Raw genomic sequence first — 576,716 nt, forward strand, 5'->3', positions numbered from 1 at the left:
AAAAACGATGACCCGCGACCTGTCGATTTTTCTCAAGATGGTCAGAAATGGTAATTATTAATGTTTAACTTTTTTGACTGTAAATGACTATTGCACGTGAATTATCACTTTTGGAACTAAAATAAATGTGTTTAGAGTCATTTTAATGCCTGAAATTGGTCGAAATTGAAGCTTCTGAGTAGGAGAAAAAGTCTGTAAAAATGGCAATTTTGGTCACATTGAGGCTTTAAAAAGTAGTTATTCAACATGAGACACAATCCAAATGACATTTTGAATCTTTTTTTCTACAGTCCAAAAAATCAATTTTCTGATGAAAAACGATGACCCGCGACCTGTCGATTTTTCTCAAGATGGTCAGAAATGGTAATTTTTTAATGTTTAATTTTTTGACTGTAAATGACTATTGCAAATGAATTATCACTTTTGGAACTAAAAGAAGTGTGTTTAGAGTCATTTTATTGCCTGAAATTGGTCGAAAAAGAAGCTTCTGAGTAGGAGGAAAAGTCTGTAAAAATGGCAATTTTGGTCACATTGAGGCTTTAAAAAGTAGTTATTCAACATGAGGCACAATCCAAATGACATTTTGAATCTTTTTTTGTACAGTCCAAAAAATCAATTTTCTGATGAAAAACGATGACCCGCGACCTGTTGATTTTTCTCAAGATGGTCAGAAATGGTCAATTTTTAATGTTTAAGTTTTTTTTAAAGTAGATGACTATTGCATGTGAATTATCACTTTTGGAACTAAAATAGGTGTGTTTAGAGTCATTTTAATGCCTGAAAATGGTTGAAATAGAAGCTTCTGAGTAGGAGAAAAAGTCTATAAAAATGGCAATTTTGGTCACAATGAGGCTTGAAAATGTAGTTATTCAACATGAGGCACAATCCAAATGACATTTTGAATCTTTTTTTCTACAGTCCAAAAAAATCAATTTTCCGATGAAAAACGATGACCCGCGACCTGTCGATTTTTCTCAAGATGATCAGAAATGGTAATTATTAATGTTTAACTTTTTTGACTGTAAATGACTATTGCACGTGAATTATCACTTTTGGAACTAAAATAAATGTGTTTAGAGTCATTTTAATGCCTGAAATTGGTCGAAATTGAAGCTTCTGAGTAGGAGAAAAAGTCTGTAAAAATGGCAATTTTGGTCACATTGAGGCTTTAAAAAGTAGTTATTCAACATGAGACACAATCCAAATGACATTTTGAATCTTTTTTTCTACAGTCCAAAAAATCAATTTTCTGATGAAAAACGATGACCCGCGACCTGTCGATTTTTCTCAAGATGGTCAGAAATGGTTATTTTGTAATGTTTATATTTTTGAAAGTAAATGACTATTGCATGTGAATTATCACTTTTGGAACTAAAATTAGTGTGTTTAGAGTCATTTTATTGCCTGAAATTTGTCGTAATAGAAGCTTCTGAGTAGGAGAAAAAGTCTGTAAAAATGGCAATTTTGGTCACATTGAGGCTTTAATAAGTAGTTATTCAACATGAGGCATAATCCAAATGACATTTTGAATCTTTTTTTCTACAGTCCAAAAAATCAATTTTCTGATGAAAAACGATGACCCGCGACCTGTTGATTTTTCCCAAGATGGTCAGAAATGGTCATTTTTTAATGTTTACGTTTTTTTTTAAAGTAGATGACTATTGCATGTGAATTATCACTTTTGGAACTAAAAGAAGTGTGTTTAGAGTCATTTTAATGCCTGAAAATGGTCGAAATAGAAGCTTCTGAGTAGGAGAAAAAGTCTATAAAAATGGCAATTTTGGTCACAATGAGGCTTGAAAATGTAGTTATTCAACATGAGGCACAATCCAAATGACATTTTGAATCTTTTTTTCTACAGTCCAAAAAATCAATTTTCTGATGAAAAACGATGACCCGCGACCTGTCGATTTTTCTCAAGATGGTCAGAAATGGTAATTATTAATGTTTAACTTTTTTGACCGTAAATGACTATTGCACGTGAATTATCACTTTTGGAACTACAATAAATGTGTTTAGAGTCATTTTAATGCCTGAAATTGGTCGAAATTGAAGCTTCTGAGTAGGAGAAAAAGTCTGTAAAAATGGCAATTTTGGTCACATTGAGGCTTTAAAAAGTAGTTATTCAACATGAGACACAATCCAAATGACATTTTGAATCTTTTTTTCTACAGTCCAAAAAATCAATTTTCTGATGAAAAACGATGACTTGTGACCTGTCGATTTTTCTCAAGATGGTCAGAAATGGTAATTTTTTAATGTTTAATTTTTTGACTGTAAATGACTATTGCAAATGAATTATCACTTTTGGAACTAAAAGAAGTGTGTTTAGAGTCATTTTATTGCCTGAAATTGGTCGAAACAGAAGCTTCTGAGTAGGAGGAAAAGTCTGTAAAAATGGCAATTTTGGTCACATTGAGGCTTTACAAAGTAGTTATTCAACATGAGGCACAATCCAAATGACATTTTGAATCTTTTTTTGTACAGTCCAAAAAATCAATTTTCTGATGAAAAACGATGACCCGCGACCTGTTGATTTTTCTCAAGATGGTCAGAAATGGTCATTTTTTAATGTTTAAGTTTTTTTTATAGTAGATGACTATTGCATGTGAATTATCACTTTTGGAACTAAAATAGGTGTGTTTAGAGTCATTTTAATGCCTGAAAATGGTTGAAATAGAAGCTTCTGAGTAGGAGAAAAAGTCTATAAAAATGGCAATTTTGGTCACAATGAGGCTTGAAAATGTAGTTATTCAACATGAGGCACAATCCAAATGACATTTTGAATCTTTTTTTTATCAGTCCAAAAAATCAATTTTCTGATGAAAAACGATGACCCGCGACCTGTCGATTTTTCTCAAGATGGTCAGAAATGGTAATTTTGTAATGTTTATTTTTTTTAAAGTAAATGACTATTTCATGTGAATTATCACTTTTGGAACTAAAATTAGTGTGTTTAGAGTCATTTTATTGCCTGAAATTGGTCGAAATAGAAGCTTCTGAGTAGGAGAAAAAGTCTGTAAAAATGGCAATTTTGGTCACATTGAGGCTTTAAAAAGTAGTTATTCCACATGAGGCACAATCCAAATGACATTTTGAATCTTTTTTTTATCAGTCCAAAAAATCAATTTTCTGATGAAAAACGATGAGCCGCGACCTGTCGATTTTTCTCAAGATGGTCAGAAATCGTAATTTTGTAATGTTTATTTTTTTTAAAGTAAATGACTATTTCATGTGAATTATCACTTTTGGAACTAAAATTAGTGTGTTTAGATTCATTTTATTGCCTGAAATTGGTCGAAATAGAAGCTTCTGAGTAGGAGAAAAAGTCTGTAAAAATGGCAATTTTGGTCACATTGAGGCTTTAAAAAGTAGTTATTCAACATGAGGCACAATCCAAATGACATTTTGAATCTTTTTTTCTACAGTCCAAAAAATCAATTTTCTGATGCAAAACGATGACCCGCGACCTGTCGATTTTCCTCAAGATGGTCAGAAATGGTAATTTTTTAATGTTGAATTTTTTGACTGTAAATGACTATTGCATGTGAATTATCACTTTTGGAACTAAAAGAAGTGTGTTTAGAGTCATTTTAATGCCTGAAATTGGTGGAAATAGAAGCTTCTGTGTAGGAGAAAAAGTCTGTAAAAATGGCAATTTTGGTCACATTGAGGCTTTAAAAATTAGTTATTCAACATTAGGCACAATCCAAATAACATTTTGAATCTTTTTTTCTACAGTCCAAAAAATCAATTTTTCGATGAAAAACGATGACCCGTGACCTGTCGATTTTTCTCAAGATGGTCAGAAATGGTAATTATTAATGTTTAACTTTTTTGACTGTAAATGACTATTGCATGTGAATTATCACTTTGGGAACTAAAATAAATGTGTTTAGAGTCATTTTAATGCCTGAAATTGGTCGAAATTGAAGCTTCTGAGTAGGAGAAAAAGTCTGTAAAAATGGCAATTTTGGTCACATTGAGGCTTTAAAAAGTAGTTATTCCACATGAGACACAATCCAAATGACATTTTGAATCTTTTTTTCTACAGTCCAAAAAATCAATTTTCTGATGAAAAACGATGACCCGCGACCTGTCGATTTTTCTCAAGATGGTCAGAAATGGTAATTTTTTAATGTTTAATTTTTTGACTGTAAATGACTATTGCATGTGAATTATCACTTTTGGAACTAAAAGAAGTGTGTTTACAGTCATTTTATTGCCTGAAATTGGTCGAAATAGAAGCTTCTGAGTAGGAGAAAAAGTCTGTAAAAATGGCAATTTTGGTCACATTGAGGCTTTAAAAAGTAGTTATTCAACATGAGGCACAATCCAAATGACATTTTGAATCTTTTTTGCTACAGTCCAAAAAATCAATTTTCTGATGAAAAACGATGACCCGTGACCTGCCGAACTTTCTCCAGATGGTCGTAAATGGTAATTTTTTAATGTTTAATGTTTTGACTGTAAATGACTATTGCATATGAATTATCAATTTTGGAACTAAAATAGGTGTGTTTAGAGTCATTTTAATGCCTGAAAATTGTCGAAATAGAAGCATCTGAGTAGGAGAAAAGTCTATAAAAATGGCAATTTTGGTCACATTAAGGCTTTAAAAAGTAGTTATTCAACATGAGGCACAATCCAAATGACATTTTGAATCTTTTTTGCTACAGTCCAAAAAATCAATTTTCTGATGAAAAACGATGACCTGTGACCTGCCGAACTTTCTCCAGATGGTCGTAAATGGTAATTTTTTAATGTTTAATGTTTTGACTGTAAATGACTATTGCATATGAATTATCAATTTTGGAACTAAAATAGGTGTGTTTAGAGTCATTTTAATGCCTGAAAATTGTCGAAATAGAAGCATCTGAGTAGGAGAAAAGTCTGTAAAAATGGCAATTTTGGTCACATTGAGGCTTTAATAAGTAGTTATTCAACATAAGGCACAATCCAAATGACATTTTGAATCTTTTTTTCTACAGTCCAAAAAATCAACTTTTCGATGAAAAACGATGACCCGTGACCTGTCGATTTTTCTCAAGATGGTCAGAAATGGTAATTTTGTAATGTTTATTTTTTTTAAAGTAAATGACTATTTCATGTGAATTATCACTTTTGGAACTAAAATTAGTGTGTTTAGAGTCATTTTATTGCCTGAAATTGGTCGAAATAGAAGCTTCTGAGTAGGAGAAAAAGTCTGTAAAAATGGCAATTTTGGTCACATTGAGGCTTTAAAAAGTAGTTATTCAACATGAGGCACAATCCAAATGACATTTTGAATCTTTTTTTCTACAGTCCAAAAAATCAATTTTCTGATGCAAAACGATGACCCGCGACCTGTCGATTTTTCTCAAGATGGTCAGAAATGTTAATTTTTTAATGTTTAATTTTTTGACTGTAAATGACTATTGCAAATGAATTATCACTTTTGGAACTAAAAGAAGTGTGTTTAGAGTCATTTTATTGCCTGAAATTGGTCGAAATAGAAGCTTCTGAGTTGGAGGAAAAGTCTGTAAAAATGGCAATTTTGGTCACATTGAGGCTTTAAAAAGTAGTTATTCAACATGAGGCACAATCCAAATGACATTTTGAATCTTTTTTTGTACAGTCCAAAAAATCAATTTTCTGATGAAAAATGATGACCCGCGACCTGTTGATTTTTCTCAAGATGGTCAGAAATGGTCATTTTTTAATGTTTAAGTTTTTTTTATAGTAGATGACTATTGCATGTGAATTATCACTTTTGGAACTAAAATAGGTGTGTTTAGAGTCATTTTAATGCCTGAAAATGGTTGAAATAGAAGCTTCTGAGTAGGAGAAAAAGTCTATAAAAATGGCAATTTTGGTCACAATGAGGCTTGAAAATGTAGTTATTCAACATGAGGCACAATCCAAATGACATTTTGAATCTTTTTTTCTACAGTCCAAAAAAACAATTTTCTGATGAAAAACGATGACCCGCGACCTGTCGATTTTTCTCAAGATGATCAGACATGGTAATTATTAATGTTTAACTTTTTTGACTGTCAATGACTATTGCATGTGAATTATCACTTTTGGAACTAAAATAAATGTGTTTAGAGTCATTTTAATGCCTGAAATTGGTCGAAATAGAAGCTTCTGAGTAGGAGAAAAAGTCTCTAAAAATGGCAATTTTGGTCACATTGAGGCTTTAAAAAGTAGTTATTCAACATGAGACACAATCCAAATGACATTTTGAATCTTTTTTTCTACAGTCCAAAAAATCAATTTTCTGATGAAAAACGATGACCCGCGACCTGTCGATTTTTCTCAAGATGGTCAGAAATGGTAATTTTTTAATGTTTAATTTTTTGACTGTAAATGACTATTGTATGTGAATTATCACTTTTGGAACTAAAATGAGTGTGTTTAGAGTCATTTTAATGCCTGAAATTGGTCGAAATAGAAGCTTCTGAGTAGGAGAAAAAGTCTGTAAAAATGGCAATTTTGGTCACATTGAGGCTTTAAAAAGTAGTTATTCCACATGAGGCACAATCCAAATGACATTTTGAATCTTTTTTTTATCAGTCCAAAAAATCTATTTTCTGATGAAAAACGATGACCCGCGACCTGTCGATTTTTCTCAAGATGGTCAGAAATGGTAATTTTGTGATGTTTATTTTTTTTAAAGTAAATGACTATTTCTTGTGAATTATCACTTTTGGAACTAAAATTAGTGTGTTTAGAGTCATTTTATTGCCTGAAATTGGTCGAAATAGAAGCTTCTGAGTAGGAGAAAAAGTCTGTAAAAATGGCAATTTTGGTCACATTGAGGCTTTAATAAGTAGTTATTCAACATGAGGCATAATCCAAATGACATTTTGAATCTTTTTTTCTACAGTCCAAAAAATCAATTTTCTGATGAAAAACGATGACCCGCGACCTGTTGATTTTTCTCAAGATGGTCAGAAATGGTCATTTTTTAATGTTTAAGTTTTTTTTAAAGTAGATGACTATTGCATGTGAATTATCACTTTTGGAACTAAAATAGGTGTGTTTAGAGTCATTTTAATGCCTGAAAATGGTTGAAATAGAAGCTTCTGAGTAGGAGAAAAAGTCTATAAAAATGGCAATTTTGGTCACAATGAGGCTTGAAAATGTAGTTATTCAACATGAGGCACAATCCAAATGACATTTTGAATCTTTTTTTCTACAGTCCAAAAAATGAATTTTCTGATGAAAAACGATGACCCGCGACCTGTCGATTTTTCTCAAGATGATCAGAAATGGTAATTATTAATGTTTAACTTTTTTGACTGTAAATGACTATTGCATGTGAATTATCACTTTTGGAACTAAAATAAATGTGTTTAGAGTCATTTTAATACCTGAAATTGGTCGAAATAGAAGCTTCTGAGTAGGAGAAAAAGTCTGTAAAAATGGCAATTTTGGTCACATTGAGGCTTTAAAAAGTAGTTATTCCACATGAGGCACAATCCAAATGACATTTTGAATCTTTTTTTATCAGTCCAAAAAATCAATTTTCTGATGAAAAACGATGACCCGCGACCTGTCGATTTTTCTCAAGATGGTCAAAAATGGTAATTTTTTAATGTTTAATTTTTTTACTGTAAATGACTATTGCATGTGAATTATCACTTTTGGAACTAAAATATGTGTGTTTAGAGTCATTTTAATGCCTTAAATTGGTGAAAATAGAAGCTTCTGTGTAGGAGAAAAAGTCTGTAAAAATGGCAATTTTGGTCACATTGAGGCTCTAAAAATTAGTTATTCAACATTAGGCACAATCCAAATGACATTTTGAATCTTTTTTTCTACAGTCCAAAAAATCAATTTTCTGATGCAAAACGATGACCCGCGACCTGTCGATTTTTCTCAAGATGGTCAGAAATGGTAATTATTAATGTCTAACTTTTTTGACTGTAAATGACTATTGCATGTGAATTATCACTTTTGGAACTGAAATAAATGTGTTTAGAGTCATTTTAATGCCTGAAATTGGTCGAAATTGAAGCTTCTGAGTAGGAGAAAAAGTCTGTAAAAATGGCAATTTTGGTCACATTGAGGCTTTAAAAAGTAGTTATTCAACATGAGACACAATCCAAATGACATTTTGAATCTTTTTTTCTACAGTCCAAAAAATCAATTTTCTGATGAAAAACGATGACCCGCGACCTGTCGATTTTTATAAAGATGGTCAGAAATGGTAATTTTTTAATGTTTAATTTTTTGACTGTAAATGACTATTGCATGTGAATTATCACTTTTGGAACTAAAAGAAGTGTGTTTAGAGTCATTTTATTGCCTGAAATTGGTCGAAATAGAAGCTTCTGAGTAGGAGAAAAAGTCTGTAAAAATGGCAATGTTGGTCACATTGAGGCTTTAAAAAGTAGTTATTCAACATGAGGCACAATCCAAATGACATTTTGAATCTTTTTTTGTACAGTCCAAAAAATCAATTTTCTGATGAAAAACGATGACCCGCGACCTGTTGATTTTTTTCAAGATGGTCAGAAATGGTCATTTTTTAATGTTTACGTTTTTTTTAAAGTAGATGACTATTGCATGTGAATTATCACTTTTGGAACTAAAATAGGTGTGTTTAGAGTCATTTTAATGCCTGAAAATGGTTGAAATAGAAGCTTCTGAGTAGGAGAAAAAGTCTATAAAAATGGCAATTTTAGTCACAATGAGGCTTGAAAATGTAGTTATTCAACATGAGGCACAATCCAAATGACATTTTGAATCTTTTTTTCTACAGTCCAAAAAATCAATTTTCTGATGAAAAACGATGACCCGCGACCTGTCGATTTTTCTCAAGATGATCAGAAATGGTAATTATTAATGTTTAACTTTTTTGACTGTAAATGACTATTGCATGTGAATTATCACTTTTGGAACTAAAATAAATGTGTTTAGAGTCATTTTAATACCTGAAATTGGTCGAAATAGAAGCTTCTGAGTAGGAGAAAAAGTCTGTAAAAATGGCAATTTTGGTCACATTGAGGCTTTAAAAAGTAGTTATTCAACATGAGACACAATCCAAATGACATTTTGAATCTTTTTTTCTACAGTCCAAAAAATCAATTTTCTGATGAAAAACGATGACCCGCGACCTGTCGATTTTTCTCAAGATGATCAGAAATGGTAATTATTAATGTTTAACTTTTTTGACTGTAAATGACTATTGCATGTGAATTATCACTTTTGGAACTAAAATAAATGTGTTTAGAGTCATTTTAATACCTGAAATTGGTCGAAATAGAAGCTTCTGAGTAGGAGAAAAAGTCTATAAAAATGGCAATTTTGGTCACAATGAGGCTTGAAAATGTAGTTATTCAACATGAGGCACAATCCAAATGACATTTTGAATCTTTTTTTCTACAGTCCAAAAAATCAATTTTCTGATGAAAAACGATGACCCGCGACCTGTCGATTTTTCTCAAGATGATCAGAAATGGTAATTATTAATGTTTAACTTTCTTGACTGTAAATGACTATTGCATGTGAATTATCACTTTTGGAACTAAAATAAATGTGTTTAGAGTCATTTTAATACCTGAAATTGGTCGAAATAGAAGCTTCTGAGTAGGAGAAAAAGTCTGTAAAAATGGCAATTTTGGTCACATTGAGGCTTTAAAAAGTAGTTATTCAACATGAGGCACAATCCAAATGACATTTTGAATCTTTTTTTCTACAGTCCAAAAAATCAATTTTCTGATGCAAAACGATGACCCGCGACCTGTCGATTTTTCTCAAGATGGTCAGAAATGGTAATTTTTTAATGTTGAATTTTTTGACTGTAAATGACTATTGCATGTGAATTATCACTTTTGGAACTAAAATAAATGTGTTTAGAGTCATTTTAATACCTGAAATTGGTCGAAATAGAAGCTTCTGAGTAGGAGAAAAAGTCTGTAAAAATGGCAATTTTGGTCACATTGAGGCTTTAAAAAGTAGTTATTCAACATGAGGCACAATCCAAATGACATTTTGAATCTTTTTTTCTACAGTCCAAAAAATCAATTTTCTGATGCAAAACGATGACCCGCGACCTGTCGATTTTTCTCAAGATGGTCAGAAATGGTTATTTTGTAATGTTTATATTTTTGAAAGTAAATGACTATTGCATGTGAATTATCACTTTTGGAACTAAAATAAATGTGTTTAGAGTCATTTTAATACCTGAAATTGGTCGAAATAGAAGCTTCTGAGTAGGAGAAAAAGTCTATAAAAATGGCAATTTTGGTCACAATGAGGCTTGAAAATGTAGTTATTCAACATGAGGCACAATCCAAATGACATTTTGAATCTTTTTTTCTACAGTCCAAAAAATCAATTTTCTGATGAAAAACGATGACCCGCGACCTGTCGATTTTTCTCAAGATGATCAGAAATGGTAATTATTAATGTTTAACTTTTTTGACTGTAAATGACTATTGCATGTGAATTATCACTTTTGGAACTAAAATAAATGTGTTTAGAGTCATTTTAATACCTGAAATTGGTCGAAATAGAAGCTTCTGAGTAGGAGAAAAAGTCTGTAAAAATGGCAATTTTGGTCACATTGAGGCTTTAAAAAGTAGTTATTCAACATGAGGCACAATCCAAATGACATTTTGAATCTTTTTTTCTACAGTCCAAAAAATCAATTTTCTGATGCAAAACGATGACCCGCGACCTGTCGATTTTTCTCAAGATGGTCAGAAATGGTAATTTTTTAATGTTGAATTTTTTGACTGTAAATGACTATTGCATGTGAATTATCACTTTTGGAACTAAAATAAATGTGTTTAGAGTCATTTTAATACCTGAAATTGGTCGAAATAGAAGCTTCTGAGTAGGAGAAAAAGTCTGTAAAAATGGCAATTTTGGTCACATTGAGGCTTTAAAAAGTAGTTATTCAACATGAGGCACAATCCAAATGACATTTTGAATCTTTTTTTCTACAGTCCAAAAAATCAATTTTCTGATGCAAAACGATGACCCGCGACCTGTCGATTTTTCTCAAGATGGTCAGAAATGGTAATTATTAATGTCTAACTTTTTTGACTGTAAATGACTATTGCATGTGAATTATCACTTTTGGAACTAAAATAAATGTGTTTAGAGTCATTTTAATACCTGAAATTGGTCGAAATAGAAGCTTCTGAGTAGGAGAAAAAGTCTGTAAAAATGGCAATTTTGGTCACATTGAGGCTTTAAAAAGTAGTTATTCAACATGAGACACAATCCAAATGACATTTTGAATCTTTTTTTCTACAGTCCAAAAAATCAATTTTCTGATGAAAAACGATGACCCGCGACCTGTCGATTTTTCTCAAGATGGTCAGAAATGGTAATTTTTTAATGTTTAATTTTTTGACTGTAAATGACTATTGTATGTGAATTATCACTTTTGGAACTAAAATTAGTGTGTTTAGAGTCATTTTAATGCCTGAAATTGGTCGAAATAGAAGCTTCTGAGTAGGAGGAAAAGTCTGTAAAAATGGCAATTTTGGTCACATTGAGGCTTTAAAAAGTAGTTATTCAACATGAGGCACAATCCAAATGACATTTTGAATCATTTTTTGTACAGTCCAAAAAATCAATTTTCTGATGAAAAACGATGACCCGCGACCTGTTGATTTTTCTCAAGATGGTCAGAAATGGTCATTTTTTAATGTTTAAGTTTTTTTTAAAGTAGATGACTATTGCATGTGAATTATCACTTTTGGAACTAAAATAGGTGTGTTTAGAGTCATTTTAATGCCTGAAAATGGTTGAAATAGAAGCTTCTGAGTAGGAGAAAAAGTCTATAAAAATGGCAATTTTGGTCACAATGAGGCTTGAAAATGTAGTTATTCAACATGAGGCACAATCCAAATGACATTTTGAATCTTTTTTTCTACAGTCCAAAAAATCAATTTTCTGATGAAAAACGATGACCCGCGACCTGTCGATTTTTCTCAAGATGATCAGAAATGGTAATTATTAATGTTTAACTTTTTTGACTGTAAATGACTATTGCATGTGAATTATCACTTTTGGAACTAAAATAAATGTGTTTAGAGTCATTTTAATACCTGAAATTGGTCGAAATAGAAGCTTCTGAGTAGGAGAAAAAGTCTGTAAAAATGGCAATTTTGGTCACATTGAGGCTTTAAAAAGTAGTTATTCCACATGAGGCACAATCCAAATGACATTTTGAATCTTTTTTTAGCAGTCCAAAAAATCAATTTTCTGATGAAAAACGATGACCCGCGACCTGTCGATTTTTCTCAAGATGGTCAAAAATGGTAATTTTTTAATGTTTAATTTTTTTACTGTAAATGACTATTGCATGTGAATTATCACTTTTGGAACTAAAATATGTGTGTTTAGAGTCATTTTAATGCCTTAAATTGGTGAAAATAGAAGCTTCTGTGTAGGAGAAAAAGTCTGTAAAAATGGCAATTTTGGTCACATTGAGGCTCTAAAAATTAGTTATTCAACATTAGGCACAATCCAAATGACATTTTGAATCTTTTTTCCTACAGTCCAAAAAATCAATTTTCTGATGAAAAACGATGACCCGTGACCTGTCGATTTTTCTCAAGATGGTCAGAAATGGTTATTTTGTAATGTTTATATTTTTGAAAGTAAATGACTATTGCATGTGAATTATAACTTTTGGAACTAAAATTAGTGTGTTTAGAGTCATTTTATTGCCTGAAATTTTTCGAAATAGGAGCTTCTGAGTAGGAGAAAAAGTCTGTAAAAATGGCAATTTTGGTCACATTGAGGCTTTAAAAAGTAGTTATTCAACATGAGACACAATCCAAATGACATTTTGAATCTTTTTTTCTACAGTCCAAAAAATCAATTTTCTGATGAAAAACGATGACCCGCGACCTGTCGATTTTTCTCAAGATGGTCAGAAATGGTAATTTTTTAATGTTTAATTTTTTGACTGTAAATGACTATTGTATGTGAATTATCACTTTTGGAACTAAAATTTGTGTGTTTAGAGTCATTTTAATGCCTGAAATTGGTCGAAATAGAAGCTTCTGAGTAGGAGGAAAAGTCTGTAAAAATGGCAATTTTGGTCACATTGAGGCTTTAAAAAGTAGTTATTCAACATGAGGCACAATCCAAATGACATTTTGAATCTTTTTTTGTACAGTCCAAAAAATCAATTTTCTGATGAAAAACGATGACCCGCGACCTGTTGATTTTTCTCAAGATGGTCAGAAATGGTCATTTTTTAATGTTTAAGTTTTTTTTATAGTAGATGACTATTGCATGTGAATTATCACTTTTGGAACTAAAATAGGTGTGTTTAGAGTCATTTTAATGCCTGAAAATGGTTGAAATAGAAGCTTCTGAGTAGGAGAAAAAGTCTATAAAAATGGCAATTTTGGTCACAATGAGGCTTGAAAATGTAGTTATTCAACATGAGGCACAATCCAAATGACATTTTGAATCTTTTTTTCTACAGTCCAAAAAAATCAATTTTCTGATGAAAAACGATGACCCGCGACCTGTCGATTTTTCTCAAGATGATCAGAAATGGTAATTATTAATGTTTAACTTTTTTGACTGTCAATGACTATTGCATGTGAATTATCACTTTTGGAACTAAAATAAATGTGTTTAGAGTCATTTTAATACCTGAAATTGGTCGAAATAGAAGCTTCTGAGTAGGAGAAAAAGTCTGTAAAAATGGCAATTTTGGTCACATTGAGGCTTTAAAAAGTAGTTATTCAACATGAGACACAATCCAAATGACATTTTGAATCTTTTTTTCTACAGTCCAAAAAATCAATTTTCTGATGAAAAACGATGACCCGCGACCTGTCGATTTTTCTCAAGATGGTCAGAAATGGTAATTTTTTAATGTTTAATTTTTTGACTGTAAATGACTATTGTATGTGAATTATCACTTTTGGAACTAAAATTAGTGTGTTTAGAGTCATTTTAATGCCTGAAATTGGTCGAAATAGAAGCTTCTGATTAGGAGAAAAAGTCTGTAAAAATGGCAATTTTGGTCACATTGAGGCTTTAAAAAGTAGTTATTCCACATGAGGCACAATCCAAATGACATTTTGAATCTTTTTTTTATCAGGCCAAAAAATCAATTTTCTGATGAAAAACGATGACCCGCGACCTGTCGATTTTTCTCAAGATGGTCAGAAATGGTAATTATTAATGTCTAACTTTTTTGACTGTAAATGACTATTGCATGTGAATTATCACTTTTGGAACTAAAATAAATGTGTTTAGAGTCATTTTAATGCCTGAAATTGGTCGAAATTGAAGCTTCTGAGTAGTAGAAAAAGTCTGTAAAAATGGCAATTTTGGTCACATTGAGGCTTTAAAAAGTAGTTATTCAACATGAGACACAATCCAAATGACATTTTGAATCTTTTTTTCTACAGTCCAAAAAATCAATTTTCTGATGAAAAACGATGACCCGCGACCTGTCGATTTTTATAAAGATGGTCAGAAATGGTAATTTTTTAATGTTTAATTTTTTGACTGTAAATGACTATTGCATGTGAATTATCACTTTTGGAACTAAAAGAAGTGTGTTTAGAGTCATTTTATTGCCTGAAATTGGTCGAAATAGAAGCTTCTGAGTAGGAGAAAAAGTCTGTAAAAATGGCAATGTTGGTCACATTGAGGCTTTAAAAAGTAGTTATTCAACATGAGGCACAATCCAAATGACATTTTGAATCTTTTTTTGTACAGTCCAAAAAATCAATTTTCTGATGAAAAACGATGACCCGCGACCTGTTGATTTTTCTCAAGATGGTCAGAAATGGTCATTTTTTAATGTTTACGTTTTTTTTAAAGTAGATGACTATTGCATGTGAATTATCACTTTTGGAACTAAAATAGGTGTGTTTAGAGTCATTTTAATGCCTGAAAATGGTTGAAATAGAAGCTTCTGAGTAGGAGAAAAAGTCTATAAAAATGGCAATTTTGGTCACAATGAGGCTTGAAAATGTAGTTATTCAACATGAGGCACAATCCAAATGACATTTTGAATCTTTTTTCCTACAGTCCAAAAAAACAATTTTCTGATGAAAAACGATGACCCGTGACCTGTCGATTTTTCTCAAGATGGTCAGAAATGGTTATTTTGTAATGTTTATATTTTTGAAAGTAAATGACTATTGCATGTGAATTATAACTTTTGGAACTAAAATTAGTGTGTTTAGAGTCATTTTATTGCCTGAAATTTTTCGAAATAGGAGCTTCTGAGTAGGAGAAAAAGTCTGTAAAAATGGCAATTTTGGTCACATTGAGGCTTTAAAAAGTAGTTATTCAACATGAGACACAATCCAAATGACATTTTGAATCTTTTTTTCTACAGTCCAAAAAATCAATTTTCTGATGAAAAACGATGACCCGCGACCTGTCGATTTTTCTCAAGATGGTCAGAAATGGTAATTTTTTAATGTTTAATTTTTTGACTGTAAATGACTATTGTATGTGAATTATCACTTTTGGAACTAAAATTTGTGTGTTTAGAGTCATTTTAATGCCTGAAATTGGTCGAAATAGAAGCTTCTGAGTAGGAGGAAAAGTCTGTAAAAATGGCAATTTTGGTCACATTGAGGCTTTAAAAAGTAGTTATTCAACATGAGGCACAATCCAAATGACATTTTGAATCTTTTTTTGTACAGTCCAAAAAATCAATTTTCTGATGAAAAACGATGACCCGCGACCTGTTGATTTTTCTCAAGATGGTCAGAAATGGTCATTTTTTAATGTTTAAGTTTTTTTTATAGTAGATGACTATTGCATGTGAATTATCACTTTTGGAACTAAAATAGGTGTGTTTAGAGTCATTTTAATGCCTGAAAATGGTTGAAATAGAAGCTTCTGAGTAGGAGAAAAAGTCTATAAAAATGGCAATTTTGGTCACAATGAGGCTTGAAAATGTAGTTATTCAACATGAGGCACAATCCAAATGACATTTTGAATCTTTTTTTCTACAGTCCAAAAAAATCAATTTTCTGATGAAAAACGATGACCCGCGACCTGTCGATTTTTCTCAAGATGATCAGAAATGGTAATTATTAATGTTTAACTTTTTTGACTGTCAATGACTATTGCATGTGAATTATCACTTTTGGAACTAAAATAAATGTGTTTAGAGTCATTTTAATGCCTGAAAATGGTTGAAATAGAAGCTTCTGAGTAGGAGAAAAAGTCTATAAAAATGGCAATTTTGGTCACAATGAGGCTTGAAAATGTAGTTATTCAACATGAGGCACAATCCAAATGACATTTTGAATCTTTTTTCCTACAGTCCAAAAAAACAATTTTCTGATGAAAAACGATGACCCGTGACCTGTCGATTTTTCTCAAGATGGTCAGAAATGGTTATTTTGTAATGTTTATATTTTTGAAAGTAAATGACTATTGCATGTGAATTATAACTTTTGGAACTAAAATTAGTGTGTTTAGAGTCATTTTATTGCCTGAAATTTTTCGAAATAGGAGCTTCTGAGTAGGAGAAAAAGTCTGTAAAAATGGCAATTTTGGTCACATTGAGGCTTTAAAAAGTAGTTATTCAACATGAGACACAATCCAAATGACATTTTGAATCTTTTTTTCTACAGTCCAAAAAATCAATTTTCTGATGAAAAACGATGACCCGCGACCTGTCGATTTTTCTCAAGATGGTCAGAAATGGTAATTTTTTAATGTTTAATTTTTTGACTGTAAATGACTATTGTATGTGAATTATCACTTTTGGAACTAAAATTTGTGTGTTTAGAGTCATTTTAATGCCTGAAATTGGTCGAAATAGAAGCTTCTGAGTAGGAGGAAAAGTCTGTAAAAATGGCAATTTTGGTCACATTGAGGCTTTAAAAAGTAGTTATTCAACATGAGGCACAATCCAAATGACATTTTGAATCTTTTTTTGTACAGTCCAAAAAATCAATTTTCTGATGAAAAACGATGACCCGCGACCTGTTGATTTTTCTCAAGATGGTCAGAAATGGTCATTTTTTAATGTTTAAGTTTTTTTTATAGTAGATGACTATTGCATGTGAATTATCACTTTTGGAACTAAAATAGGTGTGTTTAGAGTCATTTTAATGCCTGAAAATGGTTGAAATAGAAGCTTCTGAGTAGGAGAAAAAGTCTATAAAAATGGCAATTTTGGTCACAATGAGGCTTGAAAATGTAGTTATTCAACATGAGGCACAATCCAAATGACATTTTGAATCTTTTTTTCTACAGTCCAAAAAAATCAATTTTCTGATGAAAAACGATGACCCGCGACCTGTCGATTTTTCTCAAGATGATCAGAAATGGTAATTATTAATGTTTAACTTTTTTGACTGTCAATGACTATTGCATGTGAATTATCACTTTTGGAACTAAAATAAATGTGTTTAGAGTCATTTTAATACCTGAAATTGGTCGAAATAGAAGCTTCTGAGTAGGAGAAAAAGTCTGTAAAAATGGCAATTTTGGTCACATTGAGGCTTTAAAAAGTAGTTATTCAACATGAGACACAATCCAAATGACATTTTGAATCTTTTTTTCTACAGTCCAAAAAATCAATTTTCTGATGAAAAACGATGACCCGCGACCTGTCGATTTTTCTCAAGATGGTCAGAAATGGTAATTTTTTAATGTTTAATTTTTTGACTGTAAATGACTATTGTATGTGAATTATCACTTTTGGAACTAAAATTAGTGTGTTTAGAGTCATTTTAATGCCTGAAATTGGTCGAAATAGAAGCTTCTGATTAGGAGAAAAAGTCTGTAAAAATGGCAATTTTGGTCACATTGAGGCTTTAAAAAGTAGTTATTCCACATGAGGCACAATCCAAATGACATTTTGAATCTTTTTTTTATCAGGCCAAAAAATCAATTTTCTGATGAAAAACGATGACCCGCGACCTGTCGATTTTTCTCAAGATGGTCAGAAATGGTAATTATTAATGTTTAACTTTTTTGACTGTAAATGACTATTGCATGTGAATTATCACTTTGGGAACTAAAATAAATGTGTTTAGAGTCATTTTAATGCCTGAAATTGGTCGAAATTGAAGCTTCTGAGTAGGAGAAAAAGTCTGTAAAAATGGCAATTTTGGTCACATTGAGGCTTTAAAAAGTAGTTATTCCACATGAGACACAATCCAAATGACATTTTGAATCTTTTTTTCTACAGTCCAAAAAATCAATTTTCTGATGAAAAACTATGACCCGCGACCTGTCGATTTTTCTCAAGATGGTCAGAAATGGTAATTTTTTAATGTTTAATTTTTTGACTGTAAATGACTATTGCATGTGAATTATCACTTTTGGAACTAAAAGAAGTGTGTTTACAGTCATTTTATTGCCTGAAATTGGTCGAAATAGAAGCTTCTGAGTAGGAGAAAAAGTCTGTAAAAATGGCAATTTTGGTCACATTGAGGCTTTAAAAAGTAGTTATTCAACATGAGGCACAATCCAAATGACATTTTGAATCTTTTTTGCTACAGTCCAAAAAATCAATTTTCTGATGAAAAACGATGACCCGTGACCTGCCGAACTTTCTCCAGATGGTCGTAAATGGTAATTTTTTAATGTTTAATGTTTTGACTGTAAATGACTATTGCATATGAATTATCAATTTTGGAACTAAAATAGGTGTGTTTAGAGTCATTTTAATGCCTGAAAATTGTCGAAATAGAAGCATCTGAGTAGGAGAAAAGTCTATAAAAATGGCAATTTTGGTCACATTAAGGCTTTAAAAAGTAGTTATTCAACATGAGGCACAATCCAAATGACATTTTGAATCTTTTTTGCTACAGTCCAAAAAATCAATTTTCTGATGAAAAACGATGACCTGTGACCTGCCGAACTTTCTCCAGATGGTCGTAAATGGTAATTTTTTAATGTTTAATGTTTTGACTGTAAATGACTATTGCATATGAATTATCAATTTTGGAACTAAAATAGGTGTGTTTAGAGTCATTTTAATGCCTGAAAATTGTCGAAATAGAAGCATCTGAGTAGGAGAAAAGTCTGTAAAAATGGCAATTTTGGTCACATTGAGGCTTTAATAAGTAGTTATTCAACATAAGGCACAATCCAAATGACATTTTGAATCTTTTTTTCTACAGTCCAAAAAATCAACTTTTCGATGAAAAACGATGACCCGTGACCTGTCGATTTTTCTCAAGATGGTCAGAAATGGTAATTTTGTAATGTTTATTTTTTTTAAAGTAAATGACTATTTCATGTGAATTATCACTTTTGGAACTAAAATTAGTGTGTTTAGAGTCATTTTATTGCCTGAAATTGGTCGAAATAGAAGCTTCTGAGTAGGAGAAAAAGTCTGTAAAAATGGCAATTTTGGTCACATTGAGGCTTTAAAAAGTAGTTATTCAACATGAGGCACAATCCAAATGACATTTTGAATCTTTTTTTCTACAGTCCAAAAAATCAATTTTCTGATGCAAAACGATGACCCGCGACCTGTCGATTTTTCTCAAGATGGTCAGAAATGTTAATTTTTTAATGTTTAATTTTTTGACTGTAAATGACTATTGCAAATGAATTATCACTTTTGGAACTAAAAGAAGTGTGTTTAGAGTCATTTTATTGCCTGAAATTGGTCGAAATAGAAGCTTCTGAGTTGGAGGAAAAGTCTGTAAAAATGGCAATTTTGGTCACATTGAGGCTTTAAAAAGTAGTTATTCAACATGAGGCACAATCCAAATGACATTTTGAATCTTTTTTTGTACAGTCCAAAAAATCAATTTTCTGATGAAAAATGATGACCCGCGACCTGTTGATTTTTCTCAAGATGGTCAGAAATGGTCATTTTTTAATGTTTAAGTTTTTTTTATAGTAGATGACTATTGCATGTGAATTATCACTTTTGGAACTAAAATAGGTGTGTTTAGAGTCATTTTAATGCCTGAAAATGGTTGAAATAGAAGCTTCTGAGTAGGAGAAAAAGTCTATAAAAATGGCAATTTTGGTCACAATGAGGCTTGAAAATGTAGTTATTCAACATGAGGCACAATCCAAATGACATTTTGAATCTTTTTTTCTACAGTCCAAAAAAACAATTTTCTGATGAAAAACGATGACCCGCGACCTGTCGATTTTTCTCAAGATGATCAGACATGGTAATTATTAATGTTTAACTTTTTTGACTGTCAATGACTATTGCATGTGAATTATCACTTTTGGAACTAAAATAAATGTGTTTAGAGTCATTTTAATGCCTGAAATTGGTCGAAATAGAAGCTTCTGAGTAGGAGAAAAAGTCTCTAAAAATGGCAATTTTGGTCACATTGAGGCTTTAAAAAGTAGTTATTCAACATGAGACACAATCCAAATGACATTTTGAATCTTTTTTTCTACAGTCCAAAAAATCAATTTTCTGATGAAAAACGATGACCCGCGACCTGTCGATTTTTCTCAAGATGGTCAGAAATGGTAATTTTTTAATGTTTAATTTTTTGACTGTAAATGACTATTGTATGTGAATTATCACTTTTGGAACTAAAATGAGTGTGTTTAGAGTCATTTTAATGCCTGAAATTGGTCGAAATAGAAGCTTCTGAGTAGGAGAAAAAGTCTGTAAAAATGGCAATTTTGGTCACATTGAGGCTTTAAAAAGTAGTTATTCCACATGAGGCACAATCCAAATGACATTTTGAATCTTTTTTTTATCAGTCCAAAAAATCTATTTTCTGATGAAAAACGATGACCCGCGACCTGTCGATTTTTCTCAAGATGGTCAGAAATGGTAATTTTGTGATGTTTATTTTTTTTAAAGTAAATGACTATTTCTTGTGAATTATCACTTTTGGAACTAAAATTAGTGTGTTTAGAGTCATTTTATTGCCTGAAATTGGTCGAAATAGAAGCTTCTGAGTAGGAGAAAAAGTCTGTAAAAATGGCAATTTTGGTCACATTGAGGCTTTAATAAGTAGTTATTCAACATGAGGCATAATCCAAATGACATTTTGAATCTTTTTTTCTACAGTCCAAAAAATCAATTTTCTGATGAAAAACGATGACCCGCGACCTGTTGATTTTTCTCAAGATGGTCAGAAATGGTCATTTTTTAATGTTTAAGTTTTTTTTAAAGTAGATGACTATTGCATGTGAATTATCACTTTTGGAACTAAAATAGGTGTGTTTAGAGTCATTTTAATGCCTGAAAATGGTTGAAATAGAAGCTTCTGAGTAGGAGAAAAAGTCTATAAAAATGGCAATTTTGGTCACAATGAGGCTTGAAAATGTAGTTATTCAACATGAGGCACAATCCAAATGACATTTTGAATCTTTTTTTCTACAGTCCAAAAAATGAATTTTCTGATGAAAAACGATGACCCGCGACCTGTCGATTTTTCTCAAGATGATCAGAAATGGTAATTATTAATGTTTAACTTTTTTGACTGTAAATGACTATTGCATGTGAATTATCACTTTTGGAACTAAAATAAATGTGTTTAGAGTCATTTTAATACCTGAAATTGGTCGAAATAGAAGCTTCTGAGTAGGAGAAAAAGTCTGTAAAAATGGCAATTTTGGTCACATTGAGGCTTTAAAAAGTAGTTATTCCACATGAGGCACAATCCAAATGACATTTTGAATCTTTTTTTATCAGTCCAAAAAATCAATTTTCTGATGAAAAACGATGACCCGCGACCTGTCGATTTTTCTCAAGATGGTCAAAAATGGTAATTTTTTAATGTTTAATTTTTTTACTGTAAATGACTATTGCATGTGAATTATCACTTTTGGAACTAAAATATGTGTGTTTAGAGTCATTTTAATGCCTTAAATTGGTGAAAATAGAAGCTTCTGTGTAGGAGAAAAAGTCTGTAAAAATGGCAATTTTGGTCACATTGAGGCTCTAAAAATTAGTTATTCAACATTAGGCACAATCCAAATGACATTTTGAATCTTTTTTTCTACAGTCCAAAAAATCAATTTTCTGATGCAAAACGATGACCCGCGACCTGTCGATTTTTCTCAAGATGGTCAGAAATGGTAATTATTAATGTCTAACTTTTTTGACTGTAAATGACTATTGCATGTGAATTATCACTTTTGGAACTGAAATAAATGTGTTTAGAGTCATTTTAATGCCTGAAATTGGTCGAAATTGAAGCTTCTGAGTAGGAGAAAAAGTCTGTAAAAATGGCAATTTTGGTCACATTGAGGCTTTAAAAAGTAGTTATTCAACATGAGACACAATCCAAATGACATTTTGAATCTTTTTTTCTACAGTCCAAAAAATCAATTTTCTGATGAAAAACGATGACCCGCGACCTGTCGATTTTTATAAAGATGGTCAGAAATGGTAATTTTTTAATGTTTAATTTTTTGACTGTAAATGACTATTGCATGTGAATTATCACTTTTGGAACTAAAAGAAGTGTGTTTAGAGTCATTTTATTGCCTGAAATTGGTCGAAATAGAAGCTTCTGAGTAGGAGAAAAAGTCTGTAAAAATGGCAATGTTGGTCACATTGAGGCTTTAAAAAGTAGTTATTCAACATGAGGCACAATCCAAATGACATTTTGAATCTTTTTTTGTACAGTCCAAAAAATCAATTTTCTGATGAAAAACGATGACCCGCGACCTGTTGATTTTTTTCAAGATGGTCAGAAATGGTCATTTTTTAATGTTTACGTTTTTTTTAAAGTAGATGACTATTGCATGTGAATTATCACTTTTGGAACTAAAATAGGTGTGTTTAGAGTCATTTTAATGCCTGAAAATGGTTGAAATAGAAGCTTCTGAGTAGGAGAAAAAGTCTATAAAAATGGCAATTTTAGTCACAATGAGGCTTGAAAATGTAGTTATTCAACATGAGGCACAATCCAAATGACATTTTGAATCTTTTTTTCTACAGTCCAAAAAATCAATTTTCTGATGAAAAACGATGACCCGCGACCTGTCGATTTTTCTCAAGATGATCAGAAATGGTAATTATTAATGTTTAACTTTTTTGACTGTAAATGACTATTGCATGTGAATTATCACTTTTGGAACTAAAATAAATGTGTTTAGAGTCATTTTAATACCTGAAATTGGTCGAAATAGAAGCTTCTGAGTAGGAGAAAAAGTCTGTAAAAATGGCAATTTTGGTCACATTGAGGCTTTAAAAAGTAGTTATTCAACATGAGACACAATCCAAATGACATTTTGAATCTTTTTTTCTACAGTCCAAAAAATCAATTTTCTGATGAAAAACGATGACCCGCGACCTGTCGATTTTTCTCAAGATGATCAGAAATGGTAATTATTAATGTTTAACTTTTTTGACTGTAAATGACTATTGCATGTGAATTATCACTTTTGGAACTAAAATAAATGTGTTTAGAGTCATTTTAATACCTGAAATTGGTCGAAATAGAAGCTTCTGAGTAGGAGAAAAAGTCTATAAAAATGGCAATTTTGGTCACAATGAGGCTTGAAAATGTAGTTATTCAACATGAGGCACAATCCAAATGACATTTTGAATCTTTTTTTCTACAGTCCAAAAAATCAATTTTCTGATGAAAAACGATGACCCGCGACCTGTCGATTTTTCTCAAGATGATCAGAAATGGTAATTATTAATGTTTAACTTTCTTGACTGTAAATGACTATTGCATGTGAATTATCACTTTTGGAACTAAAATAAATGTGTTTAGAGTCATTTTAATACCTGAAATTGGTCGAAATAGAAGCTTCTGAGTAGGAGAAAAAGTCTGTAAAAATGGCAATTTTGGTCACATTGAGGCTTTAAAAAGTAGTTATTCAACATGAGGCACAATCCAAATGACATTTTGAATCTTTTTTTCTACAGTCCAAAAAATCAATTTTCTGATGCAAAACGATGACCCGCGACCTGTCGATTTTTCTCAAGATGGTCAGAAATGGTAATTTTTTAATGTTGAATTTTTTGACTGTAAATGACTATTGCATGTGAATTATCACTTTTGGAACTAAAATAAATGTGTTTAGAGTCATTTTAATACCTGAAATTGGTCGAAATAGAAGCTTCTGAGTAGGAGAAAAAGTCTGTAAAAATGGCAATTTTGGTCACATTGAGGCTTTAAAAAGTAGTTATTCAACATGAGGCACAATCCAAATGACATTTTGAATCTTTTTTTCTACAGTCCAAAAAATCAATTTTCTGATGCAAAACGATGACCCGCGACCTGTCGATTTTTCTCAAGATGGTCAGAAATGGTTATTTTGTAATGTTTATATTTTTGAAAGTAAATGACTATTGCATGTGAATTATCACTTTTGGAACTAAAATAAATGTGTTTAGAGTCATTTTAATACCTGAAATTGGTCGAAATAGAAGCTTCTGAGTAGGAGAAAAAGTCTGTAAAAATGGCAATTTTGGTCACATTGAGGCTTTAAGAAGTAGTTATTCAACATGAGACACAATCCAAATGACATTTTGAATCTTTTTTTCTACAGTCCAAAAAATCAATTTTCTGATGAAAAACGATGACCCGCGACCTGTCGATTTTTCTCAAGATGATCAGAAATGGTAATTATTAATGTTTAACTTTTTTGACTGTAAATGACTATTGCATGTGAATTATCACTTTTGGAACTAAAATAAATGTGTTTAGAGTCATTTTAATACCTGAAATTGGTCGAAATAGAAGCTTCTGAGTAGGAGAAAAAGTCTATAAAAATGGCAATTTTGGTCACAATGAGGCTTGAAAATGTAGTTATTCAACATGAGGCACAATCCAAATGACATTTTGAATCTTTTTTTCTACAGTCCAAAAAATCAATTTTCTGATGAAAAACGATGACCCGCGACCTGTCGATTTTTCTCAAGATGATCAGAAATGGTAGTTATTAATGTTTAACTTTTTTGACTGTAAATGACTATTGCATGTGAATTATCACTTTTGGAACTAAAATAAATGTGTTTAGAGTCATTTTAATACCTGAAATTGGTCGAAATAGAAGCTTCTGAGTAGGAGAAAAAGTCTGTAAAAATGGCAATTTTGGTCACATTGAGGCTTTAAAAAGTAGTTATTCAACATGAGGCACAATCCAAATGACATTTTGAATCTTTTTTTCTACAGTCCAAAAAATCAATTTTCTGATGCAAAACGATGACCCGCGACCTGTCGATTTTTCTCAAGATGGTCAGAAATGGTAATTTTTTAATGTTGAATTTTTTGACTGTAAATGACTATTGCATGTGAATTATCACTTTTGGAACTAAAATAAATGTGTTTAGAGTCATTTTAATACCTGAAATTGGTCGAAATAGAAGCTTCTGAGTAGGAGAAAAAGTCTGTAAAAATGGCAATTTTGGTCACATTGAGGCTTTAAAAAGTAGTTATTCAACATGAGGCACAATCCAAATGACATTTTGAATCTTTTTTTCTACAGTCCAAAAAATCAATTTTCTGATGCAAAACGATGACCCGCGACCTGTCGATTTTTCTCAAGATGGTCAGAAATGGTAATTATTAATGTCTAACTTTTTTGACTGTAAATGACTATTGCATGTGAATTATCACTTTTGGAACTAAAATAAATGTGTTTAGAGTCATTTTAATACCTGAAATTGGTCGAAATAGAAGCTTCTGAGTAGGAGAAAAAGTCTGTAAAAATGGCAATTTTGGTCACATTGAGGCTTTAAAAAGTAGTTATTCAACATGAGACACAATCCAAATGACATTTTGAATCTTTTTTTCTACAGTCCAAAAAATCAATTTTCTGATGAAAAACGATGACCCGCGACCTGTCGATTTTTCTCAAGATGGTCAGAAATGGTAATTTTTTAATGTTTAATTTTTTGACTGTAAATGACTATTGTATGTGAATTATCACTTTTGGAACTAAAATTAGTGTGTTTAGAGTCATTTTAATGCCTGAAATTGGTCGAAATAGAAGCTTCTGAGTAGGAGGAAAAGTCTGTAAAAATGGCAATTTTGGTCACATTGAGGCTTTAAAAAGTAGTTATTCAACATGAGGCACAATCCAAATGACATTTTGAATCATTTTTTGTACAGTCCAAAAAATCAATTTTCTGATGAAAAACGATGACCCGCGACCTGTTGATTTTTCTCAAGATGGTCAGAAATGGTCATTTTTTAATGTTTAAGTTTTTTTTAAAGTAGATGACTATTGCATGTGAATTATCACTTTTGGAACTAAAATAGGTGTGTTTAGAGTCATTTTAATGCCTGAAAATGGTTGAAATAGAAGCTTCTGAGTAGGAGAAAAAGTCTATAAAAATGGCAATTTTGGTCACAATGAGGCTTGAAAATGTAGTTATTCAACATGAGGCACAATCCAAATGACATTTTGAATCTTTTTTTCTACAGTCCAAAAAATCAATTTTCTGATGAAAAACGATGACCCGCGACCTGTCGATTTTTCTCAAGATGATCAGAAATGGTAATTATTAATGTTTAACTTTTTTGACTGTAAATGACTATTGCATGTGAATTATCACTTTTGGAACTAAAATAAATGTGTTTAGAGTCATTTTAATACCTGAAATTGGTCGAAATAGAAGCTTCTGAGTAGGAGAAAAAGTCTGTAAAAATGGCAATTTTGGTCACATTGAGGCTTTAAAAAGTAGTTATTCCACATGAGGCACAATCCAAATGACATTTTGAATCTTTTTTTAGCAGTCCAAAAAATCAATTTTCTGATGAAAAACGATGACCCGCGACCTGTCGATTTTTCTCAAGATGGTCAAAAATGGTAATTTTTTAATGTTTAATTTTTTTACTGTAAATGACTATTGCATGTGAATTATCACTTTTGGAACTAAAATATGTGTGTTTAGAGTCATTTTAATGCCTTAAATTGGTGAAAATAGAAGCTTCTGTGTAGGAGAAAAAGTCTGTAAAAATGGCAATTTTGGTCACATTGAGGCTCTAAAAATTAGTTATTCAACATTAGGCACAATCCAAATGACATTTTGAATCTTTTTTCCTACAGTCCAAAAAATCAATTTTCTGATGAAAAACGATGACCCGTGACCTGTCGATTTTTCTCAAGATGGTCAGAAATGGTTATTTTGTAATGTTTATATTTTTGAAAGTAAATGACTATTGCATGTGAATTATAACTTTTGGAACTAAAATTAGTGTGTTTAGAGTCATTTTATTGCCTGAAATTTTTCGAAATAGGAGCTTCTGAGTAGGAGAAAAAGTCTGTAAAAATGGCAATTTTGGTCACATTGAGGCTTTAAAAAGTAGTTATTCAACATGAGACACAATCCAAATGACATTTTGAATCTTTTTTTCTACAGTCCAAAAAATCAATTTTCTGATGAAAAACGATGACCCGCGACCTGTCGATTTTTCTCAAGATGGTCAGAAATGGTAATTTTTTAATGTTTAATTTTTTGACTGTAAATGACTATTGTATGTGAATTATCACTTTTGGAACTAAAATTTGTGTGTTTAGAGTCATTTTAATGCCTGAAATTGGTCGAAATAGAAGCTTCTGAGTAGGAGGAAAAGTCTGTAAAAATGGCAATTTTGGTCACATTGAGGCTTTAAAAAGTAGTTATTCAACATGAGGCACAATCCAAATGACATTTTGAATCTTTTTTTGTACAGTCCAAAAAATCAATTTTCTGATGAAAAACGATGACCCGCGACCTGTTGATTTTTCTCAAGATGGTCAGAAATGGTCATTTTTTAATGTTTAAGTTTTTTTTATAGTAGATGACTATTGCATGTGAATTATCACTTTTGGAACTAAAATAGGTGTGTTTAGAGTCATTTTAATGCCTGAAAATGGTTGAAATAGAAGCTTCTGAGTAGGAGAAAAAGTCTATAAAAATGGCAATTTTGGTCACAATGAGGCTTGAAAATGTAGTTATTCAACATGAGGCACAATCCAAATGACATTTTGAATCTTTTTTTCTACAGTCCAAAAAAATCAATTTTCTGATGAAAAACGATGACCCGCGACCTGTCGATTTTTCTCAAGATGATCAGAAATGGTAATTATTAATGTTTAACTTTTTTGACTGTCAATGACTATTGCATGTGAATTATCACTTTTGGAACTAAAATAAATGTGTTTAGAGTCATTTTAATACCTGAAATTGGTCGAAATAGAAGCTTCTGAGTAGGAGAAAAAGTCTGTAAAAATGGCAATTTTGGTCACATTGAGGCTTTAAAAAGTAGTTATTCAACATGAGACACAATCCAAATGACATTTTGAATCTTTTTTTCTACAGTCCAAAAAATCAATTTTCTGATGAAAAACGATGACCCGCGACCTGTCGATTTTTCTCAAGATGGTCAGAAATGGTAATTTTTTAATGTTTAATTTTTTGACTGTAAATGACTATTGTATGTGAATTATCACTTTTGGAACTAAAATTAGTGTGTTTAGAGTCATTTTAATGCCTGAAATTGGTCGAAATAGAAGCTTCTGATTAGGAGAAAAAGTCTGTAAAAATGGCAATTTTGGTCACATTGAGGCTTTAAAAAGTAGTTATTCCACATGAGGCACAATCCAAATGACATTTTGAATCTTTTTTTTATCAGGCCAAAAAATCAATTTTCTGATGAAAAACGATGACCCGCGACCTGTCGATTTTTCTCAAGATGGTCAGAAATGGTAATTATTAATGTCTAACTTTTTTGACTGTAAATGACTATTGCATGTGAATTATCACTTTTGGAACTAAAATAAATGTGTTTAGAGTCATTTTAATGCCTGAAATTGGTCGAAATTGAAGCTTCTGAGTAGTAGAAAAAGTCTGTAAAAATGGCAATTTTGGTCACATTGAGGCTTTAAAAAGTAGTTATTCAACATGAGACACAATCCAAATGACATTTTGAATCTTTTTTTCTACAGTCCAAAAAATCAATTTTCTGATGAAAAACGATGACCCGCGACCTGTCGATTTTTATAAAGATGGTCAGAAATGGTAATTTTTTAATGTTTAATTTTTTGACTGTAAATGACTATTGCATGTGAATTATCACTTTTGGAACTAAAAGAAGTGTGTTTAGAGTCATTTTATTGCCTGAAATTGGTCGAAATAGAAGCTTCTGAGTAGGAGAAAAAGTCTGTAAAAATGGCAATGTTGGTCACATTGAGGCTTTAAAAAGTAGTTATTCAACATGAGGCACAATCCAAATGACATTTTGAATCTTTTTTTGTACAGTCCAAAAAATCAATTTTCTGATGAAAAACGATGACCCGCGACCTGTTGATTTTTCTCAAGATGGTCAGAAATGGTCATTTTTTAATGTTTACGTTTTTTTTAAAGTAGATGACTATTGCATGTGAATTATCACTTTTGGAACTAAAATAGGTGTGTTTAGAGTCATTTTAATGCCTGAAAATGGTTGAAATAGAAGCTTCTGAGTAGGAGAAAAAGTCTATAAAAATGGCAATTTTGGTCACAATGAGGCTTGAAAATGTAGTTATTCAACATGAGGCACAATCCAAATGACATTTTGAATCTTTTTTCCTACAGTCCAAAAAAACAATTTTCTGATGAAAAACGATGACCCGTGACCTGTCGATTTTTCTCAAGATGGTCAGAAATGGTTATTTTGTAATGTTTATATTTTTGAAAGTAAATGACTATTGCATGTGAATTATAACTTTTGGAACTAAAATTAGTGTGTTTAGAGTCATTTTATTGCCTGAAATTTTTCGAAATAGGAGCTTCTGAGTAGGAGAAAAAGTCTGTAAAAATGGCAATTTTGGTCACATTGAGGCTTTAAAAAGTAGTTATTCAACATGAGACACAATCCAAATGACATTTTGAATCTTTTTTTCTACAGTCCAAAAAATCAATTTTCTGATGAAAAACGATGACCCGCGACCTGTCGATTTTTCTCAAGATGGTCAGAAATGGTAATTTTTTAATGTTTAATTTTTTGACTGTAAATGACTATTGTATGTGAATTATCACTTTTGGAACTAAAATTTGTGTGTTTAGAGTCATTTTAATGCCTGAAATTGGTCGAAATAGAAGCTTCTGAGTAGGAGGAAAAGTCTGTAAAAATGGCAATTTTGGTCACATTGAGGCTTTAAAAAGTAGTTATTCAACATGAGGCACAATCCAAATGACATTTTGAATCTTTTTTTGTACAGTCCAAAAAATCAATTTTCTGATGAAAAACGATGACCCGCGACCTGTTGATTTTTCTCAAGATGGTCAGAAATGGTCATTTTTTAATGTTTAAGTTTTTTTTATAGTAGATGACTATTGCATGTGAATTATCACTTTTGGAACTAAAATAGGTGTGTTTAGAGTCATTTTAATGCCTGAAAATGGTTGAAATAGAAGCTTCTGAGTAGGAGAAAAAGTCTATAAAAATGGCAATTTTGGTCACAATGAGGCTTGAAAATGTAGTTATTCAACATGAGGCACAATCCAAATGACATTTTGAATCTTTTTTTCTACAGTCCAAAAAAATCAATTTTCTGATGAAAAACGATGACCCGCGACCTGTCGATTTTTCTCAAGATGATCAGAAATGGTAATTATTAATGTTTAACTTTTTTGACTGTCAATGACTATTGCATGTGAATTATCACTTTTGGAACTAAAATAAATGTGTTTAGAGTCATTTTAATGCCTGAAAATGGTTGAAATAGAAGCTTCTGAGTAGGAGAACAAGTCTATAAAAATGGCAATTTTGGTCACAATGAGGCTTGAAAATGTAGTTATTCAACATGAGGCACAATCCAAATGACATTTTGAATCTTTTTTCCTACAGTCCAAAAAAACAATTTTCTGATGAAAAACGATGACCCGTGACCTGTCGATTTTTCTCAAGATGGTCAGAAATGGTTATTTTGTAATGTTTATATTTTTGAAAGTAAATGACTATTGCATGTGAATTATAACTTTTGGAACTAAAATTAGTGTGTTTAGAGTCATTTTATTGCCTGAAATTTTTCGAAATAGGAGCTTCTGAGTAGGAGAAAAAGTCTGTAAAAATGGCAATTTTGGTCACATTGAGGCTTTAAAAAGTAGTTATTCAACATGAGACACAATCCAAATGACATTTTGAATCTTTTTTTCTACAGTCCAAAAAATCAATTTTCTGATGAAAAACGATGACCCGCGACCTGTCGATTTTTCTCAAGATGGTCAGAAATGGTAATTTTTTAATGTTTAATTTTTTGACTGTAAATGACTATTGTATGTGAATTATCACTTTTGGAACTAAAATTTGTGTGTTTAGAGTCATTTTAATGCCTGAAATTGGTCGAAATAGAAGCTTCTGAGTAGGAGGAAAAGTCTGTAAAAATGGCAATTTTGGTCACATTGAGGCTTTAAAAAGTAGTTATTCAACATGAGGCACAATCCAAATGACATTTTGAATCTTTTTTTGTACAGTCCAAAAAATCAATTTTCTGATGAAAAACGATGACCCGCGACCTGTTGATTTTTCTCAAGATGGTCAGAAATGGTCATTTTTTAATGTTTAAGTTTTTTTTATAGTAGATGACTATTGCATGTGAATTATCACTTTTGGAACTAAAATAGGTGTGTTTAGAGTCATTTTAATGCCTGAAAATGGTTGAAATAGAAGCTTCTGAGTAGGAGAAAAAGTCTATAAAAATGGCAATTTTGGTCACAATGAGGCTTGAAAATGTAGTTATTCAACATGAGGCACAATCCAAATGACATTTTGAATCTTTTTTTCTACAGTCCAAAAAAATCAATTTTCTGATGAAAAACGATGACCCGCGACCTGTCGATTTTTCTCAAGATGATCAGAAATGGTAATTATTAATGTTTAACTTTTTTGACTGTCAATGACTATTGCATGTGAATTATCACTTTTGGAACTAAAATAAATGTGTTTAGAGTCATTTTAATACCTGAAATTGGTCGAAATAGAAGCTTCTGAGTAGGAGAAAAAGTCTGTAAAAATGGCAATTTTGGTCACATTGAGGCTTTAAAAAGTAGTTATTCAACATGAGACACAATCCAAATGACATTTTGAATCTTTTTTTCTACAGTCCAAAAAATCAATTTTCTGATGAAAAACGATGACCCGCGACCTGTCGATTTTTCTCAAGATGGTCAGAAATGGTAATTTTTTAATGTTTAATTTTTTGACTGTAAATGACTATTGTATGTGAATTATCACTTTTGGAACTAAAATTAGTGTGTTTAGAGTCATTTTAATGCCTGAAATTGGTCGAAATAGAAGCTTCTGATTAGGAGAAAAAGTCTGTAAAAATGGCAATTTTGGTCACATTGAGGCTTTAAAAAGTAGTTATTCCACATGAGGCACAATCCAAATGACATTTTGAATCTTTTTTTTATCAGGCCAAAAAATCAATTTTCTGATGAAAAACGATGACCCGCGACCTGTCGATTTTTCTCAAGATGGTCAGAAATGGTAATTATTAATGTCTAACTTTTTTGACTGTAAATGACTATTGCATGTGAATTATCACTTTTGGAACTAAAATAAATGTGTTTAGAGTCATTTTAATGCCTGAAATTGGTCGAAATTGAAGCTTCTGAGTAGTAGAAAAAGTCTGTAAAAATGGCAATTTTGGTCACATTGAGGCTTTAAAAAGTAGTTATTCAACATGAGACACAATCCAAATGACATTTTGAATCTTTTTTTCTACAGTCCAAAAAATCAATTTTCTGATGAAAAACGATGACCCGCGACCTGTCGATTTTTATAAAGATGGTCAGAAATGGTAATTTTTTAATGTTTAATTTTTTGACTGTAAATGACTATTGCATGTGAATTATCACTTTTGGAACTAAAAGAAGTGTGTTTAGAGTCATTTTATTGCCTGAAATTGGTCGAAATAGAAGCTTCTGAGTAGGAGAAAAAGTCTGTAAAAATGGCAATGTTGGTCACATTGAGGCTTTAAAAAGTAGTTATTCAACATGAGGCACAATCCAAATGACATTTTGAATCTTTTTTTGTACAGTCCAAAAAATCAATTTTCTGATGAAAAACGATGACCCGCGACCTGTTGATTTTTCTCAAGATGGTCAGAAATGGTCATTTTTTAATGTTTACGTTTTTTTTAAAGTAGATGACTATTGCATGTGAATTATCACTTTTGGAACTAAAATAGGTGTGTTTAGAGTCATTTTAATGCCTGAAAATGGTTGAAATAGAAGCTTCTGAGTAGGAGAAAAAGTCTATAAAAATGGCAATTTTGGTCACAATGAGGCTTGAAAATGTAGTTATTCAACATGAGGCACAATCCAAATGACATTTTGAATCTTTTTTTCTACAGTCCAAAAAATCAATTTTCTGATGAAAAACGATGACCCGCGACCTGTCGATTTTTCTCAAGATGATCAGAAATGGTAATTATTAATGTTTAACTTTTTTGACTGTAAATGACTATTGCATGTGAATTATCACTTTTGGAACTAAAATAAATGTGTTTAGAGTCATTTTAATACCTGAAATTGGTCGAAATAGAAGCTTCTGAGTAGGAGAAAAAGTCTGTAAAAATGGCAATTTTGGTCACATTGAGGCTTTAAAAAGTAGTTATTCAACATGAGGCACAATCCAAATGACATTTTGAATCTTTTTTTCTACAGTCCAAAAAATCAATTTTCTGATGCAAAACGATGACCCGCGACCTGTCGATTTTTCTCAAGATGGTCAGAAATGGTAATTTTTTAATGTTGAATTTTTTGACTGTAAATGACTATTGCATGTGAATTATCACTTTTGGAACTAAAATAAATGTGTTTAGAGTCATTTTAATACCTGAAATTGGTCGAAATAGAAGCTTCTGAGTAGGAGAAAAAGTCTGTAAAAATGGCAATTTTGGTCACATTGAGGCTTTAAAAAGTAGTTATTCAACATGAGGCACAATCCAAATGACATTTTGAATCTTTTTTTGTACAGTCCAAAAAATCAATTTTCTGATGAAAAACGATGACCCGCGACCTGTTGATTTTTCTCAAGATGGTCAGAAATGGTCATTTTTTAATGTTTAAGTTTTTTTTATAGTAGATGACTATTGCATGTGAATTATCACTTTTGGAACTAAAATAGGTGTGTTTAGAGTCATTTTAATGCCTGAAAATGGTTGAAATAGAAGCTTCTGAGTAGGAGAAAAAGTCTATAAAAATGGCAATTTTGGTCACAATGAGGCTTGAAAATGTAGTTATTCAACATGAGGCACAATCCAAATGACATTTTGAATCTTTTTTTCTACAGTCCAAAAAAATCAATTTTCTGATGAAAAACGATGACCCGCGACCTGTCGATTTTTCTCAAGATGATCAGAAATGGTAATTATTAATGTTTAACTTTTTTGACTGTCAATGACTATTGCATGTGAATTATCACTTTTGGAACTAAAATAAATGTGTTTAGAGTCATTTTAAAACCTGAAATTGGTCGAAATAGAAGCTTCTGAGTAGGAGAAAAAGTCTGTAAAAATGGCAATTTTGGTCACATTGAGGCTTTAAAAAGTAGTTATTCAACATGAGACACAATCCAAATGACATTTTGAATCTTTTTTTCTACAGTCCAAAAAATCAATTTTCTGATGAAAAACGATGACCCGCGACCTGTCGATTTTTCTCAAGATGGTCAGAAATGGTAATTTTTTAATGTTTAATTTTTTGACTGTAAATGACTATTGTATGTGAATTATCACTTTTGGAACTAAAATTAGTGTGTTTAGAGTCATTTTAATGCCTGAAATTGGTCGAAATAGAAGCTTCTGATTAGGAGAAAAAGTCTGTAAAAATGGCAATTTTGGTCACATTGAGGCTTTAAAAAGTAGTTATTCCACATGAGGCACAATCCAAATGACATTTTGAATCTTTTTTTTATCAGGCCAAAAAATCAATTTTCTGATGAAAAACGATGACCCGCGACCTGTCGATTTTTCTCAAGATGGTCAGAAATGGTAATTATTAATGTCTAACTTTTTTGACTGTAAATGACTATTGCATGTGAATTATCACTTTTGGAACTAAAATAAATGTGTTTAGAGTCATTTTAATGCCTGAAATTGGTCGAAATTGAAGCTTCTGAGTAGTAGAAAAAGTCTGTAAAAATGGCAATTTTGGTCACATTGAGGCTTTAAAAAGTAGTTATTCAACATGAGACACAATCCAAATGACATTTTGAATCTTTTTTTCTACAGTCCAAAAAATCAATTTTCTGATGAAAAACGATGACCCGCGACCTGTCGATTTTTATAAAGATGGTCAGAAATGGTAATTTTTTAATGTTTAATTTTTTGACTGTAAATGACTATTGCATGTGAATTATCACTTTTGGAACTAAAAGAAGTGTGTTTAGAGTCATTTTATTGCCTGAAATTGGTCGAAATAGAAGCTTCTGAGTAGGAGAAAAAGTCTGTAAAAATGGCAATGTTGGTCACATTGAGGCTTTAAAAAGTAGTTATTCAACATGAGGCACAATCCAAATGACATTTTGAATCTTTTTTTGTACAGTCCAAAAAATCAATTTTCTGATGAAAAACGATGACCCGCGACCTGTTGATTTTTCTCAAGATGGTCAGAAATGGTCATTTTTTAATGTTTACGTTTTTTTTAAAGTAGATGACTATTGCATGTGAATTATCACTTTTGGAACTAAAATAGGTGTGTTTAGAGTCATTTTAATGCCTGAAAATGGTTGAAATAGAAGCTTCTGAGTAGGAGAAAAAGTCTATAAAAATGGCAATTTTGGTCACAATGAGGCTTGAAAATGTAGTTATTCAACATGAGGCACAATCCAAATGACATTTTGAATCTTTTTTTCTACAGTCCAAAAAATCAATTTTCTGATGAAAAACGATGACCCGCGACCTGTCGATTTTTCTCAAGATGATCAGAAATGGTAATTATTAATGTTTAACTTTTTTGACTGTAAATGACTATTGCATGTGAATTATCACTTTTGGAACTAAAATAAATGTGTTTAGAGTCATTTTAATACCTGAAATTGGTCGAAATAGAAGCTTCTGAGTAGGAGAAAAAGTCTGTAAAAATGGCAATTTTGGTCACATTGAGGCTTTAAAAAGTAGTTATTCAACATGAGGCACAATCCAAATGACATTTTGAATCTTTTTTTCTACAGTCCAAAAAATCAATTTTCTGATGCAAAACGATGACCCGCGACCTGTCGATTTTTCTCAAGATGGTCAGAAATGGTAATTTTTTAATGTTGAATTTTTTGACTGTAAATGACTATTGCATGTGAATTATCACTTTTGGAACTAAAATAAATGTGTTTAGAGTCATTTTAATACCTGAAATTGGTCGAAATAGAAGCTTCTGAGTAGGAGAAAAAGTCTGTAAAAATGGCAATTTTGGTCACATTGAGGCTTTAAAAAGTAGTTATTCAACATGAGGCACAATCCAAATGACATTTTGAATCTTTTTTTCTACAGTCCAAAAAATCAATTTTCTGATGCAAAACGATGACCCGCGACCTGTCGATTTTTCTCAAGATGGTCAGAAATGGTCATTTTTTAATGTTGAATTTTTTGACTGTAAATGACTATTGCATGTGAATTATCACTTTTTGAACTAAAATTAGTGTGTTTAGAGTCATTTTATTGCCTGAAATTTGTCGTAATAGAAGCTTCTGAGTAGGAGAAAAAGTCTGTAAAAATGGCAATTTTGGTCACATTGAGGCTTTAATAAGTAGTTATTCAACATGAGGCATAATCCAAATGACATTTTGAATCTTTTTTTCTACAGTCCAAAAAATCAATTTTCTGATGAAAAACGATGACCCGCGACCTGTTGATTTTTCTCAAGATGGTCAGAAATGGTCATTTTTTAATGTTTAAGTTTTTTTTAAAGTAGATGACTATTGCATGTGAATTATCACTTTTGGAACTAAAATAGGTGTGTTTAGAGTCATTTTAATGCCTGAAAATGGTTGAAATAGAAGCTTCTGAGTAGGAGAAAAAGTCTATAAAAATGGCAATTTTGGTCACAATGAGGCTTGAAAATGTAGTTATTCAACATGAGGCACAATCCAAATGACATTTTGAATCTTTTTTTCTACAGTCCAAAAAATGAATTTTCTGATGAAAAACGATGACCCGCGACCTGTCGATTTTTCTCAAGATGATCAGAAATGGTAATTATTAATGTTTAACTTTTTTGACTGTAAATGACTATTGCATGTGAATTATCACTTTTGGAACTAAAATAAATGTGTTTAGAGTCATTTTAATACCTGAAATTGGTCGAAATAGAAGCTTCTGAGTAGGAGAAAAAGTCTGTAAAAATGGCAATTTTGGTCACATTGAGGCTTTAAAAAGTAGTTATTCCACATGAGGCACAATCCAAATGACATTTTGAATCTTTTTTTATCAGTCCAAAAAATCAATTTTCTGATGAAAAACGATGACCCGCGACCTGTCGATTTTTCTCAAGATGGTCAAAAATGGTAATTTTTTAATGTTTAATTTTTTTTACTGTAAATGACTATTGCATGTGAATTATCACTTTTGGAACTAAAATATGTGTGTTTAGAGTCATTTTAATGCCTTAAATTGGTGAAAATAGAAGCTTCTGTGTAGGAGAAAAAGTCTGTAAAAATGGCAATTTTGGTCACATTGAGGCTCTAAAAATTAGTTATTCAACATTAGGCACAATCCAAATGACATTTTGAATCTTTTTTTCTACAGTCCAAAAAATCAATTTTCTGATGCAAAACGATGACCCGCGACCTGTCGATTTTTCTCAAGATGGTCAGAAATGGTAATTATTAATGTCTAACTTTTTTGACTGTAAATGACTATTGCATGTGAATTATCACTTTTGGAACTGAAATAAATGTGTTTAGAGTCATTTTAATGCCTGAAATTGGTCGAAATTGAAGCTTCTGAGTAGGAGAAAAAGTCTGTAAAAATGGCAATTTTGGTCACATTGAGGCTTTAAAAAGTAGTTATTCAACATGAGACACAATCCAAATGACATTTTGAATCTTTTTTTCTACAGTCCAAAAAATCAATTTTCTGATGAAAAACGATGACCCGCGACCTGTCGATTTTTATAAAGATGGTCAGAAATGGTAATTTTTTAATGTTTAATTTTTTGACTGTAAATGACTATTGCATGTGAATTATCACTTTTGGAACTAAAAGAAGTGTGTTTAGAGTCATTTTATTGCCTGAAATTGGTCGAAATAGAAGCTTCTGAGTAGGAGAAAAAGTCTGTAAAAATGGCAATGTTGGTCACATTGAGGCTTTAAAAAGTAGTTATTCAACATGAGGCACAATCCAAATGACATTTTGAATCTTTTTTTGTACAGTCCAAAAAATCAATTTTCTGATGAAAAACGATGACCCGCGACCTGTTGATTTTTTTCAAGATGGTCAGAAATGGTCATTTTTTAATGTTTACGTTTTTTTTAAAGTAGATGACTATTGCATGTGAATTATCACTTTTGGAACTAAAATAGGTGTGTTTAGAGTCATTTTAATGCCTGAAAATGGTGAAATAGAAGCTTCTGAGTAGGAGAAAAAGTCTATAAAAATGGCAATTTTAGTCACAATGAGGCTTGAAAATGTAGTTATTCAACATGAGGCACAATCCAAATGACATTTTGAATCTTTTTTTCTACAGTCCAAAAAATCAATTTTCTGATGAAAAACGATGACCCGCGACCTGTCGATTTTTCTCAAGATGATCAGAAATGGTAATTATTAATGTTTAACTTTTTTGACTGTAAATGACTATTGCATGTGAATTATCACTTTTGGAACTAAAATAAATGTGTTTAGAGTCATTTTAATACCTGAAATTGGTCGAAATAGAAGCTTCTGAGTAGGAGAAAAAGTCTATAAAAATGGCAATTTTGGTCACAATGAGGCTTGAAAATGTAGTTATTCAACATGAGGCACAATCCAAATGACATTTTGAATCTTTTTTTCTACAGTCCAAAAAATCAATTTTCTGATGAAAAACGATGACCCGCGACCTGTCGATTTTTATAAAGATGGTCAGAAATGGTAATTTTTTAATGTTTAATTTTTTGACTGTAAATGACTATTGCATGTGAATTATCACTTTTGGAACTAAAAGAAGTGTGTTTAGAGTCATTTTATTGCCTGAAATTGGTCGAAATAGAAGCTTCTGAGTAGGAGAAAAAGTCTGTAAAAATAGCAATGTTGGTCACATTGAGGCTTTAAAAAGTAGTTATTCAACATGAGGCACAATCCAAATGACATTTTGAATCTTTTTTTGTACAGTCCAAAAAATCAATTTTCTGATGAAAAACGATGACCCGCGACCTGTTGATTTTTCTCAAGATGGTCAGAAATGGTCATTTTTTAATGTTTACGTTTTTTTTAAAGTAGATGACTATTGCATGTGAATTATCACTTTTGGAACTAAAATAGGTGTGTTTAGAGTCATTTTAATGCCTGAAAATGGTTGAAATAGAAGCTTCTGAGTAGGAGAAAAAGTCTATAAAAATGGCAATTTTGGTCACAATGAGGCTTGAAAATGTAGTTATTCAACATGAGGCACAATCCAAATGACATTTTGAATCTTTTTTTCTACAGTCCAAAAAATCAATTTTCTGATGAAAAACGATGACCCGCGACCTGTCGATTTTTCTCAAGATGATCAGAAATGGTAATTATTAATGTTTAACTTTTTTGACTGTAAATGACTATTGCATGTGAATTATCACTTTTGGAACTAAAATAAATGTGTTTAGAGTCATTTTAATACCTGAAATTGGTCGAAATAGAAGCTTCTGAGTAGGAGAAAAAGTCTGTAAAAATGGCAATTTTGGTCACATTGAGGCTTTAAAAAGTAGTTATTCAACATGAGGCACAATCCAAATGACATTTTGAATCTTTTTTTGTACAGTCCAAAAAATCAATTTTCTGATGCAAAACGATGACCCGCGACCTGTCGATTTTTCTCAAGATGGTCAGAAATGGTAATTTTTTAATGTTGAATTTTTTGACTGTAAATGACTATTGCATGTGAATTATCACTTTTGGAACTAAAATAAATGTGTTTAGAGTCATTTTAATACCTGAAATTGGTCGAAATAGAAGCTTCTGAGTAGGAGAAAAAGTCTGTAAAAATGGCAATTTTGGTCACATTGAGGCTTTAAAAAGTAGTTATTCAACATGAGGCACAATCCAAATGACATTTTGAATCTTTTTTTCTACAGTCCAAAAAATCAATTTTCTGATGCAAAACGATGACCCGCGACCTGTCGATTTTTCTCAAGATGGTCAGAAATGGTCATTTTTTAATGTTGAATTTTTTGACTGTAAATGACTATTGCATGTGAATTATCACTTTTTGAACTAAAATTAGTGTGTTTAGAGTCATTTTATTGCCTGAAATTTGTCGTAATAGAAGCTTCTGAGTAGGAGAAAAAGTCTGTAAAAATGGCAATTTTGGTCACATTGAGGCTTTAATAAGTAGTTATTCAACATGAGGCATAATCCAAATGACATTTTGAATCTTTTTTTCTACAGTCCAAAAAATCAATTTTCTGATGAAAAACGATGACCCGCGACCTGTTGATTTTTCTCAAGATGGTCAGAAATGGTCATTTTTTAATGTTTAAGTTTTTTTTAAAGTAGATGACTATTGCATGTGAATTATCACTTTTGGAACTAAAATAGGTGTGTTTAGAGTCATTTTAATGCCTGAAAATGGTTGAAATAGAAGCTTCTGAGTAGGAGAAAAAGTCTATAAAAATGGCAATTTTGGTCACAATGAGGCTTGAAAATGTAGTTATTCAACATGAGGCACAATCCAAATGACATTTTGAATCTTTTTTTCTACAGTCCAAAAAATGAATTTTCTGATGAAAAACGATGACCCGCGACCTGTCGATTTTTCTCAAGATGATCAGAAATGGTAATTATTAATGTTTAACTTTTTTGACTGTAAATGACTATTGCATGTGAATTATCACTTTTGGAACTAAAATAAATGTGTTTAGAGTCATTTTAATACCTGAAATTGGTCGAAATAGAAGCTTCTGAGTAGGAGAAAAAGTCTGTAAAAATGGCAATTTTGGTCACATTGAGGCTTTAAAAAGTAGTTATTCCACATGAGGCACAATCCAAATGACATTTTGAATCTTTTTTTATCAGTCCAAAAAATCAATTTTCTGATGAAAAACGATGACCCGCGACCTGTCGATTTTTCTCAAGATGGTCAAAAATGGTAATTTTTTAATGTTTAATTTTTTTTACTGTAAATGACTATTGCATGTGAATTATCACTTTTGGAACTAAAATATGTGTGTTTAGAGTCATTTTAATGCCTTAAATTGGTGAAAATAGAAGCTTCTGTGTAGGAGAAAAAGTCTGTAAAAATGGCAATTTTGGTCACATTGAGGCTCTAAAAATTAGTTATTCAACATTAGGCACAATCCAAATGACATTTTGAATCTTTTTTTCTACAGTCCAAAAAATCAATTTTCTGATGCAAAACGATGACCCGCGACCTGTCGATTTTTCTCAAGATGGTCAGAAATGGTAATTATTAATGTCTAACTTTTTTGACTGTAAATGACTATTGCATGTGAATTATCACTTTTGGAACTGAAATAAATGTGTTTAGAGTCATTTTAATGCCTGAAATTGGTCGAAATTGAAGCTTCTGAGTAGGAGAAAAAGTCTGTAAAAATGGCAATTTTGGTCACATTGAGGCTTTAAAAAGTAGTTATTCAACATGAGACACAATCCAAATGACATTTTGAATCTTTTTTTCTACAGTCCAAAAAATCAATTTTCTGATGAAAAACGATGACCCGCGACCTGTCGATTTTTATAAAGATGGTCAGAAATGGTAATTTTTTAATGTTTAATTTTTTGACTGTAAATGACTATTGCATGTGAATTATCACTTTTGGAACTAAAAGAAGTGTGTTTAGAGTCATTTTATTGCCTGAAATTGGTCGAAATAGAAGCTTCTGAGTAGGAGAAAAAGTCTGTAAAAATGGCAATGTTGGTCACATTGAGGCTTTAAAAAGTAGTTATTCAACATGAGGCACAATCCAAATGACATTTTGAATCTTTTTTTGTACAGTCCAAAAAATCAATTTTCTGATGAAAAACGATGACCCGCGACCTGTTGATTTTTTTCAAGATGGTCAGAAATGGTCATTTTTTAATGTTTACGTTTTTTTTAAAGTAGATGACTATTGCATGTGAATTATCACTTTTGGAACTAAAATAGGTGTGTTTAGAGTCATTTTAATGCCTGAAAATGGTTGAAATAGAAGCTTCTGAGTAGGAGAAAAAGTCTATAAAAATGGCAATTTTAGTCACAATGAGGCTTGAAAATGTAGTTATTCAACATGAGGCACAATCCAAATGACATTTTGAATCTTTTTTTCTACAGTCCAAAAAATCAATTTTCTGATGAAAAACGATGACCCGCGACCTGTCGATTTTTCTCAAGATGATCAGAAATGGTAATTATTAATGTTTAACTTTTTTGACTGTAAATGACTATTGCATGTGAATTATCACTTTTGGAACTAAAATAAATGTGTTTAGAGTCATTTTAATACCTGAAATTGGTCGAAATAGAAGCTTCTGAGTAGGAGAAAAAGTCTGTAAAAATGGCAATTTTGGTCACATTGAGGCTTTAAAAAGTAGTTATTCAACATGAGGCACAATCCAAATGACATTTTGAATCTTTTTTTCTACAGTCCAAAAAATCAATTTTCTGATGCAAAACGATGACCCGCGACCTGTCGATTTTTCTCAAGATGGTCAGAAATGGTAATTTTTTAATGTTGAATTTTTTGACTGTAAATGACTATTGCATGTGAATTATCACTTTTGGAACTAAAATAAATGTGTTTAGAGTCATTTTAATACCTGAAATTGGTCGAAATAGAAGCTTCTGAGTAGGAGAAAAAGTCTGTAAAAATGGCAATTTTGGTCACATTGAGGCTTTAAAAAGTAGTTATTCAACATGAGGCACAATCCAAATGACATTTTGAATCTTTTTTTCTACAGTCCAAAAAATCAATTTTCTGATGCAAAACGATGACCCGCGACCTGTCGATTTTTCTCAAGATGGTCAGAAATGGTAATTTTTTAATGTTGAATTTTTTGACTGTAAATGACTATTGCATGTGAATTATCACTTTTTGAACTAAAATTAGTGTGTTTAGAGTCATTTTATTGCCTGAAATTTGTCGTAATAGAAGCTTCTGAGTAGGAGAAAAAGTCTGTAAAAATGGCAATTTTGGTCACATTGAGGCTTTAATAAGTAGTTATTCAACATGAGGCATAATCCAAATGACATTTTGAATCTTTTTTTCTACAGTCCAAAAAATCAATTTTCTGATGAAAAACGATGACCCGCGACCTGTTGATTTTTCTCAAGATGGTCAGAAATGGTCATTTTTTAATGTTTAAGTTTTTTTTAAAGTAGATGACTATTGCATGTGAATTATCACTTTTGGAACTAAAATAGGTGTGTTTAGAGTCATTTTAATGCCTGAAAATGGTTGAAATAGAAGCTTCTGAGTAGGAGAAAAAGTCTATAAAAATGGCAATTTTGGTCACAATGAGGCTTGAAAATGTAGTTATTCAACATGAGGCACAATCCAAATGACATTTTGAATCTTTTTTTCTACAGTCCAAAAAATGAATTTTCTGATGAAAAACGATGACCCGCGACCTGTCGATTTTTCTCAAGATGATCAGAAATGGTAATTATTAATGTTTAACTTTTTTGACTGTAAATGACTATTGCATGTGAATTATCACTTTTGGAACTAAAATAAATGTGTTTAGAGTCATTTTAATACCTGAAATTGGTCGAAATAGAAGCTTCTGAGTAGGAGAAAAAGTCTGTAAAAATGGCAATTTTGGTCACATTGAGGCTTTAAAAAGTAGTTATTCCACATGAGGCACAATCCAAATGACATTTTGAATCTTTTTTTATCAGTCCAAAAAATCAATTTTCTGATGAAAAACGATGACCCGCGACCTGTCGATTTTTCTCAAGATGGTCAAAAATGGTAATTTTTTAATGTTTAATTTTTTTACTGTAAATTACTATTGCATGTGAATTATCACTTTTGGAACTAAAATATGTGTGTTTAGAGTCATTTTAATGCCTTAAATTGGTGAAAATAGAAGCTTCTGTGTAGGAGAAAAAGTCTGTAAAAATGGCAATTTTGGTCACATTGAGGCTCTAAAAATTAGTTATTCAACATTAGGCACAATCCAAATGACATTTTGAATCTTTTTTCCTACAGTCCAAAAAATCAATTTTCTGATGAAAAACGATGACCCGTGACCTGTCGATTTTTCTCAAGATGGTCAGAAATGGTTATTTTGTAATGTTTATATTTTTGAAAGTAAATGACTATTGCATGTGAATTATAACTTTTGGAACTAAAATTAGTGTGTTTAGAGTCATTTTATTGCCTGAAATTTTTCGAAATAGGAGCTTCTGAGTAGGAGAAAAAGTCTGTAAAAATGGCAATTTTGGTCACATTGAGGCTTTAATAACTACTTATTCAACATGAGGCACAATCCAAATGACATTTTGAATCTTTTTTTCTACAGTCCAAAAAATCAATTTTCTGATGAAAAACGATGACCCGCGACCTGTCGATTTTTCTCAAGATGGTCAGAAATGGTAATTATTAATGTTTAACTTTTTTGATTGTAAATGACTATTGCATGTGAATTATCACTTTTGGAACTAAAATAAATGTGTTTAGAGTCATTTTAATGCCTGAAATTGGTCGAAATAGAAGCTTCTGAGTAGGAGAAAAAGTCTGTAAAAATGGCAATTTTGGTCACATTGAGGCTTTAAAAAGTAGTTATTCCACATGAGACACAATCCAAATGACATTTTGAATCTTTTTTTCTACAGTCCAAAAAATCAATTTTCTGATGAAAAACGATGACCAGCGACCTGTCGATTTTTCTCAAGATGGTCAGAAATGGTAATTTTTTAATGTTTAATTTTTTGACTGTAAATGACTATTGCATGTGAATTATCACTTTTGGAACTAAAATAAGTGTGTTTAGAGTCATTTTATTGCCTGAAATTTGTCGAAATAGAAGCTTCTGAGTAGGAGAAAAAGTCTGTAAAAATGGCAATTTTGGTCACATTGAGGCTTTAAAAAGTAGTTATTCAACATGAGGCACAATCCAAATGACATTTTGAATCTTTTTTGCTACAGTCCAAAAAATCAATTTTCTGATGAAAAACGATGACCCGTGACCTGCCGAACTTTCTCCAGATGGTCGTAAATGGTAATTTTTTAATGTTTAATGTTTTGACTGTAAATGACTAATGCATATGAATTATCAATTTTGGAACTAAAATAGGTGTGTTTAGAGTCATTTTAATGCCTGAAAATTGTCGAAATAGAAGCATCTGAGTAGGAGAAAAGTCTGTAAAAATGGCAATTTTGGTCACATTGAGGCTTTAATAAGTAGTTATTCAACATAAGGCACAATCCAAATGACATTTTGAATCTTTTTTTCTACAGTCCAAAAAATCAATTTTTCGATGAAAAACGATGACCCGTGACCTGTCGATTTTTCTCAAGATGGTCAGAAATGGTAAGTTTTTTAATGTTTAATTTTTTGACTGTAAATGACTATTGCATGTGAATTATCACTTTTGGAACTAAAATAAGTGTGTTTAGAGTCGTTTTAATGCCTGAAATTGGTGGAATAGAAGCTTCTGAGTAGGAGAAAAAGTCTGTAAAAATGGCAATTTTGGTCACATTGAGGCTTTAAAAAGTAGTTATTCAACATGAGGCACAATCCAAATGACATTTTGAATCTTTTTTTCTACAGTCCAAAAAATCTATTTTCTGATGCAAAACGATGACCCGCGACCTGTCGATTTTTCTCAAGATGGTCAGAAATGGTAAGTTTTTTAATGTTTAATTTTTTGACTGTAAATGACTATTGCATGTGAATTATCACTTTTGGAACTAAAATAAGTGTGTTTAGAGTCATTTTAATGCCTGAAATTGGTGGAATAGAAGCTTCTGTGTAGGAGAAAAAGTCTGTAAAAATGGCAATTTTGGTCACATTGAGGCTTTAAAAATTAGTTATTCAACATTAGGCACAACCAAAATAACATTTTGAATCTTTTTTTCTACAGTCCAAAAAATCAATTTTTCGATGAAAAACGATGACCCGTGACCTGTCGATTTTTCTCAAGATGGTCAGAAATGGTTATTTTGTACTGTTTATATTTTTGAAAGTAAATGACTATTGCATGTGAATTATCACTTTTGGAACTAAAATTAGTGTGTTTAGAGTCATTTTATTGCCTGAAATTTGTCGAAATAGAAGCTTCTGAGTAGGAGAAAAAGTCTGTAAAAATGGCAATTTTGGTCACATTGAGGCTTTAATAAGTAGTTATTCAACATAAGGCACAATCCAAATGACATTTTGAATCTTTTTTACTACAGTCCAAAAAATCAATTTTCTGATGAAAAACGATGACCCGCGACCTGTCGATTTTTCTCAAGATGGTCAGAAATGGTAATTATTAATGTTTAACTTTTTTGACTGTAAATGACTATTGCACGTGAATTATCACTTTTGGAACTAAAATAAATGTGTTTAGAGTCATTTTAATGCCTGAAATTGGTCGAAATTAAAGCTTCTGAGTAGGAGAAAAAGTCTGTAAAAATGGCAATTTTGGTCACATTGAGGCTTTAAAAAGTAGTTATTCAACATGAGACACAATCCAAATGACATTTTGAATCTTTTTTTCTACAGTCCAAAAAATCAATTTTCTGATGAAAAACGATGACCCGCGACCTGTCAATTTTTCTCAAGATGGTCAGAAATGGTAATTTTTTAATGTTTAATTTTTTGACTGTAAATGACTATTGCAAATGAATTATCACTTTTGGAACTAAAAGAAGTGTGTTTAGAGTCATTTTATTGCCTGAAATTGGTCGAAAAAGAAGCTTCTGAGTAGGAGGAAAAGTCTGTAAAAATGGCAATTTTGGTCACATTGAGGCTTTAAAAAGTAGTTATTCAACATGAGGCACAATCCAAATGACATTTTGAATCTTTTTTTGTACAGTCCAAAAAATCAATTTTCTGATGAAAAACGATGACCCGCGACCTGTTGATTTTTCTCAAGATGGTCAGAAATGGTCATTTTTTAATGTTTAAGTTTTTTTTAAAGTAGATGACTATTGCATGTGAATTATCACTTTTGGAACTAAAATAGGTGTGTTTAGAGTCATTTTAATGCCTGAAAATGGTTGAAATAGAAGCTTCTGAGTAGGAGAAAAAGTCTATAAAAATGGCAATTTTGGTCACAATGAGGCTTGAAAATGTAGTTATTCAACATGAGGCACAATCCAAATGACATTTTGAATCTTTTTTTCTACAGTCCAAAAAAATCAATTTTCCGATGAAAAACGATGACCCGCGACCTGTCGATTTTTCTCAAGATGATCAGAAATGGTAATTATTAATGTTTAACTTTTTTGACTGTCAATGACTATTGCATGTGAATTATCACTTTTGGAACTAAAATAAGTGTGTTTAGAGTCATTTTAATGCCTGAAATTGGTGGAATAGAAGCTTCTGTGTAGGAGAAAAAGTCTGTAAAAATGGCAATTTTGGTCACATTGAGGCTTTAAAAATTAGTTATTCAACATTAGGCACAACCAAAATAACATTTTGAATCTTTTTTTCTACAGTCCAAAAAATCAATTTTTCGATGAAAAACGATGACCCGTGACCTGTCGATTTTTCTCAAGATGGTCAGAAATGGTTATTTTGTACTGTTTATATTTTTGAAAGTAAATGACTATTGCATGTGAATTATCACTTTTGGAACTAAAATTAGTGTGTTTAGAGTCATTTTATTGCCTGAAATTTGTCGAAATAGAAGCTTCTGAGTAGGAGAAAAAGTCTGTAAAAATGGCAATTTTGGTCACATTGAGGCTTTAATAAGTAGTTATTCAACATAAGGCACAATCCAAATGACATTTTGAATCTTTTTTACTACAGTCCAAAAAATCAATTTTCTGATGAAAAACGATGACCCGCGACCTGTCGATTTTTCTCAAGATGGTCAGAAATGGTAATTATTAATGTTTAACTTTTTTGACTGTAAATGACTATTGCACGTGAATTATCACTTTTGGAACTAAAATAAATGTGTTTAGAGTCATTTTAATGCCTGAAATTGGTCGAAATTGAAGCTTCTGAGTAGGAGAAAAAGTCTGTAAAAATGGCAATTTTGGTCACATTGAGGCTTTAAAAAGTAGTTATTCAACATGAGACACAATCCAAATGACATTTTGAATCTTTTTTTCTACAGTCCAAAAAATCAATTTTCTGATGAAAAACGATGACCCGCGACCTGTCGATTTTTCTCAAGATGGTCAGAAATGGTAATTTTTTAATGTTTAATTTTTTGACTGTAAATGACTATTGCAAATGAATTATCACTTTTGGAACTAAAAGAAGTGTGTTTAGAGTCATTTTATTGCCTGAAATTGGTCGAAAAAGAAGCTTCTGAGTAGGAGGAAAAGTCTGTAAAAATGGCAATTTTGGTCACATTGAGGCTTTAAAAAGTAGTTATTCAATATGAGGCACAATCCAAATGACATTTTGAATCTTTTTTTGTACAGTCCAAAAAATCAATTTTCTGATGAAAAACGATGACCCGCGACCTGTCGATTTTTCTCAAGATGGTCAGAAATGGTAATTTTTTAATGTTTAATTTTTTGACTGTAAATGACTATTGCATGTGAATTATCACTTTTTGAACTAAAATTAGTGTGTTTAGAGTCATTTTATTGCCTGAAATTTGTCGTAATAGAAGCTTCTGAGTAGGAGAAAAAGTCTGTAAAAATGGCAATTTTGGTCACATTGAGGCTTTAATAAGTAGTTATTCAACATGAGGCATAATCCAAATGACATTTTGAATCTTTTTTTCTACAGTCCAAAAAATCAATTTTCTGATGAAAAACGATGACCCGCGACCTGTTGATTTTTCTCAAGATGGTCAGAAATGGTCATTTTTTAATGTTTAAGTTTTTTTTAAAGTAGATGACTATTGCATGTGAATTATCACTTTTGGAACTAAAATAGGTGTGTTTAGAGTCATTTTAATGCCTGAAAATGGTTGAAATAGAAGCTTCTGAGTAGGAGAAAAAGTCTATAAAAATGGCAATTTTGGTCACAATGAGGCTTGAAAATGTAGTTATTCAACATGAGGCACAATCCAAATGACATTTTGAATCTTTTTTTCTACAGTCCAAAAAATGAATTTTCTGATGAAAAACGATGACCCGCGACCTGTCGATTTTTCTCAAGATGATCAGAAATGGTAATTATTAATGTTTAACTTTTTTGACTGTAAATGACTATTGCATGTGAATTATCACTTTTGGAACTAAAATAAATGTGTTTAGAGTCATTTTAATACCTGAAATTGGTCGAAATAGAAGCTTCTGAGTAGGAGAAAAAGTCTGTAAAAATGGCAATTTTGGTCACATTGAGGCTTTAAAAAGTAGTTATTCCACATGAGGCACAATCCAAATGACATTTTGAATCTTTTTTTATCAGTCCAAAAAATCAATTTTCTGATGAAAAACGATGACCCGCGACCTGTCGATTTTTCTCAAGATGGTTAAAAATGGTAATTTTTTAATGTTTAATTTTTTTACTGTAAATGACAATTGCATGTGAATTATCACTTTTGGAACTAAAATAAATGTGTTTAGAGTCATTTTAATACCTGAAATTGGTCGAAATAGAAGCTTCTGAGTAGGAGAAAAAGTCTATAAAAATGGCAATTTTGGTCACAATGAGGCTTGAAAATGTAGTTATTCAACATGAGGCACAATCCAAATGACATTTTGAATCTTTTTTTCTACAGTCCAAAAAAATCAATTTTCCGATGAAAAACGATGACCCGCGACCTGTCGATTTTTCTCAAATGTCAGAAATGGTAATTATTAATGTTTAACTTTTTTGACTGTCAATGACTATTGCATGTGAATTATCACTTTTGGAACTAAAATAAGTGTGTTTAGAGTCATTTTAATGCCTGAAATTGGTGGAATAGAAGCTTCTGTGTAGGAGAAAAAGTCTGTAAAAATGGCAATTTTGGTCACATTGAGGCTTTAAAAATTAGTTATTCAACATTAGGCACAACCAAAATAACATTTTGAATCTTTTTTTCTACAGTCCAAAAAATCAATTTTTCGATGAAAAACGATGACCCGTGACCTGTCGATTTTTCTCAAGATGGTCAGAAATGGTTATTTTGTACTGTTTATATTTTTGAAAGTAAATGACTATTGCATGTGAATTATCACTTTTGGAACTAAAATTAGTGTGTTTAGAGTCATTTTATTGCCTGAAATTTGTCGAAATAGAAGCTTCTGAGTAGGAGAAAAAGTCTGTAAAAATGGCAATTTTGGTCACATTGAGGCTTTAATAAGTAGTTATTCAACATAAGGCACAATCCAAATGACATTTTGAATCTTTTTTACTACAGTCCAAAAAATCAATTTTCTGATGAAAAACGATGACCCGCGACCTGTCGATTTTTCTCAAGATGGTCAGAAATGGTAATTATTAATGTTTAACTTTTTTGACTGTAAATGACTATTGCACGTGAATTATCACTTTTGGAACTAAAATAAATGTGTTTAGAGTCATTTTAATGCCTGAAATTGGTCGAAATTGAAGCTTCTGAGTAGGAGAAAAAGTCTGTAAAAATGGCAATTTTGGTCACATTGAGGCTTTAAAAAGTAGTTATTCAACATGAGACACAATCCAAATGACATTTTGAATCTTTTTTTCTACAGTCCAAAAAATCAATTTTCTGATGAAAAACGATGACCCGCGACCTGTCGATTTTTCTCAAGATGGTCAGAAATGGTAATTTTTTAATGTTTAATTTTTTGACTGTAAATGACTATTGCAAATGAATTATCACTTTTGGAACTAAAAGAAGTGTGTTTAGAGTCATTTTATTGCCTGAAATTGGTCGAAAAAGAAGCTTCTGAGTAGGAGGAAAAGTCTGTAAAAATGGCAATTTTGGTCACATTGAGGCTTTAAAAAGTAGTTATTCAACATGAGGCACAATCCAAATGACATTTTGAATCTTTTTTTGTACAGTCCAAAAAATCAATTTTCTGATGAAAAACGATGACCCGCGACCTGTTGATTTTTCTCAAGATGGTCAGAAATGGTCATTTTTTAATGTTTAAGTTTTTTTTAAAGTAGATGACTATTGCATGTGAATTATCACTTTTGGAACTAAAATAGGTGTGTTTAGAGTCATTTTAATGCCTGAAAATGGTTGAAATAGAAGCTTCTGAGTAGGAGAAAAAGTCTATAAAAATGGCAATTTTGGTCACAATGAGGCTTGAAAATGTAGTTATTCAACATGAGGCACAATCCAAATGACATTTTGAATCTTTTTTTCTACAGTCCAAAAAAATCAATTTTCCGATGAAAAACGATGACCCGCGACCTGTCGATTTTTCTCAAGATGATCAGAAATGGTAATTATTATTGTTTAACTTTTTTGACTGTCAATGACTATTGCATGTGAATTATCACTTTTGGAACTAAAATAAGTGTGTTTAGAGTCATTTTAATGCCTGAAATTGGTGGAATAGAAGCTTCTGTGTAGGAGAAAAAGTCTGTAAAAATGGCAATTTTGGTCACATTGAGGCTTTAAAAATTAGTTATTCAACATTAGGCACAACCAAAATAACATTTTGAATCTTTTTTTCTACAGTCCAAAAAATCAATTTTTCGATGAAAAACGATGACCCGTGACCTGTCGATTTTTCTCAAGATGGTCAGAAATGGTTATTTTGTACTGTTTATATTTTTGAAAGTAAATGACTATTGCATGTGAATTATCACTTTTGGAACTAAAATTAGTGTGTTTAGAGTCATTTTATTGCCTGAAATTTGTCGAAATAGAAGCTTCTGAGTAGGAGAAAAAGTCTGTAAAAATGGCAATTTTGGTCACATTGAGGCTTTAATAAGTAGTTATTCAACATAAGGCACAATCCAAATGACATTTTGAATCTTTTTTACTACAGTCCAAAAAATCAATTTTCTGATGAAAAACGATGACCCGCGACCTGTCGATTTTTCTCAAGATGGTCAGAAATGGTAATTATTAATGTTTAACTTTTTTGACTGTAAATGACTATTGCACGTGAATTATCACTTTTGGAACTAAAATAAATGTGTTTAGAGTCATTTTAATGCCTGAAATTGGTCGAAATTGAAGCTTCTGAGTAGGAGAAAAAGTCTGTAAAAATGGCAATTTTGGTCACATTGAGGCTTTAAAAAGTAGTTATTCAACATGAGACACAATCCAAATGACATTTTGAATCTTTTTTTCTACAGTCCAAAAAATCAATTTTCTGATGAAAAACGATGACCCGCGACCTGTCGATTTTTCTCAAGATGGTCAGAAATGGTAATTTTTTAATGTTTAATTTTTTGACTGTAAATGACTATTGCAAATGAATTATCACTTTTGGAACTAAAAGAAGTGTGTTTAGAGTCATTTTATTGCCTGAAATTGGTCGAAAAAGAAGCTTCTGAGTAGGAGGAAAAGTCTGTAAAAATGGCAATTTTGGTCACATTGAGGCTTTAAAAAGTAGTTATTCAATATGAGGCACAATCCAAATGACATTTTGAATCTTTTTTTGTACAGTCCAAAAAATCAATTTTCTGATGAAAAACGATGACCCGCGACCTGTCGATTTTTCTCAAGATGGTCAGAAATGGTAATTTTTTAATGTTGAATTTTTTGACTGTAAATGACTATTGCATGTGAATTATCACTTTTTGAACTAAAATTAGTGTGTTTAGAGTCATTTTATTGCCTGAAATTTGTCGTAATAGAAGCTTCTGAGTAGGAGAAAAAGTCTGTAAAAATGGCAATTTTGGTCACATTGAGGCTTTAATAAGTAGTTATTCAACATGAGGCATAATCCAAATGACATTTTGAATCTTTTTTTCTACAGTCCAAAAAATCAATTTTCTGATGAAAAACGATGACCCGCGACCTGTTGATTTTTCTCAAGATGGTCAGAAATGGTCATTTTTTAATGTTTAAGTTTTTTTTAAAGTAGATGACTATTGCATGTGAATTATCACTTTTGGAACTAAAATAGGTGTGTTTAGAGTCATTTTAATGCCTGAAAATGGTTGAAATAGAAGCTTCTGAGTAGGAGAAAAAGTCTATAAAAATGGCAATTTTGGTCACAATGAGGCTTGAAAATGTAGTTATTCAACATGAGGCACAATCCAAATGACATTTTGAATCTTTTTTTCTACAGTCCAAAAAATGAATTTTCTGATGAAAAACGATGACCCGCGACCTGTCGATTTTTCTCAAGATGATCAGAAATGGTAATTATTAATGTTTAACTTTTTTGACTGTAAATGACTATTGCATGTGAATTATCACTTTTGGAACTAAAATAAATGTGTTTAGAGTCATTTTAATACCTGAAATTGGTCGAAATAGAAGCTTCTGAGTAGGAGAAAAAGTCTGTAAAAATGGCAATTTTGGTCACATTGAGGCTTTAAAAAGTAGTTATTCCACATGAGGCACAATCCAAATGACATTTTGAATCTTTTTTTATCAGTCCAAAAAATCAATTTTCTGATGAAAAACGATGACCCGCGACCTGTCGATTTTTCTCAAGATGGTCAAAAATGGTAATTTTTTAATGTTTAATTTTTTTACTGTAAATGACTATTGCATGTGAATTATCACTTTTGGAACTAAAATATGTGTGTTTAGAGTCATTTTAATGCCTTAAATTGGTGAAAATAGAAGCTTCTGTGTAGGAGAAAAAGTCTGTAAAAATGGCAATTTTGGTCACATTGAGGCTCTAAAAATTAGTTATTCAACATTAGGCACAATCCAAATGACATTTTGAATCTTTTTTCCTACAGTCCAAAAAATCAATTTTCTGATGAAAAACGATGACCCGTGACCTGTCGATTTTTCTCAAGATGGTCAGAAATGGTTATTTTGTAATGTTTATATTTTTGAAAGTAAATGACTATTGCATGTGAATTATAACTTTTGGAACTAAAATTAGTGTGTTTAGAGTCATTTTATTGCCTGAAATTTTTCGAAATAGGAGCTTCTGAGTAGGAGAAAAAGTCTGTAAAAATGGCAATTTTGGTCACATTGAGGCTTTAATAACTACTTATTCAACATGAGGCACAATCCAAATGACATTTTGAATCTTTTTTTCTACAGTCCAAAAAATCAATTTTCTGATGAAAAACGATGACCCGCGACCTGTCGATTTTTCTCAAGATGGTCAGAAATGGTAATTATTAATGTTTAACTTTTTTGATTGTAAATGACTATTGCATGTGAATTATCACTTTTGGAACTAAAATAAATGTGTTTAGAGTCATTTTAATGCCTGAAATTGGTCGAAATAGAAGCTTCTGAGTAGGAGAAAAAGTCTGTAAAAATGGCAATTTTGGTCACATTGAGGCTTTAAAAAGTAGTTATTCCACATGAGACACAATCCAAATGACATTTTGAATCTTTTTTTCTACAGTCCAAAAAATCAATTTTCTGATGAAAAACGATGACCAGCGACCTGTCGATTTTTCTCAAGATGGTCAGAAATGGTAATTTTTTAATGTTTAATTTTTTGACTGTAAATGACTATTGCATGTGAATTATCACTTTTGGAACTAAAATAAGTGTGTTTAGAGTCATTTTATTGCCTGAAATTGGTCGAAATAGAAGCTTCTGAGTAGGAGAAAAAGTCTGTAAAAATGGCAATTTTGGTCACATTGAGGCTTTAAAAAGTAGTTATTCAACATGAGGCACAATCCAAATGACATTTTGAATCTTTTTTGCTACAGTCCAAAAAATCAATTTTCTGATGAAAAACGATGACCCGTGACCTGCCGAACTTTCTCCAGATGGTCGTAAATGGTAATTTTTTAATGTTTAATGTTTTGACTGTAAATGACTAATGCATATGAATTATCAATTTTGGAACTAAAATAGGTGTGTTTAGAGTCATTTTAATGCCTGAAAATTGTCGAAATAGAAGCATCTGAGTAGGAGAAAAGTCTGTAAAAATGGCAATTTTGGTCACATTGAGGCTTTAATAAGTAGTTATTCAACATAAGGCACAATCCAAATGACATTTTGAATCTTTTTTTCTACAGTCCAAAAAATCAATTTTTCGATGAAAAACGATGACCCGTGACCTGTCGATTTTTCTCAAGATGGTCAGAAATGGTAAGTTTTTTAATGTTTAATTTTTTGACTGTAAATGACTATTGCATGTGAATTATCACTTTTGGAACTAAAATAAGTGTGTTTAGAGTCATTTTAATGCCTGAAATTGGTGGAATAGAAGCTTCTGTGTAGGAGAAAAAGTCTGTAAAAATGGCAATTTTGGTCACATTGAGGCTTTAAAAATTAGTTATTCAACATTAGGCACAACCAAAATAACATTTTGAATCTTTTTTTCTACAGTCCAAAAAATCAATTTTTCGATGAAAAACGATGACCCGTGACCTGTCGATTTTTCTCAAGATGGTCAGAAATGGTTATTTTGTACTGTTTATATTTTTGAAAGTAAATGACTATTGCATGTGAATTATCACTTTTGGAACTAAAATTAGTGTGTTTAGAGTCATTTTATTGCCTGAAATTTGTCGAAATAGAAGCTTCTGAGTAGGAGAAAAAGTCTGTAAAAATGGCAATTTTGGTCACATTGAGGCTTTAATAAGTAGTTATTCAACATAAGGCACAATCCAAATGACATTTTGAATCTTTTTTACTACAGTCCAAAAAATCAATTTTCTGATGAAAAACGATGACCCGCGACCTGTCGATTTTTCTCAAGATGGTCAGAAATGGTAATTATTAATGTTTAACTTTTTTGACTGTAAATGACTATTGCACGTGAATTATCACTTTTGGAACTAAAATAAATGTGTTTAGAGTCATTTTAATGCCTGAAATTGGTCGAAATTGAAGCTTCTGAGTAGGAGAAAAAGTCTGTAAATATGGCAATTTTGGTCACATTGAGGCTTTAAAAAGTAGTTATTCAACATGAGACACAATCCAAATGACATTTTGAATCTTTTTTTCTACAGTCCAAAAAATCAATTTTCTGATGAAAAACGATGACCCGCGACCTGTCGATTTTTCTCAAGATTGTCAGAAATGGTAATTTTTTAATGTTTAATTTTTTGACTGTAAATGACTATTGCAAATGAATTATCACTTTTGGAACTAAAAGAAGTGTGTTTAGAGTCATTTTATTGCCTGAAATTGGTCGAAAAAGAAGCTTCTGAGTAGGAGGAAAAGTCTGTAAAAATGGCAATTTTGGTCACATTGAGGCTTTAAAAAGTAGTTATTCAACATGAGGCACAATCCAAATGACATTTTGAATCTTTTTTTGTACAGTCCAAAAAATCAATTTTCTGATGAAAAACGATGACCCGCGACCTGTTGATTTTTCTCAAGATGGTCAGAAATGGTCATTTTTTAATGTTTAAGTTTTTTTTAAAGTAGATGACTATTGCATGTGAATTATCACTTTTGGAACTAAAATAGGTGTGTTTAGAGTCATTTTAATGCCTGAAAATGGTTGAAATAGAAGCTTCTGAGTAGGAGAAAAAGTCTATAAAAATGGCAATTTTGGTCACAATGAGGCTTGAAAATGTAGTTATTCAACATGAGGCACAATCCAAATGACATTTTGAATCTTTTTTTCTACAGTCCAAAAAAATCAATTTTCCGATGAAAAACGATGACCCGCGACCTGTCGATTTTTCTCAAATGTCAGAAATGGTAATTATTAATGTTTAACTTTTTTGACTGTCAATGACTATTGCATGTGAATTATCACTTTTGGAACTAAAATAAGTGTGTTTAGAGTCATTTTAATGCCTGAAATTGGTGGAATAGAAGCTTCTGTGTAGGAGAAAAAGTCTGTAAAAATGGCAATTTTGGTCACATTGAGGCTTTAAAAATTAGTTATTCAACATTAGGCACAACCAAAATAACATTTTGAATCTTTTTTTCTACAGTCCAAAAAATCAATTTTTCGATGAAAAACGATGACCCGTGACCTGTCGATTTTTCTCAAGATGGTCAGAAATGGTTATTTTGTACTGTTTATATTTTTGAAAGTAAATGACTATTGCATGTGAATTATCACTTTTGGAACTAAAATTAGTGTGTTTAGAGTCATTTTATTGCCTGAAATTTGTCGAAATAGAAGCTTCTGAGTAGGAGAAAAAGTCTGTAAAAATGGCAATTTTGGTCACATTGAGGCTTTAATAAGTAGTTATTCAACATAAGGCACAATCCAAATGACATTTTGAATCTTTTTTACTACAGTCCAAAAAATCAATTTTCTGATGAAAAACGATGACCCGCGACCTGTCGATTTTTCTCAAGATGGTCAGAAATGGTAATTATTAATGTTTAACTTTTTTGACTGTAAATGACTATTGCACGTGAATTATCACTTTTGGAACTAAAATAAATGTGTTTAGAGTCATTTTAATGCCTGAAATTGGTCGAAATTGAAGCTTCTGAGTAGGAGAAAAAGTCTGTAAAAATGGCAATTTTGGTCACATTGAGGCTTTAAAAAGTAGTTATTCAACATGAGACACAATCCAAATGACATTTTGAATCTTTTTTTCTACAGTCCAAAAAATCAATTTTCTGATGAAAAACGATGACCCGCGACCTGTCGATTTTTCTCAAGATGGTCAGAAATGGTAATTTTTTAATGTTTAATTTTTTGACTGTAAATGACTATTGCAAATGAATTATCACTTTTGGAACTAAAAGAAGTGTGTTTAGAGTCATTTTATTGCCTGAAATTGGTCGAAAAAGAAGCTTCTGAGTAGGAGGAAAAGTCTGTAAAAATGGCAATTTTGGTCACATTGAGGCTTTAAAAAGTAGTTATTCAACATGAGGCACAATCCAAATGACATTTTGAATCTTTTTTTGTACAGTCCAAAAAATCAATTTTCTGATGAAAAACGATGACCCGCGACCTGTTGATTTTTCTCAAGATGGTCAGAAATGGTCATTTTTTAATGTTTAAGTTTTTTTTAAAGTAGATGACTATTGCATGTGAATTATCACTTTTGGAACTAAAATAGGTGTGTTTAGAGTCATTTTAATGCCTGAAAATGGTTGAAATAGAAGCTTCTGAGTAGGAGAAAAAGTCTATAAAAATGGCAATTTTGGTCACAATGAGGCTTGAAAATGTAGTTATTCAACATGAGGCACAATCCAAATGACATTTTGAATCTTTTTTTCTACAGTCCAAAAAAATCAATTTTCCGATGAAAAACGATGACCCGCGACCTGTCGATTTTTCTCAAGATGATCAGAAATGGTAATTATTAATGTTTAACTTTTTTGACTGTCAATGACTATTGCATGTGAATTATCACTTTTGGAACTAAAATAAGTGTGTTTAGAGTCATTTTAATGCCTGAAATTGGTGGAATAGAAGCTTCTGTGTAGGAGAAAAAGTCTGTAAAAATGGCAATTTTGGTCACATTGAGGCTTTAAAAATTAGTTATTCAACATTAGGCACAACCAAAATAACATTTTGAATCTTTTTTTCTACAGTCCAAAAAATCAATTTTTCGATGAAAAACGATGACCCGTGACCTGTCGATTTTTCTCAAGATGGTCAGAAATGGTTATTTTGTACTGTTTATATTTTTGAAAGTAAATGACTATTGCATGTGAATTATCACTTTTGGAACTAAAATTAGTGTGTTTAGAGTCATTTTATTGCCTGAAATTTGTCGAAATAGAAGCTTCTGAGTAGGAGAAAAAGTCTGTAAAAATGGCAATTTTGGTCACATTGAGGCTTTAATAAGTAGTTATTCAACATAAGGCACAATCCAAATGACATTTTGAATCTTTTTTACTACAGTCCAAAAAATCAATTTTCTGATGAAAAACGATGACCCGCGACCTGTCGATTTTTCTCAAGATGGTCAGAAATGGTAATTATTAATGTTTAACTTTTTTGACTGTAAATGACTATTGCACGTGAATTATCACTTTTGGAACTAAAATAAATGTGTTTAGAGTCATTTTAATGCCTGAAATTGGTCGAAATTGAAGCTTCTGAGTAGGAGAAAAAGTCTGTAAAAATGGCAATTTTGGTCACATTGAGGCTTTAAAAAGTAGTTATTCAACATGAGACACAATCCAAATGACATTTTGAATCTTTTTTTCTACAGTCCAAAAAATCAATTTTCTGATGAAAAACGATGACCCGCGACCTGTCAATTTTTCTCAAGATGGTCAGAAATGGTAATTTTTTAATGTTTAATTTTTTGACTGTAAATGACTATTGCAAATGAATTATCACTTTTGGAACTAAAAGAAGTGTGTTTAGAGTCATTTTATTGCCTGAAATTGGTCGAAAAAGAAGCTTCTGAGTAGGAGGAAAAGTCTGTAAAAATGGCAATTTTGGTCACATTGAGGCTTTAAAAAGTAGTTATTCAACATGAGGCACAATCCAAATGACATTTTGAATCTTTTTTTGTACAGTCCAAAAAATCAATTTTCTGATGAAAAACGATGACCCGCGACCTGTTGATTTTTCTCAAGATGGTCAGAAATGGTCATTTTTTAATGTTTAAGTTTTTTTTAAAGTAGATGACTATTGCATGTGAATTATCACTTTTGGAACTAAAATAGGTGTGTTTAGAGTCATTTTAATGCCTGAAAATGGTTGAAATAGAAGCTTCTGAGTAGGAGAAAAAGTCTATAAAAATGGCAATTTTGGTCACAATGAGGCTTGAAAATGTAGTTATTCAACATGAGGCACAATCCAAATGACATTTTGAATCTTTTTTTCTACAGTCCAAAAAAATCAATTTTCCGATGAAAAACGATGACCCGCGACCTGTCGATTTTTCTCAAGATGATCAGAAATGGTAATTATTAATGTTTAACTTTTTTGACTGTCAATGACTATTGCATGTGAATTATCACTTTTGGAACTAAAATAAATGTGTTTAGAGTCATTTTAATGCCTGAAATTGGTCGAAATAGAAGCTTCTGAGTAGGAGAAAAAGTCTGTAAAAATGGCAATTTTGGTCACATTGAGGCTTTAATAAGTAGTTATTCAACATTAGGCACAATCCAAATAACATTTTGAATCTTTTTTTCTACAGTCCAAAAAATCAATTTTTCGATGAAAAACGATGACCGTGACCTGTCGATTTTTCTCAAGATGGTCAGAAATGGTTATTTTGTAACGTTTATATTTTTGAAAGTAAATGACTATTGCATGTGAATTATCACTTTTGGAACTAAAATTAGTGTGTTTAGAGTCATTTTATTGCCTGAAATTTGTCGTAATAGAAGCTTCTGAGTAGGAGAAAAAGTCTGTAAAAATGGCAATTTTGGTCACATTGAGGCTTTAATAAGTAGTTATTCAACATGAGGCATAATCCAAATGACATTTTGAATCTTTTTTTCTACAGTCCAAAAAATCAATTTTCTGATGAAAAACGATGACCCGCGACCTGTTGATTTTTCTCAAGATGGTCAGAAATGGTCATTTTTTAATGTTTACGTTTTTTTTTAAAGTAGATGACTATTGCATGTGAATTATCAATTTTGGAACTAAAATAGGTGTGTTTAGAGTCATTTTAATGCCTGAAAATGGTTAAAATAGAAGCTTCTGAGTAGGAGAAAAAGTCTATAAAAATGGCAATTTTGGTCACAATGAGGCTTGAAAATGTAGTTATTCAACATGAGGCACAATCCAAATGACATTTTGAATCTTTTTTTCTACAGTCCAAAAAATCTATTTTCTGATGAAAAACGATGACCCGCGACCTGTCGATTTTTCTCAAGATGGTCAGAAATGGTAATTATTAATGTTTAACTTTTTTGACTGTAAATGACTATTGCATGTGAATTATCACTTTTGGAACTAAAATAAATGTGTTTAGAGTCATTTTAATACCTGAAATTGGTCGAAATAGAAGCTTCTGAGTAGGAGAAAAAGTCTGTAAAAATGGCAATTTTGGTCACATTGAGGCTTTAAAAAGTAGTTATTCCACATGAGGCACAATCCAAATGACATTTTGAATCTTTTTTTATCAGTCCAAAAAATCAATTTTCTGATGAAAAACGATGACCCGCGACCTGTCGATTTTTCTCAAGATGGTCAAAAATGGTAATTTTTTAATGTTTAATTTTTTTACTGTAAATGACTATTGCATGTGAATTATCACTTTTGGAACTAAAATATGTGTGTTTAGAGTCATTTTAATGCCTTAAATTGGTGAAAATAGAAGCTTCTGTGTAGGAGAAAAAGTCTGTAAAAATGGCAATTTTGGTCACATTGAGGCTCTAAAAATTAGTTATTCAACATTAGGCACAATCCAAATGACATTTTGAATCTTTTTTCCTACAGTTCAAAAAATCAATTTTCTGATGAAAAACGATGACCCGTGACCTGTCGATTTTTCTCAAGATGGTCAGAAATGGTTATTTTGTAATGTTTATATTTTTGAAAGTAAATGACTATTGCATGTGAATTATAACTTTTGGAACTAAAATTAGTGTGTTTAGAGTCATTTTATTGCCTGAAATTTTTCGAAATAGGAGCTTCTGAGTAGGAAAAATAGTCTGTAAAAATGGCAATTTTGGTCACATTGAGGCTTTAATAACTACTTATTCAACATGAGGCACAATCCAAATGATATTTTGAATCTTTTTTTCTACAGTCCAAAAAATCAATTTTCTGATGAAAAACGATGACCCGCGACCTGTCGATTTTTCTCAAGATGGTCAGAAATGGTAATTATTAATGTTTAACTTTTTTGACTGTAAATGACTATTGCATGTGAATTATCACTTTTGGAACTAAAATAAATGTGTTTAGAGTCATTTTAATGCCTGAAATTGGTCGAAATAGAAGCTTCTGAGTAGGAGAAAAAGTCTGTAAAAATGGCAATTTTGGTCACATTGAGGCTTTAAAAAGTAGTTATTCCACATGAGACACAATCCAAATGACATTTTGAATCTTTTTTTCTACAGTCCAAAAAATCAATTTTCTGATGAAAAACGATGACCAGCGACCTGTCGATTTTTCTCAAGATGGTCAGAAATGGTAATTTTTTAATGTTTAATTTTTTGACTGTAAATGACTATTGCATGTGAATTATCACTTTTGGAACTAAAAGAAGTGTGTTTAGAGTCATTTTATTGCCTGAAATTGGTCGAAATAGAAGCTTCTGAGTAGTGAAAAAGTCTGTAAAAATGGCAATTTTGGTCACATTGAGGCTTTAAAAAGTAGTTATTCAACATGAGGCACAATCCAAATGACATTTTGAATCTTTTTTGCTACAGTCCAAAAAATCAATTTTCTGATGAAAAACGATGACCCGTGACCTGCCGAACTTTCTCCAGATGGTCGTAAATGGTAATTTTTTAATGTTTAATGTTTTGACTGTAAATGACTATTGCAAATGAATTATCACTTTTGGAACTAAAAGAAGTGTGTTTAGAGTCATTTTATTGCCTGAAATTGGTCGAAAAAGAAGCTTCTGAGTAGGAGGAAAAGTCTGTAAAAATGGCAATTTTGGTCACATTGAGGCTTTAAAAAGTAGTTATTCAACATGAGGCACAATCCAAATGACATTTTGAATCTTTTTTTGTACAGTCCAAAAAATCAATTTTCTGATGAAAAACGATGACCCGCGACCTGTTGATTTTTCTCAAGATGGTCAGAAATGGTCATTTTTTAATGTTTAAGTTTTTTTTAAAGTAGATGACTATTGCATGTGAATTATCACTTTTGGAACTAAAATAGGTGTGTTTAGAGTCATTTTAATGCCTGAAAATGGTTGAAATAGAAGCTTCTGAGTAGGAGAAAAAGTCTATAAAAATGGCAATTTTGGTCACAATGAGGCTTGAAAATGTAGTTATTCAACATGAGGCACAATCCAAATGACATTTTGAATCTTTTTTTCTACAGTCCAAAAAAATCAATTTTCCGATGAAAAACGATGACCCGCGACCTGTCGATTTTTCTCAAGATGATCAGAAATGGTAATTATTAATGTTTAACTTTTTTGACTGTCAATGACTATTGCATGTGAATTATCACTTTTGGAACTAAAATAAGTGTGTTTAGAGTCATTTTAATGCCTGAAATTGGTGGAATAGAAGCTTCTGTGTAGGAGAAAAAGTCTGTAAAAATGGCAATTTTGGTCACATTGAGGCTTTAAAAATTAGTTATTCAACATTAGGCACAACCAAAATAACATTTTGAATCTTTTTTTCTACAGTCCAAAAAATCAATTTTTCGATGAAAAACGATGACCCGTGACCTGTCGATTTTTCTCAAGATGGTCAGAAATGGTTATTTTGTACTGTTTATATTTTTGAAAGTAAATGACTATTGCATGTGAATTATCACTTTTGGAACTAAAATTAGAGTGTTTAGAGTCATTTTATTGCCTGAAATTTGTCGAAATAGAAGCTTCTGAGTAGGAGAAAAAGTCTGTAAAAATGGCAATTTTGGTCACATTGAGGCTTTAATAAGTAGTTATTCAACATAAGGCACAATCCAAATGACATTTTGAATCTTTTTTACTACAGTCCAAAAAATCAATTTTCTGATGAAAAACGATGACCCGCGACCTGTCGATTTTTCTCAAGATGGTCAGAAATGGTAATTATTAATGTTTAACTTTTTTGACTGTAAATGACTATTGCACGTGAATTATCACTTTTGGAACTAAAATAAATGTGTTTAGAGTCATTTTAATGCCTGAAATTGGTCGAAATTGAAGCTTCTGAGTAGGAGAAAAAGTCTGTAAAAATGGCAATTTTGGTCACATTGAGGCTTTAAAAAGTAGTTATTCAACATGAGACACAATCCAAATGACATTTTGAATCTTTTTTTCTACAGTCCAAAAAATCAATTTTCTGATGAAAAACGATGACCCGCGACCTGTCGATTTTTCTCAAGATGGTCAGAAATGGTAATTTTTTAATGTTTAATTTTTTGACTGTAAATGACTATTGCAAATGAATTATCACTTTTGGAACTAAAAGAAGTGTGTTTAGAGTCATTTTATTGCCTGAAATTGGTCGAAAAAGAAGCTTCTGAGTAGGAGGAAAAGTCTGTAAAAATGGCAATTTTGGTCACATTGAGGCTTTAAAAAGTAGTTATTCAACATGAGGCACAATCCAAATGACATTTTGAATCTTTTTTTGTACAGTCCAAAAAATCAATTTTCTGATGAAAAACGATGACCCGCGACCTGTTGATTTTTCTCAAGATGGTCAGAAATGGTCATTTTTTAATGTTTAAGTTTTTTTTAAAGTAGATGACTATTGCATGTGAATTATCACTTTTGGAACTAAAATAGGTGTGTTTAGAGTCATTTTAATGCCTGAAAATGGTTGAAATAGAAGCTTCTGAGTAGGAGAAAAAGTCTATAAAAATGGCAATTTTGGTCACAATGAGGCTTGAAAATGTAGTTATTCAACATGAGGCACAACCCAAATGACATTTTGAATCTTTTTTTCTACAGTCCAAAAAAATCAATTTTCCGATGAAAAACGATGACCCGCGACCTGTCGATTTTTCTCAAGATGATCAGAAATGGTAATTATTAATGTTTAACTTTTTTGACTGTCAATGACTATTGCATGTGAATTATCACTTTTGGAACTAAAATAAATGTGTTTAGAGTCATTTTAATGCCTGAAATTGGTCGAAATAGAAGCTTCTGAGTAGGAGAAAAAGTCTGTAAAAATGGCAATTTTGGTCACATTGAGGCTTTAATAAGTAGTTATTCAACATTAGGCACAATCCAAATAACATTTTGAATCTTTTTTTCTACAGTCCAAAAAATCAATTTTTCGATGAAAAACGATGACCGTGACCTGTCGATTTTTCTCAAGATGGTCAGAAATGGTTATTTTGTAACGTTTATATTTTTGAAAGTAAATGACTATTGCATGTGAATTATCACTTTTGGAACTAAAATTAGTGTGTTTAGAGTCATTTTATTGCCTGAAATTTGTCGTAATAGAAGCTTCTGAGTAGGAGAAAAAGTCTGTAAAAATGGCAATTTTGGTCACATTGAGGCTTTAATAAGTAGTTATTCAACATGAGGCATAATCCAAATGACATTTTGAATCTTTTTTTCTACAGTCCAAAAAATCAATTTTCTGATGAAAAACGATGACCCGCGACCTGTTGATTTTTCTCAAGATGGTCAGAAATGGTCATTTTTTAATGTTTACGTTTTTTTTTAAAGTAGATGACTATTGCATGTGAATTATCAATTTTGGAACTAAAATAGGTGTGTTTAGAGTCATTTTAATGCCTGAAAATGGTTGAAATAGAAGCTTCTGAGTAGGAGAAAAAGTCTATAAAAATGGCAATTTTGGTCACAATGAGGCTTGAAAATGTAGTTATTCAACATGAGGCACAATCCAAATGACATTTTGAATCTTTTTTTCTACAGTCCAAAAAATCAATTTTCTGATGAAAAACGATGACCCGCGACCTGTCGATTTTTCTCAAGATGGTCAGAAATGGTAATTATTAATGTTTAACTTTTTTGACTGTAAATGACTATTGCATGTGAATTATCACTTTTGGAACTAAAATAAATGTGTTTAGAGTCATTTTAATACCTGAAATTGGTCGAAATAGAAGCTTCTGAGTAGGAGAAAAAGTCTGTAAAAATGGCAATTTTGGTCACATTGAGGCTTTAAAAAGTAGTTATTCCACATGAGGCACAATCCAAATGACATTTTGAATCTTTTTTTATCAGTCCAAAAAATCAATTTTCTGATGAAAAACGATGACCCGCGACCTGTCGATTTTTCTCAAGATGGTCAAAAATGGTAATTTTTTAATGTTTAATTTTTTTACTGTAAATGACTATTGCATGTGAATTATCACTTTTGGAACTAAAATATGTGTGTTTAGAGTCATTTTAATGCCTTAAATTGGTGAGAATAGAAGCTTCTGTGTAGGAGAAAAAGTCTGTAAAAATGGCAATTTTGGTCACATTGAGGCTCTAAAAATTAGTTATTCAACATTAGGCACAATCCAAATGACATTTTGAATCTTTTTTCCTACAGTTCAAAAAATCAATTTTCTGATGAAAAACGATGACCCGTGACCTGTCGATTTTTCTCAAGATGGTCAGAAATGGTTATTTTGTAATGTTTATATTTTTGAAAGTAAATGACTATTGCATGTGAATTATAACTTTTGGAACTAAAATTAGTGTGTTTAGAGTCATTTTATTGCCTGAAATTTTTCGAAATAGGAGCTTCTGAGTAGGAAAAAAAGTCTGTAAAAATGGCAATTTTGGTCACATTGAGGCTTTAATAACTACTTATTCAACATGAGGCACAATCCAAATGATATTTTGAATCTTTTTTTCTACAGTCCAAAAAATCAATTTTCTGATGAAAAACGATGACCCGCGACCTGTCGATTTTTCTCAAGATGGTCAGAAATGGTAATTATTAATGTTTAACTTTTTTGACTGTAAATGACTATTGCATGTGAATTATCACTTTTGGAACTAAAATAAATGTGTTTAGAGTCATTTTAATGCCTGAAATTGGTCGAAATAGAAGCTTCTGAGTAGGAGAAAAAGTCTGTAAAAATGGCAATTTTGGTCACATTGAGGCTTTAAAAAGTAGTTATTCCACATGAGACACAATCCAAATGACATTTTGAATCTTTTTTTCTACAGTCCAAAAAATCAATTTTCTGATGAAAAACGATGACCAGCGACCTGTCGATTTTTCTCAAGATGGTCAGAAATGGTAATTTTTTAATGTTTAATTTTTTGACTGTAAATGACTATTGCATGTGAATTATCACTTTTGGAACTAAAAGAAGTGTGTTTAGAGTCATTTTATTGCCTGAAATTGGTCGAAATAGAAGCTTCTGAGTAGTGAAAAAGTCTGTAAAAATGGCAATTTTGGTCACATTGAGGCTTTAAAAAGTAGTTATTCAACATGAGGCACAATCCAAATGACATTTTGAATCTTTTTTGCTACAGTCCAAAAAATCAATTTTCTGATGAAAAACGATGACCCGTGACCTGCCGAACTTTCTCCAGATGGTCGTAAATGGTAATTTTTTAATGTTTAATGTTTTGACTGTAAATGACTATTGCATATGAATTATCAATTTTGGAACTAAAATAGGTGTTTTAGAGTCATTTTAATGCCTGAAAATTGTCGAAATAGAAGCATCTGAGTAGGAGAAAAGTCTATAAAAATGACAATTTTGGTCACATTGAGGCTTTAAAAAGTAGTTATTCAACATGAGGCACAATCCAAATGACATTTTGAATCTTTTTTGCTACAGTCCAAAAAATCAATTTTCTGATGAAAAACGATGACCCGTGACCTGCCGAACTTTCTCCAGATGGTCGTAAATGGTAATTTTTTAATGTTTAATGTTTTGACTGTAAATGACTAATGCATATGAATTATCAATTTTGGAACTAAAATAGGTGTGTTTAGAGTCATTTTAATGCCTGAAAATTGTCGAAATAGAAGCATCTGAGTAGGAGAAAAGTCTGTAAAAATGGCAATTTTGGTCACATTGAGGCTTTAATAAGTAGTTATTCAACATAAGGCACAATCCAAATGACATTTTGAATCTTTTTTTCTACAGTCCAAAAAATCAATTTTTCGATGAAAAACGATGACCCGATGGTCAGAAATGGTAAGTTTTTTAATGTTTAATTTTTTGACTGTAAATGACTATTGCATGTGAATTATCACTTTTGGAACTAAAATAAGTGTGTTTAGAGTCATTTTAATGCCTGAAATTGGTGGAATAGAAGCTTCTGAGTAGGAGAAAAAGTCTGTAAAAATGGCAATTTTGGTCACATTGAGGCTTTAAAAAGTAGTTATTCAACATGAGGCACAATCCAAATGACATTTTGAATCTTTTTTTCTACAGTCCAAAAAATCTATTTTCTGATGCAAAACGATGACCCGCGACCTGTCGATTTTTCTCAAGATGGTCAGAAATGGTAAGTTTTTTAATGTTTAATTTTTTGACTGTAAATGACTATTGCATGTGAATTATCAATTTTGGAACTAAAATAGGTGTGTTTAGAGTCATTTTAATGCCTGAAAATGGTTGAAATAGAAGCTTCTGAGTAGGAGAAAAAGTCTATAAAAATGGCAATTTTGGTCACAATGAGGCTTGAAAATGTAGTTATTCAACATGAGGCACAATCCAAATGACATTTTGAATCTTTTTTTCTACAGTCCAAAAAAATCAATTTTCCGATGAAAAACGATGACCCGCGACCTGTCGATTTTTCTCAAGATGATCAGAAATGGTAATTATTAATGTTTAACTTTTTTGACTGTCAATGACTATTGCATGTGAATTATCACTTTTGGAACTAAAATAAATGTGTTTAGAGTCATTTTAATGCCTGAAATTGGTCGAAATAGAAGCTTCTGAGTAGGAGAAAAAGTCTGTAAAAATGGCAATTTTGGTCACATTGAGGCTTTAATAAGTAGTTATTCAACATTAGGCACAATCCAAATAACATTTTGAATCTTTTTTTCTACAGTCCAAAAAATCAATTTTTCGATGAAAAACGATGACCGTGACCTGTCGATTTTTCTCAAGATGGTCAGAAATGGTTATTTTGTAACGTTTATATTTTTGAAAGTAAATGACTATTGCATGTGAATTATCACTTTTGGAACTAAAATTAGTGTGTTTAGAGTCATTTTATTGCCTGAAATTTGTCGTAATAGAAGCTTCTGAGTAGGAGAAAAAGTCTGTAAAAATGGCAATTTTGGTCACATTGAGGCTTTAATAAGTAGTTATTCAACATGAGGCATAATCCAAATGACATTTTGAATCTTTTTTTCTACAGTCCAAAAAATCAATTTTCTGATGAAAAACGATGACCCGCGACCTGTTGATTTTTCTCAAGATGGTCAGAAATGGTCATTTTTTAATGTTTACGTTTTTTTTTAAAGTAGATGACTATTGCATGTGAATTATCAATTTTGGAACTAAAATAGGTGTGTTTAGAGTCATTTTAATGCCTGAAAATGGTTGAAATAGAAGCTTCTGAGTAGGAGAAAAAGTCTATAAAAATGGCAATTTTGGTCACAATGAGGCTTGAAAATGTAGTTATTCAACATGAGGCACAATCCAAATGACATTTTGAATCTTTTTTTCTACAGTCCAAAAAATCAATTTTCTGATGAAAAACGATGACCCGCGACCTGTCGATTTTTCTCAAGATGGTCAGAAATGGTAATTATTAATGTTTAACTTTTTTGACTGTAAATGACTATTGCATGTGAATTATCACTTTTGGAACTAAAATAAATGTGTTTAGAGTCATTTTAATACCTGAAATTGGTCGAAATAGAAGCTTCTGAGTAGGAGAAAAAGTCTGTAAAAATGGCAATTTTGGTCACATTGAGGCTTTAAAAAGTAGTTATTCCACATGAGGCACAATCCAAATGACATTTTGAATCTTTTTTTATCAGTCCAAAAAATCAATTTTCTGATGAAAAACGATGACCCGCGACCTGTCGATTTTTCTCAAGATGGTCAAAAATGGTAATTTTTTAATGTTTAATTTTTTTACTGTAAATGACTATTGCATGTGAATTATCACTTTTGGAACTAAAATATGTGTGTTTAGAGTCATTTTAATGCCTTAAATTGGTGAAAATAGAAGCTTCTGTGTAGGAGAAAAAGTCTGTAAAAATGGCAATTTTGGTCACATTGAGGCTCTAAAAATTAGTTATTCAACATTAGGCACAATCCAAATGACATTTTGAATCTTTTTTCCTACAGTTCAAAAAATCAATTTTCTGATGAAAAACGATGACCCGTGACCTGTCGATTTTTCTCAAGATGGTCAGAAATGGTTATTTTGTAATGTTTATATTTTTGAAAGTCAATGACTATTGCATGTGAATTATAACTTTTGGAACTAAAATTAGTGTGTTTAGAGTCATTTTATTGCCTGAAATTTTTCAAAATAGGAGCTTCTGAGTAGGAAAAAAAGTCTGTAAAAATGGCAATTTTGGTCACATTGAGGCTTTAATAACTACTTATTCAACATGAGGCACAATCCAAATGATATTTTGAATCTTTTTTTCTACAGTCCAAAAAATCAATTTTCTGATGAAAAACGATGACCCGCGACCTGTCGATTTTTCTCAAGATGGTCAGAATTGGTAATTATTAATGTTTAACTTTTTTGACTGTAAATGACTATTGCATGTGAATTATCACTTTTGGAACTAAAATAAATGTGTTTAGAGTCATTTTAATGCCTGAAATTGGTCGAAATAGAAGCTTCTGAGTAGGAGAAAAAGTCTGTAAAAATGGCAATTTTGGTCACATTGAGGCTTTAAAAAGTAGTTATTCCACATGAGACACAATCCAAATGACATTTTGAATCTTTTTTTCTACAGTCCAAAAAATCAATTTTCTGATGAAAAACGATGACCAGCGACCTGTCGATTTTTCTCAAGATGGTCAGAAATGGTAATTTTTTAATGTTTAATTTTTTGACTGTAAATGACTATTGCATGTGAATTATCACTTTTGGAACTAAAAGAAGTGTGTTTAGAGTCATTTTATTGCCTGAAATTGGTCGAAATAGAAGCTTCTGAGTAGGAGAAAAAGTCTGTAAAAATGGCAATTTTGGTCACATTGAGGCTTTAAAAAGTAGTTATTCAACATGAGGCACAATCCAAATGACATTTTGAATCTTTTTTGCTACAGTCCAAAAAATCAATTTTCTGATGAAAAACGATGACCCGTGACCTGCCGAACTTTCTCCAGATGGTCGTAAATGGTAATTTTTTAATGTTTAATGTTTTGACTGTAAATGACTATTGCATATGAATTATCAATTTTGGAACTAAAATAGGTGTTTTAGAGTCATTTTAATGCCTGAAAATTGTCGAAATAGAAGCATCTGAGTAGGAGAAAAGTCTATAAAAATGACAATTTTGGTCACATTGAGGCTTTAAAAAGTAGTTATTCAACATGAGGCACAATCCAAATGACATTTTGAATCTTTTTTGCTACAGTCCAAAAAAATCAATTTTCTGATGAAAAACGATGACCCGTGACCTGCCGAACTTTCTCCAGATGGTCGTAAATGGTAATTTTTTAATGTTTAATGTTTTGACTGTAAATGACTAATGCATATGAATTATCAATTTTGGAACTAAAATAGGTGTGTTTAGAGTCATTTTAATGCCTGAAAATTGTCGAAATAGAAGCATCTGAGTAGGAGAAAAGTCTGTAAAAATGGCAATTTTGGTCACATTGAGGCTTTAATAAGTAGTTATTCAACATAAGGCACAATCCAAATGACATTTTGAATCTTTTTTTCTACAGTCCAAAAAATCAATTTTTCGATGAAAAACGATGACCCGATGGTCAGAAATGGTAAGTTTTTTAATGTTTAATTTTTTGACTGTAAATGACTATTGCATGTGAATTATCACTTTTGGAACTAAAATAAGTGTGTTTAGAGTCATTTTAATGCCTGAAATTGGTGGAATAGAAGCTTCTGAGTAGGAGAAAAAGTCTGTAAAAATGGCAATTTTGGTCACATTGAGGCTTTAAAAAGTAGTTATTCAACATGAGGCACAATCCAAATGACATTTTGAATCTTTTTTTCTACAGTCCAAAAAATCTATTTTCTGATGCAAAACGATGACCCGCGACCTGTCGATTTTTCTCAAGATGGTCAGAAATGGTAAGTTTTTTAATGTTTAATTTTTTGACTGTAAATGACTATTGCATGTGAATTATCAATTTTGGAACTAAAATAGGTGTGTTTAGAGTCATTTTAATGCCTGAAAATGGTTGAAATAGAAGCTTCTGAGTAGGAGAAAAAGTCTATAAAAATGGCAATTTTGGTCACAATGAGGCTTGAAAATGTAGTTATTCAACATGAGGCACAATCCAAATGACATTTTGAATCTTTTTTTCTACAGTCCAAAAAATCAATTTTCTGATGAAAAACGATGACCCGCGACCTGTCGATTTTTCTCAAGATGGTCAGAAATGGTAATTATTAATGTTTAACTTTTTTGACTGTAAATGACTATTGCATGTGAATTATCACTTTTGGAACTAAAATAAATGTTTTTAGAGTCATTTTAATACCTGAAATTGGTCGAAATAGAAGCTTCTGAGTAGGAGAAAAAGTCTGTAAAAATGGCAATTTTGGTCACATTGAGGCTTTAAAAAGTAGTTATTCCACATGAGGCACAATCCAAATGACATTTTGAATCTTTTTTTATCAGTCCAAAAAATCAATTTTCTGATGAAAAACGATGACCCGCGACCTGTCGATTTTTCTCAAGATGGTCAAAAATGGTAATTTTTTAATGTTTAATTTTTTTACTGTAAATGACTATTGCATGTGAATTATCACTTTTGGAACTAAAATATGTGTGTTTAGAGTCATTTTAATGCCTTAAATTGGTGAAAATAGAAGCTTCTGTGTAGGAGAAAAAGTCTGTAAAAATGGCAATTTTGGTCACATTGAGGCTCTAAAAATTAGTTATTCAACATTAGGCACAATCCAAATGACATTTTGAATCTTTTTTCCTACAGTCCAAAAAATCAATTTTCTGATGAAAAACGATGACCCGTGACCTGTCGATTTTTCTCAAGATGGTCAGAAATGGTTATTTTGTAATGTTTATATTTTTGAAAGTAAATGACTATTGCATGTGAATTATAACTTTTGGAACTAAAATTAGTGTGTTTAGAGTCATTTTATTGCCTGAAATTTTTCGAAATAGGAGCTTCTGAGTAGGAGAAAAAGTCTGTAAAAATGGCAATTTTGGTCACATTGAGGCTTTAATAACTACTTATTCAACATGAGGCACAATCCAAATGACATTTTGAATCTTTTTTTCTACAGTCCAAAAAATCAATTTTCTGATGAAAAACGATGACCCGCGACCTGTCGATTTTTCTCAAGATGGTCAGAAATGGTAATTATTAATGTTTAACTTTTTTGACTGTAAATGACTATTGCATGTGAATTATCACTTTTGGAACTAAAATAAATGTGTTTAGAGTCATTTTAATGCCTGAAATTGGTCGAAATAGAAGCTTCTGAGTAGGAGAAAAAGTCTGTAAAAATGGCAATTTTGGTCACATTGAGGCTTTAAAAAGTAGTTATTCCACATGAGACACAATCCAAATGACATTTTGAATCTTTTTTTCTACAGTCCAAAAAATCAATTTTCTGATGAAAAACGATGACCAGCGACCTGTCGATTTTTCTCAAGATGGTCAGAAATGGTAATTTTTTAATGTTTAATTTTTTGACTGTAAATGACTATTGCATGTGAATTATCACTTTTGGAACTAAAAGAAGTGTGTTTAGAGTCATTTTATTGCCTGAAATTGGTCGAAATAGAAGCTTCTGAGTAGGAGAAAAAGTCTGTAAAAATGGCAATTTTGGTCACATTGAGGCTTTAAAAAGTAGTTATTCAACATGAGGCACAATCCAAATGACATTTTGAATCTTTTTTGCTACAGTCCAAAAAATCAATTTTCTGATGAAAAACGATGACCCGTGACCTGCCGAACTTTCTCCAGATGGTCGTAAATGGTAATTTTTTAATGTTTAATGTTTTGACTGTAAATGACTATTGCATATGAATTATCAATTTTGGAACTAAAATAGGTGTTTTAGAGTCATTTTAATGCCTGAAAATTGTCGAAATAGAAGCATCTGAGTAGGAGAAAAGTCTATAAAAATGACAATTTTGGTCACATTGAGGCTTTAAAAAGTAGTTATTCAACATGAGGCACAATCCAAATGACATTTTGAATCTTTTTTGCTACAGTCCAAAAAATCAATTTTCTGATGAAAAACGATGACCCGTGACCTGCCGAACTTTCTCCAGATGGTCGTAAATGGTAATTTTTTAATGTTTAATGTTTTGACTGTAAATGACTAATGCATATGAATTATCAATTTTGGAACTAAAATAGGTGTGTTTAGAGTCATTTTAATGCCTGAAAATTGTCGAAATAGAAGCATCTGAGTAGGAGAAAAGTCTGTAAAAATGGCAATTTTGGTCACATTGAGGCTTTAATAAGTAGTTATTCAACATAAGGCACAATCCAAATGACATTTTGAATCTTTTTTTCTACAGTCCAAAAAATCAATTTTTCGATGAAAAACGATGACCCGATGGTCAGAAATGGTAAGTTTTTTAATGTTTAATTTTTTGACTGTAAATGACTATTGCATGTGAATTATCACTTTTGGAACTAAAATAAGTGTGTTTAGAGTCATTTTAATGCCTGAAATTGGTGGAATAGAAGCTTCTGAGTAGGAGAAAAAGTCTGTAAAAATGGCAATTTTGGTCACATTGAGGCTTTAAAAAGTAGTTATTCAACATGAGGCACAATCCAAATGACATTTTGAATCTTTTTTTCTACAGTCCAAAAAATCTATTTTCTGATGCAAAACGATGACCCGCGACCTGTCGATTTTTCTCAAGATGGTCAGAAATGGTAAGTTTTTTAATGTTTAATTTTTTGACTGTAAATGACTATTGCATGTGAATTATCAATTTTGGAACTAAAATAGGTGTGTTTAGAGTCATTTTAATGCCTGAAAATGGTTGAAATAGAAGCTTCTGAGTAGGAGAAAAAGTCTATAAAAATGGCAATTTTGGTCACAATGAGGCTTGAAAATGTAGTTATTCAACATGAGGCACAATCCAAATGACATTTTGAATCTTTTTTTCTACAGTCCAAAAAATCAATTTTCTGATGAAAAACGATGACCCGCGACCTGTCGATTTTTCTCAAGATGGTCAGAAATGGTAATTATTAATGTTTAACTTTTTTGACTGTAAATGACTATTGCATGTGAATTATCACTTTTGGAACTAAAATAAATGTTTTTAGAGTCATTTTAATACCTGAAATTGGTCGAAATAGAAGCTTCTGAGTAGGAGAAAAAGTCTGTAAAAATGGCAATTTTGGTCACATTGAGGCTTTAAAAAGTAGTTATTCCACATGAGGCACAATCCAAATGACATTTTGAATCTTTTTTTATCAGTCCAAAAAATCAATTTTCTGATGAAAAACGATGACCCGCGACCTGTCGATTTTTCTCAAGATGGTCAAAAATGGTAATTTTTTAATGTTTAATTTTTTTACTGTAAATGACTATTGCATGTGAATTATCACTTTTGGAACTAAAATATGTGTGTTTAGAGTCATTTTAATGCCTTAAATTGGTGAAAATAGAAGCTTCTGTGTAGGAGAAAAAGTCTGTAAAAATGGCAATTTTGGTCACATTGAGGCTCTAAAAATTAGTTATTCAACATTAGGCACAATCCAAATGACATTTTGAATCTTTTTTCCTACAGTCCAAAAAATCAATTTTCTGATGAAAAACGATGACCCGTGACCTGTCGATTTTTCTCAAGATGGTCAGAAATGGTTATTTTGTAATGTTTATATTTTTGAAAGTAAATGACTATTGCATGTGAATTATAACTTTTGGAACTAAAATTAGTGTGTTTAGAGTCATTTTATTGCCTGAAATTTTTCGAAATAGGAGCTTCTGAGTAGGAGAAAAAGTCTGTAAAAATGGCAATTTTGGTCACATTGAGGCTTTAATAACTACTTATTCAACATGAGGCACAATCCAAATGACATTTTGAATCTTTTTTTCTACAGTCCAAAAAATCAATTTTCTGATGAAAAACGATGACCCGCGACCTGTCGATTTTTCTCAAGATGGTCAGAAATGGTAATTATTAATGTTTAACTTTTTTGACTGTAAATGACTATTGCATGTGAATTATCACTTTTGGAACTAAAATAAATGTGTTTAGAGTCATTTTAATGCCTGAAATTGGTCGAAATAGAAGCTTCTGAGTAGGAGAAAAAGTCTGTAAAAATGGCAATTTTGGTCACATTGAGGCTTTAAAAAGTAGTTATTCAACATGAGGCACAATCCAAATGACATTTTGAATCTTTTTTGCTACAGTCCAAAAAATCAATTTTCTGATGAAAAACGATGACCCGTGACCTGCCGAACTTTCTCCAGATGGTCGTAAATGGTAATTTTTTAATGTTTAATGTTTTGACTGTAAATGACTATTGCATATGAATTATCAATTTTGGAACTAAAATAGGTGTTTTAGAGTCATTTTAATGCCTGAAAATTGTCGAAATAGAAGCATCTGAGTAGGAGAAAAGTCTATAAAAATGACAATTTTGGTCACATTGAGGCTTTAAAAAGTAGTTATTCAACATGAGGCACAATCCAAATGACATTTTCAATCTTTTTTTCTACAGTCCAAAAAATCAATTTTTCGATGAAAAACGATGACCCGTGACCTGTCGATTTTTCTCAAGATGGTCAGAAATGGTAAGTTTTTTAATGTTTAATTTTTTGACTGTAAATGACTATTGCATGTGAATTATCACTTTTGGAACTAAAATAAGTGTGTTTAGAGTCATTTTAATGCCTGAAATTGGTGGAATAGAAGCTTCTGAGTAGGAGAAAAAGTCTGTAAAAATGGCAATTTTGGTCACATTGAGGCTTTAAAAAGTAGTTATTCAACATGAGGCACAATCCAAATGACATTTTGAATCTTTTTTTCTACAGTCCAAAAAATCTATTTTCTGATGCAAAACGATGACCCGCGACCTGTCGATTTTTCTCAAGATGGTCAGAAATGGTAAGTTTTTTAATGTTTAATTTTTTGACTGTAAATGACTATTGCATGTGAATTATCACTTTTGGAACTAAAATAAGTGTGTTTAGAGTCATTTTAATGCCTGAAATTGGTGGAATAGAAGCTTCTGTGTAGGAGAAAAAGTCTGTAAAAATTGCAATTTTGGTCACATTGAGGCTTTAAAAATTAGTTATTCAACATTAGGCACAATCCAAATGCCATTTTGAATCTTTTTTTTTACAGTCCAAAAAATCAATTTTTCGATGAAAAACGATGACCCGTGACCTGTCGATTTTTCTCAAGATGGTCAGAAATGGTTATTTTGTAATGTTTATATTTTTGAAAGTAAATGACTATTGCATGTGAATTATCACTTTTGGAACTAAAATTATTGTGTTTAGAGTCATTTTATTGCCTGAAATTTGTCGAAATAGAAGCTTCTGAGTAGGAGAAAAAGTCTGTAAAAATGGCAATTTGGGTCACATTGAGGCTTTAATAAGTAGTTATTCAACATAAGGCACAATCCAAATGACATTTTGAATCTTTTTTTCTACAGTCCAAAAAATCAATTTTCTGATGAAAAACGATGACCCGCGACCTGTCGATTTTTCTCAAGATGGTCAGAAATGGTAATTATTAATGTTTAACTTTTTTGACTGTAAATGACTATTGCACGTGAATTATCACTTTTGGAACTAAAATAAATGTGTTTAGAGTCATTTTAATGCCTGAAATTGGTCGAAATTGAAGCTTCTGAGTAGGAGAAAAAGTCTGTAAAAATGGCAATTTTGGTCACATTGAGGCTTTAAAAAGTAGTTATTCAACATGAGACACAATCCAAATGACATTTTGAATCTTTTTTTCTACAGTCCAAAAAATCAATTTTCTGATGAAAAACGATGACCCGCGACCTGTCGATTTTTCTCAAGATGGTCAGAAATGGTAATTTTTTAATGTTTAATTTTTTGACTGTAAATGACTATTGCAAATGAATTATCACTTTTGGAACTAAAAGAAGTGTGTTTAGAGTCATTTTATTGCCTGAAATTGGTCGAAAAAGAAGCTTCTGAGTAGGAGGAAAAGTCTGTAAAAAGGGCAATTTTGGTCACATTGAGGCTTTAAAAAGTAGTTATTCAACATGAGGCACAATCCAAATGACATTTTGAATCTTTTTTTGTACAGTCCAAAAAATCAATTTTCTGATGAAAAACGATGACCCGCGACCTGTTGATTTTTCTCAAGATGGTCAGAAATAGTCATTTTTTAATGTTTAAGTTTTTTTTAAAGTAGATGACTATTGCATGTGAATTATCACTTTTGGAACTAAAATAGGTGTGTTTAGAGTCATTTTAATGCCTGAAAATGGTTGAAATAGAAGCTTCTGAGTAGGAGAAAAAGTCTATAAAAATGGCAATTTTGGTCACAATGAGGCTTGAAAATGTAGTTATTCAACATGAGGCACAATCCAAATGACATTTTGAATCTTTTTTTCTACAGTCCAAAAAAATCAATTTTCCGATGAAAAACGATGACCCGCGACCTGTCGATTTTTCTCAAGATGATCAGAAATGGTAATTATTAATGTTTAACTTTTTTGACTGTCAATGACTATTGCATGTGAATTATCACTTTTGGAACTAAAATAAATGTGTTTAGAGTCATTTTAATGCCTGAAATTGGTCGAAATAGAAGCTTCTGAGTAGGAGAAAAAGTCTGTAAAAATGGCAATTTTGGTCACATTGAGGCTTTAATAAGTAGTTATTCAACATTAGGCACAATCCAAATAACATTTTGAATCTTTTTTTCTACAGTCCAAAAAATCAATTTTTCGATGAAAAACGATGACCGTGACCTGTCGATTTTTCTCAAGATGGTCAGAAATGGTTATTTTGTAACGTTTATATTTTTGAAAGTAAATGACTATTGCATGTGAATTATCACTTTTGGAACTAAAATAAGTGTGTTTAGAGTCATTTTAATGCCTGAAATTGGTGGAATAGAAGCTTCTGAGTAGGAGAAAAAGTCTGTAAAAATGGCAATTTTGGTCACATTGAGGCTTTAAAAAGTAGTTATTCAACATGAGGCACAATCCAAATGACATTTTGAATCTTTTTTTCTACAGTCCAAAAAATCTATTTTCTGATGCAAAACGATGACCCGCGACCTGTCGATTTTTCTCAAGATGGTCAGAAATGGTAAGTTTTTTAATGTTTAATTTTTTGACTGTAAATGACTATTGCATGTGAATTATCACTTTTGGAACTAAAATAAGTGTGTTTAGAGTCATTTTAATGCCTGAAATTGGTGGAATAGAAGCTTCTGTGTAGGAGAAAAAGTCTGTAAAAATTGCAATTTTGGTCACATTGAGGCTTTAAAAATTAGTTATTCAACATTAGGCACAATCCAAATGCCATTTTGAATCTTTTTTTTTACAGTCCAAAAAAATCAATTTTTCGATGAAAAACGATGACCCGTGACCTGTCGATTTTTCTCAAGATGGTCAGAAATGGTTATTTTGTAATGTTTATATTTTTGAAAGTAAATGACTATTGCATGTGAATTATCACTTTTGGAACTAAAATTATTGTGTTTAGAGTCATTTTATTGCCTGAAATTTGTCGAAATAGAAGCTTCTGAGTAGGAGAAAAAGTCTGTAAAAATGGCAATTTGGGTCACATTGAGGCTTTAATAAGTAGTTATTCAACATAAGGCACAATCCAAATGACATTTTGAATCTTTTTTTCTACAGTCCAAAAAATCAATTTTCTGATGAAAAACGATGACCCGCGACCTGTCGATTTTTCTCAAGATGGTCAGAAATGGTAATTATTAATGTTTAACTTTTTTGACTGTAAATGACTATTGCACGTGAATTATCACTTTTGGAACTAAAATAAATGTGTTTAGAGTCATTTTAATGCCTGAAATTGGTCGAAATTGAAGCTTCTGAGTAGGAGAAAAAGTCTGTAAAAATGGCAATTTTGGTCACATTGAGGCTTTAAAAAGTAGTTATTCAACATGAGACACAATCCAAATGACATTTTGAATCTTTTTTTCTACAGTCCAAAAAATCAATTTTCTGATGAAAAACGATGACCCGCGACCTGTCGATTTTTCTCAAGATGGTCAGAAATGGTAATTTTTTAATGTTTAATTTTTTGACTGTAAATGACTATTGCAAATGAATTATCACTTTTGGAACTAAAAGAAGTGTGTTTAGAGTCATTTTATTGCCTGAAATTGGTCGAAAAAGAAGCTTCTGAGTAGGAGGAAAAGTCTGTAAAAATGGCAATTTTGGTCACATTGAGGCTTTAAAAAGTAGTTATTCAACATGAGGCACAATCCAAATGACATTTTGAATCTTTTTTTGTACAGTCCAAAAAATCAATTTTCTGATGAAAAACGATGACCCGCGACCTGTTGATTTTTCTCAAGATGGTCAGAAATGGTCATTTTTTAATGTTTAAGTTTTTTTTAAAGTAGATGACTATTGCATGTGAATTATCACTTTTGGAACTAAAATAGGTGTGTTTAGAGTCATTTTAATGCCTGAAAATGGTTGAAATATAAGCTTCTGAGTAGGAGAAAAAGTCTATAAAAATGGCAATTTTGGTCACAATGGGGCTTGAAAATGTAGTTATTCAACATGAGGCACAATCCAAATGACATTTTGAATCTTTTTTTCTACAGTCCAAAAAAATCAATTTTCCGATGAAAAACGATGACCCGCGACCTGTCGATTTTTCTCAAGATGATCAGAAATGGTAATTATTAATGTTTAACTTTTTTGACTGTCAATGACTATTGCATGTGAATTATCACTTTTGGAACTAAAATAAATGTGTTTAGAGTCATTTTAATGCCTGAAATTGGTCGAAATAGAAGCTTCTGAGTAGGAGAAAAAGTCTGTAAAAATGGCAATTTTGGTCACATTGAGGCTTTAATAAGTAGTTATTCAACATTAGGCACAATCCAAATAACATTTTGAATCTTTTTTTCTACAGTCCAAAAAATCAATTTTTCGATGAAAAACGATGACCGTGACCTGTCGATTTTTCTCAAGATGGTCAGAAATGGTTATTTTGTAACGTTTATATTTTTGAAAGTAAATGACTATTGCATGTGAATTATCACTTTTGGAACTAAAATTAGTGTGTTTAGAGTCATTTTATTGCCTGAAATTTGTCGTAATAGAAGCTTCTGAGTAGGAGAAAAAGTCTGTAAAAATGGCAATTTTGGTCACATTGAGGCTTTAAAAAGTAGTTATTCAACATGAGGCACAATCCAAATGACATTTTGAATCTTTTTTTATCAGTCCAAAAAATCAATTTTCTGATGAAAAACGATGACCCGCGACCTGTCGATTTTTCTCAAGATGGTCAAAAATGGTAATTTTTTAATGTTTAATTTTTTTACTGTAAATGACTATTGCATGTGAATTATCACTTTTGGAACTAAAATATGTGTGTTTAGAGTCATTTTAATGCCTTAAATTGGTGAAAATAGAAGCTTCTGTGTAGGAGAAAAAGTCTGTAAAAATGGCAATTTTGGTCACATTGAGGCTCTAAAAATTAGTTATTCAACATTAGGCACAATCCAAATGACATTTTGAATCTTTTTTCCTACAGTCCAAAAAATCAATTTTCTGATGAAAAACGATGACCCGTGACCTGTCGATTTTTCTCAAGATGGTCAGAAATGGTTATTTTGTAATGTTTATATTTTTGAAAGTAAATGACTATTGCATGTGAATTATAACTTTTGGAACTAAAATTAGTGTGTTTAGAGTCATTTTATTGCCTGAAATTTTTCGAAATAGGAGCTTCTGAGTAGGAGAAAAAGTCTGTAAAAATGGCAATTTTGGTCACATTGAGGCTTTAATAACTACTTATTCAACATGAGGCACAATCCAAATGACATTTTGAATCTTTTTTTCTACAGTCCAAAAAATCAATTTTCTGATGAAAAACGATGACCCGCGACCTGTCGATTTTTCTCAAGATGGTCAGAAATGGTAATTATTAATGTTTAACTTTTTTGACTGTAAATGACTATTGCATGTGAATTATCACTTTTGGAACTAAAATAAATGTGTTTAGAGTCATTTTAATGCCTGAAATTGGTCGAAATAGAAGCTTCTGAGTAGGAGAAAAAGTCTGTAAAAATGGCAATTTTGGTCACATTGAGGCTTTAAAAAGTAGTTATTCAACATGAGGCACAATCCAAATGACATTTTGAATCTTTTTTGCTACAGTCCAAAAAATCAATTTTCTGATGAAAAACGATGACCCGTGACCTGCCGAACTTTCTCCAGATGGTCGTAAATGGTAATTTTTTAATGTTTAATGTTTTGACTGTAAATGACTATTGCATATGAATTATCAATTTTGGAACTAAAATAGGTGTTTTAGAGTCATTTTAATGCCTGAAAATTGTCGAAATAGAAGCATCTGAGTAGGAGAAAAGTCTATAAAAATGACAATTTTGGTCACATTGAGGCTTTAAAAAGTAGTTATTCAACATGAGGCACAATCCAAATGACATTTTGAATCTTTTTTTCTACAGTCCAAAAAATCTATTTTCTGATGCAAAACGATGACCCGCGACCTGTCGATTTTTCTCAAGATGGTCAGAAATGGTAAGTTTTTTAATGTTTAATTTTTTGACTGTAAATGACTATTGCATGTGAATTATCACTTTTGGAACTAAAATAAGTGTGTTTAGAGTCATTTTAATGCCTGAAATTGGTGGAATAGAAGCTTCTGTGTAGGAGAAAAAGTCTGTAAAAATTGCAATTTTGGTCACATTGAGGCTTTAAAAATTAGTTATTCAACATTAGGCACAATCCAAATGCCATTTTGAATCTTTTTTTTTACAGTCCAAAAAATCAATTTTTCGATGAAAAACGATGACCCGTGACCTGTCGATTTTTCTCAAGATGGTCAGAAATGGTTATTTTGTAATGTTTATATTTTTGAAAGTAAATGACTATTGCATGTGAATTATCACTTTTGGAACTAAAATTATTGTGTTTAGAGTCATTTTATTGCCTGAAATTTGTCGAAATAGAAGCTTCTGAGTAGGAGAAAAAGTCTGTAAAAATGGCAATTTGGGTCACATTGAGGCTTTAATAAGTAGTTATTCAACATAAGGCACAATCCAAATGACATTTTGAATCTTTTTTTCTACAGTCCAAAAAATCAATTTTCTGATGAAAAACGATGACCCGCGACCTGTCGATTTTTCTCAAGATGGTCAGAAATGGTAATTATTAATGTTTAACTTTTTTGACTGTAAATGACTATTGCACGTGAATTATCACTTTTGGAACTAAAATAAATGTGTTTAGAGTCATTTTAATGCCTGAAATTGGTCGAAATTGAAGCTTCTGAGTAGGAGAAAAAGTCTGTAAAAATGGCAATTTTGGTCACATTGAGGCTTTAAAAAGTAGTTATTCAACATGAGACACAATCCAAATGACATTTTGAATCTTTTTTTCTACAGTCCAAAAAATCAATTTTCTGATGAAAAACGATGACCCGCGACCTGTCGATTTTTCTCAAGATGGTCAGAAATGGTAATTTTTTAATGTTTAATTTTTTGACTGTAAATGACTATTGCAAATGAATTATCACTTTTGGAACTAAAAGAAGTGTGTTTAGAGTCATTTTATTGCCTGAAATTGGTCGAAAAAGAAGCTTCTGAGTAGGAGGAAAAGTCTGTAAAAATGGCAATTTTGGTCACATTGAGGCTTTAAAAAGTAGTTATTCAACATGAGGCACAATCCAAATGACATTTTGAATCTTTTTTTGTACAGTCCAAAAAATCAATTTTCTGATGAAAAACGATGACCCGCGACCTGTTGATTTTTCTCAAGATGGTCAGAAATGGTCATTTTTTAATGTTTAAGTTTTTTTTAAAGTAGATGACTATTGCATGTGAATTATCACTTTTGGAACTAAAATAGGTGTGTTTAGAGTCATTTTAATGCCTGAAAATGGTTGAAATAGAAGCTTCTGAGTAGGAGAAAAAGTCTATAAAAATGGCAATTTTGGTCACAATGAGGCTTGAAAATGTAGTTATTCAACATGAGGCACAATCCAAATGACATTTTGAATCTTTTTTTCTACAGTCCAAAAAAATCAATTTTCCGATGAAAAACGATGACCCGCGACCTGTCGATTTTTCTCAAGATGATCAGAAATGGTAATTATTAATGTTTAACTTTTTTGACTGTCAATGACTATTGCATGTGAATTATCACTTTTGGAACTAAAATAAATGTGTTTAGAGTCATTTTAATGCCTGAAATTGGTCGAAATAGAAGCTTCTGAGTAGGAGAAAAAGTCTGTAAAAATGGCAATTTTGGTCACATTGAGGCTTTAATAAGTAGTTATTCAACATTAGGCACAATCCAAATAACATTTTGAATCTTTTTTTCTACAGTCCAAAAAATCAATTTTTCGATGAAAAACGATGACCGTGACCTGTCGATTTTTCTCAAGATGGTCAGAAATGGTTATTTTGTAATGTTTATATTTTTGAAAGTAAATGACTATTGCATGTGAATTATCACTTTTGGAACTAAAATAAGTGTGTTTAGAGTCATTTTAATGCCTGAAATTGGTGGAATAGAAGCTTCTGAGTAGGAGAAAAAGTCTGTAAAAATGGCAATTTTGGTCACATTGAGGCTTTAAAAAGTAGTTATTCAACATGAGGCACAATCCAAATGACATTTTGAATCTTTTTTTCTACAGTCCAAAAAATCTATTTTCTGATGCAAAACGATGACCCGCTACCTGTCGATTTTTCTCAAGATGGTCAGAAATGGTAAGTTTTTTAATGTTTAATTTTTTGACTGTAAATGACTATTGCATGTGAATTATCACTTTTGGAACTAAAATAAGTGTGTTTAGAGTCATTTTAATGCCTGAAATTGGTGGAATAGAAGCTTCTGTGTAGGAGAAAAAGTCTGTAAAAATTGCAATTTTGGTCACATTGAGGCTTTAAAAATTAGTTATTCAACATTAGGCACAATCCAAATGCCATTTTGAATCTTTTTTTTTACAGTCCAAAAAAATCAATTTTTCGATGAAAAACGATGACCCGTGACCTGTCGATTTTTCTCAAGATGGTCAGAAATGGTTATTTTGTAATGTTTATATTTTTGAAAGTAAATGACTATTGCATGTGAATTATCACTTTTGGAACTAAAATTATTGTGTTTAGAGTCATTTTATTGCCTGAAATTTGTCGAAATAGAAGCTTCTGAGTAGGAGAAAAAGTCTGTAAAAATGGCAATTTGGGTCACATTGAGGCTTTAATAAGTAGTTATTCAACATAAGGCACAATCCAAATGACATTTTGAATCTTTTTTTCTACAGTCCAAAAAATCAATTTTCTGATGAAAAACGATGACCCGCGACCTGTCGATTTTTCTCAAGATGGTCAGAAATGGTAATTATTAATGTTTAACTTTTTTGACTGTAAATGACTATTGCACGTGAATTATCACTTTTGGAACTAAAATAAATGTGTTTAGAGTCATTTTAATGCCTGAAATTGGTCGAAATTGAAGCTTCTGAGTAGGAGAAAAAGTCTGTAAAAATGGCAATTTTGGTCACATTGAGGCTTTAAAAAGTAGTTATTCAACATGAGACACAATCCAAATGACATTTTGAATCTTTTTTTCTACAGTCCAAAAAATCAATTTTCTGATGAAAAACGATGACCCGCGACCTGTCGATTTTTCTCAAGATGGTCAGAAATGGTAATTTTTTAATGTTTAATTTTTTGACTGTAAATGACTATTGCAAATGAATTATCACTTTTGGAACTAAAAGAAGTGTGTTTAGAGTCATTTTATTGCCTGAAATTGGTTGAAAAAGAAGCTTCTGAGTAGGAGGAAAAGTCTGTAAAAATGGCAATTTTGGTCACATTGAGGCTTTAATAAGTAGTTATTCAACATTAGGCACAATCCAAATAACATTTTGAATCTTTTTTTCTACAGTCCAAAAAATCAATTTTTCGATGAAAAACGATGACCGTGACCTGTCGATTTTTCTCAAGATGGTCAGAAATGGTTATTTTGTAACGTTTATATTTTTGAAAGTAAATGACTATTGCATGTGAATTATCACTTTTGGAACTAAAATAAGTGTGTTTAGAGTCATTTTAATGCCTGAAATTGGTGGAATAGAAGCTTCTGAGTAGGAGAAAAAGTCTGTAAAAATGGCAATTTTGGTCACATTGAGGCTTTAAAAAGTAGTTATTCAACATGAGGCACAATCCAAATGACATTTTGAATCTTTTTTTCTACAGTCCAAAAAATCTATTTTCTGATGCAAAACGATGACCCGCGACCTGTCGATTTTTCTCAAGATGGTCAGAAATGGTAAGTTTTTTAATGTTTAATTTTTTGACTGTAAATGACTATTGCATGTGAATTATCACTTTTGGAACTAAAATAAGTGTGTTTAGAGTCATTTTAATGCCTGAAATTGGTGGAATAGAAGCTTCTGTGTAGGAGAAAAAGTCTGTAAAAATTGCAATTTTGGTCACATTGAGGCTTTAAAAATTAGTTATTCAACATTAGGCACAATCCAAATGCCATTTTGAATCTTTTTTTTTACAGTCCAAAAAAATCAATTTTTCGATGAAAAACGATGACCCGTGACCTGTCGATTTTTCTCAAGATGGTCAGAAATGGTTATTTTGTAATGTTTATATTTTTGAAAGTAAATGACTATTGCATGTGAATTATCACTTTTGGAACTAAAATTATTGTGTTTAGAGTCATTTTATTGCCTGAAATTTGTCGAAATAGAAGCTTCTGAGTAGGAGAAAAAGTCTGTAAAAATGGCAATTTGGGTCACATTGAGGCTTTAATAAGTAGTTATTCAACATAAGGCACAATCCAAATGACATTTTGAATCTTTTTTTCTACAGTCCAAAAAATCAATTTTCTGATGAAAAACGATGACCCGCGACCTGTCGATTTTTCTCAAGATGGTCAGAAATGGTAATTATTAATGTTTAACTTTTTTGACTGTAAATGACTATTGCACGTGAATTATCACTTTTGGAACTAAAATAAATGTGTTTAGAGTCATTTTAATGCCTGAAATTGGTCGAAATTGAAGCTTCTGAGTAGGAGAAAAAGTCTGTAAAAATGGCAATTTTGGTCACATTGAGGCTTTAAAAAGTAGTTATTCAACATGAGACACAATCCAAATGACATTTTGAATCTTTTTTTCTACAGTCCAAAAAATCAATTTTCTGATGAAAAACGATGACCCGCGACCTGTCGATTTTTCTCAAGATGGTCAGAAATGGTAATTTTTTAATGTTTAATTTTTTGACTGTAAATGACTATTGCAAATGAATTATCACTTTTGGAACTAAAAGAAGTGTGTTTAGAGTCATTTTATTGCCTGAAATTGGTTGAAAAAGAAGCTTCTGAGTAGGAGGAAAAGTCTGTAAAAATGGCAATTTTGGTCACATTGAGGCTTTAAAAAGTAGTTATTCAACATGTGGCACAATCCAAATGACATTTTGAATCTTTTTTTGTACAGTCCAAAAAATCAATTTTCTGATGAAAAACGATGACCCGCGACCTGTTGATTTTTCTCAAGATGGTCAGAAATGGTCATTTTTTAATGTTTAAGTTTTTTTTAAAGTAGATGACTATTGCATGTGAATTATCACTTTTGGAACTAAAATAGGTGTGTTTAGAGTCATTTTAATGCCTGAAAATGGTTGAAATAGAAGCTTCTGAGTAGGAGAAAAAGTCTATAAAAATGGCAATTTTGGTCACAATGGGGCTTGAAAATGTAGTTATTCAACATGAGGCACAATCCAAATGACATTTTGAATCTTTTTTTCTACAGTCCAAAAAAATCAATTTTCCGATGAAAAACGATGACCCGCGACCTGTCGATTTTTCTCAAGATGATCAGAAATGGTAATTATTAATGTTTAACTTTTTTGACTGTCAATGACTATTGCATGTGAATTATCACTTTTGGAACTAAAATAAATGTGTTTAGAGTCATTTTAATGCCTGAAATTGGTCGAAATAGAAGCTTCTGAGTAGGAGAAAAAGTCTGTAAAAATGGCAATTTTGGTCACATTGAGGCTTTAATAAGTAGTTATTCAACATTAGGCACAATCCAAATAACATTTTGAATCTTTTTTTCTACAGTCCAAAAAATCAATTTTTCGATGAAAAACGATGACCGTGACCTGTCGATTTTTCTCAAGATGGTCAGAAATGGTTATTTTGTAACGTTTATATTTTTGAAAGTAAATGACTATTGCATGTGAATTATCACTTTTGGAACTAAAATTAGTGTGTTTAGAGTCATTTTATTGCCTGAAATTTGTCGTAATAGAAGCTTCTGAGTAGGAGAAAAAGTCTGTAAAAATGGCAATTTTGGTCACATTGAGGCTTTAAAAAGTAGTTATTCAACATGAGGCACAATCCAAATGACATTTTGAATCTTTTTTGCTACAGTCCAAAAAATCAATTTTCTGATGAAAAACGATGACCCGTGACCTGCCGAACTTTCTCCAGATGGTCGTAAATGGTAATTTTTTAATGTTTAATGTTTTGACTGTAAATGACTATTGCATATGAATTATCAATTTTGGAACTAAAATAGGTGTTTTAGAGTCATTTTAATGCCTGAAAATTGTCGAAATAGAAGCATCTGAGTAGGAGAAAAGTCTATAAAAATGACAATTTTGGTCACATTGAGGCTTTAAAAAGTAGTTATTCAACATGAGGCACAATCCAAATGACATTTTCAATCTTTTTTTCTACAGTCCAAAAAATCAATTTTTCGATGAAAAACGATGACCCGTGACCTGTCGATTTTTCTCAAGATGGTCAGAAATGGTAAGTTTTTTAATGTTTAATTTTTTGACTGTAAATGACTATTGCATGTGAATTATCACTTTTGGAACTAAAATAAGTGTGTTTAGAGTCATTTTAATGCCTGAAATTGGTGGAATAGAAGCTTCTGAGTAGGAGAAAAAGTCTGTAAAAATGGCAATTTTGGACACATTGAGGCTTTAAAAAGTAGTTATTCAACATGAGGCACAATCCAAATGACATTTTGAATCTTTTTTTGTACAGTCCAAAAAATCAATTTTCTGATGAAAAACGATGACCCGCGACCTGTTGATTTTTCTCAAGATGGTCAGAAATGGTCATTTTTTAATGTTTAAGTTTTTTTTAAAGTAGATGACTATTGCATGTGAATTATCACTTTTGGAACTAAAATAGGTGTGTTTAGAGTCATTTTAATGCCTGAAAATGGTTGAAATAGAAGCTTCTGAGTAGGAGAAAAAGTCTATAAAAATGGCAATTTTGGTCACAATGGGGCTTGAAAATGTAGTTATTCAACATGAGGCACAATCCAAATGACATTTTGAATCTTTTTTTCTACAGTCCAAAAAAATCAATTTTCCGATGAAAAACGATGACCCGCGACCTGTCGATTTTTCTCAAGATGATCAGAAATGGTAATTATTAATGTTTAACTTTTTTGACTGTCAATGACTATTGCATGTGAATTATCACTTTTGGAACTAAAATAAATGTGTTTAGAGTCATTTTAATGCCTGAAATTGGTCGAAATAGAAGCTTCTGAGTAGGAGAAAAAGTCTGTAAAAATGGCAATTTTGGTCACATTGAGGCTTTAATAAGTAGTTATTCAACATTAGGCACAATCCAAATAACATTTTGAATCTTTTTTTCTACAGTCCAAAAAATCAATTTTTCGATGAAAAACGATGACCGTGACCTGTCGATTTTTCTCAAGATGGTCAGAAATGGTTATTTTGTAACGTTTATATTTTTGAAAGTAAATGACTATTGCATGTGAATTATCACTTTTGGAACTAAAATTAGTGTGTTTAGAGTCATTTTATTGCCTGAAATTTGTCGTAATAGAAGCTTCTGAGTAGGAGAAAAAGTCTGTAAAAATGGCAATTTTGGTCACATTGAGGCTTTAAAAAGTAGTTATTCAACATGAGGCACAATCCAAATGACATTTTGAATCTTTTTTGCTACAGTCCAAAAAATCAATTTTCTGATGAAAAACGATGACCCGTGACCTGCCGAACTTTCTCCAGATGGTCGTAAATGGTAATTTTTTAATGTTTAATGTTTTGACTGTAAATGACTATTGCATATGAATTATCAATTTTGGAACTAAAATAGGTGTTTTAGAGTCATTTTAATGCCTGAAAATTGTCGAAATAGAAGCATCTGAGTAGGAGAAAAGTCTATAAAAATGACAATTTTGGTCACATTGAGGCTTTAAAAAGTAGTTATTCAACATGAGGCACAATCCAAATGACATTTTCAATCTTTTTTTCTACAGTCCAAAAAATCAATTTTTCGATGAAAAACGATGACCCGTGACCTGTCGATTTTTCTCAAGATGGTCAGAAATGGTAAGTTTTTTAATGTTTAATTTTTTGACTGTAAATGACTATTGCATGTGAATTATCACTTTTGGAACTAAAATAAGTGTGTTTAGAGTCATTTTAATGCCTGAAATTGGTGGAATAGAAGCTTCTGAGTAGGAGAAAAAGTCTGTAAAAATGGCAATTTTGGTCACATTGAGGCTTTAAAAAGTAGTTATTCAACATGAGGCACAATCCAAATGACATTTTGAATCTTTTTTTCTACAGTCCAAAAAATCTATTTTCTGTTGCAAAACGATGACCCGCGACCTGTCGATTTTTCTCAAGATGGTCAGAAATGGTAAGTTTTTTAATGTTTAATTTTTTGACTGTAAATGACTATTGCATGTGAATTATCACTTTTGGAACTAAAATAAGTGTGTTTAGAGTCATTTTAATGCCTGAAATTGGTGGAATAGAAGCTTCTGTGTAGGAGAAAAAGTCTGTAAAAATTGCAATTTTGGTCACATTGAGGCTTTAAAAATTAGTTATTCAACATTAGGCACAATCCAAATGCCATTTTGAATCTTTTTTTTTACAGTCCAAAAAATCAATTTTTCGATGAAAAACGATGACCCGTGACCTGTCGATTTTTCTCAAGATGGTCAGAAATGGTTATTTTGTAATGTTTATATTTTTGAAAGTAAATGACTATTGCATGTGAATTATCACTTTTGGAACTAAAATTATTTTGTTTAGAGTCATTTTATTGCCTGAAATTTGTCGAAATAGAAGCTTCTGAGTAGGAGAAAAAGTCTGTAAAAATGGCAATTTGGGTCACATTGAGGCTTTAATAAGTAGTTATTCAACATAAGGCACAATCCAAATGACATTTTGAATCTTTTTTTCTACAGTCCAAAAAATCAATTTTCTGATGAAAAACGATGACCCGCGACCTGTCGATTTTTCTCAAGATGGTCAGAAATGGTAATTATTAATGTTTAACTTTTTTGACTGTAAATGACTATTGCACGTGAATTATCACTTTTGGAACTAAAATAAATGTGTTTAGAGTCATTTTAATGCCTGAAATTGGTCGAAATTGAAGCTTCTGAGTAGGAGAAAAAGTCTGTAAAAATGGCAATTTTGGTCACATTGAGGCTTTAAAAAGTAGTTATTCAACATGAGACACAATCCAAATGACATTTTGAATCTTTTTTTCTACAGTCCAAAAAATCAATTTTCTGATGAAAAACGATGACCCGCGACCTGTCGATTTTTCTCAAGATGGTCAGAAATGGTAATTTTTTAATGTTTAATTTTTTGACTGTAAATGACTATTGCAAATGAATTATCACTTTTGGAACTAAAAGAAGTGTGTTTAGAGTCATTTTATTGCCTGAAATTGGTCGAAAAAGAAGCTTCTGAGTAGGAGGAAAAGTCTGTAAAAATGGCAATTTTGGTCACATTGAGGCTTTAAAAAGTAGTTATTCAACATGAGGCACAATCCAAATGATATTTTGAATCTTTTTTTGTACAGTCCAAAAAATCAATTTTCTGATGAAAAACGATGACCCGCGACCTGTTGATTTTTCTCAAGATGGTCAGAAATGGTCATTTTTTAATGTTTAAGTTTTTTTTAAAGTAGATGACTATTGCATGTGAATTATCACTTTTGGAACTAAAATAGGTGTGTTTAGAGTCATTTTAATGCCTGAAAATGGTTGAAATAGAAGCTTCTGAGTAGGAGAAAAAGTCTATAAAAATGGCAATTTTGGTCACAATGAGGCTTGAAAATGTAGTTATTCAACATGAGGCACAATCCAAATGACATTTTGAATCTTTTTTTCTACAGTCCAAAAAAATCAATTTTCCGATGAAAAACGATGACCCGCGACCTGTCGATTTTTCTCAAGATGATCAGAAATGGTAATTATTAATGTTTAACTTTTTTGACTGTCAATGACTATTGCATGTGAATTATCACTTTTGGAACTAAAATAAATGTGTTTAGAGTCATTTTAATGCCTGAAATTGGTCGAAATAGAAGCTTCTGAGTAGGAGAAAAAGTCTGTAAAAATGGCAATTTTGGTCACATTGAGGCTTTAATAAGTAGTTATTCAACATTAGGCACAATCCAAATAACATTTTGAATCTTTTTTTCTACAGTCCAAAAAATCAATTTTTCGATGAAAAACGATGACCGTGACCTGTCGATTTTTCTCAAGATGGTCAGAAATGGTTATTTTGTAACGTTTATATTTTTGAAAGTAAATGACTATTGCATGTGAATTATCACTTTTGGAACTAAAATAAGTGTGTTTAGAGTCATTTTAATGCCTGAAATTGGTGGAATAGAAGCTTCTGAGTAGGAGAAAAAGTCTGTAAAAATGGCAATTTTGGTCACATTGAGGCTTTAAAAAGTAGTTATTCAACATGAGGCACAATCCAAATGACATTTTGAATCTTTTTTTCTACAGTCCAAAAAATCTATTTTCTGATGCAAAACGATGACCCGCGACCTGTCGATTTTTCTCAAGATGGTCAGAAATGGTAAGTTTTTTAATGTTTAATTTTTTGACTGTAAATGACTATTGCATGTGAATTATCACTTTTGGAACTAAAATAAGTGTGTTTAGAGTCATTTTAATGCCTGAAATTGGTGGAATAGAAGCTTCTGTGTAGGAGAAAAAGTCTGTAAAAATTGCAATTTTGGTCACATTGAGGCTTTAAAAATTAGTTATTCAACATTAGGCACAATCCAAATGCCATTTTGAATCTTTTTTTTTACAGTCCAAAAAATCAATTTTTCGATGAGAAACGATGACCCGTGACCTGTCGATTTTTCTCAAGATGGTCAGAAATGGTTATTTTGTAATGTTTATATTTTTGAAAGTAAATGACTATTGCATGTGAATTATCACTTTTGGAACTAAAATTATTGTGTTTAGAGTCATTTTATTGCCTGAAATTTGTCGAAATAGAAGCTTCTGAGTAGGAGAAAAAGTCTGTAAAAATGGCAATTTGGGTCACATTGAGGCTTTAATAAGTAGTTATTCAACATAAGGCACAATCCAAATGACATTTTGAATCTTTTTTTCTACAGTCCAAAAAATCAATTTTCTGATGAAAAACGATGACCCGCGACCTGTCGATTTTTCTCAAGATGGTCAGAAATGGTAATTATTAATGTTTAACTTTTTTGACTGTAAATGACTATTGCACGTGAATTATCACTTTTGGAACTAAAATAAATGTGTTTAGAGTCATTTTAATGCCTGAAATTGGTCGAAATTGAAGCTTCTGAGTAGGAGAAAAAGTCTGTAAAAATGGCAATTTTGGTCACATTGAGGCTTTAAAAAGTAGTTATTCAACATGAGACACAATCCAAATGACATTTTGAATCTTTTTTTCTACAGTCCAAAAAATCAATTTTCTGATGAAAAACGATGACCCGCGACCTGTCGATTTTTCTCAAGATGGTCAGAAATGGTAATTTTTTAATGTTTAATTTTTTGACTGTAAATGACTATTGCAAATGAATTATCACTTTTGGAACTAAAAGAAGTGTGTTTAGAGTCATTTTATTGCCTGAAATTGGTTGAAAAAGAAGCTTCTGAGTAGGAGGAAAAGTCTGTAAAAATGGCAATTTTGGTCACATTGAGGCTTTAATAAGTAGTTATTCAACATTAGGCACAATCCAAATAACATTTTGAATCTTTTTTTCTACAGTCCAAAAAATCAATTTTTCGATGAAAAACGATGACCGTGACCTGTCGATTTTTCTCAAGATGGTCAGAAATGGTTATTTTGTAACGTTTATATTTTTGAAAGTAAATGACTATTGCATGTGAATTATCACTTTTGGAACTAAAATAAGTGTGTTTAGAGTCATTTTAATGCCTGAAATTGGTGGAATAGAAGCTTCTGAGTAGGAGAAAAAGTCTGTAAAAATGGCAATTTTGGTCACATTGAGGCTTTAAAAAGTAGTTATTCAACATGAGGCACAATCCAAATGACATTTTGAATCTTTTTTTCTACAGTCCAAAAAATCTATTTTCTGATGCAAAACGATGACCCGCGACCTGTCGATTTTTCTCAAGATGGTCAGAAATGGTAAGTTTTTTAATGTTTAATTTTTTGACTGTAAATGACTATTGCATGTGAATTATCACTTTTGGAACTAAAATAAGTGTGTTTAGAGTCATTTTAATGCCTGAAATTGGTGGAATAGAAGCTTCTGTGTAGGAGAAAAAGTCTGTAAAAATTGCAATTTTGGTCACATTGAGGCTTTAAAAATTAGTTATTCAACATTAGGCACAATCCAAATGCCATTTTGAATCTTTTTTTTTACAGTCCAAAAAAATCAATTTTTCGATGAAAAACGATGACCCGTGACCTGTCGATTTTTCTCAAGATGGTCAGAAATGGTTATTTTGTAATGTTTATATTTTTGAAAGTAAATGACTATTGCATGTGAATTATCACTTTTGGAACTAAAATTATTGTGTTTAGAGTCATTTTATTGCCTGAAATTTGTCGAAATAGAAGCTTCTGAGTAGGAGAAAAAGTCTGTAAAAATGGCAATTTGGGTCACATTGAGGCTTTAATAAGTAGTTATTCAACATAAGGCACAATCCAAATGACATTTTGAATCTTTTTTTCTACAGTCCAAAAAATCAATTTTCTGATGAAAAACGATGACCCGCGACCTGTCGATTTTTCTCAAGATGGTCAGAAATGGTAATTATTAATGTTTAACTTTTTTGACTGTAAATGACTATTGCACGTGAATTATCACTTTTGGAACTAAAATAAATGTGTTTAGAGTCATTTTAATGCCTGAAATTGGTCGAAATTGAAGCTTCTGAGTAGGAGAAAAAGTCTGTAAAAATGGCAATTTTGGTCACATTGAGGCTTTAAAAAGTAGTTATTCAACATGAGACACAATCCAAATGACATTTTGAATCTTTTTTTCTACAGTCCAAAAAATCAATTTTCTGATGAAAAACGATGACCCGCGACCTGTCGATTTTTCTCAAGATGGTCAGAAATGGTAATTTTTTAATGTTTAATTTTTTGACTGTAAATGACTATTGCAAATGAATTATCACTTTTGGAACTAAAAGAAGTGTGTTTAGAGTCATTTTATTGCCTGAAATTGGTTGAAAAAGAAGCTTCTGAGTAGGAGGAAAAGTCTGTAAAAATGGCAATTTTGGTCACATTGAGGCTTTAAAAAGTAGTTATTCAACATGTGGCACAATCCAAATGACATTTTGAATCTTTTTTTGTACAGTCCAAAAAATCAATTTTCTGATGAAAAACGATGACCCGCGACCTGTTGATTTTTCTCAAGATGGTCAGAAATGGTCATTTTTTAATGTTTAAGTTTTTTTTAAAGTAGATGACTATTGCATGTGAATTATCACTTTTGGAACTAAAATAGGTGTGTTTAGAGTCATTTTAATGCCTGAAAATGGTTGAAATAGAAGCTTCTGAGTAGGAGAAAAAGTCTATAAAAATGGCAATTTTGGTCACAATGGGGCTTGAAAATGTAGTTATTCAACATGAGGCACAATCCAAATGACATTTTGAATCTTTTTTTCTACAGTCCAAAAAAATCAATTTTCCGATGAAAAACGATGACCCGCGACCTGTCGATTTTTCTCAAGATGATCAGAAATGGTAATTATTAATGTTTAACTTTTTTGACTGTCAATGACTATTGCATGTGAATTATCACTTTTGGAACTAAAATAAATGTGTTTAGAGTCATTTTAATGCCTGAAATTGGTCGAAATAGAAGCTTCTGAGTAGGAGAAAAAGTCTGTAAAAATGGCAATTTTGGTCACATTGAGGCTTTAATAAGTAGTTATTCAACATTAGGCACAATCCAAATAACATTTTGAATCTTTTTTTCTACAGTCCAAAAAATCAATTTTTCGATGAAAAACGATGACCGTGACCTGTCGATTTTTCTCAAGATGGTCAGAAATGGTTATTTTGTAACGTTTATATTTTTGAAAGTAAATGACTATTGCATGTGAATTATCACTTTTGGAACTAAAATTAGTGTGTTTAGAGTCATTTTATTGCCTGAAATTTGTCGTAATAGAAGCTTCTGAGTAGGAGAAAAAGTCTGTAAAAATGGCAATTTTGGTCACATTGAGGCTTTAAAAAGTAGTTATTCAACATGAGGCACAATCCAAATGACATTTTGAATCTTTTTTGCTACAGTCCAAAAAATCAATTTTCTGATGAAAAACGATGACCCGTGACCTGCCGAACTTTCTCCAGATGGTCGTAAATGGTAATTTTTTAATGTTTAATGTTTTGACTGTAAATGACTATTGCATATGAATTATCAATTTTGGAACTAAAATAGGTGTTTTAGAGTCATTTTAATGCCTGAAAATTGTCGAAATAGAAGCATCTGAGTAGGAGAAAAGTCTATAAAAATGACAATTTTGGTCACATTGAGGCTTTAAAAAGTAGTTATTCAACATGAGGCACAATCCAAATGACATTTTCAATCTTTTTTTCTACAGTCCAAAAAATCAATTTTTCGATGAAAAACGATGACCCGTGACCTGTCGATTTTTCTCAAGATGGTCAGAAATGGTAAGTTTTTTAATGTTTAATTTTTTGACTGTAAATGACTATTGCATGTGAATTATCACTTTTGGAACTAAAATAAGTGTGTTTAGAGTCATTTTAATGCCTGAAATTGGTGGAATAGAAGCTTCTGAGTAGGAGAAAAAGTCTGTAAAAATGGCAATTTTGGACACATTGAGGCTTTAAAAAGTAGTTATTCAACATGAGGCACAATCCAAATGACATTTTGAATCTTTTTTTGTACAGTCCAAAAAATCAATTTTCTGATGAAAAACGATGACCCGCGACCTGTTGATTTTTCTCAAGATGGTCAGAAATGGTCATTTTTTAATGTTTAAGTTTTTTTTAAAGTAGATGACTATTGCATGTGAATTATCACTTTTGGAACTAAAATAGGTGTGTTTAGAGTCATTTTAATGCCTGAAAATGGTTGAAATAGAAGCTTCTGAGTAGGAGAAAAAGTCTATAAAAATGGCAATTTTGGTCACAATGGGGCTTGAAAATGTAGTTATTCAACATGAGGCACAATCCAAATGACATTTTGAATCTTTTTTTCTACAGTCCAAAAAAATCAATTTTCCGATGAAAAACGATGACCCGCGACCTGTCGATTTTTCTCAAGATGATCAGAAATGGTAATTATTAATGTTTAACTTTTTTGACTGTCAATGACTATTGCATGTGAATTATCACTTTTGGAACTAAAATAAATGTGTTTAGAGTCATTTTAATGCCTGAAATTGGTCGAAATAGAAGCTTCTGAGTAGGAGAAAAAGTCTGTAAAAATGGCAATTTTGGTCACATTGAGGCTTTAATAAGTAGTTATTCAACATTAGGCACAATCCAAATAACATTTTGAATCTTTTTTTCTACAGTCCAAAAAATCAATTTTTCGATGAAAAACGATGACCGTGACCTGTCGATTTTTCTCAAGATGGTCAGAAATGGTTATTTTGTAACGTTTATATTTTTGAAAGTAAATGACTATTGCATGTGAATTATCACTTTTGGAACTAAAATTAGTGTGTTTAGAGTCATTTTATTGCCTGAAATTTGTCGTAATAGAAGCTTCTGAGTAGGAGAAAAAGTCTGTAAAAATGGCAATTTTGGTCACATTGAGGCTTTAAAAAGTAGTTATTCAACATGAGGCACAATCCAAATGACATTTTGAATCTTTTTTGCTACAGTCCAAAAAATCAATTTTCTGATGAAAAACGATGACCCGTGACCTGCCGAACTTTCTCCAGATGGTCGTAAATGGTAATTTTTTAATGTTTAATGTTTTGACTGTAAATGACTATTGCATATGAATTATCAATTTTGGAACTAAAATAGGTGTTTTAGAGTCATTTTAATGCCTGAAAATTGTCGAAATAGAAGCATCTGAGTAGGAGAAAAGTCTATAAAAATGACAATTTTGGTCACATTGAGGCTTTAAAAAGTAGTTATTCAACATGAGGCACAATCCAAATGACATTTTCAATCTTTTTTTCTACAGTCCAAAAAATCAATTTTTCGATGAAAAACGATGACCCGTGACCTGTCGATTTTTCTCAAGATGGTCAGAAATGGTAAGTTTTTTAATGTTTAATTTTTTGACTGTAAATGACTATTGCATGTGAATTATCACTTTTGGAACTAAAATAAGTGTGTTTAGAGTCATTTTAATGCCTGAAATTGGTGGAATAGAAGCTTCTGAGTAGGAGAAAAAGTCTGTAAAAATGGCAATTTTGGTCACATTGAGGCTTTAAAAAGTAGTTATTCAACATGAGGCACAATCCAAATGACATTTTGAATCTTTTTTTCTACAGTCCAAAAAATCTATTTTCTGTTGCAAAACGATGACCCGCGACCTGTCGATTTTTCTCAAGATGGTCAGAAATGGTAAGTTTTTTAATGTTTAATTTTTTGACTGTAAATGACTATTGCATGTGAATTATCACTTTTGGAACTAAAATAAGTGTGTTTAGAGTCATTTTAATGCCTGAAATTGGTGGAATAGAAGCTTCTGTGTAGGAGAAAAAGTCTGTAAAAATTGCAATTTTGGTCACATTGAGGCTTTAAAAATTAGTTATTCAACATTAGGCACAATCCAAATGCCATTTTGAATCTTTTTTTTTACAGTCCAAAAAATCAATTTTTCGATGAAAAACGATGACCCGTGACCTGTCGATTTTTCTCAAGATGGTCAGAAATGGTTATTTTGTAATGTTTATATTTTTGAAAGTAAATGACTATTGCATGTGAATTATCACTTTTGGAACTAAAATTATTTTGTTTAGAGTCATTTTATTGCCTGAAATTTGTCGAAATAGAAGCTTCTGAGTAGGAGAAAAAGTCTGTAAAAATGGCAATTTGGGTCACATTGAGGCTTTAATAAGTAGTTATTCAACATAAGGCACAATCCAAATGACATTTTGAATCTTTTTTTCTACAGTCCAAAAAATCAATTTTCTGATGAAAAACGATGACCCGCGACCTGTCGATTTTTCTCAAGATGGTCAGAAATGGTAATTATTAATGTTTAACTTTTTTGACTGTAAATGACTATTGCACGTGAATTATCACTTTTGGAACTAAAATAAATGTGTTTAGAGTCATTTTAATGCCTGAAATTGGTCGAAATTGAAGCTTCTGAGTAGGAGAAAAAGTCTGTAAAAATGGCAATTTTGGTCACATTGAGGCTTTAAAAAGTAGTTATTCAACATGAGACACAATCCAAATGACATTTTGAATCTTTTTTTCTACAGTCCAAAAAATCAATTTTCTGATGAAAAACGATGACCCGCGACCTGTCGATTTTTCTCAAGATGGTCAGAAATGGTAATTTTTTAATGTTTAATTTTTTGACTGTAAATGACTATTGCAAATGAATTATCACTTTTGGAACTAAAAGAAGTGTCTTTAGAGTCATTTTATTGCCTGAAATTGGTCGAAAAAGAAGCTTCTGAGTAGGAGGAAAAGTCTGTAAAAATGGCAATTTTGGTCACATTGAGGCTTTAAAAAGTAGTTATTCAACATGAGGCACAATCCAAATGATATTTTGAATCTTTTTTTGTACAGTCCAAAAAATCAATTTTCTGATGAAAAACGATGACCCGCGACCTGTTGATTTTTCTCAAGATGGTCAGAAATGGTCATTTTTTAATGTTTAAGTTTTTTTTAAAGTAGATGACTATTGCATGTGAATTATCACTTTTGGAACTAAAATAGGTGTGTTTAGAGTCATTTTAATGCCTGAAAATGGTTGAAATAGAAGCTTCTGAGTAGGAGAAAAAGTCTATAAAAATGGCAATTTTGGTCACAATGAGGCTTGAAAATGTAGTTATTCAACATGAGGCACAATCCAAATGACATTTTGAATCTTTTTTTCTACAGTCCAAAAAAATCAATTTTCCGATGAAAAACGATGACCCGCGACCTGTCGATTTTTCTCAAGATGATCAGAAATGGTAATTATTAATGTTTAACTTTTTTGACTGTCAATGACTATTGCATGTGAATTATCACTTTTGGAACTAAAATAAATGTGTTTAGAGTCATTTTAATGCCTGAAATTGGTCGAAATAGAAGCTTCTGAGTAGGAGAAAAAGTCTGTAAAAATGGCAATTTTGGTCACATTGAGGCTTTAATAAGTAGTTATTCAACATTAGGCACAATCCAAATAACATTTTGAATCTTTTTTTCTACAGTCCAAAAAATCAATTTTTCGATGAAAAACGATGACCGTGACCTGTCGATTTTTCTCAAGATGGTCAGAAATGGTTATTTTGTAACGTTTATATTTTTGAAAGTAAATGACTATTGCATGTGAATTATCACTTTTGGAACTAAAATAAGTGTGTTTAGAGTCATTTTAATGCCTGAAATTGGTGGAATAGAAGCTTCTGAGTAGGAGAAAAAGTCTGTAAAAATGGCAATTTTGGTCACATTGAGGCTTTAAAAAGTAGTTATTCAACATGAGGCACAATCCAAATGACATTTTGAATCTTTTTTTCTACAGTCCAAAAAATCTATTTTCTGATGCAAAACGATGACCCGCGACCTGTCGATTTTTCTCAAGATGGTCAGAAATGGTAAGTTTTTTAATGTTTAATTTTTTGACTGTAAATGACTATTGCATGTGAATTATCACTTTTGGAACTAAAATAAGTGTGTTTAGAGTCATTTTAATGCCTGAAATTGGTGGAATAGAAGCTTCTGTGTAGGAGAAAAAGTCTGTAAAAATTGCAATTTTGGTCACATTGAGGCTTTAAAAATTAGTTATTCAACATTAGGCACAATCCAAATGCCATTTTGAATCTTTTTTTTTACAGTCCAAAAAATCAATTTTTCGATGAGAAACGATGACCCGTGACCTGTCGATTTTTCTCAAGATGGTCAGAAATGGTTATTTTGTAATGTTTATATTTTTGAAAGTAAATGACTATTGCATGTGAATTATCACTTTTGGAACTAAAATTATTGTGTTTAGAGTCATTTTATTGCCTGAAATTTGTCGAAATAGAAGCTTCTGAGTAGGAGAAAAAGTCTGTAAAAATGGCAATTTGGGTCACATTGAGGCTTTAATAAGTAGTTATTCAACATAAGGCACAATCCAAATGACATTTTGAATCTTTTTTTCTACAGTCCAAAAAATCAATTTTCTGATGAAAAACGATGACCCGCGACCTGTCGATTTTTCTCAAGATGGTCAGAAATGGTAATTATTAATGTTTAACTTTTTTGACTGTAAATGACTATTGCACGTGAATTATCACTTTTGGAACTAAAATAAATGTGTTTAGAGTCATTTTAATGCCTGAAATTGGTCGAAATTGAAGCTTCTGAGTAGGAGAAAAAGTCTGTAAAAATGGCAATTTTGGTCACATTGAGGCTTTAAAAAGTAGTTATTCAACATGAGACACAATCCAAATGACATTTTGAATCTTTTTTTCTACAGTCCAAAAAATCAATTTTCTGATGAAAAACGATGACCCGCGACCTGTCGATTTTTCTCAAGATGGTCAGAAATGGTAATTTTTTAATGTTTAATTTTTTGACTGTAAATGACTATTGCAAATGAATTATCACTTTTGGAACTAAAAGAAGTGTGTTTAGAGTCATTTTATTGCCTGAAATTGGTCGAAAAAGAAGCTTCTGAGTAGGAGGAAAAGTCTGTAAAAATGGCAATTTTGGTCACATTGAGGCTTTAAAAAGTAGTTATTCAACATGAGGCACAATCCAAATGACATTTTGAATCTTTTTTTGTACAGTCCAAAAAATCAATTTTCTGATGAAAAACGATGACCCGCGACCTGTCGATTTTTCTCAAGATGGTCAGAAATGGTAATTTTTTAATGTTTAATTTTTTGACTGTAAATGACTATTGCAAATGAATTATCACTTTTGGAACTAAAAGAAGTGTGTTTAGAGTCATTTTATTGCCTGAAATTGGTCGAAAAAGAAGCTTCTGAGTAGGAGGAAAAGTCTGTAAAAAGGGCAATTTTGGTCACATTGAGGCTTTAAAAAGTAGTTATTCAACATGAGGCACAATCCAAATGACATTTTGAATCTTTTTTTCTACAGTCCAAAAAAATCAATTTTCCGATGAAAAACGATGACCCGCGACCTGTCGATTTTTCTCAAGATGATCAGAAATGGTAATTATTAATGTTTAACTTTTTTGACTGTCAATGACTATTGCATGTGAATTATCACTTTTGGAACTAAAATAAATGTGTTTAGAGTCATTTTAATGCCTGAAATTGGTCGAAATAGAAGCTTCTGAGTAGGAGAAAAAGTCTGTAAAAATGGCAATTTTGGTCACATTGAGGCTTTAATAAGTAGTTATTCAACATTAGGCACAATCCAAATAACATTTTGAATCTTTTTTTCTACAGTCCAAAAAATCAATTTTTCGATGAAAAACGATGACCGTGACCTGTCGATTTTTCTCAAGATGGTCAGAAATGGTAATTATTAATGTTTAACTTTTTTGACCGTAAATGACTATTGCACGTGAATTATCACTTTTGGAACTACAATAAATGTGTTTAGAGTCATTTTAATGCCTGAAATTGGTCGAAATTGAAGCTTCTGAGTAGGAGAAAAAGTCTGTAAAAATGGCAATTTTGGTCACATTGAGGCTTGAAAATGTAGTTATTCAACATGAGGCACAATCCAAATGACATTTTGAATCTTTTTTTATACAGTCCAAAAAAATCAATTTTCCGATGAAAAACGATGACCCGCGACCTGTCGATTTTTCTCAAGATGATCAGAAATGGTAATTATTAATGTTTAACTTTTTTGACTGTCAATGACTATTGCATGTGAATTATCACTTTTGGAACTAAAATAAATGTGTTTAGAGTCATTTTAATGCCTGAAATTGGTCGAAATAGAAGCTTCTGAGTAGGAGAAAAAGTCTGTAAAAATGGCAATTTTGGTCACATTGAGGCTTTAATAAGTAGTTATTCAACATTAGGCACAATCCAAATAACATTTTGAATCTTTTTTTCTACAGTCCAAAAAATCAATTTTTCGATGAAAAACGATGACCGTGACCTGTCGATTTTTCTCAAGATGGTCAGAAATGGTAATTATTAATGTTTAACTTTTTTGACCGTAAATGACTATTGCACGTGAATTATCACTTTTGGAACTACAATAAATGTGTTTAGAGTCATTTTAATGCCTGAAATTGGTCGAAATTGAAGCTTCTGAGTAGGAGAAAAAGTCTGTAAAAATGGCAATTTTGGTCACATTGAGGCTTGAAAATGTAGTTATTCAACATGAGGCACAATCCAAATGACATTTTGAATCTTTTTTTATACAGTCCAAAAAAATCAATTTTCCGATGAAAAACGATGACCCGCGACCTGTCGATTTTTCTCAAGATGATCAGAAATGGTAATTATTAATGTTTAACTTTTTTGACTGTCAATGACTATTGCATGTGAATTATCACTTTTGGAACTAAAATAAATGTGTTTAGAGTCATTTTAATGCCTGAAATTGGTCGAAATAGAAGCTTCTGAGTAGGAGAAAAAGTCTGTAAAAATGGCAATTTTGGTCACATTGAGGCTTTAATAAGTAGTTATTCAACATTAGGCACAATCCAAATAACATTTTGAATCTTTTTTTCTACAGTCCAAAAAATCAATTTTTCGATGAAAAACGATGACCATGACCTGTCGATTTTTCTCAAGATGGTCAGAAATGGTTATTTTGTAACGTTTATATTTTTGAAAGTAAATGACTATTGCATGTGAATTATCACTTTTGGAACTAAAATTAGTGTGTTTAGAGTCATTTTATTGCCTGAAATTTGTCGTAATAGAAGCTTCTGAGTAGGAGAAAAAGTCTGTAAAAATGGCAATTTTGGTCACATTGAGGCTTTTATAAGTAGTTATTCAACATGAGGCATAATCCAAATGACATTTTGAATCTTTTTTTCTACAGTCCAAAAAATCAATTTTCTGATGAAAAACGATGACCCGCGACCTGTTGATTTTTCTCAAGATGGTCAGAAATGGTCATTTTTTAATGTTTACGTTTTTTTTTAAAGTAGATGACTATTGCATGTGAATTATCAATTTTGGAACTAAAATAGGTGTGTTTAGAGTCATTTTAATGCCTGAAAATGGTTGAAATAGAAGCTTCTGAGTAGGAGAAAAAGTCTATAAAAATGGCAATTTTGGTCACAATGAGGCTTGAAAATGTAGTTATTCAACATGAGGCACAATCCAAATGACATTTTGAATCTTTTTTTCTACAGTCCAAAAAATCAATTTTCTGATGAAAAACGATGACCCGCGACCTGTCGATTTTTCTCAAGATGGTCAGAAATGGTAATTATTAAGTTTAACTTTTTTGACTGTAAATGACTATTGCATGTGAATTATCACTTTTGGAACTAAAATAAATGTGTTTAGAGTCATTTTAATGCCTGAAATTGGTCGAAATAGAAGCTTCTGAGTAGGAGAAAAAGTCTGTAAAAATGGCAATTTTGGTCACATTGAGGCTTTAAAAAGTAGTTATTCCACATGAGACACAATCCAAATGACATTTTGAATCTTTTTTTCTACAGTCCAAAAAATCAATTTTCTGATGAAAAACGATGACCAGCGACCTGTCGATTTTTCTCAAGATGGTCAGAAATGGTAATTTTTTAATGTTTAATTTTTTGACTGTAAATGACTATTGCATGTGAATTATCACTTTTGGAACTAAAAGAAGTGTGTTTAGAGTCATTTTATTGCCTGAAATTGGTCGAAATAGAAGCTTCTGAGTAGGAGAAAAAGTCTGTAAAAATGGCAATTTTGGTCACATTGAGGCTTTAAAAAGTAGTTATTCAACATGAGGCACAATCCAAATGACATTTTGAATCTTTTTTGCTACAGTCCAAAAAATCAATTTTCTGATGAAAAACGATGACCCGTGACCTGCCGAACTTTCTCCAGATGGTCGTAAATGGTAATTTTTAAATGTTTAATGTTTTGACTGTAAATGACTATTGCATATGAATTATCAATTTTGGAACTAAAATAGGTGTTTTAGAGTCATTTTAATGCCTGAAAATTGTCGAAATAGAAGCATCTGAGTAGGAGAAAAGTCTATAAAAATGACAATTTTGGTCACATTGAGGCTTTAAAAAGTAGTTATTCAACATGAGGCACAATCCAAATGACATTTTCAATCTTTTTTGCTACAGTCCAAAAAATCAATTTTCTGATGAAAAACGATGACCCGTGACCTGCCGAACTTTCTCCAGATGGTCGTAAATGGTAATTTTTTAATGTTTAATGTTTTGACTGTAAATGACTAATGCATATGAATTATCAATTTTGGAACTAAAATAGGTGTGTTTAGAGTCATTTTAATGCCTGAAAATTGTCGAAATAGAAGCATCTGAGTAGGAGAAAAGTCTGTAAAAATGGCAATTTTGGTCACATTGAGGCTTTAATAAGTAGTTATTCAACATAAGGCACAATCCAAATGACATTTTGAATCTTTTTTTCTACAGTCCAAAAAATCAATTTTTCGATGAAAAACGATGACCCGTGACCTGTCGATTTTTCTCAAGATGGTCAGAAATGGTAAGTTTTTTAATGTTTAATTTTTTGACTGTAAATGACTATTGCATGTGAATTATCACTTTTGGAACTAAAATAAGTGTGTTTAGAGTCATTTTAATGCCTGAAATTGGTGGAATAGAAGCTTCTGAGTAGGAGAAAAAGTCTGTAAAAATGGCAATTTTGGTCACATTGAGGCTTTAAAAAGTAGTTATTCAACATGAGGCACAATCCAAATGACATTTTGAATCTTTTTTTCTACAGTCCAAAAAATCAATTTTCTGATGCAAAACGATGACCCGCGACCTGTCGATTTTTCTCAAGATGGTCAGAAATGGTAATTATTAATGTTTAACTTTTTTGACTGTAAATGACTATTGCATGTGAATTATCACTTTTGGAACTAAAATAAATGTGTTTAGAGTCATTTTAATGCCTGAAATTGGTCGAAATTGAAGCTTCTGAGTAGGAGAAAAAGTCTGTAAAAATGGCAATTTTGGTCACATTGAGGCTTTAAAAAGTAGTTATTCAACATGAGACACAATCCAAATGACATTTTGAATCTTTTTTTCTACAGTCCAAAAAATCAATTTTCTGATGAAAAACGATGACCTGCGACCTGTCGATTTTTATAAAGATGGTCAGAAATGGTAATTTTTTAATGTTTAATTTTTTGACTGTAAATGACTATTGCATGTGAATTATCACTTTTGGAACTAAAATAAATGTGTTTAGAGTCATTTTAATGCCTGAAATTGGTCGAAATAGAAGCTTCTGAGTAGGAGAAAAAGTCTATAAAAATGGCAATTTTGGTCACAATGAGGCTTGACAATGTAGTTATTCAACATGAGGCACAATCCAAATGACAATTTGAATCTTTTTTTCTACAGTCCAAAAAATGAATTTTCTGATGAAAAACGATGACCCGCGACCTGTCGATTTTTCTCAAGATGGTCAGAAATGGTAATTATTAATGTCTAACTTTTTTGACTGTAAATGACTATTGCATGTGAATTATCACTTTTGGAACTAAAATAAATGTGTTTAGAGTCATTTTAATGCCTGAAATTGGTCGAAATTGAAGCTTCTGAGTAGGAGAAAAAGTCTGTAAAAATGGCAATTTTGGTCACATTGAGGCTTTAAAAAGTAGTTATTCAACATGAGACACAATCCAAATGACATTTTGAATCTTTTTTTCTACAGTCCAAAAAATCAATTTTCTGATGAAAAACGATGACCCGCGACCTGTCGATTTTTATAAAGATGGTCAGAAATGGTAATTTTTTAATGTTTAATTTTTTGACTGTAAATGACTATTGCATGTGAATTATCACTTTTGGAACTAAAAGAAGTGTGTTTAGAGTCATTTTATTGCCTGAAATTGGTCGAAATAGAAGCTTCTGAGTAGGAGAAAAAGTCTGTAAAAATGGCAATGTTGGTCACATTGAGGCTTTAAAAAGTAGTTATTCAACATGAGGCACAATCCAAATGACATTTTGAATCTTTTTTTGTACAGTCCAAAAAATCAATTTTCTGATGAAAAACGATGACCCGCGACCTGTTGATTTTTCTCAAGATGGTCAGAAATGGTCATTTTTTAATGTTTACGTTTTTTTTAAAGTAGATGACTATTGCATGTGAATTATCACTTTTGGAACTAAAATAGGTGTGTTTAGAGTCATTTTAATGCCTGAAAATGGTTGAAATAGAAGCTTCTGAGTAGGAGAAAAAGTCTATAAAAATGGCAATTTTGGTCACAATGAGGCTTGAAAATGTAGTTATTCAACATGAGGCACAATCCAAATGACATTTTGAATCTTTTTTTCTACAGTCCAAAAAATCAATTTTCTGATGAAAAACGATGACCCGCGACCTGTCGATTTTTCTCAAGATGATCAGAAATGGTAATTATTAATGTTTAACTTTTTTGACTGTAAATGACTATTGCATGTGAATTATCACTTTTGGAACTAAAATAAATGTGTTTAGAGTCATTTTAATACCTGAAATTGGTCGAAATAGAAGCTTCTGAGTCGGAGAAAAAGTCTGTAAAAATGGCAATTTTGGTCACATTGAGGCTTTAAAAAGTAGTTATTCAACATGAGGCACAATCCAAATGACATTTTGAATCTTTTTTTCTACAGTCCAAAAAATCAATTTTCTGATGCAAAACGATGACCCGCGACCTGTCGATTTTTCTCAAGATGGTCAGAAATGGTAATTTTTTAATGTTGAATTTTTTGACTGTAAATGACTATTGCATGTGAATTATCACTTTTGGAACTAAAATAAATGTGTTTAGAGTCATTTTAATACCTGAAATTGGTCGAAATAGAAGCTTCTGAGTAGGAGAAAAAGTCTGTAAAAATGGCAATTTTGGTCACATTGAGGCTTTAAAAAGTAGTTATTCAACATGAGGCACAATCCAAATGACATTTTGAATCTTTTTTTCTACAGTCCAAAAAATCAATTTTCTGATGCAAAACGATGACCCGCGACCTGTCGATTTTTCTCAAGATGGTCAGAAATGGTAATTTTTTAATGTTGAATTTTTTGACTGTAAATGACTATTGCATGTGAATTATCACTTTTTGAACTAAAATTAGTGTGTTTAGAGTCATTTTATTGCCTGAAATTTGTCGTAATAGAAGCTTCTGAGTAGGAGAAAAAGTCTGTAAAAATGGCAATTTTGGTCACATTGAGGCTTTAATAAGTAGTTATTCAACATGAGGCATAATCCAAATGACATTTTGAATCTTTTTTTCTACAGTCCAAAAAATCAATTTTTTGATGAAAAACGATGACCCGCGACCTGTTGATTTTTCTCAAGATGGTCAGAAATGGTCATTTTTTAATGTTTAAGTTTTTTTTAAAGTAGATGACTATTGCATGTGAATTATCACTTTTGGAACTAAAATAGGTGTGTTTAGAGTCATTTTAATGCCTGAAAATGGTTGAAATAGAAGCTTCTGAGTAGGAGAAAAAGTCTATAAAAATGGCAATTTTGGTCACAATGAGGCTTGAAAATGTAGTTATTCAACATGAGGCACAATCCAAATGACAATTTGAATCTTTTTTTCTACAGTCCAAAAAATGAATTTTCTGATGAAAAACGATGACCCGCGACCTGTCGATTTTTCTCAAGATGATCAGAAATGGTAATTATTAATGTTTAACTTTTTTGACTGTAAATGACTATTGCATGTGAATTATCACTTTTGGAACTAAAATAAATGTGTTTAGAGTCATTTTAATACCTGAAATTGGTCGAAATAGAAGCTTCTGAGTAGGAGAAAAAGTCTGTAAAAATGGCAATTTTGGTCACATTGAGGCTTTAAAAAGTAGTTATTCCACATGAGGCACAATCCAAATGACATTTTGAATCTTTTTTTATCAGTCCAAAAAATCAATTTTCTGATGAAAAACGATGACCCGCGACCTGTCGATTTTTCTCAAGATGGTCAAAAATGGTAATTTTTTAATGTTTAATTTTTCTACTGTAATTGACTATTGCATGTGAATTATCACTTTTGGAACTAAAATATGTGTGTTTAGAGTCATTTTAATGCCTTAAATTGGTGAAAATAGAAGCTTCTGTGTAGGAGAAAAAGTCTGTAAAAATGGCAATTTTGGTCACATTGAGGCTCTAAAAATTAGTTATTCAACATTAGGCACAATCCAAATGACATTTTGAATCTTTTTTCCTACAGTCCAAAAAATCAATTTTCTGATGAAAAACGATGACCCGTGACCTGTCGATTTTTCTCAAGATGGTCAGAAATGGTTATTTTGTAATGTTTATATTTTTGAAAGTAAATGACTATTGCATGTGAATTATCACTTTTGGAACTAAAATTAGTGTGTTTAGAGTCATTTTATTGCCTGAAATTTTTCGAAATAGGAGCTTCTGAGTAGGAGAAAAAGTCTGTAAAAATGGCTATTTTGGTCACATTGAGGCTTTAATAACTACTTATTCAACATGAGGCACAATCCAAATGACATTTTGAATCTTTTTTTCTACAGTCCAAAAAATCAATTTTCTGATGAAAAACGATGACCCGCGACCTGTCGATTTTTCTCAAGATGGTCAGAAATGGTAATTATTAATGTTTAACTTTTTTGACTGTAAATGACTATTGCATGTGAATTATCACTTTTGGAACTAAAATAAATGTGTTTAGAGTCATTTTAATGCCTGAAATTGGTCGAAATAGAAGCTTCTGAGTAGGAGAAAAAGTCTGTAAAAATGGCAATTTTGGTCACATTGAGGCTTTAAAAAGTAGTTATTCCACATGAGACACAATCCAAATGACATTTTGAATCTTTTTTTCTACAGTCCAAAAAATCAATTTTCTGATGAAAAACGATGACCAGCGACCTGTCGATTTTTCTCAAGATGGTCAGAAATGGTAATTTTTTAATGTTTAATTTTTTGACTGTAAATGACTATTGCATGTGAATTATCACTTTTGGAACTAAAAGAAGTGTGTTTAGAGTCATTTTATTGCCTGAAATTGGTCGAAATAGAAGCTTCTGAGTAGGAGAAAAAGTCTGTAAAAATGGCAATTTTGGTCACATTGAGGCTTTAAAAAGTAGTTATTCAACATGAGGCACAATCCAAATGACATTTTGAATCTTTTTTGCTACAGTCCAAAAAATCAATTTTCTGAAGAAAAACGATGACCCGTGACCTGCCGAACTTTCTCCAGATGGTCGTAAATGGTAATTTTTTAATGTTTAATGTTTTGACTGTAAATGACTATTGCATATGAATTATCAATTTTGGAACTAAAATAGGTGTTTTAGAGTCATTTTAATGCCTGAAAATTGTCGAAATAGAAGCATCTGAGTAGGAGAAAAGTCTATAAAAATGACAATTTTGGTCACATTGAGGCTTTAAAAAGTAGTTATTCAACATGAGGCACAATCCAAATGACATTTTGAATCTTTTTTGCTACAGTCCAAAAAATCAATTTTCTGATGAAAAACGATGACCCGTGACCTGCCGAACTTTCTCCAGATGGTCGTAAATGGTAATTTTTTAATGTTTAATGTTTTGACTGTAAATGACTAATGCATATGAATTATCAATTTTGGAACTAAAATAGGTGTGTTTAGAGTCATTTTAATGCCTGAAAATTGTCGAAATAGAAGCATCTGAGTAGGAGAAAAGTCTGTAAAAATGGCAATTTTGGTCACATTGAGGCTTTAATAAGTAGTTATTCAACATAAGGCACAATCCAAATGACATTTTGAATCTTTTTTTCTACAGTCCAAAAAATCAATTTTTCGATGAAAAACGATGACCCGTGACCTGTCGATTTTTCTCAAGATGGTCAGAAATGGTAAGTTTATTTAATGTTTAATTTTTTGACTGTAAATGACTATTGCATGTGAATTATCACTTTTGGAACTAAAATAAGTGTGTTTAGAGTCATTTTAATGCCTGAAATTGGTGGAATAGAAGCTTCTGAGTAGGAGAAAAAGTCTGTAAAAATGGCAATTTTGGTCACATTGAGGCTTTAAAAATTAGTTATTCAACATTAGGCACAATCCAAATGCCATTTTGAATCTTTTTTTTTACAGTCCAAAAAATCAATTTTCTGATGCAAAACGATGACCCGCGACCTGTCGATTTTTCTCAAGATGGTCAGAAATGGTACGTTTTTTAATGTTTAATTTTTTGACTGTAAATGACTATTGCATGTGAATTATCACTTTTGGAACTAAAATAAGTGTGTTTAGAGTCATTTTAATGCCTGAAATTGGTGGAACAGAAGCTTCTGTGTAGGAGAAAAAGTCTGTAAAAATTGCAATTTTGGTCACATTGAGGCTTTAAAAATTAGTTATTCAACATTAGGCACAATCCAAATGCCATTTTGAATCTTTTTTTTTACAGTCCAAAAAATCAATTTTTCGATGAAAAACGATGACCCGTGACCTGTCGATTTTTCTCAAGATGGTCAGAAATGGTTATTTTGTAATGTTTATATTTTGGAAAGTAAATGACTATTGCATGTGAATTATCACTTTTGGAACTAAAATTATTGTGTTTAGAGTCATTTTATTGCCTGAAATTTGTCGAAATAGAAGCTTCTGAGTAGGAGAAAAAGTCTGTAAAAATGGCAATTTGGGTCACATTGAGGCTTTAATAAGTAGTTATTCAACATAAGGCACAATCCAAATGACATTTTGAATCTTTTTTTCTACAGTCCAAAAAATCAATTTTCTGATGAAAAACGATGACCCGCGACCTGTCGATTTTTCTCAAGATGGTCAGAAATGGTAATTATTAATGTTTAACTTTTTTGACTGTAAATGACTATTGCACGTGAATTATCACTTTTGGAACTAAAATAAATGTGTTTAGAGTCATTTTAATGCCTGAAATTGGTCGAAATTGAAGCTTCTGAGTAGGAGAAAAAGTCTGTAAAAATGGCAATTTTGGTCACATTGAGGCTTTAAAAAGTAGTTATTCAACATGAGACACAATCCAAATGACATTTTGAATCTTTTTTTCTACAGTCCAAAAAATCAATTTTCTGATGAAAAACGATGACCCGCGACCTGTCGATTTTTCTCAAGATGGTCAGAAATGGTAATTTTTTAATGTTTAATTTTTTGACTGTAAATGACTATTGCAAATGAATTATCACTTTTGGAACTAAAAGAAGTGTGTTTAGAGTCATTTTATTGCCTGAAATTGGTCGAAAAAGAAGCTTCTGAGTAGGAGGAAAAGTCTGTAAAAATGGCTATTTTGGTCACATTGAGGCTTTAAAAAGTAGTTATTCAACATGAGGCACAATCCAAATGACATTTTGAATCTTTTTTTGTACAGTCCAAAAAATCAATTTTCTGATGAAAAACGATGACCCGCGACCTGTTGATTTTTCTCAAGATGGTCAGAAATGGTCATTTTTTAATGTTTAAGTTTTTTTTAAAGTAGATGACTATTGCACGTGAATTATCACTTTTGGAACTAAAATAGGTGTGTTTAGAGTCATTTTAATGCCTGAAAATGGTTGAAATAGAAGCTTCTGAGTAGGAGAAAAAGTCTATAAAAATGGCAATTTTGGTCACAATGAGGCTTGAAAATGTAGTTATTCAACATGAGGCACAATCCAAATGACATTTTGAATCTTTTTTTCTACAGTCCAAAAAAATCAATTTTCCGATGAAAAACGATGACCCGCGACCTGTCGATTTTTCTCAAGATGATCAGAAATGGTAATTATTAATGTTTAACTTTTTTGACTGTCAATGACTATTGCATGTGAATTATCACTTTTGGAACTAAAATAAATGTGTTTAGAGTCATTTTAATGCCTGAAATTGGTCGAAATAGAAGCTTCTGAGTAGGAGAAAAAGTCTGTAAAAATGGCAATTTTGGTCACATTGAGGCTTTAATAAGTAGTTATTCAACATTAGGCACAATCCAAATAACATTTTGAATCTTTTTTTCTACAGTCCAAAAAATCAATTTTTCGATGAAAAACGATGACCGTGACCTGTCGATTTTTCTCAAGATGGTCAGAAATGGTTATTTTGTAACGTTTATATTTTTGAAAGTAAATGACTATTGCATGTGAATTATCACTTTTGGAACTAAAATTAGTGTGTTTAGAGTCATTTTATTGCCTGAAATTTGTCGTAATAGAAGCTTCTGAGTAGGAGAAAAAGTCTGTAAAAATGGCAATTTTGGTCACATTGAGGCTTTAATAAGTAGTTATTCAACATGAGGCATAATCCAAATGACATTTTGAATCTTTTTTTCTACAGTCCAAAAAATCAATTTTCTGATGAAAAACGATGACCCGCGACCTGTTGATTTTTCTCAAGATGGTCAGAAATGGTCATTTTTTAATGTTTACGTTTTTTTTTAAAGTAGATGACTATTGCATGTGAATTATCAATTTTGGAACTAAAATAGGTGTGTTTAGAGTCATTTTAATGCCTGAAAATGGTTGAAATAGAAGCTTCTGAGTAGGAGAAAAAGTCTATAAAAATGGCAATTTTGGTCACAATGAGGCTTGAAAATGTAGTTATTCAACATGAGGCACAATCCAAATGACATTTTGAATCTTTTTTTCTACAGTCCAAAAAATCAATTTTCTGATGAAAAACGATGACCCGCGACCTGTCGATTTTTCTCAAGATGATCAGAAATGGTAATTATTAATGTTTAACTTTTTTGACTGTAAATGACTATTGCATGTGAATTATCACTTTTGGAACTAAAATAAATGTGTTTAGAGTCATTTTAATACCTGAAATTGGTCGAAATAGAAGCTTCTGAGTAGGAGAAAAAGTCTGTAAAAATGGCAATTTTGGTCACATTGAGGCTTTAAAAAGTAGTTATTCCACATGAGGCACAATCCAAATGACATTTTGAATCTTTTTTTATCAGTCCAAAAAATCAATTTTCTGATGAAAAACGATGACCCGCGACCTGTCGATTTTTCTCAAGATGGTCAAAAATGGTAATTTTTTAATGTTTAATTTTTCTACTGTAATTGACTATTGCATGTGAATTATCACTTTTGGAACTAAAATATGTGTGTTTAGAGTCATTTTAATGCCTTAAATTGGTGAAAATAGAAGCTTCTGTGTAGGAGAAAAAGTCTGTAAAAATGGCAATTTTGGTCACATTGAGGCTCTAAAAATTAGTTATTCAACATTAGGCACAATCCAAATGACATTTTGAATCTTTTTTCCTACAGTCCAAAAAATCAATTTTCTGATGAAAAACGATGACCCGTGACCTGTCGATTTTTCTCAAGATGGTCAGAAATGGTTATTTTGTAATGTTTATATTTTTGAAAGTAAATGACTATTGCATGTGAATTATCACTTTTGGAACTAAAATTAGTGTGTTTAGAGTCATTTTATTGCCTGAAATTTTTCGAAATAGGAGCTTCTGAGTAGGAGAAAAAGTCTGTAAAAATGGCTATTTTGGTCACATTGAGGCTTTAATAACTACTTATTCAACATGAGGCACAATCCAAATGACATTTTGAATCTTTTTTTCTACAGTCCAAAAAATCAATTTTCTGATGAAAAACGATGACCCGCGACCTATCGATTTTTCTCAAGATGGTCAGAAATGGTAATTATTAATGTTTAACTTTTTTGACTGTAAATGACTATTGCATGTGAATTATCACTTTTGGAACTAAAATAAATGTGTTTAGAGTCATTTTAATGCCTGAAATTGGTCGAAATAGAAGCTTCTGAGTAGGAGAAAAAGTCTGTAAAAATGGCAATTTTGGTCACATTGAGGCTTTAAAAAGTAGTTATTCCACATGAGACACAATCCAAATGACATTTTGAATCTTTTTTTCTACAGTCCAAAAAATCAATTTTCTGATGAAAAACGATGACCAGCGACCTGTCGATTTTTCTCAAGATGGTCAGAAATGGTAATTTTTTAATGTTTAATTTTTTGACTGTAAATGACTATTGCATGTGAATTATCACTTTTGGAACTAAAAGAAGTGTGTTTAGAGTCATTTTATTGCCTGAAATTGGTCGAAATAGAAGCTTCTGAGTAGGAGAAAAAGTCTGTAAAAATGGCAATTTTGGTCACATTGAGGCTTTAAAAAGTAGTTATTCAACATGAGGCACAATCCAAATGACATTTTGAATCTTTTTTGCTACAGTCCAAAAAATCAATTTTCTGAAGAAAAACGATGACCCGTGACCTGCCGAACTTTCTCCAGATGGTCGTAAATGGTAATTTTTTAATGTTTAATGTTTTGACTGTAAATGACTAATGCATATGAATTATCAATTTTGGAACTAAAATAGGTGTGTTTAGAGTCATTTTAATGCCTGAAAATTGTCGAAATAGAAGCATCTGAGTAGGAGAAAAGTCTGTAAAAATGGCAATTTTGGTCACATTGAGGCTTTAATAAGTAGTTATTCAACATAAGGCACAATCCAAATGACATTTTGAATCTTTTTTTCTACAGTCCAAAAAATCAATTTTTCGATGAAAAACGATGACCCGTGACCTGTCGATTTTTCTCAAGATGGTCAGAAATGGTAAGTTTTTTAATGTTTAATTTTTTGACTGTAAATGACTATTGCATGTGAATTATCACTTTTGGAACTAAAATAAGTGTGTTTAGAGTCATTTTAATGCCTGAAATTGGTGGAATAGAAGCTTCTGAGTAGGAGAAAAAGTCTGTAAAAATGGCAATTTTGGTCACATTGAGGCTTTAAAAAGTAGTTATTCAACATGAGGCACAATCCAAATGACATTTTGAATCTTTTTTTCTACAGTCCAAAAAATCAATTTTCTGATGCAAAACGATGACCCGCGACCTGTCGATTTTTCTCAAGATGGTCAGAAATGGTACGTTTTTTAATGTTTAATTTTTTGACTGTAAATGACTATTGCATGTGAATTATCACTTTTGGAACTAAAATAAGTGTGTTTAGAGTCATTTTAATGCCTGAAATTGGTGGAACAGAAGCTTCTGTGTAGGAGAAAAAGTCTGTAAAAATTGCAATTTTGGTCACATTGAGGCTTTAAAAATTAGTTATTCAACATTAGGCACAATCCAAATGCCATTTTGAATCTTTTTTTTTACAGTCCAAAAAATCAATTTTTCGATGAAAAACGATGACCCGTGACCTGTCGATTTTTCTCAAGATGGTCAGAAATGGTTATTTTGTAATGTTTATATTTTTGAAAGTAAATGACTATTGCATGTGAATTATCACTTTTGGAACTAAAATTATTGTGTTTAGAGTCATTTTATTGCCTGAAATTTGTCGAAATAGAAGCTTCTGAGTAGGAGAAAAAGTCTGTAAAAATGGCAATTTGGGTCACATTGAGGCTTTAATAAGTAGTTATTCAACATAAGGCACAATCCAAATGACATTTTGAATCTTTTTTTCTACAGTCCAAAAAATCAATTTTCTGATGAAAAACGATGACCCGCGACCTGTCGATTTTTCTCAAGATGGTCAGAAATGGTAATTATTAATGTTTAACTTTTTTGACTGTAAATGACTATTGCACGTGAATTATCACTTTTGGAACTAAAATAAATGTGTTTAGAGTCATTTTAATGCCTGAAATTGGTCGAAATTGAAGCTTCTGAGTAGGAGAAAAAGTCTGTAAAAATGGCAATTTTGGTCACATTGAGGCTTTAAAAAGTAGTTATTCAACATGAGACACAATCCAAATGACATTTTGAATCTTTTTTTCTACAGTCCAAAAAATCAATTTTCTGATGAAAAACGATGACCCGCGACCTGTCGATTTTTCTCAAGATGGTCAGAAATGGTAATTTTTTAATGTTTAATTTTTTGACTGTAAATGACTATTGCAAATGAATTATCACTTTTGGAACTAAAAGAAGTGTGTTTAGAGTCATTTTATTGCCTGAAATTGGTCGAAAAAGAAGCTTCTGAGTAGGAGGAAAAGTCTGTAAAAATGGCAATTTTGGTCACATTGAGGCTTTAAAAAGTAGTTATTCAACATGAGGCACAATCCAAATGACATTTTGAATCTTTTTTTGTACAGTCCAAAAAATCAATTTTCTGATGAAAAACGATGACCCGCGACCTGTTGATTTTTCTCAAGATGGTCAGAAATGGTCATTTTTTAATATTTAAGTTTTTTTTAAAGTAGATGACTATTGCACGTGAATTATCACTTTTGGAACTAAAATAGGTGTGTTTAGAGTCATTTTAATGCCTGAAAATGGTTGAAATAGAAGCTTCTGAGTAGGAGAAAAAGTCTATAAAAATGGCAATTTTGGTCACAATGAGGCTTGAAAATGTAGTTATTCAACATGAGGCACAATCCAAATGACATTTTGAATCTTTTTTTCTACAGTCCAAAAAAATCAATTTTCCGATGAAAAACGATGACCCGCGACCTGTCGATTTTTCTCAAGATGATCAGAAATGGTAATTATTAATGTTTAACTTTTTTGACTGTCAATGACTATTGCATGTGAATTATCACTTTTGGAACTAAAATAAATGTGTTTAGAGTCATTTTAATGCCTGAAATTGGTCGAAATAGAAGCTTCTGAGTAGGAGAAAAAGTCTGTAAAAATGGCAATTTTGGTCACATTGAGGCTTTAATAAGTAGTTATTTAACATTAGGCACAATCCAAATAACATTTTGAATCTTTTTTTCTACAGTCCAAAAAATCAATTTTTCGATGAAAAACGATGACCGTGACCTGTCGATTTTTCTCAAGATGGTCAGAAATGGTTATTTTGTAACGTTTATATTTTTGAAAGTAAATGACTATTGCATGTGAATTATCACTTTTGGAACTAAAATTAGTGTGTTTAGAGTCATTTTATTGCCTGAAATTTGTCGTAATAGAAGCTTCTGAGTAGGAGAAAAAGTCTGTAAAAATGGCAATTTTGGTCACATTGAGGCTTTAATAAGTAGTTATTCAACATGAGGCATAATCCAAATGACATTTTGAATCTTTTTTTCTACAGTCCAAAAAATCAATTTTCTGATGAAAAACGATGACCCGCGACCTGTTGATTTTTCTCAAGATGGTCAGAAATGGTCATTTTTTAATGTTTACGTTTTTTTTTAAAGTAGATGACTATTGCATGTGAATTATCAATTTTGGAACTAAAATAGGTGTGTTTAGAGTCATTTTAATGCCTGAAAATGGTTGAAATAGAAGCTTCTGAGTAGGAGAAAAAGTCTATAAAAATGGCAATTTTGGTCACAATGAGGCTTGAAAATGTAGTTATTCAACATGAGGCACAATCCAAATGACATTTTGAATCTTTTTTTCTACAGTCCAAAAAATCAATTTTCTGATGAAAAACGATGACCCGCGACCTGTCGATTTTTCTCAAGATGGTCAGAAATGGTAATTATTAATGTTTAACTTTTTTGACCGTAAATGACTATTGCACGTGAATTATCACTTTTGGAACTACAATAAATGTGTTTAGAGTCATTTTAATGCCTGAAATTGGTCGAAATTGAAGCTTCTGAGTAGGAGAAAAAGTCTGTAAAAATGGCAATTTTGGTAACATTGAGGCTTTAAAAAGTAGTTATTCAACATGAGACACAATCCAAATGACATTTTGAATCTTTTTTTCTACAGTCCAAAAAATCAATTTTCTGATGAAAAACGATGACCCGTGACCTGTCGATTTTTCTCAAGATGGTCAGAAATGGTAATTTTTTAATGTTTAATTTTTTGACTGTAAATGACTATTGCAAATGAATTATCACTTTTGGAACTAAAAGAAGTGTGTTTAGAGTCATTTTATTGCCTGAAATTGGTCGAAATAGAAGCTTCTGTGTAGGAGGAAAAGTCTGTAAAAATGGCAATTTTGGTCACATTGAGGCTTTAAAAAGTAGTTATTCAACATGAGGCACAATCCAAATGACATTTTGAATCTTTTTTTGTACAGTCCAAAAAATCAATTTTCTGATGAAAAACGATGACCCGCGACCTGTTGATTTTTCTCAAGATGGTCAGAAATGGTCATTTTTTAATGTTTAAGTTTTTTTTATAGTAGATGACTATTGCATATGAATTATCACTTTTGGAACTAAAATAGGTGTGTTTAGAGTCATTTTAATGCCTGAAAATGGTTGAAATAGAAGCTTCTGAGTAGGAGAAAAAGTCTATAAAAATGGCAATTTTGGTCACAATGAGGCTTGAAAATGTAGTTATTCAACATGAGGCACAATCCAAATGACATTTTGAATCTTTTTTTCTACAGTCCAAAAAAATCAATTTTCTGATGAAAAACGATGACCCGCGACCTGTCGATTTTTCTCAAGATGATCAGAAATGGTAATTATTAATGTTTAACTTTTTTGACTGTCAATGACTATTGCATGTGAACTATCACTTTTGGAACTAAAATAAATGTGTTTAGAGTCATTTTAATACCTGAAATTGGTCGAAATAGAAGCTTCTGAGTAGGAGAAAAAGTCTGTAAAAATGGCAATTTTGGTCACATTGAGGCTTTAAAAAGTAGTTATTCAACATGAGACACAATCCAAATGATATTTTGAATCTTTTTTTCTACAGTCCAAAAAATCAATTTTCTGATGAAAAACGATGACCCGCGACCTGTCGATTTTTCTCAAGATGGTCAGAAATGGTAATTTTTTAATGTTTAATTTTTTGACTGTAAATGACTATTGTATGTGAATTATCACTTTTGGAACTAAAATTAGTGTGTTTAGAGTCATTTTAATGCCTGAAATTGGTCGAAATAGAAGCTTCTGAGTAGGAGGAAAAGTCTGTAAAAATGGCAATTTTGGTCACATTGAGGCTTTAAAAAGTAGTTATTCAACATGAGGCACAATCCAAATGACATTTTGAATCTTTTTTTGTACAGTCCAAAAAATCAATTTTCTGATGAAAAACGATGACCCGCGACCTGTTGATTTTTCTCAAGATGGTCAGAAATGGTCATTTTTTAATGTTTACGTTTTTTTTTATAGTAGATGACTATTGCATGTGAATTATCACTTTTGGAACTAAAATAGGTGTGTTTAGAGTCATTTTAATGCCTGAAAATGGTTGAAATAGAAGCTTCTGAGTAGGAGAAAAAGTCTATAAAAATGGCAATTTTGGTCACAATGAGGCTTGAAAATGTAGTTATTCAACATGAGGCACAATCCAAATGACATTTTGAATCTTTTTTTCTACAGTCCAAAAAATCAATTTTCTGATGAAAAACGATGACCCGCGACCTGTCGATTTTTCTCAAGATGATCAGAAATGGTAATTATTCATGTTTAACTTTTTTGACTGTCAATGACTATTGCATGTGAATTATCACTTTTGGAACTAAAATAAATGTGTTTAGAGTCATTTTAATACCTGAAATTGGTCGAAATAGAAGCTTCTGAGTAGGAGAAAAAGTCTGTAAAAATGGCAATTTTGGTCACATTGAGGCTTTAAAAAGTAGTTATTCAACATGAGACACAATCCAAATGACATTTTGAATCTTTTTTTCTACAGTCCAAAAAATCAATTTTCTGATGAAAAACGATGACCCGCGACCTGTCGATTTTTCTCAAGATGGTCAGAAATGGTAATTTTTTAATGTTTAATTTTTTGACTGTAAATGACTATTGTATGTGAATTATCACTTTTGGAACTAAAATTAGTGTGTTTAGAGTCATTTTAATGCCTGAAATTGGTCGAAATAGAAGCTTCTGAGTAGGAGAAAAAGTCTGTAAAAATGGCAATTTTGGTCACATTGAGGCTTTAAAAAGTAGTTATTCCACATGAGGCACAATCCAAATGACATTTTGAATCTTTTTTTTATCAGGCCAAAAAATCAATTTTCTGATGAAAAACGATGACCCGCGACCTGTCGATTTTTCTCAAGATGGTCAGAAATGGTAATTTTGTAATGTTTATTTTTTTTAAAGTAAATGACTATTTCATGTGAATTATCACTTTTGGAACTAAAATTAGTGTGTTTAGAGTCATTTTATTGCCTGAAATTGGTCGAAATAGAAGCTTCTGAGTAGGAGAAAAAGTCTGTAAAAATGGCAATTTTGGTCACATTGAGGCTTTAAAAAGTAGTTATTCAACATGAGGCACAATCCAAATGACATTTTGAATCTTTTTTTCTACAGTCCAAAAAATCAATTTTCTGATGCAAAACGATGACCCGCGACCTGTCGATTTTTCTCAAGATGGTCAGAAATGGTAATTATTAATGTCTAACTTTTTTGACTGTAAATGACTATTGCATGTGAATTATCACTTTTGGAACTAAAATAAATGTGTTTAGAGTCATTTTAATGCCTGAAATTGGTCGAAATTGAAGCTTCTGAGTAGGAGAAAAAGTCTGTAAAAATGGCAATTTTGGTCACATTGAGGCTTTAAAAAGTAGTTATTCAACATGAGACACAATCCAAATGACATTTTGAATCTTTTTTTCTACAGTCCAAAAAATCAATTTTCTGATGAAAAACGATGACCCGCGACCCGTCGATTTTTATAAAGATGGTCAGAAATGGTAATTTTTTAATGTTTAATTTTTTGACTGTAAATGACTATTGCATGTGAATTATCACTTTTGGAACTAAAAGAAGTGTGTTTAGAGTCATTTTATTGCCTGAAATTGGTCGAAATAGAAGCTTCTGAGTAGGAGAAAAAGTCTGTAAAAATGGCAATGTTGGTCACATTGAGGCTTTAAAAAGTAGTTATTCAACATGAGGCACAATCCAAATGACATTTTGAATCTTTTTTTGTACAGTCCAAAAAATCAATTTTCTGATGAAAAACGATGACCCGCGACCTGTTGATTTTTCTCAAGATGGTCAGAAATGGTCATTTTTTAATGTTTACGTTTTTTTTAAAGTAGATGACTATTGCATGTTAATTATCACTTTTGGAACTAAAATAGGTGTGTTTAGAGTCATTTTAATGCCTGAAAATGGTTGAAATAGAAGCTTCTGAGTAGGAGAAAAAGTCTATAAAAATGGCAATTTTGGTCACAATGAGGCTTGAAAATGTAGTTATTCAACATGAGGCACAATCCAAATGACATTTTGAATCTTTTTTTCTACAGTCCAAAAAATCAATTTTCTGATGAAAAACGATGACCCGCGACCTGTCGATTTTTCTCAAGATGATCAGAAATGGTAATTATTAATGTTTAACTTTTTTGACTGTAAATGACTATTGCATGTGAATTATCACTTTTGGAACTAAAATAAATGTGTTTAGAGTCATTTTAATACCTGAAATTGGTCGAAATAGAAGCTTCTGAGTAGGAGAAAAAGTCTGTAAAAATGGCAATTTTGGTCACATTGAGGCTTTAAAAAGTAGTTATTCAACATGAGGCACAATCCAAATGACATTTTGAATCTTTTTTTCTACAGTCCAAAAAATCTATTTTCTGATGCAAAACGATGACCCGCGACCTGTCGATTTTTCTCAAGATGGTCAGAAATGGTAATTTTTTAATGTTGAATTTTTTGACTGTAAATGACTATTGCATGTGAATTATCACTTTTGGAACTAAAATAAATGTGTTTAGAGTCATTTTAATACCTGAAATTGGTCGAAATAGAAGCTTCTGAGTAGGAGAAAAAGTCTGTAAAAATGGCAATTTTGGTCACATTGAGGCTTTAAAAAGTAGTTATTCAACATGAGGCACAATCCAAATGACATTTTGAATCTTTTTTTCTACAGTCCAAAAAATCAATTTTCTGATGCAAAACGATGACCCGCGACCTGTCGATTTTTCTCAAGATGGTCAGAAATGGTAATTTTTTAATGTTGAATTTTTTGACTGTAAATGACTATTGCATGTGAATTATCACTTTTTGAACTAAAATTAGTGTGTTTAGAGTCATTTTATTGCCTGAAATTTGTCGTAATAGAAGCTTCTGAGTAGGAGAAAAAGTCTGTAAAAATGGCAATTTTGGTCACATTGAGGCTTTAATAAGTAGTTATTCAACATGAGGCATAATCCAAATGACATTTTGAATCTTTTTTTCTACAGTCCAAAAAATCAATTTTCTGATGAAAAACGATGACCCGCGACCTGTTGATTTTTCTCAAGATGGTCAGAAATGGTCATTTTTTAATGTTTAAGTTTTTTTTAAAGTAGATGACTATTGCATGTGAATTATCACTTTTGGAACTAAAATAGGTGTGTTTAGAGTCATTTTAATGCCTGAAAATGGTTGAAATAGAAGCTTCTGAGTAGGAGAAAAAGTCTATAAAAATGGCAATTTTGGTCACAATGAGGCTTGAAAATGTAGTTATTCAACATGAGGCACAATCCAAATGACATTTTGAATCTTTTTTTCTACAGTCCAAAAAATGAATTTTCTGATGAAAAACGATGACCCGCGACCTGTCGATTTTTCTCAAGATGATCAGAAATGGTAATTATTAATGTTTAACTTTTTTGACTGTAAATGACTATTGCATGTGAATTATCACTTTTGGAACTAAAATAAATGTGTTTAGAGTCATTTTAATACCTGAAATTGGTCGAAATAGAAGCTTCTGAGTAGGAGAAAAAGTCTGTAAAAATGGCAATTTTGGTCACATTGAGGCTTTAAAAAGTAGTTATTCCACATGAGGCACAATCCAAATGACATTTTGAATCTTTTTTTATCAGTCCAAAAAATCAATTTTCTGATGAAAAACGATGACCCGCGACCTGTCGATTTTTCTCAAGATGGTCAAAAATGGTAATTTTTTAATGTTTAATTTTTTTACTGTAAATGACTATTGCATGTGAATTATCACTTTTGGAACTAAAATATGTGTGTTTAGAGTCATTTTAATGCCTTAAATTGGTGAAAATAGAAGCTTCTGTGTAGGAGAAAAAGTCTGTAAAAATGGCAATTTTGGTCACATTGAGGCTCTAAAAATTAGTTATTCAACATTAGGCACAATCCAAATGACATTTTGAATCTTTTTTTCCTACAGTCCAAAAAATCAATTTTCTGATGAAAAACGATGACCCGTGACCTGTCGATTTTTCTCAAGATGGTCAGAAATGGTTATTTTGTAATGTTTATATTTTTGAAAGTAAATGACTATTGCATGTGAATTATCACTTTTGGAACTAAAATTAGTGTGTTTAGAGTCATTTTAATGCCTGAAATTGGTCGAAATAGAAGCTTCTGAGTAGGAGAAAAAGTCTGTAAAAATGGCAATTTTGGTCACATTGAGGCTTTAAAAAGTAGTTATTCCACATGAGGCATAATCCAAATGACATTTTGAATCTTTTTTTTATCAGGCCAAAAAATCAATTTTCTGATGAAAAACGATGACCCGCGACCTGTCGATTTTTCTCAAGATGGTCAGAAATGGTAATTTTGTAATGTTTATTTTTTTTTAAGTAAATGACTATTTCATGTGAATTATCACTTTTGGAACTAAAATTAGTGTGTTTAGAGTCATTTTATTGCCTGAAATTGGTCGAAATAGAAGCTTCTGAGTAGGAGAAAAAGTCTGTAAAAATGGCAATTTTGGTCACATTGAGGCTTTAAAAAGTAGTTATTCAACATGAGGCACAATCCAAATGACATTTTGAATCTTTTTTTCTACAGTCCAAAAAATCAATTTTCTGATGCAAAACGATGACCCGCGACCTGTCGATTTTTCTCAAGATGGTCAGAAATGGTAATTATTAATGTCTAACTTTTTTGACTGTAAATGACTATTGCATGTGAATTATCACTTTTGGAACTAAAATAAATGTGTTTAGAGTCATTTTAATGCCTGAAATTGGTCGAAATTGAAGCTTCTGAGTAGGAGAAAAAGTCTATAAAAATGGAAATTTTGGTCACAATGAGGCTTGAAAATGTAGTTATTCAACATGAGGCACAATCCAAATGACATTTTGAATCTTTTTTTCTACAGTCCAAAAAATCAATTTTCTGATGAAAAACGATGACCCGCGACCTGTCGATTTTTCTCAAGATGATCAGAAATGGTAATTATTAATGTTTAACTTTTTTGACTGTAAATGACTATTGCATGTGAATTATCACTTTTGGAACTAAAATAAATGTGTTTAGAGTCATTTTAATACCTGAAATTGGTCGAAATAGAAGCTTCTGAGTAGGAGAAAAAGTCTGTAAAAATGGCAATTTTGGTCACATTGAGGCTTTAAAAAGTAGCTATTCAACATGAGGCACAATCCAAATGACATTTTGAATCTTTTTTTCTACAGTCCAAAAAATCTATTTTCTGATGCAAAACGATGACCCGCGACCTGTCGATTTTTCTCAAGATGGTCAGAAATGGTAATTTTTTAATGTTGAATTTTTTGACTGTAAATGACTATTGCATGTGAATAATCACTTTTGGAACTAAAATAAATGTGTTTAGAGTCATTTTAATACCTGAAATTGGTCGAAATAGAAGCTTCTGAGTAGGAGAAAAAGTCTGTAAAAATGGCAATTTTGGTCACATTGAGGCTTTAAAAAGTAGTTATTCAACATGAGGCACAATCCAAATGACATTTTGAATCTTTTTTTCTACAGTCCAAAAAATCAATTTTCTGATGCAAAACGATGACCCGCGACCTGTCGATTTTTCTCAAGATGGTCAGAAATGGTAATTTTTTAATGTTGAATTTTTTGACTGTAAATGACTATTGCATGTGAATTATCACTTTTTGAACTAAAATTAGTGTGTTTAGAGTCATTTTATTGCCTGAAATTTGTCGTAATAGAAGCTTCTGAGTAGGAGAAAAAGTCTGTAAAAATGGCAATTTTGGTCACATTGAGGCTTTAATAAGTAGTTATTCAACATGAGGCATAATCCAAATGACATTTTGAATCTTTTTTTCTACAGTCCAAAAAATCAATTTTCTGATGAAAAACGATGACCCGCGACCTGTTGATTTTTCTCAAGATGGTCAGAAATGGTCATTTTTTAATGTTTAAGTTTTTTTTAAAGTAGATGACTATTGCATGTGAATTATCACTTTTGGAACTAAAATAGGTGTGTTTAGAGTCATTTTAATGCCTGAAAATGGTTGAAATAGAAGCTTCTGAGTAGGAGAAAAAGTCTATAAAAATGGCAATTTTGGTCACAATGAGGCTTGAAAATGTAGTTATTCAACATGAGGCACAATCCAAATGACATTTTGAATCTTTTTTTCTACAGTCCAAAAAATGAATTTTCTGATGAAAAACGATGACCCGCGACCTGTCGATTTTTCTCAAGATGATCAGAAATGGTAATTTTTTAATGTTGAATTTTTTGACTGTAAATGACTATTGCATGTGAATAATCACTTTTGGAACTAAAATAAATGTGTTTAGAGTCATTTTAATACCTGAAATTGGTCGAAATAGAAGCTTCTGAGTAGGAGAAAAAGTCTGTAAAAATGGCAATTTTGGTCACATTGAGGCTTTAAAAAGTAGTTATTCAACATGAGGCACAATCCAAATGACATTTTGAATCTTTTTTTCTACAGTCCAAAAAATCAATTTTCTGATGCAAAACGATGACCCGCGACCTGTCGATTTTTCTCAAGATGGTCAGAAATGGTAATTTTTTAATGTTGAATTTTTTGACTGTAAATGACTATTGCATGTGAATTATCACTTTTTGAACTAAAATTAGTGTGTTTAGAGTCATTTTATTGCCTGAAATTTGTCGTAATAGAAGCTTCTGAGTAGGAGAAAAAGTCTGTAAAAATGGCAATTTTGGTCACATTGAGGCTTTAATAAGTAGTTATTCAACATGAGGCATAATCCAAATGACATTTTGAATCTTTTTTTCTACAGTCCAAAAAATCAATTTTCTGATGAAAAACGATGACCCGCGACCTGTTGATTTTTCTCAAGATGGTCAGAAATGGTCATTTTTTAATGTTTAAGTTTTTTTTAAAGTAGATGACTATTGCATGTGAATTATCACTTTTGGAACTAAAATAGGTGTGTTTAGAGTCATTTTAATGCCTGAAAATGGTTGAAATAGAAGCTTCTGAGTAGGAGAAAAAGTCTATAAAAATGGCAATTTTGGTCACAATGAGGCTTGAAAATGTAGTTATTCAACATGAGGCACAATCCAAATGACATTTTGAATCTTTTTTTCTACAGTCCAAAAAATGAATTTTCTGATGAAAAACGATGACCCGCGACCTGTCGATTTTTCTCAAGATGATCAGAAATGGTAATTATTAATGTTTAACTTTTTTGACTGTAAATGACTATTGCATGTGAATTATCACTTTTGGAACTAAAATAAATGTGTTTAGAGTCATTTTAATACCTGAATTTGGTCGAAATAGAAGCTTCTGAGTAGGAGAAAAAGTCTGTAAAAATGGCAATTTTGGTCACATTGAGGCTTTAAAAAGTAGTTATTCCACATGAGGCACAATCCAAATGACATTTTGAATCTTTTTTTATCTGTCCAAAAAATCAATTTTCTGATGAAAAACGATGACCCGCGACCTGTCGATTTTTCTCAAGATGGTCAAAAATGGTAATTTTTTAATGTTTAATTTTTTTACTGTAAATGACTATTGCATGTGAATTATCACTTTTGGAACTAAAATATGTGTGTTTAGAGTCATTTTAATGCCTTAAATTGGTGAAAATAGAAGCTTCTGTGTAGGAGAAAAAGTCTGTAAAAATGGCAATTTTGGTCACATTGAGGCTCTAAAAATTAGTTATTCAACATTAGGCACAATCCAAATGACATTTTGAATCTTTTTTTCCTACAGTCCAAAAAATCAATTTTCTGATGAAAAACGATGACCCGTGACCTGTCGATTTTTCTCAAGATGGTCAGAAATGGTTATTTTGTAATGTTTATATTTTTGAAAGTAAATGACTATTGCATGTGAATTATCACTTTTGGAACTAAAATTAGAGTGTTTAGAGTCATTTTATTGCCTGAAATTTTTCGAAATAGGAGCTTCTGAGTAGGAGAAAAAGTCTGTAAAAATGGCAATTTTGGTCACATTGAGGCTTTAATAACTACTTATTCAACATGAGGCACAATCCAAATGACATTTTGAATCTTTTTTTCTACAGTCCAAAAAATCAATTTTCTGATGAAAAACGATGACCCGCGACCTGTCGATTTTTCTCAAGATGGTCAGAAATGGTAATTATTAATGTTTAACTTTTTTGACTGTAAATGACTATTGCATTTGAATTATCACTTTTGGAACTAAAATAAATGTGTTTAGAGTCATTTTAATGCCTGAAATTGGTCGAAATAGAAGCTTCTGAGTAGGAGAAAAAGTCTGTAAAAATGGCAATTTTGGTCACATTGAGGCTTTAAAAAGTAGTTATTCCACATGAGACACAATCCAAATGACATTTTGAATCTTTTTTTCTACAGTCCAAAAAATCAATTTTCTGATGAAAAACGATGACCAGCGACCTGTCGATTTTTCTCAAGATGGTCAGAAATGGTAATTTTTTAATGTTTAATTTTTTGACTGTAAATGACTATTGCATGTGAATTATCACTTTTGGAACTAAAAGAAGTGTGTTTAGAGTCATTTTATTGCCTGAAATTGGTCGAAATAGAAGCTTCTGAGTAGGAGAAAAAGTCTGTAAAAATGGCAATTTTGGTCACATTGAGGCTTTAAAAAGTAGTTATTCAACATGAGGCACAATCCAAATGACATTTTGAATCTTTTTTGCTACAGTCCAAAAAATCAATTTTCTGATGAAAAACGATGACCCGTGACCTGCCGAACTTTCTCCAGATGGTCGTAAATGGTAATTTTTTAATGTTTAATGTTTTGACTGTAAATGACTATTGCATATGAATTATCAATTTTGGAACTAAAATAGGTGTTTTAGAGTCATTTTAATGCCTGAAAATTGTCGAAATAGAAGCATCTGAGTAGGAGAAAAGTCTATAAAAATGACAATTTTGGTCACATTGAGGCTTTAAAAAGTAGTTATTCAACATGAGGCACAATCCAAATGACATTTTCAATCTTTTTTGCTACAGTCCAAAAAATCAATTTTCTGATGAAAAACGATGACCCGTGACCTGCCGAACTTTCTCCAGATGGTCGTAAATGGTAATTTTTTAATGTTTAATGTTTTGACTGTAAATGACTAATGCATATGAATTATCAATTTTGGAACTAAAATAGGTGTGTTTAGAGTCATTTTAATGCCTGAAAATTGTCGAAATAGAAGCATCTGAGTAGGAGAAAAGTCTGTAAAAATGGCAATTTTGGTCACATTGAGGCTTTAATAAGTAGTTATTCAACATAAGGCACAATCCAAATGACATTTTGAATCTTTTTTTCTACAGTCCAAAAAATCAATTTTTCGATGAAAAACGATGACCCGTGACCTGTCGATTTTTCTCAAGATGGTCAGAAATGGTAAGTTTTTTAATGTTTAATTTTTTGACTGTAAATGACTATTGCATGTGAATTATCACTTTTGGAACTAAAATAAGTGTGTTTAGAGTCATTTTAATGCCTGAAATTGGTGGAATAGAAGCTTCTGAGTAGGAGAAAAAGTCTGTAAAAATGGCAATTTTGGTCACATTGAGGCTTTAAAAAGTAGTTATTCAACATGAGGCACAATCCAAATGACATTTTGAATCTTTTTTTCTACAGTCCAAAAAATCAATTTTCTGATGCAAAACGATGACCCGCGACCTGTCGATTTTTCTCAAGATGGTCAGAAATGGTAATTATTAATGTTTAACTTTTTTGACTGTAAATGACTATTGCATGTGAATTATCACTTTTGGAACTAAAATAAATGTGTTTAGAGTCATTTTAATGCCTGAAATTGTTCGAAATTGAAGCTTCTGAGTAGGAGAAAAAGTCTGTAAAAATGGCAATTTTGGTCACATTGAGGCTTTAAAAAGTAGTTATTCAACATGAGACACAATCCAAATGACATTTTGAATCTTTTTTTCTACAGTCCAAAAAATCAATTTTCTGATGAAAAACGATGACCTGCGACCTGTCGATTTTTATAAAGATGGTCAGAAATGGTAATTTTTTAATGTTTAATTTTTTGACTGTAAATGACTATTGCATGTGAATTATCACTTTTGGAACTAAAATAAATGTGTTTAGAGTCATTTTAATGCCTGAAATTGGTCGAAATTGAAGCTTCTGAGTAGGAGAAAAAGTCTGTAAAAATGGCAATTTTGGTCACATTGAGGCTTTAAAAAGTAGTTATTCAACATGAGGCACAATCCAAATGACATTTTGAATCTTTTTTTCTACAGTCCAAAAAATCAATTTTCTGATGCAAAACGATGACCCGCGACCTGTCGATTTTTCTCAAGATGGTCAGAAATGGTAATTATTAATGTCTAACTTTTTTGACTGTAAATGACTATTGCATGTGAATTATCACTTTTGGAACTAAAAGAAGTGTGTTTAGAGTCATTTTATTGCCTGAAATTGGTCGAAATAGAAGCTTCTGAGTAGGAGAAAAAGTCTGTAAAAATGGCAATGTTGGTCACATTGAGGCTTTAAAAAGTAGTTATTCAACATGAGGCACAATCCAAATGACATTTTGAATCTTTTTTTGTACAGTCCAAAAAATCAATTTTCTGATGAAAAACGATGACCCGCGACCTGTTGATTTTTCTCAAGATGGTCAGAAATGGTCATTTTTTAATGTTTACGTTTTTTTTAAAGTAGATGACTATTGCATGTGAATTATCACTTTTGGAACTAAAATAGGTGTGTTTAGAGTCATTTTAATGCCTGAAAATGGTTGAAATAGAAGCTTCTGAGTAGGAGAAAAAGTCTATAAAAATGGCAATTTTGGTCACAATGAGGCTTGAAAATGTAGTTATTCAACATGAGGCACAATCCAAATGACATTTTGAATCTTTTTTTCTACAGTCCAAAAAATCAATTTTCTGATGAAAAACGATGACCCGCGACCTGTCGATTTTTCTCAAGATGATCAGAAATGGTAATTATTAATGTTTAACTTTTTTGACTGTAAATGACTATTGCATGTGAATTATCACTTTTGGAACTAAAATAAATGTGTTTAGAGTCATTTTAATACCTGAAATTGGTCGAAATAGAAGCTTCTGAGTAGGAGAAAAAGTCTGTAAAAATGGCAATTTTGGTCACATTGAGGCTTTAAAAAGTAGTTATTCAACATGAGGCACAATCCAAATGACATTTTGAATCTTTTTTTCTACAGTCCAAAAAATCAATTTTCTGATGCAAAACGATGACCCGCGACCTGTCGATTTTTCTCAAGATGGTCAGAAATGGTAATTTTTTAATGTTGAATTTTTTGACTGTAAATGACTATTGCATGTGAATTATCACTTTTGGAACTAAAATAAGTGTGTTTAGAGTCATTTTAATGCCTGAAATTGGTGGAAATAGAAGCTTCTGTGTAGGAGAAAAAGTCTGTAAAAATGGCAATTTTGGTCACATTGAGGCTTTAAAAAGTAGTTATTCAACATGAGACACAATCCAAATGACATTTTGAATCTTTTTTTCTACAGTCCAAAAAATCAATTTTCTGATGAAAAACGATGACCCGCGACCTGTCGATTTTTCTCAAGATGGTCAGAAATGGTTATTTTGTAATGTTTATATTTTTTAAAGTAAATGACTATTGCATGTGAATTATCACTTTTGGAACTAAAATTAGTGTGTTTAGAGTCATTTTATTGCCTGAAATTTGTCGAAATAGAAGCTTCTGAGTAGGAGAAAAAGTCTGTAAAAAATGGCAATTTTGGTCACATTGAGGCTTTAATAAGTAGTTATTCAACATGAGGCACAATCCAAATGACATTTTGAATCTTTTTTTCTACAGTCCAAAAAATCAATTTTCTGATGAAAAACGATGACCTGCGACCTGTCGATTTTTATAAAGATGGTCAGAAATGGTAATTTTTTAATGTTTAATTTTTTGACTGTAAATGACTATTGCATGTGAATTATCACTTTTGGAACTAAAATAAATGTGTTTAGAGTCATTTTAATGCCTGAAATTGGTCGAAATTGAAGCTTCTGAGTAGGAGAAAAAGTCTGTAAAAATGGCAATTTTGGTCACATTGAGGCTTTAAAAAGTAGTTATTCAACATGAGGCACAATCCAAATGACATTTTGAATCTTTTTTTCTACAGTCCAAAAAATCAATTTTCTGATGCAAAACGATGACCCGCGACCTGTCGATTTTTCTCAAGATGGTCAGAAATGGTAATTATTAATGTCTAACTTTTTTGACTGTAAATGACTATTGCATGTGAATTATCACTTTTGGAACTAAAAGAAGTGTGTTTAGAGTCATTTTATTGCCTGAAATTGGTCGAAATAGAAGCTTCTGAGTAGGAGAAAAAGTCTGTAAAAATGGCAATGTTGGTCACATTGAGGCTTTAAAAAGTAGTTATTCAACATGAGGCACAATCCAAATGACATTTTGAATCTTTTTTTGTACAGTCCAAAAAATCAATTTTCTGATGAAAAACGATGACCCGCGACCTGTTGATTTTTCTCAAGATGGTCAGAAATGGTCATTTTTTAATGTTTACGTTTTTTTTAAAGTAGATGACTATTGCATGTGAATTATCACTTTTGGAACTAAAATAGGTGTGTTTAGAGTCATTTTAATGCCTGAAAATGGTTGAAATAGAAGCTTCTGAGTAGGAGAAAAAGTCTATAAAAATGGCAATTTTGGTCACAATGAGGCTTGAAAATGTAGTTATTCAACATGAGGCACAATCCAAATGACATTTTGAATCTTTTTTTCTACAGTCCAAAAAATCAATTTTCTGATGAAAAACGATGACCCGCGACCTGTCGATTTTTCTCAAGATGATCAGAAATGGTAATTATTAATGTTTAACTTTTTTGACTGTAAATGACTATTGCATGTGAATTATCACTTTTGGAACTAAAATAAATGTGTTTAGAGTCATTTTAATACCTGAAATTGGTCGAAATAGAAGCTTCTGAGTAGGAGAAAAAGTCTGTAAAAATGGCAATTTTGGTCACATTGAGGCTTTAAAAAGTAGTTATTCAACATGAGGCACAATCCAAATGACATTTTGAATCTTTTTTTCTACAGTCCAAAAAATCAATTTTCTGATGCAAAACGATGACCCGCGACCTGTCGATTTTTCTCAAGATGGTCAGAAATGGTAATTTTTTAATGTTGAATTTTTTGACTGTAAATGACTATTGCATGTGAATTATCACTTTTGGAACTAAAATAAATGTGTTTAGAGTCATTTTAATACCTGAAATTGGTCGAAATAGAAGCTTCTGAGTAGGAGAAAAAGTCTGTAAAAATGGCAATTTTGGTCACATTGAGGCTTTAAAAAGTAGTTATTCAACATGAGGCACAATCCAAATGACATTTTGAATCTTTTTTTCTACAGTCCAAAAAATCAATTTTCTGATGCAAAACGATGACCCGCGACCTGTCGATTTTTCTCAAGATGGTCAGAAATGGTAATTTTTTAATGTTGAATTTTTTGACTGTAAATGACTATTGCATGTGAATTATCACTTTTTGAACTAAAATTAGTGTGTTTACAGTCATTTTATTGCCTGAAATTTGTCGTAATAGAAGCTTCTGAGTAGGAGAAAAAGTCTGTAAAAATGGCAATTTTGGTCACATTGAGGCTTTAATAAGTAGTTATTCAACATGAGGCATAATCCAAATGACATTTTGAATCTTTTTTTCTACAGTCCAAAAAATCAATTTTCTGATGAAAAACGATGACCCGCGACCTGTTGATTTTTCTCAAGATGGTCAGAAATGGTCATTTTTTAATGTTTAAGTTTTTTTTAAAGTAGATGACTATTGCATGTGAATTATCACTTTTGGAACTAAAATAGGTGTGTTTAGAGTCATTTTAATGCCTGAAAATGGTTGAAATAGAAGCTTCTGAGTAGGAGAAAAAGTCTATAAAAATGGCAATTTTGGTCACAATGAGGCTTGAAAATGTAGTTATTCAACATGAGGCACAATCCAAATGACATTTTGAATCTTTTTTTCTACAGTCCAAAAAATGAATTTTCTGATGAAAAACGATGACCCGCGACCTGTCGATTTTTCTCAAGATGATCAGAAATGGTAATTATTAATGTTTAACTTTTTTGACTGTAAATGACTATTGCATGTGAATTATCACTTTTGGAACTAAAATAAATGTGTTTAGAGTCATTTTAATACCTGAAATTGGTCGAAATAGAAGCTTCTGAGTAGGAGAAAAAGTCTGTAAAAATGGCAATTTTGGTCACATTGAGGCTTTAAAAAGTAGTTATTCCACATGAGGCACAATCCAAATGACATTTTGAATCTTTTTTTATCAGTCCAAAAAATCAATTTTCTGATGAAAAACGATGACCCGCGACCTGTCGATTTTTCTCAAGATGGTCAAAAATGGTAATTTTTTAATGTTTAATTTTTTTACTGTAAATGACTATTGCATGTGAATTATCACTTTTGGAACTAAAATATGTGTGTTTAGAGTCATTTTAATGCCTTAAATTGGTGAAAATAGAAGCTTCTGTGTAGGAGAAAAAGTCTGTAAAAATGGCAATTTTGGTCACATTGAGGCTCTAAAAATTAGTTATTCAACATTAGGCACAATCCAAATGACATTTTGAATCTTTTTTTCCTACAGTCCAAAAAATCAATTTTCTGATGAAAAACGATGACCCGTGACCTGTCGATTTTTCTCAAGATGGTCAGAAATGGTTATTTTGTAATGTTTATATTTTTGAAAGTAAATGACTATTGCATGTGAATTATCACTTTTGGAACTAAAATTAGTGTGTTTAGAGTCATTTTATTGCCTGAAATTTTTCGAAATAGGAGCTTCTGAGTAGGAGAAAAAGTCTGTAAAAATGGCAATTTTGGTCACATTGAGGCTTTAATAACTACTTATTCAACATGAGGCACAATCCAAATGACATTTTGAATCTTTTTTTCTACAGTCCAAAAAATCAATTTTCTGATGAAAAACGATGACCCGCGACCTGTCGATTTTTCTCAAGATGGTCAGAAATGGTAATTATTAATGTTTAATTTTTTTGACTGTAAATGACTATTGCATGTGAATTATCACTTTTGGAACTAAAATAAATGTGTTTAGAGTCATTTTAATGCCTGAAATTGGTCGAAATAGAAGCTTCTGAGTAGGAGAAAAAGTCTGTAAAAATGGCAATTTTGGTCACATTGAGGCTTTAAAAAGTAGTTATTCCACATGAGACACAATCCAAATGACATTTTGAATCTTTTTTTCTACAGTCCAAAAAATCAATTTTCTGATGAAAAACGATGACCAGCGACCTGTCGATTTTTCTCAAGATGGTCAGAAATGGTAATTTTTTAATGTTTAATTTTTTGACTGTAAATGACTATTGCATGTGAATTATCACTTTTGGAACTAAAAGAAGTGTGTTTAGAGTCATTTTATTGCCTGAAATTGGTCGAAATAGAAGCTTCTGAGTAGGAGAAAAAGTCTGTAAAAATGGCAATTTTGGTCACATTGAGGCTTTAAGAAGTAGTTATTCAACATGAGGCACAATCCAAATGACATTTTGAATCTTTTTTGCTACAGTCCAAAAAATCAATTTTCTGATGAAAAACGATGACCCGTGACCTGCCGAACTTTCTCCAGATGGTCGTAAATGGTAATTTTTTAATGTTTAATGTTTTGACTGTAAATGACTATTGCATATGAATTATCAATTTTGGAACTAAAATAGGTGTTTTAGAGTCATTTTAATGCCTGAAAATTGTCGAAATAGAAGCATCTGAGTAGGAGAAAAGTCTATAAAAATGACAATTTTGGTCACATTGAGGCTTTAAAAAGTAGTTATTCAACATGAGGCACAATCCAAATGACATTTTCAATCTTTTTTGCTACAGTCCAAAAAATCAATTTTCTGATGAAAAACGATGACCCGTGACCTGCCGAACTTTCTCCAGATGGTCGTAAATGGTAATTTTTTAATGTTTAATGTTTTGACTGTAAATGACTAATGCATATGAATTATCAATTTTGGAACTAAAATAGGTGTGTTTAGAGTCATTTTAATGCCTGAAAATTGTCGAAATAGAAGCATCTGAGTAGGAGAAAAGTCTGTAAAAATGGCAATTTTGGTCACATTGAGGCTTTAATAAGTAGTTATTCAACATAAGGCACAATCCAAATGACATTTTGAATCTTTTTTTCTACAGTCCAAAAAATTAATTTTTCGATGAAAAACGATGACCCGTGACCTGTCGATTTTTCTCAAGATGGTCAGAAATGGTAAGTTTTTTAATGTTTAATTTTTTGACTGTAAATGACTATTGCATGTGAATTATCACTTTTGGAACTAAAATAAGTGTGTTTAGAGTCATTTTAATGCCTGAAATTGGTGGAATAGAAGCTTCTGAGTAGGAGAAAAAGTCTGTAAAAATGGCAATTTTGGTCACATTGAGGCTTTAAAAAGTAGTTATTCAACATGAGGCACAATCCAAATGACATTTTGAATCTTTTTTTCTACAGTCCAAAAAATCAATTTTCTGATGCAAAACGATGACCCGCGACCTGTCGATTTTTCTCAAGATGGTCAGAAATGGTAATTATTAATGTTTAACTTTTTTGACTGTAAATGACTATTGCATGTGAATTATCACTTTTGGAACTAAAATAAATATGTTTAGAGTCATTTTAATGCCTGAAATTGGTCGAAATTGAAGCTTCTGAGTAGGAGAAAAAGTCTGTAAAAATGGCAATTTTGGTCACATTGAGGCTTTAAAAAGTAGTTATTCAACATGAGACACAATCCAAATGACATTTTGAATCTTTTTTTCTACAGTCCACAAAATCAATTTTCTGATGAAAAACGATGACATGCGACCTGTCGATTTTTATAAAGATGGTCAGAAATGGTAATTTTTTAATGTTTAATTTTTTGACTGTAAATGACTATTGCATGTGAATTATCACTTTTGGAACTAAAATAAATGTGTTTAGAGTCATTTTAATGCCTGAAATTGGTCGAAATTGAAGCTTCTGAGTAGGAGAAAAAGTCTGTAAAAATGGCAATTTTGGTCACATTGAGGCTTTAAAAAGTAGTTATTCAACATGAGGCACAATCCAAATGACATTTTGAATCTTTTTTTCTACAGTCCAAAAAATCAATTTTCTGATGCAAAACGATGACCCGCGACCTGTCGATTTTTCTCAAGATGGTCAGAAATGGTAATTATTAATGTCGAACTTTTTTGACTGTAAATGACTATTGCATGTGAATTATCACTTTTGGAACTAAAATAAATGTGTTTAGAGTCATTTTAATGCCTGAAATTGGTCGAAATTGAAGCTTCTGAGTAGGAGAAAAAGTCTGTAAAAATGGCAATTTTGGTCACATTGAGGCTTTAAAAAGTAGTTATTCAACATGAGACACAATCCAAATGACATTTTGAATCTTTTTTTCTACAGTCCAAAAAATCAATTTTCTGATGAAAAACGATGACCCGCGACCTGTCGATTTTTATAAAGATGGTCAGAAATGGTAATTTTTTAATGTTTAATTTTTTGACTGTAAATGACTATTGCATGTGAATTATCACTTTTGGAACTAAAAGAAGTGTGTTTAGAGTCATTTTATTGCCTGAAATTGGTCGAAATAGAAGCTTCTGAGTAGGAGAAAAAGTCTGTAAAAATGGCAATTTTGGTCACATTGAGGCTTTAAAAAGTAGTTATTCAACATGAGACACAATCCAAATGACATTTTGAATCTTTTTTTCTACAGTCCAAAAAATCTATTTTCTGATGAAAAACGATGACCCGTGACCTGCCGAACTTTCTCCAGATGGTCGTAAATGGTAATTTTTTAATGTTTAATGTTTTGACTGTAAATGACTAATGCATATGAATTAGCAATTTTGGAACTAAAATAGGTGTGTTTAGAGTCATTTTAATGCCTGAAAATTGTCGAAATAGAAGCATCTGAGTAGGAGAAAAGTCTATAAAAATGACAATTTTGGTCACATTGAGGCTTTAAAAAGTAGTTATTCAACATGAGGCACAATCCAAATGACATTTTCAATCTTTTTTGCTACAGTCCAAAAAATCAATTTTCTGATGAAAAACGATGACCCGTGACCTGCCGAACTTTCTCCAGATGGTCGTAAATGGTAATTTTTTAATGTTTAATGTTTTGACTGTAAATGACTAATGCATATGAATTATCAATTTTGGAACTAAAATAGGTGTGTTTAGAGTCATTTTAATGCCTGAAAATTGTCGAAATAGAAGCATCTGAGTAGGAGAAAAGTCTGTAAAAATGGCAATTTTGGTCACATTGAGGCTTTAAAAAGTAGTTATTCAACATGAGACACAATCCAAATGACATTTTGAATCTTTTTTTCTACAGTCCAAAAAATCAATTTTCTGATGAAAAACGATGACCCGCGACCTGTCGATTTTTATAAAGATGGTCAGAAATGGTAATTTTTTAATGTTTAATTTTTTGACTGTAAATGACTATTGCATGTGAATTATCACTTTTGGAACTAAAAGAAGTGTGTTTAGAGTCATTTTATTGCCTGAAATTGGTCGAAATAGAAGCTTCTGAGTAGGAGAAAAAGTCTGTAAAAATGGCAATGTTGGTCACATTGAGGCTTTAAAAAGTAGTTATTCAACATGAGGCACAATCCAAATGACATTTTGAATCTTTTTTTGTACAGTCCAAAAAATCAATTTTTCCGATGAAAAACGATGACCCGCGACCTGTTGATTTTTCTCAAGATGGTCAGAAATGGTCATTTTTTAATGTTTACGTTTTTTTTAAAGTAGATGACTATTGCATGTGAATTATCACTTTTGGAACTAAAATAGGTGTGTTTAGAGTCATTTTAATGCCTGAAAATGGTTGAAATAGAAGCTTCTGAGTAGGAGAAAAAGTCTATAAAAATGGCAATTTTGGTCACAATGAGGCTTGAAAATGTAGTTATTCAACATGAGGCACAATCCAAATGACATTTTGAATCTTTTTTTCTACAGTCCAAAAAATCAATTTTCTGATGAAAAACGATGACCCGCGACCTGTCGATTTTTCTCAAGATGATCAGAAATGGTAATTATTAATGTTTAACTTTTTTGACTGTAAATGACTATTGCATGTGAATTATCACTTTTGGAACTAAAATAAATGTGTTTAGAGTCATTTTCATACCTGAAATTGGTCGAAATAGAAGCTTCTGAGTAGGAGAAAAAGTCTGTAAAAATGGCAATTTTGGTCACATTGAGGCTTTAAAAAGTAGTTATTCAACATGAGGCACAATCCAAATGACATTTTGAATCTTTTTTTCTACAGTCCAAAAAATCAATTTTCTGATGCAAAACGATGACCCGCGACCTGTCGATTTTTCTCAAGATGGTCAGAAATGGTAATTTTTTAATGTTGAATTTTTTGACTGTAAATGACTATTGCATGTGAATTATCACTTTTGGAACTAAAATAAATGTGTTTAGAGTCATTTTAATACCTGAAATTGGTCGAAATAGAAGCTTCTGAGTAGGAGAAAAAGTCTGTAAAAATGGCAATTTTGGACACATTGAGGCTTTAAAAAGTAGTTATTCAACATGAGGCACAATCCAAATGACATTTTGAATCTTTTTTTCTACAGTCCAAAAAATCAATTTTCTGATGCAAAACGATGACCCGCGACCTGTCGATTTTTCTCAAGATGGTCAGAAATGGTAATTTTTTAATGTTGAATTTTTTGACTGTAAATGACTATTGCATGTGAATTATCACTTTTTGAACTAAAATTAGTGTGTTTACAGTCATTTTATTGCCTGAAATTTGTCGTAATAGAAGCTTCTGAGTAGGAGAAAAAGTCTGTAAAAATGGCAATTTTGGTCACATTGAGGCTTTAATAAGTAGTTATTCAACATGAGGCATAATCCAAATGACATTTTGAATCTTTTTTTCTACAGTCCAAAAAATCAATTTTCTGATGAAAAACGATGACCCGCGACCTGTTGATTTTTCGCAAGATGGTCAGAAATGGTCATTTTTTAATGTTTAAGTTTTTTTTAAAGTAGATGACTATTGCATGTGAATTATCACTTTTGGAACTAAAATAGGTGTGTTTAGAGTCATTTTAATGCCTGAAAATGGTTGAAATAGAAGCTTCTGAGTAGGAGAAAAAGTCTATAAAAATGGCAATTTTGGTCACAATGAGGCTTGAAAATGTAGTTATTCAACATGAGGCACAATCCAAATGACAATTTGAATCTTTTTTTCTACAGTCCAAAAAATGAATTTTCTGATGAAAAACGATGACCCGCGACCTGTCGATTTTTCTCAAGATGATCAGAAATGGTAATTATTAATGTTTAACTTTTTTGACTGTAAATGACTATTGCATGTGAATTATCACTTTTGGAACTAAAATAAATGTGTTTAGAGTCATTTTAATACCTGAAATTGGTCGAAATAGAAGCTTCTGAGTAGGAGAAAAAGTCTGTAAAAATGGCAATTTTGGTCACATTGAGGCTTTAAAAAGTAGTTATTCCACATGAGGCACAATCCAAATGACATTTTGAATCTTTTTTTATCAGTCCAAAAAATCAATTTTCTGATGAAAAACGATGACCCGCGACCTGTCGATTTTTCTCAAGATGGTCAAAAATGGTAATTTTTTAATGTTTAATTTTTTTACTGTAAATGACTATTGCATGTGAATTATCACTTTTGGAACTAAAATATGTGTGTTTAGAGTCATTTTAATGCCTTAAATTGGTGAAAATAGAAGCTTCTGTGTAGGAGAAAAAGTCTGTAAAAATGGCAATTTTGGTCACATTGAGGCTCTAAAAATTAGTTATTCAACATTAGGCACAATCCAAATGACATTTTGAATCTTTTTTTCTACAGTCCAAAAAATCAATTTTCTGATGCAAAACGATGACCCGCGACCTGTCGATTTTTCTCAAGATGGTCAGAAATGGTAATTTTTTAATGTTGAATTTTTTGACTGTAAATGACTATTGCATGTGAATTATCACTTTTGGAACTAAAATAAATGTGTTTAGAGTCATTTTAATACCTGAAAATGGTCGAAATAGAAGCTTCTGAGTAGGAGAAAAAGTCTGTAAAAATGGCAATTTTGGTCACATTGAGGCTTTAATAAGTAGTTATTCAACATGAGGCATAATCCAAATGACATTTTGAATCTTTTTTTCTACAGTCCAAAAAATCAATTTTCTGATGAAAAACGATGACCCGCGACCTGTTGATTTTTCTCAAGATGGTCAGAAATGGTCATTTTTTAATGTTTAAGTTTTTTTTAAAGTAGATGACTATTGCATGTGAATTATCACTTTTGGAACTAAAATAGGTGTGTTTAGAGTCATTTTAATGCCTGAAAATGGTTGAAATAGAAGCTTCTGAGTAGGAGAAAAAGTCTATAAAAATGGCAATTTTGGTCACAATGAGGCTTGAAAATGTAGTTATTCAACATGAGGCACAATCCAAATGACATTTTGAATCTTTTTTTCTACAGTCCAAAAAATCAATTTTCTGATGAAAAACGATGACCCGCGACCTGTCGATTTTTCTCAAGATGGTCAGAAATGGTAATTATTAATGTTTAACTTTTTTGACTGTAAATGACTATTGCATGTGAATTATCACTTTTGGAACTAAAATAAATGTTTTTAGAGTCATTTTAATACCTGAAATTGGTCGAAATAGAAGCTTCTGAGTAGGAGAAAAAGTCTGTAAAAATGGCAATTTTGGTCACATTGAGGCTTTAAAAAGTAGTTATTCCACATGAGGCACAATCCAAATGACATTTTGAATCTTTTTTTATCAGTCCAAAAAATCAATTTTCTGATGAAAAACGATGACCCGCGACCTGTCGATTTTTCTCAAGATGGTCAAAAATGGTAATTTTTTAATGTTTAATTTTTTTACTGTAAATGACTATTGCATGTGAATTATCACTTTTGGAACTAAAATATGTGTGTTTAGAGTCATTTTAATGCCTTAAATTGGTGAAAATAGAAGCTTCTGTGTAGGAGAAAAAGTCTGTAAAAATGGCAATTTTGGTCACATTGAGGCTCTAAAAATTAGTTATTCAACATTAGGCACAATCCAAATGACATTTTGAATCTTTTTTCCTACAGTCCAAAAAATCAATTTTCTGATGAAAAACGATGACCCGTGACCTGTCGATTTTTCTCAAGATGGTCAGAAATGGTTATTTTGTAATGTTTATATTTTTGAAAGTAAATGACTATTGCATGTGAATTATCACTTTTGGAACTAAAATTAGTGTGTTTAGAGTCATTTTATTGCCTGAAATTTTTCGAAATAGGAGCTTCTGAGTAGGAGAAAAAGTCTGTAAAAATGGCAATTTTGGTCACATTGAGGCTTTAATAACTACTTATTCAACATGAGGCACAATCCAAATGACATTTTGAATCTTTTTTTCTACAGTCCAAAAAATCAATTTTCTGATGAAAAACGATGACCCGCGACCTGTCGATTTTTCTCAAGATGGTCAGAAATGGTAATTATTAATGTTTAACTTTTCTGACTGTAAATGACTATTGCATGTGAATTATCACTTTTGGAACTAAAATAAATGTGTTTAGAGTCATTTTAATGCCTGAAATTGGTCGAAATAGAAGCTTCTGAGTAGGAGAAAAAGTCTGTAAAAATGGCAATTTTGGTCACATTGAGGCTTTAAAAAGTAGTTATTCCACATGAGACACAATCCAAATGACATTTTGAATCTTTTTTTCTACAGTCCAAAAAATCAATTTTCTGATGAAAAACGATGACCAGCGACCTGTCGATTTTTCTCAAGATGGTCAGAAATGGTAATTTTTTAATGTTTAATTTTTTGACTGTAAATGACTATTGCATGTGAATTATCACTTTTGGAACTAAAAGAAGTGTGTTTAGAGTCATTTTATTGCCTGAAATTGGTCGAAATAGAAGCTTCTGAGTAGGAGAAAAAGTCTGTAAAAATGGCAATTTTGGTGACATTGAGGCTTTAAAAAGTAGTTATTCAACATGAGGCACAATCCAAATGACATTTTGAATCTTTTTTGCTACAGTCCAAAAAATCAATTTTCTGATGAAAAACGATGACCCGTGACCTGCCGAACTTTCTCCAGATGGTCGTAAATGGTAATTTTTTAATGTTTAATGTTTTGACTGTAAATGACTATTGCATATGAATTATCAATTTTGGAACTAATATAGGTGTTTTAGAGTCATTTTAATGCCTGAAAATTGTCGAAATAGAAGCATCTGAGTAGGAGAAAAGTCTATAAAAATGACAATTTTGGTCACATTGAGGCTTTAAAAAGTAGTTATTCAACATGAGGCACAATCCAAATGACATTTTCAATCTTTTTTGCTACAGTCCAAAAAATCAATTTTCTGATGAAAAACGATGACCCGTGACCTGCCGAACTTTCTCCAGATGGTCGTAAATGGTAATTTTTTAATGTTTAATGTTTTGACTGTAAATGACTATTGCATATGAATTATCACTTTTGGAACTAAAATAAGTGTGTTTAGAGTCATTTTAATGCCTGAAATTGGTGGAATAGAAGCTTCTGAGTAGGAGAAAAAGTCTGTAAAAATGGCAATTTTGGTCACATTGAGGCTTTAAAAAGTAGTTATTCAACATGAGGCACAATCCAAATGACATTTTGAATCTTTTTTTCTACAGTCCAAAAAATCAATTTTCTGATGCAAAACGATGACCCGCGACCTGTCGATTTTTCTCAAGATGGTCAGAAATGGTAATTATTAATGTTTAACTTTTTTGACTGTAAATGACTATTGCATGTGAATTATCACTTTTGGAACTAAAATAAATGTGTTTAGAGTCATTTTAATGCCTTAAATTGGTGAAAATAGAAGCTTCTGTGTAGGAGAAAAAGTCTGTAAAAATGGCAATTTTGGTCACATTGAGGCTCTAAAAATTAGTTATTCAACATTAGGCACAATCCAAATGACATTTTGAATCTTTTTTCCTACAGTCCAAAAAATCAATTTTCTGATGAAAAACGATGACCCGTGACCTGTCGATTTTTCTCAAGATGGTCAGAAATGGTTATTTTGTAATGTTTATATTTTTGAAAGTAAATGACTATTGCATGTGAATTATCACTTTTGGAACTAAAATTAGTGTGTTTAGAGTCATTTTATTGCCTGAAATTTTTCGAAATAGGAGCTTCTGAGTAGGAGAAAAAGTCTGTAAAAATGGCAATTTTGGTCACATTGAGGCTTTAATAACTACTTATTCAACATGAGGCACAATCCAAATGACATTTTGAATCTTTTTTTCTACAGTCCAAAAAATCAATTTTCTGATGAAAAACGATGACCCGCGACCTGTCGATTTTTCTCAAGATGGTCAGAAATGGTAATTATTAATGTTTAACTTTTCTGACTGTAAATGACTATTGCATGTGAATTATCACTTTTGGAACTAAAATAAATGTGTTTAGAGTCATTTTAATGCCTGAAATTGGTCGAAATAGAAGCTTCTGAGTAGGAGAAAAAGTCTGTAAAAATGGCAATTTTGGTCACATTGAGGCTTTAAAAAGTAGTTATTCCACATGAGACACAATCCAAATGACATTTTGAATCTTTTTTTCTACAGTCCAAAAAATCAATTTTCTGATGAAAAACGATGACCAGCGACCTGTCGATTTTTCTCAAGATGGTCAGAAATGGTAATTTTTTAATGTTTAATTTTTTGACTGTAAATGACTATTGCATGTGAATTATCACTTTTGGAACTAAAAGAAGTGTGTTTAGAGTCATTTTATTGCCTGAAATTGGTCGAAATAGAAGCTTCTGAGTAGGAGAAAAAGTCTGTAAAAATGGCAATTTTGGTCACATTGAGGCTTTAAAAAGTAGTTATTCCACATGAGACACAATCCAAATGACATTTTGAATCTTTTTTTCTACAGTCCAAAAAATCAATTTTCTGATGAAAAACGATGACCAGCGACCTGTCGATTTTTCTCAAGATGGTCAGAAATGGTAATTTTTTAATGTTTAATTTTTTGACTGTAAATGACTATTGCATGTGAATTATCACTTTTGGAACTAAAAGAAGTGTGTTTAGAGTCATTTTATTGCCTGAAATTGGTCGAAATAGAAGCTTCTGAGTAGGAGAAAAAGTCTGTAAAAATGGCAATTTTGGTCACATTGAGGCTTTAAAAAGTAGTTATTCAACATGAGGCACAATCCAAATGACATTTTGAATCTTTTTTGCTACAGTCCAAAAAATCAATTTTCTGATGAAAAACGATGACCCGTGACCTGCCGAACTTTCTCCAGATGGTCGTAAATGGTAATTTTTTAATGTTTAATGTTTTGACTGTAAATGACTATTGCATATGAATTATCAATTTTGGAACTAAAATAGGTGTTTTAGAGTCATTTTAATGCCTGAAAATTGTCGAAATAGAAGCATCTGAGTAGGAGAAAAGTCTATAAAAATGACAATTTTGGTCACATTGAGGCTTTAAAAAGTAGTTATTCAACATGAGGCACAATCCAAATGACATTTTCAATCTTTTTTGCTACAGTCCAAAAAATCAATTTTCTGATGAAAAACGATGACCCGTGACCTGCCGAACTCTCTCCAGATGGTCGTAAATGGTAATTTTTTAATGTTTAATGTTTTGACTGTAAATGACTATTGCATATGAATTATCACTTTTGGAACTAAAATAAGTGTGTTTAGAGTCATTTTAATGCCTGAAATTGGTGGAATAGAAGCTTCTGAGTAGGAGAAAAAGTCTGTAAAAATGGCAATTTTGGTCACATTGAGGCTTTAAAAAGTAGTTATTCAACATGAGGCACAATCCAAATGACATTTTGAATCTTTTTTTCTACAGTCCAAAAAATCAATTTTCTGATGCAAAACGATGACCCGCGACCTGTCGATTTTTCTCAAGATGGTCAGAAATGGTAATTATTAATGTTTAACTTTTTTGACTGTAAATGACTATTGCATGTGAATTATCACTTTTGGAACTAAAATAAATGTGTTTAGAGTCATTTTAATGCCTGAAATTGGTCGAAATTGAAGCTTCTGAGTAGGAGAAAAAGTCTGTAAAAATGGCAATTTTGGTCACATTGAGGCTCTAAAAATTAGTTATTCAACATTAGGCACAATCCAAATGACATTTTGAATCTTTTTTCCTACAGTCCAAAAAATCAATTTTCTGATGAAAAACGATGACCCGTGACCTGTCGATTTTTCTCAAGATGGTCAGAAATGGTTATTTTGTAATGTTTATATTTTTGAAAGTAAATGACTATTGCATGTGAATTATCACTTTTGGAACTAAAATTAGTGTGTTTAGAGTCATTTTATTGCCTGAAATTGGTCGAAATAGAAGCTTCTGAGTGGGAGAAAAAGTCTGTAAAAATGGCAATGTTGGTCACATTGAGGCTTTAAAAAGTAGTTATTCAACATGAGGCACAATCCAAATGACATTTTGAATCTTTTTTTGTACAGTCCAAAAAATCAATTTTCTGATGAAAAACGATGACCCGCGACCTGTTGATTTTTCTCAAGATGGTCAGAAATGGTCATTTTTTAATGTTTACGTTTTTTTTAAAGTAGATGACTATTGCATGTGAATTATCACTTTTGGAACTAAAATAGGTGTGTTTAGAGTCATTTTAATGCCTGAAAATGGTTGAAATAGAAGCTTCTGAGTAGGAGAAAAAGTCTATAAAAATGGCAATTTTGGTCACAATGAGGCTTGAAAATGTAGTTATTCAACATGAGGCACAATCCAAATGACATTTTGAATCTTTTTTTCTACAGTCCAAAAAATCAATTTTCTGATGAAAAACGATGACCCGCGACCTGTCGATTTTTCTCAAGATGATCAGAAATGGTAATTATTAATGTTTAACTTTTTTGACTGTAAATGACTATTGCATGTGAATTATCACTTTTGGAACTAAAATAAATGTGTTTAGAGTCATTTTAATACCTGAAATTGGTCGAAATAGAAGCTTCTGAGTAGGAGAAAAAGTCTGTAAAAATGGCAATTTTGGTCACATTGAGGCTTTAAAAAGTAGTTATTCAACATGAGACACAATCCAAATGACATTTTGAATCTTTTTTTCTACAGTCCAAAAAATCAATTTTCTGATGAAAAACGATGATCTGCGACCTGTCGATTTTTATAAAGATGGTCAGAAATGGTAATTTTTTAATGTTTAATTTTTTGACTGTAAATGACTATTGCATGTGAATTATCACTTTTGGAACTAAAATAAATGTGTTTAGAGTCATTTTAATGCCTGAAATTGGTCGAAATTGAAGCTTCTGAGTAGGAGAAAAAGTCTGTAAAAATGGCAATTTTGGTCACATTGAGGCTTTAAAAAGTAGTTATTCAACATGAGGCACAATCCAAATGACATTTTGAATCTTTTTTTCTACAGTCCAAAAAATCAATTTTCTGATGCAAAACGATGACCCCCGACCTGTCGATTTTTCTCAAGATGGTCAGAAATGGTAATTATTAATGTCTAACTTTTTTGACTGTAAATGACTATTGCATGTGAATTATCACTTTTGGAACTAAAATAAATGTGTTTAGAGTCATTTTAATGCGTGAAATTGGTCGAAATTGAAGCTTCTGAGTAGGAGAAAAAGTCTGTAAAAATGGCAATTTTGGTCACATTGAGGCTTTAAAAAGTAGTTATTCAACATGAGACACAATCCAAATGACATTTTGAATCTTTTTTTCTACAGTCCAAAAAATCAATTTTCTGATGAAAAACGATGACCCGCGACCTGTCGATTTTTATAAAGATGGTCAGAAATGGTAATTTTTTAATGTTTAATTTTTTGACTGTAAATGACTATTGCATGTGAATTATCACTTTTGGAACTAAAAGAAGTGTGTTTAGAGTAATTTTATTGCCTGAAATTGGTCGAAATAGAAGCTTCTGAGTAGGAGAAAAAGTCTGTAAAAATGGCAATGTTGGTCACATTGAGGCTTTAAAAAGTAGTTATTCAACATGAGGCACAATCCAAATGACATTTTGAATCTTTTTTTGTACAGTCCAAAAAATCAATTTTCTGATGAAAAACGATGACCCGCGACCTGTTGATTTTTCTCAAGATGGTCAGAAATGGTCATTTTTTAATGTTTACGTTTTTTTTAAAGTAGATGACTATTGCATGTGAATTATCACTTTTGGAACTAAAATAGGTGTGTTTAGAGTCATTTTAATGCCTGAAAATGGTTGAAATAGAAGCTTCTGAGTAGGAGAAAAAGTCTATAAAAATGGCAATTTTGGTCACAATGAGGCTTGAAAATGTAGTTATTCAACATGAGGCACAATCCAAATGACATTTTGAATCTTTTTTTCTACAGTCCAAAAAATCAATTTTCTGATGAAAAACGACCCGCGACCTGTCGATTTTTCTCAAGATGATCAGAAATGGTAATTATTAATGTTTAACTTTTTTGACTGTAAATGACTATTGCATGTGAATTATCACTTTTGGAACTAAAATAAATGTGTTTAGAGTCATTTTAATACCTGAAATTGGTCGAAATAGAAGCTTCTGAGTAGGAGAAAAAGTCTGTAAAAATGGCAATTTTGGTCACATTGAGGCTTTAAAAAGTAGTTATTCAACATGAGGCACAATCCAAATGACATTTTGAATCTTTTTTTCTACAGTCCAAAAAATCAATTTTCTGATGCAAAACGATGACCCGCGACCTGTCGATTTTTCTCAAGATGGTCAGAAATGGTAATTTTTTAATGTTGAATTTTTTGACTGTAAATGACTATTGCATGTGAATTATCACTTTTTGAACTAAAATTAGTGTGTTTAGAGTCATTTTATTGCCTGAAATTTGTCGTAATAGAAGCTTCTGAGTAGGAGAAAAAGTCTGTAAAAATGGCAATTTTGGTCACATTGAGGCTTTAATAAGTAGTTATTCAACATGAGGCATAATCCAAATGACATTTTGAATCTTTTTTTCTACAGTCCAAAAAATCAATTTTCTGATGAAAAACGATGACCCGCGACCTGTTGATTTTTCTCAAGATGGTCAGAAATGGTCATTTTTTAATGTTTAAGTTTTTTTTAAAGTAGATGACTATTGCATGTGAATTATCACTTTTGGAACTAAAATAGGTGTGTTTAGAGTCATTTTAATGCCTGAAAATGGTTGAAATAGAAGCTTCTGAGTAGGAGAAAAAGTCTATAAAAATGGCAATTTTGGTCACAATGAGGCTTGAAAATGTAGTTATTCAACATGAGGCACAATCCAAATGACAATTTGAATCTTTTTTTCTACAGTCCAAAAAATGAATTTTCTGATGAAAAACGATGACCCGCGACCTGTCGATTTTTCTCAAGATGATCAGAAATGGTAATTATTAATGTTTAACTTTTTTGACTGTAAATGACTATTGCATGTGAATTATCACTTTTGGAACTAAAATAAATGTGTTTAGAGTCATTTTAATACCTGAAATTGGTCGAAATAGAAGCTTCTGAGTAGGAGAAAAAGTCTGTAAAAATGGCAATTTTGGTCACATTGAGGCTTTAAAAAGTAGTTATTCAACATGAGGCACAATCCAAATGACATTTTGAATCTTTTTTGCTACAGTCCAAAAAATCAATTTTCTGATGAAAAACGATGACCCGTGACCTGCCGAACTTTCTCCAGATGGTCGTAAATGGTAATTTTTTAATGTTTAATGTTTTGACTGTAAATGACTATTGCATATGAATTATCAATTTTGGAACTAAAATAGGTGTTTTAGAGTCATTTTAATGCCTGAAAATTGTCGAAATAGAAGCATCTGAGTAGGAGAAAAGTCTATAAAAATGACAATTTTGGTCACATTGAGGCTTTAAAAAGTAGTTATTCAACATGAGGCACAATCCAAATGACATTTTCAATCTTTTTTGCTACAGTCCAAAAAATCAATTTTCTGATGAAAAACGATGACCCGTGACCTGCCGAACTTTCTCCAGATGGTCGTAAATGGTAATTTTTTAATGTTTAATGTTTTGACTGTAAATGACTATTGCATATGAATTATCACTTTTGGAACTAAAATAAGTGTGTTTAGAGTCATTTTAATGCCTGAAATTGGTGGAATAGAAGCTTCTGAGTAGGAGAAAAAGTCTGTAAAAATGGCAATTTTGGTCACATTGAGGCTTTAAAAAGTAGTTATTCAACATGAGGCACAATCCAAATGACATTTTGAATCTTTTTTTCTACAGTCCAAAAAATCAATTTTCTGATGCAAAACGATGACCCGCGACCTGTCGATTTTTCTCAAGATGGTCAGAAATGGTAATTATTAATGTTTAACTTTTTTGACTGTAAATGACTATTGCATGTGAATTATCACTTTTGGAACTAAAATTAGTGTGTTTAGAGTCATTTTATTGCCTGAAATTGGTCGAAATAGAAGCTTCTGAGTGGGAGAAAAAGTCTGTAAAAATGGCAATGTTGGTCACATTGAGGCTTTAAAAAGTAGTTATTCAACATGAGGCACAATCCAAATGACATTTTGAATCTTTTTTTGTACAGTCCAAAAAATCAATTTTCTGATGAAAAACGATGACCCGCGACCTGTTGATTTTTCTCAAGATGGTCAGAAATGGTCATTTTTTAATGTTTACGTTTTTTTTAAAGTAGATGACTATTGCATGTGAATTATCACTTTTGGAACTAAAATAGGTGTGTTTAGAGTCATTTTAATGCCTGAAAATGGTTGAAATAGAAGCTTCTGAGTAGGAGAAAAAGTCTATAAAAATGGCAATTTTGGTCACAATGAGGCTTGAAAATGTAGTTATTCAACATGAGGCACAATCCAAATGACATTTTGAATCTTTTTTTCTACAGTCCAAAAAATCAATTTTCTGATGAAAAACGATGACCCGCGACCTGTCGATTTTTCTCAAGATGATCAGAAATGGTAATTATTAATGTTTAACTTTTTTGACTGTAAATGACTATTGCATGTGAATTATCACTTTTGGAACTAAAATAAATGTGTTTAGAGTCATTTTAATACCTGAAATTGGTCGAAATAGAAGCTTCTGAGTAGGAGAAAAAGTCTGTAAAAATGGCAATTTTGGTCACATTGAGGCTTTAAAAAGTAGTTATTCAACATGAGACACAATCCAAATGACATTTTGAATCTTTTTTTCTACAGTCCAAAAAATCAATTTTCTGATGAAAAACGATGACCTGCGACCTGTCGATTTTTATAAAGATGGTCAGAAATGGTAATTTTTTAATGTTTAATTTTTTGACTGTAAATGACTATTGCATGTGAATTATCACTTTTGGAACTAAAATAAATGTGTTTAGAGTCATTTTAATGCCTGAAATTCGTCGAAATTGAAGCTTCTGAGTAGGAGAAAAAGTCTGTAAAAATGGCAATTTTGGTCACATTGAGGCTTTAAAAAGTAGTTATTCAACATGAGGCACAATCCAAATGACATTTTGAATCTTTTTTTCTACAGTCCAAAAAATCAATTTTCTGATGCAAAACGATGACCCCCGACCTGTCGATTTTTCTCAAGATGGTCAGAAATGGTAATTATTAATGTCTAACTTTTTTGACTGTAAATGACTATTGCATGTGAATTATCACTTTTGGAACTAAAATAAATGTGTTTAGAGTCATTTTAATGCGTGAAATTGGTCGAAATTGAAGCTTCTGAGTAGGAGAAAAAGTCTGTAAAAATGGCAATTTTGGTCACATTGAGGCTTTAAAAAGTAGTTATTCAACATGAGACACAATCCAAATGACATTTTGAATCTTTTTTTCTACAGTCCAAAAAATCAATTTTCTGATGAAAAACGATGACCCGCGACCTGTCGATTTTTATAAAGATGGTCAGAAATGGTAATTTTTTAATGTTTAATTTTTTGACTGTAAATGACTATTGCATGTGAATTATCACTTTTGGAACTAAAAGAAGTGTGTTTAGAGTAATTTTATTGCCTGAAATTGGTCGAAATAGAAGCTTCTGAGTAGGAGAAAAAGTCTGTAAAAATGGCAATGTTGGTCACATTGAGGCTTTAAAAAGTAGTTATTCAACATGAGGCACAATCCAAATGACATTTTGAATCTTTTTTTGTACAGTCCAAAAAATCAATTTTCTGATGAAAAACGATGACCCGCGACCTGTTGATTTTTCTCAAGATGGTCAGAAATGGTCATTTTTTAATGTTTACGTTTTTTTTAAAGTAGATGACTATTGCATGTGAATTATCACTTTTGGAACTAAAATAGGTGTGTTTAGAGTCATTTTAATGCCTGAAAATGGTTGAAATAGAAGCTTCTGAGTAGGAGAAAAAGTCTATAAAAATGGCAATTTTGGTCACAATGAGGCTTGAAAATGTAGTTATTCAACATGAGGCACAATCCAAATGACATTTTGAATCTTTTTTTCTACAGTCCAAAAAATCAATTTTCTGATGAAAAACGATGACCCGCGACCTGTCGATTTTTCTCAAGATGATCAGAAATGGTAATTATTAATGTTTAACTTTTTTGACTGTAAATGACTATTGCATGTGAATTATCACTTTTGGAACTAAAATAAATGTGTTTAGAGTCATTTTAATACCTGAAATTGGTCGAAATAGAAGCTTCTGAGTAGGAGAAAAAGTCTGTAAAAATGGCAATTTTGGTCACATTGAGGCTTTAAAAAGTAGTTATTCAACATGAGGCACAATCCAAATGACATTTTGAATCTTTTTTTCTACAGTCCAAAAAATCAATTTTCTGATGCAAAACGATGACCCGCGACCTGTCGATTTTTCTCAAGATGGTCAGAAATGGTAATTTTTTAATGTTGAATTTTTTGACTGTAAATGACTATTGCATGTGAATTATCACTTTTTGAACTAAAATTAGTGTGTTTAGAGTCATTTTATTGCCTGAAATTTGTCGTAATAGAAGCTTCTGAGTAGGAGAAAAAGTCTGTAAAAATGGCAATTTTGGTCACATTGAGGCTTTAATAAGTAGTTATTCAACATGAGGCATAATCCAAATGACATTTTGAATCTTTTTTTCTACAGTCCAAAAAATCAATTTTCTGATGAAAAACGATGACCCGCGACCTGTTGATTTTTCTCAAGATGGTCAGAAATGGTCATTTTTTAATGTTTAAGTTTTTTTTAAAGTAGATGACTATTGCATGTGAATTATCACTTTTGGAACTAAAATAGGTGTGTTTAGAGTCATTTTAATGCCTGAAAATGGTTGAAATAGAAGCTTCTGAGTAGGAGAAAAAGTCTATAAAAATGGCAATTTTGGTCACAATGAGGCTTGAAAATGTAGTTATTCAACATGAGGCACAATCCAAATGACAATTTGAATCTTTTTTTCTACAGTCCAAAAAATGAATTTTCTGATGAAAAACGATGACCCGCGACCTGTCGATTTTTCTCAAGATGATCAGAAATGGTAATTATTAATGTTTAACTTTTTTGACTGTAAATGACTATTGCATGTGAATTATCACTTTTGGAACTAAAATAAATGTGTTTAGAGTCATTTTAATACCTGAAATTGGTCGAAATAGAAGCTTCTGAGTAGGAGAAAAAGTCTGTAAAAATGGCAATTTTGGTCACATTGAGGCTTTAAAAAGTAGTTATTCAACATGAGACACAATCCAAATGACATTTTGAATCTTTTTTTCTACAGTCCAAAAAATCAATTTTCTGATGAAAAACGATGACCTGCGACCTGTCGATTTTTATAAAGATGGTCAGAAATGGTAATTTTTTAATGTTTAATTTTTTGACTGTAAATGACTATTGCATGTGAATTATCACTTTTGGAACTAAAATAAATGTGTTTAGAGTCATTTTAATGCCTGAAATTTGTCGAAATTGAAGCTTCTGAGTAGGAGAAAAAGTCTGTAAAAATGGCAATTTTGGTCACATTGAGGCTCTAAAAATTAGTTATTCAACATTAGGCACAATCCAAATGACATTTTGAATCTATTTTCCTACAGTCCAAAAAATCAATTTTCTGATGAAAAACGATGACCCGTGACCTGTCGATTTTTCTCAAGATGGTCAGAAATGGTTATTTTGTAATGTTTATATTTTTGAAAGTAAATGACTATTGCATGTGAATTATCACTTTTGGAACTAAAATTAGTGTGTTTAGAGTCATTTTATTGCCTGAAATTTTTCGAAATAGGAGCTTCTGAGTAGGAGAAAAAGTCTGTAAAAATGGCAATTTTGGTCACATTGAGGCTTTAATAACTACTTATTCAACATGAGGCACAATCCAAATGACATTTTGAATCTTTTTTTCTACAGTCCAAAAAATCAATTTTCTGATGAAAAACGATGACCCGCGACCTGTCGATTTTTCTCAAGATGGTCAGAAATGGTAATTATTAATGTTTAACTTTTTTGACTGTAAATGACTATTGCATGTGAATTATCACTTTTGGAACTAAAATAAATGTGTTTAGAGTCATTTTAATGCCTGAAATTGGTCGAAATAGAAGCTTCTGAGTAGGAGAAAAAGTCTGTAAAAATGGCAATTTTGGTCACATTGAGGCTTTAAAAAGTAGTTATTCCACATGAGACACAATCCAAATGACATTTTGAATCTTTTTTTCTACAGTCCAAAAAATCAATTTTCTGATGAAAAACGATGACCAGCGACCTGTCGATTTTTCTCAAGATGGTCAGAAATGGTAATTTTTTAATGTTTAATTTTTTGACTGTAAATGACTATTGCATGTGAATTATCACTTTTGGAACTAAAAGAAGTGTGTTTAGAGTCATTTTATTGCCTGAAATTGGTCGAAATAGAAGCTTCTGAGTAGGAGAAAAAGTCTGTAAAAATGGCAATTTTGGTCACATTGAGGCTTTAAAAAGTAGTTATTCAACATGAGGCACAATCCAAATGACATTTTGAATCTTTTTTGCTACAGTCCAAAAAATCAATTTTCTGATGAAAAACGATGACCCGTGACCTGCCGAACTTTCTCCAGATAGTCGTAAATGGTAATTTTTTAATGTTTAATGTTTTGACTGTAAATGACTATTGCATATGAATTATCAATTTTGGAACTAAAATAGGTGTTTTAGAGTCATTTTAATGCCTGAAAATTGTCGAAATAGAAGCATCTGAGTAGGAGAAAAGTCTATAAAAATGACAATTTTGGTCACATTGAGGCTTTAAAAAGTAGTTATTCAACATGAGGCACAATCCAAATGACATTTTGAATCTTTTTTGCTACAGTCCAAAAAATCAATTTTCTGATGAAAAACGATGACCCGTGACCTGCCGAACTTTCTCCAGATGGTCGTAAATGGTAATTTTTTAATGTTTAATGTTTTGACTGTAAATGACTAATGCATATGAATTATCAATTTTGGAACTAAAATAGGTGTGTTTAGAGTCATTTTAATGCCTGAAAATTGTCGAAATAGAAGCATCTGAGTAGGAGAAAAGTCTGTAAAAATGGCAATTTTGGTCACATTGAGGCTTTAATAAGTAGTTATTCAACATAAGGCACAATCCAAAGGACATTTTGAATCTTTTTTTCTACAGTCCAAAAAATCAATTTTTCGATGAAAAACGATGACCCGTGACCTGTCGATTTTTCTCAAGATGGTCAGAAATGGTAAGTTTTTTAATGTTTAATTTTTTGACTGTAAATGACTATTGCATGTGAATTATCACTTTTGGAACTAAAATAAGTGTGTTTAGAGTCATTTTAATGCCTGAAATTGGTGGAATAGAAGCTTCTGAGTAGGAGAAAAAGTCTGTAAAAATGGCAATTTTGGTCACATTGAGGCTTTAAAAAGTAGTTATTCAACATGAGGCACAATCCAAATGACATTTTGAATCTTTTTTTCTACAGTCCAAAAAATCAATTTTCTGATGCAAAACGATGACCCGCGACCTGTCGATTTTTCTCAAGATGGTCAGAAATGGTAAGTTTTTTAATGTTTAATTTTTTGACTGTAAATGACTATTGCATGTGAATTATCACTTTTGGAACTAAAATAAGTGTGTTTAGAGTCATTTTAATGCCTGAAATTGGTGGAATAGAAGCTTCTGTGTAGGAGAAAAAGTCTGTAAAAATTGCAATTTTGGTCACATTGAGGCTTTAAAAATTAGTTATTCAACATTAGGCACAATCCAAATGCCATTTTGAATCTTTTTTTCTACAGTCCAAAAAATCAATTTTTCGATGAAAAACGATGACCCGTGACCTGTCGATTTTTCTCAAGATGGTCAGAAATGGTTGTTTTGTAATGTTTATATTTTTGAAAGTAAATGACTATTGCATGTGAATTATCACTTTTGGAACTAAAATTAGTGTGTTTAGAGTCATTTTATTGCCTGAAATTGGTCGAAATAGAAGCTTCTGAGTAGGAGAAAAAGTCTGTAAAAATGGCAATTTTGGTCACATTGAGGCTTTAATAAGTAGTTATTTACCTTAAGGCACAATCCAAATGACATTTTGAATCTTTTTTCTACAGTCCAAAAAATCAATTTTCTGATGAAAAACGATGACCCGCGACCTGTCGATTTTTCTCAAGATGGTCAGAAATGGTAATTTTTTAATGTTTAATTTTTTGACTGTAAATGACTATTGCAAATGAATTATCACTTTTGGAACTAAAAGAAGTGTGTTTAGAGTCATTTTATTGCCTGAAATTGGTCGAAAAAGAAGGTTCTGAGTAGGAGGAAAAGTCTGTAAAAATGGCAATTTTGGTCACATTGAGGCTTTAAAAAGTAGTTATTCAACATGAGGCACAATCCAAATGACATTTTGAATCTTTTTTTGTACAGTCCAAAAAATCAATTTTCTGATGAAAAACGATGACCCGCGACCTGTTGATTTTTCTCAAGATGGTCAGAAATGGTCATTTTTTAATGTTTAAGTTTTTTTTAAAGTAGATGACTATTGCATGTGAATTATCACTTTTGGATCTAAAATAGGTGTGTTTAGAGTCATTTTAATGCCTGAAAATGGTTGAAATAGAAGCTTCTGAGTAGGAGAAAAAGTCTATAAAAATGGCAATTTTGGTCACAATGAGGCTTGAAAATGTAGTTATTCAACATGAGGCACAATCCAAATGACATTTTGAATCTTTTTTTCTACAGTCCAAAAAAATCAATTTTCCGATGAAAAACGATGACCCGTGACCTGTCGATTTTTCTCAAGATGATCAGAAATGGTAATTATTAATGTTTAACTTTTTTGACTGTCAATGACTATTGCATGTGAATTATCACTTTTGGAACTAAAATAAATGTGTTTAGAGTCATTTTAATACCTGAAATTGGTCGAAATAGAAGCTTCTGAGTAGGAGAAAAAGTCTGTAAAAATGGCAATTTTGGTCACATTGAGGCTTTAAAAAGTAGTTATTCCACATGAGACACAATCCAAATGACATTTTGAATCTTTTTTTATCAGTCCAAAAAATCAATTTTCTGATGAAAAACGATGACCCGCGAACTGTCGATTTTTCTCAAGATGGTCAAAAATGGTAATTTTTTAATGTTTAATTTTTTTACTGTAAATGACTATTGCATGTGAATTATCACTTTTGGAACTAAAATATGTGTGTTTAGAGTCATTTTAATGCCTTAAATTGGTGAAAATAGAAGCTTCTGTGTAGGAGAAAAAGTCTGTAAAAATGGCAATTTTAGTCACATTGAGGCTCTAAAAATTAGTTATTCAACATTAGGCACAATCCAAATGACATTTTGAATCTTTTTTTGTACAGTCCAAAAAATCAATTTTCTGATGAAAAACGATGACCCGCGACCTGTTGATTTTTCTCAAGATGGTCAGAAATGGTCATTTTTTAATGTTTACGTTTTTTTTAAAGTAGATGACTATTGCATGTGAATTATCACTTTTGGAACTAAAATAGGTGTGTTTAGAGTCATTTTAATGCCTGAAAATGGTTGAAATAGAAGCTTCTGAGTAGGAGAAAAAGTCTATAAAAATGGCAATTTTGGTCACAATGAGGCTTGAAAATGTAGTTATTCAACATGAGGCACAATCCAAATGACATTTTGAATCTTTTTTTCTACAGTCCAAAAAAATCAATTTTCCGATGAAAAACGATGACCCGCGACCTGTCGATTTTTCTCAAGATGATCAGAAATGGTAATTATTAATGTTTAACTTTTTTGACTGTCAATGACTATTGCATGTGAATTATCACTTTTGGAACTAAAATAAATGTGTTTAGAGTCATTTTAATACCTGAAATTGGTCGAAATAGAAGCTTCTGAGTAGGAGAAAAAGTCTGTAAAAATGGCAATTTTGGTCACATTGAGGCTTTAAAAAGTAGTTATTCAACATGAGACACAATCCAAATGACATTTTGAATCTTTTTTTCTACAGTCCAAAAAATCAATTTTCTGATGAAAAACGATGACCCGCGACCTGTCGATTTTTCTCAAGATGGTCAGAAATGGAAATTTTTTAATGTTTAATTTTTTGACTGTAAATGACTATTGTATGTGAATTATCACTTTTGGAACTAAAATTAACGTGTTTAGAGTCATTTTAATGCCTGAAATTGGTTGAAATAGAAGCTTCTGAGTAGGAGAAAAAGTCTGTAAAAATGGCAATTTTGGTCACATTGAGGCTTTAAAAAGTAGTTATTCCACATGAGGCACAATCCAAATGACATTTTGAATCTTTTTTTCTACAGTCCAAAAAATCAATTTTCTGATGCAAAACGATGACCCGCGACCTGTCGATTTTTCTCAAGATGGTCAGAAATGGTAATTATTAATGTTTAACTTTTTTGACTGTAAATGACTATTGCATGTGAATTATCATTTTTGGAACTAAAATAAATGTGTTTAGAGTCATTTTAATACCTGAAATTGGTCGAAATAGAAGCTTCTGAGTAGGAGAAAAAGTCTGTAAAAATGGCAATTTTGGTCACATTGAGGCTTTAAAAAGTAGTTATTCCACATGAGGCACAATCCAAATGACATTTTGAATCTTTTTTTATCAGTCCAAAAAATCAATTTTCTGATGAAAAACGATGACCCGCGACCTGTCGATTTTTCTCAAGATGGTCAAAAATGGTAATTTTTTAATGTTTAATTTTTTTACTGTAAATGACTATTGCATGTGAATTATCACTTTTGGAACTAAAATATGTGTGTTTAGAGTCATTTTAATGCCTTAAATTGGTGAAAATAGAAGCTTCTGTGTAGGAGAAAAAGTCTGTAAAAATGGCAATTTTAGTCACATTGAGGCTCTAAAAATTAGTTATTCAACATTAGGCACAATCCAAATGACATTTTGAATCTTTTTTTATCAGTCCAAAAAATCAATTTTCTGATGAAAAACGATGACCCGCGACCTGTCGATTTTTCTCAAGATGGTCAAAAATGGTAATTTTTTAATGTTTAATTTTTTTACTGTAAATGACTATTGCATGTGAATTATCACTTTTGGAACTAAAATAAGTGTGTTTAGAGTCATTTTAATGCCTTAAATTGGTGGAAATAGAAGCTTCTGTGTAGGAGAAAAAGTCTGTAAAAATGGCAATTTTGGTCACATTGAGGCTTTAAAAATTAGTTATTCAACATTAGGCACAATCCAAATGACATTTTGAATCTTTTGTCCTACAGTCCAAAAAATCAATTTTCTGATGAAAAACGATGACCCGTGACCTGTCGATTTTTCTCAAGATGGTCAGAAATGGTTATTTTGTAATGTTTATATTTTTGAAAGTAAATGACTATTGCATGTGAATTATCACTTTTGGAACTAAAATTAGTGTGTTTAGAGTCATTTTATTGCCTGAAATTTTTCGAAATAGGAGCTTCTGAGTAGGAGAAAAAGTCTGTAAAAATGGCAATTTTGGTCACATTGAGGCTTTAATAACTACTTATTCAACATGAGGCACAATCCAAATGACATTTTGAATCTTTTTTTCTACAGTCCAAAAAATCAATTTTCTGATGAAAAACGATGACCCGCGACCTGTCGATTTTTCTCAAGATGGTCATAAATGGTAATTATTAATGTTTAACTTTTTTGACTGTAAATGACTATTGCATGTGAATTATCACTTTTGGAACTAAAATAAATGTGTTTAGAGTCATTTTAATGCCTGAAATTGGTGGAAATAGAAGCTTCTGAGTAGGAGAAAAAGTCTGTAAAAATGGCAATTTTGGTCACATTGAGGCTTTAAAAAGTAGTTATTCAACATGAGACACAATCCAAATGACATTTTGAATCTTTTTTTCTACAGTCCAAAAAATCAATTTTCTGATGAAAAATGATGACCCGCGACCTGTCGATTTTTCTCAAGATGGTCAGAAATGGTAATTTTTTAATGTTTAATTTTTTGACTGTAAATGACTATTGCATGTGAATTATCACTTTTGGAACTAAAAGAATTGTGTTTAGAGTCATTTTATTGCCTGAAATTGGTCGAAATAGAAGCTTCTGAGTAGGAGAAAAAGTCTGTAAAAATGGCAATTTTGGTCACATTGAGGCTTTAAAAAGTAGTTATTCAACATGAGGCACAATCCAAATGACAATTTGAATCTTTTTTTGTACAGTCCAAAAAATCAATTTTCTGATGAAAAACGATGACCCGCGACCTGTTGATTTTTCTCAAGATGGTCAGAAATGGTCATTTTTTAATGTTTAAGTTTTTTTTAAAGTAGATGACTATTGCATGTGAATTATCACTTTTGGAACTAAAATAGGTGTGTTTAGAGTCATTTTAATGCCTGAAAATGGTTGAAATAGAAGCTTCTGAGTAGGAGAAAAAGCCTATAAAAATGGCAATTTTGGTCACAATGAGGCTTGAAAATGTAGTTATTCAACATGAGGCACAATCCACATGACATTTTGAATATTTTTTTCTACAGTCCAAAAAATCAATTTTCTGATGAAAAACGATAACCCGCGACCTGTCGATTTTTCTCAAGATGATCAGAAATGGTAATTATTAATGTTTAACTTTTTTGACTGTAAATGACTATTGCATGTGAATGATCACTTTTGGAACTAAAATAAATGTGTTTAGAGTCATTTTAATACCTGAAATTGGTCGTAATAGAAGCTTCTGAGTAGGAGAAAAAGTCTGTAAAAATGGCAATTTTGGTCACATTGAGGCTTTAAAAAGTAGTAATTCCACATGAGGCACAATCCAAATGACATTTTGAATCTTTTTTTTATCAGTCCAAAAAATCAATTTTCTGATGCAAAACGATGACCCTGTCGATTTTCCTCAAAATGGTCAGAAATGGTAATTTTTTAATGTTGAATTTTTTGACTGTAAATGACTATTGCATGTGAATTATCACTTTTGAAACTAAAATAAGTGTGTTTAGAGTCATTTTAATGCCTGAAATTGGTGTAAATAGAAGCTTCTGTGTAGGAGAAAAAGTCTGCAAAAATGGCAATTTTGGTCACATTGAGGCTTTAAAAACTAGTTATTCAACATTAGACACAACCAAAATAACATTTTGAATCTTTTTTTCTACAGTCCAAAAAATCAATTTTTCGATGAAAAACGATGGCCCGTGACCTGTCGATTTTTCTCAAGATGGTCAGAAATGGTTATTTTGTAATGTTTATATTTTTGAAAGTAAATGACTATTGCATGTGAATTATCACTTTTGGAACTAAAATTAGTGTGTTTAGAGTCATTTTATTGCCTGAAATTTTTCGAAATAGGAGCTTCTGAGTAGGAGAAAAAGTCTGTAAAAATGGCAATTTTGGTCACATTGAGGCTTTAAAAAGTAGTTATTCAACATGAGGCACAATCCAAATGACATTTTGAATCTTTTTTGCTACAGTCCAAAAAATCAATTTTCTGATGAAAAACGATGACCCGTGACCTGCCGAACTTTCTCCAGATGGTCGTAAATGGTAATTTTTTAATGTTTAATGTTTTGACTGTAAATGACTATTGCATATGAATTATCAATTTTGGAACTAAAATAGGTGTTTTAGAGTCATTTTAATGCCTGAAAATTGTCGAAATAGAAGCATCTGAGTAGGAGAAAAGTCTATAAAAATGACAATTTTGGTCACATTGAGGCTTTAAAAAGTAGTTATTCAACATGAGGCACAATCCAAATGACATTTTGAATCTTTTTTGCTACAGTCCAAAAAATCAATTTTCTGATGAAAAACGATGACCCGTGACCTGCCGAACTTTCTCCAGATGGTCGTAAATGGTAATTTTTTAATGTTTAATATTTTGACTGTAAATGACTAATGCATATGAATTATCAATTTTGGAACTAAAATAGGTGTGTTTAGAGTCATTTTAATGCCTGAAAATTGTCGAAATAGAAGCATCTGAGTAGGAGAAAAGTCTGTAAAAATGGCAATTTTGGTCACATTGAGGCTTTAATAAGTAGTTATTCAACATAAGGCACAATCCAAAGGACATTTTGAATCTTTTTTTCTACAGTCCAAAAAATCAATTTTTCGATGAAAAACGATGACCCGTGACCTGTCGATTTTTCTCAAGATGGTCAGAAATGGTAAGTTTTTTAATGTTTAATTTTTTGACTGTAAATGACTATTGCATGTGAATTATCACTTTTGGAACTAAAATAAGTGTGTTTAGAGTCATTTTAATGCCTGAAATTGGTGGAATAGAAGCTTCTGAGTAGGAGAAAAAGTCTGTAAAAATGGCAATTTTGGTCACATTGAGGCTTTAAAAAGTAGTTATTCAACATGAGGCACAATCCAAATGACATTTTGAATCTTTTTTTCTACAGTCCAAAAAATCAATTTTCTGATGCAAAACGATGACCCGCGACCTGTCGATTTTTCTCAAGATGGTCAGAAATGGTAAGTTTTTTAATGTTTAATTTTTTGACTGTAAATGACTATTGCATGTGAATTATCACTTTTGGAACTAAAATAAGTGTGTTTAGAGTCATTTTAATGCCTGAAATTGGTGGAATAGAAGCTTCTGTGTAGGAGAAAAAGTCTGTAAAAATTGCAATTTTGGTCACATTGAGGCTTTAAAAATTAGTTATTCAACATTAGGCACAATCCAAATGCCATTTTGAATCTTTTTTTCTACAGTCCAAAAAATCAATTTTTCGATGAAAAACGATGACCCGTGACCTGTCGATTTTTCTCAAGATGGTCAGAAATGGTTGTTTTGTAATGTTTATATTTTTGAAAGTAAATGACTATTGCATGTGAATTATCACTTTTGGAACTAAAATTAGTGTGTTTAGAGTCATTTTATTGCCTGAAATTTGTCGAAATAGAAGCTTCTGAGTAGGAGAAAAAGTCTGTAAAAATGGCAATTTTGGTCACATTGAGGCTTTAATAAGTAGTTATTTACCTTAAGGCACAATCCAAATGACATTTTGAATCTTTTTTCTACAGTCCAAAAAATCAATTTTCTGATGAAAAACGATGACCCGCGACCTGTCGATTTTTCTCAAGATGGTCAGAAATGGTAATTATTAATGTTTAACTTTTTTGACTGTAAATGACTATTGCACGTGAATTATCACTTTTGGAACTAAAATAAATGTGTTTAGAGTCATTTTAATGCCTGAAATTGGTCGAAATTGAAGCTTCTGAGTAGGAGAAAAAGTCTGTAAAAATGGCAATTTTGGTCACATTGAGGCTTTAAAAAGTAGTTATTCAACATGAGACACGATCCAAATGACATTTTGAATCTTTTTTTCTACAGTCCAAAAAATCAATTTTCTGATGAAAAACGATGACCCGCGACCTGTCGATTTTTCTCAAGATGGTCAGAAATGGTAATTTTTTAATGTTTAATTTTTTGACTGTAAATGACTATTGCAAATGAATTATCACTTTTGGAACTAAAAGAAGTGTGTTTAGAGTCATTTTAACCTGAAATTGGTCGAAAAAGAAGGTTCTGAGTAGGAGGAAAAGTCTGTAAAAATGGCAATTTTGGTCACATTGAGGCTTTAAAAAGTAGTTATTCAACATGAGGCACAATCCAAATGACATTTTGAATCTTTTTTTGTACAGTCCAAAAAATCAATTTTCTGATGAAAAACGATGACCCGCGACCTGTCGATTTTTCTCAAGATGGTCAGAAATGGTAATTATTAATGTTTAACTTTTTTGACTGTAAATGACTATTGCACGTGAATTATCACTTTTGGAACTAAAATAAATGTGTTTAGAGTCATTTTAATGCCTGAAATTGGTCGAAATTGAAGCTTCTGAGTAGGAGAAAAAGTCTGTAAAAATGGCAATTTTGGTCACATTGAGGCTTTAAAAAGTAGTTATTCAACATGAGACACGATCCAAATGACATTTTGAATCTTTTTTTCTACAGTCCAAAAAATCAATTTTCTGATGAAAAACGATGACCCGCGACCTGTCGATTTTTCTCAAGATGGTCAGAAATGGTAATTTTTTAATGTTTAATTTTTTGACTGTAAATGACTATTGCAAATGAATTATCACTTTTGGAACTAAAAGAAGTGTGTTTAGAGTCATTTTAACCTGAAATTGGTCGAAAAAGAAGGTTCTGAGTAGGAGGAAAAGTCTGTAAAAATGGCAATTTTGGTCACATTGAGGCTTTAAAAAGTAGTTATTCAACATGAGGCACAATCCAAATGACATTTTGAATCTTTTTTTGTACAGTCCAAAAAATCAATTTTCTGATGAAAAACGATGACCCGCGACCTGTTGATTTTTCTCAAGATGGTCAGAAATGGTCATTTTTTAATGTTTAAGTTTTTTTTAAAGTAGATGACTATTGCATGTGAATTATCACTTTTGGAACTAAAATAGGTGTGTTTAGAGTCATTTTAATGCCTGAAAATGGTTGAAATAGAAGCTTCTGAGTAGGAGAAAAAGTCTATAAAAATGGCAATTTTGGTCACAATGAGGCTTGAAAATGTAGTTATTCAACATGAGGCACAATCCAAATGACATTTTGAATCTTTTTTTCTACAGTCCAAAAAAATCAATTTTCCGATGAAAAACGATGACCCGCGACCTGTCGATTTTTCTCAAGATGATCAGAAATGGTAATTATTAATGTTTAACTTTTTTGACTGTCAATGACTATTGCATGTGAATTATCACTTTTGGAACTAAAATAAATGTGTTTAGAGTCATTTTAATACCTGAAATTGGTCGAAATAGAAGCTTCTGAGTAGGAGAAAAAGTCTGTAAAAATGGCAATTTTGGTCACATTGAGGCTTTAAAAAGTAGTTATTCAACATGAGACACAATCCAAATGACATTTTGAATCTTTTTTTCTACAGTCCAAAAAATCAATTTTCTGATGAAAAACGATGACCCGCGACCTGTCGATTTTTCTCAAGATGGTCAGAAATGGAAATTTTTTAATGTTTAATTTTTTGACTGTAAATGACTATTGTATGTGAATTATCACTTTTGGAACTAAAATTAATGTGTTTAGAGTCATTTTAATGCCTGAAATTGGTTGAAATAGAAGCTTCTGAGTAGGAGAAAAAGTCTGTAAAAATGGCAATTTTGGTCACATTGAGGCTTTAAAAAGTAGTTATTCCACATGAGGCACAATCCAAATGACATTTTGAATCTTTTTTTATCAGTCCAAAAAATCAATTTTCTGATGAAAAACGATGACCCGCGACCTGTCGATTTTTCTCAAGATGGTCAAAAATGGTAATTTTTTAATGTTTAATTTTTTTACTGTAAATGACTATTGCATGTGAATTATCACTTTTGGAACTAAAATATGTGTGTTTAGAGTCATTTTAATGCCTTAAATTGGTGAAAATAGAAGCTTCTGTGTAGGAGAAAAAGTCTGTAAAAATGGCAATTTTAGTCACATTGAGGCTCTAAAAATTAGTTATTCAACATTAGGCACAATCCAAATGACATTTTGAATCTTTTTTTATCAGTCCAAAAAATCAATTTTCTGATGAAAAACGATGACCCGCGACCTGTCGATTTTTCTCAAGATGGTCAAAAATGGTAATTTTTTAATGTTTAATTTTTTTACTGTAAATGACTATTGCATGTGAATTATCACTTTTGGAACTAAAATAAGTGTGTTTAGAGTCATTTTAATGCCTTAAATTGGTGGAAATAGAAGCTTCTGTGTAGGAGAAAAAGTCTGTAAAAATGGCAATTTTGGTCACATTGAGGCTTTAAAAATTAGTTATTCAACATTAGGCACAATCCAAATGACATTTTGAATCTTTTGTCCTACAGTCCAAAAAATCAATTTTCTGATGAAAAACGATGACCCGTGACCTGTCGATTTTTCTCAAGATGGTCAGAAATGGTTATTTTGTAATGTTTATATTTTTGAAAGTAAATGACTATTGCATGTGAATTATCACTTTTGGAACTAAAATTAGTGTGTTTAGAGTCATTTTATTGCCTGAAATTTTTCGAAATAGGAGCTTCTGAGTAGGAGAAAAAGTCTGTAAAAATGGCAATTTTGGTCACATTGAGGCTTTAATAACTACTTATTCAACATGAGGCACAATCCAAATGACATTTTGAATCTTTTTTTCTACAGTCCAAAAAATCAATTTTCTGATGAAAAACGATGACCCGCGACCTGTCGATTTTTCTCAAGATGGTCATAAATGGTAATTATTAATGTTTAACTTTTTTGACTGTAAATGACTATTGCATGTGAATTATCACTTTTGGAACTAAAATAAATGTGTTTAGAGTCATTTTAATGCCTGAAATTGGTGGAAATAGAAGCTTCTGAGTAGGAGAAAAAGTCTGTAAAAATGGCAATTTTGGTCACATTGAGGCTTTAAAAAGTAGTTATTCAACATGAGACACAATCCAAATGACATTTTGAATCTTTTTTTCTACAGTCCAAAAAATCAATTTTCTGATGAAAAATGATGACCCGCGACCTGTCGATTTTTCTCAAGATGGTCAGAAATGGTAATTTTTTAATGTTTAATTTTTTGACTGTAAATGACTATTGCATGTGAATTATCACTTTTGGAACTAAAAGAATTGTGTTTAGAGTCATTTTATTGCCTGAAATTGGTCAAAATAGAAGCTTCTGAGTAGGAGAAAAAGTCTGTAAAAATGGCAATTTTGGTCACATTGAGGCTTTAAAAAGTAGTTATTCAACATGAGGCACAATCCAAATGACAATTTGAATCTTTTTTTGTACAGTCCAAAAAATCAATTTTCTGATGAAAAACGATGACCCGCGACCTGTTGATTTTTCTCAAGATGGTCAGAAATGGTCATTTTTTAATGTTTAAGTTTTTTTTAAAGTAGATGACTATTGCATGTGAATTATCACTTTTGGAACTAAAATAGGTGTGTTTAGAGTCATTTTAATGCCTGAAAATGGTTGAAATAGAAGCTTCTGAGTAGGAGAAAAAGTCTATAAAAATGGCAATTTTGGTCACAATGAGGCTTGAAAATGTAGTTATTCAACATGAGGCACAATCCACATGACATTTTGAATCTTTTTTTCTACAGTCCAAAAAATCAATTTTCTGATGAAAAACGATGACCCGCGACCTGTCGATTTTTCTCAAGATGATCAGAAATGGTAATTATTAATGTTTAACTTTTTTGACTGTAAATGACTATTGCATGTGAATGATCACTTTTGGAACTAAAATAAATGTGTTTAGAGTCATTTTAATACCTGAAATTGGTCGTAATAGAAGCTTCTGAGTAGGAGAAAAAGTCTGTAAAAATGGCAATTTTGGTCACATTGAGGCTTTAAAAAGTAGTAATTCCACATGAGGCACAATCCAAATGACATTTTGAATCTTTTTTTTATCAGTCCAAAAAATCAATTTTCTGATGCAAAACGATGACCCTGTCGATTTTCCTCAAAATGGTCAGAAATGGTAATTTTTTAATGTTGAATTTTTTGACTGTAAATGACTATTGCATGTGAATTATCACTTTTGAAACTAAAATAAGTGTGTTTAGAGTCATTTTAATGCCTGAAATTGGTGTAAATAGAAGCTTCTGTGTAGGAGAAAAAGTCTGTAAAAATGGCAATTTTGGTCACATTGAGGCTTTAAAAACTAGTTATTCAACATTAGGCACAACCAAAATAACATTTTGAATCTTTTTTTCTACAGTCCAAAAAATCAATTTTTCGATGAAAAACGATGGCCCGTGACCTGTCAATTTTTCTCAAGATGGTCAGAAATGGTTATTTTGTAATGTTTATATTTTTGAAAGTAAATGACTATTGCATGTGAATTATCACTTTTGGAACTAAAAGAAGTGTGTTTAGAGTCATTTTATTGCCTGAAATTGATCGAAATAGAAGCTTCTGAGTAGGAGAAAAAGTCTGTAAAATGGCAATTTTGGTCACATTGAGGCTTTAAAAAGTAGTTATTCCACATGAGGCACAATGCAAATGACATTTTGAATCTTTTTTTTATCAGTTTAAAAAAATCAATTTTCTGATGAAAAACGATGACCCGCGACCTGTCGATTTTTCTCAAGATGGTCAGAAATGGTAATTTTGTAATGTTTATTTTTTTAAAAGTAAATGACTATTTCATGTGAATTATCACTTTTGGAACTAAAATTAGTGTGTTTAGAGTCATTTTATTGCCTGAAATTGGTCGAAATAGAAGCTTCTGAGTAGGAGAAAAAGTCAGTAAAAATGGCAATTTTGGTCACATTGAGGCTTTAAAAAGTAGTTATTCAACATGAGGCACAATCCAAATGACATTTTGAATCTTTTTTTCTACAGTCCAAAAAATCAATTTTCTGATGCAAAACGATGACCCGCGACCTGTCGATTTTTCTCAAGATGGTCAGAAATGGTAATTATTAATGTTTAACTTTTTTGACTGTAAATGACTATTGCATGTGAATTATCACTTTTGGAACTAAAATAAATGTGTTTAGAGTCATTTTAATGCCTGAAATTGGCCGAAATTGAAGCTTCTGAGTAGGAGAAAAAGTCTGTAAAAATGGCAATTTTGGTCACATTGAGGCTTTAAAAAGTAGTTATTCAACATGAGGCACAATCCAAATGACATTTTGAATCTTTTTTTGTACAGTCCAAAAAATCAATTTTCTGATGAAAAACGATGACCCGCGACCTGTCGATTTTTATAAAGATGGTCAGAAATGGTAATTTTTTAATGTTTAATTTTTTGACTGTAAATGACTATTGCATGTGAATTATCACTTTTGGAACTAAAAGAAGTGTGTTTAGAGTCATTTTATTGCCTGAAATTGGTCGAAATAGAAGATTCTGAGTAGGAGAAAAAGTCTGTAAAAATGGCAATTTTGGTCACATTGAGGCTTTAAAAAGTAGTTATTCAACATGAGGCACAATCCAAATGACATTTTGAATCTTTTTTTGTACAGTCCAAAAAATCAATTTTCTGATGAAAAACGATGACCCGCGACCTGTTGATTTTTCTCAAGATGGTCAGAAATGGTCATTTTTTAATGTTTAAGTTTTTTTTAAAGTAGATGACTATTGCATGTGAATTATCACTTTTGGAACTAAAATAGGTGTGTTTAGAGTCATTTTAATGCCTGAAAATGGTTGAAATAGAAGCTTCTGAGTAGGAGAAAAAGTCTATAAAAATGGCAATTTTGGCCACAATGAGGCTTGAAAATGTAGTTATTCAACATGAGGCACAATCCAAATGACATTTTGAATCTTTTTTTCTACAGTCCAAAAAATCAATTTTCTGATGAAAAACGATGACCCGCGACCTGTCGATTTTTCTCAAGATGATCAGAAATGGTAATTATTAATGTTTAACTTTTTTGACTGTAAATGACTATTGCATGTGAATTATCACTTTTGGAACTAAAATAAATGTGTTTAGAGTCATTTTAATACCTGAAATTGGTCGAAATAGAAGCTTCTGAGTAGGAGAAAAAGTCTGTAAAAATGGCAATTTTGGTCACATTGAGGCTTTAAAAAGTAGTTATTCCACATGAGGCACAATCCAAATGACATTTTGAATCTTTTTTTATCAGTCCAAAAAATCAATTTTCTGATGAAAAACGATGACCCGCGACCTGTCGATTTTTCTCAAGATGGTCAAAAATGGTAATTTTTTTAATGTTTAATTTTTTTACTGTAAATGACTATTGCATGTGAATTATCACTTTTGGAACTAAAATAAGTGTGTTTAGAGTCATTTTAATGCCTTAAATTGGTGGAAATAGAAGCTTCTGTGTAGGAGAAAAAGTCTGTAAAAATGGCAATTTTGGTCACATTGAGGCTTTAAAAATTAGTTATTCAACATTAGGCACAATCCAAATGACATTTTGAATCTTTTTTCCTACAGTCCAAAAAATGAATTTTCTGATGAAAAACGATGACCCGCGACCTGTCGATTTTTCTCAAGATGATCAGAAATGGTAATTATTAATGTTTAACTTTTTTGACTGTAAATGACTATTGCATGTGAATTATCACTTTTGGAACTAAAATAAATGTGTTTAGAGTCATTTTAATACCTGAAATTGGTCGAAATAGAAGCTTCTGAGTAGGAGAAAAAGTCTGTAAAAATGGCAATTTTGGTCACATTGAGGCTTTAAAAAGTAGTTATTCCACATGAGGCACAATCCAAATGACATTTTGAATCTTTTTTTATCAGTCCAAAAAATCAATTTTCTGATGAAAAACGATGACCCGTGACCTGTCGATTTTTCTCAAGATGGTCAAAAATGGTAATTTTTTAATGTTTAATTTTTTTACTGTAAATGACTATTGCATGTGAATTATCACTTTTGGAACTAAAATAAGTGTGTTTAGAGTCATTTTAATGCCTTAAATTGGTGGAAATAGAAGCTTCTGTGTAGGAGAAAAAGTCTGTAAAAATGGCAATTTTGGTCACATTGAGGCTTTAAAAATTAGTTATTCAACATTAGGCACAATCCAAATGACATTTTGAATCTTTTTTCCTACAGTCCAAAAAATCAATTTTCTGATGAAAAACGATGACCCGTGACCTGTCGATTTTTCTCAACATGGTCAGAAATGGTTATTTTGTAATGTTTATATTTTTGAAAGTAAATGACTATTGCATGTGAATTATCACTTTTGGAACTAAAATTAGTGTGTTTAGAGTCATTTTATTGCCTGAAATTTTTCGAAATAGGAGCTTCTGAGTAGGAGAAAAAGTCTGTAAAAATGGCAATTTTGGTCACATTGAGGCTTTAATAACTACTTATTCAACATGAGGCACAATCCAAATGACATTTTGAATCTTTTTTTCTACAGTCCAAAAAATCAATTTTCTGATGAAAAACGATGACCCGCGACCTGTCGATTTTTCTCAAGATGGTCAGAAATGGTAATTATTAATGTTTAACTTTTTTGACTGTAAATGACTATTGCATGTGAATTATCACTTTTGGAACTAAAATAAATGTGTTTAGAGTCATTTTAATGCCTGAAATTGGTGGAAGTAGAAGCTTCTGAGTAGGAGAAAAAGTCTGTAAAAATGGCAATTTTGGTCACATTGAGGCTTTAAAAAGTAGTTATTCAACATGAGACACAATCCAAATGACATTTTGAATCTTTTTTTCTACAGTCCAAAAAATCAATTTTCTGATGAAAAATGATGACCCGTGACCTGTCGATTTTTCTCAAGATGGTCAGAAATGGTAATTTTTTAATGTTTAATTTTTTGACTGTAAATGACTATTGCATGTGAATTATCACTTTTGGAACTAAAAGAAGTGTGTTTAGAGTCATTTTATTGCCTGAAATTGGTCGAAATAGAAGCTTCTGAGTAGGAGAAAAAGTCTGTAAAAATGGCAATTTTGGTCACATTGAGGCTTTAAAAAGTAGTTATTCCACATGAGGCACAATCCAAATGACATTTTGAATCTTTTTTTATCAGTCCAAAAAATCAATTTTCTGATGAAAAACGATGACCCGCGACCTGTCGATTTTTCTCAAGATGGTCAAAAATGGTAATTTTTTAATGTTTAATTTTTTTACTGTAAATGACTATTGCATGTGAATTATCACTTTTGGAACTAAAATAAGTGTGTTTAGAGTCATTTTAATGCCTTAAATTGGTGGAAATAGAAGCTTCTGTGTAGGAGAAAAAGTCTGTAAAAATGGCAATTTTGGTCACATTGAGGCTTTAAAAATTAGTTATTCAACATTAGGCACAATCCAAATGACATTTTGAATCTTTTTTCCTACAGTCCAAAAAATCAATTTTCTGATGAAAAACGATGACCCGTGACCTGTCGATTTTTCTCAACATGGTCAGAAATGGTTATTTTGTAATGTTTATATTTTTGAAAGTAAATGACTATTGCATGTGAATTATCACTTTTGGAACTAAAATTAGTGTGTTTAGAGTCATTTTATTGCCTGAAATTTTTCGAAATAGGAGCTTCTGAGTAGGAGAAAAAGTCTGTAAAAATGGCAATTTTGGTCACATTGAGGCTTTAATAACTACTTATTCAACATGAGGCACAATCCAAATGACATTTTGAATCTTTTTTTCTACAGTCCAAAAAATCAATTTTCTGATGAAAAACGATGACCCGCGACCTGTCAATTTTTCTCAAGATGGTCAGAAATGGTAATTATTAATGTTTAACTTTTTTGACTGTAAATGACTATTGCATGTGAATTATCACTTTTGGAACTAAAATAAATGTGTTTAGAGTCATTTTAATGCCTGAAATTGGTGGAAGTAGAAGCTTCTGAGTAGGAGAAAAAGTCTGTAAAAATGGCAATTTTGGTCACATTGAGGCTTTAAAAAGTAGTTATTCAACATGAGACACAATCCAAATGACATTTTGAATCTTTTTTTCTACAGTCCAAAAAATCAATTTTCTGATGAAAAATGATGACCCGTGACCTGTCGATTTTTCTCAAGATGGTCAGAAATGGTAATTTTTTTAATGTTTAATTTTTTGACTGTAAATGACTATTGCATGTGAATTATCACTTTTGGAACTAAAAGAAGTGTGTTTAGAGTCATTTTATTGCCTGAAATTGGTCGAAATAGAAGCTTCTGAGTAGGAGAAAAAGTCTGTAAAAATGGCAATTTTGGTCACATTGAGGCTTTAAAAAGTAGTTATTCCACATGAGGCACAATCCAAATGACATTTTGAATCTTTTTTTATCAGTCCAAAAAATCAATTTTCTGATGAAAAACGATGACCCGCGACCTGTCGATTTTTCTCAAGATGGTCAAAAATGGTAATTTTTTAATGTTTAATTTTTTTACTGTAAATGACTATTGCATGTGAATTATCACTTTTGGAACTAAAATAAGTGTGTTTAGAGTCATTTTAATGCCTTAAATTGGTGGAAATAGAAGCTTCTGTGTAGGAGAAAAAGTCTGTAAAAATGGCAATTTTGGTCACATTGAGGCTTTAAAAATTAGTTATTCAACATTAGGCACAATCCAAATGACATTTTGAATCTTTTTTCCTACAGTCCAAAAAATGAATTTTCTGATGAAAAACGATGACCCGCGACCTGTCGATTTTTCTCAAGATGATCAGAAATGGTAATTATTAATGTTTAACTTTTTTGACTGTAAATGACTATTGCATGTGAATTATCACTTTTGGAACTAAAATAAATGTGTTTAGAGTCATTTTAATACCTGAAATTGGTCGAAATAGAAGCTTCTGAGTAGGAGAAAAAGTCTGTAAAAATGGCAATTTTGGTCACATTGAGGCTTTAAAAAGTAGTTATTCCACATGAGGCACAATCCAAATGACATTTTGAATCTTTTTTTATCAGTCCAAAAAATCAATTTTCTGATGAAAAACGATGACCCGCGACCTGTCGATTTTTCTCAAGATGGTCAAAAATGGTAATTTTTTAATGTTTAATTTTTTTACTGTAAATGACTATTGCATGTGAATTATCACTTTTGGAACTAAAATAAGTGTGTTTAGAGTCATTTTAATGCCTTAAATTGGTGGAAATAGAAGCTTCTGTGTAGGAGAAAAAGTCTGTAAAAATGGCAATTTTGGTCACATTGAGGCTTTAAAAATTAGTTATTCAACATTAGGCACAATCCAAATGACATTTTGAATCTTTTTTCCTACAGTCCAAAAAATCAATTTTCTGATGAAAAACGATGACCCGTGACCTGTCGATTTTTCTCAACATGGTCAGAAATGGTTATTTTGTAATGTTTATATTTTTGAAAGTAAATGACTATTGCATGTGAATTATCACTTTTGGAACTAAAATTAGTGTGTTTAGAGTCATTTTATTGCCTGAAATTTTTCGAAATAGGAGCTTCTGAGTAGGAGAAAAAGTCTGTAAAAATGGCAATTTTGGTCAAATTGAGGCTTTAATAACTACTTATTCAACATGAGGCACAATCCAAATGACATTTTGAATCTTTTTTTCTACAGTCCAAAAAATCAATTTTCTGATGAAAAACGATGACCCGCGACCTGTCGATTTTTCTCAAGATGGTCAGAAATGGTAATTATTAATGTTTAACTTTTTTGACTGTAAATGACTATTGCATGTGAATTATCACTTTTGGAACTAAAATAAATGTGTTTAGAGTCATTTTAATGCCTGAAATTGGTGGAAGTAGAAGCTTCTGAGTAGGAGAAAAAGTCTGTAAAAATGGCAATTTTGGTCACATTGAGGCTTTAAAAAGTAGTTATTCAACATGAGACACAATCCAAATGACATTTTGAATCTTTTTTTCTACAGTCCAAAAAATCAATTTTCTGATGAAAAATGATGACCCGTGACCTGTCGATTTTTCTCAAGATGGTCAGAAATGGTAATTTTTTAATGTTTAATTTTTTGACTGTAAATGACTATTGCATGTGAATTATCACTTTTGGAACTAAAAGAAGAGTGTTTAGAGTCATTTTATTGCCTGAAATTGGTCGAAATAGAAGCTTCTGAGTAGGAGAAAAAGTCTGTAAAAATGGCAATTTTGGTCACATTGAGGCTTTAAAAAGTAGTTATTCAACATGAGGCACAATCCAAATGACATTTTGAATCTTTTTTTGTACAGTCCAAAAAATCAATTTTCTGATGAAAAACGATGACCCGCGACCTGTTGATTTTTCTCAAGATGGTCAGAAATGGTCATTTTTTAATGTTTAAGTTTTTTTTAAAGTAGATGACTATTGCATGTGAATTATCACTTTTGGAACTAAAATAGGTGTGTTTAGAGTCATTTTAATGCCTGAAAATGGTTGAAATAGAAGCTTCTGAGTAGGAGAAAAAGTCTATAAAAATGGCAATTTTGGTCACAATGAGGCTTGAAAATGTAGTTATTCAACATGAGGCACAATCCACATGACATTTTGAATCTTTTTTTCTACAGTCCAAAAAAACAATTTTCTGATGAAAAACGATGACCCGCGACCTGTCGATTTTTCTCAAGATGATCAGAAATGGTAATTATTAATGTTTAACTTTTTTGACTGTAAGTGACTATTGCATGTGAATTATCACTTTTGGAACTAAAATAAATGTGTTTAGAGTCATTTTAATACCTGAAATTGGTCGAAATAGAAGCTTCTGAGTAGGAGAAAAAGTCTGTAAAAATAGCAATTTTGGTCACATTGAGGCTTTAAAAAGTAGTAATTCCACATGAGGCACAATCCAAATGACATTTTGAATCTTTTTTTTATCAGTCCAAAAAATCAATTTTCTGATGAAAAACGATGACCCGCGACCTGTCGATTTTCCTCAAGATGGTCAGAAATGGTAATTTTTTAATGTTGAATTTTTTGACTGTAAATGACTATTGCATGTGAATTATCACTTTTGGAACTAAAAGAAGTGTGTTTAGAGTCATTTTATTGCCTGAAATTGGTCGAAATAGAAGCTTCTGAGTAGGAGAAAAAGTCTGTAAAAATGGCAATTTTGGTCACATTGAGGCTTTAAAAAGTAGTTATTCAACATGAGGCACAATCCAAATGACATTTTGAATCTTTTTTTCTACAGTCCAAAAAATCAATTTTCTGATGCAAAACGATGACCCGCGACCTGTCGATTTTTCTCAAGATGGTCAGAAATGGTAATTATTAATGTTTAACTTTTTTGACTGTAAATGACTATTGCATGTGAATTATCACTTTTGGAACTAAAATAAATGTGTTTAGAGTCATTTTAATGCCTGAAATTGGCCGAAATTGAAGCTTCTGAGTAGGAGAAAAAGTCTGTAAAAATGGCAATTTTGGTCACATTGAGGCTTTAAAAAGAAGTTATTCAACATGAGACACAATCCAAATGACATTTTGAATCTTTTTTTCTACAGTCCAAAAAATCAATTTTCTGATGAAAAACGATGACCCGCGACCTGTCGATTTTTATAAAGATGGTCAGAAATGGTAATTTTTTAATGTTTAATTTTTTGACTGTAAATGACTATTGCATGTGAATTATCACTTTTGGAACTAAAAGAAGTGTGTTTAGAGTCATTTTATTGCCTGAAATTGGTCGAAATAGAAGATTCTGAGTAGGAGAAAAAGTCTGTAAAAATGGCAATTTTGGTCACATTGAGGCTTTAAAAAGTAGTTATTCAACATGAGGCACAATCCAAATGACATTTTGAATCTTTTTTTATCAGTCCAAAAAATCAATTTTCTGATGAAAAACGATGACCCGCGACCTGTCGATTTTTCTCAAGATGGTCAAAAATGGTAATTTTTTTAATGTTTAATTTTTTTACTGTAAATGACTATTGCATGTGAATTATCACTTTTGGAACTAAAATAAGTGTGTTTAGAGTCATTTTAATGCCTTAAATTGGTGGAAATAGAAGCTTCTGTGTAGGAGAAAAAGTCTGTAAAAATGGCAATTTTGGTCACATTGAGGCTTTAAAAATTAGTTATTCAACATTAGGCACAATCCAAATGACATTTTGAATCTTTTTTCCTACAGTCCAAAAAATGAATTTTCTGATGAAAAACGATGACCCGCGACCTGTCGATTTTTCTCAAGATGATCAGAAATGGTAATTATTAATGTTTAACTTTTTTGACTGTAAATGACTATTGCATGTGAATTATCACTTTTGGAACTAAAATAAATGTGTTTAGAGTCATTTTAATACCTGAAATTGGTCGAAATAGAAGCTTCTGAGTAGGAGAAAAAGTCTGTAAAAATGGCAATTTTGGTCACATTGAGGCTTTAAAAAGTAGTTATTCCACATGAGGCACAATCCAAATGACATTTTGAATCTTTTTTTATCAGTCCAAAAAATCAATTTTCTGATGAAAAACGATGACCCGTGACCTGTCGATTTTTCTCAAGATGGTCAAAAATGGTAATTTTTTAATGTTTAATTTTTTTACTGTAAATGACTATTGCATGTGAATTATCACTTTTGGAACTAAAATAAGTGTGTTTAGAGTCATTTTAATGCCTTAAATTGGTGGAAATAGAAGCTTCTGTGTAGGAGAAAAAGTCTGTAAAAATGGCAATTTTGGTCACATTGAGGCTTTAAAAATTAGTTATTCAACATTAGGCACAATCCAAATGACATTTTGAATCTTTTTTCCTACAGTCCAAAAAATCAATTTTCTGATGAAAAACGATGACCCGTGACCTGTCGATTTTTCTCAACATGGTCAGAAATGGTTATTTTGTAATGTTTATATTTTTGAAAGTAAATGACTATTGCATGTGAATTATCACTTTTGGAACTAAAATTAGTGTGTTTAGAGTCATTTTAATGCCTTAAATTGGTGGAAATAGAAGCTTCTGTGTAGGAGAAAAAGTCTGTAAAAATGGCAATTTTGGTCACATTGAGGCTTTAAAAATTAGTTATTCAACATTAGGCACAATCCAAATGACATTTTGAATCTTTTTTCCTACAGTCCAAAAAATCAATTTTCTGATGAAAAACGATGACCCGTGACCTGTCGATTTTTCTCAACATGGTCAGAAATGGTTATTTTGTAATGTTTATATTTTTGAAAGTAAATGACTATTGCATGTGAATTATCACTTTTGGAACTAAAATTAGTGTGTTTAGAGTCATTTTATTGCCTGAAATTTTTCGAAATAGGAGCTTCTGAGTAGGAGAAAAAGTCTGTAAAAATGGCAATTTTGGTCACATTGAGGCTTTAATAACTACTTATTCAACATGAGGCACAATCCAAATGACATTTTGAATCTTTTTTTCTACAGTCCAAAAAATCAATTTTCTGATGAAAAACGATGACCCGCGACCTGTCAATTTTTCTCAAGATGGTCAGAAATGGTAATTATTAATGTTTAACTTTTTTGACTGTAAATGACTATTGCATGTGAATTATCACTTTTGGAACTAAAATAAATGTGTTTAGAGTCATTTTAATGCCTGAAATTGGTGGAAGTAGAAGCTTCTGAGTAGGAGAAAAAGTCTGTAAAAATGGCAATTTTGGTCACATTGAGGCTTTAAAAAGTAGTTATTCAACATGAGACACAATCCAAATGACATTTTGAATCTTTTTTTCTACAGTCCAAAAAATCAATTTTCTGATGAAAAATGATGACCCGTGACCTGTCGATTTTTCTCAAGATGGTCAGAAATGGTAATTTTTTTAATGTTTAATTTTTTGACTGTAAATGACTATTGCATGTGAATTATCACTTTTGGAACTAAAAGAAGTGTGTTTAGAGTCATTTTATTGCCTGAAATTGGTCGAAATAGAAGCTTCTGAGTAGGAGAAAAAGTCTGTAAAAATGGCAATTTTGGTCACATTGAGGCTTTAAAAAGTAGTTATTCCACATGAGGCACAATCCAAATGACATTTTGAATCTTTTTTTATCAGTCCAAAAAATCAATTTTCTGATGAAAAACGATGACCCGCGACCTGTCGATTTTTCTCAAGATGGTCAAAAATGGTAATTTTTTAATGTTTAATTTTTTTACTGTAAATGACTATTGCATGTGAATTATCACTTTTGGAACTAAAATAAGTGTGTTTAGAGTCATTTTAATGCCTTAAATTGGTGGAAATAGAAGCTTCTGTGTAGGAGAAAAAGTCTGTAAAAATGGCAATTTTGGTCACATTGAGGCTTTAAAAATTAGTTATTCAACATTAGGCACAATCCAAATGACATTTTGAATCTTTTTTCCTACAGTCCAAAAAATGAATTTTCTGATGAAAAACGATGACCCGCGACCTGTCGATTTTTCTCAAGATGGTCAGAAATGGTAATTATTAATGTTTAACTTTTTTGACTGTAAATGACTATTGCATGTGAATTATCACTTTTGGAACTAAAATAAGTGTGTTTAGAGTCATTTTAATGCCTTAAATTGGTGGAAATAGAAGCTTCTGTGTAGGAGAAAAAGTCTGTAAAAATGGCAATTTTGGTCACATTGAGGCTTTAAAAAGTAGTTATTCAACATGAGGCACAATCCAAATGACATTTTGAATCTTTTTTTCTACAGTCCAAAAAATCAATTTTCTGATGCAAAACGATGACCCGCGACCTGTCGATTTTTCTCAAGATGGTCAGAAATGGTAATTATTAATGTTTAACTTTTTTGACTGTAAATGACTATTGCATGTGAATTATCACTTTTGGAACTAAAATAAATGTGTTTAGAGTCATTTTAATGCCTGAAATTGGCCGAAATTGAAGCTTCTGAGTAGGAGAAAAAGTCTGTAAAAATGGCAATTTTGGTCACATTGAGGCTTTAAAAAGAAGTTATTCAACATGAGACACAATCCAAATGACATTTTGAATCTTTTTTTCTACAGTCCAAAAAATCAATTTTCTGATGAAAAACGATGACCCGCGACCTGTCGATTTTTATAAAGATGGTCAGAAATGGTAATTTTTTAATGTTTAATTTTTTGACTGTAAATGACTATTGCATGTGAATTATCACTTTTGGAACTAAAAGAAGTGTGTTTAGAGTCATTTTATTGCCTGAAATTGGTCGAAATAGAAGATTCTGAGTAGGAGAAAAAGTCTGTAAAAATGGCAATTTTGGTCACATTGAGGCTTTAAAAAGTAGTTATTCAACATGAGGCACAATCCAAATGACATTTTGAATCTTTTTTTATCAGTCCAAAAAATCAATTTTCTGATGAAAAACGATGACCCGCGACCTGTCGATTTTTCTCAAGATGGTCAAAAATGGTAATTTTTTTAATGTTTAATTTTTTTACTGTAAATGACTATTGCATGTGAATTATCACTTTTGGAACTAAAATAAGTGTGTTTAGAGTCATTTTAATGCCTTAAATTGGTGGAAATAGAAGCTTCTGTGTAGGAGAAAAAGTCTGTAAAAATGGCAATTTTGGTCACATTGAGGCTTTAAAAATTAGTTATTCAACATTAGGCACAATCCAAATGACATTTTGAATCTTTTTTCCTACAGTCCAAAAAATGAATTTTCTGATGAAAAACGATGACCCGCGACCTGTCGATTTTTCTCAAGATGATCAGAAATGGTAATTATTAATGTTTAACTTTTTTGACTGTAAATGACTATTGCATGTGAATTATCACTTTTGGAACTAAAATAAATGTGTTTAGAGTCATTTTAATACCTGAAATTGGTCGAAATAGAAGCTTCTGAGTAGGAGAAAAAGTCTGTAAAAATGGCAATTTTGGTCACATTGAGGCTTTAAAAAGTAGTTATTCCACATGAGGCACAATCCAAATGACATTTTGAATCTTTTTTTATCAGTCCAAAAAATCAATTTTCTGATGAAAAACGATGACCCGCGACCTGTCGATTTTTCTCAAGATGGTCAAAAATGGTAATTTTTTAATGTTTAATTTTTTTACTGTAAATGACTATTGCATGTGAATTATCACTTTTGGAACTAAAATAAGTGTGTTTAGAGTCATTTTAATGCCTTAAATTGGTGGAAATAGAAGCTTCTGTGTAGGAGAAAAAGTCTGTAAAAATGGCAATTTTGGTCACATTGAGGCTTTAAAAATTAGTTATTCAACATTAGGCACAATCCAAATGACATTTTGAATCTTTTTTCCTACAGTCCAAAAAATCAATTTTCTGATGAAAAACGATGACCCGTGACCTGTCGATTTTTCTCAACATGGTCAGAAATGGTTATTTTGTAATGTTTATATTTTTGAAAGTAAATGACTATTGCATGTGAATTATCACTTTTGGAACTAAAATTAGTGTGTTTAGAGTCATTTTATTGCCTGAAATTTTTCGAAATAGGAGCTTCTGAGTAGGAGAAAAAGTCTGAAAAAATGGCAATTTTGGTCACATTGAGGCTTTAATAACTACTTATTCAACATGAGGCACAATCCAAATGACATTTTGAATCTTTTTTTCTACAGTCCAAAAAATCAATTTTCTGATGAAAAACGATGACCCGCGACCTGTCGATTTTTCTCAAGATGGTCAGAAATGGTAATTATTAATGTTTAACTTTTTTGACTGTAAATGACTATTGCATGTGAATTATCACTTTTGGAACTAAAATAAATGTGTTTAGAGTCATTTTAATGCCTGAAATTGGTGGAAGTAGAAGCTTCTGAGTAGGAGAAAAAGTCTGTAAAAATGGCAATTTTGGTCACATTGAGGCTTTAAAAAGTAGTTATTCAACATGAGACACAATCCAAATGACATTTTGAATCTTTTTTTCTACAGTCCAAAAAATCAATTTTCTGATGAAAAATGATGACCCGTGACCTGTCGATTTTTCTCAAGATGGTCAGAAATGGTAATTTTTTAATGTTTAATTTTTTGACTGTAAATGACTATTGCATGTGAATTATCACTTTTGGAACTAAAAGAAGAGTGTTTAGAGTCATTTTATTGCCTGAAATTGGTCGAAATAGAAGCTTCTGAGTAGGAGAAAAAGTCTGTAAAAATGGCAATTTTGGTCACATTGAGGCTTTAAAAAGTAGTTATTCAACATGAGGCACAATCCAAATGACATTTTGAATCTTTTTTTGTACAGTCCAAAAAATCAATTTTCTGATGAAAAACGATGACCCGCGACCTGTTGATTTTTCTCAAGATGGTCAGAAATGGTCATTTTTTAATGTTTAAGTTTTTTTTAAAGTAGATGACTATTGCATGTGAATTATCACTTTTGGAACTAAAATAGGTGTGTTTAGAGTCATTTTAATGCCTGAAAATGGTTGAAATAGAAGCTTCTGAGTAGGAGAAAAAGTCTATAAAAATGGCAATTTTGGTCACAATGAGGCTTGAAAATGTAGTTATTCAACATGAGGCACAATCCACATGACATTTTGAATCTTTTTTTCTACAGTCCAAAAAAACAATTTTCTGATGAAAAACGATGACCCGCGACCTGTCGATTTTTCTCAAGATGATCAGAAATGGTAATTATTAATGTTTAACTTTTTTGACTGTAAGTGACTATTGCATGTGAATTATCACTTTTGGAACTAAAATAAATGTGTTTAGAGTCATTTTAATACCTGAAATTGGTCGAAATAGAAGCTTCTGAGTAGGAGAAAAAGTCTGTAAAAATAGCAATTTTGGTCACATTGAGGCTTTAAAAAGTAGTAATTCCACATGAGGCACAATCCAAATGACATTTTGAATCTTTTTTTTATCAGTCCAAAAAATCAATTTTCTGATGAAAAACGATGACCCGCGACCTGTCGATTTTCCTCAAGATGGTCAGAAATGGTAATTTTTTAATGTTGAATTTTTTGACTGTAAATGACTATTGCATGTGAATTATCACTTTTGGAACTAAAAGAAGTGTGTTTAGAGTCATTTTATTGCCTGAAATTGGTCGAAATAGAAGCTTCTGAGTAGGAGAAAAAGTCTGTAAAAATGGCAATTTTGGTCACATTGAGGCTTTAAAAAGTAGTTATTCAACATGAGGCACAATCCAAATGACATTTTGAATCTTTTTTTCTACAGTCCAAAAAATCAATTTTCTGATGCAAAACGATGACCCGCGACCTGTCGATTTTTCTCAAGATGGTCAGAAATGGTAATTATTAATGTTTAACTTTTTTGACTGTAAATGACTATTGCATGTGAATTATCACTTTTGGAACTAAAATAAATGTGTTTAGAGTCATTTTAATGCCTGAAATTGGCCGAAATTGAAGCTTCTGAGTAGGAGAAAAAGTCTGTAAAAATGGCAATTTTGGTCACATTGAGGCTTTAAAAAGAAGTTATTCAACATGAGACACAATCCAAATGACATTTTGAATCTTTTTTTCTACAGTCCAAAAAATCAATTTTCTGATGAAAAACGATGACCCGCGACCTGTCGATTTTTATAAAGATGGTCAGAAATGGTAATTTTTTAATGTTTAATTTTTTGACTGTAAATGACTATTGCATGTGAATTATCACTTTTGGAACTAAAAGAAGTGTGTTTAGAGTCATTTTATTGCCTGAAATTGGTCGAAATAGAAGATTCTGAGTAGGAGAAAAAGTCTGTAAAAATGGCAATTTTGGTCACATTGAGGCTTTAAAAAGTAGTTATTCAACATGAGGCACAATCCAAATGACATTTTGAATCTTTTTTTGTACAGTCCAAAAAATCTATTTTCTGATGAAAAACGATGACCCGCGACCTGTTGATTTTTCTCAAGATGGTCAGAAATGGTCATTTTTTAATGTTTAAGTTTTTTTTAAAGTAGATGACTATTGCATGTGAATTATCACTTTTGGAACTAAAATAGGTGTGTTTAGAGTCATTTTAATGCCTGAAAATGGTTGAAATAGAAGCTTCTGAGTAGGAGAAAAAGTCTATAAAAATGGGAATTTTGGTCACAATGAGGCTTGAAAATGTAGTTATTCAACATGAGGCACAATCCAAATGACATTTTGAATCTTTTTTTCTACAGTCCAAAAAATCAATTTTCTGATGAAAAACGATGACCCGCGACCTGTCGATTTTTCTCAAGATGATCAGAAATGGTAATTATTAATGTTTAACTTTTTTGACTGTAAATGACTATTGCATGTGAATTATCACTTTTGGAACTAAAATAAATGTGTTTAGAGTCATTTTAATACCTGAAATTGGTCGAAATAGAAGCTTCTGAGTAGGAGAAAAAGTCTGTAAAAATGGCAATTTTGGTCACATTGAGGCTTTAAAAAGTAGTTATTCCACATGAGGCACAATCCAAATGACATTTTGAATCTTTTTTTATCAGTCCAAAAAATCAATTTTCTGATGAAAAACGATGACCCGCGACCTGTCGATTTTTCTCAAGATGGTCAAAAATGGTAATTTTTTAATGTTTAATTTTTTTACTGTAAATGACTATTGCATGTGAATTATCACTTTTGGAACTAAAATAAGTGTGTTTAGAGTCATTTTAATGCCTTAAATTGGTGGAAATAGAAGCTTCTGTGTAGGAGAAAAAGTCTGTAAAAATGGCAATTTTGGTCACATTGAGGCTTTAAAAATTAGTTATTCAACATTAGGCACAATCCAAATGACTTTTTGAATCTTTTTTCCTACAGTCCAAAAAATCAATTTTCTGATGAAAAACGATGACCCGTGACCTGTCGATTTTTCTCAAGATGGTCAGAAATGGTATTTTGTAATGTTTATATTTTTGAAAGTAAATGACTATTGCATGTGAATTATCACTTTTGGAACTAAAATTAGTGTGTTTAGAGTCATTTTATTGCCTGAAATTTTTCGAAATAGGAGCTTCTGAGTAGGAGAAAAAGTCTGTAAAAATGGCAATTTTGGTCACATTGAGGCTTTAATAACTACTTATTCAACATGAGGCACAATCCAAATGACATTTTGAATCTTTTTTTCTACAGTCCAAAAAATCAATTTTCTGATGAAAAACGATGACCCGCGACCTGTCGATTTTTCTCAAGATGGTCAGAAATGGTAATTATTAATGTTTAACTTTTTTGACTGTAAATGACTATTGCATGTGAATTATCACTTTTGGAACTAAAATAAATGTGTTTAGAGTCATTTTAATGCCTGAAATTGGTGGAAATAGAAGCTTCTGAGTAGGAGAAAAAGTCTGTAAAAATGGCAATTTTGGTCACATTGAGGCTTTAAAAAGTAGTTATTCAACATGAGACACAATCCAAATGACATTTTGAATCTTTTTTTCTACAGTCCAAAAAATCAATTTTCTGATGAAAAACGATGACCCGCGACCTGTCGATTTTTCTCAAGATGGTCAGAAATGGTAATTATTAATGTTTAACTTTTTTGACTGTAAATGACTATTGCATGTGAATTATCACTTTTGGAACTAAAAGAAGTGTGTTTAGAGTCATTTTAATACCTGAAATTGGTCGAAATAGAAGCTTCTGAGTAGGAGAAAAAGTCTGTAAAAATGGCAATTTTGGTCACATTGAGGCTTTAAAAAGTAGTAATTCCACATGAGGCACAATCCAAATGACATTTTGAATCTTTTTTTTATCAGTCCAAAAAATCAATTTTCTGATGAAAAACGATGACCCACGACCTGTCGATTTTTCTCAAGATGGTCAGAAATGGTAATTATTAATGTTTAACTTTTTTGACTGTAAATGACTATTGCATGTGAATTATCACTTTTGGAACTAAAATAAATGTGTTTAGAGTCATTTTAATGCCTGAAATTGGCCGAAATTGAAGCTTCTCAGTAGGAGAAAAAGTCTGTAAAAATGACAATTTTGGTCACATTGAGGCTTTAAAAAGTAGTTATTCAACATGAGACACAATCCAAATGACATTTTGAATCTTTTTTTCTACAGTCCAAAAAATCAATTTTCTGATGAAAAACGATGACCCGCGACCTGTCGATTTTTATAAAGATGGTCAGAAATGGTAATTTTTTAATGTTTAATTTTTTGACTGTAAATGACTATTGCATGTGAATTATCACTTTTGGAACTAAAATAAATGTGTTTAGAGTCATTTTAATACCTGAAATTGGTCGAAATAGAAGCTTCTGAGTAGGAGAAAAAGTCTGTAAAAATGGCAATTTTGGTCACATTGAGGCTTTAAAAAGTAGTTATTCCACATGAGGCACAATCCAAATGACATTTTGAATCTTTTTTTGTACAGTCCAAAAAAATCAATTTTCTGATGAAAAACGATGACCTGCGACCTGTTGATTTTTCTCAAGATGGTCAGAAATGGTCATTTTTTAATGTTTAAGTTTTTTTTAAAGTAGATGACTATTGCATGTGAATTATCACTTTTGGAACTAAAATAGGTGTGTTTAGAGTCATTTTAATGCCTGAAAATGGTTGAAATAGAAGCTTCTGAGTAGGAGAAAAAGTCTATAAAAATGGCAATTTTGGTCACAATGAGGCTTGAAAATGTAGTTATTCAACATGAGGCACAATCCAAATGACATTTTGAATCTTTTTTTCTACAGTCCAAAAAATCAATTTTCTGATGAAAAACGATGACCCGCGAACTGTCGATTTTTCTCTAGATGATCAGAAATGGTAATTATTAATGTTTAACTTTTTTGACTGTAAATGACTATTGCATGTGAATTATCACTTTTGGAACTAAAATAAATGTGTTTAGAGTCATTTTAATACCTGAAATTGGTCGAAATAGAAGCTTCTGAGTAGGAGAAAAAGTCTGTAAAAATGGCAATTTTGGTCACATTGAGGCTTTAAAAAGTAGTTATTCCACATGAGGCACAATCCAAATGACATTTTGAATCTTTTTTTATCAGTCCAAAAAATCAATTTTCTGATGAAAAACGATGACCCGCGACCTGTCGATTTTTCTCAAGATGGTCAAAAATGGTAATTTTTTAATGTTTAATTTTTTTACTGTAAATGACTATTGCATGTGAATTATCACTTTTGGAACTAAAATAAGTGTGTTTAGAGTCATTTTAATGCCTTAAATTGGTGGAAATAGAAGCTTCTGAGTAGGAGAAAAAGTCTATAAAAATGGCAATTTTGGTCACAATGAGGCTTGAAAATGTAGTTATTCAACATTAGGCACAATCCAAATGACATTTTGAATCTTTTTTCCTACAGTCCAAAAAATCAATTTTCTGATGAAAAACGATGACCCGCGACCTGTCGATTTTTCTCAAGATGATCAGAAATGGTAATTATTAATGTTTAACTTTTTTGACTGTAAATGACTATTGCATGTGAATTATCACTTTTGGAACTAAAATAAATGTGTTTAGAGTCATTTTAATACCTGAAATTGGTCGAAATAGAAGCTTCTGAGTAGGAGAAAAAGTCTGTAAAAATGGCAATTTTGGTCACATTGAGGCTTTAAAAAGTAGTAATTCCACATGAGGCACAATCCAAATGACATTTTGAATCTTTTTTTTATCAGTCCAAAAAATCAATTTTCTGATGAAAAACGATGACCCGCGACCTGTCGATTTTCCTCAAGATGGTCAGAAATGGTAATTTTTTAATGTTGAATTTTTTGACTGTAAATGACTATTGCATGTGAATTATCACTTTTGGAACTAAAATAAGTGTGTTTAGAGTCATTTTATTGCCTGAAATTGGTCGAAATAGAAGCTTCTGAGTAGGAGAAAAAGTCTGTAAAAATGGCAATTTTGGTCACATTGAGGCTTTAAAAAGTAGTTATTCAACATGAGGCACAATCCAAATGACATTTTGAATCTTTTTTTCTACAGTCCAAAAAATCAATTTTCTGATGCAAAACGATGACCCGCGACCTGTCGATTTTCCTCAAGATGGTCAGAAATGGTAATTTTTTAATGTTGAATTTTTTGACTGTAAATGACTATTGCATGTGAATTATCACTTTTGGAACTAAAATAAGTGTGTTTAGAGTCATTTTAATGCCTGAAATTGGTGGAAATAGAAGCTTCTGTGTAGGAGAAAAAGTCTGTAAAAATGGCAATTTTGGTCACATTGAGGCTTTAAAAATTAGTTATTCAACATTAGGCACAACCAAAATAACATTTTGAATCTTTTTTTCTACAGTCCAAAAAATCAATTTTTCGATGAAAAACGATGACCCGTGACCTGTCGATTTTTCTCAAGATGGTCAGAAATGGTTATTTTGTAATGTTTATTTTTTTTAAAGTAAATGACTATTGCATGTGAATTATCACTTTTGGAACTAAAATTAGTGTGTTTAGAGTCATTTTATTGCCTGAAATTGGTCGAAATAGAAGCTTCTGAGTACGAGAAAAAGTCTGTAAAAATGGCAATTTTGGTCACATTGAGGCTTTAAAAAGTAGTTATTCAACATGAGACACAATCCAAATGACATTTTGAATCTTTTTTTCTACAGTCCAAAAAATCAATTTTCTGATGAAAACGATGACCCGCGACCTGTCGATTTTTATAAAGATGGTCAAAAATGGTAATTTTTTAATGTTTAATTTTTTTACTGTAAATGACTATTGCATGTGAATTATCACTTTTGGAACTAAAATAAGTGTGTTTAGAGTCATTTTAATGCCTTAAATTGGTGGAAATAGAAGCTTCTGTGTAGGAGAAAAAGTCTGTAAAAATGGCAATTTTGGTCACATTGAGGCTTTAAAAATTAGTTATTCAACATTAGGCACAATCCAAATGACATTTTGAATCTTTTTTCCTACAGTCCAAAAAATCAATTTTCTGATGAAAAACGATGACCCGTGACCTGTCGATTTTTCTCAACATGGTCAGAAATGGTTATTTTGTAATGTTTATATTTTTGAAAGTAAATGACTATTGCATGTGAATTATCACTTTTGGAACTAAAATTAGTGTGTTTAGAGTCATTTTATTGCCTGAAATTTTTCGAAATAGGAGCTTCTGAGTAGGAGAAAAAGTCTGTAAAAATGGCAATTTTGGTCACATTGAGGCTTTAATAACTACTTATTCAACATGAGGCACAATCCAAATGACATTTTGAATCTTTTTTTCTACAGTCCAAAAAATCAATTTTCTGATGAAAAACGATGACCCGCGACCTGTCGATTTTTCTCAAGATGGTCAGAAATGGTAATTATTAATGTTTAACTTTTTTGACTGTAAATGACTATTGCATGTGAATTATCACTTTTGGAACTAAAATAAATGTGTTTAGAGTCATTTTAATGCCTGAAATTGGTGGAAGTAGAAGCTTCTGAGTAGGAGAAAAAGTCTGTAAAAATGGCAATTTTGGTCACATTGAGGCTTTAAAAAGTAGTTATTCAACATGAGACACAATCCAAATGACATTTTGAATCTTTTTTTCTACAGTCCAAAAAATCAATTTTCTGATGAAAAATGATGACCCGTGACCTGTCGATTTTTCTCAAGATGGTCAGAAATGGTAATTTTTTTAATGTTTAATTTTTTGACTGTAAATGACTATTGCATGTGAATTATCACTTTTGGAACTAAAAGAAGTGTGTTTAGAGTCATTTTATTGCCTGAAATTGGTCGAAATAGAAGCTTCTGAGTAGGAGAAAAAGTCTGTAAAAATGGCAATTTTGGTCACATTGAGGCTTTAAAAAGTAGTTATTCCACATGAGGCACAATCCAAATGACATTTTGAATCTTTTTTTATCAGTCTAAAAAATCAATTTTCTGATGAAAAACGATGACCCGCGACCTGTCGATTTTTCTCAAGATGGTCAAAAATGGTAATTTTTTAATGTTTATTTTTTTTACTGTAAATGACTATTGCATGTGAATTATCACTTTTGGAACTAAAATAAGTGTGTTTAGAGTCATTTTAATGCCTTAAATTGGTGGAAATAGAAGCTTCTGTGTAGGAGAAAAAGTCTGTAAAAATGGCAATTTTGGTCACATTGAGGCTTTAAAAATTAGTTATTCAACATTAGGCACAATCCAAATGACATTTTGAATCTTTTTTCCTACAGTCCAAAAAATGAATTTTCTGATGAAAAACGATGACCCGCGACCTGTCGATTTTTCTCAAGATGATCAGAAATGGTAATTATTAATGTTTAACTTTTTTGACTGTAAATGACTATTGCATGTGAATTATCACTTTTGGAACTAAAATAAATGTGTTTAGAGTCATTTTAATACCTGAAATTGGTCGAAATAGAAGCTTCTGAGTAGGAGAAAAAGTCTGTAAAAATGGCAATTTTGGTCACATTGAGGCTTTAAAAAGTAGTTATTCCACATGAGGCACAATCCAAATGACATTTTGAATCTTTTTTGATCAGTCCAAAAAATCAATTTTCTGATGAAAAACGATGACCCGCGACCTGTCGATTTTTCTCAAGATGGTCAAAAATGGTAATTTTTTAATGTTTAATTTTTTTACTGTAAATGACTATTGCATGTGAATTATCACTTTTGGAACTAAAATAAGTGTGTTTAGAGTCATTTTAATGCCTTAAATTGGTGGAAATAGAAGCTTCTGTGTAGGAGAAAAAGTCTGTAAAAATGGCAATTTTGGTCACATTGAGGCTTTAAAAATTAGTTATTCAACATTAGGCACAATCCAAATGACATTTTGAATCTTTTTTCCTACAGTCCAAAAAATCAATTTTCTGATGAAAAACGATGACCCGTGACCTGTCGATTTTTCTCAACATGGTCAGAAATGGTTATTTTGTAATGTTTATATTTTTGAAAGTAAATGACTATTGCATGTGAATTATCACTTTTGGAACTAAAATTAGTGTGTTTAGAGTCATTTTATTGCCTGAAATTTTTCGAAATAGGAGCTTCTGAGTAGGAGAAAAAGTCTGTAAAAATGGCAATTTTGGTCAAATTGAGGCTTTAATAACTACTTATTCAACATGAGGCACAATCCAAATGACATTTTGAATCTTTTTTTCTACAGTCCAAAAAATCAATTTTCTGATGAAAAACGATGACCCGCGACCTGTCGATTTTTCTCAAGATGGTCAGAAATGGTAATTATTAATGTTTAACTTTTTTGACTGTAAATGACTATTGCATGTGAATTATCACTTTTGGAACTAAAATAAATGTGTTTAGAGTCATTTTAATGCCTGAAATTGGTGGAAGTAGAAGCTTCTGAGTAGGAGAAAAAGTCTGTAAAAATGGCAATTTTGGTCACATTGAGGCTTTAAAAAGTAGTTATTCAACATGAGACACAATCCAAATGACATTTTGAATCTTTTTTTCTACAGTCCAAAAAATCAATTTTCTGATGAAAAATGATGACCCGTGACCTGTCGATTTTTCTCAAGATGGTCAGAAATGGTAATTTTTTAATGTTTAATTTTTTGACTGTAAATGACTATTGCATGTGAATTATCACTTTTGGAACTAAAAGAAGAGTGTTTAGAGTCATTTTATTGCCTGAAATTGGTCGAAATAGAAGCTTCTGAGTAGGAGAAAAAGTCTGTAAAAATGGCAATTTTGGTCACATTGAGGCTTTAAAAAGTAGTTATTCAACATGAGGCACAATCCAAATGACATTTTGAATCTTTTTTTGTACAGTCCAAAAAATCAATTTTCTGATGAAAAACGATGACCCGCGACCTGTTGATTTTTCTCAAGATGGTCAGAAATGGTCATTTTTTAATGTTTAAGTTTTTTTTAAAGTAGATGACTATTGCATGTGAATTATCACTTTTGGAACTAAAATAGGTGTGTTTAGAGTCATTTTAATGCCTGAAAATGGTTGAAATAGAAGCTTCTGAGTAGGAGAAAAAGTCTATAAAAATGGCAATTTTGGTCACAATGAGGCTTGAAAATGTAGTTATTCAACATGAGGCACAATCCACATGACATTTTGAATCTTTTTTTCTACAGTCCAAAAAAACAATTTTCTGATGAAAAACGATGACCCGCGACCTGTCGATTTTTCTCAAGATGATCAGAAATGGTAATTATTAATGTTTAACTTTTTTGACTGTAAGTGACTATTGCATGTGAATTATCACTTTTGGAACTAAAATAAATGTGTTTAGAGTCATTTTAATACCTGAAATTGGTCGAAATAGAAGCTTCTGAGTAGGAGAAAAAGTCTGTAAAAATGGCAATTTTGGTCACATTGAGGCTTTAAAAAGTAGTAATTCCACATGAGGCACAATCCAAATGACATTTTGAATCTTTTTTTTATCAGTCCAAAAAATCAATTTTCTGATGAAAAACGATGACCCGCGACCTGTCGATTTTCCTCAAGATGGTCAGAAATGGTAATTTTTTAATGTTGAATTTTTTGACTGTAAATGACTATTGCATGTGAATTATCACTTTTGGAACTAAAAGAAGTGTGTTTAGAGTCATTTTATTGCCTGAAATTGGTCGAAATAGAAGCTTCTGAGTAGGAGAAAAAGTCTGTAAAAATGGCAATTTTGGTCACATTGAGGCTTTAAAAAGTAGTTATTCAACATGAGGCACAATCCAAATGACATTTTGAATCTTTTTTTCTACAGTCCAAAAAATCAATTTTCTGATGCAAAACGATGACCCGCGACCTGTCGATTTTTCTCAAGATGGTCAGAAATGGTAATTATTAATGTTTAACTTTTTTGACTGTAAATGACTATTGCATGTGAATTATCACTTTTGGAACTAAAATAAATGTGTTTAGAGTCATTTTAATGCCTGAAATTGGCCGAAATTGAAGCTTCTGAGTAGGAGAAAAAGTCTGTAAAAATGGCAATTTTGGTCACATTGAGGCTTTAAAAAGAAGTTATTCAACATGAGACACAATCCAAATGACATTTTGAATCTTTTTTTCTACAGTCCAAAAAATCAATTTTCTGATGAAAAACGATGACCCGCGACCTGTCGATTTTTATAAAGATGGTCAGAAATGGTAATTTTTTAATGTTTAATTTTTTGACTGTAAATGACTATTGCATGTGAATTATCACTTTTGGAACTAAAAGAAGTGTGTTTAGAGTCATTTTATTGCCTGAAATTGGTCGAAATAGAAGATTCTGAGTAGGAGAAAAAGTCTGTAAAAATGGCAATTTTGGTCACATTGAGGCTTTAAAAAGTAGTTATTCAACATGAGGCACAATCCAAATGACATTTTGAATCTTTTTTTGTACAGTCCAAAAAATCAATTTTCTGATGAAAAACGATGACCCGCGACCTGTTGATTTTTCTCAAGATGGTCAGAAATGGTCATTTTTTAATGTTTAAGTTTTTTTTAAAGTAGATGACTATTGCATGTGAATTATCACTTTTGGAACTAAAATAGGTGTGTTTAGAGTCATTTTAATGCCTGAAAATGGTTGAAATAGAAGCTTCTGAGTAGGAGAAAAAGTCTATAAAAATGGGAATTTTGGTCACAATGAGGCTTGAAAATGTAGTTATTCAACATGAGGCACAATCCAAATGACATTTTGAATCTTTTTTTCTACAGTCCAAAAAATCAATTTTCTGATGAAAAACGATGACCCGCGACCTGTCGATTTTTCTCAAGATGATCAGAAATGGTAATTATTAATGTTTAACTTTTTTTACTGTAAATGACTATTGCATGTGAATTATCACTTTTGGAACTAAAATAAATGTGTTTAGAGTCATTTTAATACCTGAAATTGGTCGAAATAGAAGCTTCTGAGTAGGAGAAAAAGTCTGTAAAAATGGCAATTTTGGTCACATTGAGGCTTTAAAAAGTAGTTATTCCACATGAGGCACAATCCAAATGACATTTTGAATCTTTTTTTATCTGTCCAAAAAATCAATTTTCTGATGAAAAACGATGACCCGCGACCTGTCGATTTTTCTCAAGATGGTCAAAAATGGTAATTTTTTAATGTTTAATTTTTTTACTGTAAATGACTATTGCATGTGAATTATCACTTTTGGAACTAAAATAAGTGTGTTTAGAGTCATTTTAATGCCTTAAATTGGTGGAAATAGAAGCTTCTGTGTAGGAGAAAAAGTCTGTAAAAATGGCAATTTTGGTCACATTGAGGCTTTAAAAATTAGTTATTCAACATTAGGCACAATCCAAATGACTTTTTGAATCTTTTTTCCTACAGTCCAAAAAATCAATTTTCTGATGAAAAACGATGACCCGTGACCTGTCGATTTTTCTCAAGATGGTCAGAAATGGTAATTATTAATGTTTAACTTTTTTGACTGTAAATGACTATTGCATGTGAATTATCACTTTTGGAACTAAAATAAATGTGTTTAGAGTCATTTTAATGCCTGAAATTGGTGGAAATAGAAGCTTCTGAGTAGGAGAAAAAGTCTGTAAAAATGGCAATTTTGGTCACATTGAGGCTTTAAAAAGTAGTTATTCAACATGAGACACAATCCAAATGACATTTTGAATCTTTTTTTCTACAGTCCAAAAAATCAATTTTCTGATGAAAAATGATGACCCGCGACCTGTCGATTTTTCTCAAGATGGTCAGAAATGGTAATTTTTTAATGTTTAACTTTTTTGACTGTAAATGACTATTGCATGTGAATTATCACTTTTGGAACTAAAAGAAGTGTGTTTAGAGTCATTTTAATACCTGAAATTGGTCGAAATAGAAGCTTCTGAGTAGGAGAAAAAGTCTGTAAAAATGGCAATTTTGGTCACATTGAGGCTTTAAAAAGTAGTAATTCCACATGAGGCACAATCCAAATGACATTTTGAATCTTTTTTTTATCAGTCCAAAAAATCAATTTTCTGATGAAAAACGATGACCCACGACCTGTCGATTTTTCTCAAGATGGTCAGAAATGGTAATTATTAATGTTTAACTTTTTTGACTGTAAATGACTATTGCATGTGAATTATCACTTTTGGAACTAAAATAAATGTGTTTAGAGTCATTTTAATGCCTGAAATTGGCCGAAATTGAAGCTTCTCAGTAGGAGAAAAAGTCTGTAAAAATGACAATTTTGGTCACATTGAGGCTTTAAAAAGTAGTTATTCAACATGAGACACAATCCAAATGACATTTTGAATCTTTTTTTCTACAGTCCAAAAAATCAATTTTCTGATGAAAAACGATGACCCGCGACCTGTCGATTTTTATAAAGATGGTCAGAAATGGTAATTTTTTAATGTTTAATTTTTTGACTGTAAATGACTATTGCATGTGAATTATCACTTTTGGAACTAAAATAAATGTGTTTAGAGTCATTTTAATACCTGAAATTGGTCGAAATAGAAGCTTCTGAGTAGGAGAAAAAGTCTGTAAAAATGGCAATTTTGGTCACATTGAGGCTTTAAAAAGTAGTTATTCCACATGAGGCACAATCCAAATGACATTTTGAATCTTTTTTTGTACAGTCCAAAAAAATCAATTTTCTGATGAAAAACGATGACCTGCGACCTGTTGATTTTTCTCAAGATGGTCAGAAATGGTCATTTTTTAATGTTTAAGTTTTTTTTAAAGTAGATGACTATTGCATGTGAATTATCACTTTTGGAACTAAAATAGGTGTGTTTAGAGTCATTTTAATGCCTGAAAATGGTTGAAATAGAAGCTTCTGAGTAGGAGAAAAAGTCTATAAAAATGGCAATTTTGGTCACAATGAGGCTTGAAAATGTAGTTATTCAACATGAGGCACAATCCAAATGACATTTTGAATCTTTTTTTCTACAGTCCAAAAAATCAATTTTCTGATGAAAAACGATGACCCGCGAACTGTCGATTTTTCTCTAGATGATCAGAAATGGTAATTATTAATGTTTAACTTTTTTGACTGTAAATGACTATTGCATGTGAATTATCACTTTTGGAACTAAAATAAATGTGTTTAGAGTCATTTTAATACCTGAAATTGGTCGAAATAGAAGCTTCTGAGTAGGAGAAAAAGTCTGTAAAAATGGCAATTTTGGTCACATTGAGGCTTTAAAAAGTAGTTATTCCACATGAGGCACAATCCAAATGACATTTTGAATCTTTTTTTATCAGTCCAAAAAATCAATTTTCTGATGAAAAACGATGACCCGCGACCTGTCGATTTTTCTCAAGATGGTCAAAAATGGTAATTTTTTAATGTTTAATTTTTTTACTGTAAATGACTATTGCATGTGAATTATCACTTTTGGAACTAAAATAAGTGTGTTTAGAGTCATTTTAATGCCTTAAATTGGTGGAAATAGAAGCTTCTGAGTAGGAGAAAAAGTCTATAAAAATGGCAATTTTGGTCACAATGAGGCTTGAAAATGTAGTTATTCAACATTAGGCACAATCCAAATGACATTTTGAATCTTTTTTCCTACAGTCCAAAAAATCAATTTTCTGATGAAAAACGATGACCCGCGACCTGTCGATTTTTCTCAAGATGATCAGAAATGGTAATTATTAATGTTTAACTTTTTTGACTGTAAATGACTATTGCATGTGAATTATCACTTTTGGAACTAAAATAAATGTGTTTAGAGTCATTTTAATACCTGAAATTGGTCGAAATAGAAGCTTCTGAGTAGGAGAAAAAGTCTGTAAAAATGGCAATTTTGGTCACATTGAGGCTTTAAAAAGTAGTAATTCCACATGAGGCACAATCCAAATGACATTTTGAATCTTTTTTTTATCAGTCCAAAAAATCAATTTTCTGATGAAAAACGATGACCCGCGACCTGTCGATTTTCCTCAAGATGGTCAGAAATGGTAATTTTTTAATGTTGAATTTTTTGACTGTAAATGACTATTGCATGTGAATTATCACTTTTGGAACTAAAATAAGTGTGTTTAGAGTCATTTTATTGCCTGAAATTGGTCGAAATAGAAGCTTCTGAGTAGGAGAAAAAGTCTGTAAAAATGGCAATTTTGGTCACATTGAGGCTTTAAAAAGTAGTTATTCAACATGAGGCACAATCCAAATGACATTTTGAATCTTTTTTTCTACAGTCCAAAAAATCAATTTTCTGATGCAAAACGATGACCCGCGACCTGTCGATTTTCCTCAAGATGGTCAGAAATGGTAATTTTTTAATGTTGAATTTTTTGACTGTAAATGACTATTGCATGTGAATTATCACTTTTGGAACTAAAATAAGTGTGTTTAGAGTCATTTTAATGCCTGAAATTGGTGGAAATAGAAGCTTCTGTGTAGGAGAAAAAGTCTGTAAAAATGGCAATTTTGGTCACATTGAGGCTTTAAAAATTAGTTATTCAACATTAGGCACAACCAAAATAACATTTTGAATCTTTTTTTCTACAGTCCAAAAAATCAATTTTTCGATGAAAAACGATGACCCGTGACCTGTCGATTTTTCTCAAGATGGTCAGAAATGGTTATTTTGTAATGTTTATTTTTTTTTAAGTAAATGACTATTGCATGTGAATTATCACTTTTGGAACTAAAATTAGTGTGTTTAGAGTCATTTTATTGCCTGAAATTGGTCGAAATAGAAGCTTCTGAGTACGAGAAAAAGTCTGTAAAAATGGCAATTTTGGTCACATTGAGGCTTTAAAAAGTAGTTATTCAACATGAGACACAATCCAAATGACATTTTGAATCTTTTTTTCTACAGTCCAAAAAATCAATTTTCTGATGAAAAACGATGACCCGCGACCTGTCGATTTTTATAAAGATGGTCAAAAATGGTAATTTTTTAATGTTTAATTTTTTTACTGTAAATGACTATTGCATGTGAATTATCACTTTTGGAACTAAAATAAGTGTGTTTAGAGTCATTTTAATGCCTTAAATTGGTGGAAATAGAAGCTTCTGTGTAGGAGAAAAAGTCTGTAAAAATGGCAATTTTGGTCACATTGAGGCTTTAAAAATTAGTTATTCAACATTAGGCACAATCCAAATGACATTTTGAATCTTTTTTCCTACAGTCCAAAAAATCAATTTTCTGATGAAAAACGATGACCCGTGACCTGTCGATTTTTCTCAACATGGTCAGAAATGGTTATTTTGTAATGTTTATATTTTTGAAAGTAAATGACTATTGCATGTGAATTATCACTTTTGGAACTAAAATTAGTGTGTTTAGAGTCATTTTATTGCCTGAAATTTTTCGAAATAGGAGCTTCTGAGTAGGAGAAAAAGTCTGTAAAAATGGCAATTTTGGTCACATTGAGGCTTTAATAACTACTTATTCAACATGAGGCACAATCCAAATGACATTTTGAATCTTTTTTTCTACAGTCCAAAAAATCAATTTTCTGATGAAAAACGATGACCCGCGACCTGTCGATTTTTCTCAAGATGGTCAGAAATGGTAATTATTAATGTTTAACTTTTTTGACTGTAAATGACTATTGCATGTGAATTATCACTTTTGGAACTAAAATAAATGTGTTTAGAGTCATTTTAATGCCTGAAATTGGTGGAAGTAGAAGCTTCTGAGTAGGAGAAAAAGTCTGTAAAAATGGCAATTTTGGTCACATTGAGGCTTTAAAAAGTAGTTATTCAACATGAGACACAATCCAAATGACATTTTGAATCTTTTTTTCTACAGTCCAAAAAATCAATTTTCTGATGAAAAATGATGACCCGTGACCTGTCGATTTTTCTCAAGATGGTCAGAAATGGTAATTTTTTTAATGTTTAATTTTTTGACTGTAAATGACTATTGCATGTGAATTATCACTTTTGGAACTAAAAGAAGTGTGTTTAGAGTCATTTTATTGCCTGAAATTGGTCGAAATAGAAGCTTCTGAGTAGGAGAAAAAGTCTGTAAAAATGGCAATTTTGGTCACATTGAGGCTTTAAAAAGTAGTTATTCCACATGAGGCACAATCCAAATGACATTTTGAATCTTTTTTTATCAGTCCAAAAAATCAATTTTCTGATGAAAAACGATGACCCGCGACCTGTCGATTTTTCTCAAGATGGTCAAAAATGGTAATTTTTTAATGTTTAATTTTTTTACTGTAAATGACTATTGCATGTGAATTATCACTTTTGGAACTAAAATAAGTGTGTTTAGAGTCATTTTAATGCCTTAAATTGGTGGAAATAGAAGCTTCTGTGTAGGAGAAAAAGTCTGTAAAAATGGCAATTTTGGTCACATTGAGGCTTTAAAAATTAGTTATTCAACATTAGGCACAATCCAAATGACATTTTGAATCTTTTTTCCTACAGTCCAAAAAATGAATTTTCTGATGAAAAACGATGACCCGCGACCTGTCGATTTTTCTCAAGATGATCAGAAATGGTAATTATTAATGTTTAACTTTTTTGACTGTAAATGACTATTGCATGTGAATTATCACTTTTGGAACTAAAATAAATGTGTTTAGAGTCATTTTAATACCTGAAATTGGTCGAAATAGAAGCTTCTGAGTAGGAGAAAAAGTCTGTAAAAATGGCAATTTTGGTCACATTGAGGCTTTAAAAAGTAGTTATTCCACATGAGGCACAATCCAAATGACATTTTGAATCTTTTTTTATCAGTCCAAAAAATCAATTTTCTGATGAAAAACGATGACCCGCGACCTGTCGATTTTTCTCAAGATGGTCAAAAATGGTAATTTTTTAATGTTTAATTTTTTTACTGTAAATGACTATTGCATGTGAATTATCACTTTTGGAACTAAAATAAGTGTGTTTAGAGTCATTTTAATGCCTTAAATTGGTGGAAATAGAAGCTTCTGTGTAGGAGAAAAAGTCTGTAAAAATGGCAATTTTGGTCACATTGAGGCTTTAAAAATTAGTTATTCAACATTAGGCACAATCCAAATGACATTTTGAATCTTTTTTCCTACAGTCCAAAAAATCAATTTTCTGATGAAAAACGATGACCCGTGACCTGTCGATTTTTCTCAACATGGTCAGAAATGGTTATTTTGTAATGTTTATATTTTTGAAAGTAAATGACTATTGCATGTGAATTATCACTTTTGGAACTAAAATTAGTGTGTTTAGAGTCATTTTATTGCCTGAAATTTTTCGAAATAGGAGCTTCTGAGTAGGAGAAAAAGTCTGTAAAAATGGCAATTTTGGTCAAATTGAGGCTTTAATAACTACTTATTCAACATGAGGCACAATCCAAATGACATTTTGAATCTTTTTTTCTACAGTCCAAAAAATCAATTTTCTGATGAAAAACGATGACCCGCGACCTGTCGATTTTTCTCAAGATGGTCAGAAATGGTAATTATTAATGTTTAACTTTTTTGACTGTAAATGACTATTGCATGTGAATTATCACTTTTGGAACTAAAATAAATGTGTTTAGAGTCATTTTAATGCCTGAAATTGGTGGAAGTAGAAGCTTCTGAGTAGGAGAAAAAGTCTGTAAAAATGGCAATTTTGGTCACATTGAGGCTTTAAAAAGTAGTTATTCAACATGAGACACAATCCAAATGACATTTTGAATCTTTTTTTCTACAGTCCAAAAAATCAATTTTCTGATGAAAAATGATGACCCGTGACCTGTCGATTTTTCTCAAGATGGTCAGAAATGGTAATTTTTTAATGTTTAATTTTTTGACTGTAAATGACTATTGCATGTGAATTATCACTTTTGGAACTAAAAGAAGAGTGTTTAGAGTCATTTTATTGCCTGAAATTGGTCGAAATAGAAGCTTCTGAGTAGGAGAAAAAGTCTGTAAAAATGGCAATTTTGGTCACATTGAGGCTTTAAAAAGTAGTTATTCAACATGAGGCACAATCCAAATGACATTTTGAATCTTTTTTTGTACAGTCCAAAAAATCAATTTTCTGATGAAAAACGATGACCCGCGACCTGTTGATTTTTCTCAAGATGGTCAGAAATGGTCATTTTTTAATGTTTAAGTTTTTTTTAAAGTAGATGACTATTGCATGTGAATTATCACTTTTGGAACTAAAATAGGTGTGTTTAGAGTCATTTTAATGCCTGAAAATGGTTGAAATAGAAGCTTCTGAGTAGGAGAAAAAGTCTATAAAAATGGCAATTTTGGTCACAATGAGGCTTGAAAATGTAGTTATTCAACATGAGGCACAATCCACATGACATTTTGAATCTTTTTTTCTACAGTCCAAAAAAACAATTTTCTGATGAAAAACGATGACCCGCGACCTGTCGATTTTTCTCAAGATGATCAGAAATGGTAATTATTAATGTTTAACTTTTTTGACTGTAAGTGACTATTGCATGTGAATTATCACTTTTGGAACTAAAATAAATGTGTTTAAAGTCATTTTAATACCTGAAATTGGTCGAAATAGAAGCTTCTGAGTAGGAGAAAAAGTCTGTAAAAATGGCAATTTTGGTCACATTGAGGCTTTAAAAAGTAGTAATTCCACATGAGGCACAATCCAAATGACATTTTGAATCTTTTTTTTATCAGTCCAAAAAATCAATTTTCTGATGAAAAACGATGACCCGCGACCTGTCGATTTTCCTCAAGATGGTCAGAAATGGTAATTTTTTAATGTTGAATTTTTTGACTGTAAATGACTATTGCATGTGAATTATCACTTTTGGAACTAAAAGAAGTGTGTTTAGAGTCATTTTATTGCCTGAAATTGGTCGAAATAGAAGCTTCTGAGTAGGAGAAAAAGTCTGTAAAAATGGCAATTTTGGTCACATTGAGGCTTTAAAAAGTAGTTATTCAACATGAGGCACAATCCAAATGACATTTTGAATCTTTTTTTGTACAGTCCAAAAAATCAATTTTCTGATGCAAAACGATGACCCGCGACCTGTCGATTTTTCTCAAGATGGTCAGAAATGGTAATTATTAATGTTTAACTTTTTTGACTGTAAATGACTATTGCATGTGAATTATCACTTTTGGAACTAAAATAAATGTGTTTAGAGTCATTTTAATGCCTGAAATTGGCCGAAATTGAAGCTTCTGAGTAGGAGAAAAAGTCTGTAAAAATGGCAATTTTGGTCACATTGAGGCTTTAAAAAGAAGTTATTCAACATGAGACACAATCCAAATGACATTTTGAATCTTTTTTTCTACAGTCCAAAAAATCAATTTTCTGATGAAAAACGATGACCCGCGACCTGTCGATTTTTATAAAGATGGTCAGAAATGGTAATTTTTTAATGTTTAATTTTTTGACTGTAAATGACTATTGCATGTGAATTATCACTTTTGGAACTAAAAGAAGTGTGTTTAGAGTCATTTTATTGCCTGAAATTGGTCGAAATAGAAGATTCTGAGTAGGAGAAAAAGTCTGTAAAAATGGCAATTTTGGTCACATTGAGGCTTTAAAAAGTAGTTATTCAACATGAGGCACAATCCAAATGACATTTTGAATCTTTTTTTGTACAGTCCAAAAAATCAATTTTCTGATGAAAAACGATGACCCGCGACCTGTTGATTTTTCTCAAGATGGTCAGAAATGGTCATTTTTTAATGTTTAAGTTTTTTTTAAAGTAGATGACTATTGCATGTGAATTATCACTTTTGGAACTAAAATAGGTGTGTTTAGAGTCATTTTAATGCCTGAAAATGGTTGAAATAGAAGCTTCTGAGTAGGAGAAAAAGTCTATAAAAATGGCAATTTTGGTCACAATGAGGCTTGAAAATGTAGTTATTCAACATGAGGCACAATCCAAATGACATTTTGAATCTTTTTTTCTACAGTCCAAAAAATCAATTTTCTGATGAAAAACGATGACCCGCGACCTGTCGATTTTTCTCAAGATGATCAGAAATGGTAATTATTAATGTTTAACTTTTTTGACTGTAAATGACTATTGCATGTGAATTATCACTTTTGGAACTAAAATAAATGTGTTTAGAGTCATTTTAATACCTGAAATTGGTCGAAATAGAAGCTTCTGAGTAGGAGAAAAAGTCTGTAAAAATGGCAATTTTGGTCACATTGAGGCTTTAAAAAGTAGTTATTCCACATGAGGCACAATCCAAATGACATTTTGAATCTTTTTTTATCAGTCCAAAAAATCAATTTTCTGATGAAAAACGATGACCCGCGACCTGTCGATTTTTCTCAAGATGGTCAAAAATGGTAATTTTTTAATGTTTAATTTTTTTACTGTAAATGACTATTGCATGTGAATTATCACTTTTGGAACTAAAATAAGTGTGTTTAGAGTCATTTTAATGCCTTAAATTGGTGGAAATAGAAGCTTCTGTGTAGGAGAAAAAGTCTGTAAAAATGGCAATTTTGGTCACATTGAGGCTTTAAAAATTAGTTATTCAACATTAGGCACAATCCAAATGACTTTTTGAATCTTTTTTCCTACAGTCCAAAAAATCAATTTTCTGATGAAAAACGATGACCCGTGACCTGTCGATTTTTCTCAAGATGGTCAGAAATGGTTATTTTGTAATGTTTATATTTTTGAAAGTAAATGACTATTGCATGTGAATTATCACTTTTGGAACTAAAATTAGTGTGTTTAGAGTCATTTTATTGCCTGAAATTTTTCGAAATAGGAGCTTCTGAGTAGGAGAAAAAGTCTGTAAAAATGGCAATTTTGGTCACATTGAGGCTTTAATAACTACTTATTCAACATGAGGCACAATCCAAATGACATTTTGAATCTTTTTTTCTACAGTCCAAAAAATCAATTTTCTGATGAAAAACGATGACCCGCGACCTGTCGATTTTTCTCAAGATGGTCAGAAATGGTAATTATTAATGTTTAACTTTTTTGACTGTAAATGACTATTGCATGTGAATTATCACTTTTGGAACTAAAATAAATGTGTTTAGAGTCATTTTAATGCCTGAAATTGGTGGAAATAGAAGCTTCTGAGTAGGAGAAAAAGTCTGTAAAAATGGCAATTTTGGTCACATTGAGGCTTTAAAAAGTAGTTATTCAACATGAGACACAATCCAAATGACATTTTGAATCTTTTTTTCTACAGTCCAAAAAATCAATTTTCTGATGAAAAATGATGACCCGCGACCTGTCGATTTTTCTCAAGATGGTCAGAAATGGTAATTTTTTAATGTTTAACTTTTTTGACTGTAAATGACTATTGCATGTGAATTATCACTTTTGGAACTAAAAGAAGTGTGTTTAGAGTCATTTTAATACCTGAAATTGGTCGAAATAGAAGCTTCTGAGTAGGAGAAAAAGTCTGTAAAAATGGCAATTTTGGTCACATTGAGGCTTTAAAAAGTAGTAATTCCACATGAGGCACAATCCAAATGACATTTTGAATCTTTTTTTTATCAGTCCAAAAAATCAATTTTCTGATGAAAAACGATGACCCACGACCTGTCGATTTTTCTCAAGATGGTCAGAAATGGTAATTATTAATGTTTAACTTTTTTGACTGTAAATGACTATTGCATGTGAATTATCACTTTTGGAACTAAAATAAATGTGTTTAGAGTCATTTTAATGCCTGAAATTGGCCGAAATTGAAGCTTCTCAGTAGGAGAAAAAGTCTGTAAAAATGACAATTTTGGTCACATTGAGGCTTTAAAAAGTAGTTATTCAACATGAGACACAATCCAAATGACATTTTGAATCTTTTTTCTACAGTCCAAAAAATCAATTTTCTGATGAAAAACGATGACCCGCGACCTGTCGATTTTTATAAAGATGGTCAGAAATGGTAATTTTTTAATGTTTAATTTTTTGACTGTAAATGACTATTGCATGTGAATTATCACTTTTGGAACTAAAATAAATGTGTTTAGAGTCATTTTAATACCTGAAATTGGTCGAAATAGAAGCTTCTGAGTAGGAGAAAAAGTCTGTAAAAATGGCAATTTTGGTCACATTGAGGCTTTAAAAAGTAGTTATTCCACATGAGGCACAATCCAAATGACATTTTGAATCTTTTTTTGTACAGTCCAAAAAAATCAATTTTCTGATGAAAAACGATGACCTGCGACCTGTTGATTTTTCTCAAGATGGTCAGAAATGGTCATTTTTTAATGTTTAAGTTTTTTTTAAAGTAGATGACTATTGCATGTGAATTATCACTTTTGGAACTAAAATAGGTGTGTTTAGAGTCATTTTAATGCCTGAAAATGGTTGAAATAGAAGCTTCTGAGTAGGAGAAAAAGTCTATAAAAATGGCAATTTTGGTCACATTGAGGCTTTAAAAAGTAGTTATTCAACATGAGACACAATCCAAATGACATTTTGAATCTTTTTTTCTACAGTCCAAAAAATCAATTTTCTGATGAAAAACGATGACCCGCGACCTGTCGATTTTTCTCAAGATGGTCAAAAATGGTAATTTTTTAATGTTTAATTTTTTTTACTGTAAATGACTATTGCATGTGAATTATCACTTTTGGAACTAAAATAAGTGTGTTTAGAGTCATTTTAATGCCTTAAATTGGTGGAAATAGAAGCTTCTGAGTAGGAGAAAAAGTCTATAAAAATGGCAATTTTGGTCACAATGAGGCTTGAAAATGTAGTTATTCAACATTAGGCACAATCCAAATGACATTTTGAATCTTTTTTCCTACAGTCCAAAAAATCAATTTTCTGATGAAAAACGATGACCCGCGACCTGTCGATTTTTCTCAAGATGATCAGAAATGGTAATTATTAATGTTTAACTTTTTTGACTGTAAATGACTATTGCATGTGAATTATCACTTTTGGAACTAAAATAAATGTGTTTAGAGTCATTTTAATACCTGAAATTGGTCGAAATAGAAGCTTCTGAGTAGGAGAAAAAGTCTGTAAAAATGGCAATTTTGGTCACATTGAGGCTTTAAAAAGTAGTAATTCCACATGAGGCACAATCCAAATGACATTTTGAATCTTTTTTTTATCAGTCCAAAAAATCAATTTTCTGATGAAAAACGATGACCCGCGACCTGTCGATTTTCCTCAAGATGGTCAGAAATGGTAATTTTTTAATGTTGAATTTTTTGACTGTAAATGACTATTGCATGTGAATTATCACTTTTGGAACTAAAATAAGTGTGTTTAGAGTCATTTTATTGCCTGAAATTGGTCGAAATAGAAGCTTCTGAGTAGGAGAAAAAGTCTGTAAAAATGGCAATTTTGGTCACATTGAGGCTTTAAAAAGTAGTTATTCAACATGAGGCACAATCCAAATGACATTTTGAATCTTTTTTTCTACAGTCCAAAAAATCAATTTTCTGATGCAAAACGATGACCCGCGACCTGTCGATTTTCCTCAAGATGGTCAGAAATGGTAATTTTTTAATGTTGAATTTTTTGACTGTAAATGACTATTGCATGTGAATTATCACTTTTGGAACTAAAATAAGTGTGTTTAGAGTCATTTTAATGCCTGAAATTGGTGGAAATAGAAGCTTCTGTGTAGGAGAAAAAGTCTGTAAAAATGGCAAATTTGGTCACATTGAGGCTTTAAAAATTAGTTATTCAACATTAGGCACAACCAAAATAACATTTTGAATCTTTTTTTCTACAGTCCAAAAAATCAATTTTTCGATGAAAAACGATGACCCGTGACCTGTCGATTTTTCTCAAGATGGTCAGAAATGGTTATTTTGTAATGTTTATTTTTTTTAAAGTAAATGACTATTGCATGTGAATTATCACTTTTGGAACTAAAATTAGTGTGTTTAGAGTCATTTTATTGCCTGAAATTGGTCGAAATAGAAGCTTCTGAGTACGAGAAAAAGTCTGTAAAAATGGCAATTTTGGTCACATTGAGGCTTTAAAAAGTAGTTATTCAACATGAGACACAATCCAAATGACATTTTGAATCTTTTTTTCTACAGTCCAAAAAATCAATTTTCTGATGAAAAACGATGACCCGCGACCTGTCGATTTTTATAAAGATGGTCAGAAATGGTAATTTTTTAATGTTTAATTTTTTGACTGTAAATGACTATTGCATGTGAATTATCACTTTTGGAACTAAAAGAAGTGTGTTTAGAGTCATTTTATTGCCTGAAATTGGTCGAAATAGAAGCTTCTGAGTAGGAGAAAAAGTCTGTAAAAATGGCAGTTTTGGTCACATTGAGGCTTTAAAAAGTAGTTATTCAACATGAGGCACAATCCAAATGACATTTTGAATCTTTTTTTCTACAGTCCAAAAAATCAATTTTCTGATGCAAAACGATGACCCGCGACCTGTCGATTTTCCTCAAGATGGTCAGAAATGGTAATTTTTTAATGTTGAATTTTTTGACTGTAAATGACTATTGCATGTGAATTATCACTTTTGGAACTAAAATAAGTGTGTTTAGAGTCATTTTAATGCCTGAAATTGGTGGAAATAGAAGCTTCTGTGTAGGAGAAAAAGTCTGTAAAAATGGCAATTTTGGTCACATTGAGGCTTTAAAAATTAGTTATTCAACATTAGGCACAACCAAAATGACATTTTGAATCTTTTTTTCTACAGTCCAAAAAATCAATTTTTCGATGAAAAACGATGACCCGTGACCTGTCGATTTTTCTCAAGATGGTCCGAAATGGTTATTTTGTAATGTTTATATTTTTGAAAGTAAATGACTATTGCATGTGAATTATCACTTTTGGAACTAAAATTAGTGTGTTTAGAGTCATTTTATTGCCTGAAATTTTTCGAAATAGGAGCTTCTGAGTAGGAGAAAAAGTCTGTAAAAATGGCAATTTTGGTCACATTGAGGCTTTAATAACTACTTATTCAACATGAGGCACAATCCAAATGACATTTTGAATCTTTTTTTGTACAGTCCAAAAAATCAATTTTCTGATGAAAAACGATGACCCGCGACCTGTTGATTTTTCTCAAGATGGTCAGAAATGGTCATTTTTTAATGTTTAAGTTTTTTTTAAAGTAAATGACTATTGCTTGTGAATTATCACTTTTGGAACTAAAATAGGTGTGTTTAGAGTCATTTTAATGCCTGAAAATGGTTGAAATAGAAGCTTCTGAGTAGGAGAAAAAGTCTATAAAAACAGCAACTTTGGTCACAATGAGGCTTGAAAATGTAGTTATTCAACATGAGGCACAATCCAAATGACATTTTGAATCTTTTTTTCTACAGTCCAAAAAATCAATTTTCTGATGAAAAACGATGACCCGCGACCTGTCGATTTTTCTCAAGATGATCAGAAATGGTAATTATTAATGTTTAACTTTTTTGACTGTAAATGACTATTGCATGTGAATTATCACTTTTGGAACTAAAATAAATGTGTTTAGAGTCATTTTAATACCTGAAATTGGTCGAAATAGAAGCTTCTGAGTAGGAGAAAAAGTCTGTAAAAATGGCAATTTTGGTCACATTGAGGCTTTAAAAAGTAGTTATTCCACATGAGGCACAATCCAAATGACATTTTGAATCTTTTTTTATCAGTCCAAAAAATCAATTTTCTGATGAAAAACGATGACCCGTGACCTGTCGATTTTTCTCAAGATGGTCAAAAATGGTAATTTTTTAATGTTTAATTTTTTTACTGTAAATGACTATTGCATGTGAATTATCACTTTTGGAACTAAAATAAGTGTGTTTAGAGTCATTTTAATGCCTTAAATTGGTGGAAATAGAAGCTTCTGTGTAGGAGAAAAGTCTGTAAAAATGGCAATTTTGGTCACATTGAGGCTTTAAAAATTAGTTATTCAACATTAGGCACAATCCAAATGACATTTTGAATCTTTTTTCCTACAGTCCAAAAAATCAATTTTCTGATGAAAAACGATGACCCGTGACCTGTCGATTTTTCTCAAGATGGTCAGAAATGGTTATTTTTTAATGTTTATATTTTTGAAAGTAAATGACTATTGCATGTGAATTATCACTTTTGGAACTAAAATTAGTGTGTTTAGAGTCATTTTATTGCCTGAAATTTTTCGAAATAGGAGCTTCTGAGTAGGAGAAAAAGTCTGTAAAAATGGCAATTTTGGTCACATTGAGGCTTTAATAACTACTTATTCAACATGAGGCACAATCCAAATGACATTTTGAATCTTTTTTTCTACAGTCCAAAAAATCAATTTTCTGATGAAAAACGATGACCCGCGACCTGTCGATTTTTCTCAAGATGGTCAGAAATGGTAATTATTAATGTTTACCTTTTTTGACTGTAAATGACTATTGCATGTGAATTATCACTTTTGGAACTAAAATAAATGTGTTTAGAGTCATTTTAATGCCTGAAATTGGTCGAAATAGAAGCTTCTGAGTAGGAGAAAAAGTCTGTAAAAATGGCAATTTTGGTCACATTGAGGCTTTAAAAAGTAGTTATTCCACATGAGGCACAATCCAAATGACATTTTGAATCTTTTTTTTATCAGGCCAAAAAATCAATTTTCTGATGAAAAACGATGACCCGCGACCTGTCGATTTTTCTCAAGATGGTCAGAAATGGTAATTTTGTAATGTTTATTTTTTTTAAAGTAAATGACTATTTCATGTGAATTATCACTTTTGGAACTAAAATTAGTGTGTTTAGAGTCATTTTATTGCCTGAAATTGGTCGAAATAGAAGCTTCTGAGTAGGAGAAAAAGTCTGTAAAAATGGCAATTTTGGTCACATTGAGGCTTTAAAAAGTAGTTATTCAACATGAGGCACAATCCAAATGACATTTTGAATCTTTTTTTCTACAGTCCAAAAAATCAATTTTCTGATGCAAAACGATGACCCGCGACCTGTCGATTTTTCTCAAGATGGTCAGAAATGGTAATTATTAATGTCTAACTTTTTTGACTGTAAATGACTATTGCATGTGAATTATCACTTTTGGAACTAAAATAAATGTGTTTAGAGTCATTTTAATGCCTGAAATTGGTCGAAATTGAAGCTTCTGAGTAGGAGAAAAAGTCTGTAAAAATGGCAATTTTGGTCACATTGAGGCTTTAAAAAGTAGTTATTCAACATGAGACACAATCCAAATGACATTTTGAATCTTTTTTTCTACAGTCCAAAAAATCAATTTTCTGATGAAAAACGATGACCCGCGACCTGTCGATTTTTATAAAGATGGTCAGAAATGGTAATTTTTTAATGTTTAATTTTTTGACTGTAAATGACTATTGCATGTGAATTATCACTTTTGGAACTAAAAGAAGTGTGTTTAGAGTCATTTTATTGCCTGAAATTGGTCGAAATAGAAGCTTCTGAGTAGGAGAAAAAGTCTGTAAAAATGGCAATGTTGGTCACATTGAGGCTTTAAAAAGTAGTTATTCAACATGAGGCACAATCCAAATGACATTTTGAATCTTTTTTTGTACAGTCCAAAAAATCAATTTTCTGATGAAAAACGATGACCCGCGACCTGTTGATTTTTCTCAAGATGGTCAGAAATGGTCATTTTTTAATGTTTACGTTTTTTTTAAAGTAGATGACTATTGCATGTGAATTATCACTTTTGGAACTAAAATAGGTGTGTTTAGAGTCATTTTAATGCCTGAAAATGGTTGAAATAGAAGCTTCTGAGTAGGAGAAAAAGTCTATAAAAATGGCAATTTTGGTCACAATGAGGCTTGAAAATGTAGTTATTCAACATGAGGCACAATCCAAATGACATTTTGAATCTTTTTTTCTACTGTCCAAAAAATCAATTTTCTGATGAAAAACGATGACCCGCGACCTGTCGATTTTTCTCAAGATGATCAGAAATGGTAATTATTAATGTTTAACTTTTTTGACAGTAAATGACTATTGCATGTGAATTATCACTTTTGGAACTAAAATAAATGTGTTTAGAGTCATTTTAATACCTGAAATTGGTCGAAATAGAAGCTTCTGAGTAGGAGAAAAAGTCTGTAAAAATGGCAATTTTGGTCACATTGAGGCTTTAAAAAGTAGTTATTCAACATGAGGCACAATCCAAATGACATTTTGAATCTTTTTTTCTACAGTCCAAAAAATCAATTTTCTGATGCAAAACGATGACCCGCGACCTGTCGATTTTTCTCAAGATGGTCAGAAATGGTAATTTTTTAATGTTGAATTTTTTGACTGTAAATGACTATTGCATGTGAATAATCACTTTTGGAACTAAAATAAATGTGTTTAGAGTCATTTTAATACCTGAAATTGGTCGAAATAGAAGCTTCTGAGTAGGAGAAAAAGTCTGTAAAAATGGCAATTTTGGTCACATTGAGGCTTTAAAAAGTAGTTATTCAACATGAGGCACAATCCAAATGACATTTTGAATCTTTTTTTCTACAGTCCAAAAAATCAATTTTCTTGTGCAAAACGATGACCCGCGACCTGTCGATTTTTCTCAAGATGGTCAGAAATGGTAATTTTTTAATGTTGAATTTTTTGACTGTAAATGACTATTGCATGTGAATTATCACTTTTTGAACTAAAATTAGTGTGTTTAGAGTCATTTTATTGCCTGAAATTTGTCGTAATAGAAGCTTCTGAGTAGGAGAAAAAGTCTGTAAAAATGGCAATTTTGGTCACATTGAGGCTTTAATAAGTAGTTATTCAACATGAGGCATAATCCAAATGACATTTTGAATCTTTTTTTCTACAGTCCAAAAAATCAATTTTCTGATGAAAAACGATGACCCGCGACCTGTTGATTTTTCTCAAGATGGTCAGAAATGGTCATTTTTTAATGTTTAAGTTTTTTTTAAAGTAGATGACTATTGCATGTGAATTATCACTTTTGGAACTAAAATAGGTGTGTTTAGAGTCATTTTAATGCCTGAAAATGGTTGAAATAGAAGCTTCTGAGTAGGATAAAAAGTCTATAAAAATGGCAATTTTGGTCACAATGAGGCTTGAAAATGTAGTTATTCAACATGAGGCACAATCCAAATGACATTTTGAATCTTTTTTTCTACAGTCCAAAAAATGAATTTTCTGATGAAAAACGATGACCCGCGACCTGTCGATTTTTCTCAAGATGATCAGAAATGGTAATTATTAATGTTTAACTTTTTTGACTGTAAATGACTATTGCATGTGAATTATCACTTTTGGAACTAAAATAAATGTGTTTAGAGTCATTTTAATACCTGAAATTGGTCGAAATAGAAGCTTCTGAGTAGGTGAAAAAGTCTGTAAAAATGGCAATTTTGGTCACATTGAGGCTTTAAAAAGTAGTTATTCCACATGAGGCACAATCCAAATGACATTTTGAATCTTTTTTTATCAGTCCAAAAAATCAATTTTCTGATGAAAAACGATGACCCGCGACCTGTCGATTTTTCTCAAGATGGTCAAATATGGTAATTTTTTAATGTTTAATTTTTTTACTGTAAATGACTATTGCATGTGAATTATCACTTTTGGAACTAAAATATATGTGTTTAGAGTCATTTTAATGCCTTAAATTGGTGAAAATAGAAGCTTCTGTGTAGGAGAAAAAGTCTGTAAAAATGGCAATTTTGGTCACATTGAGGCTCTAAAAATTAGTTATTCAACATTAGGCACAATCCAAATGACATTTTGAATCTTTTTTCCTACAGTCCAAAAAATCAATTTTCTGATGAAAAACGATGACCCGCGAACTGTCGATTTTTCTCAAGATGATCAGAAATGGTAATTATTAATGTTTAACTTTTTTGACTGTAAATGACTATTGCATGTGAATTATCACTTTTGGAACTAAAATAAATGTGTTTAGAGTCATTTTAATACCTGAAATTGGTCGAAATAGAAGCTTCTGAGTAGGAGAAAAAGTCTGTAAAAATGGCAATTTTGGTCACATTGAGGCTTTAAAAAGTAGTAATTCCACATGAGGCACAATCCAAATGACATTTTGAATCTTTTTTTTATCAGTCCAAAAAATCAATTTTCTGATGAAAAACGATGACCCGCGACCTGTCGATTTTCCTCAAGATGGTCAGAAATGGTAATTTTTTAATGTTGAATTTTTTGACTGTAAATGACTATTGCATGTGAATTATCACTTTTGGAACTAAAATAAGTGTGTTTAGAGTCATTTTATTGCCTGAAATTGGTCGAAATAGAAGCTTCTGAGTAGGAGAAAAAGTCTGTAAAAATGGCAATTTTGGTCACATTGAGGCTTTAAAAAGTAGTTATTCAACATGAGGCACAATCCAAATGACATTTTGAATCTTTTTTTCTACAGTCCAAAAAATCAATTTTCTGATGCAAAACGATGACCCGCGACCTGTCGATTTTCCTCAAGATGGTCAGAAATGGTAATTTTTTAATGTTGAATTTTTTGACTGTAAATGACTATTGCATGTGAATTATCACTTTTGGAACTAAAATAAGTGTGTTTAGAGTCATTTTAATGCCTGAAATTGGTGGAAATAGAAGCTTCTGTGTAGGAGAAAAAGTCTGTAAAAATGGCAATTTTGGTCACATTGAGGCTTTAAAAATTAGTTATTCAACATTAGGCACAACCAAAATAACATTTTGAATCTTTTTTTCTACAGTCCAAAAAATCAATTTTTCGATGAAAAACGATGACCCGTGACCTGTCGATTTTTCTCAAGATGGTCAGAAATGGTTATTTTGTAATGTTTATTTTTTTTAAAGTAAATGACTATTGCATGTGAATTATCACTTTTGGAACTAAAATTAGTGTGTTTAGAGTCATTTTATTGCCTGAAATTGGTCGAAATAGAAGCTTCTGAGTACGAGAAAAAGTCTGTAAAAATGGCAATTTTGGTCACATTGAGGCTTTAAAAAGTAGTTATTCAACATGAGACACAATCCAAATGACATTTTGAATCTTTTTTTCTACAGTCCAAAAAATCAATTTTCTGATGAAAAACGATGACCCGCGACCTGTCGATTTTTATAAAGATGGTCAGAAATGGTAATTTTTTAATGTTTAATTTTTTGACTGTAAATGACTATTGCATGTGAATTATCACTTTTGGAACTAAAAGAAGTGTGTTTAGAGTCATTTTATTGCCTGAAATTGGTCGAAATAGAAGCTTCTGAGTAGGAGAAAAAGTCTGTAAAAATGGCAATTTTAGTCACATTGAGGCTTTAAAAAGTAGTTATTCAACATGAGGCACAATCCAAATGACATTTTGAATCTTTTTTTGTACAGTCCAAAAAATCAATTTTCTGATGAAAAACGATGACCCGCGACCTGTTGATTTTTCTCAAGATGGTCAGAAATGGTCATTTTTTAATGTTTAAGTTTTTTTTAAAGTAAATGACTATTGCTTGTGAATTATCACTTTTGGAACTAAAATAGGTGTGTTTAGAGTCATTTTAATGCCTGAAAATGGTTGAAATAGAAGCTTCTGAGTAGGAGAAAAAGTCTATAAAAACAGCAACTTTGGTCACAATGAGGCTTGAAAATGTAGTTATTCAACATGAGGCACAATCCAAATGACATTTTGAATCTTTTTTTCTACAGTCCAAAAAATCAATTTTCTGATGAAAAACGATGACCCGCGACCTGTCGATTTTTCTCAAGATGATCAGAAATGGTAATTATTAATGTTTAACTTTTTTGACTGTAAATGACTATTGCATGTGAATTATCACTTTTGGAACTAAAATAAATGTGTTTAGAGTCATTTTAATACCTGAAATTGGTCGAAATAGAAGCTTCTGAGTAGGAGAAAAAGTCTGTAAAAATGGCAATTTTGGTCACATTGAGGCTTTAAAAAGTAGTTATTCCACATGAGGCACAATCCAAATGACATTTTGAATCTTTTTTTATCAGTCCAAAAAATCAATTTTCTGATGAAAAACGATGACCCGTGACCTGTCGATTTTTCTCAGGATGGTCAAAAATGGTAATTTTTTAATGTTTAATTTTTTTACTGTAAATGACTATTGCATGTGAATTATCACTTTCGGAACTAAAATAAGTGTGTTTAGAGTCATTTTAATGCCTTAAATTGGTGGAAATAGAAGCTTCTGTGTAGGAGAAAAGTCTGTAAAAATGGCAATTTTGGTCACATTGAGGCTTTAAAAATTAGTTATTCAACATTAGGCACAATCCAAATGACATTTTGAATCTTTTTTCCTACAGTCCAAAAAATCAATTTTCTGATGAAAAACGATGACCCGTGACCTGTCGATTTTTCTCAAGATGGTCAGAAATGGTTATTTTTTAATGTTTATATTTTTGAAAGTAAATGACTATTGCATGTGAATTATCACTTTTGGAACTAAAATTAGTGTGTTTAGAGTCATTTTATTGCCTGAAATTTTTCGAAATAGGAGCTTCTGAGTAGGAGAAAAAGTCTGTAAAAATGGCAATTTTGGTCACATTGAGGCTTTAATAACTACTTATTCAACATGAGGCACAATCCAAATGACATTTTGAATCTTTTTTTCTACAGTCCAAAAAATCAATTTTCTGATGAAAAACGATGACCCGCGACCTGTCGATTTTTCTCAAGATGGTCAGAAATGGTAATTATTAATGTTTACCTTTTTTGACTGTAAATGACTATTGCATGTGAATTATCACTTTTGGAACTAAAATAAATGTGTTTAGAGTCATTTTAATGCCTGAAATTGGTCGAAATAGAAGCTTCTGAGTAGGAGAAAAAGTCTGTAAAAATGGCAATTTTGGTCACATTGAGGCTTTAAAAAGTAGTTATTCCACATGAGGCACAATCCAAATGACATTTTGAATCTTTTTTTTATCAGGCCAAAAAATCAATTTTCTGATGAAAAACGATGACCCGCGACCTGTCGATTTTTCTCAAGATGGTCAGAAATGGTAATTTTGTAATGTTTATTTTTTTTAAAGTAAATGACTATTTCATGTGAATTATCACTTTTGGAACTAAAATTAGTGTGTTTAGAGTCATTTTATTGCCTGAAATTGGTCGAAATAGAAGCTTCTGAGTAGGAGAAAAAGTCTGTAAAAATGGCAATTTTGGTCACATTGAGGCTTTAAAAAGTAGTTATTCAACATGAGGCACAATCCAAATGACATTTTGAATCTTTTTTTCTACAGTCCAAAAAATCAATTTTCTGATGCAAAACGATGACCCGCGACCTGTCGATTTTTCTCAAGATGGTCAGAAATGGTAATTATTAATGTCTAACTTTTTTGACTGTAAATGACTATTGCATGTGAATTATCACTTTTGGAACTAAAATAAATGTGTTTAGAGTCATTTTAATGCCTGAAATTGGTCGAAATTGAAGCTTCTGAGTAGGAGAAAAAGTCTGTAAAAATGGCAATTTTGGTCACATTGAGGCTTTAAAAAGTAGTTATTCAACATGAGACACAATCCAAATGACATTTTGAATCTTTTTTTCTACAGTCCAAAAAATCAATTTTCTGATGAAAAACGATGACCCGCGACCTGTCGATTTTTATAAAGATGGTCAGAAATGGTAATTTTTTAATGTTTAATTTTTTGACTGTAAATGACTATTGCATGTGAATTATCACTTTTGGAACTAAAAGAAGTGTGTTTAGAGTCATTTTATTGCCTGAAATTGGTCGAAATAGAAGCTTCTGAGTAGGAGAAAAAGTCTGTAAAAATGGCAATGTTGGTCACATTGAGGCTTTAAAAAGTAGTTATTCAACATGAGGCACAATCCAAATGACATTTTGAATCTTTTTTTGTACAGTCCAAAAAATCAATTTTCTGATGAAAAACGATGACCCGCGACCTGTTGATTTTTCTCAAGATGGTCAGAAATGGTCATTTTTTTATGTTTACGTTTTTTTTAAAGTAGATGACTATTGCATGTGAATTATCACTTTTGGAACTAAAATAGGTGTGTTTAGAGTCATTTTAATGCCTGAAAATGGTTGAAATAGAAGCTTCTGAGTAGGAGAAAAAGTCTATAAAAATGGCAATTTTGGTCACAATGAGGCTTGAAAATGTAGTTATTCAACATGAGGCACAATCCAAATGACATTTTGAATCTTTTTTTCTACTGTCCAAAAAATCAATTTTCTGATGAAAAACGATGACCCGCGACCTGTCGATTTTTCTCAAGATGATCAGAAATGGTAATTATTAATGTTTAACTTTTTTGACTGTAAATGACTATTGCATGTGAATTATCACTTTTGGAACTAAAATAAATGTGTTTAGAGTCATTTTAATACCTGAAATTGGTCGAAATAGAAGCTTCTGAGTAGGAGAAAAAGTCTGTAAAAATGGCAATTTTGGTCACATTGAGGCTTTAAAAAGTAGTTATTCAACATGAGGCACAATCCAAATGACATTTTGAATCTTTTTTTCTACAGTCCAAAAAATCAATTTTCTGATGCAAAACGATGACCCGCGACCTGTCGATTTTTCTCAAGATGGTCAGAAATGGTAATTTTTTAATGTTGAATTTTTTGACTGTAAATGACTATTGCATGTGAATTATCACTTTTGGAACTAAAATAAATGTGTTTAGAGTCATTTTAATACCTGAAATTGGTCGAAATAGAAGCTTCTGAGTAGGAGAAAAAGTCTGTAAAAATGGCAATTTTGGTCACATTGAGGCTTTAAAAAGTAGTTATTCAACATGAGGCACAATCCAAATGACATTTTGAATCTTTTTTTCTACAGTCCAAAAAATCAATTTTCTTGTGCAAAACGATGACCCGCGACCTGTCGATTTTTCTCAAGATGGTCAGAAATGGTAATTTTTTAATGTTGAATTTTTTGACTGTAAATGACTATTGCATGTGAATTATCACTTTTTGAACTAAAATTAGTGTGTTTAGAGTCATTTTATTGCCTGAAATTTGTCGTAATAGAAGCTTCTGAGTAGGAGAAAAAGTCTGTAAAAATGGCAATTTTGGTCACATTGAGGCTTTAATAAGTAGTTATTCAACATGTGGCATAATCCAAATGACATTTTGAATCTTTTTTTCTACAGTCCAAAAAATCAATTTTCTGATGAAAAACGATGACCCGCGACCTGTTGATTTTTCTCAAGATGGTCAGAAATGGTCATTTTTTAATGTTTAAGTTTTTTTTAAAGTAGATGACTATTGCATGTGAATTATCACTTTTGGAACTAAAATAGGTGTGTTTAGAGTCATTTTAATGCCTGAAAATGGTTGAAATAGAAGCTTCTGAGTAGGATAAAAAGTCTATAAAAATGGCAATTTTGGTCACAATGAGGCTTGAAAATGTAGTTATTCAACATGAGGCACAATCCAAATGACATTTTGAATCTTTTTTTCTACAGTCCAAAAAATGAATTTTCTGATGAAAAACGATGACCCGCGACCTGTCGATTTTTCTCAAGATGATCAGAAATGGTAATTATTAATGTTTAACTTTTTTGACTGTAAATGACTATTGCATGTGAATTATCACTTTTGGAACTAAAATAAATGTGTTTAGAGTCATTTTAATACCTGAAATTGGTCGAAATAGAAGCTTCTGAGTAGGAGAAAAAGTCTGTAAAAATGGCAATTTTGGTCACATTGAGGCTTTAAAAAGTAGTTATTCCACATGAGGCACAATCCAAATGACATTTTGAATCTTTTTTTATCAGTCCAAAAAATCAATTTTCTGATGAAAAACGATGACCCGCGACCTGTCGATTTTTCTCAAGATGGTCAAAAATGGTAATTTTTTAATGTTTAATTTTTTTTACTGTAAATGACTATTGCATGTGAATTATCACTTTTGGAACTAAAATATGTGTGTTTAGAGTCATTTTAATGCCTTAAATTGGTGAAAATAGAAGCTTCTGTGTAGGAGAAAAAGTCTGTAAAAATGGCAATTTTGGTCACATTGAGGCTCTAAAAATTAGTTATTCAACATTAGGCACAATCCAAATGACATTTTGAATCTTTTTTCCTACAGTCCAAAAAATCAATTTTCTGATGAAAAACGATGACCCGTGACCTGTCGATTTTTCTCAAGATGGTCAGAAATGGTTATTTTGTAATGTTTATATTTTTGAAAGTAAATGACTATTGCATGTGAATTATCACTTTTGGAACTAAAATTAGTGTGTTTAGAGTCATTTTATTGCCTGAAATTGGTCGAAATAGAAGCTTCTGAGTGGGAGAAAAAGTCTGTAAAAATGGCAATGTTGGTCACATTGAGGCTTTAAAAAGTAGTTATTCAACATGAGGCACAATCCAAATGACATTTTGAATCTTTTTTTGTACAGTCCAAAAAATCAATTTTCTGATGAAAAACGATGACCCGCGACCTGTTGATTTTTCTCAAGATGGTCAGAAATGGTCATTTTTTAATGTTTACGTTTTTTTTAAAGTAGATGACTATTGCATGTGAATTATCACTTTTGGAACTAAAATAGGTGTGTTTAGAGTCATTTTAATGCCTGAAAATGGTTGAAATAGAAGCTTCTGAGTAGGAGAAAAAGTCTATAAAAATGGCAATTTTGGTCACAATGAGGCTTGAAAATGTAGTTATTCAACATGAGGCACAATCCAAATGACATTTTGAATCTTTTTTTCTACAGTCCAAAAAATCAATTTTCTGATGAAAAACGATGACCCGCGACCTGTCGATTTTTCTCAAGATGATCAGAAATGGTAATTATTAATGTTTAACTTTTTTGACTGTAAATGACTATTGCATGTGAATTATCACTTTTGGAACTAAAATAAATGTGTTTAGAGTCATTTTAATACCTGAAATTGGTCGAAATAGAAGCTTCTGAGTAGGAGAAAAAGTCTGTAAAAATGGCAATTTTGGTCACATTGAGGCTTTAAAAAGTAGTTATTCAACATGAGGCACAATCCAAATGACATTTTGAATCTTTTTTTCTACAGTCCAAAAAATCAATTTTCTGATGCAAAACGATGACCCGCGACCTGTCGATTTTTCTCAAGATGGTCAGAAATGGTAATTTTTTAATGTTGAATTTTTTGACTGTAAATGACTATTGCATGTGAATTATCACTTTTGGAACTAAAATAAATGTGTTTAGAGTCATTTTAATACCTGAAATTGGTCGAAATAGAAGCTTCTGAGTAGGAGAAAAAGTCTGTAAAAATGGCAATTTTGGTCACATTGAGGCTTTAAAAAGTAGTTATTCAACATGAGGCACAATCCAAATGACATTTTGAATCTTTTTTTCTACAGTCCAAAAAATCAATTTTCTGATGCAAAACGATGACCCGCGACCTGTCGATTTTTCTCAAGATGGTCAGAAATGGTAATTTTTTAATGTTGAATTTTTTGACTGTAAATGACTATTGCATGTGAATTATCACTTTTTGAACTAAAATTAGTGTGTTTAGAGTCATTTTATTGCCTGAAATTTGTCGTAATAGAAGCTTCTGAGTAGGAGAAAAAGTCTGTAAAAATGGCAATTTTGGTCACATTGAGGCTTTAATAAGTAGTTATTCAACATGAGGCATAATCCAAATGACATTTTGAATCTTTTTTTCTACAGTCCAAAAAATCAATTTTCTGATGAAAAACGATGACCCGCGACCTGTTGATTTTTCTCAAGATGGTCAGAAATGGTCATTTTTTAATGTTTAAGTTTTTTTTAAAGTAGATGACTATTGCATGTGAATTATCACTTTTGGAACTAAAATAGGTGTGTTTAGAGTCATTTTAATGCCTGAAAATGGTTGAAATAGAAGCTTCTGAGTAGGAGAAAAAGTCTATAAAAATGGCAATTTTGGTCACAATGAGGCTTGAAAATGTAGTTATTCAACATGAGGCACAATCCAAATGACATTTTGAATCTTTTTTTCTACAGTCCAAAAAATGAATTTTCTGATGAAAAACGATGACCCGCGACCTGTCGATTTTTCTCAAGATGATCAGAAATGGTAATTATTAATGTTTAACTTTTTTGACTGTAAATGACTATTGCATGTGAATTATCACTTTTGGAACTAAAATAAATGTGTTTAGAGTCATTTTAATACCTGAAATTGGTCGAAATAGAAGCTTCTGAGTAGGAGAAAAAGTCTGTAAAAATGGCAATTTTGGTCACATTGAGGCTTTAAAAAGTAGTTATTCCACATGAGGCACAATCCAAATGACATTTTGAATCTTTTTTTATCAGTCCAAAAAATCAATTTTCTGATGAAAAACGATGACCCGCGACCTGTCGATTTTTCTCAAGATGGTCAAAAATGGTAATTTTTTAATGTTTAATTTTTTTACTGTAAATGACTATTGAATGTGAATTATCACTTTTGGAACTAAAATATGTGTGTTTAGAGTCATTTTAATGCCTTAAATTGGTGAAAATAGAAGCTTCTGTGTAGGAGAAAAAGTCTGTAAAAATGGCAATTTTGGTCACATTGAGGCTCTAAAAATTAGCTATTCAACATTAGGCACAATCCAAATGACATTTTGAATCTTTTTTCCTACAGTCCAAAAAATCAATTTTCTGATGAAAAACGATGACCCGTGACCTGTCGATTTTTCTCAAGATGGTCAGAAATGGTTATTTTGTAATGTTTATATTTTTGAAAGTAAATGACTATTGCATGTGAATTATCACTTTTGGAACTAAAATTAGTGTGTTTAGAGTCATTTTATTGCCTGAAATTGGTCGAAATAGAAGCTTCTGAGTGGGAGAAAAAGTCTGTAAAAATGGCAATGTTGGTCACATTGAGGCTTTAAAAAGTAGTTATTCAACATGAGGCACAATCCAAATGACATTTTGAATCTTTTTTTGTACAGTCCAAAAAATCAATTTTCTGATGAAAAACGATGACCCGCGACCTGTTGATTTTTCTCAAGATGGTCAGAAATGGTCATTTTTTAATGTTTACGTTTTTTTTAAAGTAGATGACTATTGCATGTGAATTATCACTTTTGGAACTAAAATAGGTGTGTTTAGAGTCATTTTAATGCCTGAAAATGGTTGAAATAGAAGCTTCTGAGTAGGAGAAAAAGTCTATAAAAATGGCAATTTTGGTCACAATGAGGCTTGAAAATGTAGTTATTCAACATGAGGCACAATCCAAATGACATTTTGAATCTTTTTTTCTACAGTCCAAAAAATCAATTTTCTGATGAAAAACGATGACCCGCGACCTGTCGATTTTTCTCAAGATGATCAGAAATGGTAATTATTAATGTTTAACTTTTTTGACTGTAAATGACTATTGCATGTGAATTATCACTTTTGGAACTAAAATAAATGTGTTTAGAGTCATTTTAATACCTGAAATTGGTCGAAATAGAAGCTTCTGAGTAGGAGAAAAAGTCTGTAAAAATGGCAATTTTGGTCACATTGAGGCTTTAAAAAGTAGTTATTCAACATGAGGCACAATCCAAATGACATTTTGAATCTTTTTTTCTACAGTCCAAAAAATCAATTTTCTGATGCAAAACGATGACCCGCGACCTGTCGATTTTTCTCAAGATGGTCAGAAATGGTAATTTTTTAATGTTGAATTTTTTGACTGTAAATGACTATTGCATGTGAATTATCACTTTTGGAACTAAAATAAATGTGTTTAGAGTCATTTTAATACCTGAAATTGGTCGAAATAGAAGCTTCTGAGTAGGAGAAAAAGTCTGTAAAAATGGCAATTTTGGTCACATTGAGGCTTTAAAAAGTAGTTATTCAACATGAGGCACAATCCAAATGACATTTTGAATCTTTTTTTCTACAGTCCAAAAAATCAATTTTCTGATGCAAAACGATGACCCGCGACCTGTCGATTTTTCTCAAGATGGTCAGAAATGGTAATTTTTTAATGTTGAATTTTTTGACTGTAAATGACTATTGCATGTGAATTATCACTTTTTGAACTAAAATTAGTGTGTTTAGAGTCATTTTATTGCCTGAAATTTGTCGTAATAGAAGCTTCTGAGTAGGAGAAAAAGTCTGTAAAAATGGCAATTTTGGTCACATTGAGGCTTTAATAAGTAGTTATTCAACATGAGGCATAATCCAAATGACATTTTGAATCTTTTTTTCTACAGTCCAAAAAATCAATTTTCTGATGAAAAACGATGACCCGCGACCTGTTGATTTTTCTCAAGATGGTCAGAAATGGTCATTTTTTAATGTTTAAGTTTTTTTTAAAGTAGATGACTATTGCATGTGAATTATCACTTTTGGAACTAAAATAGGTGTGTTTAGAGTCATTTTAATGCCTGAAAATGGTTGAAATAGAAGCTTCTGAGTAGGAGAAAAAGTCTATAAAAATGGCAATTTTGGTCACAATGAGGCTTGAAAATGTAGTTATTCAACATGAGGCACAATCCAAATGACAATTTGAATCTTTTTTTCTACAGTCCAAAAAATGAATTTTCTGATGAAAAACGATGACCCGCGACCTGTCGATTTTTCTCAAGATGATCAGAAATGGTAATTATTAATGTTTAACTTTTTTGACTGTAAATGACTATTGCATGTGAATTATCACTTTTGGAACTAAAATCAATGTGTTTAGAGTCATTTTAATATCTGAAATTGGTCGAAATAGAAGCTTCTGAGTAGGAGAAAAAGTCTGTAAAAATGGCAATTTTGGTCACATTGAGGCTTTAAAAAGTAGTTATTCCACATGAGGCACAATCCAAATGACATTTTGAATCTTTTTTTATCAGTCCAAAAAATCAATTTTCTGTTGAAAAACGATGACCCGCGACCTGTCGATTTTTCTCAAGATGGTCAAAAATGGTAATTTTTTAATGTTTAATTTTTTTACTGTAAATGACTATTGCATGTGAATTATCACTTTTGGAACTAAAATATGTGTGTTTAGAGTCATTTTAATGCCTTAAATTGGTGAAAATAGAAGCTTCTGTGTAGGAGAAAAAGTCTGTAAAAATGGCAATTTTGGTCACATTGAGGCTCTAAAAATTAGTTATTCAACATTAGGCACAATCCAAATGACATTTTGAATCTTTTTTCCTACAGTCCAAAAAATCAATTTTCTGATGAAAAACGATGACCCGTGACCTGTCGATTTTTCTCAAGATGGTCAGAAATGGTTATTTTGTAATGTTTATATTTTTGAAAGTAAATGACTATTGCATGTGAATTATCACTTTTGGAACTAAAATTAGTGTGTTTAGAGTCATTTTATTGCCTGAAATTTTTCGAAATAGGAGCTTCTGAGTAGGAGAAAAAGTCTGTAAAAATGGCAATTTTGGTCACATTGAGGCTTTAATAACTACTTATTCAACATGAGGCACAATCCAAATGACATTTTGAATCTTTTTTTCTACAGTCCAAAAAATCAATTTTCTGATGAAAAACGATGACCCGCGACCTGTCGATTTTTCTCAAGATGGTCAGAAATGGTAATTATTAATGTTTAACTTTTTTGACTGTAAATGACTATTGCATGTGAATTATCACTTTTGGAACTAAAATAAATGTTTTTAGAGTCATTTTAATGCCTGAAATTGGTCGAAATAGAAGCTTCTGAGTAGGAGAAAAAGTCTGTAAAAATGGCAATTTTGGTCACATTGAGGCTTTAAAAAGTAGTTATTCCACATGAGACACAATCCAAATGACATTTTGAATCTTTTTTTCTACAGTCCAAAAAATCAATTTTCTGATGAAAAACGATGACCAGCGACCTGTCGATTTTTCTCAAGATGGTCAGAAATGGTAATTTTTTAATGTTTAATTTTTTGACTGTAAATGACTATTGCATGTGAATTATCACTTTTGGAACTAAAAGAAGTGTGTTTAGAGTCATTTTATTGCCTGAAATTGGTCGAAATAGAAGCTTCTGAGTAGGAGAAAAAGTCTGTAAAAATGGCAATTTTGGTCACATTGAGGCTTTAAAAAGTAGTTATTCAACATGAGGCACAATCCAAATGACATTTTGAATCTTTTTTGCTACAGTCCAAAAAATCAATTTTCTGATGAAAAACGATGACCCGTGACCTGCCGAACTTTCTCCAGATGGTCGTAAATGGTAATTTTTTAATGTTTAATGTTTTGACTGTAAATGACTATTGCATATGAATTATCAATTTTGGAACTAAAATAGGTGTTTTAGAGTCATTTTAATGCCTGAAAATTGTCGAAATAGAAGCATCTGAGTAGGAGAAAAGTCTATAAAAATGACAATTTTGGTCACATTGAGGCTTTAAAAAGTAGTTATTCAACATGAGGCACAATCCAAATGACATTTTGAATCTTTTTTGCTACAGTCCAAAAAATCAATTTTCTGATGAAAAACGATGACCCGTGACCTGCCGAACTTTCTCCAGATGGTCGTAAATGGTAATTTTTTAATGTTTAATGTTTTGACTGTAAATGACTAATGCATATGAATTTTCAATTTTGGAACTAAAATAGGTGTGTTTAGAGTCATTTTAATGCCTGAAAATTGTCGAAATAGAAGCATCTGAGTAGGAGAAAAGTCTGTAAAAATGGCAATTTTGGTCACATTGAGGCTTTAATAAGTAGTTATTCAACATAAGGCACAATCCAAATGACATTTTGAATCTTTTTTTCTACAGTCCAAAAAATCAATTTTTCGATGAAAAACGATGACCCGTGACCTGTCGATTTTTCTCAAGATGGTCAGAAATGGTAAGTTTTTTAATGTTTAATTTTTTGACTGTAAATGACTATTGCATGTGAATTATCACTTTTGGAACTAAAATAAGTGTGTTTAGAGTAATTTTGATGCCTGAAATTGGTGGAATAGAAGCTTCTGAGTAGGAGAAAAAGTCTGTAAAAATGGCAATTTTGGTCACATTGAGGCTTTAAAAAGTAGTAATTCCACATGAGGCACAATCCAAATGACATTTTGAATCTTTTTTTTATCAGTCCAAAAAATCAATTTTCTGATGAAAAACGATGACCCGCGACCTGTCGATTTTCCTCAAGATGGTCAGAAATGGTAATTTTTTAATGTTGAATTTTTTGACTGTAAATGACTATTGCATGTGAATTATCACTTTTGGAACTAAAATAAGTGTGTTTAGAGTCATTTTATTGCCTGAAATTGGTCGAAATAGAAGCTTCTGAGTAGGAGAAAAAGTCTGTAAAAATGGCAATTTTGGTCACATTGAGGCTTTAAAAAGTAGTTATTCAACATGAGGCACAATCCAAATGACATTTTGAATTTTTTTTTTCTACAGTCCAAAAAATCAATTTTCTGATGCAAAACGATGACCCGCGACCTGTCGATTTTCCTCAAGATGGTCAGAAATGGTAATTTTTTAATGTTGAATTTTTTGACTGTAAATGACTATTGCATGTGAATTATCACTTTTGGAACTAAAATAAGTGTGTTTAGAGTCATTTTAATGCCTGAAATTGGTGGAAATAGAAGCTTCTGTGTAGGAGAAAAAGTCTGTAAAAATGGCAATTTTGGTCACATTGAGGCTTTAAAAATTAGTTATTCAACATTAGGCACAACCAAAATAACATTTTGAATCTTTTTTTCTACAGTCCAAAAAATCAATTTTTCGATGAAAAACGATGACCCGTGACCTGTCGATTTTTCTCAAGATGGTCAGAAATGGTTATTTTGTAATGTTTATTTTTTTTAAAGTAAATGACTATTGCATGTGAATTATCACTTTTGGAACTAAAATTAGTGTGTTTAGAGTCATTTTATTGCCTGAAATTGGTCGAAATAGAAGCTTCTGAGTACGAGAAAAAGTCTGTAAAAATGGCAATTTTGGTCACATTGAGGCTTTAAAAAGTAGTTATTCAACATGAGACACAATCCAAATGACATTTTGAATCTTTTTTTCTACAGTCCAAAAAATCAATTTTCTGATGAAAAACGATGACCCGCGACCTGTCGATTTTTATAAAGATGGTCAGAAATGGTAATTTTTTAATGTTTAATTTTTTGACTGTAAATGACTATTGCATGTGAATTATCACTTTTGGAACTAAAAGAAGTGTGTTTAGAGTCATTTTATTGCCTGAAATTGGCCGAAATAGAAGCTTCTGAGTAGGAGAAAAAGTCTGTAAAAATGGCAATTTTTGTCACATTGAGGCTTTAAAAAGTAGTTATTCAACATGAGGCACAATCCAAATGACATTTTGAATCTTTTTTTGTACAGTCCAAAAAATCAATTTTCTGATGAAAAACGATGACCCGCGACCTGTTGATTTTTCTCAAGATGGTCAGAAATGGTCATTTTTTAATGTTTAAGTTTTTTTTAAAGTAAATGACTATTGCTTGTGAATTATCACTTTTGGAACTAAAATAGGTGTGTTTAGAGTCATTTTAATGCCTGAAAATGGTTGAAATAGAAGCTTCTGAGTAGGAGAAAAAGTCTATAAAAACAGCAACTTTGGTCACAATGAGGCTTGAAAATGTAGTTATTCAACATGAGGCACAATCCAAATGACATTTTGAATCTTTTTTTCTACAGTCCAAAAAATCAATTTTCTGATGAAAAACGATGACCCGCGACCTGTCGATTTTTCTCAAGATGATCAGAAATGGTAATTATTAATGTTTAACTTTTTTGACTGTAAATGACTATTGCATGTGAATTATCACTTTTGGAACTAAAATAAATGTGTTTAGAGTCATTTTAATACCTGAAATTGGTCGAAATAGAAGCTTCTGAGTAGGAGAAAAAGTCTGTAAAAATGGCAATTTTGGTCACATTGAGGCTTTAAAAAGTAGTTATTCAACATGAGGCACAATCCAAATGACATTTTGAATCTTTTTTTCTACAGTCCAAAAAATCAATTTTCTGATGCAAAACGATGACCCGCGACCTGTCGATTTTTCTCAAGATGGTCAGAAATGGTAATTTTTTAATGTTGAATTTTTTGACTGTAAATGACTATTGCATGTGAATTATCACTTTTGGAACTAAAATAAATGTGTTTAGAGTCATTTTAATACCTGAAATTGGTCGAAATAGAAGCTTCTGAGTAGGAGAAAAAGTCTGTAAAAATGGCAATTTTGGTCACATTGAGGCTTTAAAAAGTAGTTATTCAACATGAGGCACAATCCAAATGACATTTTGAATCTTTTTTTCTACAGTCCAAAAAATCAATTTTCTTGTGCAAAACGATGACCCGCGACCTGTCGATTTTTCTCAAGATGGTCAGAAATGGTAATTTTTTAATGTTGAATTTTTTGACTGTAAATGACTATTGCATGTGAATTATCACTTTTTGAACTAAAATTAGTGTGTTTAGAGTCATTTTATTGCCTGAAATTTGTCGTAATAGAAGCTTCTGAGTAGGAGAAAAAGTCTGTAAAAATGGCAATTTTGGTCACATTGAGGCTTTAAAAAGTAGTTATTCAACATGAGGCATAATCCAAATGACATTTTGAATCTTTTTTTCTACAGTCCAAAAAATCAATTTTCTGATGAAAAACGATGACCCGCGACCTGTTGATTTTTCTCAAGATGGTCAGAAATGGTCATTTTTTAATGTTTAAGTTTTTTTTAAAGTAGATGACTATTGCATGTGAATTATCACTTTTGGAACTAAAATAGGTGTGTTTAGAGTCATTTTAATGCCTGAAAATGGTTGAAATAGAAGCTTCTGAGTAGGATAAAAAGTCTATAAAAATGGCAATTTTGGTCACAATGAGGCTTGAAAATGTAGTTATTCAACATGAGGCACAATCCAAATGACATTTTGAATCTTTTTTTCTACAGTCCAAAAAATGAATTTTCTGATGAAAAACGATGACCCGCGACCTGTCGATTTTTCTCAAGATGATCAGAAATGGTAATTATTAATGTTTAACTTTTTTGACTGTAAATGACTATTGCATGTGAATTATCACTTTTGGAACTAAAATAAATGTGTTTAGAGTCATTTTAATACCTGAAATTGGTCGAAATAGAAGCTTCTGAGTAGGAGAAAAAGTCTGTAAAAATGGCAATTTTGGTCACATTGAGGCTTTAAAAAGTAGTTATTCCACATGAGGCACAATCCAAATGACATTTTGAATCTTTTTTTATCAGTCCAAAAAATCAATTTTCTGATGAAAAACGATGACCCGCGACCTGTCGATTTTTCTCAAGATGGTCAAAAATGGTAATTTTTTAATGTTTAATTTTTTTACTGTAAATGACTATTGCATGTGAATTATCACTTTTGGAACTAAAATATGTGTGTTTAGAGTCATTTTAATGCCTTAAATTGGTGAAAATAGAAGCTTCTGTGTAGGAGAAAAAGTCTGTAAAAATGGCAATTTTGGTCACATTGAGGCTCTAAAAATTAGTTATTCAACATTAGGCACAATCCAAATGACATTTTGAATCTTTTTTCCTACAGTCCAAAAAATCAATTTTCTGATGAAAAACGATGACCCGTGACCTGTCGATTTTTCTCAAGATGGTCAGAAATGGTTATTTTGTAATGTTTATATTTTTGAAAGTAAATGACTATTGCATGTGAATTATCACTTTTGGAACTAAAATTAGTGTGTTTAGAGTCATTTTATTGCCTGAAATTGGTCGAAATAGAAGCTTCTGAGTGGGAGAAAAAGTCTGTAAAAATGGCAATGTTGGTCACATTGAGGCTTTAAAAAGTAGTTATTCAACATGAGGCACAATCCAAATGACATTTTGAATCTTTTTTTGTACAGTCCAAAAAATCAATTTTCTGATGAAAAACGATGACCCGCGACCTGTTGATTTTTCTCAAGATGGTCAGAAATGGTCATTTTTTAATGTTTACGTTTTTTTTAAAGTAGATGACTATTGCATGTGAATTATCACTTTTGGAACTAAAATAGGTCTGTTTAGAGTCATTTTAATGCCTGAAAATGGTTGAAATAGAAGCTTCTGAGTAGGAGAAAAAGTCTATAAAAATGGCAATTTTGGTCACAATGAGGCTTGAAAATGTAGTTATTCAACATGAGGCACAATCCAAATGACATTTTGAATCTTTTTTTCTACAGTCCAAAAAATCAATTTTCTGATGAAAAACGATGACCCGCGACCTGTCGATTTTTCTCAAGATGATCAGAAATGGTAATTATTAATGTTTAACTTTTTTGACTGTAAATGACTATTGCATGTGAATTATCACTTTTGGAACTAAAATAAATGTGTTTAGAGTCATTTTAATACCTGAAATTGGTCGAAATAGAAGCTTCTGAGTAGGAGAAAAAGTCTGTAAAAATGGCAATTTTGGTCACATTGAGGCTTTAAAAAGTAGTTATTCAACATGAGGCACAATCCAAATGACATTTTGAATCTTTTTTTCTACAGTCCAAAAAATCAATTTTCTGATGCAAAACGATGACCCGCGACCTGTCGATTTTTCTCAAGATGGTCAGAAATGGTAATTTTTTAATGTTGAATTTTTTGACTGTAAATGACTATTGCATGTGAATTATCACTTTTGGAACTAAAATAAATGTGTTTAGAGTCATTTTAATACCTGAAATTGGTCGAAATAGAAGCTTCTGAGTAGGAGAAAAAGTCTGTAAAAATGGCAATTTTGGTCACATTGAGGCTTTAAAAAGTAGTTATTCAACATGAGGCACAATCCAAATGACATTTTGAATCTTTTTTTCTACAGTCCAAAAAATCAATTTTCTGATGCAAAACGATGACCCGCGACCTGTCGATTTTTCTCAAGATGGTCAGAAATGGTAATTTTTTAATGTTGAATTTTTTGACTGTAAATGACTATTGCATGTGAATTATCACTTTTTGAACTAAAATTAGTGTGTTTAGAGTCATTTTATTGCCTGAAATTTGTCGTAATAGAAGCTTCTGAGTAGGAGAAAAAGTCTGTAAAAATGGCAATTTTGGTCACATTGAGGCTTTAATAAGTAGTTATTCAACATGAGGCATAATCCAAATGACATTTTGAATCTTTTTTTCTACAGTCCAAAAAATCAATTTTCTGATGAAAAACGATGACCCGCGACCTGTTGATTTTTCTCAAGATGGTCAGAAATGGTCATTTTTTAATGTTTAAGTTTTTTTTAAAGTAGATGACTATTGCATGTGAATTATCACTTTTGGAACTAAAATAGGTGTGTTTAGAGTCATTTTAATGCCTGAAAATGGTTGAAATAGAAGCTTCTGAGTAGGAGAAAAAGTCTATAAAAATGGCAATTTTGGTCACAATGAGGCTTGAAAATGTAGTTATTCAACATGAGGCACAATCCAAATGACAATTTGAATCTTTTTTTCTACAGTCCAAAAAATGAATTTTCTGATGAAAAACGATGACCCGCGACCTGTCGATTTTTCTCAAGATGATCAGAAATGGTAATTATTAATGTTTAACTTTTTTGACTGTAAATGACTATTGCATGTGAATTATCACTTTTGGAACTAAAATAAATGTGTTTAGAGTCATTTTAATACCTGAAATTGGTCGAAATAGAAGCTTCTGAGTAGGAGAAAAAGTCTGTAAAAATGGCAATTTTGGTCACATTGAGGCTTTAAAAAGTAGTTATTCCACATGAGGCACAATCCAAATGACATTTTGAATCTTTTTTTATCAGTCCAAAAAATCAATTTTCTGTTGAAAAACGATGACCCGCGACCTGTCGATTTTTCTCAAGATGGTCAAAAATGGTAATTTTTTAATGTTTAATTTTTTTACTGTAAATGACTATTGCATGTGAATTATCACTTTTGGAACTAAAATATGTGTGTTTAGAGTCATTTTAATGCCTTAAATTGGTGAAAATAGAAGCTTCTGTGTAGGAGAAAAAGTCTGTAAAAATGGCAATTTTGGTCACATTGAGGCTCTAAAAATTAGTTATTCAACATTAGGCACAATCCAAATGACATTTTGAATCTTTTTTCCTACAGTCCAAAAAATCAATTTTCTGATGAAAAACGATGACCCGTGACCTGTCGATTTTTCTCAAGATGGTCAGAAATGGTTATTTTGTAATGTTTATATTTTTGAAAGTAAATGACTATTGCATGTGAATTATCACTTTTGGAACTAAAATTAGTGTGTTTAGAGTCATTTTATTGCCTGAAATTTTTCGAAATAGGAGCTTCTGAGTAGGAGAAAAAGTCTGTAAAAATGGCAATTTTGGTCACATTGAGGCTTTAATAACTACTTATTCAACATGAGGCACAATCCAAATGACATTTTGAATCTTTTTTTCTACAGTCCAAAAAATCAATTTTCTGATGAAAAACGATGACCCGCGACCTGTCGATTTTTCTCAAGATGGTCAGAAATGGTAATTATTAATGTTTAACTTTTTTGACTGTAAATGACTATTGCATGTGAATTATCACTTTTGGAACTAAAATAAATGTGTTTAGAGTCATTTTAATGCCTGAAATTGGTCGAAATAGAAGCTTCTGAGTAGGAGAAAAAGTCTGTAAAAATTGCAATTTTGGTCACATTGAGGCTTTAAAAAGTAGTTATTCCACATGAGACACAATCCAAATGACATTTTGAATCTTTTTTTCTACAGTCCAAAAAATCAATTTTCTGATGAAAAACGATGACCAGCGACCTGTCGATTTTTCTCAAGATGGTCAGAAATGGTAATTTTTTAATGTTTAATTTTTTGACTGTAAATGACTATTGCATGTGAATTATCACTTTTGGAACTAAAAGAAGTGTGTTTAGAGTCATTTTATTGCCTGAAATTGGTCGAAATAGAAGCTTCTGAGTAGGAGAAAAAGTCTGTAAAAATGGCAATTTTGGTCACATTGAGGCTTTAAAAAGTAGTTATTCAACATGAGGCACAATCCAAATGACATTTTGAATCTTTTTTGCTACAGTCCAAAAAATCAATTTTCTGATGAAAAACGATGACCCGTGACCTGCCGAACTTTCTCCAGATGGTCGTAAATGGTAATTTTTTAATGTTTAATGTTTTGACTGTAAATGACTATTGCATATGAATTATCAATTTTGGAACTAAAATAGGTGTTTTAGAGTCATTTTAATGCCTGAAAATTGTCGAAATAGAAGCATCTGAGTAGGAGAAAAGTCTATAAAAATGACAATTTTGGTCACATTGAGGCTTTAAAAAGTAGTTATTCAACATGAGGCACAATCCAAATGACATTTTGAATCTTTTTTGCTACAGTCCAAAAAATCAATTTTCTGATGAAAAACGATGACCCGTGACCTGCCGAACTTTCTCCAGATGGTCGTAAATGGTAATTTTTTAATGTTTAATGTTTTGACTGTAAATGACTAATGCATATGAATTTTCAATTTTGGAACTAAAATAGGTGTGTTTAGAGTCATTTTAATGCCTGAAAATTGTCGAAATAGAAGCATCTGAGTAGGAGAAAAGTCTGTAAAAATGGCAATTTTGGTCACATTGAGGCTTTAATAAGTAGTTATTCAACATAAGGCACAATCCAAATGACATTTTGAATCTTTTTTTCTACAGTCCAAAAAATCAATTTTTCGATGAAAAACGATGACCCGTGACCTGTCGATTTTTCTCAAGATGGTCAGAAATGGTAAGTTTTTTAATGTTTAATTTTTTGACTGTAAATGACTATTGCATGTGAATTATCACTTTTGGAACTAAAATAAGTGTGTTTAGAGTCATTTTGATGCCTGAAATTGGTGGAATAGAAGCTTCTGAGTAGGAGAAAAAGTCTGTAAAAATGGCAATTTTGGTCACATTGAGGCTTTAAAAAGTAGTAATTCCACATGAGGCACAATCCAAATGACATTTTGAATCTTTTTTTTATCAGTCCAAAAAATCAATTTTCTGATGAAAAATGATGACCCGCGACCTGTCGATTTTCCTCAAGATGGTCAGAAATGGTAATTTTTTAATGTTGAATTTTTTGACAGTAAATGACTATTGCATGTGAATTATCACTTTTGGAACTAAAATAAGTGTGTTTAGAGTCATTTTATTGCCTGAAATTGGTCGAAATAGAAGCTTCTGAGTAGGAGAAAAAGTCTGTAAAAATGGCAATTTTGGTCACATTGAGGCTTTAAAAAGTAGTTATTCCACATGAGGCACAATCCAAATGACATTTTGAATCTTTTTTTATCAGTCCAAAAAATCAATTTTCTGTTGAAAAACGATGACCCGCGACCTGTCGATTTTTCTCAAGATGGTCAAAAATGGTAATTTTTTAATGTTTAATTTTTTTACTGTAAATGACTATTGCATGTGAATTATCACTTTTGGAACTAAAATATGTGTGTTTAGAGTCATTTTAATGCCTTAAATTGGTGAAAATAGAAGCTTCTGTGTAGGAGAAAAAGTCTGTAAAAATGGCAATTTTGGTCACATTGAGGCTCTAAAAATTAGTTATTCAACATTAGGCACAATCCAAATGACATTTTGAATCTTTTTTCCTACAGTCCAAAAAATCAATTTTCTGATGAAAAACGATGACCCGTGACCTGTCGATTTTTCTCAAGATGGTCAGAAATGGTTATTTTGTAATGTTTATATTTTTGAAAGTAAATGACTATTGCATGTGAATTATCACTTTTGGAACTAAAATTAGTGTGTTTAGAGTCATTTTATTGCCTGAAATTTTTCGAAATAGGAGCTTCTGAGTAGGAGAAAAAGTCTGTAAAAATGGCAATTTTGGTCACATTGAGGCTTTAATAACTACTTATTCAACATGAGGCACAATCCAAATGACATTTTGAATCTTTTTTTCTACAGTCCAAAAAATCAATTTTTCGATGAAAAACGATGACCCGTGACCTGTCGATTTTTCTCAAGATGGTCAGAAATGGTAAGTTTTTTAATGTTTAATTTTTTGACTGTAAATGACTATTGCATGTGAATTATCACTTTTGGAACTAAAATAAGTGTGTTTAGAGTCATTTTGATGCCTGAAATTGGTGGAATAGAAGCTTCTGAGTAGGAGAAAAAGTCTGTAAAAATGGCAATTTTGGTCACATTGAGGCTTTAAAAAGTAGTAATTCCACATGAGGCACAATCCAAATGACATTTTGAATCTTTTTTTTATCAGTCCAAAAAATCAATTTTCTGATGAAAAACGATGACCCGCGACCTGTCGATTTTCCTCAAGATGGTCAGAAATGGTAATTTTTTAATGTTGAATTTTTTGACAGTAAATGACTATTGCATGTGAATTATCACTTTTGGAACTAAAATAAGTGTGTTTAGAGTCATTTTATTGCCTGAAATTGGTCGAAATAGAAGCTTCTGAGTAGGAGAAAAAGTCTGTAAAAATGGCAATTTTGGTCACATTGAGGCTTTAAAAAGTAGTTATTCCACATGAGGCACAATCCAAATGACATTTTGAATCTTTTTTTATCAGTCCAAAAAATCAATTTTCTGTTGAAAAACGATGACCCGCGACCTGTCGATTTTTCTCAAGATGGTCAAAAATGGTAATTTTTTAATGTTTAATTTTTTTACTGTAAATGACTATTGCATGTGAATTATCACTTTTGGAACTAAAATATGTGTGTTTAGAGTCATTTTAATGCCTTAAATTGGTGAAAATAGAAGCTTCTGTGTAGGAGAAAAAGTCTGTAAAAATGGCAATTTTGGTCACATTGAGGCTCTAAAAATTAGTTATTCAACATTAGGCACAATCCAAATGACATTTTGAATCTTTTTTCCTACAGTCCAAAAAATCAATTTTCTGATGAAAAACGATGACCCGTGACCTGTCGATTTTTCTCAAGATGGTCAGAAATGGTTATTTTGTAATGTTTATATTTTTGAAAGTAAATGACTATTGCATGTGAATTATCACTTTTGGAACTAAAATTAGTGTGTTTAGAGTCATTTTATTGCCTGAAATTTTTCGAAATAGGAGCTTCTGAGTAGGAGAAAAAGTCTGTAAAAATGGCAATTTTGGTCACATTGAGGCTTTAATAACTACTTATTCAACATGAGGCACAATCCAAATGACATTTTGAATCTTTTTTTCTACAGTCCAAAAAATCAATTTTCTGATGAAAAACGATGACCCGCGACCTGTCGATTTTTCTCAAGATGGTCAGAAATGGTAATTATTAATGTTTAACTTTTTTGACTGTAAATGACTATTGCATGTGAATTATCACTTTTGGAACTAAAATAAATGTGTTTAGAGTCATTTTAATGCCTGAAATTGGTCGAAATAGAAGCTTCTGAGTAGGAGAAAAAGTCTGTAAAAATGGCAATTTTGGTCACATTGAGGCTTTAAAAAGTAGTTATTCCACATGAGACACAATCCAAATGACATTTTGAATCTTTTTTTCTACAGTCCAAAAAATCAATTTTCTGATGAAAAACGATGACCAGCGACCTGTCGATTTTTCTCAAGATGGTCAGAAATGGTAATTTTTTAATGTTTAATTTTTTGACTGTAAATGACTATTGCATGTGAATTATCACTTTTGGAACTAAAAGAAGTGTGTTTAGAGTCATTTTATTGCCTGAAATTGGTCGAAATAGAAGCTTCTGAGTAGGAGAAAAAGTCTGTAAAAATGGCAATTTTGGTCACATTGAGGCTTTAAAAAGTAGTTATTCAACATGAGGCACAATCCAAATGACATTTTGAATCTTTTTTGCTACAGTCCAAAAAATCAATTTTCTGATGAAAAACGATGACCCGTGACCTGCCGAACTTTCTCCAGATGGTCGTAAATGGTAATTTTTTAATGTTTAATGTTTTGACTGTAAATGACTATTGCATATGAATTATCAATTTTGGAACTAAAATAGGTGTTTTCGAGTCATTTTAATGCCTGAAAATTGTCGAAATAGAAGCATCTGAGTAGGAGAAAAGTCTATAAAAATGACAATTTTGGTCACATTGAGGCTTTAAAAAGTAGTTATTCAACATGAGGCACAATCCAAAGGACATTTTGAATCTTTTTTGCTACAGTCCAAAAAATCAATTTTCTGATGAAAAACGATGACCCGTGACCTGCCGAACTTTCTCCAGATGGTCGTAAATGGTAATTTTTTAATGTTTAATGTTTTGACTGTAAATGACTAATGCATATGAATTTTCAATTTTGGAACTAAAATAGGTGTGTTTAGAGTCATTTTAATGCCTGAAAATTGTCGAAATAGAAGCATCTGAGTAGGAGAAAAGTCTGTAAAAATGGCAATTTTGGTCACATTGAGGCTTTAATAAGTAGTTATTCAACATAAGGCACAATCCAAATGACATTTTGAATCTTTTTTTCTACAGTCCAAAAAATCAATTTTTCGATGAAAAACGATGACCCGTGACCTGTCGATTTTTCTCAAGATGGTCAGAAATGGTAAGTTTTTTAATGTTTAATTTTTTGACTGTAAATGACTATTGCATGTGAATTATCACTTTTGGAACTAAAATAAGTGTGTTTAGAGTCATTTTGATGCCTGAAATTGGTGGAATAGAAGCTTCTGAGTAGGAGAAAAAGTCTGTAAAAATGGCAATTTTGGTCACATTGAGGCTTTAAAAAGTAGTAATTCCACATGAGGCACAATCCAAATGACATTTTGAATCTTTTTTTTATCAGTCCAAAAAATCAATTTTCTGATGAAAAACGATGACCCGCGACCTGTCGATTTTCCTCAAGATGGTCAGAAATGGTAATTTTTTAATGTTGAATTTTTTGACTGTAAATGACTATTGCATGTGAATTATCACTTTTGGAACTAAAATAAGTGTGTTTAGAGTCATTTTATTGCCTGAAATTGGTCGAAATAGAAGCTTCTGAGTAGGAGAAAAAGTCTGTAAAAATGGCAATTTTGGTCACATTGAGGCTTTAAAAAGTAGTTATTCAACATGAGGCACAATCCAAATGACATTTTGAATCTTTTTTTCTACAGTCCAAAAAATCAATTTTCTGATGCAAAACGATGACCCGCGACCTGTCGATTTTCCTCAAGATGGTCAGAAATGGTAATTTTTTAATGTTGAATTTTTTGACTGTAAATGACTATTGCATGTGAATTATCACTTTTGGAACTAAAATAAGTGTGTTTAGAGTCATTTTAATGCCTGAAATTGGTGGAAATAGAAGCTTCTGTGTAGGAGAAAAAGTCTGTAAAAATGGCAATTTTGGTCACATTGAGGCTTTAAAAATTAGTTATTCAACATTAGGCACAACCAAAATAACATTTTGAATCTTTTTTTCTACAGTCCAAAAAATCAATTTTTCGATGAAAAACGATGACCCGTGACCTGTCGATTTTTCTCAAGATGGTCAGAAATGGTTATTTTGTAATGTTTATTTTTTTTAACGTAAATGACTATTGCATGTGAATTATCACTTTTGGAACTAAAATTAGTGTGTTTAGAGTCATTTTATTGCCTGAAATTGGTCGAAATAGAAGCTTCTGAGTACGAGAAAAAGTCTGTAAAAATGGCAATTTTGGTCACATTGAGGCTTTAAAAAGTAGTTATTCAACATGAGACACAATCCAAATGACATTTTGAATCTTTTTTTCTACAGTCCAAAAAATCAATTTTCTGATGAAAAACGATGACCCGCGACCTGTCGATTTTTATAAAGATGGTCAGAAATGGTATTTTTTTAATGTTTAATTTTTTGACTGTAAATGACTATTGCATGTGAATTATCACTTTTGGAACTAAAAGAAGTGTGTTTAGAGTCATTTTATTGCCTGAAATTGGTCGAAATAGAAGCTTCTGAGTAGGAGAAAAAGTCTGTAAAAATGGCAATTTTTGTCACATTGAGGCTTTAAAAAGTAGTTATTCAACATGAGGCACAATCCAAATGACATTTTGAATCTTTTTTTGTACAGTCCAAAAAATCAATTTTCTGATGAAAAACGATGACCCGCGACCTGTTGATTTTTCTCAAGATGGTCAGAAATGGTCATTTTTTAATGTTTAAGTTTTTTTTAAAGTAAATGACTATTGCTTGTGAATTATCACTTTTGGAACTAAAATAGGTGTGTTTAGAGTCATTTTAATGCCTGAAAATGGTTGAAATAGAAGCTTCTGAGTAGGAGAAAAAGTCTATAAAAACAGCAACTTTGGTCACAATGAGGCTTGAAAATGTAGTTATTCAACATGAGGCACAATCCAAATGACATTTTGAATCTTTTTTTCTACAGTCCAAAAAATCAATTTTCTGATGAAAAACGATGACCCGCGACCTGTCGATTTTTCTCAAGATGATCAGAAATGGTAATTATTAATGTTTAACTTTTTTGACTGTAAATGACTATTGCATGTGAATTATCACTTTTGGAACTAAAATAAATGTGTTTAGAGTCATTTTAATACCTGAAATTGGTCGAAATAGAAGCTTCTGAGTAGGAGAAAAAGTCTGTAAAAATGGCAATTTTGGTCACATTGAGGCTTTAAAAAGTAGTTATTCCACATGAGGCACAATCCAAATGACATTTTGAATCTTTTTTTATCAGTCCAAAAAATCAATTTTCTGATGAAAAACGATGACCCGTGACCTGTCGATTTTTCTCAAGATGGTCAAAAATGGTAATTATTTAATGTTTAATTTTTTTACTGTAAATGACTATTGCATGTGAATTATCACTTTTGGAACTAAAATAAATGTGTTTAGAGTCATTTTAATGCCTTAAATTGGTGGAAATAGAAGCTTCTGTGTAGGAGAAAAGTCTGTAAAAATGGCAATTTTGGTCACATTGAGGCTTTAAAAATTAGTTATTCAACATTAGGCACAATCCAAATGACATTTTGAATCTTTTTTCCTACAGTCCAAAAAATCAATTTTCTGATGAAAAACGATGACCCGTGACCTGTCGATTTTTCTCAAGATGGTCAGAAATGGTTATTTTGTAATGTTTATATTTTTGAAAGTAAATGACTATTGCATGTGAATTATCACTTTTGGAACTAAAATTAGTGTGTTTAGAGTCATTTTATTGCCTGAAATTTTTCGAAATAGGAGCTTCTGAGTAGGAGAAAAAGTCTGTAAAAATGGCAATTTTGGTCACATTGAGGCTTTAATAACTACTTATTCAACATGAGGCACAATCCAAATGACATTTTGAATCTTTTTTTCTACAGTCCAAAAAATCAATTTTCTGATGAAAAACGATGACCCGCGACCTGTCGATTTTTCTCAAGATGGTCAGAAATGGTAATTATTAATGTTTACCTTTTTTGACTGTAAATGACTATTGCATGTGAATTATCACTTTTGGAACTAAAATAAATGTGTTTAGAGTCATTTTAATGCCTGAAATTGGTCGAAATAGAAGCTTCTGAGTAGGAGAAAAAGTCTGTAAAAATGGCAATTTTGGGGGGCGTGGCCAAGATGGCGGGGTGAGCGGACGCTTCCTCCCGTAGCTCCTCCGGCCCGGCCAAGCTAAAGCCTTTTTGTTATGCTTTTCTCCCCCCGCTGAGGCTCGGCGCGGGAGAGGAGCGTGGCGGAACATCAGGGGCACACATTGGTGCTGTTTTGGTCCGGATCGCCCCGGGGGAACCCCCCCAAAAGTTCGTCTGAGATCAGGGGACGACGGCGGTGAGCCCGAGGGGCGGAGCGTATTGGAGAGCTGTCCGGGCGCCTCGGTTGGGCCTGGTGCTGAAAGCTGCGGTCTGGAGGGGATCTGGCCCGCCGCTCGACGGTGACTGAAGGAGCCTGGCGGGAAGGGGCCCGACGGTGTGGAGGGCTTGGGACGGGTGCCCCGGCACTCGGACTGGTGACGGCGACACCTGGCACTGCGGAGGCCCTGACCCCTAGCCGAGGTACAGCGGACTCCTTGTTGGGGCCGGATCATCTAGCCCCCTGTGCGTGACTAACGGGGGCCGGTGGTGGAACTTATTTCACGGCGGGGCACCTCGGAGGCCCCGGGGGTGTCGCCGGGCCTAGCCGGTGTGGCCTGCTCCGCCCGGCCGCCATTTTGTCCCCGAAGAAGCAGTGGTGGCGACCTCCGCTGAGCCCTGGATGCTGGCTGCACACGACCTCCCGATATTGCTGTCTTGACTACCGGAGGGATGAGCTGTTGGGACCCCCTCGCTGCGGCCCCCTTGGTTGTCTCACGCTAGCTCTTGCGGCTGACGGTGACCGGGCTCGGCCGCCATTTTGTCACCTGTGACGCAGCGACCTCACTTGCGGGGGATCCCCCGGCCCGAGTGCTTGCCGGCGGCTGAGCACCTCTGGGGCGCCTGGATCGGGGCCCGACTGCGGAGCTGACGATGGCTGGGAAAGGAGGCCCGAAGAAAGGGGACCGTACTCTGCCGGACATGCTTGGCAGGGCCCAGCACTTGCGGGACAGGACACAGCCCTCGCCGGGGCCCTCCCGGGCTCCGGCGGATGTGACTGGAGGGGAGCCACCCGTCACGAGGGCCTTCATGGAGGAACTGTTTAGCTCCCTCAGGGAGGACTTCCAGACACTGAAGCGGGAGGTGGCCAGCGAGGTCCGAGAAGTGCGCAGAGAGGTGGAGGGCCTAGGTGAGCGTGTGGAGGCGGTGGAGACGGAGGGCCAACAGCGAGCGGAGGAGATAGTCCACCTCCAGCAGGACGTTCTTCGCCTCCGGGAACAGTGTGTGGAGCTCCAGGCCCACTCTGAGGACCTCGAGAACAGATCTCGGAGGAACAACATCCGAGTGCGTGGCGTGCCGACTGCGGATGAGGGGTCCGATCTGGGGGGCTATCTGCGGGCCCTGTTCCGAGAAATCCTGGGGGAGGCCGCGGACTTTCCCATCAGCATCGACAGGGCGCATAGGGTTGGCCGCCAGCGCCAGCCATCGGCACCCCCACCGGACATTCTGGCCTTCCTGCCCGACTTTCCACTAAAGGAGCGTATCATGGCTGAAGCCCGCAGGAAACAGCCCCTGACCTTTCGGGATCGGCCGGTGGCGCTGTACCAGGACCTCTCTGCCATCACTCTACAGAAACGCAGGTCCTTTAGGATTGCCACTGACTTTTTGCGCGAGCATGAGACGCCGTACTCTTGGGGTCACCCCTTCCGCTTGATTTTTCGGTGGAACGGGGTATTGCATCAGCTACGCTCCTTGCAAGACATTTGTGGTGTCCTGGGGCTCACGGCAGCGGAGGAAGAGGGAGCTACGCCGTCGTGGAGGTCCTCGGAGGGACGGAATCGGCGGAGGTCATCGAGGCGGCGCTCAGCGACCAGTGCAGGGCGCCCGGACTCCCCTACCATTAGGGCGGACATGGCAGACGCCCTGAGGGCGGCGGCCGGGGACTCGATCGGCTCCTCTAGCGTGGCCTTGACGGCCTAACATACACTCCGGGGGGAGATGTCTTTAGCTTCTTAACATGCTTGGCACGGGGCGGGGGGGTTGGGGGGGAGCGGGCGGAGGTGAGTGGCTGGACGTCCACTTTGCTATTTTCTACGGACTTGCCCGTTTTGGGGCTTGACTGAGACTATGGGGTGTTTGAGTTTGGGGATGGCTAGTTGCCAAGGTTGTGTTTTGGGTGGGGGAGGGGGTTGTTTTGGGGTTGGGAAGGTCCCGTCCGATGTTGTCTTTGCCCGCTTTGTCTTGGCTTGTCCCGCGCTGCGGCCCCGCGCGCCCCACCCGCTGATTCCCTACCCATTGCATGGCGCTCCCGATCCCTGCGAGGAATGCCGGGCCTAAAGGTAGTGACCCTTAATGTTCAGGGTCTGAATAACCCGGTGAAGCGCAGGGCGATCCTGTCGTTGCTGGAGGGGACGCAGGCGGACATTTGCCTTTTGCAGGAGACACACTTATTGCCCCGAGACTGCCACAGGATGCGCTCTGCTAAGTTCCCCACCCAGTTCTTTTCCTCGGCAGCGAACAAGACGGCAGGGGTAGCCATTCTCCTAGCGAGCTCCTTTCGGGGGGAGGTGTTGCATAAGTGTGCTGAACAGAAGGGGAGGCTCCTTGCGTATCGCATGAGCCTGGGAGGCATAGCATTTACGGTTGGCTCCGTTTATAGCCCAAACGAGCACCAGGAGCGCTTCCTAGACTCCGCGCTGGTGGATGTCACTGCTTCCCCGGACCGACACGTTATCTTGGGCGGAGACCTCAACATTGTCTTTGACTCTGGGATGGACAGATCGGCGCAGCGCTTCCCGCAGACGGGGGAACTGTCCCAGGCTGGGAAGGCCCGAATTGCGGACATGGACTTGCATGATCTCTGGCGCTCCCTGCACCCCACGGATAGGGACTACTCTTTCTTCTCGCACGCACACCGCACTTACTCACGGCTGGACTACCTCCTGGTGAGTGGACCGATGCGTGCCGCTGCCACGGCGGCGGACATCGGGGTCCTGACCCTGTCTGACCACTCTCCAGTTATCGGCGTTTTCCAGTGGCCGGCGGCCTCCCCCTCTCGGGGGGTGTGGCGCCTCCGGGACACACTTCTACACAAAAAATCGGTGGTGCAACGCATCGGGGAGGTCATACAGGACTATCTCACTCACAATAGCAACACTGACACCTCGCAGGCGACACAGTGGGCGGCATTGAAGGCCGTCCTACGGGGGGAATTCATCTCTATCTCTGCAGCCGAGAATAAGGAGCGACAACTGAAGAGGGATGAGTTGACGGCTCAAGTTCGGGAGCTTGAGCAGGTCCACCGCCGTACGGGAGCGCCGAGGGTCTGGAGGCAGTTGAAGGCAGCGAGGAAGCTCCTCTCGGCTCTGGATCTTGATAGGGCGGAGTACGCCGCCTTACGTTTGAAACATGCCTACTACACTGGGGGGGACAGATGTGGCAAGCTCCTAGCACACCGGCTCCGGGTCGCGCAACAGCGCAGCGTCGTGAAAGAATTGGTGGGCGCGGACGGGGGGGTTGTCTCCGGGGACGCGGAAGTAGCGGCGTCTTTCCGCGGCTTCTACGAGGCGCTGTATGCTGAGGAGCCCTCCCCGCCACGGGAGACCGATAGCTATTTGGAGTCGGTGACCCTCCCGGTACTGGACCCGGCTCAGGCTGACCACCTGGAGCGGGACATCCATGTGGAGGAAGTGATTTCAGCTATTGCGCGGCTGAAACATGGCAAGGCCCCGGGCCCGGACGGGTTCACGTCGCTATTCTACAAGACTTTTTGCACGGCCGTGGCCCCTGTCCTTACGCGGCTGTTTAACTCTTTCTCCGCACCGGGAGCCATCCCTCCGGATCTCCTGAGGGCGACGGTCGCGGTAATCCCGAAGCCTGGGAAGGACCGGGCCCTTTGCGGCTCATACCGGCCCATCTCTCTCCTAAATGTCGACCTCAAGTTGTACACGGGGATTCTCGCAGCCAGGCTGGGTCCACACCTCCCCGACCTGGTGGAGGCGGACCAGGCTGGTTTTGTGCCCGGTAGACAGACGGTTGACAACACCAAGAGGGTGACACATGTTCTGGAGAAGGCCTCAAGGATCTCGGGGGAGCGGATGTTGTTGTCCGTTGATGCAGAGAAGGCCTTCGACAGAGTTCACTGGCCGTATCTTGAGCGGGTCCTTAAGAAACTGGGAATCGGCGATAAGTTCCGCACCATGGTATTTAATTGCTATAAGCATCCTTCAGCGTCGGTGCGGGTAAACGGGTGTAGCTCTGGTAGCTTTGCCATCGAGCGCGGCACGCGGCAGGGCTGCCCTCTCTCGCCGCTCCTGTTTGCCCTCTACATGGAGCCGTTTGCTCAGAGGATTCGTGACAATCCGGATGCGGTCGGGGTCCGGATGGGCCAGTACGTCCACACCGTCAGTCTCTATGCGGACGATGTCCTGCTGACTTTGGACGACCCTAGGAGGTCGCTGCCTACTTGCCTCCGAGAGTTGGACGCCTTCGCGGGGGTGGCCGGCTTCAAAATGAATATGAGCAAGTCGATGGCACTGGACGTGTCCCTGGCTGCGGAAACCAGGAGGGATCTTCAACGGCTCTTCCCCATGCAGTGGTCCTCGTCCACGGTGCCGTATCTGGGGATTCTGCTGGCGCCTACACTGTCGGAGATGGTTACGGCCAATTATGCCTCCCTCAGCAGGAAGATCAAGGACGAGCTTGGCCGCTGGAACAAGGGCCTGCTGTCCTGGCTGGGGCGCATCGCGGCGGTCAAAATGACGGTGCTGCCCCAGATACTATATCTTTTCCGGGCCCTTCCACTCCAACCCCCGGTGGGCTGGATACGACAAATGCAGGCTGACATCTCCCGCTTTGTCTGGCAGGGCCGCAGGCCACGTATGAAGAGGGTCCTCTCCACGCTTGCTCCGGAAGCGGGGGGTCTCGGCATTCCGGACCTCCGTAAGTACTTTCAGGCGGCACAGCTCCGCTATCTGGTGGAGTGGAGCAGGTGGGAGTCCGACAAACATTGGCTCTTCCAAGACCAGGCAGTGGCGGGCCGCACCTTACAAGAGGTTCCATTCCTGCGCCGCGCGCACCGCCCCGCTAATCTTTACGCTTCCTTTGTTACGCGGGTCCCCCTGCGTGTGTGGGACGCGGTCTGTGAGGCCCGGGGCCTTACCACCTTCCCTTCGCCGCTCACGCCCATTGCGGGCAACCCGGACTTCTCCCCTGGGATGGAGCCGGGGGTTTTCTCCCACTGGGTGCAGGCGGGCTGCAGGGCACTCTTCCAGATCTATGGCCCGGAAGGAGTGGTTCCTTTTCAGCAACTCCGCCAGGAGTTCGGCCTGACGGAGCTGGACAGATTGCGCTGCATGCAAGTTCGGCATTGGGCCCTCCAGCCTCAGGTGCGTGCCGCCGCTGCCCGTCCAATTACACCGTATGAGCGGTGGTTGGCTACTCGGACCTCCGACGCTAAACTGATCACTGATCTGTACAAACACCTACAACCCCCGCCGTTTCACTACTACAATCCGGGGAGGGAGCGTTGGCACAGGGAATTGGGTAGGACACTCAGCCACAAGGAATGGGACAAAATAGCGTATCGGGCGCGGCACTCTGCATACCACACGGGCCTTACGGAAACCTTCACTAAAGTGTCCACATACTGGTACTACACCCCGGAGAGACTGTATGAAATGCATAGACACACTGACAAGGGGTGCTGGCGGAGCTGCGGGCAGGAAGGTACCCTTACACATATCCTATGGGATTGCCCAGTGCTGACCGCCTACTGGAAGGAAGTTCTGGACGAGGTGGATGAGCACTTTGGCATAGAGCTGCCGCGCCTCCCGGCGTATGTCCTGCTGGGCCTCCCCAATGACCTAATGTACCCACTGAAGTCCCGCAGGGGTAGGCAGATTGCGATAGCGCTGGGGTCTGCGGTTCAGAACATTCTGATCCACTGGCGCACATCCACCGCCCCCTCCATCACCGGTTGGTTGCACAGACTCTGGCATGTGCTGGGGATGGAGAAGCTGTCGCTTACGGTTGCGGGGGAGATAGACCAATTTGAGGAGCTATGGCAACCCTTTCTAGCGCTGCTGTCCACTGAATTCCGGGAGCTCACCTGCCCGAGGTATCTTAGGCTTCTCAGGCTGCGGCCGCCGGTGACCCCGGCGGACTAGCTTACATGTGAGATGGGGACCCCCGGCCGGGGGGGGGGGGGGCTGTGCGGGGCTTCCTGGTTAGGGCTACTCTGCTGCGGGACCATAGGACGGGGGGAGGGGGGAGGGTTGTTGTTTTTGTACTGGGAGGATGGGGGATGGGAGGGGGGGGACTGTGTTCTGTTGAGGGGTTGATTGGGGGGGGTTTTATTGCTCTGCTTTTGGGTGTCGGATACGCGCGTGGGATTCCACAGCTTGTAATTCTAGCGTTCATTTACTGTGTTCTTCCCTCTGAGCCAACGCTTCACCTATTGCCAACCCTCTGGAGATGCATCCCTTCTTCTTTGATTGTATTCCACGTATCCTGCCTCCTGTCCCCCTCCCCCATGGTTTGTTTTGTCTCAATAAAAACGTTTTAAACATAAAAATGGCAATTTTGGTCACATTGAGGCTTTAAAAAGTAGTTATTCCACATGAGGCACAATCCAAATGACATTTTGAATCTTTTTTTTATCAGGCCAAAAAATCAATTTTCTGATGAAAAACGATGACCCGCGACCTGTCGATTTTTCTCAAGATGGTCAGAAATGGTAATTTTGTAATGTTTATTTTTTTTAAAGTAAATGACTATTTCATGTGAATTATCACTTTTGGAACTAAAATTAGTGTGTTTAGAGTCATTTTATTGCCTGAAATTGGTCGAAATAGAAGCTTCTGAGTAGGAGAAAAAGTCTGTAAAAATGGCAATTTTGGTCACATTGAGGCTTTAAAAAGTAGTTATTCAACATGAGGCACAATCCAAATGACATTTTGAATCTTTTTTTCTACAGTCCAAAAAATCAATTTTCTGATGCAAAACGATGACCCGCGACCTGTCGATTTTTCTCAAGATGGTCAGAAATGGTAATTATTAATGTCTAACTTTTTTGACTGTAAATGACTATTGCATGTGAATTATCACTTTTGGAACTAAAATAAATGTGTTTAGAGTCATTTTAATGCCTGAAATTGGTCGAAATTGAAGCTTCTGAGTAGGAGAAAAAGTCTGTAAAAATGGCAATTTTGGTCACATTGAGGCTTTAAAAAGTAGTTATTCAACATGAGACACAATCCAAATGACATTTTGAATCTTTTTTTCTACAGTCCAAAAAATCAATTTTCTGATGAAAAACGATGACCCGCGACCTGTCGATTTTTATAAAGATGGTCAGAAATGGTAATTTTTTAATGTTTCATTTTTTGACTGTAAATGACTATTGCATGTGAATTATCACTTTTGGAACTAAAAGAAGTGTGTTTAGAGTCATTTTATTGCCTGAAATTGGTCGAAATAGAAGCTTCTGAGTAGGAGAAAAAGTCTGTAAAAATGGCAATGTTGGTCACATTGAGGCTTTAAAAAGTAGTTATTCAACATGAGGCACAATCCAAATGACATTTTGAATCTTTTTTTGTACAGTCCAAAAAATCAATTTTCTGATGAAAAACGATGACCCGCGACCTGTTGATTTTTCTCAAGATGGTCAGAAATGGTCATTTTTTAATGTTTACGTTTTTTTTTAAAGTAGATGACTATTGCATGTGAATAATCACTTTTGGAACTAAAATAGGTGTGTTTAGAGTCATTTTAATGCCTGAAAATGGTTGAAATAGAAGCTTCTGAGTAGGAGAAAAAGTCTATAAAAATGGCAATTTTGGTCACAATGAGGCTTGAAAATGTAGTTATTCAACATGAGGCACAATCCAAATGACATTTTGAATCTTTTTTTCTACAGTCCAAAAAATCAATTTTCTGATGAAAAACGATGACCCGCGACCTGTCGATTTTTCTCAAGATGATCAGAAATGGTAATTATTAATGTTGAATTTTTTGACTGTAAATGACTATTGCATGTGAATTATCACTTTTGGAACTAAAATAAATGTGTTTAGAGTCATTTTAATACCTGAAATTGGTCGAAATAGAAGCTTCTGAGTAGGAGAAAAAGTCTGTAAAAATGGCAATTTTGGTCACATTGAGGCTTTAAAAAGTAGTTATTCAACATGAGGCACAATCCAAATGACATTTTGAATCTTTTTTTCTACAGTCCAAAAAATCAATTTTCTTGTGCAAAACGATGACCCACGACCTGTCGATTTTTCTCAAGATGGTCAGAAATGGTAATTTTTTAATGTTGAATTTTTTGACTGTAAATGACTATTGCATGTGAATTATCACTTTTTGAACTAAAATTAGTGTGTTTAGAGTCATTTTATTGCCTGAAATTTGACGTAATAGAAGCTTCTGAGTAGGAGAAAAAGTCTGTAAAAATGGCAATTTTGGTCACATTGAGGCTTTAATAAGTAGTTATTCAACATGAGGCATAATCCAAATGACATTTTGAATCTTTTTTTCTACAGTCCAAAAAATCAATTTTCTGATGAAAAACGATGACCCGCGACCTGTTGATTTTTCTCAAGATGGTCAGAAATGGTCATTTTTTAATGTTTAAGTTTTTTTTTAAAGTAGATGACTATTGCATGTGAATTATCACTTTTGGAACTAAAATAGGTGTGTTTAGAGTCATTTTAATGCCTGAAAATGGTTGAAATAGAAGCTTCTGAGTAGGAGAAAAAGTCTATAAAAATGGCAATTTTGGTCACAATGAGGCTTGAAAATGTAGTTATTCAACATGAGGCACAATCCAAATGACATTTTGAATCTTTTTTTCTACAGTCCAAAAAATGAATTTTCTGATGAAAAACGATGACCCGCGACCTGTCGATTTTTCTCAAGATGATCAGAAATGGTAATTATTAATGTTTAACTTTTTTGACTGTAAATGACTATTGCATGTGAATTATCACTTTTGGAACTAAAATAAATGTGTTTAGAGTCATTTTAATACCTGAAATTGGTCGAAATAGAAGCTTCTGAGTAGGAGAAAAAGTCTGTAAAAATGGCAATTTTGGTCACATTGAGGCTTTAAAAAGTAGTTATTCCACATGAGGCACAATCCAAATGACATTTTGAATCTTTTTTTATCAGTCCAAAAAATCAATTTTCTGATGAAAAACGATGACCCGCGACCTGTCGATTTTTCTCAAGATGGTCAAAAATGGTAATTTTTTAATGTTTAATTTTTTTACTGTAAATGACTATTGCATGTGAATTATCACTTTTGGAACTAAAATATGTGTGTTTAGAGTCATTTTAATGCCTTAAATTGGTGAAAATAGAAGCTTCTGTGTAGGAGAAAAAGTCTGTAAAAATGGCAATTTTGGTCACATTGAGGCTCTGAAAATTAGTTATTCAACATTAGGCACAATCCAAATGACATTTTGAATCTTTTTTCCTACAGTCCAAAAAATCAATTTTCTGATGAAAAACGATGACCCGTGACCTGTCGATTTTTCTCAAGATGGTCAGAAATGGTTATTTTGTAATGTTTATATTTTTGAAAGTAAATGACTATTGCATGTGAATTATCACTTTTGGAACTAAAATTAGTGTGTTTAGAGTCATTTTATTGCCTGAAATTGGTCGAAATAGAAGCTTCTGAGTGGGAGAAAAAGTCTGTAAAAATGGCAATGTTGGTCACATTGAGGCTTTAAAAAGTAGTTATTCAACATGAGGCACAATCCAAATGACATTTTGAATCTTTTTTTGTACAGTCCAAAAAATCAATTTTCTGATGAAAAACGATGACCCGCGACCTGTTGATTTTTCTCAAGATGGTCAGAAATGGTCATTTTTTAATGTTTACGTTTTTTTTAAAGTAGATGACTATTGCATGTGAATTATCACTTTTGGAACTAAAATAGGTGTGTTTAGAGTCATTTTAATGCCTGAAAATGGTTGAAATAGAAGCTTCTGAGTAGGAGAAAAAGTCTATAAAAATGGCAATTTTGGTCACAATGAGGCTTGAAAATGTAGTTATTCAACATGAGGCACAATCCAAATGACATTTTGAATCTTTTTTTCTACAGTCCAAAAAATCAATTTTCTGATGAAAAACGATGATCCGCGACCTGTCGATTTTTCTCAAGATGATCAGAAATGGTAATTATTAATGTTTAACTTTTTTGACTGTAAATGACTATTGCATGTGAATTATCACTTTTGGAACTAAAATAAATGTGTTTAGAGTCATTTTAATACCTGAAATTGGTCGAAATAGAAGCTTCTGAGTAGGAGAAAAAGTCTGTAAAAATGGCAATTTTGGTCACATTGAGGCTTTAAAAAGTAGTTATTCAACATGAGGCACAATCCAAATGACATTTTGAATCTTTTTTTCTACAGTCCAAAAAATCAATTTTCTGATGCAAAACGATGACCCGCGACCTGTCGATTTTTCTCAAGATGGTCAGAAATGGTAATTTTTTAATGTTGAATTTTTTGACTGTAAATGACTATTGCATGTGAATTATCACTTTTGGAACTAAAATAAATGTGTTTAGAGTCATTTTAATACCTGAAATTGGTCGAAATAGAAGCTTCTGAGTAGGAGAAAAAGTCTGTAAAAATGGCAATTTTGGTCACATTGAGGCTTTAAAAAGTAGTTATTCAACATGAGGCACAATCCAAATGACATTTTGAATCTTTTTTTCTACAGTCCAAAAAATCAATTTTCTGATGCAAAACGATGACCCGCGACCTGTCGATTTTTCTCAAGATGGTCAGAAATGGTAATTTTTTAATGTTGAATTTTTTGACTGTAAATGACTATTGCATGTGAATTATCACTTTTTGAACTAAAATTAGTGTGTTTAGAGTCATTTTATTGCCTGAAATTTGTCGTAATAGAAGCTTCTGAGTAGGAGAAAAAGTCTGTAAAAATGGCAATTTTGGTCACATTGAGGCTTTAATAAGTAGTTATTCAACATGAGGCATAATCCAAATGACATTTTGAATCTTTTTTTCTACAGTCCAAAAAATCAATTTTCTGATGAAAAACGATGACCCGCGACCTGTTGATTTTTCTCAAGATGGTCAGAAATGGTCATTTTTTAATGTTTAAGTTTTTTTTAAAGTAGATGACTATTGCATGTGAATTATCACTTTTGGAACTAAAATAGGTGTGTTTAGAGTCATTTTAATGCCTGAAAATGGTTGAAATAGAAGCTTCTGAGTAGGAGAAAAAGTCTATAAAAATGGCAATTTTGGTCACAATGAGGCTTGAAAATGTAGTTATTCAACATGAGGCACAATCCAAATGACAATTTGAATCTTTTTTTCTACAGTCCAAAAAATGAATTTTCTGATGAAAAACGATGACCCGCGACCTGTCGATTTTTCTCAAGATGATCAGAAATGGTAATTATTAATGTTTAACTTTTTTGACTGTAAATGACTATTGCATGTGAATTATCACTTTTGGAACTAAAATAAATGTGTTTAGAGTCATTTTAATACCTGAAATTGGTCGAAATAGAAGCTTCTGAGTAGGAGAAAAAGTCTGTAAAAATGGCAATTTTGGTCACATTGAGGCTTTAAAAAGTAGTTATTCCACATGAGGCACAATCCAAATGACATTTTGAATCTTTTTTTATCAGTCCAAAAAATCAATTTTCTGTTGAAAAACGATGACCCGCGACCTGTCGATTTTTCTCAAGATGGTCAAAAATGGTAATTTTTTAATGTTTAATTTTTTTACTGTAAATGACTATTGCATGTGAATTATCACTTTTGGAACTAAAATATGTGTGTTTAGAGTCATTTTAATGCCTTAAATTGGTGAAAATAGAAGCTTCTGTGTAGGAGAAAAAGTCTGTAAAAATGGCAATTTTGGTCACATTGAGGCTCTAAAAATTAGTTATTCAACATTAGGCACAATCCAAATGACATTTTGAATCTTTTTTCCTACAGTCCAAAAAATCAATTTTCTGATGAAAAACGATGACCCGTGACCTGTCGATTTTTCTCAAGATGGTCAGAAATGGTTATTTTGTAATGTTTATATTTTTGAAAGTAAATGACTATTGCATGTGAATTATCACTTTTGGAACTAAAATTAGTGTGTTTAGAGTCATTTTATTGCCTGAAATTTTTCGAAATAGGAGCTTCTGAGTAGGAGAAAAAGTCTGTAAAAATGGCAATTTTGGTCACATTGAGGCTTTAATAACTACTTATTCAACATGAGGCACAATCCAAATGACATTTTGAAACTTTTTTTCTACAGTCCAAAAAATCAATTTTCTGATGAAAAACGATGACCCGCGACCTGTCGATTTTTCTCAAGATGGTCAGAAATGGTAATTATTAATGTTTAACTTTTTTGACTGTAAATGACTATTGCATGTGAATTATCACTTTTGGAACTAAAATAAATGTGTTTAGAGTCATTTTAATGCCTGAAATTGGTCGAAATAGAAGCTTCTGAGTAGGAGAAAAAGTCTGTAAAAATGGCAATTTTGGTCACATTGAGGCTTTAAAAAGTAGTTATTCCACATGAGACACAATCCAAATGACATTTTGAATCTTTTTTTCTACAGTCCAAAAAATCAATTTTCTGATGAAAAACGATGACCAGCGACCTGTCGATTTTTCTCAAGATGGTCAGAAATGGTAATTTTTTAATGTTTAATTTTTTGACTGTAAATGACTATTGCATGTGAATTATCACTTTTGGAACTAAAAGAAGTGTGTTTAGAGTCATTTTATTGCCTGAAATTGGTCGAAATAGAAGCTTCTGAGTAGGAGAAAAAGTCTGTAAAAATGGCAATTTTGGTCACATTGAGGCTTTAAAAAGTAGTTATTCAACATGAGGCACAATCCAAATGACATTTTGAATCTTTTTTGCTACAGTCCAAAAAATCAATTTTCTGATGAAAAACGATGACCCGTGACCTGCCGAACTTTCTCCAGATGGTCGTAAATGGTAATTTTTTAATGTTTAATGTTTTGACTGTAAATGACTAATGCATATGAATTTTCAATTTTGGAACTAAAATAGGTGTGTTTAGAGTCATTTTAATGCCTGAAAATTGTCGAAATAGAAGCATCTGAGTAGGAGAAAAGTCTGTAAAAATGGCAATTTTGGTCACATTGAGGCTTTAATAAGTAGTTATTCAACATAAGGCACAATCCAAATGACATTTTGAATCTTTTTTTCTACAGTCCAAAAAATCAATTTTTCGATGAAAAACGATGACCCGTGACCTGTCGATTTTTCTCAAGATGGTCAGAAATGGTAAGTTTTTTAATGTTTAATTTTTTGACTGTAAATGACTATTGCATGTGAATTATCACTTTTGGAACTAAAATAAGTGTGTTTAGAGTCATTTTAATGCCTGAAATTGGTGGAATAGAAGCTTCTGAGTAGGAGAAAAAGTCTGTAAAAATGGCAATTTTGGTCACATTGAGGCTTTAAAAAGTAGTTATTCAACATGAGGCACAATCCAAATGACATTTTGAATCTTTTTTTCTACAGTCCAAAAAATCAATTTTCTGATGCAAAACGATGACCCGCGACCTGTCGATTTTTCTCAAGATGGTCAGAAATGGTAAGTTTTTTAATGTTTAATTTTTTGACTGTAAATGACTATTGCATGTGAATTATCACTTTTGGAACTAAAATAAGTGTGTTTAGAGTCATTTTAATGCCTGAAATTGGTGGAATAGAAGCTTCTGTGTAGGAGAAAAAGTCTGTAAAAATTGCAATTTTGGTCACATTGAGGCTTTAAAAATTAGTTATTCAACATTAGGCACAATCCAAATGCCATTTTGAATCTTTTTTTCTACAGTCCAAAAAATCAATTTTTCGATGAAAAACGATGACCCGTGACCTGTCGATTTTTCTCAAAATGGTCAGAAATGGTTATTTTGTAATGTTTATATTTTTGAAAGTAAATGACTATTGCATGTGAATTATCACTTTTGGAACTAAAATTAGTGTGTTTAGAGTAAGGGTGGGCGTAGTTCGCGAAGTAGCACTTCGCGAAGCTACGCAAAGTGAAGTTCGCACTACGCGAGCTACGCGTAGCACTTCGCGAACTGCGAAGTAACACGTTCGCACTGTGCAAGATGTTGTTTTCAATGATTGCACAGTGCGGACAAGCAACCGGCACTGTGCAATCATTGAAAATGGCATCTTGCACAGTGCGAGCTGTAGTTTTCTGCTGCTCGAGTAGATTTTTCCTCGAGCTGCAGCTTTCTCAACGCGAACTGGTAGTTTCTCATCGCGAGCGGTCGCGGGCATACGCGACCCCTCGCAATGAGAAACCTGACCTTCTCGCGTTGGGAATCTCGCCGGGAGGTTTATTTTCCATGCTCGCGATCGCGAACAAGGAAAAAGTCTCGCCAGGATGTCATTTTGCTTGCTCGCGGTCGCCAACTTGACGTTGAGGACCGCGAGCAAGCAAAAAATGACCGCAGCACTACGCAACACTACGCTACGCGTGTTCGCACTGTGCTACGTGCAGTTCGCGTAGCGCGAAGTAGCGCGAACTTCGCAAACTACGCGAGCGTAGCGTAGTGCTATGCCCAGGCCTAGTTTAGAGTCATTTTATTGCCTGAAATTTGTCGAAATAGAAGCTTCTGAGTAGGAGAAAAAGTCTGTAAAAATGGCAATTTTGGTCACATTGAGGCTTTAATAAGTAGTTATTCAACATAAGGCACAATCCAAATGACATTTTGAATCTTTTTTTCTACAGTCCAAAAAATCAATTTTCTGATGAAAAACGATGACCCGCGACCTGTCGATTTTTCTCAAGATGGTCAGAAATGGTAATTTTTTAATGTTTAATTTTTTGACTGTAAATGACTATTGCATGTGAATTATCACTTTTGGAACTAAAATAAATGTGTTTAGAGTCATTTTAATGCCTGAAATTGGTCGAAATAGAAGCTTCTGAGTAGGAGAAAAAGTCTGTAAAAATGGCAATTTTGGTCACATTGAGGCTTTAAAAAGTAGTTATTCCACATGAGACACAATCCAAATGACATTTTGAATCTTTTTTTCTACAGTCCAAAAAATCAATTTTCTGATGAAAAACGATGACCAGCGACCTGTCGATTTTTCTCAAGATGGTCAGAAATGGTAATTTTTTAATGTTTAATTTTTTGACTGTAAATGACTATTGCATGTGAATTATCACTTTTGGAACTAAAAGAAGTGTGTTTAGAGTCATTTTATTGCCTGAAATTGGTCGAAATAGAAGCTTCTGAGTAGGAGAAAAAGTCTGTAAAAATGGCAATTTTGGTCACATTGAGGCTTTAAAAAGTAGTTATTCAACATGAGGCACAATCCAAATGACATTTTGAATCTTTTTTGCTACAGTCCAAAAAATCAATTTTCTGATGAAAAACGATGACCCGTGACCTGCCGAACTTTCTCCAGATGGTCGTAAATGGTAATTTTTTAATGTTTAATGTTTTGACTGTAAATGACTAATGCATATGAATTTTCAATTTTGGAACTAAAATAGGTGTGTTTAGAGTCATTTTAATGCCTGAAAATTGTCGAAATAGAAGCATCTGAGTAGGAGAAAAGTCTATAAAAATGACAATTTTGGTCACATTGAGGCTTTAAAAAGTAGTTATTCAACATGAGGCACAATCCAAATGACATTTTGAATCTTTTTTGCTACAGTCCAAAAAATCAATTTTCTGATGAAAAACGATGACCCGTGACCTGCCGAACTTTCTCCAGATGGTCGTAAATGGTAATTTTTTAATGTTTAATGTTTTGACTGTAAATGACTAATGCATATGAATTTTCAATTTTGGAACTAAAATAGGTGTGTTTAGAGTCATTTTAATGCCTGAAAATTGTCGAAATAGAAGCATCTGAGTAGGAGAAAAGTCTGTAAAAATGGCAATTTTGGTCACATTGAGGCTTTAATAAGTAGTTATTCAACATAAGGCACAATCCAAATGACATTTTGAATCTTTTTTTCTACAGTCCAAAAAATCAATTTTTCGATGAAAAACGATGACCCGTGACCTGTCGATTTTTCTCAAGATGGTCAGAAATGGTAAGTTTTTTAATGTTTAATTTTTTAACTGTAAATGACTATTGCATGTGAATTATCACTTTTGGAACTAAAATAAGTGTGTTTAGAGTCATTTTGATGCCTGAAATTGGTGGAATAGAAGCTTCTGAGTAGGAGAAAAAGTCTGTAAAAATGGCAATTTTGGTCACATTGAGGCTTTAAAAAGTAGTAATTCCACATGAGGCACAATCCAAATGACATTTTGAATCTTTTTTTTATCAGTCCAAAAAATCAATTTTCTGATGAAAAACGATGACCCGCGACCTGTCGATTTTCCTCAAGATGGTCAGAAATGGTAATTTTTTAATGTTGAATTTTTTGACTGTAAATGACTATTGCATGTGAATTATCACTTTTGGAACTAAAATAAGTGTGTTTAGAGTCATTTTATTGCCTGAAATTGGTCGAAATAGAAGCTTCTGAGTAGGAGAAAAAGTCTGTAAAAATGGCAATTTTGGTCACATTGAGGCTTTAAAAAGTAGTTATTCAACATGAGGCACAATCCAAATGACATTTTGAATCTTTTTTTCTACAGTCCAAAAAATCAATTTTCTGATGCAAAACGATGACCCGCGACCTGTCGATTTTCCTCAAGATGGTCAGAAATGGTAATTTTTTAATGTTGAATTTTTTGACTGTAAATGACTATTGCATGTGAATTATCACTTTTGGAACTAAAATAAGTGTGTTTAGAGTCATTTTAATGCCTGAAATTGGTGGAAATAGAAGCTTCTGTGTAGGAGAAAAAGTCTGTAAAAATGGCAATTTTGGTCACATTGAGGCTTTAAAAATTAGTTATTCAACATTAGGCACAACCAAAATAACATTTTGAATCTTTTTTTCTACAGTCCAAAAAATCAATTTTTCGATGAAAAACGATGACCCGTGACCTGTCGATTTTTCTCAAGATGGTCAGAAATGGTTATTTTGTAATGTTTATTTTTTTTAAAGTAAATGACTATTGCATGTGAATTATCACTTTTGGAACTAAAATTAGTGTGTTTAGAGTCATTTTATTGCCTGAAATTGGTCGAAATAGAAGCTTCTGAGTACGAGAAAAAGTCTGTAAAAATGGCAATTTTGGTCACATTGAGGCTTTAAAAAGTAGTTATTCAACATGAGACACAATCCAAATGACATTTTGAATCTTTTTTTCTACAGTCCAAAAAATCAATTTTCTGATGAAAAACGATGACCCGCGACCTGTCGATTTTTATAAAGATGGTCAGAAATGGTAATTTTTTAATGTTTAATTTTTTGACTGTAAATGACTATTGCATGTGAATTATCACTTTTGGAACTAAAAGAAGTGTGTTTAGAGTCATTTTATTGCCTGAAATTGGTCGAAATAGAAGCTTCTGAGTAGGAGAAAAAGTCTGTAAAAATGGCAATTTTTGTCACATTGAGGCTTTAAAAAGTAGTTATTCAACATGAGGCACAATCCAAATGACATTTTGAATCTTTTTTGTACAGTCCAAAAAATCAATTTTCTGATGAAAAACGATGACCCGCGACCTGTTGATTTTTCTCAAGATGGTCAGAAATGGTCATTTTTTAATGTTTAAGTTTTTTTTAAAGTAAATGACTATTGCTTGTGAATTATCACTTTTGGAACTAAAATAGGTGTGTTTAGAGTCATTTTAATGCCTGAAAATGGTTGAAATAGAAGCTTCTGAGTAGGAGAAAAAGTCTATAAAAACAGCAACTTTGGTCACAATGAGGCTTGAAAATGTAGTTATTCAACATGAGGCACAATCCAAATGACATTTTGAATCTTTTTTTCTACAGTCCAAAAAATCAATTTTCTGATGAAAAACGATGACCCGCGACCTGTCGATTTTTCTCAAGATGATCAGAAATGGTAATTATTAATGTTTAACTTTTTTGACTGTAAATGACTATTGCATGTGAATTATCACTTTTGGAACTAAAATAAATGTGTTTAGAGTCATTTTAATACCTGAAATTGGTCGAAATAGAAGCTTCTGAGTAGGAGAAAAAGTCTGTAAAAATGGCAATTTTGGTCACATTGAGGCTTTAAAAAGTAGCTATTCCACATGAGGCACAATCCAAATGACATTTTGAATCTTTTTTTATCAGTCCAAAAAATCAATTTTCTGATGAAAAACGATGACCCGTGACCTGTCGATTTTTCTCAAGATGGTCAAAAATGGTAATTTTTTAATGTTTAATTTTTTTACTGTAAATGACTATTGCATGTGAATTATCACTTTTGGAACTAAAATAAATGTGTTTAGAGTCATTTTAATGCCTTAAATTGGTGGAAATAGAAGCTTCTGTGTAGGAGAAAAGTCTGTAAAAATGGCAATTTTGGTCACATTGAGGCTTTAAAAATTAGTTATTCAACATTAGGCACAATCCAAATGACATTTTGAATCTTTTTTCCTACAGTCCAAAAAAATCAATTTTCTGATGAAAAACGATGACCCGTGACCTGTCGATTTTTCTCAAGATGGTCAGAAATGGTTATTTTGTAATGTTTATATTTTTGAAAGTAAATGACTATTGCATGTGAATTATCACTTTTGGAACTAAAATTAGTGTGTTTAGAGTCATTTTATTGCCTGAAATTTTTCGAAATAGGAGCTTCTGAGTAGGAGAAAAAGTCTGTAAAAATGGCAATTTTGGTCACATTGAGGCTTTAATAACTACTTATTCAACATGAGGCACAATCCAAATGACATTTTGAATCTTTTTTTCTACAGTCCCAAAAATTAATTTTCTGATGAAAAACGATGACCCGCGACCTGTCGATTTTTCTCAAGATGGTCAGAAATGGTAATTATTAATGTTTACCTTTTTTGACTGTAAATGACTATTGCATGTGAATTATCACTTTTGGAACTAAAATAAATGTGTTTAGAGTCATTTTAATGCCTGAAATTGGTCGAAATAGAAGCTTCTGAGTAGGAGAAAAAGTCTGTAAAAATGGCAATTTTGGTCACATTGAGGCTTTAAAAAGTAGTTATTCCACATGAGGCACAATCCAAATGACATTTTGAATCTTTTTTTTATCAGGCCAAAAAATCAATTTTCTGATGAAAAACGATGACCCGCGACCTGTCGATTTTTCTCAAGATGGTCAGAAATGGTAATTTTGTAATGTTTATTTTTTTTAAAGTAAATGACTATTTCATGTGAATTATCACTTTTGGAACTAAAATTAGTGTGTTTAGAGTCATTTTATTGCCTGAAATTGGTCGAAATAGAAGCTTCTGAGTAGGAGAAAAAGTCTGTAAAAATGGCAATTTTGGTCACATTGAGGCTTTAAAAAGTAGTTATTCAACATGAGGCACAATCCAAATGACATTTTGAATCTTTTTTTCTACAGTCCAAAAAATCAATTTTCTGATGCAAAACGATGACCCGCGACCTGTCGATTTTTCTCAAGATGGTCAGAAATGGTAATTATTAATGTCTAACTTTTTTGACTGTAAATGACTATTGCATGTGAATTATCACTTTTGGAACTAAAATAAATGTGTTTAGAGTCATTTTAATGCCTGAAATTGGTCGAAATTGAAGCTTCTGAGTAGGAGAAAAAGTCTGTAAAAATGGCAATTTTGGTCACATTGAGGCTTTAAAAAGTAGTTATTCAACATGAGACACAATCCAAATGACATTTTGAATCTTTTTTTCTACAGTCCAAAAAATCAATTTTCTGATGAAAAACGATGACCCGCGACCTGTCGATTTTTATAAAGATGGTCAGAAATGGTAATTTTTTAATGTTTCATTTTTTGACTGTAAATGACTATTGCATGTGAATTATCACTTTTGGAACTAAAAGAAGTGTGTTTAGAGTCATTTTATTGCCTGAAATTGGTCGAAATAGAAGCTTCTGAGTAGGAGAAAAAGTCTGTAAAAATGGCAATGTTGGTCACATTGAGGCTTTAAAAAGTAGTTATTCAACATGAGGCACAATCCAAATGACATTTAGAATCTTTTTTTGTACAGTCCAAAAAATCAATTTTCTGATGAAAAACGATGACCCGCGACCTGTTGATTTTTCTCAAGATGGTCAGAAATGGTCATTTTTTAATGTTTACGTTTTTTTTAAAGTAGATGACTATTGCATGTGAATTATCACTTTTGGAACTAAAATAGGTGTGTTTAGAGTCATTTTAATGCCTGAAAATGGTTGAAATAGAAGCTTCTGAGTAGGAGAAAAAGTCTATAAAAATGGCAATTTTGGTCACAATGAGGCTTGAAAATGTAGTTATTCAACATGAGGCACAATCCAAATGACATTTTGAATCTTTTTTTCTACAGTCCAAAAAATCAATTTTCTGATGAAAAACGATGACCCGCGACCTGTCGATTTTTCTCAAGATGATCAGAAATGGTAATTATTAATGTTGAATTTTTTGACTGTAAATGACTATTGCATGTGAATTATCACTTTTGGAACTAAAATGAATGTGTTTAGAGTCATTTTAATACCTGAAATTGGTCGAAATAGAAGCTTCTGAGTAGGAGAAAAAGTCTGTAAAAATGGCAATTTTGGTCACATTGAGGCTTTAAAAAGTAGTTATTCAACATGAGGCACAATCCAAATGACATTTTGAATCTTTTTTTCTACAGTCCAAAAAATCAATTTTCTTGTGCAAAACGATGACCCGCGACCTGTCGATTTTTCTCAAGATGGTCAGAAATGGTAATTTTTTAATGTTGAATTTTTTGACTGTAAATGACTATTGCATGTGAATTATCACTTTTTGAACTAAAATTAGTGTGTTTAGAGTCATTTTATTGCCTGAAATTTGTCGTAATAGAAGCTTCTGAGTAGGAGAAAAAGTCTGTAAAAATGGCAATTTTGGTCACATTGAGGCTTTAATAAGTAGTTATTCAACATGAGGCATAATCCAAATGACATTTTGAATCTTTTTTTCTACAGTCCAAAAAATCAATTTTCTGATGAAAAACGATGACCCGCGACCTGTTGATTTTTCTCAAGATGGTCAGAAATGGTCATTTTTTAATGTTTAAGTTTTTTTTAAAGTAGATGACTATTGCATGTGAATTATCACTTTTGGAACTAAAATAGGTGTGTTTAGAGTCATTTTAATGCCTGAAAATGGTTGAAATAGAAGCTTCTGAGTAGGAGAAAAAGTCTATAAAAATGGCAATTTTGGTCACATTGAGGCTTTAAAAAGTAGTTATTCAACATGAGGCACAATCCAAATGACATTTTGAATCTTTTTTTGTACAGTCCAAAAAATCAATTTTCTGATGAAAAACGATGACCCGCGACCTGTTGATTTTTCTCAAGATGGTCAGAAATGGTCATTTTTTAATGTTTACGTTTTTTTTAAAGTAGATGACTATTGCATGTGAATAATCACTTTTGGAACTAAAATAGGTGTGTTTAGAGTCATTTTAATGCCTGAAAATGGTTGAAATAGAAGCTTCTGAGTAGGAGAAAAAGTCTATAAAAATGGCAATTTTGGTCACAATGAGGCTTGAAAATGTAGTTATTCAACATGAGGCACAATCCAAATGACATTTTGAATCTTTTTTTCTACAGTCCAAAAAATCAATTTTCTGATGAAAAACGATGACCCGCGACCTGTCGATTTTTCTCAAGATGATCAGAAATGGTAATTATTAATGTTGAATTTTTTGACTGTAAATGACTATTGCATGTGAATTATCACTTTTGGAACTAAAATAAATGTGTTTAGAGTCATTTTAATACCTGAAATTGGTCGAAATAGAAGCTTCTGAGTAGGAGAAAAAGTCTGTAAAAATGGCAATTTTGGTCACATTGAGGCTTTAAAAAGTAGTTATTCAACATGAGGCACAATCCAAATGACATTTTGAATCTTTTTTTCTACAGTCCAAAAAATCAATTTTCTTGTGCAAAACGATGACCCGCGACCTGTCGATTTTTCTCAAGATGGTCAGAAATGGTAATTTTTTAATGTTGAATTTTTTGACTGTAAATGACTATTGCATGTGAATTATCACTTTTTGAACTAAAATTAGTGTGTTTAGAGTCATTTTATTGCCTGAAATTTGTCGTAATAGAAGCTTCTGAGTAGGAGAAAAAGTCTGTAAAAATGGCAATTTTGGTCACATTGAGGCTTTAATAAGTAGTTATTCAACATGAGGCATAATCCAAATGACATTTTGAATCTTTTTTTCTACAGTCCAAAAAATCAATTTTCTGATGAAAAACGATGACCCGCGACCTGTTGATTTTTCTCAAGATGGTCAGAAATGGTCATTTTTTAATGTTTAAGTTTTTTTTAAAGTAGATGACTATTGCATGTGAATTATCACTTTTGGAACTAAAATAGGTGTGTTTAGAGTCATTTTAATGCCTGAAAATGGTTGAAATAGAAGCTTCTGAGTAGGAGAAAAAGTCTATAAAAATGGCAATTTTGGTCACAATGAGGCTTGCAAATGTAGTTATTCAACATGAGGCACAATCCAAATGACAATTTGAATCTTTTTTTCTACAGTCCAAAAAATGAATTTTCTGATGAAAAACGATGACCCGCGACCTGTCGATTTTTCTCAAGATGATCAGAAATGGTAATTATTAATGTTTAACTTTTTTGACTGTAAATGACTATTGCATGTGAATTATCACTTTTGGAACTAAAATAAATGTGTTTAGAGTCATTTTAATACCTGAAATTGGTCGAAATAGAAGCTTCTGAGTAGGAGAAAAAGCCTGTAAAAATGGCAATTTTGGTCACATTGAGGCTTTAAAAAGTAGTTATTCCACATGAGGCACAATCCAAATGACATTTTGAATCTTTTTTTATCAGTCCAAAAAATCAATTTTCTGTTGAAAAACGATGACCCGCGACCTGTCGATTTTTCTCAAGATGGTCAAAAATGGTAATTTTTTAATGTTTAATTTTTTTACTGTAAATGACTATTGCATGTGAATTATCACTTTTGGAACTAAAATATGTGTGTTTAGAGTCATTTTAATGCCTTAAATTGGTGAAAATAGAAGCTTCTGTGTAGGAGAAAAAGTCTGTAAAAATGGCAATTTTGGTCACATTGAGGCTCTAAAAATTAGTTATTCAACATTAGGCACAATCCAAATGACATTTTGAATCTTTTTTCCTACAGTCCAAAAAATCAATTTTCTGATGAAAAACGATGACCCGTGACCTGTCGATTTTTCTCAAGATGGTCAGAAATGGTTATTTTGTAATGTTTATATTTTTGAAAGTAAATGACTATTGCATGTGAATTATCACTTTTGGAACTAAAATTAGTGTGTTTAGAGTCATTTTATTGCCTGAAATTTTTCGAAATAGGAGCTTCTGAGTAGGAGAAAAAGTCTGTAAAAATGGCAATTTTGGTCACATTGAGGCTTTAATAACTACTTATTCAACATGAGGCACAATCCAAATGACATTTTGAAACTTTTTTTCTACAGTCCAAAAAATCAATTTTCTGATGAAAAACGATGACCCGCGACCTGTCGATTTTTCTCAAGATGGTCAGAAATGGTAATTATTAATGTTTAACTTTTTTGACTGTAAATGACTATTGCATGTGAATTATCACTTTTGGAACTAAAATAAATGTGTTTAGAGTCATTTTAATGCCTGAAATTGGTCGAAATAGAAGCTTCTGAGTAGGAGAAAAAGTCTGTAAAAATGGCAATTTTGGTCACATTGAGGCTTTAAAAAGTAGTTATTCCACATGAGACACAATCCAAATGACATTTTGAATCTTTTTTTCTACAGTCCAAAAAATCAATTTTCTGATGAAAAACGATGACCAGCGACCTGTCGATTTTTCTCAAGATGGTCAGAAATGGTAATTTTTTAATGTTTAATTTTTTGACTGTAAATGACTATTGCATGTGAATTATCACTTTTGGAACTAAAAGAAGTGTGTTTAGAGTCATTTTATTGCCTGAAATTGGTCGAAATAGAAGCTTCTGAGTAGGAGAAAAAGTCTGTAAAAATGGCAATTTTGGTCACATTGAGGCTTTAAAAAGTAGTTATTCAACATGAGGCACAATCCAAATGACATTTTGAATCTTTTTTGCTACAGTCCAAAAAATCAATTTTCTGATGAAAAACGATGACCCGTGACCTGCCGAACTTTCTCCAGATGGTCGTAAATGGTAATTTTTTAATGTTTAATGTTTTGACTGTAAATGACTAATGCATATGAATTTTCAATTTTGGAACTAAAATAGGTGTGTTTAGAGTCATTTTAATGCCTGAAAATTGTCGAAATAGAAGCATCTGAGTAGGAGAAAAGTCTATAAAAATGACAATTTTGGTCACATTGAGGCTTTAAAAAGTAGTTATTCAACATGAGGCACAATCCAAATGACATTTTGAATCTTTTTTGCTACAGTCCAAAAAATCAATTTTCTGATGAAAAACGATGACCCGTGACCTGCCGAACTTTCTCCAGATGGTCGTAAATGGTAATTTTTTAATGTTTAATGTTTTGACTGTAAATGACTAATGCATATGAATTTTCAATTTTGGAACTAAAATAGGTGTGTTTAGAGTCATTTTAATGCCTGAAAATTGTCGAAATAGAAGCATCTGAGTAGGAGAAAAGTCTGTAAAAATGGCAATTTTGGTCACATTGAGGCTTTAATAAGTAGTTATTCAACATAAGGCACAATCCAAATGACATTTTGAATCTTTTTTTCTACAGTCCAAAAAATCAATTTTTCGATGAAAAACGATGACCCGTGACCTGTCGATTTTTCTCAAGATGGTCAGAAATGGTAAGTTTTTTAATGTTTAATTTTTTGACTGTAAATGACTATTGCATGTGAATTATCACTTTTGGAACTAAAATAAGTGTGTTTAGAGTCATTTTGATGCCTGAAATTGGTGGAATAGAAGCTTCTGAGTAGGAGAAAAAGTCTGTAAAAATGGCAATTTTGGTCACATTGAGGCTTTAAAAAGTAGTAATTCCACATGAGGCACAATCCAAATGACATTTTGAATCTTTTTTTTATCAGTCCAAAAAATCAATTTTCTGATGAAAAACGATGACCCGCGACCTGTCGATTTTCCTCAAGATGGTCAGAAATGGTAATTTTTTAATGTTGAATTTTTTGACTGTAAATGACTATTGCATGTGAATTATCACTTTTGGAACTAAAATAAGTGTGTTTAGAGTCATTTTATTGCCTGAAATTGGTCGAAATAGAAGCTTCTGAGTAGGAGAAAAAGTCTGTAAAAATGGCAATTTTGGTCACATTGAGGCTTTAAAAAGTAGTTATTCAACATGAGGCACAATCCAAATGACATTTTGAATCTTTTTTTCTACAGTCCAAAAAATCAATTTTCTGATGCAAAACGATGACCCGCGACCTGTCGATTTTCCTCAAGATGGTCAGAAATGGTAATTTTTTAATGTTGAATTTTTTGACTGTAAATGACTATTGCATGTGAATTATCACTTTTGGAACTAAAATAAGTGTGTTTAGAGTCATTTTAATGCCTGAAATTGGTGGAAATAGAAGCTTCTGTGTAGGAGAAAAAGTCTGTAAAAATGGCAATTTTGGTCACATTGAGGCTTTAAAAATTAGTTATTCAACATTAGGCACAACCAAAATAACATTTTGAATCTTTTTTTCTACAGTCCAAAAAATCAATTTTTCGATGAAAAACGATGACCCGTGACCTGTCGATTTTTCTCAAGATGGTCAGAAATGGTTATTTTGTAATGTTTATTTTTTTTAAAGTAAATGACTATTGCATGTGAATTATCACTTTTGGAACTAAAATTAGTGTGTTTAGAGTCATTTTATTGCCTGAAATTGGTCGAAATAGAAGCTTCTGAGTACGAGAAAAAGTCTGTAAAAATGGCAATTTTGGTCACATTGAGGCTTTAAAAAGTAGTTATTCAACATGAGACACAATCCAAATGACATTTTGAATCTTTTTTTCTACAGTCCAAAAAATCAATTTTCTGATGAAAAACGATGACCCGCGACCTGTCGATTTTTATAAAGATGGTCAGAAATGGTAATTTTTTAATGTTTAATTTTTTGACTGTAAATGACTATTGCATGTGAATTATCACTTTTGGAACTAAAAGAAGTGTGTTTAGAGTCATTTTATTGCCTGAAATTGGTCGAAATAGAAGCTTCTGAGTAGGAGAAAAAGTCTGTAAAAATGGCAATTTTTGTCACATTGAGGCTTTAAAAAGTAGTTATTCAACATGAGGCACAATCCAAATGACATTTTGAATCTTTTTTGTACAGTCCAAAAAATCAATTTTCTGATGAAAAACGATGACCCGCGACCTGTTGATTTTTCTCAAGATGGTCAGAAATGGTCATTTTTTAATGTTTAAGTTTTTTTTAAAGTAAATGACTATTGCTTGTGAATTATCACTTTTGGAACTAAAATAGGTGTGTTTAGAGTCATTTTAATGCCTGAAAATGGTTGAAATAGAAGCTTCTGAGTAGGAGAAAAAGTCTATAAAAACAGCAACTTTGGTCACAATGAGGCTTGAAAATGTAGTTATTCAACATGAGGCACAATCCAAATGACATTTTGAATCTTTTTTTCTACAGTCCAAAAAATCAATTTTCTGATGAAAAACGATGACCCGCGACCTGTCGATTTTTCTCAAGATGATCAGAAATGGTAATTATTAATGTTTAACTTTTTTGACTGTAAATGACTATTGCATGTGAATTATCACTTTTGGAACTAAAATAAATGTGTTTAGAGTCATTTTAATACCTGAAATTGGTCGAAATAGAAGCTTCTGAGTAGGAGAAAAAGTCTGTAAAAATGGCAATTTTGGTCACATTGAGGCTTTAAAAAGTAGCTATTCCACATGAGGCACAATCCAAATGACATTTTGAATCTTTTTTTATCAGGCCAAAAAATCAATTTTCTGATGAAAAACGATGACCCGTGACCTGTCGATTTTTCTCAAGATGGTCAAAAATGGTAATTTTTTAATGTTTAATTTTTTTACTGTAAATGACTATTGCATGTGAATTATCACTTTTGGAACTAAAATAAATGTGTTTAGAGTCATTTTAATGCCTTAAATTGGTGGAAATAGAAGCTTCTGTGTAGGAGAAAAGTCTGTAAAAATGGCAATTTTGGTCACATTGAGGCTTTAAAAATTAGTTATTCAACATTAGGCACAATCCAAATGACATTTTGAATCTTTTTTCCTACAGTCCAAAAAAATCAATTTTCTGATGAAAAACGATGACCCGTGACCTGTCGATTTTTCTCAAGATGGTCAGAAATGGTTATTTTGTAATGTTTATATTTTTGAAAGTAAATGACTATTGCATGTGAATTATCACTTTTGGAACTAAAATTAGTGTGTTTAGAGTCATTTTATTGCCTGAAATTTTTCGAAATAGGAGCTTCTGAGTAGGAGAAAAAGTCTGTAAAAATGGCAATTTTGGTCACATTGAGGCTTTAATAACTACTTATTCAACATGAGGCACAATCCAAATGACATTTTGAATCTTTTTTTCTACAGTCCCAAAAATTAATTTTCTGATGAAAAACGATGACCCGCGACCTGTCGATTTTTCTCAAGATGGTCAGAAATGGTAATTATTAATGTTTACCTTTTTTGACTGTAAATGACTATTGCATGTGAATTATCACTTTTGGAACTAAAATAAATGTGTTTAGAGTCATTTTAATGCCTGAAATTGGTCGAAATAGAAGCTTCTGAGTAGGAGAAAAAGTCTGTAAAAATGGCAATTTTGGTCACATTGAGGCTTTAAAAAGTAGTTATTCCACATGAGGCACAATCCAAATGACATTTTGAATCTTTTTTTTATCAGGCCAAAAAATCAATTTTCTGATGAAAAACGATGACCCGCGACCTGTCGATTTTTCTCAAGATGGTCAGAAATGGTAATTTTGTAATGTTTATTTTTTTTAAAGTAAATGACTATTTCATGTGAATTATCACTTTTGGAACTAAAATTAGTGTGTTTAGAGTCATTTTATTGCCTGAAATTGGTCGAAATAGAAGCTTCTGAGTAGGAGAAAAAGTCTGTAAAAATGGCAATTTTGGTCACATTGAGGCTTTAAAAAGTAGTTATTCAACATGAGGCACAATCCAAATGACATTTTGAATCTTTTTTTCTACAGTCCAAAAAATCAATTTTCTGATGCAAAACGATGACCCGCGACCTGTCGATTTTTCTCAAGATGGTCAGAAATGGTAATTATTAATGTCTAACTTTTTTGACTGTAAATGACTATTGCATGTGAATTATCACTTTTGGAACTAAAATAAATGTGTTTAGAGTCATTTTAATGCCTGAAATTGGTCGAAATTGAAGCTTCTGAGTAGGAGAAAAAGTCTGTAAAAATGGCAATTTTGGTCACATTGAGGCTTTAAAAAGTAGTTATTCAACATGAGACACAATCCAAATGACATTTTGAATCTTTTTTTCTACAGTCCAAAAAATCAATTTTCTGATGAAAAACGATGACCCGCGACCTGTCGATTTTTATAAAGATGGTCAGAAATGGTAATTTTTTAATGTTTCATTTTTTGACTGTAAATGACTATTGCATGTGAATTATCACTTTTGGAACTAAAAGAAGTGTGTTTAGAGTCATTTTATTGCCTGAAATTGGTCGAAATAGAAGCTTCTGAGTAGGAGAAAAAGTCTGTAAAAATGGCAATGTTGGTCACATTGAGGCTTTAAAAAGTAGTTATTCAACATGAGGCACAATCCAAATGACATTTTGAATCTTTTTTTGTACAGTCCCAAAAATTAATTTTCTGATGAAAAACGATGACCCGCGACCTGTCGATTTTTCTCAAGATGGTCAGAAATGGTAATTATTAATGTTTACCTTTTTTGACTGTAAATGACTATTGCATGTGAATTATCACTTTTGGAACTAAAATAAATGTGTTTAGAGTCATTTTAATGCCTGAAATTGGTCGAAATAGAAGCTTCTGAGTAGGAGAAAAAGTCTGTAAAAATGGCAATTTTGGTCACATTGAGGCTTTAAAAAGTAGTTATTCCACATGAGGCACAATCCAAATGACATTTTGAATCTTTTTTTTATCAGGCCAAAAAATCAATTTTCTGATGAAAAACGATGACCCGCGACCTGTCGATTTTTCTCAAGATGGTCAGAAATGGTAATTTTGTAATGTTTATTTTTTTTAAAGTAAATGACTATTTCATGTGAATTATCACTTTTGGAACTAAAATTAGTGTGTTTAGAGTCATTTTATTGCCTGAAATTGGTCGAAATAGAAGCTTCTGAGTAGGAGAAAAAGTCTGTAAAAATGGCAATTTTGGTCACATTGAGGCTTTAAAAAGTAGTTATTCAACATGAGGCACAATCCAAATGACATTTTGAATCTTTTTTTCTACAGTCCAAAAAATCAATTTTCTGATGCAAAACGATGACCCGCGACCTGTCGATTTTTCTCAAGATGGTCAGAAATGGTAATTATTAATGTCTAACTTTTTTGACTGTAAATGACTATTGCATGTGAATTATCACTTTTGGAACTAAAATAAATGTGTTTAGAGTCATTTTAATGCCTGAAATTGGTCGAAATTGAAGCTTCTGAGTAGGAGAAAAAGTCTGTAAAAATGGCAATTTTGGTCACATTGAGGCTTTAAAAAGTAGTTATTCAACATGAGACACAATCCAAATGACATTTTGAATCTTTTTTTCTACAGTCCAAAAAATCAATTTTCTGATGAAAAACGATGACCCGCGACCTGTCGATTTTTATAAAGATGGTCAGAAATGGTAATTTTTTAATGTTTCATTTTTTGACTGTAAATGACTATTGCATGTGAATTATCACTTTTGGAACTAAAAGAAGTGTGTTTAGAGTCATTTTATTGCCTGAAATTGGTCGAAATAGAAGCTTCTGAGTAGGAGAAAAAGTCTGTAAAAATGGCAATGTTGGTCACATTGAGGCTTTAAAAAGTAGTTATTCAACATGAGGCACAATCCAAATGACATTTTGAATCTTTTTTTGTACAGTCCAAAAAATCAATTTTCTGATGAAAAACGATGACCCGCGACCTGTTGATTTTTCTCAAGATGGTCAGAAATGGTCATTTTTTAATGTTTACGTTTTTTTTAAAGTAGATGACTATTGCATGTGAATTATCACTTTTGGAACTAAAATAGGTGTGTTTAGAGTCATTTTAATGCCTGAAAATGGTTGAAATAGAAGCTTCTGAGTAGGAGAAAAAGTCTATAAAAATGGCAATTTTGGTCACAATGAGGCTTGAAAATGTAGTTATTCAACATGAGGCACAATCCAAATGACATTTTGAATCTTTTTTTCTACAGTCCAAAAAATCAATTTTCTGATGAAAAACGATGACCCGCGACCTGTCGATTTTTCTCAAGATGATCAGAAATGGTAATTATTAATGTTGAATTTTTTGACTGTAAATGACTATTGCATGTGAATTATCACTTTTGGAACTAAAATGAATGTGTTTAGAGTCATTTTAATACCTGAAATTGGTCGAAATAGAAGCTTCTGAGTAGGAGAAAAAGTCTGTAAAAATGGCAATTTTGGTCACATTGAGGCTTTAAAAAGTAGTTATTCAACATGAGGCACAATCCAAATGACATTTTGAATCTTTTTTTCTACAGTCCAAAAAATCAATTTTCTTGTGCAAAACGATGACCCGCGACCTGTCGATTTTTCTCAAGATGGTCAGAAATGGTAATTTTTTAATGTTGAATTTTTTGACTGTAAATGACTATTGCATGTGAATTATCACTTTTTGAACTAAAATTAGTGTGTTTAGAGTCATTTTATTGCCTGAAATTTGTCGTAATAGAAGCTTCTGAGTAGGAGAAAAAGTCTGTAAAAATGGCAATTTTGGTCACATTGAGGCTTTAATAAGTAGTTATTCAACATGAGGCATAATCCAAATGACATTTTGAATCTTTTTTTCTACAGTCCAAAAAATCAATTTTCTGATGAAAAACGATGACCCGCGACCTGTTGATTTTTCTCAAGATGGTCAGAAATGGTCATTTTTTAATGTTTAAGTTTTTTTTAAAGTAGATGACTATTGCATGTGAATTATCACTTTTGGAACTAAAATAGGTGTGTTTAGAGTCATTTTAATGCCTGAAAATGGTTGAAATAGAAGCTTCTGAGTAGGAGAAAAAGTCTATAAAAATGGCAATTTTGGTCACAATGAGGCTTGAAAATGTAGTTATTCAACATGAGGCACAATCCAAATGACAATTTGAATCTTTTTTTCTACAGTCCAAAAAATGAATTTTCTGATGAAAAACGATGACCCGCGACCTGTCGATTTTTCTCAAGATGATCAGAAATGGTAATTATTAATGTTTAACTTTTTTGACTGTAAATGACTATTGCATGTGAATTATCACTTTTGGAACTAAAATAAATGTGTTTAGAGTCATTTTAATACCTGAAATTGGTCGAAATAGAAGCTTCTGAGTAGGAGAAAAAGTCTGTAAAAATGGCAATTTTGGTCACATTGAGGCTTTAAAAAGTAGTTATTCCACATGAGGCACAATCCAAATGACATTTTGAATCTTTTTTTATCAGTCCAAAAAATCAATTTTCTGTTGAAAAACGATGACCCGCGACCTGTCGATTTTTCTCAAGATGGTCAAAAATGGTAATTTTTTAATGTTTAATTTTTTTACTGTAAATGACTATTGCATGTGAATTTTCACTTTTGGAACTAAAATATGTGTGTTTAGAGTCATTTTAATGCCTTAAATTGGTGAAAATAGAAGCTTCTGTGTAGGAGAAAAAGTCTGTAAAAATGGCAATTTTGGTCACATTGAGGCTCTAAAAATTAGTTATTCAACATTAGGCACAATCCAAATGACATTTTGAATCTTTTTTCCTACAGTCCAAAAAATCAATTTTCTGATGAAAAACGATGACCCGTGACCTGTCGATTTTTCTCAAGATGGTCAGAAATGGTTATTTTGTAATGTTTATATTTTTGAAAGTAAATGACTATTGCATGTGAATTATCACTTTTGGAACTAAAATTAGTGTGTTTAGAGTCATTTTATTGCCTGAAATTTTTCGAAATAGGAGCTTCTGAGTAGGAGAAAAAGTCATTAAAAATGGCAATTTTGGTCACATTGAGGCTTTAATAACTACTTATTCAACATGAGGCACAATCCAAATGACATTTTGAATCTTTTTTTCTACAGTCCAAAAAATCAATTTTCTGATGAAAAACGATGACCCGCGACCTGTCGATTTTTCTCAAGATGGTCAGAAATGGTAATTATTAATGTTTAACTTTTTTGACTGTAAATGACTATTGCATGTGAATTATCACTTTTGGAACTAAAATAAATGTGTTTAGAGTCATTTTAATGCCTGAAATTGGTCGAAATAGAAGCTTCTGAGTAGGAGAAAAAGTCTGTAAAAATGGCAATTTTGGTCACATTGAGGCTTTAAAAAGTAGTTATTCCACATGAGACACAATCCAAATGACATTTTGAATCTTTTTTTCTACAGTCCAAAAAATCAATTTTCTGATGAAAAACGATGACCAGCGACCTGTCGTTTTTTCTCAAGATGGTCAGAAATGGTAATTTTTTAATGTTTAATTTTTTGACTGTAAATGACTATTGCATGTGAATTATCACTTTTGGAACTAAAAGAAGTGTGTTTAGAGTCATTTTATTGCCTGAAATTGGTCGAAATAGAAGCTTCTGAGTAGGAGAAAAAGTCTGTAAAAATGGCAATTTTGGTCACATTGAGGCTTTAAAAAGTAGTTATTCAACATGAGGCACAATCCAAATGACATTTTGAATCTTTTTTGCTACAGTCCAAAAAATCAATTTTCTGATGAAAAACGATGACCCGTGACCTGCCGAACTTTCTCCAGATGGTCGTAAATGGTAATTTTTTAATGTTTAATGTTTTGACTGTAAATGACTAATGCATATGAATTTTCAATTTTGGAACTAAAATAGGTGTGTTTAGAGTCATTTAATGCCTGAAAATTGTCGAAATAGAAGCATCTGAGTAGGAGAAAAGTCTGTAAAAATGGCAATTTTGGTCACATTGAGGCTTTAATAAGTAGTTATTCAACATAAGGCACAATCCAAATGACATTTTGAATCTTTTTTTCTACAGTCCAAAAAATCAATTTTTCGATGAAAAACGATGACCCGTGACCTGTCGATTTTTCTCAAGATGGTCAGAAATGGTAAGTTTTTTAATGTTTAATTTTTTGACTGTAAATGACTATTGCATGTGAATTATCACTTTTGGAACTAAAATAAGTGTGTTTAGAGTCATTTTAATGCCTGAAATTGGTGGAATAGAAGCTTCTGAGTAGGAGAAAAAGTCTGTAAAAATGGCAATTTTGGTCACATTGAGGCTTTAAAAAGTAGTTATTCAACATGAGGCACAATCCAAATGACATTTTGAATCTTTTTTTCTACAGTCCAAAAAATCAATTTTCTGATGCAAAACGATGACCCGCGACCTGTCGATTTTTCTCAAGATGGTCAGAAATGGTAAGTTTTTTAATGTTTAATTTTTTGACTGTAAATGACTATTGCATGTGAATTATCACTTTTGGAACTAAAATAAGTGTGTTTAGAGTCATTTTAATGCCTGAAATTGGTGGAATAGAAGCTTCTGTGTAGGAGAAAAAGTCTGTAAAAATTGCAATTTTGGTCACATTGAGGCTTTAAAAATTAGTTATTCAACATTAGGCACAATCCAAATGCCATTTTGAATCTTTTTTTCTACAGTCCAAAAAATCAATTTTTCGATGAAAAACGATGACCCGTGACCTGTCGATTTTTCTCAAAATGGTCAGAAATGGTTATTTTGTAATGTTTATATTTTTGAAAGTAAATGACTATTGCATGTGAATTATCACTTTTGGAACTAAAATTAGTGTGTTTAGAGTAAGGGTGGGCGTAGTTCGCGAAGTAGCACTTCGCGAAGCTACGCAAAGTGAAGTTCGCACTACGCGAGCTACGCGTAGCACTTCGCGAACTGCGAAGTAACATGTTCGCACTGTGCAAGATGTTGTTTTCAATGATTGCACAGTGCGGACAAGCAACCGGCACTGTGCAATCATTGAAAATGGCATCTTGCACAGTGCGAGCTGTAGTTTTCTGCTGCTCGAGTAGATTTTTCCTCGAGCTGCAGCTTTCTCAACGCGAACTGGTAGTTTCTCATCGCGAGCGGTCGCGGGCATACGCGACCCCTCGCAATGAGAAACCTGACCTTCTCGCGTTGGGAATCTCGCCGGGAGGTTTATTTTCCATGCTCGCGATCGCGAACAAGGAAAAAGTCTCGCCAGGATGTCATTTTGCTTGCTCGCGGTCGCCAACTTGACGTTGAGGACCGCGAGCAAGCAAAAAATGACCGCAGCACTACGCAACACTACGCTACGCGTGTTCGCACTGTGCTACGTGCAGTTCGCGTAGCGCGAAGTAGCGCGAACTTCGCAAACTACGCGAGCGTAGCGTAGTGCTATGCCCAGGCCTAGTTTAGAGTCATTTTATTGCCTGAAATTTGTCGAAATAGAAGCTTCTGAGTAGGAGAAAAAGTCTGTAAAAATGGCAATTTTGGTCACATTGAGGCTTTAATAAGTAGTTATTCAACATAAGGCACAATCCAAATGACATTTTGAATCTTTTTTTCTACAGTCCAAAAAATCAATTTTCTGATGAAAAACGATGACCCGCGACCTGTCGATTTTTCTCAAGATGGTCAGAAATGGTAATTATTAATGTTTAACTTTTTTGACTGTAAATGACTATTGTACGTGAATTATCACTTTTGGAACTAAAATAAATGTGTTTAGAGTCATTTTAATGCCTGAAATTGGTCGAAATTGAAGCTTCTGAGTAGGAGAAAAAGTCTGTAAAAATGGCAATTTTGGTCACATTGAGGCTTTAAAAAGTAGTTATTCAACATGAGACACAATCCAAATGACATTTTGAATCTTTTTTTCTACAGTCCAAAAAATCAATTTTCTGATGAAAAACGATGACCCGCGACCTGTCGATTTTTCTCAAGATGGTCAGAAATGGTAATTTTTTAATGTTTAATTTTTTGACTGTAAATGACTATTGCAAATGAATTATCACTTTTGGAACTAAAAGAAGTGTGTTTAGAGTCATTTTATTGCCTGAAATTGGTCGAAAAAGAAGCTTCTGAGTAGGAGGAAAAGTCTGTAAAAATGGCAATTTTGGTCACATTGAGGCTTTAAAAAGTAGTTATTCAACATGAGGCACAATCCAAATGACATTTTGAATCTTTTTTTGTACAGTCCAAAAAATCAATTTTCTGATGAAAAACGATGACCCGCGACCTGTTGATTTTTCTCAAGATGGTCAGAAATGGTCATTTTTTAATGTTTAAGTTTTTTTTTAAAGTAGATGACTATTGCATGTGAATTATCACTTTTGGAACTAAAATAGGTGTGTTTAGAGTCATTTTAATGCCTGAAAATGGTTGAAATAGAAGCTTCTGAGTAGGAGAAAAAGTCTATAAAAATGGCAATTTTGGTCACAATGAGGCTTGAAAATGTAGTTATTCAACATGAGGCACAATCCAAATGACATTTTGAATCTTTTTTTCTACAGTCCAAAAAAATCAATTTTCCGATGAAAAACGATGACCCGCGACCTGTCGATTTTTCTCAAGATGATCAGAAATGGTAATTATTAATGTTTAACTTTTTTGACTGTCAATGACTATTGCATGTGAATTATCACTTTTGGAACTAAAATAAATGTGTTTAGAGTCATTTTAATACCTGAAATTGGTCGAAATAGAAGCTTCTGAGTAGGAGAAAAAGTCTGTAAAAATGGCAATTTTGGTCACATTGAGGCTTTAAAAAGTAGTTATTCCACATGAGGCACAATCCAAATGACATTTTGAATCTTTTTTTCTACAGTCCAAAAAATCAATTTTCTGATGCAAAACGATGACCCGCGACCTGTCGATTTTTCTCAAGATGGTCAGAAATGGTAATTATTAATGTTTAACTTTTTTGACTGTAAATGACTATTGCATGTGAATTATCACTTTTGGAACTAAAATAAATGTGTTTAGAGTCATTTTAATACCTGAAATTGGTCGAAATAGAAGCTTCTGAGTAGGAGAAAAAGTCTGTAAAAATGGCAATTTTGGTCACATTGAGGCTTTAAAAAGTAGTTATTCCACATGAGGCACAATCCAAATGACATTTTGAATCTTTTTTTATCAGTCCAAAAAATCAATTTTCTGTTGAAAAACGATGACCCGCGACCTGTCGATTTTTCTCAAGATGGTCAAAAATGGTAATTTTTTAATGTTTAATTTTTTTACTGTAAATGACTATTGCATGTGAATTATCACTTTTGGAACTAAAATATGTGTGTTTAGAGTCATTTTAATGCCTTAAATTGGTGAAAATAGAAGCTTCTGTGTAGGAGAAAAAGTCTGTAAAAATGGCAATTTTGGTCACATTGAGGCTCTAAAAATTAGTTATTCAACATTAGGCACAATCCAAATGACATTTTGAATCTTTTTTCCTACAGTCCAAAAAATCAATTTTCTGATGAAAAACGATGACCCGTGACCTGTCGATTTTTCTCAAGATGGTCAGAAATGGTTATTTTGTAATGTTTATATTTTTGAAAGTAAATGACTATTGCATGTGAATTATCACTTTTGGAACTAAAATTAGTGTGTTTAGAGTCATTTTATTGCCTGAAATTTTTCGAAATAGGAGCTTCTGAGTAGGAGAAAAAGTCTGTAAAAATGGCAATTTTGGTCACATTGAGGCTTTAATAACTACTTATTCAACATGAGGCACAATCCAAATGACATTTTGAATCTTTTTTTCTACAGTCCAAAAAATCAATTTTCTGATGAAAAACGATGACCCGCGACCTGTCGATTTTTCTCAAGATGGTCAGAAATGGTAATTATTAATGTTTAACTTTTTTGACTGTAAATGACTATTGCATGTGAATTATCACTTTTGGAACTAAAATAAATGTGTTTAGAGTCATTTTAATGCCTGAAATTGGTCGAAATTGAAGCTTCTGAGTAGGAGAAAAAGTCTGTAAAAATGGCAATTTTGGTCACATTGAGGCTTTAAAAAGTAGTTATTCCACATGAGACACAATCCAAATGACATTTTGAATCTTTTTTTCTACAGTCCAAAAAATCAATTTTCTGATGAAAAACGATGACCAGCGACCTGTCGATTTTTCTCAAGATGGTCAGAAATGGTAATTTTTTAATGTTTAATTTTTTGACTGTAAATGACTATTGCATGTGAATTATCACTTTTGGAACTAAAAGAAGTGTGTTTAGAGTCATTTTATTGCCTGAAATTGGTCGAAATAGAAGCTTCTGAGTAGGAGAAAAAGTCTGTAAAAATGGCAATTTTGGTCACATTGAGGCTTTAAAAAGTAGTTATTCAACATGAGGCACAATCCAAATGACATTTTGAATCTTTTTTGCTACAGTCCAAAAAATCAATTTTCTGATGAAAAACGATGACCCGTGACCTGCCGAACTTTCTCCAGATGGTCGTAAATGGTAATTTTTTAATGTTTAATGTTTTGACTGTAAATGACTAATGCATATGAATTTTCAATTTTGGAACTAAAATAGGTGTGTTTAGAGTCATTTTAATGCCTGAAAATTGTCGAAATAGAAGCATCTGAGTAGGAGAAAAGTCTGTAAAAATGGCAATTTTGGTCACATTGAGGCTTTAATAAGTAGTTATTCAACATAAGGCACAATCCAAATGACATTTTGAATCTTTTTTTCTACAGTCCAAAAAATCAATTTTTCGTTGAAAAACGATGACCCGTGACCTGTCGATTTTTCTCAAGATGGTCAGAAATGGTAAGTTTTTTAATGTTTAATTTTTTGACTGTAAATGACTATTGCATGTGAATTATCACTTTTGGAACTAAAATAAGTGTGTTTAGAGTCATTTTAATGCCTGAAATTGGTGGAATAGAAGCTTCTGAGTAGGAGAAAAAGTCTGTAAAAATGGCAATTTTGGTCACATTGAGGCTTTAAAAAGTAGTTATTCAACATGAGGCACAATCCAAATGACATTTTGAATCTTTTTTTCTACAGTCCAAAAAATCAATTTTCTGATGCAAAACGATGACCCGCGACCTGTCGATTTTTCTCAAGATGGTCAGAAATGGTAAGTTTTTTAATGTTTAATTTTTTGACTGTAAATGACTATTGCATGTGAATTATCACTTTTGGAACTAACATAAGTGTGTTTAGAGTCATTTTAATGCCTGAAATTGGTGGAATAGAAGCTTCTGTGTAGGAGAAAAAGTCTGTAAAAATTGCAATTTTGGTCACATTGAGGCTTTAAAAATTAGTTATTCAACATTAGGCACAATCCAAATGCCATTTTGAATCTTTTTTTCTACAGTCCAAAAAATCAATTTTTCGATGAAAAACGATGACCCGTGACCTGTCGATTTTTCTCAAGATGGTCAGAAATGGTTATTTTGTAATGTTTATATTTTTGAAAGTAAATGACTATTGCATGTGAATTATCACTTTTGGAACTAAAATTAGTGTGTTTAGAGTCATTTTATTGCCTGAAATTTGTCGAAATAGAAGCTTCTGAGTAGGAGAAAAAGTCTGTAAAAATGGCAATTTTGGTCACATTGAGGCTTTAATAAGTAGTTATTCAACATAAGGCACAATCCAAATGACATTTTGAATCTTTTTTTCTACAGTCCAAAAAATCAATTTTCTGATGAAAAACGATGACCCGCGACCTGTCGATTTTTCTCAAGATGGTCAGAAATGGTAATTATTAATGTTTAACTTTTTTGACTGTAAATGACTATTGCACGTGAATTATCACTTTTGGAACTAAAATAAATGTGTTTAGAGTCATTTTAATGCCTGAAATTGGTCGAAATTGAAGCTTCTGAGTAGGAGAAAAAGTCTGTAAAAATGGCAATTTTGGTCACATTGAGGCTTTAAAAAGTAGTTATTCAACATGAGACACAATCCAAATGACATTTTGAATCTTTTTTTCTACAGTCCAAAAAATCAATTTTCTGATGAAAAACGATGACCCGCGACCTGTCGATTTTTCTCAAGATGGTCAGAAATGGTAATTTTTTAATGTTTAATTTTTTGACTGTAAATGACTATTGCAAATGAATTATCACTTTTGGAACTAAAAGAAGTGTGTTTAGAGTCATTTTATTGCCTGAAATTGGTCGAAAAAGAAGCTTCTGAGTAGGAGGAAAAGTCTGTAAAAATGGCAATTTTGGTCACATTGAGGCTTTAAAAAGTAGTTATTCAACATGAGGCACAATCCAAATGACATTTTGAATCTTTTTTTGTACAGTCCAAAAAATCAATTTTCTGATGAAAAACGATGACCCGCGACCTGTTGATTTTTCTCAAGATGGTCAGAAATGGTCATTTTTTAATGTTTAAGTTTTTTTTAAAGTAGATGACTATTGCATGTGAATTATCACTTTTGGAACTAAAATAGGTGTGTTTAGAGTCATTTTAATGCCTGAAAATGGTTGAAATAGAAGCTTCTGAGTAGGAGAAAAAGTCTATAAAAATGGCAATTTTGGTCACAATGAGGCTTGAAAATGTAGTTATTCAACATGAGGCACAATCCAAATGACATTTTGAATCTTTTTTTCTACAGTCCAAAAAAATCAATTTTCCGATGAAAAACGATGACCCGCGACCTGTCGATTTTTCTCAAGATGATCAGAAATGGTAATTATTAATGTTTAACTTTTTTGACTGTCAATGACTATTGCATGTGAATTATCACTTTTGGAACTAAAATAAATGTGTTTAGAGTCATTTTAATACCTGAAATTGGTCGAAATAGAAGCTTCTGAGTAGGAGAAAAAGTCTGTAAAAATGGCAATTTTGGTCACATTGAGGCTTTAAAAAGTAGTTATTCAACATGAGACACAATCCAAATGACATTTTGAATCTTTTTTTCTACAGTCCAAAAAATCAATTTTCTGATGAAAAACGATGACCCGCGACCTGTCGATTTTTCTCAAGATGGTCAGAAATGGTAATTTTTTAATGTTTAATTTTTTGACTGTAAATGACTATTGTATGTGAATTATCACTTTTGGAACTAAAATTAATGTGTTTAGAGTCATTTTAATGCCTGAAATTGGTTGAAATAGAAGCTTCTGAGTAGGAGAAAAAGTCGGTAAAAATGGCAATTTTGGTCACATTGAGGCTTTAAAAAGTAGTTATTCCACATGAGGCACAATCCAAATGACATTTTGAATCTTTTTTTCTACAGTCCAAAAAATCAATTTTCTGATGCAAAACGATGACCCGCGACCTGTCGATTTTTCTCAAGATGGTCAGAAATGGTAATTATTAATGTTTAACTTTTTTGACTGTAAATGACTATTGCATGTGAATTATCACTTTTGGAACTAAAATAAATGTGTTTAGAGTCATTTTAATACCTGAAATTGGTCGAAATAGAAGCTTCTGAGTAGGAGAAAAAGTCTGTAAAAATGGCAATTTGGTCACATTGAGGCTTTAAAAAGTAGTTATTCCACATGAGGCACAATCCAAATGACATTTTGAATCTTTTTTTATCAGTCCAAAAAATCAATTTTCTGATGAAAAACGATGACCCGCGACCTGTCGATTTTTCTCAAGATGGTCAAAAATGGTAATTTTTTAATGTTTAATTTTTTTACTGTAAATGACTATTGCATGTGAATTATCACTTTTGGAACTAAAATAAGTGTGTTTAGAGTCATTTTAATGCCTTAAATTGGTGGAAATAGAAGCTTCTGTGTAGGAGAAAAAGTCTGTAAAAATGGCAATTTTGGTCACATTGAGGCTTTAAAAATTAGTTATTCAACATTAGGCACAATCCAAATGACATTTTGAATCTTTTTTCCTACAGTCCAAAAAATCAATTTTCTGATGAAAAACGATGACCGTGACCTGTCGATTTTTCTCAAGATGGTCAGAAATGGTTATTTTGTAATGTTTATATTTTTGAAAGTAAATGACTATTGCATGTGAATTATCACTTTTGGAACTAAAATTAGTGTGTTTAGAGTCATTTTATTGCCTGAAATTTTTCGAAATAGGAGCTTCTGAGTAGGAGAAAAAGTCTGTAAAAATGGCAATTTTGGTCACATTGAGGCTTTAATAACTACTTATTCAACATGAGGCACAATCCAAATGACATTTTGAATCTTTTTTTCTACAGTCCAAAAAATCAATTTTCTGATGAAAAACGATGACCCGCGACCTGTCGATTTTTCTCAAGATGGTCAGAAATGGTAATTATTAATGTTTAACTTTTTGACTGTAAATGACTATTGCATGTGAATTATCACTTTTGGAACTAAAATAAATGTGTTTAGAGTCATTTTAATGCCTGAAATTGGTGGAAATAGAAGCTTCTGAGTAGGAGAAAAAGTCTGTAAAAATGGCAATTTTGGTCACATTGAGGCTTTAAAAAGTAGTTATTCAACATGAGACACAATCCAAATGACATTTTGAATCTTTTTTTCTACAGTCCAAAAAATCAATTTTCTGATGAAAAATGATGACCCGCGACCTGTCGATTTTTCTCAAGATGGTCAGAAATGGTAATTTTTTAATGTTTAATTTTTTGACTGTAAATGACTATTGTATGTGAATTATCACTTTTGGAACTAAAAGAATTGTGTTTAGAGTCATTTTATTGCCTGAAATTGGTCGAAATAGAAGCTTCTGAGTAGGAGAAAAAGTCTGTAAAAATGGCAATTTTGGTCACATTGAGGCTTTAAAAAGTAGTTATTCAACATGAGGCACAATCCAAATGACAATTTGAATCTTTTTTTGTACAGTCCAAAAAATCAATTTTCTGATGAAAAACGATGACCCGCGACCTGTTGATTTTTCTCAAGATGGTCAGAAATGGTAATTTTTTAATGTTTAATTTTTTTACTGTAAATGACTATTGCATGTGAATTATCACTTTTGGAACTAAAATAGGTGTGTTTAGAGTCATTTTAATGCCTGAAAATGGTTGAAATAGAAGCTTCTGAGTAGGAGAAAAAGTCTATAAAAATGGCAATTTTGGTCACAATGAGGCTTGAAAATGTAGTTATTCAACATGAGGCACAATCCAAATGACATTTTGAATCTTTTTTTCTACAGTCCAAAAAATCAATTTTCTGATGAAAAACGATGACCCGCGACCTGTCGATTTTTCTCAAGATGATCAGAAATGGTAATTATTAATGTTTAACTTTTTTGACTGTAAATGACTATTGCATGTGAATTATCACTTTTGGAACTAAAATAAATGTGTTTAGAGTCATTTTAATACCTGAAATTGGTCGAAATAGAAGCTTCTGAGTAGGAGAAAAAGTCTGTAAAAATGGCAATTTTGGTCACATTGAGGCTTTAAAAAGTAGTTATTCAACATGAGGCACAATCCAAATGACATTTTGAATCTTTTTTTCTACAGTCCAAAAAATCAATTTTCCGATGCAAAACGATGACCCGCGACCTGTCGATTTTTCTCAAGATGGTCAGAAATGGTAATTTTTTAATGTTGAATTTTTTGACTGTAAATGACTATTGCATGTGAATTATCACTTTTGGAACTAAAATAAATGTGTTTAGAGTCATTTTAATACCTGAAATTGGTCGAAATAGAAGCTTCTGAGTAGGAGAAAAAGTCTGTAAAAATGGCAATTTTGGTCACATTGAGGCTTTAAAAAGTAGTTATTCAACATGAGGCACAATCCAAATGACATTTTGAATCTTTTTTTCTACAGTCCAAAAAATCAATTTTCTGATACAAAACGATGACCCGCGACCTGTCGATTTTTCTCAAGATGGTCAGAAATGGTAATTTTTTAATGTTGAATTTTTTGACTGTAAATGACTATTGCATGTGAATTATCACTTTTTGAACTAAAATTAGTGTGTTTAGAGTCATTTTATTGCCTGAAATTTGTCGTAATAGAAGCTTCTGAGTAGGAGAAAAAGTCTGTAAAAATGGCAATTTTGGTCACATTGAGGCTTTAATAAGTAGTTATTCAACATGAGGCATAATCCAAATGACATTTTGAATCTTTTTTTCTACAGTCCAAAAAATCAATTTTCTGATGAAAAACGATGACCCGCGACCTGTTGATTTTTCTCAAGATGGTCAGAAATGGTCATTTTTTAATGTTTAAGTTTTTTTTAAAGTAGATGACTATTGCATGTGAATTATCACTTTTGGAACTAAAATAGGTGTGTTTAGAGTCATTTTAATGCCTGAAAATGGTTGAAATAGAAGCTTCTGAGTAGGAGAAAAAGTCTATAAAAATGGCAATTTTGGTCACAATGAGGCTTGAAAATGTAGTTATTCAACATGAGGCACAATCCAAATGACATTTTGAATCTTTTTTTCTACAGTCCAAAAAATGAATTTTCTGATGAAAAACGATGACCCGCGACCTGTCGATTTTTCTCAAGATGATCAGAAATGGTAATTATTAATGTTTAACTTTTTTGACTGTAAATGACTATTGCATGTGAATTATCACTTTTGGAACTAAAATAAATGTGTTTAGAGTCATTTTAATACCTGAAATTGGTCGAAATAGAAGCTTCTGAGTAGGAGAAAAAGTCTGTAAAAATGGCAATTTTGGTCACATTGAGGCTTTAAAAAGTAGTTATTCCACATGAGGCACAATCCAAATGACATTTTGAATCTTTTTTTATCAGTCCAAAAAATCAATTTTCTGATGAAAAACGATGACCCGCGACCTGTCGATTTTTCTCAAGATGGTCAAAAATGGTAATTTTTTAATGTTTAATTTTTTTACTGTAAATGACTATTGCATGTGAATTATCACTTTTGGAACTAAAATATGTGTGTTTAGAGTCATTTTAATGCCTTAAATTGGTGAAAATAGAAGCTTCTGTGTAGGAGAAAAAGTCTGTAAAAATGGCAATTTTGGTCACATTGAGGCTCTAAAAATTAGTTATTCAACATTAGGCACAATCCAAATGACATTTTGAATCTTTTTTCCTACAGTCCAAAAAATCAATTTTCTGATGAAAAACGATGACCCGTGACCTGTCGATTTTTCTCAAGATGGTCAGAAATGGTTATTTTGTAATGTTTATATTTTTGAAAGTAAATGACTATTGCATGTGAATTATCACTTTTGGAACTAAAATTAGTGTGTTTAGAGTCATTTTATTGCCTGAAATTGGTCGAAATAGAAGCTTCTGAGTAGGAGAAAAAGTCTGTAAAAATGGCAATGTTGGTCACATTGAGGCTTTAAAAAGTAGTTATTCAACATGAGGCACAATCCAAATGACATTTTGAATCTTTTTTTGTACAGTCCAAAAAATCAATTTTCTGATGAAAAACGATGACCCGCGACCTGTTGATTTTTCTCAAGATGGTCAGAAATGGTCATTTTTTAATGTTTAAGTTTTTTTTAAAGTAGATGACTATTGCATGTGAATTATCACTTTTGGAACTAAAATAGGTGTGTTTAGAGTCATTTTAATGCCTGAAAATGGTTGAAATAGAAGCTTCTGAGTAGGAGAAAAAGTCTATAAAAATGGCAATTTTGGTCACAATGAGGCTTGAAAATGTAGTTATTCAACATGAGGCACAATCCAAATGACATTTTGAATCTTTTTTTCTACAGTCCAAAAAAATCAATTTTCCGATGAAAAACGATGACCCGCGACCTGTCGATTTTTCTCAAGATGATCAGAAATGGTAATTATTAATGTTTAACTTTTTTGACTGTCAATGACTATTGCATGTGAATTATCACTTTTGGAACTAAAATAAATGTGTTTAGAGTCATTTTAATACCTGAAATTGGTCGAAATAGAAGCTTCTGAGTAGGAGAAAAAGTCTGTAAAAATGGCAATTTTGGTCACATTGAGGCTTTAAAAAGTAGTTATTCCACATGAGGCACAATCCAAATGACATTTTGAATCTTTTTTTCTACAGTCCAAAAAATCAATTTTCTGATGAAAAACGATGACCCGCGACCTGTTGATTTTTCTCAAGATGGTCAGAAATGGTAATTTTTTAATGTTTAATTTTTTTACTGTAAATGACTATTGCATGTGAATTATCACTTTTGGAACTAAAATAGGTGTGTTTAGAGTCATTTTAATGCCTGAAAATGGTTGAAATAGAAGCTTCTGAGTAGGAGAAAAAGTCTATAAAAATGGCAATTTTGGTCACAATGAGGCTTGAAAATGTAGTTATTCAACATGAGGCACAATCCAAATGACATTTTGAATCTTTTTTTCTACAGTCCAAAAAATCAATTTTCTGATGAAAAACGATGACCCGCGACCTGTCGATTTTTCTCAAGATGATCAGAAATGGTAATTATTAATGTTTAACTTTTTTGACTGTAAATGACTATTGCATGTGAATTATCACTTTTGGAACTAAAATAAATGTGTTTAGAGTCATTTTAATACCTGAAATTGGTCGAAATAGAAGCTTCTGAGTAGGAGAAAAAGTCTGTAAAAATGGCAATTTTGGTCACATTGAGGCTTTAAAAAGTAGTTATTCAACATGAGGCACAATCCAAATGACATTTTGAATCTTTTTTTCTACAGTCCAAAAAATCAATTTTCCGATGCAAAACGATGACCCGCGACCTGTCGATTTTTCTCAAGATGGTCAGAAATGGTAATTTTTTAATGTTGAATTTTTTGACTGTAAATGACTATTGCATGTGAATTATCACTTTTGGAACTAAAATAAATGTGTTTAGAGTCATTTTAATACCTGAAATTGGTCGAAATAGAAGCTTCTGAGTAGGAGAAAAAGTCTGTAAAAATGGCAATTTTGGTCACATTGAGGCTTTAAAAAGTAGTTATTCAACATGAGGCACAATCCAAATGACATTTTGAATCTTTTTTTCTACAGTCCAAAAAATCAATTTTCTGATACAAAACGATGACCCGCGACCTGTCGATTTTTCTCAAGATGGTCAGAAATGGTAATTTTTTAATGTTGAATTTTTTGACTGTAAATGACTATTGCATGTGAATTATCACTTTTTGAACTAAAATTAGTGTGTTTAGAGTCATTTTATTGCCTGAAATTTGTCGTAATAGAAGCTTCTGAGTAGGAGAAAAAGTCTGTAAAAATGGCAATTTTGGTCACATTGAGGCTTTAATAAGTAGTTATTCAACATGAGGCATAATCCAAATGACATTTTGAATCTTTTTTTCTACAGTCCAAAAAATCAATTTTCTGATGAAAAACGATGACCCGCGACCTGTTGATTTTTCTCAAGATGGTCAGAAATGGTCATTTTTTAATGTTTAAGTTTTTTTTAAAGTAGATGACTATTGCATGTGAATTATCACTTTTGGAACTAAAATAGGTGTGTTTAGAGTCATTTTAATGCCTGAAAATGGTTGAAATAGAAGCTTCTGAGTAGGAGAAAAAGTCTATAAAAATGGCAATTTTGGTCACAATGAGGCTTGAAAATGTAGTTATTCAACATGAGGCACAATCCAAATGACATTTTGAATCTTTTTTTCTACAGTCCAAAAAATGAATTTTCTGATGAAAAACGATGACCCGCGACCTGTCGATTTTTCTCAAGATGATCAGAAATGGTAATTATTAATGTTTAACTTTTTTGACTGTAAATGACTATTGCATGTGAATTATCACTTTTGGAACTAAAATAAATGTGTTTAGAGTCATTTTAATACCTGAAATTGGTCGAAATAGAAGCTTCTGAGTAGGAGAAAAAGTCTGTAAAAATGGCAATTTTGGTCACATTGAGGCTTTAAAAAGTAGTTATTCCACATGAGGCACAATCCAAATGACATTTTGAATCTTTTTTTATCAGTCCAAAAAATCAATTTTCTGATGAAAAACGATGACCCGCGACCTGTCGATTTTTCTCAAGATGGTCAAAAATGGTAATTTTTTAATGTTTAATTTTTTTACTGTAAATGACTATTGCATGTGAATTATCACTTTTGGAACTAAAATATGTGTGTTTAGAGTCATTTTAATGCCTTAAATTGGTGAAAATAGAAGCTTCTGTGTAGGAGAAAAAGTCTGTAAAAATGGCAATTTTGGTCACATTGAGGCTCTAAAAATTAGTTATTCAACATTAGGCACAATCCAAATGACATTTTGAATCTTTTTTCCTACAGTCCAAAAAATCAATTTTCTGATGAAAAACGATGACCCGTGACCTGTCGATTTTTCTCAAGATGGTCAGAAATGGTTATTTTGTAATGTTTATATTTTTGAAAGTAAATGACTATTGCATGTGAATTATCACTTTTGGAACTAAAATTAGTGTGTTTAGAGTCATTTTATTGCCTGAAATTGGTCGAAATAGAAGCTTCTGAGTAGGAGAAAAAGTCTGTAAAAATGGCAATGTTGGTCACATTGAGGCTTTAAAAAGTAGTTATTCAACATGAGGCACAATCCAAATGACATTTTGAATCTTTTTTTGTACAGTCCAAAAAATCAATTTTCTGATGAAAAACGATGACCCGCGACCTGTTGATTTTTCTCAAGATGGTCAGAAATGGTCATTTTTTAATGTTTAAGTTTTTTTTAAAGTAGATGACTATTGCATGTGAATTATCACTTTTGGAACTAAAATAGGTGTGTTTAGAGTCATTTTAATGCCTGAAAATGGTTGAAATAGAAGCTTCTGAGTAGGAGAAAAAGTCTATAAAAATGGCAATTTTGGTCACAATGAGGCTTGAAAATGTAGTTATTCAACATGAGGCACAATCCAAATGACATTTTGAATCTTTTTTTCTACAGTCCAAAAAAATCAATTTTCCGATGAAAAACGATGACCCGCGACCTGTCGATTTTTCTCAAGATGATCAGAAATGGTAATTATTAATGTTTAACTTTTTTGACTGTCAATGACTATTGCATGTGAATTATCACTTTTGGAACTAAAATAAATGTGTTTAGAGTCATTTTAATACCTGAAATTGGTCGAAATAGAAGCTTCTGAGTAGGAGAAAAAGTCTGTAAAAATGGCAATTTTGGTCACATTGAGGCTTTAAAAAGTAGTTATTCCACATGAGGCACAATCCAAATGACATTTTGAATCTTTTTTTCTACAGTCCAAAAAATCAATTTTCTGATGCAAAACGATGACCCGCGACCTGTCGATTTTTCTCAAGATGGTCAGAAATGGTAGTTATTAATGTTTAACTTTTTTGACTGTAAATGACTATTGCATGTGAATTATCACTTTTGGAACTAAAATAAATGTGTTTAGAGTCATTTTAATACCTGAAATTGGTCGAAATAGAAGCTTCTGAGTAGGAGAAAAAGTCTGTAAAAATGGCAATTTTGGTCACATTGAGGCTTTAAAAAGTAGTTATTCCACATGAGGCACAATCCAAATGACATTTTGAATCTTTTTTTATCAGTCCAAAAAATCAATTTTCTGTTGAAAAACGATGACCCGCGACCTGTCGATTTTTCTCAAGATGGTCAAAAATGGTAATTTTTTAATGTTTAATTTTTTTACTGTAAATGACTATTGCATGTGAATTATCACTTTTGGAACTAAAATATGTGTGTTTAGAGTCATTTTAATGCCTTAAATTGGTGAAAATAGAAGCTTCTGTGTAGGAGAAAAAGTCTGTAAAAATGGCAATTTTGGTCACATTGAGGCTCTAAAAATTAGTTATTCAACATTAGGCACAATCCAAATGACATTTTGAATCTTTTTTCCTACAGTCCAAAAAATCAATTTTCTGATGAAAAACGATGACCCGTGACCTGTCGATTTTTCTCAAGATGGTCAGAAATGGTTATTTTGTAATGTTTATATTTTTGAAAGTAAATGACTATTGCATGTGAATTATCACTTTTGGAACTAAAATTAGTGTGTTTAGAGTCATTTTATTGCCTGAAATTTTTCGAAATAGGAGCTTCTGAGTAGGAGAAAAAGTCTGTAAAAATGGCAATTTTGGTCACATTGAGGCTTTAATAACTACTTATTCAACATGAGGCACAATCCAAATGACATTTTGAATCTTTTTTTCTACAGTCCAAAAAATCAATTTTCTGATGAAAAACGATGACCCGCGACCTGTCGATTTTTCTCAAGATGATCAGAAATGGTAATTATTAATGTTTAACTTTTTGGACTGTAAATGACTATTGCATGTGAATTATCACTTTTGGAACTAAAATAAATGTGTTTAGAGTCATTTTAATACCTGAAATTGGTCGAAATAGAAGCTTCTGAGTAGGAGAAAAAGTCTGTAAAAATGGCAATTTTGGTCACATTGAGGCTTTAAAAAGTAGTTATTCCACATGAGGCACAATCCAAATGACATTTTGAATCTTTTTTTATCAGTCCAAAAAATCAATTTTCTGTTGAAAAACGATGACCCGCGACCTGTCGATTTTTCTCAAGATGGTCAAAAATGGTAATTTTTTAATGTTTAATTTTTTTACTGTAAATGACTATTGCATGTGAATTATCACTTTTGGAACTAAAATATGTGTGTTTAGAGTCATTTTAATGCCTTAAATTGGTGAAAATAGAAGCTTCTGTGTAGGAGAAAAAGTCTGTAAAAATGGCAATTTTGGTCACATTGAGGCTCTAAAAATTAGTTATTCAACATTAGGCACAATCCAAATGACATTTTGAATCTTTTTTCCTACAGTCCAAAAAATCAATTTTCTGATGAAAAACGATGACCCGTGACCTGTCGATTTTTCTCAAGATGGTCAGAAATGGTTATTTTGTAATGTTTATATTTTTGAAAGTAAATGACTATTGCATGTGAATTATCACTTTTGGAACTAAAATTAGTGTGTTTAGAGTCATTTTATTGCCTGAAATTTTTCGAAATAGGAGCTTCTGAGTAGGAGAAAAAGTCTGTAAAAATGGCAATTTTGGTCACATTGAGGCTTTAATAACTACTTATTCAACATGAGGCACAATCCAAATGACATTTTGAATCTTTTTTTCTACAGTCCAAAAAATCAATTTTCTGATGAAAAACGATGACCCGCGACCTGTCGATTTTTCTCAAGATGGTCAGAAATGGTAATTATTAATGTTTAACTTTTTTGACTGTAAATGACTATTGCATGTGAATTATCACTTTTGGAACTAAAATAAATGTGTTTAGAGTCATTTTAATGCCTGAAATTGGTCGAAATAGAAGCTTCTGAGTAGGAGAAAAAGTCTGTAAAAATGGCAATTTTGGTCACATTGAGGCTTTAAAAAGTAGTTATTCCACATGAGACACAATCCAAATGACATTTTGAATCTTTTTTTCTACAGTCCAAAAAATCAATTTTCTGATGAAAAACGATGACCAGCGACCTGTCGATTTTTCTCAAGATGGTCAGAAATGGTAATTTTTTAATGTTTAATTTTTTGACTGTAAATGACTATTGCATATGAATTATCAATTTTGGAACTAAAATAGGTGTTTTAGAGTCATTTTAATGCCTGAAAATTGTCGAAATAGAAGCATCTGAGTAGGAGAAAAGTCTATAAAAATGACAATTTTGGTCACATTGAGGCTTTAAAAAGTAGTTATTCAACATGAGGCACAATCCAAATGACATTTTGAATCTTTTTTGCTACAGTCCAAAAAATCAATTTTCTGATGAAAAACGATGACCCGTGACCTGCCGAACTTTCTCCAGATGGTCGTAAATGGTAATTTTTTAATGTTTAATGTTTTGACTGTAAATGACTAATGCATATGAATTATCAATTTTGGAACTAAAATAGGTGTGTTTAGAGTCATTTTAATGCCTGAAAATTGTCGAAATAGAAGCATCTGAGTAGGAGAAAAGTCTGTAAAAATGGCAATTTTGGTCACATTGAGGCTTTAATAAGTAGTTATTCAACATAAGGCACAATCCAAATGACATTTTGAATCTTTTTTTCTACAGTCCAAAAAATCAATTTTTCGATGAAAAACGATGACCCGTGACCTGTCGATTTTTCTCAAGATGGTCAGAAATGGTAAGTTTTTTAATGTTTAATTTTTTGACTGTAAATGACTATTGCATGTGAATTATCACTTTTGGAACTAAAATAAGTGTGTTTAGAGTCATTTTAATGCCTGAAATTGGTGGAATAGAAGCTTCTGAGTAGGAGAAAAAGTCTGTAAAAATGGCAATTTTGGTCACATTGAGGCTTTAAAAAGTAGTTATTCAACATGAGGCACAATCCAAATGACATTTTGAATCTTTTTTTCTACAGTCCAAAAAATCAATTTTCTGATGAAAAACGATGACCCGCGACCTGTCGATTTTTCTCAAGATGGTCAGAAATGGTAATTATTAATGTTTAACTTTTTTGACTGTAAATGACTATTGCACGTGAATTATCACTTTTGGAACTAAAATAAATGTGTTTAGAGTCATTTTAATGCCTGAAATTGGTCGAAATTGAAGCTTCTGAGTAGGAGAAAAAGTCTGTAAAAATGGCAATTTTGGTCACATTGAGGCTTTAAAAAGTAGTTATTCAACATGAGGCACAATCCAAATGACATTTTGAATCTTTTTTTCTACAGTCCAAAAAAATCAATTTTCCGATGAAAAACGATGACCCGCGACCTGTCGATTTTTCTCAAGATGATCAGAAATGGTAATTATTAATGTTTAACTTTTTTGACTGTCAATGACTATTGCATGTGAATTATCACTTTTGGAACTAAAATAAGTGTGTTTAGAGTCATTTTAATGCCTGAAATTGGTGGAATAGAAGCTTCTGTGTAGGAGAAAAAGTCTGTAAAAATTGCAATTTTGGTCACATTGAGGCTTTAAAAATTAGTTATTCAACATTAGGCACAATCCAAATGCCATTTTGAATCTTTTTTTCTACAGTCCAAAAAATCAATTTTTCGATGAAAAACGATGACCCGTGACCTGTCGATTTTTCTCAAGATGGTCAGAAATGGTTATTTTGTAATGTTTATATTTTTGAAAGTAAATGACTATTGCATGTGAATTATCACTTTTGGAACTAAAATAAATGTGTTTAGAGTCATTTTAATACCTGAAATTGGTCGAAATAGAAGCTTCTGAGTAGGAGAAAAAGTCTGTAAAAATGGCAATTTTGGTCACATTGAGGCTTTAAAAAGTAGTTATTCCACATGAGGCACAATCCAAATGACATTTTGAATCTTTTTTTATCAGTCCAAAAAATCAATTTTCTGATGAAAAACGATGACCCGCGACCTGTCGATTTTTCTCAAGATGGTCAAAAATGGTAATTTTTTAATGTTTAATTTTTTTACTGTAAATGACTATTGCATGTGAATTATCACTTTTGGAACTAAAATATGTGTGTTTAGAGTCATTTTAATGCCTTAAATTGGTGAAAATAGAAGCTTCTGTGTAGGAGAAAAAGTCTGTAAAAATGGCAATTTTGGTCACATTGAGGCTCTAAAAATTAGTTATTCAACATTAGGCACAATCCAAATGACATTTTGAATCTTTTTTCCTACAGTCCAAAAAATCAATTTTCTGATGAAAAACGATGACCCGTGACCTGTCGATTTTTCTCAAGATGGTCAGAAATGGTTATTTTGTAATGTTTATATTTTTGAAAGTAAATGACTATTGCATGTGAATTATCACTTTTGGAACTAAAATTAGTGTGTTTAGAGTCATTTTATTGCCTGAAATTGGTCGAAATAGAAGCTTCTGAGTAGGAGAAAAAGTCTGTAAAAATGGCAATGTTGGTCACATTGAGGCTTTAAAAAGTAGTTATTCAACATGAGGCACAATCCAAATGACATTTTGAATCTTTTTTTGTACAGTCCAAAAAATCAATTTTCTGATGAAAAACGATGACCCGCGACCTGTTGATTTTTCTCAAGATGGTCAGAAATGGTCATTTTTTAATGTTTAAGTTTTTTTTAAAGTAGATGACTATTGCATGTGAATTATCACTTTTGGAACTAAAATAGGTGTGTTTAGAGTCATTTTAATGCCTGAAAATGGTTGAAATAGAAGCTTCTGAGTAGGAGAAAAAGTCTATAAAAATGGCAATTTTGGTCACAATGAGGCTTGAAAATGTAGTTATTCAACATGAGGCACAATCCAAATGACATTTTGAATCTTTTTTTCTACAGTCCAAAAAAATCAATTTTCCGATGAAAAACGATGACCCGCGACCTGTCGATTTTTCTCAAGATGATCAGAAATGGTAATTATTAATGTTTAACTTTTTTGACTGTCAATGACTATTGCATGTGAATTATCACTTTTGGAACTAAAATAAATGTGTTTAGAGTCATTTTAATACCTGAAATTGGTCGAAATAGAAGCTTCTGAGTAGGAGAAAAAGTCTGTAAAAATGGCAATTTTGGTCACATTGAGGCTTTAAAAAGTAGTTATTCCACATGAGGCACAATCCAAATGACATTTTGAATCTTTTTTTCTACAGTCCAAAAAATCAATTTTCTGATGCAAAACGATGACCCGCGACCTGTCGATTTTTCTCAAGATGGTCAGAAATGGTAATTATTAATGTTTAACTTTTTTGACTGTAAATGACTATTGCATGTGAATTATCACTTTTGGAACTAAAATAAATGTGTTTAGAGTCATTTTAATACCTGAAATTGGTCGAAATAGAAGCTTCTGAGTAGGAGAAAAAGTCTGTAAAAATGGCAATTTTGGTCACATTGAGGCTTTAAAAAGTAGTTATTCCACATGAGGCACAATCCAAATGACATTTTGAATCTTTTTTTATCAGTCCAAAAAATCAATTTTCTGTTGAAAAACGATGACCCGCGACCTGTCGATTTTTCTCAAGATGGTCAAAAATGGTAATTTTTTAATGTTTAATTTTTTTACTGTAAATGACTATTGCATGTGAATTATCACTTTTGGAACTAAAATATGTGTGTTTAGAGTCATTTTAATGCCTTAAATTGGTGAAAATAGAAGCTTCTGTGTAGGAGAAAAAGTCTGTAAAAATGGCAATTTTGGTCACATTGAGGCTCTAAAAATTAGTTATTCAACATTAGGCACAATCCAAATGACATTTTGAATCTTTTTTCCTACAGTCCAAAAAATCAATTTTCTGATGAAAAACGATGACCCGTGACCTGTCGATTTTTCTCAAGATGGTCAGAAATGGTTATTTTGTAATGTTTATATTTTTGAAAGTAAATGACTATTGCATGTGAATTATCACTTTTGGAACTAAAATTAGTGTGTTTAGAGTCATTTTATTGCCTGAAATTTTTCGAAATAGGAGCTTCTGAGTAGGAGAAAAAGTCTGTAAAAATGGCAATTTTGGTCACATTGAGGCTTTAATAACTACTTATTCAACATGAGGCACAATCCAAATGACATTTTGAATCTTTTTTTCTACAGTCCAAAAAATCAATTTTCTGATGAAAAACGATGACCCGCGACCTGTCGATTTTTCTCAAGATGATCAGAAATGGTAATTATTAATGTTTAACTTTTTGGACTGTAAATGACTATTGCATGTGAATTATCACTTTTGGAACTAAAATAAATGTGTTTAGAGTCATTTTAATACCTGAAATTGGTCGAAATAGAAGCTTCTGAGTAGGAGAAAAAGTCTGTAAAAATGGCAATTTTGGTCACATTGAGGCTTTAAAAAGTAGTTATTCCACATGAGGCACAATCCAAATGACATTTTGAATCTTTTTTTATCAGTCCAAAAAATCAATTTTCTGTTGAAAAACGATGACCCGCGACCTGTCGATTTTTCTCAAGATGGTCAAAAATGGTAATTTTTTAATGTTTAATTTTTTTACTGTAAATGACTATTGCATGTGAATTATCACTTTTGGAACTAAAATATGTGTGTTTAGAGTCATTTTAATGCCTTAAATTGGTGAAAATAGAAGCTTCTGTGTAGGAGAAAAAGTCTGTAAAAATGGCAATTTTGGTCACATTGAGGCTCTAAAAATTAGTTATTCAACATTAGGCACAATCCAAATGACATTTTGAATCTTTTTTCCTACAGTCCAAAAAATCAATTTTCTGATGAAAAACGATGACCCGTGACCTGTCGATTTTTCTCAAGATGGTCAGAAATGCTTATTTTGTAATGTTTATATTTTTGAAAGTAAATGACTATTGCATGTGAATTATCACTTTTGGAACTAAAATTAGTGTGTTTAGAGTCATTTTATTGCCTGAAATTTTTCGAAATAGGAGCTTCTGAGTAGGAGAAAAAGTCTGTAAAAATGGCAATTTTGGTCACATTGAGGCTTTAATAACTACTTATTCAACATGAGGCACAATCCAAATGACATTTTGAATCTTTTTTTCTACAGTCCAAAAAATCAATTTTCTGATGAAAAACGATGACCCGCGACCTGTCGATTTTTCTCAAGATGGTCAGAAATGGTAATTATTAATGTTTAACTTTTTTGACTGTAAATGACTATTGCATGTGAATTATCACTTTTGGAACTAAAATAAATGTGTTTAGAGTCATTTTAATGCCTGAAATTGGTCGAAATAGAAGCTTCTGAGTAGGAGAAAAAGTCTGTAAAAATGGCAATTTTGGTCACATTGAGGCTTTAAAAAGTAGTTATTCCACATGAGACACAATCCAAATGACATTTTGAATCTTTTTTTCTACAGTCCAAAAAATCAATTTTCTGATGAAAAACGATGACCAGCGACCTGTCGATTTTTCTCAAGATGGTCAGAAATGGTAATTTTTTAATGTTTAATTTTTTGACTGTAAATGACTATTGCATGTGAATTATCACTTTTGGAACTAAAAGAAGTGTGTTTAGAGTCATTTTATTGCCTGAAATTGGTCGAAATAGAAGCTTCTGAGTAGGAGAAAAAGTCTGTAAAAATGGCAATTTTGGTCACATTGAGGCTTTAAAAAGTAGTTATTCAACATGAGGCACAATCCAAATGACATTTTGAATCTTTTTTGCTACAGTCCAAAAAATCAATTTTCTGATGAAAAACGATGACCCGTGACCTGCCGAACTTTCTCCAGATGGTCGTAAATGGTAATTTTTTAATGTTTAATGTTTTGACTGTAAATGACTATTGCATATGAATTATCAATTTTGGAACTAAAATAGGTGTTTTAGAGTCATTTTAATGCCTGAAAATTGTCGAAATAGAAGCATCTGAGTAGGAGAAAAGTCTATAAAAATGACAATTTTGGTCACATTGAGGCTTTAAAAAGTAGTTATTCAACATGAGGCACAATCCAAATGACATTTTGAATCTTTTTTGCTACAGTCCAAAAAATCAATTTTCTGATGAAAAACGATGACCCGTGACCTGCCGAACTTTCTCCAGATGGTCGTAAATGGTAATTTTTTAATGTTTAATGTTTTGACTGTAAATGACTAATGCATATGAATTATCAATTTTGGAACTAAAATAGGTGTGTTTAGAGTCATTTTAATGCCTGAAAATTGTCGAAATAGAAGCATCTGAGTAGGAGAAAAGTCTGTAAAAATGGCAATTTTGGTCACATTGAGGCTTTAATAAGTAGTTATTCAACATAAGGCACAATCCAAATGACATTTTGAATCTTTTTTTCTACAGTCCAAAAAATCAATTTTTCGATGAAAAACGATGACCCGTGACCTGTCGATTTTTCTCAAGATGGTCAGAAATGGTAAGTTTTTTAATGTTTAATTTTTTGACTGTAAATGACTATTGCATGTGAATTATCACTTTTGGAACTAAAATAAGTGTGTTTAGAGTCATTTTAATGCCTGAAATTGGTGGAATAGAAGCTTCTGAGTAGGAGAAAAAGTCTGTAAAAATGGCAATTTTGGTCACATTGAGGCTTTAAAAAGTAGTTATTCAACATGAGGCACAATCCAAATGACATTTTGAATCTTTTTTTCTACAGTCCAAAAAATCAATTTTCTGATGAAAAACGATGACCCGCGACCTGTCGATTTTTCTCAAGATGGTCAGAAATGGTAATTATTAATGTTTAACTTTTTTGACTGTAAATGACTATTGCACGTGAATTATCACTTTTGGAACTAAAATAAATGTGTTTAGAGTCATTTTAATGCCTGAAATTGGTCGAAATTGAAGCTTCTGAGTAGGAGAAAAAGTCTGTAAAAATGGCAATTTTGGTCACATTGAGGCTTTAAAAAGTAGTTATTCAACATGAGGCACAATCCAAATGACATTTTGAATCTTTTTTTCTACAGTCCAAAAAAATCAATTTTCCGATGAAAAACGATGACCCGCGACCTGTCGATTTTTCTCAAGATGATCAGAAATGGTAATTATTAATGTTTAACTTTTTTGACTGTCAATGACTATTGCATGTGAATTATCACTTTTGGAACTAAAATAAGTGTGTTTAGAGTCATTTTAATGCCTGAAATTGGTGGAATAGAAGCTTCTGTGTAGGAGAAAAAGTCTGTAAAAATTGCAATTTTGGTCACATTGAGGCTTTAAAAATTAGTTATTCAACATTAGGCACAATCCAAATGCCATTTTGAATCTTTTTTTCTACAGTCCAAAAAATCAATTTTTCGATGAAAAACGATGACCCGTGACCTGTCGATTTTTCTCAAGATGGTCAGAAATGGTTATTTTGTAATGTTTATATTTTTGAAAGTAAATGACTATTGCATGTGAATTATCACTTTTGGAACTAAAATTAGTGTGTTTAGAGTCATTTTATTGCCTGAAATTTGTCGAAATAGAAGCTTCTGAGTAGGAGAAAAAGTCTGTAAAAATGGCAATTTTGGTCACATTGAGGCTTTAATAAGTAGTTATTCAACATAAGGCACAATCCAAATGACATTTTGAATCTTTTTTACTACAGTCCAAAAAATCAATTTTCTGATGAAAAACGATGACCCGCGACCTGTCGATTTTTCTCAAGATGGTCAGAAATGGTAATTATTAATGTTTAACTTTTTTGACTGTAAATGACTATTGCACGTGAATTATCACTTTTGGAACTAAAATAAATGTGTTTAGAGTCATTTTAATGCCTGAAATTGGTCGAAATTGAAGCTTCTGAGTAGGAGAAAAAGTCTGTAAAAATGGCAATTTTGGTCACATTGAGGCTTTAAAAAGTAGTTATTCAACATGAGACACAATCCAAATGACATTTTGAATCTTTTTTTCTACAGTCCAAAAAATCAATTTTCTGATGAAAAACGATGACCCGCGACCTGTCGATTTTTCTCAAGATGGTCAGAAATGGTAATTTTTTAATGTTTAATTTTTTGACTGTAAATGACTATTGCAAATGAATTATCACTTTTGGAACTAAAAGAAGTGTGTTTAGAGTCATTTTATTGCCTGAAATTGGTCGAAAAGGAAGCTTCTGAGTAGGAGGAAAAGTCTGTAAAAATGGCAATTTTGGTCACATTGAGGCTTTAAAAAGTATTTATTCAACATGAGGCACAATCCAAATGACATTTTGAATCTTTTTTTGTACAGTCCAAAAAATCAATTTTCTGATGAAAAACGATGACCCGCGACCTGTTGATTTTTCTCAAGATGGTCAGAAATGGTCATTTTTTAATGTTTAAGTTTTTTTTAAAGTAGATGACTATTGCATGTGAATTATCACTTTTGGAACTAAAATTGGTGTGTTTAGAGTCATTTTAATACCTGAAATTGGTCGAAATAGAAGCTTCTGAGTAGGAGAAAAAGTCTGTAAAAATGGCAATTTTGGTCACATTGAGGCTTTAAAAAGTAGTTATTCCACATGAGGCACAATCCAAATGACATTTTGAATCTTTTTTTATCAGTCCAAAAAATCAATTTTCTGATGAAAAACGATGACCCGCGACCTGTCGATTTTTCTCAAGATGGTCAAAAATGGGAATTTTTTAATGTTTAATTTTTTTACTGTAAATGACTATTGCATGTGAATTATCACTTTTGGAACTAAAATAAGTGTGTTTAGAGTCATTTTAATGCCTTAAATTGGTGGAAATAGAAGCTTCTGTGTAGGAGAAAAAGTCTGTAAAAATGGCAATTTTGGTCACATTGAGGCTTTAAAAATTAGTTATTCAACATTAGGCACAATCCAAATGACATTTTGAATCTTTTTTCCTACAGTCCAAAAAATCAATTTTCTGATGAAAAACGATGACCCGTGACCTGTCGATTTTTCTCAAGATGGTCAGAAATGGTTATTTTGTAATGTTTATATTTTTGAAAGTAAATGACTATTGCATGTGAATTATCACTTTTGGAACTAAAATTAGTGTGTTTAGAGTCATTTTATTGCCTGAAATTTTTCGAAATAGGAGCTTCTGAGTAGGAGAAAAAGTCTGTAAAAATGGCAATTTTGGTCACATTGAGGCTTTAATAACTACTTATTCAACATGAGGCACAATCCAAATGACATTTTGAATCTTTTTTTCTACAGTCCAAAAAATCAATTTTCTGATGAAAAACGATGACCCGCGACCTGTCGATTTTTCTCAAGATGGTCAGAAATGGTAATTATTAATGTTTAACTTTTTTGACTGTAAATGACTATTGCATGTGAATTATCACTTTTGGAACTAAAATAAATGTGTTTAGAGTCATTTTAATGCCTGAAATTGGTGGAAATAGAAGCTTCTGAGTAGGAGAAAAAGTCTGTAAAAATGGCAATTTTGGTCACATTGAGGCTTTAAAAAGTAGTTATTCAACATGAGACACAATCCAAATGACATTTTGAATCTTTTTTTCTACAGTCCAAAAAATCAATTGTCTGATGAAAAATGATGACCCGCGACCTGTCGATTTTTCTCAAGATGGTCAGAAATGGTAATTTTTTAATGTTTAATTTTTTGACTGTAAATGACTATTGCATGTGAATTATCACTTTTGGAACTAAAAGAAGTGTGTTTAGAGTCATTTTATTGCCTGAAATTGGTCGAAATAGAAGCTTCTGAGTAGGAGAAAAAGTCTGTAAAAATGGCAATTTTGGTCACATTGAGGCTTTAAAAAGTAGTTATTCAACATGAGGCACAATCCAAATGACATTTTGAATCTTTTTTTGTACAGTCCAAAAAATCAATTTTCTGATGAAAAACGATGACCCGCGACCTGTTGATTTTTCTCAAGATGGTCAGAAATGGTCATTTTTTAATGTTTAAGTTTTTTTTAAAGTAAATGACTATTGTATGTGAATTATCACTTTTGGAACTAAAATAAGTGTGTTTAGAGTCATTTTAATGCCTGAAATTGGTGGAAATAGAAGCTTCTGTGTAGGAGAAAAAGTCTGTAAAAATGGCAATTTTGGTCACATTGAGGCTTTAAAAATTAGTTATTCAACATTAGGCACAACCAAAATAACATTTTGAATCTTTTTTTCTACAGTCCAAAAAATCAATTTTTCGATGAAAAACGATGACCCGTGACCTGTCGATTTTTCTCAAGATGGTCAGAAATGGTTATTTTGTAATGTTTATTTTTTTGAAAGTAAATGACTATTGCATGTGAATTATCACTTTTGGAACTAAAATTAGTGTGTTTAGAGTCATTTTATTGCCTGAAATTGGTCGAAATAGAAGCTTCTGAGTACGAGAAAAAGTCTGTAAAAATGGCAATTTTGGTCACATTGAGGCTTTAAAAAGTAGTTATTCAACATGAGGCACAATCCAAATGACATTTTGAATCTGTTTTTTGTACAGTCCAAAAAATCAATTTTCTGATGAAAAACGATGACCCGCGACCTGTCGATTTTTCTCAAGATGGTCAGAAATGGTAATTTTTTAATGTTTGATTTTTTGACTGTAAATGACTATTGTATGTGAATTATCACTTTTGGAACTAAAATTAATGTGTTTAGAGTCATTTTAATGCCTGAAATTGGTTGAAATAGAAGCTTCTGAGTAGGAGAAAAAGTCTGTAAAAATGGCAATTTTGGTCACATTGAGGCTTTAAAAAGTAGTTATTCCACATGAGGCACAATCCAAATGACATTTTGAATCTTTTTTTCTACAGTCCAAAAAATCAATTTTCTGATGCAAAACGATGACCTGCGACCTGTCGATTTTTCTCAAGATGGTCAGAAATGGTAATTATTAATGTTTAACTTTTTTGACTGTAAATGACTATTGCATGTGAATTATCACTTTTGGAACTAAAATAAATGTGTTTAGAGTCATTTTAATACCTGAAATTGGTCGAAATAGAAGCTTCTGAGTAGGAGAAAAAGTCTGTAAAAATGGCAATTTTGGTCACATTGAGGCTTTAAAAAGTAGTTATTCCACATGAGGCACAATCCAAATGACATTTTGAATCTTTTTTTATCAGTCCAAAAAATCAATTTTCTGATGAAAAACGATGACCCGCGACCTGTCAATTTTTCTCAAGATGGTCAAAAATGGTAATTTTTTAATGTTTAATTTTTTTACTGTAAATGACTATTGCATGTGAATTATCACTTTTGGAACTAAAATAAGTGTGTTTAGAGTCATTTTAATGCCTTAAATTGGTGGAAATAGAAGCTTCTGTGTAGGAGAAAAAGTCTGTAAAAATGGCAATTTTGGTCACATTGAGGCTTTAAAAATTAGTTATTCAACATTAGGCACAATCCAAATGACATTTTGAATCTTTTTTCCTACAGTCCAAAAAATCAATTTTCTGATGAAAAACGATGACCCGTGACCTGTCGATTTTTCTCAAGATGGTCAGAAATGGTTATTTTGTAATGTTTATATTTTTGAAAGTAAATGACTATTGCATGTGAATTATCACTTTTGGAACTAAAATTAGTGTGTTTAGAGTCATTTTATTGCCTGAAATTTTTCGAAATAGGAGCTTCTGAGTAGGAGAAAAAGTCTGTAAAAATGGCAATTTTGGTCACATTGAGGCTTTAATAACTACTTATTCAACATGAGGCACAATCCAAATGACATTTTGAATCTTTTTTTCTACAGTCCAAAAAATCAATTTTCTGATGAAAAACGATGACCCGCGACCTGTCGATTTTTCTCAAGATGGTCAGAAATGATAATTATTAATGTTTAACTTTTTTGACTGTAAATGACTATTGCATGTGAATTATCACTTTTGGAACTAAAATAAATGTGTTTAGAGTCATTTTAATGCCTGAAATTGGTGGAAATAGAAGCTTCTGAGTAGGAGAAAAAGTCTGTAAAAATGGCAATTTTGGTCACATTGAGGCTTTAAAAAGTAGTTATTCAACATGAGACACAATCCAAATGACATTTTGAATCTTTTTTTCTACAGTCCAAAAAATCAATTTTCTGATGAAAAATGATGACCCGCGACCTGTCGATTTTTCTCAAGATGGTCAGAAATGGTAATTTTTTAATGTTTAATTTTTTGACTGTAAATGACTATTGCATGTGAATTATCACTTTTGGAACTAAAAGAATTGTGTTTAGAGTCATTTTATTGCCTGAAATTGGTCGAAATAGAAGCTTCTGAGTAGGAGAAAAAGTCTGTAAAAATGGCAATTTTGGTCACATTGAGGCTTTAAAAAGTAGTTATTCAACATGAGGCACAATCCAAATGACAATTTGAATCTTTTTTTGTACAGTCCAAAAAATCAATTTTCTGATGAAAAACGATGACCCGCGACCTGTTGATTTTTCTCAAGATGGTCAGAAATGGTCATTTTTTAATGTTTAAGTTTTTTTTAAAGTAGATGACTATTGCATGTGAATTATCACTTTTGGAACTAAAATAGGTGTGTTTAGAGTCATTTTAATGCCTGAAAATGGTTGAAATAGAAGCTTCTGAGTAGGAGAAAAAGTCTATAAAAATGGCAATTTTGGTCACAATGAGGCTTGAAAATGTAGTTATTCAACATGAGGCACAATCCACATGACATTTTGAATCTTTTTTTCTACAGTCCAAAAAATCAATTTTCTGATGAAAAACGATGACCCGCGACCTGTCGATTTTTTTCAAGATGATCAGAAATGGTAATTATTAATGTTTAACTTTTTTGACTGTAAATGACTATTTCATGTGAATTATCACTTTTGGAACTAAAATAAATGTGTTTTGAGTCATTTTAATACCTGAAATTGGTCGTAATAGAAGCTTCTGAGTAGGAGAAAAAGTCTGTAAAAATGGCAATTTTGGTCACATTGAGGCTTTAAAAAGTAGTAATTCCACATGAGGCACAATCCAAATGACATTTTGAATCTTTTTTTTATCAGTCCAAAAAATCAATTTTCTGATGCAAAACGATGACCCGCGACCTGTCGATTTTCCTCAAAATGGTCAGAAATGGTAATTTTTTAATGTTGAATTTTTTGACTGTAAATGACTCTTGCATGTGAATTATCACTTTTGAAACTAAAATAAGTGTGTTTAGAGTCATTTTAATGCCTGAAATTGGTGTAAATAGAAGCTTCTGTGTAGGAGAAAAAGTCTATAAAAATGGCAATTTTGGTCACATTGAGGCTTTAAAAATTAGTTATTCAACATTAGGCACAACCAAAATAACATTTTGAATCTTTTTTTCTACAGTCCAAAAAATCAATTTTTCGATGAAAAACGATGGCCCGTGACCTGTCGATTTTTCTCAAGATGGTCAGAAATGGTTATTTTGTAATGTTTATATTTTTGAAAGTAAATGACTATTGCATGTGAATTATCACTTTTGGAACTAAAATTAGTGTGTTTAGAGTCATTTTATTGCCTGAAATTGGTCAAAATAGAAGCTTCTGAGTAGGAGAAAAAGTCTGTAAAAATGGCAATTTTGGTCACATTGAGGCTTTAAAAAGTAGTTATTCAACATGAGACACAATCCAAATGACATTTTGAATCTTTTTTTCTACAGTCCAAAAAATCAATTTTCTGATGAAAAACGATGACCCGCGACCTGTCGATTTTTATAAAGATGGTCAGAAATGGTAATTTTTTAATGTTTAATTTTTTGACTGTAAATGACTATTGCATGTGAATTATCACTTTTGGAACTAAAAGAAGTGTGTTTAGAGTCATTTTATTGCCTGAAATTGATCGAAATAGAAGCTTCTGAGTAGGAGAAAAAGTCTGTAAAATGGCAATTTTGGTCACATTGAGGCTTTAAAAAGTAGTTATTCCACATGAGGCACAATGCAAATGACATTTTGAATCTTTTTTTTATCAGTCCAAAAAATCAATTTTCTGATGAAAAACGATGACCCGCGACCTGTCGATTTTTCTCAAGATGGTCAGAAATGGTAATTTTGTAATGTTTATTTTTTTTAAAGTAAATGACTATTTCATGTGAATTATCACTTTTGGAACTAAAATTAGTGTGTTTAGAGTCATTTTATTGCCTGAAATTGGTCGAAATAGAAGCTTCTGAGTAGGAGAAAAAGTCAGTAAAAATGGCAATTTTGGTCACATTGAGGCTTTAAAAAGTAGTTATTCAACATGAGGCACAATCCAAATGACATTTTGAATCTTTTTTTCTACAGTCCAAAAAATCAATTTTCTGATGCAAAACGATGACCCGCGACCTGTCGATTTTTCTCAAGATGGTCAGAAATGGTAATTATTAATGTTTAACTTTTTTGACTGTAAATGACTATTGCATGTGAATTATCACTTTTGGAACTAAAATAAATGTGTTTAGAGTCATTTTAATGCCTGAAATTGGCCGAAATTGAAGCTTCTGAGTAGGAGAAAAAGTCTGTAAAAATGGCAATTTTGGTCACATTGAGGCTTTAAAAAGTAGTTATTCAACATGAGACACAATCCAAATGACATTTTGAATCTTTTTTTCTACAGTCCAAAAAATCAATTTTCTGATGAAAAACGATGACCCGCGACCTGTTGATTTTTCTCAAGATGGTCAGAAATGGTCATTTTTTAATGTTTAAGTTTTTTTTAAAGTAGATGACTATTGCATGTGAATTATCACTTTTGGAACTAAAATAGGTGTGTTTAGAGTCATTTTAATGCCTGAAAATGGTTCAAATAGAAGCTTCTGAGTAGGAGAAAAAGTCTATAAAAATGGCAATTTTGGTCACATTGAGGCTTTAAAAAGTAGTTATTCCACATGAGGCACAATCCAAATGACATTTTGAATCTTTTTTTCTACAGTCCAAAAAAATCAATTTTCCGATGAAAAACGATGACCCGCGACCTGTCGATTTTTCTCAAGATGATCAGAAATGGTAATTATTAATGTTTAACTTTTTTGACTGTCAATGACTATTGCATGAGAATTATCACTTTTGGAACTAAAATAAGTGTGTTTAGAGTCATTTTAATGCCTGAAATTGGTGGAATAGAAGCTTCTGTGTAGGAGAAAAAGTCTGTAAAAATTGCAATTTTGGTCACATTGAGGCTTTAAAAATTAGTTATTCAACATTAGGCACAATCCAAATGCCATTTTGAATCTTTTTTTCTACAGTCCAAAAAATCAATTTTTCGATGAAAAACGATGACCCGTGACCTGTCGATTTTTCTCAAGATGGTCAGAAATGGTTATTTTGTAATGTTTATATTTTTGAAAGTAAATGACTATTGCATGTGAATTATCACTTTTGGAACTAAAATTAGTGTGTTTAGAGTCATTTTATTGCCTGAAATTTGTCGAAATAGAAGCTTCTGAGTAGGAGAAAAAGTCTGTAAAAATGGCAATTTTGGTCACATTGAGGCTTTAATAAGTAGTTATTCAACATAAGGCACAATCCAAATGACATTTTGAATCTTTTTTACTACAGTCCAAAAAATCAATTTTCTGATGAAAAACGATGACCCGCGACCTGTCGATTTTTCTCAAGATGGTCAGAAATGGTAATTATTAATGTTTAACTTTTTTGACTGTAAATGACTATTGCACGTGAATTATCACTTTTGGAACTAAAATAAATGTGTTTAGAGTCATTTTAATGCCTGAAATTGGTCGAAATTGAAGCTTCTGAGTAGGAGAAAAAGTCTGTAAAAATGGCAATTTTGGTCACATTGAGGCTTTAAAAAGTAGTTATTCAACATGAGACACAATCCAAATGACATTTTGAATCTTTTTTTCTACAGTCCAAAAAATCAATTTTCTGATGAAAAACGATGACCCGCGACCTGTCGATTTTTCTCAAGATGGTCAGAAATGGTAATTTTTTAATGTTTATTTTTTTGACTGTAAATGACTATTGCAAATGAATTATCACTTTTGGAACTAAAAGAAGTGTGTTTAGAGTCATTTTATTGCCTGAAATTGGTCGAAAAGGAAGCTTCTGAGTAGGAGGAAAAGTCTGTAAAAATGGCAATTTTGGTCACATTGAGGCTTTAAAAAGTATTTATTCAACATGAGGCACAATCCAAATGACATTTTGAATCTTTTTTTGTACAGTCCAAAAAATCAATTTTCTGATGAAAAACGATGACCCGCGACCTGTTGATTTTTCTCAAGATGGTCAGAAATGGTCATTTTTTAATGTTTAAGTTTTTTTTAAAGTAGATGACTATTGCATGTGAATTATCACTTTTGGAACTAAAATTGGTGTGTTTAGAGTCATTTTAATACCTGAAATTGGTCGAAATAGAAGCTTCTGAGTAGGAGAAAAAGTCTGTAAAAATGGCAATTTTGGTCACATTGAGGCTTTAAAAAGTAGTTATTCCACATGAGGCACAATCCAAATGACATTTTGAATCTTTTTTTATCAGTCCAAAAAATCAATTTTCTGATGAAAAACGATGACCCGCGACCTGTCGATTTTTCTCAAGATGGTCAAAAATGGTAATTTTTTAATGTTTAATTTTTTTACTGTAAATGACTATTGCATGTGAATTATCACTTTTGGAACTAAAATAAGTGTGTTTAGAGTCATTTTAATGCCTTAAATTGGTGGAAATAGAAGCTTCTGTGTAGGAGAAAAAGTCTGTAAAAATGGCAATTTTGGTCACATTGAGGCTTTAAAAATTAGTTATTCAACATTAGGCACAATCCAAATGACATTTTGAATCTTTTTTCCTACAGTCCAAAAAATCAATTTTCTGATGAAAAACGATGACCCGTGACCTGTCGATTTTTCTCAAGATGGTCAGAAATGGTTATTTTGTAATGTTTATATTTTTGAAAGTAAATGACTATTGCATGTGAATTATCACTTTTGGAACTAAAATTAGTGTGTTTAGAGTCATTTTATTGCCTGAAATTTTTCGAAATAGGAGCTTCTGAGTAGGAGAAAAAGTCTGTAAAAATGGCAATTTTGGTCACATTGAGGCTTTAATAACTACTTATTCAACATGAGGCACAATCCAAATGACATTTTGAATCTTTTTTTCTACAGTCCAAAAAATCAATTTTCTGATGAAAAACGATGACCCGCGACCTGTCGATTTTTCTCAAGATGGTCAGAAATGGTAATTATTAATGTTTAACTTTTTTGACTGTAAATGACTATTGCATGTGAATTATCACTTTTGGAACTAAAATAAATGTGTTTAGAGTCATTTTAATGCCTGAAATTGGTGGAAATAGAAGCTTCTGAGTAGGAGAAAAAGTCTGTAAAAATGGCAATTTTGGTCACATTGAGGCTTTAAAAAGTAGTTATTCAACATGAGACACAATCCAAATGACATTTTGAATCTTTTTTTCTACAGTCCAAAAAATCAATTTTCTGATGAAAAATGATGACCCGCGACCTGTCGATTTTTCTCAAGATGGTCAGAAATGGTAATTTTTTAATGTTTAATTTTTTGACTGTAAATGACTATTGCATGTGAATTATCACTTTTGGAACTAAAAGAAGTGTGTTTAGAGTCATTTTATTGCCTGAAATTGGTCGAAATAGAAGCTTCTGAGTAGGAGAAAAAGTCTGTAAAAATGGCAATTTTGGTCACATTGAGGCTTTAAAAAGTAGTTATTCAACATGAGGCACAATCCAAATGACATTTTGAATCTTTTTTTGTACAGTCCAAAAAATCAATTTTCTGATGAAAAACGATGACCCGCGACCTGTTGATTTTTCTCAAGATGGTCAGAAATGGTCATTTTTTAATGTTTAAGTTTTTTTTAAAGTAGATGACTATTGCATGTGAATTATCACTTTTGGAACTAAAATAGGTGTGTTTAGAGTCATTTTAATGCCTGAAAATGGTTGAAATAGAAGCTTCTGAGTAGGAGAAAAAGTCTATAAAAATGGCAATTTTGGTCACAATGAGGCTTGAAAATGTAGTTATTCAACATGAGGCACAATCCACATGACATTTTGAATCTTTTTTTCTACAGTCCAAAAAACCAATTTTCTGATGAAAAACGATGACCCGCGACCTGTCGATTTTTCTCAAGATGATCAGAAATGGTAATTATTAATGTTTAACTTTTTTGACTGTAAATGACTATTGCATGTGAATTATCACTTTTGGAACTAAAATTAATGTGTTTAGAGTCATTTTAATGCCTGAAATTGGTTGAAATAGAAGCTTCTGAGTAGGAGAAAAAGTCTGTAAAAATGGCAATTTTGGTCACATTGAGGCTTTAAAAAGTAGTTATTCCACATGAGGCACAATCCAAATGACATTTTGAATCTTTTTTTCTACAGTCCAAAAAATCAATTTTCTGATGAAAAACGATGACCCGCGACCTGTCGATTTTTCTCAAGATGGTCAGAAATGGTAATTTTTTAATGTTTAATTTTTTGACTGTAAATGACTATTGTATGTGAATTATCACTTTTGGAACTAAAATTAATGTGTTTAGAGTCATTTTAATGCCTGAAATTGGTTGAAATAGAAGCTTCTGAGTAGGAGAAAAAGTCTGTAAAAATGGCAATTTTGGTCACATTGAGGCTTTAAAAAGTAGTTATTCCACATGAGGCACAATCCAAATGACATTTTGAATCTTTTTTTCTACAGTCCAAAAAATCAATTTTCTGATGCAAAACGATGACCCGCGACCTGTCGATTTTTCTCAAGATGGTCAGAAATGGTAATTATTAATGTTTAACTTTTTTGACTGTAAATGACTATTGCATGTGAATTATCACTTTTGGAACTAAAATAAATGTGTTTAGAGTCATTTTAATACCTGAAATTGGTCGAAATAGAAGCTTCTGAGTAGGAGAAAAAGTCTGTAAAAATGGCAATTTTGGTCACATTGAGGCTTTAAAAAGTAGTTATTCCACATGAGGCACAATCCAAATGACATTTTGAATCTTTTTTTATCAGTCCAAAAAATCAATTTTCTGATGAAAAACGATGACCCGCGACCTGTCGATTTTTCTCAAGATGGTCAAAAATGGTAATTTTTTAATGTTTAATTTTTTTACTGTAAATGACTATTGCATGTGAATTATCACTTTTGGAACTAAAATAAGTGTGTTTAGAGTCATTTTAATGCCTTAAATTGGTGGAAATAGAAGCTTCTGTGTAGGAGAAAAAGTCTGTAAAAATGGCAATTTTGGTCACATTGAGGCTTTAAAAATTAGTTATTCAACATTAGGCACAATCCAAATGACATTTTGAATCTTTTTTCCTACAGTCCAAAAAATCAATTTTCTGATGAAAAACGATGACCCGTGACCTGTCGATTTTTCTCAAGATGGTCAGAAATGGTTATTTTGTAATGTTTATATTTTTGAAAGTAAATGACTATTGCATGTGAATTATCACTTTTGGAACTAAAATTAGTGTGTTTAGAGTCATTTTATTGCCTGAAATTTTTCGAAATAGGAGCTTCTGAGTAGGAGAAAAAGTCTGTAAAAATGGCAATTTTGGTCACATTGAGGCTTTAATAACTACTTATTCAACATGAGGCACAATCCAAATGACATTTTGAATCTTTTTTTCTACAGTCCAAAAAATCAATTTTCTGATGAAAAACGATGACCCGCGACCTGTCGATTTTTCTCAAGATGGTCAGAAATGGTAATTATTAATGTTTAACTTTTTTGACTGTAAATGACTATTGCATGTGAATTATCACTTTTGGAACTAAAATAAATGTGTTTAGAGTCATTTTAATGCCTGAAATTGGTGGAAATAGAAGCTTCTGAGTAGGAGAAAAAGTCTGTAAAAATGGCAATTTTGGTCACATTGAGGCTTTAAAAAGTAGTTATTCAACATGAGACACAATCCAAATGACATTTTGAATCTTTTTTTCTACAGTCCAAAAAATCAATTTTCTGATGAAAAACGATGACCCGCGACCTGTTGATTTTTCTCAAGATGGTCAGAAATGGTCATTTTTTAATGTTTAAGTTTTTTTTAAAGTAGATGACTATTGCATGTGAATTATCACTTTTGGAACTAAAATAGGTGTGTTTAGAGTCATTTTAATGCCTGAAAATGGTTGAAATAGAAGCTTCTGAGTAGGAGAAAAAGTCTATAAAAATGGAAATTTTGGTCACAATGAGGCTTGAAAATGTAGTTATTCAACATGAGGCACAATCCACATGACATTTTGAATCTTTTTTTCTACAGTCCAAAAAATCAATTTTCTGATGAAAAACGATGACCCGCGACCTGTCGATTTTTCTCAAGATGATCAGAAATGGTAATTATTAATGTTTAACTTTTTTGACTGTAAATGACTATTGCATGTGAATTATCACTTTTGGAACTAAAATAAATGTGTTTAGAGTCATTTTAATACCTGAAATTGGTCGTAATAGAAGCTTCTGAGTAGGAGAAAAAGTCTGTAAAAATGGCAATTTTGGTCACATTGAGGCTTTAAAAAGTAGTAATTCCACATGAGGCACAATCCAAATGACATTTTGAATCTTTTTTTTATCAGTCCAAAAAATCAATTTTCTGATGCAAAACGATGACCCGCGACCTGTCGATTTTCCTCAAAATGGTCAGAAATGGTAATTTTTTAATGTTGAATTTTTTGACTGTAAATGACTATTGCATGTGAATTATCACTTTTGAAACTAAAATAAGTGTGTTTAGAGTCATTTTAATGCCTGAAATTGGTGTAAATAGAAGCTTCTGTGTAGGAGAAAAAGTCTGTAAAAATGGCAATTTTGGTCACATTGAGGCTTTAAAAATTAGTTATTCAACATTAGGCACAACCAAAATAACATTTTGAATCTTTTTTTCTACAGTCCAAAAAATCAATTTTTCGATGAAAAACGATGGCCCGTGACCTGTCGATTTTTCTCAAGATGGTCAGAAATGGTTATTTTGTAATGTTTATATTTTTGAAAGTAAATGACTATTGCATGTGAATTATCACTTTTGGAACTAAAATTAGTGTGTTTAGAGTCATTTTATTGCCTGAAATTGGTCAAAATAGAAGCTTCTGAGTAGGAGAAAAAGTCTGTAAAAATGGCAATTTTGGTCACATTGAGGCTTTAAAAAGTAGTTATTCAACATGAGACACAATCCAAATGACATTTTGAATCTTTTTTTCTACAGTCCAAAAAATCAATTTTCTGATGAAAAACGATGACCCGCGACCTGTCGATTTTTATAAAGATGGTCAGAAATGGTAATTTTTTAATGTTTAATTTTTTGACTGTAAATGACTATTGCATGTGAATTATCACTTTTGGAACTAAAAGAAGTGTGTTTAGAGTCATTTTATTGCCTGAAATTGATCGAAATAGAAGCTTCTGAGTAGGAGAAAAAGTCTGTAAAATGGCAATTTTGGTCACATTGAGGCTTTAAAAAGTAGTTATTCCACATGAGGCACAATGCAAATGACATTTTGAATCTTTTTTTTATCAGTCCAAAAAATCAATTTTCTGATGAAAAACGATGACCCGCGACCTGTCGATTTTTCTCAAGATGGTCAGAAATGGTAATTTTGTAATGTTTATTTTTTTTAAAGTAAATGACTATTTCATGTGAATTATTACTTTTGGAACTAAAATTAGTGTGTTTAGAGTCATTTTATTGCCTGAAATTGGTCGAAATAGAAGCTTCTGAGTAGGAGAAAAAGTCAGTAAAAATGGCAATTTTGGTCACATTGAGGCTTTAAAAAGTAGTTATTCAACATGAGGCACAATCCAAATGACATTTTGAATCTTTTTTTCTACAGTCCAAAAAATCAATTTTCTGATGCAAAACGATGACCCGCGACCTGTCGATTTTTCTCAAGATGGTCAGAAATGGTAATTATTAATGTTTAACTTTTTTGACTGTAAATGACTATTGCATGTGAATTATCACTTTTGGAACTAAAATAAATGTGTTTAGAGTCATTTTAATGCCTGAAATTGGCCGAAATTGAAGCTTCTGAGTAGGAGAAAAAGTCTGTAAAAATGGCAATTTTGGTCACATTGAGGCTTTAAAAAGTAGTTATTCAACATGAGACACAATCCAAATGACATTTTGAATCTTTTTTTCTACAGTCCAAAAAATCAATTTTCTGATGAAAAACGATGACCCGCGACCTGTCGATTTTTATAAAGATGGTCAGAAATGGTAATTTTTTAATGTTTAATTTTTTGACTGTAAATGACTATTGCATGTGAATTATCACTTTTGGAACTAAAAGAAGTGTGTTTAGAGTCATTTTATTGCCTGAAATTGGTCGAAATAGAAGATTCTGAGTAGGAGAAAAAGTCTGTAAAAATGGCAATTTTGGTCACATTGAGGCTTTAAAAAGTAGTTATTCAACATGAGGCACAATCCAAATGACATTTTGAATCTTTTTTTGTACAATCCAAAAAATCAATTTTCTGATGAAAAACGATGACCCGCGACCTGTTGATTTTTCTCAAGATGGTCAGAAATGGTCATTTTTTAATGTTTAAGTTTTTTTTAAAGAAGATGACTATTGCATGTGAATTATCACTTTTGGAACTAAAATAGGTGTGTTTAGAGTCATTTTAATGCCTGAAAATGGTTGAAATAGAAGCTTCTGAGTAGGAGAAAAAGTCTATAAAAATGGCAATTTTGGTCACAATGAGGCTTGAAAATGTAGTTATTCAACATGAGGCACAATCCAAATGACATTTTGAATCTTTTTTTCTACAGTCCAAAAAATCAATTTTCTGATGAAAAACGATGACCCGCGACCTGTCGATTTTTCTCAAGATGATCAGAAATGGTAATTATTAATGTTTAACTTTTTTGACTGTAAATGACTATTGCATGTGAATTATCACTTTTGGAACTAAAATAAATGTGTTTAGAGTCATTTTAATACCTGAAATTGGTCGAAATAGAAGCTTCTGAGTAGGAGAAAAAGTCTGTAAAAATGGCAATTTTGGTCACATTGAGGCTTTAAAAAGTAGTTATTCCACATGAGGCACAATCCAAATGACATTTTGAATCTTTTTTTATCAGTCCAAAAAATCAATTTTCTGATGAAAAATGATGACCCGCGACCTGTCGATTTTTCTCAAGATGGTCAAAAATGGTAATTTTTTAATGTTTAATTTTTTTACTGTAAATGACTATTGCATGTGAATTATCACTTTTGGAACTAAAATACGTGTGTTTAGAGTCATTTTAATGCCTTAAATTGGTGGAAATAGAAGCTTCTGTGTAGGAGAAAAAGTCTGTAAAAATGGCAATTTTGGTCACATTGAGGCTTTAAAAATTAGTTATTCAACATTAGGCACAATCCAAATGACATTTTGAATCTTTTCTCCTACAGTCCAAAAAATCAATTTTCTGATGAAAAACGATGACCCGTGACCTGTCGATTTTTCTCAAGATGGTCAGAAATGGTAATTATTAATGTTTAACTTTTTTGACTGTAAATGACTATTGCATGTGAATTATCACTTTTGGAACTAAAATAAATGTGTTTAGAGTCATTTTAATGCCTGAACTTGGTGGAAATAGAAGCTTCTGAGTAGGAGAAAAAGTCTGTAAAAATTGCAATTTTGGTCACATTGAGGCTTTAAAAAGTAGTTATTCAACATGAGACACAATCCAAATGACATTTTGAATCTTTTTTTCTACTGTCCAAAAAATCAATTTTCTGATGAAAAATGATGACCCGCGACCTGTCGATTTTTCTCAAGATGGTCAGAAATGGTAATTTTTTAATGTTTAATTTTTTGACTGTAAATGACTATTGCATGTGAATTATCACTTTTGGAACTAAAAGAAGTGTGTTTAGAGTCATTTTATTGCCTGAAATTGGTCGAAATAGAAGCTTCTGAGTAGGAGAAAAAGTCTGTAAAAATGGCAATTTTGGTCACATTGAGGCTTTAAAAAGTAGTTATTCAACACGAGGCACAATCCAAATGACATTTTGAATCTTTTTTTGTACAGTCCAAAAAATCAATTTTCTGATGAAAAACGATGACCCGCGACCTGTTGATTTTTCTCAAGATGGTCAGAAATGGTCATTTTTTAATGTTTAAGTTTTTTTTAAAGTAGATGACTATTGCATGTGAATTATCACTTTTGGAACTAAAATAGGTGTGTTTAGAGTCATTTTAATGCCTGAAAATGGTTGAAATAGAAGCTTCTGAGTAGGAGAAAAAGTCTATAAAAATGGCAATTTTGGTCACAATGAGGCTTGAAAATGTAGTTATTCAACATGAGGCACAATCCACATGACATTTTGAATCTTTTTTTCTACAGTCCAAAAAACCAATTTTCTGATGAAAAACGATGACCCGCGACCTGTCGATTTTTCTCAAGATGATCAGAAATGGTAATTATTAATGTTTAACTTTTTTGACTGTAAATGACTATTGCATGTGAATTATCACTTTTGGAACTAAAATTAATGTGTTTAGAGTCATTTTAATGCCTGAAATTGGTTGAAATAGAAGCTTCTGAGTAGGAGAAAAAGTCTGTAAAAATGGCAATTTTGGTCACATTGAGGCTTTAAAAAGTAGTTATTCCACATGAGGCACAATCCAAATGACATTTTGAATCTTTTTTTCTACAGTCCAAAAAATCAATTTTCTGATGAAAAACGATGACCCGCGACCTGTCGATTTTTCTCAAGATGGTCAGAAATGGTAATTTTTTAATGTTTAATTTTTTGACTGTAAATGACTATTGTATGTGAATTATCACTTTTGGATCTAAAATTAATGTGTTTAGAGTCATTTTAATACCTGAAATTGGTCGAAATAGAAGCTTCTGAGTAGGAGAAAAAGTCTGTAAAAATGGCAATTTTGGTCACATTGAGGCTTTAAAAAGTAGTTATTCCACATGAGGCACAATCCAAATGACATTTTGAATCTTTTTTTATCAGTCCAAAAAATCAATTTTCTGATGAAAAACGATGACCCGCGACCTGTCGATTTTTCTCAAGATGGTCAAAAATGGTAATTTTTTAATGTTTAATTTTTTTACTGTAAATGACTATTGCATGTGAATTATCACTTTTGGAACTAAAATAAGTGTGTTTAGAGTCATTTTAATGCCTTAAATTGGTGGAAATAGAAGCTTCTGTGTAGGAGAAAAAGTCTGTAAAAATGGCAATTTTGGTCACATTGAGGCTTTAAAAATTAGTTATTCAACATTAGGCACAATCCAAATGACATTTTGAATCTTTTTTCCTACAGTCCAAAAAATCAATTTTCTGATGAAAAACGATGACCCGTGACCTGTCGATTTTTCTCAAGATGGTCAGAAATGGTTATTTTGTAATGTTTATATTTTTGAAAGTAAATGACTATTGCATGTGAATTATCACTTTTGGAACTAAAATTAGTGTGTTTAGAGTCATTTTATTGCCTGAAATTTTTCGAAATAGGAGCTTCTGAGTAGGAGAAAAAGTCTGTAAAAATGGCAATTTTGGTCACATTGAGGCTTTAATAACTACTTATTCAACATGAGGCACAATCCAAATGACATTTTGAATCTTTTTTTCTACAGTCCAAAAAATCAATTTTCTGATGAAAAACGATGACCCGCGACCTGTCGATTTTTCTCAAGATGGTCAGAAATGGTAATTATTAATGTTTAACTTTTTTGACTGTAAATGACTATTGCATGTGAATTATCACTTTTGGAACTAAAATAAATGTGTTTAGAGTCATTTTAATGCCTGAAATTGGTGGAAATAGAAGCTTCTGAGTAGGAGAAAAAGTCTGTAAAAATGGCAATTTTGGTCACATTGAGGCTTTAAAAAGTAGTTATTCAACATGAGACACAATCCAAATGACATTTTGAATCTTTTTTTCTACAGTCCAAAAAATCAATTGTCTGATGAAAAATGATGACCCGCGACCTGTCGATTTTTCTCAAGATGGTCAGAAATGGTAATTTTTTAATGTTTAATTTTTTGACTGTAAATGACTATTGCATGTGAATTATCACTTTTGGAACTAAAAGAATTGTGTTTCGAGTCATTTTATTGCCTGAAATTGGTCGAAATAGAAGCTTCTGAGTAGGAGAAAAAGTCTGTAAAAATGGCAATTTTGGTCACATTGAGGCTTTAAAAAGTAGTTATTCAACATGAGGCACAATCCAAATGACAATTTGAATCTTTTTTTGTACAGTCCAAAAAATCAATTTTCTGATGAAAAACGATGACCCGCGACCTGTTGATTTTTCTCAAGATGGTCAGAAATGGTCATTTTTTAATGTTTAAGTTTTTTTTAAAGTAGATGACTATTGCATGTGAATTATCACTTTTGGAACTAAAATAGGTGTGTTTAGAGTCATTTTAATGCCTGAAAATGGTTCAAATAGAAGCTTCTGAGTAGGAGAAAAAGTCTATAAAAATGGCAATTTTGGTCACATTGAGGCTTTAAAAAGTAGTTATTCCACATGAGGCACAATCCAAATGACATTTTGAATCTTTTTTTCTACAGTCCAAAAAATCAATTTTCTGATGAAAAACGATGACCCGCGACCTGTCGATTTTTCTCAAGATGGTCAGAAATGGTAATTTTTTAATGTTTAATTTTTTGACTGTAAATGACTATTGTATGTGAATTATCACTTTTGGAACTAAAATTAATGTGTTTAGAGTCATTTTAATACCTGAAATTGGTCGAAATAGAAGCTTCTGAGTAGGAGAAAAAGTCTGTAAAAATGGCAATTTTGGTCACATTGAGGCTTTAAAAAGTAGTTATTCCACATGAGGCACAATCCAAATGACATTTTGAATCTTTTTTTATCAGTCCAAAAAATCAATTTTCTGATGAAAAACGATGACCCGCTACCTGTCGATTTTTCTCAAGATGGTCAAAAATGGTAATTTTTTAATGTTTAATTTTTTTACTGTAAATGACTATTGCATGTGAATTATCACTTTTGGAACTAAAATAAGTGTGTTTAGAGTCATTTTAATGCCTTAAATTGGTGGAAATAGAAGCTTCTGTGTAGGAGAAAAAGTCTGTAAAAATGGCAATTTTGGTCACATTGAGGCTTTAAAAATTAGTTATTCAACATTAGGCACAATCCAAATGACATTTTGAATCTTTTTTCCTACAGTCCAAAAAATCAATTTTCTGATGAAAAACGATGACCCGTGACCTGTCGATTTTTCTCAAGATGGTCAGAAATGGTTATTTTGTAATGTTTATATTTTTGAAAGTAAATGACTATTGCATGTGAATTATCACTTTTGGAACTAAAATTAGTGTGTTTAGAGTCATTTTATTGCCTGAAATTTTTCGAAATAGGAGCTTCTGAGTAGGAGAAAAAGTCTGTAAAAATGGCAATTTTGGTCACATTGAGGCTTTAATAACTACTTATTCAACATGAGGCACAATCCAAATGACATTTTGAATCTTTTTTTCTACAGTCCAAAAAATCAATTTTCTGATGAAAAACGATGACCCGCGACCTGTCGATTTTTCTCAAGATGGTCAGAAATGGTAATTATTAATGTTTAACTTTTTTGACTGTAAATGACTATTGCATGTGAATTATCACTTTTGGAACTAAAATAAATGTGTTTAGAGTCATTTTAATGCCTGAAATTGGTGGAAATAGAAGCTTCTGAGTAGGAGAAAAAGTCTGTAAAAATGGCAATTTTGGTCACATTGAGGCTTTAAAAAGTAGTTATTCAACATGAGACACAATCCAAATGACATTTTGAATCTTTTTTTCTACAGTCCAAAAAATCAATTTTCTGATGAAAAATGATGACCCGCGACCTGTCGATTTTTCTCAAGATGGTCAGAAATGGTAATTTTTTAATGTTTAATTTTTTGACTGTAAATGACTATTGCATGTGAATTATCACTTTTGGAACTAAAAGAATTGTGTTTAGAGTCATTTTATTGCCTGAAATTGGTCGAAATAGAAGCTTCTGAGTAGGAGAAAAAGTCTGTAAAAATGGCAATTTTGGTCACATTGAGGCTTTAAAAAGTAGTTATTCAACATGAGGCACAATCCAAATGACAATTTGAATCTTTTTTTGTACAGTCCAAAAAATCAATTTTCTGATGAAAAACGATGACCCGCGACCTGTTGATTTTTCTCAAGATGGTCAGAAATGGTCATTTTTTAATGTTTAAGTTTTTTTTAAAGTAGATGACTATTGCATGTGAATTATCACTTTTGGAACTAAAATAGGTGTGTTTAGAGTCATTTTAATGCCTGAAAATGGTTCAAATAGAAGCTTCTGAGTAGGAGAAAAAGTCTATAAAAATGGCAATTTTGGTCACAATGAGGCTTGAAAATGTAGTTATTCAACATGAGGCACAATCCACATGACATTTTGAATCTTTTTTTCTACAGTCCAAAAAATCAATTTTCTGATGAAAAACGATAACCCGCGACCTGTCGATTTTTCTCAAGATGATCAGAAATGGTAATTATTAATGTTTAACTTTTTTGACTGTAAATGACTATTGCATGTGAATTATCACTTTTGGAACTAAAATAAATGTGTTTAGAGTCATTTTAATACCTGAAATTGGTCGTAATAGAAGCTTCTGAGTAGGAGAAAAAGTCTGTAAAAATGGCAATTTTGGTCACATTGAGGCTTTAAAAAGTAGTAATTCCACATGAGGCACAATCCAAATGACATTTTGAATCTTTTTTTTATCAGTCCAAAAAATCAATTTTCTGATGCAAAACGATGACCCGCGACCTGTCGATTTTCCTCAAAATGGTCAGAAATGGTAATTTTTTAATGTTGAATTTTTTGACTGTAAATGACTATTGCATGTGAATTATCACTTTTGAAACTAAAATGAGTGTGTTTAGAGTCATTTTAATGCCTGAAATTGGTGTAAATAGAAGCTTCTGTGTAGGAGAAAAAGTCTGTAAAAATGGCAATTTTGGTCACATTGAGGCTTTAAAAATTAGTTATTCAACATTAGGCACAACCAAAATAACATTTTGAATCTTTTTTTCTACAGTCCAAAAAATCAATTTTTCGATGAAAAACGATGGCCCGTGACCTGTCGATTTTTCTCAAGATGGTCAGAAATGGTTATTTTGTAATGTTTATATTTTTGAAAGTAAATGACTATTGCATGTGAATTATCACTTTTGGAACTAAAATTAGTGTGTTTAGAGTCATTTTATTGCCTGAAATTGGTCAAAATAGAAGCTTCTGAGTAGGAGAAAAAGTCTGTAAAAATGGCAATTTTGGTCACATTGAGGCTTTAAAAAGTAGTTATTCAACATGAGGCACAATGCAAATGACATTTTGAATCTTTTTTTTATCAGTCCAAAAAATCAATTTTCTGATGAAAAACGATGACCCGCGACCTGTCGATTTTTCTCAAGATGGTCAGAAATGGTAATTTTGTAATGTTTATTTTTTTTAAAGTAAATGACTATTTCATGTGAATTATCACTTTTGGAACTAAAATTAGTGTGTTTAGAGTCATTTTATTGCCTGAAATTGGTCGAAATAGAAGCTTCTGAGTAGGAGAAAAAGTCAGTAAAAATGGCAATTTTGGTCACATTGAGGCTTTAAAAAGTAGTTATTCAACATGAGGCACAATCCAAATGACATTTTGAATCTTTTTTTCTACAGTCCAAAAAATCAATTTTCTGATGCAAAACGATGACCCGCGACCTGTCGATTTTTCTCAAGATGGTCAGAAATGGTAATTATTAATGTTTAACTTTTTTGACTGTAAATGACTATTGCATGTGAATTATCACTTTTGGAACTAAAATAAATGTGTTTAGAGTCATTTTAATGCCTGAAATTGGCCGAAATTGAAGCTTCTGAGTAGGAGAAAAAGTCTGTAAAAATGGCAATTTTGGTCACATTGAGGCTTTAAAAAGTAGTTATTCAACATGAGACACAATCCAAATGACATTTTGAATCTTTTTTTCTACAGTCCAAAAAATCAATTTTCTGATGAAAAACGATGACCCGCGACCTGTCGATTTTTATAAAGATGGTCAGAAATGGTAATTTTTTAATGTTTAATTTTTTGACTGTAAATGACTATTGCATGTGAATTATCACTTTTGGAACTAAAAGAAGTGTGTTTAGAGTCATTTTATTGCCTGAAATTGGTCGAAATAGAAGATTCTGAGTAGGAGAAAAAGTCTGTAAAAATGGCAATTTTGGTCACATTGAGGCTTTAAAAAGTAGTTATTCAACATGAGGCACAATCCAAATGACATTTTGAATCTTTTTTTGTACAATCCAAAAAATTAATTTTCTGATGAAAAACGATGACCCGCGACCTGTTGATTTTTCTCAAGATGGTCAGAAATGGTCATTTTTTAATGTTTACGTTTTTTTTAAAGTAGATGACTATTGCATGTGAATTATCACTTTTGGAACTAAAATAGGTGTGTTTAGAGTCATTTTAATGCCTGAAAGTGGTTGAAATAGAAGCTTCTGAGTAGGAGAAAAAGTCTATAAAAATGGCAATTTTGGTCACAATGAGGCTTGAAAATGTAGTTATTCAACATGAGGCACAATCCAAATGACATTTTGAATCTTTTTTTCTACAGTCCAAAAAATCAATTTTCTGATGAAAAACGATGACCCGCGACCTGTCGATTTTTCTCAAGATGGTCAGAAATGGTTATTTTGTAATGTTTATATTTTTGAAAGTAAATGACTATTGCATGTGAATTATCACTTTTGGAACTAAAATTAGTGTGTTTAGAGTCATTTTATTGCCTGAAATTTTTCGAAATAGGAGCTTCTGAGTCGGAGAAAAAGTCTGTAAAAATGGCAATTTTGGTCACATTGAGGCTTTAAAAAGTAGTTATTCAACATGAGACACAATCCAAATGACATTTTGAATCTTTTTTTCTACAGTCCAAAAAATCAATTTTTTGATGAAAAATGATGACCCGCGACCTGACGATTTTTCTCAAGATGGTCAGAAATGGTAATTTTTTAATGTTTAATTTTTTGACTGTAAATGACTATTGCATGTGAATTATCACTTTTGGAACTAAAAGAAGTGTGTTTAGAGTCATTTTATTGCCTGAAATTGGTCGAAATAGAAGCTTCTGAGTAGGAGAAAAAGTCTGTAAAAATGGCAATTTTGGTCACATTGAGGCTTTAAAAAGTAGTTATTCAACATGAGGCACAATCCAAATGACATTTTGAATCTTTTTTTGTACAGTCCAAAAAATCAATTTTCTGATGAAAAACGATGACCCGCGACCTGTTGATTTTTCTCAAGATGGTCAGAAATGGTCATTTTTTAATGTTTAAGTTTTTTTTAAAGTAGATGACTATTGCATGTGAATTATCACTTTTGGAACTAAAATAGGTGTGTTTAGAGTCATTTTAATGCCTGAAAATGGTTGAAATAGAAGCTTCTGAGTAGGAGAAAAAGTCTATAAAAATGGCAATTTTGGTCACAATGAGGCTTGAAAATGTAGTTATTCAACATGAGGCACAATCCACATGACATTTTGAATCTTTTTTTCTACAGTCCAAAAAACCAATTTTCTGATGAAAAACGATGACCCGCGACCTGTCGATTTTTCTCAAGATGATCAGAAATGGTAATTATTAATGTTTAACTTTTTTGACTGTAAATGACTATTGCATGTGAATTATCACTTTTGGAACTAAAATAAATGTGTTTAGAGTCATTTTAATACCTGAAATTGGTCGAAATAGAAGCTTCTGAGTAGGAGAAAAAGTCTGTAAAAATGGCAATTTTGGTCACATTGAGGCTTTAAAAAGTAGTAATTCCACATGAGGCACAATCCAAATGACATTTTGAATCTTTTTTTTATCAGTCCAAAAAATCAATTTTCTGATGAAAAACGATGACCCACGACCTGTCGATTTTTCTCAAGATGGTCAGAAATGGTAATTATTAATGTTTAACTTTTTTGACTGTAAATGACTATTGCATGTGAATTATCACTTTTGGAACTAAAATAAATGTGTTTAGAGTCATTTTAATGCCTGAAATTGGCCGAAATTGAAGCTTCTGAGTAGGAGAAAAAGTCTGTAAAAATGGCAATTTTGGTCACATTGAGGCTTTAAAAAGTAGTTATTCAACATGAGACACAATCCAAATGACATTTTGAATCTTTTTTTCTACAGTCCAAAAAATCAATTTTCTGATGAAAAACGATGACCCGCGACCTGTCGATTTTTATAAAGATGGTCAGAAATGGTAATTTTTTAATGTTTAATTTTTTGACTGTAAATGACTATTGCATGTGAATTATCACTTTTGGAACTAAAAGAAGTGTGTTTAGAGTCATTTTATTGCCTGAAATTGGTCGAAATAGAAGATTCTGAGTAGGAGAAAAAGTCTGTAAAAATGGCAATTTTGGTCACATTGAGGCTTTAAAAAGTAGTTATTCAACATGAGGCACAATCCAAATGACATTTTGAATCTTTTTTTGTACAGTCCAAAAAATCAATTTTCTGATGAAAAACGATGACCCGCGACCTGTTGATTTTTCTCAAGATGGTCAGAAATGGTCATTTTTTAATGTTTAAGTTTTTTTTAAAGTAGATGACTATTGCATGTGAATTATCACTTTTGGAACTAAAATAGGTGTGTTTAGAGTCATTTTAATGCCTGAAAATGGTTGAAATAGAAGCTTCTGAGTAGGAGAAAAAGTCTATAAAAATGGCAATTTTGGTCACAATGAGGCTTGAAAATGTAGTTATTCAACATGAGGCACAATCCAAATGACATTTTGAATCTTTTTTTCTACAGTCCAAAAAATCAATTTTCTGATGAAAAACGATGACCCGCGAACTGTCGATTTTTCTCTAGATGATCAGAAATGGTAATTATTAATGTTTAACTTTTTTGACTGTAAATGACTATTGCATGTGAATTATCACTTTTGGAACTAAAATAAATGTGTTTAGAGTCATTTTAATACCTGAAATTGGTCGAAATAGAAGCTTCTGAGTAGGAGAAAAAGTCTGTAAAAATGGCAATTTTGGTCACATTGAGGCTTTAAAAAGTGGTTATTCCACATGAGGCACAATCCAAATGACATTTTGAATCTTTTTTTATCAGTCCAAAAAATCAATTTTCTGATGAAAAACGATGACCCGCGACCTGTCGATTTTTCTCAAGATGGTCAAAAATGGTAATTTTTTAATGTTTAATTTTTTTACTGTAAATGACTATTGCATGTGAATTATCACTTTTGGAACTAAAATAAGTGTGTTTAGAGTCATTTTAATGCCTTAAATTGGTGGAAATAGAAGCTTCTGTGTAGGAGAAAAAGTCTGTAAAAATGGCAATTTTGGTCACATTGAGGCTTTAAAAATTAGTTATTCAACATTAGGCACAATCCAAATGACATTTTGAATCTTTTTTCCTACAGTCCAAAAAATCAATTTTCTGATGAAAAACGATGACCCGTGACCTGTCGATTTTTCTCAAGATGGTCAGAAATGGTTATTTTGTAATGTTTATATTTTTGAAAGTAAATGACTATTGCATGTGAATTATCACTTTTGGAACTAAAATTAGTGTGTTTAGAGTCATTTTATTGCCTGAAATTTTTCGAAATAGGAGCTTCTGAGTAGGAGAAAAAGTCTGTAAAAATGGCAATTTTGGTCACATTGAGGCTTTAATAACTACTTATTCAACATGAGGCACAATCCAAATGACATTTTGAATCTTTTTTTCTACAGTCCAAAAAATCAATTTTCTGATGAAAAACGATGACCCGCGACCTGTCGATTTTTCTCAAGATGGTCAGAAATGGTAATTATTAATGTTTAACTTTTTTGACTGTAAATGACTATTGCATGTGAATTATCACTTTTGGAACTAAAATAAATGTGTTTAGAGTCATTTTAATGCCTGAAATTGGTGGAAGTAGAAGCTTCTGAGTAGGAGAAAAAGTCTGTAAAAATGGCAATTTTGGTCCCATTTAGGCTTTAAAAAGTAGTTATTCAACATGAGACACAATCCAAATGACATTTTGAATCTTTTTTTCTACAGTCCAAAAAATCAATTTTCTGATGAAAAATGATGACCCGTGACCTGTCGATTTTTCTCAAGATGGTCAGAAATGGTAATTTTTTAATGTTTAATTTTTTGACTGTAAATGACTATTGCATGTGAATTATCACTTTTGGAACTAAAAGAAGTGTGTTTAGAGTCATTTTATTGCCTGAAATTGGTCGAAATAGAAGCTTCTGAGTAGGAGAAAAAGTCTGTAAAAATGGCAATTTTGGTCACATTGAGGCTTTAAAAAGTAGTTATTCAACATGAGGCACAATTCAAATGACATTTTGAATCTTTTTTTGTACAGTCCAAAAAATCAATTTTCTGATGAAAAACGATGACCCGCGACCTGTTGATTTTTCTCAAGATGGTCAGAAATGGTCATTTTTTAATGTTTAAGTTTTTTTTAAAGTAGATGACTATTGCATGTGAATTATCACTTTTGGAACTAAAATAGGTGTGTTTAGAGTCATTTTAATGCCTGAAAATGGTTGAAATAGAAGCTTCTGAGTAGGAGAAAAAGTCTATAAAAATGGCAATTTTGGTCACAATGAGGCTTGAAAATGTAGTTATTCAACATGAGGCACAATCCACATGACATTTTGAATCTTTTTTTCTACAGTCCAAAAAATCAATTTTCTGATGAAAAACGATGACCCGCGACCTGTCGATTTTTCTCAAGATGATCAGAAATGGTAATTATTAATGTTTAACTTTTTTGACTGTAAATGACTATTGCATGTGAATTATCACTTTTGGAACTAAAATAAATGTGTTTAGAGTCATTTTAATACCTGAAATTGGTCGAAATAGAAGCTTCTGAGTAGGAGAAAAAGTCTGTAAAAATGGCAATTTTGGTCACATTGAGGCTTTAAAAAGTAGTAATTCCACATGAGGCACAATCCAAATGACATTTTGAATCTTTTTTTTATCAGTCCAAAAAATCAATTTTCTGATGAAAAACGATGACCCGCGACCTGTCGATTTTCCTCAAGATGGTCAGAAATGGTAATTTTTTAATGTTGAATTTTTTGACTGTAAATGACTATTGCATGTGAATTATCACTTTTGGAACTAAAATAAGTGTGTTTAGAGTCATTTTATTGCCTGAAATTGGTCGAAATAGAAGCTTCTGAGTAGGAGAAAAAGTCTGTAAAAATGGCAATTTTGGTCACATTGAGGCTTTAAAAAGTAGTTATTCAACATGAGGCACAATCCAAATGACATTTTGAATCTTTTTTTCTACAGTCCAAAAAATCAATTTTCTGATGCAAAACGATGACCCGTGACCTGTCGATTTTTCTCAAGATGGTCAGAAATGGTTATTTTGTAATGTTTATTTTTTTGAAAGTAAATGACTATTGCATGTGAATTATCACTTTTGGAACTAAAATTAGTGTGTTTAGAGTCATTTTATTGCCTGAAATTGGTCGAAATAGAAGCTTCTGAGTACGAGAAAAAGTCTGTAAAAATGGCAATTTTGGTCACATTGAGGCTTTAAAAAGTAGTTATTCAACATGAGACACAATCCAAATGACATTTTGAATCTTTTTTTCTACAGTCCAAAAAATCAATTTTCTGATGAAAAACGATGACCCGCGACCTGTCGATTTTCCTCAAGATGGTCAGAAATGGTAATTTTTTAATGTTGAATTTTTTGACTGTAAATGACTATTGCATGTGAATTATCACTTTTGGAACTAAAATAAGTGTGTTTAGAGTCATTTTATTGCCTGAAATTGGTCGAAATAGAAGCTTCTGAGTAGGAGAAAAAGTCTGTAAAAATGGCAATTTTGGTCACATTGAGGCTTTAAAAAGTAGTTATTCAACATGAGGCACAATCCAAATGACATTTTGAATCTTTTTTTCTACAGTCCAAAAAATCAATTTTCTGATGCAAAACGATGACCCGCGACCTGTCGATTTTCCTCAAGATGGTCAGAAATGGTAATTTTTTAATGTTGAATTTTTTGACTGTAAATGACTATTGCATGTGAATTATCACTTTCGGAACTGAAATAAGTGTGTTTAGAGTCATTTTAATGCCTGAAATTGGTGGAAATAGAAGCTTCTGTGTAGGAGAAAAAGTCTGTAAAAATGGCAATTTTGGTCACATTGAGGCTTTAAAAAGTAGTTATTCCACATGAGGCACAATCCAAATGACATTTTGAATCTTTTTTTATCAGTCCAAAAAATCAATTTTCTGATGAAAAACGATGACCCGCGACCTGTCGATTTTTCTCAAGATGGTCAAAAATGGTAATTTTTTAATGTTTAATTTTTTTACTGTAAATGACTATTGCATGTGAATTATCACTTTTGGAACTAAAATAAGTGTGTTTAGAGTCATTTTAATGCCTTAAATTGGTGGAAATAGAAGCTTCTGTGTAGGAGAAAAAGTCTGTAAAAATGGCAATTTTGGTCACATTGAGGCTTTAAAAATTAGTTATTCAACATTAGGCACAATCCAAATGACATTTTGAATCTTTTTTCCTACAGTCCAAAAAATCAATTTTCTGATGAAAAACGATGACCCGTGACCTGTCGATTTTTCTCAAGATGGTCAGAAATGGTTATTTTGTAATGTTTATATTTTTGAAAGTAAATGACTATTGCATGTGAATTATCACTTTTGGAACTAAAATTAGTGTGTTTAGAGTCATTTTATTGCCTGAAATTTTTCGAAATAGGAGCTTCTGAGTAGGAGAAAAAGTCTGTAAAAATGGCAATTTTGGTCACATTGAGGCTTTAATAACTACTTATTCAACATGAGGCACAATCCAAATGACATTTTGAATCTTTTTTTCTACAGTCCAAAAAATCAATTTTCTGATGAAAAACGATGACCCGCGACCTGTCGATTTTTCTCAAGATGGTCAGAAATGGTAATTATTAATGTTTAACTTTTTTGACTGTAAATGACTATTGCATGTGAATTATCACTTTTGGAACTAAAATAAATGTGTTTAGAGTCATTTTAATGCCTGAAATTGGTGGAGTAGAAGCTTCTGAGTAGGAGAAAAAGTCTGTAAAAATGGCAATTTTGGTCACATTGAGGCTTTAAAAAGTAGTTATTCAACATGAGACACAATCCAAATGACATTTTGAATCTTTTTTTCTACAGTCCAAAAAATCAATTTTCTGATGAAAAATGATGACCCGTGACCTGTCGATTTTTCTCAAGATGGTCAGAAATGGTAATTTTTTAATGTTTAATTTTTTGACTGTAAATGACTATTGCATGTGAATTATCACTTTTGGAACTAAAAGAAGTGTGTTTAGAGTCATTTTATTGCCTGAAATTGGTCGAAATAGAAGCTTCTGAGTAGGAGAAAAAGTCTGTAAAAATGGCAATTTTGGTCACATTGAGGCTTTAAAAAGTAGTTATTCAACATGAGGCACAATTCAAATGACATTTTGAATCTTTTTTGGTACAGTCCAAAAAATCAATTTTCTGATGAAAAACGATGACCCGCGACCTGTTGATTTTTCTCAAGATGGTCAGAAATGGTCATTTTTTAATGTTTAAGTTTTTTTTAAAGTAGATGACTATTGCATGTGAATTATCACTTTTGGAACTAAAATAGGTGTGTTTAGAGTCATTTTAATGCCTGAAAATGGTTGAAATAAAAGCTTCTGAGTAGGAGAAAAAGTCTATAAAAATGGCAATTTTGGTCACAATGAGGCTTGAAAATGTAGTTATTCAACATGAGGCACAATCCACATGACATTTTCAATCTTTTTTTCTACAGTCCAAAAAATCAATTTTCTGATGAAAAACGATGACCCGCGACCTGTCGATTTTTCTCAAGATGATCAGAAATGGTAATTATTAATGTTTAACTTTTTTGACTGTAAATGACTATTGCATGTGAATTATCACTTTTGGAACTAAAATAAATGTGTTTAGAGTCATTTTAATACCTGAAATTGGTCGAAATAGAAGCTTCTGAGTAGGAGAAAAAGTCTGTAAAAATGGCAATTTTGGTCACATTGAGGCTTTAAAAAGTAGTAATTCCACATGAGGCACAATCCAAATGACATTTTGAATCTTTTTTTTATCAGTCCAAAAAATCAATTTTCTGATGAAAAACGATGACCCGCGACCTGTCGATTTTCCTCAAGATGGTCAGAAATGGTAATTTTTTAATGTTGAATTTTTTGACTGTAAATGACTATTGCATGTGAATTATCACTTTTGGAACTAAAATAAGTGTGTTTAGAGTCATTTTATTGCCTGAAATTGGTCGAAATAGAAGCTTCTGAGTAGGAGAAAAAGTCTGTAAAAATGGCAATTTTGGTCACATTGAGGCTTTAAAAAGTAGTTATTCAACATGAGGCACAATCCAAATGACATTTTGAATCTTTTTTTCTACAGTCCAAAAAATCAATTTTCTGATGCAAAACGATGACCCGCGACCTGTCGATTTTCCTCAAGATGGTCAGAAATGGTAATTTTTTAATGTTGAATTTTTTGACTGTAAATGACTATTGCATGTGAATTATCACTTTTGGAACTAAAATAAGTGTGTTTAGAGTCATTTTAATGCCTGAAATTGGTGGAAATAGAAGCTTCTGTGTAGGAGAAAAAGTCTGTAAAAATGGCAATTTTGGTCACATTGAGGCTTTAAAAATTAGTTATTCAACATTAGGCACAACCAAAATAACATTTTGAATCTTTTTTTCTACAGTCCAAAAAATCTATTTTTCGATGAAAAACGATGACCTGTCGATTTTTCTCAAGATGGTCAGAAATGGTTATTTTGTAATGTTTATTTTTTTTAAAGTAAATGACTATTGCATGTGAATTATCACTTTTGGAACTAAAATTAGTGTGTTTAGAGTCATTTTATTGCCTGAAATTGGTCGAAATAGAAGCTTCTGAGTACGAGAAAAAGTCTGTAAAAATGGCAATTTTGGTCACATTGAGGCTTTAAAAAGTAGTTATTCAACATGAGACACAATCCAAATGACATTTTGAATCTTTTTTTCTACAGTCCAAAAAATCAATTTTCTGATGAAAAACGATGACCGGCGACCTGTCGATTTTCCTCAAGATGGTCAGAAATGGTAATTTTTTAATGTTGAATTTTTTGACTGTAAATGACTATTGCATGTGAATTATCACTTTTGGAACTAAAATAAGTGTGTTTAGAGTCATTTTATTGCCTGAAACTGGTCGAAATAGAAGCTTCTGAGTAGGAGAAAAAGTCTGTAAAAATGGCAATTTTGGTCACATTGAGGCTTTAAAAAGTAGTTATTCAACATGAGGCACAATCCAAATGACATTTTGAATCTTTTTTTCTACAGTCCAAAAAATCAATTTTCTGATGCAAAACGATGACCCGCGACCTGTCGATTTTCCTCAAGATGGTCAGAAATGGTAATTTTTTAATGTTGAATTTTTTGACTGTAAATGACTATTGCATGTGAATTATCACTTTTGGAACTAAAATAAGTGTGTTTAGAGTCATTTTAATGCCTGAAATTGGTGGAAATAGAAGCTTCTGTGTAGGAGAAAAAGACTGTAAAAATGGCAATTTTGGTCACATTGAGGCTTTAAAAATTAGTTATTCAACATTAGGCACAACCAAAATAACATTTTGAATCTTTTTTTCTACAGTCCAAAAAATCTATTTTTCGATGAAAAACGATGACCCGTGACCTGTCGATTTTTCTCAAGATGGTCAGAAATGGTTATTGTGTAATGTTTATTTTTTTGAAAGTAAATGACTATTGCATGTGAATTATCACTTTTGGAACTAAAATTAGTGTGTTTAGAGTCATTTTATTGCCTGAAATTGGTCGAAATAGAAGCTTCTGAGTACGAGAAAAAGTCTGTAAAAATGGCAATTTTGGTCACATTGAGGCTTTAAAAAGTAGTTATTCAACATGAGACACAATCCAAATGACATTTTGAATCTTTTTTTCTACAGTCCAAAAAATCAATTTTCTGATGAAAAACGATGACCCGCGACCTGTTGATTTTTCTCAAGATGGTCAGAAATGGTCATTTTTTAATGTTTAATTTTTTGACTGTAAATGACTATTGCAAGTGAATTATCACTTTTGGAACTAAAAGAAGTGTGTTTAGAGTCATTTTATTGCCTGAAATTGGTCGAAATAGAAGCTTCTGAGTAGGAGAAAAAGTCTGTAAAAATGGCAATTTTGGTCACATTGAGGCTTTAAAAAGTAGTTATTCAACATGAGGCACAATCCAAATGACATTTTGAATCTTTTTTTGTACAGTCCAAAAAATCAATTTTCTGTTGAAAAACGATGACCCGCGACCTGTTGATTTTTCTCAAGATGGTCAGAAATGGTCATTTTTTAATGTTTAAGTTTTTTTTAAAGTAAATGACTATTGCTTGTGAATTATCACTTTTGGAACTAAAATAGGTGTGTTTAGAGTCATTTTAATGCCTGAAAATGGTTGAAATAGAAGCTTCTGAGTAGGAGAAAAAGTCTATAAAAACAGCAACTTTGGTCACAATGAGGCTTGAAAAGGTAGTTATTCAACATGAGGCACAATCCAAATGACATTTTGAATCTTTTTTTCTACAGTCCAAAAAATCAATTTTCTGATGAAAAACGATGACCCGCGACCTGTCGATTTTTCTCAAGATGATCAGAAATGGTAATTATTAATGTTTAACTTTTTCGACTGTAAATGACTATTGCATGTGAATTATCACTTTTGGAACTAAAATAAGTGTGTTTAGAGTCATTTTAATGCCTTAAATTGGTGGAAATAGAAGCTTCTGTGTAGGAGAAAAGTCTGTAAAAATGGCAATTTTGGTCACATTGAGGCTTTAAAAATTAGTTATTCAACATTAGGCACAATCCAAATGACATTTTGAATCTTTTTTCCTACAGTCCAAAAAATCAATTTTCTGATGAAAAACGATGACCCGTGACCTGTCGATTTTTCTCAAGATGGTCAGAAATGGTTATTTTGTAATGTTTATATTTTTGAAAGTAAATGACTATTGCATGTGAATTATCACTTTTGGAACTAAAATTAGTGTGTTTAGAGTCATTTTATTGCCTGAAATTTTTCGAAATAGGAGCTTCTGAGTAGGAGAAAAAGTCTGTAAAAATGGCAATTTTGGTCACATTGAGGCTTTAAAAAGTAGTTATTCAACATGAGGCACAATCCAAATGACATTTTGAATCTTTTTTTTATCAGGCCAAAAAATCAATTTTCTGATGAAAAACGATGACCCGCGACCTGTCGATTTTTCTCAAGATGGTCAGAAATGGTAATTTTGTAATGTTTATTTTTTTTAAAGTAAATGACTATTTCATGTGAATTATCACTTTTGGAACTAAAATTAGTGTGTTTAGAGTCATTTTATTGCCTGAAATTGGTCGAAATAGAAGCTTCTGAGTAGGAGAAAAAGTCTGTAAAAATGGCAATTTTGGTCACATTGAGGCTTTAAAAAGTAGTTATTCAACATGAGGCACAATCCAAATGACATTTTGAATCTTTTTTTCTACAGTCCAAAAAATCAATTTTCTGATGCAAAACGATGACCCGCGACCTGTCGATTTTTCTCAAGATGGTCAGAAATGGTAATTATTAATGTCTAACTTTTTTGACTGTAAATGACTATTGCATGTGAATTATCACTTTTGGAACTAAAATAAATGTGTTTAGAGTCATTTTAATGCCTGAAATTGGTCGAAATTGAAGCTTCTGAGTAGGAGAAAAAGTCTGTAAAAATGGCAATTTTGGTCACATTGAGGCTTTAAAAAGTAGTTATTCAACATGAGACACAATCCAAATGACATTTTGAATCTTTTTTTCTACAGTCCAAAAAATCAATTTTCTGATGAAAAACGATGACCCGCGACCTGTCGATTTTTATAAAGATGGTCAGAAATGGTAATTTTTTAATGTTTAATTTTTTGACTGTAAATGACTATTGCATGTGAATTATCACTTTTGGAACTAAAAGAAGTGTGTTTAGAGTCATTTTATTGCCTGAAATTGGTCGAAATAGAAGCTTCTGAGTAGGAGAAAAAGTCTGTAAAAATGGCAATGTTGGTCACATTGAGGCTTTAAAAAGTAGTTATTCAACTTGAGGCACAATCCAAATGACATTTTGAATCTTTTTTTGTACAGTCCAAAAAATCAATTTTCTGATGAAAAACGATGACCCGCGACCTGTTGATTTTTCTCAAGATGGTCAGAAATGGTCATTTTTTTAATGTTTACGTTTTTTTTAAAGTAGATGACTATTGCATGTGAATAATCACTTTTGGAACAAAAATAGGTGTGTTTAGAGTCATTTTAATGCCTGAAAATGGTTGAAATAGAAGCTTCTGAGTAGGAGAAAAAGTCTATAAAAATGGCAATTTTGGTCACAATGAGGCTTGAAAATGTAGTTATTCAACATGAGGCACAATCCAAATGACATTTTGAATCTTTTTTTCTACAGTCCAAAAAATCAATTTTCTGATGAAAAACGATGACCCGCGACCTGTCGATTTTTCTCAAGATGGTCAGAAATGGTAATTATTAATGTTTAACTTTTTTGACTGTAAATGACTATTGCATGTGAATTATCACTTTTGGAACTAAAAGAAGTGTGTTTAGAGTCATTTTATTGCCTGAAATTGGTCGAAATAGAAGCTTCTGAGTAGGAGAAAAAGTCTGTAAAAATGGCAATTTTGGTCACATTGAGGCTTTAAAAAGTAGTTATTCAACATGAGGCACAATCCAAATGACATTTTGAATCTTTTTTGCTACAGTCCAAAAAATCAATTTTCTGATGAAAAACGATGACCCGTGACCTGCCGAACTTTCTCCAGATGGTCGTAAATGGTAATTTTTTAATGTTTAATGTTTTGACTGTAAATGACTATTGCATATGAATTATCAATTTTGGAACTATAATAGGTGTTTTAGAGTCATTTTAATGCCTGAAAATTGTCGAAATAGAAGCATCTGAGTAGGAGAAAAGTCTATAAAAATGACAATTTTGGTCACATTGAGGCTTTAAAAAGTAGTTATTCAACATGAGGCACAATCCAAATGACATTTTGAATCTTTTTTGCTACAGTCCAAAAAATCAATTTTCTGATGAAAAACGATGACCCGTGACCTGCCGAACTTTCTCCAGATGGTTGTAAATGGTAATTTTTTAATGTTTAATGTTTTGACTGTAAATGACTAATGCATATGAATTATCAATTTTGGAACTAAAATAGGTGTGTTTAGAGTCATTTTAATGCCTGAAATTGGTCGAAATTGAAGCTTCTGAGTAGGAGAAAAAGTCTGTAAAAATGGCAATTTTGGTCACATTGAGGCTTTAAAAAGTAGTTATTCAACATGAGACACAATCCAAATGACATTTTGAATCTTTTTTTCTACAGTCCAAAAAATCAATTTTCTGATGAAAAACGATGACCCGCGACCTGTCGATTTTTCTCAAGATGGTCAGAAATGGTAATTTTTTAATGTTTAATTTTTTGACTGTAAATGACTATTGCAAATGAATTATCACTTTTGGAACTAAAAGAAGTGTGTTTAGAGTCATTTTATTGCCTGAAATTGGTCGAAAAAGAAGCTTCTGAGTAGGAGGAAAAGTCTGTAAAAATGGCAATTTTGGTCACATTGAGGCTTTAAAAAGTAGTTATTCAACATGAGGCACAATCCAAATGACATTTTGAATCTTTTTTTGTACAGTCCAAAAAATCAATTTTCTGATGAAAAACGATGACCCGCGACCTGTTGATTTTTCTCAAGATGGTCAGAAATGGTCATTTTTTAATGTTTAAGTTTTTTTTAAAGTAGATGACTATTGCATGTGAATTATCACTTTTGGAACTAAAATAGGTGTGTTTAGAGTCATTTTAATGCCTGAAAATGGTTGAAATAGAAGCTTCTGAGTAGGAGAAAAAGTCTATAAAAATGGCAATTTTGGTCACAATGAGGCTTGAAAATGTAGTTATTCAACATGAGGCACAATCCAAATGACATTTTGAATCTTTTTTTCTACAGTCCAAAAAAATCAATTTTCCGATGAAAAACGATGACCCGCGACCTGTCGATTTTTCTCAAGATGATCAGAAATGGTAATTATTAATGTTTAACTTTTTTGACTGTCAATGACTATTGCATGTGAATTATCACTTTTGGAACTAAAATAAATGTGTTTAGAGTCATTTTAATACCTGAAATTGGTCGAAATAGAAGCTTCTGAGTAGGAGAAAAAGTCTGTAAAAATGGCAATTTTGGTCACATTGAGGCTTTAAAAAGTAGTTATTCAACATGAGACACAATCCAAATGACATTTTGAATCTTTTTTTCTACAGTCCAAAAAATCAATTTTCTGATGAAAAACGATGACCCGCGACCTGTCGATTTTTCTCAAGATGGTCAGAAATGGTAATTTTTTAATGTTTAATTTTTTGACTGTAAATGACTATTGTATGTGAATTATCACTTTTGGAACTAAAATTAATGTGTTTAGAGTCATTTTAATGCCTGAAATTGGTTGAAATAGAAGCTTCTGAGTAGGAGAAAAAGTCTGTAAAAATGGCAATTTTGGTCACATTGAGGCTTTAAAAAGTAGTTATTCCACATGAGGCACAATCCAAATGACATTTTGAATCTTTTTTTCTACAGTCCAAAAAATCAATTTTCTGATGCAAAACGATGACCCGCGACCTGTCGATTTTTCTCAAGATGGTCAGAAATGGTAATTATTAATGTTTAACTTTTTTGACTGTAAATGACTATTGCATGTGAATTATCACTTTTGGAACTAAAATAAATGTGTTTAGAGTCATTTTAATACCTGAAATTGGTCGAAATAGAAGCTTCTGAGTAGGAGAAAAAGTCTGTAAAAATGGCAATTTTGGTCACATTGAGGCTTTAAAAAGTAGTTATTCAACATGAGGCACAATTCAAATGACATTTTGAATCTTTTTTTGTACAGTCCAAAAAATCAATTTTCTGATGAAAAACGATGACCCGCGACCTGTTGATTTTTCTCAAGATGGTCAGAAATGGTCATTTTTTAATGTTTAAGTTTTTTTTAAAGTAGATGACTATTGCATGTGAATTATCACTTTTGGAACTAAAATAGGTGTGTTTAGAGTCATTTTAATGCCTGAAAATGGTTGAAATAGAAGCTTCTGAGTAGGAGAAAAAGTCTATAAAAATGGCAATTTTGGTCACAATGAGGCTTGAAAATGTAGTTATTCAACATGAGGCACAATCCAAATGACATTTTGAATCTTTTTTTCTACAGTCCAAAAAATCAATTTTCTGATGAAAAACGATGACCCGCGAACTGTCGATTTTTCTCTAGATGATCAGAAATGGTAATTATTAATGTTTAACTTTTTTGACTGTAAATGACTATTGCATGTGAATTATCACTTTTGGAACTAAAATAAATGTGTTTAGAGTCATTTTAATACCTGAAATTGGTCGAAATAGAAGCTTCTGAGTAGGAGAAAAAGTCTGTAAAAATGGCAATTTTGGTCACATTGAGGCTTTAAAAAGTAGTTATTCCACATGAGGCACAATCCAAATGACATTTTGAATCTTTTTTTATCAGTCCAAAAAATCAATTTTCTGATGAAAAACGATGACCCGCGACCTGTCGATTTTTCTCAAGATGGTCAAAAATGGTAATTTTTTAATGTTTAATTTTTTTACTGTAAATGACTATTGCATGTGAATTATCACTTTTGGAACTAAAATAAGTGTGTTTAGAGTCATTTTAATGCCTTAAATTGGTGGAAATAGAAGCTTCTGTGTAGGAGAAAAAGTCTGTAAAAATGGCAATTTTGGTCACATTGAGGCTTTAAAAATTAGTTATTCAACATTAGGCACAATCCAAATGACATTTTGAATCTTTTTTCCTACAGTCCAAAAAATCAATTTTCTGATGAAAAACGATGACCCGTGACCTGTCGATTTTTCTCAAGATGGTCAGAAATGGTTATTTTGTAATGTTTATATTTTTGAAAGTAAATGACTATTGCATGTGAATTATCACTTTTGGAACTAAAATTAGTGTGTTTAGAGTCATTTTATTGCCTGAAATTTTTCGAAATAGGAGCTTCTGAGTAGGAGAAAAAGTCTGTAAAAATGGCAATTTTGGTCACATTGAGGCTTTAATAACTACTTATTCAACATGAGGCACAATCCAAATGACATTTTGAATCTTTTTTTCTACAGTCCAAAAAATCAATTTTCTGATGAAAAACGATGACCCGCGACCTGTCGATTTTTCTCAAGATGGTCAGAAATGGTAATTATTAATGTTTAACTTTTTTGACTGTAAATGACTATTGCATGTGAATTATCACTTTTGGAACTAAAATAAATGTGTTTAGAGTCATTTTAATGCCTGAAATTGGTGGAAGTAGAAGCTTCTGAGTAGGAGAAAAAGTCTGTAAAAATGGCAATTTTGGTCACATTGAGGCTTTAAAAAGTAGTTATTCAACATGAGACACAATCCAAATGACATTTTGAATCTTTTTTTCTACAGTCCAAAAAATCAATTTTCTGATGAAAAATGATGACCCGCGACCTGTCGATTTTTCTCAAGATGGTCAGAAATGGTAATGTTTTAATGTTTAATTTTTTGACTGTAAATGACTATTGCATGTGAATTATCACTTTTGGAACTAAAAGAAGTGTGTTTAGAGTCATTTTATTGCCTGAAATTGGTCGAAATAGAAGCTTCTGAGTAGGAGAAAAAGTCTGTAAAAATGGCAATTTTGGTCACATTGAGGCTTTAAAAAGTAGTTATTCAACATGAGGCACAATCCAAATGACATTTTGAATCTTTTTTTGTACAGTCCAAAAAATCAATTTTCTGATGAAAAACGATGACCCGCGACCTGTTGATTTTTCTCAAGATGGTCAGAAATGGTCATTTTTTAATGTTTAAGTTTTTTTTAAAGTAGATGACTATTGCATGTGAATTATCACTTTTGGAACTAAAATAGGTGTGTTTAGAGTCATTTTAATGCCTGAAAATGGTTGAAATAGAAGCTTCTGAGTAGGAGAAAAAGTCTATAAAAATGGCAATTTTGGTCACAATGAGGCTTGAAAATGTAGTTATTCAACATGAGGCACAATCCACATGACATTTTGAATCTTTTTTTCTACAGTCCAAAAAAACAATTTTCTGATGAAAAACGATGACCCGCGACCTGTCGATTTTTCTCAAGATGATCAGAAATGGTAATTATTAATGTTTAACTTTTTTGACTGTAAATGACTATTGCATGTGAATTATCACTTTTGGAACTAAAATAAATATGTTTAGAGTCATTTTAATACCTGAAATTGGTCGAAATAGAAGCTTCTGAGTAGGAGAAAAAGTCTGTAAAAATGGCAATTTTGGTCACATTGAGGCTTTAAAAAGTAGTAATTCCACATGAGGCACAATCCAAATGACATTTTGAATCTTTTTTTTATCAGTCCAAAAAATCAATTTTCTGATGAAAAACGATGACCCGCGACCTGTCGATTTTCCTCAAGATGGTCAGAAATGGTAATTTTTTAATGTTGAATTTTTTGACTGTAAATGACTATTGCATGTGAATTATCACTTTTGGAACTAAAATAAGTGTGTTTAGAGTCATTTTATTGCCTGAAATTGGTCGAAATAGAAGCTTCTGAGTAGGAGAAAAAGTCTGTAAAAATGGCAATTTTGGTCACATTGAGGCTTTAAAAAGTAGTTATTCAACATGAGGCACAATCCAAATGACATTTTGAATCTTTTTTTCTACAGTCCAAAAAATCAATTTTCTGATGCAAAACGATGACCCGCGACCTGTCGATTTTCCTCAAGATGGTCAGAAATGGTAATTTTTTAATGTTGAATTTTTTGACTGTAAATGACTATTGCATGTGAATGATCACTTTTGGAACTAAAATAAGTGTGTTTAGAGTCATTTTAATGCCTGAAATTGGTGGAAATAGAAGCTTCTGTGTAGGAGAAAAAGTCTGTAAAAATGGCAATTTTGGTCACATTGAGGCTTTAAAAATTAGTTATTCAACATTAGGCACAACCAAAATAACATTTTGAATCTTTTTTTCTACAGTCCAAAAAATCAATTTTTCGATGAAAAACGATGACCCGTGACCTGTCGATTTTTCTCAAGATGGTCAGAAATGGTTATTTTGTAATGTTTATTTTTTTGAAAGTAAATGACTATTGCATGTGAATTATCACTTTTGGAACTAAAATTAGTGTGTTTAGAGTCATTTTATTGCCTGAAATTGGTCGAAATAGAAGCTTCTGAGTACGAGAAAAAGTCTGTAAAAATGGCAATTTTGGTCACATTGAGGCTTTAAAAAGTAGTTATTCAACATGAGGCACAATCCAAATGACATTTTGAATCTGTTTTTTGTACAGTCCAAAAAATCAATTTTCTGATGAAAAACGATGACCCGCGACCTGTTGATTTTTCTCAAGATGGTCAGAAATGGTCATTTTTTAATGTTTAAGTTTTTTTTAAAGTAAATGACTATTGCTTGTGAATTATCACTTTTGGAACTAAAATAGGTGTGTTTAGAGTCATTTTAATGCCTGAAAATGGTTGAAATAGAAGCTTCTGAGTAGGAGAAAAAGTCTATAAAAACAGCAACTTTGGTCACAATGAGGCTTGAAAATGTAGTTATTCAACATGAGGCACAATCCAAATGACATTTTGAATCTTTTTTTCTACAGTCCAAAAAATCAATTTTCTGATGAAAAACGATGACCCGCGACCTGTCGATTTTTCTCAAGATGATCAGAAATGGTAATTATTAATGTTTAACTTTTTTGACTGTAAATGACTATTGCATGTGAATTATCACTTTTGGAACTAAAATAAATGTGTTTAGAGTCATTTTAATACCTGAAATTGGTCGAAATAGAAGCTTCTGAGTAGGAGAAAAAGTCTGTAAAAATGGCAATTTTGGTCACATTGAGGCTTTAAAAAGTAGTTATTCCACATGAGGCACAATCCAAATGACATTTTGAATCTTTTTTTATCAGTCCAAAAAATCAATTTTCTGATGAAAAACGATGACCCGCGACCTGTCGATTTTTCTCAAGATGGTCAAAAATGGTAATTTTTTAATGTTTAATTTTTTTACTGTAAATGACTATTGCATGTTATCACTTTTGGAACTAAAATAAGTGTGTTTAGAGTCATTTTAATGCCTTAAATTGGTGGAAATAGAAGCTTCTGTGTAGGAGAAAAGTCTGTAAAAATGGCAATTTTGGTCACATTGAGGCTTTAAAAACTTAGTTATTCAACATTAGGCACAATCCAAATGACATTTTGAATCTTTTTTCCTACAGTCCAAAAAATCAATTTTCTGATGAAAAACGATGACCCGTGACCTGTCGATTTTTCTCAAGATGGTCAGAAATGGTTATTTTGTAATGTTTATATTTTTGAAAGTAAATGACTATTGCATGTGAATTATCACTTTTGGAACTAAAATTAGTGTGTTTAGAGTCATTTTATTGCCTGAAATTTTTCGAAATAGGAGCTTCTGAGTAGGAGAAAAAGTCTGTAAAAATGGCAATTTTGGTCACATTGAGGCTTTAATAACTACTTATTCAACATGAGGCACAATCCAAATGACATTTTGAATCTTTTTTTCTACAGTCCAAAAAATCAATTTTCTGATGAAAAACGATGACCTGCGACCTGTCGATTTTTCTCAAGATGGTCAGAAATGGTAATTATTAATGTTTAACTTTTTTGACTGTAAATGACTATTGCATGTGAATTATCACTTTTGGAACTAAAATAAATGTGTTTAGAGTCATTTTAATGCCTGAAATTGGTCGAAATAGAAGCTTCTGAGTAGGAGAAAAAGTCTGTAAAAATGGCAATTTTGGTCACATTGAGGCTTTAAAAAGTAGTTATTCCACATGAGGCACAATCCAAATGACATTTTGAATCTTTTTTTATCAGTCCAAAAAATCAATTTTCTGATGAAAAACGATGACCCGCGACCTGTCGATTTTTCTCAAGATGGTCAAAAATGGTAATTTTTTAATGTTTAATTTTTTTACTGTAAATGACTATTGCATGTGAATTATCACTTTTGGAACTAAAATAAGTGTGTTTAGAGTCATTTTAATGCCTTAAATTGGTGGAAATAGAAGCTTCTGTGTAGGAGAAAAAGTCTGTAAAAATGGCAATTTTGGTCACATTGAGGCTTTAAAAATTAGTTATTCAACATTAGGCACAATCCAAATGACATTTTGAATCTTTTTTCCTACAGTCCAAAAAATCAATTTTCTGATGAAAAACGATGACCCGTGACCTGTCGATTTTTCTCAAGATGGTCAGAAATGGTTATTTTGTAATGTTTATATTTTTGAAAGTAAATGACTATTGCATGTGAATTATCACTTTTGGAACTAAAATTAGTGTGTTTAGAGTCATTTTATTGCCTGAAATTTTTCGAAATAGGAGCTTCTGAGTAGGAGAAAAAGTCTGTAAAAATGGCAATTTTGGTCACATTGAGGCTTTAATAACTACTTATTCAACATGAGGCACAATCCAAATGACATTTTGAATCTTTTTTTCTACAGTCCAAAAAATCAATTTTCTGATGAAAAACGATGACCCGCGACCTGTCGATTTTTCTCAAGATGGTCAGAAATGGTAATTATTAATGTTTAACTTTTTTGACTGTAAATGACTATTGCATGTGAATTATCACTTTTGGAACTAAAATAAATGTGTTTAGAGTCATTTTAATGCCTGAAATTGGTGGAAGTAGAAGCTTCTGAGTAGGAGAAAAAGTCTGTAAAAATGGCAATTTTGGTCACATTGAGGCTTTAAAAAGTAGTTATTCAACATGAGACACAATCCAAATGACATTTTGAATCTTTTTTTCTACAGTCCAAAAAATCAATTTTCTGATGAAAAATGATGACCCGCGACCTGTCGATTTTTCTCAAGATGGTCAGAAATGGTAATGTTTTAATGTTTAATTTTTTGACTGTAAATGACTATTGCATGTGAATTATCACTTTTGGAACTAAAAGAAGTGTGTTTAGAGTCATTTTATTGCCTGAAATTGGTCGAAATAGAAGCTTCTGAGTAGGAGAAAAAGTCTGTAAAAATGGCAATTTTGGTCACATTGAGGCTTTAAAAAGTAGTTATTCAACATGAGGCACAATCCAAATGACATTTTGAATCTTTTTTTGTACAGTCCAAAAAATCAATTTTCTGATGAAAAACGATGACCCGCGACCTGTTGATTTTTCTCAAGATGGTCAGAAATGGTCATTTTTTAATGTTTAAGTTTTTTTTAAAGTAGATGACTATTGCATGTGAATTATCACTTTTGGAACTAAAATAGGTGTGTTTAGAGTCATTTTAATGCCTGAAAATGGTTGAAATAGAAGCTTCTGAGTAGGAGAAAAAGTCTATAAAAATGGCAATTTTGGTCACAATGAGGCTTGAAAATGTAGTTATTCAACATGAGGCACAATCCACATGACATTTTGAATCTTTTTTTCTACAGTCCAAAAAAACAATTTTCTGATGAAAAACGATGACCCGCGACCTGTCGATTTTTCTCAAGATGATCAGAAATGGTAATTATTAATGTTTAACTTTTTTGACTGTAAATGACTATTGCATGTGAATTATCACTTTTGGAACTAAAATAAATATGTTTAGAGTCATTTTAATACCTGAAATTGGTCGAAATAGAAGCTTCTGAGTAGGAGAAAAAGTCTGTAAAAATGGCAATTTTGGTCACATTGAGGCTTTAAAAAGTAGTAATTCCACATGAGGCACAATCCAAATGACATTTTGAATCTTTTTTTTATCAGTCCAAAAAATCAATTTTCTGATGAAAAACGATGACCCGCGACCTGTCGATTTTCCTCAAGATGGTCAGAAATGGTAATTTTTTAATGTTGAATTTTTTGACTGTAAATGACTATTGCATGTGAATTATCACTTTTGGAACTAAAAGAAGTGTGTTTAGAGTCATTTTATTGCCTGAAATTGGTCGAAATAGAAGCTTCTGAGTAGGAGAAAAAGTCTGTAAAAATGGCAATTTTGGTCACATTGAGGCTTTAAAAAGTAGTTATTCAACATGAGGCACAATCCAAATGACATTTTGAATCTTTTTTTCTACAGTCCAAAAAATCAATTTTCTGATGCAAAACGATGACCCGCGACCTGTCGATTTTCCTCAAGATGGTCAGAAATGGTAATTTTTTAATGTTGAATTTTTTGACTGTAAATGACTATTGCATGTGAATTATCACTTTTGGAACTAAAATAAGTGTGTTTAGAGTCATTTTAATGCCTGAAATTGGTGGAAATAGAAGCTTCTGTGTAGGAGAAAAAGTCTGTAAAAATGGCAATTTTGGTCACATTGAGGCTTTAAAAATTAGTTATTCAACATTAGGCACAACCAAAATAACATTTTGAATCTTTTTTTCTACAGTCCAAAAAATCAATTTTTCGATGAAAAACGATGACCCGTGACCTGTCGATTTTTCTCAAGATGGTCAGAAATGGTTATTTTGTAATGTTTATTTTTTTGAAAGTAAATGACTATTGCATGTGAATTATCACTTTTGGAACTAAAATTAGTGTGTTTAGAGTCATTTTATTGCCTGAAATTGGTCGAAATAGAAGCTTCTGAGTACGAGAAAAAGTCTGTAAAAATGGCAATTTTGGTCACATTGAGGCTTTAAAAAGTAGTTATTCAACATGAGTCACAATCCAAATGACATTTTGAATCTGTTTTTTGTACAGTCCAAAAAATCAATTTTCTGATGAAAAACGATGACCCGCGACCTGTTGATTTTTCTCAAGATGGTCAGAAATGGTCATTTTTTAATGTTTAAGTTTTTTTTAAAGTAAATGACTATTGCTTGTGAATTATCACTTTTGGAACTAAAATAGGTGTGTTTAGAGTCATTTTAATGCCTGAAAATGGTTGAAATAGAAGCTTCTGAGTAGGAGAAAAAGTCTATAAAAACAGCAACTTTGGTCACAATGAGGCTTGAAAATGTAGTTATTCAACATGAGGCACAATCCAAATGACATTTTGAATCTTTTTTTCTACAGTCCAAAAAATCAATTTTCTGATGAAAAACGATGACCCGCGACCTGTCGATTTTTCTCAAGATGATCAGAAATGGTAATTATTAATGTTTAACTTTTTTGACTGTAAATGACTATTGCATGTGAATTATCACTTTTGGAACTAAAATAAATGTGTTTAGAGTCATTTTAATACCTGAAATTGGTCGAAATAGAAGCTTCTGAGTAGGAGAAAAAGTCTGTAAAAATGGCAATTTTGGTCACATTGAGGCTTTAAAAAGTAGTTATTCCACATGAGGCACAATCCAAATGACATTTTGAATCTTTTTTTATCAGTCCAAAAAATCAATTTTCTGATGAAAAACGATGACCCGCGACCTGTCGATTTTTCTCAAGATGGTCAAAAATGGTAATTTTTTAATGTTTAATTTTTTTACTGTAAATGACTATTGCATGTGAATTATCACTTTTGGAACTAAAATAAGTGTGTTTAGAGTCATTTTAATGCCTTAAATTGGTGGAAATAGAAGCTTCTGTGTAGGAGAAAAGTCTGTAAAAATGGCAATTTTGGTCACATTGAGGCTTTAAAAACTTAGTTATTCAACATTAGGCACAATCCAAATGACATTTTGAATCTTTTTTCCTACAGTCCAAAAAATCAATTTTCTGATGAAAAACGATGACCCGTGACCTGTCGATTTTTCTCAAGATGGTCAGAAATGGTTATTTTGTAATGTTTATATTTTTGAAAGTAAATGACTATTGCATGTGAATTATCACTTTTGGAACTAAAATTAGTGTGTTTAGAGTCATTTTATTGCCTGAAATTTTTCGAAATAGGAGCTTCTGAGTAGGAGAAAAAGTCTGTAAAAATGGCAATTTTGGTCACATTGAGGCTTTAATAACTACTTATTCAACATGAGGCACAATCCAAATGACATTTTGAATCTTTTTTTCTACAGTCCAAAAAATCAATTTTCTGATGAAAAACGATGACCTGCGACCTGTCGATTTTTCTCAAGATGGTCAGAAATGGTAATTATTAATGTTTAACTTTTTTGACTGTAAATGACTATTGCATGTGAATTATCACTTTTGGAACTAAAATAAATGTGTTTAGAGTCATTTTAATGCCTGAAATTGGTCGAAATAGAAGCTTCTGAGTAGGAGAAAAAGTCTGTAAAAATGGCAATTTTGGTCACATTGAGGCTTTAAAAAGTAGTTATTCCACATGAGGCACAATCCAAATGACATTTTGAATCTTTTTTTATCAGTCCAAAAAATCAATTTTCTGATGAAAAACGATGACCCGCGACCTGTCGATTTTTCTCAAGATGGTCAAAAATGGTAATTTTTTAATGTTTAATTTTTTTACTGTAAATGACTATTGCATGTGAATTATCACTTTTGGAACTAAAATAAGTGTGTTTAGAGTCATTTTAATGCCTTAAATTGGTGGAAATAGAAGCTTCTGTGTAGGAGAAAAAGTCTGTAAAAATGGCAATTTTGGTCACATTGAGGCTTTAAAAATTAGTTATTCAACATTAGGCACAATCCAAATGACATTTTGAATCTTTTTTCCTACAGTCCAAAAAATCAATTTTCTGATGAAAAACGATGACCCGTGACCTGTCGATTTTTCTCAAGATGGTCAGAAATGGTTATTTTGTAATGTTTATATTTTTTAAAGTAAATGACTATTGCATGTGAATTATCACTTTTGGAACTAAAATTAGTGTGTTTAGAGTCATTTTATTGCCTGAAATTTTTCGAAATAGGAGCTTCTGAGTAGGAGAAAAAGTCTGTAAAAATGGCAATTTTGGTCACATTGAGGCTTTAATAACTACTTATTCAACATGAGGCACAATCCAAATGACATTTTGAATCTTTTTTTCTACAGTCCAAAAAATCAATTTTCTGATGAAAAACGATGACCCGCGACCTGTCGATTTTTCTCAAGATGGTCAGAAATGGTAATTATTAATGTTTAACTTTTTTGACTGTAAATGACTATTGCACGTGAATTATCACTTTTGGAACTAAAATAAATGTGTTTAGAGTCATTTTAATGCCTGAAATTGGTCGAAATTGAAGCTTCTGAGTAGGAGAAAAAGTCTGTAAAAATGGCAATTTTGGTCACATTGAGGCTTTAAAAAGTAGTTATTCAACATGAGACACAATCCAAATGACATTTTGAATCTTTTTTTCTACAGTCCAAAAAATCAATTTTCTGATGAAAAACGATGACCCGCGACCTGTCGATTTTTCTCAAGATGGTCAGAAATGGTAATTTTTTAATGTTAAATTTTTTGACTGTAAATGACTATTGCAAATGAATTATCACTTTTGGAACTAAAAGAAGTGTGTTTAGAGTCATTTTATTGCCTGAAATTGGTCGAAAAAGAAGCTTCTGAGTAGGAGGAAAAGTCTGTAAAAATGGCAATTTTGGTCACATTGAGGCTTTAAAAAGTAGTTATTCAACATGAGGCACAATCCAAATGACATTTTGAATCTTTTCTTGTACAGTCCAAAAAATCAATTTTCTGATGAAAAACGATGACCCGCGACCTGTTGATTTTTCTCAAGATGGTCAGAAATGGTAATTTTTTAATGTTTAACTTTTTTGACTGTCAATGACTATTGCATGTGAATTATCACTTTTGGAACTAAAATAAATGTGTTTAGAGTCATTTTAATACCTGAAATTGGTCGAAATAGAAGCTTCTGAGTAGGAGAAAAAGTCTGTAAAAATGGCAATTTTGGTCACATTGAGGCTTTAAAAAGTAGTTATTCAACATGAGACACAATCCAAATGACATTTTTAATCTTTTTTTCTACAGTCCAAAAAATCAATTTTCTGATGAAAAACGATGACCCGCGACCTGTCGATTTTTCTCAAGATGGTCAGAAATGGTAATTTTTTAATGTTTAATTTTTTGACTGTAAATGACTATTGTATGTGAATTATCACTTTTGGAACTAAAATTAATGTGTTTAGAGTCATTTTAATGCCTGAAATTGGTTGAAATAGAAGCTTCTGAGTAGGAGAAAAAGTCTGTAAAAATGGCAATTTTGGTCACATTGAGGCTTTAAAAAGTAGTTATTCCACATGAGGCACAATCCAAATGACATTTTGAATCTTTTTTTCTACAGTCCAAAAAATCAATTTTCTGATGCAAAACGATGACCCGCGACCTGTCGATTTTTCTCAAGATGGTCAGAAATGGTAATTATTAATGTTTAACTTTTTTGACTGTAAATGACTATTGCATGTGAATTATCACTTTTGGAACTAAAATAAATGTGTTTAGAGTCATTTTAATACCTGAAATTGGTCGAAATGGAAGCTTCTGAGTAGGAGAAAAAGTCTGTAAAAATGGCAATTTTGGTCACATTGAGGCTTTAAAAAGTAGTTATTCCACATGAGGCACAATCCAAATGACATTTTGAATCTTTTTTTATCAGTCCAAAAAATCATTTTTCTGATGAAAAACGATGACCCGCGACCTGTCGATTTTTCTCAAGATGGTCAAAAATGGTAATTTTTTAATGTTTAATTTTTTTACTGTAAATGACTATTGCATGTGAATTATCACTTTTGGAACTAAAATAAGTGTGTTTAGAGTCATTTTAATGCCTTAAATTGGTGGAAATAGAAGCTTCTGTGTAGGAGAAAAAGTCTGTAAAAATGGCAATTTTGGTCACATTGAGGCTTTAAAAATTAGTTATTCAACATTAGGCACAATCCAAATGACATTTTGAATCTTTTTTCCTACAGTCCAAAAAATCAATTTTCTGATGAAAAACGATGACCCGTGACCTGTCGATTTTTCTCAAGATGGTCAGAAATGGTTATTTTGTAATGTTTATATTTTTGAAAGTAAATGACTATTGCATGTGAATTATCACTTTTGGAACTAAAATTAGTGTGTTTAGAGTCATTTTATTGCCTGAAATTTTTCGAAATAGGAGCTTCTGAGTAGGAGAAAAAGTCTGTAAAAATGGCAATTTTGGTCACATTGAGGCTTTAATAACTACTTATTCAACATGAGGCACAATCCAAATGACATTTTGAATCTTTTTTTCTACAGTCCAAAAAATCAATTTTCTGATGAAAAACGATGACCCGCGACCTGTCGATTTTTCTCAAGATGGTCAGAAATGGTAATTATTAATGTTTAACTTTTTTGACTGTAAATGACTATTGCATGTGAATTATCACTTTTGGAACTAAAATAAATGTGTTTAGAGTCATTTTAATGCCTGAAATTGGTGGAAATAGAAGCTTCTGAGTAGGAGAAAAAGTCTGTAAAAATGGCAATTTTGGTCACATTGAGGCTTTAAAAAGTAGTTATTCAACATGAGACACAATCCAAATGACATTTTGAATCTTTTTTTCTACAGTCCAAAAAATCAATTTTCTGATGAAAAATGATGACCCGCGACCTGTCGATTTTTCTCAAGATGGTCAGAAATGGTAATTTTTTAATGTTTAATTTTTTGACTGTAAATGACTATTGCATGTGAATTATCACTTTTGGAACTAAAAGAATTGTGTTTAGAGTCATTTTATTGCCTGAAATTGGTCGAAATAGAAGCTTCTGAGTAGGAGAAAAAGTCTGTAAAAATGGCAATTTTGGTCACATTGAGGCTTTAAAAAGTAGTTATTCAACATGAGGCACAATCCAAATGACAATTTGAATCTTTTTTTGTACAGTCCAAAAAATCAATTTTCTGATGAAAAACGATGACCCGCGACCTGTTGATTTTTCTCAAGATGGTCAGAAATGGTCATTTTTTAATGTTTAAGTTTTTTTTAAAGTAGATGACTATTGCATGTGAATTATCACTTTTGGAACTAAAATAGGTGTGTTTAGAGTCATTTTAATGCCTGAAAATGGTTGAAATAGAAGCTTCTGAGTAGGAGAAAAAGTCTATAAAAATGGCAATTTTGGTCACAATGAGGCTTGAAAATGTAGTTATTCAACATGAGGCACAATCCACATGACATTTTGAATCTTTTTTTCTACAGTCCAAAAAATCAATTTTCTGATGAAAAACGATGACCCGCGACCTGTCGATTTTTCTCAAGATGATCAGAAATGGTAATTATTAATGTTTAACTTTTTTGACTGTAAATGACTATTGCATGTGAATTATCACTTTTGGAACTAAAATAAATGTGTTTAGAGTCATTTTAATACCTGAAATTGGTCGTAATAGAAGCTTCTGAGTAGGAGAAAAAGTCTGTAAAAATGGCAATTTTGGTCACATTGAGGATTTAAAAAGTAGTAATTCCACATGAGGCACAATCCAAATGACATTTTGAATCTTTTTTTTATCAGTCCAAAAAATCAATTTTCTGATGCAAAACGATGACCCGCGACCTGTCGATTTTCCTCAAAATGGTCAGAAATGGTAATTTTTTAATGTTGAATTTTTTGACTGTAAATGACTATTGCATGTGAATTATCACTTTTGAAACTAAAATAAGTGTGTTTAGAGTCATTTTAATGCCTGAAATTGGTGGAAATAGAAGCTTCTGTGTAGGAGAAAAAGTCTGTAAAAATGGCAATTTTGGTCACATTGAGGCTTTAAAAATTAGTTATTCAACATTAGGCACAACCAAAATAACATTTTGAATCTTTTTTTCTACAGTCCAAAAAATCAATTTTTCGATGAAAAACGATGGCCCGTGACCTGTCGATTTTTCTCAAGATGGTCAGAAATGGTTATTTTGTAATGTTTATATTTTTGAAAGTAAATGACTATTGCATGTGAATTATCACTTTTGGAACTAAAATTAGTGTGTTTAGAGTCATTTTATTGCCTGAAATTGGTCAAAATAGAAGCTTCTGAGTAGGAGAAAAAGTCTGTAAAAATGGCAATTTTGGTCACATTGAGGCTTTAAAAAGTAGTTATTCAACATGAGACACAATCCAAATGACATTTTGAATCTTTTTTTCTACAGTCCAAAAAATCAATTTTCTGATGAAAAACGATGACCCGCGACCTGTCGATTTTATTAAAGATGGTCAGAAATGGTAATTTTTTAATGTTTAATTTTTTGACTGTAAATGACTATTGCATGTGAATTATCACTTTTGGAACTAAAAGAAGTGTGTTTAGAGTCATTTTATTGCCTGAAATTTGTCGAAAAAGAAGCTTCTGAGTAGGAGGAAAAGTCTGTAAAAATGGCAATTTTGGTCACATTGAGGCTTTAAAAAGTAGTTATTCAACATGAGGCACAATCCAAATGACATTTTGAATCTTTTTTTGTACAGTCCAAAAAATCAATTTTCTGATGAAAAACGATGACCCGCGACCTGTTGATTTTTCTCAAGATGGTCAGAAATGGTCATTTTTTAATGTTTAAGTTTTTTTTAAAGTAGATGACTATTGCATGTGAATTATCACTTTTGGAACTAAAATAGGTGTGTTTAGAGTCATTTTAATGCCTGAAAATGGTTGAAATAGAAGCTTCTGAGTAGGAGAAAAAGTCTATAAAAATGGCAATTTTGGTCACAATGAGGCTTGAAAATGTAGTTATTCAACATGAGGCACAATCCACATGACATTTTGAATCTTTTTTTCTACAGTCCAAAAAATCAATTTTCTGATGAAAAACGATGACCCGCGACCTGTCGATTTTTCTCAAGATGATCAGAAATGGTAATTATTAATGTTTAACTTTTTTGACTGTAAATGACTATTGCATGTGAATTATCACTTTTGGAACTAAAATAAATGTGTTTAGAGTCATTTTAATACCTGAAATTGGTCGTAATAGAAGCTTCTGAGTAGGAGAAAAAGTCTGTAAAAATGGCAATTTTGGTCACATTGAGGATTTAAAAAGTAGTAATTCCACATGAGGCACAATCCAAATGACATTTTGAATCTTTTTTTTATCAGTCCAAAAAATCAATTTTCTGATGCAAAACGATGACCCGCGACCTGTCGATTTTCCTCAAAATGGTCAGAAATGGTAATTTTTTAATGTTGAATTTTTTGACTGTAAATGACTATTGCATGTGAATTATCACTTTTGAAACTAAAATAAGTGTGTTTAGAGTCATTTTAATGCCTGAAATTGGTGGAAATAGAAGCTTCTGTGTAGGAGAAAAAGTCTGTAAAAATGGCAATTTTGGTCACATTGAGGCTTTAAAAATTAGTTATTCAACATTAGGCACAACCAAAATAACATTTTGAATCTTTTTTTCTACAGTCCAAAAAATCAATTTTTCGATGAAAAACGATGGCCCGTGACCTGTTGATTTTTCTCAAGATGGTCAGAAATGGTCATTTTTTAATGTTTAAGTTTTTTTTAAAGTAGATGACTATTGCATGTGAATTATCACTTTTGGAACTAAAATAGGTGTCTTTAGAGTCATTTTAATGCCTGAAAATGGTTGAAATAGAAGCTTCTGAGTAGGAGAAAAAGTCTATAAAAATGGCAATTTTGGTCACAATGAGGCTTGAAAATGTAGTTATTCAACATGAGGCACAATCCAAATGACATTTTGAATCTTTTTTTCTACAGTCCAAAAAAATCAATTTTCCGATGAAAAACGATGACCCGCGACCTGTCGATTTTTCTCAAGATGATCAGAAATGGTAATTATTAATGTTTAACTTTTTTGACTGTCAATGACTATTGCATGTGAATTATCACTTTTGGAACTAAAATAAATGTGTTTAGAGTCATTTTAATACCTGAAATTGGTCGAAATAGAAGCTTCTGAGTAGGAGAAAAAGTCTGTAAAAATGGCAATTTTGGTCACATTGAGGCTTTAAAAAGTAGTTATTCCACATGAGGCACAATCCAAATGACATTTTGAATCTTTTTTTATCAGTCCAAAAAATCAATTTTCTGATGAAAAACGATGACCCGCGACCTGTCGATTTTTCTCAAGATGGTCAAAAATGGTAATTTTTTAATGTTTAATTTTTTTACTGTAAATGACTATTGCATGTGAATTATCACTTTTGGAACTAAAATAAGTGTGTTTAGAGTCATTTTAATGCCTTAAATTGGTGGAAATAGAAGCTTCTGTGTAGGAGAAAAGTCTGTAAAAATGGCAATTTTGGTCACATTGAGGCTTTAAAAACTTAGTTATTCAACATTAGGCACAATCCAAATGACATTTTGAATCTTTTTTCCTACAGTCCAAAAAATCAATTTTCTGATGAAAAACGATGACCCGTGACCTGTCGATTTTTCTCAAGATGGTCAGAAATGGTTATTTTGTAATGTTTATATTTTTGAAAGTAAATGACTATTGCATGTGAATTATCACTTTTGGAACTAAAATTAGTGTGTTTAGAGTCATTTTATTGCCTGAAATTTTTCGAAATAGGAGCTTCTGAGTAGGAGAAAAAGTCTGTAAAAATGGCAATTTTGGTCACATTGAGGCTTTAATAACTACTTATTCAACATGAGGCACAATCCAAATGACATTTTGAATCTTTTTTTCTACAGTCCAAAAAATCAATTTTCTGATGAAAAACGATGACCTGCGACCTGTCGATTTTTCTCAAGATGGTCAGAAATGGTAATTATTAATGTTTAACTTTTTTGACTGTAAATGACTATTGCATGTGAATTATCACTTTTGGAACTAAAATAAATGTGTTTAGAGTCATTTTAATGCCTGAAATTGGTCGAAATAGAAGCTTCTGAGTAGGAGAAAAAGTCTGTAAAAATGGCAATTTTGGTCACATTGAGGCTTTAAAAAGTAGTTATTCCACATGAGGCACAACCCAAATGACATTTGGAATCTTTTTTTATCAGTCCAAAAAATCAATTTTCTGATGAAAAACGATGACCCGCGACCTGTCGATTTTTCTCAAGATGGTCAAAAATGGTAATTTTTTAATGTTTAAGTTTTTTTACTGTAAATGACTATTGCATGTGAATTATCACTTTTGGAACTAAAATAAGTGTGTTTAGAGTCATTTTAATGCCTTAAATTGGTGGAAATAGAAGCTTCTGTGTAGGAGAAAAAGTCTGTAAAAATGGCAATTTTGGTCACATTGAGGCTTTAAAAATTAGTTATTCAACATTAGGCACAATCCAAATGACATATTGAATCTTTTTTCCTACAGTCCAAAAAATCAATTTTCTGATGAAAAACGATGACCCGTGACCTGTCGATTTTTCTCAAGATGGTCAGAAATGGTTATTTTGTAATGTTTATATTTTTGAAAGTAAATGACTATTGCATGTGAATTATCACTTTTGGAACTAAAATTAGTGTGTTTAGAGTCATTTTATTGCCTGAAATTTTTCGAAATAGGAGCTTCTGAGTAGGAGAAAAAGTCTGTAAAAATGGCAATTTTGGTCACATTGAGGCTTTAATAACTACTTATTCAACATGAGGCACAATCCAAATGACATTTTGAATCTTTTTTTCTACAGTCCAAAAAATCAATTTTCTGATGAAAAACGATGACCCGCGACCTGTCGATTTTTCTCAAGATGGTCAGAAATGGTAATTATTAATGTTTAACTTTTTTGACTGTAAATGACTATTGCACGTGAATTGTCACTTTTGGAACTAAAATAAATGTGTTTAGAGTCATTTTAATGCCTGAAATTGGTCGAAATTGAAGCTTCTGAGTAGGAGAAAAAGTCTGTAAAAATGGCAATTTTGGTCACATTGAGGCTTTAAAAAGTAGTTATTCAACATGAGACACAATCCAAATGACATTTTGAATCTTTTTTTCTACAGTCCAAAAAATCAATTTTCTGATGAAAAACGATGACCCGCGACCTGTTGATTTTTCTCAAGATGGTCAGAAATGGTCATTTTTTAATGTTTAAGTTTTTTTTAAAGTAGATGACTATTGCATGTGAATTATCACTTTTGGAACTAAAATAGGTGTGTTTAGAGTCATTTTAATGCCTGAAAATGGTTGAAATAGAAGCTTCTGAGTAGGAGAAAAAGTCTATAAAAATGGCAATTTTGGTCACAATGAGGCTTGAAAATGTAGTTATTCAACATGAGGCACAATCCAAATGACATTTTGAATCTTTTTTTCTACAGTCCAAAAAAATCAATTTTCCGATGAAAAACGATGACCCGCGACCTGTCGATTTTTCTCAAGATGATCAGAAATGGTAATTATTAATGTTTAACTTTTTTGACTGTCAATGACTATTGCATGTGAATTATCACTTTTGGAACTAAAATAAATGTGTTTAGAGTCATTTTAATACCTGAAATTGGTCGAAATAGAAGCTTCTGAGTAGGAGAAAAAGTCTGTAAAAATGGCAATTTTGGTCACATTGAGGCTTTAAAAAGTAGTTATTCCACATGAGGCACAATCCAAATGACATTTTGAATCTTTTTTTATCAGTCCAAAAAATCAATTTTCTGATGAAAAACGATGACCCGCGACCTGTCGATTTTTCTCAAGATGGTCAAAAATGGTAATTTTTTAATGTTTAATTTTTTTACTGTAAATGACTATTGCATGTGAATTATCACTTTTGGAACTAAAATAAGTGTGTTTAGAGTCATTTTAATGCCTTAAATTGGTGGAAATAGAAGCTTCTGTGTAGGAGAAAAGTCTGTAAAAATGGCAATTTTGGTCACATTGAGGCTTTAAAAACTTAGTTATTCAACATTAGGCACAATCCAAATGACATTTTGAATCTTTTTTCCTACAGTCCAAAAAATCAATTTTCTGATGAAAAACGATGACCCGCGACCTGTCGATTTTTCTCAAGATGGTCAGAAATGGTAATTATTAATGTTTAACTTTTTTGACTGTAAATGACTATTGCACGTGAATTATCACTTTTGGAACTAAAATAAATGTGTTTAGAGTCATTTTAATGCCTGAAATTGGTCGAAATTGAAGCTTCTGAGTAGGAGAAAAAGTCTGTAAAAATGGCAATTTTGGTCACATTGAGGCTTTAAAAAGTAGTTATTCAACATGAGACACAATCCAAATGACATTTTGAATCTTTTTTTCTACAGTCCAAAAAATCAATTTTCTGATGCAAAACGATGACCCGCGACCTGTCGATTTTTCTCAAGATGGTCAGAAATGGTAATTATTAATGTTTAACTTTTTTTACTGTAAATGACTATTGCATGTGAATTATCACTTTTGGAACTAAAATAAGTGTGTTTAGAGTCATTTTAATGCCTTAAATTGGTGGAAATAGAAGCTTCTGTGTAGGAGAAAAAGTCTGTAAAAATGGCAATTTTGGTCACATTGAGGCTTTAAAAATTAGTTATTCAACATTAGGCACAATCCAAATGACATTTTGAATCTTTTTTCCTACAGTCCAAAAAATCAATTTTCTGATGAAAAACGATGACCCGTGACCTGTCGATTTTTCTCAAGATGGTCAGAAATGGTTATTTTGTAATGTTTATATTTTTGAAAGTAAATGACTATTGCATGTGAATTATCACTTTTGGAACTAAAATTAGTGTGTTTAGAGTCATTTTATTGCCTGAAATTTTTCGAAATAGGAGCTTCTGAGTAGGAGAAAAAGTCTGTAAAAATGGCAATTTTGGTCACATTGAGGCTTTAATAACTACTTATTCAACATGAGGCACAATCCAAATGACATTTTGAATCTTTTTTTCTACAGTCCAAAAAATCAATTTTCTGATGAAAAACGATGACCTGCGACCTGTCGATTTTTCTCAAGATGGTCAGAAATGGTAATTATTAATGTTTAACTTTTTTGACTGTAAATGACTATTGCATGTGAATTATCACTTTTGGAACTAAAATAAATGTGTTTAGAGTCATTTTAATGCCTGAAATTGGTCGAAATAGAAGCTTCTGAGTAGGAGAAAAAGTCTGTAAAAATGGCAATTTTGGTCACATTGAGGCTTTAAAAAGTAGTTATTCCACATGAGGCACAATCCAAATGACATTTGGAATCTTTTTTTATCAGTCCAAAAAATCAATTTTCTGATGAAAAACGATGACCCGCGACCTGTCGATTTTTCTCAAGATGGTCAAAAATGGTAATTTTTTAATGTTTAATTTTTTTACTGTAAATGACTATTGCATGTGAATTATCACTTTTGGAACTAAAATAAGTGTGTTTAGAGTCATTTTAATGCCTTAAATTGGTGGAAATAGAAGCTTCTGTGTAGGAGAAAAAGTCTGTAAAAATGGCAATTTTGGTCACATTGAGGCTTTAAAAATTAGTTATTCAACATTAGGCACAATCCAAATGACATATTGAATCTTTTTTCCTACAGTCCAAAAAATCAATTTTCTGATGAAAAACGATGACCCGTGACCTGTCGATTTTTCTCAAGATGGTCAGAAATAGTTATTTTGTAATGTTTATATTTTTTAAAGTAAATGACTATTGCATGTGAATTATCACTTTTTGAACTAAAATTAGTGTGTTTAGAGTCATTTTATTGCCCGAAATTTTTCGAAATAGGAGCTTCTGAGTAGGAGAAAAAGTCTGTAAAAATGGCAATTTTGGTCACATTGAGGCTTTAATAACTACTTATTCAACATGAGGCACAATCCAAATGACATTTTGAATCTTTTTTTCTACAGTCCAAAAAATCAATTTTCTGATGAAAAACGATGACCCGCGACCTGTCGATTTTTCTCAAGATGGTCAGAAATGGTAATTATTAATGTTTAACTTTTTTGACTGTAAATGACTATTGCACGTGAATTATCACTTTTGGAACTAAAATAAATGTGTTTAGAGTCATTTTAATGCCTGAAATTGGTCGAAATTGAAGCTTCTGAGTAGGAGAAAAAGTCTGTAAAAATGGCAATTTTGGTCACATTGAGGCTTTAAAAAGTAGTTATTCAACATGAGACACAATCCAAATGACATTTTGAATCTTTTTTTCTACAGTCCAAAAAATCAATTTTCTGATGCAAAACGATGACCCGCGACCTGTCGATTTTTCTCAAGATGGTCAGAAATGGTAATTATTAATGTTTAACTTTTTTTACTGTAAATGACTATTGCATGTGAATTATCACTTTTGGAACTAAAATAAGTGTGTTTAGAGTCATTTTAATGCCTTAAATTGGTGGAAATAGAAGCTTCTGTGTAGGAGAAAAAGTCTGTAAAAATGGCAATTTTGGTCACATTGAGGCTTTAAAAATTAGTTATTCAACATTAGGCACAATCCAAATGACATTTTGAATCTTTTTTCCTACAGTCCAAAAAATCAATTTTCTGATGAAAAACGATGACCCGTGACCTGTCGATTTTTCTCAAGATGGTCAGAAATGGTTATTTTGTAATGTTTATATTTTTGAAAGTAAATGACTATTGCATGTGAATTATCACTTTTGGAACTAAAATTAGTGTGTTTAGAGTCATTTTATTGCCTGAAATTTTTTGAAATAGGAGCTTCTGAGTAGGAGAAAAAGTCTGTAAAAATGGCAATTTTGGTCACATTGAGGCTTTAATAACTACTTATTCAACATGAGGCACAATCCAAATGACATTTTGAATCTTTTTTTCTACAGTCCAAAAAATCAATTTTCTGATGAAAAACGATGACCCGCGACCTGTCGATTTTTCTCAAGATGGTCAGAAATGGTAATTATTAATGTTTAACTTTTTTGACTGTAAATGACTATTGCATGTGAATTATCACTTTTGGAACTAAAACAAATGTGTTTAGAGTCATTTTTTTGCCTGAAATTGGTGGAAATAGAAGCTTCTGAGTAGGAGAAAAAGTCTGTAAAAATGGCAATTTTGGTCACATTGAGGCTTTAAAAAGTAGTTATTCAACATGAGACACAATCCAAATGACATTTTGAATCTTTTTTTCTACAGTCCAAAAAATCAATTTTCTGATGAAAAATGATGACCCGCGACCTGTCGATTTTTCTCAAGATGGTCAGAAATGGTAATTTTTTAATGTTTAATTTTTTGACTGTAAATGGCTATTGCATGTGAATTATCACTTTTGGAACTAAAAGAATTGTGTTTAGAGTCATTTTATTGCCTGAAATTGGTCAAAATAGAAGCTTCTGAGTAGGAGAAAAAGTCTGTAAAAATGGCAATTTTGGTCACATTGAGGCTTTAAAAAGTAGTTATTCAACATGAGACACAATCGAAATGACATTTTGAATCTTTTTTTTATCAGTCCAAAAAATCAATTTTCTGATGCAAAACGATGACCCGCGACCTGTCGATTTTCCTCAAAATGGTCAGAAATGGTAATTTTTTAATGTTGAATTTTTTGACTGTAAATGACTATTGCATGTGAATTATCACTTTTGAAACTAAAATAAGTGTGTTTAGAGTCATTTTAATGCCTGAAATTGGTGGAAATAGAAGCTTCTGTGTAGGAGAAAAAGTCTGTAAAAATGGCAATTTTGGTCACATTGAGGCTTTAAAAATTAGTTATTCAACATTAGGCACAACCAAAATAACATTTTGAATCTTTTTTTCTACAGTCCAAAAAATCAATTTTTCGATGAAAAACGATGGCCCGTGACCTGTCGATTTTTCTCAAGATGGTCAGAAATGGTTATTTTGTAATGTTTATATTTTTGAAAGTAAATGACTATTGCATGTGAATTATCACTTTTGGAACTAAAATTAGTGTGTTTAGAGTCATTTTATTGCCTGAAATTGGTCAAAATAGAAGCTTCTGAGTAGGAGAAAAAGTCTGTAAAAATGGCAATTTTGGTCACATTGAGGCTTTAAAAAGTAGTTATTCAACATGAGACACAATCCAAATGACATTTTGAATCTTTTTTTCTACAGTCCAAAAAATCAATTTTCTGATGAAAAACGATGACCCGCGACCTGTCGATTTTATTAAAGATGGTCAGAAATGGTAATTTTTTAATGTTTAATTTTTTGACTGTAAATGACTATTGCATGTGAATTATCACTTTTGGAACTAAAAGAAGTGTGTTTAGAGTCATTTTATTGCCTGAAATTTGTCGAAAAAGAAGCTTCTGAGTAGGAGGAAAAGTCTGTAAAAATGGCAATTTTGGTCACATTGAGGCTTTAAAAAGTAGTTATTCAACATGAGGCACAATCCAAATGACATTTTGAATCTTTTTTTGTACAGTCCAAAAAATCAATTTTCTGATGAAAAACGATGACCCGCGACCTGTTGATTTTTCTCAAGATGGTCAGAAATGGTCATTTTTTAATGTTTAAGTTTTTTTTAAAGTAGATGACTATTGCATGTGAATTATCACTTTTGGAACTAAAATAGGTGTCTTTAGAGTCATTTTAATGCCTGAAAATGGTTGAAATAGAAGCTTCTGAGTAGGAGAAAAAGTCTATAAAAATGGCAATTTTGGTCACAATGAGGCTTGAAAATGTAGTTATTCAACATGAGGCACAATCCAAATGACATTTTGAATCTTTTTTTCTACAGTCCAAAAAAATCAATTTTCCGATGAAAAACGATGACCCGCGACCTGTCGATTTTTCTCAAGATGATCAGAAATGGTAATTATTAATGTTTAACTTTTTTGACTGTCAATGACTATTGCATGTGAATTATCACTTTTGGAACTAAAATAAATGTGTTTAGAGTCATTTTAATACCTGAAATTGGTCGAAATAGAAGCTTCTGAGTAGGAGAAAAAGTCTGTAAAAATGGCAATTTTGGTCACATTGAGGCTTTAAAAAGTAGTTATTCCACATGAGGCACAATCCAAATGACATTTTGAATCTTTTTTTATCAGTCCAAAAAATCAATTTTCTGATGAAAAACGATGACCCGCGACCTGTCGATTTTTCTCAAGATGGTCAAAAATGGTAATTTTTTAATGTTTAATTTTTTTACTGTAAATGACTATTGCATGTGAATTATCACTTTTGGAACTAAAATAAGTGTGTTTAGAGTCATTTTAATGCCTTAAATTGGTGGAAATAGAAGCTTCTGTGTAGGAGAAAAGTCTGTAAAAATGGCAATTTTGGTCACATTGAGGCTTTAAAAACTTAGTTATTCAACATTAGGCACAATCCAAATGACATTTTGAATCTTTTTTCCTACAGTCCAAAAAATCAATTTTCTGATGAAAAACGATGACCCGTGACCTGTCGATTTTTCTCAAGATGGTCAGAAATGGTTATTTTGTAATGTTTATATTTTTGAAAGTAAATGACTATTGCATGTGAATTATCACTTTTGGAACTAAAATTAGTGTGTTTAGAGTCATTTTATTGCCTGAAATTTTTCGAAATAGGAGCTTCTGAGTAGGAGAAAAAGTCTGTAAAAATGGCAATTTTGGTCACATTGAGGCTTTAATAACTACTTATTCAACATGAGGCACAATCCAAATGACATTTTGAATCTTTTTTTCTACAGTCCAAAAAATCAATTTTCTGATGAAAAACGATGACCTGCGACCTGTCGATTTTTCTCAAGATGGTCAGAAATGGTAATTATTAATGTTTAACTTTTTTGACTGTAAATGACTATTGCATGTGAATTATCACTTTTGGAACTAAAATAAATGTGTTTAGAGTCATTTTAATGCCTGAAATTGGTCGAAATAGAAGCTTCTGAGTAGGAGAAAAAGTCTGTAAAAATGGCAATTTTGGTCACATTGAGGCTTTAAAAAGTAGTTATTCCACATGAGGCACAACCCAAATGACATTTGGAATCTTTTTTTATCAGTCCAAAAAATCAATTTTCTGATGAAAAACGATGACCCGCGACCTGTCGATTTTTCTCAAGATGGTCAAAAATGGTAATTTTTTAATGTTTAATTTTTTTACTGTAAATGACTATTGCATGTGAATTATCACTTTTGGAACTAAAATAAGTGTGTTTAGAGTCATTTTAATGCCTTAAATTGGTGGAAATAGAAGCTTCTGTGTAGGAGAAAAAGTCTGTAAAAATGGCAATTTTGTTCACATTGAGGCTTTAAAAATTAGTTATTCAACATTAGGCACAATCCAAATGACATATTGAATCTTTTTTCCTACAGTCCAAAAAATCAATTTTCTGATGAAAAACGATGACCCGTGACCTGTCGATTTTTCTCAAGATGGTCAGAAATGGTTATTTTGTAATGTTTATATTTTTGAAAGTAAATGATGGTCAGAAATGGTAATTATTAATGTTTAACTTTTTTGACTGTAAATGACTATTGCACGTGAATTGTCACTTTTGGAACTAAAATAAATGTGTTTAGAGTCATTTTAATGCCTGAAATTGGTCGAAATTGAAGCTTCTGAGTAGGAGAAAAAGTCTGTAAAAATGGCAATTTTGGTCACATTGAGGCTTTAAAAAGTAGTTATTCAACATGAGACACAATCCAAATGACATTTTGAATCTTTTTTTCTACAGTCCAAAAAATCAATTTTCTGATGAAAAACGATGACCCGCGACCTGTCGATTTTTCTCAAGATGGTCAGAAATGGTAATTTTTTAATGTTTAATTTTTTGACTGTAAATGACTATTGCAAATGAATTATCACTTTTGGAACTAAAAGAAGTGTGTTTAGAGTCATTTTATTGCCTGAAATTGGTCGAAAAAGAAGCTTCTGAGTAGGAGGAAAAGTCTGTAAAAATGGCAATTTTGGTCACATTGAGGCTTTAAAAAGTAGTTATTCAACATGAGGCACAATCCAAATGACATTTTGAATCTTTTTTTGTACAGTCCAAAAAATCAATTTTCTGATGAAAAACGATGACCCGCGACCTGTTGATTTTTCTCAAGATGGTCAGAAATGGTCATTTTTTAATGTTTAAGTTTTTTTTAAAGTAGATGACTATTGCATGTGAATTATCACTTTTGGAACTAAAATAGGTGTGTTTAGAGTCATTTTAATGCCTGAAAATGGTTGAAATAGAAGCTTCTGAGTAGGAGAAAAAGTCTATAAAAATGGCAATTTTGGTCACAATGAGGCTTGAAAATGTAGTTATTCAACATGAGGCACAATCCAAATGACATTTTGAATCTTTTTTTCTACAGTCCAAAAAAATCAATTTTCCGATGAAAAACGATGACCCGCGACCTGTCGATTTTTCTCAAGATGATCAGAAATGGTAATTATTAATGTTTAACTTTTTTGACTGTCAATGACTATTGCATGTGAATTATCACTTTTGGAACTAAAATAAATGTGTTTAGAGTCATTTTAATACCTGAAATTGGTCGAAATAGAAGCTTCTGAGTAGGAGAAAAAGTCTGTAAAAATGGCAATTTTGGTCACATTGAGGCTTTAAAAAGTAGTTATTCCACATGAGGCACAATCCAAATGACATTTTGAATCTTTTTTTATCAGTCCAAAAAATCAATTTTCTGATGAAAAACGATGACCCGCGACCTGTCGATTTTTCTCAAGATGGTCAAAAATGGTAATTTTTTAATGTTTAATTTTTTTACTGTAAATGACTATTGCATGTGAATTATCACTTTTGGAACTAAAATAAGTGTGTTTAGAGTCATTTTAATGCCTTAAATTGGTGGAAATAGAAGCTTCTGTGTAGGAGAAAAGTCTGTAAAAATGGCAATTTTGGTCACATTGAGGCTTTAAAAACTTAGTTATTCAACATTAGGCACAATCCAAATGACATTTTGAATCTTTTTTCCTACAGTCCAAAAAATCAATTTTCTGATGAAAAACGATGACCCGTGACCTGTCGATTTTTCTCAAGATGGTCAGAAATGGTTATTTTGTAATGTTTATATTTTTGAAAGTAAATGACTATTGCATGTGAATTATCACTTTTGGAACTAAAATTAGTGTGTTTAGAGTCATTTTATTGCCTGAAATTTTTCGAAATAGGAGCTTCTGAGTAGGAGAAAAAGTCTGTAAAAATGGCAATTTTGGTCACATTGAGGCTTTAATAACTACTTATTCAACATGAGGCACAATCCAAATGACATTTTGAATCTTTTTTTCTACAGTCCAAAAAATCAATTTTCTGATGAAAAACGATGACCTGCGACCTGTCGATTTTTCTCAAGATGGTCAGAAATGGTAATTATTAATGTTTAACTTTTTTGACTGTAAATGACTATTGCATGTGAATTATCACTTTTGGAACTAAAATAAATGTGTTTAGAGTCATTTTAATGCCTGAAATTGGTCGAAATAGAAGCTTCTGAGTAGGAGAAAAAGTCTGTAAAAATGGCAATTTTGGTCACATTGAGGCTTTAAAAAGTAGTTATTCCACATGAGGCACAATCCAAATGACATTTGGAATCTTTTTTTATCAGTCCAAAAAATCAATTTTCTGATAAAAAACGATGACCCGCGACCTGTCGATTTTTCTCAAGATGGTCAAAAATGGTAATTTTTTAATGTTTAATTTTTTTACTGTAAATGACTATTGCATGTGAATTATCACTTTTGGAACTAAAATAAGTGTGTTTAGAGTCATTTTAATGCCTTAAATTGGTGGAAATAGAAGCTTCTGTGTAGGAGAAAAAGTCTGTAAAAATGGCAATTTTGGTCACATTGAGGCTTTAAAAATTAGTTATTCAACATTAGGCACAATCCAAATGACATATTGAATCTTTTTTCCTACAGTCCAAAAAATCAATTTTCTGATGAAAAACGATGACCCGTGACCTGTCGATTTTTCTCAAGATGGTCAGAAATGGTTATTTTGTAATGTTTATATTTTTTAAAGTAAATGACTATTGCATGTGAATTATCACTTTTGGAACTAAAATTAGTGTGTTTAGAGTCATTTTATTGCCCGAAATTTTTCGAAATAGGAGCTTCTGAGTAGGAGAAAAAGTCTGTAAAAATGGCAATTTTGGTCACATTGAGGCTTTAATAACTACTTATTCAACATGAGGCACAATCCAAATGACATTTTGAATCTTTTTTTCTACAGTCCAAAAAATCAATTTTCTGATGAAAAACGATGACCCGCGACCTGTCGATTTTTCTCAAGATGGTCAGAAATGGTAATTATTAATGTTTAACTTTTTTGACTGTAAATGACTATTGCACGTGAATTATCACTTTTGGAACTAAAATAAATGTGTTTAGAGTCATTTTAATGCCTGAAATTGGTCGAAATTGAAGCTTCTGAGTAGGAGAAAAAGTCTGTAAAAATGGCAATTTTGGTCACATTGAGGCTTTAAAAAGTAGTTATTCAACATGAGACACAATCCAAATGACATTTTGAATCTTTTTTTCTACAGTCCAAAAAATCAATTTTCTGATGCAAAACGATGACCCGCGACCTGTCGATTTTTCTCAAGATGGTCAGAAATGGTAATTATTAATGTTTAACTTTTTTTACTGTAAATGACTATTGCATGTGAATTATCACTTTTGGAACTAAAATAAGTGTGTTTAGAGTCATTTTAATGCCTTAAATTGGTGGAAATAGAAGCTTCTGTGTAGGAGAAAAAGTCTGTAAAAATGGCAATTTTGGTCACATTGAGGCTTTAAAAATTAGTTATTCAACATTAGGCACAATCCAAATGACATTTTGAATCTTTTTTCCTACAGTCCAAAAAATCAATTTTCTGATGAAAAACGATGACCCGTGACCTGTCGATTTTTCTCAAGATGGTCAGAAATGGTTATTTTGTAATGTTTATATTTTTGAAAGTAAATGACTATTGCATGTGAATTATCACTTTTGGAACTAAAATTAGTGTGTTTAGAGTCATTTTATTGCCTGAAATTTTTCGAAATAGGAGCTTCTGAGTAGGAGAAAAAGTCTGTAAAAATGGCAATTTTGGTCACATTGAGGCTTTAATAACTACTTATTCAACATGAGGCACAATCCAAATGACATTTTGAATCTTTTTTTCTACAGTCCAAAAAATCAATTTTCTGATGAAAAACGATGACCCGCGACCTGTCGATTTTTCTCAAGATGGTCAGAAATGGTAATTATTAATGTTTAACTTTTTTGACTGTAAATGACTATTGCATGTGAATTATCACTTTTGGAACTAAAATAAATGTGTTTAGAGTCATTTTTTTGCCTGAAATTGGTGGAAATAGAAGCTTCTGAGTAGGAGAAAAAGTCTGTAAAAATGGCAATTTTGGTCACATTGAGGCTTTAAAAAGTAGTTATTCAACATGAGACACAATCCAAATGACATTTTGAATCTTTTTTTCTACAGTCCAAAAAATCAATTTTCTGATGAAAAATGATGACCCGCGACCTGTCGATTTTTCTCAAGATGGTCAGAAATGGTAATTTTTTAATGTTTAATTTTTTGACTGTAAATGGCTATTGCATGTGAATTATCACTTTTGGAACTAAAAGAATTGTGTTTAGAGTCATTTTATTGCCTGAAATTGGTCAAAATAGAAGCTTCTGAGTAGGAGAAAAAGTCTGTAAAAATGGCAATTTTGGTCACATTGAGGCTTTAAAAAGTAGTTATTCAACATGAGACACAATCGAAATGACATTTTGAATCTTTTTTTCTACAGTCCAAAAAATCAATTTTCTGATGAAAAACGATGACCCGCGACCTGTCGATTTTAATAAAGATGGTCAGAAATGGTAATTTTTTAATGTTTAATTTTTTGACTGTAAATGACTATTGCATGTGAATTATCACTTTTGGAACTAAAAGAAGTGTGTTTAGAGTCATTTTATTGCCTGAAATTTGTCGAAAAAGAAGCTTCTGAGTAGGAGGAAAAGTCTGTAAAAATGGCAATTTTGGTCACATTGAGGCTTTAAAAAGTAGTTATTCAACATGAGGCACAATCCAAATGACATTTTGAATCTTTTTTTGTACAGTCCAAAAAATCAATTTTCTGATGAAAAACGATGACCCGCGACCTGTTGATTTTTCTCAAGATGGTCAGAAATGGTCATTTTTTAATGTTTAAGTTTTTTTTAAAGTAGATGACTATTGCATGTGAATTATCACTTTTGGAACTAAAATAGGTGTCTTTAGAGTCATTTTAATGCCTGAAAATGGTTGAAATAGAAGCTTCTGAGTAGGAGAAAAAGTCTATAAAAATGGCAATTTTGGTCACAATGAGGCTTGAAAATGTAGTTATTCAACATGAGGCACAATCCAAATGACATTTTGAATCTTTTTTTCTACAGTCCAAAAAAATCAATTTTCCGATGAAAAACGATGACCCGCGACCTGTCGATTTTTCTCAAGATGATCAGAAATGGTAATTATTAATGTTTAACTTTTTTGACTGTCAATGACTATTGCATGTGAATTATCACTTTTGGAACTAAAATAAATGTGTTTAGAGTCATTTTAATACCTGAAATTGGTCGAAATAGAAGCTTCTGAGTAGGAGAAAAAGTCTGTAAAAATGGCAATTTTGGTCACATTGAGGCTTTAAAAAGTAGTTATTCAACATGAGACACAATCCAAATGACATTTTGAATCTTTTTTTCTACAGTCCAAAAAATCAATTTTCTGATGAAAAACGATGACCCGCGACCTGTCGATTTTTCTCAAGATGGTGAGAAATGGTAATTTTTTAATGTTTAATTTTTTGACTGTAAATGACTATTGTATGTGAATTATCACTTTTGGAACTAAAATTAATGTGTTTAGAGTCATTTTAATGCCTGAAATTGGTTGAAATAGAAGCTTCTGAGTAGGAGAAAAAGTCTGTAAAAATGGCAATTTTGGTCACATTGAGGCTTTAAAAAGTAGTTATTCCACATGAGGCACAATCCAAATGACATTTTGAATCTTTTTTTCTACAGTCCAAAAAATCAATTTTCTGATGCAAAACGATGACCCGCGACCTGTCGATTTTTCTCAAGATGGTCAGAAATGGTAATTATTAATGTTTAACTTTTTTGACTGTAAATGACTATTGCATGTGAATTATCACTTTTGGAACTAAAATAAATGTGTTTAGAGTCATTTTAATACCTGAAATTGGTCGAAATAGAAGCTTCTGAGTAGGAGAAAAAGTCTGTAAAAATGGCAATTTTGGTCACATTGAGGCTTTAAAAAGTAGTTATTCCACATGAGGCACAATCCAAATGACATTTTGAATCTTTTTTTATCAGTCCAAAAAATCAATTTTCTGATGAAAAACGATGACCCGCGACCTGTCGATTTTTCTCAAGATGGTCAAAAATGGTAATTTTTTAATGTTTAATTTTTTTACTGTAAATGACTATTGCATGTGAATTATCACTTTTGGAACTAAAATAAGTGTGTTTAGAGTCATTTTAATGCCTTAAATTGGTGGAAATAGAAGCTTCTGTGTAGGAGAAAAAGTCTGTAAAAATGGCAATTTTGGTCACATTGAGGCTTTAAAAATTAGTTATTCAACATTAGGCACAATCCAAATGACATTTTGAATCTTTTTTCCTACAGTCCAAAAAATCAATTTTCTGATGAAAAACGATGACCCGTGACCTGTCGATTTTTCTCAAGATGGTCAGAAATGGTTATTTTGTAATGTTTATATTTTTGAAAGTAAATGACTATTGCATGTGAATTATCACTTTTGGAACTAAAATTAGTGTGTTTAGAGTCATTTTATTGCCTGAAATTTTTCGAAATAGGAGCTTCTGAGTAGGAGAAAAAGTCTGTAAAAATGGCAATTTTGGTCACATTGAGGCTTTAATAACTACTTATTCACATGAGGCACAATCCAAATGACATTTTGAATCTTTTTTTCTACAGTCCAAAAAATCAATTTTCTGATGAAAAACGATGACCCGCGACCTGTCGATTTTTCTCAAGATGGTCAGAAATGGTAATTATTAATGTTTAACTTTTTTGACTGTAAATGACTATTGCATGTGAATTATCACTTTTGGAACTAAAATAAATGTGTTTAGAGTCATTTTAATGCCTGAAATTGGTGGAAATAGAAGCTTCTGAGTAGGAGAAAAAGTCTGTAAAAATGGCAATTTTGGTCACATTGAGGCTTTAAAAAGTAGTTATTCAACATGAGACACAATCCAAATGACATTTTGAATCTTTTTTTCTACAGTCCAAAAAATCAATTTTCTGATGAAAAACGATGACCCGCGACCTGTCGAATTTTATAAAGATGGTCAGAAATGGTCATTTTTTAATGTTTAAGTTTTTTTTAAAGTAGATGACTATTGCATGTGAATTATCACTTTTGGAACTAAAATAGGTGTGTTTAGAGTCATTTTAATGCCTGAAAATGGTTGAAATAGAAGCTTCTGAGTAGGAGAAAAAGTCTATAAAAATGGCAATTTTGGTCACAATGAGGCTTGAAAATGTAGTTATTCAACATGAGGCACAATCCAAATGACATTTTGAATCTTTTTTTCTACAGTCCAAAAAATCAATTTTCTGATGAAAAACGATGACCCGCGACCTGTCGATTTTTCTCAAGATGGTCAGAAATGGTAATTATTAATGTTTAACTTTTTTGACTGTAAATGACTATTGCATGTGAATTATCACTTTTGGAACTAAAATAAATGTGTTTAGAGTCATTTTAATACCTGAAATTGGTCGAAATAGAAGCTTCTGAGTAGGAGAAAAAGTCTGTAAAAATGGCAATTTTGGTCACATTGAGGCTTTAAAAAGTAGTTATTCCACATGAGGCACAATCCAAATGACATTTTGAATCTTTTTTTATCAGTCCAAAAAATCAATTTTCTGATGAAAAACGATGACCCGCGACCTGTCGATTTTTCTCAAGATGGTCAAAAATGGTAATTTTTTAATGTTTAATTTTTTTACTGTAAATGACTATTGCATGTGAATTATCACTTTTGGAACTAAAATAAGTGTGTTTAGAGTCATTTTAATGCCTTAAATTGGTGGAAATAGAAGCTTCTGTGTAGGAGAAAAAGTCTGTAAAAATGGCAATTTTGGTCACATTGAGGCTTTAAAAATTAGTTATTCAACATTAGGCACAATCCAAATGACATTTTGAATCTTTTTTCCTACAGTCCAAAAAATCTATTTTCTGATGAAAAACGATGACCCGTGACCTGTCGATTTTTCTCAAGATGGTCAGAAATGGTTATTTTGTAATGTTTATATTTTTGAAAGTAAATGACTATTGCATGTGAATTATCACTTTTGGAACTAAAATTAGTGTGTTTAGAGTCATTTTATTGCCTGAAATTTTTCGAAATAGGAGCTTCTGAGTAGGAGAAAAAGTCTGTAAAAATGGCAATTTTGGTCACATTGAGGCTTTAATAACTACTTATTCAACATGAGGCACAATCCAAATGACATTTTGAATCTTTTTTTCTACAGTCCAAAAAATCAATTTTCTGATGAAAAACGATGACCTGCGACCTGTCGATTTTTCTCAAGATGGTCAGAAATGGTAATTATTAATGTTTAACTTTTTTGACTGTAAATGACTATTGCATGTGAATTATCACTTTTGGAACTAAAATAAATGTGTTTAGAGTCATTTTAATGCCTGAAATTGGTCGAAATAGAAGCTTCTGAGTAGGAGAAAAAGTCTGTAAAAATGGCAATTTTGGTCACATTGAGGCTTTAAAAAGTAGTTATTCCACATGAGGCACAATCCAAATGACATTTGGAATCTTTTTTTATCAGTCCAAAAAATCAATTTTCTGATGAAAAACGATGACCCGCGACCTGTCGATTTTTCTCAAGATGGTCAAAAATGGTAATTTTTTAATGTTTAATTTTTTTACTGTAAATGACTATTGCATGTGAATTATCACTTTTGGAACTAAAATAAGTGTGTTTAGAGTCATTTTAATGCCTTAAATTGGTGGAAATAGAAGCTTCTGTGTAGGAGAAAAAGTCTGTAAAAATGGCAATTTTGGTCACATTGAGGCTTTAAAAATTAGTTATTCAACATTAGGCACAATCCAAATGACATATTGAATCTTTTTTCCTACAGTCCAAAAAATCAATTTTCTGATGAAAAACGATGACCCGTGACCTGTCGATTTTTCTCAAGATGGTCAGAAATAGTTATTTTGTAATGTTTATATTTTTTAAAGTAAATGACTATTGCATGTGAATTATCACTTTTTGAACTAAAATTAGTGTGTTTAGAGTCATTTTATTGCCCGAAATTTTTCGAAATAGGAGCTTCTGAGTAGGAGAAAAAGTCTGTAAAAATGGCAATTTTGGTCACATTGAGGCTTTAATAACTACTTATTCAACATGAGGCACAATCCAAATGACATTTTGAATCTTTTTTTCTACAGTCCAAAAAATCAATTTTCTGATGAAAAACGATGACCCGCGACCTGTCGATTTTTCTCAAGATGGTCAGAAATGGTAATTATTAATGTTTAACTTTTTTGACTGTAAATGACTATTGCACGTGAATTATCACTTTTGGAACTAAAATAAATGTGTTTAGAGTCATTTTAATGCCTGAAATTGGTCGAAATTGAAGCTTCTGAGTAGGAGAAAAAGTCTGTAAAAATGGCAATTTTGGTCACATTGAGGCTTTAAAAAGTAGTTATTCAACATGAGACACAATCCAAATGACATTTTGAATCTTTTTTTCTACAGTCCAAAAAATCAATTTTCTGATGCAAAACGATGACCCGCGACCTGTCGATTTTTCTCAAGATGGTCAGAAATGGTAATTATTAATGTTTAACTTTTTTTACTGTAAATGACTATTGCATGTGAATTATCACTTTTGGAACTAAAATAAGTGTGTTTAGAGTCATTTTAATGCCTTAAATTGGTGGAAATAGAAGCTTCTGTGTAGGAGAAAAAGTCTGTAAAAATGGCAATTTTGGTCACATTGAGGCTTTAAAAATTAGTTATTCAACATTAGGCACAATCCAAATGACATTTTGAATCTTTTTTCCTACAGTCCAAAAAATCAATTTTCTGATGAAAAACGATGACCCGTGACCTGTCGATTTTTCTCAAGATGGTCAGAAATGGTTATTTTGTAATGTTTATATTTTTGAAAGTAAATGACTATTGCATGTGAATTATCACTTTTGGAACTAAAATTAGTGTGTTTAGAGTCATTTTATTGCCTGAAATTTTTTGAAATAGGAGCTTCTGAGTAGGAGAAAAAGTCTGTAAAAATGGCAATTTTGGTCACATTGAGGCTTTAATAACTACTTATTCAACATGAGGCACAATCCAAATGACATTTTGAATCTTTTTTTCTACAGTCCAAAAAATCAATTTTCTGATGAAAAACGATGACCCGCGACCTGTCGATTTTTCTCAAGATGGTCAGAAATGGTAATTATTAATGTTTAACTTTTTTGACTGTAAATGACTATTGCATGTGAATTATCACTTTTGGAACTAAAACAAATGTGTTTAGAGTCATTTTTTTGCCTGAAATTGGTGGAAATAGAAGCTTCTGAGTAGGAGAAAAAGTCTGTAAAAATGGCAATTTTGGTCACATTGAGGCTTTAAAAAGTAGTTATTCAACATGAGACACAATCCAAATGACATTTTGAATCTTTTTTTCTACAGTCCAAAAAATCAATTTTCTGATGAAAAATGATGACCCGCGACCTGTCGATTTTTCTCAAGATGGTCAGAAATGGTAATTTTTTAATGTTTAATTTTTTGACTGTAAATGGCTATTGCATGTGAATTATCACTTTTGGAACTAAAAGAATTGTGTTTAGAGTCATTTTATTGCCTGAAATTGGTCAAAATAGAAGCTTCTGAGTAGGAGAAAAAGTCTGTAAAAATGGCAATTTTGGTCACATTGAGGCTTTAAAAAGTAGTTATTCAACATGAGACACAATCGAAATGACATTTTGAATCTTTTTTTTATCAGTCCAAAAAATCAATTTTCTGATGCAAAACGATGACCCGCGACCTGTCGATTTTCCTCAAAATGGTCAGAAATGGTAATTTTTTAATGTTGAATTTTTTGACTGTAAATGACTATTGCATGTGAATTATCACTTTTGAAACTAAAATAAGTGTGTTTAGAGTCATTTTAATGCCTGAAATTGGTGGAAATAGAAGCTTCTGTGTAGGAGAAAAAGTCTGTAAAAATGGCAATTTTGGTCACATTGAGGCTTTAAAAATTAGTTATTCAACATTAGGCACAACCAAAATAACATTTTGAATCTTTTTTTCTACAGTCCAAAAAATCAATTTTTCGATGAAAAACGATGGCCCGTGACCTGTCGATTTTTCTCAAGATGGTCAGAAATGGTTATTTTGTAATGTTTATATTTTTGAAAGTAAATGACTATTGCATGTGAATTATCACTTTTGGAACTAAAATTAGTGTGTTTAGAGTCATTTTATTGCCTGAAATTGGTCAAAATAGAAGCTTCTGAGTAGGAGAAAAAGTCTGTAAAAATGGCAATTTTGGTCACATTGAGGCTTTAAAAAGTAGTTATTCAACATGAGACACAATCCAAATGACATTTTGAATCTTTTTTTCTACAGTCCAAAAAATCAATTTTCTGATGAAAAACGATGACCCGCGACCTGTCGATTTTATTAAAGATGGTCAGAAATGGTAATTTTTTAATGTTTAATTTTTTGACTGTAAATGACTATTGCATGTGAATTATCACTTTTGGAACTAAAAGAAGTGTGTTTAGAGTCATTTTATTGCCTGAAATTTGTCGAAAAAGAAGCTTCTGAGTAGGAGGAAAAGTCTGTAAAAATGGCAATTTTGGTCACATTGAGGCTTTAAAAAGTAGTTATTCAACATGAGGCACAATCCAAATGACATTTTGAATCTTTTTTTGTACAGTCCAAAAAATCAATTTTCTGATGAAAAACGATGACCCGCGACCTGTTGATTTTTCTCAAGATGGTCAGAAATGGTCATTTTTTAATGTTTAAGTTTTTTTTAAAGTAGATGACTATTGCATGTGAATTATCACTTTTGGAACTAAAATAGGTGTCTTTAGAGTCATTTTAATGCCTGAAAATGGTTGAAATAGAAGCTTCTGAGTAGGAGAAAAAGTCTATAAAAATGGCAATTTTGGTCACAATGAGGCTTGAAAATGTAGTTATTCAACATGAGGCACAATCCAAATGACATTTTGAATCTTTTTTTCTACAGTCCAAAAAAATCAATTTTCCGATGAAAAACGATGACCCGCGACCTGTCGATTTTTCTCAAGATGATCAGAAATGGTAATTATTAATGTTTAACTTTTTTGACTGTCAATGACTATTGCATGTGAATTATCACTTTTGGAACTAAAATAAATGTGTTTAGAGTCATTTTAATACCTGAAATTGGTCGAAATAGAAGCTTCTGAGTAGGAGAAAAAGTCTGTAAAAATGGCAATTTTGGTCACATTGAGGCTTTAAAAAGTAGTTATTCCACATGAGGCACAATCCAAATGACATTTTGAATCTTTTTTTATCAGTCCAAAAAATCAATTTTCTGATGAAAAACGATGACCCGCGACCTGTCGATTTTTCTCAAGATGGTCAAAAATGGTAATTTTTTAATGTTTAATTTTTTTACTGTAAATGACTATTGCATGTGAATTATCACTTTTGGAACTAAAATAAGTGTGTTTAGAGTCATTTTAATGCCTTAAATTGGTGGAAATAGAAGCTTCTGTGTAGGAGAAAAGTCTGTAAAAATGGCAATTTTGGTCACATTGAGGCTTTAAAAACTTAGTTATTCAACATTAGGCACAATCCAAATGACATTTTGAATCTTTTTTCCTACAGTCCAAAAAATCAATTTTCTGATGAAAAACGATGACCCGTGACCTGTCGATTTTTCTCAAGATGGTCAGAAATGGTTATTTTGTAATGTTTATATTTTTGAAAGTAAATGACTATTGCATGTGAATTATCACTTTTGGAACTAAAATTAGTGTGTTTAGAGTCATTTTATTGCCTGAAATTTTTCGAAATAGGAGCTTCTGAGTAGGAGAAAAAGTCTGTAAAAATGGCAATTTTGGTCACATTGAGGCTTTAATAACTACTTATTCAACATGAGGCACAATCCAAATGACATTTTGAATCTTTTTTTCTACAGTCCAAAAAATCAATTTTCTGATGAAAAACGATGACCTGCGACCTGTCGATTTTTCTCAAGATGGTCAGAAATGGTAATTATTAATGTTTAACTTTTTTGACTGTAAATGACTATTGCATGTGAATTATCACTTTTGGAACTAAAATAAATGTGTTTAGAGTCATTTTAATGCCTGAAATTGGTCGAAATAGAAGCTTCTGAGTAGGAGAAAAAGTCTGTAAAAATGGCAATTTTGGTCACATTGAGGCTTTAAAAAGTAGTTATTCCACATGAGGCACAACCCAAATGACATTTGGAATCTTTTTTTATCAGTCCAAAAAATCAATTTTCTGATGAAAAACGATGACCCGCGACCTGTCGATTTTTCTCAAGATGGTCAAAAATGGTAATTTTTTAATGTTTAATTTTTTTACTGTAAATGACTATTGCATGTGAATTATCACTTTTGGAACTAAAATAAGTGTGTTTAGAGTCATTTTAATGCCTTAAATTGGTGGAAATAGAAGCTTCTGTGTAGGAGAAAAAGTCTGTAAAAATGGCAATTTTGTTCACATTGAGGCTTTAAAAATTAGTTATTCAACATTAGGCACAATCCAAATGACATATTGAATCTTTTTTCCTACAGTCCAAAAAATCAATTTTCTGATGAAAAACGATGACCCGTGACCTGTCGATTTTTCTCAAGATGGTCAGAAATGGTTATTTTGTAATGTTTATATTTTTGAAAGTAAATGATGGTCAGAAATGGTAATTATTAATGTTTAACTTTTTTGACTGTAAATGACTATTGCACGTGAATTGTCACTTTTGGAACTAAAATAAATGTGTTTAGAGTCATTTTAATGCCTGAAATTGGTCGAAATTGAAGCTTCTGAGTAGGAGAAAAAGTCTGTAAAAATGGCAATTTTGGTCACATTGAGGCTTTAAAAAGTAGTTATTCAACATGAGACACAATCCAAATGACATTTTGAATCTTTTTTTCTACAGTCCAAAAAATCAATTTTCTGATGAAAAACGATGACCCGCGACCTGTCGATTTTTCTCAAGATGGTCAGAAATGGTAATTTTTTAATGTTTAATTTTTTGACTGTAAATGACTATTGCAAATGAATTATCACTTTTGGAACTAAAAGAAGTGTGTTTAGAGTCATTTTATTGCCTGAAATTGGTCGAAAAAGAAGCTTCTGAGTAGGAGGAAAAGTCTGTAAAAATGGCAATTTTGGTCACATTGAGGCTTTAAAAAGTAGTTATTCAACATGAGGCACAATCCAAATGACATTTTGAATCTTTTTTTGTACAGTCCAAAAAATCAATTTTCTGATGAAAAACGATGACCCGCGACCTGTTGATTTTTCTCAAGATGGTCAGAAATGGTCATTTTTTAATGTTTAAGTTTTTTTTAAAGTAGATGACTATTGCATGTGAATTATCACTTTTGGAACTAAAATAGGTGTGTTTAGAGTCATTTTAATGCCTGAAAATGGTTGAAATAGAAGCTTCTGAGTAGGAGAAAAAGTCTATAAAAATGGCAATTTTGGTCACAATGAGGCTTGAAAATGTAGTTATTCAACATGAGGCACAATCCAAATGACATTTTGAATCTTTTTTTCTACAGTCCAAAAAAATCAATTTTCCGATGAAAAACGATGACCCGCGACCTGTCGATTTTTCTCAAGATGATCAGAAATGGTAATTATTAATGTTTAACTTTTTTGACTGTCAATGACTATTGCATGTGAATTATCACTTTTGGAACTAAAATAAATGTGTTTAGAGTCATTTTAATACCTGAAATTGGTCGAAATAGAAGCTTCTGAGTAGGAGAAAAAGTCTGTAAAAATGGCAATTTTGGTCACATTGAGGCTTTAAAAAGTAGTTATTCCACATGAGGCACAATCCAAATGACATTTTGAATCTTTTTTTATCAGTCCAAAAAATCAATTTTCTGATGAAAAACGATGACCCGCGACCTGTCGATTTTTCTCAAGATGGTCAAAAATGGTAATTTTTTAATGTTTAATTTTTTTACTGTAAATGACTATTGCATGTGAATTATCACTTTTGGAACTAAAATAAGTGTGTTTAGAGTCATTTTAATGCCTTAAATTGGTGGAAATAGAAGCTTCTGTGTAGGAGAAAAGTCTGTAAAAATGGCAATTTTGGTCACATTGAGGCTTTAAAAACTTAGTTATTCAACATTAGGCACAATCCAAATGACATTTTGAATCTTTTTTCCTACAGTCCAAAAAATCAATTTTCTGATGAAAAACGATGACCCGTGACCTGTCGATTTTTCTCAAGATGGTCAGAAATGGTTATTTTGTAATGTTTATATTTTTGAAAGTAAATGACTATTGCATGTGAATTATCACTTTTGGAACTAAAATTAGTGTGTTTAGAGTCATTTTATTGCCTGAAATTTTTCGAAATAGGAGCTTCTGAGTAGGAGAAAAAGTCTGTAAAAATGGCAATTTTGGTCACATTGAGGCTTTAATAACTACTTATTCAACATGAGGCACAATCCAAATGACATTTTGAATCTTTTTTTCTACAGTCCAAAAAATCAATTTTCTGATGAAAAACGATGACCTGCGACCTGTCGATTTTTCTCAAGATGGTCAGAAATGGTAATTATTAATGTTTAACTTTTTTGACTGTAAATGACTATTGCATGTGAATTATCACTTTTGGAACTAAAATAAATGTGTTTAGAGTCATTTTAATGCCTGAAATTGGTCGAAATAGAAGCTTCTGAGTAGGAGAAAAAGTCTGTAAAAATGGCAATTTTGGTCACATTGAGGCTTTAAAAAGTAGTTATTCCACATGAGGCACAATCCAAATGACATTTGGAATCTTTTTTTATCAGTCCAAAAAATCAATTTTCTGATAAAAAACGATGACCCGCGACCTGTCGATTTTTCTCAAGATGGTCAAAAATGGTAATTTTTTAATGTTTAATTTTTTTACTGTAAATGACTATTGCATGTGAATTATCACTTTTGGAACTAAAATAAGTGTGTTTAGAGTCATTTTAATGCCTTAAATTGGTGGAAATAGAAGCTTCTGTGTAGGAGAAAAAGTCTGTAAAAATGGCAATTTTGGTCACATTGAGGCTTTAAAAATTAGTTATTCAACATTAGGCACAATCCAAATGACATATTGAATCTTTTTTCCTACAGTCCAAAAAATCAATTTTCTGATGAAAAACGATGACCCGTGACCTGTCGATTTTTCTCAAGATGGTCAGAAATGGTTATTTTGTAATGTTTATATTTTTTAAAGTAAATGACTATTGCATGTGAATTATCACTTTTGGAACTAAAATTAGTGTGTTTAGAGTCATTTTATTGCCCGAAATTTTTCGAAATAGGAGCTTCTGAGTAGGAGAAAAAGTCTGTAAAAATGGCAATTTTGGTCACATTGAGGCTTTAATAACTACTTATTCAACATGAGGCACAATCCAAATGACATTTTGAATCTTTTTTTCTACAGTCCAAAAAATCAATTTTCTGATGAAAAACGATGACCCGCGACCTGTCGATTTTTCTCAAGATGGTCAGAAATGGTAATTATTAATGTTTAACTTTTTTGACTGTAAATGACTATTGCACGTGAATTATCACTTTTGGAACTAAAATAAATGTGTTTAGAGTCATTTTAATGCCTGAAATTGGTCGAAATTGAAGCTTCTGAGTAGGAGAAAAAGTCTGTAAAAATGGCAATTTTGGTCACATTGAGGCTTTAAAAAGTAGTTATTCAACATGAGACACAATCCAAATGACATTTTGAATCTTTTTTTCTACAGTCCAAAAAATCAATTTTCTGATGCAAAACGATGACCCGCGACCTGTCGATTTTTCTCAAGATGGTCAGAAATGGTAATTATTAATGTTTAACTTTTTTTACTGTAAATGACTATTGCATGTGAATTATCACTTTTGGAACTAAAATAAGTGTGTTTAGAGTCATTTTAATGCCTTAAATTGGTGGAAATAGAAGCTTCTGTGTAGGAGAAAAAGTCTGTAAAAATGGCAATTTTGGTCACATTGAGGCTTTAAAAATTAGTTATTCAACATTAGGCACAATCCAAATGACATTTTGAATCTTTTTTCCTACAGTCCAAAAAATCAATTTTCTGATGAAAAACGATGACCCGTGACCTGTCGATTTTTCTCAAGATGGTCAGAAATGGTTATTTTGTAATGTTTATATTTTTGAAAGTAAATGACTATTGCATGTGAATTATCACTTTTGGAACTAAAATTAGTGTGTTTAGAGTCATTTTATTGCCTGAAATTTTTCGAAATAGGAGCTTCTGAGTAGGAGAAAAAGTCTGTAAAAATGGCAATTTTGGTCACATTGAGGCTTTAATAACTACTTATTCAACATGAGGCACAATCCAAATGACATTTTGAATCTTTTTTTCTACAGTCCAAAAAATCAATTTTCTGATGAAAAACGATGACCCGCGACCTGTCGATTTTTCTCAAGATGGTCAGAAATGGTAATTATTAATGTTTAACTTTTTTGACTGTAAATGACTATTGCATGTGAATTATCACTTTTGGAACTAAAATAAATGTGTTTAGAGTCATTTTTTTGCCTGAAATTGGTGGAAATAGAAGCTTCTGAGTAGGAGAAAAAGTCTGTAAAAATGGCAATTTTGGTCACATTGAGGCTTTAAAAAGTAGTTATTCAACATGAGACACAATCCAAATGACATTTTGAATCTTTTTTTCTACAGTCCAAAAAATCAATTTTCTGATGAAAAATGATGACCCGCGACCTGTCGATTTTTCTCAAGATGGTCAGAAATGGTAATTTTTTAATGTTTAATTTTTTGACTGTAAATGGCTATTGCATGTGAATTATCACTTTTGGAACTAAAAGAATTGTGTTTAGAGTCATTTTATTGCCTGAAATTGGTCAAAATAGAAGCTTCTGAGTAGGAGAAAAAGTCTGTAAAAATGGCAATTTTGGTCACATTGAGGCTTTAAAAAGTAGTTATTCAACATGAGACACAATCGAAATGACATTTTGAATCTTTTTTTCTACAGTCCAAAAAATCAATTTTCTGATGAAAAACGATGACCCGCGACCTGTCGATTTTAATAAAGATGGTCAGAAATGGTAATTTTTTAATGTTTAATTTTTTGACTGTAAATGACTATTGCATGTGAATTATCACTTTTGGAACTAAAAGAAGTGTGTTTAGAGTCATTTTATTGCCTGAAATTTGTCGAAAAAGAAGCTTCTGAGTAGGAGGAAAAGTCTGTAAAAATGGCAATTTTGGTCACATTGAGGCTTTAAAAAGTAGTTATTCAACATGAGGCACAATCCAAATGACATTTTGAATCTTTTTTTGTACAGTCCAAAAAATCAATTTTCTGATGAAAAACGATGACCCGCGACCTGTTGATTTTTCTCAAGATGGTCAGAAATGGTCATTTTTTAATGTTTAAGTTTTTTTTAAAGTAGATGACTATTGCATGTGAATTATCACTTTTGGAACTAAAATAGGTGTCTTTAGAGTCATTTTAATGCCTGAAAATGGTTGAAATAGAAGCTTCTGAGTAGGAGAAAAAGTCTATAAAAATGGCAATTTTGGTCACAATGAGGCTTGAAAATGTAGTTATTCAACATGAGGCACAATCCAAATGACATTTTGAATCTTTTTTTCTACAGTCCAAAAAAATCAATTTTCCGATGAAAAACGATGACCCGCGACCTGTCGATTTTTCTCAAGATGATCAGAAATGGTAATTATTAATGTTTAACTTTTTTGACTGTCAATGACTATTGCATGTGAATTATCACTTTTGGAACTAAAATAAATGTGTTTAGAGTCATTTTAATACCTGAAATTGGTCGAAATAGAAGCTTCTGAGTAGGAGAAAAAGTCTGTAAAAATGGCAATTTTGGTCACATTGAGGCTTTAAAAAGTAGTTATTCAACATGAGACACAATCCAAATGACATTTTGAATCTTTTTTTCTACAGTCCAAAAAATCAATTTTCTGATGAAAAACGATGACCCGCGACCTGTCGATTTTTCTCAAGATGGTGAGAAATGGTAATTTTTTAATGTTTAATTTTTTGACTGTAAATGACTATTGTATGTGAATTATCACTTTTGGAACTAAAATTAATGTGTTTAGAGTCATTTTAATGCCTGAAATTGGTTGAAATAGAAGCTTCTGAGTAGGAGAAAAAGTCTGTAAAAATGGCAATTTTGGTCACATTGAGGCTTTAAAAAGTAGTTATTCCACATGAGGCACAATCCAAATGACATTTTGAATCTTTTTTTCTACAGTCCAAAAAATCAATTTTCTGATGCAAAACGATGACCCGCGACCTGTCGATTTTTCTCAAGATGGTCAGAAATGGTAATTATTAATGTTTAACTTTTTTGACTGTAAATGACTATTGCATGTGAATTATCACTTTTGGAACTAAAATAAATGTGTTTAGAGTCATTTTAATACCTGAAATTGGTCGAAATAGAAGCTTCTGAGTAGGAGAAAAAGTCTGTAAAAATGGCAATTTTGGTCACATTGAGGCTTTAAAAAGTAGTTATTCCACATGAGGCACAATCCAAATGACATTTTGAATCTTTTTTTATCAGTCCAAAAAATCAATTTTCTGATGAAAAACGATGACCCGCGACCTGTCGATTTTTCTCAAGATGGTCAAAAATGGTAATTTTTTAATGTTTAATTTTTTTACTGTAAATGACTATTGCATGTGAATTATCACTTTTGGAACTAAAATAAGTGTGTTTAGAGTCATTTTAATGCCTTAAATTGGTGGAAATAGAAGCTTCTGTGTAGGAGAAAAAGTCTGTAAAAATGGCAATTTTGGTCACATTGAGGCTTTAAAAATTAGTTATTCAACATTAGGCACAATCCAAATGACATTTTGAATCTTTTTTCCTACAGTCCAAAAAATCAATTTTCTGATGAAAAACGATGACCCGTGACCTGTCGATTTTTCTCAAGATGGTCAGAAATGGTTATTTTGTAATGTTTATATTTTTGAAAGTAAATGACTATTGCATGTGAATTATCACTTTTGGAACTAAAATTAGTGTGTTTAGAGTCATTTTATTGCCTGAAATTTTTCGAAATAGGAGCTTCTGAGTAGGAGAAAAAGTCTGTAAAAATGGCAATTTTGGTCACATTGAGGCTTTAATAACTACTTATTCACATGAGGCACAATCCAAATGACATTTTGAATCTTTTTTTCTACAGTCCAAAAAATCAATTTTCTGATGAAAAACGATGACCCGCGACCTGTCGATTTTTCTCAAGATGGTCAGAAATGGTAATTATTAATGTTTAACTTTTTTGACTGTAAATGACTATTGCATGTGAATTATCACTTTTGGAACTAAAATAAATGTGTTTAGAGTCATTTTAATGCCTGAAATTGGTGGAAATAGAAGCTTCTGAGTAGGAGAAAAAGTCTGTAAAAATGGCAATTTTGGTCACATTGAGGCTTTAAAAAGTAGTTATTCAACATGAGACACAATCCAAATGACATTTTGAATCTTTTTTTCTACAGTCCAAAAAATCAATTTTCTGATGAAAAACGATGACCCGCGACCTGTCGAATTTTATAAAGATGGTCAGAAATGGTCATTTTTTAATGTTTAAGTTTTTTTTAAAGTAGATGACTATTGCATGTGAATTATCACTTTTGGAACTAAAATAGGTGTGTTTAGAGTCATTTTAATGCCTGAAAATGGTTGAAATAGAAGCTTCTGAGTAGGAGAAAAAGTCTATAAAAATGGCAATTTTGGTCACAATGAGGCTTGAAAATGTAGTTATTCAACATGAGGCACAATCCAAATGACATTTTGAATCTTTTTTTCTACAGTCCAAAAAATCAATTTTCTGATGAAAAACGATGACCCGCGACCTGTCGATTTTTCTCAAGATGGTCAGAAATGGTAATTATTAATGTTTAACTTTTTTGACTGTAAATGACTATTGCATGTGAATTATCACTTTTGGAACTAAAATAAATGTGTTTAGAGTCATTTTAATACCTGAAATTGGTCGAAATAGAAGCTTCTGAGTAGGAGAAAAAGTCTGTAAAAATGGCAATTTTGGTCACATTGAGGCTTTAAAAAGTAGTTATTCCACATGAGGCACAATCCAAATGACATTTTGAATCTTTTTTTATCAGTCCAAAAAATCAATTTTCTGATGAAAAACGATGACCCGCGACCTGTCGATTTTTCTCAAGATGGTCAAAAATGGTAATTTTTTAATGTTTAATTTTTTTACTGTAAATGACTATTGCATGTGAATTATCACTTTTGGAACTAAAATAAGTGTGTTTAGAGTCATTTTAATGCCTTAAATTGGTGGAAATAGAAGCTTCTGTGTAGGAGAAAAAGTCTGTAAAAATGGCAATTTTGGTCACATTGAGGCTTTAAAAATTAGTTATTCAACATTAGGCACAATCCAAATGACATTTTGAATCTTTTTTCCTACAGTCCAAAAAATCTATTTTCTGATGAAAAACGATGACCCGTGACCTGTCGATTTTTCTCAAGATGGTCAGAAATGGTTATTTTGTAATGTTTATATTTTTGAAAGTAAATGACTATTGCATGTGAATTATCACTTTTGGAACTAAAATTAGTGTGTTTAGAGTCATTTTATTGCCTGAAATTTTTCGAAATAGGAGCTTCTGAGTAGGAGAAAAAGTCTGTAAAAATGGCAATTTTGGTCACATTGAGGCTTTAATAACTACTTATTCAACATGAGGCACAATCCAAATGACATTTTGAATCTTTTTTTCTACAGTCCAAAAAATCAATTTTCTGATGAAAAACGATGACCCGCGACCTGTCGATTTTTCTCAAGATGGTCAGAAATGGTAATTATTAATGTTTAACTTTTTTGACTGTAAATGACTATTGCATGTGAATTATCACTTTTGGAACTAAAATAAATGTGTTTAGAGTCATTTTAATGCCTGAAATTGGTGGAAATAGAAGCTTCTGAGTAGGAGAAAAAGTCTGTAAAAATGGCAATTTTGGTCACATTGAGGCTTTAAAAAGTAGTTATTCAACATGAGACACAATCCAAATGACATTTTGAATCTTTTTTTCTACAGTCCAAAAAATCAATTTTCTGATGAAAAACGATGACCCGCGACCTGTCGAATTTTATAAAGATGGTCAGAAATGGTCATTTTTTAATGTTTAAGTTTTTTTTAAAGTAGATGACTATTGCATGTGAATTATCACTTTTGGAACTAAAATAGGTGTGTTTAGAGTCATTTTAATGCCTGAAAATGGTTGAAATAGAAGCTTCTGAGTAGGAGAAAAAGTCTATAAAAATGGCAATTTTGGTCACAATGAGGCTTGAAAATGTAGTTATTCAACATGAGGCACAATCCAAATGACATTTTGAATCTTTTTTTCTACAGTCCAAAAAATCAATTTTCTGATGAAAAACGATGACCCGCGAACTGTCGATTTTTCTCTAGATGATCAGAAATGGTAATTATTAATGTTTAACTTTTTTGACTGTAAATGACTATTGCATGTGAATTATCACTTTTGGAACTAAAATAAATGTGTTTAGAGTCATTTTAATACCTGAAATTGGTCGAAATAGAAGCTTCTGAGTAGGAGAAAAAGTCTGTAAAAATGGCAATTTTGGTCACATTGAGGCTTTAAAAAGTAGTTATTCCACATGAGGCACAATCCAAATGACATTTTGAATCTTTTTTTATCAGTCCAAAAAATCAATTTTCTGATGAAAAACGATGACCCGCGACATGTCGATTTTTCTCAAGATGGTCAAAAATGGTAATTTTTTAATGTTTAATTTTTTTACTGTAAATGACTATTGCATGTGAATTATCACTTTTGGAACTAAAATAAGTGTGTTTAGAGTCATTTTAATGCCTTAAATTGGTGGAAATAGAAGCTTCTGTGTAGGAGAAAAAGTCTGTAAAAATGGCAATTTTGGTCACATTGAGGCTTTAAAAATTAGTTATTCAACATTAGGCACAATCCAAATGACATTTTGAATCTTTTTTCCTACAGTCCAAAAAATCAATTTTCTGATGAAAAACGATGACCCGTGACCTGTCGATTTTTCTCAAGATGGTCAGAAATGGTAATTTTGTAATGTTTATATTTTTGAAAGTAAATGACTATTGCATGTGAATTATCACTTTTGGAACTAAAATTAGTGTGTTTAGAGTCATTTTATTGCCTGAAATTTTTCGAAATAGGAGCTTCTGAGTAGGAGAAAAAGTCTGTAAAAATGGCAATTTTGGTCACATTGAGGCTTTAATAACTACTTATTCAACATGAGGCACAATCCAAATGACATTTTGAATCTTTTTTTCTACAGTCCAAAAAATCAATTTTCTGATGAAAAATGATGACCCGCGACCTGTCGATTTTTCTCAAGATGGTCAGAAATGGTAATGTTTTAATGTTTAATTTTTTGACTGTAAATGACTATTGCATGTGATTTATCACTTTTGGAACTAAAATAAGTGTGTTTAGAGTCATTTTATTGCCTGAAATTGGTCGAAATAGAAGCTTCTGAGTAGGAGAAAAAGTCTGTAAAAATGGCAATTTTGGTCACATTGAGGCTTTAAAAAGTAGTTATTCAACATGAGGCACAATCCAAATGACATTTTGAATCTTTTTTTCTACAGTCCAAAAAATCAATTTTCTGATGCAAAACGATGACCCGCGACCTGTCGATTTTCCTCAAGATGGTCAGAAATGGTAATTTTTTAATGTTGAATTTTTTGACTGTAAATGACTATTGCATGTGAATTATCACTTTTGGAACTAAAATAAGTGTGTTTAGAGTCATTTTAATGCCTGAAATTGGTGGAAATAGAAGCTTCTGTGTAGGAGAAAAAGTCTGTAAAAATGGCAATTTTGGTCACATTGAGGCTTTAAAAATTAGTTATTCAACATTAGGCACAACCAAAATAACATTTTGAATCTTTTTTTCTACAGTCTAAAAAATCAATTTTTCGATGAAAAACGATGACCCGTGACCTGTCGATTTTTCTCAAGATGGTCAGAAATGGTTATTTTGTAATGTTTATTTTTTTGAAAGTAAATGACTATTGCATGTGAATTATCACTTTTGGAACTAAAATTAGTGTGTTTAGAGTCATTTTATTGCCTGAAATTGGTCGAAATAGAAGCTTCTGAGTACGAGAAAAAGTCTGTAAAAATGGCAATTTTGGTCACATTCAGGCTTTAAAAAGTAGTTATTCAACATGAGACACAATCCAAATGACATTTTGAATCTTTTTTTCTACAGTCCAAAAAATCAATTTTCTGATGAAAAACGATGACCCGCGACCTGTCGATTTTTATAAAGATGGTCAGAAATGGTAATTTTTTAATGTTTAATTTTTTGACTGTAAATGACTATTGCATGTGAATTATCACTTTTGGAACTAAAAGAAGTGTGTTTAGAGTCATTTTATTGCCTGAAATTGGTCGAAATAGAAGCTTCTGAGTAGGAGAAAAAGTCTGTAAAAATGGCAATTTTGGTCACATTGAGGCTTTAAAAAGTAGTTATTCAACATGAGGCACAATCCAAATGACATTTTGAATCTTTTTTTGTACAGTCCAAAAAATCAATTTTCTGATGAAAAACGATGACCCGCGACCTGTTGATTTTTCTCAAGATGGTCAGAAATGGTCATTTTTTAATGTTTAAGTTTTTTTTAAAGTAAATGACTATTGCTTGTGAATTATCACTTTTGGAACTAAAATAGGTGTGTTTAGAGTCATTTTAATGCCTGAAAATGGTTGAAATAGAAGCTTCTGAGTAGGAGAAAAAGTCTATAAAAACAGCAACTTTGGTCACAATGAGGCTTGAAATTGTAGTTATTCAACATGAGGCACAATCCAAATGACATTTTGAATCTTTTTTTCTACAGTCCAAAAAATCAATTTTCTGATGAAAAACGATGACCCGCGACCTGTCGATTTTTCTCAAGATGATCAGAAATGGTAATTATTAATGTTTAACTTTTTTGACTGTAAATGACTATTGCATGTGAATTATCACTTTTGGAACTAAAATAAATGTGTTTAGAGTCATTTTAATACCTGAAATTGGTCGAAATAGAAGCTTCTGAGTAGGAGAAAAAGTCTGTAAAAATGGCAATTTTGGTCACATTGAGGCTTTAAAAAGTAGTTATTCCACATGAGGCACAATCCAAATGACATTTTGAATCTTTTTTTATCAGTCCAAAAAATCAATTTTCTGATGAAAAACGATGACCCGCGACCTGTCGATTTTTCTCAAGATGGTCAAAAATGGTAATTTTTTAATGTTTAATTTTTTTACTGTAAATGACTATTGTATGTGAATTATCACTTTTGGAACTAAAATAAGTGTGTTTAAAGTCATTTTAATGCCTTAAATTGGTGGAAATAGAAGCTTCTGTGTAGGAGAAAAGTCTGTAAAAATGGCAATTTTGGTCACATTGAGGCTTTAAAAATTAGTTATTCAACATTAGGCACAATCCAAATGACATTTTGAATCTTTTTTTCTACAGTCCAAAAAATCAATTTTTCGATGAAAAACGATGACCCGTGACCTGTCGATTTTTCTCAAGATGGTCAGAAATGGTTATTTTGTAATGTTTATTTTTTTGAAAGTAAATGACTATTGCATGTGAATTATCACTTTTGGAACTAAAATTAGTGTGTTTAGAGTCATTTTATTGCCTGAAATTGGTCGAAATAGAAGCTTCTGAGTACGAGAAAAAGTCTGTAAAAATGGCAATTTTGGTCACATTGAGGCTTTAAAAAGTAGTTATTCAACATGAGACACAATCCAAATGACATTTTGAATCTTTTTTTCTACAGTCCAAAAAATCAATTTTCTGATGAAAAACGATGACCCGCGACCTGTCGATTTTTATAAAGATGGTCAGAAATGGTAATTTTTTAATGTTTAATTTTTTGACTGTAAATGACTATTGCATGTGAATTATCACTTTTGGAACTAAAAGAAGTGTGTTTAGAGTCATTTTATTGCCTGAAATTGGTCGAAATAGAAGCTTCTGAGTAGGAGAAAAAGTCTGTAAAAATGGCAATTTTGGTCACATTGAGGCTTTAAAAAGTAGTTATTCAACATGAGGCACAATCCAAATGACATTTTGAATCTTTTTTTGTACAGTCCAAAAAATCAATTTTCTGATGAAAAACGATGACCAGCGACCTGTTGATTTTTCTCAAGATGGTCAGAAATGGTCATTTTTTAATGTTTAAGTTTTTTTTAAAGTAAATGACTATTGCTTGTGAATTATCACTTTTGGAACTAAAATAGGTGTGTTTAGAGTCATTTTAATGCCTGAAAATGGTTGAAATAGAAGCTTCTGAGTAGGAGAAAAAGTCTATAAAAACAGCAACTTTGGTCACAATGAGGCTTGAAAATGTAGTTATTCAACATGAGGCACAATCCAAATGACATTTTGAATCTTTTTTTCTACAGTCCAAAAAATCAATTTTCTGATGAAAAACGATGACCCGCGACCTGTCGATTTTTCTCAAGATGATCAGAAATGGTAATTATTAATGTTTAACTTTTTTGACTGTAAATGACTATTGCATGTGAATTATCACTTTTGGAACTAAAATAAATGTGTTTAGAGTAATTTTAATACCTGAAATTGGTCGAAATAGAAGCTTCTGAGTAGGAGAAAAAGTCTGTAAAAATGGCAATTTTGGTCACATTGAGGCTTTAAAAAGTAGTTATTCCACATGAGGCACAATCCAAATGACATTTTGAATCTTTTTTTATCAGTCCAAAAAATCAATTTTCTGATGAAAAACGATGACCCGCGACCTGTCGATTTTTCTCAAGATGGTCAAAAATGGTAATTTTTTAATGTTTAATTTTTTTACTGTAAATGACTATTGCATGTGAATTATCACTTTTGGAACTAAAATAAGTGTGTTTAGAGTCATTTTAATGCCTTAAATTGGTGGAAATAGAAGCTTCTGTGTAGGAGAAAAGTCTGTAAAAATGGCAATTTTGGTCACATTGAGGCTTTAAAAATTAGTTATTCAACATTAGGCACAATCCAAATGACATTTTGAATCTTTTTTCCTACAGTCCAAAAAATCAATTTTCTGATGAAAAACGATGACCCGTGACCTGTCGATTTTTCTCAAGATGGTCAGAAATGGTTATTTTGTAATGTTTATATTTTTGAAAGTAAATGACTATTGCATGTGAATTATCACTTTTGGAACTAAAATTAGTGTGTTTAGAGTCATTTTATTGCCTGAAATTTTTCGAAATAGGAGCTTCTGAGTAGGAGAAAAAGTCTGTAAAAATGGCAATTTTGGTCACATTGAGGCTTTAATAACTACTTATTCAACATGAGGCACAATCCAAATGACATTTTGAATCTTTTTTTCTACAGTCCAAAAAATCAATTTTCTGATGAAAAACGATGACCCGCGACCTGTCGATTTTTCTCAAGATGGTCAGAAATGGTAATTATTAATGTTTAACTTTTTTGACTGTAAATGATTATTGCATGTGAATTATCACTTTTGGAACTAAAATAAATGTGTTTAGAGTCATTTTAATACCTGAAATTGGTCGAAATAGAAGCTTCTGAGTAGGAGAAAAAGTCTGTAAAAATGGCAATTTTGGTCACATTGAGGCTTTAAAAAGTAGTTATTCCACATGAGGCACAATCCAAATGACATTTTGAATCTTTTTTTATCAGTCCAAAAAATCAATTTTCTGATGAAAAACGATGACCCGCGACCTGTCGATTTTTCTCAAGATGGTCAAAAATGGTAATTTTTTAATGTTTAATTTTTTTACTGTAAATGACTATTGCATGTGAATTATCACTTTTGGAACTAAAATAAGTGTGTTTAGAGTCATTTTAATGCCTTAAATTGGTGGAAATAGAAGCTTCTGTGTAGGAGAAAAAGTCTGTAAAAATGGCAATTTTGGTCACATTGAGGCTTTAAAAATTAGTTATTCAACATTAGGCACAATCCAAATGACATTTTGAATCTTTTTTCCTACAGTCCAAAAAATCAATTTTCTGATGAAAAACGATGACCCGTGACCTGTCGATTTTTCTCAAGATGGTCAGAAATGGTTATTTTGTAATGTTTATATTTTTGAAAGTAAATGACTATTGCATGTGAATTATCACTTTTGGAACTAAAATTAGTGTGTTTAGAGTCATTTTATTGCCTGAAATTTTTCGAAATAGGAGCTTCTGAGTAGGAGAAAAAGTCTGTAAAAATGGCAATTTTGGTCACATTGAGGCTTTAATAACTACTCATTCAACATGAGGCACAATCCAAATGACATTTTGAATCTTTTTTTCTACAGTCCAAAAAATCAATTTTCTGATGAAAAACGATGACCCGCGACCTGTCGATTTTTCTCAAGATGGTCAGAAATGGTAATTATTAATGTTTAACTTTTTTGACTGTAAATGACTATTGCATGTGAATTATCACTTTTGGAACTAAAATAAATGTGTTTAGAGTCATTTTAATGCCTGAAATTGGTGGAAATAGAAGCTTCTGAGTAGGAGAAAAAGTCTGTAAAAATGGCAATTTTGGTCACATTGAGGCTTTAAAAAGTAGTTATTCAACATGAGACACAATCCAAATGACATTTTGAATCTTTTTTTCTACAGTCCAAAAAATCAATTATCTGATGAAAAATGATGACCCGCGACCTGTCGATTTTTCTCAAGATGGTCAGAAATGGTAATTTTTTAATGTTTAATTTTTTGACTGGAAATGACTATTGCATGTGAATTATCACTTTTGGAACTAAAAGAAGTGTGTTTAGAGTCATTTTATTGCCTGAAATTGGTCGAAATAGAAGCTTCTGAGTAGGAGAAAAAGTCTGTAAAAATGGCAATTTTGGTCACATTGAGGCTTTAAAAAGTAGTTATTCAACATGAGGCACAATCCAAATTACATTTTGAATCTTTTTTTGTACAGTCCAAAAAATCAATTTTCTGATGAAAAACGATGACCCGCGACCTGTTGATTTTTCTCAAGATGGTCAGAAATGGTCATTTTTTAATGTTTAAGTTTTTTTTAAAGTAGATGACTATTGCATGTGAATTATCACTTTTGGAACTAAAATAGGTGTCTTTAGAGTCATTTTAATGCCTGAAAATGGTTGAAATAGAAGCTTCTGAGTAGGAGAAAAAGTCTATAAAAATGGCAATTTTGGTCACAATGAGGCTTGAAAATGTAGTTATTCAACATGAGGCACAATCCAAATGACATTTTGAATCTTTTTTTCTACAGTCCAAAAAAATCAATTTTCCGATGAAAAACGATGACCCGCGACCTGTCGATTTTTCTCAAGATGATCAGAAATGGTAATTATTAATGTTTAACTTTTTTGACTGTCAATGACTATTGCATGTGAATTATCACTTTTGGAACTAAAATAAATGTGTTTAGAGTCATTTTAATACCTGAAATTGGTCGAAATAGAAGCTTCTGAGTAGGAGAAAAAGTCTGTAAAAATGGCAATTTTGGTCACATTGAGGCTTTAAAAAGTAGTTATTCAACATGAGACACAATCCAAATGACATTTTGAATCTTTTTTTCTACAGTCCAAAAAATCAATTTTCTGATGAAAAACGATGACCCGCGACCTGTCGATTTTTCTCAAGATGGTGAGAAATGGTAATTTTTTAATGTTTAATTTTTTGACTGTAAATGACTATTGTATGTGAATTATCACTTTTGGAACTAAAATTAATGTGTTTAGAGTCATTTTAATGCCTGAAATTGGTTGAAATAGAAGCTTCTGAGTAGGAGAAAAAGTCTGTAAAAATGGCAATTTTGGTCACATTGAGGCTTTAAAAAGTAGTTATTCCACATGAGGCACAATCCAAATGACATTTTGAATCTTTTTTTCTACAGTCCAAAAAATCAATTTTCTGATGCAAAACGATGACCCGCGACCTGTCGATTTTTCTCAAGATGGTCAGAAATGGTAATTATTAATGTTTAACTTTTTTGACTGTAAATGACTATTGCATGTGAATTATCACTTTTGGAACTAAAATAAATGTGTTTAGAGTCATTTTAATACCTGAAATTGGTCGAAATAGAAGCTTCTGAGTAGGAGAAAAAGTCTGTAAAAATGGCAATTTTGGTCACATTGAGGCTTTAAAAAGTAGTTATTCCACATGAGGCACAATCCAAATGACATTTTGAATCTTTTTTTATCAGTCCAAAAAATCAATTTTCTGATGAAAAACGATGACCCGCGACCTGTCGATTTTTCTCAAGATGGTCAAAAATGGTAATTTTTTAATGTTTAATTTTTTTACTGTAAATGACTATTGCATGTGAATTATCACTTTTGGAACTAAAATAAGTGTGTTTAGAGTCATTTTAATGCCTTAAATTGGTGGAAATAGAAGCTTCTGTGTAGGAGAAAAAGTCTGTAAAAATGGCAATTTTGGTCACATTGAGGCTTTAAAAATTAGTTATTCAACATTAGGCACAATCCAAATGACATTTTGAATCTTTTTTCCTACAGTCCAAAAAATCAATTTTCTGATGAAAAACGATGACCCGTGACCTGTCGATTTTTCTCAAGATGGTCAGAAATGGTTATTTTGTAATGTTTATATTTTTGAAAGTAAATGACTATTGCATGTGAATTATCACTTTTGGAACTAAAATTAGTGTGTTTAGAGTCATTTTATTGCCTGAAATTTTTCGAAATAGGAGCTTCTGAGTAGGAGAAAAAGTCTGTAAAAATGGCAATTTTGGTCACATTGAGGCTTTAATAACTACTTATTCACATGAGGCACAATCCAAATGACATTTTGAATCTTTTTTTCTACAGTCCAAAAAATCAATTTTCTGATGAAAAACGATGACCCGCGACCTGTCGATTTTTCTCAAGATGGTCAGAAATGGTAATTATTAATGTTTAACTTTTTTGACTGTAAATGACTATTGCATGTGAATTATCACTTTTGGAACTAAAATAAATGTGTTTAGAGTCATTTTAATGCCTGAAATTGGTGGAAATAGAAGCTTCTGAGTAGGAGAAAAAGTCTGTAAAAATGGCAATTTTGGTCACATTGAGGCTTTAAAAAGTAGTTATTCAACATGAGACACAATCCAAATGACATTTTGAATCTTTTTTTCTACAGTCCAAAAAATCAATTTTCTGATGAAAAACGATGACCCGCGACCTGTCGAATTTTATAAAGATGGTCAGAAATGGTCATTTTTTAATGTTTAAGTTTTTTTTAAAGTAGATGACTATTGCATGTGAATTATCACTTTTGGAACTAAAATAGGTGTGTTTAGAGTCATTTTAATGCCTGAAAATGGTTGAAATAGAAGCTTCTGAGTAGGAGAAAAAGTCTATAAAAATGGCAATTTTGGTCACAATGAGGCTTGAAAATGTAGTTATTCAACATGAGGCACAATCCAAATGACATTTTGAATCTTTTTTTCTACAGTCCAAAAAATCAATTTTCTGATGAAAAACGATGACCCGCGACCTGTCGATTTTTCTCAAGATGGTCAGAAATGGTAATTATTAATGTTTAACTTTTTTGACTGTAAATGACTATTGCATGTGAATTATCACTTTTGGAACTAAAATAAATGTGTTTAGAGTCATTTTAATACCTGAAATTGGTCGAAATAGAAGCTTCTGAGTAGGAGAAAAAGTCTGTAAAAATGGCAATTTTGGTCACATTGAGGCTTTAAAAAGTAGTTATTCCACATGAGGCACAATCCAAATGACATTTTGAATCTTTTTTTATCAGTCCAAAAAATCAATTTTCTGATGAAAAACGATGACCCGCGACCTGTCGATTTTTCTCAAGATGGTCAAAAATGGTAATTTTTTAATGTTTAATTTTTTTACTGTAAATGACTATTGCATGTGAATTATCACTTTTGGAACTAAAATAAGTGTGTTTAGAGTCATTTTAATGCCTTAAATTGGTGGAAATAGAAGCTTCTGTGTAGGAGAAAAAGTCTGTAAAAATGGCAATTTTGGTCACATTGAGGCTTTAAAAATTAGTTATTCAACATTAGGCACAATCCAAATGACATTTTGAATCTTTTTTCCTACAGTCCAAAAAATCTATTTTCTGATGAAAAACGATGACCCGTGACCTGTCGATTTTTCTCAAGATGGTCAGAAATGGTTATTTTGTAATGTTTATATTTTTGAAAGTAAATGACTATTGCATGTGAATTATCACTTTTGGAACTAAAATTAGTGTGTTTAGAGTCATTTTATTGCCTGAAATTTTTCGAAATAGGAGCTTCTGAGTAGGAGAAAAAGTCTGTAAAAATGGCAATTTTGGTCACATTGAGGCTTTAATAACTACTTATTCAACATGAGGCACAATCCAAATGACATTTTGAATCTTTTTTTCTACAGTCCAAAAAATCAATTTTCTGATGAAAAACGATGACCCGCGACCTGTCGATTTTTCTCAAGATGGTCAGAAATGGTAATTATTAATGTTTAACTTTTTTGACTGTAAATGACTATTGCATGTGAATTATCACTTTTGGAACTAAAATAAATGTGTTTAGAGTCATTTTAATGCCTGAAATTGGTGGAAATAGAAGCTTCTGAGTAGGAGAAAAAGTCTGTAAAAATGGCAATTTTGGTCACATTGAGGCTTTAAAAAGTAGTTATTCAACATGAGACACAATCCAAATGACATTTTGAATCTTTTTTTCTACAGTCCAAAAAATCAATTTTCTGATGAAAAACGATGACCCGCGACCTGTCGAATTTTATAAAGATGGTCAGAAATGGTCATTTTTTAATGTTTAAGTTTTTTTTAAAGTAGATGACTATTGCATGTGAATTATCACTTTTGGAACTAAAATAGGTGTGTTTAGAGTCATTTTAATGCCTGAAAATGGTTGAAATAGAAGCTTCTGAGTAGGAGAAAAAGTCTATAAAAATGGCAATTTTGGTCACAATGAGGCTTGAAAATGTAGTTATTCAACATGAGGCACAATCCAAATGACATTTTGAATCTTTTTTTCTACAGTCCAAAAAATCAATTTTCTGATGAAAAACGATGACCCGCGAACTGTCGATTTTTCTCTAGATGATCAGAAATGGTAATTATTAATGTTTAACTTTTTTGACTGTAAATGACTATTGCATGTGAATTATCACTTTTGGAACTAAAATAAATGTGTTTAGAGTCATTTTAATACCTGAAATTGGTCGAAATAGAAGCTTCTGAGTAGGAGAAAAAGTCTGTAAAAATGGCAATTTTGGTCACATTGAGGCTTTAAAAAGTAGTTATTCCACATGAGGCACAATCCAAATGACATTTTGAATCTTTTTTTATCAGTCCAAAAAATCAATTTTCTGATGAAAAACGATGACCCGCGACATGTCGATTTTTCTCAAGATGGTCAAAAATGGTAATTTTTTAATGTTTAATTTTTTTACTGTAAATGACTATTGCATGTGAATTATCACTTTTGGAACTAAAATAAGTGTGTTTAGAGTCATTTTAATGCCTTAAATTGGTGGAAATAGAAGCTTCTGTGTAGGAGAAAAAGTCTGTAAAAATGGCAATTTTGGTCACATTGAGGCTTTAAAAATTAGTTATTCAACATTAGGCACAATCCAAATGACATTTTGAATCTTTTTTCCTACAGTCCAAAAAATCAATTTTCTGATGAAAAACGATGACCCGTGACCTGTCGATTTTTCTCAAGATGGTCAGAAATGGTAATTTTGTAATGTTTATATTTTTGAAAGTAAATGACTATTGCATGTGAATTATCACTTTTGGAACTAAAATTAGTGTGTTTAGAGTCATTTTATTGCCTGAAATTTTTCGAAATAGGAGCTTCTGAGTAGGAGAAAAAGTCTGTAAAAATGGCAATTTTGGTCACATTGAGGCTTTAATAACTACTTATTCAACATGAGGCACAATCCAAATGACATTTTGAATCTTTTTTTCTACAGTCCAAAAAATCAATTTTCTGATGAAAAATGATGACCCGCGACCTGTCGATTTTTCTCAAGATGGTCAGAAATGGTAATGTTTTAATGTTTAATTTTTTGACTGTAAATGACTATTGCATGTGATTTATCACTTTTGGAACTAAAATAAGTGTGTTTAGAGTCATTTTATTGCCTGAAATTGGTCGAAATAGAAGCTTCTGAGTAGGAGAAAAAGTCTGTAAAAATGGCAATTTTGGTCACATTGAGGCTTTAAAAAGTAGTTATTCAACATGAGGCACAATCCAAATGACATTTTGAATCTTTTTTTCTACAGTCCAAAAAATCAATTTTCTGATGCAAAACGATGACCCGCGACCTGTCGATTTTCCTCAAGATGGTCAGAAATGGTAATTTTTTAATGTTGAATTTTTTGACTGTAAATGACTATTGCATGTGAATTATCACTTTTGGAACTAAAATAAGTGTGTTTAGAGTCATTTTAATGCCTGAAATTGGTGGAAATAGAAGCTTCTGTGTAGGAGAAAAAGTCTGTAAAAATGGCAATTTTGGTCACATTGAGGCTTTAAAAATTAGTTATTCAACATTAGGCACAACCAAAATAACATTTTGAATCTTTTTTTCTACAGTCTAAAAAATCAATTTTTCGATGAAAAACGATGACCCGTGACCTGTCGATTTTTCTCAAGATGGTCAGAAATGGTTATTTTGTAATGTTTATTTTTTTGAAAGTAAATGACTATTGCATGTGAATTATCACTTTTGGAACTAAAATTAGTGTGTTTAGAGTCATTTTATTGCCTGAAATTGGTCGAAATAGAAGCTTCTGAGTACGAGAAAAAGTCTGTAAAAATGGCAATTTTGGTCACATTCAGGCTTTAAAAAGTAGTTATTCAACATGAGACACAATCCAAATGACATTTTGAATCTTTTTTTCTACAGTCCAAAAAATCAATTTTCTGATGAAAAACGATGACCCGCGACCTGTCGATTTTTATAAAGATGGTCAGAAATGGTAATTTTTTAATGTTTAATTTTTTGACTGTAAATGACTATTGCATGTGAATTATCACTTTTGGAACTAAAAGAAGTGTGTTTAGAGTCATTTTATTGCCTGAAATTGGTCGAAATAGAAGCTTCTGAGTAGGAGAAAAAGTCTGTAAAAATGGCAATTTTGGTCACATTGAGGCTTTAAAAAGTAGTTATTCAACATGAGGCACAATCCAAATGACATTTTGAATCTTTTTTTGTACAGTCCAAAAAATCAATTTTCTGATGAAAAACGATGACCCGCGACCTGTTGATTTTTCTCAAGATGGTCAGAAATGGTCATTTTTTAATGTTTAAGTTTTTTTTAAAGTAAATGACTATTGCTTGTGAATTATCACTTTTGGAACTAAAATAGGTGTGTTTAGAGTCATTTTAATGCCTGAAAATGGTTGAAATAGAAGCTTCTGAGTAGGAGAAAAAGTCTATAAAAACAGCAACTTTGGTCACAATGAGGCTTGAAATTGTAGTTATTCAACATGAGGCACAATCCAAATGACATTTTGAATCTTTTTTTCTACAGTCCAAAAAATCAATTTTCTGATGAAAAACGATGACCCGCGACCTGTCGATTTTTCTCAAGATGATCAGAAATGGTAATTATTAATGTTTAACTTTTTTGACTGTAAATGACTATTGCATGTGAATTATCACTTTTGGAACTAAAATAAATGTGTTTAGAGTCATTTTAATACCTGAAATTGGTCGAAATAGAAGCTTCTGAGTAGGAGAAAAAGTCTGTAAAAATGTCAATTTTGGTCACATTGAGGCTTTAAAAAGTAGTTATTCCACATGAGGCACAATCCAAATGACATTTTGAATCTTTTTTTATCAGTCCAAAAAATCAATTTTCTGATGAAAAACGATGACCCGCGACCTGTCGATTTTTCTCAAGATGGTCAAAAATGGTAATTTTTTAATGTTTAATTTTTTTACTGTAAATGACTATTGTATGTGAATTATCACTTTTGGAACTAAAATAAGTGTGTTTAAAGTCATTTTAATGCCTTAAATTGGTGGAAATAGAAGCTTCTGTGTAGGAGAAAAGTCTGTAAAAATGGCAATTTTGGTCACATTGAGGCTTTAAAAATTAGTTATTCAACATTAGGCACAATCCAAATGACATTTTGAATCTTTTTTTCTACAGTCCAAAAAATCAATTTTTCGATGAAAAACGATGACCCGTGACCTGTCGATTTTTCTCAAGATGGTCAGAAATGGTTATTTTGTAATGTTTATTTTTTTGAAAGTAAATGACTATTGCATGTGAATTATCACTTTTGGAACTAAAATTAGTGTGTTTAGAGTCATTTTATTGCCTGAAATTGGTCGAAATAGAAGCTTCTGAGTACGAGAAAAAGTCTGTAAAAATGGCAATTTTGGTCACATTGAGGCTTTAAAAAGTAGTTATTCAACATGAGACACAATCCAAATGACATTTTGAATCTTTTTTTCTACAGTCCAAAAAATCAATTTTCTGATGAAAAACGATGACCCGCGACCTGTCGATTTTTATAAAGATGGTCAGAAATGGTAATTTTTTAATGTTTAATTTTTTGACTGTAAATGACTATTGCATGTGAATTATCACTTTTGGAACTAAAAGAAGTGTGTTTAGAGTCATTTTATTGCCTGAAATTGGTCGAAATAGAAGCTTCTGAGTAGGAGAAAAAGTCTGTAAAAATGGCAATTTTGGTCACATTGAGGCTTTAAAAAGTAGTTATTCAACATGAGGCACAATCCAAATGACATTTTGAATCTTTTTTTGTACAGTCCAAAAAATCAATTTTCTGATGAAAAACGATGACCAGCGACCTGTTGATTTTTCTCAAGATGGTCAGAAATGGTCATTTTTTAATGTTTAAGTTTTTTTTAAAGTAAATGACTATTGCTTGTGAATTATCACTTTTGGAACTAAAATAGGTGTGTTTAGAGTCATTTTAATGCCTGAAAATGGTTGAAATAGAAGCTTCTGAGTAGGAGAAAAAGTCTATAAAAACAGCAACTTTGGTCACAATGAGGCTTGAAAATGTAGTTATTCAACATGAGGCACAATCCAAATGACATTTTGAATCTTTTTTTCTACAGTCCAAAAAATCAATTTTCTGATGAAAAACGATGACCCGCGACCTGTCGATTTTTCTCAAGATGATCAGAAATGGTAATTATTAATGTTTAACTTTTTTGACTGTAAATGACTATTGCATGTGAATTATCACTTTTGGAACTAAAATAAATGTGTTTAGAGTAATTTTAATACCTGAAATTGGTCGAAATAGAAGCTTCTGAGTAGGAGAAAAAGTCTGTAAAAATGGCAATTTTGGTCACATTGAGGCTTTAAAAAGTAGTTATTCCACATGAGGCACAATCCAAATGACATTTTGAATCTTTTTTTATCAGTCCAAAAAATCAATTTTCTGATGAAAAACGATGACCCGCGACCTGTCGATTTTTCTCAAGATGGTCAAAAATGGTAATTTTTTAATGTTTAATTTTTTTACTGTAAATGACTATTGCATGTGAATTATCACTTTTGGAACTAAAATAAGTGTGTTTAGAGTCATTTTAATGCCTTAAATTGGTGGAAATAGAAGCTTCTGTGTAGGAGAAAAGTCTGTAAAAATGGCAATTTTGGTCACATTGAGGCTTTAAAAATTAGTTATTCAACATTAGGCACAATCCAAATGACATTTTGAATCTTTTTTCCTACAGTCCAAAAAATCAATTTTCTGATGAAAAACGATGACCCGTGACCTGTCGATTTTTCTCAAGATGGTCAGAAATGGTTATTTTGTAATGTTTATATTTTTGAAAGTAAATGACTATTGCATGTGAATTATCACTTTTGGAACTAAAATTAGTGTGTTTAGAGTCATTTTATTGCCTGAAATTTTTCGAAATAGGAGCTTCTGAGTAGGAGAAAAAGTCTGTAAAAATGGCAATTTTGGTCACATTGAGGCTTTAATAACTACTTATTCAACATGAGGCACAATCCAAATGACATTTTGAATCTTTTTTTCTACAGTCCAAAAAATCAATTTTCTGATGAAAAACGATGACCCGCGACCTGTCGATTTTTCTCAAGATGGTCAGAAATGGTAATTATTAATGTTTAACTTTTTTGACTGTAAATGATTATTGCATGTGAATTATCACTTTTGGAACTAAAATAAATGTGTTTAGAGTCATTTTAATACCTGAAATTGGTCGAAATAGAAGCTTCTGAGTAGGAGAAAAAGTCTGTAAAAATGGCAATTTTGGTCACATTGAGGCTTTAAAAAGTAGTTATTCCACATGAGGCACAATCCAAATGACATTTTGAATCTTTTTTTATCAGTCCAAAAAATCAATTTTCTGATGAAAAACGATGACCCGCGACCTGTCGATTTTTCTCAAGATGGTCAAAAATGGTAATTTTTTAATGTTTAATTTTTTTACTGTAAATGACTATTGCATGTGAATTATCACTTTTGGAACTAAAATAAGTGTGTTTAGAGTCATTTTAATGCCTTAAATTGGTGGAAATAGAAGCTTCTGTGTAGGAGAAAAAGTCTGTAAAAATGGCAATTTTGGTCACATTGAGGCTTTAAAAATTAGTTATTCAACATTAGGCACAATCCAAATGACATTTTGAATCTTTTTTCCTACAGTCCAAAAAATCAATTTTCTGATGAAAAACGATGACCCGTGACCTGTCGATTTTTCTCAAGATGGTCAGAAATGGTTATTTTGTAATGTTTATATTTTTGAAAGTAAATGACTATTGCATGTGAATTATCACTTTTGGAACTAAAATTAGTGTGTTTAGAGTCATTTTATTGCCTGAAATTTTTCGAAATAGGAGCTTCTGAGTAGGAGAAAAAGTCTGTAAAAATGGCAATTTTGGTCACATTGAGGCTTTAATAACTACTCATTCAACATGAGGCACAATCCAAATGACATTTTGAATCTTTTTTTCTACAGTCCAAAAAATCAATTTTCTGATGAAAAACGATGACCCGCGACCTGTCGATTTTTCTCAAGATGGTCAGAAATGGTAATTATTAATGTTTAACTTTTTTGACTGTAAATGACTATTGCATGTGAATTATCACTTTTGGAACTAAAATAAATGTGTTTAGAGTCATTTTAATGCCTGAAATTGGTGGAAATAGAAGCTTCTGAGTAGGAGAAAAAGTCTGTAAAAATGGCAATTTTGGTCACATTGAGGCTTTAAAAAGTAGTTATTCAACATGAGACACAATCCAAATGACATTTTGAATCTTTTTTTCTACAGTCCAAAAAATCAATTATCTGATGAAAAATGATGACCCGCGACCTGTCGATTTTTCTCAAGATGGTCAGAAATGGTAATTTTTTAATGTTTAATTTTTTGACTGGAAATGACTATTGCATGTGAATTATCACTTTTGGAACTAAAAGAAGTGTGTTTAGAGTCATTTTATTGCCTGAAATTGGTCGAAATAGAAGCTTCTGAGTAGGAGAAAAAGTCTGTAAAAATGGCAATTTTGGTCACATTGAGGCTTTAAAAAGTAGTTATTCAACATGAGGCACAATCCAAATGACATTTTGAATCTTTTTTTGTACAGTCCAAAAAATCAATTTTCTGATGAAAAACGATGACCCGCGACCTGTTGATTTTTCTCAAGATGGTCAGAAATGGTCATTTTTTAATGTTTAAGTTTTTTTTAAAGTAGATGACTATTGCATGTGAATTATCACTTTTGGAACTAAAATAGGTGTGTTTAGAGTCATTTTAATGCCTGAAAATGGTTGAAATAGAAGCTTCTGAGTAGGAGAAAAAGTCTATAAAAATGGCAATTTTGGTCACAATGAGGCTTGAAAATGTAGTTATTCAACATGAGGCACAATCCACATGACATTTTGAATCTTTTTTTCTACAGTCCAAAAAACCAATTTTCTGATGAAAAACGATGACCCGCGACCTGTCGATTTTTCTCAAGATGATCAGAAATGGTAATTATTAATGTTTAACTTTTTTGACTGTAAATGACTATTGCATGTGAATTATCACTTTTGGAACTAAAATAAATGTGTTTAGAGTCATTTTAATACCTGAAATTGGTCGAAATAGAAGCTTCTGAGTAGGAGAAAAAGTCTGTAAAAATGGCAATTTTGGTCACATTGAGGCTTTAAAAAGTAGTAATTCCACATGAGGCACAATCCAAATGACATTTTGAATCTTTTTTTTATCAGTCCAAAAAATCAATTTTCTGATGAAAAACGATGACCCACGACCTGTCGATTTTTCTCAAGATGGTCAGAAATGGTAATTATTAATGTTTAACTTTTTTGACTGTAAATGACTATTGCATGTGAATTATCACTTTTGGAACTAAAATAAATGTGTTTAGAGTCATTTTAATGCCTGAAATTGGCCGAAATTGAAGCTTCCGAGTAGGAGAAAAAGTCTGTAAAAATGGCAATTTTGGTCACATTGAGGCTTTAAAAAGTAGTTATTCAACATGAGACACAATCCAAATGACATTTTGAATCTTTTTTTCTACAGTCCAAAAAATCAATTTTCTGATGAAAAACGATGACCCGCGACCTGTCGATTTTTATAAAGATGGTCAGAAATGGTAATTTTTTAATGTTTAATTTTTTGACTGTAAATGACTATTGCATGTGAATTATCACTTTTGGAACTAAAAGAAGTGTGTTTAGAGTCATTTTATTGCCTGAAATTGGTCGAAATAGAAGATTCTGAGTAGGAGAAAAAGTCTGTAAAAATGGCAATTTTGGTCACATTGAGGCTTTAAAAAGTAGTTATTCAACATGAGGCACAATCCAAATGACATTTTGAATCTTTTTTTGTACAGTCCAAAAAATCAATTTTCTGATGAAAAACGATGACCCGCGACCTGTTGATTTTTCTCAAGATGGTCAGAAATGGTCATTTTTTAATGTTTAAGTTTTTTTTAAAGTAGATGACTATTGCATGTGAATTATCACTTTTGGAACTAAAATAGGTGTGTTTAGAGTCATTTTAATGCCTGAAAATGGTTGAAATAGAAGCTTCTGAGTAGGAGAAAAAGTCTATAAAAATGGCAATTTTGGTCACAATGAGGCTTGAAAATGTAGTTATTCAACATGAGGCACAATCCAAATGACATTTTGAATCTTTTTTTCTACAGTCCAAAAAATCAATTTTCTGATGAAAAACGATGACCCGCGAACTGTCGATTTTTCTCTAGATGATCAGAAATGGTAATTATTAATGTTTAACTTTTTTGACTGTAAATGACTATTGCATGTGAATTATCACTTTTGGAACTAAAATAAATGTGTTTAGAGTCATTTTAATACCTGAAATTGGTCGAAATAGAAGCTTCTGAGTAGGAGAAAAAGTCTGTAAAAATGGCAATTTTGGTCACATTGAGGCTTTAAAAAGTAGTTATTCCACATGAGGCACAATCCAAATGACATTTTGAATCTTTTTTTATCAGTCCAAAAAATCAATTTTCTGATGAAAAACGATGACCCGCGACCTGTCGATTTTTCTCAAGATGGTCAAAAATGGTAATTTTTTAATGTTTAATTTTTTTACTGTAAATGACTATGGCATGTGAATTATCACTTTTGGAACTAAAATAAGTGTGTTTAGAGTCATTTTAATGCCTTAAATTGGTGGAAATAGAAGCTTCTGTGTAGGAGAAAAAGTCTGTAAAAATGGCAATTTTGGTCACATTGAGGCTTTAAAAATTAGTTATTCAACATTAGGCACAATCCAAATGACATTTTGAATCTTTTTTCCTACAGTCCAAAAAATCAATTTTCTGATGAAAAACGATGACCCGTGACCTGTCGATTTTTCTCAAGATGGTCAGAAATGGTTATTTTGTAATGTTTATATTTTTGAAAGTAAATGACTATTGCATGTGAATTATCACTTTTGGAACTAAAATTAGTGTGTTTAGAGTCATTTTATTGCCTGAAATTTTTCGAAATAGGAGCTTCTGAGTAGGAGAAAAAGTCTGTAAAAATGGCAATTTTGGTCACATTGAGGCTTTAATAACTACTTATTCAACATGAGGCACAATCCAAATGACATTTTGAATCTTTTTTTCTACAGTCCAAAAAATCAATTTTCTGATGAAAAACGATGACCCGCGACCTGTCGATTTTTCTCAAGATGGTCAGAAATGGTAATTATTAATGTTTAACTTTTTTGACTGTAAATGACTATTGCATGTGAATTATCACTTTTGGAACTAAAATAAATGTGTTTAGAGTCATTTTAATGCCTGAAATTGGTGGAAGTAGAAGCTTCTGAGTAGGAGAAAAAGTCTGTAAAAATGGCAATTTTGGTCACATTGAGGCTTTAAAAAGTAGTTATTCAACATGAGACACAATCCAAATGACATTTTGAATCTTTTTTTCTACAGTCCAAAAAATCAATTTTCTGATGAAAAATGATGACCCGCGACCTGTCGATTTTTCTCAAGATGGTCAGAAATGGTAATTTTTTAATGTTTAATTTTTTGACTGTAAATGACTATTGCATGTGAATTATCACTTTTGGAACTAAAAGAAGTGTGTTTAGAGTCATTTTATTGCCTGAAATTGGTCGAAATAGAAGCTTCTGAGTAGGAGAAAAAGTCTGTAAAAATGGCAATTTTGGTCACATTGAGGCTTTAAAAAGTAGTTATTCAACATGAGGCACAATCCAAATGACATTTTGAATCTTTTTTTGTACAGTCCAAAAAATCAATTTTCTGATGAAAAACGATGACCCGCGACCTGTTGATTTTTCTCAAGATGGTCAGAAATGGTCATTTTTTAATGTTTAAGTTTTTTTTAAAGTAGATGACTATTACATGTGAATTATCACTTTTGGAACTAAAATAGGTGTGTTTAGAGTCATTTTAATGCCTGAAAATGGTTGAAATAGAAGCTTCTGAGTAGGAGAAAAAGTCTATAAAAATGGCAATTTTGGTCACAATGAGGCTTGAAAAGGTAGTTATTTAACATGAGGCACAATCCACATGACATTTTGAATCTTTTTTTCTACAGTCCAAAAAAACAATTTTCTGATGAAAAATGATGACCCGCGACCTGTCGATTTTTCTCAAGATGATCAGAAATGGTAATTATTAATGTTTAACTTTTTTGACTGTAAATGACTATTGCATGTGAATTATCACTTTTGGAACTAAAATAAATGTGTTTAGAGTCATTTTAATACCTGAAATTGGTCGAAATAGAAGCTTCTGAGTAGGAGAAAAAGTCTGTAAAAATGGCAATTTTGGTCACATTGAGGCTTTAAAAAGTAGTAATTCCACATGAGGCACAATCCAAATGACATTTTGAATCTTTTTTTTATCAGTCCAAAAAATCAATTTTCTGATGAAAAACGATGACCCGCGACCTGTCGATTTTCCTCAAGATGGTCAGAAATGGTAATTTTTTAATGTTGAATTTTTTGACTGTAAATGACTATTGCATGTGAATTATCACTTTTGGAACTAAAATAAGTGTGTTTAGAGTCATTTTATTGCCTGAAATTGGTCGAAATAGAAGCTTCTGAGTAGGAGAAAAAGTCTGTAAAAATGGCAATTTTGGTCACATTGAGGCTTTAAAAAGTAGTTATTCAACATGAGGCACAATCCAAATGACATTTTGAATCTTTTTTTCTACAGTCCAAAAAATCAATTTTCTGATGCAAAACGATGACCCGCGACCTGTCGATTTTCCTCAAGATGGTCAGAAATGGTAATTTTTCAATGTTGAATTTTTTGACTGTAAATGACTATTGCATGTGAATTATCACTTTTGGAACTAAAATAAGTGTGTTTAGAGTCATTTTAATGCCTGAAATTGGTGGAAATAGAAGCTTCTGTGTAGGAGAAAAAGTCTGTAAAAATGGCAATTTTGGTCACATTGAGGCTTTAAAAATTAGTTATTCAACATTAGGCACAACCAAAATAACATTTTGAATCTTTTTTTCTACAGTCCAAAAAATCAATTTTTCGATGAAAAACGATGACCCGTGACCTGTCGATTTTTCTCAAGATGGTCAGAAATGGTTATTTTGTAATGTTTATTTTTTTGAAAGTAAATGACTATTGCATGTGAATTATCACTTTTGGAACTAAAATTTGTGTGTTTAGAGTCATTTTATTGCCTGAAATTGGTCGAAATAGAAGCTTTTGAGTACGAGAAAAAGTCTGTAAAAATGGCAATTTTGGTCACATTGAGGCTTTAAAAAGTAGTTATTCAACATGAGACACAATCCAAATGACATTTTGAATCTTTTTTTCTACAGTCCAAAAAATCAATTTTCTGATGAAAAACGATGACCCGCGACCTGTCGATTTTTGTAAAGATGGTCAGAAATGGTAATTTTTTAATGTTTAATTTTTTGACTGTAAATAACTATTGCATGTGAATTATCACTTTTGGAACTAAAAGAAGTGTGTTTAGAGTCATTTTATTGCCTGAAATTGGTCGAAATAGAAGCTTCTGAGTAGGAGAAAAAGTCTGTAAAAATGGCAATTTTGGTCACATTGAGGCTTTAAAAAGTAGTTATTCAACATGAGGCACAATCCAAATGACATTTTGAATCTTTTTTTCTACAGTCCAAAAAATCAATTTTCTGATGCAAAACGATGACCCGCGACCTGTCGATTTTCCTCAAGATGGTCAGAAATGGTAATTTTTCAATGTTGAATTTTTTGACTGTAAATGACTATTGCATGTGAATTATCACTTTTGGAACTAAAATAAGTGTGTTTAGAGTCATTTTAATGCCTGAAATTGGTGGAAATAGAAGCTTCTGTGTAGGAGAAAAAGTCTGTAAAAATGGCAATTTTGGTCACATTGAGGCTTTAAAAATTAGTTATTCAACATTAGGCACAACCAAAATAACATTTTGAATCTTTTTTTCTACAGTCCAAAAAATCAATTTTTCGATGAAAAACGATGACCCGTGACCTGTCGATTTTTCTCAAGATGGTCAGAAATGGTTATTTTGTAATGTTTATTTTTTTGAAAGTAAATGACTATTGCATGTGAATTATCACTTTTGGAACTAAAATTTGTGTGTTTAGAGTCATTTTATTGCCTGAAATTGGTCGAAATAGAAGCTTTTGAGTACGAGAAAAAGTCTGTAAAAATGGCAATTTTGGTCACATTGAGGCTTTAAAAAGTAGTTATTCAACATGAGACACAATCCAAATGACATTTTGAATCTTTTTTTCTACAGTCCAAAAAATCAATTTTCTGATGAAAAACGATGACCCGCGACCTGTCGATTTTTGTAAAGATGGTCAGAAATGGTAATTTTTTAATGTTTAATTTTTTGACTGTAAATAACTATTGCATGTGAATTATCACTTTTGGAACTAAAAGAAGTGTGTTTAGAGTCATTTTATTGCCTGAAATTGGTCGAAATAGAAGCTTCTGAGTAGGAGAAAAAGTCTGTAAAAATGGCAATTTTGGTCACATTGAGGCTTTAAAAAGTAGTTATTCAACATGAGGCACAATCCAAATGACATTTTGAATCTTTTTTTCTACAGTCCAAAAAATCAATTTTCTGATGAAAAACGATGACCCGCGACCTGTTGATTTTTCTCAAGATGGTCAGAAATGGTCATTTTTTAATGTTTAAGTTTTTTTTAAAGTAAATGACTATTGCTTGTGAATTATCACTTTTGGAACTAAAATAGGTGTGTTTAGAGTCATTTTAATGCCTGAAAATGGTTGAAATAGAAGCTTCTGAGTAGGAGAAAAAGTCTATAAAAATGGCAATTTTGGTCACAATGAGGCTTGAAAATGTAGTTATTCAACATGAGGCACAATCCAAATGACATTTTGAATCTTTTTTTCTACAGTCCAAAAAATCAATTTTCTGATGAAAAACGATGACCCGCGACCTGTCGATTTTTCTCAAGATGATCAGAAATGGTAATTATTAATGTTTAACTTTTTTGACTGTAAATGACTATTGCATGTGAATTATCACTTTTGGAACTAAAATAAATGTGTTTAGAGTCATTTTAATACCTGAAATTGGTCGAAATAGAAGCTTCTGAGTAGGAGAAAAAGTCTGTAAAAATGGCAATTTTGGTCACATTGAGGCTTTAAAAAGTAGGTATTCCACATGAGGCACAATCCAAATGTCATTTTGAATCTTTTTTTATCAGTCCAAAAAATCAATTTTCTGATGAAAAACGATGACCCGCGACCTGTCGATTTTTCTCAAGATGGTCAAAAATGGTAATTTTTTAATGTTTAATTTTTTTACTGTAAATGACTATGGCATGTGAATTATCACTTTTGGAACTAAAATAAGTGTGTTTAGAGTCATTTTAATGCCTTAAATTGGTGGAAATAGAAGCTTCTGTGTAGGAGAAAAAGTCTGTAAAAATGGCAATTTTGGTCACATTGAGGCTTTAAAAATTAGTTATTCAACATTAGGCACAATCCAAATGACATTTTGAATCTTTTTTCCTACAGTCCAAAAAATCAATTTTCTGATGAAAAACGATGACCCGTGACCTGTCGATTTTTCTCAAGATGGTCAGAAATGGTTATTTTGTAATGTTTATATTTTTGAAAGTAAATGACTATTGCATGTGAATTATCACTTTTGGAACTAAAATTAGTGTGTTTAGAGTCATTTTATTGCCTGAAATTTTTCGAAATAGGAGCTTCTGAGTAGGAAAAAAAGTCTGTAAAAATGGCAATTTTGGTCACATTGAGGCTTTAATAACTACTTATTCAACATGAGGCACAATCCAAATGACATTTTGAATCTTTTTTTCTACAGTCCAAAAAATCAATTTTCTGATGAAAAATGATGACCCGCGACCTGTCGATTTTTCTCAAGATGGTCAGAAATGGTAATTTTTTAATGTTTAATTTTTTGACTGTAAATGACTATTGCATGTGAATTATCACTTTTGGAACTAAAAGAAGTGTGTTTAGAGTCATTTTATTGCCTGAAATTGGTCGAAATAGAAGCTTCTGAGTAGGAGAAAAAGTCTGTAAAAATGGCAATTTTGGTCACATTGAGGCTTTAAAAAGTAGTTATTCAACATGAGGCACAATCCAAATGACATTTTGAATCTTTTTTTGTACAGTCCAAAAAATCAATTTTCTGATGAAAAACGATGACCCGCGACCTGTTGATTTTTCTCAAGATGGTCAGAAATGGTCATTTTTTAATGTTTAAGTTTTTTTTAAAGTAGATGACTATTGCATGTGAATTATCACTTTTGGAACTAAAATAGGTGTGTTTAGAGTCATTTTAATGCCTGAAAATGGTTGAAATAGAAGCTTCTGAGTAGGAGAAAAAGTCTATAAAAATGGCAATTTTGGTCACAATGAGGCTTGAAAAGGTAGTTATTCAACATGAGGCACAATCCACATGACATTTTGAATCTTTTTTTCTACAGTCCAAAAAAACAATTTTCTGATGAAAAATGATGACCCGCGACCTGTCGATTTTTCTCAAGATGATCAGAAATGGTAATTATTAATGTTTAACTTTTTTGACTGTAAATGACTATTGCATGTGAATTATCACTTTTGGAACTAAAATAAATGTGTTTAGAGTCATTTTAATACCTGAAATTGGTCGAAATAGAAGCTTCTGAGTAGGAGAAAAAGTCTGTAAAAATGGCAATTTTGGTCACATTGAGGCTTTAAAAAGTAGTAATTCCACATGAGGCACAATCCAAATGACATTTTGAATCTTTTTTTTATCAGTCCAAAAAATCAATTTTCTGATGAAAAACGATGACCCGCGACCTGTCGATTTTCCTCAAGATGGTCAGAAATGGTAATTTTTTAATGTTGAATTTTTTGACTGTAAATGACTATTGCATGTGAATTATCACTTTTGGAACTAAAATAAGTGTGTTTAGAGTCATTTTATTGCCTGAAATTGGTCGAAATAGAAGCTTCTGAGTAGGAGAAAAAGTCTGTAAAAATGGCAATTTTGGTCACATTGAGGCTTTAAAAAGTAGTTATTCAACATGAGGCACAATCCAAATGACATTTTGAATCTTTTTTTCTACAGTCCAAAAAATCAATTTTCTGATGCAAAACGATGACCCGCGACCTGTCGATTTTCCTCAAGATGGTCAGAAATGGTAATTTTTCAATGTTGAATTTTTTGACTGTAAATGACTATTGCATGTGAATTATCACTTTTGGAACTAAAATAAGTGTGTTTAGAGTCATTTTAATGCCTGAAATTGGTGGAAATAGAAGCTTCTGTGTAGGAGAAAAAGTCTGTAAAAATGGCAATTTTGGTCACATTGAGGCTTTAAAAATTAGTTATTCAACATTAGGCACAACCAAAATAACATTTTGAATCTTTTTTTCTACAGTCCAAAAAATCAATTTTTCGATGAAAAACGATGACCCGTGACCTGTCGATTTTTCTCAAGATGGTCAGAAATGGTTATTTTGTAATGTTTATTTTTTTGAAAGTAAATGACTATTGCATGTGAATTATCACTTTTGGAACTAAAATTAGTGTGTTTAGAGTCATTTTATTGCCTGAAATTGGTCGAAATAGAAGCTTTTGAGTACGAGAAAAAGTCTGTAAAAATGGCAATTTTGGTCACATTGAGGCTTTAAAAAGTAGTTATTCAACATGAGACACAATCCAAATGACATTTTGAATCTTTTTTTCTACAGTCCAAAAAATCAATTTTCTGATGAAAAACGATGACCCGCGACCTGTCGATTTTTGTAAAGATGGTCAGAAATGGTAATTTTTTAATGTTTAATTTTTTGACTGTAAATAACTATTGCATGTGAATTATCACTTTTGGAACTAAAAGAAGTGTGTTTAGAGTCATTTTATTGCCTGAAATTGGTCGAAATAGAAGCTTCTGAGTAGGAGAAAAAGTCTGTAAAAATGGCAATTTTGGTCACATTGAGGCTTTAAAAAGTAGTTATTCAACATGAGGCACAATCCAAATGACATTTTGAATCTTTTTTTGTACAGTCCAAAAAATCAATTTTCTGATGAAAAACGATGACCCGCGACCTGTTGATTTTTCTCAAGATGGTCAGAAATGGTCATTTTTTAATGTTTAAGTTTTTTTTAAAGTAAATAACTATTGCATGTGAATTATCACTTTTGGAACTAAAATAGGTGTGTTTAGAGTCATTTTAATGCCTGAAAATGGTTGAAATAGAAGCTTCTGAGTAGGAGAAAAAGTCTATAAAAACAGCAACTTTGGTCACAATGAGGCTTGAAAATGTAGTTATTCAACATGAGGCACAATCCAAATGACATTTTGAATCTTTTTTTCTACAGTCCAAAAAATCAATTTTCTGATGAAAAACGATGACCCGCGACCTGTCGATTTTTCTCAAGATGATCAGAAATGGTAATTATTAATGTTTAACTTTTTTGACTGTAAATGACTATTGCATGTGAATTATCACTTTTGGAACTAAAATAAATGTGTTTAGAGTCATTTTAATACCTGAAATTGGTCGAAATAGAAGCTTCTGAGTAGGAGAAAAAGTCTGTAAAAATGGCAATTTTGGTCACATTGAGGCTTTAAAAAGTAGTTATTCCACATGAGGCACAATCCAAATGATATTTTGAATCTTTTTTTATCAGTCCAAAAAAACATTTTTCTGATGAAAAACGATGACCCGCGACCTGTCGATTTTTCTCAAGATGGTCAAAAATGGTAATTTTTTAATGTTTAATTTTTTTACTGTAAATGACTATTGCATGTGAATTATCACTTTTGGAACTAAAATAAGTGTGTTTAGAGTCATTTTAATGCCTTAAATTGGTGGAAATAGAAGCTTCTGTGTAGGAGAAAAGTCTGTAAAAATGGCAATTTTGGTCACATTGAGGCTTTAAAAATTAGTTATTCAACATTAGGCACAATCCAAATGACATTTTGAATCTTTTTTCCTACAGTCCAAAAAATCAATTTTCTGATGAAAAACGATGACCCGTGACCTGTCGATTTTTCTCAAGATGGTCAGAAATGGTTATTTTGTAATGTTTATATTTTTGAAAGTAAATGACTATTGCATGTGAATTATCACTTTTGGAACTAAAATTAGTGTGTTTAGAGTCATTTTATTGCCTGAAATTTTTCGAAATAGGAGCTTCTGAGTAGGAGAAAAAGTCTGTAAAAATGGCAATTTTGGTCACATTGAGGCTTTAATAACTACTTATTCAACATGAGGCACAATCCAAATGACATTTTGAATCTTTTTTTCTACAGTCCAAAAAATCAATTTTCTGATGAAAAACGATGACCCGCGACCTGTCGATTTTTCTCAAGATGGTCAGAAATGGTAATTATTAATGTTTAACTTTTTTGACTATAAATGACTATTGCATGTGAATTATCACTTTTGGAACTAAAATAAATGTGTTTAGAGTCATTTTAATACCTGAAATTGGTCGAAATAGAAGCTTCTGAGTAGGAGAAAAAGTCTGTAAAAATGGCAATTTTGGTCACATTGAGGCTTTAAAAAGTAGTTATTCCACATGAGGCACAATCCAAATGACATTTTGAATCTTTTTTTATCAGTCCAAAAAATCAATTTTCTGATGAAAAACGATGACCCGCGACCTGTCGATTTTTCTCAAGATGGTCAAAAATGGTAATTTTTTAATGTTTAATTTTTTTACTGTAAATGACTATTGCATGTGAATTATCACTTTTGGAACTAAAATAAGTGTGTTTAGAGTCATTTTAATGCCTTAAATTGGTGGAAATAGAAGCTTCTGTGTAGGAGAAAAAGTCTGTAAAAATGGCAATTTTGGTCACATTGAGGCTTTAAAAATTAGTTATTCAACATTAGGCACAATCCAAATGACATTTTGAATCTTTTTTCCTACAGTCCAAAAAATCAATTTTCTGATGAAAAACGATGACCCGTGACCTGTCGATTTTTCTCAAGATGGTCAGAAATGGTTATTTTGTAATGTTTATATTTTTGAAAGTAAATGACTATTGCATGTGAATTATCACTTTTGGAACTAAAATTAGTGTGTTTAGAGTCATTTTATTGCCTGAAATTTTTCGAAATAGGAGCTTCTGAGTAGGAGAAAAAGTCTGTAAAAATGGCAATTTTGGTCACATTGAGGCTTTAATAACTACTTATTCAACATGAGGCACAATCCAAATGACATTTTGAATCTTTTTTTCTACAGTCCAAAAAATCAATTTTCTGATGAAAAACGATGACCCGCGACCTGTCGATTTTTCTCAAGATGGTCAGAAATGGTAATTATTAATGTTTAACTTTTTTGACTGTAAATGACTATTGCATGTGAATTATCACTTTTGGAACTAAAATAAATGTGTTTAGAGTCATTTTAATGCCTGAAATTGGTGGAAATAGAAGCTTCTGAGTAGGAGAAAAAGTCTGTAAAAATGGCAATTTTGGTCACATTGAGGCTTTAAAAAGTAGTTATTCAACATGAGACACAATCCAAATGACATTTTGAATCTTTTTTTCTACAGTCCAAAAAATCAATTTTCTGATGAAAAATGATGACCCGCGACCTGTCGATTTTTCTCAAGATGGTCAGAAATGGTAATTTTTTAATGTTTAATTTTTTGACTGTAAATGACTATTGCATGTGAATTATCACTTTTGGAACTAAAAGAAGTGTGTTTAGAGTCATTTTATTGCCTGAAATTGGTCGAAATAGAAGCTTCTGAGTAGGAGAAAAAGTCTGTAAAAATGGCAATTTTGGTCACATTGAGGCTTTAAAAAGTAGTTATTCAACATGAGGCACAATCCAAATGACATTTTGAATCTTTTTTTGTACAGTCCAAAAAATCAATTTTCTGATGAAAAACGATGACCCGCGACCTGTTGATTTTTCTCAAGATGGTCAGAAATGGTCATTTTTTAATGTTTAAGTTTTTTTTAAAGTAGATGACTATTGCATGTGAATTATCCCTTTTGGAACTAAAATAGGTGTGTTTAGAGTCATTTTAATGCCTGAAAATGGTTGAAATAGAAGCTTCTGAGAAGGAGAAAAAGTCTATAAAAATGGCAATTTAGGTCACAATGAGGCTGGAAAATGTAGTTATTCAACATGAGGCACAATCCACATGACATTTTGAATCTTTTTTTCTACAGTCCAAAAAACCAATTTTCTGATGAAAAACGATGACCCGCGACCTGTCGATTTTTCTCAAGATGATCAGAAATGGTAATTATTAATGTTTAACTTTTTTGACTGTAAATGACTATTGCATGTGAATTATCACTTTTGGAACTAAAATAAATGTGTTTAGAGTCATTTTAATACCTGAAATTGGTCGAAATAGAAGCTTCTGAGTAGGAGAAAAAGTCTGTAAAAATGGCAATTTTGGTCACATTGAGGCTTTAAAAAGTAGTAATTCCACATGAGGCACAATCCAAATGACATTTTGAATCTTTTTTTTATCAGTCCAAAAAATCAATTTTCTGATGAAAAACGATGACCCGTGACCTGTCGATTTTTCTCAAGATGGTCAGAAATGGTTATTTTGTAATGTTTATATTTTTGAAAGTAAATGACTATTGCATGTGAATTATCACTTTTGGAACTAAAATTAGTGTGTTTAGAGTCATTTTATTGCCTGAAATTTTTCGAAATAGGAGCTTCTGAGTAGGAGAAAAAGTCTGTAAAAATGGCAATTTTGGTCACATTGAGGCTTTAATAACTACTTATTCAACATGAGGCACAATCCAAATGACATTTTGAATCTTTTTTTCTACAGTCCAAAAAATCAATTTTCTGATGAAAAACGATGACCCGCGACCTGTCGATTTTTCTCAAGATGGTCAGAAATGGTAATTATTAATGTTTAACTTTTTTGACTGTAAATGACTATTGCATGTGAATTATCACTTTTGGAACTAAAATAAATGTGTTTAGAGTCATTTTAATGCCTGAAATTGGTGGAAATAGAAGCTTCTGAGTAGGAGAAAAAGTCTGTAAAAATGGCAATTTTGGTCACATTGAGGCTTTAAAAAGTAGTTAGTCAACATGAGACACAATCCAAATGACATTTTGAATCTTTTTTTCTACAGTCCAAAAAATCAATTTTCTGATGAAAAATGATGACCCGCGACCTGTCGATTTTTCTCAAGATGGTCAGAAATGGTAATTTTTTAATGTTTAATTTTTTGACTGTAAATGACTATTGCATGTGAATTATCACTTTTGGAACTAAAAGAATTGTGTTTAGAGTCATTTTATTGCCTGAAATTGGTCGAAATAGAAGCTTCTGAGTAGGAGAAAAAGTCTGTAAAAATGGCAATTTTGGTCACATTGAGGCTTTAAAAAGTAGTTATTCAACATGAGGCACAATCCAAATGACATTTTGAATCTTTTTTTGTACAGTCCAAAAAATCAATTTTCTGATGAAAAACGATGACCCGCGACCTGTTGATTTTTCTCAAGATGGTCAGAAATGGTCATTTTTTAATGTTTAAGTTTTTTTTAAAGTAGATGACTATTGCATGTGAATTATCACTTTTGGAACTAAAATAGGTGTGTTTAGAGTCATTTTAATGCCTGAAAATGGTTGAAATAGAAGCTTCTGAGTAGGAGAAAAAGTCTATAAAAATGGCAATTTTGGTCACAATGAGGCTTGAAAATGTAGTTATTCAACATGAGGCACAATCCACATGACATTTTGAATCTTTTTTTCTACAGTCCAAAAAACCAATTTTCTGATGAAAAACGATGACCCGCGACCTGTCGATTTTTCTCAAGATGATCAGAAATGGTAGTTATTAATGTTTAACTTTTTTGACTGTAAATGACTATTGCATGTGAATTATCACTTTTGGAACTAAAATAAATGTGTTTAGAGTCATTTTAATACCTGAAATTGGTCGAAATAATAGCTTCTGAGTAGGAGAAAAAGTCTGTAAAAATGGCAATTTTGGTCACATTGAGGCTTTAAAAATTAGTTATTCAACATTAGGCACAATCCAAATGACATTTTGAATCTTTTTCCTACAGTTTAAAAAATCAATTTTCTGATGAAAAACGATGACCCGTGACCTGTCGATTTTTCTCAAGATGGTCAGAAATGGTTATTTTGTAATGTTTATATTTTTGAAAGTAAATGACTATTGCATGTGAATTATCACTTTTGGAACTAAAATTAGTGTGTTTAGAGTCATTTTATTGCCTGAAATTTTTCGAAATAGGAGCTTCTGAGTAGGAGAAAAAGTCTGTAAAAATGGCAATTTTGGTCACATTGAGGCTTTAATAACTACTTATTCAACATGAGGCACAATCCAAATGACATTTTGAATCTTTTTTTCTACAGTCCAAAAAATCAATTTTCTGATGAAAAACGATGACCCGCGACCTGTCGATTTTTCTCAAGATGGTCAGAAATGGTAATTTTTTAATGTTTAATTTTTTGACTGTAAATGACTATTGTATGTGAATTATCACTTTTGGAACTAAAATTAATGTGTTTAGAGTCATTTTAATGCCTGAAATTGGTTGAAATAGAAGCTTCTGAGTAGGAGAAAAAGTCTGTAAAAATGGCAATTTTGGTCACATTGAGGCTTTAAAAAGTAGTTATTCCACATGAGGCACAATCCAAATGACATTTTGAATCTTTTTTTCTACAGTCCAAAAAATCAATTTTCTGATGCAAAACGATGACCCGCGACCTGTCGATTTTTCTCAAGATGGTCAGAAATGGTAATTATTAATGTTTAACTTTTTTGACTGTAAATGACTATTGCATGTGAATTATCACTTTTGGAACTAAAATAAATGTGTTTAGAGTCATTTTAATACCTGAAATTGGTCGAAATAGAAGCTTCTGAGTAGGAGAAAAAGTCTGTAAAAATGGCAATTTTGGTCACATTGAGGCTTTAAAAAGTAGTTATTCCACATGAGGCACAATCCAAATGACATTTTGAATCTTTTTTTATCAGTCCAAAAAATCAATTTTCTGATGGAAAACGATGACCCGCGACCTTTCGATTTTTCTCAAGATGGTCAAAAATGGTAATTTTTTAATGTTTAATTTTTTTACTGTAAATGACTATTGCATGTGAATTATCACTTTTGGAACTAAAATAAGTGTGTTTAGAGTCATTTTAATGCCTTAAATTGGTGGAAATAGAAGCTTCTGTGTAGGAGAAAAGTCTGTAAAAATGGCAATTTTGGTCACATTGAGGCTTTAAAAATTAGTTATTCAACATTAGGCACAATCCAAATGACATTTTGAATCTTTTTTCCTACAGTCCAAAAAATCAATTTTCTGATGAAAAACGATGACCCGTGACCTGTCGATTTTTCTCAAGATGGTCAGAAATGGTTATTTTGTAATGTTTATATTTTTGAAAGTAAATGACTATTGCATGTGAATTATCACTTTTGGAACTAAAATTAGTGTGTTTAGAGTCATTTTATTGCCTGAAATTGGTCGAAATAGAAGCTTCTGAGTAGGAGAAAAAGTCTGTAAAAATGGCAATTTTGGTCACATTGAGGCTTTAATAACTACTTATTCAACATGAGGCACAATCCAAATGACATTTTGAATCTTTTTTTCTACAGTCCAAAAAATCAATTTTCTGATGAAAAACGATGACCCGCGACCTGTCGATTTTTCTCAAGATGGTCAGAAATGGTAATTATTAATGTTTAACTTTTTTGACTGTAAATGACTATTGCATGTGAATTATCACTTTTGGAACTAAAATAAATGTGTTTAGAGTCATTTTAATGCCTGAAATTGGTGGAAATAGAAGCTTCTGAGTAGGAGAAAAAGTCTGTAAAAATGGCAATTTTGGTCACATTGAGGCTTTAAAAAGTAGTTATTCAACATGAGACACAATCCAAATGACATTTTGAATCTTTTTTTCTACAGTCCAAAAAATCAATTTTCTGATGAAAAATGATGACCCGCGACCTGTCGATTTTTCTCAAGATGGTCAGAAATGGTAATTTTTTAATGTTTAATTTTTTGACTGTAAATGACTATTGCATGTGAATTATCACTTTTGGAACTAAAAGAAGTGTGTTTAGAGTCATTTTATTGCCTGAAATTGGTCGAAATAGAAGCTTCTGAGTAGGAGAAAAAGTCTGTAAAAATGGCAATTTTGGTCACATTGAGGCTTTAAAAAGTAGTTATTCAACATGAGGCACAATCCAAATGACAATTTGAATCTTTTTTTGTACAGTCCAAAAAATCAATTTTCTGATGAAAAACGATGACCCGCGACCTGTTGATTTTTCTCAAGATGGTCAGAAATGGTCATTTTTTAATGTTTAAGTTTTTTTTAAAGTAGATGACTATTGCATGTGAATTATCACTTTTGGAACTAAAATAGGTGTGTTTAGAGTCATTTTAATGCCTGAAAATGGTTGAAATAGAAGCTTCTGAGTAGGAGAAAAAGTCTATAAAAATGGCAATTTTGGTCACAATGAGGCTTGAAAATGTAGTTATTCAACATGAGGCACAATCCACATGACATTTTGAATCTTTTTTTCTACAGTCCAAAAAACCAATTTTCTGATGAAAAACGATGACCCGCGACCTGTCGATTTTTCTCAAGATGATCAGAAATGGTAATTATTAATGTTTAACTTTTTTGACTGTAAATGACTATTGCATGTGAATTATCACTTTTGGAACTAAAATAAATGTGTTTAGAGTCATTTTAATACCTGAAATTGGTCGTAATAGAAGCTTCTGAGTAGGAGAAAAAGTCTGTAAAAATGGCAATTTTGGTCACATTGAGGCTTTAAAATGTAGTAATTCCACATGAGGCACAATCCAAATGACATTTTGAATCTTTTTTTTATCAGTCCAAAAAATCAATTTTCTGATGCAAAACGATGACCCGCGACCTGTCGATTTTCCTCAAAATGGTCAGAAATGGTAATTTTTTAATGTTGAATTTTTTGACTGTAAATGACTATTGCATGTGAATTATCACTTTTGAAACTAAAATAAGTGTGTTTAGAGTCATTTTAATGCCTGAAATTGGTGGAAATAGAAGCTTCTGTGTAGGAGAAAAAGTCTGTAAAAATGGCAATTTTGGTCACATTGAGGCTTTAAAAATTAGTTATTCAACATTAGGCACAACCAAAATAACATTTTGAATCTTTTTTTCTACAGTCCAAAAAATCAATTTTTCGATGAAAAACGATGGCCCGTGACCTGTCGATTTTTCTCAAGATAGTCAGAAATGGTTATTTTGTAATGTTTATATTTTTGAAAGTAAATGACTATTGCATGTGAATTATCACTTTTGGAACTAAAATTAGTGTGTTTAGAGTCATTTTATTGCCTGAAATTGGTCAAAATAGAAGCTTCTGAGTAGGAGAAAAAGTCTGTAAAAATGGCAATTTTGGTCACATTGAGGCTATAAAAAGTAGTTATTCAACATGAGACACAATCCAAATGACATTTTGAATCTTTTTTTCTACAGTCCAAAAAATCAATTTTCTGATGAAAAACGATGACCCGCGACCTGTCGATTTTTATAAAGATGGTCAGAAATGGTAATTTTTTAATGTTTAATTTTTTGACTGTAAATGACTATTGCATGTGAATTATCACTTTTGGAACTAAAAGAAGTGTGTTTAGAGTCATTTTATTGCCTGAAATTGATCGAAATAGAAGCTTCTGAGTAGGAGAAAAAGTCTGTAAAATGGCAATTTTGGTCACATTGAGGCTTTAAAAAGTAGTTATTCCACATGAGGCACAATGCAAATGACATTTTGAATCTTTTTTTTATCAGTCCAAAAAATCAATTTTCTTGGTGAAAAACGATGACCCGCGACCTGTCGATTTTTCTCAAGATGGTCAGAAATGGTAATTTTGTAAAGTTTATTTTTTTTAAAGTAAATGACTATTTCATGTGAATTATCACTTTTGGAACTAAAATTAGTGTGTTTAGAGTCATTTTATTGCCTGAAATTGGTCGTAATAGAAGCTTCTGAGTAGGAGAAAAAGTCAGTAAAAATGGCAATTTTGGTCACATTGAGGCTTTAAAAAGTAGTTATTCAACATGAGGCACAATCCAACTGACATTTTGAATCTTTTTTTCTACAGTCCAAAAAATCAATTTTCTGATGCAAAACGATGACCCGCGACCTGTCGATTTTTCTCAAGATGGTCAGAAATGGTAATTATTATAGCCTTATAGCCCGCCGTAGCGGGCTATACCGGCTGTTAATGGCCCGCTGCAGCGTTAAAGGCCCGAGCCGAAGGCGAGGGACTTTAACAACAGCAGCGGGACATTAACAGCGGTATAGCCCTGCTACGAAGGGCTATAAGGCTATTAGAACATTCTGCCACTAGAGGGCAGAATGTTCTACCAAAACAAAGCCCTTCAGGGAGCGCGAGGGGATTGAAATCCCCTCAGGCTCCCTGAAGTCTTTGTTCACAGCCAGAGCTGTGAACAAAGACAATCATTGGAATGTTGGAGCTCCGGGCTTATACCAGCCAGTATTAGCCCGGAGCGCTCCATTGTCTTCAATGGAGCTGCCAACGTTCCAATGTTCTAATAATGTTTAACTTTTTTGACTGTAAATGACTATTGCATGTGAATTATCACTTTTGGAACTAAAATAAATGTGTTTAGAGTCATTTTAATGCCTGAAATTGGCCGAAATTGAAGCTTCTGAGTAGGAGAAAAAGTCTGTAAAAATGGCAATTTTGGTCACATTGAGGCTTTAAAAAGTAGTTATTCAACATGAGACACAATCCAAATGACATTTTGAATCTTTTTTTCTACAGTCCAAAAAATCAATTTTCTGATGAAAAACGATGACCCGCGACCTGTCGATTTTTATAAAGATGGTCAGAAATGGTAATTTTTTAATGTTTAATTTTTTGACTGTAAATGACTATTGCATGTGAATTATCACTTTTGGAACTAAAAGAAGTGTGTTTAGAGTCATTTTATTGCCTGAAATTGGTCGAAATAGAAGATTCTGAGTAGGAGAAAAAGTCTGTAAAAATGGCAATTTTGGTCACATTGAGGCTTTAAAAAGTAGTTATTCAACATGAGGCACAATCCAAATGACATTTTGAATCTTTTTTTGTACAGTCCAAAAAATCAATTTTCTGATGAAAAACGATGACCCGCGACCTGTTGATTTTTCTCAAGATGGTCAGAAATGGTCATTTTTTAATGTTTAAGTTTTTTTTAAAGTAGATGACTATTGCATGTGAATTATCACTTTTGGAACTAAAATAGGTGTGTTTAGAGTCATTTTAATGCCTGAAAATGGTTGAAATAGAAGCTTCTGAGTAGGAGAAAAAGTCTATAAAAATGGCAATTTTGGTCACAATGAGGCTTGAAAATGTAGTTATTCAACATGAGGCACAATCCAAATGACATTTTGAATCTTTTTTTCTACAGTCCAAAAAATCAATTTTCTGATGAAAAACGATGACCCGCGACCTGTCGATTTTTCTCAAGATGATCAGAAATGGTAATTATTAATGTTTAACTTTTTTGACTGTAAATGACTATTGCATGTGAATTATCACTTTTGGAACTAAAATAAATGTGTTTAGAGCCATTTTAATACCTGAAATTGGTCGAAAGAGAAGCTTCTGAGTAGGAGAAAAAGTCTGTAAAAATGGCAATTTTGGTCACATTGAGGCTTTAAAAAGTAGTTATTCCACATGAGGCACAATCCAAATGACATTTTGAATCTTTTTTTATCAGTTCAAAAAATCAATTTTCTGATGAAAAACGATGACCCGCGACCTGTCGATTTTTCTCAAGATGGTCAAAAATGGTAATTTTTTAATGTTTAATTTTTTTACTGTAAATGACTATTGCATGTGAATTATCACTTTTGGAACTAAAATAAGTGTGTTTAGAGTCATTTTAATGCCTTAAATTGGTGGAAATAGAAGCTTCTGTGTAGGAGAAAAAGTCTGTAAAAATGGCAATTTTGGTCACATTGAGGCTTTAAAAATTAGTTATTCAACATTAGGCACAATCCAAATGACATTTTGAATCTTTTTTCCTACAGTCCAAAAAAATCAATTTTCTGATGAAAAACGATGACCCGTGACCTGTCGATTTTTCTCAAGATGGTCAGAAATGGTTATTTTGTAATGTTTATATTTTTGAAAGTAAATGACTATTGTATGTGAATTATCACTTTTGGAACTAAAATTAGTGTTTAGAGTCATTTTATTGCCTGAAATTTTTCGAAATAGGAGCTTCTGAGTAGGAGAAAAAGTCTGTAAAAATGGCAATTTTGGTCACATTGAGGCTTTAATAACTACTTATTCAACATGAGGCACAATCCAAATGACATTTTGAATCTTTTTTTCTACAGTCCAAAAAATCAATTTTCTGATGAAAAACGATGACCCGCGACCTGTCGATTTTTCTCAAGATGGTCAGAAATGGTAATTATTAATGTTTAACTTTTTTGACTGTAAATGACTATTGCATGTGAATTATCACTTTTGGAACTAAAATAAATGTGTTTAGAGTCATTTTAATGCCTGAAATTGGTGGAAATAGAAGCTTCTGAGTAGGAGAAAAAGTCTGTAAAGATGGCAATTTTGGTCACATTGAGGCTTTAAAAAGTAGTTATTCAACATGAGGCACAATCCAAATGACATTTTGAATCTTTTTTTGTACAGTCCAAAAAATCAATTTTCTGATGAAAAACGATGACCCGCGACCTGTTGATTTTTCTCAAGATGGTCAGAAATGGTAATTTTTTAATGTTTAATTTTTTGACTGTAAATGACTATTGCATGTGAATTATCACTTTTGGAACTAAAAGAATTGTGTTTAGAGTCATTTTATTGCCTGAAATTGGTCGAAATAGAAGCTTCTGAGTAGGAGAAAAAGTCTGTAAAAATGGCAATTTTGGTCACATTGAGGCTTTAAAAACTAGTTATTCAACATGAGGCACAATCCAAATGACAATTTGAATCTTTTTTTGTACAGTCCAAAAAATCAATTTTCTGATGAAAAACGATGACCCGCGACCTGTTGATTTTTCTCAAGATGGTCAGAAATGGTCATTTTTTATTGTTTAAGTTTTTTTTAAAGTAGATGACTATTGCATGTGAAATATCACTTTTGGAACTAAAATAGGTGTGTTTAGAGTCATTTTAATGCCTGAAAATGGTTGAAATAGAAGCTTCTGAGTAGGAGAAAAAGTCTATAAAAATGGCAATTTTGGTCACAATGAGGCTTGAAAATGTAGTTATTCAACATGAGGCACAATCCACATGACATTTTGAATCTTTTTTTCTACAGTCCAAAAAACCAATTTTCTGATGAAAAACGATGACCCGCGACCTGTCGATTTTTCTCAAGATGATCAGAAATGGTAATTATTAATGTTTAACTTTTTTGACTGTAAATGACTATTGCATGTGAATTATCACTTTTGGAACTAAAATTAGTGTGTTTAGAGTCATTTTATTGCCTGAAATTTTTCGAAATAGAAGCTTCTGAGTAGGAGAAAAAGTCTGTAAAAATGGCAATTTTGCTCACATTGAGGCTTTAAAAAGTAGTTATTCAACATGAGGCACAATCCAAATGACATTTTGAATCTTTTTTTCTACAGTCCAAAAAATCAATTTTCTGATGCAAAACGATGACCCGCGACCTGTCGATTTTCCTCAAGATGGTCAGAAATGGTAATTTTTTAATGTTGAATTTTTTGACTGTAAATGACTATTGCATGTGAATTATCACTTTTGGAACTAAAATAAGTGTGTTTAGAGTCATTTTAATGCCTGAAATTGGTGGAAATAGAAGCTTCTGTGTAGGAGAAAAAGTCTGTAAAAATGGCAATTTTGGTCACATTGAGGCTTTAAAAAGTAGTTATTCCACATGAGGCACAATCCAAATGACATTTTGAATCTTTTTTTATCAGTCCAAAAAATCAATTTTCTGATGAAAAACGATGACCCGCGACCTGTCGATTTTTCTCAAGATGGTCAAAAATGGTAATTTTTTAATGTTTAATTTTTTTACTGTAAATGACTATTGCATGTGAATTATCACTTTTGGAACTAAAATAAGTGTGTTTAGAGTCATTTTAATGCCTTAAATTGGTGGAAATAGAAGCTTCTGTGTAGGAGAAAAAGTCTGTAAAAATGGCAATTTTGGTCACATTGAGGCTTTAAAAATTAGTTATTCAACATTAGGCACAATCCAAATGACATTTTGAATCTTTTTTCCTACAGTCCAAAAAATCAATTTTCTGATGAAAAACGATGACCCGTGACCTGTCGATTTTTCTCAAGATGGTCAGAAATGGTTATTTTGTAATGTTTATATTTTTGAAAGTAAATGACTATTGCATGTGAATTATCACTTTTGGAACTAAAATTAGTGTGTTTAGAGTCATTTTATTGCCTGAAATTTTTCGAAATAGGAGCTTCTGAGTAGGAGAAAAAGTCTGTAAAAATGGCAATTTTGGTCACATTGAGGCTTTAATAACTACTTATTCAACATGAGGCACAGTCCAAATGACATTTTGAATCTTTTTTTCTACAGTCCAAAAAATCAATTTTCTGATGAAAAACGATGACCCGATGTCGATTTTTCTCAAGATGGTCAGAAATGGTAATTATTAATGTTTAACTTTTTTGACTGTAAATGACTATTGCATGTGAATTATCACTTTTGGAACTAAAATAAATGTGTTTAGAGTCATTTTAATGCCTGAAATTGGTGGAAGTAGAAGCTTCTGAGTAGGAGAAAAAGTCTGTAAAAATGGCAATTTTGGTCACATTGAGGCTTTAAAAAGTAGTTATTCAACATGAGACACAATCCAAATGACATTTTGAATCTTTTTTTCTACAGTCCAAAAAATCAATTTTCTGATGAGAAATGATGACCCGCGACCTGTCGATTTTTCTCAAGATGGTCAGAAATGGTAATTTTTTAATGTTTAATTTTTTGACTGTAAATGACTATTGCATGTGAATTATCACTTTTGGAACTAAAAGAAGTGTGTTTAGAGTCATTTTATTGCCTGAAATTGGTCGAAATAGAAGCTTCTGAGTAGGAGAAAAAGTCTGTAAAAATGGCAATTTTGGTCACATTGAGGCTTTAAAAAGTAGTTATTCAACATGAGGCACAATCCAAATGACATTTTGAATCTTTTTTTGTACAGTCCAAAAAATCAATTTTCTGATGAAAAACGATGACCCGCGACCTGTTGATTTTTCTCAAGATGGTCAGAAATGGTCATTTTTTAATGTTTAAGTTTTTTTTAAAGTAGATGACTATTGCATGTGAATTATCACTTTTGGAACTGAAATAGGTGTGTTTAGAGTCATTTTATTGCCTGAAATTGGTCGAAATAGAAGCTTCTGAGTAGGAGAAAAAGTCTGTAAAAATGGCAATTTTGGTCACATTGAGGCTTTAAAAAGTAGTTATTCAACATGAGGCACAATCCAAATGACATTTTGAATCTTTTTTTCTACAGTCCAAAAAATCAATTTTCTGATGCAAAACGATGACCCGCGACCTGTCGATTTTCCTCAAGATGGTCAGAAATGGTAATTTTTTAATGTTGAATTTTTTGACTGTAAATGACTATTGCATGTGAATTATCACTTGTGGAACTAAAATAAGTGTGTTTAGAGTCATTTTAATGCCTGAAATTGGTGGAAATAGAAGCTTCTGTGTAGGAGAAAAAGTCTGTAAAAATGGCAATTTTGGTCACATTGAGGCTTTAAAAATTAGTTATTCAACATTAGGCACAACCAAAATAACATTTTGAATCTTTTTTTCTACAGTCCAAAAAATCAATTTTTCGATGAAAAACGATGACCCGTGACCTGTCGATTTTTCTCAAGATGGTCAGAAATGGTTATTTTGTAATGTTTATTTTTTTTAAAGTAAATGACTATTGCATGTGAATTATCACTTTTGGAACTAAAATTAGTGTGTTTAGAGTCATTTTATTGCCTGAAATTGGTCGAAATAGAAGCTTCTGAGTACGAGAAAAAGTCTGTAAAAATGGCAATTTTGGTCACATTGAGGCTTTAAAAAGTAGTTATTCAACATGAGGCACAATCCAAATGACATTTTGAATCTTTTTTTGTACAGTCCAAAAAATCAATTTTCTGATGAAAAACGATGACCCGCGACCTGTTGATTTTTCTCAAGATGGTCAGAAATGGTCATTTTTTAATGTTTAAGTTTTTTTTAAAGTAGATGACTATTGCATGTGAATTATCACTTTTGGAACTAAAATAGGTGTGTTTAGAGTCATTTTAATGCCTGAAAATGGTTGAAATAGAAGCTTCTGAGTAGGAGAAAAAGTCTATAAAAATGGCAATTTTGGTCACAATGAGGCTTGAAAATGTAGTTATTCAACATGAGGCACAATCCACATGACATTTTGAATCTTTTTTTCTACAGTCCAAAAAACCAATTTTCTGATGAAAAACGATGACCCGCGACCTGTCGATTTTTCTCAAGATGATCAGAAATGGTAATTATTAATGTTTAACTTTTTTGACTGTAAATGACTATTGCATGTGAATTATCACTTTTGGAACTAAAATAAATGTGTTTAGAGTCATTTTAATACCTGAAATTGGTCGAAATATTAGCTTCTGAGTAGGAGAAAAAGTCTGTAAAAATGGCAATTTTGGTCACATTGAGGCTTTAAAAATTAGTTATTCAACATTAGGCACAATCCAAATGACATTTTGAATCTTTTTCCTACAGTTTAAAAAATCAATTTTCTGATGAAAAACGATGACCCGTGACCTGTCGATTTTTCTCAAGATGGTCAGAAATGGTTATTTTGTAATGTTTATATTTTTGAAAGTAAATGACTATTGCATGTGAATTATCACTTTTGGAACTAAAATTAGTGTGTTTAGAGTCATTTTATTGCCTGAAATTTTTCGAAATAGGAGCTTCTGAGTAGGAGAAAAAGTCTGTAAAAATGGCAATTTTGGTCACATTGAGGCTTTAATAACTACTTATTCAACATGAGGCACAATCCAAATGACATTTTGAATCTTTTTTTCTACAGTCCAAAAAATCAATTTTCTGATGAAAAACGATGACCCGCGACCTGTCGATTTTTCTCAAGATGGTCAGAAATGGTAATTTTTTAATGTTTAATTTTTTGACTGTAAATGACTATTGTATGTGAATTATCACTTTTGGAACTAAAATTAATGTGTTTAGAGTCATTTTAATGCCTGAAATTGGTTGAAATAGAAGCTTCTGAGTAGGAGAAAAAGTCTGTAAAAATGGCAATTTTGGTCACATTGAGGCTTTAAAAAGTAGTTATTCCACATGAGGCACAATCCAAATGACATTTTGAATCTTTTTTTCTACAGTCCAAAAAATCAATTTTCTGATGCAAAACGATGACCCGCGACCTGTCGATTTTTCTCAAGATGGTCAGAAATGGTAATTATTAATGTTTAACTTTTTTGACTGTAAATGACTATTGCATGTGAATTATCACTTTTGGAACTAAAATAAATGTGTTTAGAGTCATTTTAATACCTGAAATTGGTCGAAATAGAAGCTTCTGAGTAGGAGAAAAAGTCTGTAAAAATGGCAATTTTGGTCACATTGAGGCTTTAAAAAGTAGTTATTCCACATGAGGCACAATCCAAATGACATTTTGAATCTTTTTTTATCAGTCCAAAAAATCAATTTTCTGATGGAAAACGATGACCCGCGACCTTTCGATTTTTCTCAAGATGGTCAAAAATGGTAATTTTTTAATGTTTAATTTTTTTACTGTAAATGACTATTGCATGTGAATTATCACTTTTGGAACTAAAATAAGTGTGTTTCGAGTCATTTTAATGCCTTAAATTGGTGGAAATAGAAGCTTCTGTGTAGGAGAAAAGTCTGTAAAAATGGCAATTTTGGTCACATTGAGGCTTTAAAAATTAGTTATTCAACATTAGGCACAATCCAAATGACATTTTGAATCTTTTTTCCTACAGTCCAAAAAATCAATTTTCTGATGAAAAACGATGACCCGTGACCTGTCGATTTTTCTCAAGATGGTCAGAAATGGTTATTTTGTAATGTTTATATTTTTGAAAGTAAATGACTATTGCATGTGAATTATCACTTTTGGAACTAAAATTAGTGTGTTTAGAGTCATTTTATTGCCTGAAATTTTTCGAAATAGGAGCTTCTGAGTAGGAGAAAAAGTCTGTAAAAATGGCAATTTTGGTCACATTGAGGCTTTAATAACTACTTATTCAACATGAGGCACAATCCAAATGACATTTTGAATCTTTTTTTCTACAGTCCAAAAAATCAATTTTCTGATGAAAAACGATGACCCGCGACCTGTCGATTTTTCTCAAGATGGTCAGAAATGGTAATTATTAATGTTTAACTTTTTTGACTGTAAATGACTATTGCATGTGAATTATCACTTTTGGAACTAAAATAAATGTGTTTAGAGTCATTTTAATGCCTGAAATTGGTGGAAATAGAAGCTTCTGAGTAGGAGAAAAAGTCTGTAAAAATGGCAATTTTGGTCACATTGAGGCTTTAAAAAGTAGTTATTCAACATGAGACACAATCCAAATGACATTTTGAATCTTTTTTTCTACAGTCCAAAAAATCAATTTTCTGATGAAAAATGATGACCCGCGACCTGTCGATTTTTCTCAAGATGGTCAGAAATGGTAATTTTTTAATGTTTAATTTTTTGACTGTAAATGACTATTGCATGTGAATTATCACTTTTGGAACTAAAAGAAGTGTGTTTAGAGTCATTTTATTGCCTGAAATTGGTCGAAATAGAAGCTTCTGAGTAGGAGAAAAAGTCTGTAAAAATGGCAATTTTGGTCACATTGAGGCTTTAAAAAGTAGTTATTCAACATGAGGCACAATCCAAATGACATTTTGAATCTTTTTTTGTACAGTCCAAAAAATCAATTTTCTGATGAAAAACGATGACCCGCGACCTGTTGATTTTTCTCAAGATGGTCAGAAATGGTCATTTTTTAATGTTTAAGTTTTTTTTAAAGTAAATAACTATTGCATGTGAATTATCACTTTTGGAACTAAAATAGGTGTGTTTAGAGTCATTTTAATGCCTGAAAATGGTTGAAATAGAAGCTTCTGAGTAGGAGAAAAAGTCTATAAAAACAGCAACTTTGGTCACAATGAGGCTTGAAAATGTAGTTATTCAACATGAGGCACAATCCAAATGACATTTTGAATCTTTTTTTCTACAGTCCAAAAAATCAATTTTCTGATGAAAAACGATGACCCGCGACCTGTCGATTTTTCTCAAGATGGTCAGAAATGGTAATTATTAATGTTTAACTTTTTTGACTATAAATGACTATTGCATGTGAATTATCACTTTTGGAACTAAAATAAATGTGTTTAGAGTCATTTTAATACCTGAAATTGGTCGAAATAGAAGCTTCTGAGTAGGAGAAAAAGTCTGTAAAAATGGCAATTTTGGTCACATTGAGGCTTTAAAAAGTAGTTATTCCACATGAGGCACAATCCAAATGACATTTTGAATCTTTTTTTATCAGTCCAAAAAATCAATTTTCTGATGAAAAACGATGACCCGCGACCTGTCGATTTTTCTCAAGATGGTCAAAAATGGTAATTTTTTAATGTTTAATTTTTTTACTGTAAATGACTATTGCATGTGAATTATCACTTTTGGAACTAAAATAAGTGTGTTTAGAGTCATTTTAATGCCTTAAATTGGTGGAAATAGAAGCTTCTGTGTAGGAGAAAAAGTCTGTAAAAATGGCAATTTTGGTCACATTGAGGCTTTAAAAATTAGTTATTCAACATTAGGCACAATCCAAATGACATTTTGAATCTTTTTTCCTACAGTCCAAAAAATCAATTTTCTGATGAAAAACGATGACCCGTGACCTGTCGATTTTTCTCAAGATGGTCAGAAATGGTTATTTTGTAATGTTTATATTTTTGAAAGTAAATGACTATTGCATGTGAATTATCACTTTTGGAACTAAAATTAGTGTGTTTAGAGTCATTTTATTGCCTGAAATTTTTCGAAATAGGAGCTTCTGAGTAGGAGAAAAAGTCTGTAAAAATGGCAATTTTGGTCACATTGAGGCTTTAATAACTACTTATTCAACATGAGGCACAATCCAAATGACATTTTGAATCTTTTTTTCTACAGTCCAAAAAATCAATTTTCTGATGAAAAACGATGACCCGCGACCTGTCGATTTTTCTCAAGATGGTCAGAAATGGTAATTATTAATGTTTAACTTTTTTGACTGTAAATGACTATTGCATGTGAATTATCACTTTTGGAACTAAAATAAATGTGTTTAGAGTCATTTTAATGCCTGAAATTGGTGGAAATAGAAGCTTCTGAGTAGGAGAAAAAGTCTGTAAAAATGGCAATTTTGGTCACATTGAGGCTTTAAAAAGTAGTTATTCAACATGAGACACAATCCAAATGACATTTTGAATCTTTTTTTCTACAGTCCAAAAAATCAATTTTCTGATGAAAAATGATGACCCGCGACCTGTCGATTTTTCTCAAGATGGTCAGAAATGGTAATTTTTTAATGTTTAATTTTTTGACTGTAAATGACTATTGCATGTGAATTATCACTTTTGGAACTAAAAGAAGTGTGTTTAGAGTCATTTTATTGCCTGAAATTGGTCGAAATAGAAGCTTCTGAGTAGGAGAAAAAGTCTGTAAAAATGGCAATTTTGGTCACATTGAGGCTTTAAAAAGTAGTTATTCAACATGAGGCACAATCCAAATGACATTTTGAATCTTTTTTTGTACAGTCCAAAAAATCAATTTTCTGATGAAAAACGATGACCCGCGACCTGTTGATTTTTCTCAAGATGGTCAGAAATGGTCATTTTTTAATGTTTAAGTTTTTTTTAAAGTAGATGACTATTGCATGTGAATTATCCCTTTTGGAACTAAAATAGGTGTGTTTAGAGTCATTTTAATGCCTGAAAATGGTTGAAATAGAAGCTTCTGAGAAGGAGAAAAAGTCTATAAAAATGGCAATTTAGGTCACAATGAGGCTGGAAAATGTAGTTATTCAACATGAGGCACAATCCACATGACATTTTGAATCTTTTTTTCTACAGTCCAAAAAACCAATTTTCTGATGAAAAACGATGACCCGCGACCTGTCGATTTTTCTCAAGATGATCAGAAATGGTAATTATTAATGTTTAACTTTTTTGACTGTAAATGACTATTGCATGTGAATTATCACTTTTGGAACTAAAATAAATGTGTTTAGAGTCATTTTAATACCTGAAATTGGTCGAAATAGAAGCTTCTGAGTAGGAGAAAAAGTCTGTAAAAATGGCAATTTTGGTCACATTGAGGCTTTAAAAAGTAGTAATTCCACATGAGGCACAATCCAAATGACATTTTGAATCTTTTTTTTATCAGTCCAAAAAATCAATTTTCTGATGAAAAACGATGACCCGTGACCTGTCGATTTTTCTCAAGATGGTCAGAAATGGTTATTTTGTAATGTTTATATTTTTGAAAGTAAATGACTATTGCATGTGAATTATCACTTTTGGAACTAAAATTAGTGTGTTTAGAGTCATTTTATTGCCTGAAATTTTTCGAAATAGGAGCTTCTGAGTAGGAGAAAAAGTCTGTAAAAATGGCAATTTTGGTCACATTGAGGCTTTAATAACTACTTATTCAACATGAGGCACAATCCAAATGACATTTTGAATCTTTTTTTCTACAGTCCAAAAAATCAATTTTCTGATGAAAAACGATGACCCGCGACCTGTCGATTTTTCTCAAGATGGTCAGAAATGGTAATTATTAATGTTTAACTTTTTTGACTGTAAATGACTATTGCATGTGAATTATCACTTTTGGAACTAAAATAAATGTGTTTAGAGTCATTTTAATGCCTGAAATTGGTGGAAATAGAAGCTTCTGAGTAGGAGAAAAAGTCTGTAAAAATGGCAATTTTGGTCACATTGAGGCTTTAAAAAGTAGTTAGTCAACATGAGACACAATCCAAATGACATTTTGAATCTTTTTTTCTACAGTCCAAAAAATCAATTTTCTGATGAAAAATGATGACCCGCGACCTGTCGATTTTTCTCAAGATGGTCAGAAATGGTAATTTTTTAATGTTTAATTTTTTGACTGTAAATGACTATTGCATGTGAATTATCACTTTTGGAACTAAAAGAATTGTGTTTAGAGTCATTTTATTGCCTGAAATTGGTCGAAATAGAAGCTTCTGAGTAGGAGAAAAAGTCTGTAAAAATGGCAATTTTGGTCACATTGAGGCTTTAAAAAGTAGTTATTCAACATGAGGCACAATCCAAATGACATTTTGAATCTTTTTTTGTACAGTCCAAAAAATCAATTTTCTGATGAAAAACGATGACCCGCGACCTGTTGATTTTTCTCAAGATGGTCAGAAATGGTCATTTTTTAATGTTTAAGTTTTTTTTAAAGTAGATGACTATTGCATGTGAATTATCACTTTTGGAACTAAAATAGGTGTGTTTAGAGTCATTTTAATGCCTGAAAATGGTTGAAATAGAAGCTTCTGAGTAGGAGAAAAAGTCTATAAAAATGGCAATTTTGGTCACAATGAGGCTTGAAAATGTAGTTATTCAACATGAGGCACAATCCACATGACATTTTGAATCTTTTTTTCTACAGTCCAAAAAACCAATTTTCTGATGAAAAACGATGACCCGCGACCTGTCGATTTTTCTCAAGATGATCAGAAATGGTAGTTATTAATGTTTAACTTTTTTGACTGTAAATGACTATTGCATGTGAATTATCACTTTTGGAACTAAAATAAATGTGTTTAGAGTCATTTTAATACCTGAAATTGGTCGAAATAATAGCTTCTGAGTAGGAGAAAAAGTCTGTAAAAATGGCAATTTTGGTCACATTGAGGCTTTAAAAATTAGTTATTCAACATTAGGCACAATCCAAATGACATTTTGAATCTTTTTCCTACAGTTTAAAAAATCAATTTTCTGATGAAAAACGATGACCCGTGACCTGTCGATTTTTCTCAAGATGGTCAGAAATGGTTATTTTGTAATGTTTATATTTTTGAAAGTAAATGACTATTGCATGTGAATTATCACTTTTGGAACTAAAATTAGTGTGTTTAGAGTCATTTTATTGCCTGAAATTTTTCGAAATAGGAGCTTCTGAGTAGGAGAAAAAGTCTGTAAAAATGGCAATTTTGGTCACATTGAGGCTTTAATAACTACTTATTCAACATGAGGCACAATCCAAATGACATTTTGAATCTTTTTTTCTACAGTCCAAAAAATCAATTTTCTGATGAAAAACGATGACCCGCGACCTGTCGATTTTTCTCAAGATGGTCAGAAATGGTAATTTTTTAATGTTTAATTTTTTGACTGTAAATGACTATTGTATGTGAATTATCACTTTTGGAACTAAAATTAATGTGTTTAGAGTCATTTTAATGCCTGAAATTGGTTGAAATAGAAGCTTCTGAGTAGGAGAAAAAGTCTGTAAAAATGGCAATTTTGGTCACATTGAGGCTTTAAAAAGTAGTTATTCCACATGAGGCACAATCCAAATGACATTTTGAATCTTTTTTTCTACAGTCCAAAAAATCAATTTTCTGATGCAAAACGATGACCCGCGACCTGTCGATTTTTCTCAAGATGGTCAGAAATGGTAATTATTAATGTTTAACTTTTTTGACTGTAAATGACTATTGCATGTGAATTATCACTTTTGGAACTAAAATAAATGTGTTTAGAGTCATTTTAATACCTGAAATTGGTCGAAATAGAAGCTTCTGAGTAGGAGAAAAAGTCTGTAAAAATGGCAATTTTGGTCACATTGAGGCTTTAAAAAGTAGTTATTCCACATGAGGCACAATCCAAATGACATTTTGAATCTTTTTTTATCAGTCCAAAAAATCAATTTTCTGATGGAAAACGATGACCCGCGACCTTTCGATTTTTCTCAAGATGGTCAAAAATGGTAATTTTTTAATGTTTAATTTTTTTACTGTAAATGACTATTGCATGTGAATTATCACTTTTGGAACTAAAATAAGTGTGTTTAGAGTCATTTTAATGCCTTAAATTGGTGGAAATAGAAGCTTCTGTGTAGGAGAAAAGTCTGTAAAAATGGCAATTTTGGTCACATTGAGGCTTTAAAAATTAGTTATTCAACATTAGGCACAATCCAAATGACATTTTGAATCTTTTTTCCTACAGTCCAAAAAATCAATTTTCTGATGAAAAACGATGACCCGTGACCTGTCGATTTTTCTCAAGATGGTCAGAAATGGTTATTTTGTAATGTTTATATTTTTGAAAGTAAATGACTATTGCATGTGAATTATCACTTTTGGAACTAAAATTAGTGTGTTTAGAGTCATTTTATTGCCTGAAATTGGTCGAAATAGAAGCTTCTGAGTAGGAGAAAAAGTCTGTAAAAATGGCAATTTTGGTCACATTGAGGCTTTAATAACTACTTATTCAACATGAGGCACAATCCAAATGACATTTTGAATCTTTTTTTCTACAGTCCAAAAAATCAATTTTCTGATGAAAAACGATGACCCGCGACCTGTCGATTTTTCTCAAGATGGTCAGAAATGGTAATTATTAATGTTTAACTTTTTTGACTGTAAATGACTATTGCATGTGAATTATCACTTTTGGAACTAAAATAAATGTGTTTAGAGTCATTTTAATGCCTGAAATTGGTGGAAATAGAAGCTTCTGAGTAGGAGAAAAAGTCTGTAAAAATGGCAATTTTGGTCACATTGAGGCTTTAAAAAGTAGTTATTCAACATGAGACACAATCCAAATGACATTTTGAATCTTTTTTTCTACAGTCCAAAAAATCAATTTTCTGATGAAAAATGATGACCCGCGACCTGTCGATTTTTCTCAAGATGGTCAGAAATGGTAATTTTTTAATGTTTAATTTTTTGACTGTAAATGACTATTGCATGTGAATTATCACTTTTGGAACTAAAAGAAGTGTGTTTAGAGTCATTTTATTGCCTGAAATTGGTCGAAATAGAAGCTTCTGAGTAGGAGAAAAAGTCTGTAAAAATGGCAATTTTGGTCACATTGAGGCTTTAAAAAGTAGTTATTCAACATGAGGCACAATCCAAATGACAATTTGAATCTTTTTTTGTACAGTCCAAAAAATCAATTTTCTGATGAAAAACGATGACCCGCGACCTGTTGATTTTTCTCAAGATGGTCAGAAATGGTCATTTTTTAATGTTTAAGTTTTTTTTAAAGTAGATGACTATTGCATGTGAATTATCACTTTTGGAACTAAAATAGGTGTGTTTAGAGTCATTTTAATGCCTGAAAATGGTTGAAATAGAAGCTTCTGAGTAGGAGAAAAAGTCTATAAAAATGGCAATTTTGGTCACAATGAGGCTTGAAAATGTAGTTATTCAACATGAGGCACAATCCACATGACATTTTGAATCTTTTTTTCTACAGTCCAAAAAACCAATTTTCTGATGAAAAACGATGACCCGCGACCTGTCGATTTTTCTCAAGATGATCAGAAATGGTAATTATTAATGTTTAACTTTTTTGACTGTAAATGACTATTGCATGTGAATTATCACTTTTGGAACTAAAATAAATGTGTTTAGAGTCATTTTAATACCTGAAATTGGTCGTAATAGAAGCTTCTGAGTAGGAGAAAAAGTCTGTAAAAATGGCAATTTTGGTCACATTGAGGCTTTAAAATGTAGTAATTCCACATGAGGCACAATCCAAATGACATTTTGAATCTTTTTTTTATCAGTCCAAAAAATCAATTTTCTGATGCAAAACGATGACCCGCGACCTGTCGATTTTCCTCAAAATGGTCAGAAATGGTAATTTTTTAATGTTGAATTTTTTGACTGTAAATGACTATTGCATGTGAATTATCACTTTTGAAACTAAAATAAGTGTGTTTAGAGTCATTTTAATGCCTGAAATTGGTGGAAATAGAAGCTTCTGTGTAGGAGAAAAAGTCTGTAAAAATGGCAATTTTGGTCACATTGAGGCTTTAAAAATTAGTTATTCAACATTAGGCACAACCAAAATAACATTTTGAATCTTTTTTTCTACAGTCCAAAAAATCAATTTTTCGATGAAAAACGATGGCCCGTGACCTGTCGATTTTTCTCAAGATAGTCAGAAATGGTTATTTTGTAATGTTTATATTTTTGAAAGTAAATGACTATTGCATGTGAATTATCACTTTTGGAACTAAAATTAGTGTGTTTAGAGTCATTTTATTGCCTGAAATTGGTCAAAATAGAAGCTTCTGAGTAGGAGAAAAAGTCTGTAAAAATGGCAATTTTGGTCACATTGAGGCTATAAAAAGTAGTTATTCAACATGAGACACAATCCAAATGACATTTTGAATCTTTTTTTCTACAGTCCAAAAAATCAATTTTCTGATGAAAAACGATGACCCGCGACCTGTCGATTTTTATAAAGATGGTCAGAAATGGTAATTTTTTAATGTTTAATTTTTTGACTGTAAATGACTATTGCATGTGAATTATCACTTTTGGAACTAAAAGAAGTGTGTTTAGAGTCATTTTATTGCCTGAAATTGATCGAAATAGAAGCTTCTGAGTAGGAGAAAAAGTCTGTAAAATGGCAATTTTGGTCACATTGAGGCTTTAAAAAGTAGTTATTCCACATGAGGCACAATGCAAATGACATTTTGAATCTTTTTTTTATCAGTCCAAAAAATCAATTTTCTTGGTGAAAAACGATGACCCGCGACCTGTCGATTTTTCTCAAGATGGTCAGAAATGGTAATTTTGTAAAGTTTATTTTTTTTAAAGTAAATGACTATTTCATGTGAATTATCACTTTTGGAACTAAAATTAGTGTGTTTAGAGTCATTTTATTGCCTGAAATTGGTCGTAATAGAAGCTTCTGAGTAGGAGAAAAAGTCAGTAAAAATGGCAATTTTGGTCACATTGAGGCTTTAAAAAGTAGTTATTCAACATGAGGCACAATCCAACTGACATTTTGAATCTTTTTTTCTACAGTCCAAAAAATCAATTTTCTGATGCAAAACGATGACCCGCGACCTGTCGATTTTTCTCAAGATGGTCAGAAATGGTAATTATTATAGCCTTATAGCCCGCCGTAGCGGGCTATACCGGCTGTTAATGGCCCGCTGCAGCGTTAAAGGCCCGAGCCGAAGGCGAGGGACTTTAACAACAGCAGCGGGACATTAACAGCGGTATAGCCCTGCTACGAAGGGCTATAAGGCTATTAGAACATTCTGCCACTAGAGGGCAGAATGTTCTACCAAAACAAAGCCCTTCAGGGAGCGCGAGGGGATTGAAATCCCCTCAGGCTCCCTGAAGTCTTTGTTCACAGCCAGAGCTGTGAACAAAGACAATCATTGGAATGTTGGAGCTCCGGGCTTATACCAGCCAGTATTAGCCCGGAGCGCTCCATTGTCTTCAATGGAGCTGCCAACGTTCCAATGTTCTAATAATGTTTAACTTTTTTGACTGTAAATGACTATTGCATGTGAATTATCACTTTTGGAACTAAAATAAATGTGTTTAGAGTCATTTTAATGCCTGAAATTGGCCGAAATTGAAGCTTCTGAGTAGGAGAAAAAGTCTGTAAAAATGGCAATTTTGGTCACATTGAGGCTTTAAAAAGTAGTTATTCAACATGAGACACAATCCAAATGACATTTTGAATCTTTTTTTCTACAGTCCAAAAAATCAATTTTCTGATGAAAAACGATGACCCGCGACCTGTCGATTTTTATAAAGATGGTCAGAAATGGTAATTTTTTAATGTTTAATTTTTTGACTGTAAATGACTATTGCATGTGAATTATCACTTTTGGAACTAAAAGAAGTGTGTTTAGAGTCATTTTATTGCCTGAAATTGGTCGAAATAGAAGATTCTGAGTAGGAGAAAAAGTCTGTAAAAATGGCAATTTTGGTCACATTGAGGCTTTAAAAAGTAGTTATTCAACATGAGGCACAATCCAAATGACATTTTGAATCTTTTTTTGTACAGTCCAAAAAATCAATTTTCTGATGAAAAACGATGACCCGCGACCTGTTGATTTTTCTCAAGATGGTCAGAAATGGTCATTTTTTAATGTTTAAGTTTTTTTTAAAGTAGATGACTATTGCATGTGAATTATCACTTTTGGAACTAAAATAGGTGTGTTTAGAGTCATTTTAATGCCTGAAAATGGTTGAAATAGAAGCTTCTGAGTAGGAGAAAAAGTCTATAAAAATGGCAATTTTGGTCACAATGAGGCTTGAAAATGTAGTTATTCAACATGAGGCACAATCCAAATGACATTTTGAATCTTTTTTTCTACAGTCCAAAAAATCAATTTTCTGATGAAAAACGATGACCCGCGACCTGTCGATTTTTCTCAAGATGATCAGAAATGGTAATTATTAATGTTTAACTTTTTTGACTGTAAATGACTATTGCATGTGAATTATCACTTTTGGAACTAAAATAAATGTGTTTAGAGCCATTTTAATACCTGAAATTGGTCGAAAGAGAAGCTTCTGAGTAGGAGAAAAAGTCTGTAAAAATGGCAATTTTGGTCACATTGAGGCTTTAAAAAGTAGTTATTCCACATGAGGCACAATCCAAATGACATTTTGAATCTTTTTTTATCAGTTCAAAAAATCAATTTTCTGATGAAAAACGATGACCCGCGACCTGTCGATTTTTCTCAAGATGGTCAAAAATGGTAATTTTTTAATGTTTAATTTTTTTACTGTAAATGACTATTGCATGTGAATTATCACTTTTGGAACTAAAATAAGTGTGTTTAGAGTCATTTTAATGCCTTAAATTGGTGGAAATAGAAGCTTCTGTGTAGGAGAAAAAGTCTGTAAAAATGGCAATTTTGGTCACATTGAGGCTTTAAAAATTAGTTATTCAACATTAGGCACAATCCAAATGACATTTTGAATCTTTTTTCCTACAGTCCAAAAAAATCAATTTTCTGATGAAAAACGATGACCCGTGACCTGTCGATTTTTCTCAAGATGGTCAGAAATGGTTATTTTGTAATGTTTATATTTTTGAAAGTAAATGACTATTGTATGTGAATTATCACTTTTGGAACTAAAATTAGTGTTTAGAGTCATTTTATTGCCTGAAATTTTTCGAAATAGGAGCTTCTGAGTAGGAGAAAAAGTCTGTAAAAATGGCAATTTTGGTCACATTGAGGCTTTAATAACTACTTATTCAACATGAGGCACAATCCAAATGACATTTTGAATCTTTTTTTCTACAGTCCAAAAAATCAATTTTCTGATGAAAAACGATGACCCGCGACCTGTCGATTTTTCTCAAGATGGTCAGAAATGGTAATTATTAATGTTTAACTTTTTTGACTGTAAATGACTATTGCATGTGAATTATCACTTTTGGAACTAAAATAAATGTGTTTAGAGTCATTTTAATGCCTGAAATTGGTGGAAATAGAAGCTTCTGAGTAGGAGAAAAAGTCTGTAAAGATGGCAATTTTGGTCACATTGAGGCTTTAAAAAGTAGTTATTCAACATGAGGCACAATCCAAATGACATTTTGAATCTTTTTTTGTACAGTCCAAAAAATCAATTTTCTGATGAAAAACGATGACCCGCGACCTGTTGATTTTTCTCAAGATGGTCAGAAATGGTAATTTTTTAATGTTTAATTTTTTGACTGTAAATGACTATTGCATGTGAATTATCACTTTTGGAACTAAAAGAATTGTGTTTAGAGTCATTTTATTGCCTGAAATTGGTCGAAATAGAAGCTTCTGAGTAGGAGAAAAAGTCTGTAAAAATGGCAATTTTGGTCACATTGAGGCTTTAAAAACTAGTTATTCAACATGAGGCACAATCCAAATGACAATTTGAATCTTTTTTTGTACAGTCCAAAAAATCAATTTTCTGATGAAAAACGATGACCCGCGACCTGTTGATTTTTCTCAAGATGGTCAGAAATGGTCATTTTTTATTGTTTAAGTTTTTTTTAAAGTAGATGACTATTGCATGTGAAATATCACTTTTGGAACTAAAATAGGTGTGTTTAGAGTCATTTTAATGCCTGAAAATGGTTGAAATAGAAGCTTCTGAGTAGGAGAAAAAGTCTATAAAAATGGCAATTTTGGTCACAATGAGGCTTGAAAATGTAGTTATTCAACATGAGGCACAATCCACATGACATTTTGAATCTTTTTTTCTACAGTCCAAAAAACCAATTTTCTGATGAAAAACGATGACCCGCGACCTGTCGATTTTTCTCAAGATGATCAGAAATGGTAATTATTAATGTTTAACTTTTTTGACTGTAAATGACTATTGCATGTGAATTATCACTTTTGGAACTAAAATTAGTGTGTTTAGAGTCATTTTATTGCCTGAAATTTTTCGAAATAGAAGCTTCTGAGTAGGAGAAAAAGTCTGTAAAAATGGCAATTTTGCTCACATTGAGGCTTTAAAAAGTAGTTATTCAACATGAGGCACAATCCAAATGACATTTTGAATCTTTTTTTCTACAGTCCAAAAAATCAATTTTCTGATGCAAAACGATGACCCGCGACCTGTCGATTTTCCTCAAGATGGTCAGAAATGGTAATTTTTTAATGTTGAATTTTTTGACTGTAAATGACTATTGCATGTGAATTATCACTTTTGGAACTAAAATAAGTGTGTTTAGAGTCATTTTAATGCCTGAAATTGGTGGAAATAGAAGCTTCTGTGTAGGAGAAAAAGTCTGTAAAAATGGCAATTTTGGTCACATTGAGGCTTTAAAAAGTAGTTATTCCACATGAGGCACAATCCAAATGACATTTTGAATCTTTTTTTATCAGTCCAAAAAATCAATTTTCTGATGAAAAACGATGACCCGCGACCTGTCGATTTTTCTCAAGATGGTCAAAAATGGTAATTTTTTAATGTTTAATTTTTTTACTGTAAATGACTATTGCATGTGAATTATCACTTTTGGAACTAAAATAAGTGTGTTTAGAGTCATTTTAATGCCTTAAATTGGTGGAAATAGAAGCTTCTGTGTAGGAGAAAAAGTCTGTAAAAATGGCAATTTTGGTCACATTGAGGCTTTAAAAATTAGTTATTCAACATTAGGCACAATCCAAATGACATTTTGAATCTTTTTTCCTACAGTCCAAAAAATCAATTTTCTGATGAAAAACGATGACCCGTGACCTGTCGATTTTTCTCAAGATGGTCAGAAATGGTTATTTTGTAATGTTTATATTTTTGAAAGTAAATGACTATTGCATGTGAATTATCACTTTTGGAACTAAAATTAGTGTGTTTAGAGTCATTTTATTGCCTGAAATTTTTCGAAATAGGAGCTTCTGAGTAGGAGAAAAAGTCTGTAAAAATGGCAATTTTGGTCACATTGAGGCTTTAATAACTACTTATTCAACATGAGGCACAGTCCAAATGACATTTTGAATCTTTTTTTCTACAGTCCAAAAAATCAATTTTCTGATGAAAAACGATGACCCGATGTCGATTTTTCTCAAGATGGTCAGAAATGGTAATTATTAATGTTTAACTTTTTTGACTGTAAATGACTATTGCATGTGAATTATCACTTTTGGAACTAAAATAAATGTGTTTAGAGTCATTTTAATGCCTGAAATTGGTGGAAGTAGAAGCTTCTGAGTAGGAGAAAAAGTCTGTAAAAATGGCAATTTTGGTCACATTGAGGCTTTAAAAAGTAGTTATTCAACATGAGACACAATCCAAATGACATTTTGAATCTTTTTTTCTACAGTCCAAAAAATCAATTTTCTGATGAGAAATGATGACCCGCGACCTGTCGATTTTTCTCAAGATGGTCAGAAATGGTAATTTTTTAATGTTTAATTTTTTGACTGTAAATGACTATTGCATGTGAATTATCACTTTTGGAACTAAAAGAAGTGTGTTTAGAGTCATTTTATTGCCTGAAATTGGTCGAAATAGAAGCTTCTGAGTAGGAGAAAAAGTCTGTAAAAATGGCAATTTTGGTCACATTGAGGCTTTAAAAAGTAGTTATTCAACATGAGGCACAATCCAAATGACATTTTGAATCTTTTTTTGTACAGTCCAAAAAATCAATTTTCTGATGAAAAACGATGACCCGCGACCTGTTGATTTTTCTCAAGATGGTCAGAAATGGTCATTTTTTAATGTTTAAGTTTTTTTTAAAGTAGATGACTATTGCATGTGAATTATCACTTTTGGAACTGAAATAGGTGTGTTTAGAGTCATTTTATTGCCTGAAATTGGTCGAAATAGAAGCTTCTGAGTAGGAGAAAAAGTCTGTAAAAATGGCAATTTTGGTCACATTGAGGCTTTAAAAAGTAGTTATTCAACATGAGGCACAATCCAAATGACATTTTGAATCTTTTTTTCTACAGTCCAAAAAATCAATTTTCTGATGCAAAACGATGACCCGCGACCTGTCGATTTTCCTCAAGATGGTCAGAAATGGTAATTTTTTAATGTTGAATTTTTTGACTGTAAATGACTATTGCATGTGAATTATCACTTGTGGAACTAAAATAAGTGTGTTTAGAGTCATTTTAATGCCTGAAATTGGTGGAAATAGAAGCTTCTGTGTAGGAGAAAAAGTCTGTAAAAATGGCAATTTTGGTCACATTGAGGCTTTAAAAATTAGTTATTCAACATTAGGCACAACCAAAATAACATTTTGAATCTTTTTTTCTACAGTCCAAAAAATCAATTTTTCGATGAAAAACGATGACCCGTGACCTGTCGATTTTTCTCAAGATGGTCAGAAATGGTTATTTTGTAATGTTTATTTTTTTTAAAGTAAATGACTATTGCATGTGAATTATCACTTTTGGAACTAAAATTAGTGTGTTTAGAGTCATTTTATTGCCTGAAATTGGTCGAAATAGAAGCTTCTGAGTACGAGAAAAAGTCTGTAAAAATGGCAATTTTGGTCACATTGAGGCTTTAAAAAGTAGTTATTCAACATGAGGCACAATCCAAATGACATTTTGAATCTTTTTTTGTACAGTCCAAAAAATCAATTTTCTGATGAAAAACGATGACCCGCGACCTGTTGATTTTTCTCAAGATGGTCAGAAATGGTCATTTTTTAATGTTTAAGTTTTTTTTAAAGTAGATGACTATTGCATGTGAATTATCACTTTTGGAACTAAAATAGGTGTGTTTAGAGTCATTTTAATGCCTGAAAATGGTTGAAATAGAAGCTTCTGAGTAGGAGAAAAAGTCTATAAAAATGGCAATTTTGGTCACAATGAGGCTTGAAAATGTAGTTATTCAACATGAGGCACAATCCACATGACATTTTGAATCTTTTTTTCTACAGTCCAAAAAACCAATTTTCTGATGAAAAACGATGACCCGCGACCTGTCGATTTTTCTCAAGATGATCAGAAATGGTAATTATTAATGTTTAACTTTTTTGACTGTAAATGACTATTGCATGTGAATTATCACTTTTGGAACTAAAATAAATGTGTTTAGAGTCATTTTAATACCTGAAATTGGTCGAAATATTAGCTTCTGAGTAGGAGAAAAAGTCTGTAAAAATGGCAATTTTGGTCACATTGAGGCTTTAAAAATTAGTTATTCAACATTAGGCACAATCCAAATGACATTTTGAATCTTTTTCCTACAGTTTAAAAAATCAATTTTCTGATGAAAAACGATGACCCGTGACCTGTCGATTTTTCTCAAGATGGTCAGAAATGGTTATTTTGTAATGTTTATATTTTTGAAAGTAAATGACTATTGCATGTGAATTATCACTTTTGGAACTAAAATTAGTGTGTTTAGAGTCATTTTATTGCCTGAAATTTTTCGAAATAGGAGCTTCTGAGTAGGAGAAAAAGTCTGTAAAAATGGCAATTTTGGTCACATTGAGGCTTTAATAACTACTTATTCAACATGAGGCACAATCCAAATGACATTTTGAATCTTTTTTTCTACAGTCCAAAAAATCAATTTTCTGATGAAAAACGATGACCCGCGACCTGTCGATTTTTCTCAAGATGGTCAGAAATGGTAATTTTTTAATGTTTAATTTTTTGACTGTAAATGACTATTGTATGTGAATTATCACTTTTGGAACTAAAATTAATGTGTTTAGAGTCATTTTAATGCCTGAAATTGGTTGAAATAGAAGCTTCTGAGTAGGAGAAAAAGTCTGTAAAAATGGCAATTTTGGTCACATTGAGGCTTTAAAAAGTAGTTATTCCACATGAGGCACAATCCAAATGACATTTTGAATCTTTTTTTCTACAGTCCAAAAAATCAATTTTCTGATGCAAAACGATGACCCGCGACCTGTCGATTTTTCTCAAGATGGTCAGAAATGGTAATTATTAATGTTTAACTTTTTTGACTGTAAATGACTATTGCATGTGAATTATCACTTTTGGAACTAAAATAAATGTGTTTAGAGTCATTTTAATACCTGAAATTGGTCGAAATAGAAGCTTCTGAGTAGGAGAAAAAGTCTGTAAAAATGGCAATTTTGGTCACATTGAGGCTTTAAAAAGTAGTTATTCCACATGAGGCACAATCCAAATGACATTTTGAATCTTTTTTTATCAGTCCAAAAAATCAATTTTCTGATGGAAAACGATGACCCGCGACCTTTCGATTTTTCTCAAGATGGTCAAAAATGGTAATTTTTTAATGTTTAATTTTTTTACTGTAAATGACTATTGCATGTGAATTATCACTTTTGGAACTAAAATAAGTGTGTTTCGAGTCATTTTAATGCCTTAAATTGGTGGAAATAGAAGCTTCTGTGTAGGAGAAAAGTCTGTAAAAATGGCAATTTTGGTCACATTGAGGCTTTAAAAATTAGTTATTCAACATTAGGCACAATCCAAATGACATTTTGAATCTTTTTTCCTACAGTCCAAAAAATCAATTTTCTGATGAAAAACGATGACCCGTGACCTGTCGATTTTTCTCAAGATGGTCAGAAATGGTTATTTTGTAATGTTTATATTTTTGAAAGTAAATGACTATTGCATGTGAATTATCACTTTTGGAACTAAAATTAGTGTGTTTAGAGTCATTTTATTGCCTGAAATTTTTCGAAATAGGAGCTTCTGAGTAGGAGAAAAAGTCTGTAAAAATGGCAATTTTGGTCACATTGAGGCTTTAATAACTACTTATTCAACATGAGGCACAATCCAAATGACATTTTGAATCTTTTTTTCTACAGTCCAAAAAATCAATTTTCTGATGAAAAACGATGACCCGCGACCTGTCGATTTTTCTCAAGATGGTCAGAAATGGTAATTATTAATGTTTAACTTTTTTGACTGTAAATGACTATTGCATGTGAATTATCACTTTTGGAACTAAAATAAATGTGTTTAGAGTCATTTTAATGCCTGAAATTGGTGGAAATAGAAGCTTCTGAGTAGGAGAAAAAGTCTGTAAAAATGGCAATTTTGGTCACATTGAGGCTTTAAAAAGTAGTTATTCAACATGAGACACAATCCAAATGACATTTTGAATCTTTTTTTCTACAGTCCAAAAAATCAATTTTCTGATGAAAAATGATGACCCGCGACCTGTCGATTTTTCTCAAGATGGTCAGAAATGGTAATTTTTTAATGTTTAATTTTTTGACTGTAAATGACTATTGCATGTGAATTATCACTTTTGGAACTAAAAGAAGTGTGTTTAGAGTCATTTTATTGCCTGAAATTGGTCGAAATAGAAGCTTCTGAGTAGGAGAAAAAGTCTGTAAAAATGGCAATTTTGGTCACATTGAGGCTTTAAAAAGTAGTTATTCAACATGAGGCACAATCCAAATGACAATTTGAATCTTTTTTTGTACAGTCCAAAAAATCAATTTTCTGATGAAAAACGATGACCCGCGACCTGTTGATTTTTCTCAAGATGGTCAGAAATGGTCATTTTTTAATGTTTAAGTTTTTTTTAAAGTAGATGACTATTGCATGTGAATTATCACTTTTGGAACTAAAATAGGTGTGTTTAGAGTCATTTTAATGCCTGAAAATGGTTGAAATAGAAGCTTCTGAGTAGGAGAAAAAGTCTATAAAAATGGCAATTTTGGTCACAATGAGGCTTGAAAATGTAGTTATTCAACATGAGGCACAATCCACATGACATTTTGAATCTTTTTTTCTACAGTCCAAAAAACCAATTTTCTGATGAAAAACGATGACCCGCGACCTGTCGATTTTTCTCAAGATGATCAGAAATGGTAATTATTAATGTTTAACTTTTTTGACTGTAAATGACTATTGCATGTGAATTATCACTTTTGGAACTAAAATAAATGTGTTTAGAGTCATTTTAATACCTGAAATTGGTCGTAATAGAAGCTTCTGAGTAGGAGAAAAAGTCTGTAAAAATGGCAATTTTGGTCACATTGAGGCTTTAAAATGTAGTAATTCCACATGAGGCACAATCCAAATGACATTTTGAATCTTTTTTTTATCAGTCCAAAAAATCAATTTTCTGATGCAAAACGATGACCCACGACCTGTCGATTTTCCTCAAAATGGTCAGAAATGGTAATTTTTTAATGTTGAATTTTTTGACTGTAAATGACTATTGCATGTGAATTATCACTTTTGAAACTAAAATAAGTGTGTTTAGAGTCATTTTAATGCCTGAAATTGGTGGAAATAGAAGCTTCTGTGTAGGAGAAAAAGTCTGTAAAAATGGCAATTTTGGTCACATTGAGGCTTTAAAAATTAGTTATTCAACATTAGGCACAACCAAAATAACATTTTGAATCTTTTTTTCTACAGTCCAAAAAATCAATTTTTCGATGAAAAACGATGGCCCGTGACCTGTCGATTTTTCTCAAGATAGTCAGAAATGGTTATTTTGTAATGTTTATATTTTTGAAAGTAAATGACTATTGCATGTGAATTATCACTTTTGGAACTAAAATTAGTGTGTTTAGAGTCATTTTATTGCCTGAAATTGGTCAAAATAGAAGCTTCTGAGTAGGAGAAAAAGTCTGTAAAAATGGCAATTTTGGTCACATTGAGGCTATAAAAAGTAGTTATTCAACATGAGACACAATCCAAATGACATTTTGAATCTTTTTTTCTACAGTCCAAAAAATCAATTTTCTGATGAAAAACGATGACCCGCGACCTGTCGATTTTTATAAAGATGGTCAGAAATGGTAATTTTTTAATGTTTAATTTTTTGACTGTAAATGACTATTGCATGTGAATTATCACTTTTGGAACTAAAAGAAGTGTGTTTAGAGTCATTTTATTGCCTGAAATTGATCGAAATAGAAGCTTCTGAGTAGGAGAAAAAGTCTGTAAAATGGCAATTTTGGTCACATTGAGGCTTTAAAAAGTAGTTATTCCACATGAGGCACAATGCAAATGACATTTTGAATCTTTTTTTTATCAGTCCAAAAAATCAATTTTCTTGGTGAAAAACGATGACCCGCGACCTGTCGATTTTTCTCAAGATGGTCAGAAATGGTAATTTTGTAAAGTTTATTTTTTTTTAAAGTAAATGACTATTTCATGTGAATTATCACTTTTGGAACTAAAATTAGTGTGTTTAGAGTCATTTTATTGCCTGAAATTGGTCGTAATAGAAGCTTCTGAGTAGGAGAAAAAGTCAGTAAAAATGGCAATTTTGGTCACATTGAGGCTTTAAAAAGTAGTTATTCAACATGAGGCACAATCCAAATGACATTTTGAATCTTTTTTTCTACAGTCCAAAAAATCAATTTTCTGATGCAAAACGATGACCCGCGACCTGTCGATTTTTCTCAAGATGGTCAGAAATGGTAATTATTATAGCCTTATAGCCCGCCGTAGCGGGCTATACCGGCTGTTAATGGCCCGCTGCAGCGTTAAAGGCCCGAGCCGAAGGCGAGGGACTTTAACAACAGCAGCGGGACATTAACAGCGGTATAGCCCTGCTACGAAGGGCTATAAGGCTATTAGAACATTCTGCCACTAGAGGGCAGAATGTTCTACCAAAACAAAGCCCTTCAGGGAGCGCGAGGGGATTGAAATCCCCTCAGGCTCCCTGAAGTCTTTGTTCACAGCCAGAGCTGTGAACAAAGACAATCATTGGAATGTTGGAGCTCCGGGCTTATACCAGCCAGTATTAGCCCGGAGCGCTCCATTGTCTTCAATGGAGCTGCCAACGTTCCAATGTTCTAATAATGTTTAACTTTTTTGACTGTAAATGACTATTGCATGTGAATTATCACTTTTGGAACTAAAATAAATGTGTTTAGAGTCATTTTAATGCCTGAAATTGGCCGAAATTGAAGCTTCTGAGTAGGAGAAAAAGTCTGTAAAAATGGCAATTTTGGTCACATTGAGGCTTTAAAAAGTAGTTATTCAACATGAGACACAATCCAAATGACATTTTGAATCTTTTTTTCTACAGTCCAAAAAATCAATTTTCTGATGAAAAACGATGACCCGCGACCTGTCGATTTTTATAAAGATGGTCAGAAATGGTAATTTTTTAATGTTTAATTTTTTGACTTTAAATGACTATTGCATGTGAATTATCACTTTTGGAACTAAAAGAAGTGTGTTTAGAGTCATTTTATTGCCTGAAATTGGTCGAAATAGAAGATTCTGAGTAGGAGAAAAAGTCTGTAAAAATGGCAATTTTGGTCACATTGAGGCTTTAAAAAGTAGTTATTCAACATGAGGCACAATCCAAATGACATTTTGAATCTTTTTTTGTACAGTCCAAAAAATCAATTTTCTGATGAAAAACGATGACCCGCGACCTGTTGATTTTTCTCAAGATGGTCAGAAATGGTCATTTTTTAATGTTTAAGTTTTTTTTAAAGTAGATGACTATTGCATGTGAATTATCACTTTTGGAACTAAAATAGGTGTGTTTAGAGTCATTTTAATGCCTGAAAATGGTTGAAATAGAAGCTTCTGAGTAGGAGAAAAAGTCTATAAAAATGGCAATTTTGGTCACAATGAGGCTTGAAAATGTAGTTATTCAACATGAGGCACAATCCAAATGACATTTTGAATCTTTTTTTCTACAGTCCAAAAAATCAATTTTCTGATGAAAAACGATGACCCGCGACCTGTCGATTTTTCTCAAGATGATCAGAAATGGTAATTATTAATGTTTAACTTTTTTGACTGTAAATGACTATTGCATGTGAATTATCACTTTTGGAACTAAAATAAATGTGTTTAGAGCCATTTTAATACCTGAAATTGGTCGAAATAGAAGCTTCTGAGTAGGAGAAAAAGTCTGTAAAAATGGCAATTTTGGTCACATTGAGGCTTTAAAAAGTAGTTATTCCACATGAGGCACAATCCAAATGACATTTTGAATCTTTTTTTATCAGTTCAAAAAATCAATTTTCTGATGAAAAACGATGACCCGCGACCTGTCGATTTTTCTCAAGATGGTCAAAAATGGTAATTTTTTAATGTTTAATTTTTTTACTGTAAATGACTATTGCATGTGAATTATCACTTTTGGAACTAAAATAAGTGTGTTTAGAGTCATTTTAATGCCTTAAATTGGTGGAAATAGAAGCTTCTGTGTAGGAGAAAAAGTCTGTAAAAATGGCAATTTTGGTCACATTGAGGCTTTAAAAATTAGTTATTCAACATTAGGCACAATCCAAATGACATTTTGAATCTTTTTTCCTACAGTCCAAAAAAATCAATTTTCTGATGAAAAACGATGACCCGTGACCTGTCGATTTTTCTCAAGATGGTCAGAAATGGTTATTTTGTAATGTTTATATTTTTGAAAGTAAATGACTATTGCATGTGAATTATCACTTTTGGAACTAAAATTAGTGTTTAGAGTCATTTTATTGCCTGAAATTTTTCGAAATAGGAGCTTCTGAGTAGGAGAAAAAGTCTGTAAAAATGGCAATTTTGGTCACATTGAGGCTTTAATAACTACTTATTCAACATGAGGCACAATCCAAATGACATTTTGAATCTTTTTTTCTACAGTCCAAAAAATCAATTTTCTGATGAAAAACGATGACCCGCGACCTGTCGATTTTTCTCAAGATGGTCAGAAATGGTAATTATTAATGTTTAACTTTTTTGACTGTAAATGACTATTGCATGTGAATTATCACTTTTGGAACTAAAATAAATGTGTTTAGAGTCATTTTAATGCCTGAAATTGGTGGAAATAGAAGCTTCTGAGTAGGAGAAAAAGTCTGTAAAGATGGCAATTTTGGTCACATTGAGGCTTTAAAAAGTAGTTATTCAACATGAGGCACAATCCAAATGACATTTTGAATCTTTTTTTGTACAGTCCAAAAAATCAATTTTCTGATGAAAAACGATGACCCGCGACCTGTTGATTTTTCTCAAGATGGTCAGAAATGGTAATTTTTTAATGTTTAATTTTTTGACTGTAAATGACTATTGCATGTGAATTATCACTTTTGGAACTAAAAGAATTGTGTTTAGAGTCATTTTATTGCCTGAAATTGGTCGAAATAGAAGCTTCTGAGTAGGAGAAAAAGTCTGTAAAAATGGCAATTTTGGTCACATTGAGGCTTTAAAAAGTAGTTATTCAACATGAGGCACAATCCAAATGACAATTTGAATCTTTTTTTGTACAGTCCAAAAAATCAATTTTCTGATGAAAAACGATGACCCGCGACCTGTTGATTTTTCTCAAGATGGTCAGAAATGGTCATTTTTTATTGTTTAAGTTTTTTTTAAAGTAGATGACTATTGCATGTGAATTATCACTTTTGGAACTAAAATAGGTGTGTTTAGAGTCATTTTAATGCCTGAAAATGGTTGAAATAGAAGCTTCTGAGTAGGAGAAAAAGTCTATAAAAATGGCAATTTTGGTCACAATGAGGCTTGAAAATGTAGTTATTCAACATGAGGCACAATCCACATGACATTTTGAATCTTTTTTTCTACAGTCCAAAAAACCAATTTTCTGATGAAAAACGATGACCCGCGACCTGTCGATTTTTCTCAAGATGATCAGAAATGGTAATTATTAATGTTTAACTTTTTTGACTGTAAATGACTATTGCATGTGAATTATCACTTTTGGAACTAAAATTAGTGTGTTTAGAGTCATTTTATTGCCTGAAATTTTTCGAAATAGAAGCTTCTGAGTAGGAGAAAAAGTCTGTAAAAATGGCAATTTTGCTCACATTGAGGCTTTAAAAAGTAGTTATTCAACATGAGGCACAATCCAAATGACATTTTGAATCTTTTTTTCTACAGTCCAAAAAATCAATTTTCTGATGCAAAACGATGACCCGCGACCTGTCGATTTTCCTCAAGATGGTCAGAAATGGTAATTTTTTAATGTTGAATTTTTTGACTGTAAATGACTATTGCATGTGAATTATCACTTTTGGAACTAAAATAAGTGTGTTTAGAGTCATTTTAATGCCTGAAATTGGTGGAAATAGAAGCTTCTGTGTAGGAGAAAAAGTCTGTAAAAATGGCAATTTTGGTCACATTGAGGCTTTAAAAAGTAGTTATTCCACATGAGGCACAATCCAAATGACATTTTGAATCTTTTTTTATCAGTCCAAAAAATCAATTTTCTGATGAAAAACGATGACCCGCGACCTGTCGATTTTTCTCAAGATGGTCAAAAATGGTAATTTTTTAATGTTTAATTTTTTTACTGTAAATGACTATTGCATGTGAATTATCACTTTTGGAACTAAAATAAGTGTGTTTAGAGTCATTTTAATGCCTTAAATTGGTGGAAATAGAAGCTTCTGTGTAGGAGAAAAAGTCTGTAAAAATGGCAATTTTGGTCACATTGAGGCTTTAAAAATTAGTTATTCAACATTAGGCACAATCCAAATGACATTTTGAATCTTTTTTCCTACAGTCCAAAAAATCAATTTTCTGATGAAAAACGATGACCCGTGACCTGTCGATTTTTCTCAAGATGGTCAGAAATGGTTATTTTGTAATGTTTATATTTTTGAAAGTAAATGACTATTGCATGTGAATTATCACTTTTGGAACTAAAATTAGTGTGTTTAGAGTCATTTTATTGCCTGAAATTTTTCGAAATAGGAGCTTCTGAGTAGGAGAAAAAGTCTGTAAAAATGGCAATTTTGGTCACATTGAGGCTTTAATAACTACTTATTCAACATGAGGCACAGTCCAAATGACATTTTGAATCTTTTTTTCTACAGTCCAAAAAATCAATTTTCTGATGAAAAACGATGACCCGCGACCTGTCGATTTTTCTCAAGATGGTCAGAAATGGTAATTATTAATGTTTAACTTTTTTGACTGTAAATGACTATTGCATGTGAATTATCTCTTTTGGAACTAAAATAAATGTGTTTAGAGTCATTTTAATGCCTGAAATTGGTGGAAGTAGAAGCTTCTGAGTAGGAGAAAAAGTCTGTAAAAATGGCAATTTTGGTCACATTGAGGCTTTAAAAAGTAGTTATTCAACATGAGACACAATCCAAATGACATTTTGAATCTTTTTTTCTACAGTCCAAAAAATCAATTTTCTGATGAGAAATGATGACCCGCGACCTGTCGATTTTTCTCAAGATGGTCAGAAATGGTAATTTTTTAATGTTTAATTTTTTGACTGTAAATGACTATTGCATGTGAATTATCACTTTTGGAACTAAAAGAAGTGTGTTTAGAGTCATTTTATTGCCTGAAATTGGTCGAAATAGAAGCTTCTGAGTAGGAGAAAAAGTCTGTAAAAATGGCAATTTTGGTCACATTGAGGCTTTAAAAAGTAGTTATTCAACATGAGGCACAATCCAAATGACATTTTGAATCTTTTTTTGTACAGTCCAAAAAATCAATTTTCTGATGAAAAACGATGACCCGCGACCTGTTGATTTTTCTCAAGATGGTCAGAAATGGTCATTTTTTAATGTTTAAGTTTTTTTTAAAGTAGATGACTATTGCATGTGAATTATCACTTTTGGAACTAAAATAGGTGTGTTTAGAGTCATTTTATTGCCTGAAATTGGTCGAAATAGAAGCTTCTGAGTAGGAGAAAAAGTCTGTAAAAATGGCAATTTTGGTCACATTGAGGCTTTAAAAAGTAGTTATTCAACATGAGGCACAATCCAAATGACATTTTGAATCTTTTTTTCTACAGTCCAAAAAATCAATTTTCTGATGCAAAACGATGACCCGCGACCTGTCGATTTTCCTCAAGATGGTCAGAAATGGTAATTTTTTAATGTTGAATTTTTTGACTGTAAATGACTATTGCATGTGAATTATCACTTGTGGAACTAAAATAAGTGTGTTTAGAGTCATTTTAATGCCTGAAATTGGTGGAAATAGAAGCTTCTGTGTAGGAGAAAAAGTCTGTAAAAATGGCAATTTTGGTCACATTGAGGCTTTAAAAATTAGTTATTCAACATTAGGCACAACCAAAATAACATTTTGAATCTTTTTTTCTACAGTCCAAAAAATCAATTTTTCGATGAAAAACGATGACCCGTGACCTGTCGATTTTTCTCAAGATGGTCAGAAATGGTTATTTTGTAATGTTTATTTTTTTGAAAGTAAATGACTATTGCATGTGAATTATCACTTTTGGAACTAAAATTAGTGTGTTTAGAGTCATTTTATTGCCTGAAATTGGTCGAAATAGAAGCTTCTGAGTACGAGAAAAAGTCTGTAAAAATGGCAATTTTGGTCACATTGAGGCTTTAAAAAGTAGTTATTCAACATGAGGCACAATCCAAATGACATTTTGAATCTTTTTTTGTACAGTCCAAAAAATCAATTTTCTGATGAAAAACGATGACCCGCGACCTGTTGATTTTTCTCAAGATGGTCAGAAATGGTCATTTTTTAATGTTTAAGTTTTTTTTAAAGTAAATGACTATTGCTTGTGAATTATCACTTTTGGAACTAAAATAGGTGTGTTTAGAGTCATTTTAATGCCTGAAAATGGTTGAAATAGAAGCTTCTGAGTAGGAGAAAAAGTCTATAAAAACAGCAACTTTGGTCACAATGAGGCTTGAAAATGTAGTTATTCAACATGAGGCACAATCCAAATGACATTTTGAATCTTTTTTTATCAGTCCAAAAAATCAATTTTCTGATGAAAAACGATGACCCGCGACCTGTCGATTTTTCTCAAGATGGTCAAAAATGGTAATTTTTTAATGTTTAATTTTTTTACTGTAAATGACTATTGCATGTGAATTATCACTTTTGGAACTAAAATAAGTGTGTTTAGAGTCATTTTAATGCCTTAAATTGGTGGAAATAGAAGCTTCTGTGTAGGAGAAAAGTCTGTAAAAATGGCAATTTTGGTCACATTGAGAATTTAAAAATTAGTTATTCAACATTAGGCACAATCCAAATGACATTTTGAATCTTTTTTCCTACAGTCCAAAAAATCAATTTTCTGATGAAAAACGATGACCCGTGACCTGTCGAGTTTTCTCAAGATGGTCAGAAATGGTTATTTTGTAATGTTTATTTTTTTGAAAGTAAATGACTATTGCATGTGAATTATCACTTTTGGAACTAAAATTAGTGTGTTTAGAGTCATTTTATTGCCTGAAATTGGTCGAAATAGAAGCTTCTGAGTACGAGAAAAAGTCTGTAAAAATGGCAATTTTGGTCACATTGAGGCTTTAAAAAGTAGTTATTCAACATGAGGCACAATCCAAATGACATTTTGAATCTTTTTTTGTACAGTCCAAAAAATCAATTTTCTGATGAAAAACGATGACCCGCGACCTGTTGATTTTTCTCAAGATGGTCAGAAATGGTCATTTTTTAATGTTTAAGTTTTTTTTAAAGTAAATGACTATTGCTTGTGAATTATCACTTTTGGAACTAAAATAGGTGTGTTTAGAGTCATTTTAATGCCTGAAAATGGTTGAAATAGAAGCTTCTGAGTAGGAGAAAAAGTCTATAAAAACAGCAACTTTGGTCACAATGAGGCTTGAAAATGTAGTTATTCAACATGAGGCACAATCCAAATGACATTTTGAATCTTTTTTTATCAGTCCAAAAAATCAATTTTCTGATGAAAAACGATGACCCGCGACCTGTCGATTTTTCTCAAGATGGTCAAAAATGGTAATTTTTTAATGTTTAATTTTTTTACTGTAAATGACTATTGCATGTGAATTATCACTTTTGGAACTAAAATAAGTGTGTTTAGAGTCATTTTAATGCCTTAAATTGGTGGAAATAGAAGCTTCTGTGTAGGAGAAAAGTCTGTAAAAATGGCAATTTTGGTCACATTGAGGCTTTAAAAATTAGTTATTCAACATTAGGCACAATCCAAATGACATTTTGAATCTTTTTTCCTACAGTCCAAAAAATCAATTTTCTGATGAAAAACGATGACCCGTGACCTGTCGATTTTTCTCAAGATGGTCAGAAATGGTTATTTTGTAATGTTTATATTTTTGAAAGTAAATGACTATTGCATGTGAATTATCACTTTTGGAACTAAAATTAGTGTGTTTAGAGTCATTTTATTGCCTGAAATTTTTCGAAATAGGAGCTTCTGAGTAGGAGAAAAAGTCTGTAAAAATGGCAATTTTGGTCACATTGAGGCTTTAATAACTACTTATTCAACATGAGGCACAATCCAAATGACATTTTGAATCTTTTTTTCTACAGTCCAAAAAATCAATTTTCTGATGAAAAACGATGACCCGCGACCTGTCGATTTTTCTCAAGATGGTCAGAAATGGTAATTATTAATGTTTAACTTTTTTGACTGTAAATGACTATTGCATGTGAATTATCACTTTTGGAACTAAAATAAATGTGTTTAGAGTCATTTTAATACCTGAAATTTGTCGAAATAGAAGCTTCTGAGTAGGAGAAAAAGTCTGTAAAAATGGCAATTTTGGTCACATTGAGGCTTTAAAAAGTAGTTATTCCACATGAGGCACAATCCAAATGACATTTTGAATCTTTTTTTATCAGTCCAAAAAATCAATTTTCTGATGAAAAACGATGACCCGCGACCTGTCGATTTTTCTCAAGATGGTCAAAAATGGTAATTTTTTAATGTTTAATTTTTTTACTGTAAATGACTATTGCATGTGAATTATCACTTTTGGAACTAAAATAAGTGTGTTTAGAGTCATTTTAATGCCTTAAATTGGTGGAAATAGAAGCTTCTGTGCAGGAGAAAAAGTCTGTAAAAATGGCAATTTTGGTCACATTGAGGCTTTAAAAATTAGTTATTCAACATTAGGCACAATCCAAATGACATTTTGAATCTTTTTTCCTACAGTCCAAAAAATCAATTTTCTGATGAAAAACGATGACCCGTGACCTGTCGATTTTTCTCAAGATGGTCAGAAATGGTTATTTTGTAATGTTTATATTTTTGAAAGTAAATGACTATTGCATGTGAATTATCACTTTTGGAACTAAAATTAGTGTGTTTAGAGTCATTTTATTGCCTGAAATTTTTCGAAATAGGAGCTTCTGAGTAGGAGAAAAAGTCTATAAAAATGGCAATTTTGGTCACATTGAGGCTTTAATAACTACTTATTCAACATGAGGCACAATCCAAATGACATTTTGAATCTTTTTTTCTACAGTCCAAAAAATCAATTTTCTGATGAAAAACGATGACCCGCGACCTGTCGATTTTTCTCAAGATGGTCAGAAATGGTAATTATTAATGTTTAACTTTTTTGACTGTAAATGACTATTGCATGTGAATTATCACTTTTGGAACTAAAATAAATTTGTTTAGAGTCATTTTAATGCCTGAAATTGGTGGAAATAGAAGCTTCTGAGTAGGAGAAAAAGTCTGTAAAAATGGCAATTTTGGTCACATTGAGGCTTTAAAAAGTAGTTATTCAACATGAGACACAATCCAAATGACATTTTGAATCTTTTTTTCTACAGTCCAAAAAATCAATTTTCTGATGAAAAATGATGACCCGCGACCTGTCGATTTTTCTCAAGATGGTCAGAAATGGTAATTATTAATGTTTAACTTTTTGACTGTAAATGACTATTGCATGTGAATTATCACTTTTGGAACTAAAATAAATGTGTTTAGAGTCATTTTAATACCTGAAATTGGTCGAAATAGAAGCTTCTGAGTAGGAGAAAAAGTCTGTAAAAATGGCAATTTTGGTCACATTGAGGCTTTAAAAAGTAGTTATTCCACATGAGGCACAATCCGAATGACATTTTGAATCTTTTTTTATCAGTCCAAAAAATCAATTTTCTGATGAAAAACGATGACCCGCGACCTGTCGATTTTTCTCAAGATGGTCAAAAATGGTAATTTTTTAATGTTTAATTTTTTTACTGTAAATGACTATTGCATGTGAATTATCACTTTTGGAACTAAAATAAGTGTGTTTAGAGTCATTTTAATGCCTTAAATTGGTGGAAATAGAAGCTTCTGTGTAGGAGAAAAAGTCTGTAAAAATGGCAATTTTGGTCACATTGAGGCTTTAAAAATTAGTTATTCAACATTAGGCACAATCCAAATGACATTTTGAATCTTTTTTCCTACAGTCCAAAAAATCAATTTTCTGATGAAAAACGATGACCCGTGACCTGTCGATTTTTCTCAAGATGGTCAGAAATGGTTATTTTGTAATGTTTATATTTTTGAAAGTAAATGACTATTGCATGTGAATTATCACTTTTGGAACTAAAATTAGTGTGTTTAGAGTCATTTTATTGCCTGAAATTTTTCGAAATAGGAGCTTCTGAGTAGGAGAAAAAGTCTGTAAAAATGGCAATTTTGGTCACATTGAGGCTTTAATAACTACTTATTCAACATGAGGCACAATCCAAATGACATTTTGAATCTTTTTTTCTACAGTCCAAAAAATCAATTTTCTGATGAAAAACGATGACCCGCGACCTGTCGATTTTTCTCAAGATGGTCAGAAATGGTAATTATTAATGTTTAACTTTTTTGACTGTAAATGACTATTGCATGTAAATTATCACTTTTGGAACTAAAATAAATGTGTTTAGAGTCATTTTAATGCCTGAAATTGGTGGAAATAGAAGCTTCTGAGTAGGAGAAAAAGTCTGTAAAAATGGCAATTTTAGTCACATTGAGGCTTTAAAAAGTAGTTATTCAACATGAGGCACAATCCAAATGACATTTTGAATCTTTTTTTCTACAGTCCAAAAAACCAATTTTCTGATGAAAAACGATGACCCGCGACCTGTCGATTTTTCTCAAGATGATCAGAAATGGTAATTAGTAATGTTTAACTTTTTTGACTGTAAATGACTATTGCATGTGAATTATCACTTTTGGAACTAAAATAAATGTGTTTAGAGTCATTTTAATACCTGAAATTGGTCGAAATAGAAGCTTCTGTGTAGGAGAAAAAGTCTGTAAAAATGGCAATTTTGGTCACATTGAGGCTTTAAAAATTAGTTATTCAACATTAGGCACAACCAAAATAACATTTTGAATCTTTTTTTCTACAGTCCAAAAAATCAATTTTTCGATGAAAAACGATGGCCCGTGACCTGTCGATTTTTCTCAAGATAGTCAGAAATTGTTATTTTGTAATGTTTATATTTTTGAAAGTAAATGACTATTGCATGTGAATTATCACTTTTGGAACTAAAATTAGTGTGTTTAGAGTCATTTTATTGCCTGAAATTGGTCAAAATAGAAGCTTCTGAGTAGGAGAAAAAGTCTGTAAAAATGGCAATTTTGGTCACATTGAGGCTATAAAAAGTAGTTATTCAACATGAGACACAATCCAAATGACATTTTGAATCTTTTTTTCTACAGTCCAAAAAATCAATTTTCTGATGAAAAACGATGACCCGCGACCTGTCGATTTTTATAAAGATGGTCAGAAATGGTAATTTTTTAATGTTTAATTTTTTGACTGTAAATGACTATTGCATGTGAATTATCACTTTTGGAACTAAAAGAAGTGTGTTTAGAGTCATTTTATTGCCTGAAATTGATCGAAATAGAAGCTTCTGAGTAGGAGAAAAAGTCTGTAAAATGGCAATTTTGGTCACATTGAGGCTTTAAAAAGTAGTTATTCCACATGAGGCACAATGCAAATGACATTTTGAATCTTTTTTTTATCTGTCCAAAAAATCAATTTTCTTGGTGAAAAACGATGACCCGCGACCTGTCGATTTTTCTCAAGATGGTCAGAAATGGTAATTTTGTAAAGTTTATTTTTTTTAAAGTAAATGACTATTTCATGTGAATTATCACTTTTGGAACTAAAATTAGTGTGTTTAGAGTCATTTTATTGCCTGAAATTGGTCGAAATAGAAGCTTCTGAGTAGGAGAAAAAGTCAGTAAAAATGGCAATTTTGGTCACATTGAGGCTTTAAAAAGTAGTTATTCAACATGAGGCACAATCCAAATGACATTTTGAATCTTTTTTTCTACAGTCCAAAAAATCAATTTTCTGATGCAAAACGATGACCCGCGACCTGTCGATTTTTCTCAAGATGGTCAGAAATGGTAATTATTATAGCCTTATAGCCCGCCGTAGCGGGCTATACCGGCTGTTAATGGCCCGCTGCAGCGTTAAAGGCCCGAGCCGAAGGCGAGGGACTTTAACAACAGCAGCGGGACATTAACAGCGGTATAGCCCTGCTACGAAGGGCTATAAGGCTATTAGAACATTCTGCCACTAGAGGGCAGAATGTTCTACCAAAACAAAGCCCTTCAGGGAGCGCGAGGGGATTGAAATCCCCTCAGGCTCCCTGAAGTCTTTGTTCACAGCCAGAGCTATGAACAAAGACAATCATTGGAATGTTGGAGCTCCGGGCTTATACCAGCCAGTATTAGCCCGGAGCGCTCCATTGTCTTCAATGGAGCTGCCAACGTTCCAATGTTCTAATAATGTTTAACTTTTTTGACTGTAAATGACTATTGCATGTGAATTATCACTTTTGGAACTAAAATAAATGTGTTTAGAGTCATTTTAATGCCTGAAATTGGCCGAAATTGAAGCTTCTGAGTAGGAGAAAAAGTCTGTAAAAATGGCAATTTTGGTCACATTGAGGCTTTAAAAAGTAGTTATTCAACATGAGTCACAATCCAAATGACATTTTGAATCTTTTTTTCTACAGTCCAAAAAATCAATTTTCTGATGAAAAACGATGACCCGCGACCTGTCGATTTTTATAAAGATGGTCAGAAATGGTAATTTTTTAATGTTTAATTTTTTGACTGTAAATGACTATTGCATGTGAATTATCACTTTTGGAACTAAAAGAAGTGTGTTTAGAGTCATTTTATTGCCTGAAATTGGTCGAAATAGAAGATTCTGAGTAGGAGAAAAAGTCTGTAAAAATGGCAATTTTGGTCACATTGAGGCTTTAAAAAGTAGTTATTCAACATGAGTCACAATCCAAATGACATTTTGAATCTTTTTTTGTACAGTCCAAAAAATCAATTTTCTGATGAAAAACGATGACCCGCGACCTGTTGATTTTTCTCAAGATGGTCAGAAATGGTCATTTTTTAATGTTTAAGTTTTTTTTAAAGTAGATGACTATTGCATGTGAATTATCACTTTTGGAACTAAAATAGGTGTGTTTAGAGTCATTTTAATGCCTGAAAATGGTTGAAATAGAAGCTTCTGAGTAGGAGAAAAAGTCTATAAAAATGGCAATTTTGGTCACAATGAGGCTTGAAAATGTAGTTATTCAACATGAGGCACAATCCACATGACATTTTGAATCTTTTTTTCTACAGTCCAAAAAACCAATTTTCTGATGAAAAACGATGACCCGCGACCTGTCGATTTTTCTCAAGATGATCAGAAATGGTAATTATTAATGTTTAACTTTTTTGACTGTAAATGACTATTGCATGTGAATTATCACTTTTGGAACTAAAATTAGTGTGTTTAGAGTCATTTTATTGCCTGAAATTTTTCGAAATAGAAGCTTCTGAGTAGGAGAAAAAGTCTGTAAAAATGGCAATTTTGCTCACATTGAGGCTTTAAAAAGTAGTTATTCAACATGAGGCACAATCCAAATGACATTTTGAATCTTTTTTTCTACAGTCCAAAAAATCAATTTTCTGATGCAAAACGATGACCCGCGACCTGTCGATTTTCCTCAAGATGGTCAGAAATGGTAATTTTTTAATGTTGAATTTTTTGACTGTAAATGACTATTGCATGTGAATTATCACTTTTGGAACTAAAATAAGTGTGTTTAGAGTCATTTTAATGCCTGAAATTGGTGGAAATAGAAGCTTCTGTGTAGGAGAAAAAGTCTGTAAAAATGGCAATTTTGGTCACATTGAGGCTTTAAAAAGTAGTTATTCCACATGAGGCACAATCCAAATGACATTTTGAATCTTTTTTTATCAGTCCAAAAAATCAATTTTCTGATGAAAAACGATGACCCGCGACCTGTCGATTTTTCTCAAGATGGTCAAAAATGGTAATTTTTTAATGTTTAATTTTTTTACTGTAAATGACTATTGCATGTGAATTATCACTTTTGGAACTAAAATAAGTGTGTTTAGAGTCATTTTAATGCCTTAAATTGGTGGAAATAGAAGCTTCTGTGTAGGAGAAAAAGTCTGTAAAAATGGCAATTTTGGTCACATTGAGGCTTTAAAAATTAGTTATTCAACATTAGGCACAATCCAAATGACATTTTGAATCTTTTTTCCTACAGTCCAAAAAATCAATTTTCTGATGAAAAACGATGACCCGCGACCTGTCGATTTTTCTCAAGATGGTCAGAAATGGTAATTATTAATGTTTAACTTTTTTGACTGTAAATGACTATTGCATGTGAATTATCACTTTTGGAACTAAAATAAATGTGTTTAGAGTCATTTTAATGCCTGAAATTGGTGGAAGTAGAAGCTTCTGAGTAGGAGAAAAAGTCTGTAAAAATGGCAATTTTGGTCACATTGAGGCTTTAAAAAGTAGTTATTCAACATGAGACACAATCCAAATGACATTTTGAATCTTTTTTTCTACAGTCCAAAAAATCAATTTTCTGATGAGAAATGATGACCCGCGACCTGTCGATTTTTCTCAAGATGGTCAGAAATGGTAATTTTTTAATGTTTAATTTTTTGACTGTAAATGACTATTGCATGTGAATTATCACTTTTGGAACTAAAAGAAGTGTGTTTAGAGTCATTTTATTGCCTGAAATTGGTCGAAATAGAAGCTTCTGAGTAGGAGAAAAAGTCTGTAAAAATGGCAATTTTGGTCACATTGAGGCTTTAAAAAGTAGTTATTCAACATGAGGCACAATCCAAATGACATTTTGAATCTTTTTTTGTACAGTCCAAAAAATCAATTTTCTGATGAAAAACGATGACCCGCGACCTGTTGATTTTTCTCAAGATGGTCAGAAATGGTCATTTTTTAATGTTTAAGTTTTTTTTAAAGTAGATGACTATTGCATGTGAATTATCACTTTTGGAACTAAAATAGGTGTGTTTAGAGTCATTTTATTGCCTGAAATTGGTCGAAATAGAAGCTTCTGAGTAGGAGAAAAAGTCTGTAAAAATGGCAATTTTGGTCACATTGAGGCTTTAAAAAGTAGTTATTCAACATGAGGCACAATCCAAATGACATTTTGAATCTTTTTTTCTACAGTCCAAAAAATCAATTTTCTGATGCAAAACGATGACCCGCGACCTGTCGATTTTCCTCAAGATGGTCAGAAATGGTAATTTTTTAATGTTGAATTTTTTGACTGTAAATGACTATTGCATGTGAATTATCACTTGTGGAACTAAAATAAGTGTGTTTAGAGTCATTTTAATGCCTGAAATTGGTGGAAATAGAAGCTTCTGTGTAGGAGAAAAAGTCTGTAAAAATGGCAATTTTGGTCACATTGAGGCTTTAAAAATTAGTTATTCAACATTAGGCACAACCAAAATAACATTTTGAATCTTTTTTTCTACAGTCCAAAAAATCAATTTTTCGATGAAAAACGATGACCCGTGACCTGTCGATTTTTCTCAAGATGGTCAGAAATGGTTATTTTGTAATGTTTATTTTTTTGAAAGTAAATGACTATTGCATGTGAATTATCACTTTTGGAACTAAAATTAGTGTGTTTAGAGTCATTTTATTGCCTGAAATTGGTCGAAATAGAAGCTTCTGAGTACGAGAAAAAGTCTGTAAAAATGGCAATTTTGGTCACATTGAGGCTTTAAAAAGTAGTTATTCAACATGAGGCACAATCCAAATGACATTTTGAATCTTTTTTTGTACAGTCCAAAAAATCAATTTTCTGATGAAAAACGATGACCCGCGACCTGTTGATTTTTCTCAAGATGGTCAGAAATGGTCATTTTTTAATGTTTAAGTTTTTTTTAAAGTAAATGACTATTGCTTGTGAATTATCACTTTTGGAACTAAAATAGGTGTGTTTAGAGTCATTTTAATGCCTGAAAATGGTTGAAATAGAAGCTTCTGAGTAGGAGAAAAAGTCTATAAAAACAGCAACTTTGGTCACAATGAGGCTTGAAAATGTAGTTATTCAACATGAGGCACAATCCAAATGACATTTTGAATCTTTTTTTATCAGTCCAAAAAATCAATTTTCTGATGAAAAACGATGACCCGCGACCTGTCGATTTTTCTCAAGATGGTCAAAAATGGTAATTTTTTAATGTTTAATTTTTTTACTGTAAATGACTATTGCATGTGAATTATCACTTTTGGAACTAAAATAAGTGTGTTTAGAGTCATTTTAATGCCTTAAATTGGTGGAAATAGAAGCTTCTGTGTAGGAGAAAAGTCTGTAAAAATGGCAATTTTGGTCACATTGAGAATTTAAAAATTAGTTATTCAACATTAGGCACAATCCAAATGACATTTTGAATCTTTTTTCCTACAGTCCAAAAAATCAATTTTCTGATGAAAAACGATGACCCGTGACCTGTCGAGTTTTCTCAAGATGGTCAGAAATGGTTATTTTGTAATGTTTATTTTTTTGAAAGTAAATGACTATTGCATGTGAATTATCACTTTTGGAACTAAAATTAGTGTGTTTAGAGTCATTTTATTGCCTGAAATTGGTCGAAATAGAAGCTTCTGAGTACGAGAAAAAGTCTGTAAAAATGGCAATTTTGGTCACATTGAGGCTTTAAAAAGTAGTTATTCAACATGAGGCACAATCCAAATGACATTTTGAATCTTTTTTTGTACAGTCCAAAAAATCAATTTTCTGATGAAAAACGATGACCCGCGACCTGTTGATTTTTCTCAAGATGGTCAGAAATGGTCATTTTTTAATGTTTAAGTTTTTTTTAAAGTAAATGACTATTGCTTGTGAATTATCACTTTTGGAACTAAAATAGGTGTGTTTAGAGTCATTTTAATGCCTGAAAATGGTTGAAATAGAAGCTTCTGAGTAGGAGAAAAAGTCTATAAAAACAGCAACTTTGGTCACAATGAGGCTTGAAAATGTAGTTATTCAACATGAGGCACAATCCAAATGACATTTTGAATCTTTTTTTATCAGTCCAAAAAATCAATTTTCTGATGAAAAACGATGACCCGCGACCTGTCGATTTTTCTCAAGATGGTCAAAAATGGTAATTTTTTAATGTTTAATTTTTTTACTGTAAATGACTATTGCATGTGAATTATCACTTTTGGAACTAAAATAAGTGTGTTTAGAGTCATTTTAATGCCTTAAATTGGTGGAAATAGAAGCTTCTGTGTAGGAGAAAAGTCTGTAAAAATGGCAATTTTGGTCACATTGAGGCTTTAAAAATTAGTTATTCAACATTAGGCACAATCCAAATGACATTTTGAATCTTTTTTCCTACAGTCCAAAAAATCAATTTTCTGATGAAAAACGATGACCCGTGACCTGTCGATTTTTCTCAAGATGGTCAGAAATGGTTATTTTGTAATGTTTATATTTTTGAAAGTAAATGACTATTGCATGTGAATTATCACTTTTGGAACTAAAATTAGTGTGTTTAGAGTCATTTTATTGCCTGAAATTTTTCGAAATAGGAGCTTCTGAGTAGGAGAAAAAGTCTGTAAAAATGGCAATTTTGGTCACATTGAGGCTTTAATAACTACTTATTCAACATGAGGCACAATCCAAATGACATTTTGAATCTTTTTTTCTACAGTCCAAAAAATCAATTTTCTGATGAAAAACGATGACCCGCGACCTGTCGATTTTTCTCAAGATGGTCAGAAATGGTAATTATTAATGTTTAACTTTTTTGACTGTAAATGACTATTGCATGTGAATTATCACTTTTGGAACTAAAATAAATTTGTTTAGAGTCATTTTAATGCCTGAAATTGGTGGAAATAGAAGCTTCTGAGTAGGAGAAAAAGTCTGTAAAAATGGCAATTTTGGTCACATTGAGGCTTTAAAAAGTAGTTATTCAACATGAGACACAATCCAAATGACATTTTGAATCTTTTTTTCTACAGTCCAAAAAATCAATTTTCTGATGAAAAATGATGACCCGCGACCTGTCGATTTTTCTCAAGATGGTCAGAAATGGTAATTATTAATGTTTAACTTTTTGACTGTAAATGACTATTGCATGTGAATTATCACTTTTGGAACTAAAATAAATGTGTTTAGAGTCATTTTAATACCTGAAATTGGTCGAAATAGAAGCTTCTGAGTAGGAGAAAAAGTCTGTAAAAATGGCAATTTTGGTCACATTGAGGCTTTAAAAAGTAGTTATTCCACATGAGGCACAATCCGAATGACATTTTGAATCTTTTTTTATCAGTCCAAAAAATCAATTTTCTGATGAAAAACGATGACCCGCGACCTGTCGATTTTTCTCAAGATGGTCAAAAATGGTAATTTTTTAATGTTTAATTTTTTTACTGTAAATGACTATTGCATGTGAATTATCACTTTTGGAACTAAAATAAGTGTGTTTAGAGTCATTTTAATGCCTTAAATTGGTGGAAATAGAAGCTTCTGTGTAGGAGAAAAAGTCTGTAAAAATGGCAATTTTGGTCACATTGAGGCTTTAAAAATTAGTTATTCAACATTAGGCACAATCCAAATGACATTTTGAATCTTTTTTCCTACAGTCCAAAAAATCAATTTTCTGATGAAAAACGATGACCCGTGACCTGTCGATTTTTCTCAAGATGGTCAGAAATGGTTATTTTGTAATGTTTATATTTTTGAAAGTAAATGACTATTGCATGTGAATTATCACTTTTGGAACTAAAATTAGTGTGTTTAGAGTCATTTTATTGCCTGAAATTTTTCGAAATAGGAGCTTCTGAGTAGGAGAAAAAGTCTGTAAAAATGGCAATTTTGGTCACATTGAGGCTTTAATAACTACTTATTCAACATGAGGCACAATCCAAATGACATTTTGAATCTTTTTTTCTACAGTCCAAAAAATCAATTTTCTGATGAAAAACGATGACCCGCGACCTGTCGATTTTTCTCAAGATGGTCAGAAATGGTAATTATTAATGTTTAACTTTTTTGACTGTAAATGACTATTGCATGTAAATTATCACTTTTGGAACTAAAATAAATGTGTTTAGAGTCATTTTAATGCCTGAAATTGGTGGAAATAGAAGCTTCTGAGTAGGAGAAAAAGTCTGTAAAAATGGCAATTTTGGTCACATTGAGGCTTTAAAAAGTAGTTATTCAACATGAGACACAATCCAAATGACATTTTGAATCTTTTTTTCTACGGGCCAAAAAATCAATTTTCTGATGAAAAATGATGACCCGCGACCTTTCATTTTTTCTCAAGATGGTCAGAAATGGTAATTTTTTAATGTTTAATTTTTTGACTGTAAATGACTATTGCATGTGAATTATCACTTTTGGAACTAAAAGAAGTGTGTTTAGAGTCATTTTATTGCCTGAAATTGGTCGAAATAGAAGCTTCTGAGTAGGAGAAAAAGTCTATAAAAATGGCAATTTTAGTCACATTGAGGCTTTAAAAAGTAGTTATTCAACATGAGGCACAATCCAAATGACATTTTGAATCTTTTTTTCTACAGTCCAAAAAACCAATTTTCTGATGAAAAACGATGACCCGCGACCTGTCGATTTTTCTCAAGATGATCAGAAATGGTAATTAGTAATGTTTAACTTTTTTGACTGTAAATGACTATTGCATGTGAATTATCACTTTTGGAACTAAAATAAATGTGTTTAGAGTCATTTTAATACCTGAAATTGGTCGAAATAGAAGCTTCTGTGTAGGAGAAAAAGTCTGTAAAAATGGCAATTTTGGTCACATTGAGGCTTTAAAAATTAGTTATTCAACATTAGGCACAACCAAAATAACATTTTGAATCTTTTTTTCTACAGTCCAAAAAATCAATTTTTCGATGAAAAACGATGGCCCGTGACCTGTCGATTTTTCTCAAGATAGTCAGAAATTGTTATTTTGTAATGTTTATATTTTTGAAAGTAAATGACTATTGCATGTGAATTATCACTTTTGGAACTAAAATTAGTGTGTTTAGAGTCATTTTATTGCCTGAAATTGGTCAAAATAGAAGCTTCTGAGTAGGAGAAAAAGTCTGTAAAAATGGCAATTTTGGTCACATTGAGGCTATAAAAAGTAGTTATTCAACATGAGACACAATCCAAATGACATTTTGAATCTTTTTTTCTACAGTCCAAAAAATCAATTTTCTGATGAAAAACGATGACCCGCGACCTGTCGATTTTTATAAAGATGGTCAGAAATGGTAATTTTTTAATGTTTAATTTTTTGACTGTAAATGACTATTGCATGTGAATTATCACTTTTGGAACTAAAAGAAGTGTGTTTAGAGTCATTTTATTGCCTGAAATTGATCGAAATAGAAGCTTCTGAGTAGGAGAAAAAGTCTGTAAAATGGCAATTTTGGTCACATTGAGGCTTTAAAAAGTAGTTATTCCACATGAGGCACAATGCAAATGACATTTTGAATCTTTTTTTTATCTGTCCAAAAAATCAATTTTCTTGGTGAAAAACGATGACCCGCGACCTGTCGATTTTTCTCAAGATGGTCAGAAATGGTAATTTTGTAAAGTTTATTTTTTTTAAAGTAAATGACTATTTCATGTGAATTATCACTTTTGGAACTAAAATTAGTGTGTTTAGAGTCATTTTATTGCCTGAAATTGGTCGAAATAGAAGCTTCTGAGTAGGAGAAAAAGTCAGTAAAAATGGCAATTTTGGTCACATTGAGGCTTTAAAAAGTAGTTATTCAACATGAGGCACAATCCAAATGACATTTTGAATCTTTTTTTCTACAGTCCAAAAAATCAATTTTCTGATGCAAAACGATGACCCGCGACCTGTCGATTTTTCTCAAGATGGTCAGAAATGGTAATTATTATAGCCTTATAGCCCGCCGTAGCGGGCTATACCGGCTGTTAATGGCCCGCTGCAGCGTTAAAGGCCCGAGCCGAAGGCGAGGGACTTTAACAACAGCAGCGGGACATTAACAGCGGTATAGCCCTGCTACGAAGGGCTATAAGGCTATTAGAACATTCTGCCACTAGAGGGCAGAATGTTCTACCAAAACAAAGCCCTTCAGGGAGCGCGAGGGGATTGAAATCCCCTCAGGCTCCCTGAAGTCTTTGTTCACAGCCAGAGCTATGAACAAAGACAATCATTGGAATGTTGGAGCTCCGGGCTTATACCAGCCAGTATTAGCCCGGAGCGCTCCATTGTCTTCAATGGAGCTGCCAACGTTCCAATGTTCTAATAATGTTTAACTTTTTTGACTGTAAATGACTATTGCATGTGAATTATCACTTTTGGAACTAAAATAAATGTGTTTAGAGTCATTTTAATGCCTGAAATTGGCCGAAATTGAAGCTTCTGAGTAGGAGAAAAAGTCTGTAAAAATGGCAATTTTGGTCACATTGAGGCTTTAAAAAGTAGTTATTCAACATGAGTCACAATCCAAATGACATTTTGAATCTTTTTTTCTACAGTCCAAAAAATCAATTTTCTGATGAAAAACGATGACCCGCGACCTGTCGATTTTTATAAAGATGGTCAGAAATGGTAATTTTTTAATGTTTAATTTTTTGACTGTAAATGACTATTGCATGTGAATTATCACTTTTGGAACTAAAAGAAGTGTGTTTAGAGTCATTTTATTGCCTGAAATTGGTCGAAATAGAAGATTCTGAGTAGGAGAAAAAGTCTGTAAAAATGGCAATTTTGGTCACATTGAGGCTTTAAAAAGTAGTTATTCAACATGAGTCACAATCCAAATGACATTTTGAATCTTTTTTTGTACAGTCCAAAGAATCAATTTTCTGATGAAAAACGATGACCCGCGACCTGTTGATTTTTCTCAAGATGGTCAGAAATGGTCATTTTTTAATGTTTAAGTTTTTTTTAAAGTAGATGACTATTGCATGTGAATTATCACTTTTGGAACTAAAATAGGTGTGTTTAGAGTCATTTTAATGCCTGAAAATGGTTGAAATAGAAGCTTCTGAGTAGGAGAAAAAGTCTATAAAAATGGCAATTTTGGTCACAATGAGGCTTGAAAATGTAGTTATTCAACATGAGGCACAATCCACATGACATTTTGAATCTTTTTTTCTACAGTCCAAAAAACCAATTTTCTGATGAAAAACGATGACCCGCGACCTGTCGATTTTTCTCAAGATGATCAGAAATGGTAATTATTAATGTTTAACTTTTTTGACTGTAAATGACTATTGCATGTGAATTATCACTTTTGGAACTAAAATAAATGTGTTTAGAGCCATTTTAATACCTGAAATTGGTCGAAATAGAAGCTTCTGAGTAGGAGAAAAAGTCTGTAAAAATGGCAATTTTGGTCACATTGAGGCTTTAAAAAGTAGTTATTCCACATGAGGCACAATCCAAATGACATTTTGAATCTTTTTTTATCAGTTCAAAAAATCAATTTTCTGATGAAAAACGATGACCCGCGACCTGTCGATTTTTCTCAAGATGGTCAAAAATGGTAATTTTTTAATGTTTAATTTTTTTACTGTAAATGACTATTGCATGTGAATTATCACTTTTGGAACTAAAATAAGTGTGTTTAGAGTCATTTTAATGCCTTAAATTGGTGGAAATAGAAGCTTCTGTGTAGGAGAAAAAGTCTGTAAAAATGGCAATTTTGGTCACATTGAGGCTTTAAAAATTAGTTATTCAACATTAGGCACAATCCAAATGACATTTTGAATCTTTTTTCCTACAGTCCAAAAAAATCAATTTTCTGATGAAAAACGATGACCCGTGACCTGTCGATTTTTCTCAAGATGGTCAGAAATGGTTATTTTGTAATGTTTATATTTTTGAAAGTAAATGACTATTGCATGTGAATTATCACTTTTGGAACTAAAATTAGTGTTTAGAGTCATTTTATTGCCTGAAATTTTTCGAAATAGGAGCTTCTGAGTAGGAGAAAAAGTCTGTAAAAATGGCAATTTTGGTCACATTGAGGCTTTAATAACTACTTATTCAACATGAGGCACAATCCAAATGACATTTTGAATCTTTTTTTCTACAGTCCAAAAAATCAATTTTCTGATGAAAAACGATGACCCGCGACCTGTCGATTTTTCTCAAGATGGTCAGAAATGGTAATTATTAATGTTTAACTTTTTTGACTGTAAATGACTATTGCATGTGAATTATCACTTTTGGAACTAAAATAAATGTGTTTAGAGTCATTTTAATGCCTGAAATTGGTGGAAATAGAAGCTTCTGAGTAGGAGAAAAAGTCTGTAAAGATGGCAATTTTGGTCACATTGAGGCTTTAAAAAGTAGTTATTCAACATGAGGCACAATCCAAATGACATTTTGAATCTTTTTTTGTACAGTCCAAAAAATCAATTTTCTGATGAAAAACGATGACCCGCGACCTGTTGATTTTTCTCAAGATGGTCAGAAATGGTAATTTTTTAATGTTTAATTTTTTGACTGTAAATGACTATTGCATGTGAATTATCACTTTTGGAACTAAAAGAATTGTGTTTAGAGTCATTTTATTGCCTGAAATTGGTCGAAATAGAAGCTTCTGAGTAGGAGAAAAAGTCTGTAAAAATGGCAATTTTGGTCACATTGAGGCTTTAAAAAGTAGTTATTCAACATGAGGCACAATCCAAATGACAATTTGAATCTTTTTTTGTACAGTCCAAAAAATCAATTTTCTGATGAAAAACGATGACCCGCGACCTGTTGATTTTTCTCAAGATGGTCAGAAATGGTCATTTTTTATTGTTTAAGTTTTTTTTAAAGTAGATGACTATTGCATGTGAATTATCACTTTTGGAACTAAAATAGGTGTGTTTAGAGTCATTTTAATGCCTGAAAATGGTTGAAATAGAAGCTTCTGAGTAGGAGAAAAAGTCTATAAAAATGGCAATTTTGGTCACAATGAGGCTTGAAAATGTAGTTATTCAACATGAGGCACAATCCACATGACATTTTGAATCTTTTTTTCTACAGTCCAAAAAACCAATTTTCTGATGAAAAACGATGACCGCGACCTGTCGATTTTTCTCAAGATGATCAGAAATGGTAATTATTAATGTTTAACTTTTTTGACTGTAAATGACTATTGCATGTGAATTATCACTTTTGGAACTAAAATTAGTGTGTTTAGAGTCATTTTATTGCCTGAAATTTTTCGAAATAGAAGCTTCTGAGTAGGAGAAAAAGTCTGTAAAAATGGCAATTTTGCTCACATTGAGGCTTTAAAAAGTAGTTATTCAACATGAGGCACAATCCAAATGACATTTTGAATCTTTTTTTCTACAGTCCAAAAAATCAATTTTCTGATGCAAAACGATGACCCGCGACCTGTCGATTTTCCTCAAGATGGTCAGAAATGGTAATTTTTTAATGTTGAATTTTTTGACTGTAAATGACTATTGCATGTGAATTATCACTTTTGGAACTAAAATAAGTGTGTTTAGAGTCATTTTAATGCCTGAAATTGGTGGAAATAGAAGCTTCTGTGTAGGAGAAAAAGTCTGTAAAAATGGCAATTTTGGTCACATTGAGGCTTTAAAAAGTAGTTATTCCACATGAGGCACAATCCAAATGACATTTTGAATCTTTTTTTATCAGTCCAAAAAATCAATTTTCTGATGAAAAACGATGACCCGCGACCTGTCGATTTTTCTCAAGATGGTCAAAAATGGTAATTTTTTAATGTTTAATTTTTTTACTGTAAATGACTATTGCATGTGAATTATCACTTTTGGAACTAAAATAAGTGTGTTTAGAGTCATTTTAATGCCTTAAATTGGTGGAAATAGAAGCTTCTGTGTAGGAGAAAAAGTCTGTAAAAATGGCAATTTTGGTCACATTGAGGCTTTAAAAATTAGTTATTCAACATTAGGCACAATCCAAATGACATTTTGAATCTTTTTTCCTACAGTCCAAAAAATCAATTTTCTGATGAAAAACGATGACCCGTGACCTGTCGATTTTTCTCAAGATGGTCAGAAATGGTTATTTTGTAATGTTTATATTTTTGAAAGTAAATGACTATTGCATGTGAATTATCACTTTTGGAACTAAAATTAGTGTGTTTAGAGTCATTTTATTGCCTGAAATTTTTCGAAATAGGAGCTTCTGAGTAGGAGAAAAAGTCTGTAAAAATGGCAATTTTGGTCACATTGAGGCTTTAATAACTACTTATTCAACATGAGGCACAGTCCAAATGACATTTTGAATCTTTTTTTCTACAGTCCAAAAAATCAATTTTCTGATGAAAAACGATGACCCGCGACCTGTCGATTTTTCTCAAGATGGTCAGAAATGGTAATTATTAATGTTTAACTTTTTTGACTGTAAATGACTATTGCATGTGAATTATCACTTTTGGAACTAAAATAAATGTGTTTAGAGTCATTTTAATGCCTGAAATTGGTGGAAGTAGAAGCTTCTGAGTAGGAGAAAAAGTCTGTAAAAATGGCAATTTTGGTCACATTGAGGCTTTAAAAAGTAGTTATTCAACATGAGACACAATCCAAATGACATTTTGAATCTTTTTTTCTACAGTCCAAAAAATCAATTTTCTGATGAGAAATGATGACCCGCGACCTGTCGATTTTTCTCAAGATGGTCAGAAATGGTAATTTTTTAATGTTTAATTTTTTGACTGTAAATGACTATTGCATGTGAATTATCACTTTTGGAACTAAAAGAAGTGTGTTTAGAGTCATTTTATTGCCTGAAATTGGTCGAAATAGAAGCTTCTGAGTAGGAGAAAAAGTCTGTAAAAATGGCAATTTTGGTCACATTGAGGCTTTAAAAAGTAGTTATTCAACATGAGGCACAATCCAAATGACATTTTGAATCTTTTTTTGTACAGTCCAAAAAATCAATTTTCTGATGAAAAACGATGACCCGCGACCTGTTGATTTTTCTCAAGATGGTCAGAAATGGTCATTTTTTAATGTTTAAGTTTTTTTTAAAGTAGATGACTATTGCATGTGAATTATCACTTTTGGAACTAAAATAGGTGTGTTTAGAGTCATTTTATTGCCTGAAATTGGTCGAAATAAAAGCTTCTGAGTAGGAGAAAAAGTCTGTAAAAATGGCAATTTTGGTCACATTGAGGCTTTAAAAAGTAGTTATTCAACATGAGGCACAATCCAAATGACATTTTGAATCTTTTTTTCTACAGTCCAAAAAATCAATTTTCTGATGCAAAACGATGACCCGCGACCTGTCGATTTTCCTCAAGATGGTCAGAAATGGTAATTTTTTAATGTTGAATTTTTTGACTGTAAATGACTATTGCATGTGAATTATCACTTGTGGAACTAAAATAAGTGTGTTTAGAGTCATTTTAATGCCTGAAATTGGTGGAAATAGAAGCTTCTGTGTAGGAGAAAAAGTCTGTAAAAATGGCAATTTTGGTCACATTGAGGCTTTAAAAATTAGTTATTCAACATTAGGCACAACCAAAATAACATTTTGAATCTTTTTTTCTACAGTCCAAAAAATCAATTTTTCGATGAAAAACGATGACCCGTGACCTGTCGATTTTTCTCAAGATGGTCAGAAATGGTTATTTTGTAATGTTTATTTTTTTGAAAGTAAATGACTATTGCATGTGAATTATCACTTTTGGAACTAAAATTAGTGTGTTTAGAGTCATTTTATTGCCTGAAATTGGTCGAAATAGAAGCTTCTGAGTACGAGAAAAAGTCTGTAAAAATGGCAATTTTGGTCACATTGAGGCTTTAAAAAGTAGTTATTCAACATGAGGCACAATCCAAATGACATTTTGAATCTTTTTTTGTACAGTCCAAAAAATCAATTTTCTGATGAAAAACGATGACCCGCGACCTGTTGATTTTTCTCAAGATGGTCAGAAATGGTCATTTTTTAATGTTTAAGTTTTTTTTAAAGTAAATGACTATTGCTTGTGAATTATCACTTTTGGAACTAAAATAGGTGTGTTTAGAGTCATTTTAATGCCTGAAAATGGTTGAAATAGAAGCTTCTGAGTAGGAGAAAAAGTCTATAAAAACAGCAACTTTGGTCACAATGAGGCTTGAAAATGTAGTTATTCAACATGAGGCACAATCCAAATGACATTTTGAATCTTTTTTTATCAGTCCAAAAAATCAATTTTCTGATGAAAAACGATGACCCGCGACCTGTCGATTTTTCTCAAGATGGTCAAAAATGGTAATTTTTTAATGTTTAATTTTTTTACTGTAAATGACTATTGCATGTGAATTATCACTTTTGGAACTAAAATAAGTGTGTTTAGAGTCATTTTAATGCCTTAAATTGGTGGAAATAGAAGCTTCTGTGTAGGAGAAAAGTCTGTAAAAATGGCAATTTTGGTCACATTGAGAATTTAAAAATTAGTTATTCAACATTAGGCACAATCCAAATGACATTTTGAATCTTTTTTCCTACAGTCCAAAAAATCAATTTTCTGATGAAAAACGATGACCCGTGACCTGTCGAGTTTTCTCAAGATGGTCAGAAATGGTTATTTTGTAATGTTTATTTTTTTGAAAGTAAATGACTATTGCATGTGAATTATCACTTTTGGAACTAAAATTAGTGTGTTTAGAGTCATTTTATTGCCTGAAATTGGTCGAAATAGAAGCTTCTGAGTACGAGAAAAAGTCTGTAAAAATGGCAATTTTGGTCACATTGAGGCTTTAAAAAGTAGTTATTCAACATGAGGCACAATCCAAATGACATTTTGAATCTTTTTTTGTACAGTCCAAAAAATCAATTTTCTGATGAAAAACGATGACCCGCGACCTGTTGATTTTTCTCAAGATGGTCAGAAATGGTCATTTTTTAATGTTTAAGTTTTTTTTAAAGTAAATGACTATTGCTTGTGAATTATCACTTTTGGAACTAAAATAGGTGTGTTTAGAGTCATTTTAATGCCTGAAAATGGTTGAAATAGAAGCTTCTGAGTAGGAGAAAAAGTCTATAAAAACAGCAACTTTGGTCACAATGAGGCTTGAAAATGTCGTTATTCAACATGAGGCACAATCCAAATGACATTTTGAATCTTTTTTTATCAGTCCAAAAAATCAATTTTCTGATGAAAAACGATGACCCGCGACCTGTCGATTTTTCTCAAGATGGTCAAAAATGGTAATTTTTTAATGTTTAATTTTTTTACTGTAAATGACTATTGCATGTGAATTATCACTTTTGGAACTAAAATAAGTGTGTTTAGAGTCATTTTAATGCCTTAAATTGGTGGAAATAGAAGCTTCTGTGTAGGAGAAAAGTCTGTAAAAATGGCAATTTTGGTCACATTGAGGCTTTAAAAATTAGTTATTCAACATTAGGCACAATCCAAATGACATTTTGAATCTTTTTTCCTACAGTCCAAAAAATCAATTTTCTGATGAAAAACGATGACCCGTGACCTGTCGATTTTTCTCAAGATGGTCAGAAATGGTTATTTTGTAATGTTTATATTTTTGAAAGTAAATGACTATTGCATGTGAATTATCACTTTTGGAACTAAAATTAGTGTGTTTAGAGTCATTTTATTGCCTGAAATTTTTCGAAATAGGAGCTTCTGAGTAGGAGAAAAAGTCTGTAAAAATGGCAATTTTGGTCACATTGAGGCTTTAATAACTACTTATTCAACATGAGGCACAATCCAAATGACATTTTGAATCTTTTTTTCTACAGTCCAAAAAATCAATTTTCTGATGAAAAACGATGACCCGCGACCTGTCGATTTTTCTCAAGATGGTCAGAAATGGTAATTATTAATGTTTAACTTTTTTGACTGTAAATGACTATTGCATGTGAATTATCACTTTTGGAACTAAAATAAATGTGTTTAGAGTCATTTTAATACCTGAAATTTGTCGAAATAGAAGCTTCTGAGTAGGAGAAAAAGTCTGTAAAAATGGCAATTTTGGTCACATTGAGGCTTTAAAAAGTAGTTATTCCACATGAGGCACAATCCAAATGACATTTTGAATCTTTTTTTATCAGTCCAAAAAATCAATTTTCTGATGAAAAACGATGACCCGCGACCTGTCGATTTTTCTCAAGATGGTCAAAAATGGTAATTTTTTAATGTTTAATTTTTTTACTGTAAATGACTATTGCATGTGAATTATCACTTTTGGAACTAAAATAAGTGTGTTTAGAGTCATTTTAATGCCTTAAATTGGTGGAAATAGAAGCTTCTGTGCAGGAGAAAAAGTCTGTAAAAATGGCAATTTTGGTCACATTGAGGCTTTAAAAATTAGTTATTCAACATTAGGCACAATCCAAATGACATTTTGAATCTTTTTTCCTACAGTCCAAAAAATCAATTTTCTGATGAAAAACGATGACCCGTGACCTGTCGATTTTTCTCAAGATGGTCAGAAATGGTTATTTTGTAATGTTTATATTTTTGAAAGTAAATGACTATTGCATGTGAATTATCACTTTTGGAACTAAAATTAGTGTGTTTAGAGTCATTTTATTGCCTGAAATTTTTCGAAATAGGAGCTTCTGAGTAGGAGAAAAAGTCTATAAAAATGGCAATTTTGGTCACATTGAGGCTTTAATAACTACTTATTCAACATGAGGCACAATCCAAATGACATTTTGAATCTTTTTTTCTACAGTCCAAAAAATCAATTTTCTGATGAAAAACGATGACCCGCGACCTGTCGATTTTTCTCAAGATGGTCAGAAATGGTAATTATTAATGTTTAACTTTTTTGACTGTAAATGACTATTGCATGTGAATTATCACTTTTGGAACTAAAATAAATTTGTTTAGAGTCATTTTAATGCCTGAAATTGGTGGAAATAGAAGCTTCTGAGTAGGAGAAAAAGTCTGTAAAAATGGCAATTTTGGTCACATTGAGGCTTTAAAAAGTAGTTATTCAACATGAGACACAATCCAAATGACATTTTGAATCTTTTTTTCTACAGTCCAAAAAATCAATTTTCTGATGAAAAATGATGACCCGCGACCTGTCGATTTTTCTCAAGATGGTCAGAAATGGTAATTATTAATGTTTAACTTTTTGACTGTAAATGACTATTGCATGTGAATTATCACTTTTGGAACTAAAATAAATGTGTTTAGAGTCATTTTAATACCTGAAATTGGTCGAAATAGAAGCTTCTGAGTAGGAGAAAAAGTCTGTAAAAATGGCAATTTTGGTCACATTGAGGCTTTAAAAAGTAGTTATTCCACATGAGGCACAATCCGAATGACATTTTGAATCTTTTTTTATCAGTCCAAAAAATCAATTTTCTGATGAAAAACGATGACCCGCGACCTGTCGATTTTTCTCAAGATGGTCAAAAATGGTAATTTTTTAATGTTTAATTTTTTTACTGTAAATGACTATTGCATGTGAATTATCACTTTTGGAACTAAAATAAGTGTGTTTAGAGTCATTTTAATGCCTTAAATTGGTGGAAATAGAAGCTTCTGTGTAGGAGAAAAAGTCTGTAAAAATGGCAATTTTGGTCACATTGAGGCTTTAAAAATTAGTTATTCAACATTAGGCACAATCCAAATGACATTTTGAATCTTTTTTCCTACAGTCCAAAAAATCAATTTTCTGATGAAAAACGATGACCCGTGACCTGTCGATTTTTCTCAAGATGGTCAGAAATGGTTATTTTGTAATGTTTATATTTTTGAAAGTAAATGACTATTGCATGTGAATTATCACTTTTGGAACTAAAATTAGTGTGTTTAGAGTCATTTTATTGCCTGAAATTTTTCGAAATAGGAGCTTCTGAGTAGGAGAAAAAGTCTGTAAAAATGGCAATTTTGGTCACATTGAGGCTTTAATAACTACTTATTCAACATGAGGCACAATCCAAATGACATTTTGAATCTTTTTTTCTACAGTCCAAAAAATCAATTTTCTGATGAAAAACGATGACCCGCGACCTGTCGATTTTTCTCAAGATGGTCAGAAATGGTAATTATTAATGTTTAACTTTTTTGACTGTAAATGACTATTGCATGTAAATTATCACTTTTGGAACTAAAATAAATGTGTTTAGAGTCATTTTAATGCCTGAAATTGGTGGAAATAGAAGCTTCTGAGTAGGAGAAAAAGTCTGTAAAAATGGCAATTTTGGTCACATTGAGGCTTTAAAAAGTAGTTATTCAACATGAGACACAATCCAAATGACATTTTGAATCTTTTTTTCTACGGGCCAAAAAATCAATTTTCTGATGAAAAATGATGACCCGCGACCTTTCATTTTTTCTCAAGATGGTCAGAAATGGTAATTTTTTAATGTTTAATTTTTTGACTGTAAATGACTATTGCATGTGAATTATCACTTTTGGAACTAAAAGAAGTGTGTTTAGAGTCATTTTATTGCCTGAAATTGGTCGAAATAGAAGCTTCTGAGTAGGAGAAAAAGTCTATAAAAATGGCAATTTTAGTCACATTGAGGCTTTAAAAAGTAGTTATTCAACATGAGGCACAATCCAAATGACATTTTGAATCTTTTTTTCTACAGTCCAAAAAACCAATTTTCTGATGAAAAACGATGACCCGCGACCTGTCGATTTTTCTCAAGATGATCAGAAATGGTAATTAGTAATGTTTAACTTTTTTGACTGTAAATGACTATTGCATGTGAATTATCACTTTTGGAACTAAAATAAATGTGTTTAGAGTCATTTTAATACCTGAAATTGGTCGAAATAGAAGCTTCTGTGTAGGAGAAAAAGTCTGTAAAAATGGCAATTTTGGTCACATTGAGGCTTTAAAAATTAGTTATTCAACATTAGGCACAACCAAAATAACATTTTGAATCTTTTTTTCTACAGTCCAAAAAATCAATTTTTCGATGAAAAACGATGGCCCGTGACCTGTCGATTTTTCTCAAGATAGTCAGAAATTGTTATTTTGTAATGTTTATATTTTTGAAAGTAAATGACTATTGCATGTGAATTATCACTTTTGGAACTAAAATTAGTGTGTTTAGAGTCATTTTATTGCCTGAAATTGGTCAAAATAGAAGCTTCTGAGTAGGAGAAAAAGTCTGTAAAAATGGCAATTTTGGTCACATTGAGGCTATAAAAAGTAGTTATTCAACATGAGACACAATCCAAATGACATTTTGAATCTTTTTTTCTACAGTCCAAAAAATCAATTTTCTGATGAAAAACGATGACCCGCGACCTGTCGATTTTTATAAAGATGGTCAGAAATGGTAATTTTTTAATGTTTAATTTTTTGACTGTAAATGACTATTGCATGTGAATTATCACTTTTGGAACTAAAAGAAGTGTGTTTAGAGTCATTTTATTGCCTGAAATTGATCGAAATAGAAGCTTCTGAGTAGGAGAAAAAGTCTGTAAAATGGCAATTTTGGTCACATTGAGGCTTTAAAAAGTAGTTATTCCACATGAGGCACAATGCAAATGACATTTTGAATCTTTTTTTTATCTGTCCAAAAAATCAATTTTCTTGGTGAAAAACGATGACCCGCGACCTGTCGATTTTTCTCAAGATGGTCAGAAATGGTAATTTTGTAAAGTTTATTTTTTTTAAAGTAAATGACTATTTCATGTGAATTATCACTTTTGGAACTAAAATTAGTGTGTTTAGAGTCATTTTATTGCCTGAAATTGGTCGAAATAGAAGCTTCTGAGTAGGAGAAAAAGTCAGTAAAAATGGCAATTTTGGTCACATTGAGGCTTTAAAAAGTAGTTATTCAACATGAGGCACAATCCAAATGACATTTTGAATCTTTTTTTCTACAGTCCAAAAAATCAATTTTCTGATGCAAAACGATGACCCGCGACCTGTCGATTTTTCTCAAGATGGTCAGAAATGGTAATTATTATAGCCTTATAGCCCGCCGTAGCGGGCTATACCGGCTGTTAATGGCCCGCTGCAGCGTTAAAGGCCCGAGCCGAAGGCGAGGGACTTTAACAACAGCAGCGGGACATTAACAGCGGTATAGCCCTGCTACGAAGGGCTATAAGGCTATTAGAACATTCTGCCACTAGAGGGCAGAATGTTCTACCAAAACAAAGCCCTTCAGGGAGCGCGAGGGGATTGAAATCCCCTCAGGCTCCCTGAAGTCTTTGTTCACAGCCAGAGCTATGAACAAAGACAATCATTGGAATGTTGGAGCTCCGGGCTTATACCAGCCAGTATTAGCCCGGAGCGCTCCATTGTCTTCAATGGAGCTGCCAACGTTCCAATGTTCTAATAATGTTTAACTTTTTTGACTGTAAATGACTATTGCATGTGAATTATCACTTTTGGAACTAAAATAAATGTGTTTAGAGTCATTTTAATGCCTGAAATTGGCCGAAATTGAAGCTTCTGAGTAGGAGAAAAAGTCTGTAAAAATGGCAATTTTGGTCACATTGAGGCTTTAAAAAGTAGTTATTCAACATGAGTCACAATCCAAATGACATTTTGAATCTTTTTTTCTACAGTCCAAAAAATCAATTTTCTGATGAAAAACGATGACCCGCGACCTGTCGATTTTTATAAAGATGGTCAGAAATGGTAATTTTTTAATGTTTAATTTTTTGACTGTAAATGACTATTGCATGTGAATTATCACTTTTGGAACTAAAAGAAGTGTGTTTAGAGTCATTTTATTGCCTGAAATTGGTCGAAATAGAAGATTCTGAGTAGGAGAAAAAGTCTGTAAAAATGGCAATTTTGGTCACATTGAGGCTTTAAAAAGTAGTTATTCAACATGAGTCACAATCCAAATGACATTTTGAATCTTTTTTTGTACAGTCCAAAAAATCAATTTTCTGATGAAAAACGATGACCCGCGACCTGTTGATTTTTCTCAAGATGGTCAGAAATGGTCATTTTTTAATGTTTAAGTTTTTTTTAAAGTAGATGACTATTGCATGTGAATTATCACTTTTGGAACTAAAATAGGTGTGTTTAGAGTCATTTTAATGCCTGAAAATGGTTGAAATAGAAGCTTCTGAGTAGGAGAAAAAGTCTATAAAAATGGCAATTTTGGTCACAATGAGGCTTGAAAATGTAGTTATTCAACATGAGGCACAATCCAAATGACATTTTGAATCTTTTTTTCTACAGTCCAAAAAATCAATTTTCTGATGAAAAACGATGACCCGCGACCTGTCGATTTTTCTCAAGATGATCAGAAATGGTAATTATTAATGTTTAACTTTTTTGACTGTAAATGACTATTGCATGTGAATTATCACTTTTGGAACTAAAATAAATGTGTTTAGAGCCATTTTAATACCTGAAATTGGTCGAAATAGAAGCTTCTGAGTAGGAGAAAAAGTCTGTAAAAATGGCAATTTTGGTCACATTGAGGCTTTAAAAAGTAGTTATTCCACATGAGGCACAATCCAAATGACATTTTGAATCTTTTTTTATCAGTCCAAAAAATCAATTTTCTGATGAAAAACGATGACCCGCGACCTGTCGATTTTTCTCAAGATGGTCAAAAATGGTAATTTTTTAATGTTTAATTTTTTTACTGTAAATGACTATTGCATGTGAATTATCACTTTTGGAACTAAAATAAGTGTGTTTAGAGTCATTTTAATGCCTTAAATTGGTGGAAATAGAAGCTTCTGTGTAGGAGAAAAAGTCTGTAAAAATGGCAATTTTGGTCACATTGAGGCTTTAAAAATTAGTTATTCAACATTAGGCACAATCCAAATGACATTTTGAATCTTTTTTCCTACAGTCCAAAAAATCAATTTTCTGATGAAAAACGATGACCCGTGACCTGTCGATTTTTCTCAAGATGGTCAGAAATGGTTATTTTGTAATGTTTATATTTTTGAAAGTAAATGACTATTGCATGTGAATTATCACTTTTGGAACTAAAATTAGTGTTTAGAGTCATTTTATTGCCTGAAATTTTTCGAAATAGGAGCTTCTGAGTAGGAGAAAAAGTCTGTAAAAATGGCAATTTTGGTCACATTGAGGCTTTAATAACTACTTATTCAACATGAGGCACATTCCAACTGACATTTTGAATCTTTTTTTCTACAGTCCAAAAAATCAATTTTCTGATGAAAAACGATGACCCGCGACCTGTCGATTTTTCTCAAGATGGTCAGAAATGGTAATTATTAATGTTTAACTTTTTTGACTGTAAATGACTATTGCATGTGAATTATCACTTTTGGAACTAAAATAAATGTGTTTAGAGTCATTTTAATGCCTGAAATTGGTGGAAATAGAAGCTTCTGAGTAGGAGAAAAAGTCTGTAAAAATGGCAATTTTGGTCACATTGAGGCTTTAAAAAGTAGTTATTCAACATGAGACACAATCCAAATGACATTTTGAATCTTTTTTTCTACAGTCCAAAAAATCAATTTTCTGATGAAAAATGATGACCCGCGACCTGTCGATTTTTCTCAAGATGGTCAGAAATGGTAATTTTTTAATGTTTAATTTTTTGACTGTAAATGACTATTGCATGTGAATTATCACTTTTGGAACTAAAAGAATTGTGTTTAGAGTCATTTTATTGCCTGAAATTGGTCGAAATAGAAGCTTCTGAGTAGGAGAAAAAGTCTGTAAAAATGGCAATTTTGGTCACATTGAGGCTTTAAAAAGTAGTTATTCAACATGAGGCACAATCCAAATGACAATTTGAATCTTTTTTTGTACAGTCCAAAAAATCAATTTTCTGATGAAAAACGATGACCCGCGACCTGTTGATTTTTCTCAAGATGGTCAGAAATGGTTATTTTGTAATGTTTATATTTTTGAAAGTAAATGACTATTGCATGTGAATTATCACTTTTGGAACTAAAATTAGTGTGTTTAGAGTCATTTTAATACCTGATATTGGTCGTAATAGAAGCTTCTGAGTAGGAGAAAAAGTCTGTAAAAATGGCAATTTTGGTCACATTGAGGCTTTAAAAAGTAGTAATTCCACATGAGGCACAATCCAAATGACATTTTGAATCTTTTTTTTTATCAGTCCAAAAAATCAATTTTCTGATGCAAAACGATGACCCGCGACCTGTCGATTTTCCTCAAAATGGTCAGAAATGGTAATTTTTTAATGTTGAATTTTTTGACTGTAAATGACTATTGCATGTGAATTATCACTTTTGAAACTAAAATAAGTGTGTTTAGAGTCATTTTAATGCCTGAAATTGGTGGAAATAGAAGCTTCTGTGTAGGAGAAAAAGTCTGTAAAAATGGCAATTTTGGTCACATTGAGGCTTTAAAAATTAGTTATTCACCATTAGGCACAACCAAAATAACATTTTGAATCTTTTTTTCTACAGTCCAAAAAATCAATTTTTCGATGAAAAACGATGGCCCGTGACCTGTCGATTTTTCTCAAGATGGTCAGAAATGGTTATTTTGTAATGTTTATATTTTTTAAAGTAAATGACTATTGCATGTGAATTATCACTTTTGGAACTAAAATTAGTGTGTTTAGAGTCATTTTATTGCCTGAAATTGGTCAAAATAGAAGCTTCTGAGTAGGAGAAAAAGTCTGTAAAAATGGCAATTTTGGTCACATTGAGGCTTTAAAAAGTAGTTATTCAACATGAGACACAATCCAAATGACATTTTGAATCTTTTTTTCTACAGTCCAAAAAATAAATTTTCTGATGAAAAACGATGACCCGCGACCTGTCGATTTTTATAAAGATGGTCAGAAATGGTAATTTTTTAATGTTTAATTTTTTGACTGTAAATGACTATTGCATGTGAATTATCACTTTTGGAACTAAAAGAAGTGTGTTTAGAGTCATTTTATTGCCTGAAATTGATCGAAATAGAAGCTTCTGAGTAGGAGAAAAAGTCTGTAAAATGGCAATTTTGGTCACATTGAGGCTTTAAAAAGTAGTTATTCCACATGAGGCACAATGCAAATGACATTTTGAATCTTTTTTTTATCAGTCCAAAAAATCAATTTTCTTGGTGAAAAACGATGACCCGCGACCTGTCGATTTTTCTCAAGATGGTCAGAAATGGTAATTTTGTAATGTTTATTTTTTTTAAAGTAAATGACTATTTCATGTGAATTATCACTTTTGGAACTAAAATTAGTGTGTTTAGAGTCATTTTATTGCCTGAAATTGGTCGAAATAGAAGCTTCTGAGTAGGAGAAAAAGTTAGTAAAAATGGCAATTTTGGTCACATTGAGGCTTTAAAAAGTAGTTATTCAACATGAGGCACAATCCAAATGACATTTTGAATCTTTTTTTCTACAGTCCAAAAAATCAATTTTCTGATGCAAAACGATGACCCGCGACCTGTCGATTTTTCTCAAGATGGTCAGAAATGGTAATTATTAATGTTGAACTTTTTTGACTGTAAATGACTATTGCATGTGAATTATCACTTTTGGAACTAAAATAAATGTGTTTAGAGTCATTTTAATGCCTGAAATTGGCCGAAATTGAAGCTTCTGAGTAGGAGAAAAAGTCTGTAAAAATGGCAATTTTGGTCACATTGAGGCTTTAAAAAGTAGATATTCAACATGAGACACAATCCAAATGACATTTTGAATCTTTTTTTCTACAGTCCAAAAAATCAATTTTCTGATGAAAAACGATGACCCGCGACCTGTCGATTTTTATAAAGATGGTCAGAAATGGTAATTTTTTAATGTTTAATTTTTTGACTGTAAATGACTATTGCATGTGAATTATCACTTTTGGAACTAAAAGAAGTGTGTTTAGAGTCATTTTATTGCCTGAAATTGGTCGAAATAGAAGCTTCTGAGTAGGAGAAAAAGTCTGTAAAAATGGCAATTTTGGTCACATTGAGGCTTTAAAAAGTAGTTATTCAACATGAGGCACAATCCAAATGACATTTTGAATCTTTTTTTGTACAGTCCAAAAAATCAATTTTCTGATGAAAAACGATGACCCGCGACCTGTTGATTTTTCTCAAGATGGTCAGAAATGGTCATTTTTTAATGTTTAAGTTTTTTTTAAAGTAGATGACTATTGCATGTGAATTATCACTTTTGGAACTAAAATAGGTGTGTTTAGAGTCATTTTAATGCCTGAAAATGGTTGAAATAGAAGCTTCTGAGTAGGAGAAAAAGTCTATAAAAATGGCAATTTTGGTCACAATGAGGCTTGAAAATGTAGTTATTCAACATGAGGCACAATCCACATGACATTTTGAATCTTTTTTTCTACAGTCCAAAAAACCAATTTTCTGATGAAAAACGATGACCCGCGACCTGTCGATTTTTCTCAAGATGATCAGAAATGGTAATTATTAATGTTTAACTTTTTTGACTGTAAATGACTATTGCATGTGAATTATCACTTTTGGAACTAAAATAAATGTGTTTAGAGTCATTTTAATGCCTGAAATTGGCCGAAATTGAAGCTTCTGAGTAGGAGAAAAAGTCTGTAAAAATGGCAATTTTGGTCACATTGAGGCTTTAAAAAGTAGTTATTCCACATGAGGCACAATCCAAATGACATTTTGAATCTTTTTTTATCAGTCCAAAAAATCAATTTTCTGATGAAAAACGATGACCCGCGACCTGTCGATTTTTCTCAAGATGGTCAAAAATGGTAATTTTTTAATGTTTAATTTTTTTACTGTAAATGACTATTGCATGTGAATTATCACTTTTGGAACTAAAATAAGTGTGTTTAGAGTCATTTTAATGCCTTAAATTGGTGGAAATAGAAGCTTCTGTGTAGGAGAAAAAGTCTGTAAAAATGGCAATTTTGGTCACATTGAGGCTTTAAAAATTAGTTATTCAACATTAGGCACAATCCAAATGACATTTTGAATCTTTTTTCCTACAGTCCAAAAAATCAATTTTCTGATGAAAAACGATGACCCGTGACCTGTCGATTTTTCTCAAGATGGTCAGAAATGGTTATTTTGTAATGTTTATATTTTTGAAAGTAAATGACTATTGCATGTGAATTATCACTTTTGGAACTAAAATTAGTGTGTTTAGAGTCATTTTATTGCCTGAAATTTTTCGAAATAGGAGCTTCTGAGTAGGAGAAAAAGTCTGTAAAAATGGCAATTTTGGTCACATTGAGGCTTTAATAACTACTTATTCAACATGAGGCACAATCCAAATGACATTTTGAATCTTTTTTTCTACAGTCCAAAAAATCAATTTTCTGATGAAAAACGATGACCCGCGACCTGTCGATTTTTCTCAAGATGGTCAGAAATGGTAATTATTAATGTTTAACTTTTTTGACTGTAAATGACTATTGCATGTGAATTATCACTTTTGGAACTAAAATAAATGTGTTTAGAGTCATTTTAATGCCTGAAATTGGTGGAAGTAGAAGCTTCTGAGTAGGAGAAAAAGTCTGTAAAAATGGCAATTTTGGTCACATTGAGGCTTTAAAAAGTAGTTATTCAACATGAGACACAATCCAAATGACATTTTGAACCTTTTTTTCTACAGTCCAAAAAATCAATTTTCTGATGAAAAATGATGACCCGCGACCTGTCGATTTTTCTCAAGATGGTCAGAAATGGTAATTTTTTAATGTTTAATTTTTTGACTGTAAATGACTATTGCATGTGAATTATCACTTTTGGAACTAAAAGAAGTGTGTTTAGAGTCATTTTATTGCCTGAAATTGGTCGAAATAGAAGCTTCTGAGTAGGAGAAAAAGTCTGTAAAGATGGCAATTTTGGTCACATTGAGGCTTTAAAAAGTAGTTATTCAACATGAGGCACAATCCAAATGACATTTTGAATCTTTTTTTGTACAGTCCAAAAAATCCATTTTCTGATGAAAAACGATGACCCGCGACCTGTTGATTTTTCTCAAGATGGTCAGAAATGGTCATTTTTTAATGTTTAAGTTTTTTTTAAAGTAGATGACTATTGCATGTGAATTATCACTTTTGGAACTAAAATAGGTGTGTTTAGAGTCATTTTAATGCCTGAAAATGGTTGAAATAGAAGCTTCTGAGTAGGAGAAAAAGTCTATAAAAATGGCAATTTTGGTCACAATGAGGCTTGAAAATGTAGTTATTCAACATGAGGCACAATCCACATGACATTTTGAATCTTTTTTTCTACAGTCCAAAAAACCAATTTTCTGATGAAAAACGATGACCCGCGACCTGTCGATTTTTCTCAAGATGATCAGAAATGGTAATTATTAATGTTTAACTTTTTTGACTGTAAATGACTATTGCATGTGAATTATCACTTTTGGAACTAAAATAAATGTGTTTAGAGTCATTTTAATACCTGAAATTGGTCGAAATAGAAGCTTCTGAGTAGGAGAAAAAGTCTGTAAAAATGGCAATTTTGGTCACATTGAGGCTTTAAAAAGTAGTTATTCCACATGAGGCACAATCCAAATGACATTTTGAATCTTTTTTTATCAGTCCAAAAAATCAATTTTCTGATGAAAAACGATGACCCGCGACCTGTCGATTTTTCTCAAGATGGTCAGAAATGGTAATTTTTTAATGTTTAATTTTTTGACTGTAAATGACTATAGCATGTGAATTATCACTTTTGGAACTAAAAGAAGTGTGTTTAGAGTCATTTTATTGCCTGAAATTGGTCGAAATAGAAGCTTCTGAGTAGGAGAAAAAGTCTGTAAAGATGGCAATTTTGGTCACATTGAGGCTTTAATAACTACTTATTCAACATGAGGCACAATCCAAATGACATTTTGAATCTTTTTTTCTACAGTCCAAAAAATCAATTTTCTGATGAAAAACGATGACCCGCGACCTGTCGATTTTTCTCAAGATGGTCAGAAATGGTAATTATTAATGTTTAACTTTTTTGACTGTAAATGACTATTGCATGTGAATTATCACTTTTGGAACTAAAATAAATGTGTTTAGAGTCATTTTAATGCCTGAAATTGGTGGAAGTAGAAGCTTCTGAGTAGGAGAAAAAGTCTGTAAAAATGGCAATTTTGGTCACATTGAGGCTTTAAAAAGTAGTTATTCAACATGAGACACAATCCAAATGACATTTTGAACCTTTTTTTCTACAGTCCAAAAAATCAATTTTCTGATGAAAAATGATGACCCGCGACCTGTCGATTTTTCTCAAGATGGTCAGAAATGGTAATTTTTTAATGTTTAATTTTTTGACTGTAAATGACTATTGCATGTGAATTATCACTTTTGGAACTAAAAGAAGTGTGTTTAGAGTCATTTTATTGCCTGAAATTGGTCGAAATAGAAGCTTCTGAGTAGGAGAAAAAGTCTGTAAAGATGGCAATTTTGGTCACATTGAGGCTTTAAAAAGTAGTTATTCAACATGAGGCACAATCCAAATGACATTTTGAATCTTTTTTTGTACAGTCCAAAAAATCCATTTTCTGATGAAAAACGATGACCCGCGACCTGTTGATTTTTCTCAAGATGGTCAGAAATGGTCATTTTTTAATGTTTAAGTTTTTTTTAAAGTAGATGACTATTGCATGTGAATTATCACTTTTGGAACTAAAATAGGTGTGTTTAGAGTCATTTTAATGCCTGAAAATGGTTGAAATAGAAGCTTCTGAGTAGGAGAAAAAGTCTATAAAAATGGCAATTTTGGTCACAATGAGGCTTGAAAATGTAGTTATTCAACATGAGGCACAATCCACATGACATTTTGAATCTTTTTTTCTACAGTCCAAAAAACCAATTTTCTGATGAAAAACGATGACCCGCGACCTGTCGATTTTTCTCAAGATGATCAGAAATGGTAATTATTAATGTTTAACTTTTTTGACTGTAAATGACTATTGCATGTGAATTATCACTTTTGGAACTAAAATAAATGTGTTTAGAGTCATTTTAATACCTGAAATTGGTCGAAATAGAAGCTTCTGAGTAGGAGAAAAAGTCTGTAAAAATGGCAATTTTGGTCACATTGAGGCTTTAAAAAGTAGTTATTCCACATGAGGCACAATCCAAATGACATTTTGAATCTTTTTTTATCAGTCCAAAAAATCAATTTTCTGATGAAAAACGATGACCCGCGACCTGTCGATTTTTCTCAAGATGGTCAAAAATGGTAATTTTTTAATGTTTAATTTTTTTACTGTAAATGACTATTGCATGTGAATTATCACTTTTGGAACTAAAATAAATGTGTTTAGAGTCATTTTAATACCTGAAATTGGTCGAAATAGAAGCTTCTGAGTAGGAGAAAAAGTCTGTAAAAATGGCAATTTTGGTCACATTGAGGCTTTAAAAAGTAGTAATTCCACATGAGGCACAATCCAAATGACATTTTGAATCTTTTTTTTATCAGTCCAAAAAATCAATTTTCTGATGAAAAACGATGACCCACGACCTGTCGATTTTTCTCAAGATGGTCAGAAATGGTAATTATTAATGTTTAACTTTTTTGACTGTAAATGACTATTGCATGTGAATTATCACTTTTGGAACTAAAATAAATGTGTTTAGAGTCATTTTAATGCCTGAAATTGGCCGAAATTGAAGCTTCTGAGTAGGAGAAAAAGTCTGTAAAAATGGCAATTTTGGTCACATTGAGGCTTTAAAAAGTAGTTATTCAACATGAGACACAATCCAAATGACATTTTGAATCTTTTTTTCTACAGTCCAAAAAATCAATTTTCTGATGAAAAACGATGACCCGCGACCTGTTGATTTTTATAAAGATGGTCAGAAATGGTAATTTTTTAATGTTTAATTTTTTGACTGTAAATGACTATTGCATGTGAATTATCACTTTTGGAACTAAAAGAAGTGTGTTTAGAGTCATTTTATTGCCTGAAATTGGTCGAAATAGAAGATTCTGAGTAGGAGAAAAAGTCTGTAAAAATGGCAATTTTGGTCACATTGAGGCTTTAAAAAGTAGTTATTCAACATGAGGCACAATCCAAATGACATTTTGAATCTTTTTTTGTACAGTCCAAAAAATCAATTTTCTGATGAAAAACGATGACCCGCGACCTGTTGATTTTTCTCAAGATGGTCAGAAATGGTCATTTTTTAATGTTTAAGTTTTTTTTAAAGTAGATGACTATTGCATGTGAATTATCACTTTTGGAACTAAAATAGGTGTGTTTAGAGTCATTTTAATGCCTGAAAATGGTTGAAATAGAAGCTTCTGAGTAGGAGAAAAAGTCTATAAAAATGGCAATTTTGGTCACAATGAGGCTTGAAAATGTAGTTATTCAACATGAGGCAGAATCCAAATGACATTTTGAATCTTTTTTTCTACAGTCCAAAAAATCAATTTTCTGATGAAAAACGATGACCCGCGAACTGTCGATTTTTCTCTAGATGACCAGAAATGGTAATTATTAATGTTTAACTTTTTTGACTGTAAATGACTATTGCATGTGAATTATCACTTTTGGAACTAAAATAAATGTGTTTAGAGTCATTTTAATACCTGAAATTGGTCGAAATAGAAGCTTCTGAGTAGGAGTAAAAGTCTGCAAAAATGGCAATTTTGGTCACATTGAGGCTTTAAAAAGTAGTTATTCCACATGAGGCACAATCCAAATGACATTTTGAATCTTTTTTTATCAGTCCAAAAAATCAATTTTCTGATGAAAAACGATGACCCGCGACCTGTCGATTTTTCTCAAGATGGTCAAAAATGGTAATTTTTTAATGTTTAATTTTTTTACTGTAAATGACTATTGCATGTGAGTTATCACTTTTGGAACTAAAATAAGTGTGTTTAGAGTCATTTTAATGCCTTAAATTGGTGGAAATAGAAGCTTCTGTGTAGGAGAAAAAGTCTGTAAAAATGGCAATTTTGGTCACATTGAGGCTTTAAAAATTAGTTATTCAACATTATGCACAATCCAAATGACATTTTGAATCTTTTTTCCTACAGTCCAAAAAATCAATTTTCTGATGAAAAACGATGACCCGTGACCTGTCGATTTTTCTCAAGATGGTCAGAAATGGTTATTTTGTAATGTTTATATTTTTGAAAGTAAATGACTATTGCATGTGAATTATCACTTTTGGAACTAAAATTAGTGTGTTTAGAGTCATTTTATTGCCTGAAATTTTTCGAAATAGGAGCTTCTGAGTAGGAGAAAAAGTCTGTAAAAATGGCAATTTTGGTCACATTGAGGCTTTAATAACTACTTATTCAACATGAGGCACAATCCAAATGACATTTTGAATCTTTTTTTCTACAGTCCAAAAAATCAATTTTCTGATGAAAAACGATGACCCGCGACCTGTCGATTTTTCTCAAGATGGTCAGAAATGGTAATTATTAATGTTTAACTTTTTTGACTGTAAATGACTATTGCATGTGAATTATCACTTTTGGAACTAAAATAAATGTGTTTAGAGTCATTTTAATGCCTGAAATTGGTGGAAGTAGAAGCTTCTGAGTAGGAGAAAAAGTCTGTAAAAATGGCAATTTTGGTCACATTGAGGCTTTAAAAAGTAGTTATTCAACATGAGACACAATGCAAATGACATTTTGAACCTTTTTTTCTACAGTCCAAAAAATCAATTTTCTGATGAAAAATGATGACCCGCGACCTGTTGATTTTTCTCAAGATGGTCAGAAATGGTCATTTTTTAATGTTTAAGTTTTTTTTAAAGTAGATGACTATTGCATGTGAATTATCACTTTTGGAACTAAAATAGGTGTGTTTAGAGTCATTTTAATGCCTGAAAATGGTTGAAATAGAAGCTTCTGAGTAGGAGAAAAAGTCTATAAAAATGGCAATTTTGGTCACAATGAGGCTTGAAAATGTAGTTATTCAACATGAGGCACAATCCACATGACATTTTGAATCTTTTTTTCTACAGTCCAAAAAACCAATTTTCTGATGAAAAACGATGACCCGCGACCTGTCGATTTTTCTCAAGATGGTCAGAAATGGTAATTATTAATGTTTAACTTTTTTGACTGTAAATGACTATTGCATGTGAATTATCACTTTTGGAACTAAAATAAATGTGTTTAGAGTCATTTTAATGCCTGAAATTGGTGGAAGTAGAAGCTTCTGAGTAGGAGAAAAAGTCTGTAAAAATGGCAATTTTGGTCACATTGAGGCTTTAAAAAGTAGTTATTCAACATGAGACACAATCCAAATGACATTTTGAATCTTTTTTTCTACAGTCCAAAAAATCAATTTTCTGATGAGAAATGATGACCCGCGACCTGTCGATTTTTCTCAAGATGGTCAGAAATGGTAATTTTTTAATGTTTAATTTTTTGACTGTAAATGACTATTGCATGTGAATTATCACTTTTGGAACTAAAAGAAGTGTGTTTAGAGTCATTTTATTGCCTGAAATTGGTCGAAATAGAAGCTTCTGAGTAGGAGAAAAAGTCTGTAAAAATGGCAATTTTGGTCACATTGAGGCTTTAAAAAGTAGTTATTCAACATGAGGCACAATCCAAATGACATTTTGAATCTTTTTTTGTACAGTCCAAAAAATCAATTTTCTGATGAAAAACGATGACCCGCGACCTGTTGATTTTTCTCAAGATGGTCAGAAATGGTCATTTTTTAATGTTTAAGTTTTTTTTAAAGTAGATGACTATTGCATGTGAATTATCACTTTTGGAACTAAAATAGGTGTGTTTAGAGTCATTTTATTGCCTGAAATTGGTCGAAATAGAAGCTTCTGAGTAGGAGAAAAAGTCTGTAAAAATGGCAATTTTGGTCACATTGAGGCTTTAAAAAGTAGTTATTCAACATGAGGCACAATCCAAATGACATTTTGAATCTTTTTTTCTACAGTCCAAAAAATCAATTTTCTGATGCAAAACGATGACCCGCGACCTGTCGATTTTCCTCAAGATGGTCAGAAATGGTAATTTTTTAATGTTGAATTTTTTGACTGTAAATGACTATTGCATGTGAATTATCACTTGTGGAACTAAAATAAGTGTGTTTAGAGTCATTTTAATGCCTGAAATTGGTGGAAATAGAAGCTTCTGTGTAGGAGAAAAAGTCTGTAAAAATGGCAATTTTGGTCACATTGAGGCTTTAAAAATTAGTTATTCAACATTAGGCACAACCAAAATAACATTTTGAATCTTTTTTTCTACAGTCCAAAAAATCAATTTTTCGATGAAAAACGATGACCCGTGACCTGTCGATTTTTCTCAAGATGGTCAGAAATGGTTATTTTGTAATGTTTATTTTTTTGAAAGTAAATGACTATTGCATGTGAATTATCACTTTTGGAACTAAAATTAGTGTGTTTAGAGTCATTTTATTGCCTGAAATTGGTCGAAATAGAAGCTTCTGAGTACGAGAAAAAGTCTGTAAAAATGGCAATTTTGGTCACATTGAGGCTTTAAAAAGTAGTTATTCAACATGAGGCACAATCCAAATGACATTTTGAATCTTTTTTTGTACAGTCCAAAAAATCAATTTTCTGATGAAAAACGATGACCCGCGACCTGTCGATTTTTCTCAAGATGGTCAGAAATGGTTATTTTGTAATGTTTATATTTTTGAAAGTAAATGACTATTGCATGTGAATTATCACTTTTGGAACTAAAATTAGTGTGTTTAGAGTCATTTTATTGCCTGAAATTTTTCGAAATAGGAGCTTCTGAGTAGGAGAAAAAGTCTGTAAAAATGGCAATTTTGGTCACATTGAGGCTTTAATAACTACTTATTCAACATGAGGCACAATCCAAATGACATTTTGAATCTTTTTTTCTACAGTCCAAAAAATCAATTTTCTGATGAAAAACGATGACCCGCGACCTGTCGATTTTTCTCAAGATGGTCAGAAATGGTAATTATTAATGTTTAACTTTTTTGACTGTAAATGACTATTGCATGTGAATTATCACTTTTGGAACTAAAATAAATGTGTTTAGAGTCATTTTAATACCTGAAATTGGTCGAAATAGAAGCTTCTGAGTAGGAGAAAAAGTCTGTAAAAATGGCAATTTTGGTCACATTGAGGCTTTAAAAAGTAGTTATTCCACATGAGGCACAATCCAAATGACATTTTGAATCTTTTTTTATCAGTCCAAAAAATCAATTTTCTGATGAAAAACGATGACCCGCGACCTGTTGATTTTTCTCAAGATGGTCAGAAATGGTCATTTTTTAATGTTTAAGTTTTTTTTAAAGTAGATGACTATTGCATGTGAATTATCACTTTTGGAACTAAAATAGGTGTGTTTAGAGTCATTTTAATGCCTGAAAATGGTTGAAATAGAAGCTTCTGAGTAGGAGAAAAAGTCTATAAAAATGGCAATTTTGGTCACAATGAGGCTTGAAAATGTAGTTATTCAACATGAGGCACAATCCACATGACATTTTGAATCTTTTTTTCTACAGTCCAAAAAACCAATTTTCTGATGAAAAACGATGACCCGCGACCTGTCGATTTTTCTCAAGATGATCAGAAATGGTAATTATTAATGTTTAACTTTTTTGACTGTAAATGACTATTGCATGTGAATTATCACTTTTGGAACTAAAATAAATGTGTTTAGAGTCATTTTAATACCTGAAATTGGTCGAAATAGAAGCTTCTGAGTAGGAGAAAAAGTCTGTAAAAATGGCAATTTTGGTCACATTGAGGCTTTAAAAAGTAGTTATTCCACATGAGGCACAATCCAAATGACATTTTGAATCTTTTTTTATCAGTCCAAAAAATCAATTTTCTGATGAAAAACGATGACCCGCGACCTGTCGATTTTTCTCAAGATGGTCAGAAATGGTAATTTTTTAATGTTTAATTTTTTGACTGTAAATGACTATTGCATGTGAATTATCACTTTTGGAACTAAAAGAAGTGTGTTTAGAGTCATTTTATTGCCTGAAATTGGTCGAAATAGAAGCTTCTGAGTAGGAGAAAAAGTCTGTAAAGATGGCAATTTTGGTCACATTGAGGCTTTAATAACTACTTATTCAACATGAGGCACAATCCAAATGACATTTTGAATCTTTTTTTCTACAGTCCAAAAAATCAATTTTCTGATGAAAAACGATGACCCGCGACCTGTCGATTTTTCTCAAGATGGTCAGAAATGGTAATTATTAATGTTTAACTTTTTTGACTGTAAATGACTATTGCATGTGAATTATCACTTTTGGAACTAAAATAAATGTGTTTAGAGTCATTTTAATGCCTGAAATTGGTGGAAGTAGAAGCTTCTGAGTAGGAGAAAAAGTCTGTAAAAATGGCAATTTTGGTCACATTGAGGCTTTAAAAAGTAGTTATTCAACATGAGACACAATCCAAATGACATTTTGAACCTTTTTTTCTACAGTCCAAAAAATCAATTTTCTGATGAAAAATGATGACCCGCGACCTGTCGATTTTTCTCAAGATGGTCAGAAATGGTAATTTTTTAATGTTTAATTTTTTGACTGTAAATGACTATTGCATGTGAATTATCACTTTTGGAACTAAAAGAAGTGTGTTTAGAGTCATTTTATTGCCTGAAATTGGTCGAAATAGAAGCTTCTGAGTAGGAGAAAAAGTCTGTAAAGATGGCAATTTTGGTCACATTGAGGCTTTAAAAAGTAGTTATTCAACATGAGGCACAATCCAAATGACATTTTGAATCTTTTTTTGTACAGTCCAAAAAATCCATTTTCTGATGAAAAACGATGACCCGCGACCTGTTGATTTTTCTCAAGATGGTCAGAAATGGTCATTTTTTAATGTTTAAGTTTTTTTTAAAGTAGATGACTATTGCATGTGAATTATCACTTTTGGAACTAAAATAGGTGTGTTTAGAGTCATTTTAATGCCTGAAAATGGTTGAAATAGAAGCTTCTGAGTAGGAGAAAAAGTCTATAAAAATGGCAATTTTGGTCACAATGAGGCTTGAAAATGTAGTTATTCAACATGAGGCACAATCCACATGACATTTTGAATCTTTTTTTCTACAGTCCAAAAAACCAATTTTCTGATGAAAAACGATGACCCGCGACCTGTCGATTTTTCTCAAGATGATCAGAAATGGTAATTATTAATGTTTAACTTTTTTGACTGTAAATGACTATTGCATGTGAATTATCACTTTTGGAACTAAAATAAATGTGTTTAGAGTCATTTTAATACCTGAAATTGGTCGAAATAGAAGCTTCTGAGTAGGAGAAAAAGTCTGTAAAAATGGCAATTTTGGTCACATTGAGGCTTTAAAAAGTAGTTATTCCACATGAGGCACAATCCAAATGACATTTTGAATCTTTTTTTATCAGTCCAAAAAATCAATTTTCTGATGAAAAACGATGACCCGCGACCTGTCGATTTTTCTCAAGATGGTCAAAAATGGTAATTTTTTAATGTTTAATTTTTTTACTGTAAATGACTATTGCATGTGAATTATCACTTTTGGAACTAAAATAAATGTGTTTAGAGTCATTTTAATACCTGAAATTGGTCGAAATAGAAGCTTCTGAGTAGGAGAAAAAGTCTGTAAAAATGGCAATTTTGGTCACATTGAGGCTTTAAAAAGTAGTAATTCCACATGAGGCACAATCCAAATGACATTTTGAATCTTTTTTTTATCAGTCCAAAAAATCAATTTTCTGATGAAAAACGATGACCCACGACCTGTCGATTTTTCTCAAGATGGTCAGAAATGGTAATTTTTTAATGTTTAAGTTTTTTGACTGTAAATGACTATTGCTTGTGAATTATCACTTTTGGAACTAAAATAAGTGTGTTTAGAGTCATTTTAATGCCTGAAATTGGTGGAAATAGAAGCTTCTGTGTAGGAGAAAAAGTCTGTAAAAATGGCAATTTTGGTCACATTGAGGCTTTAAAAAGTAGTTATTCAACATTAGGCACAACCAAAATAACATTTTGAATCTTTTTTTCTACAGTCCAAAAAATCAATTTTTCGATGAAAAACGATGACCCGTGACCTGTCGATTTTTCTCAAGATGGTCAGAAATGGTTATTTTGTAATGTTTATTTTTTTGAAAGTAAATGACTATTGCATGTGAATTATCACTTTTGGAACTAAAATTAGTGTGTTTAGAGTCATTTTATTGCCTGAAATTGGTCGAAATAGAAGCTTCTGAGTACGAGAAAAAGTCTGTAAAAATGGCAATTTTGGTCACATTGAGGCTTTAAAAAGTAGTTATTCAACATGAGGCACAATCCAAATGACATTTTGAATCTTTTTTTGTACAGTCCAAAAAATCAATTTTCTGATGAAAAACGATGACCCGCGACCTGTCGATTTTTCTCAAGATGGTCAGAAATGGTTATTTTGTAATGTTTATATTTTTGAAAGTAAATGACTATTGCATGTGAATTATCACTTTTGGAACTAAAATTAGTGTGTTTAGAGTCATTTTATTGCCGAAATTTTTCGAAATAGGAGCTTCTGAGTAGGAGAAAAAGTCTGTAAAAATGGCAATTTTGGTCACATTGAGGCTTTAATAACTACTTATTCAACATGAGGCACAATCCAAATGACATTTTGAATCTTTTTTTCTACAGTCCAAAAAATCAATTTTCTGATGAAAAACGATGACCCGCGACCTGTCGATTTTTCTCAAGATGGTCAGAAATGGTAATTATTAATGTTTAACTTTTTTGACTGTAAATGACTATTGCATGTGAATTATCACTTTTGGAACTAAAATAAATGTGTTTAGAGTCATTTTAATACCTGAAATTGGTCGAAATAGAAGCTTCTGAGTAGGAGAAAAAGTCTGTAAAAATGGCAATTTTGGTCACATTGAGGCTTTAAAAAGTAGTTATTCCACATGAGGCACAATCCAAATGACATTTTGAATCTTTTTTTATCAGTCCAAAAAATCAATTTTCTGATGAAAAACGATGACCCGCGACCTGTTGATTTTTCTCAAGATGGTCAGAAATGGTCATTTTTTAATGTTTAAGTTTTTTTTAAAGTAGATGACTATTGCATGTGAATTATCACTTTTGGAACTAAAATAGGTGTGTTTAGAGTCATTTTAATGCCTGAAAATGGTTGAAATAGAAGCTTCTGAGTAGGAGAAAAAGTCTATAAAAATGGCAATTTTGGTCACAATGAGGCTTGAAAATGTAGTTATTCAACATGAGGCACAATCCACATGACATTTTGAATCTTTTTTTCTACAGTCCAAAAAACCAATTTTCTGATGAAAAACGATGACCCGCGACCTGTCGATTTTTCTCAAGATGATCAGAAATGGTAATTATTAATGTTTAACTTTTTTGACTGTAAATGACTATTGCATGTGAATTATCACTTTTGGAACTAAAATAAATGTGTTTAGAGTCATTTTAATACCTGAAATTGGTCGAAATAGAAGCTTCTGAGTAGGAGAAAAAGTCTGTAAAAATGGCAATTTTGGTCACATTGAGGCTTTAAAAAGTAGTTATTCCACATGAGGCACAATCCAAATGACATTTTGAATCTTTTTTTATCAGTCCAAAAAATCAATTTTCTGATGAAAAACGATGACCCGCGACCTGTCGATTTTTCTCAAGATGGTCAGAAATGGTAATTTTTTAATGTTTAATTTTTTGACTGTAAATGACTATTGCATGTGAATTATCACTTTTGGAACTAAAAGAAGTGTGTTTAGAGTCATTTTATTGCCTGAAATTGGTCGAAATAGAAGCTTCTGAGTAGGAGAAAAAGTCTGTAAAGATGGCAATTTTGGTCACATTGAGGCTTTAATAACTACTTATTCAACATGAGGCACAATCCAAATGACATTTTGAATCTTTTTTTCTACAGTCCAAAAAATCAATTTTCTGATGAAAAACGATGACCCGCGACCTGTCGATTTTTCTCAAGATGGTCAGAAATGGTAATTATTAATGTTTAACTTTTTTGACTGTAAATGACTATTGCATGTGAATTATCACTTTTGGAACTAAAATAAATGTGTTTAGAGTCATTTTAATGCCTGAAATTGGTGGAAGTAGAAGCTTCTGAGTAGGAGAAAAAGTCTGTAAAAATGGCAATTTTGGTCACATTGAGGCTTTAAAAAGTAGTTATTCAACATGAGACACAATCCAAATGACATTTTGAACCTTTTTTTCTACAGTCCAAAAAATCAATTTTCTGATGAAAAATGATGACCCGCGACCTGTCGATTTTTCTCAAGATGGTCAGAAATGGTAATTTTTTAATGTTTAATTTTTTGACTGTAAATGACTATTGCATGTGAATTATCACTTTTGGAACTAAAAGAAGTGTGTTTAGAGTCATTTTATTGCCTGAAATTGGTCGAAATAGAAGCTTCTGAGTAGGAGAAAAAGTCTGTAAAGATGGCAATTTTGGTCACATTGAGGCTTTAAAAAGTAGTTATTCAACATGAGGCACAATCCAAATGACATTTTGAATCTTTTTTTGTACAGTCCAAAAAATCCATTTTCTGATGAAAAACGATGACCCGCGACCTGTTGATTTTTCTCAAGATGGTCAGAAATGGTCATTTTTTAATGTTTAAGTTTTTTTTAAAGTAGATGACTATTGCATGTGAATTATCACTTTTGGAACTAAAATAGGTGTGTTTAGAGTCATTTTAATGCCTGAAAATGGTTGAAATAGAAGCTTCTGAGTAGGAGAAAAAGTCTATAAAAATGGCAATTTTGGTCACAATGAGGCTTGAAAATGTAGTTATTCAACATGAGGCACAATCCACATGACATTTTGAATCTTTTTTTCTACAGTCCAAAAAACCAATTTTCTGATGAAAAACGATGACCCGCGACCTGTCGATTTTTCTCAAGATGATCAGAAATGGTAATTATTAATGTTTAACTTTTTTGACTGTAAATGACTATTGCATGTGAATTATCACTTTTGGAACTAAAATAAATGTGTTTAGAGTCATTTTAATACCTGAAATTGGTCGAAATAGAAGCTTCTGAGTAGGAGAAAAAGTCTGTAAAAATGGCAATTTTGGTCACATTGAGGCTTTAAAAAGTAGTTATTCCACATGAGGCACAATCCAAATGACATTTTGAATCTTTTTTTATCAGTCCAAAAAATCAATTTTCTGATGAAAAACGATGACCCGCGACCTGTCGATTTTTCTCAAGATGGTCAAAAATGGTAATTTTTTAATGTTTAATTTTTTTACTGTAAATGACTATTGCATGTGAATTATCACTTTTGGAACTAAAATAAATGTGTTTAGAGTCATTTTAATACCTGAAATTGGTCGAAATAGAAGCTTCTGAGTAGGAGAAAAAGTCTGTAAAAATGGCAATTTTGGTCACATTGAGGCTTTAAAAAGTAGTAATTCCACATGAGGCACAATCCAAATGACATTTTGAATCTTTTTTTTATCAGTCCAAAAAATCAATTTTCTGATGAAAAACGATGACCCACGACCTGTCGATTTTTCTCAAGATGGTCAGAAATGGTAATTATTAATGTTTAACTTTTTTGACTGTAAATGACTATTGCATGTGAATTATCACTTTTGGAACTAAAATAAATGTGTTTAGAGTCATTTTAATGCCTGAAATTGGCCGAAATTGAAGCTTCTGAGTAGGAGAAAAAGTCTGTAAAAATGGCAATTTTGGTCACATTGAGGCTTTAAAAAGTAGTTATTCAACATGAGACACAATCCAAATGACATTTTGAATCTTTTTTTCTACAGTCCAAAAAATCAATTTTCTGATGAAAAACGATGACCCGCGACCTGTTGATTTTTATAAAGATGGTCAGAAATGGTAATTTTTTAATGTTTAATTTTTTGACTGTAAATGACTATTGCATGTGAATTATCACTTTTGGAACTAAAAGAAGTGTGTTTAGAGTCATTTTATTGCCTGAAATTGGTCGAAATAGAAGATTCTGAGTAGGAGAAAAAGTCTGTAAAAATGGCAATTTTGGTCACATTGAGGCTTTAAAAAGTAGTTATTCAACATGAGGCACAATCCAAATGACATTTTGAATCTTTTTTTGTACAGTCCAAAAAATCAATTTTCTGATGAAAAACGATGACCCGCGACCTGTTGATTTTTCTCAAGATGGTCAGAAATGGTCATTTTTTAATGTTTAAGTTTTTTTTAAAGTAGATGACTATTGCATGTGAATTATCACTTTTGGAACTAAAATAGGTGTGTTTAGAGTCATTTTAATGCCTGAAAATGGTTGAAATAGAAGCTTCTGAGTAGGAGAAAAAGTCTATAAAAATGGCAATTTTGGTCACAATGAGGCTTGAAAATGTAGTTATTCAACATGAGGCAGAATCCAAATGACATTTTGAATCTTTTTTTCTACAGTCCAAAAAATCAATTTTCTGATGAAAAACGATGACCCGCGAACTGTCGATTTTTCTCTAGATGACCAGAAATGGTAATTATTAATGTTTAACTTTTTTGACTGTAAATGACTATTGCATGTGAATTATCACTTTTGGAACTAAAATAAATGTGTTTAGAGTCATTTTAATACCTGAAATTGGTCGAAATAGAAGCTTCTGAGTAGGAGAAAAAGTCTGCAAAAATGGCAATTTTGGTCACATTGAGGCTTTAAAAAGTAGTTATTCCACATGAGGCACAATCCAAATGACATTTTGAATCTTTTTTTATCAGTCCAAAAAATCAATTTTCTGATGAAAAACGATGACCCGCGACCTGTCGATTTTTCTCAAGATGGTCAAAAATGGTAATTTTTTAATGTTTAATTTTTTTACTGTAAATGACTATTGCATGTGAATTATCACTTTTGGAACTAAAATAAGTGTGTTTAGAGTCATTTTAATGCCTTAAATTGGTGGAAATAGAAGCTTCTGTGTAGGAGAAAAAGTCTGTAAAAATGGCAATTTTGGTCACATTGAGGCTTTAAAAATTAGTTATTCAACATTATGCACAATCCAAATGACATTTTGAATCTTTTTTCCTACAGTCCAAAAAATCAATTTTCTGATGAAAAACGATGACCCGTGACCTGTCGATTTTTCTCAAGATGGTCAGAAATGGTTATTTTGTAATGTTTATATTTTTGAAAGTAAATGACTATTGCATGTGAATTATCACTTTTGGAACTAAAATTAGTGTGTTTAGAGTCATTTTATTGCCTGAAATTTTTCGAAATAGGAGCTTCTGAGTAGGAGAAAAAGTCTGTAAAAATGGCAATTTTGGTCACATTGAGGCTTTAATAACTACTTATTCAACATGAGGCACAATCCAAATGACATTTTGAATCTTTTTTTCTACAGTCCAAAAAATCAATTTTCTGATGAAAAACGATGACCCGCGACCTGTCGATTTTTCTCAAGATGGTCAGAAATGGTAATTATTAATGTTTAACTTTTTTGACTGTAAATGACTATTGCATGTGAATTATCACTTTTGGAACTAAAATAAATGTGTTTAGAGTCATTTTAATGCCTGAAATTGGTGGAAGTAGAAGCTTCTGAGTAGGAGAAAAAGTCTGTAAAAATGGCAATTTTGGTCACATTGAGGCTTTAAAAAGTAGTTATTCAACATGAGACACAATGCAAATGACATTTTGAACCTTTTTTTCTACAGTCCAAAAAATCAATTTTCTGATGAAAAATGATGACCCGCGACCTGTTGATTTTTCTCAAGATGGTCAGAAATGGTCATTTTTTATTGTTTAAGTTTTTTTTAAAGTAGATGACTATTGCATGTGAATTATCACTTTTGGAACTAAAATAGGTGTGTTTAGAGTCATTTTAATGCCTGAAAATGGTTGAAATAGAAGCTTCTGAGTAGGAGAAAAAGTCTATAAAAATGGCAATTTTGGTCACAATGAGGCTTGAAAATGTAGTTATTCAACATGAGGCACAATCCACATGACATTTTGAATCTTTTTTTCTACAGTCCAAAAAACCAATTTTCTGATGAAAAACGATGACCCGCGACCTGTCGATTTTTCTCAAGATGGTCAGAAATGGTAATTATTAATGTTTAACTTTTTTGACTGTAAATGACTATTGCATGTGAATTATCACTTTTGGAACTAAAATAAATGTGTTTAGAGTCATTTTAATGCCTGAAATTGGTGGAAGTAGAAGCTTCTGAGTAGGAGAAAAAGTCTGTAAAAATGGCAATTTTGGTCACATTGAGGCTTTAAAAAGTAGTTATTCAACATGAGACACAATCCAAATGACATTTTGAATCTTTTTTTCTACAGTCCAAAAAATCAATTTTCTGATGAGAAATGATGACCCGCGACCTGTCGATTTTTCTCAAGATGGTCAGAAATGGTAATTTTTTAATGTTTAATTTTTTGACTGTAAATGACTATTGCATGTGAATTATCACTTTTGGAACTAAAAGAAGTGTGTTTAGAGTCATTTTATTGCCTGAAATTGGTCGAAATAGAAGCTTCTGAGTAGGAGAAAAAGTCTGTAAAAATGGCAATTTTGGTCACATTGAGGCTTTAAAAAGTAGTTATTCAACATGAGGCACAATCCAAATGACATTTTGAATCTTTTTTTGTACAGTCCAAAAAATCAATTTTCTGATGAAAAACGATGACCCGCGACCTGTTGATTTTTCTCAAGATGGTCAGAAATGGTCATTTTTTAATGTTTAAGTTTTTTTTAAAGTAGATGACTATTGCATGTGAATTATCACTTTTGGAACTAAAATAGGTGTGTTTAGAGTCATTTTATTGCCTGAAATTGGTCGAAATAGAAGCTTCTGAGTAGGAGAAAAAGTCTGTAAAAATGGCAATTTTGGTCACATTGAGGCTTTAAAAAGTAGTTATTCAACATGAGGCACAATCCAAATGACATTTTGAATCTTTTTTTCTACAGTCCAAAAAATCAATTTTCTGATGCAAAACGATGACCCGCGACCTGTCGATTTTCCTCAAGATGGTCAGAAATGGTAATTTTTTAATGTTGAATTTTTTGACTGTAAATGACTATTGCATGTGAATTATCACTTGTGGAACTAAAATAAGTGTGTTTAGAGTCATTTTAATGCCTGAAATTGGTGGAAATAGAAGCTTCTGTGTAGGAGAAAAAGTCTGTAAAAATGGCAATTTTGGTCACATTGAGGCTTTAAAAATTAGTTATTCAACATTAGGCACAACCAAAATAACATTTTGAATCTTTTTTTCTACAGTCCAAAAAATCAATTTTTCGATGAAAAACGATGACCCGTGACCTGTCGATTTTTCTCAAGATGGTCAGAAATGGTTATTTTGTAATGTTTATTTTTTTGAAAGTAAATGACTATTGCATGTGAATTATCACTTTTGGAACTAAAATTAGTGTGTTTAGAGTCATTTTATTGCCTGAAATTGGTCGAAATAGAAGCTTCTGAGTACGAGAAAAAGTCTGTAAAAATGGCAATTTTGGTCACATTGAGGCTTTAAAAAGTAGTTATTCAACATGAGGCACAATCCAAATGACATTTTGAATCTTTTTTTGTACAGTCCAAAAAATCAATTTTCTGATGAAAAACGATGACCCGCGACCTGTTGATTTTTCTCAAGATGGTCAGAAATGGTCATTTTTTAATGTTTAAGTTTTTTTTAAAGTAAATGACTATTGCTTGTGAATTATCACTTTTGGAACTAAAATAGGTGTGTTTAGAGTCATTTTAATGCCTGAAAATGGTTGAAATAGAAGCTTCTGAGTAGGAGAAAAAGTCTATAAAAACAGCAACTTTGGTCACAATGAGGCTTGAAAATGTAGTTATTCAACATGAGGCACAATCCAAATGACATTTTGAATCTTTTTTTATCAGTCCAAAAAATCAATTTTCTGATGAAAAACGATGACCCGCGACCTGTCGATTTTTCTCAAGATGGTCAAAAATGGTAATTTTTTAATGTTTAATTTTTTTACTGTAAATGACTATTGCATGTGAATTATCACTTTTGGAACTAAAATAAGTGTGTTTAGAGTCATTTTAATGCCTTAAATTGGTGGAAATAGAAGCTTCTGTGTAGGAGAAAAGTCTGTAAAAATGGCAATTTTGGTCACATTGAGGCTTTAAAAATTAGTTATTCAACATTAGGCACAATCCAAATGACATTTTGAATCTTTTTTCCTACAGTCCAAAAAATCAATTTTCTGATGAAAAACGATGACCCGTGACCTGTCGATTTTTCTCAAGATGGTCAGAAATGGTTATTTTGTAATGTTTATTTTTTTGAAAGTAAATGACTATTGCATGTGAATTATCACTTTTGGAACTAAAATTAGTGTGTTTAGAGTCATTTTATTGCCTGAAATTGGTCGAAATAGAAGCTTCTGAGTACGAGAAAAAGTCTGTAAAAATGGCAATTTTGGTCACATTGAGGCTTTAAAAAGTAGTTATTCAACATGAGGCACAATCCAAATGACATTTTGAATCTTTTTTTGTACAGTCCAAAAAATCAATTTTCTGATGAAAAACGATGACCCGCGACCTGTTGATTTTTCTCAAGATGGTCAGAAATGGTCATTTTTTAATGTTTAAGTTTTTTTTAAAGTAAATGACTATTGCTTGTGAATTATCACTTTTGGAACTAAAATAGGTGTGTTTAGAGTCATTTTAATGCCTGAAAATGGTTGAAATAGAAGCTTCTGAGTAGGAGAAAAAGTCTATAAAAACAGCAACTTTGGTCACAATGAGGCTTGAAAATGTAGTTATTCAACATGAGGCACAATCCAAATGACATTTTGAATCTTTTTTTATCAGTCCAAAAAATCAATTTTCTGATGAAAAACGATGACCCGCGACCTGTCGATTTTTCTCAAGATGGTCAAAAATGGTAATTTTTTAATGTTTAATTTTTTTACTGTAAATGACTATTGCATGTGAATTATCACTTTTGGAACTAAAATAAGTGTGTTTAGAGTCATTTTAATGCCTTAAATTGGTGGAAATAGAAGCTTCTGTGTAGGAGAAAAGTCTGTAAAAATGGCAATTTTGGTCACATTGAGGCTTTAAAAAGTAGTTATTCAACATGAGGCACAATCCAAATGACATTTTGAATCTTTTTTTGTACAGTCCAAAAAATCAATTTTCTGATGAAAAACGATGACCCGCGACCTGTTGATTTTTCTCAAGATGGTCAGAAATGGTCATTTTTTAATGTTTAAGTTTTTTTTAAAGTAAATGACTATTGCTTGTGAATTATCACTTTTGGAACTAAAATAGGTGTGTTTAGAGTCATTTTAATGCCTGAAAATGGTTGAAATAGAAGCTTCTGAGTAGGAGAAAAAGTCTATAAAAACAGCAACTTTGGTCACAATGAGGCTTGAAAATGTAGTTATTCAACATGAGGCACAATCCAAATGACATTTTGAATCTTTTTTTATCAGTCCAAAAAATCAATTTTCTGATGAAAAACGATGACCCGCGACCTGTCGATTTTTCTATAGATGGTCAAAAATGGTAATTTTTTAATGTTTAATTTTTTTACTGTAAATGACTATTGCATGTGAATTATCACTTTTGGAACTAAAATAAGTGTGTTTAGAGTCATTTTAATGCCTTAAATTGGTGGAAATAGAAGCTTCTGTGTAGGAGAAAAGTCTGTAAAAATGGCAATTTTGGTCACATTGAGGCTTTAAAAATTAGTTATTCAACATTAGGCACAATCCAAATGACATTTTGAATCTTTTTTCCTACAGTCCAAAAAATCAATTTTCTGATGAAAAACGATGACCCGTGACCTGTCGATTTTTCTCAAGATGGTCAGAAATGGTTATTTTGTAATGTTTATATTTTTGAAAGTAAATGACTATTGCATGTGAATTATCACTTTTGGAACTAAAATTAGTGTGTTTAGAGTCATTTTATTGCCTGAAATTTTTCGAAATAGGAGCTTCTGAGTAGGAGAAAAAGTCTGTAAAAATGGCAATTTTGGTCACATTGAGGCTTTAATAACTACTTATTCAACATGAGGCACAATCCAAATGACATTTTGAATCTTGTTTTTCTACAGTCCAAAAAATCAATTTTCTGATGAAAAACGATGACCCGCGACCTGTCGATTTTTCTCAAGATGGTCAGAAATGGTAATTATTAATGTTTAACTTTTTTGACTGTAAATGACTATTGCATGTGAATTATCACTTTTGGAACTAAAATAAATGTGTTTAGAGTCATTTTAATGCCTGAAATTGGTGGAAGTAGAAGCTTCTGAGTAGGAGAAAAAGTCTGTAAAAATGGCAATTTTGGTCACATTGAGGCTTTAAAAAGTAGTTATTCAACATGAGACACAATCCAAATGACATTTTGAACCTTTTTTTCTACAGTCCAAAAAATCAATTTTCTGATGAAAAATGATGACCCGCGACCTGTCGATTTTTCTCAAGATGGTCAGAAATGGTAATTTTTTAATGTTTAATTTTTTGACTGTAAATGACTATTGCATGTGAATTATCACTTTTGGAACTAAAAGAAGTGTGTTTAGAGTCATTTTATTGCCTGAAATTGGTCGAAATAGAAGCTTCTGAGTAGGAGAAAAAGTCTGTAAAGATGGCAATTTTGGTCACATTGAGGCTTTAAAAAGTAGTTATTCAACATGAGGCACAATCCAAATGACATTTTGAATCTTTTTTTGTACAGTCCAAAAAATCCATTTTCTGATGAAAAACGATGACCCGCGACCTGTTGATTTTTCTCAAGATGGTCAGAAATGGTCATTTTTTAATGTTTAAGTTTTTTTTAAAGTAGATGACTATTGCATGTGAATTATCACTTTTGGAACTAAAATAGGTGTGTTTAGAGTCATTTTAATGCCTGAAAATGTTTGAAATAGAAGCTTCTGAGTAGGAGAAAAAGTCTATAAAAATGGCAATTTTGGTCACAATGAGGCTTGAAAATGTAGTTATTCAACATGAGGCACAATCCACATGACATTTTGAATCTTTTTTTCTACAGTCCAAAAAACCAATTTTCTGATGAAAAACGATGACCCGCGACCTGTCGATTTTTCTCAAGATGATCAGAAATGGTAATTATTAATGTTTAACTTTTTTGACTGTAAATGACTATTGCATGTGAATTATCACTTTTGGAACTAAAATAAATGTGTTTAGAGTCATTTTAATACCTGAAATTGGTCGAAATAGAAGCTTCTGAGTAGGAGAAAAAGTCTGTAAAAATGGCAATTTTGGTCACATTGAGGCTTTAAAAAGTAGTTATTCCACATGAGGCACAATCCAAATGACATTTTGAATCTTTTTTTATCAGTCCAAAAAATCAATTTTCTGATGAAAAACGATGACCCCCGACCTGTCGATTTTTCTCAAGATGGTCAAAAATGGTAATTTTTTAATGTTTAATTTTTTTACTGTAAATGACTATTGCATGTGAATTATCACTTTTGGAACTAAAATAAATGTGTTTAGAGTCATTTTAATACCTGAAATTGGTCGAAATAGAAGCTTCTGAGTAGGAGAAAAAGTCTGTAAAAATGGCAATTTTGGTCACATTGAGGCTTTAAAAAGTAGTAATTCCACATGAGGCACAATCCAAATGACATTTTGAATCTTTTTTTTATCAGTCCAAAAAATCAATTTTCTGATGAAAAACGATGACCCACGACCTGTCGATTTTTCTCAAGATGGTCAGAAATGGTAATTATTAATGTTTAACTTTTTTGACTGTAAATGACTATTGCATGTGAATTATCACTTTTGGAACTAAAATAAATGTGTTTAGAGTCATTTTAATGCCTGAAATTGGCCGAAATTGAAGCTTCTGAGTAGGAGAAAAAGTCTGTAAAAATGGCAATTTTGGTCACATTGAGGCTTTAAAAAGTAGTTATTCAACATGAGACACAATCCAAATGACATTTTGAATCTTTTTTTCTACAGTCCAAAAAATCAATTTTCTGATGAAAAACGATGACCCGCGACCTGTTGATTTTTATAAAGATGGTCAGAAATGGTAATTTTTTAATGTTTAATTTTTTGACTGTAAATGACTATTGCATGTGAATTATCACTTTTGGAACTAAAAGAAGTGTGTTTAGAGTCATTTTATTGCCTGAAATTGGTCGAAATAGAAGATTCTGAGTAGGAGAAAAAGTCTGTAAAAATGGCAATTTTGGTCACATTGAGGCTTTAAAAAGTAGTTATTCAACATGAGGCACAATCCAAATGACATTTTGAATCTTTTTTTGTACAGTCCAAAAAATCAATTTTCTGATGAAAAACGATGACCCGCGACCTGTTGATTTTTCTCAAGATGGTCAGAAATGGTCATTTTTTAATGTTTAAGTTTTTTTTAAAGTAGATGACTATTGCATGTGAATTATCACTTTTGGAACTAAAATAGGTGTGTTTAGAGTCATTTTAATGCCTGAAAATGGTTGAAATAGAAGCTTCTGAGTAGGAGAAAAAGTCTATAAAAATGGCAATTTTGGTCACAATGAGGCTTGAAAATGTAGTTATTCAACATGAGGCACAATCCAAATGACATTTTGAATCTTTTTTTCTACAGTCCAAAAAATCAATTTTCTGATGAAAAACGATGACCCGCGAACTGTCGATTTTTCTCTAGATGACCAGAAATGGTAATTATTAATGTTTAACTTTTTTGACTGTAAATGACTATTGCATGTGAATTATCACTTTTGGAACTAAAATAAATGTGTTTAGAGTCATTTTAATACCTGAAATTGGTCGAAATAGAAGCTTCTGAGTAGGAGAAAAAGTCTGTAAAAATGGCAATTTTGGTCACATTGAGGCTTTAAAAAGTAGTTATTCCACATGAGGCACAATCCAAATGACATTTTGAATCTTTTTTTATCAGTCCAAAAAATAAATTTTCTGATGAAAAACGATGACCCGCGACCTGTCGATTTTTCTCAAGATGGTCAAAAATGGTAATTTTTTAATGTTTAATTTTTTTACTGTAAATGACTATTGCATGTGAATTATCACTTTTGGAACTAAAATAAGTGTGTTTAGAGTCATTTTAATGCCTTAAATTGGTGGAAATAGAAGCTTCTGTGTAGGAGAAAAAGTCTGTAAAAATGGCAATTTTGGTCACATTGAGGCTTTAAAAATTAGTTATTCAACATTAGGCACAATCCAAATGACATTTTGAATCTTTTTTCCTACAGTCCAAAAAATCAATTTTCTGATGAAAAACGATGACCCGTGACCTGTCGATTTTTCTCAAGATGGTCAGAAATGGTTATTTTGTAATGTTTATATTTTTGAAAGTAAATGACTATTGCATGTGAATTATCACTTTTGGAACTAAAATTAGTGTGTTTAGAGTCATTTTATTGCCTGAAATTTTTCGAAATAGGAGCTTCTGAGTAGGAGAAAAAGTCTGTAAAAATGGCAATTTTGGTCACATTGAGGCTTTAATAACTACTTATTCAACATGAGGCACAATCCAAATGACATTTTGAATCTTTTTTTCTACAGTCCAAAAAATCAATTTTCTGATGAAAAACGATGACCCGCGACCTGTCGATTTTTCTCAAGATGGTCAGAAATGGTAATTATTAATGTTTAACTTTTTTGACTGTAAATGACTATTGCATGTGAATTATCACTTTTGGAACTAAAATAAATGTGTTTAGAGTCATTTTAATGCCTGAAATTGGTGGAAGTAGAAGCTTCTGAGTAGGAGAAAAAGTCTGTAAAAATGGCAATTTTGGTCACATTGAGGCTTTAAAAAGTAGTTATTCAACATGAGACACAATGCAAATGACATTTTGAACCTTTTTTTCTACAGTCCAAAAAATCAATTTTCTGATGAAAAATGATGACCCGCGACCTGTTGATTTTTCTCAAGATGGTCAGAAATGGTCATTTTTTAATGTTTAAGTTTTTTTTAAAGTAGATGACTATTGCATGTGAATTATCACTTTTGGAACTAAAATAGGTGTGTTTAGAGTCATTTTAATGCCTGAAAATGGTTGAAATAGAAGCTTCTGAGTAGGAGAAAAAGTCTATAAAAATGGCAATTTTGGTCACAATGAGGCTTGAAAATGTAGTTATTCAACATGAGGCACAATCCACATGACATTTTGAATCTTTTTTTCTACAGTCCAAAAAATCAATTTTCTGATGCAAAACGATGACCCGCGACCTGTCGATTTTCCTCAAGATGGTCAGAAATGGTAATTTTTTTATGTTGAATTTTTTGACTGTAAATGACTATTGCATGTGAATTATCACTTTTGGAACTAAAATAAGTGTGTTTAGAGTCATTTTAATGCCTGAAATTGGTGGAAATAGAAGCTTCTGTGTAGGAGAAAAAGTCTGTAAAAATGGCAATTTTGGTCACATTGAGGCTTTAAAAAGTAGTTATTCCACATGAGGCACAATCCAAATGACATTTTGAATCTTTTTTTATCAGTCCAAAAAATCAATTTTCTGATGAAAAACGATGACCTGTCGATTTTTCTCAAGATGGTCAAAAATGGTAATTTTTTAATGTTTAATTTTTTTACTGTAAATGACTATTGCATGTGAATTATCACTTTTGGAACTAAAATAAGTGTGTTTAGAGTCATTTTAATGCCTTAAATTGGTGGAAATAGAAGCTTCTGTGTAGGAGAAAAAGTCTGTAAAAATGGCAATTTTGGTCACATTGAGGGTTTAAAAATTAGTTATTCAACATTAGGCACAATCCAAATGACATTTTGAATCTTTTTTCCTACAGTCCAAAAAATCAATTTTCTGATGAAAAACGATGACCCGTGACCTGTCGATTTTTCTCAAGATGGTCAGAAATGGTTATTTTGTAATGTTTATATTTTTGAAAGTAAATGACTATTGCATGTGAATTATCACTTTTGGAACTAAAATTAGTGTGTTTAGAGTCATTTTATTGCCTGAAATTTTTCGAAATAGGAGCTTCTGAGTAGGAGAAAAAGTCTGTAAAAATGGCAATTTTGGTCACATTGAGGCTTTAATAACTACTTATTCAACATGAGGCACAGTCCAAATGACATTTTGAATCTTTTTTTCTACAGTCCAAAAAATCAATTTTCTGATGAAAAACGATGACCCGCGACCTGTCGATTTTTCTCAAGATGGTCAGAAATGGTAATTATTAATGTTTAACTTTTTTGACTGTAAATGACTATTGCATGTGAATTATCACTTTTGGAACTAAAATAAATGTGTTTAGAGTCATTTTAATGCCTGAAATTGGTGGAAGTAGAAGCTTCTGAGTAGGAGAAAAAGTCTGTAAAAATGGCAATTTTGGTCACATTGAGGCTTTAAAAAGTAGTTATTCAACATGAGACACAATCCAAATGACATTTTGAATCTTTTTTTCTACAGTCCAAAAAATCAATTTTCTGATGAGAAATGATGACCCGCGACCTGTCGATTTTTCTCAAGATGGTCAGAAATGGTAATTTTTTAATGTTTAATTTTTTGACTGTAAATGACTATTGCATGTGAATTATCACTTTTGGAACTAAAAGAAGTGTGTTTAGAGTCATTTTATTGCCTGAAATTGGTCGAAATAGAAGCTTCTGAGTAGGAGAAAAAGTCTGTAAAAATGGCAATTTTGGTCACATTGAGGCTTTAAAAAGTAGTTATTCAACATGAGGCACAATCCAAATGACATTTTGAATCTTTTTTTGTACAGTCCAAAAAATCAATTTTCTGATGAAAAACGATGACCCGCGACCTGTTGATTTTTCTCAAGATGGTCAGAAATGGTCATTTTTTAATGTTTAAGTTTTTTTTAAAGTAGATGACTATTGCATGTGAATTATCACTTTTGGAACTAAAATAGGTGTGTTTAGAGTCATTTTATTGCCTGAAATTGGTCGAAATAGAAGCTTCTGAGTAGGAGAAAAAGTCTGTAAAAATGGCAATTTTGGTCACATTGAGGCTTTAAAAAGTAGTTATTCAACATGAGGCACAATCCAAATGACATTTTGAATCTTTTTTTCTACAGTCCAAAAAATCAATTTTCTGATGCAAAACGATGACCCGCGACCTGTCGATTTTCCTCAAGATGGTCAGAAATGGTAATTTTTTAATGTTGAATTTTTTGACTGTAAATGACTATTGCATGTGAATTATCACTTGTGGAACTAAAATAAGTGTGTTTAGAGTCATTTTAATGCCTGAAATTGGTGGAAATAGAAGCTTCTGTGTAGGAGAAAAAGTCTGTAAAAATGGCAATTTTGGTCACATTGAGGCTTTAAAAATTAGTTATTCAACATTAGGCACAACCAAAATAACATTTTGAATCTTTTTTTCTACAGTCCAAAAAATCAATTTTTCGATGAAAAACGATGACCCGTGACCTGTCGATTTTTCTCAAGATGGTCAGAAATGGTTATTTTGTAATGTTTATTTTTTTGAAAGTAAATGACTATTGCATGTGAATTATCACTTTTGGAACTAAAATTAGTGTGTTTAGAGTCATTTTATTGCCTGAAATTGGTCGAAATAGAAGCTTCTGAGTACGAGAAAAAGTCTGTAAAAATGGCAATTTTGGTCACATTGAGGCTTTAAAAAGTAGTTATTCAACATGAGGCACAATCCAAATGACATTTTGAATCTTTTTTTGTACAGTCCAAAAAATCAATTTTCTGATGAAAAACGATGACCCGCGACCTGTTGATTTTTCTCAAGATGGTCAGAAATGGTCATTTTTTAATGTTTAAGTTTTTTTTAAAGTAAATGACTATTGCTTGTGAATTATCACTTTTGGAACTAAAATAGGTGTGTTTAGAGTCATTTTAATGCCTGAAAATGGTTGAAATAGAAGCTTCTGAGTAGGAGAAAAAGTCTATAAAAACAGCAACTTTGGTCACAATGAGGCTTGAAAATGTAGTTATTCAACATGAGGCACAATCCAAATGACATTTTGAATCTTTTTTTATCAGTCCAAAAAATCAATTTTCTGATGAAAAACGATGACCCGCGACCTGTCGATTTTTCTCAAGATGGTCAAAAATGGTAATTTTTTAATGTTTAATTTTTTTACTGTAAATGACTATTGCATGTGAATTATCACTTTTGGAACTAAAATAAGTGTGTTTAGAGTCATTTTAATGCCTTAAATTGGTGGAAATAGAAGCTTCTGTGTAGGAGAAAAGTCTGTAAAAATGGCAATTTTGGTCACATTGAGGCTTTAAAAATTAGTTATTCAACATTAGGCACAATCCAAATGACATTTTGAATCTTTTTTCCTACAGTCCAAAAAATCAATTTTCTGATGAAAAACGATGACCCGTGACCTGTCGATTTTTCTCAAGATGGTCAGAAATGGTTATTTTGTAATGTTTATATTTTTGAAAGTAAATGACTATTGCATGTGAATTATCACTTTTGGTACTAAAATTAGTGTGTTTAGAGTCATTTTATTGCCTGAAATTTTTCGAAATAGGAGCTTCTGAGTAGGAGAAAAAGTCTGTAAAAATGGCAATTTTGGTCACATTGAGGCTTTAATAACTACTTATTCAACATGAGGCACAATCCAAATGACATTTTGAATCTTTTTTTCTACAGTCCAAAAAATCAATTTTCTGATGAAAAACGATGACCCGCGACCTGTCGATTTTTCTCAAGATGGTCAGAAATGGTAATTATTAATGTTTAACTTTTTTGACTGTAAATGACTATTGCATGTGAATTATCACTTTTGGAACTAAAATAAATGTGTTTAGAGTCATTTTAATACCTGAAATTGGTCGAAATAGAAGCTTCTGAGTAGGAGAAAAAGTCTGTAAAAATGGCAATTTTGGTCACATTGAGGCTTTAAAAAGTAGTTATTCCACATGAGGCACAATCCAAATGACATTTTGAATCTTTTTTTATCAGTCCAAAAAATCAATTTTCTGATGAAAAACGATGACCCGCGACCTGTCGATTTTTCTCAAGATGGTCAAAAATGGTAATTTTTTAATGTTTAATTTTTTTACTGTAAATGACTATTGCATGTGAATTATCACTTTTGGAACTAAAATAAGTGTGTTTAGAGTCATTTTAATGCCTTAAATTGGTGGAAATAGAAGCTTCTGTGCAGGAGAAAAAGTCTGTAAAAATGGCAATTTTGGTCACATTGAGGCTTTAAAAATTAGTTATTCAACATTAGGCACAATCCAAATGACATTTTGAATCTTTTTTCCTACAGTCCAAAAAATCATTTTTCTGATGAAAAACGATGACCCGTGACCTGTCGATTTTTCTCAAGATGGTCAGAAATGGTTATTTTGTAATGTTTATATTTTTGAAAGTAAATGACTATTGCATGTGAATTATCACTTTTGGAACTAAAATTAGTGTGTTTAGAGTCATTTTATTGCCTGAAATTTTTCGAAATAGGAGCTTCTGAGTAGGAGAAAAAGTCTGTAAAAATGGCAATTTTGGTCACATTGAGGCTTTAATAACTACTTATTCAACATGAGGCACAATCCAAATGACATTTTGAATCTTTTTTTCTACAGTCCAAAAAATCAATTTTCTGATGAAAAACGATGACCCGCGACCTGTCGATTTTTCTCAAGATGGTCAGAAATGGTAATTATTAATGTTGAACTTTTTTGACTGTAAATGACTATTGCATGTGAATTATCACTTTTGGAACTAAAATAAATGTGTTTAGAGTCATTTTAATGCCTGAAATTGGTGGAAATAGAAGCTTCTGAGTAGGAGAAAAAGTCTGTAAAAATGGCAATTTTGGTCACATTGAGGCTTTAAAAAGTAGTTATTCAACATGAGACACAATCCAAATGACATTTTGAATCTTTTTTTCTACAGTCCAAAAAATCAATTTTCTGATGAAAAATGATGACCCGCGACCTGTCGATTTTTCTCAAGATGGTCAGAAATGGTAATTTTTTAATGTTTAATTTTTTGACTGTAAATGACTATTGCATGTGAATTATCACTTTTGGAACTAAAAGAAGTGTGTTTAGAGTCATTTTATTGCCTGAAATTGGTCGAAATAGAAGCTTCTGAGTAGGAGAAAAAGTCTGTAAAAATGGCAATTTTGGTCACATTGAGGCTTTAAAAAGTAGTTATTCAACATGAGGCACAATCCAAATGACATTTTGAATCTTTTTTTGTACAGTCCAAAAAATCAATTTTCTGATGAAAAACGATGACCCGCGACCTGTTGATTTTTCTCAAGATGGTCAGAAATGGTCATTTTTTAATGTTTAAGTTTTTTTTAAAGTAGATGACTATTGCATGTGAATTATCACTTTTGGAACTAAAATAGGTGTGTTTAGAGTCATTTTAATGCCTGAAAATGGTTGAAATAGAAGCTTCTGAGTAGGAGAAAAAGTCTATAAAAATGGCAATTTTGGTCACAATGAGGCTTAAAAATGTAGTTATTCAACATGAGGCACAATCCACATGACATTTTGAATCTTTTTTTCTACAGTCCAAAAAACCAATTTTCTGATGAAAAACGATGACCCGCGACCTGTCGATTTTTCTCAAGATGATCAGAAATGGTAATTATTAATGTTTAACTTTTTTGACTGTAAATGACTATTGCATGTGAATTATCACTTTTGGAACTAAAATAAATGTGTTTAGAGTCATTTTAATACCTGAAATTGGTCGAAATAATAGCTTCTGAGTAGGAGAAAAAGTCTGTAAAAATGGCAATTTTGGTCACTTTGAGGCTTTAAAAATTAGTTATTCAACATTAGGCAGAATCCAAATGACATTTTGAATCTTTTTTCCTACAGTCCAAAAAATCAATTTTCTGATGAAAAACGATGACCCGTGACCTGTCGATTTTTCTCATGATGGTCAGAAATGGTTATTTTGTAATGTTTATATTTTTGAAAGTAAATGACTATTGCATGTGAATTATCACTTTTGGAACTAAAATTAGTGTGTTTAGAGTCATTTTATTGCCTGAAATTTTTCGAAATAGGAGCTTCTGAGTAGGAGAAAAAGTCTGTAAAAATGGCAATTTTGGTCACATTGAGGCTTTAATAACTACTTATTCAACATGAGGCACAATCCAAATGACATTTTGAATCTTTTTTTCTACAGTCCAAAAAATCAATTTTCTGATGAAAAACGATGACCCGCAACCTGTCGATTTTTCTCAAGATGGTCAGAAATGGTAATTATTAATGTTTAACTTTTTTGACTGTAAATGACTATTGCATGTGAATTATCACTTTTGGAACTAAAATAAATGTGTTTAGAGTCATTTTAATGCCTGAAATTGGTGGAAATAGAAGCTTCTGAGTAGGAGAAAAAGTCTGTAAAAATGGCAATTTTGGTCACATTGAGGCTTTAAAAAGTAGTTATTCAACATGAGACACAATCCAAATGACATTTTGAATCTTTTTTTCTACGGGCCAAAAAATCAATTTTCTGATGAAAAATGATGACCCGCGACCTTTCATTTTTTCTCAAGATGGTCAGAAATGGTAATTTTTTAATGTTTAAATTTTTGACTGTAAATGACTATTGCATGTGAATTATCACTTTTGGAACTAAAAGAAGTGTGTTTAGAGTCATTTTATTGCCTGAAATTGGTCGAAATAGAAGCTTCTGAGTAGGAGAAAAAGTCTGTAAAAATGGCAATTTTGGTCACATTGAGGCTTTAAAAAGTAGTTATTCAACATGAGGCACAATCCAAATGACATTTTGAATCTTTTTTTCTACAGTCCAAAAAATCAATTTTCTGATGAAAAACGATGACCCGCGACCTGTCGATTTTTCTCAAGATGGTCAGAAATGGTAATTATTAATGTTTAACTTTTTTGACTGTAAATGACTATTGCATCTGAATTATCACTTTTGGAACTAAAATAAATGTGTTTAGAGTCATTTTAATGCCTGAAATTGGTGGAAATAGAAGCTTCTGAGTAGGAGAAAAAGTCTGTAAAAATGGCAATTTTGGTCACATTGAGGCTTTAAAAAGTAGTTATTCAACATGAGACACAATCCAAATGACATTTTGAATCTTTTTTTCTACAGTCCAAAAAATCAATTTTCTGATGAAAAATGATGACCCGCGACCTGTCGATTTTTCTCAAGATGGTCAGAAATGGTAATTTTTTAATGTTTAATTTTTTGACTGTAAATGACTATTGCATGTGAATTATCACTTTTGGAACTAAAAGAAGTGTGTTTAGAGTCATTTTATTGCCTGAAATTGGTCGAAATAGAAGCTTCTGAGTAGGAGAAAAAGTCTGTAAAAATGGCAATTTTGGTCACATTGAGGCTTTAAAAAGTAGTTATTCAACATGAGGCACAATCCAAATGACATTTTGAATCTTTTTTTGTACAGTCCAAAAAATCAATTTTCTGATGAAAAACGATGACCCGCGACCTGTCGATTTTTCTCAAGATGGTCAGAAATGGTAATTATTAATGTTGAACTTTTTTGACTGTAAATGACTATTGCATGTGAATTATCACTTTTGGAACTAAAATAAATGTGTTTAGAGTCATTTTAATGCCTGAAATTGGTGGAAATAGAAGCTTCTGAGTAGGAGAAAAAGTCTGTAAAAATGGCAATTTTGGTCACATTGAGGCTTTAAAAAGTAGTTATTCAACATGAGACACAATCCAAATGACATTTTGAATCTTTTTTTCTACAGTCCAAAAAATCAATTTTCTGATGAAAAATGATGACCCGCGACCTGTCGATTTTTCTCAAGATGGTCAGAAATGGTAATTTTTTAATGTTTAATTTTTTGACTGTAAATGACTATTGCATGTGAATTATCACTTTTGGAACTAAAAGAAGTGTGTTTAGAGTCATTTTATTGCCTGAAATTGGTCGAAATAGAAGCTTCTGAGTAGGAGAAAAAGTCTGTAAAAATGGCAATTTTGGTCACATTGAGGCTTTAAAAAGTAGTTATTCAACATGAGGCACAATCCAAATGACATTTTGAATCTTTTTTTGTACAGTCCAAAAAATCAATTTTCTGATGAAAAACGATGACCCGCGACCTGTTGATTTTTCTCAAGATGGTCAGAAATGGTCATTTTTTAATGTTTAAGTTTTTTTTAAAGTAGATGACTATTGCATGTGAATTATCACTTTTGGAACTAAAATAGGTGTGTTTAGAGTCATTTTAATGCCTGAAAATGGTTGAAATAGAAGCTTCTGAGTAGGAGAAAAAGTCTATAAAAATGGCAATTTTGGTCACAATGAGGCTTAAAAATGTAGTTATTCAACATGAGGCACAATCCACATGACATTTTGAATCTTTTTTTCTACAGTCCAAAAAACCAATTTTCTGATGAAAAACGATGACCCGCGACCTGTCGATTTTTCTCAAGATGATCAGAAATGGTAATTATTAATGTTTAACTTTTTTGACTGTAAATGACTATTGCATGTGAATTATCACTTTTGGAACTAAAATAAATGTGTTTAGAGTCATTTTAATACCTGAAATTGGTCGAAATAATAGCTTCTGAGTAGGAGAAAAAGTCTGTAAAAATGGCAATTTTGGTCACTTTGAGGCTTTAAAAATTAGTTATTCAACATTAGGCAGAATCCAAATGACATTTTGAATCTTTTTTCCTACAGTCCAAAAAATCAATTTTCTGATGAAAAACGATGACCCGTGACCTGTCGATTTTTCTCATGATGGTCAGAAATGGTTATTTTGTAATGTTTATATTTTTGAAAGTAAATGACTATTGCATGTGAATTATCACTTTTGGAACTAAAATTAGTGTGTTTAGAGTCATTTTATTGCCTGAAATTTTTCGAAATAGGAGCTTCTGAGTAGGAGAAAAAGTCTGTAAAAATGGCAATTTTGGTCACATTGAGGCTTTAATAACTACTTATTCAACATGAGGCACAATCCAAATGACATTTTGAATCTTTTTTTCTACAGTCCAAAAAATCAATTTTCTGATGAAAAACGATGACCCGCAACCTGTCGATTTTTCTCAAGATGGTCAGAAATGGTAATTATTAATGTTTAACTTTTTTGACTGTAAATGACTATTGCATGTGAATTATCACTTTTGGAACTAAAATAAATGTGTTTAGAGTCATTTTAATGCCTGAAATTGGTGGAAATAGAAGCTTCTGAGTAGGAGAAAAAGTCTGTAAAAATGGCAATTTTGGTCACATTGAGGCTTTAAAAAGTAGTTATTCAACATGAGACACAATCCAAATGACATTTTGAATCTTTTTTTCTACGGGCCAAAAAATCAATTTTCTGATGAAAAATGATGACCCGCGACCTTTCATTTTTTCTCAAGATGGTCAGAAATGGTAATTTTTTAATGTTTAAATTTTTGACTGTAAATGACTATTGCATGTGAATTATCACTTTTGGAACTAAAAGAAGTGTGTTTAGAGTCATTTTATTGCCTGAAATTGGTCGAAATAGAAGCTTCTGAGTAGGAGAAAAAGTCTGTAAAAATGGCAATTTTGGTCACATTGAGGCTTTAAAAAGTAGTTATTCAACATGAGGCACAATCCAAATGACATTTTGAATCTTTTTTTCTACAGTCCAAAAAATCAATTTTCTGATGAAAAACGATGACCCGCGACCTGTCGATTTTTCTCAAGATGGTCAGAAATGGTAATTATTAATGTTTAACTTTTTTGACTGTAAATGACTATTGCATCTGAATTATCACTTTTGGAACTAAAATAAATGTGTTTAGAGTCATTTTAATGCCTGAAATTGGTGGAAATAGAAGCTTCTGAGTAGGAGAAAAAGTCTGTAAAAATGGCAATTTTGGTCACATTGAGGCTTTAAAAAGTAGTTATTCAACATGAGACACAATCCAAATGACATTTTGAATCTTTTTTTCTACAGTCCAAAAAATCAATTTTCTGATGAAAAATGATGACCCGCGACCTGTCGATTTTTCTCAAGATGGTCAGAAATGGTAATTTTTTAATGTTTAATTTTTTGACTGTAAATGACTATTGCATGTGAATTATCACTTTTGGAACTAAAAGAAGTGTGTTTAGAGTCATTTTATTGCCTGAAATTGGTCGAAATAGAAGCTTCTGAGTAGGAGAAAAAGTCTGTAAAAATGGCAATTTTGGTCACATTGAGGCTTTAAAAAGTAGTTATTCAACATGAGGCACAATCCAAATGACATTTTGAATCTTTTTTTGTACAGTCCAAAAAATCAATTTTCTGATGAAAAACGATGACCCGCGACCTGTTGATTTTTCTCAAGATGGTCAGAAATGGTCATTTTTTAATGTTTAAGTTTTTTTTAAAGTAGATGACTATTGCATGTGAATTATCACTTTTGGAACTAAAATAGGTGTGTTTAGAGTCATTTTAATGCCTGAAAATGGTTGAAATAGAAGCTTCTGAGTAGGAGAAAAAGTCTATAAAAATGGCAATTTTGGTCACAATGAGGCTTCAAAATGTAGTTATTCAACATGAGGCACAATCCACATGACATTTTGAATCTTTTTTTCTACAGTCCAAAAAATCAATTTTCTGATGAAAAACGATGACCCGCGACCTGTCGATTTTTCTCAAGATGATCAGAAATGGTAATTATTAATGTTTAACTTTTTTGACTGTAAATGACTATTGCATGTGAATTATCACTTTTGGAACTAAAATAAATGTGTTTAGAGTCATTTTAATACCTGAAATTGGTCGAAATAGAAGCTTCTGAGTAGGAGAAAAAGTCTGTAAAAATGGCAATTTTGGTCACATTGAGGCTTTAAAAAGTAGTAATTCCACATGAGGCACAATCCAAATGACATTTTGAATCTTTTTTTTATCAGTCCAAAAAATCAATTTTCTGATGAAAAACGATGACCCACGACCTGTCGATTTTTCTCAAGATGGTCAGAAATGGTAATTGTGTAATGTTTATTTTTTTTAAAGTAAATGACTATTTCATGTGAATGATCACTTTTGGAACTAAAATTAGTGTGTTTAGAGTCATTTTATTGCCTGAAATTGGTCGAAATAGAAGCTTCTGAGTAGGAGAAAAAGTCTGTAAAAATGGCAATTTTGGTCACATTGAGGCTTTAAAAAGTAGTTATTCAACATGAGGCACAATCCAAATGACATTTTGAATCTTTTTTTCTACAGTCCAAAAAATCAATTTTCTGGTGCAAAACGATGACCCGCGACCTGTCGATTTTCCTCAAGATGGTCAGAAATGGTAATTTTTTAATGTTGAATTTTTTGACTGTAAATGACTATTGCATGTGAATTATCACTTTTGGAACTAAAATAAGTGTGTTTAGAGTCATTTTAATGCCTGAAATTGGTGGAAATAGAAGCTTCTGTGTAGGAGAAAAAGTCTGTAAAAATGGCAATTTTGGTCACATTGAGGCTTTAAAAATTAGTTATTCAACATTAGGCACAACCAAAATAACATTTTGAATCTTTTTTTCTACAGTCCAAAAAATCAATTTTTCGATGAAAAACGATGACCCGTGACCTGTCGATTTTTCTCAAGATGGTCAGAAATGGTTATTTTGTAATGTTTATATTTTTGAAAGTAAATGACTATTGCATGTGAATTATCACTTTTGGAACTAAAATAGGTGTGTTTAGAGTCATTTTAATGCCTGAAAATGGTTGAAATAGAAGCTTCTGAGTAGGAGAAAAAGTCTATAAAAATGGCAATTTTGGTCACAATGAGGCTTGAAAATGTAGTTATTCAACATGAGGCACAATCCACATGACATTTTGAATCTTTTTTTCTACAGTCGAAAAAACCAATTTTCTGATGAAAAACGATGACCCGCGACCTGTCGATTTTTCTCAAGATGATCAGAAATGGTAATTATTAATGTTTAACTTTTTTGACTGTAAATGACTATTGCATGTGAATTATCACTTTTGGAACTAAAATAAATGTGTTTAGAGTCATTTTAATACCTGAAATTGGTCGAAATAGAAGCTTCTGAGTAGGAGAAAAAGTCTGTAAAAATGGCAATTTTGGTCACATTGAGGCTTTAAAAAGTAGTAATTCCACATGAGGCACAATCCAAATGACATTTTGAATCTTTTTTTTATCAGTCCAAAAAATCAATTTTCTGATGAAAAACGATGACCCACGACCTGTCGATTTTTCTCAAGATGGTCAGAAATGGTAATTGTGTAATGTTTATTTTTTTTAAAGTAAATGACTATTTCATGTGAATGATCACTTTTGGAACTAAAATTAGTGTGTTTAGAGTCATTTTATTGCCTGAAATTGGTCGAAATAGAAGCTTCTGAGTAGGAGAAAAAGTCTGTAAAAATGGCAATTTTGGTCACATTGAGGCTTTAAAAAGTAGTTATTCAACATGAGGCACAATCCAAATGACATTTTGAATCTTTTTTTGTACAGTCCAAAAAATCAATTTTCTGATGAAAAACGATGACCCGCGACCTGTCGATTTTCCTCAAGATGGTCAGAAATGGTAATTTTTTAATGTTGAATTTTTTGACTGTAAATGACTATTGCATGTGAATTATCACTTTTGGAACTAAAATAAGTGTGTTTAGAGTCATTTTAATGCCTGAAATTGGTGGAAATAGAAGCTTCTGTGTAGGAGAAAAAGTCTGTAAAAATGGCAATTTTGGTCACATTGAGGCTTTAAAAATTAGTTATTCAACATTAGGCACAACCAAAATAACATTTTAAATCTTTTTTTCTACAGTCCAAAAAATCAATTTTTCGATGAAAAACGATGACCCGTGACCTGTCGATTTTTCTCAAGATGGTCAGAAATGGTTATTTTGTAATGTTTATATTTTTGAAAGTAAATGACTATTGCATGTGAATTATCACTTTTGGAACTAAAATTAGTGTGTTTAGAGTCATTTTATTGCCTGAAATTGGTCGAAATAGAAGCTTCTGAGTAGGAGAAAAAGTCTGTAAAAATGGCAATTTTGGTCACATTGAGGCTTTAAAAAGTAGTTATTCAACATGAGGCACAATCCAAATGACATTTTGAATCTTTTTTTGTACAGTCCAAAAAATCAATTTTCTGATGAAAAACGATGACCCGCGACCTGTTGATTTTTCTCAAGATGGTCAGAAATGGTCATTTTTTAATGTTTAAGTTTTTTTTAAAGTAAATGACTATTGCATGTGAATTATCACTTTTGGAACTAAAATAGGTGTGTTTAGAGTCATTTTAATGGCTGAAAATGGTTGAAATAGAAGCTTCTGAGTAGGAGAAAAAGTCTATAAAAATGGCAATTTTGGTCACAATGAGGCTTGAAAATGTAGTTATTCAACATGAGGCACAATCCAAATGACATTTTGAATCTTTTTTTCTACAGTCCAAAAAATCTATTTTCTGATGAAAAACGATGACCCGCGACCTGTCGATTTTTCTCAAGATGATCAGAAATGGTAATTATTAATGTTTAACTTTTTTGACTGTAAATGACTATTGCATGTGAATTATCACTTTTGGAACTAAAATAAATGTGTTTAGAGTCATTTTAATACCTGAAATTGGTCGAAATAGAAGCTTCTGAGTAGGAGAAAAAGTCTGTAAAAATGGCAATTTTGGTCACATTGAGGCTTTAAAAAGTAGTAATTCCACATGAGGCACAATCCAAATGACATTTTGAATCTTTTTTTTATCAGTCCAAAAAATCAATTTTCTGATGAAAAACGATGACCCACGACCTGTCGATTTTTCTCAAGATGGTCAGAAATGGTAATTTTGTAATGTTTTTTTTTTTTAAAGTAAATGACTATTTCATGTGAATTATCACTTTTGGAACTAAAATTAGTGTGTTTAGAGTCATTTTATTGCCTGAAATTGGTCGAAATAGAAGCTTCTGAGTAGGAGAAAAAGTCTGTAAAAATGGCAGTTTTGGTCACATTGAGGCTTTAAAAAGTAGTTATTCAACATGAGGCACAATCCAAATGACATTTTGAATCTTTTTTTCTACAGTCCAAAAAATCAATTTTCTGATGCAAAACGATGACCCGCGACCTGTCGATTTTCCTCAAGATGGTCAGAAATGGTAATTTTTTAATGTTGAATTTTTTGACTGTAAATGACTATTGCATGTGAATTATCACTTTTGGAACTAAAATAAGTGTGTTTAGAGTCATTTTAATGCCTGAAATTGGTGGAAATAGAAGCTTCTGTGTAGGAGAAAAAGTCTGTAAAAATGGCAATTTTGGTCACATTGAGGCTTTAAAAATTAGTTATTCAACATTAGGCACAACCAAAATGACATTTTGAATCTTTTTTTCTACAGTCCAAAAAATCAATTTTTCGATGAAAAACGATGACCCGTGACCTGTCGATTTTTCTCAAGATGGTCCGAAATGGTTATTTTGTAATGTTTATATTTTTGAAAGTAAATGACTATTGCATGTGAATTATCACTTTTGGAACTAAAATTAGTGTGTTTAGAGTCATTTTATTGCCTGAAATTTTTCGAAATAGGAGCTTCTGAGTAGGAGAAAAAGTCTGTAAAAATGGCAATTTTGGTCACATTGAGGCTTTAATAACTACTTATTCAACATGAGGCACAATCCAAATGACATTTTGAATCTTTTTTTCTACAGTCCAAAAAATCAATTTTCTGATGAAAAACGATGACCCGCGACCTGTCGATTTTTCTCAAGATGGTCAGAAATGGTAATTATTAATGTTTAACTTTTTTGACTGTAAATGACTATTGCATGTGAATTATCACTTTTGGAACTAAAATAAATGTGTTTAGAGTCATTTTAATGCCTGAAATTGGTGGAAATAGAAGCTTCTGAGTAGGAGAAAAAGTCTGTAAAAATGGCAATTTTGGTCACATTGAGGCTTTAAAAAGTAGTTATTCAACATGAGACACAATCCAAATGACATTTTGAATCTTTTTTTCTACGGGCCAAAAAATCAATTTTCTGATGAAAAATGATGACCCGCGACCTTTCATTTTTTCTCAAGATGGTCAGAAATTGTAATTTTTTAATGTTTAATTTTTTGACTGTAAATGACTATTGCATGTGAATTATCACTTTTGGAACTAAAATAAGTGTGTTTAGAGTCATTTTAATGCCTGAAATTGGTGGAAATAGAAGCTTCTGTGTAGGAGAAAAAGTCTGTAAAAATGGCAATTTTGGTCACATTGAGGCTTTAAAAATTAGTTATTCAACATTAGGCACAACCAAAATGACATTTTGAATCTTTTTTTCTACAGTCCAAAAAATCAATTTTTCGATGAAAAACGATGACCCGTGACCTGTCGATTTTTCTCAAGATGGTCCGAAATGGTTATTTTGTAATGTTTATATTTTTGAAAGTAAATGACTATTGCATGTGAATTATCACTTTTGGAACTAAAATTAGTGTGTTTAGAGTCATTTTATTGCCTGAAATTTTTCGAAATAGGAGCTTCTGAGTAGGAGAAAAAGTCTGTAAAAATGGCAATTTTGGTCACATTGAGGCTTTAATAACTACTTATTCAACATGAGGCACAATCCAAATGACATTTTGAATCTTTTTTTCTACAGTCCAAAAAATCAATTTTCTGATGAAAAACGATGACCCGCGACCTGTCGATTTTTCTCAAGATGGTCAGAAATGGTAATTATTAATGTTTAACTTTTTTGACTGTAAATGACTATTGCATGTGAATTATCACTTTTGGAACTAAAATAAATGTGTTTAGAGTCATTTTAATGCCTGAAATTGGTGGAAATAGAAGCTTCTGAGTAGGAGAAAAAGTCTGTAAAAATGGCAATTTTGGTCACATTGAGGCTTTAAAAAGTAGTTATTCAACATGAGACACAATCCAAATGACATTTTGAATCTTTTTTTCTACGGGCCAAAAAATCAATTTTCTGATGAAAAATGATGACCCGCGACCTTTCATTTTTTCTCAAGATGGTCAGAAATTGTAATTTTTTAATGTTTAATTTTTTGACTGTAAATGACTATTGCATGTGAATTATCACTTTTGGAACTAAAAGAAGTGTGTTTAGAGTCATTTTATTGCCTGAAATTGGTCGAAATAGAAGCTTCTGAGTAGGAGAAAAAGTCTGTAAAAATGGCAATTTTGGTCACATTGAGGCTTTAAAAAGTAGTTATTCAACATGAGGCACAATCCAAATGACATTTTGAATCTTTTTTTCTACAGTCCAAAAAATCAATTTTCTGATGAAAAACGATGACCCGCGACCTGTCGATTTTTCTCAAGATGGTCAGAAATGGTAATTATTAATGTTTAACTTTTTTGACTGTAAATGACTATTGCATCTGAATTATCACTTTTGGAACTAAAATAAATGTGTTTAGAGTCATTTTAATGCCTGAAATTGGTGGAAATAGAAGCTTCTGAGTAGGAGAAAAAGTCTGTAAAAATGGCAATTTTGGTCACATTGAGGCTTTAAAAAGTAGTTATTCAACATGAGACACAATCCAAATGACATTTTGAATCTTTTTTTCTACAGTCCAAAAAATCAATTTTCTGATGAAAAATGATGACCCGCGACCTGTCGATTTTTCTCAAGATGGTCAGAAATGGTAATTTTTTAATGTTTAATTTTTTGACTGTAAATGACTATTGCATGTGAATTATCACTTTTGGAACTAAAAGAAGTGTGTTTAGAGTCATTTTATTGCCTGAAATTGGTCGAAATAGAAGCTTCTGAGTAGGAGAAAAAGTCTGTAAAAATGGCAATTTTGGTCACATTGAGGCTTTAAAAAGTAGTTATTCAACATGAGGCACAATCCAAATGACATTTTGAATCTTTTTTTGTACAGTCCAAAAAATCAATTTTCTGATGAAAAACGATGACCCGCGACCTGTTGATTTTTCTCAAGATGGTCAGAAATGGTCATTTTTTAATGTTTAAGTTTTTTTTAAAGTAGATGACTATTGCATGTGAATTATCACTTTTGGAACTAAAATAGGTGTGTTTAGAGTCATTTTAATGCCTGAAAATGGTTGAAATAGAAGCTTCTGAGTAGGAGAAAAAGTCTATAAAAATGGCAATTTTGGTCACAATGAGGCTTCAAAATGTAGTTATTCAACATGAGGCACAATCCACATGACATTTTGAATCTTTTTTTCTACAGTCCAAAAAATCAATTTTCTGATGAAAAACGATGACCCGCGACCTGTCGATTTTTCTCAAGATGATCAGAAATGGTAATTATTAATGTTTAACTTTTTTGACTGTAAATGACTATTGCATGTGAATTATCACTTTTGGAACTAAAATAAATGTGTTTAGAGTCATTTTAATACCTGAAATTGGTCGAAATAGAAGCTTCTGAGTAGGAGAAAAAGTCTGTAAAAATGGCAATTTTGGTCACATTGAGGCTTTAAAAAGTAGTAATTCCACATGAGGCACAATCCAAATGACATTTTGAATCTTTTTTTTATCAGTCCAAAAAATCAATTTTCTGATGAAAAACGATGACCCACGACCTGTCGATTTTTCTCAAGATGGTCAGAAATGGTAATTTTGTAATGTTTTTTTTTTTTAAAGTAAATGACTATTTCATGTGAATTATCACTTTTGGAACTAAAATTAGTGTGTTTAGAGTCATTTTATTGCCTGAAATTGGTCGAAATAGAAGCTTCTGAGTAGGAGAAAAAGTCTGTAAAAATGGCAGTTTTGGTCACATTGAGGCTTTAAAAAGTAGTTATTCAACATGAGGCACAATCCAAATGACATTTTGAATCTTTTTTTCTACAGTCCAAAAAATCAATTTTCTGATGCAAAACGATGACCCGCGACCTGTCGATTTTCCTCAAGATGGTCAGAAATGGTAATTTTTTAATGTTGAATTTTTTGACTGTAAATGACTATTGCATGTGAATTATCACTTTTGGAACTAAAATAAGTGTGTTTAGAGTCATTTTAATGCCTGAAATTGGTGGAAATAGAAGCTTCTGTGTAGGAGAAAAAGTCTGTAAAAATGGCAATTTTGGTCACATTGAGGCTTTAAAAATTAGTTATTCAACATTAGGCACAACCAAAATGACATTTTGAATCTTTTTTTCTACAGTCCAAAAAATCAATTTTTCGATGAAAAACGATGACCCGTGACCTGTCGATTTTTCTCAAGATGGTCAGAAATGGTTATTTTGTAATGTTTATATTTTTGAAAGTAAATGACTATTGCATGTGAATTATCACTTTTGGAACTAAAATAGGTGTGTTTAGAGTCATTTTAATGCCTGAAAATGGTTGAAATAGAAGCTTCTGAGTAGGAGAAAAAGTCTATAAAAATGGCAATTTTGGTCACAATGAGGCTTGAAAATGTAGTTATTCAACATGAGGCACAATCCACATGACATTTTGAATCTTTTTTTTCTACAGTCCAAAAAACCAATTTTCTGATGAAAAACGATGACCCGCGACCTGTCGATTTTTCTCAAGATGATCAGAAATGGTAATTATTAATGTTTAACTATTTTGACTGTAAATGACTATTGCATGTGAATTATCACTTTTGGAACTAAAATAAATGTGTTTAGAGTCATTTTAATACCTGAAATTGGTCGAAATAGAAGCTTCTGAGTAGGAGAAAAAGTCTGTAAAAATGGCAATTTTGGTCACATTGAGGCTTTAAAAAGTAGTAATTCCACATGAGGCACAATCCAAATGACATTTTGAATCTTTTTTTTATCAGTCCAAAAAATCAATTTTCTGATGAAAAACGATGACCCACGACCTGTCGATTTTTCTCAAGATGGTCAGAAATGGTAATTGTGTAATGTTTATTTTTTTTAAAGTAAATGACTATTTCATGTGAATGATCACTTTTGGAACTAAAATTAGTGTGTTTAGAGTCATTTTATTGCCTGAAATTGGTCGAAATAGAAGCTTCTGAGTAGGAGAAAAAGTCTGTAAAAATGGCAATTTTGGTCACATTGAGGCTTTAAAAAGTAGTTATTCAACATGAGGCACAATCCAAATGACATTTTGAATCTTTTTTTCTACAGTCCAAAAAATCAATTTTCTGGTGCAAAACGATGACCCGCGACCTGTCGATTTTCCTCAAGATGGTCAGAAATGGTAATTTTTTAATGTTGAATTTTTTGACTGTAAATGACTATTGCATGTGAATTATCACTTTTGGAACTAAAATAAGTGTGTTTAGAGTCATTTTAATGCCTGAAATTGGTGGAAATAGAAGCTTCTGTGTAGGAGAAAAAGTCTGTAAAAATGGCAATTTTGGTCACATTGAGGCTTTAAAAATTAGTTATTCAACATTAGGCACAACCAAAATAACATTTTGAATCTTTTTTTCTACAGTCCAAAAAATCAATTTTTCGATGAAAAACGATGACCCGTGACCTGTCGATTTTTCTCAAGATGGTCAGAAATGGTTATTTTGTAATGTTTATATTTTTGAAAGTAAATGACTATTGCATGTGAATTATCACTTTTGGAACTAAAATTAGTGTGTTTAGAGTCATTTTATTGCCTGAAATTGGTCGAAATAGAAGCTTTTGAGTAGGAGAAAAAGTCTGTAAAAATGGCAATTTTGGTCACATTGAGGCTTTAAAAAGTAGTTATTCAACATGAGACACAATCCAAATGACATTTTGAATCTTTTTTTCTACAGTCCAAAAAATCAATTTTCTGATGAAAAACGATGACCCGCGACCTGTCGCTTTTTATAAAGATGGTCAGAAATGGTAATTTTTTAATGTTTACTTTTTTGACTGTAAATGACTATTGCATGTGAATTATCACTTTTGGAACTAAAAGAAGTGTGTTTAGAGTCATTTTATTGCCTGAAATTGGTCGAAATAGAAGCTTCTGAGTAGGAGAAAAAGTCTGTAAAAATGGCAATTTTGGTCACATTGAGGCTTTAAAAAGTAGTTATTCAACATGAGGCACAATCCAAATGACATTTTGAATCTTTTTTTGTACAGTCCAAAAAATCAATTTTCTGATGAAAAACGATGACCCGCGACCTGTTGATTTTTCTCAAGATGGTCAGAAATGGTCATTTTTTAATGTTTAAGTTTTTTTTAAAGTAAATGACTATTGCATGTGAATTATCACTTTTGGAACTAAAATAGGTGTGTTTAGAGTCATTTTAATTTGCGGAAAATGGTTGAAATAGAAGCTTCTGAGTAGGAGAAAAAGTCTATAAAAATGGCAATTTTGGTCACAATGAGGCTTGAAAATGTAGTTATTCAACATGAGGCACAATCCAAATGACATTTTGAATCTTTTTTTCTACAGTCCAAAAAATCTATTTTCTGATGAAAAACGATGACCCGCGACCTGTCGATTTTTCTCAAGATGATCAGAAATGGTAATTATTAATGTTTAACTTTTTTGACTGTAAATGACTATTGCATGTGAATTATCACTTTTGGAACTAAAATAAATGTGTTTAGAGTCATTTTAATACCTGAAATTGGTCGAAATAGAAGCTTCTGAGTAGGAGAAAAAGTCTGTAAAAATGGCAATTTTGGTCACATTGAGGCTTTAAAAAGTAGTAATTCCACATGAGGCACAATCCAAATGACATTTTGAATCTTTTTTTTATCAGTCCAAAAAATCAATTTTCTGATGAAAAACGATGACCCACGACCTGTCGATTTTTCTCAAGATGGTCAGAAATGGTAATTTTGTAATGTTTTTTTTTTTTAAAGTAAATGACTATTTCATGTGAATTATCACTTTTGGAACTAAAATTAGTGTGTTTAGAGTCATTTTATTGCCTGAAATTGGTCGAAATAGAAGCTTCTGAGTAGGAGAAAAAGTCTGTAAAAATTGCAGTTTTGGTCACATTGAGGCTTTAAAAAGTAGTTATTCAACATGAGGCACAATCCAAATGACATTTTGAATCTTTTTTTCTACAGTCCAAAAAATCAATTTTCTGATGCAAAACGATGACCCGCGACCTGTCGATTTTCCTCAAGATGGTCAGAAATGGTAATTTTTTAATGTTGAATTTTTTGACTGTAAATGACTATTGCATGTGAATTATCACTTTTGGAACTAAAATAAGTGTGTTTAGAGTCATTTTAATGCCTGAAATTGGTGGAAATAGAAGCTTCTGTGTAGGAGAAAAAGTCTGTAAAAATGGCAATTTTGGTCACATTGAGGCTTTAAAAATTAGTTATTCAACATTAGGCACAACCAAAATGACATTTTGAATCTTTTTTTCTACAGTCCAAAAAATCAATTTTTCGATGAAAAACGATGACCCGTGACCTGTCGATTTTTCTCAAGATGGTCAGAAATGGTTATTTTGTAATGTTTATATTTTTGAAAGTAAATGACTATTGCATGTGAATTATCACTTTTGGAACTAAAATTAGTGTGTTTAGAGTCATTTTATTGCCTGAAATTTTTCGAAATAGGAGCTTCTGAGTAGGAGAAAAAGTCTGTAAAAATGGCAATTTTGGTCACATTGAGGCTTTAATAACTACTTATTCAACATGAGGCACAATCCAAATGACATTTTGAATCTTTTTTTCTACAGTCCAAAAAATCAATTTTCTGATGAAAAACGATGACCCGCGACCTGTCGATTTTTCTCAAGATGGTCAGAAATGGTAATTATTAATGTTTAACTTTTTTGACTGTAAATGACTATTGCATGTGAATTATCACTTTTGGAACTAAAATAAATGTGTTTAGAGTCATTTTAATGCCTGAAATTGGTGGAAATAGAAGCTTCTGAGTAGGAGAAAAAGTCTGTAAAAATGGCAATTTTGGTCACATTGAGGCTTTAAAAAGTAGTTATTCAACATGAGACACAATCCAAATGACATTTTGAATCTTTTTTTCTACGGGCCAAAAAATCAATTTTCTGATGAAAAATGATGACCCGCGACCTTTCATTTTTTCTCAAGATGGTCAGAAATGGTAATTTTTTAATGTTTAATTTTTTGACTGTAAATGACTATTGCATGTGAATTATCACTTTTGGAACTAAAAGAAGTGTGTTTAGAGTCATTTTATTGCCTGAAATTGGTCGAAATAGAAGCTTCTGAGTAGGAGAAAAAGTCTGTAAAAATGGCAATTTTGGTCACATTGAGGCTTTAAAAAGTAGTTATTCAACATGAGGCACAATCCAAATGACATTTTGAATCTTTTTTTCTACAGTCCAAAAAATCAATTTTCTGATGAAAAACGATGACCCGCGACCTGTCGATTTTTCTCAAGATGGTCAGAAATGGTAATTATTAATGTTTAACTTTTTTGACTGTAAATGACTATTGCATCTGAATTATCACTTTTGGAACTAAAATAAATGTGTTTAGAGTCATTTTAATGCCTGAAATTGGTGGAAATAGAAGCTTCTGAGTAGGAGAAAAAGTCTGTAAAAATGGCAATTTTGGTCACATTGAGGCTTTAAAAAGTAGTTATTCAACATGAGACACAATCCAAATGACATTTTGAATCTTTTTTTCTACAGTCCAAAAAATCAATTTTCTGATGAAAAATGATGACCCGCGACCTGTCGATTTTTCTCAAGATGGTCAGAAATGGTAATTTTTTAATGTTTAATTTTTTGACTGTAAATGACTATTGCATGTGAATTATCACTTTTGGAACTAAAAGAAGTGTGTTTAGAGTCATTTTATTGCCTGAAATTGGTCGAAATAGAAGCTTCTGAGTAGGAGAAAAAGTCTGTAAAAATGGCAATTTTGGTCACATTGAGGCTTTAAAAAGTAGTTATTCAACATGAGGCACAATCCAAATGACATTTTGAATCTTTTTTTGTACAGTCCAAAAAATCAATTTTCTGATGAAAAACGATGACCCGCGACCTGTTGATTTTTCTCAAGATGGTCAGAAATGGTCATTTTTTAATGTTTAAGTTTTTTTTAAAGTAGATGACTATTGCATGTGAATTATCACTTTTGGAACTAAAATAGGTGTGTTTAGAGTCATTTTAATGCCTGAAAATGGTTGAAATAGAAGCTTCTGAGTAGGAGAAAAAGTCTATAAAAATGGCAATTTTGGTCACAATGAGGCTTCAAAATGTAGTTATTCAACATGAGGCACAATCCACATGACATTTTGAATCTTTTTTTCTACAGTCCAAAAAATCAATTTTCTGATGAAAAACGATGACCCGCGACCTGTCGATTTTTCTCAAGATGATCAGAAATGGTAATTATTAATGTTTAACTTTTTTGACTGTAAATGACTATTGCATGTGAATTATCACTTTTGGAACTAAAATAAATGTGTTTAGAGTCATTTTAATACCTGAAATTGGTCGAAATAGAAGCTTCTGAGTAGGAGAAAAAGTCTGTAAAAATGGCAATTTTGGTCACATTGAGGCTTTAAAAAGTAGTAATTCCACATGAGGCACAATCCAAATGACATTTTGAATCTTTTTTTTATCAGTCCAAAAAATCAATTTTCTGATGAAAAACGATGACCCACGACCTGTCGATTTTTCTCAAGATGGTCAGAAATGGTAATTTTGTAATGTTTTTTTTTTTTAAAGTAAATGACTATTTCATGTGAATTATCACTTTTGGAACTAAAATTAGTGTGTTTAGAGTCATTTTATTGCCTGAAATTGGTCGAAATAGAAGCTTCTGAGTAGGAGAAAAAGTCTGTAAAAATGGCAGTTTTGGTCACATTGAGGCTTTAAAAAGTAGTTATTCAACATGAGGCACAATCCAAATGACATTTTGAATCTTTTTTTCTACAGTCCAAAAAATCAATTTTCTGATGCAAAACGATGACCCGCGACCTGTCGATTTTCCTCAAGATGGTCAGAAATGGTAATTTTTTAATGTTGAATTTTTTGACTGTAAATGACTATTGCATGTGAATTATCACTTTTGGAACTAAAATAAGTGTGTTTAGAGTCATTTTAATGCCTGAAATTGGTGGAAATAGAAGCTTCTGTGTAGGAGAAAAAGTCTGTAAAAATGGCAATTTTGGTCACATTGAGGCTTTAAAAATTAGTTATTCAACATTAGGCACAACCAAAATGACATTTTGAATCTTTTTTTCTACAGTCCAAAAAATCAATTTTTCGATGAAAAACGATGACCCGTGACCTGTCGATTTTTCTCAAGATGGTCAGAAATGGTTATTTTGTAATGTTTATATTTTTGAAAGTAAATGACTATTGCATGTGAATTATCACTTTTGGAACTAAAATAGGTGTGTTTAGAGTCATTTTAATGCCTGAAAATGGTTGAAATAGAAGCTTCTGAGTAGGAGAAAAAGTCTATAAAAATGGCAATTTTGGTCACAATGAGGCTTGAAAATGTAGTTATTCAACATGAGGCACAATCCACATGACATTTTGAATCTTTTTTTCTACAGTCCAAAAAACCAATTTTCTGATGAAAAACGATGACCCGCGACCTGTCGATTTTTCTCAAGATGATCAGAAATGGTAATTATTAATGTTTAACTTTTTTGACTGTAAATGACTATTGCATGTGAATTATCACTTTTGGAACTAAAATAAATGTGTTTAGAGTCATTTTAATACCTGAAATTGGTCGAAATAGAAGCTTCTGAGTAGGAGAAAAAGTCTGTAAAAATGGCAATTTTGGTCACATTGAGGCTTTAAAAAGTAGTAATTCCACATGAGGCACAATCCAAATGACATTTTGAATCTTTTTTTTATCAGTCCAAAAAATCAATTTTCTGATGAAAAACGATGACCCACGACCTGTCGATTTTTCTCAAGATGGTCAGAAATGGTAATTGTGTAATGTTTATTTTTTTTAAAGTAAATGACTATTTCATGTGAATGATCACTTTTGGAACTAAAATTAGTGTGTTTAGAGTCATTTTATTGCCTGAAATTGGTCGAAATAGAAGCTTCTGAGTAGGAGAAAAAGTCTGTAAAAATGGCAATTTTGGTCACATTGAGGCTTTAAAAAGTAGTTATTCAACATGAGGCACAATCCAAATGACATTTTGAATCTTTTTTTCTACAGTCCAAAAAATCAATTTTCTGGTGCAAAACGATGACCCGCGACCTGTCGATTTTCCTCAAGATGGTCAGAAATGGTAATTTTTTAATGTTGAATTTTTTGACTGTAAATGACTATTGCATGTGAATTATCACTTTTGGAACTAAAATAAGTGTGTTTAGAGTCATTTTAATGCCTGAAATTGGTGGAAATAGAAGCTTCTGTGTAGGAGAAAAAGTCTGTAAAAATGGCAATTTTGGTCACATTGAGGCTTTAAAAATTAGTTATTCAACATTAGGCACAACCAAAATAACATTTTGAATCTTTTTTTCTACAGTCCAAAAAATCAATTTTTCGATGAAAAACGATGACCCGTGACCTGTCGATTTTTCTCAAGATGGTCAGAAATGGTTATTTTGTAATGTTTATATTTTTGAAAGTAAATGACTATTGCATGTGAATTATCACTTTTGGAACTAAAATTAGTGTGTTTAGAGTCATTTTATTGCCTGAAATTGGTCGAAATAGAAGCTTTTGAGTAGGAGAAAAAGTCTGTAAAAATGGCAATTTTGGTCACATTGAGGCTTTAAAAAGTAGTTATTCAACATGAGACACAATCCAAATGACATTTTGAATCTTTTTTTCTACAGTCCAAAAAATCAATTTTCTGATGAAAAACGATGACCCGCGACCTGTCGCTTTTTATAAAGATGGTCAGAAATGGTAATTTTTTAATGTTTACTTTTTTGACTGTAAATGACTATTGCATGTGAATTATCACTTTTGGAACTAAAAGAAGTGTGTTTAGAGTCATTTTATTGCCTGAAATTGGTCGAAATAGAAGCTTCTGAGTAGGAGAAAAAGTCTGTAAAAATGGCAATTTTGGTCACATTGAGGCTTTAAAAAGTAGTTATTCAACATGAGGCACAATCCAAATGACATTTTGAATCTTTTTTTGTACAGTCCAAAAAATCAATTTTCTGATGAAAAACGATGACCCGCGACCTGTTGATTTTTCTCAAGATGGTCAGAAATGGTCATTTTTTAATGTTTAAGTTTTTTTTAAAGTAAATGACTATTGCATGTGAATTATCACTTTTGGAACTAAAATAGGTGTGTTTAGAGTCATTTTAATGGCTGAAAATGGTTGAAATAGAAGCTTCTGAGTAGGAGAAAAAGTCTATAAAAATGGCAATTTTGGTCACAATGAGGCTTGAAAATGTAGTTATTCAAAATGAGGCACAATCCAAATGACATTTTGAATCTTTTTTTCTACAGTCCAAAAAATCTATTTTCTGATGAAAAACGATGACCCGCGACCTGTCGATTTTTCTCAAGATGATCAGAAATGGTAATTATTAATGTTTAACTTTTTTGACTGTAAATGACTATTGCATGTGAATTATCACTTTTGGAACTAAAATAAATGTGTTTAGAGTCATTTTAATACCTGAAATTGGTCGAAATAGAAGCTTCTGAGTAGGAGAAAAAGTCTGTAAAAATGGCAATTTTGGTCACATTGAGGCTTTAAAAAGTAGTAATTCCACATGAGGCACAATCCAAATGACATTTTGAATCTTTTTTTTATCAGTCCAAAAAATCTATTTTCTGATGAAAAACGATGACCCACGACCTGTCGATTTTTCTCAAGATGGTCAGAAATGGTAATTTTGTAATGTTTTTTTTTTTTAAAGTAAATGACTATTTCATGTGAATTATCACTTTTGGAACTAAAATTAGTGTGTTTAGAGTCATTTTATTGCCTGAAATTGGTCGAAATAGAAGCTTCTGAGTAGGAGAAAAAGTCTGTAAAAATGGCAGTTTTGGTCACATTGAGGCTTTAAAAAGTAGTTATTCAACATGAGGCACAATCCAAATGACATTTTGAATCTTTTTTTCTACAGTCCAAAAAATCAATTTTCTGATGCAAAACGATGACCCGCGACCTGTCGATTTTCCTCAAGATGGTCAGAAATGGTAATTTTTTAATGTTGAATTTTTTGACTGTAAATGACTATTGCATGTGAATTATCACTTTTGGAACTAAAATAAGTGTGTTTAGAGTCATTTTAATGCCTGAAATTGGTGGAAATAGAAGCTTCTGTGTAGGAGAAAAAGTCTGTAAAAATGGCAATTTTGGTCACATTGAGGCTTTAAAAATTAGTTATTCAACATTAGGCACAACCAAAATGACATTTTGAATCTTTTTTCTACAGTCCAAAAAATCAATTTTTCGATGAAAAACGATGACCCGTGACCTGTCGATTTTTCTCAAGATGGTCAGAAATGGTTATTTTGTAATGTTTATATTTTTGAAAGTAAATGACTATTGCATGTGAATTATCACTTTTGGAACTAAAATAGGTGTGTTTAGAGTCATTTTAATGCCTGATATTGGTGGAAATAGAAGCTTCTGTGTAGGAGAAAAAGTCTGTAAAAATGGCAATTTTGGTCACATTGAGGCTTTAAAAAGTAGTAATTCCACATGAGGCACAATCCAAATGACATTTTGAATCTTTTTTTCTACAGTCCAAAAAATCAATTTTCTGATGAAAAACGATGACCCGCGACCTGTCGATTTTCCTCAAGATGGTCAGAAATGGTAATTTTTTAATGTTGAATTTTTTGACTGTAAATGACTATTGCATGTGAATTATCACTTTTGGAACTAAAATAAGTGTGTTTAGAGTCATTTTAATGCCTGAAATTGGTGGAAATAGAAGCTTCTGTGTAGGAGAAAAAGTCTGTAAAAATGGCAATTTTGGTCACATTGAGGCTTTAAAAATTAGTTATTCAACATTAGGCACAACCAAAATAACATTTTGAATCTTTTTTTCTACAGTCCAAAAAATCAATTTTTCGATGAAAAACGATGACCCGTGACCTGTCGATTTTTCTCAAGATGGTCAGAAATGGTTATTTTGTAATGTTTATATTTTTGAAAGTAAATGACTATTGCATGTGAATTATCACTTTTGGAACTAAAATTAGTGTGTTTAGAGTCATTTTATTGCCTGAAATTGGTCGAAATAGAAGCTTTTGAGTAGGAGAAAAAGTCTGTAAAAATGGCAATTTTGGTCACATTGAGGCTTTAAAAAGTAGTTATTCAACATGAGACACAATCCAAATGACATTTTGAATCTTTTTTTCTACAGTCCAAAAAATCAATTTTCTGATGAAAAACGATGACCCGCGACCTGTCGCTTTTTATAAAGATGGTCAGAAATGGTAATTTTTTAATGTTTACTTTTTTGACTGTAAATGACTATTGCATGTGAATTATCACTTTTGGAACTAAAAGAAGTGTGTTTAGAGTCATTTTATTGCCTGAAATTGGTCGAAATAGAAGCTTCTGAGTAGGAGAAAAAGTCTGTAAAAATGGCAATTTTGGTCACATTGAGGCTTTAAAAAGTAGTTATTCAACATGAGGCACAATCCAAATGACATTTTGAATCTTTTTTTGTACAGTCCAAAAAATCAATTTTCTGATGCAAAACGATGACCCGCGACCTGTTGATTTTTCTCAAGATGGTCAGAAATGGTCATTTTTTAATGTTTAAGTTTTTTTTAAAGTAAATGACTATTGCATGTGAATTATCACTTTTGGAACTAAAATAGGTGTGTTTAGAGTCATTATAATGGCTGAAAATGGTTGAAATAGAAGCTTCTGAGTAGGAGAAAAAGTCTATAAAAATGGCAATTTTGGTCACAATGAGGCTTGAAAATGTAGTTATTCAAAATGAGGCACAATCCAAATGACATTTTGAATCTTTTTTTCTACAGTCCAAAAAATCTATTTTCTGATGAAAAACGATGACCCGCGACCTGTCGATTTTTCTCAAGATGATCAGAAATGGTAATTATTAATGTTTAACTTTTTTGACTGTAAATGACTATTGCATGTGAATTATCACTTTTGGAACTAAAATAAATGTGTTTAGAGTCATTTTAATACCTGAAATTGGTCGAAATAGAAGCTTCTGAGTAGGAGAAAAAGTCTGTAAAAATGGCAATTTTGGTCACATTGAGGCTTTAAAAAGTAGTAATTCCACATGAGGCACAATCCAAATGACATTTTGAATCTTTTTTTTATCAGTCCAAAAAATCAATTTTCTGATGAAAAACGATGACCCACGACCTGTCGATTTTTCTCAAGATGGTCAGAAATGGTAATTTTGTAATGTTTTTTTTTTTTAAAGTAAATGACTATTTCATGTGAATTATCACTTTTGGAACTAAAATTAGTGTGTTTAGAGTCATTTTATTGCCTGAAATTGGTCGAAATAGAAGCTTCTGAGTAGGAGAAAAAGTCTGTAAAAATGGCAGTTTTGGTCACATTGAGGCTTTAAAAAGTAGTTATTCAACATGAGGCACAATCCAAATGACATTTTGAATCTTTTTTTCTACAGTCCAAAAAATCAATTTTCTGATGCAAAACGATGACCCGCGACCTGTCGATTTTCCTCAAGATGGTCAGAAATGGTAATTTTTTAATGTTGAATTTTTTGACTGTAAATGACTATTGCATGTGAATTATCACTTTTGGAACTAAAATAAGTGTGTTTAGAGTCATTTTAATGCCTGAAATTGGTGGAAATAGAAGCTTCTGTGTAGGAGAAAAAGTCTGTAAAAATGGCAATTTTGGTCACATTGAGGCTTTAAAAATTAGTTATTCAACATTAGGCACAACCAAAATGACATTTTGAATCTTTTTTTCTACAGTCCAAAAAATCAATTTTTCGATGAAAAACGATGACCCGTGACCTGTCGATTTTTCTCAAGATGGTCAGAAATGGTTATTTTGTAATGTTTATATTTTTGAAAGTAAATGACTATTGCATGTGAATTATCACTTTTGGAACTAAAATTAGTGTGTTTAGAGTCATTTTATTGCCTGAAATTTTTCGAAATAGGAGCTTCTGAGTAGGAGAAAAAGTCTGTAAAAATGGCAATTTTGGTCACATTGAGGCTTTAATAACTACTTATTCAACATGAGGCACAATCCAAATGACATTTTGAATCTTTTTTTCTACAGTCCAAAAAATCAATTTTCTGATGAAAAACGATGACCCGCGACCTGTCGATTTTTCTCAAGATGGTCAGAAATGGTAATTATTAATGTTTAACTTTTTTGACTGTAAATGACTATTGCATGTGAATTATCACTTTTGGAACTAAAATAAATGTGTTTAGAGTCATTTTAATGCCTGAAATTGGTGGAAATAGAAGCTTCTGAGTAGGAGAAAAAGTCTGTAAAAATGGCAATTTTGGTCACATTGAGGCTTTAAAAAGTAGTTATTCAACATGAGACACAATCCAAATGACATTTTGAATCTTTTTTTCTACAGTCCAAAAAATCAATTTTCTGATGAAAAACGATGACCCGCGACCTGTCGATTTTTCTCAAGATGGTCAGAAATGGTAATTATTAATCTTTAACTTTTTTGACTGTAAATGACTATTGCATCTGAATTATCACTTTTGGAACTAAAATAAATGTGTTTAGAGTCATTTTAATGCCTGAAATTGGTGGAAATAGAAGCTTCTGAGTAGGAGAAAAAGTCTGTAAAAATGGCAATTTTGGTCACATTGAGGCTTTAAAAAGTAGTTATTCAACATGAGACACAATCCAAATGACATTTTGAATCTTTTTTTCTACAGTCCAAAAAATCAATTTTCTGATGAAAAATGATGACCCGCGACCTGTCGATTTTTCTCAAGATGGTCAGAAATGGTAATTTTTTAATGTTTAATTTTTTGACTGTAAATGACTATTGCATGTGAATTATCACTTTTGGAACTAAAAGAAGTGTGTTTAGAGTCATTTTATTGCCTGAAATTGGTCGAAATAGAAGCTTCTGAGTAGGAGAAAAAGTCTGTAAAAATGGCAATTTTGGTCACATTGAGGCTTTAAAAAGTAGTTATTCAACATGAGGCACAATCCAAATGACATTTTGAATCTTTTTTTGTACAGTCCAAAAAATCAATTTTCTGATGAAAAATGATGACCCGCGACCTGTTGATTTTTCTCAAGATGGTCAGAAATGGTCATTTTTTAATGTTTAAGTTTTTTTTAAAGTAGATGACTATTGCATGTGAATTATCACTTTTGGAACTAAAATAGGTGTGTTTAGAGTCATTTTAATGCCTGAAAATGGTTGAAATAGAAGCTTCTGAGTAGGAGAAAAAGTCTATAAAAATGGCAATTTTGGTCACAATGAGGCTTCAAAATGTAGTTATTCAACATGAGGCACAATCCACATGACATTTTGAATCTTTTTTTCTACAGTCCAAAAAATCAATTTTCTGATGAAAAACGATGACCCGCGACCTGTCGATTTTTCTCAAGATGATCAGAAATGGTAATTATTAATGTTTAACTTTTTTGACTGTAAATGACTATTGCATGTGAATTATCACTTTTGGAACTAAAATAAATGTGTTTAGAGTCATTTTAATACCTGAAATTGGTCGAAATAGAAGCTTCTGAGTAGGAGAAAAAGTCTGTAAAAATGGCAATTTTGGTCACATTGAGGCTTTAAAAAGTAGTAATTCCACATGAGGCACAATCCAAATGACATTTTGAATCTTTTTTTTATCAGTCCAAAAAATCAATTTTCTGATGAAAAACGATGACCCACGACCTGTCGATTTTTCTCAAGATGGTCAGAAATGGTAATTTTGTAATGTTTTTTTTTTTTAAAGTAAATGACTATTTCATGTGAATTATCACTTTTGGAACTAAAATTAGTGTGTTTAGAGTCATTTTATTGCCTGAAATTGGTCGAAATAGAAGCTTCTGAGTAGGAGAAAAAGTCTGTAAAAATGGCAGTTTTGGTCACATTGAGGCTTTAAAAAGTAGTTATTCAACATGAGGCACAATCCAAATGACATTTTGAATCTTTTTTTCTACAGTCCAAAAAATCAATTTTCTGATGCAAAACGATGACCCGCGACCTGTCGATTTTCCTCAAGATGGTCAGAAATGGTAATTTTTTAATGTTGAATTTTTTGACTGTAAATGACTATTGCATGTGAATTATCACTTTTGGAACTAAAATAAGTGTGTTTAGAGTCATTTTAATGCCTGAAATTGGTGGAAATAGAAGCTTCTGTGTAGGAGAAAAAGTCTGTAAAAATGGCAATTTTGGTCACATTGAGGCTTTAAAAATTAGTTATTCAACATTAGGCACAACCAAAATGACATTTTGAATCTTTTTTCTACAGTCCAAAAAATCAATTTTTCGATGAAAAACGATGACCCGTGACCTGTCGATTTTTCTCAAGATGGTCAGAAATGGTTATTTTGTAATGTTTATATTTTTGAAAGTAAATGACTATTGCATGTGAATTATCACTTTTGGAACTAAAATAGGTGTGTTTAGAGTCATTTTAATGCCTGATATTGGTGGAAATAGAAGCTTCTGTGTAGGAGAAAAAGTCTGTAAAAATGGCAATTTTGGTCACATTGAGGCTTTAAAAATTAGTTATTCAACATTAGGCACAACCAAAATAACATTTTGAATCTTTTTTTCTACAGTCCAAAAAATCAATTTTTCGATGAAAAACGATGACCCGTGACCTGTCGATTTTTCTCAAGATGGTCAGAAATGGTTATTTTGTAATGTTTATATTTTTGAAAGTAAATGACTATTGCATGTGAATTATCACTTTTGGAACTAAAATTAGTGTGTTTAGAGTCATTTTATTGCCTGAAATTGGTCGAAATAGAAGCTTTTGAGTAGGAGAAAAAGTCTGTAAAAATGGCAATTTTGGTCACATTGAGGCTTTAAAAAGTAGTTATTCAACATGAGACACAATCCAAATGACATTTTGAATCTTTTTTTCTACAGTCCAAAAAATCAATTTTCTGATGAAAAACGATGACCCGCGACCTGTCGCTTTTTATAAAGATGGTCAGAAATGGTAATTTTTTAATGTTTACTTTTTTGACTGTAAATGACTATTGCATGTGAATTATCACTTTTGGAACTAAAAGAAGTGTGTTTAGAGTCATTTTATTGCCTGAAATTGGTCGAAATAGAAGCTTCTGAGTAGGAGAAAAAGTCTGTAAAAATGGCAATTTTGGTCACATTGAGGCTTTAAAAAGTAGTTATTCAACATGAGGCACAATCCAAATGACATTTTGAATCTTTTTTTGTACAGTCCAAAAAATCAATTTTCTGATGAAAAACGATGACCCGCGACCTGTTGATTTTTCTCAAGATGGTCAGAAATGGTCATTTTTTAATGTTTAAGTTTTTTTTAAAGTAAATGACTATTGCATGTGAATTATCACTTTTGGAACTAAAATAGGTGTGTTTAGAGTCATTTTAATGGCTGAAAATGGTTGAAATAGAAGCTTCTGAGTAGGAGAAAAAGTCTATAAAAATGGCAGTTTTGGTCACAATGAGGCTTGAAAATGTAGTTATTCAACATGAGGCACAATCCAAATGACATTTTGAATCTTTTTTTCTACAGTCCAAAAAATCTATTTTCTGATGAAAAACGATGACCCGCGACCTGTCGATTTTTCTCAAGATGATCAGAAATGGTAATTATTAATGTTTAACTTTTTTGACTGTAAATGACTATTGCATGTGAATTATCACTTTTGGAACTAAAATAAATGTGTTTAGAGTCATTTTAATACCTGAAATTGGTCGAAATAGAAGCTTCTGAGTAGGAGAAAAAGTCTGTAAAAATGGCAATTTTGGTCACATTGAGGCTTTAAAAAGTAGTAATTCCACATGAGGCACAATCCAAATGACATTTTGAATCTTTTTTTTATCAGTCCAAAAAATCAATTTTCTGATGAAAAACGATGACCCACGACCTGTCGATTTTTCTCAAGATGGTCAGAAATGGTAATTTTGTAATGTTTTTTTTTTTTAAAGTAAATGACTATTTCATGTGAATTATCACTTTTGGAACTAAAATTAGTGTGTTTAGAGTCATTTTATTGCCTGAAATTGGTCGAAATAGAAGCTTCTGAGTAGGAGAAAAAGTCTGTAAAAATGGCAGTTTTGGTCACATTGAGGCTTTAAAAAGTAGTTATTCAACATGAGGCACAATCCAAATGACATTTTGAATCTTTTTTTCTACAGTCCAAAAAATCAATTTTCTGATGCAAAACGATGACCCGCGACCTGTCGATTTTCCTCAAGATGGTCAGAAATGGTAATTTTTTAATGTTGAATTTTTTGACTGTAAATGACTATTGCATGTGAATTATCACTTTTGGAACTAAAATAAGTGTGTTTAGAGTCATTTTAATGCCTGAAATTGGTGGAAATAGAAGCTTCTGTGTAGGAGAAAAAGTCTGTAAAAATGGCAATTTTGGTCACATTGAGGCTTTAAAAATTAGTTATTCAACATTAGGCACAACCAAAATGACATTTTGAATCTTTTTTTCTACAGTCCAAAAAATCAATTTTTCGATGAAAAACGATGACCCGTGACCTGTCGATTTTTCTCAAGATGGTCAGAAATGGTTATTTTGTAATGTTTATATTTTTGAAAGTAAATGACTATTGCATGTGAATTATCACTTTTGGAACTAAAATTAGTGTGTTTAGAGTCATTTTATTGCCTGAAATTTTTCGAAATAGGAGCTTCTGAGTAGGAGAAAAAGTCTGTAAAAATGGCAATTTTGGTCACATTGAGGCTTTAATAACTACTTATTCAACATGAGGCACAATCCAAATGACATTTTGAATCTTTTTTTCTACAGTCCAAAAAATCAATTTTCTGATGAAAAACGATGACCCGCGACCTGTCGATTTTTCTCAAGATGGTCAGAAATGGTAATTATTAATGTTTAACTTTTTTGACTGTAAATGACTATTGCATGTGAATTATCACTTTTGGAACTAAAATAAATGTGTTTAGAGTCATTTTAATGCCTGAAATTGGTGGAAATAGAAGCTTCTGAGTAGGAGAAAAAGTCTGTAAAAATGGCAATTTTGGTCACATTGAGGCTTTAAAAAGTAGTTATTCAACATGAGACACAATCCAAATGACATTTTGAATCTTTTTTTCTACGGGCCAAAAAATCAATTTTCTGATGAAAAATGATGACCCGCGACCTTTCATTTTTTCTCAAGATGGTCAGAAATTGTAATTTTTTAATGTTTAATTTTTTGACTGTAAATGACTATTGCATGTGAATTATCACTTTTGGAACTAAAAGAAGTGTGTTTAGAGTCATTTTATTGCCTGAAATTGGTCGAAATAGAAGCTTCTGAGTAGGAGAAAAAGTCTGTAAAAATGGCAATTTTGGTCACATTGAGGCTTTAAAAAGTAGTTATTCAACATGAGGCACAATCCAAATGACATTTTGAATCTTTTTTTCTACAGTCCAAAAAATCAATTTTCTGATGAAAAACGATGACCCGCGACCTGTCGATTTTTCTCAAGATGGTCAGAAATGGTAATTATTAATGTTTAACTTTTTTGACTGTAAATGACTATTGCATCTGAATTATCACTTTTGGAACTAAAATAAATGTGTTTAGAGTCATTTTAATGCCTGAAATTGGTGGAAATAGAAGCTTCTGAGTAGGAGAAAAAGTCTGTAAAAATGGCAATTTTGGTCACATTGAGGCTTTAAAAAGTAGTTATTCAACATGAGACACAATCCAAATGACATTTTGAATCTTTTTTTCTACAGTCCAAAAAATCAATTTTCTGATGAAAAATGATGACCCGCGACCTGTCGATTTTTCTCAAGATGGTCAGAAATGGTAATTTTTTAATGTTTAATTTTTTGACTGTAAATGACTATTGCATGTGAATTATCACTTTTGGAACTAAAAGAAGTGTGTTTAGAGTCATTTTATTGCCTGAAATTGGTCGAAATAGAAGCTTCTGAGTAGGAGAAAAAGTCTGTAAAAATGGCAATTTTGGTCACATTGAGGCTTTAAAAAGTAGTTATTCAACATGAGGCACAATCCAAATGACATTTTGAATCTTTTTTTGTACAGTCCAAAAAATCAATTTTCTGATGAAAAACGATGACCCGCGACCTGTTGATTTTTCTCAAGATGGTCAGAAATGGTCATTTTTTAATGTTTAAGTTTTTTTTAAAGTAGATGACTATTGCATGTGAATTATCACTTTTGGAACTAAAATAGGTGTGTTTAGAGTCATTTTAATGCCTGAAAATGGTTGAAATAGAAGCTTCTGAGTAGGAGAAAAAGTCTATAAAAATGGCAATTTTGGTCACAATGAGGCTTCAAAATGTAGTTATTCAACATGAGGCACAATCCACATGACATTTTGAATCTTTTTTTCTACAGTCCAAAAAATCAATTTTCTGATGAAAAACGATGACCCGCGACCTGTCGATTTTTCTCAAGATGATCAGAAATGGTAATTATTAATGTTTAACTTTTTTGACTGTAAATGACTATTGCATGTGAATTATCACTTTTGGAACTAAAATAAATGTGTTTAGAGTCATTTTAATACTTGAAATTGGTCGAAATAGAAGCTTCTGAGTAGGAGAAAAAGTCTGTAAAAATGGCAATTTTGGTCACATTGAGGCTTTAAAAAGTAGTAATTCCACATGAGGCACAATCCAAATGACATTTTGAATCTTTTTTTTATCAGTCCAAAAAATCAATTTTCTGATGAAAAACGATGACCCACGACCTGTCGATTTTTCTCAAGATGGTCAGAAATGGTAATTTTGTAATGTTTTTTTTTTTTAAAGTAAATGACTATTTCATGTGAATTATCACTTTTGGAACTAAAATTAGTGTGTTTAGAGTCATTTTATTGCCTGAAATTGGTCGAAATAGAAGCTTCTGAGTAGGAGAAAAAGTCTGTAAAAATGGCAGTTTTGGTCACATTGAGGCTTTAAAAAGTAGTTATTCAACATGAGGCACAATCCAAATGACATTTTGAATCTTTTTTTCTACAGTCCAAAAAATCAATTTTCTGATGCAAAACGATGACCCGCGACCTGTCGATTTTCCTCAAGATGGTCAGAAATGGTAATTTTTTAATGTTGAATTTTTTGACTGTAAATGACTATTGCATGTGAATTATCACTTTTGGAACTAAAATAAGTGTGTTTAGAGTCATTTTAATGCCTGAAATTGGTGGAAATAGAAGCTTCTGTGTAGGAGAAAAAGTCTGTAAAAATGGCAATTTTGGTCACATTGAGGCTTTAAAAATTAGTTATTCAACATTAGGCACAACCAAAATGACATTTTGAATCTTTTTTCTACAGTCCAAAAAATCAATTTTTCGATGAAAAACGATGACCCGTGACCTGTCGATTTTTCTCAAGATGGTCAGAAATGGTTATTTTGTAATGTTTATATTTTTGAAAGTAAATGACTATTGCATGTGAATTATCACTTTTGGAACTAAAATAGGTGTGTTTAGAGTCATTTTAATGCCTGAAAATGGTTGAAATAGAAGCTTCTGAGTAGGAGAAAAAGTCTATAAAAATGGCAATTTTGGTCACAATGAGGCTTGAAAATGTAGTTATTCAACATGAGGCACAATCCACATGACATTTTGAATCTTTTTTTCTACAGTCCAAAAAACCAATTTTCTGATGAAAAACGATGACCCGCGACCTGTCGATTTTTCTCAAGATGATCAGAAATGGTAATTATTAATGTTTAACTTTTTTGACTGTAAATGACTATTGCATGTGAATTATCACTTTTGGAACTAAAATAAATGTGTTTAGAGTCATTTTAATACCTGAAATTGGTCGAAATAGAAGCTTCTGAGTAGGAGAAAAAGTCTGTAAAAATGGCAATTTTGGTCACATTGAGGCTTTAAAAAGTAGTAATTCCACATGAGGCACAATCCAAATGACATTTTGAATCTTTTTTTTATCAGTCCAAAAAATCAATTTTCTGATGAAAAACGATGACCCGCGACCTGTCGATTTTTATAAAGATGGTCAGAAATGGTAATTTTTTAATGTTTAATTTTTTGACTGTAAATGACTATTGCATGTGAATTATCACTTTTGGAACTAAAAGAAGTGTGTTTAGAGTCATTTTATTGCCTGAAATTGGTCGAAATAGAAGCTTCTGAGTAGGAGAAAAAGTCTGTAAAAATGGCAATTTTGGTCACATTGAGGCTTTAAAAAGTAGTTATTCAACATGAGGCACAATCCAAATGACATTTTGAATCTTTTTTTGTACAGTCCAAAAAATCAATTTTCTGATGAAAAACGATGACCCGCGACCTGTTGATTTTTCTCAAGATGGTCAGAAATGGTCATTTTTTAATGTTTAAGTTTTTTTTAAAGTAAATGACTATTGCATGTGAATTATCACTTTTGGAACTAAAATAGGTGTGTTTAGAGTCATTATAATGGCTGAAAATGGTTGAAATAGAAGCTTCTGAGTAGGAGAAAAAGTCTATAAAAATGGCAATTTTGGTCACAATGAGGCTTGAAAATGTAGTTATTCAACATGAGGCACAATCCAAATGACATTTTGAATCTTTTTTTCTACAGTCCAAAAAATCTATTTTCTGATGAAAAACGATGACCCGCGACCTGTCGATTTTTCTCAAGATGATCAGAAATGGTAATTATTAATGTTTAACTTTTTTGACTGTAAATGACTATTGCATGTGAATTATCACTTTTGGAACTAAAATAAATGTGTTTAGAGTCATTTTAATACCTGAAATTGGTCGAAATAGAAGCTTCTGAGTAGGAGAAAAAGTCTGTAAAAATGGCAATTTTGGTCACATTGAGGCTTTAAAAAGTAGTAATTCCACATGAGGCACAATCCAAATGACATTTTGAATCTTTTTTTTATCAGTCCAAAAAATCAATTTTCTGATGAAAAACGATGACCCACGACCTGTCGATTTTTCTCAAGATGGTCAGAAATGGTAATTTTGTAATGTTTTTTTTTTTTAAAGTAAATGACTATTTCATGTGAATTATCACTTTTGGAACTAAAATTAGTGTGTTTAGAGTCATTTTATTGCCTGAAATTGGTCGAAATAGAAGCTTCTGAGTAGGAGAAAAAGTCTGTAAAAATGGCAGTTTTGGTCACATTGAGGCTTTAAAAAGTAGTTATTCAACATGAGGCACAATCCAAATGACATTTTGAATCTTTTTTTCTACAGTCCAAAAAATCAATTTTCTGATGCAAAACGATGACCCGCGACCTGTCGATTTTCCTCAAGATGGTCAGAAATGGTAATTTTTTAATGTTGAATTTTTTGACTGTAAATGACTATTGCATGTGAATTATCACTTTTGGAACTAAAATAAGTGTGTTTAGAGTCATTTTAATGCCTGAAATTGGTGGAAATAGAAGCTTCTGTGTAGGAGAAAAAGTCTGTAAAAATGGCAATTTTGGTCACATTGAGGCTTTAAAAATTAGTTATTCAACATTAGGCACAACCAAAATGACATTTTGAATCTTTTTTTCTACAGTCCAAAAAATCAATTTTTCGATGAAAAACGATGACCCGTGACCTGTCGATTTTTCTCAAGATGGTCAGAAATGGTTATTTTGTAATGTTTATATTTTTGAAAGTAAATGACTATTGCATGTGAATTATCACTTTTGGAACTAAAATTAGTGTGTTTAGAGTCATTTTATTGCCTGAAATTTTTCGAAATAGGAGCTTCTGAGTAGGAGAAAAAGTCTGTAAAAATGGCAATTTTGGTCACATTGAGGCTTTAATAACTACTTATTCAACATGAGGCACAATCCAAATGACATTTTGAATCTTTTTTTCTACAGTCCAAAAAATCAATTTTCTGATGAAAAACGATGACCCGTGACCTGTCGATTTTTCTCAAGATGGTCAGAAATGGTAATTATTAATGTTTAACTTTTTTGACTGTAAATGACTATTGCATGTGAATTATCACTTTTGGAACTAAAATAAATGTGTTTAGAGTCATTTTAATGCCTGAAATTGGTGGAAATAGAAGCTTCTGAGTAGGAGAAAAAGTCTGTAAAAATGGCAATTTTGGTCACATTGAGGCTTTAAAAAGTAGTTATTCAACATGAGACACAATCCAAATGACATTTTGAATCTTTTTTTCTACAGTCCAAAAAATCAATTTTCTGATGAAAAACGATGACCCGCGACCTGTCGATTTTTCTCAAGATGGTCAGAAATGGTAATTATTAATGTTTAACTTTTTTGACTGTAAATGACTATTGCATCTGAATTATCACTTTTGGAACTAAAATAAATGTGTTTAGAGTCATTTTAATGCCTGAAATTGGTGGAAATAGAAGCTTCTGAGTAGGAGAAAAAGTCTGTAAAAATGGCAATTTTGGTCACATTGAGGCTTTAAAAAGTAGTTATTCAACATGAGACACAATCCAAATGACATTTTGAATCTTTTTTTCTACAGTCCAAAAAATCAATTTTCTGATGAAAAATGATGACCCGCGACCTGTCGATTTTTCTCAAGATGGTCAGAAATGGTAATTTTTTAATGTTTAATTTTTTGACTGTAAATGACTATTGCATGTGAATTATCACTTTTGGAACTAAAAGAAGTGTGTTTAGAGTCATTTTATTGCCTGAAATTGGTCGAAATAGAAGCTTCTGAGTAGGAGAAAAAGTCTGTAAAAATGGCAATTTTGGTCACATTGAGGCTTTAAAAAGTAGTTATTCAACATGAGGCACAATCCAAATGACATTTTGAATCTTTTTTTGTACAGTCCAAAAAATCAATTTTCTGATGAAAAACGATGACCCGCGACCTGTTGATTTTTCTCAAGATGGTCAGAAATGGTCATTTTTTAATGTTTAAGTTTTTTTTAAAGTAGATGACTATTGCATGTGAATTATCACTTTTGGAACTAAAATAGGTGTGTTTAGAGTCATTTTAATGCCTGAAAATGGTTGAAATAGAAGCTTCTGAGTAGGAGAAAAAGTCTATAAAAATGGCAATTTTGGTCACAATGAGGCTTCAAAATGTAGTTATTCAACATGAGGCACAATCCACATGACATTTTGAATCTTTTTTTCTACAGTCCAAAAAATCAATTTTCTGATGAAAAACGATGACCCGCGACCTGTCGATTTTTCTCAAGATGATCAGAAATGGTAATTATTAATGTTTAACTTTTTTGACTGTAAATGACTATTGCATGTGAATTATCACTTTTGGAACTAAAATAAATGTGTTTAGAGTCATTTTAATACCTGAAATTGGTCGAAATAGAAGCTTCTGAGTAGGAGAAAAAGTCTGTAAAAATGGCAATTTTGGTCACATTGAGGCTTTAAAAAGTAGTAATTCCACATGAGGCACAATCCAAATGACATTTTGAATCTTTTTTTTATCAGTCCAAAAAATCAATTTTCTGATGAAAAACGATGACCCACGACCTGTCGATTTTTCTCAAGATGGTCAGAAATGGTAATTTTGTAATGTTTTTTTTTTTTAAAGTAAATGACTATTTCATGTGAATTATCACTTTTGGAACTAAAATTAGTGTGTTTAGAGTCATTTTATTGCCTGAAATTGGTCGAAATAGAAGCTTCTGAGTAGGAGAAAAAGTCTGTAAAAATGGCAGTTTTGGTCACATTGAGGCTTTAAAAAGTAGTTATTCAACATGAGGCACAATCCAAATGACATTTTGAATTTTTTTTTCTACAGTCCAAAAAATCAATTTTCTGATGCAAAACGATGACCCGCGACCTGTCGATTTTCCTCAAGATGGTCAGAAATGGTAATTTTTTAATGTTGAATTTTTTGACTGTAAATGACTATTGCATGTGAATTATCACTTTTGGAACTAAAATAAGTGTGTTTAGAGTCATTTTAATGCCTGAAATTGGTGGAAATAGAAGCTTCTGTGTAGGAGAAAAAGTCTGTAAAAATGGCAATTTTGGTCACATTGAGGCTTTAAAAATTAGTTATTCAACATTAGGCACAACCAAAATGACATTTTGAATCTTTTTTTCTACAGTCCAAAAAATCAATTTTTCGATGAAAAACGATGACCCGTGACCTGTCGATTTTTCTCAAGATGGTCAGAAATGGTTATTTTGTAATGTTTATATTTTTGAAAGTAAATGACTATTGCATGTGAATTATCACTTTTGGAACTAAAATAGGTGTGTTTAGAGTCATTTTAATGCCTGAAAATGGTTGAAATAGAAGCTTCTGAGTAGGAGAAAAAGTCTATAAAAATGGCAATTTTGGTCACAATGAGGCTTGAAAATGTAGTTATTCAACATGAGGCACAATCCACATGACATTTTGAATCTTTTTTTCTACAGTCCAAAAAACCAATTTTCTGATGAAAAACGATGACCCGCGACCTGTCGATTTTTCTCAAGATGATCAGAAATGGTAATTATTAATGTTTAACTTTTTTGACTGTAAATGACTATTGCATGTGAATTATCACTTTTGGAACTAAAATAAATGTGTTTAGAGTCATTTTAATACCTGAAATTGGTCGAAATAGAAGCTTCTGAGTAGGAGAAAAAGTCTGTAAAAATGGCAATTTTGGTCACATTGAGGCTTTAAAAAGTAGTAATTCCACATGAGGCACAATCCAAATGACATTTTGAATCTTTTTTTTATCAGTCCAAAAAATCAATTTTCTGATGAAAAACGATGACCCACGACCTGTCGATTTTTCTCAAGATGGTCAGAAATGGTAATTGTGTAATGTTTATTTTTTTTAAAGTAAATGACTATTTCATGTGAATGATCACTTTTGGAACTAAAATTAGTGTGTTTAGAGTCATTTTATTGCCTGAAATTGGTCGAAATAGAAGCTTCTGAGTAGGAGAAAAAGTCTGTAAAAATGGCAATTTTGGTCACATTGAGGCTTTAAAAAGTAGTTATTCAACATGAGGCACAATCCAAATGACATTTTGAATCTTTTTTTCTACAGTCCAAAAAATCAATTTTCTGGTGCAAAACGATGACCCGCGACCTGTCGATTTTCCTCAAGATGGTCAGAAATGGTAATTTTTTAATGTTGAATTTTTTGACTGTAAATGACTATTGCATGTGAATTATCACTTTTGGAACTAAAATAAGTGTGTTTAGAGTCATTTTAATGCCTGAAATTGGTGGAAATAGAAGCTTCTGTGTAGGAGAAAAAGTCTGTAAAAATGGCAATTTTGGTCACATTGAGGCTTTAAAAATTAGTTATTCAACATTAGGCACAACCAAAATAACATTTTGAATCTTTTTTTCTACAGTCCAAAAAATCAATTTTTCGATGAAAAACGATGACCCGTGACCTGTCGATTTTTCTCAAGATGGTCAGAAATGGTTATTTTGTAATGTTTATATTTTTGAAAGTAAATGACTATTGCATGTGAATTATCACTTTTGGAACTAAAATTAGTGTGTTTAGAGTCATTTTATTGCCTGAAATTGGTCGAAATAGAAGCTTTTGAGTAGGAGAAAAAGTCTGTAAAAATGGCAATTTTGGTCACATTGAGGCTTTAAAAAGTAGTTATTCAACATGAGACACAATCCAAATGACATTTTGAATCTTTTTTTCTACAGTCCAAAAAATCAATTTTCTGATGAAAAACGATGACCCGCGACCTGTCGCTTTTTATAAAGATGGTCAGAAATGGTAATTTTTTAATGTTTACTTTTTTGACTGTAAATGACTATTGCATGTGAATTATCACTTTTGGAACTAAAAGAAGTGTGTTTAGAGTCATTTTATTGCCTGAAATTGGTCGAAATAGAAGCTTCTGAGTAGGAGAAAAAGTCTGTAAAAATGGCAATTTTGGTCACATTGAGGCTTTAAAAAGTAGTTATTCAACATGAGGCACAATCCAAATGACATTTTGAATCTTTTTTTGTACAGTCCAAAAAATCAATTTTCTGATGAAAAACGATGACCCGCGACCTGTTGATTTTTCTCAAGATGGTCAGAAATGGTCATTTTTTAATGTTTAAGTTTTTTTTAAAGTAAATGACTATTGCATGTGAATTATCACTTTTGGAACTAAAATAGGTGTGTTTAGAGTCATTTTAATGGCTGAAAATGGTTGAAATAGAAGCTTCTGAGTAGGAGAAAAAGTCTGTAAAAATGGCAATTTTGGTCACATTGAGGCTTTAAAAAGTAGTTATTCAACATGAGACACAATCCAAATGACATTTTGAATCTTTTTTTCTACAGTCCAAAAAATCAATTTTCTGATGAAAAATGATGACCCGCGACCTGTCGATTTTTCTCAAGATGGTCAGAAATGGTAATTTTTTAATGTTTAATTTTTTGACTGTAAATGACTATTGCATGTGAATTATCACTTTTGGAACTAAAAGAAGTGTGTTTAGAGTCATTTTATTGCCTGAAATTGGTCGAAATAGAAGCTTCTGAGTAGGAGAAAAAGTCTGTAAAAATGGCAATTTTGGTCACATTGAGGCTTTAAAAAGTAGTTATTCAACATGAGGCACAATCCAAATGACATTTTGAATCTTTTTTTGTACAGTCCAAAAAATCAATTTTCTGATGAAAAACGATGACCCGCGACCTGTTGATTTTTCTCAAGATGGTCAGAAATGGTCATTTTTTAATGTTTAAGTTTTTTTTAAAGTAGATGACTATTGCATGTGAATTATCACTTTTGGAACTAAAATAGGTGTGTTTAGAGTCATTTTAATGCCTGAAAATGGTTGAAATAGAAGCTTCTGAGTAGGAGAAAAAGTCTATAAAAATGGCAATTTTGGTCACAATGAGGCTTCAAAATGTAGTTATTCAACATGAGGCACAATCCACATGACATTTTGAATCTTTTTTTCTACAGTCCAAAAAATCAATTTTCTGATGAAAAACGATGACCCGCGACCTGTCGATTTTTCTCAAGATGATCAGAAATGGTAATTATTAATGTTTAACTTTTTTGACTGTAAATGACTATTGCATGTGAATTATCACTTTTGGAACTAAAATAAATGTGTTTAGAGTCATTTTAATACCTGAAATTGGTCGAAATAGAAGCTTCTGAGTAGGAGAAAAAGTCTGTAAAAATGGCAATTTTGGTCACATTGAGGCTTTAAAAAGTAGTAATTCCACATGAGGCACAATCCAAATGACATTTTGAATCTTTTTTTTATCAGTCCAAAAAATCAATTTTCTGATGAAAAACGATGACCCACGACCTGTCGATTTTTCTCAAGATGGTCAGAAATGGTAATTTTGTAATGTTTTTTTTTTTTTAAAGTAAATGACTATTTCATGTGAATTATCACTTTTGGAACTAAAATTAGTGTGTTTAGAGTCATTTTATTGCCTGAAATTGGTCGAAATAGAAGCTTCTGAGTAGGAGAAAAAGTCTGTAAAAATGGCAGTTTTGGTCACATTGAGGCTTTAAAAAGTAGTTATTCAACATGAGGCACAATCCAAATGACATTTTGAATCTTTTTTTCTACAGTCCAAAAAATCAATTTTCTGATGCAAAACGATGACCCGCGACCTGTCGATTTTCCTCAAGATGGTCAGAAATGGTAATTTTTTAATGTTGAATTTTTTGACTGTAAATGACTATTGCATGTGAATTATCACTTTTGGAACTAAAATAAGTGTGTTTAGAGTCATTTTAATGCCTGAAATTGGTGGAAATAGAAGCTTCTGTGTAGGAGAAAAAGTCTGTAAAAATGGCAATTTTGGTCACATTGAGGCTTTAAAAATTAGTTATTCAACATTAGGCACAACCAAAATGACATTTTGAATCTTTTTTTCTACAGTCCAAAAAATCAATTTTTCGATGAAAAACGATGACCCGTGACCTGTCGATTTTTCTCAAGATGGTCAGAAATGGTTATTTTGTAATGTTTATATTTTTGAAAGTAAATGACTATTGCATGTGAATTATCACTTTTGGAACTAAAATAGGTGTGTTTAGAGTCATTTTAATGCCTGAAAATGGTTGAAATCGAAGCTTCTGAGTAGGAGAAAAAGTCTATAAAAATGGCAATTTTGGTCACAATGAGGCTTGAAAATGTAGTTATTCAACATGAGGCACAATCCACATGACATTTTGAATCTTTTTTTCTACAGTCCAAAAAACCAATTTTCTGATGAAAAACGATGACCCGCGACCTGTCGATTTTTCTCAAGATGATCAGAAATGGTAATTATTAATGTTTAACTTTTTTGACTGTAAATGACTATTGCATGTGAATTATCACTTTTGGAACTAAAATAAATGTGTTTAGAGTCATTTTAATACCTGAAATTGGTCGAAATAGAAGCTTCTGAGTAGGAGAAAAAGTCTGTAAAAATGGCAATTTTGGTCACATTGAGGCTTTAAAAAGTAGTAATTCCACATGAGGCACAATCCAAATGACATTTTGAATCTTTTTTTTATCAGTCCAAAAAATCAATTTTCTGATGAAAAACGATGACCCACGACCTGTCGATTTTTCTCAAGATGGTCAGAAATGGTAATTGTGTAATGTTTATTTTTTTTAAAGTAAATGACTATTTCATGTGAATGATCACTTTTGGAACTAAAATTAGTGTGTTTAGAGTCATTTTATTGCCTGAAATTGGTCGAAATAGAAGCTTCTGAGTAGGAGAAAAAGTCTGTAAAAATGGCAATTTTGGTCACATTGAGGCTTTAAAAAGTAGTTATTCAACATGAGGCACAATCCAAATGACATTTTGAATCTTTTTTTCTACAGTCCAAAAAATCAATTTTCTGGTGCAAAACGATGACCCGCGACCTGTCGATTTTCCTCAAGATGGTCAGAAATGGTAATTTTTTAATGTTGAATTTTTTGACTGTAAATGACTATTGCATGTGAATTATCACTTTTGGAACTAAAATAAGTGTGTTTAGAGTCATTTTAATGCCTGAAATTGGTGGAAATAGAAGCTTCTGTGTAGGAGAAAAAGTCTGTAAAAATGGCAATTTTGGTCACATTGAGGCTTTAAAAATTAGTTATTCAACATTAGGCACAACCAAAATAACATTTTGAATCTTTTTTTCTACAGTCCAAAAAATCAATTTTTCGATGAAAAACGATGACCCGTGACCTGTCGATTTTTCTCAAGATGGTCAGAAATGGTTATTTTGTAATGTTTATATTTTTGAAAGTAAATGACTATTGCATGTGAATTATCACTTTTGGAACTAAAATTAGTGTGTTTAGAGTCATTTTATTGCCTGAAATTGGTCGAAATAGAAGCTTTTGAGTAGGAGAAAAAGTCTGTAAAAATGGCAATTTTGGTCACATTGAGGCTTTAAAAAGTAGTTATTCAACATGAGACACAATCCAAATGACATTTTGAATCTTTTTTTCTACAGTCCAAAAAATCAATTTTCTGATGAAAAACGATGACCCGCGACCTGTCGCTTTTTATAAAGATGGTCAGAAATGGTAATTTTTTAATGTTTACTTTTTTGACTGTAAATGACTATTGCATGTGAATTATCACTTTTGGAACTAAAAGAAGTGTGTTTAGAGTCATTTTATTGCCTGAAATTGGTCGAAATAGAAGCTTCTGAGTAGGAGAAAAAGTCTGTAAAAATGGCAATTTTGGTCACATTGAGGCTTTAAAAAGTAGTTATTCAACATGAGGCACAATCCAAATGACATTTTGAATCTTTTTTTGTACAGTCCAAAAAATCAATTTTCTGATGAAAAACGATGACCCGCGACCTGTTGATTTTTCTCAAGATGGTCAGAAATGGTCATTTTTTAATGTTTAAGTTTTTTTTAAAGTAAATGACTATTGCATGTGAATTATCACTTTTGGAACTAAAATAGGTGTGTTTAGAGTCATTTTAATGGCTGAAAATGGTTGAAATAGAAGCTTCTGAGTAGGAGAAAAAGTCTATAAAAATGGCAATTTTGGTCACAATGAGGCTTGAAAATGTAGTTATTCAACATGAGGCACAATCCAAATGACATTTTGAATCTTTTTTTCTACAGTCCAAAAAATCTATTTTCTGATGAAAAACGATGACCCGCGACCTGTCGATTTTTCTCAAGATGATCAGAAATGGTAATTATTAATGTTTAACTTTTTTGACTGTAAATGACTATTGCATGTGAATTATCACTTTTGGAACTAAAATAAATGTGTTTAGAGTCATTTTAATACCTGAAATTGGTCGAAATAGAAGCTTCTGAGTAGGAGAAAAAGTCTGTAAAAATGGCAATTTTGGTCACATTGAGGCTTTAAAAAGTAGTAATTCCACATGAGGCACAATCCAAATGACATTTTGAATCTTTTTTTTATCAGTCCAAAAAATCAATTTTCTGATGAAAAACGATGACCCACGACCTGTCGATTTTTCTCAAGATGGTCAGAAATGGTAATTTTGTAATGTTTTTTTTTTTTAAAGTAAATGACTATTTCATGTGAATTATCACTTTTGGAACTAAAATTAGTGTGTTTAGAGTCATTTTATTGCCTGAAATTGGTCGAAATAGAAGCTTCTGAGTAGGAGAAAAAGTCTGTAAAAATGGCAGTTTTGGTCACATTGAGGCTTTAAAAAGTAGTTATTCAACATGAGGCACAATCCAAATGACATTTTGAATCTTTTTTTCTACAGTCCAAAAAATCAATTTTCTGATGCAAAACGATGACCCGCGACCTGTCGATTTTCCTCAAGATGGTCAGAAATGGTAATTTTTTAATGTTGAATTTTTTGACTGTAAATGACTATTGCATGTGAATTATCACTTTTGGAACTAAAATAAGTGTGTTTAGAGTCATTTTAATGCCTGAAATTGGTGGAAATAGAAGCTTCTGTGTAGGAGAAAAAGTCTGTAAAAATGGCAATTTTGGTCACATTGAGGCTTTAAAAATTAGTTATTCAACATTAGGCACAACCAAAATGACATTTTGAATCTTTTTTTCTACAGTCCAAAAAATCAATTTTTCGATGAAAAACGATGACCCGTGACCTGTCGATTTTTCTCAAGATGGTCAGAAATGGTTATTTTGTAATGTTTATATTTTTGAAAGTAAATGACTATTGCATGTGAATTATCACTTTTGGAACTAAAATTAGTGTGTTTAGAGTCATTTTATTGCCTGAAATTTTTCGAAATAGGAGCTTCTGAGTAGGAGAAAAAGTCTGTAAAAATGGCAATTTTGGTCACATTGAGGCTTTAATAACTACTTATTCAACATGAGGCACAATCCAAATGACATTTTGAATCTTTTTTTCTACAGTCCAAAAAATCAATTTTCTGATGAAAAACGATGACCCGCGACCTGTCGATTTTTCTCAAGATGGTCAGAAATGGTAATTATTAATGTTTAACTTTTTTGACTGTAAATGACTATTGCATGTGAATTATCACTTTTGGAACTAAAATAAATGTGTTTAGAGTCATTTTAATGCCTGAAATTGGTGGAAATAGAAGCTTCTGAGTAGGAGAAAAAGTCTGTAAAAATGGCAATTTTGGTCACATTGAGGCTTTAAAAAGTAGTTATTCAACATGAGACACAATCCAAATGACATTTTGAATCTTTTTTTCTACGGGCCAAAAAATCAATTTTCTGATGAAAAATGATGACCCGCGACCTTTCATTTTTTCTCAAGATGGTCAGAAATGGTAATTTTTTAATGTTTAATTTTTTGACTGTAAATGACTATTGCATGTGAATTATCACTTTTGGAACTAAAAGAAGTGTGTTTAGAGTCATTTTATTGCCTGAAATTGGTCGAAATAGAAGCTTCTGAGTAGGAGAAAAAGTCTGTAAAAATGGCAATTTTGGTCACATTGAGGCTTTAAAAAGTAGTTATTCAACATGAGGCACAATCCAAATGACATTTTGAATCTTTTTTTCTACAGTCCAAAAAATCAATTTTCTGATGAAAAACGATGACCCGCGACCTGTCGATTTTTCTCAAGATGGTCAGAAATGGTAATTATTAATGTTTAACTTTTTTGACTGTAAATGACTATTGCATCTGAATTATCACTTTTGGAACTAAAATAAATGTGTTTAGAGTCATTTTAATGCCTGAAATTGGTGGAAATAGAAGCTTCTGAGTAGGAGAAAAAGTCTGTAAAAATGGCAATTTTGGTCACATTGAGGCTTTAAAAAGTAGTTATTCAACATGAGACACAATCCAAATGACATTTTGAATCTTTTTTTCTACGGGCCAAAAAATCAATTTTCTGATGAAAAATGATGACCCGCGACCTTTCATTTTTTCTCAAGATGGTCAGAAATGGTAATTTTTTAATGTTTAATTTTTTGACTGTAAATGACTATTGCATGTGAATTATCACTTTTGGAACTAAAAGAAGTGTGTTTAGAGTCATTTTATTGCCTGAAATTGGTCGAAATAGAAGCTTCTGAGTAGGAGAAAAAGTCTGTAAAAATGGCAATTTTGGTCACATTGAGGCTTTAAAAAGTAGTTATTCAACATGAGGCACAATCCAAATGACATTTTGAATCTTTTTTTCTACAGTCCAAAAAATCAATTTTCTGATGAAAAACGATGACCCGCGACCTGTCGATTTTTCTCAAGATGGTCAGAAATGGTAATTATTAATGTTTAACTTTTTTGACTGTAAATGACTATTGCATCTGAATTATCACTTTTGGAACTAAAATAAATGTGTTTAGAGTCATTTTAATGCCTGAAATTGGTGGAAATAGAAGCTTCTGAGTAGGAGAAAAAGTCTGTAAAAATGGCAATTTTGGTCACATTGAGGCTTTAAAAAGTAGTTATTCAACATGAGACACAATCCAAATGACATTTTGAATCTTTTTTTCTACAGTCCAAAAAATCAATTTTCTGATGAAAAATGATGACCCGCGACCTGTCGATTTTTCTCAAGATGGTCAGAAATGGTAATTTTTTAATGTTTAATTTTTTGACTGTAAATGACTATTGCATGTGAATTATCACTTTTGGAACTAAAAGAAGTGTGTTTAGAGTCATTTTATTGCCTGAAATTGGTCGAAATAGAAGCTTCTGAGTAGGAGAAAAAGTCTGTAAAAATGGCAATTTTGGTCACATTGAGGCTTTAAAAAGTAGTTATTCAACATGAGGCACAATCCAAATGACATTTTGAATCTTTTTTTGTACAGTCCAAAAAATCAATTTTCTGATGAAAAACGATGACCCGCGACCTGTTGATTTTTCTCAAGATGGTCAGAAATGGTCATTTTTTAATGTTTAAGTTTTTTTTAAAGTAGATGACTATTGCATGTGAATTATCACTTTTGGAACTAAAATAGGTGTGTTTAGAGTCATTTTAATGCCTGAAAATGGTTGAAATAGAAGCTTCTGAGTAGGAGAAAAAGTCTATAAAAATGGCAATTTTGGTCACAATGAGGCTTCAAAATGTAGTTATTCAACATGAGGCACAATCCACATGACATTTTGAATCTTTTTTTCTACAGTCCAAAAAATCAATTTTCTGATGAAAAACGATGACCCGCGACCTGTCGATTTTTCTCAAGATGATCAGAAATGGTAATTATTAATGTTTAACTTTTTTGACTGTAAATGACTATTGCATGTGAATTATCACTTTTGGAACTAAAATAAATGTGTTTAGAGTCATTTTAATACCTGAAATTGGTCGAAATAGAAGCTTCTGAGTAGGAGAAAAAGTCTGTAAAAATGGCAATTTTGGTCACATTGAGGCTTTAAAAAGTAGTAATTCCACATGAGGCACAATCCAAATGACATTTTGAATCTTTTTTTTATCAGTCCAAAAAATCAATTTTCTGATGAAAAACGATGACCCACGACCTGTCGATTTTTCTCAAGATGGTCAGAAATGGTAATTTTGTAATGTTTTTTTTTTTTAAAGTAAATGACTATTTCATGTGAATTATCACTTTTGGAACTAAAATTAGTGTGTTTAGAGTCATTTTATTGCCTGAAATTGGTCGAAATAGAAGCTTCTGAGTAGGAGAAAAAGTCTGTAAAAATGGCAGTTTTGGTCACATTGAGGCTTTAAAAAGTAGTTATTCAACATGAGGCACAATCCAAATGACATTTTGAATCTTTTTTTCTACAGTCCAAAAAATCAATTTTCTGATGCAAAACGATGACCCGCGACCTGTCGATTTTCCTCAAGATGGTCAGAAATGGTAATTTTTTAATGTTGAATTTTTTGACTGTAAATGACTATTGCATGTGAATTATCACTTTTGGAACTAAAATAAGTGTGTTTAGAGTCATTTTAATGCCTGAAATTGGTGGAAATAGAAGCTTCTGTGTAGGAGAAAAAGTCTGTAAAAATGGCAATTTTGGTCACATTGAGGCTTTAAAAATTAGTTATTCAACATTAGGCACAACCAAAATGACATTTTGAATCTTTTTTTCTACAGTCCAAAAAATCAATTTTTCGATGAAAAACGATGACCCGTGACCTGTCGATTTTTCTCAAGATGGTCAGAAATGGTTATTTTGTAATGTTTATATTTTTGAAAGTAAATGACTATTGCATGTGAATTATCACTTTTGGAACTAAAATAGGTGTGTTTAGAGTCATTTTAATGCCTGAAAATGGTTGAAATAGAAGCTTCTGAGTAGGAGAAAAAGTCTATAAAAATGGCAATTTTGGTCACAATGAGGCTTGAAAATGTAGTTATTCAACATGAGGCACAATCCACATGACATTTTGAATCTTTTTTTCTACAGTCCAAAAAACCAATTTTCTGATGAAAAACGATGACCCGCGACCTGTCGATTTTTCTCAAGATGATCAGAAATGGTAATTATTAATGTTTAACTTTTTTGACTGTAAATGACTATTGCATGTGAATTATCACTTTTGGAACTAAAATAAATGTGTTTAGAGTCATTTTAATACCTGAAATTGGTCGAAATAGAAGCTTCTGAGTAGGAGAAAAAGTCTGTAAAAATGGCAATTTTGGTCACATTGAGGCTTTAAAAAGTAGTAATTCCACATGAGGCACAATCCAAATGACATTTTGAATCTTTTTTTTATCAGTCCAAAAAATCAATTTTCTGATGAAAAACGATGACCCACGACCTGTCGATTTTTCTCAAGATGGTCAGAAATGGTAATTTTGTAATGTTTATTTTTTTTAAAGTAAATGACTATTTCATGTGAATGATCACTTTTGGAACTAAAATTAGTGTGTTTAGAGTCATTTTATTGCCTGAAATTGGTCGAAATAGAAGCTTCTGAGTAGGAGAAAAAGTCTGTAAAAATGGCAATTTTGGTCACATTGAGGCTTTAAAAAGTAGTTATTCAACATGAGGCACAATCCAAATGACATTTTGAATCTTTTTTTCTACAGTCCAAAAAATCAATTTTCTGGTGCAAAACGATGACCCGCGACCTGTCGATTTTCCTCAAGATGGTCAGAAATGGTAATTTTTTAATGTTGAATTTTTTGACTGTAAATGACTATTGCATGTGAATTATCACTTTTGGAACTAAAATAAGTGTGTTTAGAGTCATTTTAATGCCTGAAATTGGTGGAAATAGAAGCTTCTGTGTAGGAGAAAAAGTCTGTAAAAATGGCAATTTTGGTCACATTGAGGCTTTAAAAATTAGTTATTCAACATTAGGCACAACCAAAATAACATTTTGAATCTTTTTTTCTACAGTCCAAAAAATCAATTTTTCGATGAAAAACGATGACCCGTGACCTGTCGATTTTTCTCAAGATGGTCAGAAATGGTTATTTTGTAATGTTTATATTTTTGAAAGTAAATGACTATTGCATGTGAATTATCACTTTTGGAACTAAAATTAGTGTGTTTAGAGTCATTTTATTGCCTGAAATTGGTCGAAATAGAAGCTTTTGAGTAGGAGAAAAAGTCTGTAAAAATGGCAATTTTGGTCACATTGAGGCTTTAAAAAGTAGTTATTCAACATGAGACACAATCCAAATGACATTTTGAATCTTTTTTTCTACAGTCCAAAAAATCAATTTTCTGATGAAAAACGATGACCCGCGACCTGTCGCTTTTTATAAAGATGGTCAGAAATGGTAATTTTTTAATGTTTACTTTTTTGACTGTAAATGACTATTGCATGTGAATTATCACTTTTGGAACTAAAAGAAGTGTGTTTAGAGTCATTTTATTGCCTGAAATTGGTCGAAATAGAAGCTTCTGAGTAGGAGAAAAAGTCTGTAAAAATGGCAATTTTGGTCACATTGAGGCTTTAAAAAGTAGTTATTCAACATGAGGCACAATCCAAATGACATTTTGAATCTTTTTTTGTACAGTCCAAAAAATCAATTTTCTGATGAAAAACGATGACCCGCGACCTGTTGATTTTTCTCAAGATGGTCAGAAATGGTCATTTTTTAATGTTTAAGTTTTTTTTAAAGTAAATGACTATTGCATGTGAATTATCACTTTTGGAACTAAAATAGGTGTGTTTAGAGTCATTTTAATGGCTGAAAATGGTTGAAATAGAAGCTTCTGAGTAGGAGAAAAAGTCTATAAAAATGGCAATTTTGGTCACAATGAGGCTTGAAAATGTAGTTATTCAACATGAGGCACAATCCAAATGACATTTTGAATCTTTTTTTCTACAGTCCAAAAAATCTATTTTCTGATGAAAAACGATGACCCGCGACCTGTCGATTTTTCTCAAGATGATCAGAAATGGTAATTATTAATGTTTAACTTTTTTGACTGTAAATGACTATTGCATGTGAATTATCACTTTTGGAACTAAAATAAATGTGTTTAGAGTCATTTTAATACCTGAAATTGGTCGAAATAGAAGCTTCTGAGTAGGAGAAAAAGTCTGTAAAAATGGCAATTTTGGTCACATTGAGGCTTTAAAAAGTAGTTATTCCACATGAGGCACAATCCAAATGACATTTTGAATCTTTTTTTATCAGTCCAAAAAATCAATTTTCTGATGAAAAACGATGACCCGCGACCTGTCGATTTTTCTCAAGATAGTCAAAAATGGTAATTTTTTAATGTTTAATTTTTTTACTGTAAATGACTATTGCATGTGAATTATCACTTTTGGAACTAAAATAAGTGTGTTTAGAGTTATTTTAATGCCTTAAATTGGTGGAAATAGAAGCTTCTGTGTAGGAGAAAAAGTCTGTAAAAATGGCAATTTTGGTCACATTGAGGCTTTAAAAATTAGTTATTCAACATTAGGCACAATCCAAATGACATTTTGAATCTTTTTTCCTACAGTCCAAAAAATCAATTTTCTGATGAAAAACGATGACCCGTGACCTCTCGATTTTTCTCAAGATGGTCAGAAATGGTTATTTTGTAATGTTTATATTTTTGAAAGTAAATGACTATTGCATGTGAATTATCACTTTTGGAACTAAAATTAGTGTGTTTAGAGTCATTTTATTGCCTGAAATTTTTCAAAATAGGAGCTTCTGAGTAGGAGAAAAAGTCTGTAAAAATGGCAATTTTGGTCACATTGAGGCTTTAATAACTACTTATTCAACAGGAGGCACAATCCAAATGACATTTTGAATCTTTTTTTCTACAGTCCAAAAAATCAATTTTCTGATGAAAAACGATGACCCGCGACCTGTCGATTTTTCTCAAGATGGTCAGAAATGGTAATTATTAATGTTTAACTTTTTTGACTGTAAATGACTATTGCATGTGAATTATCACTTTTGGAACTAAAATAAATGTGTTTAGAGTCATTTTAATGCCTGAAATTGGTGGAAATAGAAGCTTCTGAGTAGGAGAAAAAGTCTGTAAAAATGGCAATTTTGGTCACATTGAGGCTTTAAAAAGTAGTTATTCAACATGAGACACAATCCAAATGACATTTTGAATCTTTTTTTCTACAGTCCAAAAAATCAATTTTCTGATGAAAAATGATGACCCGCGAACTGTCGATTTTTCTCAAGATGGTCAGAAATGGTAATTTTGTAATGTTTAATTTTTTGACTGTAAATGACTATTGCATGTGAATTATCACTTTTGGAACTAAAAGAAGTGTGTTTAGAGTCATTTTATTGCCTGAAATTGGTCGAAATAGAAGCTTCTGAGTAGGAGAAAAAGTCTGTAAAAATGGCAATTTTGGTCACATTGAGGCTTTAAAAAGTAGTTATTCAACATGAGGCACAATCCAAATGACATTTTGAATCTTTTTTTGTACAGTCCAAAAAATCAATTTTCTGATGAAAAACGATGACCCGCGACCTGTTGATTTTTCTCAAGATGGTCAGAAATGGTCATTTTTTAATGTTTAAGTTTTTTTTAAAGTAGATGACTATTGCATGTGAATTATCACTTTTGGAACTAAAATAGGTGTGTTTAGAGTCATTTTAATGCCTGAAAATGGTTGAAATAGAAGCTTCTGAGTAGGAGAAAAAGTCTATAAAAATGGCAATTTTGGTCACAATGAGGCTTCAAAATGTAGTTATTCAACATGAGGCACAATCCACATGACATTTTGAATCTTTTTTTCTACAGTCCAAAAAATCAATTTTCTGATGAAAAACGATGACCCGCGACCTGTCGATTTTTCTCAAGATGATCAGAAATGGTAATTATTAATGTTTAACTTTTTTGACTGTAAATGACTATTGCTTGTGAATTATCACTTTTGGAACTAAAATAAATGTGTTTAGAGTCATTTTAATACCTGAAATTGGTCGAAATAGAAGCTTCTGAGTAGGAGAAAAAGTCTGTAAAAATGGCAATTTTGGTCACATTGAGGCTTTAAAAAGTAGTAATTCCACATGAGGCACAATCCAAATGACATTTTGAATCTTTTTTTTATCAGTCCAAAAAATCAATTTTCTGATGAAAAACGATGACCCACGACCTGTCGATTTTTCTCAAGATGGTCAGAAATGGTAATTTTGTAATGTTTTTTTTTTTTAAAGTAAATGACTATTTCATGTGAATTATCACTTTTGGAACTAAAATTAGTGTGTTTAGAGTCATTTTATTGCCTGAAATTGGTCGAAATAGAAGCTTCTGAGTAGGAGAAAAAGTCTGTAAAAATGGCAATTTTGGTCACATTGAGGCTTTAAAAAGTAGTTATTCAACATGAGGCACAATCCAAATGACATTTTGAATCTTTTTTTCTACAGTCCAAAAAATCAATTTGCTGATGCAAAACGATGACCCGCGACCTGTCGATTTTCCTCAAGATGGTCAGAAATGGTAATTTTTTAATGTTGAATTTTTTGACTGTAAATGACTATTGCATGTGAATTATCACTTTTGGAACTAAAATAAGTGTGTTTAGAGTCATTTTAATGCCTGAAATTGGTGGAAATAGAAGCTTCTGTGTAGGAGAAAAAGTCTGTAAAAATGGCAATTTTGGTCACATTGAGGCTTTAAAAATTAGTTATTCAACATTAGGCACAACCAAAATAACATTTTGAATCTTTTTTTCTACAGTCCAAAAAATCAATTTTTCGATGAAAAACGATGACCCGTGACCTGTCGATTTTTCTCAAGATGGTCAGAAATGGTTATTTTGTAATGTTTATATTTTTGAAAGTAAATGACTATTGCATGTGAATTATCACTTTTGGAACTAAAATAGGTGTGTTTAGAGTCATTTTAATGCCTGAAAATGGTTGAAATAGAAGCTTCTGAGTAGGAGAAAAAGTCTATAAAAATGGCAATTTTGGTCACAATGAGGCTTGAAACTGTAGTTATTCAACATGAGGCACAATCCACATGACATTTTGAATCTTTTTTTCTACAGTCCAAAAAACCAATTTTCTGATGAAAAACGATGACCCGCGACCTGTCGATTTTTCTCAAGATGATCAGAAATGGTAATTATTAATGTTTAACTTTTTTGACTGTAAATGACTATTGCATGTGAATTATCACTTTTGGAACTAAAATAAATGTGTTTAGAGTCATTTTAATACCTGAAATTGGTCGAAATAGAAGCTTCTGAGTAGGAGAAAAAGTCTGTAAAAATGGCAATTTTGGTCACATTGAGGCTTTAAAAATTAGTTATTCAACATTCGGCACAATCCAAATGACATTTTGAATCTTTTTTCCTACAGTTTAAAAAATCAATTTTCTGATGAAAAACGATGACCCGTGACCTGTCGATTTTTCTCAAGATGGTCAGAAATGGTTATTTTGTAATGTTTATATTTTTGAAAGTAAATGACTATTGCATGTGAATTATCACTTTTGGAACTAAAATTAGTGTGTTTAGAGTCATTTTATTGCCTGAAATTTTTCGAAATAGGAGCTTCTGAGTAGGAGAAAAAGTCTGTAAAAATGGCAATTTTGGTCACATTGAGGCTTTAATAACTACTTATTCAACATGAGGCACAATCCAAATGACATTTTGAATCTTTTTTTCTACAGTCCAAAAAATCAATTTTCTGATGAAAAACGATGACCCGCGACCTGTCGATTTTTCTCAAGATGGTCAGAAATGGTAATTATTAATGTTTAACTTTTTTGACTGTAAATGACTATTGCATGTGAATTATCACTTTTGGAACTAAAATAAATGTGTTTAGAGTCATTTTAATACCTGAAATTGGTCGAAATAGAAGCTTCTGAGTAGGAGAAAAAATCTGTAAAAATGGCAATTTTGGTCACATTGAGGCTTTAAAAAGTAGTTATTCCACATGAGGCACAATCCAAATGACATTTTGAATCTTTTTTCATCAGTCCAAAAAATCAATTTTCTGATGAAAAACGATGACCCGCGACCTGTCGATTTTTCTCAAGATGGTCAAAAATGGTAATTTTTTAATGTTTAATTTTTTTACTGTAAATGACTATTGCATGTGAATTATCACTTTTGGAACTAAAATAAGTGTGTTTAGAGTCATTTTAATGCCTTAAATTGGTGGAAATAGAAGCTTCTGAGTAGGAGAAAAAGTCTGTAAAAATGGCAATTTTGGTCACATTGAGGCTTTAAAAATTAGTTATTCAACATTAGGCACAATCCAAATGACATTTTGAATCTTTTTTCCTACAGTCCAAAAAATCAATTTTCTGATGAAAAACGATGACCCGTGACCTGTCGATTTTTCTCAAGATGGTCAGAAATGGTTATTTTGTAATGTTTATATTTTTGAAAGTAAATGACTATTGCATGTGAATTATCACTTTTGGAACTAAAATTAGTGTGTTTAGAGTCATTTTATTGCCTGAAATTTTTCGAAATAGGAGCTTCTGAGTAGGAGAAAAAGTCTGTAAAAATGGCAATTTTGGTCACATTGAGGCTTTAATAACTACTTATTCAACATGAGGCACAATCCAAATGACATTTTGAATCTTTTTTTCTACAGTCCAAAAAATCAATTTTCTGATGAAAAACGATGACCCGCGACCTGTCGATTTTTCTCAAGATGGTCAGAAATGGTAATTATTAATGTTTAACTTTTTTGACTGTAAATGACTATTGCATGTGAATTATCACTTTTGGAACTAAAATAGGTGTGTTTAGAGTCATTTTAATGGCTGAAAATGGTTGAAATAGAAGCTTCTGAGTAGGAGAAAAAGTCTATAAAAATGGCAATTTTGGTCACAATGAGGCTTGAAAATGTAGTTATTCAACATGAGGCACAATCCAAATGACATTTTGAATCTTTTTTTCTACAGTCCAAAAAATCAATTTTCTGATGAAAAACGATGACCCGCGACCTGTCGATTTTTCTCAAGATGATCAGAAATGGTAATTATTAATGTTTAACTTTTTTGACTGTAAATGACTATTGCATGTGAATTATCACTTTTGGAACTAAAATAAATGTGTTTAGAGTCATTTTAATACCTGAAATTGGTCGAAATAGAAGCTTCTGAGTAGGAGAAAAAGTCTGTAAAAATGGCAATTTTGGTCACATTGAGGCTTTAAAAAGTAGTTATTCCACATGAGGCACAATCCAAATGACATTTTGAATCTTTTTTTATCAGTCCAAAAAATCAATTTTCTGATGAAAAACGATGACCCGCGACCTGTCGATTTTCCTCAAGATGGTCAAAAATGGTAATTTTTTAATGTTTACTTTTTTTACTGTAAATGACTATTGCATGTGAATTATCACTTTTGGAACTAAAATAAGTGTGTTTAGAGTTATTTTAATGCCTTAAATTGGTGGAAATAGAAGCTTCTGTGTAGGAGAAAAAGTCTGTAAAAATGGCAATTTTGGTCGCATTGAGGCTTTAAAAATTAGTTATTCAACATTAGGCACAATCCAAATGACATTTTGAATCTTTTTTCCTACAGTCCAAAAAATCAATTTTCTGATGAAAAACGATGACCCGTGACCTGTCGATTTTTCTCAAGATGGTCAGAAATGGTTATTTTGTAATGTTTATATTTTTGAAAGTAAATGACTATTGCACGTGAATTATCACTTTTGGAACTAAAATTAGTGTGTTTAGAGTCATTTTATTGCCTGAAATTTTTCAAAATAGGAGCTTCTGAGTAGGAGAAAAAGTCTGTAAAAATGGCAATTTTGGTCACATTGAGGCTTTAATACCTACTTATTCAACATGAGGCACAATCCAAATGACATTTTGAATCTTTTTTTCTACAGTCCAAAAAATCAATTTTCTGATGAAAAACGATGACCCGCGACCTGTCGATTTTTCTCAAGATGGTCAGAAATGGTAATTATTAATGTTTAACTTTTTTGACTGTAAATGACTATTGCATGTGAATTATCACTTTTGGAACTAAAATAAATGTGTTTAGAGTCATTTTAATGCCTGAAATTGGTGGAAGTAGAAGCTTCTGAGTAGGAGAAAAAGTCTGTAAAAATGGCAATTTTGGTCACATTGAGGCTTTAAAAAGTAGTTATTCAACATTAGGCACAATCCAAATGACATTTTGAATCTTTTTTCTACAGTCCAAAAAATGAATTTTCTGATGAAAAACGATGACCCATGACCTGTCGAACTTTCTCCAGATGGTCGTAAATGGTTATTTTTTAATGTTTAACTTTTTTGACTGTAAATGACTATTGCATGTGAATTATCACTTTTGGAACTAAAATAAATGTTTAGAGTCATTTTAATGCCTGAAATTGGTCGAAATAGAAGCTTCTGAGTAGGAGAAAAAGTCTATAAAAATGGCAATTTTGGTCACATTGAGGCTTTAAAAAGTAGTTATTCAACATGAGACACAATCCAAATGACATTTTGAATCTTTTTTTCTACAGTCCAAAAAATCAATTTTCTGATGAAAAATGATGACCCGCGACCTGTCGATTTTTCTCAAGATGGTCAGAAATGGTAATTTTTTAATGTTTAATTTTTTGACTGTCAATGACTATTGCATGTGAATTATCACTTTTGGAACTAAAAGAAGTGTGTTTAGAGTCATTTTATTGCCTGAAATTGGTCGAAATAGAAGCTTCTGAGTAGGAGAAAAAGTCTGTAAAAATGGCAATTTTGGTCACATTGAGGCTTTAAAAAGTAGTTATTCAACATGAGGCACAATCCAAATGACATTTTGAATCTTTTTTTGTACAGTCCAAAAAATCAATTTTCTGATGAAAAACGATGACCCGCGACCTGTTGATTTTTCTCAAGATGGTCAGAAATGGTCATTTTTTAATGTTTAAGTTTTTTTTAAAGTAGATGACTATTGCATGTGAATTATCACTTTTGGAACTAAAATTAGTGTGTTTAGAGTCATTTTATTGCCTGAAATTGGTCGAAATAGAAGCTTCTGAGTAGGAGAAAAAGTCTGTAAAAATGGCAATTTTGGTCACATTGAGGCTTTAAAAAGTAGTTATTCAACATGAGGCACAATCCAAATGACATTTTGAATCTTTTTTTCTACAGTCCAAAAAATCAATTTTCTGGTGCAAAACGATGACCCGCGACCTGTCGATTTTCCTCAAGATGGTCAGAAATGGTAATTTTTTAATGTTGAATTTTTTGACTGTAAATGACTATTGCATGTGAATTATCACTTTTGGAACTAAAATAAGTGTGTTTAGAGTCATTTTAATGCCTGAAATTGGTGGAAATAGAAGCTTCTGTGTAGGAGAAAAAGTCTGTAAAAATGGCAATTTTGGTCACATTGAGGCTTTAAAAATTAGTTATTCAACATTAGGCACAACCAAAATAACATTTTGAATCTTTTTTTCTACAGTCCAAAAAATCAATTTTTCGATGAAAAACGATGACCCGTGACCTGTCGATTTTTCTCAAGATGGTCAGAAATGGTTATTTTGTAATGTTTATATTTTTGAAAGTAAATGACTATTGCATGTGAATTATCACTTTTGGAACTAAAATTAGTGTGTTTAGAGTCATTTTATTGCCTGAAATTGGTCGAAATAGAAGCTTTTGAGTAGGAGAAAAAGTCTGTAAAAATGGCAATTTTGGTCACATTGAGGCTTTAAAAAGTAGTTATTCAACATGAGACACAATCCAAATGACATTTTGAATCTTTTTTTCTACAGTCCAAAAAATCAATTTTCTGATGAAAAACGATGACCCGCGACCTGTCGCTTTTTATAAAGATGGTCAGAAATGGTAATTTTTTAATGTTTACTTTTTTGACTGTAAATGACTATTGCATGTGAATTATCACTTTTGGAACTAAAAGAAGTGTGTTTAGAGTCATTTTATTGCCTGAAATTGGTCGAAATAGAAGCTTCTGAGTAGGAGAAAAAGTCTGTAAAAATGGCAATTTTGGTCACATTGAGGCTTTAAAAAGTAGTTATTCAACATGAGGCACAATCCAAATGACATTTTGAATCTTTTTTTGTACAGTCCAAAAAATCAATTTTCTGATGAAAAACGATGACCCGCGACCTGTTGATTTTTCTCAAGATGGTCAGAAATGGTCATTTTTTAATGTTTAAGTTTTTTTTAAAGTAAATGACTATTGCATGTGAATTATCACTTTTGGAACTAAAATAGGTGTGTTTAGAGTCATTTTAATGGCTGAAAATGGTTGAAATAGAAGCTTCTGAGTAGGAGAAAAAGTCTATAAAAATGGCAATTTTGGTCACAATGAGGCTTGAAAATGTAGTTATTCAACATGAGGCACAATCCAAATGACATTTTGAATCTTTTTTTCTACAGTCCAAAAAATCTATTTTCTGATGAAAAACGATGACCCGCGACCTGTCGATTTTTCTCAAGATGATCAGAAATGGTAATTATTAATGTTTAACTTTTTTGACTGTAAATGACTATTGCATGTGAATTATCACTTTTGGAACTAAAATAAATGTGTTTAGAGTCATTTTAATACCTGAAATTGGTCGAAATAGAAGCTTCTGAGTAGGAGAAAAAGTCTGTAAAAATGGCAATTTTGGTCACATTGAGGCTTTAAAAAGTAGTTATTCCACATGAGGCACAATCCAAATGACATTTTGAATCTTTTTTTATCAGTCCAAAAAATCAATTTTCTGATGAAAAACGATGACCCGCGACCTGTCGATTTTTCTCAAGATAGTCAAAAATGGTAATTTTTTAATGTTTAATTTTTTTACTGTAAATGACTATTGCATGTGAATTATCACTTTTGGAACTAAAATAAGTGTGTTTAGAGTTATTTTAATGCCTTAAATTGGTGGAAATAGAAGCTTCTGTGTAGGAGAAAAAGTCTGTAAAAATGGCAATTTTGGTCACATTGAGGCTTTAAAAATTAGTTATTCAACATTAGGCACAATCCAAATGACATTTTGAATCTTTTTTCCTACAGTCCAAAAAATCAATTTTCTGATGAAAAACGATGACCCGTGACCTCTCGATTTTTCTCAAGATGGTCAGAAATGGTTATTTTGTAATGTTTATATTTTTGAAAGTAAATGACTATTGCATGTGAATTATCACTTTTGGAACTAAAATTAGTGTGTTTAGAGTCATTTTATTGCCTGAAATTTTTCAAAATAGGAGCTTCTGAGTAGGAGAAAAAGTCTGTAAAAATGGCAATTTTGGTCACATTGAGGCTTTAATAACTACTTATTCAACAGGAGGCACAATCCAAATGACATTTTGAATCTTTTTTTCTACAGTCCAAAAAATCAATTTTCTGATGAAAAACGATGACCCGCGACCTGTCGATTTTTCTCAAGATGGTCAGAAATGGTAATTATTAATGTTTAACTTTTTTGACTGTAAATGACTATTGCATGTGAATTATCACTTTTGGAACTAAAATAAATGTGTTTAGAGTCATTTTAATGCCTGAAATTGGTGGAAATAGAAGCTTCTGAGTAGGAGAAAAAGTCTGTAAAAATGGCAATTTTGGTCACATTGAGGCTTTAAAAAGTAGTTATTCAACATGAGACACAATCCAAATGACATTTTGAATCTTTTTTTCTACAGTCCAAAAAATCAATTTTCTGATGAAAAATGATGACCCGCGAACTGTCGATTTTTCTCAAGATGGTCAGAAATGGTAATTTTTTAATGTTTAATTTTTTGACTGTAAATGACTATTGCATGTGAATTATCACTTTTGGAACTAAAAGAAGTGTGTTTAGAGTCATTTTATTGCCTGAAATTGGTCGAAATAGAAGCTTCTGAGTAGGAGAAAAAGTCTGTAAAAATGGCAATTTTGGTCACATTGAGGCTTTAAAAAGTAGTTATTCAACATGAGGCACAATCCAAATGAGATTTTGAATCTTTTTTTGTACAGTCCAAAAAATCAATTTTCTGATGAAAAACGATGACCCGCGACCTGTTGATTTTTCTCAAGATGGTCAGAAATGGTCATTTTTTAATGTTTAAGTTTTTTTTAAAGTAGATGACTATTGCATGTGAATTATCACTTTTGGAACTAAAATAGGTGTGTTTAGAGTCATTTTAATGCCTGAAAATGGTTGAAATAGAAGCTTCTGAGTAGGAGAAAAAGTCTATAAAAATGGCAATTTTGGTCACAATGAGGCTTCAAAATGTAGTTATTCAACATGAGGCACAATCCACATGACATTTTGAATCTTTTTTTCTACAGTCCAAAAAATCAATTTTCTGATGAAAAACGATGACCCGCGACCTGTCGATTTTTCTCAAGATGATCAGAAATGGTAATTATTAATGTTTAACTTTTTTGACTGTAAATGACTATTGCTTGTGAATTATCACTTTTGGAACTAAAATAAATGTGTTTAGAGTCATTTTAATACCTGAAATTGGTCGAAATAGAAGCTTCTGAGTAGGAGAAAAAGTCTGTAAAAATGGCAATTTTGGTCACATTGAGGCTTTAAAAAGTAGTAATTCCACATGAGGCACAATCCAAATGACATTTTGAATCTTTTTTTTATCAGTCCAAAAAATCAATTTTCTGATGAAAAACGATGACCCACGACCTGTCGATTTTTCTCAAGATGGTCAGAAATGGTAATTTTGTAATGTTTTTTTTTTTTAAAGTAAATGACTATTTCATGTGAATTATCACTTTTGGAACTAAAATTAGTGTGTTTAGAGTCATTTTATTGCCTGAAATTGGTCGAAATAGAAGCTTCTGAGTAGGAGAAAAAGTCTGTAAAAATGGCAATTTTGGTCACATTGAGGCTTTAAAAAGTAGTTATTCAACATGAGGCACAATCCAAATGACATTTTGAATCTTTTTTTCTACAGTCCAAAAAATCAATTTGCTGATGCAAAACGATGACCCGCGACCTGTCGATTTTCCTCAAGATGGTCAGTAATGGTAATTTTTTAATGTTTAATTTTTTGACTGTAAATTACTATTGCATGTGAATTATCACTTTTGGAACTAAAATTAGTGTGTTTAGAGTCATTTTATTGCCTGAAATTGGTCGAAATAGACGCTTCTGAGTAGGAGAAAAAGTCTGTAAAAATGGCAATTTTGGTCACATTGAGGCTTTAAAAAGTAGTTATTCAACATATGCACAATCCAAATGACATTTTGAATCTTTTTTTCTACAGTCCGAAAAATCAATTTTCTGATGAAAAACGATGACCCGCGACCTGTCGATTTTTCTCAAGATGGTCAGAAATGGTAATTTTTTAATGTTTAATTTTTTGACTGTAAATGACTATTGCATGTGAATTATCACTTTTGGAACTAAAATAAGTGTGTTTAGAGTCATTTTAATGCCTGAAATTGGTGGAAATAGAAGCTTCTGTGTAGGAGAAAAAGTCTGTAAAAATGGCAATTTTGGTCACATTGAGGCTTTAAAAAGTAGTTATTCAACATGAGGCACAATCCAAATGACATTTTGAATCATTTTTTCTACAGTCCAAAAAATCAATTTTCGGATGCAAAACGATGACCGGCGACCTGTCGATTTTTCTCAAGATGGTCAGAAATGGTAATTTTTTAATAATTAATTTTTTGACTGTAAATGACTATTGTATTTGAATTATCACTTTTGGAAATAAAATAAGTGTGTTTAGAGTCATTTTAATGCCTGAAATTGGTCGAAATAGAAGCTTCTGAGTAGGAGAAAAAGTGTGTAAAAATGGCAATTTTGGTCACATTGAGGCTTTAAAAAGTAGTTATTTAACATGAGGCACAATCCAAATGACATTTTCAATCTTTTTTTCTACAGTCCGAAAAATCAATTTTCTGATGAAAAACGATGACCCGCGACCTGTCGATTTTTCTCAAGATGGTCAGAAATGGTAATTTTGTAATGTTTATTTTTTTTAAAGTAAATGACTATTTCATGTGAATTATCACTTTTGGAACTAAAAATAGTGTGTTTAGAGTCATTTTATTGCCTGAAATTGGTTGAAATAGAAGGTTCTGAGTAGGAGAAAAAGTCTGTGAAAATGGCAATTTTGGTCACATTGAGGCTTTAAAAAGTAGTTATTCAACATGAGGCACAATCCAAATGACATTTTGAATCATTTTTTCTACAGTCCAAAAAATCAATTTTCTGATGCAAAACGATGACCCGCGACCTGTCGATTTTTCTCAAGATGGTCAGAAATGGTAATTTTTTAATGTTTAATTTTTTGACTGTAAATGACTATTGCATTTGAATTATCACTTTTGGAACTAAAATAAGTTTGTTTAGAGTCATTTTAATGCCTGAAATTGGTGGAAATAGAAGCTTCTGTGTAGGAGAAAAAGTATGTAAAAATGGCAATTTTGGTCACATTGAGGCTTTAAAAAGTAGTTATTCAACATGAGACACAATCCAAATGACAGTTTGAATCTTTTTTTCTACACTCCAAAAAATCAATGAAAAAACGATGACCCGCGACCTGTCGATTTTTCTCAAGATGGTCAGAAATGGTAATTTTTTAATGTTTAATTTTTTGTCTGTAAATGACTATTGTATGTGAATTATCACTTTTGGAACTAACATAAGTGTGTTAAGAGTCATTTTAATGCCTGAAATTGGTCGAAATAGAAGCTTCTGAGTAGGAGAAAAAGTCTGTAAAAATGGCAATTTTGGTCACATTGAGGCTTTAAAAAGTAGTTATTCAACTTGATGCACAATCCAAATGACATTTTGAATCTTTTTTTCTACAGTCCGAAAAATCAATTTTCTGATGAAAAACGATGACCCGCGACCTGTCGATTTTTCTCAAGATGGTCAGAAATGGTAATTTTTTAATGTTTAATTTTTTGACTGTAAATGACTATTGCATGTGAATTATCACTTTTGGAACTAAAATAAGTGTGTTTAGAGTCATTTTAATGCCTGAAATTGGTGGAAATAGAAGCTTCTGTGTAGGAGAAAAAGTCTGTAAAAATGGCAATTTTGGTCACATTGAGGCTTTAAAAATTAGTTATTCAACATTAGGCACAATCCAAAAGACATTTTGAATCATTTTTTCTACAGTCCAAAAAATCAATTTTCTGATGCAAAACGATGACACGCGACCTGTCGATTTTTCTCAAGATGGTCAGAAATGGTAATTTTGTAATGTTTATATTTTTGAAAGTAAATGACTATTGTATGTGAATTATCACTTTTGGAACTAAAATGAGTGTGTTTAGAGTCATTTTAATGCCTGAAATTGACCGAAATAGAAGCTTCTGAGTAGGAGAAAAAGTCTGTAAAAATGGCAATTTTGGTCACATTGAGGCTTTAAAAAGTAGTTATTCAACATGATGCACAATCCAAATGACATTTTGAATCTTTTTTT

The sequence above is a fragment of the Triturus cristatus genome, chromosome 5_1 (genome assembly GCF_964204655.1).
Source record: "Triturus cristatus chromosome 5_1, aTriCri1.1, whole genome shotgun sequence".
In the NCBI taxonomy this organism is placed as follows: Eukaryota; Metazoa; Chordata; class Amphibia; order Caudata; family Salamandridae; genus Triturus; species Triturus cristatus.